Source organism: Athene noctua, chromosome 1 (genome assembly GCF_965140245.1).
Source record: "Athene noctua chromosome 1, bAthNoc1.hap1.1, whole genome shotgun sequence".
In the NCBI taxonomy this organism is placed as follows: Eukaryota; Metazoa; Chordata; class Aves; order Strigiformes; family Strigidae; genus Athene; species Athene noctua.
In genome coordinates this window covers 115,096,753-115,659,059 of record NC_134037.1, presented here as the reverse complement: position 1 = coordinate 115,659,059, position 562,307 = coordinate 115,096,753, and the positions used below count along the sequence as shown (strand labels likewise).

The following is a 562,307-nucleotide window of genomic DNA, read 5'->3' as shown; positions in this document are numbered from 1 at the left end:
TTATCTCTAAGATGGCATGAAACCATCAAACACCCGTTGGAAACTTCCTCTGGAGGCCTCTGCTGAGCTGGGACCCTGTTGCTGAGCCACTTCACTGCAGCCAAAATGATGCTGCCAGTCCCTCTGTACCCTCTCGGTGGCGGCTGCTTCTCTTCTTTGCCTCTGGTTCCTTTAGATGGCACCATCCTCCTGCGCTGGTGCTGTGCTGGAGCCCATCTCAATTAGTATTCACACTGCAAAAAGAGGAAAATTCCTTCATTATGGGGCAGCAGGTAGCACAGCGGTAATTGAGGTTGTGTCAGCAACTCCATTATAAACCCTGGTTTCCATCAGGGGGGAAGGTTTGTGCTTGCGATGATGAAATCCCAGAGCAGCCACCTTCCTCCTTTTTATAGGTATCACTGAGCAGGATGATGCTTCAGGTACAACCTTCCAATACAGCAGCCTGTGGGACCAGTCCTGGTTTTAGGAGATCGGTATGAGGTGTGAAAGCCGATGAGATTACACTGGCTACAGAGCTGGGCTTTCTGCTGGGAAGAACTGGGAATGGGCAGCAAAGGGCATCCTGGACCACAGGGCCCTATCCGGAGCCCACCAAGGTGGATGCCATGAGCTGGGCAGTGGGTGCCAGGGGCTTCTGTGAGATGTGCCCACCTGCAAGATGTTGAGCCAGGCAGGTTTTGCAGCGCTCATTGTCCCCAGCCCTCAGATTAGCAAGAGGCTGGACAAGTACCAAGAGGAAAAGAAGCAGGAAAGAAGGGGCTTTTTTGGGCAGCTGGTAAATGCATGCATCCCTCTGTGGAGGCTGGAAGACCACAATGACCTCAAGACTGCTCTAGAGTAGCCTTGGTGTCCTTCAGGGCAGTCCCAGGGGGTGAGGAACACCTGGTCCCATGCACACCATGTCCTGGGTGCTCTCCATGGAGCTGAGGTTTGGCTGGTCCTCCCTCTAGCCAGCTGCTTTGGAATCAGGCTTCGGGAAAGCCACCTGGGAGTGAAAGAATTAAAGTGGGAGATTTGGACTGTCATGGATGTGGTTGGTCTTATAGGGACCGTCTTTAATGGGCCTTTCTTCGTTAAGCATCCTCTTGATTCCTGCCTTGGATCTGAACATCAGTAAAGTCCAAAACCTCCTTTAGAAAATCCCATCTCTTGCTTTGCAATCCAGGAAACAGGCTCTCGCCTTTCTCGCTGGAAATAAGCTCGTCTCCGCAGAGCACCCTTAACATCACCATCTCCAGGGCCCAAGTGGCCAAGCCCTCACTCACACCTTGACAGATTAAATCTCAGAAAGAGCAGGTATGTCCTTTTGCAAAGAAGATAGAGCCATAGCAAGTTGCCTTTCTGAGCAAAGGGGTTAAAAAAGGAGGGGAAGGCAAACCCAAGAAAGTTTTGCCCATGTCACTCAAGATCAGAGAGAGCAACTGAGTGAGCATTTCGTCAAGGCAATTGTTCACCTGAGGAAATCCAGGAAAAGGCTGTGGGTGCTGGTACCTGCAATACTGCAACCCCAAAAAAGCACAGGACCAGCTGTGCCAAGGACCAGATGTCCCCTGGGTAGGGAAGAAGAGGAAAGCCACAGGCTTATTTATTTTAAAAACTTTTATCTCTCTTAAAAACAAAAAACCCCATATTTTTTAAAACATAGGAAAATAATCTCATTTGCGATTCAAAATTTAAGAAACGTGTCCAGCTCTGGAGCAGGGAATCCTGAGTCTTTCTCCCAGTAACTTTTTCCCTCTCCTGGGATTTTTTAAATTTAAATACAACACCAGAATAGACAACACATGAATCTTTCTACCCAGCAGAATATGATTTTCCCCAGCTAGGGAGGAAGCATCCCCTCCCTCCCCTGAAAGGCAATGTGCCCCCTTTTTGCTAATTCTTGGCTGCCCTGAAACAATGCAGCAGCCGGAATTCCTGGGGTCAACCCAAATCCCTTGTTCTCCCAGCCTGCTCCCGGCCCCCAGGAGCTGCAGCCTTGTTCAGGCTTTTAGAAGTGCAAATAATCTCTATAAATGGGGGGAACAGATCAAGCGATGGGGCAGGAGCTCTCCCCATGCAGCCTGGGAGAGCACGGGGCTGCCCTGGGGAAGAGCTGCCTCTCCCTGCTTTTTCATCTGCTTTGGTTTATTTTTCCTGCTTTTTTTTTTTTTTTTTTTTTTTTTTTGTGTTTTCTCTCAAGAGGTGAGGCTGGCAGCTCTGAAGCAAGAGGTGCACTGGGGCTGTAGCTCCATGCCATCAGGGGCCAAGCCCAGGCTGACGGGTATCAGGGGTCTGCCTCCACACCCGTCCCTGCTCTGTGGCTCCTGAAGGGGGACTGAAATTGTCCTCACATAGTATTGCAAGGCTTTTTGGATTTTTGAGGTTCCCACATTACACCGATGCTCAGGAGTCAAAAAAAACCCAAACCTAAATGTGCTTTGGTCCCAGGTAAACAGTAATTTCAAAACGTTACCGTGGCAGCTGTAGTTTGGGCTGTCGTTAAAGCATGAATGTCCTTAAAGCCAGATACGTGGCATGGATGCCAGTCTGGGGCAACTGGTGCATCGTCCAGACATGGTAAGTTTTACCCATGTTGATAGTGTCTGAGACCAAAGGGTCCACTTGTGGAGTAGCACCGACAGCAGAACAGTTCCTGCAATCCGGCCCCTGGACACACAGTTTCTAGGCAGTCAAAATAAGCATTAAAATGCAGATGTTTTTACTAATGAATAACGAAACTCCACTACCAACCCCATCCACAGCAAGACCAGCGACCCCGCACGAGTCGCCTTTATTTCCCTCCGCCTTTTGTTCCCCTCCAGTCTTTGTCTCTGCCGAGCCCAAGCTGCTCCCTGGGCCGGGGCTGCTGCCAGTGCCTGGGCTCTGCTGGGATCAGCTGCCGGCAGTGCTGCCGCCGGGGCCCCGAGGATGCTCTGCCCTTCCTGCCTTCCCCAAATCAGGGGTCCCGCCAGCCTGTACCTTACCTGTACCTTGCCCCAGGTGGGTATGGAGCCAAATCAACCCCGCTGCTCACCGTCTGCTCATTTCACTTCAGTCCTGTGCCTTGCAGGCAGCTCTGCGTTTCGGGGGAGAGCCCACAGCATCATTGCACTAGCCGATTGTTTAGTTACCTGGAAAAACAGATTGGGCTTCCTCTTGTTTCTGTGTGTCGGTTCCGATTACTTTCTTATTTATTTGTTCAGTCATTTTCACTCATCTCTCTGTTAAATACACAAAGTCATTCATTAAGCATCACGGTCCATGTTTTGAGCCTTTATTAGGCATCGCTTAGCTGACAGCGAGAGAAAATCTCTGTTCCTTTGTACATTTATTTTCCTTTTGGATGATTTGACAGAGCAGGGGGAAAAAATGCTCAGTGTAATTTAAATAGCCTGGAAGTATTGCAGTGGAAGAATCTCTATGAACCATTAAAGTTTCATATTTCTTCCCCATAACTACAAACCCCAAGGCAGCAGAAAAGAAATAAAGGGCTGTTGAATTGTGTGCAACCTGAAGTGCAGTTATTTGTAGGTGATGTTGAGTAAAGGATGACTGTAAACTTAAGGAAAGCGAAACAACCAAAAGGTTAAAAAAATTGCTGATAAAATCAAGATACCAAATGTAGATTTTAACATAATTTTGCCCAAATAAATTTGCCCTCCCCATATCGGTGTCCCCCGCCTGCTTCATCACAGAGTTTGCAACTCTGCAGATTTTCGCTTGAGCTTGCAGCTGGAAAAAGGCGCCGTGGTTTAGGGAACAGCCTCGGCAGGGGAAGCTTCTTCCCTTTCCCACCTGCTTGCCAGACAGAAAGCCATGGAGATTTTCATTTCTGAGTCGACCAGAACAATTTTGTCCTGGCGACCCCGCTGTCTAACCCTGTTTGCTGAGTTACGCTGGGTTTGCTGACAACTTCTACTTGAGTAAATTGTATTTAGACAACAATATATTTCATTCAGGTCTTTTGCAATGTCTGGACCAAGGTCAGTTTTATATTCTACTGAAATCATAAAGTGACACTTGAGATAAACAGAATGTTTACTCTCTCCATGTGAGCCGAAGCTGATATGTAAATTTATCCTTATTCTGTCATCAAATTTGCATTTACCCTCTTAGTCAAACACTACAGGGTTCCAAATCAAACAGCTTTAATGGTGGTCAACCCTTTATGACCGATTGCCATATCAGAGAGAAAGAAACGGCAATTTAGATTAAAATGAAAAGAGTAACACAACATAATGAGTGTCATCCGGTTTGCCATAATTGGATAAACTTTTCATACGAATGCCTGTGTTTGGATGCTTGGCTGACCAGAAAGCAATTGCCGTATTCTCCCGGTGTTATTCTAGTCCCTTTATCTGACCCACACAGATCGTACTCACCTGTCATTATTTTTTCCTTCTGATCAAACAAGCCAAGTGCCACTAAACAAATTCTGGCATGGGCTCTTTTCTTTCCCCCTTACATTTACATAAAAGAAGGGAACTTGATTCACTGCAACAAGCCATTGGGTTTCCTTCTATCTTTAAGGCTCAGGTTAGGATGGAATAAAACGGGCAAATAGGAAACCCGAAGGTGGGCTTTCAGTTTCAGTTGTTTTTTTAATGAAGGATTACATTATGCTGGTAGGCAGCTCGTTCCAAGAATTTCAGGCTATGTGGTGCCAATGCAGCCTGATGCCATGGGGATGGGCTGGGGGTAAGGGCCTTGGGCAAGAACTTCTGCAAAGTCTGACCATAAAATAACAGACAGAAAAACACAACCAAGGTGCAGGATGACGAAATCCTCCAGAAAATTAAAAAAAAAAAAAAAAAAAGAAAAGGAAGATATTCAGCACTTGAGCTAAATATGCAGATAAAAATTGGTTTTATGAAACAAGGGGGATGACTCCTGTGCCCTGAATGCCCCACAGTGCTAAGCTGAGACTCCACAACTCACTTCACACATGCCTTGGACCTGTGCCTTCAGAGGAGGAAGATCACTACTTTATTAAACTCATACCCAAAGGAAAAAGGGGGCTTTTTTGTCACAGCTAACATTCTGGGAGGTTCTCACATTTTGGCTGATCTGAGGAATGAAAGAGCAAAGGGATTTGAAGCCAAGGCCCGTGCAGTGGCAACCCAGACAACACTGCAGGAGTGCTGTCCCCAAAAAGGAGAACCTGGGATCTGCCTCCTGTGCCAGGCAGGAAGAGAAAGAAAGGAAGAAAATAAAATGAAGGCATGTTCGGTCTCAGCTTTCGCTAGGTAATGGCAGGTTTGGTGCTTGGAATGCCGGAGTCTCCAGTGCTGAACGGCTTCATCCAGCATTGTTGCCGCACCGGCGCGGACTTTGCCCAGCTACAGCTCTCCTCTCCCTCAAACAAAACCACCGCCAAAAAAACCCCCACAACTAAGGCAGAGAGAAGAGAAAGAAAAAGAGAAGGGCTAAAAAAAACCCCACAACAACAACAACAAAACAGGACTAAAAAAATTTAAAGAAAAAGAGCAGGAGGAGAAGGGGAAAAAAGAGAGAGAATTTTCCTTTTCATGCGGCTGTCAAATGGATATCTTATAGTGGGAGGGCTGGGAGGGAACAGATATCTGCCTCTCTCTGGAGCCTGCAAGTATTTCTGCCATTCATGAAGCCAAGGGATGCCACACACATTCTGTTTGTTCAACATAAGCAAACAGATTGTAAACTGGCTGATAATTTTTGTACTGACAATGTCATTTACAGCTGTCAGCCTTTTGTCTGTCATGTTTGCTTTATTCAAATATGAACCAAGTGGACCTCCCTTCCACCGCTTTCTTCTGCATTAAAATCACATCAATTCCGTTCCATTCTGTCTTATCTAAAATTCATTGGAGGCCAATCACTTGGATGAATGCTTTGGGGTTTCCATGGAGGCAAGAAGTCTAGTGTGGACTTCAGGGGATTAGGAAGTTTCAGATTTAAAGCCTTGAAGTGCACGTTTCTTTCAGTTCTTTCTTTTGATTGCAGAGGAAGGGGAAGGGGAAAGAAAAAAGAAAAAAATCAGGAAATTTCAATATAATTTCATTTTTCCAAAGCGCCCCAGCATGAAGCAATCCCCCCTCTTAGTGCATTTGCGTGCATGTCTGGACATGCTCAGCTGCTGAGCTTTTGCTTAAGCACAATTTATGGCAGTGATATTTCCAGCTGAGCTAAAAGGATGATACTGTACCGGCATCTATTCCTCCTCAGCATCCTCAACAGGATGCTTGCCACCGGCCGCTATAATAAATTCAGGCCCGTCTTCAATTAGATTGATTTGGATCCAGCTGCTTCCCATGGTGCTGCCCGCAGGTCTGGAAGCATCTCCCTTTGTTAATAGAGGTCATGGCATTTTGTGTTAAATAATTCACATCAGTCTGTCTGTCTGTCTGTCTGTCTGGGGGCAGCTGCAGATGTTGCCCATTTGTGTGGAGGCTGCGAACCCCACACTTGTCCATGCATGCACCTGTATAATAAATAGTTGGATGCTGAGGATATTTATTTCATATTTGTTGCTTAAGCACTGAGCTGATGTAAATCAGGAGAGAGAGAGTGCAAGCGGGATGAATTTATGTTGACTTGTCTCACTTTTATCTTAGAGCCTTCAGACATTATTTTTGGTTTACAGGTTTGATTTTTGGCGCTGGGCACCATTTTCGAGCCAGTTTTCCTGGGCTGTTGTGGAGCCAGACCTCTACTGCCAGTCTTGGGTCAAGACAGCCAGCAGTGGAAGTAGCCAAATCACAAACTGTGCATAAATATCTTGTTTTTACATATTGTGGCAGAGAGGGAAAGGAGCCTTTTGCCCAGGGACAGCCGAAGCTGGCTGTCCCACTGGGGAGAGGATGCAGGTGATGATTAAAGTAATTTTTTTCCCATCTGGCCTCATTTTCCTTTCCCTACGCCTAGTGTTTAAAAACCTTGAGTCAAACCTCAAAGAAAAAAATCTCCAGACTGGTTTGGTAAGTATGGAATCTTAAAAAAATGTGCCTTTTATTTACCTTCTGGGTCCTGAAACTTGATAAGTGCTCTTGAAGCACAGCTTGGAGCCCCCACTGTCGTGGCAGGGAGGCAGAGCCAAGCTTCCCAGCACAGCACTTATCCCCCAGCACGGAGGCGATGTGCCCGCCGAGCAGCCCCAGCTCTCCTGGCACTCCTATGGTCATGGTGATGATGACAGCAATGGCCATGGCGATGGTAATGGCAATGATGATGGTGATGGCAATGACAAGGATTGTCTCAGGCAGCCCCACAGCTGCTCCCAGCAGCAGAAGTTCTCCTATAAGCCCCTCAGCTGTGACCTTCCCCTTCTCCTCCCACCAGCCCATGGGATGAGACTTCTCAGGTCCATCTGGTGTTGGTTCCAGCCAGATTTTGGGGAAGGCTGAAGGGTTTCCCTCTTCTAGCCCTGCTCCTGTGCTTTCCTCGGAGCTCCACAAAGTACATCTCAGTCAAAACTAATATTGCAATGGCCCTCCTCGCTGATGCAGATTGAACAGAGAATGTAAATGCCATATCTATCAATCCAGCCAGCCTGCTTCTTCTCCTGGATGCCTCCCTATAACCCCACTTATGCGTTAACTTAGCGATCAGTCAATAAAGCCTACACACACCTACAAATACACAACACACATCAACAAACAAACAAGCCCAAGCAAACAGGCAAACAAAAACTAATCAAGACATTTCTCCCAGCATCCAGGAAGGAAAGGAAGGACTAGTGTTGCATTTATGATTTCTGCTTGCATGTACTGCCAAGCTGCTCACATACTAGGTAGTGGGATGTGCCCCAGCCAATACTAAAGGTCCTTTCTAGGATTTCTCATGGCCCTTGCCTTCAGCAGCTCTGTGCTTCACTGTGCAGCCCTGTGCAGAGGTGATGCTTTAGCTGGTGGTGGGATCAGATGCTCTTCCCCACCACATTTACAGTTTGCTCTTCAACATATTCAGGTAAGAGTTATGAAATGACCCAAGAGGGTGAGGTGGTGGGTGTCAAGCCCACCCACACATGCAAACACCTTTCCATGCTGAAATTTCCAGGCAGCAGCCGTGCTCAGAGGTGATGCACCACGTCAAGGATAGGTCATGCAAAACAGAACCGAAGATCTGGCAATCAGGGCTTGCTGCAAGAGGACCAGCCTGCAGCTGCAGAAGAAACTTTAGAAGAGGTTGGAATAAATCACCACTGCAAGGGGAGAGTTACTAAATATTTACAAACCACTTCTAGCTAGAGAGGTCCCTTCTGAAGGCTCAAGGAATATTCGAGAAGGGAATTTCATGTGCTGAGCCTCCTCTTACTGCTGTCCCTGGACCATCTGCCTCATGTTGTGTTGCAGGTGGGGCAGGGCAGGATGGACCTTCGGTGGGATGCTTGTTGCACCCACCAGGTTTCCCACTCCATGCTGCAGGGAAGAGAACTGGGGGGGGGGGGGCATTTTAGGTGCCTGAGTGATTTTGACGATTTTGATGATTTGGGGCTGTCGATAGGGAAAGCAGGAGTAGCGGTAGAGTCCTTGTAAAGCTCCCAGTAAATTCATGCCTGTCTCAGATTGGATCAAGGTTACTCAGTTTTCAGGCTCCATTCCAGGTCAAGACCATGATTAACTGGGCTGGGGGATGCATAGCCCCTGTGGTGAGCAGAACTCAGGATCAGTTCATCTCCAGGGGAGCGGCTTCAGAGACCAAGGCAGCACATGCCTTCCTCTGAATGAATTGTCTTAAAAATGAATCTGAAGTTTGAGTCTAAATTCACTGTTCACTTTTGATCCTTCATATTCAGAAATTGTCATTATTTTCCTCTTTTTTTCCCTTCACCTCTTTTCCTTTCTGCAGCTCCTCAAGCTCAGGGAAACTTTGGAAATGACAGAGATTGTTCCCTTGTAACCCTGGTGCATTTAAACATTTTAAAATCCCAGCAATGGAGTTGCTGATGGTTTTTGTTCCCTTGCTGCTCTGGCTCATCTTCCTTTCAAGTTGGGGGTCTTCTTTCAAAATTACAAAGGGAAAAAAAGAAAAGAAAAAAGTGGGAAGGAGCTTTTCCCCATCATTTGTCTTACTGCATATAATAGCGGAAAAGAATGGAGGGAGAGGAAAGGAAACTTTTCCTTTGTCTCAATAATGTCTCATTTCAATTTGAAACAAAACTCAATATGCATGTGTGCTGCCTTATAAACTCCAAACCCAAGAGAAAATAACAGAATGGAAATGTCACTCTCCATGGATGCTAGCTTGAGAAAAGGGTTTTAAACTGGTTCCACCTGAGTGTATGTTTTGAAGATGATGGCAGGTATTTCTCCAAGCATGGATTGCTCTGTTTTACCCCAGAATGGTGTCAGAAGCCCAGGAAATAATGAAATTCTGTTGCTTCGGTACAACTCACTGCTCAAATACTGTCTCTTTGGAAAATTGTATTTTGTACCAATTGTACCATTTTATCTGTAACCTTTGTTTCCAGGTATTGCCAAGCTGTTCAGATACTGTGTAATGGGGCAGAGCAACACTATGGATTCCTGTCTGTGCCTTCTGGGGCCTTCTCGTCTCCATCTTCTACTCCCCGCCTACCAGGATGCAGTTGCTCCTGAGTGTTGGATGGGGTGGCTGTGGTGGGAGCCACTCCATCTCTGCTCCACAGACACCAAGGCCAGAAACAGGCCATTAACATCAATGGGATTCGGGATGGCTGGGGGATACCATCTAGTCCAATATGCCCCAAAACCTGGCTCCAAAGGCTCTTGTAGCCAGCAGGACCCTGTGAGGTGCTCGGGAAGACCCTGCCCTGTCTTTGACAGGCTTTAGGTCAAGACTTCACTTTGATAATGCTCCTTCTCAACATCCTGCCTGCTCAGATTTAAAAGCCCATCCTCCAAGTCTTGAAAAGCCTTGGCTTCACCTTCTGCAGCAGTTCAGCCTTGGGCATGGGGAATAGATATCTCTGAGTCTTTAAGAAAACCACCGGTTGATTGACGGTTTTCAGCCGGCTGACTCCTTGATGGCCATGAGTGATCCCACAACTGCAGAGTCACAAAATCAACCAAAAATAATGTTTACTCTTTTTACATTTTTTTTCCCTTTCTTTCTTATTTCTTTCTTTTACAGACAAAACCACAGCAAACCCTGCTTGGCCACCGGGATGGGCTAAGGGCTCAGCCACATGCCGTACAATACCACCCGTACAATCCAGCCCCACAATTCCTGTCCACTCCTGGGATATTTACGACATATCCCACAGTTGTCATGTCAACACGACAAGCGAGGGCGGCCTTAAATCAAGCTGTCAAGGGGCCTGAACAGTACCGCTATGCAAAATAACACTGCTGACTGACACCAGGCATTGCATCTGTCATTTCAGGAGGTTTGCGGCTGCTCCCTTGCTACGTTTGGGTTGGCCCTTTAGAAGAGGAATAGGGCAGGGGAAGAATTTCAATGAGATGGAAAAGATGGCTTCTCTTTTTAAACAACAACAAAAAAAAAAAAAAAAAAAAAAGGAAGAAAAAAGAAAATTAGAGCTAGTTGGCATACCAGGTGATTATCTTCCTTCAGATTTTTTTATGTGTAAGCTATGTGCTGCATGCCTCCCAGGAATGGTGCAGCCACATCAATAGCTCTGCTATTGAGTCTGAAAGATATTTACCTACAGGTACCACAACTTCTTCACTCAATTTACTCTCCTCAGACAGCAGCAGTAGGACATCTTCATCCTCACCCTGCCCAAAGCAATCTTCCTCCTCTTCCTCTTCATCAGGTGCATGGGGCAGCAGTTATGAAAGAGCACATTTTTATTGTAGCCAGCTGGCTTCCCCAAGGAAATGGAGCAAATACGCTGATTTGCAGGGCATCTGCACATCAGTCTCTGTAATAACTCCGGAGGCAGTAGGGCTCTCACGTAGATCGCACTCCTTCAAGTTTTGTGCAAATACATTAGCCGGCTGGAGGAGGGGTTTGCTGGGGAGTGGTGGAGAAGCTGCACTGAGGAGAACATCCCCACCACGGGAGGAGCCAGGAGCTGGTTCCAGGGAGAAGACTAATTTTCTATACATTTGTACAATTTATTTTTAATTTTTTTATAAGAAGAAGAAATACCATCTGCATTTCAAGCCCCCTGCCCCAAAAGAAAATACTATTTGGGCAGAACATTTAATTAATGCTTCTGAAGCACAAAGATTAAGGAGGAGCTTGCAAGTTTGTTAGATACATCAGGACAAATAAAACCCTTCTGCATTCATGAGGAATTCATGGGAAGTGCTGTATTTTTCAATTCTGGAAATCTACATAGCCTTTAATCAAGTCAAGATTGAATGTTTGAAAATATATTTTCCAGTGCGTATATCATATGTATCATATATAAGTACCTGCATAGGTGATGTTTATATAAATTGTGACTGTATTTATTTTCATTCTCTTCCTTGAAATGTTTCACTCAGAGGATACTCATTCCCTTAAACACTTTATTGTACACTTGCTGTGAAGGACCCAGGAACCAGCCTCCATCTAAACCTCCGTTTTAGTATAAGACCAGAGTGACTGATTATCCCACGTCTGCCCATCGTATTTCCATATATTTCCATATATTTTGCTCCACAGCATCAGTAGGAAAGTGGATGGCAACCCAGGCTGGCAGGAGTTTTGCCTTCGCTGGTGCTGTGATCTCTTGCAAGTTTGTCACTGCTTTGCAGGCAATGTTAAGCCCCTTCCCCACAGCTTTGCATTCGCTTATTAAATCGTGGGTAAGGCGAGGAAATCAGCCTGGGCAGTAATTTGCACCATTAGCAGAGGTGATAAACTGAGCAGGGGGGCGAGGGGGGGACAGACGGAAAGGTGTAAAGCAATTAGCGATCTTGTCAGGAACCTTCTTCCTTATGTTTGTTCCCTGAAACCAGGGAAAGGCTTCTCCTGCTGCCACAGCCCTTTGCAGTCCCAAGAGCGAGCAAGGACAGAAGTTGATCCCCAGCACTTTGGTCAGTCTTCATGTTTTGGCTTTTGCTGCCATACCACCGATAAACAGATGGCTTCAAAGGCCATTACAGCTTTGGGTGACTATTTTGCAAGCATGCAAATGATATTGCTGTGTTGCATAGCGAGGTTATTTACTGCTAATTGCTAAGCTGTCGATCATTATTATATTCTGTGGTGACAGGGTTTGTATTTGCATAGTTTAAGCTATCTATCCTATCTAAAATTAGCATGTGGCTTAAAAAAAAAAAAAATTATCAGTGCTAGAAGAAACCATCGTGGAATTGACTGGGGTAAAATATCTCAGGGCTTTTTTGTATGCATACACCGACACTTATCTGCGAGGAGGATGAAAACCAGCACGATCTGACTGTGAAGTTTGCAAACAACGTCCCACCCCAGGGTCTGCATCACATTTCCCTTTGTGTCCTGGCTAAGGGCACGGAGAGGATCACAGACCCCATCCTCGCGCTGTTTACTTTGGGAACAATCAGTAATGTATGAATAATAATGCCACCCTCTGACCATGACTAATTGAATTGCAGCATGCTGCGGAGGCAGGCAGAAAGCTTTGCTCCCCGCTAGTCTATCAGCGTTGTTTTTCAAGTAGCAGCAGACAATGATTGATGCTGATGTGCTTTCAAACAAGTCGCCTTAAACACCTAATGCTAGCACGTATGGACCTGCAGCTTGAGCCCCTATTAAACGTGAGCCTGGATTTAGCCATTTATTCATTTATTCCGTTAAAGGTCCTTCTGGAGGCTGACTTTTCCCCTCAGACAAGGTCCCCTTTGCAGCAGCCTCCCAGTGAGGAGCAGCCCTGGAGCAGTTGGGGTTTACCCCAGCGATCCCTGCTTAGACAGTCCCATTAATGTAATGAAACCCAGGGAATCAGGCCTGGCTTTCTGCAGGGATGTGAGGAAAGCCGGGATGGCACAGCTGCCCCTTCCTGATGGAGAGCTGCCTGCACCTGTGGGCAGCAGTAGCTCAGCATGGCCATCCCGAGCAGGGGCAGGGAAAAAGGGAAGGGACATGAAATTTCCTTTATGCCTATCTGTGTATCTATCTGTCTATCTACCCAAGAGGCTGAGAAAACAGTTTGTTCAGAAATACAGAGGTAAAACCAGGACCAATGGAAAAAGCTAACCATAGCCATTACAGACACTTAGCACAAAGGGAGAATCCAGAACTCCTTTTGGCTCAGCACTGAGGGGATGCCGACAGCAATGCTGCCTGTGACCTCTCTGCTCTGGGAACCTGCAAAAAAACTGCTCGGGAGAGCACAGGAGAGGAGCTCTGTGCGTTTTCCCCCTCAGCTCCAAAAAATCCTCATTTCTCCATCCCAGCCTGGCTCCGTAACAATGTGCAAATAATGCCAATAGCAGCAAGGCAAGTGACAGAAAACCCCAGCACAGGTCCCAAAGCAGCATCAGCAGAGAACATAGGTGGGTCATGCATTGCAGCAGCAGTGTTCCCCAGCCTCTCAGTTTGGGCTCCTGCCACAGGCCCATGGGGGCTGAAAAATGAGGATTTGAGCCCCAGGTCGCTGGCCCGGGGTTTTATCTGGTTCCCCCCAGCACACACTCCAAGTTGGCTCCCTCACCGTGCTGGCGAGGAAAATGTCCAGGCTTGGCCCCGTGTGGGCAGGATATTTTATTTGATTTAAAGAAGGATGGGAAGTCCATTAAATCCTTTCTTTAGCAATACGATTAAGTGAAACGTTAGTGATTTATTTTCTTCTTCTGTATTTGGGTTTTCAGGGCCTGGGTGCCAGCCGCTGGGGTCGGCTCCAAATCTCGAGCACTGGCCTTGTTTAGGAGTCAACAAAAGCCATGTTTAGCAACTGAAAGCCAAACGGAAATCTGTACTTTGGACCAAGTCTAATGATTGCTTCTCGGGATAACAAGTCTTGTGTCAAAACCTTTTGCTAAGCTTCACCTTGAAGCTTTTTCCAACTTTTTTTTGGCCGTTGCCATGCAGAAAGCATTGCACAGCAGCCGGTGGCACGAGTGCAACCGATTGCCTCCAGCCCCACCATGGCATTACCACTCGGCACCCTGCCCCTTTGGCCTTACGCCTCAAGGCACCCCGCCAATGATGCAGCTCCATGCAGGCTCCTTCATGCACCCGGGGCAAAAAACTGGGAGAAGAGAGATTTGTTTCCCTCCTGAAGAAGGAGGAGACGGTAAAGTTGCTCTAATTGGGACATGGAAGATAAGTTCAGACTGTTGTGGAAGCGTACCAGTGCGGGAGTATCCCAGGGCCACGCCCCTGATGCCTCAGGGGAGCCGGGGATGCAGCAGAGCATCTCCATCCCGACTGGGCTCAGCCAAGATCTGCTGTTTGCTTTGGAATAATTCAGCTTTAACCCCACTTCCCGGGAAGGCGTCGTGTTTTGGGCTGTGGTGAGCGGCACCTGGGCAGGGGACCCGGTCCCTGAAGCAGCATCCCTGCCGGCACGGCCCTATGGAACTCGGCGCAGCGGGGCCCTCGCATCGCCCGCACTATATGTACACTTGGTCAGGCTGTGTAAACTTTGACATGTGGATGTCAATCTTTCTCATATTTGCAGATGGCTTTATCAGAGCGTGATTAGTTTCTAGAACAAATTTGAGCAAAAGAAAACATTACCTACAGTATGTAAGCCAACAGACCAGCTAGTTTTCAGATTTGTCTATTTACATGGGCACTGGGTGTTTTGCTAAGGCTCTCTAAAAGTGATGGTAATTGAACAGTGCCAGTGTGTTAGTAGAAGCTGATGAGTTGTAAAGGTTTTATAAACAACCACGGTGGATTTGGCTATAGCCTTTCGAGTAATGTTTGTTAATCTCGCTGAGCAAGTGTGCACCTAACACAATGTAAATACTCCCGAATTTGGAGGTGTCAATAGTGTAACTTTTACTGTTTGTAAAATCATTCTCTGATATCATCAGTAAGTTTACCAAACGTCCCATGGCCAAATATAATAAAAGCTTAAGTAAGCGCTTGCAGAAGAATAGGGGAAAAACATGTTTGCTGTTTTTATTTCCACTGCCTGTTTGTTAAAGGATTGCAAAGAAAATAGGACGCCGACGAATAAATACAGTCATTACCCCCATATCTCTGGAGGTATCCATGGGTCTTCCCAGACATTTCATGGAGAGGACAGCACGTTTGGATAGCTCAGGCTCTGGGGAGGGTGACATGCCAGACCTGCTCCAACTTTTCCAGGGGAATCTCTGGGCAAGGCAGACTCCCGATGAAGCCGTCTCTGCTGTTTTCTTTATACGCGCTTGCTCAGCAATCACATTATCCAAACACAGTCCCAGCTTTGCCAGGAGGAAGCCACAGCTGCTCACGCCGCCACGACTGCAGCACCAGGGATATGCCGAAATTTCATCCAAAAATGGCATTAACCACTAGAGGGCCCAAAAATTGTACAGAGCAACACGCCCACACCAGGGAGACGCACTTTCAGGAGGTATTTTCCCTCGGTGGGGAAGTAACTCTATTTTTCCTTTTTTGCTAATAAAACGGGGTCTGGAAAGGAGAAGTGCGGTACATGTGTGAGGAGCGGCCCCCGGCACCGGGGGTTAATAAACAGCCCCCGTGGCTGGAAGTATTGATGGCAGAGGGAGATGAAATGGCTGTGACATTTAAAGGAGGAATTTGTGAACCACAAATATGAGCATGACTGACACAGCATGGCAGCACATAAAATCAATACAAATAACCTAAACCTTAATACCTTGATCCTGGGGAAGAGCATTGCATTACCAGGGACTTGGAGGAGCGGCAGCAGCCCTGGATGTGCCTGCTGGGTGCTATTGACTGTCTCGCGTGGGGACAATGACAATTAGGATGCTCTTTAGGAGGGAGGCTTTCCTTTCACTTCCCCCCCACACTCCCACCCCTCCGATCTTTGGGGTGAAACATGGAATAGGAGACAGCAGCAGCAGAGCCCAAGGGCTCTTTGCTCTTCCTTTTCCCCAAGCGCAGGGCTCATTATTTAGTTCGATATTTAAGGGTAGGTTTTCAGAAGAGATCATCTCCCACTTCATTCCTTAAGCAGCAGGGCCTGGGAGAACATGACCGTTTCAGCTTCGGGAAGGAGAGCCTTGATCTCTCTCCACACATTAGAAACACGCAGCCCCAAGGACGACTGCAAAGCTATGGAAAATCAGACCTTGTCTCTGTTAGCAGCAACCGTGGCTTCTGCTGAAGCAGTGACACTGGATTCAGGCAGAGCCAGTGTCCATCTGCCTGCGGGTCTAGCCCTCCTATGTCACCACCAACATCTACCTGCAACCCACTCAGCTGCCCTGCACCCACAGGTGCAGCACAGGCCAGGGCAGCCTCTGCCCAGCCGCTGCTGTTCCTGCTCCTGCTCCTCACCGCAGAGCAAACCAGAGGAGCAGCAGCTGCAGCACCCAGCTGAGAGCAAGGTCCAAAACCTTTTGAGCAAACAGGGAAGGGACCCTGCACCCTTCCATGCTCCACCGTGGGGCTCTCACGAATGCTGCCAGCCCTGCAGCGAACTCTTCTCCACTTTTCTGGACCCAGAGGGACAAAACCTCAGAGGATGTGCTAAATCCAGGGCTGTGCTCCCCAGGGAGGCTCAACAGGTAGAGAAGAGGTGGCTGGATGGAAGAGAATGGGCAGCAAGAGCCCTCCGCAACGCAGCCTCCCCCATGCCGGGAGCCACCAATAACCGCCACAATGCCTGGGTAGAAGACAGAGGCAGTGAAAAGGTGAAAGCAGCCATCATCATCCGAGCTGTGTTTGTTAATGTGTGTACAGAGGAACTCTGTTTGTTTGTAGGCCCTTAGTAGAAGTGTGTCTAATGTTGACTTTTTGAGTCTAATATTGTTTGAATTTTCTATCATGAGCCTAAGCCACACTACCCAAGTGCTCTTTCCCTCCCGCGTTTTCACATTTGTTACCTTTTAAAAATGTCCTGGAGTAGCAAAGAGCCAAGGGGGTCTCCTGGCCACCCCCTCAGCATCAGTGGGCTCACACCCACCAGCACAGATTTGGCTTGTGTTAGCCACCACCGCTGCAGCCTTTGACATCCCACCCTGAAAGCGGGGCTCTTGCCAGGTTTAACCTGCACCCAGCTGCAGGCAGGGACCCTGACCGCACACTGCCAGCGCGGGACTCGTCCCCGCACTGGGTTCAGCCTGGGCCAGGGCCATGCTTGTTTTCGCAGTCAACAGAAAACATGCTGTTCTAGCCAATTCTTCTCTAATCTTAAAGTAAATACAAAGCTCAGGTACATCTCTTATCCATCCCCACAGCTCTTTTAAGGTAAAAGTTTACCATACTCCCCATATTGGTATCACTGGGAATATTCCAGCCCCCAAATCCAGCACAATGCAACCTCTTGGCTCTGCAGTATTTCTGCAAAGTTAGAAATCACAGACTCGTTCAGAGGCAAGACTGCTAATCACTGTGAAAAAGCTGTCAGGGAGCAGGGGGACCTTTCTGCTGGACACCCATCACGCCGTCCCACTCCCGAAAGTTGAATTTGCTTTAGAACTGCTTTGCTGCTAACAACCAGAATTCATAAAGGACTCCATGAAACTAATATCCAGTGACAGAATGACCTTTAAGAGGACATAATTAAAAAAATCCTGGATGGCTATAATTTTTACTACCCTCCTCAGTTTTGAGGCTGTAAAAAGAAAAAAAGGGAAGCTTTTTTTTTTTGGTGAATGTGAGAGGCTCTTTGCAGAATGACACAACTCTGGAAACTGGCATTTTAAAATCAGCAAAGTATGCAAAAAAAGTGAGAGCTGCCATAATTTTTGTAGTCATGGACACTCGTGCAATTCTTGCACTGTGCATCGATGAGCCGAACACCACAGGGGCCCAGAGAAAAACTGCTGCCAGATTTGGACCATCTTTCATTGCAGGGGAGAAAATATCTATTGCAAAAAAAAGGAGAGGGGGAGCGAGGAACCACCAGGGGAGGACACAGCAGGGTAAGGCGGCGATGGCAAACACGGTCACTGGCTGTACTATGGACTCACTGGTGCCAGAGCCCCCTCCACACCTCCCGGGCCAGCACCAGGTGCCTGGCCACTGGCCCTGGGGCCATAAACCTGCGTGGTGCAGGTGATGCTGCCGGCATCTCCACCCCCCCCCCCCCCCCCCTGCTGCCAGGGCCTGCGGATAAACATCTATAGGGGAAAAAACATAGGGACAGTACAGTTCCTAAATAAGCAACTATATGGTCTAAAAAGAAAACACAGGTTTTTGTATAAAAGCAGAAAATCGGCACTTTTTAGCTCAAAGCACTTAAAACTGTTTCCATCTCTCTACCTCACCACTGCCATCCCATATTTAGCCAGCCAAACAATGCCTAAGCAAGAATATTTCAAGCGGAGAGAGACCTGGTGTTCCAGGGTCTGTCCCTGCAAGCTTCTGCACCCCTCAAGACGCTGTCCCCAGCCCCACGCATTTCTTGGCTCCAAAAAACCTGGCTACCCAAAAAGCAAATACCAGCTGCTCTTGGGGAAGGGGTTGGGGCATTATTTTCATGCGTTCCTTTGCAGTCTGTGGTCCAGCATCAGGATGTAACAGCATTAATGTGTCTTACTGGGTCAGGGATGAAGCGCAGCCAATAATACATCCTGTGCAAGGAAACAGAAGGGAAAAAAAACCACAAGACAATAAGAATTATAGGGATATTTCATTTTTTTTGGTGCCATGTAACAAAAGTTGCTGCCTGTAAATTACTGTTGTGAATAAGAGCCTAAAGCAGGTGCTTAGAGAGCAGCTGTCACATGAAAGCCAATATTTAAAGCCATTATGTTTACATTACAATTATATTTACCTTTAATGTCATCTGGGCATTATTAATTTCCCCCATTATCACACGGTTTAACATTTTATTTTATATAACGAGGTTTTTACATCTCAATGGGGTCCCTAATTGCTCCCCACCGCCATCTCGTCAGGGAAGGTGTGGGAGCAAGCACCTGGGATTGGTGTTTTCCGGGCAGCTCCATCGCTCCTGGGGCAGCAGGATGCAGTGATGTTGGCATCGTAAAACCAGACAGCCCATGTGCATGGGTCACTGCAGTGAGAGAGCAAAGGGACTGCTGGCCACAGACAAGTTTTTGGCTAGAAACCCCTTCAAAACTGTCAGACACCAATGCTGAAGCTGACGGGAGCCCATTGGGTCTTGCCCCAGCTCCTGCACCTAATCCCATGCACCCATGGGCTGCCAGAGCCAAAACCTGCAGTTTTATGCAGTGGTTACAGAGCAGAAATAGATAAAAGCATCTGTGCACACACATGCACTAAAAAGAAAAAAAAAAAAAAAAAACAAAACAGGCTGAAATTTTTTTGGTCATTGAAGGCAAGTTTTACAAGGGAAAGACAACACTTTGTTAGTCCCTGCCTTTCCTATGCAGAAGGCTGTTTGGTTAGGTGCTACAGACACCTGTGGTAGAGCACACAGGGACTGAGGGAAGAGGGTTTTGTTAGGGGTTTTTTTTGTTTTCTTTAACTGTAGTCTTTCATCTTTCAAGCAGAGAATTTATTGGCTTGCTCGCCATCCCAGATTATTGAAAACCCCAACGTTTTTCTTTTTTTTTTCCATGGGAAGTACAATCTTCGGTGAAGGGGAAAGTATCTTAGGAACAAGGCAAGTGGGTAGTTTTGAAGGAAGGGAAAAAAAAAAAAACCTCTCCCAAGCTGATGCAAGTCAAAATTCAGGTCCCCCAGCCCAGCACAAAGCCACCGGCAGCCCCAGGAGCAGGACTTGGGGATGGCATTTTGCAGAGGGCCATTTTCGCTGTTCTTCCTGGGAGCACAGGGCCTTTGGGACTTCATCCAGCACCGCATTTACCCATGCACACACCACTTAGCCACTGGGTAATCCCATTAACCTCCTAAATAAGGAGGGGAGGTGACGAGTGTCTGTCTGTTTAGCGGTGGGGTGGAGGGGATGGAGCAGGACCAGGCTCTGCACGGATGCCTCCCCTCCACCAGGATGGGATGGGTGAGTGCTGGAAGTGCAAGAGAAGAGCGGGTTTATAACCCCCGACAGTTCCTACACGCCTGACCTCAGTCGCACCGAGGGGTCTGACGAGGGGACCCATCCCCTGGAAATAAGACAGCAATGCCTGGCTCCCCCACTTCACCACACTGCAGGTTATGATGGTGAAAATTAGCATCCCAATGCAAAAACATGCCCTAAAACCCTGTGCTCAGCAGTTCTGGCCAGAAACCCCACATGGGCATTAAACAGCCTCAAAGCACAAAAATCTGATGCTTTCTGATGGCAGGACAAGCCCACTGCAGCAGCTTCATGTGAAACTGTCTCGGCCAGGACCAGAGGCCCCACAGAACTATCCAGCTGCCTCTAAATGCACAGTGTAAGTACAGTATATCTCCGTTAAATTATGGGCACTCAGATTAGCATGTCCTTGTCCTTGCTCTGATAAAGGAGCCCAGGGGCTGGGTTAAATTATAGGAGCAAATCAAGCCTTCTTTTGATTCTGACCCTATAGACACAAGAGTCCCAGAGGGTCCCAGTTTTCTTCTGCCCACTTGCCTTTATTTATTGCTAATTTCCCCTACTACAATAAACACGTCCAGGGTCATCTGATCCCCATACTGTTGGCATTTTGTAGACAACATAAACCATGATCGGCCGGCGGCATTCCTGCTCCCTGGTTGCTGCGAACCAACAGAAAGTCCTTTATAAACTGGATGGGGAGACAGAGGGTGTCAGAAGGAGCAGGGGCTGCTGAATGGATGGCATTTCTTTCTCCCTTTTCAGAGGCCTCCCTGAATAGATTTGTGACGGGATGGGTTGGACTGGGAATGGGGCAGGACGGAGCCAGGAGTGGTATGGAAATACCCAGAAAGAGGCCAGCCAGCCTTATATGTCTGAAAAAAAACATGTGTGTTTGGAAATCAGGAGCTTCCAGGCAGCTGGTGTGGTTGTATTTAATTGGGTGGGAGAAAGTTCGCTGGGAAGGTTTTTTCTTGTGTCAGGTGGGGCAGTGTGGATGGGATACCTGTGAGCCAGGGCACACCAACCCTCAGCACACAAACCCTGCCACAGGGCACAGCAACGTGCTGCAAACCAGGGCAGCTGGCTTGGCACCAACCACCACCTTCAGTATGCTTCATACCCCACTGTCCCATTCATTTCAGAGCTGGATTGATTTCAGCTACAGAAGGAGAAATTATTAGTTGCATACTTTTTCCCTTTTAAAGGCTGGGAAGGCTAGAAAAGGATCATACAGGGCCACCTCTGAAACAGCCTTCTTGAGAAATAACCACCCAGTAACTCTTCCTCTCAAGACATTCTTCGAAACAACACTAAAATAGTTTTCCCTTCCCAGCAAGTAAATCAACTTTCAATCAAAAAAACTGAAAACCCCACAACCCAAACAAATGGAGCTCTACTTTGAGCTCCAGGCTGGTGTTTTCAGCTCACCTAAATGACTTAGGAACATAAGTCTTGGTGATTTTCGAGGCTCCTAGGGAACCAATTTTAAAAGATATTTACATGCCGAGATGGCCAGTATCCAGGGAGCATTTCCAGAATACCCTGGCACTGCTGCAGACCCCACTAAAGCTTCAGGCGTCCTTTAAATGTCTGGCCCCTCAGTCACTTTTTAGAATAAAACCTGGGTCCGATAAGAATCTGGGTATTTTTTTGACATTTTCTCCTGTGATAACTTAAGATGGAGTTTTATTCTTTGTTTGGGGGTTTGTTGGGGTTTTTTTTAAAGAAAAGGCCTGTCGGTTTAAGGAATAACATCTCCTGGCTGACACATGGGGAGGTCTGGAAAAAACAGGAGACTGGGAGGGAATTTAAAAAAGAATATATTAAAAAATAGTAGCTTGTTTCCATTGAAGGTGATTCAGTACAGCTTCATCGACTTGGTTCTGTTTTCCTTTTGCCTTTGAGACCGACAAACTCATTGCTAACACATTTCTGGCCCTTGCATGTGTATCTGCAAGCAATATTGGGGTCACTCCTTGCTCTCATTTCTGCAGCTCAGGCCCCACTGGGACACAATTGCCAAGCCTAGTTTGGAGCCCCAGCATCCCAGGCCACCTGGGAGGATGTCTGGGAGGATACTTAGGATCCAGGTGCTAGGGGTAGAGGCGCATTTATGCAACTACATCTCAGATTCACTCAAACATCACCCAGGAGGGTCAAAAGTTCATCCAACCAACACCAAAACCATCAAGTTTTGTTTCCTGCTCAGGAAAGAGGGTGAAGGAAGGAACTGAGGAGAAACAAGAAAGAAGAGAAATCCAATAAATGCAGCCGTGAGAAGGGAGAGGGGCAGGCGGTGAGAAAAGCAAACAAGGGCTGCAACAAAAGGAGGAGAAAGGGAACAAGAACCAAGGAAAGCAGGAGGACGACAGGTTAGGAGGAGCGGGAGGGGCAGGCAAGGGGCTGCTTACACAAGCATCTGAAAATCAGCAGCCCATATGGGGCAACAACGTCACGGTGTTTAAAAGTGTGTGCTGGCACTCTTGTCACCATGAGCCTGTTTTTAGTAGGTGTGACTGCACCACCATCATCTCTGCTGACCTCTGGGATGGCCGGCACAGACCAGTGTCTCCAGCCCCAGGATGCTCAGGACGGGGCCATTCACCTTCCTTAGGGCATTTTATTTTTTCCCTGCAGCAGCTCTTAGGGAACTCGATGTGCAAATGGAAAGGGGGTGATCTTTTGGGCACAATCTTATTACTTATTGCATGAAATACAACCTCATTGCTTCCTACCACCCACATCCTCCACATGACCAAGCTCCCTTCTCTTCCCACCCATGGCCACGCAGGCTGGACCTCTCCAAGGTGTGGGACATCTACCCCCTCCTCTCCATGGACAGGGAGACTTGGCAGCAGCACACCCTGTCTGCAGCATGGCTGGGGGAAGCTCCATGTTTCCTCCCTGGACCCCCGCCAGTAAGGTGTCCCTTTTTGGGCCTCCTCTTGGCACAGACGTCAGTTGCTTCTCAGGTTTGCAGGGGCAGGATAGTTCATCAGAAGAGGAGAGCATGCCCTAGCATGTGCGCCAGCTTTATCGAGGCACTCGTACATGGGCATGTGCACTTCAGAGGTGGAACAAAGGCTTTATGGCTCTCACATCACACACGGCAGAGCCCTGCCAGTGGCCTTCCTCGCACTCTCCGGCGACCTTGGATCTTTATTGTTTCTGAGAATGGACCCTTTATAGGCTCCAGATGGAAAGTGTAAAATTAATAACCCCTGGTTGGCAAACGCCCATATGTTTTCCACCTTCTCCCGAGATACAAGTTGTTTATAGTGACATTTATTTAATGCAAATTAACATATAAATGAAGATACATGACTCTTCCTAGAGACTTGCAGAAACTGCTTTGCACTGTGTTGTTAAAGCCCATCATGTATAATGATAAAACTGATGGGAAGGGACTATAAAATAAATCAAAATGTTTTGCTGGGCTGAGTCTCCATGCTCCAGCCCCCAAACCCTTCCTGCCACCCACCCTAGATCTGCCCAGGGCAGCAGCTGGCTGGGTGCACCAGGACCACACCATGGGGAATTAAATGAAATATGTGATTTTTTTGTTTTATAGCTTGTTACTAACTCTTCTTCCATTCTCAAGAGACCACAACAACCTGTTTACCAAAACCTAACTCGTGACATAAAGCTTCAAGAAAATATGGTTTTGTTGTCCGATTTTCATTTAAAAAACCAATATCTGCAAATCTGTAGAAGTTTCCTTTGAAACAACCTCAGCCTTTTTTTTTATTCTTCCCAGCCAGGAGGAATTTTGCCAGCCTTCTGCAAGGGCCCTTTTCTTTAACAATATATACCAAGCCAGCCTGGGAGGTGCTAATTGTTTTTTATCTAAATGGACTGTTTCTCCTCATGCCACCAATGCTTTTGGTGGTGGAAGGAATACAATACATTATCAGGGAGTGAGATACATGTGTACAAAGGGTATTTACTTGTAGGAGGTTAAAGATATGGCACAAAGAAAGCCAGCCTTGCAAGGGTACCCTGTTAACTAGTGATGGATAAACGACCAAAAGAAGAAAGGTCTGAAAGGGGTGAGCAGATAAGACCTTCCAGGCCTTATCTGAGCCCATGGGTACCTCCTGGAGCTGCAACCACCAGGACTTGCCCGTGGAGCAAGTTTCTGAGGACTCAGCCCAAAGCAGGTGGTTTGGTGCAATCAGTGATGACCACCTGGGAATGAGGTGGCATCAGGTCTGCCTGCACCTCTTGGGCTGCCTTGCAAACCAAAGTGCCTGGATGGGTTTGCAACCACTTTAGGGCAGTGATGAACATGGTCTCTGAAAGTCATTTGGGTGCCTTGGGACATTTTAGTCCTCTGCTGTCTGTCTGTGGTGATGTCTTCTTCTCAAACCAGGGACCAGCCTGTGTCATGGGAGCAGAGGGGCAGGGTGGGGTGAGCCTGGCACAGCAACTTCTTAATAAAAAACCCCCAACACAGTTACATCCCATTTGTCTTCCAATGACCTTAGTTAAACCAGTGCAAGTTTCTTAATTCAGAGCCAGCCTAAGCCTTTAAAAACTGTTGACTTTCCAGAAAAGCAGGAAGCAGGTAAACATGGCAATTGGCTGCTCTTTCTACTGCCCACATGTCACCATAAGGCAGGGGAAAAAATTCTATTAGGCTTTTATTTAACATGAATTTGAATGTATTCCAGGTCACTGATCACATAAGCAATCATGATATGGGTAATAAAGAAGTTCCTACCATACCTTTATTTGCTTTCTACCTGTAATAAATCTTTATCACACACCATGCTGATTGCAACAGTATCACTTCCTTTCCCCCCTATCCTTTTTTTATAGAGCAGTGAAAAAATAACTTGATACAGCTGCAAGCACACCCCAAACCCTCTACTGAATATCTGGGGCTGGGAGACTGTGCTCTGGGTCACAGTTATTTCCCAAAACACTGCTGATGAGGCTAGGGTGGGCGAGGATGTTGCAATATCCAGGGTGACTTTTCCTGAGTCCTTCATCCGGACGGTGACAACTGAGTGCATGTTGCAGAGCTCAGCATGCCTCTGCACAGCTTGTCTTGCAAGCTGTGCCCATTCCTGCCTGCCTCTGGACCTCCTCTCTGTTTTTTCCATGCCCCTCTGGCATAGATCCCAGGACAAGGCAGAACACCCCCATACCTCCCCTGCACCTTGGCGTCTCCCACTTCACCCTCCCAGGTCTCATCCTGCAAGAGTTACTGACACACACATTCTCCCCCAGCTCTGCCTGTACCCGAGATGAAGCACAGTTTTGCTGGAGGATGGTTTGCATTACCTCTCTGCATCCTCCCAAGGACTACCTTTGCAAAGAGTCATCCTTGTCCCAGATGAACCAGGTAGAGATGGGTTCAAATGAAGAAAACCCCCAGGAATCTCTCCATGGACTCCAGCTGGGGACAGGGACCAAGCCCCCTTAGTTCCTACAAGCATATCAACTATCACGGGACAAAGCCAGACAAATCCCGCTTGGAGGGTCTATAGTCACAGAGAACCCAAGAAGAAAGTGGTGATATTTGTAACTATATCAGCAATCATTCTACAAGCAGGAAAATCTGGAACTGCTTCATCTTTGCATGATGCTGGGAAATACTAATCTGCAAGCTTTCTTAGAAAGCAATCACTAAAATGGGTTTATAAAAGATCCAAGTGATGACCCTATGCTAGAGCAGCCCCAAACACCCCAGACCCAGGTTTTTCTCCACTAGAAGACTATTTTCTTCTTCTAAACCAAAAGCAGCAGGTCAAAGAGAAATGTAGTCATACTTTCAGAGTCTGATGAAGCAGAGGATTTACAGAGGGAAAAGAACCTGGCACCCAGCTCTGTCAAGTCATGATAGTGTTAGAATAGTCACATCACAGATTAGAAACTGCTTGGCAGAAAAATGAAGAAAGAAAATGACCACATTTCAGCATGCTGAAGGAGGAAAAGCATGTTGCTGATAAATTCAGTACCGGCAACATGCCTTGGTGGTGAGCTACGGCTCAGGCAATGGGACTATGAGGGCTGCAGCAAGCAGGCTTCTTGTGTTACACTGCACAAGGAAAGGTGGAGCATGTATTCAATGGGTAGTCATCAAACCCAGTTTAATTGCTGGTGGAATAAAGAGGAATAAAAATAGATAGGAAAAAATTCTTAACTAGAAAAAAAAAATAAATCAGAGACTGCAACTATTTAGCTTACCAAGGAGGCAAAGGAAGGGTTAAACAGTACCTGTGCATCTGTTACAGGTGGCAAACCAGAGATTTATCTTTGGCCTATCCAAACACAGAAATAAGGGGGCATTCACTGACACTGCATGGAAGTGGGTCTGTAGTGGATAAAAGGAAGTGTTTGGGGTGTTTTTTCCCTGCTGTGATACTACTTGTAAGATTCATTTCTATGAATTCTGTCATCAATCCAAAAACTCTGTGTAATTTATAAAAATATCAGACATTGTGTTCACTAAGAAAGTCTTGCTAGAAATGACAGTTTCCCAAATATTTAGTTTCAGGAATATTTAGCTCTTCAAAAACTATGCCAAGAACTCAAAAGCCAGAAGTTATGACAAACTACTCCTGTAGATTCTTTTAAAATTTTGCTGGAAAACACAAAGTTCCCACACCAACAGATTTGAGTTGAGAAGAGAATTGCTTTTAAGCTTCTGCTTCAGTGAGCCCTAGCTTGACTTCCAGGTTGGGAAGGCTTGTGGGTAAAGGTCTTGGCAGAAGACCTTGTCACAGATGGCACCAGGCTCTGGTCTCCCCAAAGTTTCCAATGTCCAGAGATGGGACGTGACCCTGGCAACCCTGGCTTTAATAGACCCTGAGATCTGGGGTGTCTCAAAGGGGCCATCACCTGTGCACAAAGGACAAAGTTTTCCCAGTCTCCATGCCCCCATTTTTAACTCCTTCAGCAAACACAACCTGAGCAGTTTCCCACTCTTCCCAGCATTGTGTTTTCCAGATCCCCTTTTCTCTTGGCCCCTGTTGCTTAATCTGTCTCATTTGGATAATTTTCATCCAGATCTCCACAATTTTGTCCTTTCGTTCTTGAGCACACGATGTTAGTTCCTGCTAATGCAAGGGCATCGTTCGCCTTCATCTTTTCCTATTTAATGATATTTATCCACCATCGCATGGGAGAGAAATTGGCGGCAGCTCAATTTGGCAAAATAAATTGGTACCAGTTCAAGCATAATCTCACTGAATACACAGATTTTAATTTCCCCCCTAAGTGAACTATGCTGCATCTGCAGTCATTGTCCTTGGTACAAAATCTGGACACTGGTTTCAAACTCCTGCATTTTTCACTGCTGGTAGAAGTCCAGTTTATGACTGAACTGCCTTCTTGCTTGGCCCTATCTGGCGTTTAACCTGCAACACCACTGCAAGGGCAGGTTTGCAGAAGCACGGTTGCTCAGAGCTTCCTGACAATGCCATCCAGTAGCTGAACCACAATAAATTTTTGCTTATACAACTTTAATCCACTTTGTGCTTAAGTCACTTGATCTGAGACAAGAGATGCTACCACCATCAAGTCACCCCACACTTGCCATGGGCTGTGACTGGTCTCACAGATGCAGCCCAGCACTTGGCTGGCATATGGGGCTTTGCCGGGCTCACTGAGCGTTTGCAGCAAAGACTCAACACAGCCCAAAGAAAACTCTCAGATATTACAGATTTTTTGCACAACCAGCCTTAGCATTGCATGGCCAACCCCTTATCATCCTATTGAATTTGGCAGTCCCCTAAAGCTGAAGTCCTCAGGGGTCTGTGGGAGCCTGGAACACCGTGAATTACTGCAGTCCCTCTCCTGTCATAGCTGGGAGAGTCAGGGGAGGCTGCAGTCTGGATTACCCAACCCCTGAAAGGCTGCAAATCCCTCCTTTGGAAAGGCAGGACGCTTTACTCCTCCTTCAAGGGCCTGAAGAGGCAGCAGCATTTCAATTCAATAGCACAGCTTGGGTACAATTTCACCCCTGTTGTTGTTAATTGCTTGAATATCAGGCAGGCTGATATAGTGATTATTTGTAGACATTTATACCATCCCAGGCCTTTTTTTTATAACTTTATTTCATTTTCTGCTGTTTACCCAAAGTACCTTTATCATCACACGCTGATAGTCTGTTCTTTATTGCCCCACTGTGATTGCAAGGAGTCTAAGCATAGTGCAATAACACACATATATAAATATTTGAACAGGAAAAGAAAGTCTGTCTGATTTGTGCTATGGAAGGAATAAATTAAAACAAATAATACCACTAGAGGGACCTTCACTCTGAACGACGGCACCAGGGAGGTCACACACATAGTCTGAGTTGTAAGTCCCAGCAAAGCTATGGCAAACCCCCCCCCAGCCACCACCATGCCCGGCAGCCGCCCAGTCCAGACCCCTTCCCTTCTTCCCCACCAGCAACACGCTGCTCTGGGCTTATTAGAAACTGCAATTGCAGCACCCTGCACATGTTTGCAGGACTTTGTGTTTGCTGAGGATCACTAAAATAATTCCACTTGAGCACAATAAACGCGTTTTGTTTTTGCAGTTAAAGACCTGAGTAGTTTTAATTAGTTTACTCGGGTCTTTTGCATTCGGTCCCCACGCAACGTTGTAGGTTCAAAGAAGAGCCTTTCTGTGTGTTTTCCCTTTTCTTCTCTTTTTCTTTTCTCTGTCTCTCTCTCTCTTTTAACTCTGCGTGTGAATAGTCGAAGACAGGAGCGAAAGACGCTGGACTTAGAAAGTAAAATCTCCAGGAAGGAAAAATGGAGGCAAACACAGGAGCTAATTTAGGCAGGCATAGCTGGTGTTGTTTGTGGTTGTCCCTGACAGCGCTGCTGACTCGAAAGCACCTGTGTTTGCTCACTAGCTTTCCCCAATCTGCTAGAAAATGGCCCAAGCATGTCACATGGCAGCGAGATAGTCCAAGCGCCATGGGAATAAAAAAGCCTGAGCTTTTAGCGGAGTTAATCATTAATGCGCCTTTTCTTTGTCCCATTCAGGAGTGCTGACAAGCGCTTTGATATTTCATATTTGCCATCAGGTCAGCGGCAGCCATACCCAGGTACTAATGAACAGCCTGGCTCACGCCTCCCTGTTTCATTGCCCGCCTGCCGTCTGCAGATTTCCTTTCACCTGCCCTCAGCTCCCTGGGCATATGCCTATCTGTGTGCATACACCCATGGACATATATATAACCCCTTTTCCACTGGGGTAGGACTCCCAGCAGGTCCAAGCTTATGCAGAAGAGCTCCTGTGATTTTACACCATCAAGCATGCAGCTTCCTCTGCTCCAACCTCAAACTCTTTCATACTTCCTCTGGGATAAAACATGGGGCTAGCACATTTGAGACATCAGCAGGCAGCCCATACACTCCATATTGGTCATCTGAATACAGCCCTTTGTATTTCTTAGCAGCTGTCAATTTGTGTGTGTGCGTGCGCTTTGGGCTTGAGCAAATAATCCCTTGCAAATAATGTATGGATGGGGAGGAATGCAGACTGCCTTGCTCCTCTCCTCCCCCCTGGTGTCACCAAGGGGCTTGAATATTTTCTGCATTGCCTTTCTTTTTCCAAATTGTTTGCTGAGGGCCTGATTCTTCCAGGTGTTGGGGATTTTAGGACCTCACCTCTTAAGGATGTGGTTTAAGAGGATAGTGAATGGTCCCCCTTCCTGGGCACACTGATAAATGCACCAGTGGCTGGTTCTGCTTTTTCTGACTTAGCAAATAAAATGCTTTTGTTTGTGCCAGTTTTGAACAGAAACCCCCATTCTGTAGCATAAAGGACAGGTATGTCCCCACACCCCCATAAAGCTGCTGAGAAAGGTGATTTGTGCCAGTTTAAGTGAGAATCACAGTCAAACTTCAAGGTGCTTGAACTTTTCCCTTGACCCTGTCAAACCCTGACAGCACATTTTGTTCCTCCGCCCCAAAAGCAGAGCCTACCAAAACCATGTGGTGATGGAGAGAGAACCATGCCAAGGGTCTTCTCAGTGCTTTGTCCCTCCATTTATCCCACCCAGACATGGAAATCCAGCAAACACCCCTGTGCTCCCAGTTGGAAAGCTTTCAGCCCCAATATTTTACTGATTCTGCAGGTGACAACCACACCAACATTAAAGAAACAAATTTAACTGCAGCTGCATGTAAGAGAGCCCTGATATTGCATTTTAACACAGGCAAGTAGAAAAAGCCCTTGCTTAGCCAGAGCACAGATGAGTGCCCCTTTTCACTCTGCAGTTATTTCCAAGTTCAGACACTCAAGTACCTTTAAGGACTTCATGAAAGTCAGGTTTTCCTCTAGCACCCCTGCAGATGGAAAGCATATCAAATACCAAATCTAATGAGCAATTAAATGACTCCTTAGCTTTTTGGTCCCCTGTTGCTGAAACATGCTACCTGCATCTCTCTTGGTCTCAGAGGGCTTTCTATGGAGGCTGGACGGAGCTCGCTGGGGAAATATGGTGGGCTCCTCTGTTTGCTCCGTGGATTTACATGCTGGTCACCCTGGGATGCCCATAGCTGAACAGTGGAAAAGGCAGCCTGGGCTTGCAGACCATCCTCCTGGCAAGAGGAGAAACAGGAGCTCCACTCACGAGATGCAAGGCAGCAGAGAAGTTTGTACTCAAGAGGTTTTTGGCCCAGGGAGTCCTACCACCAAGTTCCTCATGAACTTGGCACGCCCCAAAGCCACCAGAGGAATGTGGGGCCGGGCCACCAACTCCTTGTGCCAGTTTTTTTTCAGATCAAAGAGGCAACTCCCTTAAACAGATTTGTACAGGTCAGCTAATGGTGACTCACGGAGATAAGGTTCCCAAGGACATTGAAGGAGCCTGAAAGCTTCTTATGGGACTGAGCTGTGTCTGAAGAAGTTGCCAAGGTTACCAATATCCAGAGAGCATCCCACGACAGGCTTAGGTCTCTAGTGGCTCATGGGATGAAACATGTCATGTGATGAGACACTGCACCGTTAATTCTGCCAGTGGTGTAGATGTAGGATGTACCACTGGGCTCAGAGTGGGACTTGTAGGTGAAGGAAGAGCACATGCAAGAACATAAGCATTGCCCAGACTGGTCAGACCAAAGGAACAAATAGTCCATACCTGGCCTTTCAGTAGTAAATAATACGTATCTAAAGATAAGAAGGATAAGATACATGCAGTGATACTTTTCCTAAGTGCTCATCCTCACACCTAGAGACCCCAATGACTGAGAGGGGAGAGATTTTGTATGCAATAGTCCCTGTAAATATAACCAATCCCTTTCTAAACACATGTACTTATAGCAGCCTGCACATGTACTTCAAATCAAAGTATCCCTGGTGTGAGAGGCCACATACCATGGTTTGCAAACACATGGGAACACATCCCAAATTCAGAGCAAGTTCAGGGCAGCAGAATGCTCTGCAGCCACATTTCCTAAAAAAACAAGTGAACATTACAGCCCTAAGGCTTTGCCGAAAGCTTTGATCTCCACCTAGCCTTTTGAAACATCCAGGTAGGCACAGCTATCTGTAACAAGGGTCTAACAGAACAGCTATAACAAAGAACGCAACTTAAAATACTCCTGTGTAGCTAAGAGCTAGCTTCCACTCCTTGGAGGCAATAAAACCACCCGTGCACACACCCGTGAGGCCAGATCTCAGAGGGCTCTTCTGTCCTTGAGAAATGCCTGCACACTCACGTCACAGCAAAGGGCTTGTTGGCAACAACAATGAAATTTATCACACTCCGACACAATTCCTGCACCCCCATCTTGTGCTTAGAGCTAGGTCAGGATTTGTCCCTTTAGCCACTTGTGCTTACTCCTTTACTTATAGCTTTTTCAAAACAGTCACATAAACATGAGGGTTTTAAAAGTCAGGCCATGAGAAGCACCTGGGCTAGGATGAAGAGCCCTGCTACGGAGAAAGAAACCAGAACCTGGTGCTTGCTGCTACTCAGTCACCTCTCCCCACCCCAGAGCCATCACACAGCTACCTTCCCCTTCTGCATCCCAGGTGAGATGGGTCCCTGGACCCTCTTTGTAGGGTAGGGCTCCCCAGGATTGGCCAAGAGGACAGTGGGAAGGGCTGGACCAGAGTTTACACTCCCTTCTGCAAAATCCCACCCCTATGGAGGTGAGAAGGGGTCTCTGGACTTCTTCCTGTCTGGCCCATAGCTCCCCACATTCTCCTGCTCAAAGCTGGCAGTGGTGTTTGATTTGAAGTTCCTGCTTTGCTTGGTTATTGAGGTGCTGCAGCTTACTCTGCTCTGAGTTAAAGTTTTCAGAAAGCTAGAGGGATGATTTTCATGGTTTTCTGTAGGCTTTAGCTTGGAGTGGGCTATGTCTTCCAGCTGAGGATGCAGAGCTGGGCCCTGCTGCAGGGGTGAGCCAGGAGGCTAATGCAAGGCTGGACCAAGGAACCAATGTGCCATACAGGCAGGGACCGGGGCTTGACATCAGGCTGCTCAGGAACATTGAGAAATTAGTTGACTGTAGTATAGAAGCAGCTCCCCGGGCAGAAAATCCAGGGTGCTAAAAGGCTCCTTAATCTGGTGAGGTGAAGATAAATGGGAACTAGTCGGCAGGACCTGCTCCCAGGCATACCCACACTGGAAGCAGAGCACAGCTTTCTAGTAGCACAAGTGATTAATGAGCACAGCAGACTAATTATGGTCCTCTCTGGCCACAAAGCTCTAATCTAAGAGGCGTTCTTAATGAACTCCTGAGGCTGCGATTGGACTTCTAGGGTAAATCACTTACATTTTAACACAGACGTAGGAAACTGCTCTCCGAGTTAGCAACCAAAGCTCATTCATAATTGCTTGTTTAAATATTTTTCCTTCTTCATCGCTGCAGTCAATTTGCCACATGCATCCTACGCAGAGGTGAAGCCAGCCAAAAAGGAAGCTTTCCTGGAAAAATAACAAAGGTACTTTCAGCCACAGAAATCCCCATCTCAAATCCAAACAGGGAAGCCTCTGTCCCTTGCCAGTGTAGGCAGGGTTTCCGCCCGCCTGTTATTTGACATAGCAGAAGAGTTAGCTTAGGCAGGGGAAGGGGAAGGGGCCGCTTCTCCTGCTGTGGGGTGGAAATCCTTGTCTTTCTAGGTGCTCTTTCCAAGCTCGTCTCACACTCGGTGCTGACGGGCTATTTATTAGTCCCTGCATTTCCTTGTGAGGGTGGATAATAGCCGAAAGCAATGCAAACACCCGGGGAGCAGGCTGCCGGCAGCCGCTGCCTGGAGGTGGCGTGTTGCATGGAAAAGCCGTGTCACCCCTATTAGCTGCTTCATTTTAACTGGAGGAATGAAAAACCTGGCTTCTGAAGCTGGGGGCTTGGTTGCAATCATCCAGCTGTTTGCAATGAAGGCACGGTAATTTCATGTGAGTTTGGGGTGCAAAGGGAAGGTATGTGAGGATGTTCTGCTTGCCCCCCTGCTCTCCCATGCATGGTACACTGCACCCAACCTTCCAGAGCAAGCCAGGGGCACTCAAGGAAGAGGGAATGTCCTCCCTGGCTTGGGAAGGGATGTGGCCACAGCATCCTCAGGATCAGTCCCTCAGCACCAAAATGACGCCAAGCCAACGAATGAATCCAAACCCTTCCTAGCATTGTTAGTGACCTTCTCGGTGACCCAGAGCCATTTGGTTAACCTCTCATGATAATGAGATAATGAGAGCCTCCGATGGGTAAATATGCAATTACAGGGGCTGCTTCAAGAGGGCAGGGATGGCTGGGCAGCAGCCACTGCAGCCCATCACATGCATAGGTAGTCCCAGGCACCCTCCAGCTCAATTAATGGGGAAGAAAAGCATCTTTGCCCCCATGGCGAGGCAGGCCAGAAGGAGCCATGCACTCATCTGAGTGCCCAGCAGGTACATCTGAGCAGGTCAGTGGGCCAGGCATGTTTGCTTTCTTATCTTCTATTATTAATAAGGAGCTGGACATTTCCCACAGCGCTCATTACAGCCGAGAGAGGAGAGGGCAAGTGGCACAGACGTGCTGGAGGAATGCCCTGGTTTTGCTCAAATAAAGGTTTTACACTCCTTTCTGTACTGGGAGGGGATGTATCTGACATCGCTGAGATCAGGGGTCTTCAATAACAAGGGGAATCAAGCAGTCACAGCCACCCCCTCCGTCCTGTAGCACCCTGAGCTGATCCCCACCCACCTCCTGGGGCCTCCAGATCCTGTGTGTCCCCTTACCTTCACCCCACTGGGTCTGGGATGAAAGGGCTTGGCTCACTTTCAGGAACCCCAGGCAGGAATTAGCCATCTCTGTGTGTAGTACCAACATTTTCACAGCAGACCCCTTTCAGAGGAGATGATTCACAGGCTCAAAAGGATGTGGAGCTGGTGTGTGAATGCTGGGGTGTCTCTAGGTGATGCTTGTGGGCTGACACCCCTCTCTCATGAGAACTGAGCAGTGCAAAATAAAACAGGCAGGTACTGGGTTTGTGCTTGGTGCTTGGGTGGACCTCAGTGCCATCATGTATGTCTGTGATAAGAGATATGAATGACCGTCTGTATCACACGCAATGAGACGTCACGGAGAGCAGGTCCATCAAGGATGCTAAAACACCAGGATACACCTACCTCTTGTTAAAAAGCCTACAGCAGCACACCAAACAGCCTAGAGACACCCCTTGGCATGCAGGTCTGAATGAGACTGGAGCTGGGGGGCTCCTGCAGGTGCTGGCTGTCCTCCCCCTCTGTTGGGGCTGCTGGCTCCCCGCTGTGTAAACATGGCTGGGCGAGATAAGGCATGTGTGCACAGCACTCCACCAGGAATTTGGGCCCAGCCCCCCGCTGCTGCCTGCTTTCCAACAGCCTCCTTTGCCCAACTCACTCCCCATGCCCCCTCACTCTTCAGGTACCCATCGGGGATGCACAGAAATGCTCTACCCACAGCATCCCTGTCAAAAGCCATCGTGCTGGGGCAGTGCAGGAGATGACATGGGACACACAGCTTTTCCCCCCCAGAAAAGCCAATGAGAACATGAGCATCCATGGAGTGGGAGAGAGTTGGGATTTGCTGTCCCATGTTTGGTTTTTAGCATGGGTGCAGGTAACGGAGATGTAAACCTGGAGCCCAACTTCCCCTTCAGTGGCAGAAATGCCTCCTTGCCCTCCTGCAGCCCCAGTGGAGGACTCAGAATAATAAAGACTGTTTTTTAAATTAATATAGTGATACTTAGGAGATTAATCTTTCCGATAAGCAGACAGCAGCATGACTGAATAGGCCTGTGGTTCAAACAAAGACTTCTGTTGAGTAGGACCAGGTAAAAGACGGATGGTTTGTTAAACATTGCCAGCATACTTTGCTAGTGCCATTCCCCGGTCACAGCTAATGGCAGTCGGGGCATTGTGCGGCAGATGCAATTGCTAATTTCAGCCACCTTAAACACTATTTCTTATCTTTGTTGTTCTTGCTGAGATGAAGGTGGTTTCAGGATTTTGAATGCACTACACTCGTGCATGGAAAACATTCCTGACTGTCTCAAGATGTAAAAAAAACCCCACCCAGTGTGGCTGGCCAGAGAGGAGTGGAGTGGGGTCTGCTGGCCCAGGGCCCCTCAGCTTTCACAGCAGAAGCAATTTGGGGGTGGCGGAGCTGCCCTCTGCTTCACCTTCCCCCTTCCAAATGCATTAGGCAAGGTCCAAGGAGTGCCCAAAATGTGTTGAGCAATTTGGACTTTGCCCCAGCCTCTTGATAAGGGCTGTTCTTCCTCCCCATGTAGCTTCTGAGCCTTTTACCTGGGGGCCCATCCCATGGAAGCAATTCTCCCTAAGAGCTGGGAAAAAAATGTGGAACCAAAATTCTTTGCAAACAAAATCGCTGCGCAACCTCTTTCTTATTTCCCCAACGGTTCTGTAAGCAAAAGTATTTGCTGGCTCTACTCAGGGAAGCTTGGACAGCAAAATCCAGGCAGATTACATCAACTTCTCTGCTTCTTCCTTCCCCATGTTGCCCACCAGAGATTAAAACACTAAAGAATGGCATTTCAAGGCCACTCGGGTGCTCTTCAGCATCAATTATCATCACTCCAAAGGTCTCTGCAGCTCACACCTATGTAAGAGCTCCATCTATTTTGATTTCCACCCAGACGGGCTTTCTGGTGTCACCCTGTCTGTGTGTCCCTCCCCTCCTAACCCTTGAACTCCTTGGCTGGTTTCAATCAGATTTGTCAAGACAATAGCCGCCTGGAAGCTCATTAAGTCCTTAGGGTGGTTTGTGGACATAGCACAAGCTAGAGGCTGGGAGATGGCTGCGGGATAAAGTCCTCGCCCAGGACCCCTCTTCCTTCCCAGGAGAGCAGGAGCACATTGCCCTGTCACCTGAAACACTCCCCAGGTTTTTTCCCCTCACTTTTTGAGGGAGTTTTCCCCTCCTTTGAATCCTTCTTGGTGTTTTTCCCCAAAAATGGACATTAGCAATACCTCTTTTTTCTGTAGCAGGGCAGCTGGGATATCTAGGTGAGAGGATAATTAATGGCATTATAACACTTTTTTATTACTCTCTTAGGCATCTTAACAATGCTGAGTCACACCAGGGGATTAGGACAACTACAGGAATATGAAATTCTTTGCAGGGCCAGGCCAGCAGGCTCTGGCAGAGGCTGCAGGCAGGCAGGCAGGCAGATTTCTGGAGGCTGGGATGGGGCCAGGAGCTGGAGCTGTCTTGTGGGAGGCATCCCTGCCAGGCAGGACCTACCTGGAATAACATAAGTCCAATCACGGGTGATGAGGAGCTCTGACCTGGCTGAGCCATGGCACAGGCCACTTCCCTTTCTCAGCTATAGGCTTCAATTTATCGTAGGGAAGAGGAGAATGAAGCTCAGCTGAACTACATGCATGCGTATGGATACACATTAGACTGGATATTAGGCAGCATTTCTTTCCCAAAGGGGTTGTTAGGCGTTGGAATGGGCTGCCCAGGGAGGTGGTTGAGTCCCCATCCCTGGAGGTGTTTAAGAGTTGGGTTGACACAGCACTGAGGGATATGGTGGAGTTGAGAACTGTCAGAGTGAGGTTAATGGTTGGACTGGATGATCTTCAAAGTCTTTTCCAACCTAGATGATTCTGTGATTATGAGATTCTGTGATCACAGGCCAGCTCATCTCATGTAATTGCTGCATGAAGCATCTGTGGTTTGGTTAATACCAACACTTCTGAAAAAAAGAAGGAAAATATCTGACAGGGGTCTTTTCTCCCCTGTCTTCTCTTCTGTTCATCCCAGCCACTCTACTGTGCATCCCAGGGAAAAGGGGTGGAGGTGAAGCAGCACGTGCTTGTTCTTGCCCTGTCCCAGCACCACCTGCAACCAGGCTGCATGGGACGGCTTGATGTGAAGGACGGTTAATGCTATTTCAGCACAACCTCTCCATCACGGCTTGCTTCTCCCACTGGTTCCCCCTGCACCGCATTTGCAGGTGTTGCCCAGGCCCTGGGGAAAAGCCCTCCAGGAACAAAGCGACCCGAGGAAAGAAGCAGCGTGCCCCAGTGCAGCTCAGGCCGGCTCAGTGAAGCCTGTCCCCAGCCCTGGGCGAGGGATCTGAGGGGTTGGGGACTGGTCCCAGTAGTCAGCCAGGAAGTGGCCACCCTGGTTTGGAGGGTGAGCGAGCCCTGGCATCGCCCAGGAGGTGTCAGAGATGATGCCTTATGCCAAGGCACCTTATCTCATGGCAGAGAAACCTGCAGCAGAGCCATGCTGGCAGCATGTTCCTGCCAGAGGCATTATATTCGCTTTGAAGAAAAGACAGAAGAATTCAGTTGCCAAATATATTGTTCCGGTAACTGTAACAGAAATGACTCTGGGTCTTGCCAGGTTACAGAGCTCCTGTTAAGTAGTTCCTGCCGTGTTGCAGTTAATGGCTATTGTTTTGCGGAGCACCCATGCTCCTGTTCAGGATCACCCCGCTTTGAAGTAGGTGAAGCAGGCTCTGCTCTTTCCTTTTTTGCTTTGCTTTTTTAATTTCTTCTTCCCCCCCCCCCCCCCCCCCCCCCCCCCCGAGCCCCAGGTCTACAATTTAGGCTGGAAGCAGAGCCTTCAAAAGCAGCGGGGAAATTTGGCAGGTGTTGACAGAACTCCCCAGAATTTGTGCTGCACAAGCACGAGGTGAGAGAGAAGTAGTGTTGGCTCCAGTTAGAGAAGCTCTGAGGTTTGATTGTTAGGTTTATATCTTATTTTGGATGACTCAGACAGGGGTGAGGATTGCCTGTGCTATCATTATGTGTGACTGCAGTGGATGTAGGAGGGTCAGAGAGATGTCAATTTTCAGAGCAGGACTCTAGCCATGTCGGGAAGTTCCAAGGGGGCCATGGGGATGCTCCCCCCACCCCTCTCCAGGGGAGGAGGTGCCCTGAGCCAGGCACAGGGTTTCTAGTCACTACCCTGTGGTGGATCTCCCCTCCAATCAGTTGCATGACTGTCCCGTGAGCCCAAGTACCCCTCCTGCACACAGGGCATCCCTCCACAGCCAAACCTACAGACTTTCTTTCTGATGCTTCTTTTCCCAGCTTATGGATTTTATCCAATTTAAATGGCAAGGATTTAAAATGCCACCTGAGTTAAAAGGACCTGATTAAAACCATAGCCTCATCATATTTCTTAAACATGCAGTTGCATTGCTGTATTTACATTAGTGTCAACTTTAATTTAAATTCTGCATAACTATATTTGCTCCCCTAAATTCATTCGCCAGTAACACAGCACAAATTACTCTGCACTAACTGCGCTTTCTCTTTGTCTATGGCGGAGTGGTTTGGAAATTAGCACCATAAGTGAGTGGTGGGAAGTGTCATTCCACCTCTTTAATGTCTCATTAATTAACCCGTCTGGGCTGGGAGCAGATCAATGCCCCGAAGTGGGTGAGATGCTCGCCGGGGTCTGGTAGGGGCAGGGGTGCTGCCTGGGATTATTCTGCTTTGGCTGCTTGTAGGGCTGCTCCAGCTGAGCCTCTGGGCTTATTCCTCACCCTTTCAGGCTGGGCTTGGTTTGGGCTGATTTGTCTCATTTTAGAGGCTGCTCCATAGCTGTCATATATGAGGCTCAAGCTGTCAGTGAAACAACAGATCCTGGGCACCCTAAAATGAACACCAGCATCAGTTTTTCTTTAGCGCTGTGCCTTCAAAATGGAAATCATATTGGACCTAATGACTGTTATGGGTCCCTTCCAACTTGAGATATTCTACAAAATATGAAAACAATTAAATAAAATAGAGTGCCCCAACCATGAGGTGTGAGAAGATACTGCTTGGACACAAAAATACTGCCACTATGAAGTCATAAAAACTCTTCTTGAGGGATCGCATGACTGGACACCTCTGTACTGCTCGCATCTCCTTCCAATGGGTTTGTCCCATCAACGCAGGGCTAGTCAGGCCTCTGCATCATCCCCGGGTGTAGGGCACAGCCAGGTGCTCAGTGACTTCAGGGACACGTGGGGTCAGCTCTTAAGGCAGTGCAGAGACAATAGGAGCCCTCCTGCTTTTCAGTCTGTCCTGACCACCCACCAGGGAAGAAGGGGGAAAAAAAAAAAAAAAAAAAAAAAAAAAGCCCCATCGGTTTCTCAGATTTTGGTGACAGAAGCAGTGTTTAAACTCAGTGTTTCCTGCAGGTGTGCTCTGTGACTACAAACGCTGAATGTGAGCTCAGCCAGGCAGGCATTTTCTTTAGTCCTCAGCGGTTTGTCTTTTCACCTCGTAAAACCCTTTCAAGCTAAATAAACCTTATTACAACAGAACCGTGCGGTGCAGCCTGGCTCCCAAAACCAACAGCCTGGGGTAGGACAAAGAGTAAAAATAGCAAAGCATCCCCATCGGCACCAGCGTTTAACTCAGACGGTAAGACCAGCCTGCGCCTTATCGTCCGACCTTGCTATGTATTTATTTTTAATTACAGCATTTGCCTACCCGATCAGCAATGACATCGTTAAAGCAAAACAAGTGGTGGCCTGGGTGGATTAGAGGAGGGAGGGTGATCTTCAGGGACACTGGGCACAGGGAGGGAAGGGGAATGGAGGCAGCTGCCTGATGCAGCAGGACCTGCCCCTGCAAGCATATCGCCATCAACACTTGCCATCGCTTATATCCAGGTCACAGGAGACGGATCCCACCAGCGCACGGCAAGGACAACGCATGCTTATGCTAGTAAAACACTCGAGGCTGGTTGAGCCTTATAGAAATATGAAATACTGTTTTTTGCAGCTCTGCATATCCAGCCCCCGATGGCATTGATGTCCTTTCGCTTTTGGAGCGTGACACCTCTGCAGCTGCTCTGACTGAGGATGCAGTTGCATGTGTGTGAGGAGGACTGGACAGGAGCACACACGAAGGCTCATGTGCAAGGGTGCACTGCCAGTGCCTTGGTTTCTTTCTCAGCTGGGCAGACCAGGGCAACTCAGTGGGAGAAGGGAGACCTGAGCAGGGGACAAAGGGACATACTGGCAATGGTAGGTGCCCAAAAAGGCTTTCCTAGCCATCCCCAAAGAAGAAAAAGCAAGCTGCGGGAGGATGAATTGCCCTTGAGTGTTGGCAAGAAGCCCTGGGGGCAAATACAGCATCCAATACACCAGAGAGGATGTTTCGCAAGGGGAATACAGTAAAGGCGACACGAGATTTGGGTGGATAAGTAGAAGGCCTGACTTAGCCATGATGCCGCAGCTGTGCTCTTATCTGGCCGGAGGAAGAGGCTGAACAACAAAAGGGGCTAAGAAGCCGGGTTGATGCATGGGAAAGCCATTGGCCGAGCATTGTGGCTGCCCTTCTGCTGAGCAAATAGTTCAAACTGTTCATTCCCATCTCCTATTCTCTCCCTGGTACATTGTTTGTGTCCTTGCATTTCATTCTGCGAGGAAGATTGCTCTCTGGGCCTATAAGCAAACAGTCCAGAAAAGAGCCAACTATCCTCTCCTTTTCCCTGGAGAACTAGCATTTTTATTTCAGCTCCAAGCTGTCAAAGAGCTGGAGAGTTTATGTCAGTATCCTGAATTAATTGCTTTAAGCTGGAGCAGCCTATACCAGCCACCAAATGTCCAGAAGATGTTTATTAATAATGTTTCCTCTAGGTTTTCTGGTGGGTTTTTTTTTTTTTTGTTCCAAGCTGTGCTCTCACATACAGTGCCCTCTATTCACCGCTGAGGTGGTGCGCCTGACGCTGGGTGAGGGTGGCAAAATGAAAGCCGCTTATAAGGAATTAATAAAAGCTCCTGAGGTATTGTCAGCCCCGGTGCTCAACATGTCGATGTGGTGGGCACAGCCAGTGGCTCAGAAATCTCTTGTTAGGACTTTTTGGGTGATGGGAACGAGAGAAGGAAGATGAATTGCTGGAGGGATCGAGAAGAAGTGAGCCCTTGTTTAAACACAAATATCTTTGGTAATTAACAAAAGTGGCGAGGAAATTACTGATGGAAAAAAAAACACATGAAAGGTAAATGGTTTTGTGTTTAAACATGATATATTTTAAAGTGTTCCCCAGTGTGAAAGCCCCCGTTTAAGGGAATGAAGTAATAAACCAATTTATATACCAATAGAAAGTCGAGATCCTGAGTGCCTTTGTGTAAATTTTCCACTTGACTTTTCATTATCTACCTGAACAAAATCAATCTATATGTATGGGATCAACATGCAATATGAGAGATAAAAGACGAAATAAATGTGCTTTGCATATCCCGCAGATAAAAGCCACAGGGCTCCAGGCACTGCCTCCTTTCCAGGCGGACACATTTTAGAAAATAAATTATTTTGCAAAGGAAAAGAGAGCAAAGCAGAGTGGTGCTTCTTAAGTGTTTACTCCCTTGCTTGAAATATTGATCCTGTCAAATGAACAGTGGTTAATAAGTAACTCGGGAAAAATATGCCGGCTCTCTCTTTGCTCCCTGCTGTAGCACGGACCCATGTCTCGTCCCTCTCTGGCTCCTGGGCAGCAGAGCCCCGAAGCATCCTTTCTGTAGTCTGGACCTCTGGGCAGAGCCTGAACACGCTTGCAGGGCCCTTTGCAATGTGGACCAGATTAAGAGGAAGGCAACAGAGGCAGCAGAGTGGGGACAGTTTCCCCACACCCTGCAGGAAAGCCCTGAAACCTCTGGTCATTTCAGCATCTTGAGACCATCCACATCCCAAACGTTGTCACATCCCAAACTGCCGCATCCCAAACCCTGACACATCCCAAACCCTGCTGCACCCCAAACCCTGCCACAACCCAGTCCCCTTACTCATTCCTCATGGCTCTGCCTGCAAACAGAGCTAGGATCCCATCTCATAGGGCACTTGCACACTGAAATGTGCTTTGCCTCACCTCAGCAGGACCCATTCCTGACCCCAAATATCCCATTTCATCTGAGAGAAGAGTATTGCTGTTGGGTGAAGGATTTGCTCTACTAAATGGCATTAATGTGCAAACCAGAGTAACATTTCTGGGATGTGGGAGCAGACGACATAGTGCAGAACAAGGAAAATGCTCCCAATTTTTTAAAAATGTATCACTGAGTACAGATTTTGCTAAAGTAGCCTCCGCATCCCCAGAGAAACCAGCAGTTGCTGGTGTTACAACCCGGAGTCTTGAGATCCCAGAGCAGCTCAGGCTCAGTGACTGTCACTGCAGTTTGGGTGATTTCTTCCTCCACTACCACCTTCTTCTCCCATCTTCCAGGATTTGGCTGGTGCTTGGCTTTATCCTACATCTGGTTTCATAGATCTCAACATCTTGGAGAGCTGGGTAATAGCATCCTCTTTTTGGTTTTGTTTTTTTTGTTGTTTTTTTTTTTTTCTGGTCAGGTGAAGAGGCAGGAACTCCTCATGTATTTTTTTCTTCCCCTTTAGTAACAGGATATAGAAAAGGTTAAGAGGCACTTCAGTAGGTACAACCCCCTCCTGGGTACAGGGGGTCTTATTTCTGCGGAAACCCCAGCCTCATTTCTGCAGTGGCAGAGCCTGTCACCCTAATTGATGTATTCCTCCTCCTAGCATCCCCGTGCTGGGGGAAAGCAGACTCACTCCTGCTGACAGGCAGGGAAGCACCTGCCTCCCCCTGGTTTTATTTTTTTGAGGTTCCCTACATGTCTCCTGGCTCTGGCAGCCATGCTGCAGTGTTGGGCATGGGCATTTTTCCAGGTCAAGCATCAGATTTTTGCTTTTGCTTATTCAAAAGGCCTTTTCCAGTCTTTATTCTTCTTCTCCCCCTAAATAATCCAGATAGGAAGGAAGCAATAGGAGAGAAGGATGGGAAAGGAGATGAAACAAAGAGAAAAACAGTAGCAAGCTGATGGCTTTCCAAAGCAAAGAGTTTGTCAGGATGCTCCCGAGAAACACACTCTGCCATTGACTTAACATCTCCAGCTATTTTATTAGTTTGCTAATGATATCTCCGATTGGACCCAAGGGTGACAGAAAGTCCTGGCAACCCCTTTTCAAATGAGCCTCACCTTCTGCCCCCGCCCTCCGCCTCCCCTGCCAGGGCCATTGAGTTTGTCCCCCCCATCTTCGAGGCCACCCGCTCAGGAGCAATGAGCAGCCCCAGGCAAGGCACTAGGGCAGTGACACCGCTGAAAATGTGTCACAAAGAAAATGGGCTGATGCATTCACACATCTGTCCCTTCCTGTGGGACACCTGTTTTCTTGCCTCCAGGGACAGAAATATCTGTGACATGTACAGTGAGTTACATGGTGCAGAGGAAGGTGAGGGAACTCCAAGATGGGGCATGGTAAAAACATTCTGGTATAGGAAGGGGTCTAATCATCACTTTGGGGGTATTTTTGGCTGTCGGAGTTTGTTCTCCTCTTCAAAGCCCTTCCTGATCTTGCTCTTATCATAGCACCAACATGCATCCCTCAAAGATCTCCACAAATTAACTCACTCCTCTACTTTTTCAAGGTGCTGTTACGATTACTTTTTTTTCCCGCTTCGTTGAAACCTAAAAGGATCCATCCTGGCAAAGCAGCTTCTTAAGCTTCCTCCAGGCCACAGGATAATGCTTCTTCCCATTCCCGTCAGGAATTACTGAAGCATGACACAGGTATCACACACAAGTACAGACACAAAGAGACAATCGGAGATGGGAATCTGTGGCTTTAATAAGGGATGCCTACACAGCAGCAGCACACTCTCTGAAGCCCAGAAGTTTTCCCCAGCTACCCCTGACACTGATTTCTTGTGCCATTACTAAAATAAATAAAGGAGAGCAAAGGAAAGCGTAGGTACAGGCAGCCAGCAACACACTGTGTGGCCGCTCTGCTGCATGCCGAAGGCTGCCAGTGACAGGCAAAGCATTTCAAAGTCTCCAAAATCCTTCAATATCGATGACTTCAGTACCGGAGTGGGAAGTAAAATCACCACATTTACACTCTTCTGCGCTGTTGGCATTCGGGAGCTGCTTTCCAGCAGCAGAGGGATGAAGCTCATTTTTTTCACTGCTTGTGTGAGTCAAAAAACCTGTAGCAAGCCACTCCTTCTCCAGCCATGGGTGAGCACCTTGCTCTGGCCTGGCATGGGTGGTGCTGGCAGTGATGGACAGTTTGGACAGGTAGAGATGTCCCAGCAGAAAGGATCTGGCTGCAAAAATCCCTGCTGCCTGCAGGAAGTGATATGTCGAGGGCTTTTCTGCCCCTCCGGTTTGTAAAATAAAACAACTTCTGGCAGGTGGGGCGCAGCAGGAAGGATCCACCACCGTGGTCCTCATGTAGTGTCCATCCCACGGCAGTGAGGCTGCCCGTAGCCTCACTCAGCTGTGGGCTGCCTTTGCCCTGCCAGGGGAAACAGACCCTCTCCCCTGGAATGGGGAACTGGAGACGATGGAACGGGAGTGAGGTGGGCTGCGAGGAGAGGTGTGAGCTGTTGGCATCATGGGAAGGGAAAGGGAAAGAAAGAGAAAAAATGAAAGAAAGGGGGAAAAGTAAGAAAGGGAAAGAAACTTCATGAAAAGAGGGAAAGAATGGGGAAACATTCAAGAAAAGGGGAAAAGGGAAAGAAATGGAAAGAAACTGAAAAAAGGGAAAGAATGGGGGGGAAATGAAAGAAAATGAACAAAAACAAGGAAAGGGGGAAAAGGGGAAGAATGGGGAAAAAAGAAAGAAAGGGGGGAAGGGAAAGAAAGCAGGGGAAAGAAATTGAAAAAAAAAAGAATGATTTAAAAGGGAGCTAAAGGAAAAAAAAAAAAAAAAAAGGAAAGAAATGGAAAGAAAGGGGGGAAATTGAAATAAACTGGAAAGGGGGAAAGAAAGGAAAACTAAGGAAAAGAAATGGGGAAAAATGGGGAGGAAATAAAACAGAAAGAAAGTGAAAGAAAGGAAAAGAACGGGAAATAAATAGAAAAACCGGGGGGAAAAGATGAAAGAAAGGGGAAGAAGGAAAAGGGAAGGAAAGAAAGAGAAAAGGGGGAAAATACAATGAAAGAACGGAAAGAAAGGGAAGGAGAAGAGCCCGTGCGGCACGGCAGGCAGAAGGGCCGTCCCCTACCCGCGCTGCCTGCGCGCCGGCCCGCGGGCTGCGGCAGCCCCGCTGCGGGACGCGGCCCGGCACACACCAGCGCACACGCGTGTGCAAACGAAACCCCCGCTTCGGGTGGGGTGGGGGTGGGAGCAGCCGCCCTCTCCCGGGCCCCGCTCCAGCGGCTCCCTCGGAGGAGCCGTCTCCGAGTCATTTACGTTTTTTTAAAAACTTTTTTTTTCTTTCTTTTTTTTTTTTTTTTTACATGCAATTTCACGCCCGGCTGCACCTGCAAACATAACGGCCCGGCGGAGCCGCCGCCCCCCCCCGGCCCCCCCGCCGGCAGCCGAGCCCCGCGCCCTCCCGCCGGCTTCCCGGCCCGCTCGGGCCCCTTGTCGTTAGCCCTGCCCGGGCCGCTGCCCAGCTCGCCCGGGCCGCTGCCAGGCTCGCCCGCGCCTCCCCGGAGCCCGACGGCATGGGCGGGCCAGGCCCTGCGGGCAGCAGCGGCTGAACAAACCGCTGTCCGTCCTCCATTCCTCCATCCCTCGCTCCTTCCATCCCTTCCTGCATCCATCCATCCTTGCATCCCTCCGTCTCTGCATCCCTCCCTCCATCTTTCCATCCCTTCACCCGCCCAAAACAACGTCCCGGCCTCGATGCAGCTTTTCCCGTCCTCCCGGGCCCGATCCGCACCCCCCGGCTCTGCTCGGGCACCCCTCCCGGCCCTGCCATGCCCTTGGCTGCTCAAGTGCACGGCAGGATGGCGGGTCAACCGCCCCCGACCGGCAAAAAAACCCACCGCCCCGTTGTTTAGAGTCAAGCCCCGTGTTTATAGGGGCGCTCCGCAGACCCTGTGTCTCTGGGGACAACCCGACTCCCCGGGACACAAGCGCTCCTTAAAGAATAATTGAGAGGGGAAAAAAAAACCCTGACTGCGGTGCCCGGTCGGGGCTGCGAGCGGACTCGTGTGTTAGTTTGGGGTTTTTCCTTTTTTTTTTAAAAAAAAAAAAAAAAATTATTGTTCTCAATAAAAATAACTACCTACCAAATTCACACACCCCACCCCACCCCCTCCCGGCTCCGTCGGGAAAGAATAAATATTTCGCCCTCCACCGTGGGAGCCCGAGCCTGAAGAACGACCGCAGCGAGAGAGGGAAAAAATAAACCCAAACTCCTCTCCTCCTGAAACCCGCCGGCCCCAAAGCCCCGTTTTTAGCTACGCTGGCGACGAAGCTGTCCCGTAAATAAAAAGCCGGCAGACTCTGCATCATCCTTTAATATTTACTCTTTTGAAGGTTAGGCAGGGCAGAGGTAACAAACTTTGAACGATTTTTTTTTTTTCCTCCTCCCCGTTTCCATCCTCTTCCCTGCCTGGTTTTATGTGGTTTCTGGATTAATCTAGTGCGGGGCAGAAGCGGACTTTTCCCGGCCGAAATATAGGATTAGGACTATTTCTAGAAGAAAGAGGATAGTGTGAACTGCCTTTAGCCTGCAATAGTCTAAAGCAGAATTACAGCTTGTAAAATAGGTCTCCATCAGTTTCCCAGGAGACGAGTTAAGCCCTACTTGGGTGTTCCAGCTCTTTTTAGAACCAGCAATAATTAGACTCATCTCACCCCCGAGTTGTCCGGTGTTGGGGTTTTTTTGAGGGGGGGAGTGTTTTGGGTTTTGTTGGGTTTTTTTTTTAAGATCATCCATAAATGCACTTTTGCCGCCAATCCCGCCGGCGGGCGCGGGCAGGGCAGTCAGAGCCGGCAGCTGCCCGCACCGCCGTTACCGGGGGAGGAGGCAGGCTCCGGGGGCGTTTGGGCGAGGGCAGCGAGCTCTCCTTTGCCCGGCGTGGCTAGCGCGGAGCTTCCCCACCAAACCGCTGGCCGTGCCATCTTCTTTGTGCTTTGATGTCTTTTGAGCCATCACTGCATGTCATTAGGGGGCCCGAACAATTAAAAGAAGTGCCTTTTCCCCCCTCGCGGATGGAAAGTCAGAGTAAAAAAAAAAATATAAATAAGTGAGGGTAGGTGAGCCGCTCGCCCCCCTCGAAAAATAAAGCTGTATTTGGGGGGAAAATTAACGGTCGAAACGGGGTCTAGCGCTCTGCTCCGCTCTTGGCCGGGGAAACGGCTCAGTACCCCCCGGGGAGGGATGCTCGGGATGCCTCGGGGCCGGGGCTGGGCCCTTCCCACTCGCGTCTCCCTCCCTGCGCGGGCGACAGGCGCTTAATGAGAAGTAATTGGCGAGCACGTAGAGCTGTATTACGAGCGGGCCGGGCTGTTATGAATTATTGAGAATCCATTAGCGGCCGTGCGCCTTCCCCTCTTGCCGGAGAGATGTAACCTGTCACAGCAGAGGGGACACGCACCCACCCGCGCCCGCCCTCGCCTTCGCGGGCTCGGAGACCCTGCCACCGGAGCGAGGACCCGGCCCCGGGGCCACGTCCCCCACCCCGGGCCCTACAGCCCCCGCGAGAAGCATCCCTGCGGCCGCCACCCCGGTCTTTCGCGCCGTGGGCGACGCCACTCGTGTCCGTGTCCGGTGCGGGCGTGCAGAGCGGACGAGCCTCGGGAAGGGTCGCCGTCCCTGCCGAAATTCCCGTTTTCCCCTGTAACGAGGAAATACGGGCGGGGAGGATTTTTTTTTCCCCCTTTTTTTTTTTCCCCCCCTTATTTTTTTTTTTTTTTTTTGCCCACCGGGTGCAGGCAGCCGGGCCGGGTCCTGCCAACTGGCACCGGCAGCGGCACGGACAGCGGCGCTTTTCCGGTGTCACGGACACAGGACAAATGCCCCTCCGCGGAGTGGACACGCTGTGGTCTCTCCGAGCCCGGAACAAAAGAGTATCACGGAGCGGGGAAGCACAACGGGGGCGGGGGAAGAGGGGGAAATAAAAGGTAAAAAAAAAAAAAAAAAAAAAAAAAAAAAAGGTAAAAACCAAGTATCCGGCTCGGAGGAGCGAGAGAAGGGCAAGAGTCTGGCCCTGCACGTCCCCGTCCCTCTCCCACCCTCCTCCGTCCCAGCCACAACGACTCGCCCCCTCTGCGAGGGGTTTTGGGGCTGAAACGGGCAGGAACGGCGCTGCCAGCCGGTCCGGCCCCGGCCGCACCCCGCTCCCGCACGGGCTGCTCCCCCCGCACCCCCAAAGAACATCCCTTTTCTCCCCTCCCCTCCTCGCCGTCGCGTTTTTCCCTACTCAAACGGCTCCTCGGCTGAGAGAGGAGCGGCGGGGTCAGGACCCACCCAAAACTCGGGACCGAGGCGGTGGGGACCATCCATCCATCCATCCATCCGTCCGTCCGTCCGTCCGTCCATCCATCCCCCCCGGTCTCCCCGGCCGCTTCCCTCGCCCCACTCTTCTCCCCGCCGGTTCTAAGGCGAGCTGGGGAGGAGGAGGAGGGAGGAAGGGAAGCTGAAGGTGGGGATTAAAATAGAAGGAGAAGCAGGAGAAGGAGCGGCGGGTGTCACCTACCTGCGCCCCGGCCGCCGGCCCGGCTCTGCGGGAGCTGGAAGCATCCCGGCATTTATTGGAGCTGAAACTGTGCTACTGTTGACTTTAGCACAAAGCAAAGATTTCGCTGCCCGCTAGTTTAAAAATGAATATTTTACCAAGATATCGATCAGCTTTATAAAATTCAGTTAAGCACAATGGCTCAAAAGGAGAGCGGGGGGTGGGGGGGAAGGAAAGGGACGCAATATAATATCTGTGTAAATTTGCTGAAGTATGACGTGGTGTTGAAAGTTTACCCTCCTGGAATTTGGATCTAGATTTTCCCCCCTTTTTCTCCCCCCCCCTTTTTTTTTTTTTTTTTTTTTTTGTTTACTGACTTTGTTTATTCACAGATCACGGTTGCTTAAACCGGCAGGAGCAGAATGCACTTGCAGCAAGGCTGGGGGCGGGCGGGTTGTGTGGGGAGGGGGCGAGAGAAAAATGCCAGAAAAAGAAATAACGTCTAACTTGGGGATTTTTTTCCTTACCCCCCCTCCCTTAAGCCCCCATCCTTGCATTTCAGCGTGAAGCCGGCCATACGAAGGGGAAAATATTTAAAAAAAAAAAAAAAAAAAAAAAAAGGCGAGGTGGGGGGAAAGACCTGCTTCTGGAGCGGGATGCAAACGGCACCTTGCGGGGCCGGGGCTGCGGGGAGCAGCGGCCGGGGGGGGGGGGCGCGGCGGGAGGCGGGGGGCGACAGCGCCCGTCACCCTCTCCCCAAACCGGCGGCACCCCCACGCCCGTGCTCCTTCCCCGCGGGAGCCTTTTATGTGCTAATGAAACACATTGCATGCCTTGGTTCACAACGTGTGTGTCCTTGCTGTATAGAGACGGACAGATTTCTGGCTGGATCCCTGTTTTGTTTTTGGGACGGATTTTTTTTGTTGTTTCTTTTTTTTTTTTTTTTCTCCCTCTCCCCTCCCGTCTCTCCCCTTCTCCTCTTTTCTCTTCCCGCGGACAATGCGGAATTTTAAGAAGGATTTGTATGTTATTTCGGAAAGTAACATCTATGATTGCCATAAACGCGTGGGAAAAACAACAAGTGGTTGGGAAGACGGGCAGGGTATTTACGGTGGGGAACGGGGCGGGGGGGGGGAATAAATGAAAATAAACTCGGGAGTGTCTCTGGGGCGGCCGGAGGGCTCCGCTCCCGGTGCCGGGCCGTGAGGTGTTGAAAGACAAAATAAAAAACTTTCCGTTTTTTTCAACGCGGGTTTATCCCCTCGGCGGAGGTATCGGCGTGTCTCCCCGGCCCGCCCCGGGATGCGCTGCCTCTCCGACCCCCAGTCCAACCCCCCAATTAACGCTGCCCGGTAATTGCGAAGTGAGAACTCTCGCGGCGAGGCCGGCCGTGCCGTCCAGGGTCCCGTGCAGAGTGGTTTTGCTCTCCCCGCTGCCGACCCCCAAGTTTTGCAGGGGAACAGCGGCTCCCCGACCCCCAGGCCGCCCCTCTCCGCCCCCCCCCCCCACGTGTCGAGCCCCACCGTGTCGAGCCCCACCGAGGGAAACCGGCGGGGGGCTGCGGGCCGGCACCGCCGCGCCGTCGGGGCAGAACGGCCGGGGATAACGGGGGGGTTCGGCGGGCCGATGGAGGAGACGGGCGAGTCCCGATGGAACAGAGATGCAGGGGAAAAAAACCGCCAATAACACTTTAATAGAGTTCTGTGAAAATCTGGCTAGTCGCTACCAGAACACACATTTATAAGCCATAAATAAAGCATACAGAAACGATAAATTAATCAGATCCAAGTAGTTTACTCTCCCGGTAACATCAAGCGTTTGCTTCAATTACAACGATCTATCCTGCCTTTTTTTATTATTATTTTTTTTTTTGGTAGATTTTTTTACTCTTTTTTTCCCCCCCTCTTTTCCCCTTTGTACAACGTTACAAGACTTTTGGTCCTCGGATTCAAAACTAGCATGGATTTCACAATGAAGGAGGGTTTCGGTTTTGTTTGTAGTTTCCCCCCCCCCCCCCCCCCCCGTCACTTCCACACAAAAAAATAGATATATTTATACCTCCTTGCGACGACGACAACGAAAAAAAAAAGTCCAACAGAAACCCCCCCCTCTCCCCGTCCCCTCACCCCCAACCCGCCCCTCTCCACCAAAACAAACCACCCCACAAGGCAAACCAAGGGAATCGGCAGCCCCCCCCGGGCACAGGTGGCTTTGGTCTGGGGGAGGGGGGATGACCAACGTGCCTGCCCTTGGCGCGCGCTGAGATGCTTGCAAGACACACGGCTGCTGTTTCCGAAACGGATGCAAACATCTGGAGCCGACGGGAAAAAAAAATAATATATATATATATATATATGTATATGTACCGTGCTCTACAGCATTCATAGTCCATCTCTCTGCTGGGGGGCTGCGCGGGAGTACGGGGGGCTTTCCCCCCTCGCCAGGGGAAGTTTTTCCCTCGCCCCTTTTAGGAGGAGTTCATGATGGGCCGGGAATACACACCTTGGTAATAAGAAGTCTCTCCGGCTAAAGGGGAGGACTCTAAACCATTTTTGTTCGTTACGGGCCCCATGGCCAGGCTGCTGGGCATGGGCGAGGCGTAGCCCGAGTAGTGCATCACCTGCTCGTAGGCCTTCAGGTCCATTTTGTGGTGGTGGTGGTGGTGGTGGTGAGGGTGGTGGTGCTGCTGCTCGGAGGAGGACATCAGGTTGTTGATGGAGAAGGGGTGGTTGAAGGCGTAGTGGTGCTCGGGCTTGAGATGGGCGTCATGGGGCAGGCCAGCGTGCGGGGGGGCCAGGAGGTGCTGGGCTGGCGAGGCCGCTGGTTCCCCAGGGCTCAGCCCTGGTGTGCCCTTCAAGTCGGCCAGGGCACGCTTGTGGTCCTGGCACGGCGAGGCACTGGCCGGGGACTCAGCGCCAGCCGAGCCCTCGGACCCCCCCGAGGAGCTGCCTTCCCCAAGAGGCTGGCTGGGGGGCTGCCCGGGCCCCTTCTTGCCCCCACCACCCGCCCCGCCGCCTGCCCCGCCGCTGTCCTTGGCGGCCAGCTGCTTCTCACACTTGAAGCGCTTCTGGCGGCGCAGGTAGCAGCCGTTCTCAAACATGTTGCCTGAATCGGGGTGCAGGGTCCAGAAGGAGCCTTTGCCCGGCTTGTCCGGGGAGCGGGGCACCTTGAGGAAGCAGTCGTTGAAGGAGAGCGAGTGGCGGATGCTGTTCTGCCAGCGCTGCTGGTTCTGGCGGTAGAAGGGGAAGAGGTCCATGATCCACTGGTAGATCTCGCTCAGCGTCAGCATCTTGTTGGGTGACTGCTGGATGGCCATGGTGATGAGGGAGATATAGGAGTAGGGCGGCTTGGCATGTGTGTAGCTCCGCCGGTAGGTCTTGGGATCCCGCGAGCGGTTGAGGTTGGATTGACCGTAGATGGGGCTCATGGAGTTCATGTTAGTGTAGGGGGCCAGGGCATTCATGGACCCTGCTTGGCCTCCCATGGGGCTCATGCTGGGGCTCAGGTGGGTGCCCATACCCGCCACACCGGCCGAACCCATGCCAGGCATGGCCCCCGCACCCGGGGACATGCCGGTGAGCGAGGGGCTCATGCCCGTGTTGGCATAGGACATGTTCATGGAGGTGGCAGCCGTCATGTTGGCCGTGGTGCTCATGGCCGACATGGTCATATACGTGTTCATGCTGTTCATGCCCAGCCCCGTGTTCATGTTGCTCACCGAGGAATAGCTCTGCAGGGGCAAGCGAGAGAGAGGAGGGGAGATATTGGGGGGGGGGACGGGGGGGGGACGAGGGGGGGGACGGGGAGGAGGCAGGTGGGTAGCCCCGTCGGGGACGAGGGCAGCCCAGCATGCGGGGAGCGGTGCGGGGACATCCCCAGCCCAGCCCAGATCGCTGCCGGTGAGAGTCTCTGCAGCCCCGGGGCTCCGTGTCCCGCGGGGCAGGAAGGGTTAAATCCTGAAGCCGGGGTGGGGGGGTGGGGGGGGTGTTGTTTTTCTCGTTAATGAAAAACAAATATATATATATATATATAAAAATATATATATATAAAGAGACGGGATGGCAGCAGGATCGGCGGATCCGTCCTGGAAAGGGGAGTTGGATTAAGGGGAAGGGACACCCCTCCCCGGAGCGAGAAAAATACCTTTTTTTTTTTTTTTGGGGGGGGGGGGGAAGAAAAAAATAGCTAACTGCCGCCCGGCAGCACCCCACTGCCCCGCGCCCCCCCGGGTCCCCCACCCGCGCTGTCCCCGCGCCCCTGCCCGCAGTGGGCAGAGCCCGGGCTCAGCATTTGATGCCAAAGTTAATCTCCTCCCGGGGCTGGGACGGCGTGGGGGGGCCCCGGCCGGGAGCGGGGCAGGCCGGGCCGGCGGTGGGGGGGCGACGGAGCCCCGTCTCCCTTCCTTACCTCGGGCTCCCCGTAGTAGTTGCTCCAGTCCGTGTGCTCATGGCCTTCCATTTTCACCGCTCCCAGCATACTGGAAGTGGAGTGCATGGCAGTTTAAAATTTAACAGCCACAACAAACGACGACAGAGGCAACCCCCCCAGAAAAAAAAAAAAAAAAAAAAAAAGTCCCCAGCCCTCCCTCCCCTCCGTCGGAGCCTCTGGAGGAGGAGGAAGAGGAGGGAGGGAGGAAGGGCGGGGGGGATCGAGCGGTGCTGGGGCTGGGGTGGGTTTTTTTTTCGCTGCTGCTCCTTGGGTGGGTTTTCGCAGTGCTTCCCGGCGAAGAGTCGCCCGGAGGCGATGGAGGAGCCGGAGGAGGAGGAGGGAGGAGGGAGGAAGAAGAGGAGGAGGAGGAAGAGGAGGACAAGTGCTGCAGTGACGTGGGTGCCAGAGTGATATAGCACGGAGCGGCCGGGCGAGCCTCCAATCCCCAGGTCCTCGGCTGCCCATTTGAATAATCAGCTCACACCTAGGCGGGAGCGGCTCCTCCGCGGCCCCCCGCGCACCTATCCGCACCCCGCCGCCGAGCACGGGAGGCCCGGCAGCACCCCGGGGCGCCGGCACGACCCCCCCCGCACCCGGGCTTCCCCCGAGATTTGCAGGGGGATCCTGTGGGAGCCGATTTCCAGCACATCCCCCACCCTGGGCAGCCCCGATGGGAGCCGACCCCCCCCAACCAGCATCCCCGACGGGAGCTGCTTTCCAGCCCTCCCCCCGCCCCCGCGACGGGACGACGGGAGCTGTTTTCCACACACACCTCCCCCGAGCACCCCCGACAGGAGGCAGCTCCCAGTCCGGCCCCACGCACCTTTTCTCCCCGCGGCTGCTCGGCGGAGCCCCCGGTGCCGGGGCTCAGGCCACCGCCCGCCCGGCCGTGCCGCGGCTCTGCCCCATCGGCGGGCCAGCCAGCCGCCGCTCTGCCTCTTCCCCGGGCTCAGGTACCTACAACAAATTCGTAACTAAAACAAACAGGGAGGGCAGGGAAGGAGCAGGGAGGGGGGGGACGGGGGGACGCGGCGGGCGGCGCGGGAGAAGAGCCGTCGGGGGCCCGGGGGCTCCCCCGGCGCCGGGCTGGGCGGTGCGGGATCCCGGTGGGCGCCGTCGGGGGCAGCGCCGCCGCTCCCGCTGCCGAAACGCCCCCGGGGTGGGCGGGGGAGAGGAAAGAAGGAAGGACGGACAGACGGACGACAAAAATCACCCGGTTCCAAAACCCATCCGGCTCCGCCGCCCGCCCCATCGGCGCTGCGGGCACGGCGGCTCCCGGCGGGGTCCAGCCGGCGGAGAGGGACCGCGAACGGCTCCTTCCCGGGCAGAAGGGAGCGGGGGGCTTCCCTCCACCTCCCCCCCTCTCACCCCCCGAGCTGGGGCCATGCCTTCCCCGGCAGCATCCCTGCCAGCCCCCCCCGCCCCCGATGCCGCGGTACAACACACGGCCCCGGCCGCCTCTGCCGCGCTCCGGGGATTTGTTTTTGCCTGTTTCATAGATCCCCACCTATATCTACCCACCTTCAGGGAAAAAAAAACCAACAAAAAACAAAAAAACAAAAAACAAAACAAAACAAAAAACCAAACAAAACAAAACGAGAAACCGCTGGGTTTATTTATTGATATATTTTTATTATTTATTTATATATCGTTCCCGAGGGGGGGGGGGGGGGGAAGAAAAAAAAAAATCGATCTGCGAAGTCTGGCGATAGTTTTTAAATATTAACACAAAGACTTCAGCTCACCGCAGGGCTCCCGCTCTGGGAGGAAACCTAACCCCCCCCTCAGGACGCAGGACCCTCAGGAGTCATCGCCAAACGAAAACAGCCGCCCCCTCCTCCTCCAGGAGGGCACCCTCCTATCGCGATAGCCGCCGCGACAGTGGCAGCCCGCCTCCCTCCCACCCCAGCCCTTTTCTGCCCGTATTTGCGGATTGGTTGGGGTACGGCGACTGCCCCCGGCGGGAAAGGTGTGGGGGTACCCCCAAAAGCGAGGGGAGCGACGGTGTCCACCCCCCCGCCGGGAGGGGCCCGTCCCGCCTGCTAAAAGCGGTGGCAGGGCGCCCCCTGTCGCCTGCTGTAGGGCCGCAGGGCCAGAGGGGGTTTTGGGGGGACACTCCGGGGACCCCCCGGGTGCTGCATCCCTCTGAGCAGGGGTCTCACTCCAAATGGCTCAGCCCCCCTGTCTCCCCAAAAGGCTTTTCCCCGGGTGACGGAGGGAGCACGCTGTCCATACTGGGTGCTTTATATTCACCCCCACATCACCCACCCTGGGTGATGGCTGAAAGGGGCTCCTGGATTAGGTGCACCCCGAGTCGGATTTAGCACAGCCCGAGACCAGACTCTCCAACTGAATGCATTGCCACGCAGCTTTTTGATCCTTTGGAGCGCAGTCAAAAGGCTCAAGAAGGGAGAATACAGGGAGAATTCAGGAAGAATTCAGTAAAATTAGTGACGTGGCTGCTGGACGTGATGAAGATCATCAGTGCAGAGATCCTGTCCACTCAGCTCCCCACTGGCAGCTGACTTCAGCCGTTGAGGATAAGGTGTGGTTATAGCGTTAGCATGGTTTTTTCCCTTGGTGCATGAGGTGTGGGAGGTGAGCTTGTGTTTTCAGCAGGGCTGGATTTGGGACAGAAGTTCCTGGTGAGCTCCACAGGAGGAGGAGAGAGGCCATCATGAGAATTTCCCCATGCAATAAACTCACCCACCTCCAGGCATTCGTCCTGCAGCGGCACAGATGTTAGCATGCTCTGAACACATCTGGCACCTCAGCACGAGGATTGGCTGGAGGCTAACGCACGCCCAGAGCTCTGCGGGTCTCGGTCTCGCACCACTTCTCCTGAAATGTCATTTCCCCCTCAGATCAACAGGACTTTGAATTTTGTTGCCACCAAAGATGAGCTTTTTCTACCTCTCGTCACCCCCCTGCACATGGACTGGAAGCTGTGGAGCAACAAAGGAGAGTTGGTTTCATAAGAGTCCTGTTCACTTAGATTTTAAACCCAAAATGTTCACTTGAGGCCACTCCTCAGCTACAGAAGATGCTCCTACTCTTGTAGCTCCAGCCCCAACACTTCAATTCAGTTTTGCCTCCTTGGTCTTCTATCATAGCCTTCACTGCCTGTCCCATGATCCAAGCCTCTCTCTCTGCCCAGGACATGAAGGACCTTCCATACAGCGCGTGCTGGATGAGGAGAAGCTCTCCTCGTCCCAACACATCCCCTGCATCACGGGAACAGCGGTGTCCCTCCTGGTCTGCGTGCCCAGAGCATTGCCAGCGTGCCCATCTCAGGGGCATGGTGCCGAGGGCGAACGACAGCAGCCACGTCCCTCCTGCTCAGACAAAGGCTTTGTCTCTGTAACGCAAGGACACGCACTTTCTGAGCTATGAAAGCATTTGCATTCATAAACGGGGGCCTGCAAAGACAGCAGCTTGTCTGGAGGTGGCTGGATGTGGGACCAACCCAGCAGGCAGCAACAGGGATCTCTGCTCCTGTAAATAACGCGGGTCTTGCCGCTGCCTCCTCCTTCTCCATTCTTTCACAGGGGCAGCCTTCCATGCCTCTAGCGTGAGGAAACCTGCTAAAATTAATACCTCTTTACAAAGTAGAAAAAGAAGCAGTAAAATACATCTAAGAAACATTTTTTAAAATATCTAGGATCATAAAAATTGAAAATTTTCAGCAGTGTCTTATTTAAACATACCTGGTTGGGTTACTGAGAAATACACTGGCCATTTGAAAATTATTTCTTCACTTTAATATTTAACTAATCTTTATTTTAAATTTAATTTTTAAATTATGTTCTTATTTGCATTAGAAGCCATGACTGGAGGAGCTACCTCAGGCTTCCCAGGGGTACGAGGTCAGCGACTGACGTGAAGCTTTGCCAGGAGTTGGGGCGCTTTTCAGCTGCCTCCATCACTTGCAGCAACGCTGCTGGCAGCGAGCGCATCCTGCTCCCTCTTCTCGGTGCTCCCAGGGATGGACACTTGCCTATGCAGCTGCCTGGGTTGCGATGGCAATTTCATGTAAGGGTCAGGGCGATGCAGGGCATTGCTGGGAGGGGGAGGATGCTTCCAAGCTGAGACCCGCAGCCAGCCTTGGGTGACAAGCAAGTGAGAGAGCATGTAACTGCAGCTGGAGGCCAAGTGGTGATGAACAACATGCCCTAAGGTGGGAGAGGGTGAAGGCTCTCTTGTGCTCCCCACACAGCCAGGCTGGTCTGTGCAAAATAAAATAATAATTTAAAAAAAAAAAAAATCCCTTACCTTGTTCTCAACAACAAACAGGGTAATTATCTCCCTTCTACTGATAATTATCATAATTAATCCAATATAATGAACTCTCCCAATTGCACTGCTGTTTCAAAATAAATGCATTGGCTTTTTTTTTTTTCTTTAATTGAGGAAGGGGCTCTCCTGTGAGATAGAAGCAGTCATTGCCCTCGAGAAGAGAGGCATTTCAATAACAAGGAAAAGGAGTCCGTGCAGCTGCAGATCTTGTTAGAGACAAAAGGCAACCAGCCTGCCAGGAAGGAATACGGTCCGGCGTGCTTGTACAGTGCCACTGCAATTACCGTCAGGATTTATTGAGGCCTTCCCCTGATAAGACATGAAAATTATGGAGGAATCGATGCACGGAGGTACTTGAAGAAGAGGAGGGAGCAGTTGGGTGAGGGAAGGGTGAAGGTGGAGCTGGTGCAGGGGAGCTGCCATCGCCCCTGCACCACGTGCCACCTGCAGCACTCTGTCCTGATGGCTTTATTCTGTTTGTTCCTTGAGGATCCCTGGAAGTAGAAATTTGTAAGGTCAAGGGGCTCTGCTAGGCTAGGAGCAGAGCATCCTCACTCAAACAAGAACAGAAAACTGGATGATGGTATTGATGATGATGATTCATATTTCTGAACTGGGGAAATACACCTGAGAGAGGTTGAGCATCCTCACCAAAGCCCACTGGGCAGTCCCATGGCAGAGCTAGACAGAGCCCGGCTCTCCAGCATGGCCCGATCCCAAGGTCATGTTCAGTATTGGATCAATAAGGTGCACCAGGGTCCTGCTCCTGAGGATGCCCCTGGAATTCCTGTAATATCTGCAGGGCATGTCAGGAAACAATATCCTTTGCTCATTCAAGGATTCAGATGGGAACCATTGAAATAAGTGACATTCCATGGTGGGGAGAGTTTTCTCCCCATCTGTGGAGTTACTACGCGCTAAACCAGGCTGTCATCAGCTGCGGCACCACCAGGGAATTACCACAATTACACCGTATAATATTGACTTAACTATTTGAAGAACTCTACAGCCAAGTCTCTCCTAATTAGATTCAACATTTAATGGGGCTTCTTAATTCATGAAAATATTTTCCAAGGCTTTAACAAGTCTAACAAAGGAAGAGTCAGGAGTATGCAAAATTTTTGTAATTTTAATATCTGATCAAGAGCCCAAGGATACATATCTTTTGCATACTGGAATGATTTCCCCCAGTCTCAGTCAGGTTCTCCATCTCAGAAAAGCTCACCTCATCCACAAGCATACATGAGGATCCAGTCAGTCGGGACATGTCTGCCGTACCTATTTTTGGTGTATTCAGTCCTCCAGGTGCTATTTTAACGTTCCTCCCCACTCTGTAATTATTCAACATGCCAGTGAAGGTAACGAGATGCTGCAATCAGTGGTTGGCACCACAAGATAAAATAAAACCCTGGAAGTGCCTGAAGAATGTGATTGGGGGGGAAATAAGGTCCCATTATTGACCCCCTTGGGGATGGAGGAGGTCTCCCCAGCTCATGGCATCAGCAGGATGCTCGGTGAGTACCAACTGGGACAACAAGCTCCCAAGAGGCAACTGGGAAACCCGAGAGCATTTGCTAATGGCCCCTGGGTGCAAGGACAGTCCAAGGTAGGGACCTTGCTGGTCCACAGCACCCAGGATGCTGTGATGGGTGCCAGTGGGACTGTACCTGCTGCTGAGTCCTGTCCGGACTGCCAGCAGCAAGTATCTGCCATTGGGTAGGATGTGGGTATGGGTAAAAACCCCCTCTGAGGAGCCCACCAGAAGAATGGTGCCTTCTGGAAAGGCTCTGAAGCAAAATAAACAGAGTGCATCTGCTGGCTGTTTACCATGGCCCACGTGACACCCCGGCACTGGTTTTCTCCATGAGCACATTTTGCTGAGTAAACAAGATGCGCAGGCATCTGGAATGATGTCTGGGGGAGAAGGCTTGGGGTGAAAAACCTGGAGTTAACGGATTCACCCCAGTGCTTGGGGCATGTGGGGCTGCACCAGCTCCCCTACTTTCACACGGTGGAGGAAGAAGGTGGTGTGCAGGGAGATGCCCAGTGATGCTGGGTTTCCAGATTAAAAAACAAAAAAAAAAAAAAAAAAGGAAGAAAAGAAAGTCTTCCTCACCTCCCAGGAAAGTCCTGCCATGGACGTTTTTGTTAGCTCAGTCCCCAAAAGGCCCAGGCAAGCAGGGGAAGTTTTACCTGGCTGACCAAAGTATTCAGGTTTTGGTTTCATTCAGGGAAAATATTTTTTATGTTTAATCATCAGTTTCTGAAAACTGAAATGTCTTTGGTTTTACAATAAGAAAACAAACAGAAAAACTGAATATAGAGACTCCTCCCAAAACCCTCTGCTTTAAAAATTCCCTGTTATTTCCTAACAAAACCCCTTTCTGCTGGAAACTTTCCAGCCTGGTGTAGTCTGAAGGTGCTTCAGTTCCCACAGGGGCTGAGGGAGGAGGAACACCACCTTTCATTACTGAATGGGATAAAGCAACCCCACTGCAGCCCAAGGTGGTCTAGCACATCGCGCAAGGGCCAACACATCGTCCCCATCACCTTAAATGGGGACCCAGTTGCAAAAGATTTAACATATCCCATCAAACTGAAGAGATGTAACCAGCCAAACCAGTCACTGGGGCATCCCATCGAGCCCAAGCCCATCACAATTCTCGACCTGCAGCAGGGACGTGGCTGCACAGCCTCAGGCTGGAGGATGGAGACAGGGGGACCGCGGAGCCCATACCCATGCAGAGCTGGAGATAACTGTGGAGGAGCCGTGTCTATGAACCCCAAGGCTGTGCATGAAGGGAGTTTGAAGGGGTGCTGGTGGTGGGGCTGGTGTTGCAGCATGGGGACAGGAGTGTGCACAGGCTGCCTGGGCTTTCGCGTCGCAACGGGAGGCTGTTTGCCGAGGACATCAATCCCCGGCAGCTTCTCTGAGGACTGATGGACATTTATAGCCCTCTGAGTCATTACCGGCCTTGTTTAAACCAGTTATACCTGGCCAAGACCTTTAAAATAGCTTCATTTATACTCAAAGGCTCCTCTCGCGCGCGGCGGGTATAAATAGCAGGGCGAACCGCTCGTGGAGCGCGATGGCTCCTCCGAGCTCGGGAAGCGAGGCGGCACGCTTTGCTCAGAGCTCCTGTGTCTCCCCCTCTCTGTATGACCCCTCCTCCAGCTGCCAGAGGGGTGCAGGAGGCCAGGGGAGCCTGCTGTTCCCAAGGGACCCCGTCTCCCCGGGTGCCCCATCCGGAGCTGGCAGCTCGTGGGAACAAGGTGTCCCTGGCAGAGCCACCAGCAAAACAGCTGGAGCAGAGATTTCTGCTCCGAAAAAACACAGGAGCTTGCCTGGGACTCAAACCCTGCCTGTGAGTCTGCGGTTCCTTGACCACTAATAGCAGCCCAGGATCACCCCATAAATCTGCTTGGGGTCGGCTGCGGGCGCACAAGCCCATTTCTGTGCCATGAGCAGGACACAGAGCTTGGACCCAGGTGAGGGGTTGGTGCCATACCAGTGGGGACAGCCCAGGCCTGCCAGGACCTCCAAACCCCTGCCACCTCGGGCTCAGTCCAGCCAGATTACAGTGGTGTTTTCAGTCCAGGATGGGCACTCCATCCCAGGGCACCCGCCTCTGCCATGGGCCAGTGACACGTATCACTAGAGCTATGGGTTGCTGCCACCTGCGACAATATTTTAATTCCACCCCACTCATTTCTAGGCAAAAAATTTAATCTTGACCTGCTTTGTTAGGATCTGGGAAAGCTTTGACTACACAATTGGCTAAACTTTTGCTAAACAAATGTTCATCTGGCTCAGCAATCCTTTCCTTCTGCTCAAGAAAAACTCCTTCCAAAGAATAAAACCCACTTCAACTTGAGGACAAGCATTTGGCACTTGCTCTTGGCCCTGAAAACGGCTGCAACAAGGCTGGTGGGAAATGGGGTGTTTCAGGAAAAGGCAGCCTGAGAGCTGAGGCTGCCTGTCCCAGGGGGAACAGGCTGATGGAGCTGCAATGCCCACTGGAATGGCCCATCCCAGCCAGGCTTTGTGCCAGGGCCTGGCTCCTGCATGCTGCCGAGAGCCTTACCCCCCTAAAAGCCAGTGTTTCCCTCCCAGTAAAACTCACATTCCTGTGTCCTTGGGGTAAAAGCATGGAAGCAACAGAAGCATCCCCACCAAGGAGCAGCATCTTAGCCAAGTCTGCAGCAGACGATCTTGTTTTGCCCCCTGCGACAGCAGCACGTACAGGCAGTGGGCTGCTAAACAAAGTGCATTTAGGCTGCTAAATAAAGTGTATTTCCAAGGGAGAGCCATTCTGCAGTGGGGTTGGAAAAGCTCCGCTGAAGGTGGCGGCTCTGGCTCTCTCCAAACATTTCTCCCTCCTTGCTCTGATCTTTTTTTTTAAGAGGAAACATTGCCCAAATCAACACATGCCCAAGGAATGATTTTACATGGGTCGGACAGCACTTTCTGCTGGAAAAACTTCCAATCAGCTGCATTCACAAGCTGGGTTTATTTTTCACAGTTTTCTGAGTACGTTTTGTTTTGGTGCCAGAGTAAAGACCTGGAGGTACATATTTCAGCCCAACCTGTAACACCATCATCGTCACTGGATTTCAGTGAGGAGAGGGCTTTGACCTACATTCACAGCCCAGCCTGGAACGGAGCTGGGGCATCCCTTAACATCCCCGGATCTGCCATCCTTTGCGACGAGCGGGACCCTGCTTTTCCTCCCCTCCCCTGGGACCCAATATTGGGCAGGGGAGGTTGAGCATCTCAGGCAGACAGGAAATCATCTCCCCCCACCTCAAGCAGCCGCCGAGTGTTTTGCAGCCTCTAGAGCCCCACTCTAGTAAGGGACGGCCAGGGTGGAACAAACTTAACCAGAGCTTTTTAAAGCTCTCCCACCTTCGCCTCCTCTCTTCCTCCGGGTATGTGTCCCGGCGGCGGTAGAACAAGACGGCTACAGAGGGCTGCTGGAAGCCGTCAGCATGAAATACACTGGGAGGCCTTTTTTTTGCTTGGAAAATATTTCCTTGCCGCGGGCTGCGGTGACAGCAAACATTCCTGCCGGGGCTGGCGTGGGGAGGCATCACCCTGCGGTGCGGCTGGGGCGGCCGGGGCCAGCTCTGGGGCTGCCACCACCCGCCAGCCCTTTGCCAGGGCACAGCAGCACCCCTCGGCTAACCATCACTTGCTGCCTCTCTCAGGGGGGAGCAGGGATCACTGCAGACAAAGCCCTTTTATGCTCATAGGCTTTGGGTTTGTTCTTTTCAGAGGGGAGATGAGAACACCTCGCGTGTACCCCCAGCACGCATGGTGAACCCTCGCCTCCCATGCACCCTTGGTTTGAGGAGCTAATGGGTTACATACAAGGAAAATAAATAAATAAATAAATAAATAAATAAATAAAAGAGAGGCTTGTTTAAAAAAAAAAAAAAAAAAAAAAAGACCAAATCTGTAGCTGTCGGGGAGCAAAAACAGCCCATTAAATTCAGGGCTGTGGTTGTAAATCAACAGAACTGCTGCTATTTCCATCTGCCGCTAGCAGTGCCCATTTGGGAGAGGGGGAGAGGCAGCAGCCCCCCTTGCCCCAGGTGTGTGTCGGGGGGTTTTGGCAGCCGCAGGGCCAGCAGCACGTGGCACACACGTGGGCCAGTGAGCAGGCAGCTCCTCGCAGGGTCTGGTATCTTCTGTGAGCCTTTGCGGGCACTACCAGTCCTATGGAGGTGTAGCCATGGGTCAGGGGCTCAGGGCTGCTCCTAAAGGCACCTGAGCATCCACCAGGTTCTCCTTAATTTTTCTTTTTTTTAATGTATAACCAAATGATTAGAGCTTGGGAAAAAAAAAAAAAAGACATCTGAGTCATCTGTGGATATTTTTCTCCAAATCTTTGCAGATGCAAAGCTGCAGAAATGAGTGCAAACTGCCACATCACCTTGTCCATGTGGGAGAGCACCAGCCCCGTGAGCCATTCTGGTGATGGTCCGAGGGGCTTAGCTGACTTGCTCGCACACAGCAGTAGGGATGGAGCAGCGGGACTGCTGGTTCCCCTTCTCTTCCCAAGCTAGGGACACCAATTCCCTGGGGTCATACAGTGATCCAGTCCCACCCAGCCCTCATTCCCGCTGGGAAGCAAGGGCACTGCTTATCTCCAGCAGCAGCCTCCCAGTCTCCGTATCCTGGCCCTTTTCTGTGGCTGCAGCAGCCAGCCCCATTGCCTGGATAATTCAATCTCTGCGCAGGAGACAGAGCTCCCCAAGGCCTCCCGCGGTGAGTTAAATCCACTCTTGCAGGGACACAGGACCACTACACACCTCATCAGCTGCGGCTCCGTATGCAGACAGCAAGGCTTGCCCTTATCTCTGCAGGTACCCAGCTGTAGATGTGCTGCGTGCACATCCTTAGCCCAACAGCATTTACTAAATGAAGTACATGGATTACAGTTTATATCTCAAGCTCTATACTTTGGGTATGTTTTTATACACTAAAGCAGTAGGAATGGGTGTGGGGACATGTCACACGTTTATTTTAATACCAGAAGATTCACCAGAGAACATGTTTGTACTTTAATCAGAAACAAAGGTCAGTGTAGTGATGAGTGAGCATCAAATATACAAGAAAAGACCAGACCGCAAAAAGCTGAAAAAGATGAAAAGGAAAGGAAGAGGCATGATTTCTCCTTAGCTCTTGCACTTGAGATCTCTCGAATGCCTGCATGGGGAAGGGAAAGGAGAGGGTCCATGGACCCTCCCGGGCAAGACCTTTTTCCACCAGTACCCAGGACTGCTGAGGGCTGGTTGTGCTGGTCCCAGTGGGACCCTTGCAGGCGCCTGCACCCCCCAGTCCCTCTCTCCATCTAGCCTGCCCTCACTGACGGGCTCTGCACGCTGTATCGGAGGGGACCTGGCCTCGGGAGGCATCCCCTTCCCAAGCTCCGTGAGCAAAGCTCTGCCTACGTGTGCAGCAGCGGGGGTTTGCACCAACAGCGCTGCTGACAGCAGCCATATCGCTCTGCTTTGCTCTCCCAGGCCAAACGCGGCAGGGTTTGAGCCATGCCCCGTGCAGACAGCTGGCTAAAGCCGCTTGGCAGCTCCCACGCGAGCATCCCCTGCTTCGCAGAGTGGCTTTTGCCAGGCCACACCCTCCACGGCTCCAGCCATCTCCCTGCCCACGCTGCAGAAAGCAGTCGGGTACCCGAGCATCACACAACTTTCACCGCGACACACAACTTTCACTAACCCCACCCTTTGTCCCTCCACTTCCATCACAAAAGACCCACTTAGGGGACAACTTTGCCAGTCCACAGAGGCGATCCCTGCCCTCCCCAGGTGCAGACCCCCACCCTGCTCCCTGCCTTGCCCACGGCTCTTTAGGGTTTTCCCACTGCAAAATGAGGCTTCGTCCCTGCTGGCCGCTCCCCCAGTCCCAGCTGCACTCTCATGTGGGGTGTTTGCAATGGAGCCTCGGCGCTGCCTCCTGCGCCCCCCCAGCACTCCCCTCCCAGCCCCACCGGCGGTTCGTGGGCTGAAAAGCCGCCAGCAGTTCTCACATTAGCACCTCATCAGCTTCCCGGGGACCCCGCAAACACAACCCGCCCCGCCGAGGAAATACCCTGGGCCTTGTGATGCAGAGCCCCCGGGGGCAGGAGGAGGAGGAGGAGGAGGAGGATGCTTCCTGGCCCCGGGGGCACAGCTGCCTCCAGCCCCAGCATCTCGGGTGGGCAAACAGCACCTGGGAGGACAGGGATGCCAGGATGTGGATTCAGGACCCCGCTGCTCCCCGCATCCCCACACATACAGATGCTAATGGACTCCCCCATTATCCCTGTCCCCCAGCTGCAGAAGGGGACATGCTTTCCCTCCTTTTGCTGTGCCGCAGGATTAGGCCCAGCGCGGGGGGCTTCGCCGCTGGCACGCCCCCGACGGCCTTGGGAGGAAGGCTCCCCACTGCCGGTGAGAAGGGGACAGGATTTATTCTCCAGTGGCAGCTCACAGCCATGAACGACGCCATGAAAAACGGCAGCCGCTGGCACGTCCTTTGTTTGGGATGCTGCAAAAAAGCAGCCCCACGGTTGCGGAGGAGATAAAGCAGCATGTCAGTGCTACAGAGGTCAGGGCTGGAAATGTAGCATGCTGATACCTCCCCTGCCCGCTTTGCGGGGCCAGCAAAGGTAAACAGATGCTCTCAGAGAGAGCAGAAGAAGGTTCAGGAATTGCATGCTTTCTGCTCAGGCAGAAACATCAGCCAGGGCCTGGAGAAAAGAGAAAGGTGCCCACAGCCCTCCCTGCTGCTGCTTGTTCTGCTCCTTCAATCCCCGCATGGATTAAAGCCTTCTGGTCCTTTCAAACCCCTCTGACTTGCCTGCACATGGTCCCAAGCCATATGGAATCACTTTCAGACGCTCTGGAGGTTGTATGGGTGAATGACACAGTTTGCCTATGGAAAAGCCTTTCTCCCTTTCTCAGCTTTTGGTGACCCTGTGTGTGAAGAAAGGTGTCCACGGGCAGGGAGGCAGTGGTACGCCAACATGCTCACCCTGTACCTGCCATCCTCTGTGATAAAACTTCCCTGTGTGTTCCCTTGCTTCCAATAGTGGGGAGCTTGGTGTGCCGGTGCCTGTCCTGTTTGGGAAAGCAATCCTTTAGGTTGCCTTGCAAAGCAAACTGCAGGCCAGCTGGAGGGGCATGCTCGGGAAGCCCTCAGTACAGACAGGTCCCTACACAAAGCTCCTCGTTAGGGCAGACAGGAGCCGATGTTCATCCCCTCCCCAGAGATGCAATTATTATTACTGTTGCTCCCTTGTAAAGGTGAAAAGGAGTGCTTTCTTTACAAATAAATAGAGGCTGTCTCGCAATCTGAACTTATCAAGAAGGAGAGATGGTAGTCTCAGAAAGGGGAAAATAAACAAATTTGGAAACAAACTCACTGAGCAATCCTCCACTTATCTCTGAGTCACAAGTCCTGCTTTGCCAGGTGCCTGCCGATAACATCGCTAAAGCAATATAAGGCATACAGCTCTCCACAGCACTTTAGCTGAGTGATGCAATCAGAAACAATCCTGAACTCGACTCTTGGCAGATAAAACCTTTTCTTGTCCCTCAGACAGCTGAAATCAGCTCCTGCTGCTGCGTCTGCCCGATACTCTATGCTGGCATTTCGACAGAGCAGGGGGAGCTGTTTCCAAAGCTGGGTGCCTTGTGTTAAGAGCGGGCATCCCTTTGGAGAAGAGCTGATTTAGGGGGCTGACATGCCACAGTGAGAGTCTGTGGCCCGTGGGACGGCAGGGATGGGAGCCCCATAGGGACCAGTGCTTGCTCCAAGCTCACAGCCAGCCTTCGCTATCTTCTCCCTCCTCCAGGCAAATGTGTTGCTTAAATCAAGTCATTGACCTTGTCAGGGGCCCTCTACCCTGCCGGCTTGTGAGATCCAGGGCAAGGCATGCCCTAAGGACAAGCCTCCACCCCACGCAGACTGTGTCTGCAGGGCCCACGGGTGGCCAGTCCCATTGCTACTTCAGCTACCTGTTTCGTATCAGGGCGACGTGCCAGGCACAGCAGGTGTGCTCCCATCCGATGCCCTGCCACTTCTGGAGCACTTCCACTGTTGCAAGAGCTGCACCCTGCACTGCTTTGCCTGCAGGAGGGAGCCTCCAGGTTTGTAAAATACATGTTACATCCACAAAGTCCTTTTTGACTTCCAAGCTGATGAGCAGACCCCAAAAACCATCTCCAGTTGGGCACCCAGGACTACCAGCCACTTCAAAAAGCACATGGCAAAACATTTTCAAGAAGCTGTTCAGGTTTCAGCATGTCGCAGAAAACACCTGAAAATACACTACAGCTTGGGTGCAGCCACACTACCCGATGTTTCTGGGAACAGACTGCTGCTAAGCATTGCATTTTCCCCAAGCTGCAAGGGGAAGGCTAACAAGGCTGTGTCACATCCCTCACATAAATGTGGCCACGTATTCACCAGTCACACCTCTGTCCCCAACATCACCACCCAGGGATTTGCCCCAGAGAGACCCTGACCAACGTCACTATAGTCCTTAAACACAGCAGACACCTTACGTTGTATGACAGCATGTGGCTCCTGGCACAGACGCTCGCTGAGACACACAAGGTATCGGCGGGTGAGAGCTTCTTGCAGCCTTGTTTGACTGAAATAATTTTATTTGAATACAATATGCTATTTCAACAATTTTAAGTTGCATGGGGTTATTTAAGATGGATTCAGTTTTAATCAGTTTAATGGGATTTTCTGTTTTTAGATATAGCACCTCCAAATTGTCTGATTAACTTTTCAGAATCAATACGCTTAACAGCAAATGTTAAGCAATTAGACAGGCAAATGATCTCCTCCGTGGCTTCTGCATGAGCAATTGCCCAGCTTCAGCTTGGACCGTGGGGGTGCAGACCTGCCCCTGTCCCCACTACCCTGGCTCAGCGTGGCAGCTCGGCACCCCTCCCCAGCTCATGTTCCCCGAGGATGAGTGTCTCTGGGGCAGCATGGCCGGTGGGATGCTGGAGGAAGGCCACCGGCCAGTTGGTTTTGCTTTCACACACCATTTTTTAATTGCAATATTAAAGACCTAGAGAAGCTGGGCTGGGACTGCATCCACTGCAATGTCACCAGCAGACAGCCCCAGTTTGGCTGGCACTGGCACACAGGGATAGCCCCAAACCATTCCATCCCCTCACCTTGCCCCTTTATGTGTCCCTGTCCCCCCAGATTTGGATGCAGGAGCAGGCCCCATGCAGCCCAGCTTGCACCAGCATCACTCCCCACACGGAGCATGGGTCACGTATTGCCTCCAGCTCCCTATTTATTCCACCAGCCTCAAATATCCCCCTTGCTTTTGTCAAGTTGCATAATTTTTTTGAACTTACATACTTGAAAAATTCTTTTAGAAATGTCAAGGTGACTGGCGTATTAAAAATGAGCCAGAGCAAACAGGAATGACATTATTTTAATTCTTTCAGTGCCAGGTCATTTTCTCTGTAATAACATAGCTTAGATACCAGCCTCCTGCCCCTTGCATCATCCTTCCCATTACTTTCTTGGTTGTTTTTATTTGTTCATCTGCTAGATGAAAGTGAGGGGGGGGAAGAAAAGCCACTGCTGTTGTAGAAACCCCTTTCACCAGGATTTAAGAGATTTGTTTCCCAAATCCCACTGAAATTTCACAGGATTTGGGCAAATTCAAACTCCCTTGAAACCTCTGACCTAACACAGTAAAATCCCATGTTTTCTTTTAGTATCTGAGTGATTTTCTTTAGGGAAGCATTCCAAATTTACACACCAGACCACGCATTATTGTAATAATCTGTATTAGTAATATCTGGTGCATTCCCAGCCACAGCGTACAAGGCGCATTTTGTTGGTTTGAGGATGAATAAACCAAGGTCCAGAGAAGTCAGGTCCATTAGCAGAGCCAGGACAAGATGATGCTGCTTGAAATTCTGCCCTTTCCACTGGGCTATGCTGCTCCTGGAGGTAGTCAGCAAAAATACAGACCTGTATCACTCTAATTGTAGGTGGTGTCCTTCCCCTATAGGGGCTCTAACACCTTGCAATTTGCAGAATATTTACAATTAATGCACCACAGAGTGAAGGAAATCCTGTGATGGGTCAAGGCACAACAGCACTGTAATCCAGGTGAAGCCATTTGGTTAAAAGAAAAAAAGAAAAAGACATTTCTTTCTCCAAGCCCCGCAGCAGCTTGTAGCAGGGTATGAGGGGATGCTCCTGGCTCCACTTTCAGCTGCAAGGTTTTACTCCTCTCCTTGCACCACCTCTCCAACCACCAGCCCAGCTGCTCTAACTCACTAAACCAGCAGAAGATCCACCTTCTCCCAGCAGGATTTGTTTTCTTCTGGATCAATGAGTTGAACAGGCTCATGGAGGAGCAGCGGAATGGGAGCGGCAGTAGAAGCATGCCACAGGGACTGGAGGGGTACCTTCCTCGGCCAGAGCTGCATTACATGCTTCCGCCTTCTGCAACACAGGTGGCTGGGTCACTGGGCTCAGAAGGGCTTGTGGCTTGGAGGCCTGATGAGGTGAAAAAAGCAATTTTGAGAGTTGCCCACCCTCCCAATCCCCTGGCAGAGGATGTTCTACGGGGACAGCAGGAGGGCAGGCACCCCTGGACCACAGTATCCCCGCTGCAGAGAAGCTGAATGACATGTAAAATGCTGCATATCAAATGGGGAAGAGAGGGCAGCTTCCTCGCCTTCCTGTCCCGCACATGGATGCTGAGAAGCAACCCAGAGAGCTGGTAACATCCGACACTGCCACAGCTGTTTGCTTGAGCAAACAGCAGCCAAGCCTTAAGGCCTCTTTCTGCTCACCCAGCTGCCAGACCTTGCTCCGACTTCAGGCAGGAAAAAACATTTCCTCAGGTAGGGCATTAACTATGCAATTGAAATAGGGAGGGTTTTTTTTCTCCAGCTGTGCATACAGTAAGTAAAGCCTGTGAGTCAATGAGTGCTAAGCTCACACTTCAACACTAAGCCTGTGCCGTGGTGGATTTAAGCATGTTCCCAGGCTCTCCATGGAACATGCAACCAGACCGGACAGGGGCACTTGCACATACCCCAGCATCCCACCCCCACCGCTGGGAAAGCAAGGGGGATGCTGTCTCCAGCCCAGTTTGCATCATCTTAAACAATACGGACAGTTCTTCTCCAACCTGCTCTCCCCACCACTGCAGGTGGGTAAGAGGGAGAGCAGAACACAGAAAAGCCAGGTTTAAGGGCAGCATTTGCACTGCTTGGGGAAAATAGCTCGTGAAAACCTAATGAAACTGTGGCTGGCTTGAAAGCAATTAGAAACGGTGCTCAGCAGCACTCAGGGGGCTAAGCCTGGGCTCAAGCGCAGAGGGCAATAACACACTGCTTCAAGAAAAAAAAAAAAGATATATTTTTTCCAGTGTTTGTCTGAGCAAACAGAAGCTATTTGCAAATGGTTTTGAGGTGGTAGTGGCCTTCCTCTGTGAGTGCCAGAGACTCGAGAAAGCACAGGGGGTGTTTCCTTACCCAATGCAAACAGGGTGATGCACAGCCGGTCTGGGCACTCCCGCAGCCTCTCCTCCCCTCAGCAGGTGAGCTGGGCCATACCGTTTGTGGGGAAGGAGGAAAGAGGGGAGAGTCCTTCCCTCTGACCATGAAAAATAAAAAAAAAATTTAAAAACCCCAGCAGGGTGTGGGTGCACAGCCCTGCAGACACAGCTTTCCAGCTAAGGGCACATCTCCACAGCCAGGGACATTTCTGGGTGTCAGAGACCATCCCTGTGGCTGGTAGCCACCGTGCCCACAGAGCTGACCCGCCCCAATGGGGGGGACCATGGTCAGGGCGAGATGCTTTCCGGCTCTCCGGTTTCCTGCAGCCGGAGCGTGCCTGGGCAGGGTCGCTCTGCAAGGGAAGCTGCTCCAGGTTTTCTATTTATGGGCTCTATTCATCCCCAGCTGAGTTTCAGCGGTGCCCTGCCATAAAAGTTGCCTGCTTCTGAGTCTTGGCAGCCAGGAAACCTCAGCCGTCTTGAGAAGACCATAGGAAATGGCAAAGCCTCAGGCTCCAGCTCTCCAAAATAAGGTGCAGCTAAATTAATATGGTGTGAGCGACTGGCAAAGTGATGTCACGTCGACCTTACAGAGAGGGTGGGGGATAAATGCATCCCTCTGTCCCAGCTTCATCCCACTCTTTGCAGAAACTCCCTGACTGGGATGGAGGAAAGGCACCACAGAAAGCCATGGCCAGAGGTGGCGAACACACCCACCCAGGGAAAAATTGGTGAATATTAAGGGATTTAACACAAAGCCATCATTACCTTTCTTTCACAGCAAGAGGGGAAATCCTCTTCTTTCTTTTTTGTACTAACAAGGGAAACCCTCATAGTAGGACCAGGGGCTCCAGGAAACATTCCCATCATTTCCAATGAGGCACTTAAGAGAGTTAATTTTGAGATTTGATGACCACAAGCACCTTTTGAGTTCCACCTATTTTCAGCACTTTCCCCTTTCTATTGGTTTTGTCCATAGCTAAAGGGATAAACTACAAATATAACTTCCATCAAGAAGAAAAGCACCATAACCCTCGTACATCAGCATCTGGACCAGATACTGAAGGCACTGCAGCTTCTGAGCACTCATTTAGCCACTGTATTTCTGTATAGCACAGCTTGCTGCTATTTCCATTGGAAATTCAAGCTCATCCATTACCATGCCTGCATTTAATCTAGCAGGATTTAGACAAATTCCACCACGCTATTTAAATATTAATTAAGATTTCTCACCCAGCGCATCCTGCATATCCTTTCAAACAGCCTTCATTCCTCCAAATCTGTGAGGCATTTTTTGAGGAGGTTTATGGCAGGGGCTGGCAGGCACTGGGGGATGAATGGCAGCCTGGCCACCTTGCCATCTATCCCCCAGACCCCTTGAGAGCCAGGAGCCTGGCGAAGCCCTCACTGTGTGGACAGGACCAGAGTGGGGCAATTAGCTGTATTATTCCCCTCTCCATCCTCAGTTCTTTATGGTAAAAGGTTGGTGCAGTCCAGTTTTGGGTGACCTGTGATTAAGGGGTTGCTTCCTGTTGCTGGAGTGTAGATAAATCTATCTCTTTGCTTTTGCTGCTCTGCTGGCTTGTGTAGCCAAGCCCACATACCCACTTAGCACTCTGCTTGGGTTACTCATCTTGTTTTGAGTTTGTTAAATACACCTGTAGACATAAGCCCTGCAAATCCGCAGGGTTCAAGTGTCAGAGGGGTCCCCTCCCACTCAGTACCATGCCTCTGACCCTCCCCCACTTTGTCAGGACAGTTTTTCTGTAAGCTTTATTCAGCATCTACAGTTCATGGACCAACCCAAATATTTAAATCAATAGAGCCAAGGTTTGGGGACACAGAGGGAACTTGTGCATAAAATCCTGCAATTTGGTGCATGTAAACAAAAACCTATTAACAGGTAAGAGTGAGGGCTGAACGCAACAGCTCTGAGCAACCGGGGCTTGGGGATGGGAAGGAGGGGATGCAGACTGGGCATCCCTGCCCAGGCGGCGGCCGTGCTTCCCGCAGCCCATGCCACGTCTCCTGGCCCGCAGGGAAGACGTGAGAGGCATTTGGATGGAGCAGTCGCTGAGAAGCTGGGTCAGACAGGGCACAGTGAGCCGACCCTGGCCAGTGCTCACTCCAAGACGTGTCCTGTGTACCTTGGCCACAGCCCCAGCCCAAATCAGTGGGCAAACCCACACTGTGTTCCCCCTCCACAACAGCTTGCAAGGGGGGGTGTGGAGGGGTGGATGATCAAGGTCTGGGGACACCCCTGCAGCCTAGGATTGTCCCCCATTCCATGCACCCCATGACAGCAGCTCCCCCATCCACAGGCTGCTGTGGAGGTGTGAATATTTGGAGGAGCAGACACAGGGGCATTGAGCGGAGCTGTGAAACACAGCAGTGTCTGCCGTGCTCCCAGCCGGCACTGCTGAGCTGCCAGCATCCAGGAGGTGCCGGGACACCAGCCAGGGCAGGAATAAGGAACACCACTGTGGTTCCCCAGACCATGTAAATAAATACCTGCTCAGCCCAGCTCCCACCCCAGCTTTGCTGGCTGGCATCGGGGGGAATGCACAGAGTCTGAACCTCCATCCCTCCCCACAAAGGGAGATAATGCCACCTCCTCACCCACTGGGGAGGAGAAAGGTATTCAGCTCTTTGTATACAATCCAGGTATTCTGGGGATAAAACAGTGGCAAAACACTCCAGAAAGTGTTGGCAACCTGCCAGAGAGTGGGGCTGAGGAGCAGGCAGCTCCATCCATCCTGTGCATGGTCCAAGAAGGACCCACATCAGTGATACACCACACACTGACAGTGGGAGTGGGGGCCGTGGCCCACACACATGAACCAAAACACCACCAACCTTCCAAGCTTCATCTGGGCTTCCCCTCATTTTCTGAGATAGTCACTTTATAAATGCACAAACCCCAATAAAGGCCTTTCTCCCTTATCATCCATATGGGGAACCACACGCTAGGGACACTTCTCTGGTAGCAAGGTGGCTTTTAAACTACATGGAGTTTCTTTTTGTTAATGTCTTTATTCACCAAGACTAGCCATTTTTCTGAAAACTTTTTTCCCCCTATGAGGTAGCAGAAGCCCCAAAGTTAAGATGTGCATAAGTTTGAAGAGTTTAAAGAAAACCAAAAGGCAGCAGCTCTGCTGAAGATGTCTCCAGGGTACTGGCCAAAAGCCTCCAGCCAAATACATTTTGGCCAGAAAACTGTTCTTAATCAAAGGTGCAGTTTTACCACATCTCCCAATAACATAGTATTTTAGGAAGGGTAAAGAAGTTTTAAAATTAGCCAGTACCTGCTTGTTTGGTGTTTTGGAAGGCTCATATTCTGTTACTTCTTAAGTTTTCTTTACTGGAAATTACTTTTCTGCTTTGAGATTGCAAGTGTTGTTAAAAACCCCTAAAGCATAAAAATAAAGTAACTGGAAAGCACCAAATTCGGCGCGGCGGGGGAGGGGGCGGGCGGCTGGCTCCCAGGCAAAACTAACAGGAGAGGGCAGCAGATATTCACATTTCGGGCTCTCTGCAGGCAGTTGCCCGCGGCTGCAAAGCCAAGCAGGAGAGGATGGCAGGCAGGGAAATGGGAGCAGCTTCGCAAGATGCCAGAAGTGTGCGGATAAATGGGGCTCCATCATCCACAGCCGGGGCCCCCGTTTGCTCCGCAAGCGTAGGGACACGGACAGATGGACAGTTTTGCAGATCTGTCCTGGGGTGCAGACCCCAAGAGCCAGGTTGCACGGCAGGCCGCTGTCCCTCAAAACCAGGCACAGCTACCAAAGAGGGGCTTGAGGGCATGCACTGCCAGCCACTTAGTCACAGCGTGACCACAAAGCCTCCCCTGATTCACACTGTCCCCAGGAAAGTCCCCAACTGTCAAAAAGCCCCGCCTGAAGTGATCACAAGCACACAGCACAGAAGGCTTACGGGAAGAGGGAAGCAACACCATGTTCATTTTGCAAAGAGTTGGTATCAGCTAAAGTGTCACCTCCTCCAGCTGTTTGTCACCAGCCCTCGAGACCACACAAGTGGGCACCACAGGTCAGTCAGCTGCATTAGCAAAGCCTGCCGGCAGGATTTTGCCGCAGCAGTCCATGCACAGCAGGCAGAGGCAGCAGTTCCCCTGCCAGGGATTAAGTATGATAAGAAGCATGAGCAGCAGTTGCTCCATCTCTCCCCTCACTTCGTCAGCAATGTGGCTCCACTCAGCACCCTCTTCATTTGGCACAGTCACAGGAAAAGCAGCAGGTTTTAGAGAGAAAAAAAACCCCACAGAATCATAGCATGGCAGCTAACAAAAGCAGGCAGCAGCTGTCTGTGGGAGACCTGCATTTCCATACAGATCCCGAAAGCATTTTTCTCTTTTCTCTGCCCAGGAAATGCCATGTCAGCAGCAAAAGAAGTACCATGGTGAGGTGATGCCAGCCTTGCTTGTGACCTGTGCTCCACAGCCACCACAAAGGAAGGGAGGACACAGTCTGATCCTCAGCATTTATCAGGCAGAAGCTGGAAGAGCAGCTTTGTGAGACTCTCAGCTCTGCCAAGGACAAGCATGAAACAAAACCCAGAGCTGCAGCTAGCAGAAAGCAAAGGGACTTCATTGCAAAGCAAAGACCAAATCCTTCCTCCTGTTAGGAAATAAGTCCCCAGTCTGAAGGCAGAAAGAAGTCCACATAGGATTTCCCTGCAACAGATCATAGACTCCAGGGCCCAGGCCTGTGCTTCATAGCATAGGCAACACAGATCTCCAGAGCTCTTTATCAGAAACCACTAGTGCAACAAGCCCAGAACAAAGGAAGCCAGCACTGCAAAAACCGCAAGGAGCACCCAGCAGCTTTCCCCCACAGCATCATCCCTACACAGTCCCCCCTAGTCCCTGGTCTCCCAGAACTACTGAAATCAGCCTGAAATTCAAGCGAAGGAGTGATGCACTAACCCTTATCTGTTGGATCTGCTCCCTAGGTGCACTTCAAGTCCAGACAGCTAATATAACAACAAAAAAAGCACATCCAGCTCTCTACCCCCCTCAGCCCTAACAAGCCATCACACCCAAGGACCCACCAACTTCTCCTAAGATTACTCATCCAACAAGAAGATGCCCTTGGCATCCTTTAAATAGGAGTTCACCCTGATGAAAGCCACCTGAGGAGTCCTCACTTAGCCATTAATTAATCCACCAGCTGTGCTCTCTGCTATGCCCTCAGCATCCACAGGCTTGCCTGCACTTTTTCCAGATGGGGCTGACCTCTTTGCTGCAAATTTGGAGTCCAGCTGTTGTGGGGGAGCAGTCTGGGTCCGAAGGGATAAGGTGGCAAATGCAGGCTAAGGAGAACTAAATCAGCCATTTCCTAACACTGGGGCAGAGGGAAAACCATATGCCACCTAGAAACAGAACAATTTCCTTGTAATTTGTTGATTTAGAGGTGTCCTACAAACACTGGATGCTGTAGATCTTAAAACCCCAAAACTAGTGATCTCAAGGTCCATGGCTCACCTGGGACTTGCAGCACCCCTGTGCTCACAGGGATACATGCAGCCCTTGGGAGCAAATCCAGCTTTTCCCTTTGCACCGAAGCAGGCTCAGAGAGCTGTTCGGGGTGGTCTGTGTGCAGCAGGGCAGTTCCCCAAGTGTGGAGTTTTGAGGGAATTTAAAGATTAAGCTCAAGGATGTTTCTGTGAAGCAGGTAGGAAGCAGAAGTTTCCAGAGCACTGCAAAATGGGGACAGATTTTCTTCTCTCTGCCAAATCCTGATTCTAATAATATTATTGTTATGCTGCAATATCTCAAAAAAAACAACAACCCAACCCTTTATTCTTGTGAATTAGGAATAACTGAGGCAATTCCTCAGTGTTGCTAGAAGCAGCAGTACATTATAGGGGAAGACCCTACACAAGGTTATTCCCCTCACTGACAGGCAAGAAAAAATGAGTGGGGGTGGGGAGGGGCTGGGAAGGGTGTCGATGACAGGGAGCAGCCTTTGCAAGGGGCTCAGCATCCCTGTCCCATAGCAGTGTGTGCCCCAGAGGGGACAGAAAGGAGGAGGGGACGCAATGGAGGGGTCATGTCGCGGTCCCATGAACTGCTCTGGCAGCGGAGCCGATGGGACGTGTTTGCACCAGGATGTTTTACTTATGAGGCACATCTCGCTGACTGCCAGGAACTGTTCTGATTCAGCTGAATTTTTCAGGGTTTTTGATAACTCAAACTATTTAGGAGGGAGGGCTGCCCTGGGGCCTGTCCAGTTCTCCCCCCCCTCCCTCCAGCAAGAGGAAGGTACTTTGCCCTGTTTAGCAAATCAAGCAGTTTTTCAGTCATTGAACCCTGGGTTTGTTTTCTTTCCAGTTTGGCTGGGAAGGCGTAAATGCTGTCAGAAATCTGAAATACAAGCAGGGTGGGGTTTTTTTCCTTTTTTTTTTTTGACACAAAATAACTCATGCTGCTTTTCTGTTACCCTTAGGTTCACACCCTCCTCCCACAAACATGGCCATGGAGACGATCTGGGGTTTGTTCTGGGAAGGAGAAAATGGTTTGCAGCCCCCACAGAGTACCCCCAAGAGCCCCACATAGGGTTGCAGGCTAGGGGTTGGCTATGATCCCCCACCTGAAAGGGGGGATGTGATTTTCTGTGGTCCCTCCAGCTCTGATGGAGACAGATGGGCAGGGCAAAGACACGTTCACTTCATTCTTCCAAGCTGGAAGGGTGTTAAAATGAACTCAAACCATCTGTTGGAATTAGCGTTTCAGGATGAGGTCATACAAATCACTAAGGCTTATTTATTTCTTTGTAATTCTGAGCAAACTCAGCATGAAAAGAAAGAAATTGGATCTGCAGCTCAGGCAAATATGGGAAGGGTGAGGAAATGGGCACAGCAGGGACAGCTCTAGGAAATACTTTTCCAAACAGTTTATTCACTTAAAAATGTGTGTGTTGGCCAACAGTAAACAATTAGTGAAATTTGGATCCTGATTGTACTTAGGTGCCAAGTATGACCCGGGCTTTGAGGGTTTTAACAGGGCACACACACCATTAGCCTGGGCGCCGCCTGGTTTGGCAGATACTCCTTGGGTTTTCTTTGCAGCCACGAATGGAAGAGACTCACGTTTTATTACCATGCTCTTGCAGCAAAGCTGGGGTGCTGGCATGCGAGTGGAAGGAGAGGAGCAGCTCCTGGATCCTGTCCTCATTCACAAGTCCCATGCTGAGCAATGTTGCGGTAGGGAGGAACAAAGGCTGCCCAGGCTTGGGAACCTGCTGAAAGATGCCTGTAGCAGAGGCTGGTACCAAAGCAGTTATTCCAGAGTCATTTCCTTGGCTACTTATTTCAGGGAATTTTCCCAATGTTAGAAAACATGTTCATGGCTGCCCAAACTAATTCCCAACTGATTCAGGGAAAAGACAAATGCTCCCTCAGCTCTATCAGAAAATGATGAATTTACCTACAGCTCCAGTTGCCTGCAGGCAGCAGTGCTCCAGAAGGGGACGGAGGCCACGGCTCCAGCTGTGCTGTGTTCAATGCTCCAACACCATTTCACAGAAAAAAAAAAATCACAGTGAACATCATTCCTTCTTAACACACTACTCAGATGGAGAGCATCACTTTAAAGCAAACTTTCAAGGTGGTACCAAGATGCTCTGAGCCAGCCACTGCGTCTGACAGTGCTTGTGGGGAAGGTCAGACTCCGTTTAGGAGAGCAAGGGAAGCAGAGCTCAGCAGAGGAAATCCTCAACTCTCACAGCAAAAGCAGGTCGTTATCTTTGTTGGCTGCAGGATCAAGATGCAAGCAACCCAAAACCAGATCTTGTGTAAGGCACTACTACTCCCTACATCGCTGGTCCTGGACTGGTGGAGAAGATTCCGGAAAAGATAACAAAAAGAAATCCGGAGCTTGTAGAGAATAGTGAGGGCTTGTTCTAGCTCTGCACATCGCAGAAGGGTCCAAACCCATGATGTCATTGCTTGGGAGGAAGGTTCGTCCCTGGGCCAGGGTGAGACCTGGGAAGATGCTCTAGCACTGGAGCCATGCACCCTCACCTGCTAAGAGCTTGCCTGGCCCCGAGAAAGAGCAAAAGGAGGGATCCCACGGCCTATTTCTGACCTAAAACACCCCATTTTTGCTGTCAGCTGGATAAAATGATGTCTGCTGTAAGGCTGTGGGTGCTCAGGCTGCTATCGCAGTATTCTGGTGGTTCAGGTAAGAGCTGGGCCACACCAGGCAAAGGTGTGGGATTTGGCCAGCCATCCGCAGAGCACCTGGGCAGCAAATTGGACTGAGGCTCTTTAAAGATGAAAGATAAAAAATAATTCAATAATTTAAAAATATATTTATTTTTTCACATTTCTTACACTCATTTTTCCTACCAGAAAATCCTCACTGCTTCCTAAAGCACACTGCTTTTCAGAACAAAGCAGGGAATAAAGCAAGGAATAAAGCAGCTGCTGTTGGATGGACCCAGCGTCTATGGAGAACTAAGCAGCCGAAATCCCAGCACCCTCCCTGCACCCTCCATCTCACTGCCCTTTCCTTCATGCAGGAAGATGCCGGAGGGGAAGAAGGAAGCCAGCGAGCTAGGGTTTAGCTGGCTCCAGCACTCCACACAAATTAATAGCAGACCAACTGCAGGGAGGAACAATTTTGTAGTAATTTATTTTGTTTTAAGGGCCTAATAACTTCCAGCTGGTGATTTGTAAATGAACTGGCTCCTCACAAAAACCTGAAATGAAGCATTTGACACCAAACCCTGTTTTCCTAAGCTAGAAATTTAACACTCGTGTCGCAGCAGAGGGAAAGGAAACACAGCGGGGAGACCAGAGGAAGGGAGAAATGTCTTTCTAACACGTATTAACAAACCTATTAAGGATGGAGAGTAGTTGGGCATGCCTGCATACATCTCATGGACCTCAGCTCGGATTACCCCAATGTCATTAACAATTACACCCCAACGCATCATCCATGGCCCCCGCGATGGAGGAGACCTCTGCATACCAGCAGACACCTCCACAATGCTGAATTAACTGTGACTCCTGCAACCAGTGCACTCAAAGGCCCTGCAAAACACAGCAACCCCACTGTTTGTGCAGCAGGATGCCATTCACATGCTGCAAGAGAGAGGAGCCTTGGGATCCAACGGGAACTCCATCTTGCTCAGGTCACTCGGGCTCAGCACACTGCTGCTTTTCTCCAGTGATACCATCAGTTGTCTGGGCTGAAGCATCACTGAGCAAGCACAGCCCCATCCATAGGGATGCAGAGTATGGCCAATGCTAAGAGAGGGAAAAATTTTAAAATATATATATATATAATAAATCCATCTTTGTTATTTCAGGGAAGGAGCAGAGAGAAATAATAATTTTCCTCTAAAACTCACATCTCAGTCAAAAGTATAGTGATATGGATGTGCTCAGTTAACCCCCTGTTTTGCTGATTAAGGATACCGATTAAACTCAGACACCAGAGTGAAAAGAGTAGGTGTATTTTACTAGTGATAACCAAATAATGTAACAGAGTAAAACATGCAGTGAGAAAAAGCAGAATAAAGCAACAAATAGGAAAATACAGGGTAATACATCAAATTGTTACTACCTGAGAGAGACAAGAGTGATTAGGAAAGATCCATCACCACTTGCACACGTTACCACCATCCAGACCCGCAGATGCTGGGCAGCCCCGGTTACAGCGAGGGTTTGGAGAGCCCGTCCCGGCAAGGGGGAAATCCTATGCGGTGCATCCACCCGTAGCTGAGGCATCCAAAGTCGCTGTGAGCGGGTCCAGCCTTATACACCCCCAAATCAGAAAGCCAGAACAGCTGGCACCTTTGTTTTGAGCAGAAAATATCTGGTTTCATTCTCCTGTTGGATTCCACCCAAAGCCTGGCCAGGGCTCAGGGGTAGAGACCAAGGGGGTCCTAACAAGGCCAAATACGTGGGTTCTCAGCCTTAAACAAGGGAAGTTGGATACATTCTCTCAGTATTTCGTCCTCACTTCTCATTATAGTCTAAGCTGCATCTTTCACTAGCGAGTTTACATACTTTGTTAGTGATTACAGACTAAGTTAGCAGCTTCGGCTTGGGGCCTGTTGTTCAGTCTTCAGTATTTCAATGCTTTAGCACTTTTCACATCAGCATAAGTGGGTTGTTATAGCTTAGTACAATACCTGATAACTGTGGTTGATAACAATGGTTTTCAGTTATAAAACATACAGGATTCATCTATAGGTCAGCTCTGGCTTGGGCCTATTGTCCAAGCCTTAGCACTTCACCCCTACAGCAGAAACACTTGCAGTGAGGCTGAAATATTGGCTCCTCTGAAAAAAAACAGACTTCTCCTATGTGTGAAATGCCAGGGAACATTCCAATATGTCATACCTGCTCGGAATTTGGGTGTTTTTCTGAAAAAGCAAGTTTGCAGGAAGTTGCAAAACAAAAACCAAGTCCTGCATGCAGTGTGGGGTGTGGGCAGCAGGTGCAGGCAGCTCTGCTCTCACGCAGCCACCCCTTCTCTACCCGGGGTGGGGTGGGGGTCCTGGCAGAGGCCCTGCCTGTGTCTGAAATGGGGTGGTGGCCTGGGACCTGCCCTGGCTGCAGAGGACCACATCAACCTGGGGCAGCCTACCTTCACCCCCAGCCCCACTCATTGTTTCCCTGAAGGTTCCCAGTCCTGGAATTTCCTTTAGAGATGCAAAACAATATCAGGAAAATCAGTTTTTCTTTTTCTTTTCTTTTTCTGTTTGGTGTTTTTTTTTTTTCCTAAAAAGCTGATGAAGGCCTCCCTCCCCTACATGGAATAACATCCTCTGCAATCCAGTCTGCCTGTCCCTCTCTGCTCACCCCTGGCAGATTGCTCACAGTCAAGCTACACTGGTTTCCTCCCCTCTCCCCATGCCAAACTCACATCAATAGGCAAATGTACTTTAGGTGGCTTTTCTTTTCAGAGGTCCCACCTCATATGAAAGTGAAGGATTTTTCAGAGCAAAAGGCTCTTCCTTTTTTCAGAAAAAGGGACTTTTCCTCTACACTTTTGCTCTGAGTGTTTAACAGTTGTAATTAGAAAGTGCTGGATTTCCTTTTGTTATCTCACTTAAGCAGTTATTAAAATCAGAAGTGACAATGAAACAACACTTTGGGTTCCCCACCACCACAGCCCAACACGTGAGTAAGATAATATCTTGATGATGTTTTCAGCACAGTTGCTGGTGCAGGAAAGCTGGTACACACAGAACATGCTGCCCTCAGGCAGAGACCGACGCCCTGGCACCTGCCTCCCAGCCTAAGCTGCCCAAACGGACAAGGCAAAACCTCCCTGTCATGCCTGTGTGCTCAGATAAACTTCTGACATATGTCTCCGGCATGAGATATCTGAGATATCTATCTTTGAGATAACGCAGAGAAAAAAAATAAAGATCCTTTTCTTGCTGCAGAGGCCGGCTCTCCCAGGGCTGCTCCCAGACCATCACCCGCTCAGGTATCTGCCTGCTGCAAGGGAGGGAAAAGGCTGCAGGCATGAAGGCTGCCCTTGATGCTGCCCAAACTATTAGAGAGGGTCTGGGCTGGCTTTCCCAGCCCCCCTAAAAATGCATCCCCACTTCCTGATGGTGGTGGGACTCGAAGAGACACGCCGGAGCTCAGCATCGCTCCTGTGTCTCCTTCTCCTATCTTTCCTCTCTCAGTTATTCTGGCAGATGGCTTGGAGCCAGCCTGCTTTCTGGGAAGGCTGCAGACCCCTGGGCTAAGACCCAGCTCCATCCATAAAAGCCAAAGCCTTACTTAATATCCTAAGTTTTTCCCGTGGGACGCTGCGGCATGTCCAGGTGCTGGCAGGAGGAACATCCCATCTGGCAGCTCAGCCCAGAACCCAGGGGTGTCGGGGGGACATCCTCCCAGGAGGGGGACATCTGTAACTCACCTGCTGCAGATTTATTGGGCTTCTGTGAACAAACATGTTCAAAAAAAGTTATTGCAACACCCTCCTGGGGTCTGACCTTTCCCTCCTCCACAGACCCAAGTGCTGCAGGCATCTCGGGACATGATGCAAAGTGTGGCAGGGAAATCATCCCATCCCTGGGGGTATCAAAATGCAGTGTCAAGAATCAGTTTTATTTGCTGTGCCTGGGAACATAAGCAAGTTTTGGGGGACCCTAATAATGCTTCCTTTCCTGGTTTTGCATAAGACATGTTGCTACCCACAGCATCTTTTGGGGATCTTGGATCTGGCTTTCCAACTGAAGCGGCTCCCGCCTGGGGGCCCCAAGGCCAGAAAGAAAACTAGCAGAATATGTTCAGCAAATAACCCAGCGAGGATGGGGCTCCCCAAGGGCTGTTCCCAGTGCTGGCACAACTTGCTCAGCCCCCGCAAAGGTGTGGTGTCCCCACTGATGCCTGCTTTCCAGAACAAAGGGTATGTGTGCTCTGCCAGGAAATCCCAAGCCCTGCAGAAACTGACCGCATCTCCACGAACTCTGTTGTCATTTGTGTGAAAGGCACTTTTTTTTTTTTTTTTTTTTTAACAAAGACAATTTGTAGGAATGGCCATGTGCCGCAGGAGAGCAAAATATCCATAATACATTGTGTAACATCCTGTCCTCTGGCAATGGAGCTGGGCTGGATTTTTCAGCGAACATTTTTTAAGTGTGAGAAAGACAGTCGTAACAGCCTTCAGGGCAGAGCCTTGTGCAAATTCTTAATTTTTTTCATTGTTTTCATTTTGTTAGAGGAAAGCATCTGCAGAAAAATTCAAACACAGACAGCAGCTATGACGTTGCAAGATGATTTTATTCACCTGTTCCCATTAAATCCCTTACCACACAGGGATTTTTTGATGCTGGTCTTTGCCTTGGACTGCTGGTTCTGACAACACGGCTGCAAAGCATCTCATATCTTCTCTGTAAGAGCCACAGATTTTCAGGAGGAGCCTTGTGTTACTCTGTACCATTACACAGTCAGAAGCCCAGAACCTATATTTGAATTTCATTTGTTTCAACTCATTTTCTGCCAACTCTTTTTGAAAGTAGTAACTGAAGAAGACACACGTTTGCCCAGGGGAAGGGTGGGATAGGCAGTGTGATAGCTGCTCCTACACAAAACTGGAAGCAGCAAAACCCAATCACCCTGTAATACGATTTAACACATTTTAAAGATGTGCTTGACAATTACGCTCCAGTGTTAATGATATTACCTCACTCTGTGATTTTTTTTTAACTGAAATTGTGAAATCAATTGACATTTTTCTAATTGAAATTTCATTGAAATCCCTTAAACAGTAGGGCATTTAAAAAGTATTTTTCCTTCTGATCAGAAAGGTGCATGGACAAAAGTTAGACAACTGTGGCTTGCAAGCCTTGCTGGCAATCGCTGCCATCTCCCAGGATGAAGTTACTGGATTAGGGTGCACCAGGCCCTCAGAGGGCCACATGCTCAGAGGCAACCGCCACCCTTGATGATGATGTTGGCTCTTCTGCTGAGCAGTCCTCTTAGGAGATTGCTCTTATTTAATCAACTGATGCAACCACTAATTTCATAATGCTAAAACTGAAGTTGGACAAGAGGGGTCAGGCATTTGAGTCTGATTTCCTGCTCCTCATTCACAACTGCAGAATATTCCAGTGGAGATTTTGGCATGCAAAGGTTTTTGGCTTCTGCATAAATAAAACCAGAGGGGGGTGTATATAATAGCTGCAAAGTGAAGATGTTCGGGCTTTATACTCAATCTCAAAAGGCTAACAATTTTGGCAGTATCATTTTTATGTTAATTCAGCTCTTACTGCAGGGATTAGCCTATTTTTAGCTGAGAAGGCAGCTCGTGGATGCTGACAAAGTGGTTGCACTGTGTAATGGAGAGGCAACCCCCAGATCTCAAGTGCAGGCCTTCAGCCCTGGCAGTCCCCTGGGTCCAGCCCAGCAGTGAGGATCCTCCCGGGGCGGGTTTAGCCCTACAAAGCCCTCAGCATGTCTTTGCTTCTAATCAGATTAGAAAACAGATGTAAATTGGTAATAATGAGATAATCAGCCATGGGGACCGTTAACTGAAGGAAATTGTATGTTCCTCATCGTGAGGAGTGTATACATCAGCATGGAGGTATGGAAACAGGACTAATTCGATGAAGTCTCATTATTGACCGTATATATGTTCCAGCTGGGTACATCTATATGCAGTTCCTCCGGACCAGCATCCCTGGTTCAAGCTTTCCCAGCCATGCCATGGAGCCCAGCACGGGCTGGAAACCCCCTTTGCACTGTGGTGTAATACCTGAGTACCATTTTAAAGTATATTTTTCAGACATTTTCAAATCAGAATGTTTGACCTGTTTCATTTCAAAAGTACATTTCTTTTTTCAGGAAATTATTTTTTTTACAAAAACAGCCTAAAAGGAAAAAAAAGTCTGCTCTGCCCAGCACTATATTTCATTGATTTTGATCGGAGAAGAACAAGGCATTTTCATTGGCATCTTTAACTCTTTTGGCTGTATTTCAAGGTGAATTTTTTTTGTTGCAGCCAGAAGAAAAAAGCCAGCATGAACTGCCTTTTGCTGGAAGACCCAGCAGGGCAGGGTGAGGTTTCGGTTTACAGATATTGAGCTGCCAGCTATTGCAGGTCGGTGTTAGAAAGCTACCTGTGGGAGCACGTGCAGGCACGCAGCCCCTGTTACACACTGGTCACATCGGTCGGGCCTGGAAAAGGTCACTCTTTCATGCCCAGCTTTACATGGCTGTAAAGCAACAGGGTGCAGACTCAGGTGAGTGGACACTTGGCATCGAAAAAACATATCCCTGTGCCAGCTTGTCGTGTGCTTGCAATAAGCTGATAGGGGAAGGCTTTAGATTTCACTTGGCAAAGCCAATTTTTATTATTGCAGGCTGTGGGTGTTGAGGTAAGGGTATTTTCTAACCTATTTAAATACCACTCGATGTTATCTTGGGGAGGAGGGGGAACGACTTGTGCTTTAAAATTAACCATCTGGAGAGCTTCACTTGCGGGAAGTGAGGTTGATTTTGCTTCTTAGGCAACTCAATTAAAATAATTTGGTGAAGAATCTCTCATCTCAAATCTCTCAGCTCCATGAGGTTTGGAAGGAAGGATGGAGGGAGGGAGGGTACAGGCTGGTTAGCTTGGCACAGAGGGCAGCATGAGGAGAGGGGTTTAAAGCCATTACTGCTGATCATCCTTCCAGCCACGGGGAGCACTTTGGCTTAGAAAAACTCATCTTTTTACAAGCATTGGGGGCAGGATCCCCTAGGAAATCACCCCAAGCAAGAGAGCTGCTCCTAGGCTGCTGGAGAGGTACTTTCCAGGGCACTAACAAACTGCCCTGTGTCAGGGCACCCTCAGATGCCTACAAGGAGGGTCTCGTGGCACCAGCCACCACAAATTGTTCTCCTGCAGCCAAAGCAGTTGCTATTCATCCCTGGCTCTCCCCACCCAAAAGCTTTTCCATGGAAGGACTAGTACCAGCAGCACAATGTGGGCAAAAGTCCTGCTCACTGCGAAGGAGTTTCCTCCTTTACAGTAAAAGAGCATTTAAAAGTTTCCTGTTTCTCCTGGGAGGTAGAGGGGGTCGATGTAATCTGCAGGCAAATTCATTGTTTTATTACACATTTTCCGGTCGCCGGTTGCAACAGGAACCCCAGGAGCAAGACGCCCCTCCTGGGCCTCCGTGCCCAGCCCATCAGCCACTGATGCTGGGAACTTTTGTATCATCACAGGGGATCGGAGTGTCATTTTCCCCCCATTAAAACATCCTACAGAGATGGGGGCGGGAGGAGCAGTGTGCAGCAGAGATGAGGTGCTCTGCTCCTTGTGCCACGGACCCTACAGCTCGAGTACCAGCACTTTCTGCGCTTCTCCACATATGTGATATTTAAGCTGGGATGTCATAGCCAAAACATCTTTGCCAGCTGCACAATTAACTATGGTCATATATTTAAGCACCAAGAGAAAAAACGCACCTGCTTTCCCATGCATGGCAATGCTGTTCTCAGTAATAGAACCCATGTGTTTATCTATATTCCCATCTCTGTGGTCAGAACACCTTCCACACTAAAATGAGCTCAGACAGCCAGGTTGCTGTCCGCTCACAGCTCCATGACCCACGGGTGCTCACCCAACACTGTGACTTGGGAGCATAAGGTGTGGACAACTGAGAAAAAAGGTCCTTTGCTACATCACTTGATAGCCCAGACTGGGAGGGTGGGGTTAGGGCTGCACCATCAGAAAATCCCCAGTCCCACAGACAAGTGGTCCTCCCTGGCCCAGACATGGGCTGTCACTGAGCTGAGCTGCTGCTGGTGATTTCTTGGCACAAAGATGTCTTGATCCCTCTCACCACAACAAAAAAAAAAAAAAAAAAAAGCCAAACAAAAAACCCCCAAACCCTACAGTTGCTTAAAAAACAGAACAAAACAACAACAAAAAACACAGAAGATGCAATCTCTACCCATTTTTACACGTTGCACCATGAAATTCAGTGTGGATTTCAATTTGGGGTGGGATTTTCAGTGCATAACTGTTTTCAGGGCCAGGCTTGGGCTGGTCTTCACCCTGCCACCTCCAAGTCCCCAGGTCTTGGAGCCCCGGTGCTGCGACATGCTCCTCTCTTGCCAATGAAGGTGGAGGGGGCACCAGCCAGCCGAGGGTTCCCGCCTGCATCCTCCTGCTTTGCGGCGGCTTGGTGGGGAAGGGCTGGCCGGGAGAAACGCGGGGATGCGCGGAAGGGATGCGGGAGCGAGCGCAGGGAGGGGGGGCGGGCTGCCGGCAGTCGCCAGGGCAACCTGCCTCCATCTCCTGCCTTGCCCGGGCGGGGACACCCCGCCGGCCCCCCGAGGGACCCGCTGCTACAAGGGGGATGCGAAGGCGGGGTGCGCGGGGACGGGGGCCCCCGTCCCTCCCGGACTGCAGCATCCCGCCCGCCGCAGTGCTGCTGGCTGGGGCAGCAGGAGGGCTCGGCATCGGCACAGCCCCGGAGGACGGTGTGACCCCCGCCGAGGCCACAGCGAGCAGAATCCTGCACACCTAAGCGAGAAGCAGGAAGGGTACGTCTGCTGCTTTATTTTCATATCAGAGAGCATAAACCAGATACCTGCATTATTTTTATTTAACGGGAAAGATGATTTTCATAGCATGGGTGATGGTGGTGAGGGAGAACAGCCTGTATTCCTACATGGCAAGCGTGATCTGTGTTTCACTTTAAAGGGTCCAGATCCTTCTGGTCATCTGATTCAGGTCAAGAAGGACTTCGGATTGCCAGCAGCCTGCAGATCCCACTGGAGCAGCTCCCAGCACCTGCTGCTGCCCCCCGGGAGGGAGGTGGGATGCTCTTTCAATCCCTGGAAGACTGAGAGGTAAAAGATCCCCATCTCCGTTTCTCCTTCTCTCTGCTTTCCCCACAGGGGTTAATGAAAGCATTAAAATTTGTAGAGGTTCATTAGGGTGGATGGCGGCACCGGTTTTCAGGCCAAGCCATGAGTTTGACACTGTGCCGTCACGTGTGGTTGATGCACACCCCATACCCGCAGCCCCTAAGATTCCAAACATCTGAGCATGCTCTGGCCTGGAAAGCGATGCTGCTGTCCTGAGGAATGAATGACATGCAGGTGCCTGGGCAGGGAGGGGGATGGATGGAGGGAGGAAGGGGACCATAGCTGGAGCTCTTATCCCCTTCTCTCTCTGCCTGTGCCTTGCTGCAGGCTGGGCCCCATCCCTGGCAGTGTCCTGTCCATGAACCACCTCCCAGCATGAGTGCCGATGCCGAGCAGCTCCTGGCTGGGGCCCAGGTGGCCGGTGTGCCCCTCTGGACCGTATCCAGCTGGGCTGCCTCTGAGGTGCCCCCCAATACCAGCACGGCAGCTGGGGAGGCTGGCTGGCAGCAGGGGCAGGCGGAGTGGGGCGAGATCACAGGCATGGTGGTGATCCAGTGCATCTATGCCCTGGTGTGCCTGCTGGGGCTGCTGGGCAACTCCCTCGTGATCTTCGTCATCCTGCGCTACGCCAAGATGAAGACGGCCACCAACATCTACCTGCTCAACCTGGCCATTGCCGACGAACTCTTCATGCTCAGCATCCCCTTCGTGGCCACGTCAGCCGCCCTGCACCACTGGCCCTTTGGCCGGGCCCTGTGCCGCACCGTGCTGGGTGTTGATGGGCTCAACATGTTCACCAGCGTCTTCTGCTTGACCGTTCTCAGCCTGGACCGCTACATTGCTGTGGTGCACCCACTGAGGGCAGCCACCTACCGCCGTCCTCGGGTGGCCAAGATGGTCAATGGGGGCGTGTGGCTTCTCTCGTTGCTGGTGGCTTCGCCCATCCCCATCTTTGCTGGTACGGCAACCACCCACGATGGCCAAGCAGTGGCCTGCAACCTCCTGTGGCCAAGTCCGGCCTGGTCAGCCGCTTTTGTGGTCTACACCACCTTGCTGGGCTTCTTGCTGCCGGTGTTGGCCATGGGGCTGTGTTACCTGCTGATCGTGGGCAAGATGCGGGCAGTGGCACAGCGGGTGGGCTGGCAGCAGCGTCGGCGCTCTGAGGGCAAGCTGACACGCCTGGTGCTGATGGTGGTTGCCATGTTTGTGGTCTGCTGGATGCCCTTCTATGTGGTTCAGCTGGTCAACCTCCTGCTGCCTGGCCGCCTAGATGCCACCGTCAACAACGCCTCCCTCATCCTCAGCTACTCCAACAGCTGTGCCAACCCCATCCTCTATGGCTTCCTCTCTGAAAATTTCCGGCACTCCTTCCACGGCGTGCTGCGCCGCTGCCTCGACGCCAGCCTCTGCTGCTGCCACACCGAGGAGGGGACCACCGAGGAGGAGGACGAAGAGCCCCTCGACTACTGCGCCGCTCCCCGGGGGGATGACAAGGGCAAGGGCTGCATGTGCCCACCCCTGCCCTGCCAGCAGGAGCCCATTCACCCCCAGCCCTGCTGCAAGCCCGGACCCCTCCTCGCAAAGACCACCGCTTTCTAGGGTGCCACCACACCTTGCCAGCCCCCCAGATGTGTATCTCCACCAGGCATGGGCAAAGGGGACCCTGGCTGGAGAGGGGACAGACTGCTGTGCCCTGCACAGCTGGTCCTCATGTGTACTGTGCAGTTTTACAAAATAAAAAGCCATAAGACTGGCCTGTGATACAGTTAATAACATCGACTGAGTAATTATTGCCATTCCCTTCACAGCAAGCAGCCTCCGCTGGGATCAGGGACACTGAGAATTTCAAAATGTGGTAGCGAGGAGTGACCAGCTACGAGGCAGGTGCTCCTGCAGAATAATAAAATACAAACTTTCATGCTGCTTCCCCAGACATACTCTGAAAGGTGGAGAAAAGTCCCAAAGCCCATCAGCCCCTCTGCGTCTACAGCAGAGTGAAGGCGTAGGACCAGATCAGATTCTCCATCTACAGGGCATTGGGATCGATTTGACCCCTTTGGGTTCCCCTTATGTAAAAAAAAACCCAAAAAGGGCTTCTGAGTAACTGAGATCAGAGCTTGAGACTATGCAAACTGAGCCTTGGCAGGTGCCAGGGAGTCCCAAACCTCCCTTCAGCTAAAGGGGAAGAGAAAAACCTTAGGTCCTGCCAATAAACCTCACCTGCTCCCCCCCCCCCCAAATTCCCAGGCAAAGGGACTTTAGCACACACGGGTCCGAAATTGTATTTTCCACAAGAAAACTCGGGAGGACAGAATACAATGCTCTTTGCCACAGGTAAACATCAACTCCAGTGGTACTTAAAACACATACCCATGGAAACTTCATAGCCCTGGGGCCGTACCAGCTTGGCCACACTGAGGTGGTGTTAAATCGACATTTTCAGCTTCTTTGGTTTTAATTTTATTCTTTTTACGTTACTCTGGTTCTCCATTATTTATGGCTAATTCCTTCTATTTTAATCATGCTGGTGAAATAACCAGCAGGGCAGTGTTTTCAGCCTGATGCTCTGCTAAGAGACTGAAGCTCTTTTTTTTTTTTCTCCAGTGAGGTTTGTGACTTCTGGAACTGGCTGCAAGATGGGCCAGCGCTCAGTGAGGAGAGTCATTTTAGGGAAGGGGAGAAAGAATATATAATTAGCAGCTTTCTATAAACCAGACTGTAAAAGCTTTATTAGTCTACACACAAAATCACCATGTGATTGTGCACTGCATAGAGTATATTTCCAATAAATAAATAAGTATTTACAAATGTGCTGGGTATATAAAACAGTGGGTTGAACCATTTACATTAGGAAACCTATGGTTCATACAACACATATCTTTTTATTTGCCTTGCTGCAATGTAGCGCTATCATATCTGGAGGGGAAAATGCCACGTGATAGCAAGGGGGGGGATTCGGGGGGACACAACCCTCCAAGCTCTGCAACCTCTCTGCAGTATCCAGCCCTCCCAAGTTCTGACCCTAGGCTCACAAAACCTCCTGTGGGAAAGTCAAGCGCTGCTGCAGGCTGATATTTCTCGGGCATAGGGCTGTCAGTACCCACTCACCCTGTGCCTCCACCAGCCACTGGTTTCACCCCACTACGGCTGCTGGAGCAGGATGCCTGCAGCCCCACCAGCTTTGCCTGGCAGTGTGCTGGCTTTGCAGAACTGCCCTTCATCTCCTTGTCAAACGATGGAGCTGGAAAAAGGTATAAAATACTTTTCCAGATTTGCCCCCAATCCATGGCCAGGAAGTAAGCAGCGGGCCAGATCCTGACCCCTGGGAAAGTTTTGCCGTGAGCGGTGAGCATCAGCATGGATTAGACTCAGCCCTGACAAGCCTACAGGAAAACCAGGAAAAAAACATGTGGACAGGAGGGGTCACTTAAGTGGGTTTGTAAAAAAAAACCAACAAACCAAAACCTAAACTAAACATTTTAACCCAACAGTGGCAGAAAATCACAGAAAAAATTGCCTGGGAACATGAGGCTTGCCAGTGCTGCAAGTGACTTTTCCTACCATGGAAAAAATTACCCTGGCATTCTCATTATCCCCATTTAACCTCCATGCCCCCCCTCAAAAAGCTCTGAAATGGTAAGAGGGAAATAGGAATCAGGCATTTTTAGCCCTCACACAGTGACACTCAGCAGAGTCCCCACTGTTGCTAGTGCTCAGCTGCCAGAGGTGAGAGGCAAAAGATTGGGGGGGAAACAAAAACTGAGATTTCTGCTGATGAGGCAGAGCAGGGCAGAGCAGTGAGGCAAAATGCTGACTACAGGATCTTTGCTCCTTCTTCCATCACCCATCAGTTTAAAAAAAACCTAAACTGAACCCAGACCAAGGCAGGAGCATTCCAGTTCCTCACCACCCTGGGTCTCACCATCTCGAGCCCAGCGGCACGTTTCCCAGCTGAGGAGAGGGGGCTTTGGAGCCAGGCGACCTTCCATGGTCCACAACAACACAGCCAGCTGTGGCAGGGGTGCTCTCCTCCCATGGTTGCTACAGATTTAAACAGTCAGTACCAGACAGAGATGTCCCTCCTGTAACACATGCATGGTTTTTCCATGAAGATCCCCCAAACCACTGGCTCGGGGAAAGGAAAGCCCGTGAAGGGAGCAGAAACAGAGCAGCACTCCGTGACTTCCACCTTCCCTGCTCTCTGGTGCAAGTATTGCAAGAGCCAGCTGGAAAGGAGTGAGTATTTTTGGTAATGTGGGTGATCACAGCTTTTCCCAAATTATCATTAAAAAATTGCCAAGGCAGGGGGGGGGGGGGGGGGGCAGGGGGGCTGTTACCCGGTTTCATCCACCTCCCTCTCTCCATGTTGCCTGGTCTCCCTATAGTTTCTGGCCAGAGGCGGCACACCCTGAGGTGACCGGCTGAAGTCCCATCTCCTTTTCGTGGGGGCTGCTGCACTTGTAATCCATGGTAGTAGGGGGCCTGCAGGACTTCTTTGCCAGGTGGTAGCCCAGGGCCAGCAGAGCCAGGGCCACAGAGAGGACGCCCACAGCAATGCCCATCAGCACGCCAGGGTGGAGATGCACAGCCTTTGGTGGTGTCCGGCTGGGGATGGGTGTCTGGGGTTCAGGCCTTAAATCCCCCGAGAACGTTTCCTGCTCGTCCTCCTCCGAGATTTTGATGCAGTAATTCTCATCAAAGAGCTGGTAGCCAGCAAGGCAGTGGCACTCGTAACTACCGAAGTGGTTGGTGCAGTTGTGTTGGCAGAAGTTCATGTCACACTCATCAAAGTCCACACAGACCTTCTCACTGTTGTTTTTTTCATCCAGTATAAAGCCCTCGGGGCACTCACAGGACTCGTTGTGAGGGTCGCACTTGGCTGGGCACTGGCTACTGTTGCAGTGCAGCCTGCAGTGGGTGGGCATGTGCGGGTTCACGGCGTAGCCAGGGAAGCAGCCGCAGCGGTACCCGTCAGGCACGTCCTCGCATTGCTGCTCACAGGGTGCCTCGTAGCAGTGGGAGCTGAGCTGGCAGTGCCCATCCAGCATCTTGTAGCCAAGGCGGCAGTGGCACTCGAAGCCGCCCTCGGTGTTGACGCAGACTTGTTCGCACAGCTTTGGCACCATGGCGCAGTCATCCACATCCTCACAACTGCTGCCGTCGGCAGCCAGCTGGTAGCCTGAGTCACACATGCAGACGAAGGTGGTGCCAGTGACGATGCAGTGATGTTTGCAGGGCGCGTCAGCGCAGGGTGACTTGCAGTTGCGGCCGTCGGCTTCCAGCACCTTGCCATCGGGGCAGGAGCAGTGCGGCCTGCCGCCCTCCTCACGACACGTCCCCTCGCAGCCCCCATTGGCCAGGCGGCAGGGCCAAGCTCCCGGGGTGGCGCAGCCCCAGCACAGCCCCTCGCCTTCCTTCTCATCGCAGTGTAGCTTCAGCCCGATGGCCGGGATGAAGGCAGTGCTGTGTGGTGGCAAGGCCAGAAAGTCCCCGCCCTGGGCGCCGAAAGGAGTGGTGTAGGTGACAAACAGCCCCTCAGCGGGAGGCAGGCGAGGGCAGCTGCCGGCGTAGTTGTACTCGCAGAGGAAGCCGTCGGCTGGCTCCTTGCAACGCCGCTCTTCCCACCGCAGCTCCTGCGACACGGTCACGCAGCGCTCTCCGCACCGCCGCCCCAACGACGCCCAGTTGGAATAATCGGTGTGGTGATCGCCCGTCACCCACTGGAAACCGCGGAGGCGCTGGGCCGGTTCGGTACAAGGAGGAGACAGATGCAACCCAAGCCACAGATGCCCACTGCGGTTCTGCAGCAAGACGACGATAGCGTCCTCCGCCACGGTGGAGCGGACAGTCATCAGGTGCCCACCGCCCCGTTTGCAGGCCGCGCTGGCCTCCGCGAAGGGCCGCGTTGCCCAGAAGATGCTGAAGCAGTCGTGCTCCAGGCACTGCGTGCCTGAGGGGGCGACCAGCTCCGGGTCCCCCCCCAGCCCCAGCCCCAGCCCGGCCAGCAGCAGCAGCAGCGGCGGCGGCGGCGGGACATGGACCCGCCGCATGGCAGGCGGCGGAGGAGCCGGCCGGCGCGGCAAATCTCTGGCATGCCGCCGTCGTCTTCCCGATTTATAGGCGCTCCGGCCCTCCCCGCCGCAGGAAGGAAGCGCCTCTGGGGACGGGCCGCCGCCGCCGCCGCCGCTGCTGTGCGGAGGGATTGCGGCGGGGGCGGCCCCCCGGTAAATCCCGGCGGCGGGGCGGGGGCGGCCCGTCCAGCTGCTTCCCCCACTCTCCGCCTCTCCGCCGCCTCCTTCTGCCGGCTCCTCCCCGCCGAGCCGGGGTCGGGCTGGTCCCGCCCGGGCGGCGAGACGGGGACCGCCCGGGGCGGGGATGCTGCCCCCGCCGCTGCCGGGCTGGGAGGAGCGGGGCTGGAAAGCGGGGGGAGCTGAGAGGTGCCCCGCGTACCCCGCGGGATGCTCCGGGGACGGGCTGAGGTGCTGGGCACCTGCGGCAGCCGGGAAACGGGGTCTTTAGGGGCTGAGCCGAGTTGGGAAAAATATGTTTTCTCCTTGCGCAAAGGGGAAGCGAGCGCTAGAGGGACGGCGACTTGCTGAGGGGCAGCTCAGGAGGGCAGCCAGGCATCTGAACCCCGGCTGTAAGGCTTGGTACAGCCTCGGCTTTACTGCAGTCAGCACTATTCCGAAGCCCACCCAGCCCCCCAGGCTGACGTGAGACAGCGATGGCAGCAGCCCCGCAAGCCGTCCCCACTGGGGATGCCCCGTCCCTTCCCTACCTAAGCACCGCCACTCATCCCCTGCCTCACCAAGCTTCAGCATCTTGATTTCACACCAGCTCTTTTCCCAGGGAGGCTGCTGCTCAGCTGCGGCCCATGCAGGACCACAATATGACTTTATATCTTCAAGGCAGCGGGGATGAGGGGCTACAGGGCAAGTGACCATGCCTGCCTGTCCCTTGACCTCTTTCCATCGCTTGCTGCTCTCCAGGGGCTGGGCAGGGTCCCCAGGAGATGGTGGCACAGCGCAGGGTGATGTCTACCGCTGGCAGTAAGTGGCCTGTGGCTGGGAGGCTGCAGCAGGCACCCATGCTGCCGGGAAGAAGTGCCCATCGCTGCTCTGGACTGCAGACATGGAGTGATGGCAGGTCCCAGTGCTTACCTGGGTATTAAAGATGCTCTAGAGTGAAGGCAGGGGTCAGGCTGCCAGCCCTTCCAGGGCAAAGTCAGGCTTTAAAGAAAAAAATATGGGTTTTTCAAAGAGAAATGTCTTTTTTCTCAAAATTTTTCTCAGAATTTATCTCAAAAGAGAAATTTCTTAAAAGAGAAATTCTGAGGTGGCCCCAGGGATTTACTGATATTTACAATAGCAGTGAGGGACTTGGAGGAACCCTTCCCTGCGCTTTACGGATGCAGTGTTAACAGCAATGAATCGCTATCTCTGCATGTCTCACAATTTGCAGCCCAGCAAAGCAGTCCAGAGTATTAGAGGTAAGATGGGATGCCAGAAAAAAGTGTCATTTCCCCCAGGCTTTGCAAATCAGCCCCCAGTTATGTGTAGAAACAGGGCTGTTGTGGCCTCACTCTTGAAATTAGAGAAAATCAGGATGGAGAGGGGACAGCATCCCAGCTCCTACACTGCCGGAGAGCTGGGGCTGAGCCCCGGGAGAGGGGCCCCATCCCTGGTGCTCCTGCCTGGCCAGGGTTGCCAGCTCCCCTTCCTTGCGGGTGCCTCTGTTTCTGTTTTCTGAATAGCTGTACCCTTTCCATGGTTTTATCTTTGCAGGATCCACCTCTGCTGTCAGAACATAGCCCAGAGCAAAATAAAAATGAAAAGCAAACATCCAAAGCTTTACCGCTCAAATGAAAGGGTATTTGACCCTTTTTTTTTCAATTTTGAGAGCAGTGATTTTACCAGAAAATTCAGTCACTGCAATTAGACCTCAGCATCCCCCGCAGAGAAGCAAATCCATATTTCCTTGATTCACTCATTGCAAGGAGGTTACTTTATTAAACTCTTATGGTTTGTCTTGTCCTCTTCCAGCCCTGTATGGTTCATATAGCTCATGCAAGGCTGTGGGCTGTGGAGAAAAGGAAAGATCTGGTAAAGAGCAATAATAATCAGTAATAATAATAATAATAATAAACATCACCAAAGAAGATGTGGTGTTTGGTAGCTGCGAAGCTAGCCTGTTGGAAACGGGAGTGGAGGACTTCATGCTCTTTATCCAAAGCCTTTCCCCCTGCTTGTCTTCGCCCTTTGTTGTACTGTCATCCACCGCCTCTCTGGGAAGGGGATTATCAAGGAAATGCGGTTTTCTGCTCAGGCTGCAGGAGGAGCAATGGCCTAGAGAGCATTCAAATCTATCATTTCATGGAAATTTCAGCTCTATCACCTGCGCAGGAAATAAATGTCTGTGGGGTTTAATTTGATCAGCTTTACTCCAAGGAGAAAGGCAGGCAGGGAAACAGTGCAGGGCAGGTTTGTTTTCTCTGCTAATGAAGCCCAGGATTAAGGGCTGGGCTTAGGCCAGGGTTCCCTGATCTCAACCCAAAGCCATCATCCCCTCCTAGGGGACATATGTCCTGTAGGTCTGATCCACGGTTCCTCTGACCTCTGGAAAAGAGGGACAAATTCGTGTATATATGGATGAGCTTGCAATGGCCTTCTGGCCACAGCCAGTCACTGTCCAGATAAAATAATTCACCCAGTTGCTCTTCATCACCACAAAACATGTAAATAGGATCATTTCCAGAAGTTTCCTGGAGGGCTTGGTAATGCCACCCTTTCTTTGCTTTAGTAAAACCTGTTGCTTCCCCAGTTTCATTTCATTTTTTTTACTTCTGTTGGTCTTTTTTCCCTTTCTCTTTTTCGTTTTTTTCTTTTTCTGTTTTTCAGAAGCAAACAAACAAAATAAGGGGGGAAAGGTCAGGGCAAACAACAGGAAAAGACAGAAGACAATGTGATGGGTGGAAAGAAAAAAAACACAAATAGATTTCTGTTCTTTTTTTTAAAGTAATTATAAAAGCAGATAAAAAATTCCTTTTCAAGGCTGCATGATTAGAAATATTTCCAAAATTTCCAGGAAAAAATATAGTACTCGCAAAACAATGAGTCCCCATATTATCACACTGATGTCCTTGCCCCACCAACCGTTTGCAGGATTGATCTTGACAGTAGAAGGGAAAGACTATCAGGGTAGGAAAGACAAGATTAATCATGTTTTAATAACTCTTTTTTTATTCCGATGATCTTTTCCCTCTGTTGCCTCAAAGCATGACGGGCGTTGGCTGATGTGGCCCTGACGGGCTGACTCACAGATACAGAAATGCCCTTCCTGCTGACATACTGCTTTTCCGTTATAAAAGTTGATTAATCATGCTCCTCCGCAATGCAAAGTTTCTGCAAGACATTACCGGCTGCTTGCTGCCATAACGGGAGGGAGACCTTTCACTTTACTTGAGTCTGACTCATCTGAAATGTCACTGTCACCCTTCAGCCGGAAGAATGCTGATAGCGGGTATTTTGAATAGTCCTTTTGACCTGAGGTTATGGGGCTATGTGTCACGGATTTTCTTTGTTGGATTCTGGAAATGAGGTTCCTAATGTCAGAATGCTATCAATTACACACAGTGTGATATAATGTAATATAATATAACATAATGTAATGTAATATAATATGATATAATTAATAGAATAGAATAATATAATCTTAAATTGTTATGTCAAGATAAAAAAATAAATGAAAAGCAGACCATTAAATAGCATATACTTGCTTTCCTATCTATGCATGACCTGTGTGCAGTCCCACTTGAGATCCTTAAAACTGCACGGGGGTCCCTTCTCCTGGATTTGGGCGATCTGCTGGGGGTTTATGGCGTCCACCCCCTGCATACAAGCTGTGTTCCTTCAGGTCCAGGGCAGGAATCCCTTGCAGAAAAAGTTAATTTCCTTGCACTGGATCAGATGCAAAGAGAAAAATTTCTCAAGGCCAGGAAGCACCAGACCAATATATCCAAACATAAGATTTAATACCTGGTCAGGCACCCAGGCAAGGCAGGGACCTGCAAAGGGATGTTGCTGCACAACTGCACTGAGGATGCTTAATTGGCTGCATATTAATAAAGAGCCTTACTTAGGGCAGGTTTGCCTGGAGATAATTTTGTCTGCGATGGCTTTGGAGAAGGCAGGGCTGGCGAGGTCAGGCCAGGTGGTGGGTGAGTGAGTGAGTGAGTGAGTGAGTGAGTGAGTGAGTGAGTTAGTGAGTCTTCTTTATTGCTAAAACTGGGAAAATAAGTTTTCTTCACAGATGCCCTGGCATCTCCATAGTCTGTTGTAGTCACAGTTTTCAGTTTTAATGCAGAAAATACAATTTGAAGGTAGTGGTAGGGCTAAGATAGGTTCTGCAAGCATGCCTGGTACTTTTTCTTCCCTCTGACTCATAGTTCTATGTTAATTGTTGGACTACAACAAGGGAAAGCTGCTGGTGCCAGTTTCCCACAGGGATTAAAGCATCGAGGCTGGGTGTTTGTGATATCTGGCATGGCAAGCATGTGACTTCTCCTCCTACCATCACCTTCACCTGGCAACCTGCCTTTACCCTGTCCTACCCCTGTGCCCCTGCCCCAAGCCACTCTAGCTGAATTAATTGGTGTTTTCAGTAAGTGATGACTCACATGTAGCCCAATTTACAGGGGATGGGGATGCTAGACCAACCTTGTCAACACCCCAGCAAGGAAAATATTGGAAGTTTTGCTTATTTAGGTGCATTAGACTTTTATCCTTCTTCATGAGCTTTTTGTGTTGAGCCTTGCAACATCTCCAAGACATGCACTGGCCTAGCAGCCTGAGGCACCTGAGGCTGAGTTTTCCCTTAGGAAAGCCAAAGGATCACCCCTCTGCCCCAGGCTGGCTCTTTCCCTTCCTTACGTTGTCACTGTGCTGCTCAGATCTGCTTGGCATGACATGAACTGCACTTAGCAGCCTTGAAAGGGCTGGGGAGAGCCAAATGCCAAGAAATATTTAAAAGATAAAAATAATGAAAAGATGAAATGAGCAGACATTTAAAACATTTGGTTTTGCAGTGGCGGATTCTTTGTGGGATTTGAAGGAAGGAGCATGGTATTTTGTAGATTGTATTTTAACATTAGTCAGTACCTTTTCTCTAAATTCTTCTGGTGGAGGTCGTTTCCTTGCAGTACCTTTCCCAGAAATGGGGAAAAATTATATCCTGGGGGGTGGATGAATTACCTTCACTTTGGTTTATCTGGTTAGCTGTGAGGCTCTTGCAGGGGAAACTCCATCCAACATGCCCCAGCCTCAGCAGGACAACATAAATAGGATTAGAGGTCCCAGCAGTCTGGTAGTCTCTTGCCACTCTCTGGCTGGGAGCAACCTTCCTGCTAAAATACTCCTACCCTTGGCAGCTCCTTGTGTTTGGCAGGGACCACCCCCAGGGACAGACTCCGATGGCAAATTTTGCATGGCCAGTGCCTTATCCCTTTGGGTGCTTTCCAGGGCAGGCAGAACAACTCTGGGAATGCTCTTTGTAGTTTGATATCTGGAGGCACCAAACATCCATCATGGGATACAGTGACTTTTTTATTTTTGAGTTTTCTTGGTTTTAAACACTACTTAAGGCAAATGTCAATGGCTGATAAAACACCACATGAATGCCGTTGCAGACATGGTGATATGAGTGGGGGTTTTATGTTGTTGAGGTTTTTCCCCCATCTTTGTGACCTTCTCCCTTTTAAGGACGGGCTTGCTTTGGTGCTGCATGTCACGGAGGCAGCTCTAGCCACAGGCAACCTTGCAGTTTGAATTCAAATGACTTCTGTTCTTGACAGAGCTAGCAAAGCAGATCTCAGCTCTCATACAGAGCTATGCTGAAATCAGTGGGATTGCTTGTGGGCTTAGGATCTTGCCATAGACTTAGGATCCAATTGAGAGCATCCCAGTGCCCTCACCCCATGGTCCTGTGTCCTGGTAGACTTCATGAAGACATGAAGTGAATGACCCTCTCTCAGGACAGTGGTGCCTATGAAAGGCTGAGACCCCACTGACTTTGCTACATGCACGATGAGCACCGATAAGAGGGTTTGTTACCACTGTCCACCACTGTAGGAAATGCAAGGATTATGTGTACCAAATCAATAGGTTTTGATATCATATATGTTTATTAAAAAACACGAAGACACATTCTGTTTAGATTTTATTGGTGTTTCATCAGAAAAGCAACATACAATGCGTGGGATAACCTTATTCTGTCAGTCAAAGGCAACCGCAAAGCTGTGGTGCTGTACCATTGTTGTGTGGATGACAAAGTAAAACTTAGTCCTGACGTGCTACTTCCACAAAGGATGAGGCATGTCTTAATTCTGGACCATAAAAACATAACACCTCATTACAAACCACTTGATATATACAAAGCATTTCAGACATGACAGCTAGCCCATTCCACTGCGGTGGCAGCAGGACAGTTATAGGTCTTGTATTTAATGGCACCTCATTTATATGGAAGGAATGAGGAACAGAGACCACTGCGGTAAAAACCCCCTTGGGCTGGGATGAACACCCCATCTCCTCTGACTGTAAGATGCGGTGCCAAACTATCTGGTCCCGTTCCTATTTGCTTTAGCCCACAGGATTCACCAGGCCCTGGATAACTCCCAGATGAAGACACAGATCCAAATGTTCCTGCTGGGTTTGTGGCAGGAAGAAAGGGAGACATGAGATTATCCAGGTGTAATTGCACCAGGGTGAAGGATGCTACATCAGGAAATATTCCGCCAGAGAGAACCCAGACCAAACCTAGGCATGAATTAGTGTCTTCCCCAGCTGGACCCACTACCATACTCCACTGGTAATACAGTACACATACTGGAATACACAAAGGTCGTAACAGAAATCAGGATTATAGATTTTACTCAGAAATTTCTGGAATAAATAACATCTTTCAGATTTGTACCAGCTCTGAGCCCAAGCTTATGCTTTCTTTTCCCTTTTTCACAGTGGAATGAGTGTTACATACAACAATTGATACCTGAACTGAAAAATAAGGCAGAAACACTCCTGGGACTGTTAATGCCTGGAAAATGCCTCAGCTTTTGATAAAGTAAATGAAGTAGTCCTTGCAATGCAAGGCACATTGCTGTGACTTTTTCCCCATACAGACCCTAAGTCGGCATAGACTGCCAACACAGGCTTAATTTAATGTATGTAGGTTGTCTCGCTGATTTCGGTAGGATTATTCCTTTGCTTAATTTATTCATGTATTCTAAATGCTTTGCTGGCTTGTCATAACACAGACAGGGCATTAATTTTCTGCAGGATTTTCAAGAATGCTGCTGCTGCATTCACTGCTTGTCCCAGCCACTGTGTGGAGAAAAGGAAGCATGGACAGAACATGAAAAACATTACTATCAGCTACATTTTCCTGTGTTGTTTTGTCTTTTTTTTTTTTTTTTTTTAATTTTACAACAGAGAAATGAAGACCAAAAAAAAACAGCAGGAAAGGGTTTTCCTCCACACATGGAAGAACAGGATGCAGGTCGCTCCCTACAGCAAACTCCTTTGTGTATGGTTCTCATTTCTGTAGCAATTAAGCCTCAAGTCTACAATAAAACCAGCAGAAACTTCAGGAAACTTATGTACCCTTCAAATCACATGCCTGTTCCTTTCTTGCACCTTTTAGCCATATAGAGCATGGGGTACACAGTGAAGCTGGCAGTACTTGATGGGAAGCAGGAATGGCCCATGTGCCCCTCAGTCTTTTGGGGAGGATTCATGCCGAAACAGCTTGAAGAGGCTTCATTGTCAGGAATGGCTGAGTATAAACAGCTCTCTGAAGTTAGGTACCTGGGGAAGGACTGGGGAACAACTTCACCCTGAGAGAGCATTTGCTTTGAAGAGGATTTAAAAGTTTTATATATAATAATTAGCAAATATACAACATCCAGTGTGTTCTTTTATAGGGGGAGGAATGGAAAATGCACTCAGCCTGGACCCGAAGCAGTCAGGAATGAGTCCTACCCAAAAAGTATGGTCCCACAGGAAAAACCTGGTCTCTTATCCAGCTGCTTTTTGAGAACATTATTTTCTGTATTCTGCAAGTAGTTTTAAACTGAATACACTGGAAACGGGTAGGTAGTTCTCCTAAACATACTTTTTTCTACCTTTTTACCATATATTCTTTGCCTTGGCCCCTTGTCTACAAGGCTGAGTTGAAAAGCTTCCCCTGTGCATCTCCTGCACTTGGGGGATGGATTGATGTCTAGCCCTTACGGGGTGCAATGCCTTGGGGGAAGCATTACTGCCTCTCTGCCCCAAACCCCATGCTTGCCCAGGTTCATGCATGGAGCTGGAGGGATGATAGCTCCACTAACCATACGGTGTCTGCTTCACTGGAGAAGCTCTCTGCTGCTTGTAGTTTTAAAAAGGTTTATTACCTCTGTGACATCTTTTTATCTTTTAAAAAAACAAAACAAAACAAAACCCATTAAAAAAACCTCTGCTTGTGGCTGCAGAGACCAGTTCTTACCCTGTTGAAACACGTAAGAGTTTCAAACCATTTCAATGAGAACCAGGCAAAACCAAGGGTTGAATGCAGGCTGTCAGCTGCCCGGCAGGCTATGAGGGGACCAGCATTGCTTTTGGGGTGGCAAAGGATGGGGAGGCTGTAGGGACAGGGCAGGGAAGCTGCTGCTTTTGCATGTCAGCATTTCAAATATGGGTAGAAGAGACCAAATGAAAAATGAAATTAAGTGTTTTCCTTTAGGAAGACAAATCAATACTTAAAATTTGCTATTTTAAAGCATGATGAGGTTCTGCGGAGTTGAGGAGCAGCCCTGGCAGGCAAATTCAACCCCACTCCCTCTCCATCTTGTAGTACTGTCCCTGTTAACCCTTCCTGTTTTTTTCCCGACCTTGTTTATAAACCACAGGACTGATTTGGGCTGCCTTCCCACCCAGTGCTAACACCTGATTTTTGGGGGAGATCAGCTCCCGCTTCGCAAGGAACCCCAGGACATGCAAAATCATGTTGAACAGACAGCATCACACCCCCCACCCCCCCCTTTTGTTTTCCTTCTTGATTTCCAGAAACACTCTCTGCCACTCACGGCTCTGCCTCCCCCCTTGCTGCCCCGGGTGCTGTTACCTGTGCTCGCTGCCCGCCCGGTGGCTCTCCGGCTGCTCAGGCACCCAGCAGTAGTTGTCCGCGGCACTTTTGGCTGGCCGCTTCTCCTGCTTGGCTGCCCTCTTCCTGCAGGCCAGAAGGACCAGGGCAAAGGCCAGCAGCAGCAGGATGGCTACCAGGCTGCCCAGGATGTAGTAGAGGAGCAGCCTGGGGCCATCGGTGGTGTGCTCGGGGCCAGGTGCTGCCCCTACTGCTGTGGGGGCTGTTGGCATCATCCCGACGGGGATGCCCAGGGTCTGAGGGATGCCCATGGTCCGTGGGGCACCTGTGGTCTGGAGGATGCCTGTGGTCTGTGGGATGCCCGTGGTCCATGGGGTGCTGTTGGGGGCCCCTGTGGGCTCCTCTCCAGCAGTGGGTGAGGCATGGCAGCCATGTCCATCCTCCTCTGGGGGGAAGCCGGAGGGGCAGAGGCACTGGAAGCCACCAGGCAGGTTGCGGCAGGGCCCGGGACAGGGGTCCCGCAGGCACTCGTCCACATCCAGACAGGCATCGCCGCCATCGGGCTGGCGCTGGTAGCCGGGTCGGCAGGCGCAGTGGAAGGAGCCGGGGACGTTGAGGCAGAGCTGGGGGCAAACGCCAGGCTGGGCACACTCATCCTCATCGTGGCAGTGATGGCCACCCGGCTCCGTTGGCCGGTAGCCAGGCCAGCAGAGGCAGATGAAGCTGCCAGCCATGTTGTGGCACTCGTGCTGGCAGGGCTCGGCCAGGCACTCATCCACGTCCAGGCAGTGGAGGCCATCGGGTGCCAGGGTGTAGCCGGCCTCACAGGTGCACTCGAAGCCGCCGGGCCGGGTCTGGCAGGTCCCCTGGCAGGGGTTGGGGTGGCAGGCATCCTCAGGCAGGCAGGAGGCCATGTCAGGGGCCAGGACGTAGCCGGGATGGCAGGTGCAGCGCGGGGGCTCCCCTGGCCCCTCCAGGCAGCGGTGCTGGCAGCCCCCGTTGTGGTGGGCACAGGCGACGGGGCAGAGGGGCCCGGGGGGGTGCCAGGCAAATCCTCCCCCCTCCAGCGGCCCCTTGCAGAGGGTAAAGGCCGGACCCTTACTCCCCTCGCAGTAGGCCTCCGCCAGCGTGCCGAAGGGGGCCGCCGCCAGCCGGGGGCTGTGCACCCCGAAAGGGGTGGTGTAGCTGACCCGGCCAGGCCCGGCCAGCGGCAGGGGCCCACACATCCCCCGGAAGCTGAACTTGCAGAGGAAGGCAGGCAGCGCGGACCGGCACGGGCGGTCGGCCCAGCCGATGGTGCCGGCGGGCCCGGCCAGCCGCAGGCTGACGCAGCGGGAACTGAGGCAGGTGATGGCGGGCTCGGAAAGCCAGGCCGAGTAGTTACCGGGCTCCCCGCCGACCGCCCAGGCAAAGCCCCGCAGTGGCTCCTGTGGCTGGGTGCACTGGCCCCTCGACAGCGACAGCCCAATCCAGGCTGGGCCCAGCCAGCTGGCCGCCACCAGCAGCTCCCGCAGCCGCTCAGCCTCCCCGGGGCCGCGGACCGGAGCCAGGTTGCCACCATTGTGCCGGCAGCGTTCCTGGGCGCCGTTCCAGCCCAGCTCGGCCCGGTGCAGGGTGTAGCAGGCGGTACCGGCGCAGACCACCTCGGCGTCCTCCCCGCCAGACCCCCACACCGGCAACAACAGCAGCAGCAGCCCAGCGATGGCCATCCCGCCGGCTGGATGGACGAACAGACAGAGGGACTCGCCAGCTGCCGGCTCACATCCCCTCGTCCCGTCGAGCTCACCCTACGTGCATCCTGTGCTCCCGGGTCTCCTATTTATCACCGGAGGCTACGGTTTCCTGTAGCGTGGTAAGGCTCGCTGCTTGTTGGTGGTGGCCCAAGCAGTCGCCTCGCTGTCTTCCCCTTCTCCCTGGCACAGCAGGCTCCTTGCTCCCATCTTAAAGCTGTGGCTGTGAAGGGGCTCACTGTACTTTGGCTGGCAACGCTTTTCTGCTGGAGAAACTAGCCGGGTTCCTGGGTTTTTTTTGTTTTCGAGGGCTTGATCTACTCACTCACCCAGCAGATGATTTTTCTAATCCCTAATAGGGCCTGTATCATTTTCAAGCATGTATTGCTAAAAGGGGAAAAAAAAACACAAAATAAAAAGCCCTGAGATCCCTTGCTATCAGCTGCTAAAAGAAACCGAATATTTGGCGTGGTGTCTCATGCACACGCTACATTTCCAGTGCATTTTTCCCCTTCTTCGTGCGCTTTAAATAGATGGACAAGCCCTGAAATAGGAGCTAGGTCGTGGGAAGGTCCAGGCTGCCAGGATGGAGCCAAGCTCAGCCGGTCCCCGGTGCTGTCTGGATCAAACCCTTCACGCTGAGGGAAGCACTGGCTAGACACAGCCCCAGCATGCGGGTGAGGGTTGATGCTGCGATGCTCCACGTTAATAACTCACTAATCACTTGACCCCAAACCGGTGTAGTGCAGAGAATTGGGTGGGCTTGGCAGACATCAGTGGCTCTGCAGAAGGCCATTCGAGAAAGGGCAAAGGCATTAATACAGCACACTGTAATGTTTAAACAAACATTAACATTGCAAGAGCCCCTAAAAGGCCTTGAAGCAGTTTCTCTGCAACAGTGTTTTAGGATCCAAAGCACTTTAGCGGGATGATTGAAATTTAAATATTTTTAAACATTTAAATATTTACTGGTGCAGAATTTGCTGCTGTTATCCTTTTTCAGACCAGGAAGTTCCAAGCAATGCAATGACTTCTGCCCCTGTGCTGCAGTGGGTGTGCTCACCGATGGGTGCCACAGCCATGCAGGTAACCTGGCTGTGGATGTATGCAAACCAGTATTTTGCACATCTGAGCACCCGCAGGCATGTCCTGGTTTGGACCCATCATTTGTTATTTTACTTAAAGCTGTCCTTTTCAAGCAAATTGTTGCCTGCAGAGCAGTGTCTGCAGAGAGGTCAGGATGGTGACAGTGTTGCAGAGGGTGATGATTAATGGACAGCCCTGAAGAAAGGACGACTACAGGATGGTGTCTCCAGACATGGTCCTCCCTATGCTCCCTGCTGTTTGGAGACCCATGGATGAAGACAAGCAGGTAGAGTGGTTTGGCGACACATTTTACACGTGTCTGGTAACGTGGGGCAGTTTATTTGTGCAGTCATCAGAATATGTGGTAGTGCGAGGAGGGGACAGCAAATGAGCAAAAAGCTAATCGGTTTAAAAAAAGCTAATCCTGGCTCCTTCACTGATGGTCTGCCTGCCCTTCTTATCCCAGAATCTTCTCATGGATCTTCCCTCTCACAACAAAAGCTAACTCAGACTTTAATCCCTTGACCTGTGAGTCTGTCTTACCTTTTCCTGCTTAGCAGGCATCCATCATAACCATGAATTCAATGTTCATTCCAGTAATCTTCCTAATTGTTGATTTTTCTGGGTTTTGTGTGCTGAGTTAGCTCAGTAACATAGTAGTGAGCAACAGCAATCCAGTTGAGGAACCGAAACAAGAAACCCCCTTGTTTGCTTTCTTCCTTTATACCCTAAACAGAAAAGTTTCCAAAAAATTCCAGTACTGAAGACTACAGATTTCTACTGTTCCTCCCCAAAGCTGTTTATGTACAGTTTGCCGGAAGAGCCCTGGGATGTCCTCTGGCCAGCAGCAGGGACAGGGGCTGGGGTTTGAGTCTTGCACATCTGAAACGTTGCAAAGACCTTTGATGCAAATGAGGGGGCAGGAGCTGGAGTCCTTTCACCAAACTCTCCTGCATCCTACAGTCTGGCAAGCTACTGGGTAGCACTGGCTTCACTAAAAAAAATGGAGAGAAGCACCATTTGGGTGATGTGGATGTGTCACTCCTATCTGAGCTGAGAATAAGATGTAGGGATCCACAGCTAATGCTCCAAAACTGCAGCATTTTGGGTCAGCGGACACACTGAAAAACTGTTGGGAGTCAAAAAATATTCTGATGCCATCTCAAGTTGGTCTTACTCAGAATTTCCTACTGGAAGAGATGGGGGGAATGTTCATTTGACCTGTACAAAATAAGAGAGCTCAACACAAAAGCATTTCCTTCCTGCTAAACCAGTACATTTCTTTGCTTTTATAAAAACACAGCTAGTGTTTTCTCTTTGGTCAGACAAGCTGAGTGCTCAACTGACATTTCATTTCAGCAACCCAAACAAGTATTTTTTGTCCAACCAAGTTCCACAGACAAAAAATGGCCATTTCTAACTATAGCTCCTCGGGACATTTCCAAGCTGTCATTACGGACAAAACCTTAAAAATAATTTATAGGTGAATATATAAGAGGTCATTCCAGCAGAGTAATTAATGAATTGCTGATGATATTCATTAGTGTGTGTATGAGGTCTAATCAGAAGTCAGGGCTACTTTTCCAGGGAAGAGAACTTTTTCAAGACCATGGTGTCAGATCCTTTCCTTTGATTTGCAAGAATATAGCTAATAACTTTTTCTGGTGGCTTTATTTTTTCTTTTCCCCAACAAATGTTTGAATGTTTCTGCTAGAGCTGTTTATGGGCTGGTTACAGTTTCATGGACAGGAAATGTGTGTCGCCCCACACACACACACTTTTTAGTGAGATCTTCATCTGCAAAATTTATGCCAGTATTTTTACCCACAGTTTTGGCAAAATAATTTTTTTGTAACTTAAAAACACATCGTGTTTCTATTGGTTTTTATTAAACACACCATGTTTTTTAAATCTGCTTCTCAGTTGGGTTGATGTTCCTATTTGAAAATCAATCGAAGTGCTGGTTCCCAAGTTAAAAGGGGGTTTGTTTCTCAACCCCCATGGCTGAACACGTCTATAAACCCCTGTTTCAGATAATAATGAAACAAACTATCTTCTGGAGACCAAAAATCCTGCCGAATGGCATACAGCACTTTAAAAAAAAAAAAAAAAAAAAAAAAATTTAAAAATCAGCTTGCTGAAGGAACTGGTTAAAAAAAATGTTTCTCCAAGGCCAATGAAGGAAACGTGCCATCTGCTTGACATCAGCAGCGGCTGTTTGTGCAAAACCCCAAGGCTGGGACAAGGGACAATGGGGCCAGGGGTGGGGGGACATGACACCTGTGCCAGCAGCAGCTGGAGAAGAATAGGAGGAACTGGGCTTCCTCTGGGGATGTCTCAAGGCCATAGCGTCAAGTCAGTGGTGTGCAGTAAACTGCCCGCTCCCCCAGGCAAGGAGTGGGGCCTGGCAGCCCCAGCGCAGTGGGAAGGCTCTTGGGATGGGGGTAACATTTTTTTGCATGTGAAATTTTTGGGAATTTGTGTAATGTGGAACTGAGCTGATTCCTGCTAATGCCAAACGCAGGCACTTGGAGAGGCTGCTGCATGCCCGCATGAGTGCACTCTAGTTTTGATGATTTACAGCAACAGCTTATTGGGTGTTAAGATTTTTATCATCTGCTTTTAAAGCAAGAAAATCTTAATTCTATCAGAGCTGATTGGAACATTTGCCAGCTAAATATTTTTGAAGGATGATGCTTAGTGGCTGGTGTTGGAGTCCCTCGCTAAGAAGCAGGAATTAGCAGGGCTGTAACAGAAACAAAACCCAAAGTAACAGTAACAGGATGTTGCTCTATGTAGTTTCTAGCTATTATTGTTATTATAATTATGGCAACAGTAGGTGCATTTGCTTGCATGCCTTGAAGTCAGGTAAAGAAGAATACTGATTTTTTTTAAGGGTCTCATAATTATGAAGCCATAGCATGTCATTAGCTTGTTCATCCAGCAACTCAAAGCTACTGTTTCTATAACATACTTTCCAGATGCAGAGGGGTATGGGGAGGTGTTTCTCCTTCTCTGCTTCCCCTCCCGGCAGGGTCAGCAGGGCCCCGCGTGCTGTCTGAGACAAGCACCAGGAGTTCCAAAGCCGGCTGCTTAATGTTTTAGTCAAGCTGCTGGAGACCCTGGAAGTTATTTAAAAATGCCTAGAAGTAAGTAGAAAAGAAAACAACGTTGGATACAAGGCCCAGGGGGGGGTGAAGGGGGGGTGGGGTGAGAAAACCACTTTCAAAACCAGGAGCATAACGGGATGGATCGAGAAAGGCTTTGCAAACAGCCACGAGTGCTGAAGCCAGCTACTAGGAAACATCTCTGTGACTGGGAGGGGAGCAAGTGGGATCTCAACCTCAGAGAGGATCCGTTCGCACCAGGTTGTTGTCTCATCCTCGTATACTTCTTAAACTGTGGACAAAGTTATGAACCTGGTTCACTGTGTCACCCAGACATTGGTTGAGTCCACATTTCAAAGGAACGCAGAACAGTCAAAATGGGACTTGGTGCCACTGTTTATTTGTTAATACAATACTTGTCTTTGCGGGAAATATATGCCCTCTTCAGTTTGGTTTTTTTTTTAATATATATATATATATTACACAAACATCTATGCATACTTCATCTACAGATGTAAGAACTATATTATACATATTTGTATCAACAGGTATACTAGAATTCCCTTTGGGCTACAGTAGTTTCTCCTAGGTCCCACTGAGGAACATCATGCTCCGCAAATCCTCTCAGGATTTTTGCAGGAGCCTGTACATGGAGAAAGAAAAATACTCCCTGTGAATAAATGCAACAAAGTCAACTTTCTAAGAAAAGCAAATGAAAATATTTCACATTCTTTAGTGGTAATTGCTTGGAATTATTTTTGCAAGGTCTTCTTTTAGTGCTGTTAGTTTTTCTAAGTGTCTGTAGCAAAGCAAGGGCCTCAGCATGGAGGAGAAGGATGTGTTCCCACCTTGCTTTCAGTGGTTTAAACAGCTGGGAAGGCTCGTGAAGCACTAACGCAGCGTATGTTCCCCATTGAGATAGCAGAGGTGCTGCAAAAAGCTGCTGCCGAGGGCAGAAGAGGAGGCTGAGCAGCCAGCTGGGACCAGGTGAGGGATGGGACCATCGCCAGTGTTACTCAGGTTTATTCTGGAGCAGACGGCCCGCAGAGCCCCGGAGATGCAGTTATCCCCAGTGCTGAAGAGCATCAGCTTCAGACATCAGGTCCACAAAGCCATTTCTGCATCAGACCTCGCAAATCCCACAGTCACCAGGATCTGGATGCTTTTGAACAGCAAGGGTTTTTTAAAATAAGATGTTATCAGTAGCCCACATGAAAGGCAGCCCCATGAAGAGAGCACTTCCATCTCCTGCGAGTCTCACCCTGCCTGGCAGAGAAGAAACGGTGCCTTTTATCCCCAAAAGTTGGGGCCAGGCATCGTGCTGTGTGCCTCTGCTTATTTGTCTTGCCTTTCCCTCTGTGCTGCGGATGATACTGCCCCTTTGAGGTGCAATGCTAGAACGGGGGGTCTGGATAAAAGCAGGGTGCTGGGGTGGGGATGCTCGAATACTAAACAGGCATTTCAGCAGGAAAGCAGTTTGGCAGGGTCTCAGTGAATGAGGACGTGGGGCTGGATCCCATGTCCTACAAAGCTGGTGATTTTTTTTACAGGCTCTGCTAGTTTGGGAGTGGAGCCCTTTGTCAGCAAACACAGGTGATAACTGTAGAGTTGGGAAGGGTTATTTGATGGTCATGGGCCAGTGGCTGTGGCTGGGGAAAATGCAGCTCATGTGCCAGCATCTGCCACTCTTGGGAAAAACTGTTTCCCTGGAATTTTTTTTCACCTTCAGAAACACCCTTTCCCCCTCCTCCTGAGGAAGGGATTACCGAGGGCCAGAAGCAGTCTGCTCTGGTTTTCATCCCCTTCTTCCAAGATCCCTGCAGGAAGTGGCCACCTTTTCAAGAGCAAAGGGACTCCTGTTTAAAATGACATTTACTTTGAAAGGTTACTGTAATTTGGCAAGCTGGCCCTATTTCATGATAATGAAGGTAATTATTTGTTTATGTGTATGAAGGTGGCAACAGGGAGCCCTTTTCATGGCTGAGCATTGCCATGCAGACACAAGAGAGGAAGGCACGCCCCACTGCACAACACCTAGGTCTCCATCCTCACATTGTCATGTGTCCTGCCTTCTGGAAAACTGCACAGAAACATCAATCCCATGCCCAGATAACACTTGGACCACCTGTGACTACTAAATAGTCTTATTTTATTGAGCTGTGGTCCTCACAAACCTTTGGAGGTTCAGTCAAAAAAACCCAACCAACCGAACACCAAAGGTATTATTGATTTATTAAGAAAAGAGAGTGTTTGAGTCCCAGCTTGGAGTGTGCTAGTGGGCTGGGTGGAGGACACCAAGACATTACTTCTCCCCTGCTGTAACACAGTTGTCTGGGTGCCGCTGTGTGTTTCTCCATGGTTTTCCTGTCCCTGGGCTCCCCTGTTTTTTAGTAGAAATATAATGATTGATTGCTCAGGCAAGGCATGCACTGAGCCAGCTACAGCTAAAGGAACTCATTTTTTCCTTGCCAAAGTGATGGGTTTTGTGGGTTTTCCCTTTGAAACTAATTCTTAGCTTATTTCATACAGGTGATACCTATTATACAAAGAGTGGCTGGGTCCTTCAGCACCAGCCCTAGCCTGGATAGCATGTCTGCCCAGGACAAGGACTACAGCAGGGCCCTCCAGATTGCAGATGGGAGGGCAGAGGAATTGCCCCGGGGACAGGACTGAAGCTAAAGCAGGGTTAAATTGAATATATTTGTCCTTCTCCTGCTGTTGGCATTTTTAGTGAGGAAAGCATCATGTTTTGTCTCCCTGGGAAGAGGAGTACAGTAAGGATGGGAGTGGGAGGAAAATTAAAACACACGTGGCAAGAACAAGACGGGAAGAAGAGGCAGCACGCATCCAAACTCATAAACTGTCCCCTTTTCATTCATTTTTATTGCCTTCATTTATTTCCCTGGGTATGAGTTTCCCATGTAAATTGTGTATCCGTCTTTACTGGTGACTAGGGAATGGCTCTGAAATGTTATTTTTATGAAGTTTGTTACCCAATTAAATGGGTAGTTTAAAGGACAGATGGTTACCAGTGCTGGGTTTCTCATTGCTCTGTCTTCTCTCCTGCAATCCCTGTGGTTGTGGTAGATCTATACATTTTTTTCTGGGGAGATGCTTCTTGAAATTATCAAGTCTGGGATCTGTACTTGCTTATCCACTTATGAAAGGTTTTACTGCTGTTATTTACATGTAGCGTGGCCAAACCAAGGGGTCCTGAGCTGGACTTGGGCTCTTCTGTGGCTGCTTGTGTATGTTCCCAGAGCAATGAAAAATTCCCTTGCTTGGAAATATTTGTAATCTACACAAATTCTATCTGAACAGAAGCGTTAGATCCAGTGGAAGGGTTTCCATTTGCAGTCAGGGGATGAAGCAACATGAGGTGAAGATCCTTGCCCCTGTGCCACTGGAACAGCCCTCCTCTGCTCTTGTGCCCTCCTTCAGCTCTGTTACTGTCAGAATAAAAATGTATCATATATATATATACATATATCAGCTAGAAAGATGCTGTTCCTACAACGGCACCTTCTCCATCGCTTTCTCACTGCAGGTGCTGTAAGGATGTTATTCCTACATCAGGGTGGAAAGTCAAACTCTGGGACATCAGCCTGCACCCACCACCCAGAGCCACCCATGTATGCACATGCACAGGGGATCAGCATGGCAGGTTTTGGAAAGCACAGCCTGTAAGTCCAGCCTGCCTAAGCCACACTGCAGGGCTTGCTTTTCTGCAGCAAGTCTCTCCCCGTGGTCCCCATCCTGCTTTCAACTGCACTCATGCTTCCCTGGAAGGGTGGAAATTTGCTCTCTCTGACTTAAATAGCAGCAAGGGAGATTTAAGTTAAATATTTGGAGAATTTTTAAAGTAAAAATCCCTGGCTGGGAGGCAGATGAGGTGCCTTGCTGGGGCCCTCCTTGGGCACCCTTTCTACGTTCACTTCTGTGCACCTGCTGCACTGGGACCTGCGCTGTGTGCAAAGATAAACCCCATGTCTGAGCATCTGCAGGACCAGAACCTGGATGCATGCTTCTAACAGACTCAGTGACAGCCTCAGCTGCAGCAGCTCAGCCTGCTCACAGCTGGCAGGCAGAGGGGAAGGGGTGTTCCCAACGCCCAGCTCAAAGTCATGGCCACAAAGCAGTGTCTTTTAAAAGGGAGCAAAAAGGTGCTTTCGGATGTAAAATGTCTTCTGGGGGCTGTTCTGAAAGTCTTTTCAAAAATAACATTTTCTGCATTCCGGCAGCTCTGATGTAGCTCCCCAGGAGCCTGGTAAAAAAGATGAAAAATTTTATAGTTTGATTGACAAATGCTGGAGAAAATCCAACAAGGCCAGGTCCAAAAGCGTTATTGATCTGACCTGACACTGAACCGCAGCACCGAAATTAGAAGATTCGCAGTGTCGAGTTATTTTTCCTGTGTGTACACTATTGATTTTGAGATCTTGCTGTACTCTGTTACCTGCCAGGATTTCTATAACTGCATATGTGTTCCTATGTCATGCATACCATAAGTAATAATTTACAATAAAATTGCATACTTTTCCATTTTTATTGTAAAGGATTTTCTACCTTGCCTTTGCAGCCTCACAGGCTGTTGTTTCTCTTCTGGGGGACTCCCTGAGCATTAGCTGAAGGGCTTTTTACTCAATATTTAAAGAAAGAATCGAAATGTCAGCGATATGGCTACAGTCACACCTTCAGCCACCCGTGAAACCTGGGGCTGTATCACCCACTGGAAGGAGTGGACATCATTAGGGCAGATCAATGTAAGTAATCTCTGGGCAGACATCCTCTGCTTCTGATTCTCCTTCTAAAGGCTCCTGCTTGTTTATTTTTCAATTAAATTTAGCAGGAAGGGGACAATTAAAAGAAAGGCATGGAAGCCCGGCTGCTCAGTAGGTATCACATGCTGCAGTGCAATGGAGCTGCGTTATCTCCATCTCCCCAGGCTCTGTGCTCAACAGATAAAGATTTTCTTTTACTTCCCATTTAGTAAACAGAACTACCACAGCCCACAATCTCCAACTCTCCCTTCACCTCGTCCCAACATATCACTGTTTGTTTTCTCCTGCATAACTCTCCCAGTGGACCAGGAACAATTGATGTTATTGAGCATTGTCCTCCACCTCCTCTCACCCGCAGCACCTTCCCCCACGTCATTAGCATCTGGGATGGCCCCTGCTTTAATGAGCCAGGAGAAATGGGGATGCAGAGCGCATGGGATGGGGGCCAGCAGGCAGAGCACAGCAGCACCAGCACAAACACAGTACTTCAAACCCTATGCTATACAGAGAGGTATTGGGGGGTTGCTACTTGCCTTTCGTCATGCCTGTAACCATTAAATGAGGCTTATTTTGCTGCTCGCCTGCTGCACTCTACACCTTTGGGTGAATCACTGCCTTCATCCCAAATGAGCATGTCTTCTACCTGGCGTGGCTGGGTGACACCTAGCTGCATCTGTTTGCAAGGATAAAATAATAATGTATCCTGGGATAAACTCTGCAGGGCTTGCAGGGTTCAACAGAGGAGCCAACCCAACTACTCCCCATTTACTAATGGCTAAAACTGTCTTCCCCCCACCACCTGCACAGGCCATATTTGCAGGGAACCCTTTGCTGGTAGCATCTCTGAGCCAGGCTCAGAGGAGAGCACCACCAGAGAAGTCTTTAAGCCACCCTTTTTGGGCAGAGCTCACTACAAACGCCGAGAAAACATGGGGCAATTGTGTGCTGTCCAAACCATCCACTGCACTGCCATCCATAACAGAGGCACAAGAGGCAGCACCTCCCTGGGTTTTCTTGAGTTGCTGCGCCTGGGTGGAGTCCCCTTCTCCAGATGATGGGCATCAGGCAGCCCTGGGGCTGTGTTCCTTAGGGCTTGATGGGCATCAGGCTTGTCTGCTACAGCTATTTCACCTGGCTGCTCCACCAGCACCTTTCTTCAGAGAGCTTGGGCTGTGAGGATATTCTTTGTACTGTGTATCAAATACTCCTCCAAATTCACTATACATTGGTCCTCCAGATGAGCATCTGCAGACTTTGCTACAGCAAGTAGGGAATGAAATAGCTGTCTTGTACATTGTTAAATGATCTGGTGAAACTTCTTAGAGGTGTTTTGTCTTGGTGGCACTGTAGCTGCTGGTTGGTCATTCCTAAGAAGCTGTTTTGGTGGAGGTTGCTGCAGGACTGAGCTATGGTATATCCTGGACTGCTGTGCCCAGGCCACTGCTGTGGCTTTGGAGTTGTTGAGCTCTCAGGCTCTTCATCTTGGTTATGAGACTAATTGCTGCCTTAAGGCAACAGGTGAGTCTTAGGTTGGTGTGTGGTGACCTACTGAGGGCTGCAGTAGGTTTGTCTTGGGAGAGCCCAAACCCAGAGCCACCCTCTCCAGCTAATGGCACCAGCCTCCTCCAAGGAGAAGGGAGCCAAAGTGATCTGGCTGTTTACCTTTAGTAATGGTGATGGGTAATGTTGTTTCTTTTTGGGGGGCTACAAGCTGCATGTAGCTGTTTAAATGCTTGCTTGTTGGTCTTTTGGGTTGTTCTCTTGGAGAATGTGCTGTCTGGGGAAAGTGCAGGGGAAACAGGGCCTCAACCACGTATTTCTGTGGGCTTCTAGCTGTCCAGTAAAACAATGTCATGTTTGCATCATGATTCAGAGTATTTATGCAACATGTTGGTGAAATGCAGGTCAAAATGGTCATGCAATGTTTGACTCTTATTTAACTGAAAAAAGATGTGATCATTCCTTCTCAGAAACAGCATTAATGGTCACCAGAAATGACAGCATGATGAATAAAAGCATGGGACCTTGATGGTGGTTCCTGACTGTATAATTTGATTTCTGAATAGCACAAGGAACTTGCAGGGTTTTCTACTGCAGCAAATAACAAAGTCATCTTGCTAAAGGATAAAAAATAATAATAAAAAATAATATTGGAACATATCTCTAACAAAACACGTAGCAGAAGTTAGCTGGGCAAAACTGGAGCAAACTGGCAGGATTCACATGCAATACAAAGGTTTCTAGTATCTAGGTGGTAATGTGGTGCTTAACTTACATGTTGGGTTTTTTTTTCCTCAATATGCTTTCTGTTTAATTGTGGTGGAACAAGCACAGATGTGAACTCCCCAGTCCAAGCACCCCAAGCTTGTTGTGTCCTTTAATGGTCTGAAAACCTTGTTGTTAAAGTACAACTGGCCCAACAGACGCTGTGTGATTAGTAAGTGGAAGGACTGTTATTTGGTAACCTGAAACATGGAGGAGAGGGTCTCCTGGAGCTGGCCTGTCTCCGTTTAGTGCATGTTTTGCTCCCCACTTGCTACACTGTTTAAAAACAACTCCTACAGAGAGGCTTATCCTTTGGCCCTTTTACCCTGTGTTAGGAAAATCCTTGTTATTTTCCAGCAGAGGTGACTTTTTTTTTTTTGAGTGAGCCTGCCTGGATGGAAGGAAACAGTGAACAAGGAAAGGAAGGAGCAGTTCCCACCCAAATATCCCGTCCCTTCTGAGCATTAGCACAATGTGAATCTCTCTTCATTCCTTTCTTTTTACAGGAGGAGGGAAGATCTGCTGTTTGCATGGCAGTGCAGATTTAAGGGCTGGTGTTTTCAATCCTGGCAGTGTGCAGTTTAAGGACCCTACCTCTAGCTTTATCAGCTTTTTACAGTTTCTTGCTGTTGTCAGTGTTTCTCCAACACTGAAGCAACTTCCTGGGTAAATCTGGGGGTGGGATTTGGGTGGATTTTTAACCTTCCTGACAGCAGATGCAATCAGGACACTGAGCTCGAGGTCCTGCCCGCAGGCTGCGCCCACTCAGGGGATTATTCCCCACATGATGCTCTCCCTGGCTGGCTGTGTGGTTTTCAGCTCTCCTGGGGTCAGGGGAGGCGATCAACGTAGGCTCCCACCTGGGTGGGCTTTAAATGCCTCCTGTTTTTCAGCATCAATGGCCAAAATCAGATTTTCCACCTATTTCTGAGCAGTTTCTAGTAGATCTGCTCAGCTGCACAGATACTCAATGTTCAAAACACCCTTATCAAATCAAGCAGTTTCATATCTCTTCAGTGAAAACCCAAGCTACTCTTGCCCATATCTTGTACATGGATCTTTGCTCGTTTGGGCAGTGTGGGTGGGTGTTCCTCCTGGCTGTACCCTGATCTTGCTCCTCTGCACCCAAAATCCTTGGGGGGGGGAAGGGTGCCAGGATTGGTGGGAGTACAAGGTGCTAAGCTAGTAGAGTGCAAGGGGAAGACCAGGACACGGTGGCAGGTAAAAGGGTCTGCAGGACATCTCCAGGCAAAACAGCAACAGCCATTGGAGCCGAGATGGCAGCTCCATGCTGTGTGTTCCTGGTGGCCTTGGCTGAGGCTCTTTCTTGTCTGTATACTTCTCTGGTGGGATCCCTGTGTCTTGGCTGTCCTTCCCTGTGCTGGCTTGCTTGGGTGAGACATTTGCAGGTGCTATGTGGGGGTGTCTGCCAGGTGGGAGGGAGCTGATGTAGTATGTTATTAGCAGCTCTAATGATAATGGATAGCATATGCTGCTGGAGGTTAAATAGGGCAAATGTTTGGTCTGAAAACCTGCCCAGCTAGTGTGCTCAGGGGCAGGATACACCCCACAGAGGAAAGCTGAGCCATGGTACTGGTGCTGGGCTCCTTGCACATGCTGTGCCTTCACAGGGGCTGTCTAACCCTGCACGCGGGGATGTGCTTTGCAAAAAGCATCTGTTCACATGCTGATGTATGTTCATCTGCCTTGCCCAACTTCTCCCACAGGACAGCTCCAGCTCATGGTGGTCCTACATCAGCCTCAGTTTTGTTCCCCCTATGCTTTCTCCATCTGCAGTGGTCAGACCCCAGCAGAATCAGCCCGCTTGGACACCGTGCATTTACACCCAAATATTTCAAATGTCATCTCTTTTTTTTCTTCCTCCCTATTCTAATACGGGCACCGACTGTCTCTGGCTGACTAATAAATCATGTCATGCAACAACGATAACAATAGCTTAAAAAAAGGTAACGTTAAGAGTTCCCAGTCTCCAAAAGCAACTTGTGCTGCAAACTCAGGAAGGAGCTGAGTAAACAGAGGGCTCTGGCTGCCGTCCCTGAGGGGCTGCAGTAACTGGGGAAGCTGGTGGCATACCTCAGAGCAGGCTGAGCCCTGGGGTGGGTAGTGGGGCCGCACACAGGGCTGCTGGAGCTCGGGGCCACAGCTCTGCTCTCTGCAAGGCTTTGGCCATGTCTGTCCATCTGTGGGAGTTGTTCAAGGGCTGCTGGCCGAGCATCCAGAGAGGGAAAATCATGCTGAATACTGTACTAGAGATAAATTCTAAGTGTGCAGGTGGTTTAAATTGTTTCAGGTTATATATGGGGCACTTCTCCCAAGCTGTTTTTTTTCTGAAGTGGAAGGACTGGACCATAGCTGGAATATTAGGCTCTCATAGAAATGATCTGATAGCAGCAGCAAGGGTCACTGCAAAAACTAGACAGCTATTACTCTGAAAGCCATAATAAAGCTGCCCAAACTGGCAGAGCTCCTTATTGGCACAGATTTGTTTACATACTAGTCTGCCCAAAAGAAAAGGCGCTCCAGATGCTTGGGAGAACAGGACATGAGTGGGCATTCCTCCTGGAAGCTTTCAGCTCTGGGAGCTGGGGACTCGCCGCCTGGGAGCCCCAGGCTCCTTGCAAGGAAATAATCACACTAAGGCATGTTTTGCCTCTTAACTTGTTGCTGTAACTTGTGTTAGAATGCTTTTTAAATTATTATTTTATTTTTCCTCATGTCAGAAAGCTTGGTACGATGCCTTGCAAGTGCTGAAGCTGCTGACTCGTTTATGGGTGGTCTGGGGTGATGTATCGATGGGGTGTATGAAGTGTAGTGTCATAATAACCTCTCACCACGTCTTTCTTGCAGATGGAGTGTGTTTAAGAAAACAGAATTAAATTAGATGCTATCCCTTAGTGCTTGCATGTGGAGGGATCTCTCACTGTGCTGGTAGGGCGAGCAATATTATACAACAAATACTTCTGGGGGAGTTATGCTGTAGTAGGGGGGAAGGTGAAGAAGAGGACAGATTTAAAAAAAAAAAGAAAAAAAAAAGACCAACACCCAAACAGCAATCCCTCCTTTTAATTTCAGAGGGAGATTTAGGGATATTAATGTTGGAATCCCACCATGACACCTGGCTAGTACACACACACCCTCTGGCTGCAAAAATAAACCAAGGGACTCCTACAGATCCAACCCATCCTGTTCAGTTCGGTCTGGGATTTTGAGCTCAGGGGAGTCAGAGCAAGTGGTAATTTGCTTGCTGATGACCTGCAATCTGAAGCATTTCTTGTGGCAACGACAGAGTTAGAGCATGCACAAGGGTGCTGCTGCTGCAAAAAATGCTTCAGCTGTGCTGAACACCCTGTTACTCCTGAATCTCATAATATATCCTGGTCATCTGCTTCGCTGGGTGAGCCATTAGATAATTCAGCAATGTGGGGAGGGTTGTGCTCCTCTACCTCCTCAAAGCTGCTTCCGAAGCAGTGGCTGGAGCAATGTGGCTGATGGAATTGCAGATACGCCTTCCCAATCATGGTAAAGGAAAATTGGGTCATTTCATCTGCTCCTGCAATTACTGGCCCTAAAATACAAACTGGTGAGACATAACTGCTAATTGCAAAAGCATGGGGAAGTTTTGCCTATGTTTTTTTCCCAAAGTTTGTGTGTCTGTTCTTTGTGAGACACTGGCTGCAAGGGCAAAACATGGTAAAAAAACATTTTTAGCATACTCTAATGCCTTTTTTTGGCATAGCCTGGGATTCTCCCCTGTCAATAGTAAATGCTGGAAGGGATTTCCATTTTAGCTCATTCTGTTTGGTGACTCTTTTTTTTTTTTTTTCCCCATTGAAAATGCTTAAATGTTGTTAAATACTCATAGCAGAGACTGTGAAGTACTGATATGGAAATTCAGACCTGTCTGCTCTTCAGAGCCTGCAGTAGCCCTTGCGTAACACTGGGCCCGATACTTAAAAAGAAAAAAAGTAAAAATTAAAAAAAAAAAAAATCAACCAAAAAAACCCAAAACACTAAACCCATGAAGCACCCTAACCAGAAGTGAGATAAGTGTGCCCACACGAGTTCCTGGCTAATGAAGAATCCAAGGGCAGGACCATGGACTGAGCATCCCTGCTTCCTCCCCAGCGGTGCCTTTGCTAGCACTAATTTTGTCCAAGGTTTTCCCCTCTCTGCAGCTTTTTTACCTTGTCCAGCTCCTCATGCATGAAGTGAACAACCATAACCCCTCTGCTTTTGCTCCCCGTAACATGCAGTTGTTGGTAGCAATGATGCTTCAACAGCTTTGTGTTACACTTCAAAACAAGAGGCAAAGCATTGTTTTTCTTAGAAAACATTGCAGGCTCCCACGTTTGCTTTGGTTTCCAAGTGTCTCAGAGCCAGGTGAGGGGAGAAATGGTTTCACTAATGTTTTTTTTTTCCCTGAAGTTTGATTCTTCCCCCCCCATTTGAAATTGTAAAACTTCATCAGAACTTAAGACTGCAGGCTTGGAGTTTGAGGTTTTCCTCAGTAAACAGGTATTACTTTCAAGGCCCTTATTCTCCAGTATATTGCATAAGTATGGGAGAAGAGAAAAGCAGGGATGTACCCAAGCTGCAAACTGTACTGAGGTCTCATAAGGAGCTTACTGTGCACCCACAGCTTCTCTGCACCTCCTGTTCCTGCCTGCAAATGCAGCACAGATGCTTTAATTCATTGCAGCCTCAGAAGTGCTATAAAGATGAATAGTAGTTTAGCAGGAGCTACAGCAGTGATGCTGGCTGTGTCCCCACAGAGAGTGTGGTATATTGACCTGGGGCAGCATTTTCTTCAATAACCCTTCCTAAAACCCAGGTGGATCAAACACTATCCTAATCAGCTCTCATTATTCCTGGACTATAATGACATATTTCACTGCAAATGGCTTTTTCCAGTGCAGGTTTGATGCCTCTCCTGTGTTGGTGAATATCCAGCACTGATCATCCAGACCTGGGCTTGTTGATGGTCATAGGGAGCCCTCAGAGACCAGACGAGCAGGAGGGTGGATGTGGGCAGGTGAGAAAATCACTGCCTGTCTAAATAGTGAATTAACATGGAAAGAAAGTATTGTACCATTTGTCTCTCAGGTGATATGTGAGGACTTGTTTTCCTCCATAGTTTGTAAGGTTTCTTTCCCACGGGAAAAAGGTTGTCCTTATTGTGTGGGAATGTCAAGATGTGGAAAACATCTTTGACCTGGAGCTGAACTCGGATGGCAGGTGATGCTGAGGAGTTGTGAAGATGCCTTTAGCTTCAGCTTTTGGTTTTGCTTTTGGACTAGGAAGGGAAATGAATTGGTCTCTGTTAGGGCTGAAAACAAGACTTAAGGTGAACCAAGTGGAGAGTGTTGCAGGGCTGGCTGTCCTTGCCCTCCCACGGACATGCGGAGCCACGGCTGAGCAAGGATGGACTCTTTTTCCATTTAAAACTGGGAGCAGGGGAGTTTGAGGTGGTTGCCCATATTCTGTGTCCTCCCCATTTGGTGCTGGAGAAGAAATCCCAAAGGAAGCACCATCATCCCTGGCACTTGCAGATCTGGCTCCCACCATATGTGGTCCCACTAGTGGGGATGATCAGGTTCAGAAAGGGCAGTGAGGTCCAGGGTAGAGGCTTTGAGGGCTCTCATTGACGTTTAGGACAGTCATGCACATGCATAAATAAAGATGTCTCCAAACATCTGTGGCTTCCTTTCTGGAGCAGAGACATGGGAGTGGTGGGCTTTCTTTATCAAATATTAATTTCCTCCCTTTAGACACTTCTTACTCGTAATGCACAATTTTCTGCCCGATTTCCCTCATCCTCCTGTTAGACTTTCTGCATTTGTAGCTTTTCCCTCACATTTCCTGGCTGAGGTTTGCTGCCTGGCAGCCCCAAGTGTGAAGCATGTGGATGGGAAAGAATTCAGGTGGCACAAACTGGTTTAAACGGGGTATTGGCTTGCTCTGGCTTTGCAGCCTAAACAGCAGCTTCTTGCTGCTTACCTAAGCGTGATTTACTTGTAATTCCCACACCCTGTGGGCCTGGGAGGGATGGGTGTGACTCAGTGGGGTGAGTGCCAGTGGCACTGCCCCTCTGCCTCCATCTCCAACACATCCTAATTTTTTTCTGCTGTCCCAGCCCAGCTGCATTGAATTGCTATTCCTCTCCTCATTACCTCCTGCTGATGCACTTGCTTATGTGAAGGAGATGGGTTTGGAGGCAGCCAAAACCTGCCTAAGGTAAATCTGAAGGAAAAGGCAGGGTTGTAAACAGGTGGGGGGGTGTGACTTAGGAAGGAGTGGGTATTGCCCTGCCTGGGGGGCAATAGCTGGAGGTGATGAGGAGTTCCCCAGGACCCTTTCTGTCTCGCAGGAGCATCAGTTGGGGCTCAGTCAGGTGGCATGGGATGTGTTTCCTTCTTCCTCCCTCCTCCACTGCCTGGTGAGTGGCTTAAAAAATGAATATAGGCCAACTGATCAAGGGAAGTGGTGTTACAAGGCCATGAAATTCAACCTGCAGTAGTAGAAGGATAATTAATTCCTTGCTTTCAGAAGTTATCATTCTCCTAATACTTCCACAAGCAAATCAGTCTTCTGTGCCTCACATATCCCCAGAAAAATAACATTTGTAAGATGTGGACTCGATGTGCTGCCCCTTTGGGGACTCTTGGGGGTCACTGGGGGAGGGGGGGTGTTTACAAAATGTTGTCATTAACTGAGGAGTACGGAGCTGCTGATTGCTACCAGTAGTGCAAGGAGGCTGACAGCCCCCTGCTATGGGATGCAGTTGCCCCAGCCCCTGTCCCCATCCACTGCCAGGAAGAGTCCCGGTGTGCATTAATAGGGAAGATGAGCCTAAAGTTCAAACTTTTTTTTTTTTGAGAAGTTTGGCAGAAAAGTATATCATAGCACATGAAAACATTGAGGTCATTCCCCCAGGGACCCTGAGGAGAAGGAGCTGATCTGAGCAATGTGTGGGCTGCTCTTGCCAAGAGCTTCACAGTTCATGCCTTCTAGAACTATGCTCTTTTTCAAGGTTATTTCTTTAGTTATACCCAGCAAATCTTTGTCTTCAGAAGAGGAGGAAAATGGACAGACCGCCTGGAAGGGGCAGGTGCCTTTAGTTTGCCCTCAGAGTGAGGGTGCAGCAGTGCTTGCCATTCCAGTGATATGAAAGTAACACCAAGAAAAATCTGTTTTCCTTTCTGCTAATGAAGTTTGTCACTCAGAGGTGAGAAAAATTGGATATTTATAGCTAATGTGCAGCATGAGGTGTTGAAAGACAGATTAGCCCAACTTGTTTTCTGCTTCCCTGCTGCAAGCATGGATGCTGACTCTGGGCATCTCTTCCATGGTACCTCTAACTGGGGATAGTGTGGGCTTTTTATTCCTATTTCTTTTTTCATATTTTCTTTTTTAATTTCTTTGCAAATTCAGAATTAGATTCTGGAAAGAGCATCACTTTTGGGAGCTCTAGCCCATACCTTTCTGGGGCTGTGCACTTTCACACAGCATGCCCCCAGGTTTCAGTTGAGCTTCACATGTGTCTATCTCTTTGCAAGAAACTGTTCCAGCTTTTTGCAGGGAGCTCAGCAGAAGTTATGGATGTGTCAGGATCCAGCTGGTAAGCATTGCTGGAGCTTTATTTCTAGTGTCATCAAAGCTGGCTGAATCCAGTATAAACAAGTGAGTTATCTTTAGTTAACATTATTCAATATAAGCCTCATAATATAACCATATATAAACAGAAAGTCAAGGAGTATTCAATATAAGCCTCATAATATAACCATATATAAACAGAAAGTCAAAGGGAAGCCAAAGATAAGCCCTGTGTGAGCTGGTCCCTGTTTTTTGATGGTTTTGTTTTCTAAGGGACAAGGTTCAGCTGAAAGTCATGCTTAAGGTAGCCAGAAGTGGCATTCCCGAAAGCCTGGATGCTGGGAGGGCTCTGGATTTAAACTCCAAAGGTTTGGATCCCAAGTTCAGCAAATGCACTGGAATAACCATTCCCTTTGTTCCTCCCCATTTCTAGTTCACATCCCCTGGGATTTAGGCCTTGGAGGCTGTGAAAGCTGCTGCCAGGTCTATTTTCTCACCCGGAATGTGTGATGCTGTAGCTCCCAGTATGAGGTCATTCCCTGCCCTGTGGTATGCAGAGCCAAGTCCTGCTCTGACCCACTTCTCAAATACACAGAAATGCCTAAACTAGTCATTTACTTGCTCATTGCATTTGTTCACAGGGGAAGTATTGCACTTAACCATGAGCAAGAAACAAACTGAAGAGATATTTGCAAAGTGGGGAATAAATATCTGTTCCCACCCAGGCCAAAAAAAGTAAATAAATGTGTAAATATCTCCTTCATATCTCAGTCCCTGGAATTGCATGATGCTTCTTCAGCTTTCATTTAAAAAAACCCAAAGTTTCTAGCCCCTTTGGTCATGGAGAAATGCTTAGAAACAAACCCCATCCTTGCACTTAAAACCCTAAAAGCAAATAAAATGGAGCTAAAAAAACCCCAAACCTAAAAAAAGATTACCAAATGCTATCAGCATGATCCTAAGTCATAGTTTTGAGCAGAAGCTGGGCTGTGACTCACATGGCTCCTGAACAAGTGGGTGGTGCTAACCCTGCCTTCCCTGGGCAGGGGCTGGCCCCTTTCCTTTCAGACCTAGGGGGAGAATCTCCCCAAACTGCCGCCTCTTTATGAATAATAGCCAGGCTGGAAACTTTTCACTTTAGTGGTTTTAACTGAAATCTTCGTGTGGCTGGACCCCGACCCCTTCTGAGGTGTGGCCATAAATCTGGAGCACGTTGGGATGTCTGTTCCGCAGCCGAGGCAGATGTGCCCTCTTCTGGCTGAGCTTCACAGAGGCCATCGAAGCTTGTTAAACCTGGGATCGCTAACGAGAGAGGGGCTGCAGGGATTGTGTGGTCCCTTTTGCAGGATCAGAGCATTAAGTGGGCATCTTGCATCATTGAGAGCTGGTGTCTTTGCAGAAGTCATGGAGAGCTTTCATTCTGGGGAAGCAAGCTTTGCCTTTCACCCACAGTGGTGCGTGTTTTTAAAGCCAGTGCGATGACCATGTGCAGGCTCTCCTCAAGCTCCTGGGAGTTATGTTTTGACAGCGGTTTTCATAGCTTGGGGTAGAGCAGATGGATTAAAAAAACCCCAACCACTACATGTAAAAGGGGAGGGAAGCAAAAGCCATGTGCTGTTACAAGCTGTTGTTTACCTTAGCAAAGATGACATGGTTTGGGACAGGAAATAAAAAAATAAAAACAAAAAAAACTTTTAACATGGAAAACGAATGCTTCAAGTCATACTCCTGAGTACAGTTTAGGAGAGCTGCTGCAATCTGGTGGAATATATAGGACTAATTCCACCATGGTTTTCATTTTCCATGTACTCAACCTAGTCCAAGGTTTTTTTTCCTTTTTTTTTTTTCATTTAACTCTTCTATCACTTACATCTCATATTTACCCACGGAAACAGGGCTGCTCAGCATTTCAATGGCAGGAAGGCAGGAGCTGCTGAGTCCCGTGTGGCATCACTGTCTGCCGAAAGGTCAGACCTCCGCATCCGTCTTATTATTGTGCCGCTCGCAATGCTGGCGGTGGGATCCTGAGGTGCTTCCTTACATTTAAATAGAATGGAGGAGTAATCACTTCTGAGCTGGGCTGCGTCCCCCATCACCACCACCACCCTCAGCTGCAAAACTGATGTAGGGCTCAGAAAAAGGGGCATCCCTAGAGCTGGAGCACCTGTGCCAAGCTTCTGCTCTAGGGCAAACTGACAGCTAAAGAATATGTTTTGGGGAGTAGGAAAAAAAAAAAAAAATCTAAAATCACCAGGAAAAGGTCAAGCAAGGTTTTATTTTCTTGCTTTGACTCCAAGCAGAAGCAAATCCCACCCCATGTGAAGCGCTGCTGGGATCTCAGGTCTTTCCTGGGTGGATGCTGGTACAAGATGCCTTTTGCTCAGTGTGGGTGTTAATTTGTGTGTGCATAAAGCCCAGGTCCTGACCCCAGGGTGCTTCAAGCTACTGAAACAGTCTGGGCTGGCACTAAATGGAGAGCTAGAAAGTGGGTGTGCTTAAATCTCCTCCAACCAGTCTTGCTGGTGATCTGACTCAGAAGGACAGCATTGTGGCTCTGGCAGGAGGAAGATCTCCAGATGTAGGAGGTGGCACACAAAAATGTCAATAAATCTTCCTGTAATAGTTGGCGAAACAGAATGGATCCCATCCAGAGGTCACCACCACTGGGGCAGAAGCTTCTGCTCTCTTTGGATTAGGTCCATAATTAACTTGCTCTACAACTGTATTTCCATATGAGACTAATAACCAGTGACCTGTGGCACAGGGAGCCTCTTCCCTCTCCCCAGCTCCTCACCCTGCAGGAGGTGACGAGAGGTGAGATGTGCAGTGGGATGTATCAGTGCAAGGGCAGCTGTCTCCATCCAACAGCAGCTTGCAGGTGGGTAATGACCCCATCTGCAGTATTAGTTATTCTGGCAAGGCAATTAGTAATTAGCTGTGGTCCCGGCTGTTGTAGTGCATGAGAGTTAAATGAGTTAAAGGGCATTGCTTGCAGCAACACATGGGTAAATGAATAAAAAGCCTGAGTGCTCCATATTGAGGCACAGGTTGACAGCATTTGGGGATCAGGTCCCTGGCCTTAAACCTAACTTAATTTACTGAATCTGCCAAGCTCTGCTTTAAACCACCTCTGAAGGTTTCCTCAGTAGTGCTGCTTTGGAAGATATGGGTCACTCTGCCTTATTTCCCCCCCCCCATATGGACAAGGTGAAATCTTTTTCCTCTGGCTGGGTGCTGGTGGTGTGGTGTCATTGGTGGAGGGCAGAGGGGGCAGGCTGGTCCACCGCTGGGATTTTGCAGGAAAACAAGGCACTCTGCAGTACAATGCATTATTTCCTGCAGGGTGGGACCCTGCAATACAGGAAAACATCAGCAGTTTTCTGCAGTCATCACTCGGGAGCTGGCTGGCCTTCCTGCCTCCCTGGTCACTGCATACGCCCAGCACATGGCCAGGACCCCAGGGCTGCACCCCACGGGCACCACTGGGGCACGGAGGAAGGGTGCTACAAGTTTTTTGCTATTGCTGTAACAATGCATATTGCAACTACATTTTTTTTATTATTATTATTAAGCAAGACTAGATTATATTTTTTTTTGCTTGAATAGAGATGCTGTTCATACTTGTAGCACAACATCTTACATCCCTGCTGAGCTCAGATGTGGCTGCACCTTATGTGAGAGTGCAGGTATCTAGTGTATCCAAGGCCAGCCTCGCCGTAGGTGGATACTGGAGGCAACCTTGTTTATAATTATTAACCTCCAGGATAAAGAGCTTCATAAATAAAAGATGTGGTGATTGTTCATAATGCGGGCTATAAAGATAAGAGCTGGAAATGTTGCGCAAAGTCCTCCTGGACAGTTCTATGACCGGAGGACATGTACCCTTCATCCAGTGTCTGTATTCCTTCTTATCTCTGCACAACAGGAGCTGGGCACTGGTGCCAGGGGATGTGCTGGCTGCCCAGGTTTAGGTGCCTGAGCTGAAACGTGACCACTTTAGCAAAAAAAAAAAAAAAAAATGAATAGCCTCTTGTCTTGCTGCTCTGCACTGGAGAGGGAGAAGTGCTGGGTTCTAAGGGAGCATCTCAGCCATAGGAAAACCTCCCCTTGACTCTGGAGCCAGCTCCAGTTATTTTTTTTCTTCACCCCCTGTATTGAACTGCCAAAAGCAGTGAAGAAAATGCTTACTCGAGGGTTTAAAACAAAGGCACTTTATCTCTTTTACTGCAGTATTTGTGTCCCCATAGGCAGACTCCTCCCCTCCACTATGATAAACATGTGTCTTATAGGCATCCGCTGCTTGATTCACTTACCACAGGGAAGGCTCATTAACAGGGTCGGAGGCTGAGGTCACTGGTATTTTGGGGCTTTGATGCAGCTATATCCTGAGACTGCTGGCACCAGGTGAAAGATGTAAACAGAGACAAGTAAGATGTATTCGGCTCCAGTCTCCATCTCCAGAGACACCTGATGCCCTTATTGTTTCCAAATCGCCTCTTCTCGGGAGAACTTTAATATTCACAGGACAGAGATGTCCCATCTTGGCTTTGGGAAGGGGAAACCCACTGGCAACTGCTAGAGTTGCTGCAGAGATTGGGGCCACAACCAGATCTTCTTGGAGGCCGCATCCTGCTGAGAGCACCACGTGGAGGCAGCTGGTCCTGCGGCGTGGGGGCAGGATGCTCCCCTTTTCCGAATGTTTTCCCATATTTTGGGGATTTATCAGCAGGTCAAAGCTGCATGTATGCACACCTTTCCATAGCTGCAGCTGGTAAGAAATTTCATTTCCATCTGGTTAAATAATGGCAAACTTCACCTAATTCCCATATTTATAATTTAGTTGAGGTGAATAAGAAAATTTTAGATGTCTTGGGCATTCCCTTTCCTGCAGTATTTCACAGACTTTTTATCTTTCCCAAAAGCTGGGCTATCTGTGGATGCTTTCTGAGCATCCACGTGGATTTTGGTGAAGGACGGCATAGCTTGGGGAGAGGCGAGTATCCCAGTGGAAGGGCAGGGTGCCGGTGGGAAGAGCCCTGCAGATAAGCATCTGGATCCTGCAATTGTTATCCAAAAAGGATCAGCGAGATCAGAAAGCTGGGGAGGAACAAGGGATGGTTCCCTGTCGGGGAGGGGGGGGTGGGGAGCAGTGGCCAGATAAGGCCCAAGAGCAGGCTCACAGAGGGATAGGACTGCTGCGGGAGTGTTTGCAAACCACTGTGAGCCCTCAGGTGTGCAAAAGCAAAAATTCTAGCCATGATGTGGTGCCTCGTACCTCCGGGACACCTGCACACCCTGGCCTGACTGAAACCCAGCTGGAGGCAACTGCAGCCTTTCCACTGCCCTCACTGGGGAAATATTCCCTCCCCCTGCTATTTTTGCAGAAAGGAGAGAACTGGGAAATGACTGGATATGCATAAGGATATAAGGAAAAACGCATGCCCTTGGCTGCGGCAAAACATGATGAACCTGTACCTAAAAGCTTAGCCCATCCCCAAAGTTCTCTTGGGATTTCCCGATGAGCCAGCATCCCTTTTTCTCACTGATGAGACCTTAGGAGGGCTCCAGCCGAGATTAGGGCTGTCTCCAAACTGGTCACCTGCTAACAGGAGGTCTGGGGGTCAGCCCCCCACCCCCAAAGTAAAAGCTTCAAATTGTCTTATTCTCCCTAAGGCTGCCCTTTGGGACCAAGGGAAAGTGCTGTGCTGAGGCTGGGCTTCCCGTTACCCCTCCTGACAAAGCTGATTCAGTTCTCATTCTGGGTGGTTTGACGTGGTTTTCAGAAAATTATCATGAAATGCTGGAAAAGCCTCATCAGGGAGCTCTGCCTATCAGAGGCAGCACACCAATAGGACAATGGAGCTGTGGGTTCATTACAGCAGGCAGAAATAGTAACACCAAGATTATTCTTAGGGAGATGCGCTTGCACTGGTGGGGGAGTAGGTTGCGTTGTATGTTAGGCAATCTGAAAAATAGAGACAATGATTCCCATCTTTCAAAGAAACAGAGGGAAAAGTTACTTTCCCAAATAGATGCAATCAGAGTTTTATTGGCACCATTACTTCAGCACTCAGGCTTGGGTGCGAGTTGGTGCTTTCCTTGCAGACCCTGGCACCCATTATGGATCTGGGGCAGCTTGCCCTCACTGAACCGCTGTGGCTATAGTGGGTGGGTGAGTTGCTATCAGCTATGCAAGACTTTTCCTTTAATTGCATTTTAGTGTTGGCAGAATTTAAACTAGACAATGTCTCCTTGACTCTTTAAAGAGCAGGGGTAGAAACAGCATCCCATGGTTCAGCTTGTGGTTGCAGGAATGTGCAGTGCTGGCGCCATCCTCCTCCTCTTCCCTTGGAGCTCGTCCCTGCCTCATTTCTCAAGCTTTCTTTATTTATCATTTTTACTATGAATGGATGGCACCAAGAAGAACAAAGCCATGGGGTGACAGTGTAATGCTTCCATGGTGACAACCCACTTTACCAGAGTAGTGAAGTTTGTAAGAAAGTCTCATCCAAACCACAAATTCCCTTCTAGGCAATGATAAATTTTGTCTGCTGAAATTATAACCCCTTTATGATACAAACTGCATGTCTTCTGAGAAAGAGGCTTTTAATGTAAGACAGTACTCCTTTATTTATCCTCGACAAATTCCCATCTTGGCTCATCAGAGCGGATTTCTGCAGCCCCCCCGCTCCCCCCCCCCCCCCCCCCCATTTGCGTATAAAAGCCATAAATCACTGGATGCATCGTAATGCTGCAAACAATCTCAGATATGATCTTGCTCATACGTGTGTCTCAAAGTTCATAGTGTTTAGGACTGAACTCCTGTGTAACTTGGGCTATGAATTTCACCCAGCAGTTTTGGAGCTGAGCAAGAATAATGAGTGTTTGAACTGTCACGTAGCTTTAAAAAGGCATTTGGCCTTGATTAAAATACTGTTAAGGTGGAGAATCCACTACATCCCTGGACGCTCTGTCTCAAGGTGAAACAGGCCGTGGCTCCAGTAAGGGAGAGAAGAGGAAGGAGTGTTTTATTTATGTGTGATCAGTTTGTGCACATCAGCCCCAGCATCTGTCTCCAGGTGTTCCAGCTGCAGCTGTTTCTGGAAACACCAGCACATATATTTGGGGACAGACAGCAGCAGCCTGAATCCTGCCTAAGCGTTTTGTTGCTGACATGACGCAAACTCCTATTTTGCTGACAGGGCACACAGCTTCTTTCTTTGTGTAAATCATCCCGTACGTTTATTACGGCCACAAACTTGGAAGGAAGGAACACAGAAGCTTTGTTTCCAAATTTAAGTCACCGATGTTCATGGTGACCTTGTGCGCATGGTGTGCATGGCTTTGGTTGTGTGGCCAGCCTGAAACCTTAGGGTTTCAGAGAGCAGAAAGTCTCTGCTGCTGCCGTGCCATCCCTACACCATTGCTTCTCCATCCTCCTATCCCACATGCTTCATCCCACTGCAGGATCCAGACACAGTGAGCATTTTCTGTGGAAACTAGGTGGAAAGCATCCCTGAAAGGTGTTTTCTTTCCTCTGTTTGTGCACCTGCACTGGGTTGAGTTATCCCTCCCTTCCTTGCAGGATGGCTGGGATATTCTTCACTTATCCAGGACTCTTAGGGCCTGTGCAACACTGTTCATGCCTCATGGCTGCACATCAAGCACTCAAGCAACCTCCATGGCTCTTGGTGCCAAAGGGGAGAGAGCAAACCCCTGCAGCCCCATGAGAACAGGCTCTCGGGTATGAATCAAGAGCTGCTGAGATCATGACGGAAAAATACATGTTGTAGTCCTCGCTCAGTTGCCATGGAAATGAGCCCATGGCTTACATCAGCAGAGTCAGATGGGGTCATCTGGGGCTTGCCTGCCCAGGTTGCTCCCATCTTCTTCAGCCCCAAACCCAACCAGTGCAGAAGGCAAATTGCAGATCTGCTTTGGTTAATGAGATGGCAAATAGAGCTGCACTGCCTAAGGTTTTTGTGATAAAAACTGGTCTGCACGAAGGAGCTCAGAGACAAAGGCAGGCGGGGGCCTGAATTACATGCTGAAAGGAAGAGACACCCTGTCTGGGCTGTCCCAGGGGGATCCCCTTCATCCAGGTGGGAAACCCATCAGGATGAGTCAATGGGAGTGGCTCTGTGTGCACCTCTGGGACCAAGGGGTCAGGGACAAGCATTCGTGAGACTTGTTATATGTTTAAAGTGTGCAGGGTGTGCATTGCACTGGGAATCTGCAGAGACCCTTGCAACGTGCTTGAGGCAAACACATCTCTTCCTGATGCACACTCTTGCCTTCAGAGGAGAAAAAAAATCCCCCAAAAGTGTGCTCAGGATATTATACGTGGGGAACTGAGAGCATCTTGGCATCTACTAGTAAGATCTTTTCTGAAAAAGCCAACTGCATTATTTCTCCTCGTTGTTTATCCTTGTTAGCCCTAATCTAAGCAAAAAATGGATTATACTGCCTAGAGCAGCCCCCCAGAAACATTGGGAGTGGCAAGCAATGGGAGGCACCTGCTCCATTTTGGGCTGCTCTCACGGGCTCTTGCTATCCCTTTTGCCAACACAAGATCCCAAGATCGTGCTAGATAAACAAAGTTATTTTTGGATATCTGGAAAAACAGCTTTACACTGGCAAAGGGGACAGAAAAACTGCAAAACGAGGATGTGTTCCAGTTTTTCTTCAAGTACCCCAATCATCTCAGGGAGAAATGTCAGAGGAGCTGCACCAGCCTCTGCTGCCAGATGCACAGGGGTAGGATCTGTCAGTCACTTCCTTTCTGCCAGATGGGTTTGCAGAGGCACCACAATGGCAGGGCAGGCTTGGAGCAGCCGGTGCTGCTTTTTAGGAAAGGCTTTTTCCATCTTCAGGCAGCATGGAATAGATTAGAGGGAGCAGCCTCTTTCCTTTAGGGAAATGGCATGAACATACAAACTCCAACTCTTGCAAACATTTCAAATTCGGGACAGCTTGAAAGGATTACAGAAAATCAGTGAACATGGGTCCCCCATGAGGGCATTCGAGGAGGCGTGATTGCCTTGCTGTGTCACAGCTTGCGTGCTGCCTTCGTCATCCCAGCCTGGCTGACTTTCAGCTTACTAATGGGTTAAGCATGGCATTTGTGGTGCGTAAGTGCATGCGTGTCGTGGGTGGGAACCCCCTGAGACGGTATCTCGACTGGTGGTGCTGCTCTGGTAGGAGGGAGGGAGGGAGGGAGGGAGAGTGGGTGTCTCAGCCCAGTCAAACATAATGGCTATTTCCAAGCACAAAGCCCAAGACCATTCAGCTGAGATGATCTTTCCATATTTTCACAAAACGTAGATAAGCAGAACTGTTGTGCATAGCTGTTTGGCTCTGGGTGGGCAGCCTGTTTGGAAGGACAGCAGTTATCATGCCCATGTCACATTAGACCCCAGGCACTTATTTTCACACCTCGGCTGCATTTTTGGGGAAGGCAGTGTGCTTCCCCTAAAAACGCAACCCCAGAAGCACCTGGGGACATGATGTGGTTGCAGCAAGGGACCAACTGCTTTACCAGTGGTTCAGAGATGGAAATTCCACCCCAGCCAGTGCAGCATGGCCAAAATAAACAGGTGGGCTGCGTGCTGCTGCTCCAAGGCACTGAAGAAAAGGAAATTCCCAGGCTCGTCTTTCAAAGCAGCGTTTGTGCTGCTGTTTGAAGGAACAAGGGTCTTCTAGGAGGTGGTCCCCACTTGCAGGTCTCTCCCCAAGCTGCTGTGGCTGAAACAGCAGCCCTTGCTGAGCATGATGCTTTGGGTGGGAGGCACCAGCTGAGGAAAGTGCAACCCCAGTGTACACCAGCAGTGTTTCAGGGGCGAGCAGTCACTTGGCTGTTTCCAAGGGTGCTGCAGGTGCGAGGCCATAGGGGAGGCTTGCAGCAAGGCATGGAGACCTTCTAGCCTCTCGGTTTTATCTTTCCAGTTTGCATTTCCCAACCTAAGTGACTTTTTCATCCCCATTTAGAAAGTTCAGAGGAGGGGAGTGGAGCGTGCCAAGCCATCTTCCTCTGCTCCATCCCTGCCAAAGACTTAGACACCCAGCTGCTCAACATCGTGGTGCAGGTGCTACACCCTGTCCTTTAAATAAAAGGATAAGGTTGCTGCTTTGTTCTGTCCAGAAGCAAAGATGAGATGTTCCTTCCCATGCATAAACATTTTCCAGAGGAACAAAATTCCCACCCTGATCCTTACGGATCAACCTGCAGTGATGGGTATGGTGTGAGTTCATGCCTCTTGTCCTGTTGCCAGTGGGTCTCTTACAGGCTGGTTAGCACCGGAAAAAGGCAGGAAACATTAGCACAGCCCAACAGTTGGCATTTACTGACGTGAGAATTCTGGGCTTATAAATGGCTGTTTGCTCATATCTCAGTTCTAGGTGTGTATCTTGAACTCCCAACCTCTTGCTCTGGAGAGGAAAGTGCTATTTGCAGAGCCACACTCACAAGGATCTGCTCATAAACTTTTCCATAACCTCTGCTGGAGAGCATGCGGTTCCCTTGGGAATTTTTAAATGTCATGTTGTGCATCCGCCATGTCTCCTGGCAGCACGGGGTGAGGAAAGGTCTGCTGTGTTCAGAGCTGTCCAGTCTGCTCCTTGGGCCCAGAGCCATGGAGTCCATCCAGGCGAGAGGGACTTAAAAATGAAAGGCTGCTGTCGAGAGAGCTTTAAGTGATTTGCCTGAGACCATAAAGTCTTTAATGCCAATTGATAATTGCTGGCAGTAAACAGTTAAAACCTAGAGATGGTCAACCCTCCAGGGCTGTGAACAAATGCAGAAAGAATCCAGGGGGAAGCAGTAATTTCTGATGGTTTTCCATGGCCTCTGATTTTCCTCCACTTTACTGTGCCACCAGCACGTGCTGAGGAGGAACTCTGCTTCTCAGTCTTCTAACGTGCTGTGGCAAGCTGTACCCTCAGGGGTCTCTGGCTGAGCTGCAATAATAACTCATGAGATTAGCTTGAAAAGTAGTCTTGGATCTTTTTGACTTCCTTTTGGCTTCTGAGCCTTGCTAAGGAATTTAGGTCTCTGACATTTTAAGGATACAGCCTGTTTTCTTTGTTTTTTAAAAGGATGGGTTTTTCACATCTTCATGTGTCTGGGAGTCAGGGCTTAAAAATACAGACTCAGCGTATTTTGGGCTGTTCTGCAGCCAACCACAGCGAGCCTGGGCTTGACTCAGGTGCACCCCTGAGCAGCCGCACCTCTGGTCACACAGCTTGGTAGCACTCTGACTGTGGCCAGGCCGGCACCGTCCTTGTTCTTACAAACACTGCCCAGGGACCATGGAGCTGTGGCAGCAGAGATTTTGGCTAACTGTGTGTGCCGAGGAGACACATTTATTTACCCACCAACATGATGGGAAAAGCAGGGAGCGGGGTCAGTGCAGCAAGCTGTGCTTTTCTTGCAGTCCAAGCCTGAGGTGGGGAGCAGGTTGCATACGTCTCCTGAGGAGAGAGAGGAAACACGGGATGTTCAGGACAGTCTTTGATGAGGAAAGCAACGTGCGTGGGAGCAGGGACACAGCCAGACCTGCCTGGGGTGGTGCAGGAAGGCTGCAGCACGGCTGGCATGCACAGCCAGCACACCCTGCCCTTCCTCCCAACCCGTCTGTCTTGCACAACAGTCATCCTGCTGCCGCCTCCTCACCAGGGTCCCCTGAAATGGGGGACACAACCCACATCTTCTCCTGGGAAGCCCACAGCAGCCTGGTGATACCATGCAATGGCATCCAGCCAAGTTGCTCCCCTTCATCAGAGCTGAAAAGTGCCCCATAGCAACAGCAATAGCGAGGTTGGAAACCTTGTGCTCATTGTTTTATCTTCAACAAGTGAAAAGTCTCTGGGGTCACCAGCATTAGTCAGTGTGGGGTGGGTGGAGAGAAGACAGCCTAGCAACTGAGCAGCACACCAGCGGGACGCCTGTCACTTCCCTTGTCTTTCAGTAGCATTCGAGTCATCCGGGATCTGTCTTTGAAAAGCTACAAGTCTGTGTAATGTGTTACTTCGAGTGGCGACAGCCTGTAATTGCTTCAGAGGCATGGAAAGCCCTTGCCATGCTGCAGCACTTTTGCAGCTCAGCTGTTGGTGGGGGAAGATGACTAAGTTTCATCTCCTTCATTGCCTGTTGTGGTTTTGAAAGTCTCATCCCCCTCAGCTGTGCGGTGATGGTAAGCAACTGGCTCAGGATGGGATGGGATGGGATGGAATTGCTCACCAGGGCTTGGGTGCTGTGCACGCCTGGGAGCAGCTCTCCTTGCAAAATGTCCACAGACTAAAAAGAGTGATTTTGGGATGCTCTGCTGGCATAAACTGTGCTCCGTAAATCTGTTGTCAGGCCCTGCGCTTAAGTGTAGTTGGGATGCTCTGGCACATTCATAATAAATATAATTACACTAGCAGTAGGCACCTGGTGCTGATGAGTGCTTTGCAACTACAACGTAATTAATCTTCATTATATTTCAGTGTGATAGGTGAAAATTTTTCTTCCTCTGCATAAAAACATGCCACTTAACACGCTTGGAGAGCCTCCTGGAATAAGAGCCACACAGCTCCAGGAGAGGTTAATCATTTGTGGATGTCTGGCTCATCTCTGTTCCCATCATGACCTGCTACCAAGATTGCACGCACACAGGGCCATCTCTCCAGCCACTGGAAATCCTCATGACCCCATGTGTTCTTCTGAAGTTGAAGGCTCCGACAATTTCTGAGCTGTGAAAATAGATGCACAAAGTGTTACACACCTCTTTTGTCACCTTTCGGACACTGGTGGGGACCCAGTATCTCTGCCAGTGTTTTTTCTTTAAAAAAAAAATAAATAAATAAAAATTGATGTCCTTTGTCAGGCCAGCATTGTACTGCAAGCCAGTATAAAACATGTTTTTCCCTTCCAGTGGTTTCATTATGTTGTTCGGCTTCTATAGGAACTGGTAATTCAAGCTGATTTATACAGATTCTTAACATAATTTTTACAGCTTTCAAAGCATGACATGATTGCACCCTCCAGGACCATGTGGCAATTAAAAATACATTTTTATAAAGTGATATGCTGCTTGCAGAGCCTAACATTAATGTCAGAACACTTTATCGCTGACAAGGCTTGAGCATGAAGATGGTGAGGAGCATTAGAAAAATGACACATGCTTAGTTGTTTTTAACCAAAAGCCCCTGTATTTGCCCCAGTTCTGAGGCCACTTGGAAATAAATCAAGCCAAACCAAACTGAGGTTTTTGCCTGCACTGGGGGGGGACTCATTTGGGTGGCATGGCATGGGGTGGCTGCAGCTCATTATAATACTTGAGCATGTTGGTTTGCTGTGTGAGTATATGTAAATAGTGTGTTAGCTGAGCTGGGCAGGAGGTGACCAAAGGAGGGAGCTGGCATCAGCCTGGCTCAGGATGATGAATGCGAGCACTGGCCTTTGGTTTATTTCTGAGCCTCTGGTAGGGAGTTTTATTTTGATTATTTTGAGAGCAGTAACCGAGAAATGAAGCAAACCACAGCTCCGAGGTGCAATGCACGTTCTCAAAATAAAACCAAAGAAAATCCTCAGCCCAATATAAGACAGTATTGCTCCATCTAGCCTCACCACTGCTGTCATTTATCTGTGTTGGGTTTGAGGTTTTTTTTTTCAACTCCTAAAAAAGGCAGAAGTTCCCAAGCTGTGACTGCAGGAGGGTGTGTGTGTGTGTGTGCTTAAGCAAGTGTAGTGACTTGGCAGTATTGCTGTTTAGCACAGCTGTGTGGTTTTGGTGCAATGTGGATTCTCCTCCCTGCAGGTGGGAGGTGGAGGGAGCAGTAATAACAATACCCCAGACCAGCTGCACAGGGTGTAATGGTTCATTTTCCACTTAAGCAGAGCAGATTAATAAATTAACAGATGTTAGGTACAGGATAGGGAGCTGCCTGGTCGTGGTCATGCTATATGTAATTGTCCAGCAGTTCTTCCTTCCGCCTACTGCTCAGCTCCTCTTCTCTCGGGTTTTCCTTCCAAATTACATCTGCAGCATCCAACTGACCATACCTAAAGGTCCTTGTCATGGAAGAATTCGAGGAAAGCTGGTTATGTGTATGCATTTCAACCTTTTCCCTGCAAAACTCTGTGCCTGCAGTGCCCTATCGGGTGCATAGCAGCATCACTTTCACCCTTGTCTGCCATTGTCTTCCTTCAGTTTGTTTACAGTCTCCAGCCAGCGCAATCTAGGAACTGATTGAATTTACATCTTTTTATATTGATATGTGGGATTAAGAAAGCAAACCACGTTGACAGTGTTGTTGCCAGTTGCTCAGCAAGTCTGTGCACACAAAACAGGGTTGCATTGCTTATATTCATGCTCAGAGAAATTGCTTTTTCCCCTAAGAGTGCATTTTATCTGGGGTGAGGGAGAAGGAAGGATGGTGCTTAGTGTAGGAAGAGTCAGATCCGTACCTGGAGGCACTAGGGTTCATTTTGCCTGTGCCTATCCCGAAAACTCAGCCTCGGTCGGAGCCTCCTCCAGTCCTGTGCCTGGCTGCCTGGGGTGGTCTGCATCCCTGCTGTTAGGCTCTCTCCTTGCAAAGCTCAGCATATGCACTCTACCTTAAGTTCCTCTTCAATTTAAGGCCTTCCTAAAGCTTCTGTGAATATTTGAGTGCTGCCTTGTTTAGGTGGCTGCTTCAACAAGGAGCATCTTTGAACAAATCCTGACCTTGGACAGACAAACTCAGCACCACTTGCAAGTGGGGGAAGCTGAGCTGTGCCACGTATACACAGCACAATTCCTCCTTCAGGTACAGAAGGTTTAGGCTTGCATTGAAGTTCCTGCAAGAGCATCTATGCAACAGCATTGTTTTCTTATTTCTCTGCGATACTAGATTATAATCATATAAAAAGTAATGAAATAAGAATGCAAAAGCCCATCGGTGCATGATGTTCTGGGATTTTAATGAAGGTGAAGTAAAACTCTGTAAAATCAAACTCTGCCCAAAGGAATATTTTTAGTTTCTCTACTCTGGCATTTCTACAGCTCTTGAATTTGTGCATTTCTGGCACTTTACAATCATTAAATATCCTTGAGTAAAAGCAGGTGCTTTTAACAAAGAGCTCATGCCCTGAACAAAAGTCACCACTGCTATACCAAAGGGTGTATGGCCTCTTCCTAGCCTTATCACTATTTAGGAATATTAATATTTTTAAATAGTAGCTGGGGAAACATGCTTTAAAAAAATATCAGTTGTTTGTCTGGAAACATTTCCGTATATTTATTTAGTATATTTGAAGAGCAAGACGGCCATTGCTCTGCAGTGGAGAGCAGCAAGCCTCTGCTGAGTTTACACTTGGCCCTACTTCCAGCAATGAAAACCATCCCTGAGATTTAGTACTATGTAATTATTTGAAATAAGCACAAAGTTAGTGAATTATTGTGACCTTGGTGAAAAACTCTGGGACCCTTCTCCTCCTCCTTCAGCTGAAGCGAATAAAGCCCCTCGCCTTAGATGTGGATTAATTTTGACTTTAATGATTTACAAAGCAAGCCATATCTTGACAAAAACAGATGTAAAAACCAGTCTTCAGTTCAAGCTGTTGTTCCGCCTGTTCAGTCCATTAACTCCTGCACAGACCACACTGCGCTTCACTGACCCATTGTTAATCTCCTTAGACAGATCAATGCTCCTTTTTATTAATTATTCATATGCTCAGGCAGTGCGACCCCATGGAGGGATGGCAAGCAGGGGTAACACAGGGCAAGCACTGTTTGCTGACCTGGAAGATAAGCAGTTCTATAGCCAAGATATGAGCTGTAAAAACAAAACGGGAAAAGAGGTAAAATGAAAGCAGAGCTTGGCAAGCCAAACAGCCAGAGGTCCCCTCCCCAACTCGCTCTTTTAACCCTGAGGCTGGTGGAAATGCCCATTCCTCTCAGAGCCCTAAGACTCTGTGGCTGTACTAAGCAATTTAAATTCTGCTCAAGACCTGGGAGCAAGCATGCATCCATGGCACCAAGATATCCATCTCCCACACATGGTGGGCCTTTTGGCATGTCCACATCTCATTGCCCAGTTATTTGGTTTCTAAACTTTTCTTGCAATTCAGAAAAGATGGTAATCTCTGACTGCTTTAGTTTTTATCATAATTAATATCTCCAAGAGTGACAGTCCCATCTACACTGAGAGCTCCTGCAGAAGTGGGACGTCCTGGCAGCTCCTGGAGCAAAGGACCAGGTCTGCCCATTCCTGCCCTCCCAGGAGAGCCAGTCCCACCTCCTCATCAAGCAGAACAACGTTCTTCTTTATTTCCTTTACTCCTCTTTGCTGTTATTCTACGAGTGACATAATGAATTATTTCCCATCCAAACATGAGGCCTTGGGGACTGGAGGGGGCAAGGAGGGCTTAGGGGAAAAGCAAAACTCTCTGGGAGGAGTCCAGAAATAACTAATTTGTTAACTTCCAGCACAAAACTTCCCTCCTCCTTTTCTGTGTTTAATGACTGTGCTGGGAACAAATATTGATGGTTAAAAGGGGATTAGCTGTGTTTTTAATGAGCTTGAACATTCCACTTGCACAGAAAGTGAAGCTCATTGCAGACTGTGTCAAGATCACAATGTTCCATTGGCATGTTCTGTCAGTGGTGACAAGGACAGATCTCGGCATGGCCCTTCTCCAGGCAGGACAGCTGAAAGGAGCAGGAATAAAAGATGAAGGCAGATGAGAAAACTGCATTAGGCTGATTCTGCATCCAGGAAACCTGAGTCAGGTTTTCACACTAGTGAAGTACTGCAGGTAGACTAAATGCGACATACGCTTCCATTTATGCTAGTCTGTTATCTAATTACCCCTGCAGGAAACATAAAGGCAATATTATTTTAGTAGTCCAAAGAAATTTTTATGTCTCTCTTCTGTTTGATATCTGGTAGATAATTATGCCCAGTGCTGCAGTGAGAGCTCTTGGTACTATCAGAGGAGATACTGCAAATTACAAAACCTCTGGAGTTAGGCTCAACAGATAATTTGATAAATTGTCAAAAACAAAACGGAGGCTAGAAAGGTACTGCTGGTTTGGCAACTAGGTGAATCACGTGTCTAAAAGGCAGGCTTCATTCCCAATCCGGTGCTGGTAAACATGACGTGCTTCATGAGCAGCCGCTGCATGAAACAGCAATTTGTTGCCAAGAGTTCCCATTACCTTCTTTGTAGTGCTGCTGCAATTTGCCACAAAATTGTCTCTCTGAAGTGAAAAGCAACGTGAGAACACATTTATCTGCAGGTTTATGAGCAGGAAGAGCATTCTTTGAGTCTGCAGCAAATGCTTCTGATCTCCAGTTGCAACTGTGAGATGACAGGTCTATCCAATTCAAAAATAACTCATGTCAATAAAAATTAGGGCTTTCAGGCTGCATCTTACTGGCATGTGGCTGAATGAAGCCCACCAGCCTCACCTGGTGCAGTTTTCCTGAGGGAGCAAATGCTGAGGTGATACTGGTACATAAATACAGAGTTTATCCCCTGAATCAACTCCAACCTCTGCTCAAGCAGGGTCACCCAGAGCTGGCTTTGAGGACCATGTCTGGATGGCTTTTGAATATCTCAAAAGGCGGTAGGCTGCACAGTAAAGGAGAAAGAAAAAAAGACAGGAGAAAGTAAAAGGAGGTTTTTCTCAGACCACCTCCAGGACAAAGTGTCTGGAGCTCAGTGGCCAGCAGCAGGGGCTCCTGGAGCCAGAGAAAGATGTGGATCACAACTGAAGGTTTTAACAGGGCAGTTTTCCTTCCAGTGTACCTTCTCTGCTGTAGCATCTCCTTATCCTGATGTGTCTCCTCTGTGTTACTCTTCTTTCCCCATCTGTAGAGTTCTTGCTTGTTTATTTGTATTTCAAAATATACATATCAGGTTTCTTGGATGAAATCCCAGAGCTCCACATCTGGCTACTTGTGCTGACCTCAACCCAGATTTCTAGCCAAAGAAAGAACGTAGCATTGCAGGATGTGGTAGTTCTGACCAGGGATTGCCCACTCCCATAGTAATGACTGCTTCCCACCCAGTATTTTGGACACCTACCACAGAAGGGTTGCCACCTGCTTTGGAGTGAGCTGCTTGAAACCCAGAGCAACCCTCAGATGACATTTCAGATGCCTTTGTAGTTAAAGTTCACACCTGCTGTGCCTTAGTAAATCTGTGAGCACATGCTTTGTTTTCAGACTGCAGATGTACTTGCATATTTTCAGGTTGCTGTAAATTTGAGTCCATCCTCACCTCCTCGCAGGGGTTCAACAGCTGGGCAATTTAAATGCATGTAAATTCATGCAAATGTGCTTTGACCAACAGTGTCAGTCTGTCAGCTCTAACCAAGACACCTTGGTGGTCTGGTTATTTTTTTTCCCCAAAGCTCCTACCAACAAATGTAGGAAAGGGACATCTTTAAACCAGCATCCATGCTGGAAAACCAAGGCTATGTTAATGTATAAAACCTGTTGACTACAGATGCAGCCTCGCATTCTGCTCCCCCCCCACAGCTGGGGACCGACCTTTGCAAACACACAGACAATGACTAATCATGAAATTTCCAAAAATATTTTGCCAGGTGTTTATTTCTTGAGGCAGCTGCCTTTTGCATGTTTACTCATCGCAGGCAAAAACTCCACACCCGATCTGCTGATAAAAAGGGCATTTTCTCATCGCAGGCAGGGAACAAGCAATAGCAGTTGGAGGTATGAATATGCCCAAAGCAAAAAGTTCAGAGCCAGATCATAGCTCTCTGAAGACACTCAGTCCAGGACTTCAGTTCCACCCCTCCAGAGAGAGCGACCAGATGCAAACCTAAATTCTCATCTTTTTCCAAATAATTTGGATTTTCAGATCATGATGAGGGCCCATCACTAAAGAAAATAATCACTGTGGGGAAAAAAACATTGCTGTGAAGACAAGAGATGTGTACATGGTAAAAAAAAAAAAAAAAGTATAGGCTAATTCAGGTGTCTGAAAGTCAAGACTCTAAGATGGTAGGGCAGTGAGTCTGTTCTTTTGGACATGTTCCCATCTGCCATATGTGAAGCACTGTGGGCTGACTCACAGCAAGGCTGAGGTGGCTATAGGAATAAGAATCAAGTCCTTTACAAAATTAATAGCCATATTATCATTATAATACTGAATTATGGTCAGAGGAAAGAAAAGAGGCACAATTGTCTTTTTTTTCTTACGGTAGAAAAAGCTTGATTGAGTAGGAGATGTAGGAAGGTGTCCAGGTCTTGGCTTGCCCCACCACTGCCTGGTCCCAAGCAATAGCCCAGCTTCTAGAGATCCATGTTGGAGCACAGCAGGGTTTTTGATGCCAGAAGTAGCCTGCAGGCACCAGGGGTGCCTTGCAGCTTGCCTGGGATTCACAGGAGGGTTTTTGCACTGATTTCAGTGAGTTTGGGGTCTTGCAAGGCAGTACTGCTTTCAGGGGATCAAGGGAAAACACAGGTAGTCATTGCAAAAGAGCTCCAGTCCAATGTATTTGGGCTTACTTCTTTTCTTTAAAATTCTCATCAGTCGACAGCTGGGATCAGATGGAGTTTGTTTGGCATCACCTTCATCAAATCAGCAGCTATTTTAATAGAAGTTTTGGTCAAAATAAAGGATGATAGCATTAGCAAAGGCTGGGACTGTAAATTTGGCAAGAAAATGCTATTTTCTTGCCATTAAGAGTAACTTTGGGTTTTTTGCTTTATTTCTTTTGGCTGGGAGAAAGGTGTTAATATTCTATGCGATCCTCTGCAATTCATTTGGCATTATGGAGGAGGGGGAAAAAAAATGCTTTCCCTTCTGCTGACTGCATATTTTTTTAAGCACCTGTAACTAAACAGGAGTCAGTTTGTCTCCAACAGGAGAAAGCACTAGCATCCTCCAGATATCTGCAGTGTCTGTCAGACAGAGACTAAACAGCATCAACCTGCTTTCTAGATTCTTGACAGAGAAACACCATTTTTATAATCTTTCACAAACCCCCCAGACTCAGCAAACTATTTGAATGTGGGCTTGACTGGAGATGTGAAAAGTTATGGAGTTAAAAAAAGGTTTGCATCCAAAGGGAAAGCTTGCCTGAGCTCTCCAGAGCTGCATCAGACCTTCAGTATTTCCTGAAACATGCTGGAAAATAATACCCTTCCAAAGGCAATTGCTGGTTTTGATGCCTGTAGTTTAGCATGGGTTAAAATATTTTGCTTCTCTGTAAGGTACACGGAGAAACATAAGTTCACAATGTGCCAACAGTTTAAATATGTGTAATAAACAGGGGCATAGAACAAATGAGTTGTGCGGGGGATTTATTTGGTAACAGGGAAACTATCCGCTGATACACCTCTTACATTTGGGTTTCCATCGACCTAACAGGCCACTTGTCAAGAGCATAGTGTCAGGATTGTAGTGAATTAACTCAAACGCAGTCGTCCCCCCTGAAGCTGTGGGAATATATCCTATCACAAATCCCTAAATGCAGGAATGAGCTACAAATTAGATGGGAAAAGCGCTGCTCTGCATCAGCAATTCACGGGTGAGAGCCAAAATTGCAGGCGTCCTAATGCCAATCACACGATGCTGACCTGGCTCGAAGTTCATTTCTGAGAGATCAGCTCAAATAAGGGTCTTGCCCAGAGCCCTTGACCTCAGTGGGAGACCTTCCAGTGACTTTTACAGGCTTTGGATGTGTCCCCACATCATTAACATGAAGTTAATATCAAAACTGTTGGCTTAGTAACACAAGGGAACAAGAAGTGGTGAAAAGAGCTTTTCCCAGCACACCAGACCTCTCTTCACAACCCCTGAACAAAAATAGGGATCGTTTAGCAGGCTTTTTTCCTTCCTATGCAGCAGCACCCAAAATTGTTTACTGTGTTGTTTAAAGTAAGCCCCATAGCAGGAACATGCACTGAAGTCCCTGTTAGTCCAATATGAGAGAGGTGACAAACACTGATTATGTTTTCCAAGTGACAACTTAGCAAATGATTATTTGTCATCTTGGTACCAGACGAAGGCAGATGTTAAGGTCATCAGCTCTGTAAAGCCCCAAGTTCTCACAGCGGAGCCAAGCCTCAGGTAGGAAGGGATATTTTTAACTGCACAGTTGAACCGACTCCTCTAACATTGGCTTGGCGAACATCACAGATTTTACACAATCTACGTAATTTATACATTCATAGTTTTTTTAAGTGAGGAGGGGCTGTTAGTCCATATAGTCTGATTTCATTTCTCACCAACCATACAATGTTATCCAGTTACTGAGTGCAGTTGTGGATATCTAAAGCTTTCCCTCTGGAAAGGCATTTCAAATCACCTGAAGATGAAGAAGCCACTATTTCCTTTTGGTTTGCTCCAGTGAAACAACCTGTACCTTGCTGAGAACTAAATTTTGCTTCTCTTTAGTATTGTAATATCTCATTTTTAAGACAAAAATGCGTAAGAAGTTCTATCAATTCATATGTTTTTCAAGCAACACCAAGATTTTGGAATTTTTTGCCAAAATATGTGTAACTCCTACTTCTTGAGCCTTAGCATATAAGTAGCATAAGGGGGAGTATATATGGTATGTTTGATCTGTAGCAAAATCGTCTGCCAAAATGTATTATGCAGAATAGCATTAGAGGCTAACCAGTATGCACCACTGCTGTATAGATGAAGAGCCTGCTGTTTGTTTTTCATTAGGATTTTGTCTGGAATTCGCATTTTTAGACTATGCTGAAAGCTCTGTCTCTGTTTGGGGGACAACACTAAGGTTTGCTGAGTGGTGGCTTGGCTGCTATTCAGGAGAGCTTCAGTTTCATCAGCTCCAAACTTGGGAAAAATGCATTTTGAAGCCCTCTCCTCCTCAAAGGCTCTGCAGACACGTGGTCAGATTCCTCTCAATGTAACAGTCAGTTGAACAGCATGGGAGATGAATTTGTCCACCAAGGGAAACTATTCAAATCAGCCTTTTTTTATCCTTCCCAGAATATCTGCAGCGACCGGCTGTGTATTTCTGGATCCTGGAAAGGATACGCAGGGCTGCAGCCCAGGCTGAACTTTCCAAAGTCTGCAGCATCCTCTGCCGGAGCCACAAGGAAAGGATGGCCGTCCAGGGGAGAGGCACAATGAGGTTTTGACTTGTGCTGCCAGGGAAGGGTTTGGGGCCTCTAAAAATGTACCCCAGCTTTGCTCATCTGCAACGTCACCGGGAAGAGCCAAAATCTCAAACACTGTAATGCCAACCAGGTGATGTTGTGTATGGGGAGCTACCCCCTGTGCTCCAGAGAGGAAAAGGCAGCCCAGTAATCAGCCTGGAATTTCAGAACTGCCTTTCCATTCCTTGCTTTGCTGCAGATGTCCTGGCTGCCCCTGGGCAACTGTCTGCAAATTTCTCACACTGCAGTGCCGTAGGAGCAGAACCTGTATCTGGAGTGAAGTAACAGGGCTGGCATAACTGCTTCCCAACTTCTCCCCTTTTCCTGGGGTTAGTCACCACAATCAAAGCCTGAGGCGTTCGTTCCTTCACTCCCAGCCAAAGGAAGTACTTAGATAAAATCTGTGTTCCCAGGCTGTGATGCTTTCCTGGGCTTTGCTGTGTTTTGGCTTCAAGGGCAAAATGGGTTGTTGCGTCCTGTTTTATTACAACAGCCCTGCATCTGGAGCGCTTGCCCCATGCATGAAGCACCCAGGTTCAGCATCTTCCTCAGCCCAAGGGGATTCAGACACTTCTCCGCTGCCTCCCAACTGTTTCATCCCTCCTGTTGAAACTGTGCAGCAAAGAATTAATGATTCAGAGAGAGTGAATAAAACACCCTTCCTTCCCTCTCCCCACCCAGCAACTGGGATGCTTCTCATGGATGAGGGGGAGATGGGGCTTAGTCTTCTGCTCTAGGAAGTCACGGGGTAATATTCACCCCTGAAGTACATCTGAGCACCCAGGACATTGGGAGAATCAAGATCATCTCCTCCAGCTTGAGAAATCAGATGCGTGGCAGAGGGTAGTGTGAAATCCAGCCTGGACTCACACAGCTGCTGGCACACTGAAGGAGCATTGGGAGAATCCCTCTTGGGCAGCTCGACAAAGATTGACACACCAATACAACCCAGCGCAACAGCGCTGCCAACTTCTGCAGCAATTCACTCAATCCTTATGAAAGCAAGACTAAATTGGACAGGAGCCTGCACTTCATCTTCTCTCCCAACTCCTCTGGGTGAGAACTGTAGAGCAGACCAGGTTTCCGATAAAGTAAAAGCAAACACCATTCCCTTGTGCTAAGATACAGGAATATTATGCTGACATTTTAGCATGGATCACTCATATTGCTGCTCGTTCTCTCCACTCCTAGAGCTGTGTCTTGACAATAGAAACATTCCCCGAATACAAACAAAATAATCAGGGTTGAAAACCAAATTCATGGTGGAAGCATGCACTCCTTGGTGGGAGCTGTCAGGCTAGATTTGTCTCTTGGCCTGTATGAGTCTAAGCAAGTTGAGTTTGCACTAGTTATTTTTATGCTAAGTATTTTTATTCTGGTTTTGCTACAGTACTCTTATATTCACATAAATGTGTAAATATTTTCTAATATCTGGCCAGCAGCCTGATAATTGTAGGATTCGGGTTCACATTTGTGTGATAGAAAAAGGTAAATAGCATAATAACATTCAGTGATGCCTGCCTCTTCATCTTTTTTTTTTTCAATTGAGGAATTTATTTTACATTACCTTGAGGAATTACAATCATCATCCAACATTTTTACAAGCTGTTAAAATGTGAAGATTAAAACCTGCATTTAAGTAAAAAATGCTTCCAAGACGGAATTTATCTGTGATTTGTCTTGGAAACAAGATTTGTGTGTTTAAGTACTTGGCAGTCCACAGAGTGACTTGTCCCATCCATCAGCTGTTTAAAATTATTTCATGTAATGAATGACAGTGATATGGGGTCACTGGCGAGAAACAGCAGCTTGTCTTGCAGAAACAGTGGTTCTGGGAGATGTGAGACCCTGTCTGTGCTTCTCCTAAGCCAAAATTTACCCCACCAAAATTCAGACCCTTAAGCTAGTTCCTATAAACCCCTCTCCTAACACTGGCAATTATCTGTTAGTATCTATACTGGGAGATGGTGAGGAACTATATCTAGCTGGTAAAGCAAACTGGGCTGTAAGACATTTAATGCACCTGAGGAACAAACTCACAGTAGACAGCCATTGGTAACTGGAGCAATTTAACCTGATTAAACACTGAAACAAATGTGAAAACAAACTGGTTTGACTTATTGGAATTCTTGTCAGTTTTCTAGAAACAGGTAAACACAAGGTACGAAAGTTCATACATTTCTTTCAATCATCTCTTTCTAATGAAGATGTGGATGAATCACTGGAAAAATGAAGGTCCTGACAAAATTGTTAAATTTACTGTAGTCCAGCCTGGAAACGTAGAGAGATGGTACTGTACCACACCTGAGTGAACTGAACTGGGGCAGCCTTCTTGAATTGGTTTTCAGGTCTGAGGCCCTAAAACCTGATCTGCTGTGAGACCAGGTCAAAGCTGGCTCACCTTCTCACCAGAACAAAAAAACCCCAACCCAAACCAAAGCAAAAACCACTTGCCCAGAGATCTGAGATTTTCTTCTGCCTGGGGTGGGTACCGTCCCCAAAATAAAACTATGGGCTGGTCTATGTGTATAGGCAACAGGAAAGCCTTGTACCCTACGGTATTACTGACCAATGGGGGAGTTGCTGCAGTTTCTTGAGAGAATATCATAAACAGCGTAGCGGGAGGAACTCCAAAGTAAAACCTGACCCCTGCCTGGCATTTTGAGGGCTTCCTCGAGATCGTGCCCGGCAGCTCCTCTCCTCATGGAAGGCAGGGGGTCTCCTGCCCGCGGCCAAGATGTCTCCCTGCCCCTGGCCCGCTGCCTCCCTCACTCAAGATGGCTACAAAAGACAGGCGGCCACTGTGGCGAGGCTGGGACGGCCATGTTGCTTTCGGGCAGCGGGGCCCTGCCAGGCGGGCCTTCCCTGCGCCATACCATTCCGCTGAGGAGGGGAGTCGGGTCGGGGGTGGGAGGGAAGCTGTGGTTGCGTCCGGGCGGGAGGAGCACGGCTGAGGCGGGAGTGGGGCAGGGTAAGGCCGGGCGGCTGCCCTGAGGGGCGGCGGGGCCGCATCCCTGGGGGGGGCGCTGGGAGGGTGGGGAGGGGGCCCGGCTGCCGCTGCTACAGCCGCCCTGCCCGGCGGGAGGGTGCCCGGCGGCCTTGGGGCGCGGGCTGGGCATCGATGCATGAGCAGCAGGCGTGGCGGCGGCGAGGCCTCACCCGGGAGCGGAGCGGAGCGGGGCGGGGGGCGTTGCGGTGTCTTTGGGGGCGACCTGTCCTCTGCGCGGGTGGTGGGTGACAGCCGCGCTGTCTCACGTGTCCATGCCGGTGTTGCTCAGAGCTCTGGCCTCCTACCACACCGTGAGGAGACTCACACTGTTGTCAAGCTCAGGGAAAAATGTCTTTGGTTTCTGATTTCCTTGCAGGGCTCGGGGCACCTGTTCGCGCTGCAGGTCATTACGTGCGTAGAAATCGGTTGACTGCACAAAATAAATTATAAAAACCAGAAGACGATTGCAACTGCATTTTGTCAGCGGCGTAAGGAGTAACACGGTGGGGTGTCTTTGAGATAGGATTGTGTGCGTTAGCACTGTGCCACCTGGAAAGTGTAGTCAGCTGTGATTTTTCTCATGTGAGGAACTTTTCCGATTGTGTCTCAAAGGTAACGTACTTGATTTTTTTAGCATAGCAGAAATCAAAGTTCAGAACGTTTAAAAAAAAAAAAAAAAAAAGACCCAAACAGCTTTAAAGGACTTTTGGAGGAATTTGTCCAGCAGTGTGCTGGTGGATAAATTGGGATGCTCTGGATGGCAATTCTTCATCCAGCCACAAACAGGCGAGAAACTGGCAGGAGAGGTGTGGTGGTTGTTACTATTCTCTCAGTGTCCTGAGTATCTGTCTCGTGGGAATTTATGTGAATAAGCTTAGTTTTCCAGATGATTAATGCACTTGAGTAACTCCAACTGTTACATATGTCTTCGTAATACTGTTTTTCACCTATGTTAGCTTATGGTCTCACTGGTATGAATGTACATTTATCATCACAATCCATCTTTAAGACAGGCAAACATTACCTGATTTTTACAGGAAAAAACAAAGCAGAAGTCAGAAAAAATATCACAAGTATGGGTTGTTTGAGGACTGAAGCTAGGTCTTATGCATCTGTGGCAATGAGTCTTACTGCCCGTTGCTTAGGGCGGTTTGCGTGCTCTGAAATATTCTGCCTGTTGTACTGCAGTTTTGGTTGGCTCACCTCTTGAGCAGTTCATTTTATCAATCAAGATCTGGGGTGTTCCACTGCTGTTATGATGTTGGGCTTATTTTGCCAAGTGGTAGCTCAGGTATCAAGAGGAGCAATTACATGCTCTTATGCCATACTAGCACTTCAAAGAGATATTTTGCCAGTTTCTGCAGAGGGTAAAGATGATCAAGTAAGAGCATACTAGAATTTTTATTTTTTTTTTACCTAACACTATCAAAATTTCAAGGGTTCTCATTTCAGTCACAGTCAGGGCCCTTTGTTCATGTGCATACAGCTATTGAGAGTTTGAAGGAACCCTCCCTGGGAAAAGAAGGAAGAATTTCCTCCTAGCTTCTCTGAAGTGAAACTTAAGATCTAATTGAAAAGGCTCGGGGAAAATTAAGTAACCAAAGATTATCTATACTTTGCAAAAAGCAAGGCATATTTCTGTGAAATAACAGATTTTCTTGAGAAGTACGCAATTCAATTTCTTTGACCTATTGGGTTTTTCTCCACAGATACTTGGGTGTATAAATCAGTATACCTTCACTGCCTTCATTTCAAAAGGGCTATACCATATCACACTAGTTACAGCTCAGGCCTATAGAAATTGCAAAGTAGATGTGAACAGCAAAAATCCAAGAAACGACGTTTTAGAAATATTTGCTATTCTTCCTGCAGATGTCTTTAAAGTATTTATTCTTTTATTACCAGGTAAAAAGCTGAAAGAAGTTACAAACGAACCCATAAAATGCAACCTGTGGAAAAAAATGTTGGTTTCATTTGAATCTTCCTACTGAAGTCAGCATCTCAGAGACTAGCAACTCGCTTCTTTCAGAAGTAGCTTCTGGGTACAGCAGAATATTTATTAGGGCTGTTGTTAACCTCTAACCAGCTCCCTTTTGCTTGCTGGTTTCATATGTGGTAACTGGTTCATGACAACTCACAGTGATCAGTGGCACTTTCCTTCCCATGGGCTGTGAACCCTGCCACCTCCCCGGAGCAGCTCCAAGAGTTTCTGAGGGCATGAGAAAAAACAGAGGAGCTGTGGGGCAGCTGAGCGTGCTCCTCCTGCTGCATTGTGCTTTTTCCGCCTTCATGACCATCCTGCGGTGCCACTCGGCATCTTGTTCTGCCGGGTTAGGGCAGTGTGTTTGCACTAGGGCAGGAGAGGGAAGTGCCAATGCTTTTGAGATGTGGGCTGGCAGGATCACTGGAAAGCAAAAGAGATGGGGTTGCAGCCCTGGGAATGCTTGGTTTATGAATGTAGTTGGAGGTGAAAGTTAAGATAATGAAGACCACTTACATTCATAAATGGAGGGATAGAATTAGACCTATTAATGATGTTACTATTATTTTTCCTATTCGATTACTGGTGGTTGTTTCAAGCCAATGTTAACCTGCAATTAGAACAAAATACCTCCTTCTCTGTTTCAGTAACTGTACAATTTACTGCAATATTTATCATCCTCATTTCCATTGCTGTGCATGAGAATTCCTCAAGAATCTTCTCTCATCATTAAGTGTTAATGAACTGTAACGAGCAAGGCAAAACCAGCTTTTTTAATCCACTGGGGATAAGAAGCTGCTTCTTTACCCTCTAAGTGAAAGCAAAACACGTAGAAATCTTCTATTAACTGAACTTTTTTTTGGGGAAAAAAGATAATCTTACATACAATCTTACATATAAAAGCAAACTATATTCAACACCACTTCAGAAAACTAAAGATCAATCTCCTCTCCAAATGGTAACAAAAAGTACAGTCTCATTTTTTCTGAAGAAAAAAATATGGTGAAAATTGATTCATTTGTGGCATTTTTCATTGGAAAGGCATTTCAGTAAACGATTTCTGGGCTGATTTAATCTTGAACCAGCTGAACTAAAGAGATGATGTTGGAACATACCTCTCCATTTGGCTTAGTATCAGATATTTGTGTTAGTAGAGCTCACATGGGAGTGCGTATCAAGAATTTATCACAGATAGGGATCTTAAAAAGGAAATCAGCACATGCTCTGCTCATTGATTTTTTTTTTTTTTTTTTTTTTTTTTAAGCACTACTGATCAGTGAGCTTCGCAATGCTGGGGTCAGTTCTGCACAGAAATGAAGAAGCATATCTTGATGGAAAACATTAAGGAGGGCAAGCCAGGGGACAGATTAACTGGAAGCTTTTGTGAATTTGTGGACTGAATTTGGTATTAACTTCTGAATCAGTACTTTTTCCTGCAGCCTGCAAGTGTGCTGTAGGAGCTGATAGGATTATGTCTCCCCATAGCTGGTGATAGTTGGTAGGGAGTAGTTGGCAGATGTGGAGTTGGGATTGTTTTAAAGATGCCTGCTGGTCAGAATTCATAAGGCAAAGACTGATAATTATTGAACGCTTGTAGGAGTCTGAATGTGAGCAGTCCTTTTCTGATAGATTTTAGACAATGCTATTTTGCACATCCCCCTCCTCAGTTTCTAGCTTCTATGGGATATTTCAACACCTTCTTTGTTTCTTTCTTCTGGTTACTTTTTCTAAGTATTTTTCCTTTAGTAATATTTTTGTTTTATTTTCTCTGAGTAAACATCTTTGAACTTGCTAGCGGGAAGGAGTGTGGGAGCGAGGAGGTTCTGCACCAGCTGGGTGAGAAGGCTGGGATCCCAAGCAGTCCCATTGATTGGGGTGGAACTTCTCACAGGAGCTCATTGAGTACTCAGGATCAACACCACCCCCCCACCCCCCCCACCCCCCATTTAAGTACAAATGTTTGAGGTTCCACATAACTCAAATTTACAGACATTTTATATCTAGTAGAAATCTTGTCCACTTCCTACAAACATAGTAGTACACATTCCAGTGGCACTTAATGGGGTCATTAGAAAATTAGTTTAAAACTTTAAAGGCTGTTTTAAAAACATTATTTAGGCTGTCACAAGCACTGAGTGACTTGTGCCTTACAGATTAGAAGATGATTATCCTCTGTGGTGCTTGCTGTGGTAGCTTGTAATAGGAAGAGTATTCTCAAAGCTCTCTCTTAAGCTTGCTATTCAAACCTCTTCAGTCTAAGCTATGTATTGTATTCAACTTCCTGGTACTTTATGTTGAAGACACATTTGTCTTCTTAATCACATAGTTTATATCTGCCAGAAATGTATTTAATATAATGTCAAACATAATTCAGATGAGAAGTGAAAGTACAGTTTTGTGTCATTTTCTGCCAACCATTATTACTGTGAGAAGGAAGCACAGCAAGCCAAGCTTAAACGGAGCCTTTAAGCAATAACAATCTGATTCGTCTGTTTATTTTGGCCTCACATTCTTCCTTTGGTTACAAAGCTGTTGTAAGCATGTGCTAAATAACAGGCATTTAAAAACTATGCTAGATCAGGAATATCAGCTTAAAGGATCAGAGCAGAGCATCTAAAGGCCTCCATAAGGTTGACAGCATTGTTACTGTGCTTTACGGGCAAGGGTAAATGAGACTTCTTCCAACAGTATAGGTGTCACATGCAGGTTGAGACAGGAAAGCCACAGAGTTCTTGGGGATCAGATTTACTGTAATAATAGCTAGTGTCTGTCTCTAGAGCTGGTGGGAAATGCAAATTGTTCTTTGTGAAAATGTCAAAAAACTTATGACCCCTCTATTTGTTGATTGAGAAGTAACAGTTTTGAAATATTTTTCAAATAAAACACTATTATAATACCTCCTCGGAAAATGTATAGGTATTTCCAGATATGTACTTTGTCCCTGTATATTGTTTAAGTGGCCAAATACAATAGAAGCTTACTATCATTATTAACCCCTAGGTCTGATTGGTTACATGGGGAAAAATACAGAAACAAAATTGAACAAGATCCAAAGATTTATCACTCCGCTTGTGTCAAAAGGGTGATGCCTGGCACAATGAGTGGAGCGTGGTGCAACTGTGAAAACGCAGGCTCTGTTTCAACATGAGCCTGGAAACAATCGGAAGTGACTTGTTATGCTTCAGTTCTCCCTTTGTACAAGAGTGGGGAAAGATGCTTGTTTCCAATGTAAATTGTTGTGACCTTTACTGTTAAAAAAGTGCTTGTATGAAGAATGTTTTATTATTAAGCTAGGCCAATTGTGTTACTCATATTTCATTACTGTTACCATCTGTGCTACAGAGTATTCACTCTGAAGGGTTATCCTAGAGTATAAATCTAAATCTGTGGCTAATAAACCAAGAGTGTTTGCTGATGGTAGTTTAATTGATAGAAGTAACCTTGAGGTCTTTGTCATGTCTTGTAAATTAGGAATTAGGACATGGATCTCTACTGAGCTTTTTCTTAAGTGATTGGTATGAATTAAAAGGTAGCTCATGGAAAAGGGAAGACCAAGCATTCAAACATTTGTCTGGTTTTTTTGGCAGGATGGAGAAAAAGAAAATTCTAATGAAATCCAAGGTTGCTGCTCCGAACCTCTTGAGGGCACTGCATTCTCTGTACCAGTTCGGTCACCTCTGTGACGTGACGGTTCATACACAACATCTTGGAATTCAGGAGGAGTTTCTGGTTCACAAAGCTGTCTTGGCAGCTTCCAGCAATTATTTCAGAGGACTTTTCCTGCATGATGAAATGCTGGATACCAAGAATTGCACAGTGACTCTGCAAGACATTTACACAGAAGAGTTCACCTCGTTCCTGAAGTTTGTTTACACTGCAGAAGTGGAGATTGAAGCAGAAAAACTGCAACGGATGAAAGAAATAGCCAAAAGACTTGAATGCAAGGATTTGCTTGACATTTGTGAAGAAGTGAAAGCAGAGGGCAGGAAGGGCTTAGATTTGAGCCTCCATCTGAAAGGTCAGCTCTGTGAAAATGGTGGGCCACAGTGGACTCACATCCAGCAAGAGGAGGACCGCAAACTCAGTAACTCTTCCCAAGTTGTGGGAATACCCATGCAGAGGAAACTTTGGGATAGGCAAAAACATAAGAAGTGGCTGTCTGGCTATGAACTCATTGAAGGACAACCGGCAAGCCTGGAGCAAGAGGACACTGCTTTTCCAGCACCAAAATCCAGGACAGCAAAGCTACCAAAATGTAACAAAACAGATATCAGCAGCAGACTCAGCATGGATATTATTAGTCTGGATAATGAAAGTAGTGATTCTCTCCTAAGTCAGGCTGAGTCAAAGGAAGCCTGCGTAGTGATTAAGAACGCTCTGCCTGAGCAGTGGAAAGATGAAAACAGTTTAATTTCCAAATTTGCCAGTAAAACAGAACGTAGGAAATCACCGCGGCACGTGGCAAAAGTCTTGCCGCAGATCGCGTGTGAGAAGTGCAATGAATCATTTCGTGTTATTAAGCAGTACCAGTCACACTTGGAGCACAAGCATGATGTTAATCTGGCTGTCAAGTACGGCTGTAACACATGTGAGCAGCTCTTCTCCACTCACCAGAACCTCCGGCAGCACTGCCTCGCTGTCCATAGTGATGAGTGGGGCTTCTCCTGCGTGTTTTGTGACAAGAGGTTTAAGCGCCAGAAGGACATAAACGACCATATCCGCAGGGTGCACGAGAGGAAGCAGGATCCTCAGTCCTGCCCATACTGCGACAAGGTCATCAGTTCCAAATGCGGCCTGACAGTCCATATACGAACGCATACAGGGGAGAAACCTTATAAATGTGAACGCTGCCCCGCCAGCTTTGCTCAGAGGTCTGCTTACAATACTCACGTAAGGTACAGCATTCTCTGTGTGTGTGTCCACCCGTGCGCCTGCAGGGAAATGTGTTTTCTCTCTGGGCACCAGGATAAAAGTGTTCCTGAAGTCCTCACTGCTTTAGTTCCAGAATTCCTTGGATCTGATCAGAAGCATGTTGAAATAGGCAGAGTTTTACCGCTGACCTCGTCAAGCGCTCAGTCCAGAATACTGGATTGAGGTCTCCCAAACTGGGAATTTAGGCAAATGTTTCCCATTGAATCAAAGGAGGCTTAACGCGACTGGATCTCTTAGGTGATTTTGGAAGCCTCAAATCTGGGTTTTTAAATAGGAGCCCGAGAAGAATTGGCATCTGTTTAAAATGCACAAGAAAACGCCCATTTCATAAGCATCAGGGCACTGTGTGCTTTTTATTATGGTTTCCATGGGCCAGATATCCTGTGTGCTGTTTTATTGGGTAGCGTGAGATTCCAGATAGGCTTATTAAGTGCTGCCTGACTGAAAACAAGATGTTGAAATTGCACAGTAGTTTCCAGAACTGCAAAAGCCACTTTACATGTCAAACTTCTCTGTACCCTGGCTGTGTGGTACAGAAGATAGGTGGTTTTCTACTCAGCTTCCCTTTTAAAAAATGTTAAAATTGATTTGCAGCTCAGTCCAGTAGCAGAAAAAAAAAACATTCCAGATGTGTCGCAAGTATAATGACATTACTTATTCCACACACAGAGGAGTGACAAGTAAACCTCTTCAATTGATGGTTTACAAGGGGGTCTATTTTGTTTCTCCATATAGGCATTTAATCTATATTTCCCTTGGTTTAAGTCTGTAATTTCTTACCCCATCCACCATGGCCTTGGAGGAACATTTGCAGTCCATCCTATGTTACTAGTCATATAGTCACTAGAATATGTATACTTGAGAGGCACCATCCTTGATAAACTGAGACATTTAAAAGTTCTTTGATTATCTGGTCCAACTCCACAAAATTTCCCTGTTGTTCAGCTCTCCAAACATGCTGTTAATTTCTTAAATGGTGCGAAGAGCAATTAGAAGGAAATGACTCTTCCTCTAAGGCAAACATGTCTGAGATGAAACAATTAAATTTATTGGAGTTGTGCTCTGTTGTTTGTTTGTTTTAACAGAAAAATCCATAAGTCTGGGCAAGAGAGGAAACTTATGCCTGTCTATTGGATGGTAGTTCCGCCTGTGCATAGACCGAATGCAACAAGCTGTGACAAAGATCCCAACAGAGAGACATGGGATGGGACATTGGAGGCTGAGCAACAAAAGTGTGCAAGGCATGAAGAGCCCACCGGTCATGAGGAAGAACCCAGGGGTTCATCTGTTACCAAAGCAGACTGTAGCAATGACCAAGAACAGAAGCAGAAATATAAGGCAGCTGAAGCAAGAAGTGAAAAAATGAGTGAAGAGGGGAATGAAGATGAAGGTGAAATGAGCGTGAAGGGCGAGGAGGAGGTAGATTACGGAGTGGGGTATTCAGAAGTTGAAGATAGTAGAGATAACGAGGAGGTCTGTACTGAGGATGAGGATGATGAATACACTAATGAGAAGGATGGTAAAGAACATGAATCAGATGAAGAGTTTAAAATAAAGAAGGTAAATAAAAGTGGGGTGAATAAGAAATCTGCTTATGTAATAAGATGTGATAAGTGTAATGAGCAGTTTGTTTCCTGGAAAAAGTATGTGGATCACTGCAGAGATGTCCATCAGTGCTTGCCTGGTAAAGTCTATCAGTGTGACATCTGCAGCAAGTCGTTTGCTAGTTACAACAGCTGGAAGGAGCACCGAGCATGTGTCCACACTGAAGAAAGGCAGTTTGCTTGCACCCTTTGCAATGCTACTTTTAAAAGAAAGAGAGATGTGAGGACACATTATATGCGGAAGCATGAAGGCAGAGTCAAACGCCCTCTCTGCTCTGTCTGTGGGAAGATCCTCAGCTCCCGAACAGCACTAGTGTTTCATATGCGGACGCATACAGGAGAAAAACCTTACGAATGTGGCATTTGTCATTCAAAATTTGCTCAGCCATCACAACTTAAGATCCATACAAGGTCAGCCTACAGTACTGCTTCTCCCATTACCACTCCCTGCATGCCTGGTGTACTTCAGCGCTTCTTTTTCCTCTTCTGATTTCCCTGTCCTGAGTCATTCTCCTTGCATGTCCTTATGACAGGAACACTGGGATATAATTTCTTCTGTATTATCTGTGATTAATTCTTTTGCGTAAAGGCTTTGCCTGCAGCTGGTCATTGCATCAGTTTTGGTAGGGATTTTGAAACAGATGCTTTATCCGAACTTGTAAGCAAAAGCCAGTCATTTGAGACAGTCTTCAAAATAAGATGATGTCCTTTACTGATAAAAAGTAGCATAGGCTGAAGTCAGGGACCTCAGGGACCCAGATGCTGATCCCTGTCACTCTTTGTCACTCTGAGCAAGTCATTTAGTGTGGAATTTCACTTCTTGTATGCAATTCAAAAGCTGGACTTCTCATCTGGACTCCCTCTGTAGTCATTGGCGCTAGACAGGATGAGTTGTTAACTGGTGGCGTCTGTATTAAATGTGTTCTCCCAGGAGAGGGTGAATCATCCTATGGAATTTCCCATCTTTCTCCAAACACGGTGCACAACAGATAGGTTATAAGAGGAAGTTAACTGCTGGAGGGGGAAACAAGGTGAGAGAATCTGTTTCTGGAGACTGGACTCATACAATGGGGACAGTAGCTTTCTTCTGTCTCCTAAGCATTCTTACAGCAATTTAAAAAATTGTGAGGTATACCGATTCAGGACCAGCAAAACATCTTTTTGGATGTCAAGATAATCTGTCAGCTGAAACGCAGCAGATCTGCGCTGCGTGTGAGGTGCAGTATGACTGCAACAAACCAGTGACTCATGGGGTTTGTGTTTGGTAACTGGCTGTATCATATTTGCAGCATTTTGCCTAACAACTCAAAATTATCCATGCTTTTGCACATCATACTGTTTGGGTTGGAATAAGGGAGAGGACGGTTTTCAGACCAAACATGAGGCTCAGACTTTCTCTGATTTGAGGTAGTTTAAAATCAGATGTCTAGTATGCATTCAGAAATACTGCTTGCCTGCCTTTTGTCTTAAAAATGGGAATATCCTGCCAGTTAAAGTTTGCAGGCCAGAGGACATGAGGCTGAGATTACGGAAGCCAAGAATGTGGCCCACAGTGTCCCAAGAGATCTGCTGCTGGCATTGTGCTGGGGACAATCTGGATGCACTTTCAGCCTCTAGCACAGCAGCAGCCTGTCATCTTTCCTGCTTTCTCCCTTCCAATGCTGATACTGTGAGCTATAACTTGGGGGGAAAAAAGGTGGATTTTTTTAGGGCCTGAGAGTGAGGAAAAGGTAAACCTTAAATGGGAATTTTAGTGCTTAGGTGTAGCACCCATACTTGTAAACACTCTATTTCATGACTGAGCAGAACGTACTTTTTTCCGCTTCATTTAAAACATGAAGTATACTGCCTGTAGTGTGTAGAACATCTCATTGCAGATACATTATTTTAAGAATGCACAAGAGCTAATTTATTAATACTCATTTATGTTTCACTTCATTTAGGTCCCATACTGGGGAAAAGCCATATATTTGTGAGGACTGCGGGGCTTGCTTTGCTGATAAAGGCAAACTAACTGGCCACAAACGGACCCACACAGGTAGGTGTTAAATACTTCTATTCCTTCCATCTGTTTTTTCCCATCATCTCCCTTTATACCATAGAAATTTCTAGCTGGGATTTGAAGAAGATGCACGCACACTTTTTGTTTTGTGACTCACAGAAGAGACTTCAAGTACCTGAAAGGAAACTACTAAGGATAGAAAGACATTTTAAAACCGCCTTTGAAGTACAAAATTCTGCTGAAAGAATTCAAAATATCTTTCTCTCTTTACTCAGGAGAGCGTCTTTTTAAATGTGATGTGTGTGGAAAACATTTTGCCACCAACGAATACTTAAAATGCCATAAACGATGCCACATGGGTGCTAAGCCCTACAAGTGTGAGGTTTGTGGGAAGACGTTTGGACTGAGAGCCTCGCTAGCCCAGCACAGTAATGTCCATGCAGGTAACAAAACAAACTATTCAGGGCTGGAAAAATAAATGGCACTGCAAGGTTGGGTCTGAATCACTTTCCAGTTTGGATGGTGACATTTTATTGCAAAATCACTTTTATAAGCTCCCTGAATTAGGTGATGAAGAGAAGCAGGGCTTCTCTTGTTAAACAGGGCACAATAGTGTCTCGTATCGGATGATGCTTGCCCAGAAGACTGAGGCCTGTTTGGTGCTGTTGAAGGATGTCAGAGCAGAAGGAGCAGAGAGTGTAGTTACTGTTATTCCCCTTGCAAGATCAGGGAGCTGTTCTCGGGCTTTCCTTTGCAGTCAAGAAACATTTATCACATAACTTCAAAAACCAGGACCCCAAGTATGTATCTCCTATGTACTCCACTTTATCAATATCAATCTTTTCAGTGAAAAACCTTTAGGATTTTTGTTTTCTGAAATCGGGGCCAAAAGAACCTGCTTCTTGGGTTTTGTTGTTTTTAGAGACCCGTCCATATTTCTGCGAGCAGTGTGGGAAAACATTCACCCAACAGGGCGCTCTCCGCCGCCATCAACGCATTCACACCGGGGAGAAGCCGTACAAGTGCAGAGCTTGCGAGAGAACCTTCACGGACATGTCCACCTTGCGCAGACACGTGTCGGTACGCTGCCTCTCGTGTGTCTGTGTGGCAGGCAGACTGCTTCGGTGACATTTAACTACTGAGAAAAGTTTCTTGCCTTAATGAGGGTTCATGTTGGTGAGGAGTATTAGGGTTGGGGGATTGATCTACCATCTACACACAGCTTTTAAAAATTTATTTCTGAAGTGTGCAGAATTTTCCTTCAGCAGCACAGCAGCTCCCACTGCTGGCTGTCAAAGCATTCATCTCCCAAGTACTTGTATTGTCTTCAAATGGAAAATCTAGTCCTGTGAAAACATATGAGGAAGGACTAGCTATTTAAAATGCTTGTTACTGATTGCATCCTTTTCTTAAAAACAGAATGGTACCATGTTTTGTGATACTAGTCTTGCAGTCTTAAGTCTTTTACACAGAGGCCACAACATGATGGTTTATAAGGTCTTTGTGTTGCAGGTGAACATGATTTTGCCTGTTTTCAGCATTGTGGTATGCTGAAAAATGGATTGCTGAGTTTAGCTGTTTTCAGAGACCTTCAGGGCCTTGAAGTGACTGCTAAGACAGAGCATAAGAGTTTTTTCCAATTACAAGTTTTTAAGTTAATGTTTGGAGCACAGTATCACAGAGTTAACCCTGATACTATTTGATTGTGCACTGGATTAAATCTTCAGTTATTAAAGTTTTCATTAGGAAAAAATCAGATACAATTGTTTTTCCTTTTTTTTTTTTTTTTAATAGATTCATGACCGGAATGCTCACTGGAGAAGTTTCTTAATAGATCTTACAACCAAAAAAGACCATAATTGGTCCAAAATAGAAACATTCTCAGAAGCCTGTATAGGTGAAGACTCTGCACCGGAAATTTGGTCAGTTGACCAAGGTAAACTTTATAAACCAGAAAGCATTGTTCTTAAAAAAGTAGAACATGTGCCATCTAGCGTTAGTAACGCAGAAGACACCGATCGCTCCCTTTTATACTTGTAAAGTTATCCCCAGAAAACTGCGGTCTCTCCGGGTCGTAATAGGCCAGATTATCTCAGACGTCAAGTTCTGCAACGTCTTCATGCAGATGAGCAGGAGTTACAGGCACTACGGTCCCAGGAGGGAGTCGTAACTGTTCTTAAAAGTATTTATGCAGGTTAGATTTGAGGTCTGTATAGAGTTTTGTTTTTTACAACCCCTGGGTACATCCCAGGGTATCTCTTTGTGAAAGCGTACACGGGTGCGGTGCTGTAGCTGGAAATTACCGCTTTGGTTTGCAATAAAGATGCGCTCATAACGTCAGTGGCCACCCCTCCCGAACTGATTTATTTGTATGGATTTGCCCGCAGAAAACTTGTTAATTGGGTAAGGAACAACGCGGGGCAGAGTGTCTCGGAGGGGTGGCCGCGTTGCCTAGCGACGTGCGTCGCGCCCCCTGACGCCACTTCCTGCGCGCCGTGGCCGCGCGTGCGCCGTGGCCGGCTCCGCGGCCGTTGTCAGGGCGGGGAGGGGGCGGGGCTGTCGCGCGGCAGCGATTCCGGCCGCCGCCCGCAGGCTGCGCGGTGAGGAGCGGCCCGGCCCGGTCGCGGGGCTGCCCGGTGAGTGCGGCGGCAGGCGGGGAGCGGCGGTGGGTCTGGCCCCGGCCCCCCGCCCCGCCGCGGCCTTGCTGTCTCGCTGCCTCCCTCAGCCGCTGTCCCTTACCCTTCCCCTTACAGCCGGGCGGCCGCGGCGGCCCTTGCGCCGGGCGCTGCTCTCCGCTGCTCTCCGCTCTGCCCCCGCCGTGAGGAGGTAGCGGGACGCTACCCGTCATCCGCGGACCTTTCTGAAGGGGAGAGGAAGTAGAGGGCGGGGGGCGGGACACCTCCCTCAGCAGCGGGTCTGCAGCCTCATCGCCTGTCCCAGGTGCGGGCTACCAGCTGGGCATCCTCTCCCTGTCACCCGTCGGGGGCTCCTGCCTGCTCTTCCGGCCGGGGACAGATGTGCCAGTGTGCTGGCAGCCCATCTTCGGGCCGCTGTGGCAAGCAGGGGAGGCCGAGAAAGGCTGCTGAGGAGGAGGAGGAGGGCGACTGGCCTTGTCACATGAGCTGTGGGCAAGCATGTGGCCATGCCCCATCCTCCTTCCATGCAGGAGTCTCCTGGTCTAGTCTGGGGTCAGTGCACGTCTCTGAGTAGCTCTGCACTCTCATGAGGCCTGTCGGGTCTTTGTGGGATGCTCTGGCCTGTCGTCTAAAAACTTGGGCTGGGTGTGCTGTCCTTCGCTTTGCAGGTTTAACTTCTGTTTCAGCAAGTTTAACTTCTGCTTCAGCACTGCAGATCATGCGTGTTGTGGTGCCATGATTGTAGTTTCAATAGTTGAAGCAATCCTAAATGAGGCAAGTTGGTGCTTAGCAGTAATATCTCTTAATAGACTGCATGGAATTGGTGGTGCAGAAGAACAGACAAGCTTGTGGGTCCACAAGCACTTCTGTTACATCTAGCTGTGGCTCTTTTTGTCTATTTTCAGCTAGTATTGCATCTGGAACTGACCCATTCATGGTGTGTCATGAGTGGCCTTATGCAAGAGTTGCTTTCATTTATCTCAGTTCCACAGGTTAGTCCTAGTGAGCAGGCTGTTTGCAGATTTTCAGGCCTTGTCTTTTTTAAGATTAATGTAACGTACTTCTGTTGAAGATGTCCTGCTAGGGCCGTGCTCAGCAGCTCAGTATACCAAGCAAGGCAATGAAAAGCCTTCACAGCACACCATATCTTACTGTATGTGTTGGATTACTGCTCCTGCGAACAAATTCCAAACCAGCGGAAGGTTAGCGATGCGAGTGATCTGTTTTCACCGTGGCTTTTGATTCTGCAAATACTTTTCTGGGAAGAACAGGATGTTTCTGCTTTGCAGCCTTAAGAAAAATGGAATTGGCACAGCGTGTCTGTTAACACATGTCTGTGGTCAGCTCCTGAAACGAAGAGCTCGTTCACCCCAGTGGGAGAAATCTGTGGTTTGGGTTCTTGTTTCCTGTTGGGGATCACCGTTTTCTGCATGTGACCACAGCTTTCACTGTGTGTTCAAAGGGAAAATAGATGGGTAGTTGTGAAATAACATGATAAGTAGTTCAAAAATAATTGCATTGAGGGGAAAAAAGTTACATTTTTTTATCCCTGATTATTTCAGATACAGCATTCAGCGCATCTTTCCTTAATTCATCCTCAAATACTTGGAACGCCAGTGTGTCATAACTGGGAGGAAAAAAATTGCAGAGTGGCTGTAGAAAGGGAAGCAAAGTTTGAACATCATCTTTTATGATTATTTATAAGAGTCAGCCTTTCAGTCAGGAGTCAAATCATGTCATTCTCATTCATACAGAATTTCTATCAAAACTGGAGCATGGCATTAGGGTTTGCATATAAAAGTGGACAGTGTTTTGAGGATGCTTGGTGAGCTCTGAGCTGGCACAGGTGATTCTTTGTTCTCTTCCTCAGTGTTTTGTTTTAGTTGTAGTAACTCAGTGTTGGTTAGAATAACATTATCAAAACTATTTAAATCTTAACAGTAAGCTTACTGAGCTGAAGATTTAAAGTCTAGGAAACAGGAAGAGTTTGGTTCTGAGCGTAATCTTTTCCTGTAGAATCTAAGGTCAGGGTTTGGGTGCCCATGATGGATTGTGTTCCCTGTTCTCCAACTTGCTTGTTGCATGAGGTTGGGGAAACGATTCTACTTCCCTCAGGTCTTGTCTGCCCTATTTATAAACTCCTTAGGGCAGGAGCTCCCTGTGTCTTTTTACCTTGTGTAGTATCAAGTCTGTGAAGCTTTCATTTTACATGGCTACTGATAATCTTGCTGAATCTGTGTGTTTTGTAGCTCTCCATTTTTACAGTTTCTTGAAAATATTTTATCAAAACTGTTTTAACAGAAAATTGAATTGGGACATAAGTCTTAACTTTTGGTTTGTTGAAATGAGTATTGACTAAAATTGGAGTTTATATCTCTATGGGAGGAGAAAGAGTATCTCAGATGCTATGAATGTTATTCTCATGTGTATTTTTCATACTTAATATGGCTTCCCTACAAATAGAAGAAAATTCATATTAATGTAAAAGTACATTTTTTTTTGATCTTTCTGAACAAGATTTCTAGTGTCCCATGTATAAAAGGCTGCAAGTCTACAGTACGTACAGAGAGAAGAAAACTTAGGTAACTTTTAGGAAGTGGAAAGAAATTCTTCAGATTCAAAATGCAGGCATACGTAGTTGTTAGGAACGCAGTGAAACTCAATAGATTGCAGGGGAGGGTATTGCCCAGAGCATTTTCAGAGTTCACAGAAATATTGTTTGTTCTGGGACAAAACATTAAAAAATCAGTTGAGAACTTCGGAGCAACTTAAAACGTTACTTGGAAATGCAACGTAACCTAAATCTTATTGGAAGTGGCAAAGCCCTCTTGTAAGGCTACAAATGGCTATGCAAAATTTAGAGGCTGTACATCCATTTTGAGTGATGAATTTTTTAAAAAAGAAAACTTTGAGGGTGTCATGATTTCTTAGGTTTACAGTTTGGGAATATGGGTATGCAGTCTCCTATGCTTTGGTTGGTTAAGCATTTGGAATTTTATCCAAGTCTTGTTTAAAAGTCTTATCTCAAAAGCCTGTTTAAGAAAGTGTTTATTTAGGATTGCAGTTAACTTTTACTTCATCCTACCTTTCTCTTATTGCCTAATTAGGAGGGAGAATAATTTCTTAATTCCACATGCCTTAATGAGAACATTTCTTCTGATCTTCCTCTGTTTGCTTTCTCCCTATTACAGGTTCTAATAGTCTCTGGTGTTTCGGGTAAAATTATGACTGAGATTTAAACTCAAATTAACTTCAGAGAAATCTCTGTGTATGACTGGCAGCATGGTTAGGGATATATGGCATATGACTGCTTAGGGTGACACTTTTTGAAATCTGTGCTTCTAGCTAGACTTTTCACAATGCTTTTTTGAAAGTCTGGACACGACTTTTGGCTGCTGAAATATTTTGAGTTTTGTTAGCTTCCGTGCAAATAGCTAACGTGCAGTGTTATTAACAGCTTTTTGCAGAGAGAAGAAAGATGGAAAGTAATGCAGTTTTACTGGAATCCAAATCCTCTCCTATCAACCTGCTGAATGAAATGCATCAGCTGCGTCTCCTGGGCCACCTCTGCGACGTGACTGTCAGCGTGGAGTATCAAGGTGTCAGGGCAGAGTTTGTTGCTCACAAGGCTGTACTGGCAGCAACAAGCAAATTTTTCAAGGAGGTGTTCCTTAATGAGAAGGGCATGGATGGCCCAAGGACCAACGTGTTCTTGAATGAGGTCCAGGTTGCTGATTTTGCTTCATTTCTTGAGTTTGTTTACACCGCTAAGGTAGAAGTAGAAGAAGACAGAGTGCAGCGTATGCTAGAAATAGCCGAAAAGCTGAAGTGCTTGGACCTCTCGGAAACCTGCTTTCAATTAAAGAAACAGATGCTTGAATCAGTGCTGTTGGAGTTGCAAAACTTCTCTGAATCACAGAACTCTGAGGAGGAGAGCGCTACCCAGCCAAGCATTTTGCTCGAGTCCAAAGCAGCTACTGTGGCAGAAGCTGACCAAGCGGACTGTCTACTGGATCCTCCAGATTCCCCAGCAGACAGTCCCAGCAATGGAATGTCTCCTGAGATGCCAGCTGCCAAATCAAAAGAGAAAATGGACAAAAAGAAGGAAATGATGAAGCCTCCTTATGCCAAAATCAGAAGGGCAAGTGGGAGACTGGCCGGGAGGAAAGTGTTTGTAGAAATCCCAAAGAAGAAATACACAAGGCGGCTGAGGGAGCAGCAGAAGAATGCAGAGGTTGCTGTTGAAGAAAACAAATATCCTCAAAATCAGGATGTGTGTGATATGGAGAGGGAGGAGGAGCAAGCAGAGAATAACATCAAACCTGAAAGCGAAGAATGTGATGGCAACTTTGAATCGGAGGAAAACCTGAAAAAATCCAAAGAGGATAAAAAGAAACGAGGCAGTAACTTCAAGTGCAGCACATGCGAGAAGGAATTCCTGTATGAGAAAAGTTTTCTCAAACACATAAAGCACAGCCACGGTATTGCAGCCGAAATCATTTATCGGTGTGAAACCTGCAGTCAGACCTTTGCCAACCGGTGCAACCTAAAAAGCCATCAGCGCCACGTCCACAGCAGTGAGCGCCACTTCCCTTGTGAGCTCTGCGGTAAGAAGTTCAAGAGGAAGAAGGACGTCAAGAGGCACATTCTCCAGGTTCATGAGGGTGGTGGGGAGCGTCATCAGTGCCAACAGTGTGGAAAGGGGTTGAGCTCCAAAACTGCCTTGAGGCTCCATGAAAGGACGCATACAGGCGACAAGCCTTATGGGTGCACAGAGTGTGAGGCTAAATTTTCTCAGCCTTCTGCACTTAAAACACACATGAGGTATGAACAGACTTAACTGGCCTTGTTAGATTCTGGGGGGAGAAGCAGAATCCCCTGGAACACACCTTGAGCCTTCAAGTGAAGTGGGGATGTAAAACATGACTGACTGGAAAGTGTCCCTATTTCCTTTTTTCATAGCTATTTTTTTTTATTATTCTTCCCTGCTTTTCAGGTTAAGTGAATTGCTGAAACTTTCTTTAAGCCAAAGCAGAGGTGCATGGGCAACGCTTGCTGCTGCTGGAGCACATGGTTAACTTTTCTCATGGGAGTAGATCTATTAAGAATCAATGGGATGTTTCATGTGAGAAAGCAACCCCCATGACAAATTATTTGTAGGATTAGGGCTATAATGATTTCAGCTTATTTTATGTCTCTTTATATTCAATAGAATAATTAAATAGAATATTACGCAATAAGTGTGAAAATATTCTAAAAAGATTTGGCCGTGTATTAAATTGAAGAACACCAGATTTGGGTGCTAAGCATAGAAAGCGACTGATATATGACAAGAAACAGGCTGACATGTCACCGTCTGGAGGTGAGTGAAGCGCTGAAGATACCCACACAGAGCTGATGAAATCAGTTGTAGTGCTTCTGTTGCACTGAGTCCCGAAGGTGGAGGTGCAAACGCATGGGCTTGAAAGTTCATGGGAGAGACATTTTTATCAAGGCAAAAATTGTAGCTATTAAGGGCTTTAGCCTTCTTTTATCAGTCTACCAAAGTGGTCATCTGCAACCAAAGTTGAGATTATAGTCAGGGAGGAAGCATGGAGAGGGAGGTATAGAAGAAATACCCCAAAGTACTATACTACTCAGACCCGAAGGAGAGTGCAGTGGTGTTCCTAGGTGGCATTCCCTGCAAGGCAGAGGGGGCCATTAACCACTGCTTTGTTTCTCTGCCCCGTTTGAAGTCAGTGGGTTTACTGCTGGCAGTAGAAAGCACATCCAGAAGCAAACTTCTGCTAGAGTGCTCCTATGATGTTCTTGCTGATGCAATTGTCTCTTCCATCATGTCCTTTCCTAACTGCAAGTAACTGCTTTGTGCTGCTTAAAAAAATTTATTTTTTGTCATAAGTGGAGTTTCTCCTCCAGTCGAATGCTGGAAACTCAGTGCTGCCCTAATTATTTTATCATGACAGTCTGTGGTCTGTGTATTGTTAAATCTGTGCTCTTCCTGTTGATGTATATTGCCATGCCATGAAAACTGGCCTCTGTTGGCTGTGTTCCTGCAGCACTGATCAAGAGTCCTGAAGCATGCGTGGGCTCAAAAATTGAAGTTAGGGTAAACTGGCAGAAACAGCAATTCTGTAAACTGCCCTTCCTGTACCCACAGACTTCCTCAGGAGATGATACCACAAGCTTGGGCTGACAGAAAACTGATTGTGTAAAAGTAGCATCTCTTTATTCCACTCCTTGGGTGCTGCTTGCTCCAGAGTAGCCAGTGACACTGTACTTGATGGCCCTGCAAGAGCAGCGTGCCAGGGAACACATCACTTATATTCTGTGTATTTTATTGATACTGTCAGCGACATAAAGATACCTACTTTACTTAAGATCCCAAGAGGTGGTTACATTTTTCTTTTAGTCTGTATACCTGGATACAAGTTTTCTAAGCTTTACTCAATTTTTACCTTTAAAAATTTGTTTTTACCCTAAATAAATTTCTGGATCTGGACCTTGATCATACAGCACATACATGATTAAGTAATAAAAGCAGCACTACAGAAACCACAATGCAGAATTTGGCCCAGCTGAAGGTATTTTTAAAAGACACTAAAACTTGTACAGGCATACAGTCACTCAGAAGAGAGCATCTACAAAGTGAAGATGACTTGTGTTTTTCTGCAAAGGAAAGAGAAATACCGTGGTGGTTTAATGTTGCTTTCTCATTTCAGAATCCATACTGGTGAAAAACCTTTTGCCTGTGATGAATGTGGTGCCAGGTTCACTCAGAATCACATGCTTATATATCACAAACGATGTCACACAGGTAAGGCTTGCTTTTGCAATGTGCTACATGTAGGAGGAGGCATGCTGTGAAACCAGGAGATCTTATTCTTGTTCAGAAAACACCCTGTTGTTGTTTTTTTATATAAAATCAGATATTCTTGTGCCTAGACACGGTTTTACTGAGAAGGTTTTCAGTAGGTGGATGGACAGACAGTGAAGAGGGTAAAAGGAGCAGATTAAAGAGGAAAAGAGTTCCCATCTGGCTGGGATCCAACGTAAGAAGTGTGGGCTGAGGCTGGACAGTCTTCAGTATCCAAAGATCTGTCAGCAGTAGAAGGTCTAGTTGAATTCTTAAGGGAAAAATGATGTCTCTGTAAGTCTGGAACGGTTTGCCCAAGGAGTATAAAACAGCTGTCTTGGCTTATTCTTATCTTTTTAAAAGCATGTGTCCTTTTTATGGCTATCCTTCGTGGCGTAAATTTGTGTTTTGAATTGACCCTTTGTACCACCCTTGAGTTGTGCGTGGTGCTTTTGAATCTCTTAGTTGACCTGTCTTCTGTCTGCCTTCTTCAGTAATGTGTAACTTAATGTGGATGGCAGAAAACATTAAATTACAATGAAATATAATTCCAAGAATGCTTTCTGAGACGCATATAACTGCAATTGGCTGCTTACAGGTGGAGGCCTTTCGTCAGAGGCATGCAGCATTTTGTTCATGATGAGAGTAAGCCAGAATACTCCAGTGATGGTGAGAAGACTGCTAGTTGCACATCTCCCTGGGCTTTTATTACACCGTGCAGAGCTGTTAGTATGCTGTTGGATAGGTGCAGTTGCCCTTGCACTTAGTGGGTTTTGTGCACATTTCTCACAGGAAAGCTCTGTGCCTTACGCAGAGATCCCTGCTGTCACCATGGCCTGTTCAGATCCTTCTGCGAGGCTGGCGTCTGGTTTGTTTGTATCCAGTAGCCTTCAGTTGTTGCCGTGTGATGGTTAATTCTCCTCTTTGCCCTTGCTGTAGGAGAACGGCCTTTTATGTGTGAAACATGCGGGAAGAGCTTTGCCTCTAAGGAGTACTTGAAACACCATAACAGAATCCATACTGGATCCAAACCGTTCAAATGTGAAGTTTGCTTCAGAACGTTTGCACAGAGAAATTCGCTTTACCAGCATATAAAAGTTCACACAGGTAGGAGGGTCTCTTTTTTTTTTTTGTTTGAAACAAACCATCACAATTTAAAGATGTAGACCTCACAGTTGCTCAGTTCAGACAAGGGATTTCTCAGCTAGTGTTTCCCATTACTCTAATTCCTACCCTGCATGCACATTTTGATTCTTGATATAGAGTGTTCCTTCATCCACTTCCCTTCTCCTAGTACTCCCTGTGCTTTGCACTGAGTTACAGCAATTCTCTGAACTGCTTCCAAAAGCTGTGCAGATATTGTTAAGAATGCTGCCAGGATTATTAGTGACCAAAGAACTCTGTCTGTTTTAGCTCTGAGCAGGGTACTGCAGAGAGCTGATCTCATTCCTGTCCACTTGCCCACCTTTCACGTTTGTATTCTCTCCTGCTTGGATTTTCACTTTGGTGTCTGTTTTATTCCCACCTGCTCCTTTTTTCTTGAGTAGAAAGCATTGTCCATAGGTACAGCCACACTGATTTTCAGGTGGTGCTGTCAGTGTCATATGGGCTTTGTGTCAGTGTGGAAGGACAAGCGGACAGTCACTTTCACCCTTGGCAACCTTAGCATTTCTTTCCATTTTATGTTCTCTCTTACCCTGCCTCTTCAGAGGGACAGCATTCCCGGTGCTAGCTTGAAATTTCATCCCTCCCATAGAATCTTAGACATGCTTTCTCTCTGAAGTTTTTGGCTTGCTTTCTCCAAGTCCACATTATTCAGCGATACAGAAGGTTGCAAACAATCATGTGTAATAAATACCACACTTTCTTATCCAGTGCCACCCTGTAGGGAGCATCCTTGCCAACATTCTCTGTTAACAACATTCTTGTGTGGCTGCCATGCCTTGCTGTTTACTTCCTGCATCTGTGTGTTTAGTGTGATGTTGGTATAGGGGAAGCAGGGGACATCGGTGTGGCAGTGCTGATGGGAACCATTTTTCCCTGTTCTGGAATGTCATCTCTTTTTCTGTGACACCACTTGGCAGCTGTAAGGAAGTTTTTTGTCATCTCTTTTTCTGCCTTAGCCAAGGAAGAAGTAAACATGCGGTTGTTTCAACAAGTGCTTAATAAAGTGACTGCAGCAAGCCAGTTTGTGATGTATTTGGAGGTAACCTGGAGGTTCATGCTCACAGAATGTACCTTGTAAATAGGAAAACTTGTATTCTGGGACAGAACTTTAGTTTCTAATGGGAAATATGTGTGAAAAATGTGGAGGCTTCAGTGGTTGCACAGATTTATGCAGACTATAAGTCTAGCTCTTAAAGAGTGTTTGCTTACTTTAGATGTGTCAAAATTTACCCAACTGTGAGAATTCTGAAAACATCTTGCCTTTTTTTTTTTTAAAGATGTTTGTATGTGCCTTATTGTTTCATGAAGTACAGGAGTTACTTGAGGTTCCCCAGGGAGCAGCACTCGTAATCCCCTGGCACCACTGCTTTAACGCTGTGCTCTGCTCTTAGGTGAACGACCCTACTGCTGTGACCAGTGTGGGAAGCAGTTCACGCAGCTGAACGCGCTGCAGCGGCACCACCGAATACACACGGGGGAGAAGCCCTTCATGTGCAATGCCTGCGGGCGAACTTTCACTGACAAGTCCACCCTCCGACGGCACACTTCGGTAAGAACCCATCATTCCACTACCTTGTAGCCCCTGCACCTTCCTCTGTCAACTTTGTCAGGCCCAGAGGGGACTTCTGTCCTGTTTTTGTTGGGTTTAGCACATCATCCTCTCTCTGACATGGCATTACAGTACTCAGTTTGTGTTCAGTCCCAAGTCTGCAGTGAAACTGTTCTCAGTCCTTTGTAGCATACCCACGCAGGTCATGCCTGAGGGCTCTCGAGTCACAGATTTGCTCTGAGTGTCTTGACAACAAGGAGAATTCGCGTGGCAAGCGACAGAATTCACTGCCTGGGCCAGGCTCTCTGCTGGACTGGTTAGATGCTTTAGGAGAACTGGAAGCTCCCCAGGGACACAGATTGGTGCGTGGATGTATACTTGGGATAGTAGCGTGCGATGAAGAGAGAGATCTTTTCTACCAGCATCAAGGATGGGCCAGATCCAAGCTTTTGCCTCCTGGACAGTCATTGTGTGTTCAACCTTCTGGTTTTTTGGTTATCTTTTTTTCAGATACACGATAAAAACACACCCTGGAAGTCCTTCCTTGTAGTTGTTGAAGGTGCATCTAAGAACAACGAAAGTCACAAAACAGAGCTTCCCGACGAAGAATATGAGGTGTCACCTAAACTACCAGAGAAGCTGCTGTCTTTCTCTGAAAACAGCCACTATCAACACTTGACTGCTGTCCCGGGGAGCGTGACTGCGCTGCATGACAGTGGTTCTGCCACGGGACCAGACTGTAAGTCAGATGGGACTCCGGGAGCCCAGGAAGCCCTCATAGCTACCACTCTGAGCGAGCTGACAGTGCTGCATACACAGACAGACTCTCTGCAGCCACAGCTTCATGCTCTGGTGAATATGGAATAATTTGGTATTTACAACTCCACTTTAAGCTGCGCCCTTTGTATAATCCTTTGACTTTGCCAATAACCCACTGAGGGAACTAGAAGCCGAACAAGGGGGCTAGACATGAAAGACATGTGCTGTGTTTTCCAGAATTCCCTCCAAAAAGTCATTACCACCCCCAGTGTATTGCTTCATCTCCTGAAGGCAGGGCAGAGTAGCACCACAGCAGAGGGGTGGTGGCAGAGGAGGCAGAAGTCTGGGGAAGTTCATTCCCTACAAATAAAAGGGTGTAGTTCCACTTGTTTGCTCTCGCTGGCCTGCAGTGGAAGGAAGTATCTACATCCAGAGAGGCTGTAAAGAAGGTGCCAGTTTGATTTGCAGTTGATGACACATGTACAATCAAGAGAAATGACAATGTGTTTCTCAGCCTAGTAGCTAAGTTAAATTAATTGTTTTCCCTAGTGGGAATTCATACACAAAATAACTTTTACTGAATCGCTTTTCAGGAAGTGTCGGTTTATCTCTGCTGTTGCCAAAGATCCAAGCAGTGAGCCAGCTCACTCCTTGGGAATATGAGTGGAAGCAAGCTTTGGAAAGATCTGGGGTTTCATTCCAGGAGTTCTGATTCTCTAGTAGCAAAATGGGCAAGTGGGAGCCAAGTGCTGCGTCCGTACAGGTGCTGGGATTATTTTTACATTATGGTGCACTTTGACACTTGGGTTCAGTCAGGCACTCTTCATCTCCTAACTGCTCCAGATTACGTACAACTTGGCAATTTGGAGAGAAAAACATCTCTTGTAGAAATGTCTATGAAAAGTAAGTGTAGAAAGACAGCTATTGGCCATTTTCTGTGAATTTGTATCATTTGAGCTGTTTTCTGGTGGCTCAGAGAGATCAGCAATGCTCTTTTCGCCACCATCACTTAAACAGAGCTGCAGACCTCTTTTTATACTCCATTGGGAGCAGTTAACTACTGTTCTGCTGTTGAGTTGCTACAGCCAATTCCACCAGTGCAAGAGTCTCCAGAGGTAAATTCCGTTCCAAACAGGAGGCAGTCAGGGTTCATATGACTAGCGGCATAAAGAGACTCAAGTAAGTGAAAAACGTACTGGACTATTCAAGGGATTTAGACCTTTCCACCCCAGCTTGTGAGTACTTTGTAAGCCTACCTCGGAGTCTCAACAGCGGTTTCAGGCTTGTGTCTGTTTAACTGGCCCCAGCGAGCTACTTGGAGGCAGGCCTTAAGAGCACAAGTGATGAATAAACTTATAGTGCAAAGGCGTTAATGTATTAGCATCTGCTGCTAATTTTTAGTAGAAAAACCCTGGAAATGCACTTTTGTTTGTTTTACATAAGGAAATGTGACAAAATGCTCACAGGGACTGAAGGTACCAAGCGTGACTTCTGTTCAGCCCACACTCCAATGCTGCCACTCCACCAGCCAGCCCCAGCACCTGCTGGCTTTGGCATCCCCTGAGAATCACACCTCTGTTCTGGCACTGGGTACCCAGACAGACAGATCTTTCTTCCTATCTCCTCCCCTTCCTTGGGGTGTGTATCCCCTTGTTCTCCCCAGTTATTGCCTGTAGCTGAAAAAGCTGCAGTACAGAAAACCAGAGAGTTTGTGTCCAGGGTAAGTGTTTTTTCTATTTCCTTTGCTCACACTGAAGCTGGGCTGGAATAAGGTTACTTTAGTTGACCTCACTTGGGAGGATTTGGAGCATTTTCCTTGTGCAAGGAAGGAAGCTTTGAAAGAGCTGGCACTGACAAAGAAACATCTGACTGAGATGACTCTTGGTTTTGGGAGCAGCTGTGAATCAACAGCAACTTGCTGGTACAATTAACATGTCAAACTCAGGACCACATTCCCAGTGCCACTATGTGAAAATCTGGAGCTTTTCTACTTCATTTTTCTGTTTTGCTTTTGTCTTTATTTTACTATTACTGTAGTATTTCCACAGAAACTTTCTTAGCTGAAGTTGCAAGAAAAACTCTGAGAGATTGCGTTAGTGTAAAGGTAAGCACAATCAAGCCTTGCTAGGGCCCGTTCTGAGGCTTAAGGGTTGGCAAAGCAATAACGATACCCAAACTGTGGCACAGAGCTATTTTTGAACCTTAAAGGGATCTTTGTGTTACTGTGGAATCATAATTTAATCTAGAGAAAGGGAATTTTTTTAAAAGAGCACACTTCCAAGAGGTTATATTTGAAATATTTATTCAAGCACGCTGTTCCTGTTGAAGCTCAGTATTCCCTGTGACCCATGTAAAGAGGTTGTAGATATATTTAAAGTCTGAGCGTTAGCACTTGTAGCCAGGGAACCTTTTGTACTCCATGAATGTATGGAAGTGAGTTACTCGTATGAACTGTTCTTATTAAAATATTGAAATCTTGAGACTGACCCTTCCAGTGACTTGATCAAACATTTCTACACCCTCTGTGTAATGCATGGACGCCTGTCACTATGACTGCGCTAGGACTAGGCTAAGTTCTGACCCGGCTCAGTTGCAGGCCTGAAGCTGTGGGGTGCCACCTCCTCCTCAGGCCTGTCACCCTGCCAGAGTACCAGCACACAGCCTGACTCGTCTGTGAGTTGAGCTGGCTTTCTAGGTGCTCACCTTCCACTAGATGTGAAAAAACATGCCTGAAAAAACAGGAAATGGAACACTTTGGGACACTACCCTTTCCTACAGCTGACAGGTTGTACAACAGGCAATTAAGTGGCATGACAGCCACTGTAAAGTCATCAGCCAGGGCTTCCTACACAAGTATTCACCCTTAACACAGGCCTTAACGGGTCACTAAAGTAATGGAAAGGCAGCACTCTGCCTGCTGGCTTTTATCATCACACCCTATGGCTTTACACCAGGCTCCAGCCTGAGCCTGCCTTTTGCATTTTCCAGGAAAGAACATTTATCACTACTTACTTTCATGATTTTCACTTTATTAATGTACAGATTCACACAAAACATTATATTCTTGCTAAGGCTTTTCATTAGTAAGTTTTCATAGTACAGAGTGGTGTACTAGGGGGAAAATACAGCAGAGTGGCAGATCGTCACTTTAGAACTGTCACAATTTACCACTGATACACTGGAGGACATGCTGTAGCCTACTTACACAGAACTAACAGTTGTATTTTAATGATATTACTCCAGAGCACAGTAACAGACCACACAACCCCATGGGTACGGGCTTCTGCTCCACCAGCTCCCTCTGCACCTTGTCACAACTGTGCATAATACTGACAATGGTAAAAGGGAACACCAAAAAAAAAAAAAAAAAGGCATAAAATCTTCACCTCGGTTCTGTGTAATGCTAAGAAAAGTAAACCTCAGTGCCTGTGCATCCCCTTGCTGGGGCTCCAGAGGTGCTAGACACAAGTCCAGGTAAACCTGGAAACAAACAAAACTGGTTCCAACCCCATCCTTTTACCACAGTTCAGTGAGGAGATCAGAGCTGTAGCTCACGCAGTTTAGCTCTAAGAACCCCTACTTACCAGGCTGGCTGCAGCCTAAACTCTGCCTTTTTTCTGCCCAGTGGAGGTGGCACAAGCATGTGAAGGACACCGGTAGAGGAACAGGAGGCCCTCAGAAAAACGGCAGCAGGTCTCTGCTTCTGCCGAGCCAAGGTGTGGACATAGATGAGGACCATGCATTAAATTGAATTTAAAGGACTTCTTTGCCAAGTTTGTGGGAAGGACCGACGTGACACATAGCGGTCTAAGCTAAAGTAATGGTTTTGAGGTTTAGCATGAGCTGTAGCCTTAAAAGCTCATCTGAGAAGTTAAGAAACTGAAGCTGCTTGGAAGAACTTTTACAGTGCACCCACCTTGCCAGGTCTGCACAGCTCACGGGCCTTCTCTATCAAGTTAGGATGCACAGCATAATGTCTGGAAAATAAGTGACCAGTGTGAGATCAATCAGGAAAACACAAAAATAATTTGGCATGTACCAGGAGCATTTTTTGGTCATCTTTTTCATAAGCCAGCGGCAAAGTACCACTTTAACAGAACTAAACCCTTTAGACTCATAAGCCAAACTGTGGTCAACTACAATATCTGTATTAGAAACCAACAGATGAGAAGTACAAAAGCTGGCATTTTGGTTGCCAGAGACTATCACTTCAAGAGAAACAACAGGCAGTTCCCACCAAAGCTGCCTGCTGGGAGGTACCATAATGTTCCTGCTCTCGCCACGGAAGAGGACCCACTTAAAGCAGGTAGTTAATTACTTTTTCATTCTTTGCAGAGAAATACTAAGTGACAACTCCTGCTGACAAACTGCAGAGGCTCCCAAGTCCTTCTCAATATATAGAGATGAAGTAACAAGTAGCTCAATCCTTTAGTTAAACAAAGCACTGCATGGAAGAGCCCTGGTTGCAGACATTTAAAACCACATTTCTAAAATTACTGCAGGAATTTTTAAGTGTCTCTACACCTTTTCAAAGCAAGCTTGATTCAAGTGTCACCCAGACAACTGAAACAAGGTTTCTGTATAACATCAAGTCTCAGTCAGTGCTTTTGCACATCCCAGGAATGAGGTGACTTCGCCAAGAGGTTGGAAATTTAACGGGTACTGCCCGGAGCACACAGAAGATCTGTACTAGAGACAGCAGCGGGAATTCATGTAAATGAAGAGTTAGAAAAATATATTATTACTCAGGTCAAGTCATCTTGGGGTAGGAGGGATGGGATGCACCACAAAATAAAGTGGAAAAATAGATCCAAGAAAATAGAGGAGAACCTTACGTTTTATATTTAGATCTGAAATACAAAATAGACCATTAACTAGGTCTACTCACAACAACTGTCACCAACCTAAGCAGTCCTGTCCCCTAGCATGTAACGCCTTCAGTGCGCGGTCCTTAGGTACGCTGTATTTATATGTGCACACATGTATCTGTATAGGGTGTATACACACACATGCACACGGTATATACAAGTCACAAAGCCTTTCACTAGCACCATTAGAAAAGCTCAATCATTTAAAAAAACAAGATCCAAGTGTCTCTGACAGTGGTCCATTTAGGAACAGAAAATGGTAACAATACAGCAACAGAGCAGAAGCAATTATTTGTACCTTACTGGCACTGACAAAATATTTACATGCTGGAATCAATGGTACTGAGCCTTAAGACAGAACAGTGGGAAAAAACAGCAGTTCCAAGTGCAGACTTTGGATTCATCAGCTAACAAAACCAATAAGGAATTTCTGCCCTCAGAAAGATCTGCCAGTGACACCCAGAGCATCGCTTCTCATCTACCCATGTTGTCACAACAAAGAGCAGGGTACTAAAGAAACACACAAGTCATTGGATCTGTAAGCAACAAAATAAAGCTAGAGATTTTTTATCCGGTATCCTGTAATGGTCCTTGGCTGTAACACAAGAACAGATTACTTAGGCTGCATGCCACAAATACCACACACGATTCACTTCAGATCCCCATCCCCTTCTCCTTGGATTGACTTTTTGATGCGAAGCAACATGGTTGTAAGCCACTGATCCAACCGCGATATTGAATCAAATTCCTTAACCTATTAGGAAAAAAAAAAAAAAAAAAAAAAGACAATTTAAATGGAGACATTAGAAAGCAAACAAGACTGCTGCAAAAGAAGCATTCTGCAGCTCTTAAGTACAGTCTTTTCAAACTTCTACTCTTCCCAGAAAAAAAATAAAATAATCTCTCCTGGGGGTTGTTTTGGGGCAGGATGGTGAAGCAGCAAAACACCCAGTGTTTTGCTCCGCTGGACTCAATCACAGCACTCTTTAACAGCACACACGCACCAAAGATTAAAAAACAAACAAACAAAAAAAAGAACAACCCACCATCCATGAGCACACTTTAGCAAGTTTATGACTACTTACTGCCTCGGTGTATGCCTCACAGTTCTGCTCCTCATGGGCTTCCAGCAGTTTCTAGGAGAACACCATCAAAAATTAGAAAATACTCCGTTACAGCGTGTTCCCACAGAGCCAGCGTGTGGGCACCTCGTACCCAGGAGAGAAGGGACCGGGGCACCCATGTGTCCAGCAGCAGCACCTCCACAACCTATTCAAACCACCCACCGTGAACACAGAAACAGTTTGGGGTTTTTTTAGTCAGCTACAATCGTCATCTTTCTGCTGCAGCCACTTCCACATGCCTGGTACAATGCAAAACAAGTCTGATGTCCTCTAAAACATTCAAATAAATGACCAAACCTATGGCAAGGTGAAAAAGCACAAAGTAAAGCGCCATACGCATTGTCAAGTGTGACTATTATTTTAATACTGGCTTTACTCACTTTCAATAGCTTGCACTCCCGTGAATCTGTGAATGCTGGGAACATTTCTTCGTATTTCTCAAGCGCAAGCTGAAAGACAGCAGACAACCCTTACGCTCGTTTCGCACAAAACTATTTGCTTTTTATTTCAGCTTTTGCCTTCCAGTCCTAAAACCACACCGAGAGCTTGGGAAAGTATTCACAGCAACTCCGATATGATACAGCACTTCAAGCTCCAGTTCATGCAACAGCCACACAAATCCCCAGGCACCCAAGAACGTGTCTCAGCCGGCAAAGGCTGATAAAGAAGGATGCAGAAAGTTTGGGATAACCACTGACCTTTGCGTTCAGCTCATCCACAATGAAGTGGCACAGAGCGGCTTTGAAGAAATACTCTTTCGCACTATACTTCAGTAAAGGATTATCCATTGTGTTTGTTCCAACCTAGGCACAAAATTATTAGTTGGGAAAGAAAACTGCATCATTAAGAACTGAATTAAAAACAGGACAGCTGATTAAAATTACATGCAGCACCACATGGCTGGCTGCAAATGAAGACTGGGATTAAAAAAAAAAGTAAAAAATGTCAGCATCCATACAAAAAGCTCTTGGGAAGCCAGATGGATTTTTAACTCCTCCCAAGGGAAGTCAGAGACCTGCAGGCAGCTGCAAAAGTGCACCCACGCAGCCCGTCCCAGCTGCACCAGTTCAGGGGTGCCACACTGGTACCTCAGTATGTCCTGTCCAATACGGGAGGGGGAAAGCAAGTCGACTTGATGAAAACCTGCTACAGTATTAACCCTCCAGAAGCACAAAAGCAGCACTGGAAGTATTCCCAGGTAAATAACTGTCACAAAGGCAAAGCAATCAAGTTTACAAATTTTGGGGGGAATTTTCTGCCAAACGTATTTGTAAACACCATCAAAAGCGCAATTATACATTTCCTTCTCACTGCTTCGCCCAGCCTTTCTCTAGAAACAATAGAATCTGGGGGAAAAAAATGCCTTTGGTAAGTTAAAGCAGCTTATAAAAGCAAAGAAACAAACCATATCTTGTAAAGGCATAATCGGCCCTGAAGTAAGTAAGATTCTAGGCTGCGGGAATTTTGTGAGACCAACACACTGACCTGCTTTTCGTTTTCAAGAAATGTCTGCCCCATCGGACAAAGCACACACCCTCACCTGCTCATAGATCTCTATCGCCTTCTGGTACTGCTCCAGCTGCGCGGCGTAGGCAGCCACCTTCAGCAGACACTTGTTGGCTGAGCTAAAATCAATAGTGTTCAAGTAAGCAATTGTGTCCTGGGTAAAAACAAATCCAAGCACTGCCTGTACTACTCAGTGTACATAAGAGCGGGATCCAAAAGCTGCAAATCAGGGAAATTTTTTTTTTAAGACCCAGAATTCAAACACACAGAAAGGCATGAAGACCTTTCGCTCAGCACGGACCTGGTGTCAAACACCCTTCAATCCCTCCGTGCTTTCTCCGCACCCAAAACAGGCGCCCCAAACCAGACAAGCCTGCGTGCAGCAGGAGAACCTTAAACAGAAATCCGAGGAGGACTTGAGCATCCCACCACGGGACATTTTAGAAGAGGCTGGCATGCAAGCACATGGGCCAACTAAGACAAATCCCTGTCTCCAGCCCTTGTTGTAACCCTCTTGCAAAGACCACTTGCCTGTTAGACTCCTCTCCTTTGTAATAGTCTGCAGCCTGCTCGTAGTGTGCAATTGCCTGGGGACAGAAACACCATGCTTCAATGCCACTTCAGAAGTACAATTTTTGGTCAGACAGGCGTACAGCAACCACGTTCATAAAAGCTTTCCCATTCTGTGCACAAAGGGAGGCAGCTTCTGCTGAAGCGAGGTGCTGCCACGCATTCTCCACACATTCAAAACAAGAGGCTGCCCTTGGGAATCTGACTGTGACCATGTTAAGTGTCCCAAACTCCAATGCAAGTTTAATTACTCTTGAGGTAATGGCTAGAAACAATTATAATCACAGTATGACAAGGTTTCTGCTGGATTTGCCACAATAGAATAAACTGCAACAGCCCTGACATAGCAGGGCTTGATTTAAGTGGGGCTACACAACACTGAAGTCACTAACAGAGACAGATGGGAGCCAACAAAGTGGAGCTGAGGAAGCAAATGATTGTCTAGAAAATAGTATCTAGCAACCATTACATTTGTGTTCTGCAGACTTCAAGCAGAAGCTTTGCAGCCAGCTGATCTGATGCAGGATTCTGCTCAGGGCCCTCAGTTTATGGGAACAAGAGAGGGTCAGCGCTGAACCGCGAACTAAAAATAGCAGCTGCCTCCTTTGGGTGCATCAGGAAAGAGCCGCAGAATTGCCCCACAACTTTCCCAAAGTGCTTTTCAGACGTGAAGCACCACTTCAGTCAGGGTTTCTCACCTGGGCATTTCTGCCAGCCCTGTCATGCTGCCGCTCAGCAGAGGGGCACACAGAAGAGTGTGCAAGACTGCCCAGCAAGAGCCACGCTGGGAAAAATCATCGGTCACCCCATTAACGCTAACTTCAAGTTAAGGCGACGTGCACTGACATAAAGCAGTCCGGTGCTGGATGGGAAGTGGGTTTTATCGGCCGCGATGAGCTCAGCGCTGCTCTGGCTGGGGAAGGAAATGCAGCCACCGCCGCAGTAGCACCTACAGCACAGCACCAGCAGTGCCTGGCATCTTTACCTTTTCGATATCTACCAGCTCAGCCTCGTAGATCTCCGCAATGGTGATGTGGTGCTTGGCAGCAATAGTGAATCGCCCCTAGAGAAGGCAGAGGTTGCACGTGAGATGGGGGCTCCCCCTCCGCCCAGCACATGCAGCATTTACCAAGCTGCAGCTCTTAACAAGCACACTGGCTTGCAAGCTGCCCGTGCAGCTTCTTACCATGTCAGTGTAGATATCAATAGCTGCATTTAAGCAGTTGATGGCCTCTGCAGCATGAGTGTTCAGGAAAAACAACAGTCAGCCAGCGTGTCAGATTTCCCAGCCCAAGACCTCCCCCCTCCAAAAAATCAGAACTCAGGAACATTACTCTTCATCAGAGCGCACACCAGCTTCTCAAATAACAATCTACTCACACAGTTATGTATAGCTGGAACAACAGACATAACATTTTCAACCCCTAAGACCTACGGATGTAATGTCCCCAGTATTTTTGCACCTGCAGATGAATCCAGATTCACCCAGTCCAAACACCCCATCCCACCAACAACCCGCTGCTTCGCCTGGGAAAAAACTCCAATGATGAAACGTAACAGTCAAAAATTAGGAGGGCCAAACAACTCAAACACTGGGTTTGTCAGGCTGTGTCCTCAAACAGAGCAAAATTCCAATGTTATGAACATGCAAGGTCTGCCATTTTCTAGGAAATTTGGGTGGTTTACAATTATAAAACAGTATTATCTCTGAGTTAAGTTTCTTCACTCCCCTGGACAAGAAAGCATGGGTAATACTGATGGGTTGGCTAGTGTGTTTCCAAACAGCCAGGGTATGGGGAATCAAAGGTCTTCCAGAAAACCACAACCATGCTCTTTACAACCAGATTTAAAGAATCTAGATCCTTTATCCTCATTCCATCAAAGGCCAGTCCATTTTCCCCCCACCTCACCTCTACCCCAGGGAAACCCCTGGGAATGGACTAGAGCTAAGGGCAGGGGTCCCCACTGTGATCCAAACCCAAGATCTGCCTTAAGCATTCCTTACAAAGTACTTCTGCAAAGCCAAGCTAAACCAGGAAGGACACTACTGAGAGAAAGTGCTTCAAAGCCAACACATTGCATGTGAGCCAAAGTGCCAGGGATCACCTAGAGATGACCCCCCTACACGTGTCGATTCACACCAAGACAACACAGACTAGCTCACATCATCCAAAAGGCTATTCTGGAGAAGCAGACAAGCCAGCGTTATTATGGCTTTTAAGTAGCCTGCACTGAGGATCCACAGCCCTGAGGAGCCAGTGACTACTGAAAGCCTCAGCATGCCACCTCCTCTGCCACTTTGCAAGACACAGTCCCAGATTTTGCTCCCCTTACCTTGTGGGTCTGCTTTTTTGTAGGCGTTCCCGGCATCCACGAAGCTGGTGGCTGAGTCGTGTTTGCTCTGCAGCTGCATGTGCAGCTTGGCCGCCTGACAAAACGCGTTTCCTGCGGCTGGGAGAGAAGCGCACACCGACCCCATGTACCCCTCCAACCCAGCAACGAGCAGGGTCCCCACAAAGTGGCAAAGTACGCATCGCTTCCCAGGCCCCACAGAGGTCAAGAGATGCAAACCCCCTAAACTGTCTGTGTCCAGGTGCTGCTCGTTTGCCGGGGGTCGAGCCTGGTCCCACAGGGAGCAGCAGGGACATCCCACACACGCTCACTCTTGGCCATGCGGGTTCATCCTCGCTGCTGGCTGCGCCCCGCAGCTACCGCATCAGCAAGGGGGATCCCTTGGACCTCAAAATCCACTGAATTTGACACCCCACCCCAAAGGTATTTCCTTGCTGAAGAGCAAACCCAGAGCAGTGCTCCTTCAGCAGGCTCCTCCACAGAATTACAAGCTTTCAGTCTAAAATGGTAAACGGCACCCCAGCTCATTTAGCACCAGGAACATTCAGGTCACCCCCCTTTTCCCACCCTCTCAATATTGAAAACATCGCAGGGCCGGGCAAAGCAGAGAAAACTGCATCGCCATAGGGACCATCCCCATGGAAACAGCCTGGGATGTAAAACTCCACTGCAATAATTTGCAGGAAGATGCTCGGGTACCCGTGGGTCACATCAGCAACCCTCTACGCAGCCCCCCGCTCCCCAACTGGGGCCTGTACTCACCGCTCCAGTTTTTGGCGATCTTGAACATGTTGGCAGCCCTGGTGTACATTTCGCAGGCTTCCTCCACCCTGGTGTTGCCCCTGAAATGCAGCGAGAGAGCCCCTGATGTGACACTGGAACGAATCGGGGGCTGAGAGCTGAAATAAGGCTTGGGGTGTTGTAATCCCATGTGCTCAGGCAACGTGGTCCCTCCGGGCTTGATGAGGCTGATATCTCTAATTTTGAAACATGGGGTGAGAATCATGCTGCTCACAGAGGGGAAAGCTGGATTTGGGGGACTGGCAGCCCCACACAGTGAAGGTGGGGAGAAATTCAGTTAGTGCCTCACAGAATCCCCTAAGTCCTGCTGTGAACAGGGAGCTGGCAGGCACCCAGTAAGCAATCCCTTGCTAGAAGGGGGAGGCAGAGTTTTTCACTGCATAAGGCAGGGACAAGAAAGCAGACAAAACCCACTCCTGAAATGGCAGCTCAGAGTTTTTGCACCTTCCTTAAGAGTCTGGAGCAAGCCCCCACCTGCTCCTTGACTTCAGTCCCTCCTTTCTGGGCAGGAGCAGCTGGGCTTGTAAGAGTCTCACAAGACACTCAGCAAAAACACCTGCAAAAAGCAAACTCTAGGACATGACAAACTACTGTATAATTTAGAAAACATAAAGCAAATCAAAAATTAAGAGATGCTAGACAACTCAACGCAAGCCTAACTGATGAGGTTTAGGTAGCATAACTGGGGTCCCTGTACCAGATGATTAATTTATCTTAAATATTTTTGTTCATGAAATGCAGATTTCTTCATGGATTTACTCCCACAAGCTCCGTACTGCCCTCTGCAGCACACGGTTGTGTTGACCCCGGAAAGGGCTGCAGCGCAGGAGGTGACAACATTTATTACTGCCATTTTTTTTTCCCTTCCTTCTTCTGGCAGACAAGCACGTTCCATTTCTAAGCACAGGTGCGTTTTTTTGACCACTCCTTACCCTTGAAAGCCACCTTTTGCACGCACTAAAGCCAAAGGAGGTGGAGCAAGGTAATGCTATACCCTGCAAGGCATCCAAACCCAAGTGGTTTTCATCTTTTTAGTCTCAAAAAAATAAAAAAGAAAAGCACTTGTGCGAGCAAATGGAGCTCTTCAGGAAAAAGCCCAGCTGTCGATAATACTTTTGGCCAGGCACTCAGCGGCCTGGGCACACTGTTTCACCAGGGGGATGCCAAGAGCAAAGTCACTCACCACCTTTTCTTCCATTTTAAAAGTGATTTTTTTTTTGCATCTATTTTTAGCCCAAGAAAATGAGAAATTTGCTTCTCAAAATCCCTGCCGGTTTACTCAAAGGATTTTTGGCAATTTGCTGACCAGATTATGCCCCTGGAGCACACCCTGTCCGATTAATCTGCTGGAGGCCAGGGAGGAATTTATTTTTAAAACTTCTGCTTTTAGGGCTGCAGGTGCTAGATTTTTCCAGGCTATTTAGAATGCTCTATGGGAGCATCACACTGTAAATGCTCTTTTCCTAAAATAATTTTTTTTTAAAAAAAGCCAAGATTGAGCCAAACCAGCCAGTTTTTCAAAACGCTTCCAGCCACAGATCTTGCACCCCCAGGACTATCTACTTTTGAACAAAAAGACCCAGTGAAAAGGAAGCTCTTAACATTTTCCGGGGGTATCGCTCCCCCCTAGCAACCCCATCCCTCCAGAGAATCTGTGCCCCACGACAAGGGCTCAGTGCTGCGGCTCCCTTGGCCAGAAAATCATCCGTAAAACCCCCGAGGCTGGTCCAAACGCTTCCCCAGAGCTGCAAAAAGCCTCAAGAAGGCTTTAAGCCTCACCCTGACACTGTTCGCAGCAGCCCCGAGCAGAGTCCTTGGGTGCTGCTGCTGCCCAGCAGGGTGAGGATGCTCCCCGGGATAAGGGGAGAGGCCTGGGTGAACCCCGACAACGCCACGGCTGCAAGAGGATTATCAGCGGTGAGTCCCCACCGGGTTAAAGCTGGGATGAGCGCAGCCGCCGTGGAGCCAGACCTGGGGACACCCCCCTCACGGCGGGTTGACCGGGGGGGGGGGGGGGGAGGAGGGCAACGCCATACCCAGGCTGTCGCTCGGAGCTGCAAAGGCCGAGCGGGCTGTCACACCGCTGTGCCCATGGTCAGCTGCGGGAGAGGCAGCGCGGGGGGGGCACGGTGCGGGAAAGGGGGCTGCTGGAGCACTGCCAGCCGGGATCGTCCCTGCCATGCTGGGGGGCGGGGGGGGGGGGGGGGGGCTGTGTCCTCTCTCCCCCACACCATCTCCTCATACACCCCCCCACGCTGCAGATGCTAGGGGAGACCCTCACCCAAACTAGAGGGGCGGCACAGCACCCAGGCGGAGCGGCGAGAGCAGGGGCTGCCTCCCTGCAGGCACCCACACACAGGGCCCCGCTCCTCCCAAACACACGCACCCCCCCTTTTTGCAACCCCTCCCTTCGCACACCTTGCACGTCCCCCATTTGGCACGCCGCCCACCCCCCCTCTGCACGCTCCGCTTGCACACACACAGCCGGCACCCCCCCTCTATAATCCGGGCACCCCCCTTTGCAGCTCGGTCACACACCCCCGCCGCTCACCCGAAGAGCCCCCGCAGGAAGGAGTGGGAGCCCTTCACTCGCTTCTCGGCCTCCGCCATCAGCTGTACGGCCTCCCGCTCCTTGCCCGTGCTGTCCATCGCGGCGGGCCTCCTTCGGCCTCCTCCTCCTCTTCCTCCGCCGGCGCTGCACCGGCGGGTGCGCGCACGGGGAGGGCGGGGACGGGGCGGGCGCGTCCCGCCGGCTGTGTCACGCTGCACAGAGTCACAGCGTCAGAATCACAGAATCATCAAGGTTGGAAAAGCCCTTGAAGATCATCCAGTCCAACCATTAACCTCACACTGGCCGTTCCCAACTCCACCATATCCCTCAGCCCTGAGTCAACCCGACTCCTAAACCCCTCCAGGGATGGGGACTCCACCACCTCCCTGGGCAGCCCATTCCAACGCCCAACAGCCCCTTCTGGACAGAAATACTTCCTAATATCTGGTCTAAGATTTGTGCTGCACGACGGTGCACGTCACACCCCCCAGCTTCCCCCCACAGGGGAGGAAAGCGAGCACCCCTGGGCAGGGTTTTCCCCTCCAGTGTTTTGGAAGCAGCAGCATCAACCTGCAGATCCATGTTTTGCGCCCTGGAGCAAGGCGGTGTGAAGGCCTATAAACTCTCAGGGCTCTTCCGCAGCTTCTTTCCAAGAGATCACCCCCTCAGCTGCGCATACAGCTGCAGTCAGCATCTGTGCCTTCACAACAAGGGGGGCTGTGCAAGAGGGTGAAACTTGTGCAGCTGTGCCACCCCAGAAGCATCTGTAACTCCCAGAATTACAAAAGTAATTTCTAAAGGTAGTCATTCACAACCTTCCTAAAAATAGTGTCCCTGTTAGGACATCAGCCAGCACTGGGATGGGAGCACTTAAAACAGGAGGAAATCTGAGCATGATCCAGCTCCGACATTTTATTAGACAGACATCCAGGAGCAGCATGCATTGCTAATGCTCGGATCTTTGTCAGGATCAATCCTTATCACTCCACAGCAAAAGCACTCCCCCACTTCCATGTTACCTGCACATGCGGAGCATGCCAGAAAGAAGAAAAAGTTAATTTATCCCAACCTGAAGGTTCAGGGGTTTATTTTAGCTCTGATTCTGCTTTTATTTACATTACCCTCTGAACTTCCACAGAGTTACTTCAACTTTAACACAGGAGGCAGAGCTGAAACAAAGAAATTCACTCCACAGTAAAGTTTTTTTACTGTTAGGCAGGTATTCTTTATCAGCAGCGCTGGGATCACCCTGGGGAGTCTCCACCATAAGGGCTCCCAAGAACTAGTAAGGGACATCAGTTTACATATTCATTAGATTTCCTTGAAAGGGGTGTCTTATGATAATGAGTTCCCAGGATTCATTTACACAGTCCGAGCATGGGTAGTGAAAATAGGGTGAGGGTCTTCAGTGGTCAGTGGAAGAAGCACGTAGTCGTCTTCACTGTGTTCGCTGGCTGACCTTCTTTCCAGAGCATGCGCTGTGAAGTAAAGTCCAGATGCCTCCTTCCTAAATCAGCAGAATCATCCTCCCTATAATAGGGCCTCTGTGTCTCTTTGTTTGAGCACCCCCTTATCTTAGTTTTCCCATCCTAGGAGTTGCCCAAGTGTCCACTGAAGGCCTTGAGACTGCTGTCAGTGATTTACATAAGGAGCCTAACAAGCGTTTTAATCTTACCTAAACAAAGAGACCTAAGGAAACAGTTGAGGAGTCAGGAGTCCTTGAGAAACAAATGAAGCAAAGCACAAGCAAAGCTTTCGTACATCACATGACAGTTTAGTCTTAATAATTGTCAGATATTCATTTGTTTGAGCCATTTCATTTCTGTCCTTTCAGAACAGAAGTTTATGCTCCTGGGAGAAGGTTGCCATTTCCGGTGTCTATTCTGTATTAAGTGAAAGTATACAGTAAAAGTCAGAACAAGCAGAAAACATGACTGTTTTCTATCTCATTTGCATTTGTGTCCTGCCCCCCCAGTTATCTGAGCACACTGATAAGCTCCGCCCCCTTATTTGGCAAAGCAGTTCAGCACAGGATTTACCAAACTCACAGGAGAAAAGGAGAAGCTAGAAATCACTCCTTTTTTACCCTCTAAAGCTGCACCAACCTCACTTCTTAACTAAAGGTGAAATGGCCGAGGCCCTGCAAGGGATGCGTGTTAGCCAAGGCCAAAGCAGAAGCCTGGGTCTCAGGCAGGCCTGGCGTGAGGACACCTCTAGGTGCCTTCTCTACTCGCACCGCCACTTTCTCCCCACATTTTCCAGGCAACAGCGGTGTGCCCCCCCAGTCCCCTCAGCCCCACGAAGGCAGGCGGGCAGCAGGGAGCACATCCCTGGCACAGCGCGAGGATTAAGGGGCAGGAAGGGCCAGGACTAAACTGTGCAGACAGATGGGCCCCTGGATTAGGCAGATTAGCGGGCAGATTAGCGCCGGGGCCTTCAAACACGAGAGCGGCCTGCAGGGCCCGAGCGGCCCGCGCCCAACGGCGGCCTACAGCTCCCGGCGTGCACCGCGGCCCGGCGCCCCGCCGTGCCGTTCCCGTCCGGCCTCCACCGTCTCCACGGCGACACTGGCGCATCCCGGCAAGGGGTGGCGCATCCCGGCAAGGGGGGGACCCCCCCGTGGCCTCCCACACAGACACCGCCGCGTCCAGGGCCCTCAAGCGCCCTGCGGACCTCCAGAAATCCCGGGGGGGAAGAGGCATCCCCAGGCCCAAGGCAGCCCCCAGCCCCCCTGGAAATGTCCTTGGCCTCGAAAGAGCAGGGGAGAGGCCCACGGGGGTGCCAGCCGTCAGCCCCTACACACACCCTGCCCCACACAGTCTGCCAGCAGGCGCTTGCCTTCCACCCCGTCCACAACAGGAACCTAGATATTGTAACCAAGGTGTAATTAATACCCTCCCCGCCACCCGCTGTGGGTTCATATCCCTGCCCAGGAGCTGTTTGCATGTGCGCAGTCCTGTGGTGGCATGGGCACCCCCACGTCCCCCTGCTGACAGGAGGTAACATCACTGTCACCATCGCCACGCCAGGAACAGCCCAGGACCCCAACCCCAGGACTGTCTGTGCCCGGGTAAGGAAACACCGGCTCTGCTGTCGCTGGGCTTAGATAACAATGGGATCTGTGTAGATGTAAACTCAGGAGCAGCGGATGGACATCCTGGAGACACGGCTGTGCCTTGAAGCTGAGAAAAGCCAGAGGATGCTTTGCGTGCAGGACTACAGGGCCGGGAGTCCACACACAGCAGGAAAGCTGGGGGAAATGCAGGTTGCTGACCTCGTTGCAGAGAAACTAAACCCTTGTTGGGAGAAACTAAACCCTGTAGCATTTCCAAGCTCCTTGTGGGATTTACAGCCAGAAGCTGCCATGCAAATCCAAGGTCACTGGTAAAACTGGTTACGGTTCCAAGGATCCCAAATAATCTCAGGGTTTTTTTCCCTTTTCCAGACAGGACACAATGGAGCCTTTTTATCTCTATGACCTTGGGTTCCTAACAGAAAACAAAGCTATTAGAAGGATCCTCTGCCCGATGGCTGCGCAGCTCTGCCATCTAATCCTCGCCCTGGAATGGGAAGATGGGATTTGTCAGACCTTTCCCAATTTAGGGGAGAATGCAGAAAAATTAGCCAAAGCCACTGAAGAACTTGCTTCTGTTGCAAGAAGGTAAGTTTGCCAGGTGTATCCCAGGCAGATTTGAGGGCTGGGAAGGAGGAAGAGGGGATGGCAAACAAACTGACGGGGAGCCTACCTCTCCTGCCTGCTGCTCCCTGTCTGCACCCCACTGCAGAGGTGGGAAAAGGAGGAGGACGGGATGAGGAACAGGATTAGGAAGGGAAAAGGAGAGATGGGACAAAGTAGGGATATGCGCTTGGAAGGGACATGGCTACGTGAGCAAAACCTCAACAAGCAATGTTTAAGCTTAACACATCTTAAAGTAACAATCAGACAACTGACCGAATGCTTCAGTGAATTTACTAAATGCTTCGGTAAAACTGGAGCCCAAATCCACAGATTAGGTGCTGGCCACAGGGCCAGCTGTTACAGCTAGGACCTGGTAGATTGTAGACACCCTGTCTTAAAGTGTATTGCAGCCACTGCAAATGGTTCTGAAAGAATTTGCAAATACAGCTAAAAATCAATTCAAGACCAGTTAAGGTGGCTAATTGTGATAAAGCCTGAGACCAGTGCAGCATCCTTGCTGCTACCTGCTGAGGCTGGTATTCACGGGATGGCAAAGAGCTGAGCCCCGTGGCTTCTGTTCCAGGTTGGCTGAGGAATCCAGCGATGAGGAGTTCAAGGAGGAGATGCATCCTGCGGCCGAGTCCCTTGTGCTGGCAGGGAGGTGCGTGCTGCTGGCAGCCTGCAAACTCCAGGTACAGCCGGAGAACCCTGGCTGCAGGGAAGAGCTGGCTGCATCAGCAAAGAGGGTCTTAACAGACACAGTGAAGGTAACAGCAGAGGGGGACAGTGCTGGAGCGAGCAGGGAGGGCAAGGCAGAGGTGGGTAAGGGTGCAGCTGTAGGAGGGACAAGAGCTGCCCTCCACCAGCACAGGGGCTGGGGCTTGGGGGAGGCTCCAACTAGAAAAATGGTTGTTTCTTCACCACGTGCTCACTAGGGCAGGTCTGCTGAGCAAAACACACCTTTTCCCTGCAAGGGCTGTGGTGTCATCCTGGCTGCACAAGGGATGAAATAGTGAACAAGGACTCTTGAGCCTTAGCCACTCTGACCACTTTTTCTGCCCTTTTTTTCTGGTTAGATCCTTCAGATCGAAGATACTGCTGGGGTGAGGAGGATCATTCAGGCTGCCAGCTGGCTTTTGGACTGCCTGAGCGTGCTGCGGGATGCAGGGGACATGCCAGGACTGCTGGCTGCTTTCCGGGCCTTTTCCAAGGCCTTGCTTCTGCTGAGCAATCTGACAGCAAAGCGCCTCGAGGAACTTGGAGACTGTCCTCGACAGAAGAGCTTGGCCCAAACTTTGCAGCTCCTTCAGAAGTGCATTCCTTCGCTCCATGCAGCCAAGCACAGCAATCTTAAACACTCCAGGGATAAGCAATACAACCTCTCCAAAGACTGTGCTTTCCAGCTGACGGAGAGGACGATCAAAGAGCTCATTTCCCTGCTCATTAACAATACGGGCAGCAAGGAGCCATGGGAGAGAAGCGGGACCTTCTCCCAGCACATGAGCAGGCTGCTGGCTCTCCTCTCCTGCCCAGACCCAGTACACCTCTCCAAGAGTGAGTTCAGTGCTCACGTGGAAGCGGTCATTTTTTACTGCATGCTTCTAGCAGACTCGTCTAGGCCAGATCTGAAGCTGGACCTGGTAAAACATTGCTGGGTTTTGCTACGGCTGAGGAAGAGCATCTGCAGCCACTTAAGCCAGGAGGAGGGATGGCCAGGGCAAAGCTGGGGAGAAGGCGGCCTGGAGGAGGAGTGTCACCGCATGAGAAAGGAGGTGGAGACTCTTGACCAAGCAGTGCTCACAGCTACTCTGTGCCAAATCCTTGACACCTTCTTTGAGGGCAAGGAGCCCCTGAGGAAGTTAGTTGAAGATGCCCTTAGCCTTGCTGGTACAGGGTGTTTTCCAGCAGGACAAGGAGTATTTTTAAAGAAGCTTCAGCCCCTCACTGCCAACTTCTTCACACACACCCAGCAGATGCTCAGAGCAACAGACTTTGTTCTGGCCAGGTGCACCAAAACCCAAACCACTAGAGAAATGAGAGAGCGGGTGGAGTATTTGAAGAGACTCCTTGCCAGTCTCCCGCCACTGCTCACAGAAATGAGTGGAAATACAGCTCAGATGAGCGCTGCTGAGAAGCTGCAGTCCTTGTACCATGCATGGGCTGGGACAACAGAAAGCCTCTTGTGGTGTTTTGAGAAGACGGTCAGCATGTGTGATTTCCTTAAGGTGTCCATCCAGGAGATGGCCAAGCACAAGGAATGGTGTGAAAAGGCCCTGGAAAGTCAGGACCCTGGGAAGTTCTCTTGGCACGCAGTTCACCTCACCAGTTGGGCTCAGTGGGTTGTTGAAGCTACCACCAGGTATGTGGACAGAGCCACAGACCCCATTTTCAGGAACGGCTTGCTGGTTTGGGTTGAGCAACTGGCCAACTCTATCCCTGAGTTGAAAGCAGTCACAGCCCTTTGCCCAGAGAGACTCTCCTGCCTCCAAACTAGGGACGTCTTTTCAAAGACAGTGAGCTGCCTGATAAATATTGCTCAGCATGTCCAAAACGGGCTGGATGGGTCCAACCACCCAGATATCCTCAGCCCGCTGCGGGAACAAGTGCGAAGCACTGCTGGTGCAAAGTGGCTTGAACTCAGACCATCACATGCTGGGCTAAAAACCCTTACAGAGGAGGCTGCGTCACAAGAAGACATCTTAAGTTGTCCAACTCCACGAGCAGGTAACTCTCACCCAGATGTTGTTCCAAGGAAAGGAGATACACACCCTGTCATTACAGCTCTCCTAGCAGCAACAAGAGCTTACGATATGGACGCTGTCAACACTGCTTGCTCTGCCTTGCTTGAACTCTCCAATGGCTGTATCGACGCTGCAAAGGAAGCACTGCCCATCGCTGAGTCTCCCCAGAAGGAGACACTGGGGCAGTACCAGAGGATTGTATTACTGACATCATGTGTTATTAGCCTGGCCAGGGAAACAGCCCCAAGGCAGCTTTGTTGTCCAAGCAGACTTCTCCAAATGGCATTCACACTCTCAGAAAGGATCTGTGAGACCAAAGACTGCCTGGCAGCCGTGGCAGGCTCTTGGTATAGTCTCTCTCAGCAAGTATTTGGCTTTATCTTGTCGGCTGACTTTCTGAGAGGCAAACAGGCTTTGGATGAGACCATGATGAGTTTAGCAGGAGCAGTTCAGTTAGCAGGAGACATTGCAAGCATCGCCTGTAGTGAGGGAAATCCCATTTCCCTCGATATCTGGGAGAGCTTTCTACAGGTCCAAGCCAAGTTTTCACATGCTCAGATGAACACCAAAGTGTTACTTGAGAAAGCAGTGTCCTTCAAGGGCTCCTGCAGGGTGGGAAAGGCCAGCCTGGAGCTGCAATGTGTCCAGTGGGCCATCAGCATGCACGTCCTGCTGGGCGCTGTGGATCAGTTCATAGGCAGGGACGTCCTCTTCCTGAGGGAGCTGAGGAGTGCTGTGAAGAACAAGCTTTGCTCACAGAGCCTCTTGACTGCTGTGTCTGAGAACTCTCTGAGGCTGCAGGAAGCTGCCTGGCTCTCTTACCTGTCCTGCCCTGAAGACTGTGGTCGCAGTGAAATCCTAGCGCTCAGGGAGGAGATAAAGGTGCTAATGGAAGCGCTGCTGGATGCCTCCAATACCCTCTCAGTGTCTCCACTGCCTACTGACAGCTTGTACATTCGCTTTGAGCTCCTGCAGAGAGACTTGGCCCTCAGAGCCAAGGCATTATTGCTCCACCTGGAGAAGGTCAATACTGAACACCTGCAGGTCATCCGAGATGTCACTGGACCAGCCCTGTCCCCCTTCTCTCAAGAGGACAGGGAGAGGAGCAAACAGGCCTTTGAAGAGAAGGCAAGTCAGCTAATGGCTAACGTTCAGTGGGTCAAAACCACCCTCCAAGACATGCTGGAGGCCAGCACTCAACTGCAATCGCAGGCAAACCTGCTCTCTGTTGCAGAGCACCTCCTGGTCCTCACGTCTGACGCAGTGGGCAGCGCCAGCCAGCTCTTCGAGAGCCGTGGGGACAAAGGGCTTCTGCACCTAGACAGCATTGTCTGGTGCTGGTCAGCAATGGCACACTACCTCGTCACACAGCTTCGGGCTGCCCCGGGAGTCAGCGGGCATGTTCTGCAGCTCATCACACAACGCTTGCGGAATGCAGGGGACCAGCACTTGCCCAGCACAGCCAAGCTCTTCACAGCCCCAGAGCTTGATGCTCTGAGCCACAGCAAGTCAACAGAAACTTGCCCGAGCAGGAGCAGACGAGGTTGTGGAGCTGCCAGGGAGGCACGTGAAATGGTACAGTAGCTTTTTCCCCCCATCAACACTTACTGCAGGGCGATGGTCAGGGCTGTCAGTCAGTCCTATTACTCACACCATGGAGCATTAAGATACGTGATGTTGGCAGGGACCTCTGGAGGTCAGTAGTCCAACCCCATGGCCACCTTCAAAGTTAGATCAGGTTGCTGCCTGCCCTGTGCAGCTGAGTTCTGGATATCTGATCTGACAGGTACTCTTGCATAAATAAACCCATCTCCAAAATGCTGTTTCTGAGGAGCAGGGAACTGTACTGCTCTCCTTCCCCTGAAAGACTACCTGTCTCTGTTGAGCTCCTCACCTCCCCACAAGTACCATTGGGGTGTATCAGCAACTCCACTCCCAGAACAACTGCAGTTGGTTGTCAGGAGCTGGCAAAGGCTGCAGCAACACAATCCAGATTGCTCAGCAGAGTCAGCTCACATAACAGCTACCACCCATTTAGAGATAGCTCTAGGAGATGATGGCATTTGCATTTGGATTTGATAGTCCCACTGTGGGGGAAGGCAGGGGAGTGAAGGGATGGTTGGGAAGGCAGAGCTGAGCCAGCAAGGTGGTGGGCAGCTCACCCGTCTCTTTTACTCGCTAAAAACTGCTCCAGAGACACACAGGCAGAGACTTCTCAGCATCAGTGCACCTGCATGCTCCAGACTTCCCGTCTGTTCAGTTCTTGTCTCAACAGCACCAGAACAGTCCTCCCAGCATCTCCCTTACCAGCGGCCCTGCAATGCATGAGAGACAAGACAGTGACACATGGCAGGGTGGCCCCAGCAAGATGTCTCAGGTCACCAAGGACATGGCAACGATGATGCTTCACATGACCCAGTTCCTGAGGAAGAAGGGCCCCATCATGGTATGGAGTGTTTCACCCCCTCCACCCCAGCTCATCTTTTCCTCCAGAGCGCAGTCAAAGCCAGTGACAGGGCTGCCCAGTGCCTGCTGAAACCCCGGCATTACCCTCCTCTTGTAAGGGTGGCACCAGCTATATTTATGCAAAGCACTAGAAATTTCTTCCTCCTGATTAGATGCAAACTTGGCATCCAGCCCTTTCCTTGTTTCAGAACATATCTGAGCTTCCTGGACACTCCTCTGTCTTGCAGGGAAAGTGGGTTTTTTTGTCTCTTTTTGCCCAAACACATTAATTTCTATTTTGTTTTAGAGCAAGGACCAGCTTGTCACCTGTGCAAGGCAAATTGCTTCTGATGGGCAGGTGTTTGTTAAATTTGGCCACATCATTGCAAAGCACTGCCTTGACAAGAGATGCTCTGCAGAGCTGCTGTGTGCCGCAGAGCAGACCCGCACCATCAGCAGCCAGCTCAGCATCATCACCAGGTGAGTTGCCAGGGTCAAGGAGGCTACTGGCCCCCTTCTCAGAGACGTGCATGGTGGTCTCCAGAGGTCCTTGCTGGATCTGGGCATAGCCCTTAAGAGTTCAGTTACAGTTCAGTGGGCTTCCTCTCCTCTTCTTGTTGCTGTTTCCTCCCCTGTTTTGCCTGCCTCTATGGAAACCTGCTCTGGTAACAATCTTCTGGTTTTGGAGTAACTGACAGAGTTCTAGCCCCACAGGGGAGGCACACTGTCTGGTGATCTTCCAGTAAAATCCTTTAAAATGTCTTCTAAGGGTAAAAGCAGTCACTGCAGAGAGCAAGTCCTCTTCTGAGCTGCTCGTGAGCAACATACAGAACCTAATTCAAGCAGTTTTGCATGTTCTGAAGGCAGCCGAAGCAGCGTGTATCAAAGTAAGTTAATGCTGATGGCATCAGGTTTTGCAAGGTGAGTCCACGCTGTGGGGAGCTCCTACAGCCCAGCCGAGTTATGGGAGGTGGGAGCTGGCTGCCATGGGACCTCTGTTGACGCCAGCTGGGGGTAAACATTCTTACTGTGATGTTTTTATTTTATGCCTTTCTGTCTTGTTTCCAAAGCCCACTCCACATCTTTCCAGGCACTGAATCTGCTCTGTCACTGCTACCAACTCTGATGACATCTTTAGCTGGCCCATTTCCCATTTCATTTCTGGATAGACGAGCAGCAGCATCTTGTTGGAGTATTTATTTGGCAATAGTCTGTGTCAGTCCTAGCCTTTCTGTTGTCTCAAAATGAGCTTTGATCAAAACTCCCAAGAGCTTCCCCTGCAGCTGCCAATGATGGCTGACTGATCCAACTGTAAATAGTTTGAGAGCAGGCTTTATCTGAAAGCACCCAGAAAACAAGTGCAAATACAACCAGACTCTCCACTGATGTGGTTTTTCATTGTGTGCCCTAGCGTTCTATGTAGCCCCACAACTTTTGCTAAGCTTCAGCATGTCTTTTGAGAGAGACACAGTTTTTACTAGAATCCTATTGGATGAACTATCAGCCACAAGGGTGAAAAAGTTCCTCCTGTGGTTACTTGCCCATACTGTTAAAAACATACTATGTATGTCCGTTTTTTACTTTGCCAATGTCAGCCTGAAGTAACTAGCCATTCTTTTATCTTGATAGTCTAGACTACGAAGTCTTTTATGACCTGGCTTCTTCCCTTTGGAAACTTCCCTGCTTATCAATAAACTAACTATACTGCATTCCTCTTATCTCTCTGTAAGCAGTTTTTTTAAGCACTTTTAAGCATCTTAACCATTTTTAAAGCATTAACTGGTAGAGATGTCACACTGCTCACACACACGTTCAGACTTTCGTATCATTTAAACATATTTTAAACAAGTTCGTGTACAATATGTTAACAATATGTTAAAGTATGCAAACATTTTGTCTGATAGGGTTTGCAACAGCCCCCGCCTGACTCAGAAGAAGAAGAAGTAGCTGCCTTCTGCATGCAGTGGAGAAAAAACCTGTTGTGGCATAGAGCCAAGGCATCTTTAAACTCAGACAGGGATGAATTAGGGCTTCGCAAGACTCAGACAAGGGCTGAACCCACCCTGATAGCTACTGTGCAGGAACAATCACCTCAGACCAGGAATTACCCCCAAGCATCCAAAACCTATTAAAGGACATACAATTATGGACAGTGACCTGTAAAAATAGGAAAGGACTTCTGCTGGAAGAGAATCGCATTGCTAACTGGCCTCACCAGAAAAAGTATGGCCTGTGCTGCACTCCTCCCGGCTCACATCTCTTCTCCTAGAGCTGCTCTTGCAGAAGGACTGAGAGTGCAAGGCCTGAAAAGGCTTTTGTTCGCTGGCCGCTCCTGCTGTGGCAAATTCTACCCTGCAGAGACACTCCTTTCTATTCTTCTTTTTTCAGTTGGCAAAAAAGTGATGCCACAAGCTAGTGTATTTCTTAAGAGGCCTCTCTTCCGGGTGGTGTTTGAAGTCGAGTATGAAGATGTGACACCAAGTCACAGACGACATAGGAGTTGGAGAAGAGCTTTAAGATCCCGTGAAAGGGAAAACAGAAGGTGTCCTGTTCAGTAAAATATCATTCACTGATCTTTGTTACCTGGCACATGAGTCATTCTGAAGCCATTGCTCTTGAATCAGAGGCCACCAAGTGGAGCTGCAATTCTTTATATTCACATACTGCATGCCCTTGTCCAGCTGTGAGCCAGCTCTGGTTCTTAGGTGGTCAGTCAGGCTTTTTTTTCTCTGGCAAACATTGATATAGGGAAGACACAATGTGATGAGGTACCTTCATTACATAACTTTCACTAACTGCCTGTTCTTCTGTGTTCTTCAGCACCTCAGATGTGAACAGGAGGATGTAGGGAAGAATTTGTAGCAGCACCAGCAAATCTGGCTGGAGGGAAGGAGCAGGGGGTCCTGTAAGTGACTGATTTGCTCTTCTGCACAGAAAAGCCTCAGAGCTGGTTGGCCTTTCTCAGGCCCTGATCTTTAGCGCACTATCAAACTTTTTAGCAACCATCACCTTTTATTCTAGAGGTACATTCCTAAACGCTGCACAGGGAGGGCAGCCAGATACATAATCCTGCAGAAGAGCCAGTGCACAAGGCGGAGCTCATATGCAAAATACCAATTCAGAGGGCAACATGAAAAAGGCTCTATAAAAGCTGGAGGAAAGAACTGAAGGAGAAGGAAGACTGACTTATGAAATACAAAACAGGAGTGTAATTAAGTATTCTCTACTTTGCAATAATAAATTTATTTTGCAATATTCATGCAAAGATTCATGTTAGAGTCTTTTTATCATGGTAGAAAACTATTAAAACAGGCTACCCAGGGAGGCTAGAAATCTCCCTTTTTATCACAGGGCAGCAAACACCAGGTGGTGATCTAGCAATGCTCAGTCCTTCTGAAGCACAGAGACCAGACAAGATCAGACATGAACATTTTACTCTTGAACATCTCCAGGGCTAGCAGGAGTGGGAAGCATTTTCTCACCTGCTGCCCTGACTCAGCAGATCCTGCAAAGCAATGAGACTTTTCTCCCAAAATCCCTCTCAGCCCCAGGACTCTTTTACCCAGAGTAGAACACTCAATGCTGATGATCAACCATCTCATAGCTTGAGGCTTCCAGAGTATCCAAGACCAATGCCACTGGCTGCCTCTGTTACTGCTCTCCACACCCCTGCTTCGCAGGCTCAGGGGCAGGAGCTGCAAGTGTCCAAGGGAAGTCCTGCTCCATGGCACCATGCTGCACTTGCAGAAGAGTTGGGAACGAGCCTTCCCTGCAAAAGACAATCAATCCACACAGCAGATCAGACTTGACTTGCTTGGTAGCTGCAACCCATTCCAGCCCACCTCGGTGTGGTAGGACTGTCTCCACCTTCCCTTCCTCAGATCAGGTAGTTTAGTACTTGCACCACAGCAATAAATCTCCATGTGTCGAGAGAGAGCAGCAGCAGCGGGCACACCAGAAACTCCAGGGAGAAATCTGCAACAAATAAACCAGCGAGCACAGGCAGACAGAGAAGCTGAGCGGCAGCTGGCAGATATCTTGTGCCGTTGCTGGGGTGGCCCACAGGGATCTGCCAGCTGGGGACGGCTGGATCTGGGAAGGAGAAAGGAGGCCATTACACATGGAGACAACAGGCTGCAAGGACTAGCTGTCCCCTTTCAAATTACATATCCTTACTCTTTCTTTTCCAAAATCAACATCTGTGTTGTATTAAAGATACTGAGATGGCAGTGGATCTCCAAAGCTAGAAGCCAGCACACCACGCCCCTCCACCAAAACACACCCTGCAACTCCACAATGGGTCCACAACTGGACTGATGGCAAACCACTTGGGATCCTTCAGTTATCTCAACTGTAAGGCACATCATTTTGATCTTGGTATCAAAGCTTTTCCTTTGACTCTTTTTTTTCCCGTACTTTCAAAAAACCCACAGAATCCAAATCAGTAATGACACCATCATGACCCTACAAGTTGTAACTTCAGATTAGAACTGCACATCCTGTAAGTACTTTCCATATCTAAATGTGAAACCATGAATTTGGCTTCAATGCTGTCACTTTTTCCTCTTTGTTCCTCTACCAATCCATGTGCTATTTCCAAATTATTTCTATTTTACCCTGCTGTCCAATTCTGCTGGCTTGTTTTTTTGATGAAATTCTTGAACATCCAAACTTGTCACTGCATGAAGTAACAAGAAGTAATTAGGTAGGACTAACAGATTACTCCAAAATAACAACCAAGTTTCATGTCTGTTATCTAGTTTTCAATTAATTTGAGAGTGATTCAAAACATAACATTAATACAGTTTATGGTCTGGGAAATTAGGAAGGCAAATTGAAACTATTATTGCCTTCCGCGATGTTTCCTCTGACATGTTTTGCACATGTAGAAATCAGCAGCTTCCCTCTGTTCGTCTAAGCTTTGCGCATCAGTGCAAGACACTTGTATTCTTGCCTGTTTGCCTCACCAGCACAAGAAACCAAAACCTCAAAAGTTGTAATTAACACTATACTGTCCCAGTTGCACTCATCGCTTGGGCCAACAAACAGAAACAAAGAGGAGAAGGTCCACCAAGGAAGAGGCTTAATGCAAAGAAACATTCCAAGTGGGCGGGACCAGATGGCAATTGAGCAGACGGCAAATTTTTATTGTAAATGCAGCTAGCTAGATATGACTACATTTCCTCTATATAAAAGGCAACCCAAAAGGCAAAACGAGAGGCTTTGAGGACAGTTGTGCTCTTGGCATGCAACATCAGAAATTAATGAACATGCATGACATTTCTTATAGCGATGCTGATCATCGTAGTAAGAGAACAATGATGACTTTCTCCAAATCATGTCTGACCTTGGAACCACGCAGCAAGCTAACTCCATTTGGATTCTGTACGAGGTGGGAAAAAAACCACTACCAACCGACTACACTAAAACCAGTTTTAGTCACCTTTATCCTTCACACACAGCCCTTGCTCTTTCCCCAACACTGAACTAGCTGCCAACATGTCAACATCACAGTCATTACCAGACTTTAACTGTACCCTTTTTAATTTTTTTGTTAAAAATGTCATAAAGACACCATGAATACAAGTACTGCAGTTACATCAATACAAAAAAAGCAAATACAAATTAAGCAGCTGAATACAAAAATACATTGAAATACATGAACACCACAATGTAACTTATAGCACTAATCAGAATTGTGTATACGTGAAAAAATTAAATAAAAATCTTTTTGTATTGGACAACTTAGGTATTCTCCACTTTTAACAGTAACTTTCTTCTAGTTATGTACTTCACAATTTCTTCTATATACAGCATAGAATAAAATACTTTTAAAAGATATGACATTTTAAATCCTCAATATGTGATATAGGTCTCTTTTACACTAAGAATATTGACTGCATGAATAAAAACTGTCAATGTCTTACAACAACTGTTCTGAAAAGGAGGATCAACATTTTCCTTTTAAATCGTTTTACGTAGGTCTTAAATCAGTTAGTAGGTTTGGCTTGATGCGTCAGACAATCCTTGTCAAACAGTGTCTCTCACAGTAATGTACATCATATTGCTTGTATCTATACAATCATACAAATGTGGCAATCATATCTAAATGTTGTTTATGAAAGAGACAGCTCACACATATACAGGTCTTCGGACTTTCTTAATGACTTATTTACAATGAAAGTGCTTTTATCAGCTCTAACACAATACATGGGGGGGTTTCTACATGTCAATTATTAGTCTCCCTGAAATTGGAAAAGTATTATATAGAAAATACCACAGCTTTGCAAACACTATAGCATACTGTATAACTGCATGTGGTTCTGAGATTAGCAGCTGAAAAGTGTTGATAATTATAATTTAAAAATAAATAAAGCAAAGAGGTAAACCAGTTACAAAACAGCAGAAAACTGCAATATTCACAACAGTAAAAAGACTTAAAATCAATTGCTAACAAAATGGTGAAGCAGTTGGATCGAAAGTCTTGAAAACATCCTTTAATGACTTGTCATCTGATTCCCCATTTGGATCACTATCCTGTGTCTGAGTTACCTGTCCAGGCTGTCTAACCTGCCTTGGGTCGCTGTACTGCGGTCTGATTAATCCCGACAAAGCTTGGATAGGAAGATTATGCACCGCAGGTGCAGCGCTGGAGTGTTTAGCCTGAGATTTACTGGTGCTATTTGCTTTATCTGAAGTGGCTTCTGCTGATCCTTCTGTATTTTTTTCCACATTCGAGGCAACCTTCTGCAGTGATGTATCTTCTGAGAGACTGGGTTCATTTTTACCAGAATTTTTCAAAATACTTTTTTTCTGGTTCTCTCCGTTCTCTCCTGAACTAGCTGGAGCGGTGTCCAATGATGAGCTGTGATCTCTCGGATCGTACAAACTAATACCGCTCAGTATCGAGCCTGGAGTTCCCAGCCTCACACCGCTCGATGATAACTTGGGCGCGTACGGAGGCAGAGCATCTGGGTCATGTTTAGCAGTCGTAGCTTCCGAGGGCTGCGATGAGCCAGCAGCAGATCTGGCGAGGCGGGGGTCAAACTTCAGAGGGTGTGAATCCTTCACGACTCCATGATGCGTATCTGCACTTGACAGTCTGTGGAGTCTGGGATCGACGTTTTTTTGTAAGCGAGGATCTCCTAATTTGCTTGAGCTACTGGCATGTGAATCTGCAGATGGATCCAAATAGCCACTCCTGCCCGTTAAGTTGTTTTTTGCCTTTGCAGCTAGTCGTGGGTCAGCTGGCATTGCATTCGGATGGGGATCGTTTTTCAAATTCCGCAGTTTATTAAGTCTCTGGTCAGCAATGAGTGGCGGAAGAGGTAAGTTGATTGAAGAGACGGGGTCAGGCTTAGGCAAAGGTATTGGCAGCAAGTCTTCAGGTGCCCATACAATATGCTTAGCAAAGTTTGGTTTCATCAGGGTAACATCCATTTTAATGTGGCTGAACTGCCTAAGCTGAGATCGGGGATCCCTTAACGTTACACCAGGCAAAGGTTCCAACGGTATCAGAAAAGCTCGTTCTCTCAGTTCTCTTTCTGAGTCCTCTTCATCGTCATCCATCCCTTTCTGCTTGACTTTAACCCCAGTGTGCACATGGTGTAAATCTAGCTTTGCTCCCCCGAGGGACGAGCTGGCATGTCCACCCTCACTGACCTTGTGCATCCGGGGATCTCGTGCAAGCCGTGGGTCCAAGGACGTGGATTCTGAAGGCTTTCTGGGGTTGGACCTCTGAGAAGCCCGCAGCCTCGGGTCAGCAGCTTGGGGCCCTGCACCTTTTTCTTTTGCCAGCCTCGGATCAGTAGGAATACCAAGCATGTGCTGCTCTGTGGAATGTTGTTGCCGATTCCTAAAATTTTCGCTTTGTTTCTTTAAGGTTTTTAGTATTGATTTAACACTGCTCCCCTCTTCCTCTTCACTACTGGAATACCAGTTGACATTGTCATCTAAAAAAAAAAAAAAAAAAAAAAAAATATTATTCAAGCAAGTGATCACCAGGGAATAAAACACATTTACTCACAGAAAGGGTAACTTCTCAGTAAAATCAAGATGAAAAGACCTGGTATTAAATAATCTACCTGTATTATACAATTATATACATATAATACACTGCCTGTATTATAACAACCGTAATCTAAAATGACAAAAATCAATTTCAAAGACAAACTGATAACAAAAAAACTGTGGCTAGTTGACATACTCCCAAGCTTTGCTGCATTCTCTCTACATGTATTGCTGTCAACATTAATCTGGGAAAATAGTCTGCTTTCAAACACTTATTTCTACTAGTGCTAGTAAAAAACACATTTCAAATCTGTATCTCGATGAAAATTACCTTCATTGAGGGATGGTAGAACAGAAAATAAAATGCCACCTTCAGCAGTCTTAAAAACAAATAAATTACAAATGTGGAATGTGTGGAATCCAAATCACAAGGTTTTGGGGAGAGGTCAAGATTCAGGAAGGGAAGAAATAAGAATATTTCATTTTAAAGGATATATTCTCAACTATCGTATGCAATTTACTGGAAAGCCTTATCAACACAGCTGTGCACACATGTCTGCATTCTAAACTTTCCTCCTCAATGAAGGAGACTAGTTGTCATGGCTCAGTAAAACAAGAAACAAAGACGAAGCCCACCACCATCCTCACTATCTAATGCACAGTAACACGTTTCCTCAATGCTAGTTGTACCACACAGGGAGTGACATGCTGTCAGAGGCAGCTAACAGGAGCATTTTTCCCACTATACAGCTTTCCAAACACGCTCTGGACAGGATGACCAGTCACTCTAAAGCACTGGTGAGAAATCTTCAGAGTAGCTTACTCTAGGTCACTCTGGTTTTGTATGTAGCCTGAAGGGCTGCATCTCCAGATCTCCCTCATCATTTCATCAGAATTATATTGGCAAGATCCTCAAAATCATTTGATACAATAACAGCCTTTTGGTCAGACAGAAGATGCATTTCTGGTCCCATAACCTAGCTGCCTCAGAAAAAAGAGCAGCAGGGAGCAGGCCAAAGGACAAGCGTACTCTGTGTGGCTCAATCTGATCAGCAGGCTTACTGCTCTCCATTGTCCAGGTTACAGAAGAGATGCACAGATTGAACACTGTAAATTTCAGGTATCACAGAAGAAAAAATACTCCTCTAGAGAAATGGAATACGCAGAAAAGGTTGAGAGGCACAACTGAATAAATAAAATCTAAGATGCACTTGCAGTACTAGCAGTTAGAAATAATAACCTTTCTGTTTCAATAAGGGATTTTAAGAAGTAAATGAGTTGTCAACAACATTCTAAAAGTGCAAACTATATCCAAAAATTATCCACAGATCTTTCTACTTGGAACTGGAATGCAGCAACTAATTGTATACTAAAACACTGGAACAAACTGGGAAGAAAAGCAAGTACATTCAGCTGAAAGTATTATTTGAGTCGGTACTTGCACATTCACAATAACTGTGAATGGTAATGTGATGAAAATCTAAGTCAACAGATTTGTTCCAGGCTAATACATGGTCAGTAAGTATGTTTGGAACTCTAACAAAATTATCTTTACCTTCGTCTTTGCTCATTGCCCTCTGACCCTGGCTGCTGACAGAGTCTCCATCTCTTTGATGCTTTTGACTAAGTCTCACATAAAGGGCTTTCTGCATTGCTGGAAGAAAATCCGGTACATTAATGGCTGATTTATGGCCCATATGGCTTCCCATACAGTCTGACTCACTTCCACTTTGATGGGACTCTTGAGCCATGAGGTGAGCCTGGTGATCTGTAAATTCTCCATGCCATGTTCCATCTGCAGTACAAAAAAACCCAGTTAGCAGCTATCTTATACAAGCTTTTACAGCAGAGGAGATAAAAAAACAATCAGGCAAAACTAATGCGACTTATATTACATGACTGGAAAGCATCAGCTGAAAAAGCCTATACACTGAAGACATTCTAGGAGGTTTGGTTTTCTATTCCAAATTCTTTCAGCTGCTCAGCTTTGGAGCCATGATATACCTCACAGCTGCAAAGCACCCTGTCAAGGAACAACAATTTTTAAATGTCCTTACCACCAGAGTTATTAGCTGGCTGGAAGTTATGTACTGCTTGATGAGAATAGTAATTGTCATAGAAATCAGCTGGATTCTGAATAGGCTCGTAATTCATACTGGGCTGCCGTTCACCAGGAATCTGCTGGTACTGTGGCCCTGGAGAACAGTGATTCTCTCTTGGCATATTCACCATATGTCCTTGAACTCCTGGAGCATTGTAAGATCCACTGAGACCTGGGGGTGTGAGAGGTGGACCACCTTGCTGTCCTTGCATAGGCATACCAGTCTGGTTCTGTGGTCCAAGAAAGCCTGGTGGAACACCCTGCATAGGAGGACTCTGTGGCATTCCTGGGCCTTGAGGCCCTGCACATGGATGATGTCCTGGAGAACCTGGGTGCATTGGTGGCCCATTATGTCCTTGTGACATGCCTGGTCCTGGCCCTGGACTTGAACCTGGATTATACATATGCTGAGAATGAGGGTCATTTCCCTGAAATGGTGGTCTTGGTGGTGATGCACTGTTATAGAAGGTTGGTGGCCTGTAGGCAAAAGAAAATTAGCAAATCAAACTTTGCACCTACAAAGATCAACAGCCTATTAGCTATCTCCTCCCCCTCCTCACTCTTATCTGATCTCAAGTTGGATAAAAACCTGAAAGAAGCAAAATTACTTTCAGAGAATAACTATAGATATTCATAACACATGACAGAGCTTATCTGAAAGCAGAATGTTTTTCCAATATTAGCACATGCAGAACCGGATGTTTGCTACAACTAATAGTTTTAAACATCCCAAGGCCAACAGTCTTCACTAGGTGTGTCATTGGCTTCAGTCAAGAAAAAGCTAACTAAAGACCTTAGAAGAGAATAAACTTTGCTCATTGTGCAAATGGAGACAGGCAAGGCAGGCACAGAGTCAAAACAGGAGCCAGTGAAACGACTTTCGGGAAGATCAAGGCTCAGTTAGTTCTCTTCTATGGAAAGCATTAAATAAGTAAATAATTATAATAGTAAATATCTGACAGATCATTAACTCAGCAATACACTCAGAAGTATATACTTCTAACAGAAACAAAGAGAATTGTTTAACTATTCATGCAGACATGTTTTAAGGAGAGTTCTACACAAAATCCCGAAACCTACTTTTTTCCAATTTTGTGTGCTAAATCCACAGTAGGCTTCACAACTATTTCAAAAAGAGATGGAATTTTCTTATAATCTCCTGAAGGATCCTGATAATTTTCTATGTCAGACTCAGAAAATGGATATTGCTCTGGTGGGGTAGGCAGAAGTCCAACACCTGGTGGTGGCTTAGGAAGAGGAACTATGCCACGCTTTCTGAGTTCCTCCAGTTCTTTCTCATCTTCATTTTGTGGTTCCTCCTCAGTATTCAAAACCTAAACCAAAGCAGTGTAACAAACATTCCGTAAATCCTGCAGTATATGCAATTCACTTATTCTTGCACTTTTCATTTAAATATAGTTACCTGCTACAAAACTACTATATATTGACATCAAACTGGGACGAATTATAAATATATTATTACTTGGTTTGCAGGATACCAATTCACAGCCAGGAAGAAAACTATTTCTGTAGTCAGGAAGGGATAATTTCACACAGGTCCATTTCCTTTAAACAGTAATTTTAAGTGACAGAAGTTGAAGGACTTAGTCGGAGATTCATAATGAGATTCTAGCATTAAATTCAGGTCACTTTTCTGTTAAGGCCTGTTGTATAGTAACTGCAGAGACACACAAATATCCTACTTAAAACAAAGCCCAGAATTTTGTGAATCATTCAGAGGAAGCATATTTACTCCTTTCTCCACCCTGAGCGCAGAAGTAATTCAGATTATATCTAACTCCTAGGCAGCTAAATTTAGACAACATAAAAGCCACACTTCTTGTTACAGAGTACATGAAGATTTCCACAGAATGGGATGCAAATGAAAGTTCCTGGGCAGAAACATGAATTGCGAAAATGAGTGAGTCTGATATAACTAAAAATAACTGCATAATTGATGACAAGGTGAATTCCTGGTATTTAACCTGGTCACAGACTTACTGTGCTAAAGAGCAACAGGAAAGTTTAACATCATTCATGTTTAGCATCACACTCCCTGAGAATCTCACAGCAATTTCCAGCAATGCCCCCAACTTGTTTTAGCCACAAACTTTATGTTGACAGTCTACGACTTACCTTATCCAACAGCTCTTTTGTTTCTGCAGTCAAGGGAGCATGAGAAAATTTGCACTTATCTCCTTGATAGCATTTTGCTCCTGTATGGTAGAACTTGCAAGGGAATTCATGTAAGCAATGTATTAAGGATTCCTAACAAAGGCTGATTTCTAGTTTGCACCGTTTGACAAGTTTATGAAATTCAGCTGTCAACTATCCTTCAATTCTTTCCCAGTACTTAATCTTTTCAAAGCAGTATCTTAAGAATTTTTAAAGCTAACAACCAACTTACCTCCTAGTTCCATTTAACATTCTACTAATAATTACATTACTGTGGCCTTAACATTATATTTGATTGTAAAATTGAGATTTAAAAAATTAAGGTCTCAAAACACAAGTCCTTTACAACAAACAAGAACAGATCAGGGTTTTAAAAGTATGCGGAAAAAATCATCTAACTTCAGAGGATTTTATCTTTTAAACCATTAAAAATTGTTAAAACCAAAACCATACCAGTAATTTAATACATATTTTCTCCTCTTAACTATTTGAGCAGAAAAATAATCTTCTTGTAGTATATCTACACAGACTTTGGTGTAGTCTCTTAAGAAATAGCTACCCTTAAAAATCACATCAATTAAGAGCAAATTTAAACTTTCAATTTAATTCAAGTGGGGGTTTTTTAAAGGATATTGTGCAAATAAATGCAATTCTCTCCTTTGGTGCAGTAACCCTGTATGTAAAACTTGCAGATTTCTTTCTTCTTTTCAATCTCTGCATCATGATCAAATTTACACTGCTCTCCCTATAAAAAGAAAACAAGAAAAAATATTATCAATCTGAAATGCTGAGTAATTCCGTATCATATTTAAAGAAATACATCCTCCTCAGCTGAACTTAAACTTTTTTATCTTCACTAACACATAACTGCGTTATAAACACATCCCTAAAAAATTGTGCATGGGGGCCTGGACATAGAGAATTTCTTAATTCCTAAATCAGGATACAAAGAATATATGCAGTGGTCACAGAAAACAAGCTGGTCTTACTGTACCAGTTCTCTGTGTCCACCTAGCAATTAGCATTAAAAAGGCATTTAAACAAATAATTTACTGAAATTATTGTCCAATTAAGCAATTACGCACTTGATCAGAAAACCCAATTCTGTTTTAAGGGTGAGTGGGAGAACTTAAAAAAGTCCAACAAGCAAGGTATAAGATTCTCCCATGTGGGAAAAACAGAGTCCAAATAATATCAAATTCATATCAATCATATCATGGTATATGTTAGGATTACTTTGTTGGAGAGGGGTTTTTTCCATATTGTTTGTATTTATTTTCATGAAAAATATAAGAAGTGCTCTTTCAGCCACTTGTTTTAAAACTGAAGGTGGCAGCAAATACTCATCTTACTGAGCACAGGATAATATATAAAGGCAACACAAAGTTATTGTTTTCAATTCCTACACCCCCACCCCACTCCCCCCGCTGTTTTGAGAAAAAGACATACTAATTTGCACCCTTACTTTGACCATTTGAAAAAGAAGTAGAAAACATTCTATCTCTAAATACAGAGAAACTAAATATAAGAACTCACTTGCATGCAGTTTTTTTCTTAAGTATGTTTTATAACTGACTGAACTAGTCTAACATCAGAGGATTCAACTCCACAGCAGCATAAGCTTCAAAATGAAGCAATAGCAATTTTTTTTATGTAATAAGAGACTGTCTTGCTAGGCCTTTTGCTTGACAGCTGACTGCTCTGAATAGTATTCTCTTCTTTCTGCTGCCTTCCACTTGCTGGCTGAAGGAAGATGACACTTTGGTAGGGCAACTATTACTACAACCCCACTTTTTACTTTAGAAATAATTTCACATAATTAAGCAATTCCTTCAATGTTTCAAAATTAGCAATAGCACATAAAGGAGAAATAATCTAATAAATTTAGAAATCATTGCCTATTTACAGATTTTATACTTGTAAAGTTTGATGTATGATACATATGATACATTGTCACTGTAAGTTTATGACACTATCACAGATATTTTTACTGTATATACTAATAAGCAAACACAGGAATTTTTAACAGAATTTGTTATAATTCAAAATGTGTAACAGAAGGGGATATTTTTCCACAAGTACTTCTGCTAGCATTTATCTATAAATACTCAAAACATTAGTAATCAAAACACTGAGTTCTAACATACAAGTTTTCTTTGCATCAGCTGAAGTAAAAAAGAACAGAGCATCTTCTCCCCTTCCTGACACCAAAGAAGCAGACTGACAGACACAGTACATAATTACCTTAATACACCTCCCTTCAAGGAAGTATTTACAAATTTGTTTGCCTTTGTGTTCCACTGTATGCTGATTTATGAACTCCTGACTCATATTAACCCATTTCTTCACTGGTTTGCCATCCTGTAAGAAAAATGAACATCCTACTGATGCTTACTTATTAAGCGCAGTTGCAAAAATATTAGTGCATACTTGGTGCACTAGTTACCCCAAAATAGGATTAACTACACCATGATTTATGTTCTTAACATTATTATGCCACAGCTCAAAGTAAAGGTAAATACAAATTATTTTTCTTAGCTGCTTTAATACAGAATCTTTTCTATAAACACAACCAAACCAGAAACTTCTCACAACAGACACAAATAATTTCACTGAATGGTCAAAGTATCTCACATTTCATTTGACAATGCTGGAAAGCCGGGCTGACTCCTGGCACCCACCAAGCCAGTGCCAACTGCCCTCAGATTAAGAGCACCTCTGCAGACAGCTAGAAGTTGAGTAATCAGCCAGGATTCTGGACCACCATCTTAGCCACAAGGCTATACTTTGCCAATCCTTCCCCTCTACGTTCTTCTCATGTGATTGTTATCTATGGATTACCTACCTTCTTTTTTCTCCCTTTTAATAACCTGTTTGCTTATACCATGAGACAAAGCAGAGAGGAAGCACAATTCAATCATGACCTAACACGTCAGATTATGTACCTGGTGAGGCAAGTAATTGTTCCCTCTTATGATTCAGTTGCCATGTGGCATCTGCACTTGAGAAACTAAAGAAACCGCAGTAAACTCCTCTAACTAGAGAGTCTGCGACAGGTGTTGAGGGGCCTGGTAGAGCTAGCAAAATCATCAGGTAGATGGCCTTTAGTGAACCGCTGTCTGTGACACTGCAACAGAAGGTAGCAGAAAATGTCCTCTTCACACTGCTAAGTGGTTGCCTACTGATCTGATGAGAGAGGGAAAAAGGCTTTTCCCATTTCCCTTTTTCATAAAAATGAGCAGGTATCTCACTGCTGCGTAGGAAACTTCTGAAACAGAATGGATGTGGTTCTCCAGAGTCATCACACTGCATCAAGAGCACACACAACCAACAGCACACCAAGTGTCTGGTCTCATTTGGCTTGGCAGATTAAGCAATGTCACAAAACATTAGCACTAAGGATGATTTCCAGATTTTGTTGACACTGAGAAGTAGAAATCTTTGAGCTAGAAATGCTACTCCTGGATCCATCAAGATCCATTTTCTACTCCGAACACATTAAATCCAGAGAAATCTCAGGTGCTTCAGACAAAGCAGCTTTAAATCTAATAACTGATCCTCTTCAAGATTAACACACATATCACATAAACACAAGGGTCCAAGTCTCTCTGGGAGCACTGCAAATCGGATCACTGCAAATCAACGACTGTCCCACACCACAAAGCACTTGAAACAACGGTCTGAGGAAGGTTGAAATGCTCCAACCATGTCCCAGAGAATCCCAGGGATGTCGTTATGCAGCTCAGGACTCTTGGCGGTTACCCCTCCACACCACACAGCTCAGTGTCTGCATCACAGAATTCATTATTTCACTGTAGCCATGAGCCCAGCATTTTGTTTTCAGCCTGCTGGGACCTGCCTGCAGCTGCCTCCTCACCTCCATCATTCCCTGCGGCTTGGGAGATGGGGCTGGAGGACAGGGCATGCTCTACAGCAGCAGGAAGGAGTCCTATAAAGGAGGCATCATCCTAACAGATCAAATGGCTGCTCTATTCCCTACCACACACAGGGCAGGGAAAGGAAAATCTGATCAGGACCACCCAGGAGCCCCAGAGGTAGGTGAGATGGAGGACAGGAGGAAAAATTAACATGGTTGAATCACACATCACCACACTAGCAAGAAGCCAGCCGTGTGCATTCTTGAGTGCAAGAGGGAGGAGAACCACAGACATTTTAGTTGCAGTATACAGACTTAAATATGATTTGGCTTAAATGCTTTTCAGCCATAGACAGATTTGATCCATTAATATCAATTTTGTATTGTTTTTCATTTAAATGAAGACCGGAGTGAGAAATTTACAAATACTGTGGCAATACTGAACACTATGTTTTCTTGAATTCCTATGCAAAAAAGTACTAAATGAACACCAAGGTCACGTGTATACTAATTTCCACAGTCACAGCTATGGAAAGAGAAGGAGAATTCTTCACGATTCAGATGGAAACTGGAAAAAGCTGTCTATTTGCTTTGCCAAAAAAATCTGAGATGAACTGGTAGTAGCAAAACATCTTATTTCAGATACAGTTAACACTGAAGTTCATGCACCATTCAAAACCAAAGCTCATAAACCACTTTCTGCTAGTTTCTCATATTTCCAAGAAAAACAAGAAAATTATGTATTAGCTTATCAGGTATACTATATACATCAAATGTTGGAAAATTCTAGTCTTTTTCTAATTAAAAAAGTTTAAAAATACATATTTCTAAATTCTATTCCGTTAAAGCAAAGCATCCAGTCATTTGTAACAACTACATTTGGAATTCAACTTTAATCCCACATACCTCATGAAAGCCATCAGATCCTTTATTGCCCCCTCTTCCCCGTCCACGATCTTTGCGCTTCAATTTCTTTTGCATTCCACGCCCTCGACCAACATTGTAATTATTACCTCTTTGAGAAATACCTGAAAAACAGCAATGACCTCTTTAAATGATCTCAGAAAATAAAGAAAAATAATTATCTAATGACACTGAATAAAGACAACTCTAATAAACTAAACAGCTACCGTTTTGCAGTCTGAATTCCTAAATACTATCTTGAATCACGAGTTGGTAAGTACAGCTACACCAGCCAACTGTAATTCTGTCCAACTGCCTGCTCTTTGAAAAGCTCTTCAAATAAACAGCAGACTGAAAAACTGAATATAAGATTAATCTTGTTCAAAGCAGCATCTTGCAATTAGAAGTGTAGATTTCTAACCAGCCCAAATACTTAAAATATTTTGTGTCATTTGGTCACTTTCTGAACACAGAACTAACCAGTACAACTGACACCCAGGTGTGTGTGCATTTTTCATTGTCACAACATGCAAGAAACCTGAGATCATAACCTGAGAAATATAACAAAACAGCTTTGAATATAAAAATATTTAATGGTAACTGCTTGGAAGACTCAAGATAGTAGTTGTCTAGCCAGCAGCATGCCAGAGAAGCCATGGTCTCAACTGAAACCACTGAGACAAAATATCTGCTTTCTCATCAATTTAAAACAAACAAACAAAAAAATCAATTAGAAAGTTCTGTGGACATCACAGCCACTTCAGGTGGCAGCCACCCCATGACAGCAAGGCTGATTCCAGTGAAAACACCTTGACTTCATCACAGATGACTTGCAGACAGAGATTTTGAAGCACTATTACCAAGCAGCACATGAAAAAGCCATTCTTGTCTCAGCTATAAAGATTCTGCCAACATTCTGCCAGTTTGTTTTTATTGTGAACCAAACTAGAATACAGTAATTCTTCACTGTAGTAAATGAAAGACGCCTTACTACCTTTGTATAACACACAGTATCTTCACAAGAACTACTAAGGTATTCATACTGTCATAGAAAACCCTACTCAGATTTTGCCTGGGAAACAAACCTTTAGCCATGATTAAAGGGAGAAAATGATGCAAACTCAACTGACAGTTTCTGAAATAAGAACTTGATCTCATAGAAAAAGGGCTGAGAACAAGTTAAGCATTTCTATATGGTGGATCAGGATATCTGTGTCAATGGTAAACACTGCCTAACCTTCCACACCCCATGGCAATATGCAGTAATAAAAGACAACCAGAGTGTCAGAAGTCCCTTCATAATATGGAGGTGTAAGCTGGCTCAATGAATTGCACTACAACAGTAAGGAAATGATCAGACACCAAATGAAAGGTGCAAACAAGAATGCTTGCATAACCCGGCTTATATAAGTAAAGCATGAAATAAGGGCAGCAGGACTCTTTCAGGAATATGTTGCTCAAGAACATTTTTTCACCAGCATTTGTATCAGTCCAGCTTTGAATGCAAGTTGTGAAAAGAAAAATAAAAGTATACTAGCATACTTGTGGGGTGTACTGGTAGAACTAGTCAGGCACCTATCAAAATTTCTAGGTATTTAATATTTAACCTGAATTAGGTTTTGGAATTCACATATTTACATTCCACCAACCCCACCCCCCCTCACCAAATCAAGTTCTATTTCAGACTTTCAGAAACTACACCAGAAAGTAATTTTAAGAGCCCTACGATTTCTTACTCAAGCAGTTACACAACAAAGATCTTGGCTCTTTAATAGGGTTTTATTTGTTTATTTACTACATACATATTACCCAATGCTTGATCTTTTTCTTCAACATATGCATCAGTGCAACCATATGATATTATTCCTTCCCAGTGAGCAGCATTATCACTCACCGACAGGTGACTGCAAGCCCATCGGAAAGCCACCACTGGCAGCTTGCTTCATTCAGCTCTCAAGACAAACATCCCGAAATGATGCATGATACAACTGCTGCTACCATCCAGTACTACAGTGAACGATTCAAATTATCTTACCTTTCTGGATCCCTTTCATCCCCTGTTTTTTCACTGGTTCTTTCGGGAATGGAGGTCCTAAATCAGTACTGGAAGTCTCTTTAGCTTGCCTGTATTGTTTAAGCTGATCAGCAAAATCTTCATCCTTTTCTTCCTCATTATAATTACCAAAGTTTTCATCACTGTAATGACTATAGTCGTCATACTCCTTACTTTTTACATTTTTTTTATGTTGCATTTTCTGTGAACTCATGTAATTTCCTGATACGTGGCCATGCTGTATGAAAGGGATTGCATTGTTTAGAAGCAACTCAGTATTTCGGAAAACACCCCTCCAAATGCTCTACAAAACCAGTTGGTTTTATACTGGTTTATTGCCATGCTGTCTACCAGATCTGCACAAACAAGCATCAATAATACAGAGTGAAAAATCAGTACTACTTTTGATTCTGAATGCATCAAAATTGGAAGAAAGATAAAAAAGATCAGCTTCAGCATCTATACTCCAGAAAACTTCTCAGTGAGACTGACAAAGCATTTTATAACATACGCAGTTCTAAGTGTTCTAAGTGCTACTTAGATGAACTGTGATTAAAATAAATTTTTTCCATTCATGATCTCCATATCCTGACAATGTTGGACACAGATGATGCAACCTGTCATGCCTCTCTGCCAGTCAGGATGAAATACTGCTTATCACCACTCCTAATCCAGCACCATCCCTTCTCCCATTTCTTCAGTTTTTTAATAAATCAGGCTGGCTCAGAGGTTTCTGGAATAGTTTCAGGCTAAAAGGAAAAGTCTCCTCTCCTCTGAAGTACCAGAATTTCATCACACTAGCTGTGGAGAATGGCATTCTATCTCACCCAGTGGTCTCAGGAGGGCTATCGAGCTGCACAGACTGAGAAAAGCCAGGACAAATTGAACGATAAGAAAACAGAACTAACTCTAGATACTTAAAGGTGACTTTTCAAGAGTTGTCTCCTCTTGGTATGGTCTAAATCCAATACAGGTAATAATAAAGATATCTTAGTTGTTGCCTGATGGAGGGAAAAATAGTATCAGGCTTGTTTACACCACCTACGTTCATGCCACAGATAATGCTTTACATTTGGAAATCTACCCAAGGAGATAGGAACTAGATGTGCTTCCTGAAATCTTTGACAATGGGCACTGTGGCCAAGTCAGCCTTCAAGAACTGCACCATTTACATTTGCATTTTTAAAATTACACCTAAATAAAGATATGAGAAGTCAGTTTCAAAAAATACTACCTGACTGAATGAAGAATCATAATCTCTGTATGAAGAGCTGCTACTCTTTTTATGTGGTCTTTCTGTACGCTCAATATCAGAGTCATGGCTGTAGTCTGAACTGTCATCACTGGAAGGAGAGTTATGCTGAAAAAAAGAAGAAAATGGCTCTCAAACATTGTTATATTTAGAATTCTTTGTCTAACTGGTCTGCTGTATATGAACTTAAAGGAAGCATTAGCCTAATAAATGAAAATATTTTTTTAACTCTCAAATATCTCTGCTTCTGGGGGAAGCTGAAGACAAGTACACCCCTTGATGACCCACTCTTTTTATCAGAGAAAGAGACCTGATCTGATGAGGCTTCTGAATGTAAACATTGAGGGCTATATGGTTTCTCTGGGTTAGGGTTATATCAGCTTCCTACCGGTCTCTCTGAGTCCTGCTTATTTGTGACATAGCAGGGATGCTGCTGGAAGGCTAACAAATCTGGGAGATGGCTAGAAACATGCGTATGACCATAGAAACCATTAGCATCCAATCACTAGCTGGGAGAAAACTCAGTGTTCCTGCATTACAAGTGTTTTATTTAGATGTATTGTTTCACAGAAAGTTTAGAGGGGAAACCATACTGTATTTCTATGATTTTTAGAGAATTACTATCAGGTTTAATTTTCTAGGTTAAAATTTTGTGAATGTCTTGAAGTTACTTAAGTTGATTAAAATATGTATTAGAAACATTATCTTAATGAACTTTACTAAAGATTCACTTAACTAGCCTGAAATACTCTCCCTCCATAAACATGATAATTAGCACAGAGTGAAACTGTCAATTTACATTTTGCCTTGTAGCCTAAAAAACTCTTACTCCCTATGGTTCAGCTATCATTACTGTTGTCAGTGGCCACTGCTTAACTTACCCCGTTGACTTAAAATTTAAACAATTTGAGAAATGGTTTAATACTTTGGCCTTTAGTGTCAGAACTATGGCAATCATTGACAACAGCAAAGAGTAAAATGCTCATAAATGTCAGTATTTTGTAAACTGCTATTAGAAAAAATATTGAAATAAATAAGCACCCAATAAAGATGTATATCACAAACAACAGTTACACCCACAGTCTAATTTGTTATTTCTTTTAAATATAAACAGATGAAAATCAAGTTTATGAAAATGCATTTAGGCAAAACTAACAAGTAACTTTCCAAATTATCATTTGAAATGTGCTATGGCTGGATTATTTAAAGATTTATTGTCTCTTACCCCACATAAACTGTCACTGAAATGTGTGAATATGCACTTTCATGTGTCAAAAGTCTATTTTTTTTTTTCTTTAATATTGAAATGCATTGGTAAGATAGGAATCTCAAAAATTGCACTCAAGAGTCTGAACAGCTGCCTAAACAGCAGTCAAACCATTTTAGATTTCTTCTCTAATTCCCTGAATCCTTGTCTAAACCTGGAAACCTGGTATTAAAATAAACACCTCCAATATTTTAGTTTGCATTTCCTAACCTTATGCTTATCCCGTCTTCTCCTTTTTGATTTTTTCTTTTCTTTTTCTTTTTTGCGTTTCTTCCGTGATTTTCTATGTCCTTTTTCATTTTTCTGTTTATCATCACCTTTTGTACCATGTTCTTTCACATCTTCATATGCTGCATCATCTATTTCACCATCTTCTAGCTCTCCATCTTCTCTGTAGGAGGAAAAATATCAATACAATAAAATTACATATTATCCATCTCATCTGTCCAACAGTGCAGTAAAAACAAACACAGTATTTATTCCCACCAGTTACATTTTGATACATGTGCATACACATTTTAATACATGTAACATCCCAAGAACTACTAGGATATTAGACTGTCTGTCAGAGTTACAGAAAAATGGAATGCAAGACCATATGGCTTTGAATTGTACTGCAAAATTTAGAAGTTTTAAAACTATGCGGGTTTTTTACTTCTGAGAACAAAGGTCCTCTTACATAGTTTTCTCCAACCTATATAAAAAAAACCTGCTTCAATATAAAGCACACTGTTGCCCTTAAACGGATTTCAAACTGAAGAGGTAGTTTAACCATCTCTAGAAATACTTCTACTACAATTAAATGTATTTGCAGAACAGATGCCGTCAAAATTAAAGGCCATTAAAACTCTCTGAAAACCACATAGTTAAAAGAGTAGCAATAATGAAAACAAGCAGTTGGGCACTGCAGGAAAAACTGCATAGTAACACAAATACATTTCCTTCAACACATCAACTCCTGGAACTAAAGATGGGTATGTAGTATCTAGGGTGTAATGGCCAAAGTCATGAGCAATTTGTAGAAGGAGAATTAATTCACCCATTAGGTGGATTTTTCAGCAGAAACTGGTAGTAATAGCTGACAAGAAAGAAGTAGTTAACATTTGGATGTCATTTGCTGGAACCTAAAAACTGACAGAAACCAGACATTTGATGATGTTATTTTTCTAAGCTACCCAGGGGAGATTTTTCTTTTTAAAATCTGTAACTGACATTTGTAAGGGTTTGTTTTATACATCAATGAATACTGTAAATGGAACAATATGCATGTGAATATAACTTCTGCATATGAATGTGTCTGTCTCAAAAATCTTCAAACTGGAGTAACATCAAAGGATGATTAAAAAAACCAAAAACCAAACTAACACAAAATGAAAAACTTTTAAGTGCTTATAGACTGAATAACAGAAAGGATTGTGCTTATCTCCATCAGTAGGGAAAAAAAGTTTCTATGATTACATAAGACTTTAAATAAAGTTTTGTCCACTGACTCAGACAATAACAACCCCGAATATATCTTGCCATGAAAGAAACATTTTGACAAAACACCAGCTACCTGTTTCTCATTCCTGTTTCAGACAGAACTGCTGAAGCAATCTCAACTCCCCTTCTACTATTTGGTATTTGCTGGGTTTTGGTCATGGAAGAATTTACTGCTTTTAAAGGTTTATAATTGGCTTTATATAACTATTTCTACATTAACACTACTTCAGGAATTCAGCCTTTGCAGGCATCATGGAATCTTATAGAAACTCAGTCCTGAATTTTGACATGGAGATTGCTTGAAAACGCCATCAGATGTATGGTGTCCTAAACCCTCACTCCTTGAACATACCAGATTCAGCAAATGGTGGTGGCAGCAAGGGGAGGAGCCTGTAGATAGTAGGACACTATATATATTAAGGAAATAAATTAAAACAAGACCAAACTAGTGCTGGGGGCAGTAGAAGGTTTTAGGACAGAAGTAGTGATTAGGCTATTAAATTGCCTTACAATTTTTCCCCTTCAGTCTGGTATCCACAACATATTAGCTAACCTGATGATCAATCCTGTCTACTTCAAGGAGCTGCAAATACTAGGAAGGGGGAAGGACTCACCAGGAAGTGCAAGACCTAAGTCTCCAAAGTAAAAAAAACAGTGGTTAAGAAGTTAGAAGCAACCCAAAGTCCTGACTTTTTGTAAGAGGAATAAATGGATATGCCAGGGAGAACAAAAGGGAACAAAACATGACTGCTGTATTGTCACCTTGGATGTTCTGCAACTTATTAGAATTAAATGCTCTTAGCAACCAAAATGCAAAAAAAGAAAACAAAAACAAAACCAAAGCAAAGCAAATAAAAAACCACCACCAAGATATGATTATAGATCATTAGTCAGCCAAAAAATGGAAGACACCCCCCCCCATTCAGATTATTGGCTCACATAAAGGCTCTGAAGAAAAACTAAGGAAATCCATCCATTTCGAAGTACCACCTCTTCACTTTTAATTCTCAACTACTGGTGGGATCCTACAGCATATCTACGGCAACTGCAACACTTTCCCATCATCTCATGGCAGTCCACTGCAACCACATAAAAACGAGTTATATACATCCGACCCTCATGAAGATGCTTCGCTGTATTACATGATCGAGAAGGGAACTCTAGGAACAATTTTAAGCAACACACAAGGATAGCTGGCCTATCTAGCAATTGCAAAAAAAGGTACTTGAATATGGGAGAAAATAATCTAGACAAGTATTGAAGACAGTTTTGTTTTGCAAAACAGCATGAAGTAACAGGTCTGGAAAGAAGGAACGTTTGTAAGAAGCTGTCAAATGTCAAAATATTAAAAAGTGGGCATATGAAGATTTAATCTGAAAAAAAGATTCTACTATGAAAGGTGTTATTTAAAGACCATCACTCACACTGACAGGCAGTAAAAGTTCTCAGCAAGCAGTGAGTGAAGTTTGAGGACTTACTGCCACAGGCAGTTGTTGAAGCAGACAGCAGCAGCCACAGAAAGAGACAAATTCACAGAAAACAAGCCCGTTAAAGGCATGGCTCTTCCCTCCAACACATTGAATACAACTGCGGGTGCTAAGAAAACAAAAGAGAACTTAGAAGGTAAAGAAAACTGCTTAATTGCTATGCTTTAAGCGTAGCTACACTGCAAATGCAGTCCTGGTTTTGCTTATGGCCTTAAACATTTAGGTGGTCACATTTTGAAAAGGACATTATTTTTTAGTGCAAATATAAACCAGTAAGAAGCTATGAAGCCAAAGTGAGCTTTTGAACAAGAAATTAATAATAAAGCTATGCCCACTACCAAGTGGGCACCAAACGTGAAGTACTGTGGTAGCTTCGGAACCCATTTTTATGTGATTTTTACAAGGTATTCACACAAAATCCTTACAGAGCCTCATGAAGGGGAACATAACACAGAGCTATTCTATTCCCACACTTAAAAAGAGATAAAGGATCTTCAGAATATGTATCCCAAACATAAAATAAATCCTGTCTTCAAACTCCATGGTGTCTGTTATCTCCAGTATTCCCTGACAAATTCTGAAGTACATCATAAAATATCCCAGGAAAGCATTTGTCACATTATTCCAGGAGATACTTGATTAATAAAGTGTGCCTAATGAAAGTGGAACACAAATATTTATGAAACACCTGCAGCTATTAGAAAAAACAACCTTTCATATTTTGACATGAGCTAAACTTACTCTCTCAAGGATGTCTACTCAATTAAAATATCCTCTTAATTAAAATGCCTACTGAAAACGCTCTTTGGGAAATAAGGTATTTACCAGTTACCAGTTCCTTTGGGAACTGCCATCATATATTTACACTTCTGGGATGCATCCAGGACTTGAATAACTTTCTAGACAAAACAATCGTGCAGAATCTCAGTAATACTATCCTTTGGACTGCACTTCAAAGGTAAGATTACAAAAGCCCTCTAATCCCCAAATGCTTAAATTCTTTCCACAACATCCTAGAATTTACCAAGCATTGAGCTTCAAGAATGTTAAGGGAAAAAAAAAAAAAAAAAGACTGGATAACTATGATTTGAAAAGATAATGGTAAAAAAATTTATCATTTCTTGGAAATAATTATTCTTCAAAGAAAGTTTACAGTAAGTGATAGGGCAGAATTACCTTGCAGTTTATAAATTTTTCCCCCTCATTTAAAATCTAAACTGGAACTTTATGTGAGAACGTGAGTATAGAGCCTACCCCTTTGAGAAGTTCACTTCCTAAATATATTCTACAGGCTTGGCCATAGCAAGCAGCTTTGGGAAGAGATTTCAAGTGATGCGAACCAAGACTGCCTCCTTTTCCACTATGAGCAATAAAAGTCAACAAACAGATGTGGTCTGGAAAAAACACAGCTAGCAGATTATTTTCTAGGAAATGGGTCCGAGTCTTAGGTTACCCTTGGCAGGTATCTACAGGAAACAAACCACAACACTGATCTAACAAGAAGCAACGTGAACTTCTGTTTTGCAAAGTACAGCTTCTTGCCTACAGAATACCTTAGTATGCTTCAATTATTGCTGGAAATGCCTGACACACAAAACCCAGAATTTTCTTAATCTACAAAAGCAAGAAAGTATAATTTTGTTGTCTTTTTCAAGATTCACTTCTCTTTCAACTACCTTACCCTACAAAGCAATACACCACAAAACCTTCACTGAAATAATGCCAACAAGCTGTGGGGGGAGTAGTTTACAATGCCTACACAAGGCATACCTCAGAATTCAAAAAGCTGCTGCACTGAAGGAACAAACACTGGCAATTTTTAACTTCTGCCAGGCGTTATTTTCTTGGGATTCTATACTTTTATTTGCAAAGGCTGAACTAAATCTGATGCACCTTCAGATTAACAGAAATTAATTCCTGATCTACTACAGTGCAAGCCTGCAGTATGAAATTCTGGCACAGAAAATAGCAGAAGAGGTTAACTCACCTCTAATCAGAGATCTCAGCTAGCATTACCAAGCCTTTCCCATCCTAGTGCATTTTAAGTCCTTTTGGAAGAGAAACAAAAGCATCTTAATTAAATACCCAGTTTAAGTTGCTTAGAGGTGTTTATCTACCAGTGCCTGACCTACTGGAACTCCTTTGTAAAGAGCCCTGGGACTCAAATGATTAAAACAACTGGCCATATGGTACCACTATTTCCTCATTAACCCATCGGACAGCAAATGCAGTCTTGCAATCCAGAACACAGGAGATGCAAAATTAAGTAACGTCACCTAGACTCCATGAGCTAAACAAATCCTGACTAAACAAAAGGCAGCATACTGGCTATGATTATTCTTATCAATCCCTGTACAAGGACTAGGTACACACATAAAAAATCTGGTTCATCTCCAAATGTAAGAGAAAGAACTAAAATTGTTGATGGATCATTCCCTCTTCCGCAATCTCCAGATACTCAGAACTTGATGGATGTGTGAAAACAAAACCAGAACGAATTTCTACTGTCCCAAGTGTATTTCTAAAGCACCTCCAAAATGGATTAGAAAGGCACATAAGTCAAATTATCTTTCAGGGGGAATCAGTCTGGTGAAATCACTGAAAGAGCAGTTATGCAAATATTTGGTTAGGGAAAACAAATCCACACATAATTCAACATTATTCTAGTGTTTGCAGTTTAATTTCTAACATTCAGGCTTGGCTTTAACTTACTTTTCTTGCCCTTAGTCCAAGTAATTTTTAAAAATAGCATTCTTTATGTTCAAAGAAGATTTACAACTCAACTTCCCTAAGTCCAAGATACAAAATTGAGATGTATTTTCTGAGTACACTGATGATTGTAGCTCTATTTTAAGAAAACTAAAGGATTTTTTCCCTGTGGGACTGTTCTTCCAATCTTCCTAACTTAGCATACCTGCAGGTACAGCAGGTGCTACGTTAAGAATCACACTTCTGTATGTTTTAAGAACTTACATGAAAAATGTGAATCTCTTATCATCAAACATTATTTTCTGTTAAATCCATTTTTGGTAGGTTTGATTCACAACTGAGGAAAGGTCTCCTTTAAAAATAATGACATTTTGTTTTAAAACATAATGTTTTTTACTTTATTTACAAGCCTTAGAGAGAATATTAATAGTCAAGACTTTCTGAAAGCATTACCAAGACTAGAAAAAGTATACAGCAGATAAAAATTAAAGGCTGCAAACACCTCCCTTTTGTACACATAAAGGACACAGTAGCAAGAATGAAAACTTTATGCATGAGCAGATCTCTAACACATTAAGCAGTAATTTTTGTTTTAAGCAGCTACTAATTTCTGGTGATAACTGAATATTACTATTCAAAAAGAAAATAAAATCTATTTCTTCCTAAAGTGAGTGCATTGTTAAACCTCAACCTCTTATTACTGCAATTAGTTCTAAAAGAGACAGGTTATCAGAAAACATCAAGGATGTCTAAAAACTCATCTTCTCGTACAGAAACAGTACGTTAACAGCCTTTAATTTACAGGGGCTGATAACAGCATCATATACTTGTTCTGCTAGCCTCTGTGATAGGGACATACAATCCAGTAGAGAGAGTTTAAACTGATGTGAAACCAGAGTGGTTTTGACACTGGTCAAGACTTAGTGAAAAAGCCTTACACATCCCTCCCAGATTTTTTCCTACTTAGCTTCCTTTGAGTATGTTTTTCTTAGGACTCCAAACTAGATTTCTCCCTCCAACCCTATTCTAGCTCCTCATATACTCCTGCTGCTTCATATAATCCTCCTGCAAATATTTTCCACGCTCTATGCATCTAGAAAAACATGGTGCTATGCAGCACTCGTGACTGCACAGACATCCATGGCTATCACTTCTCATCATTACATGCTCACTGTCTGTCCTGTTCACTAACAGTGATGAACCCACAATACTCTCACAGGTAAAATTTTGGTTTAATAAAATTATGGAGAGCACAATAACTCAGATTCAAATGACATGAAAATTACACATCTAAAATAAGATCTTAAGAGGGCTAAAAGTCAGAAATGAATCTGTCCTAGCACACTATGAATTAATAAGGAAAATAACTACAAAGCTAGAAGGTGTTGTTGCAGTTAACACAACAAGCCAGTGTCCACTGAGAATCGGCGCTGGGTTCTTTGACAATGTTATGCAGGTCACAGCACTTTTCAACTGACCATTAGTTGTGACCACTCTGCAAATGTGAAGTTGTTTTAATCTACAGCCAGGCAGTGAAATTGCATCATGAAAAATTACAGGCCAGATTGCCTGGGGTTTTTAACCTCTGTTTTGCTTTCATCCCCAGGGCTAGCTGTAACAGATACTATGTTCCCATAAAACGGGAGAAGGAAGTAAGGAAGACAGCAGTGAGGCATGCCAAATAGCTTCCTGTGGGGGTACTGCAGGCCAAGGAAAAACTTTTGGACAATGCACCTTCTCACCCTGCTGCCTAACCATCTCCAGTCTCTGGGGTTTATTACCATAGAAGAAATTACAGAAATTCACACGGGCCACCTCCTCCTCAGAGTAACAGCTATGTCAGCCATCTGCATTTCCGCCACTCCTGCCATGTTTGCTGGATGGCAAGCAAGCCTTGTTTGCCCACGGGGCATATTTGGGAGTGATTATCTCTTTACTTCGTAGTTTCCTAATATCAAAGCAAGTTTTGAAATCATGCTCAAAACCAGTAAATCACTACAAGGCTGCATTCACTGATGACAAACAACTTCAATTTAACATGAACACATTCTTTGGTGATTAACTATTACTGAGAAAATAAAATCTCTAACAACAGCTATAAGTAAACATTTTCAAACCAAACTGCAGATGTGGACAGGGGGCATGAAAGCACTGGATAGAATGAGAGATGCATTTAAGTCATCAAGTTTAACTAAAGATGGATGGAAGCCTTGTGGCAAGGAAGACTGGGAGAGCAGTCAGGCTGGACAAGAGCAGCTAGGATGAGAGGAGATCTTTAGCTCTTCTGCTCCACAAATGCTTCCCTGGTTTGTAACACTACGATGTTTCACAGAGCTGAGGAGCACACAGATCAAGACAAGCCACAGGCAAAGCCGCTTGCAATATAATGTTGACTAAGCAGTTCCGGAAAAAAAGTACAACTAAGGTATATAGTACAGATTTCAATTTGCTGTTACTAATCTTGGTTACAACCCACCACTTGCATTTTTCCCTTTACTTGCCACTGGCTGTAATTTAACAGAGCAGGTCTCCATTACAGTGAACCAGACCAACCTGTTAGAGCAGGAAAGTGTAAATCATGCTTGCCAAGGACAGGAGCGCAAAACTGGTACATGGAAAGGGAGCAGCTGGAAGAGGAAACTGAGAAAATAAAAGTAAAAACAAAGGGGTAGCTGGGGAGAGTCTCTATTCACCTGCCTCATCTGGATGTACACCAGGCACACACAGCTGGCAAAGGAGAGGCTTTGGAAGAGCAGCACAACAGCTAAAAGCAGGCAGACTCACATCATCAAACACTTCAGCTATCCTTCATAAAACTCAAATCAGTTTATCCTGAATAAGAAAGTGACTATGCAAACTCCATTTTTAAATGTAAAAATTATACCAAATACATAATGAAAAAGTGTACAATGAGAATTAGCATGGTTCTTGGGAAAAGGAATCTGAAATGCAACAGAGAAGCCCAGCTTTGAAGGGGATTTTCTAAACACCCTCTGCAAAAATCAGAACAATTTTCTAAAGAAAGTTCACAGGCCACTCAGGTGTCTGTTGCAGAGCTGTCTCTAATGTGGAATTACCATTATTGAACATTGAGCAAGCAGAAAGGGGCCTGATACTTACACTTGCAATGCAACTCATAGGACCATGCTGGCTATAGAAGCATTGTTTGCACGCCTGTGATCTGTGAGTTATCATCTAAATGTTCAGACCTATCCTGAAGTCACTGCTATTTTTACAGCAGAAAGTGGTATAAAAAAATCTCCAAGTCTGGAGATTAAATGACAGTAAAGCAGAGATAGCCAACAGAAAGTATCAGTACCAACCTAACGTTTTAGATTTCAAAATAAATGAACTCTTAAGTTATTTTCTAAAGTTCCTGGCAATTGCAAAGCTGGCACCGATTTCAAATGCTGAACCAACCGTAGCAAACAAGTCCTTCTCTCGCCTCTAACTGCTCACTATTAGTCAGAAAATCAAAATCTACAGAAGTCTGCATGAGGACTGAATTCTTTTATATTTGTGACAAGCATTTAGTTCTTCTCTTAGGCATGTACATTCATCTACAACATGATGTATAGGTAGGACAATGACTACAAAATAGAGTTTAAGAGAAACATGAAGCGCCCAGACCTGCAGACAGTGGTAACAGCAACCACAAACTATCACAAGTAATCTGACCTCGATGACCTCTGGAAGACAGCGATAATTTGCACATTTACATACATTTGTGTATTTATTTGCTGTAACTGAGTCTGCCTGCACCCTGCCTCTGACTTCTTTCTTACCCTATCAAAGATTACCTATGTAACAAGCAACCCTTAATAAAACCTAACTTCACAGGAAAAGCTTTAAAAAACCACCTATTATCCCTGTGTATATAGTTTCAAATACTTCATCAGAGACAATGTCTCCACAATGAGTTAATTAAAAATTTTAAAGAATGAAAAATCTTCCTCACTTAATCAGGTGCCCCATCTATAAACCAAGAAAACAGACTTTAGATTAACAGTCTTCCAGTTTATAATATTCAAGGTGTGGACAGACAAGGGTTTTTTACTATTTTCTACTGCTCAGAAACACTAACCAGCTTCTTTATAATTCTACATATCAGCTCAAAATCAAACTAACTAAATGTTAACAGAAAAGCTATTAATTTATGCGGCATAGACTGATCTGTTAAATGATTTCAGCAGCTTCCTGTTATGGACTGTACCTACAGTAAATTAGTCCTACGGAACTACCAATGCAGTAAAAAACTGATTGCAAGACAAAACATATTGAAACTAGACGTGTTAATTTTAAAATACCAAGCTAGTATTACAGTGAGACCCCAACATAAGGCAACTCAGAATGCAAGTGTATCAGGTACTTGCATCTCTCCCATAGACCTTACAACTGGCTTTTCAACTGACTACAACGGAGACTGGACAAAACCAATTCAGTACTAAAAAATGTTCACCATTAAAGCTGTGCTGCCCCTCCCCTCGGTGAGTCAACTGTGTTTTCTGTGGAGGGAAAGACCCCGTTTCTCTTTAGGCCTTCCCAGTCATTAACTGGTAGCAAAATCTTCATATGCTTCAGAAATCTTAAATACTACATTTTGATGGGATTACATATGCACACCTAATATAATACAAATATTAATATTTTGGGCTAGTTTTTATAACAACACTCTAGGTGTATTACGAATACACTTTACCCATCTCGGATCAGAGGGGAACAGAAGTTTTACGAAAGTCTTGTTTACAAAAAGTATTATTTAACAGGTAAATGTATTTATTGTTAGTCTTCTACTCTTCTGAAATTAAAACATTATGAAGTGATGTTTACAAATTAACCTGTATTAAAAGTACATTAGACTACTAGGTAGTACTTATTTATTCTATTTCGTAATTTACCAGTGTAACAACAGGCATACCGGTGAGAACAACTGGTTAGAGGAACTCTATTTGTCAACATCACGTGAGTAACTCCAAGTTAGAAAAAATACGCTTCCAGCAGAACAGTGGGTAACTTGGCCTTGTCCTCAAGGACTTTAAAACACAAAGTATTTTCAATCCCTGAAACAGTAAAAAGTCACAGACTTCCTAACTCCAGGAACTCTGAAACACTTTGCCTGCTGCTGCTGGAGAGTTTTAATATGTAGTTATGCCCTATCTTCAGTAATCCCAGCGGATTACTAGTTTGTTTTTTACACAGCACTCTTTCTGGAACATACACCGACACGATTTACAGTTTCACAATTAAAAGCAGGAAGAATCAGCAAGAATCAGCAGCTCTGGGGTCTGCCCTGAACCTGTCACTCAATCACAGTATGATTTTTGGATCAGTCAGTCAGCTTGTGCGTCTTCCCAATTTGTAACACAGAATTAGTGACTCCTTCTCCAGTGAGGGAACAGTTACGTCCGCTCACAAGCCTTTTTTTTTTTTTTCTTCTGTTTTTCAGTCCTCTGAAGCAAGTACCAAGCACAGTTGTGGAGCTGTGTGGGGAGGACAGACTGAAGCCCAGCTGTCAAAACCCAGCATTTTTAACTCCTGCAGTTGTGTCACGAATGCTCTGAGTAGATGTAGACTGAAGGACTGGTTGCTGTCACCATGGCATAGTATTTTTGGATCTAGTTAGGAAGGCCAGGGCTGCCTGGAGAAAGGATTTGAATTTCCAGCAGCTGCAGGAGAGAAAGGGGGGGAGGAACAGAGGTCCTTTCACCAGGAACAGGACTCTGGTTTTCTGCGCATGGGGATTGAGAGGTGGCAAAGATAACGTCAGTCAGACCTTAATCTGCATAAAAAAAGATCCAGTTAAATGTGTACGGTGTAATCTGGCAAGAAAATGACATTAAATATGGATCTAGTGAGAGATTCTTGTATGAACAAAAACAATAGGAAAAAAAAAAAAAAACAAAAAACAACCCACAACTCAAAGCACCCTTTCCTACCTGACTCTAGCAGCACCAGGGCAAGGGAGAAAAAGAACAATGGTGACATTCAACAGACACCCGCTGGAAAGTGCAATTTATGGAAAGAAATGGAAAACAGTCCCCCTTCCCAGCCAGAGTAAATAAATGAAGATGTAATACGCATGCATTCCAAAAAATAAAACCCTACTAATAATGCACTTCTAATTCAGTGACACCCCCCCTCCCCTCCCTGCATTCCCCACCACCACCACCACCACCACCCCCCCAGTCCTCACCCCGGTCTTCCAGCCTGAAGGTGACCTGCCCCCACAAAAACATCGTTAACCCCCTAGGCACATTAACAGACAGCATCATCATCATTATCAGCATCACCATCACCCCACTAGTATCACCATTATGAGAAGCGGAGAGAAGAATGTTACTCGACCTTTCGTCCCCTGCATGTTGCCTGTCAGAGTCGGGCATGTTTGGGTCAAGAACTGGGTTTGGGGGTTTGGAGAACAGGCTTTCAAAGGCCATTGTGCTGGCTGTGGTGTGGTGAGGAGGAGGAGGGAGGTGGAGGAAGGCAGGACACTGCCGCTGCCCGTGGTGCGGAGGGAGGAGGAGGAGGTGGCGGCGGCGGCGGCGCGCACAGCCGCTCTGGGGGCGGCTCGGTGAGGAGGAGGGTCGGGTCCCTCAGTGAGGAGAGATGATGAAGGTTTCACTCACGGTTACTTAGTGAGACACTAACGGGCACTCAGTGCAGGGCGAGGCTGCACAGGCTGAGCCCGGCCGCCCCGCGCGGGCAGGAGGAGGAAGAGGCAGCAGCGGCGGCGGCTCGGAGGAGCAGGCCCGGGGCACAGGAGAACGAGAGGACACACACACGGGGGAAGGGAGGTGCTGGTGGCCGGAGATGGCTGCCCTAATTCTTCCTTACAAACATGGCGCCCGCTCGAGGCACTCTCACAAAATGGCGGCGGCGGCGGCGGCAGCAGCAGCGGCGGCGGCGGAGAACGGCGGCGGCGGCGGCGGCAGCGACCCCCGGCGCTTGCCCCCCAGCTCGCTCAGCGGCCGCGGCCCGCACGCGCCGCCGCCACCACCACCACTACTGCGTCTTCCGCGCCCGTCGGGGCCGCGATGGCGTCGCCTCGCGCTGGCCGCCGCCGCCGCCGCCCGCGATCACGCTCCTCCTCCGACAGCCGCCGCCGCCCCGCCCCCCGAGAGCCGCTGTTGGCTGGCGGCGACCGGCGTCACCGGCCCGGCCGAGCCACCCATTGGCAGCGGCGCGCCGCCCGTCACGCCGCCGTGACGTCGCGCGAGCGCGGCGAGCCCCACCCTCTCCCGCCGCCCCGCGCAGAGCGAGGGGTGCGCGCGCTTGCGCGCGCCCCAGAGGGGGTCGGGGCCCCGCCCCGCCTCGCCTCGCCGTGTGCGGGCTGGCGTCACGTGCGCGCGCCGCCGGCCGTGATGGCGGACGTTGTCCGTTATGGAGCTTCCGGGACATCCCCCCCCCGCCCCGCGGCGGCTTCCGCCCCGCGCCGCCTCGCGAGAGCCCAGAGCGGAACCCGCCCGCCCGCCGCTCCTTTCACGGTGCTGCTGCGGAGGGAGCCCGCGGCCTGCTGCCCCCCGCCCACCCCCGCCGCTGGGCCAGGCCTCCTGCTGCCCTCGGCAGCGCTGGGCGCTTCGTTCCTTCCGAGAGTGACTTTTCTCATTAAAACAAGTGTTTCCCAGCCCAGGGTGGTTGTCAGACGTGTGGTCCTTCCCAGGTAAAGGCCATCACCCTGTGCTTCCTCAGGCTGGGGAGCATTTAAAATGAGGGGCCTAGGGTTGACTGCACGTTAGCCAGGACAGGTAATAAAACTGTGTACTTGGAGAAGGGGCTGTTGGCCGGGGTGTGAGAAAACTCGGTATTAAAGCCGTTAAGATATATAGGTTAAGGGAGGATAGACTTGTTGGCATCGCTCCGTAATGACTATTCTTTTAATACAAGGGAGGAAACTCAAAACTCATTAAGAAAGCATTAATAGAGCTATGGAACAAAATGCTAAAGAGCCTTAGTGAAGCCAACAGTGATAAAACCAACCTTGCAATGTTCATGTAGATGATTGTATCGTGGGAAATTTAACTTTGTGCTGTAACTGGGGCAGGCGTGCCCTGTGCCTTCAGCAGCTGTTGCTGGATCGCAGCCCTTCGCAGACTGACGTTCCCCCATCTTCTCACTGCTCTGGTAACACAGGCAGCAGCTTTCAGCCTCCCTTTCTGTGGGCATCATTTTGCCTTTTCAGTGAATTTCATTCTCTGCTGCAATACTGCGTCTCCAAGTTCAGTACCTTCACCTCAGGACAGCCTCATCCAATTCAAATAAACAGCATCAGCTGTAGATGTCACTTCATTGCTCATCATTTCCTCCATAAACTTTATGTGTCTGTTTACAACAACACTGGCACCAAGATGGAGATATCCCACCTGCTGGACCTCCTCATGCTGAGAGCTGGCCTTTTATTCCTGCCGTGCTTCTGCTGACTTTCAGCAGTTCATAGTCCCCAGGAGAAGCTTGTTTGTTCTCTAACCATTTTAATGATTTTTATTTTCACATTTTCTTTTGAGGGACTCTGTTAGAACTTTCTGGAAAAATCCCAAGTAAGTTACATCAACTTATTTTCCCTTACAGGCTAGTCTCCCTGGCTTGCAGGACATATGACTCTCTTTTTCCAGTGCCAGCAATCCTAAGAAAATATAAAATTAAAAAAAAAAAAAAGAACACCCACATCGGTTCCCATTTGGGAGGGATGTTTTTTCCCTTACAGAGAGGCAAAGTGTGGCGGCCCCACATCCATGAAGAAAGAACCATCTCTCCATGGTCTTACGCATCAGTCTGGTACCTGATCAAGATGAGTAGGACAAGAGATCATGGCCAAGGGTTCAGATCATCACCTAAGTCTACAGTCAAGCCAGGAAACCAGCTCTCCTGCAGCTCAGGTACTGAAATAGGGCTTCAGGGAGCATAGGAGGGGTGCAGGTGGTGTCCTCAGGTGGGGCTGGTGAGGGCCATTAGGGCTAATTAGGCCAATTAGCACCATTGCAAGGTAAGCATCTCCGTGTGGTGTGCAGCCCAGGAGATAATGCTCACAGGGCTGAGTACCACTTTGTCAGGCAACGGGCAAAAAGGGATTTGAAATTCAGAATAAAAGACTGGCTTCTCCTTTTTGTGTCACAGGCACAAAAATCCATTTTAAACGAAAATGTGTGCAGCTGCTTGTTTAAATATCCCTACATGTGTTTATGTTGTCAGGGAAAAAGGTATGCTTCTGAGAAGCTCCTGAATGGCTTTTTTTTTTTTTTCGGAGTATAACTAAATTTGGCAATAGCAGCTAAACAAATTCCCTAGTATGCACTCTCGGAATCACAAATATACTGGGATCTGGGGTATGGTGTGGAGAGCGTAGCAACATACCTAGCAACCGTAACAAATAAAAATGTCGTGGTTCAGCTCCTCATTAAAGCCTGTAATGGGATTAATAAGTGTTTTGGCGTGTGTGCTTGTGCTTTTGCTTCAGCAAGTATTCGAACTGTGATACGAATCTGTGGGGTGGGAGGAGACATGGCAGCGCTGAAGGACGTGCTGTGCACTAGGGGCAGACTTCTCGGGATGCTAGTAATAAAATTCAGGTTTTAACCTGCAGTTGAAAATAACCTGATGTTCCTGTGTGTGTCAGAGAGACGTCATTCTTTTGTTTGCAGGGATGTATCTCATTAGACTGAAGGCGCAGAGGAGCGCAGGGATGCCCAGGACTTTGGATGCTCAGCAGGGAAAGGGCCATCAGGAATGTATTTTGGAAGGAGGATGATGAGTAGGAGGAGAAAATGGGACATGAAGCTGTGGTAGCCTCCTCCTCTCGCCCCTGCCCTGAGGTTGGGGCTTGTCTCCCCTCCAGGAGTGAAGAGGAGAGGGAGCACTTTCCCACGCAGACTTCAGAAATTCAAAGGCATGTATTTCTCTCCTGGTACTTTGGCAGGCGCTGTGCAGCAGCCCTCCAAGGCCACCTCCATGCGAGGTCTTCAGCCTTTGCATCCTCACGTCCAGCCTTTTGGGGTGAGACACCGCAGCTTTGAGGCTCGGGTAGGGCACCAACTCTTCCTAGGGCACAGGGAGCGCATCTGGAGTCAGCTGCGCCAGGGACTGCCTGCCTCCAGCCCATGAAAGGGGAGCAGAGGCAAACCAGCTATTTTTTGAGCTCCTAAATATTATTGTCCCAAAGAGTTGTATTTTACCAGGGCCAGAAGAGCCTCTCTCTGCGCATTCCAGGGTCAAGAAGTCTGCAAGATGCTGGAGCGGCTGCTCTGGGAGGGGAAAAAAAAATCTCCTTTAGTCAGCTCAAATGCTGGCCAGAGGTTTGCAGCCCAGTCCAGACACTGGAGAGCCGACCTTAAACGTTTCTGGCCTGAAAGGGAGATCTGTAGCCAGCTAATGCTGGAGAGATGGCTGAGCTTCCCAGCTCTGGTCCTGGCCCTTGAGGCGGGCGAGAAGCAGCTGGGAAGACGGGCACAGCTTTGCAAGCGCCGGCAGCGTGCCAGCCCATCCTGGAGAGGGGAAACCAGTTCACCCTGGCCTTAGGAATTAGGAAAATGTTGTCAGTTTGGGGCTGTGTTGCAAGGAAAAGCCTCCAGTGCAAAGGTCCAAGCGCCCGTCTCCAGCCTCATTAGCCGGTTAAAGCATCAGATGGAAACTATTCTGCCCCGTCAAGAACTTATCCTCTTACAGACTCCTGGTGTCGGCTGGCAAGGCAGGGAGGAGGAAAAGTGCCGTCAGTGCAAGGATGATGAAATGCATGGTTTGAGCCATCAGAAGTATCGCACTAAGGACAGGCGATGAAGAAGGCAGAGGTAAGGCACCAGGAGCTGCTCCTGGCACATCCCCAGCCTCCTCTGTTGCATTTCATAGAGGACCACGTCCCCAAGTGCAGGGATCTCCTCATCCTTAAAACACGGTAATGACCCAGAGGCACATCTAACCAGGCTGGGCAACTGCAGCCGGGTGGACCCTGCTCTGGCAAACCACAGGTTCTGACTGCCTGCTCTGTAGCCTTTCTCCTAACTTTGTTTTCTTTCCCAAAGGTGTCTGTCCCTCTTCAGCTTTCCCTAAAAAATAAAATAAAATAAAATATTCCTTCTCATTTCAGCTCAGATCCTTTCCTGTTATGACTTCTGCCTCCCAGCAGTGATTTTTGGTGGCGTATGAGGACGCAGCCAGCCGCCTCCGCAGCGCTGCTCTCTTATCTAAGGCGCTAATTTAAAACACACACTGAGCTGGGTTCACGGGGATAACTGCTTCCTTTCCTGGACAAAACGCGACTTGGCCAGGGTCCAGATAGCTCCGAGGAAAACCTCGTCGCATCCTGGGATGCAGGCGCATGGTGGAGCAGTCCAGTGGCGTGTCCTGCTCATTCCCTGTCCCTCCTCTGACGATGCCTGGCATTGTCCCCGGCATAGCCCTGGCTGCGCGCTGAGCTGGCACCTGCAGGATTTCACCCCCAACATGCCGATGGGGGAAGGGAAGGGTGCGTTTCCCTAGGCCTACCCCCACGGACCAAATTTTATCCACGTGTTTTTCTTCTCCCCACATCCTGAGGACCCTTTGGGCTGCCTTTGGCAGAGTCCTCTTTGTCTGCGGGTGCGCCTCCACCTCTGCTCTTATGCCACTGGGCTTTAAAGGGCATTTCTCCCTGGCAGGCTTTCTCTGTCCCTGTGCATGCTGAGGAAATAAAACCAGGCATGTCCTGATATTGCAACCCAGTTTCTCTTGCAGCACAACCTTCTGTGGGGCCTCCACGAGCCAGGTCTGAAAAGCCTTTTCCTTCGCCATGCTGAGGCCAGCTGTGTGGTGACACCCCCCAGGGTTAACGGGGTGTCCTCAGCAGGACAGGTTGGTCCTCCTGCCTTGGGAGAGGATGTCTCTGAGGGAGGCAGCACTGAGCCGCCCCACCAGCCGCTACTTTCTCCTCTCCTGATGGTCCTCCTGGGATTTGTCCTGCAGCTGGGGGTCTTGCCCTGTGGATCTCCACCACCCACATCTAAAGCCAGGCCACCCCTCTCCACCACACCAGGCTGCAGAAAGCTGCACTTTCAGAAAAGCTTTTTAGCTTTTTTCAAGACTGTTGGGTTTTCATTTCCCTCCCCCAGCGCAACCCTGAGATGCATTTCCCTGCCCAGCTCCATCATCCAGCCAGAGCTCCCGCCAACCCAAACATCCTCCATCTACCATGCCTGGGCTCCGGCAGCCTCACACCGGCAGTGGCGAGGAGCAGGCACTGAATGTCTCCTTGTTCTGCGGGGAGAGATCCTGCCCCCCTCCAGAGCTTCCATGGAAAAGCCTAAAAAAAAAATCCAGGAGCTCGATTCCCTTCCAAGTAACATAGGGCAGAAAAATAAAAATAAAGGAGGCAGGTTCTTGCCCCAGGGAACCTGACCACCCCCCCACCCCGCCCCCGATGGCTTTGGGTGAGCATAGCCCCCAGGTCGCATGTGCATCGGATACTCTATTCTGCTCTGCCCCTGCTCAGAGGCTATATCATCATTTAATTGTACTAAAACCAGCATAATGGAGAAACATGCATAACATTGGGGTTTTGTGGTTAACATGCACAAGCGCTGTATCAGGGAACAGGTACCGAGGGGGAAGGGTGTAAGATGGGGGAGGTGGGTGTGGGTGTGTCCCCCTGGCACATGTTACAGCCAACCCCAGCTATTCCTGGAGCTGCTTACACACAGCGAGGTACAGGCTTCAGCTGACTGAAAAATGAAATATTCACACCTCAAGCTCCCGCCAAGAGCAGCCAGATCCCTCCCTGAGGTCATGGCGTTGGGGGGTGGATGCACACGCACACAACCCAGTTCAAGGAGGTTGAAGGAGCTGCTGCTCATGGGCTGAAGCATGGGACAGCCCTGGCCCATTGCCCGCACTCGTCTGCAGGGCACTGGGACCCCTCCTTTACCCAGCAAGCAACGTCCTGCTTGCCCAGGAGGGCACTGAGAGCCAGCTGGGTCTTGTGGGGATGGATGTTCATGGGTTTTCCAAGTCCCAGCCAATCCCAGGGGTTTTCTCAGCTACCAAAAGGGAGCAGAGGCTGTTTTTACAGGTCTGGGGTCAATGCAAGCAAGCCCAGGCCAGTGGGGAAGAGGGTGGTAGCCACTATAAGCCTCCCTCCTCCTGCATGCACCAGTTTAACTTACTTCCTAAAGAAAAAAAGGAATTAAAAGGGAAATAAGGGCTGTGGTTTCTATCCACTGTTTTCTGTAGGCACCAAGGCTGCGGGACACCATCCTTCTGGAGCCTCGGGCAAGGACAATGCTCTGCTCCTGTGCCCCAGCAAGCGGGTAACCCCTGCACCTGATTTCTTTGAACCTCATTTGCTTTTTTTTTTCCCCCACATATGTGGGTGTAAAAGCCGCCTGGGCAGAATAAACAACGCAGAGGGGAGGATGGTTGGCTGCAGAGAGGCTTCAACGTGGGATGTCACCTGGAGCTCCCACTACACGCCTGCCTCCAGGGCTAGTGCTTTCGGGTGGAGGATGCTGAGCAGGGACCATCGCCATCAGGGAAGCCGCCCTGGCTGCTGCCTTAAAACTCATAGGCGGAGACAAAGACAGTGATTTTGGACACGTGCTTGGCTTGGAAGACCCGATCCAGGTACTCAGACATGTCCACGTCCACCTGGATGGTCTGGGGACCCTTGAGGCTCTGCACCAGGATGAGCTCCCCGGTCTGCCGGTCCGAGCGCTGCATCACAAAGTGGCCGCGGTTGTTGCCCCCCACGATGCCGAAGCGCAGGCTGTCGGGCCCTGGCCGGCCGGGCGCTGCTGCCGTGGCCATGCGGAAGAGCGGGGTGGGCGTCAGGAGGTTGGATGGCAGGGGAAGGTAGTGGAATGAGATGGTTTTGGGTGCTTGGTGGCACGACCGGCTCTCCATGGGGCAGGGGTTGCGCTCGCACTGGCTGCAAAAGGCAAAAGTGGGGGGAGGTTTTCAGGGAGTCCCAGGGATGCGGGGTCCATGCCCCCCACCATCCATAGCACCCATATGGATGCTATGCATGTGGCTTTGGGACCCAGCACCCCCCAAAAAAACCAAAGCGGGGTTTGCACCCTGCCACACTTACAAGGGTGATGTTTTGACGTAGGTGATGTTGCCAGTGGGCTGGGGGCACTGGGGGTTGACACACTGGAAGCCCCCCCCCGTGTTAATGCAGGTGGTCCCCCTCGTGCAGTTATCCTGGGACAGGGCACACTCGTTGATGTCTGCAAAACAGGGGTGGGCAGTGGGTCAAGCTTACCAGGAGACCTCAAACCCACCTCACTGAAGGGTTCCTTTTGGTGGAAAATAGGCAGAAGCACCTTAAAATGGGTCAAACATGAACAAAAAAAGTAAGAGAGTATGGTTGAAACCACCTAAATCACCTGAAATCCTGTTCTGCACCTGCTCTCCTCTCCCCAAACTCTGCCCTGGGCCAGCAAGGGCAGCACTCTCACAGCAGGAGGGCAACTTATTTTCCTAACTTTCTGCTAAGTTGTTTGAAAACGTAGTATCTTTATTTATTAAACACCTGTGTAACCGCTAAGATACCTGGCAATAAAATCAGGAGCTTTGAATCCAGATATTTGCTGGGAGCATTAGCAAGATGCTATGAAAACACGCAGAAATTAGGGAGAAAAGGAGAAAGCATGAGTTTTCTCACCATGAACTGCAAAAAGCAACACTTTATAGCACAAAAGAAATCCCTGTTTTCAGGAGGAGACTTTCATACAAGCAGTTCTGGCCATCCCTACCTGGTGCTGCTTTGCTTTGCTCTCAACCGGCACCCCAACTCCCCTGTTTTAGGAGGAGAAGCTGCTGGCCTCTGAGCTGACCCCTTGCCATGTAATTATTGGTTTTTAATGCTATTTGTGTTTCTTCTCAGGGATGCCACATTCGTGGAGACAGCTCCACCACTGCAGCAGGGCTTCCATTCTTTTTTTTGGCAAGATGCAGCAAGCATTTGCTAGCACTTGAACCTCCATCATTTTCCTCCCCTCTGCACTCAGCCTGGGAACCACCTCTTTACACGAACCCACCCGGATTTTTATGTGCAGGAACACTTGCAAATAAAGAAAAAAAAGGAGAAAAAAATTTTAAAAGCAACTGTGTAAGTAGGGAAAAAGTGGTAAATCCATGGGTTTCCAGCCGCCCCCCTCACCTTCACAGCTCTTGCTGTCGCCCAGGAGGATGTACCCACTGGGGCAGGTGCAGCGGTAGGAGCCGGGGAGGTTGACGCAGGTGTGGGCACAGAGCCGGGGACCCTGTTCCCGCTTGTACACCTCGCACTCGTTGAGGTCTGTGGAGAGATGAGGGGAGCGGGTGCACAGCCGAGACCCTGCAGCTCACCCCACTGCCGCTGCTGCCGTCCCCCCCAGCACAGCTCACCCTGGCAGAGGCCGTTGGCGGCCGTGCCGCTCATGTGGAAGCCAGGCTCGCAGCTACAGTGCTGGGTCCGGTCAATCTGGGCACAGCGGGGCTGTCGGCTGAACGCTGGGTCATCCGTCACGCTCCAGGAGGGGGGAGCTGGGGGAGACACCGCAGGATGGGGTTTGGAATGAGGTAGAGTACCGAAATATGCCTGGAGGGTGGTAGGGCATCCACACTGGCGGAGGGATCACCCACCCGTCTGTGCCTGGTACTGGCAGGTGGCTCCAGTCCACTGCTGGGGGCAGAGGCACTTGTACTGGTTCAGCCCTTCCAGGCACGTCCCACCGTTCTGGCAGGGGCTGCTCGAGCACTCGCTGATCTCTGCAAAATAGCCATATTTTAAAATTTAATCTTATTTTATTTTATTTGGGAAGCAAGCCACAGGAAGGCCGTATGCACCAGGCCACTTTGGTACCCCACAGCACATTATAACCATTTATTTTGACAAACTCAGACACTGGCTGTTTCCGATCCTGTGGCACTGCCCCAGTACAAAAGTTTGCTACGACGCAGGGAGCCATCACAGCACTGATGCCTTTTCCCCTCATCTCTGTTGCTGAGCTGCAGACGAGGCTCCAGCAGTAATTTCCAGTTTTCCTTGAGGATGAGAAACCCCAAATCACGGTCCGCAGTAGCCGCAGCATCCCTGGGATGTTGGCTAGCTGGGACCCAAAGAGAGCTGCAATACTTCCCGGTTTGGTGAACCCCAATAATCCCCCATGTTTAAATAAACGCAAATTGCATCCCACTCTTGCAAATGACAGCTGCAGGTGCAAAGCAGCCCTACAGGCATGGCTGCCTGCCCAGCAGCCCTGCCATAGGCAGCCCAGAGCAGTACCTGCACAGCGGGGCTCCTGCCCAGTCCAGCTGCCGTTGGCCTGGCACGTCCGCGTGCTGGAGCCCAGGAGCTGGAAACCGGGGTTGCAGGTGAAATGAACCTCGTGCTCCACCAAATATTTGGTGCCAAACTTCCTCCCATCCGCAGGGGCTTGCAGGGCAGGGCAGGAGGCTGCAACAGCACCGTGGGGAGGGGGGGGTCAGTATTCAGATGGGTGCTTTGGCGGAGCACTGCCTTATCTTTCCTCCCCCCAACTCTACCTGAGCCACTGTTCACCCAGCTGCTCTGAGACCCCCTCTTTACTGTTATTTTTCGCAGATATTGGCCTGCTGAGGTTAATCAGCAACATCCAGTCCACAGGGAAAGCCCAGCAGGGATGCTGAGACTGAGCATCACTGGCAAGGGTTTGGTGGCATTTTTGCTAGCCTTCTCAAGCTCCCTGCACAGGACTGTGGCTCTTTTGCTGGAGACATGGTTTTCCAGCCCACTTGCCTCCAGTGCTTTGCCAGGAGCTCTCTGCTTTGCAGCTAAGGGCTTTTGAACCTCACCACAACTTACCAGGCTGGAGAAGTGCTCGAATTCACAAGCACAAATTGCCAGCATGAATACAGGTATCTCCATCCATGGAGATGCCTAAACCTCCACCCATCACAGCCCTGAGCACCCCAACCTGCCCACCTCAGTGTCCTCCAAGGCCATAAAAGCAACTGGTAGGACCCGGGGAGGACTCACTGGCTGGCGGCTTGGGGGTGGCTTTGGCCAGGGAGGCGTGCAGGGTGCTCAGACGGCTCTTCATCAGGCGGAGACCCTCGGCGAAGCGCGTCTCCTGCCCCTTCAGCAGCTGCTGCATCTGTCGGATGGCGGCAAGGAGCTGCTGCCTGCTGAGGCAGCTCTGTGGGGACAGGGTGGCAGCTCAGCAGGGGGGGACATCACTCTGACCCCCCTCCTGCCATGTCACCCAGGACCCAACCTGCTGCACGCAGTCTGCCCCGGCTGCAGGATGATGCTCATGCAGGAGCTCTGCAGCATCAAAGGTCCCCTGAAATAGCTGATTTTATATTTTTTCCTCCACTTACCCAGATGCAGAAGGTTTTTTAGCCTCTGCAAGACATCCTCAGCTCAGGCATGGTCTCCTGCATCTAAATGGGTAACACAGCGCTACAAGCAGAGCTGTAATCACTTTGTTAGCCCTGGGAGAGATGCCATAACTCATGTTTCATCCTGCTGGAGCTAGAGCCATGTCCCACTTCCACATTACAAAATAAGAGGAAAACAGCTGTCTTGTGAGTTCTGCTGGGGCCAGGAACACTGGTGGGACTCCTGCCTGCAAACCGATTGCTACCACGGGGCTGACTCATGCAGGAGACGGGCATCATTATTATAGGTTTCCTGCAGAATTGGCTTAAAACCGAAGAAAAAGAGCAAGGGCTGAGCAAAGTCAAGCCAGTTTTAGAGCTCAGAGCTTCACAGAGGTTATGGGGATAAGAGCACACAGGTCTGGTCTAGGTGGCACAAGGCTGGAGGCAAATGAGCTCTGGGGAAAGCAAGCCAAGCTGCCGGGCACCGGTCCACCTGGCCCAAGGGATGTCTTTCCCCCCTGAGCTACACCATGCAGGGGTGAAGTTATTCTTGTTTCCAAATAGCTACCGAAGGTTTACAAAGAAGAAAAAAAAGCCAGCCCCAAGCAGCATGCTGTGCTCTGCTTCCCTTGGTGCGGTTTGGGGGGTCACGGGCTGCTGGTGGGGATGAGCCAGTCTGTGCCTGGAGCTCTGGGGTGCCCCGCGCCGAGGGGGAGGGAGGCAAGAGCAGAGATGCCTGGCATGTAGCTCGCTTTAATAAACAGCTCTTTGTTAGGGCTGGTTTTAACTTCAAGAGCCAGCAGCCTGAACTCCCCACGGGATGCTGAACCGTCGCAAAACCCCGCTCTCCCATAAAACCGGGAGGATCTTTGCTCCCGCTGTGCTCGATGGTGACTTCAGGTTTGGGCTAAGAAGGAAAAAAGAGCCCAAAAGAAACCGGGCCCGGTTTAAGCCCTGTTTAAGCTTCCCCCTCGGCTTTGCCCACCTGTTTGCTGGGGCCAGGGCAGGAGCGCGGTCTGCACAGGACGGGCAAACACAGCGCGCTGGCACTGGGGGCCGGGCTGAAGAGGAGAGGGGACCCTCCCCCACCCCAAAAACTCTTTCCGAGGGGGGTCCCCCCCCGGCTCCCCGCTCACCTGGGGCGCCGGCGCCGCCGGGAGCAGCAGCAGCAGCAGCAGCAGCGGCGGCAGCAGCAGCAGCAGCAGCGGCGGCAGCGGGAGGCGGCACCGCGCCCCCGGCATGGTCCGGCGGCCGGCGCGGCTCTGGTCCGCCGAGGAAGGGCTCTCTCGGGCGCCGGCAGCCGCCTCTCCCCGCCCCGGCCCGGCCCGGCCCGGCAGCGAGCTCTCCCGCCCGCGCCGCCCCCGCCCCACGCGCGGCCACGCTCCCCTGTGGAGAGGGACGCGGCGCTTCCACGCCCCGGAGAGACGGGTCCCCACGCCCCGGCACTGGCCTTTTTCCAGGGGGGATGCTGCTCCCCCCTCCGCAGCCCCTAAACCCCCTTCCCCAGCTCGGCACCCCCTGTCCAGCCCCTGCACCCCATCCTCAGCCCGGCACCCCTTCCTTCAGCCCCTACACCTCATCCTCTGCCCCTGCACCTCTTCCTTCAGTCCCTGCACCCCCTCTCCAGCCCCTGCACCCCTTCCTTCAGCCCCTACACCCCATCCTCTGCTCCTGCACCCCTTCCTTCAGCCCCTGCACCACCTCCCCAGGCCCTGCATCCCTTCCTTCAGCCCCTGCATCCCCTCCACAGGCCGGCACCCCTTCTCCAGCCCTGGCACCCTCTCCCCAGCCCTACACGCCCCCCTCCTTCAGCCCCTGCACTTCCCAACCCCTGCACACCCCCCCCAGCCCCTGCATCCCCTCCTCAGCCCCTGCACCTCTTCCTTCAGCCCCTGCACCCCATCCTCAGCCCCTGCACCCCTTCCTTCAGCCCCTACACCCCATCCTCTGCCCCTGCACCTCTTCCTTCAGCCACTGCACCCCCCTCCCCAGCCCTGCACCCCTGCAGGAGAGGCAGGAGTCAGCCGGGCAGTGCGCGGGGTCCCGGCTCCATCTGCTGGGCTATGGCCGGGTGGCTGGTCGCTGTACAGCAGCGCTGGCCATGGAAAGATGAGAAATCACCCCAGACTGAGGAAGGGAAACTGGGAAGGGCCAGGCCATCGCAGGGCGGGCGGCTCCATCCCTCCCCAGACCCCACTTACAGACTCCTCTGTTTCCTTGCTGTTGCAAGATGAGCGACGGTTTTCTTGGCACACAGCTGGGACAGAGGGAATCCTGCTGTCTGAGAGAAAGGGATTTCGAGGCGCCCACTGTTCCTGTTGGGGCTCTGCCTGGTGATTTTCGATGGGGATGTCTCACAGGGTAAAACCCTACCAGTGGGCTGCATAGCAGGAACCCAGACCATGCACAGGGTCACCCGTCACAAAAGCCACAACAAATATTGACAAAGAGAAAAAAAAAAAACAGGCCACGCAAGGCCAGTCGCACCCTTGCCGTTTGCTGCCAGCACAGCCTGGATGGCAGGAAGCCAGCCCCACATGGGGGGACATGGGGGAGCTTGCTGTGTGTCCCCACACCTTGGCACCACCACCCCCGGCTGTGCTCTGTTACCCCCGGGGAGGTTAGGGGCTGCCCCTCTGCCTGTGAGCTGCGAGGAGCTCAAATACCAAAAGCATCCTAATACAGAAAAAATAATTACAGTGTTTTGTGCAAACCAACCCACATGACTTCAGCCCAGGAAAAAGATCCTGGGAAGGGCCAGACTCCACCACGAAAATAATGCAGGAAGAAATAAAACAGATGACTTTATTTAAAAATATACCCTTTCTGTCCTTTTCTGGGAGCCCATTTATACCCCACTCTGTGCTGGCTCCCCCTTTCACAGCAGCACTTCCGAGTCCTCCACACAGCCATTGGTGGGCAGCAGCCCTGGCGTGAGTGAGCCACCGATGGGCAGGGTGCTGGCCTGGGTCCACGCCGAGCCCTTGCTGGCCACCCGCTCGGGCAGCAGCGGGACGTAGGCCTCCTCGGCAGGGCTGCCGAGCTGCTCCTCCACGACGTACCTCGTCTCCCATCGTTCATTGTCATGGACATCCACGGCCACCAGTGCCACCTCCGCTCGGGGGGAGCAGGGCTCGGCAACGTCCCCGGGGTCCAAATCAGAGTCCGCTTGGGGGAAGCCTGAATCCTGGGTGGAGTCTGGGCTCTCCTCGGGCAGGCTAGTATTGATGTAGATGACGTCACCAGATTCCCTGATGGTGGGCAGGTTTTCCAGCAGCTTCTCCAGATGGACCTTCAGCTGTGAGAATGTTGGGCGGGTGGCGGGGTCAGCTCTCCAGCACATAGACATGATTTCGTACCTGGAAACAGGGGGAGGAGGGTGGTTACTGGGCAGGATGTTGCCAGGCTCTGGTAGGGGATGTACAGGGGCTTCTTTCCAAACTGGGCAAGCCCTGAGCTGCTTTGCATTAAACCAACACACAATCAGCTCCCCCGCTTAGGCTGTTTGCCCCACGGCAGGGGCTGATCAGCCCAAGCTGCTGTTAGAAGTCTCTTCCAGTGCCTGGACCTCACTGAGGGTCGGGGCAGAGACAGCCAGCTGCAGTGCTGGGATCTGCACCCCAGGCACACCCTGATCCTGCTCCTGGGACGCTAAGTCCTTCTCGTCCTTCCTGCAGGTGCCTGTGCCCAGGCTGGATGTCAGGGCACACTGGAAAGTCCCAGCACCTCCCTGAAAGTCGCTGCTGGCACCAGCAGGCTGGAGCCCATAAAAGGTTTCTTTGCTGCCTCCTTCAGGGACGTGCTTTGGAGAGGGACCTTGTAGGAACCGCTGTGTGACTCTGAGCAGCTATGGTAGTTTAACTGATTTTGTATTTCAAGCTTTTAGCCATGGGGAGTTTAAACATTTTCAGCTGTAATGGCACCGGAGAAAAACTCAGAAAGAAAACTCGGGAGAAAAAACCTTGCTGAGCTGTTCAGAAACGCAAAGTTTTGAGGCTTCCCCATTTTCCCTTTCCAGATTTATAGATTTTAGGCACTGAAGAGCCCTGAGTTTTGTGGGGCAGAGAAGAGCACCACCAGCCAAGACCTTCCAGCCAAAACTATCTTAAAAAAAACAAACACCCCCCCCCCCCTAAAAAGTCTGATCCCTTCACCACAAACTGCAGAGGGCACTGCTCCTGTCCCCACAGGACCAGCGAGGTGACACTGCCGGCTGCTGACAGCCCAGCTCCTCTGCCCTCTGTGCCAGCCCTGCAAACAGACTGATTTCTCCAAGGATATTTTTTGGGATTTCTGTGCGCCCGTTTGCCTGGACTTATGCTTTTTCCTCCCTGGGTGATATGCTGCTCTGGTCTGGGATCCGGCTTTTATTAGGCACGTTAAAATTCAGGAGATTATAAAGATATTAAGGATTTTTAAGTTTTTGTTTCTGTGATACTTTCATTTAAAATTTGACCCACGCCATTCTGGCCAGCCTTCCTCCTGAGAGCTAACCTACATGTGTGTTCTTGTAAGCTCCCTGCCTGTTAAGCCCACAAGGAAGAAAAGGTTAAATCCTTGACATTTTTTTAAAAATCCAGTCTTTAATAACTGTTGTTTCTGGGAACTGTGGGAGAAATGGAGAGGGTGAGGTGGATGGTAACTCCCTCTCCAGTACAGACCCATCTTACTCTGCTTGGAGAGGAGGTTTGCAGCAGGGGGGAGCACGGGTGTGCCAGAACGGTCCTTAATTGTGCTGTGATGCATGGCTTTGCAGGCTTTTGGCCACATTCAGTGCTAAGCCACAAATCCACAGCACAAGCAGTTGTCCTTAAAGAAAGGATAACAGCAAGTGAGAGCTGCAAAGCACAAAGAGTAGCACCCCACAGAAACCACCTCAGCTAAGGGCAAGTGATGCACAGGCTGTCTGCAGGCAGACAGAGCAAACCGGTTGCGCTACGGCCCAGAAACAGCGTTACAATACTCACAGCTCATCCGAGCAGTCCTCCGGCTTTTTCAGGCGCTGCCCGTGGAAGAGGTACTCGTAGATCTCATGGTTCTGCACTCCTGGGTAGGGCGTCATCCCTCGGGTTGCTATCTCCCACATGGTAACGCCAAATGCCCACTGCAAGGACAAAGGGAAAGGACACTGAAAAGACATTTCCAGGAGGAATGAATGAAGCTTTTCATGAGGAAAGGTCACTGCTCAGCATCCACTGGGCCCCTGCACAATGCTAAGAGTTGTCGCTTCAGTCCTGCCCTCTCCAAAATTGGAAATAACAAGCAATGCCACAGAAGAGGCGCACGGCCCACTCAATAAACCTATTCCAGGAGGTTAGACAGGCAGCAAAAGGTCAGCACGTCCTGTTACCAACAGCCTGCTGCTCCTCTGGCTTTGCACTTCCAGGGTACAAGAACAACTGTAACGAAGTGTGGCAAGGGTGGACGACTCAACCCAGGGGATTGGTCCCCAGCTTTTGCCTCCTGCCACCTGGCAGCCCAGCCACATGGACCTACCACATCACTCTTAGTGGTGTAGACACGGTCAGCCAGGGACTCAATGGCAATCCACTTCACCGGCATTTTTGCTATTCGGCCCTGACGGTAGTAATCACCACTGTAAATCTTCTTTGACAAACCAAAGTCTGCCACGCACACTGTCTTGTCGTCCCGTAACCTGTCAGGCAGAAACAGGGATGACAAGATAAAAAAGTTCGATGTGCCAAATTGTGAAGCAGAAACCTGAGGCTGAGCTCTTTTCCCATGTCTCTCAGGACTGAGGGAGGTTTTACTAAAGGAAGCCAAGTTGTGCTGTAAAACCACAGGGCTTCCACTGGTGTTCATCTACCCAGGATGAAACAGAGGAAAACAAACTCACATGCAGTTTCGAGCTGCCAAATCCCTGTGGAGAAAGTTCTGACTGCTCAGATACTCCATCCCCAGGGCGATATCAACCATGAACTGCACCAGTGTCTGCAGGGGCACAAACTGGAAAGGAAAGGTGAGGGTTAGACAGTACAAGCCCTTTGGGAAGCACATCTGGTTTGATCCAAAAGGCCTCCCTGTCCAGGGCTGCTGGCTAACATGCTAGTGGTCTCACTGGCCTTGGGAAGCACCAGGGGTCCACAGCACCAGCCACTGTGGCCTCTCTCATCCCCGCTGGACTAACGCCCTCAGACTGCAAGATGTATTGAATCACAAGCCTGCAGGAGCTGCAGATGTGGGGAAAGTTGTTTTAGCAATAACCACAAGCACTGTCTGCCCAGCTGTGCCACTGGCTGGAAGAGCCCAGCCTGGCAAACCACATTGCACTGTGGTTTGCTGTAGCAGTGGATACCTTTCCCACCCCCGCCTCCTCCTTCCATGTCTCTGGACTGCAACTGCGACTAGACATTACTTCCTTCTTGCTTTTCCCACTGGCTGCCTTCCGACCATTTATTTTTGGCTAGAAAACAGCGCTGCAGAAAAGGACTCTGGTGTAGAGCAAGCTGACCATGGTTCAGCAGTGCGCCTTTGTGCCAATGAAGGCCAACCATGTAGCAGGCTGCATGAGCAAGAGCGAAGCCAGCAGGTCAAGGGATACTATTCTTCCCCCAAAATTTGGCACTGGTGAGGCCACACCTAGAGGCTGTGTCCTATTGGAGACTCCTCAGCAGGAGAAAGACATGTTGGAGCAAGCCCACAGAAGCCCACTAAGACAAGGCTGAAGGAGATGGTGTACAAGAGGCAGCTGTGATAGTTGGGCTCATTCAGCCTGGAGAAGGGAAGGTGAGAATCTCACAGGCTTTTGTGGAGCTGGATCCCAACGCTGACACCTGACAAAGGCAGGAAGCAGCACTACAACCAAGTCCTGTTTTATTCTCAAAAAACAAAGGCAGGTTTCTCCTCAAAAGAAGCACGGTCCCACCTTGCTCCTCACAGACACAGGGCCCTCTGCTCCTTGCGCTCCTTACCTGGGGGGCCATCTCCAGCCGTGAGCGAAGCAGAAAGCTGTGCAGGTCACCGTATTTCATGAACGGGAGAATCACCATGGGCTTGGGGACCTGCTGGGAGCTCAGCTCGATGCACACGCCTGGAAAACACAGACAGGTTGCACAGCCCTGTGGGCAAGGGGACCACACTCCCCCTGCAGACATCTGTGTGGGACCTGAGCACACCCTGGGCCGGCTCCCCAGCCCAAATCCCAGCTGGAGGGTGAGGAATGACAGCCCATACCTAGGAGCTTGATGACATTGGGATGGTCAAAGTCCTTCATGCATGCTGCTTCACTGAGGAACTCTTCTATCTCCCTTTGGGAAAAGTTATCCACTGGGAAGTACAGAAAAAGGAGGAGGTTTAAAACCCCAAGAACTTTAGCACCCCAAATCACTGCTGTCATCTCCCTTCACATCACAGTTCCTGCATGGGTCAGAGGGAAGGGATCATCGGCATGTCTCTGCCATCCTTGGCTGTCTGATATGAGTGCACCTTCCTGATGGGCACAAGGAGCTGTGCAGAGAGGCCACAGAATGGTGCCAGGATACAGAGAGAGCATCTGAGATGGGTAGCAGGAATGCCGGCACCCACTGGGACAAACAACATCAAGTTCTATGAGGTTAGGTTATGACTTACACTTCATGGTCTTCACAGCCACCTTCTGTGGAGTGCCTTCAGGCTGGCTAAGATGCCCCTCCATCACCGACCCAAACTCCCCTGCATCATGGGAAAGAAGCAAGCACTTTAACCACAACCTAAAGCACCACCTTTCGGGACACCATCATGTCCTTGAAGATCTGCAATGCTCTAAGACAGAGAACTCATCCCCAAAAGTCTGTGGGAGAGGCTTTGTCTCATCAGTGGCAAGACATAAACCCAGGGATCCTGGCACTCAGTCATCTTGACCCACCATCTCCTCACATCCCTTGGGTCTGGAGCTGGGGTATGACGTAGGTAACAGTGACAGCCCCTGCCCCATATGTCCATCTCCCCAGCTCTCCATTCCCAGCACTCACCCTCTCCCAGGACCTTCCCTAAGCTGAGAGCATTTCTGTCCACAACAACGTCCTGCAGCTTCTGCTGGAGCTCACTGCTGATGCCCAGGCTGCCCACTGCAAGAGAGGGACACAGGAGCTCAGGTCACCTCCAACCTGCAGACATATCGCTGCTGTGATATTCCTGTCAACCTCCTTGCAGCGGGATAAAAAATATACTTACAAGTAAGTTCAATGGCTCTCCGGCAGTAGGACTTCTTGGCCGTGTAGTTCACTGCCAGCTCCGAGTTGTTCCTGCTGAAAGCATTCCTAGTGGGACAGAAACAAACCCTGCTGGGCCATGTGTGGCTGCTTCTCCTCTGAGGAGGGAACTGCTGATGCAGGGACAGGCAGCCACAGCACAACCAGGGCTATTGGTAGTAAAGGAGAAAATGCACATCCGCCCTAATCTTTTTCATTTCCCTCTTACTGGATCACTGCCATTGCTTACAGCGTCTGAGCAAAACAGCTACTTGATAAACAACGCTGATCTGTCAAGGAGTGAGTCACAGAGGTTTTTTCGGGAGGAAATGGGATACTCATTTCCTACTCAGAAAGCAGTCTGTACTGGTAGGAACATGGTGCCCAGATCTACCATCTCCAAAAGCTCTCTCTTCTTCTGCCTGGGGCACAAGTCCAGCCTGTCAACACTCTCCATTAGCATGTACAACTCCCACCTGTTAGCCTAAAAGAATCTAAAGGGAGCTTCACACTGTGGCCCCAAAACTGTGGTGATGGGCAATCTGCTGGGAGATGCTGTGCAACCCCTCCAGCACGGGGCAGTGCAGAGGTCCAGCTCCCGGAAACAAAAGCACAGCAGGTTCTCCAGAGCTCCCAGGGAGCTAGCATCGCATGGGAAGAGCAACAATGCTACACTAGTTAGGAAAGGGATCCTTACACACTACCAGTTTCCAAAATGGGATGGGGTGATGCCATGGGAGATCAGAGTAGGTGGGATTCCTTCACCAGCTCAATAAACTCCCTTACTGAAACGATGCTCTTCCAAAGGAGTTAATTATATCACATTTCCAGTTTGACAGCAGACACCCAAGTGATAGCACTTATAAGAAAAGCTGCTAGCACCACAATTGTTTAACAAAACCAGTAGTACAGGGCAGTTAAATGCCACTTAGAAAGTCACATGGGTGCATGAGTAGCATTGGCTTACTGTAGCAGAAAACTGCCGTTTGTCCATATTATTAAAACACCACTCTGGCAGTCCAGTGGCGGTCTCTCTACTCAGCAGGGCTGGTGCCACACTTGCCCATCAGAGCAAGACAGATCTGGTGTGTGACAAGGCAGGAGGGGTTTCTCTAGGACACAGGATATTATACATCTCTGCTCTCTCATCGCTGTGTCAAAATGTCAAAGCCACCCTCCCATACCAAGTTGCACAAGTTTACTTCCCTTTATAAATAAATAGGAATAGTGAGTGGAAGGTGAACTGCTGGACTGAGGAAGGGAGGGGAAGTACCATTGCTGCAGTAAAAATACACTTAGTCCCTCACGACAGACATAAAAAATTCCATTTGTGGCAACAACATCAGTACTGGAGACAGAAACTTAGAAACCTTGTCCCCTTGTCCATCATGGGCTGCTGGCCACCAGCCCTGCCTGCCCGTGTTCCACATGCCTGCAACTTGCCCAGCTTGGAGCACCTCTGTAATCTGTTTTCCCTTCAGCTTACCCGTATTTTGTCTCCACACATCTTTTCTGGATGACCACGGACAAGCAGAGGATGAGCCCGACGGCAATTGTCCCACAGATAAAGCCCAGGGCTATGATAAAGGAGTCCGTGTTCCCAGAGGCTGGAGTCGAAGAGGGGGCTGAAGTTTTTAATCCTAAGAAAATATCCCATTAATGGAGCTGATGAAAGAGTCAGCCTGCAGCACCCAGGGATGGGGGGAGGATTTCCCAGGGGCTGAAACCAAACACAGTAAAGCCTACAGGGTTACACGGGAGAACAGGGCGTGAGGACCAAGGCTGCACATGAAGAGCAAGTGTCCTGGCAACCAAAGCACCCTGAAGGTTCCCGATTCTTGGCCTGGCTGACGGGGAAAGTTTCTGAAGGGGGCTGGAGGGATCCTCCCCTGCATCCATGCTGCACGGGCAGGGACGGGCATCTCCTTACCTCTGCTAGGGATGAAGACCTCCACCGGGCTGCTGAAAGGTCCCACACCCCCTTTGGTGATGGCAGCCACGCGGATGGAGCAGGTGGCATTGGTGGCTGCCACGGGCAGGATGGCCACGCTGGCGTTCTGCCAGGCTTCAGCAGAGACATTCTGCTGGAGAGAAGAAGGGAAGAAAAGCCTGGGCTGGGGGAGACAGTGGCTTGTCCCTACAGCAGGAGGGAAACCCAGAGATTTATTGAGACTTGTCCTCTTGTCAAACTTCTGCATTGCTTTGCTTTCACAAGCCCAGAGGAAATGCAGCACCAAACTATTTACGGAGAATAATAGCTCTGCCTGCAAGAGCTGTATGGGATCTAGAAAGGGGCTGAGCAGAATTTCCCATTCAAACCTCATGCTGCTGTTGCTCTTTGCTTGGACCACCAGCCTGAGCCAGAAGAGTCAGGAAAGCAGCCATGCAAAGAAGGGGGAAAGGTATCTCATGCATTGGAGGTAACATGGATTTTGACTCCCAGCCTTCTTTGCAGTCAACTTGGCCAGCAGAGGCTCACACCCCTCTTCACTGCTGGCCAGAGATGCCCACAGCTTGTGTCACTCCGCACCCAAAGAGCCTCAGCACCTGCCACCACAGGTCCTCTGCAGAGCATCTCCGACTGCTTTCAGCCTCAGCGCTCCTGGTTTGATCGTTCAAGTGCCCTGCCACAGAAAGTAGATCTTAGGGCAGATATTTTCTGACTGTGGTTTCTGTGTCGAGCTAATAGTATTTCCAGTTCTAAGGGTGTGTTTCCTTGCCTGGTAACATGACAGGAGGCAGCATGCTCCATGACAAGACTTTTTTCCTCAGTAAAAACACAAGTGAGTCTTTCCCTGCAAATTCCCTGTTGTTTCCTGGACAAATTTAGCTGAGAAAGGGCCTGCTGCTGCTCCCTGTCGACCTCCAGCTGCAAAACAGCTGCCCAGTGGCGTCCAAAACATCTTGCGGCCTGCTGCAGCTGGCAGAGCCCAGCTCCTTACCCTGGCTGAATGTCACATGGCTGAGCAAAAGCAGCAGCCAAGGGGGATTGGTGGGCAAGGAGGAAGAAATCAGAGCTGCTCAGTGGGAACTGGTTTTTGTTCACAGTCATAAAAAAGCCACAGAAATGGATGTGAATCATGCCCCAGCTCCAGAAGCGTGTCTGCGCTGTGGGGCAGTGGCATGAGCTGATACCATGGCTGCCTCTTTCCTCCTGCTTTCCTCCCGCTTCACATTCACGGCATCTTTTGGCAGAAATGCATACAAGATCCTTTCCCTACTGCCAGCCCAAAAAATGCACCGGGATCCTTTCATATAGCAGACAGCTCTGCTGTGTCATCTGAGGACAGAGCCCAGCTGATATCAAACAGACCATGGAGAGCATGAGCACACTGGCAAAGCAGACAGCCACTCTGGCAGGACAGAACTGCCGAAGTTAATGGTTTTTTATGAGTCTTGTGGTAGTTGAGGAATTTCTTCACGTCCCAGCTCCAGCAGCCTTGGCTCAAACAAGAACTGCTGGTTTAAGAATAAAATAAAGCAACCTTTTTGAAGCTTTTAAAATAGTTTTTAATCTGGTTATGAAGAAGAGGCCTGAAGGTGGCCCTGCTTACACAGAAATACAGGACCCCCCTGCCTTTATCGTGCTCGGGTTGTTAAACTGATGGTTATTTTGGGGTATTTCATATTTAGCCAAAACTCAGAGACTTTATTTTTGAGAATTCAGAGCTCCACTTGACAGCAAGCATATTGCTCTTGTGCTTCAGACTGTTTATCCATTGGCTCAGGAGACCCTTGGGGGTTCATGGGAGAACTGGGCACACACCAGCCCATGGTACTCTGCAGAAAGGTTATTACGGCCCAGGCTCAAGCTGTTCCCATGACTCTTAATTCTGCGACAGCCCTTATAAAAAAAGTGCTGGCCCCTGCCCTCGACTAGTGCTGTCACGTGGTTTTGCATTCCATAAAACCTGGAGGTTGCTGAAACAGATTAGCAACAAACACAACTGTTTCATTGGGTCTGCCAAGAGCCAAGGTCCCTTGCACAGCCACCTCCCACCTGAAGTCACTCCCTGCTAGAGAGGTTTTTTGAGTCTCCTGAAAGCCAGAGTTAATAAGAACAATTATTGACCAGGCACCCAAGCAGAAATTTCATCCCCTAAGCATTTGACTGGGGAAATTTATAAAAAACAACAACAACAAAAGACAATCTCCCAGGGCTTAAAGGGCAAGTCCTCTTTTTTGCTTTCTTCTTGAGACGCGACAAATATGTCAGCAATTTTTTTTCCGTGCTAGTCACAAGACCATAATATTGTTTCCCTGACTTCATTTGGTCTGGATCTATACATGCCCTTTTTCAGAGGCACAAAAGGAGAACAGAAAATGCAGCATCCTACAAAAAATAGGGTGTGAGTCACTTTTTCCACACTGGGTTCAGGCCATCAGTGCCTCTCTGTGCTTTCAGCCTGAGACAGAAGAAGATCAAACCACAGTGCAGAAGCAACAGCTGGATACATCTGTGCAATTATCCAGAGGCTCCCCGACCGCTGGCAGAACCTGGACAGGATGATCTTTTGCCCAGTAGCTGAGATGAGCCAGGACTGCCCAAGAGGTCAGGCCAACCTCAGTCTAGCAAATTCCTGAGGGCTACTTCCCAAATCTGGTTATGCCAGATGACTTCATATGCTCATGGACAGGCCCCCAGCCTCAAAACGTTCCTTGAGCTATGAAACTCTGTGCCATGGGTTTTCAGGTGAGTTACTGGGTGGAATAAATCCCATCTGAGTAAGGAACGACTCAAAGCCCAGGGAACAAATTCTCCCAAACACCTTACAATTGACTCCATTGCTGAAAGTGCCAAGAGATGCTGACAAACCTTGACTGCCACTCCAAGGGCCATACCAAAGATTGTCAACATTGGGAAGAGCATCTCACTTCTATTTTAGAGAACAGGAGCCGTGGTAGCAAACCTCTTGACTTCTTCATTCAGAACTGCATCTTTCCAGTATGAATGACTTAGGACATTACCATGAGTTAAATAAACACGAGAGAGACACAGACCACTTGTGTTTAAAAAGCCCAGATGAAAGCACAAGACAGCAGACAAATAAGCCTAGAAAGAATATATGGAAGCGCCAAGACCAAACTGGACATCCCTGCTTGATGCTGCTGTGATTTTTTCTAGGCCTCAGCCATTCTTCCCCATTCCCAGGTGACTTACCAACCCCTTGGAGTTCTGCCACCTGTACCAGATGTGATAGCCCTGCAGTTCCCCGTGGATCCTCTGCAGGGGTGGCTTCACCCATCGGATCTCTAGGGAGGAGCTGGATTCATTGAATGATACTGTGACATTCAGTGGCGGTGTTGTTGGAGCTGCCGGAATCAAAGAGAAAGAAAGTGAGGGGAGCCAGGTGGATAGGTACAGGGACGTGGTAGGCTGATGGAAGATGAGCTGTAGCTCAAACAAAAAGCACACAGTATTTCCTACAGCCTTTAATATTTTCAGCAGATGATCCCCCATGAGTAAATTTCCTTTCCCCAATCAACAGAGTCGAGATGTCCCACCACGTAAGCAACCATGACTCTGGACCAGCATCTCATCCTGAGAGTCCTGTACAAAGCACAGCTACACAACTGAGGCAGGAAAACCCTTAGCAGTCTTCACTACTTATTTCCTACCTCCCTCAGTGGTGCTGGTGGTTATCCAGGGGCTAAATGCCGACCAGCCGACTTCATTCCTGCAGGAAACATGGATGTTATAGTCCGCCATGGGCTCCAGCTGCTGGATGTGATACATGTGGGGAGGCACCAAGGTGTCGAACAGCAGAAGTGAGACGTTGCTTTGTGGAACAACTTCCTTGACCTTAATTGAAAAATCAGTCCACAAACAAGGATTAGTCAGCAGCAACCTGCAGGGTGAGACGCATGGCAGGAATTTTACATCTGTAAACAGGATCCAGAGCCCTGCCTCTCTCCCTGCCTCCCATTCAAACACTAGCAGGGCCTTGTTCCTGCACGCTGGCTTGCCTCTGCTGAGCAGAAAGCTGACGGCAGCCCCTTTGCAGGGCCCAGGGTGAGGGCTCCAGTGCACGCGGAGAATGAGTTGCAGTGGGGACACGGAAAAGATGTGTGAAATCACCATCACTGTGGAAAGGAGGAGTGAGGGATGATTTGCTCTTTCTTGTGGCAGGGAGCAAAAGGAGCACCCAATAACATTACCAGGCAGTGAGTCCCAAACAGACACAGAAAAGTCCTTTGTCATGCAACAGATCATTAGATCATTATTGCCATCAGATGTTGCAGGACTGATCACAGAGCTCATTAGACTCTACATTTAGCAGCATGGATGAATTCAACGTACTAAAAACAAATCACAAAGAGAAACTGCTCTCTCCCCAAAGGGCTGGCTGTTGAGCACCCATGTAGCTACTCACACAGCCCTTGCATTCTCTGGAAAGTGTCTCATTTTGTGGGATGCATCACAAGAGTGGCCTGGGCTGGGACAGTGGGAGCAAAGAAGGAAGAACAAGAACGAGGGACGTCAGAGCAAGTGAGACAGTTAACTTGAAAGACAACTCACAGGATGTATTTCAGTGTGAACCATCAGCAGAAAGTCATACAGTCCTCTCCATGCATGGTTTTGGGGTGGCAGAAGACCTGCCCTTCTGCTTAAGGAACAAGAGTCCCCCCCGGGTACCCCCCGGGTAGCCCAGGATGCTCAGGATGGTCTCAGCATTAACACTAGTATTTTCCAGCCAAAATGAAAGAGAATAGCCTTCAGCCTCATAAAGCTGAGCAGGTGATCACATGAATGTGCAAGCCACATCTGAAAGCACTGCTGGGACTGGCTGTTCTGAGCATCAAGCCCAGCTCAGCTATCTCAATCCTCAACTTGTCTTCTGTAGAGAGTCCATCAAATGAATATATTTTTTTTTTAAATCAGGCTTTTTGCAAGCTTAAACAGTTTGAACTTGGCAGGTGTGACAGCAATAGCTTCTCCTTTTAAGCATTGGCATGCTCAGAAATGAGTCATTTAGTCAGTGGACCTCACTACCCAAGCAAGGGGATTATCAAAGTGGACAGGAGCAAAAAGGCTTAGTCACAGCTGTGTTTTTGCCAGAAATCATGTCTTGTTTTCCAATTCAAAAGGCTATTTCCTACTGACAGACTGTGAACGTTAAGTCATAGGAAATTCCTTGGCTCTCCACCCCACTTCCCGAGCTCCAGCTGGAAGGCAGCAGTGGACACAGCACTAATATTAGCTCTGGTACCTTTCCTCCCTGTAACTCCTTTCACTTTTATCTGGCTTCAGACATTGCCTCTCTCCACACGTTACCTCAGCCAGAGTACAGATTAGCCAGTATAAAAAATATCCACAAGAGAGTAAGCAATGGGCTTGAACTGTGAAACCCAGCAACGTCAGACAGAACAGGTGGAAACTACTTGCAGGGCTGTAGCCACGGACATGGCATTCCCTGACTTGTCTGGGAGACAGGCAATCCCTCAGCTCCTTCCCAGTACTTCCCAGGAGTGTTGAGCTGAGAAATCTCCACCTCCAAACACCAGCAGGAAGGCTGCTTGGTTGGGAAGTGCTTGACCAGGAGGTAAAAGTAGGGACAAGCATGTGCCTGCAGCAAGTCACGGCTTGCAAAGTCTCTCAGAGAGCTACCTGGAGCAGTTCGTGGCATCTCTCCATGAAGAGTCATGACAACCTGACGGGACAGATTCTTGTGGCTCGCTCCCACACGCTTCACAGGCAGAAGCCCACATGGTCTCTTCGAGGCAGGTGGCTTGACTGTTCCCATCGGCCCTCATTTCTGCCTCCACTCACAGGACAAAAGCCCGCTTCACACTCCCTGCATCAGCTTCTCCGAGGGCCTCCTTCCACCGACTATGCCCCCTCACAACAGGCAGAGCAAAGCTGCTCCTTCTGAACAGACACCACCAAGCTGGTCTCTGGCAGCTCCTTCCAAGCCCGCCTGCCTGTCCACCTCAGTGGTGCTCCAGCTGCTCCAGGTCCCAGCATCTGGGGACTGCTTGCTGCTCACCATGTCACCACTAATTCCCCAGTCACCCGGACCACAGGGTGCAGGTGGGACAGCATGCCAGCTTCCCCTTTCAAAGTCACTGGGAAAGTCTAACTCTATTTGTCCAAACCAACAGCCTGGTCAAATCCACATGGTTCATGCCAAGCAACAGTGATTTCCACCTGCTTCAGAGCATTCGTGTGAGGGGAGGTTGCAGGGGCAAGGAGGGTTATGGATGCTTACCTGAACACTGCAGCTGTTCAAGGCAGAGAATGCATCAAAGCCTGGCACCCAGGATATCACGATACTGTGGGCTGTTCGGTTGAGGACATGGACGCTGGTGGGTGCAGATGGTATTCCTGCAGGGAAAAGCCAAGGGCAGTCAGCTGGAGACCTAAGCACAAATGTGGCACATCTGGCTTCCTTCTGACAGCCCTCAGCGCTCAGACTGACTGTGCGTGAACACCAAGCACTGCCCTGGCTACAGCTGCAACGGTGTCCTCTATCGGTGTACCGCAGGTGTTTCAGATCACTGCACAGGGAAGCAGAAAAAACTCATTTGCAGGACTATTTTGACCATGTTCTACACTTGTGAACTGAAACAGCACTCGGGGTTGCTTAAAGGCAACAATATGCTTTGGGGAACACCTTTCTCGCATTGCCAGATTGGCTCCTGTCAGGAATGTCGGGAATTTCCATCGTTTCCTACGGAAAACTGTGTGCACCGCCCTGGTTGTGAAGGAAGGAAAAGAGTAATACAGCCCTTCTGAAATATGCTCGGGGGCTGACAGTTCTGCTTTCAAATGTGCTTTTTTGGTCCTTCCTCCCGCAGCAGTGATATTGGGATGACAGAACCACACTGGGTGACCATGATACTATATGCATCCCTTTTGATTTTAAATACAGGTTTAAAATGAGGAAAAATAAGTATGGGAGTCCTAAAAATATCTCCTTCAGCTTGTGTAGAATGAATGCTTGCAAGAGTGGAGACCAGGACAGCTCCTGCTTGGATACATGTAGTCAATGGGTAAAGTGAGCATCACGTTGCCACTTACCTTTCACGTTGACCTGTCCCGGGTTGGATGCGGTCAGCCCTTTACTATTGTGAGCCTCGCAGCTGAACACTGCTGTTTCATTGAGACCTGCAGAGGGAAAATCACAAAACACCCAAATCACACTAATTCTTCACCCGCTGCTCACAGAAAACCCTTGCAGCTTCCTTTCTTGCACTGTTGCTTTATTTTTTCCAGCAACACAAAAGACCTTTTATTCTGCACTCATCGCTTCCCTTCAAGGCATTTCTGCACTGACTGCCCGGCAGTGACCCCTGCGACCCAGCTCACCCACCTTCCATGCCGTGAGCACGAGTGTGCCATCAGCGTGAAATATGGTACAGTGGGCTGGACTGTATGTTTCTACGGTGCTGTTGCACAACCTCCTGAGTAAGCACTTGTTTTGTGTTCAGAAAGGGAAAGGCAGAAAGCAGAAGAGACCACCACCACAGCTTGAATCAGATGACTTATTGCTTTTCGAAGATTGCTCAAATCTTCCAGCTGATAATGGAGAACGACTGTTTCTGAGGGCCACTGGAAATACCCAAGTGTGAACAGCTGCTCATTTCCCCTGGGATGTTGGCATGGCCTGTGTGAGATGACCCCGGGTAGGAACAGTGCTCAGGATTTTCATCTCGTGCAAAGGACTTTCCTGGAGGTGCAGGCCTGTTTCTCCTGGGCACAGTGCTTGCTGCTGCTGCAAGGTGAAGGGCTTGCCACGGCATGCTGGACATGCCAAGTGTTTGCTTGCACCATCAGCAGTGCTGCTTGGTGTGATGGGGCTCCTGGGCCAGGTCAGAGACTGTTCAAATGACCTGACCTAGTGTGTGCCAGTCGGATGCAAGAACATCCAAGAGGAATGAGTCACCTCCTCCGGCTTTCACTGCCTTTTAAAGCCTGCCTTTGGATGCCGAGACAAGTCAGGTATAGTCTGGCTGCTAATTAGCTAGTGGCCTTCTCCTCATGAGCAAATGAAGAAATCCCTCCTCTCTTTTGCCGCTGAAACAAAACCATGATGGGTTTCATGATACAAGAAGTACTTTTCTTCCTGTGCTCCACCAGGCTGGCATGGAGACACACTGCAGGGGCCAACCCAAGGTCTTCCAGAGACATTCAAGAGGGGACAACCAGTAAAGCAGCCCATAAGAGCCGCAGTGTACTTGTTCGCATGGCCACAGGCTAGGAGAAAAATCTGCTTCTTGCTTAGGAAAGAGTGTTTTGAGTGTCCTGCCTCTTCTGAGGAAGAAATTTTTGGCAGCAGACAGAAGGGGGTCAGATGGGGTTGCTGCCCCCAGATCACCCCTGGTAGAGTGGTCCCCAGGGTTGCCAAACATGCAGCACCTCCCAGCACTGAGGACAGAGCAGTAACAGGCTGGGATTCATTTTTGCAAACTGGTACCTCTGTGGTACTTCCTTTGCAAACCTGGACCCCTGTGTCCCACTGCATACAATTTGATGGCTGCATTTTATGCTAAACCTCCTGGGAAATTTATCTGTGCTGAGCTTTCCAGCCAAGCATCATCAATGCACAGTGCCACACAAAAACAAAGCAGGCTTCAATGGACTTGTGACAGCACATGGGAGCACACCCCCTGCCTAACAGGATGTGCGAGGCCAAGGGGACAGGCTGTGAGATGGCACAAGACACCTTCTCACCCTGGCCTTCCCGGTAGGCACACAGAGGTGAGGTGTCCCAGCTGGCTGTGGCAAGAACACTGCATGGCTCACCTGGCACGGTCAGGACTGACGGGGAGATGTGGGGCTTCTCATTGACTCGGACATTGTTGCGAAACCAGTAGATCTCCACAGGCTCTGGCGGGCCCACAGCTTGGCACGTAAGGTTGAAGGGACTGTTCTTGGTGACATTCAGCTTCTCAGGCTGACGAATGAAGTGCGGGAGCCCTGCACAGACACAAGCAGAGAAGGAAAAGATTCAGCGAGCTTGGAAACACAGCCCTATCAGCAACTCCAAACTGCCCTGCTCAGGGCTGTGCCCAGCTCCAGCAACAAGCCCATTCCCAACAAGACTCCCTGTTTCTGAAGGACAGTTCACAGGTCCCAGATCACAGTCCCGGGGCCTGTCGCTCAGCCAGGGCACAACGCACCTCCAGCACTTCTGCCCTAGCCCTCCTCCAGCTCACCTTCCAGCTGCACCAAGATCGTATCTGACACCACCTCTGTGCCAGAGATGTTGAGTTTGCAGACATACGAGCCATTATCTGAGCGCTGGACGTCAAGGATGCTGCCAGAAAGAACATAGACCATGTCAAAGCTTTGGCAGGGAGTCACACAGCTCCTGCAGAAGGACACAGCAACACTGCCAGCCTGGGGTTGGGTTTCAGTCAGTACCAGTCACCCCACAGCACACACCAAGCAGAAGCTGGGCTTCCAAAGCCAGACTTTGGGGATTAGAGAGTGCCTACACATCCTAGTCCTGGTCTCAAGCCCCTGCAAGCTGCCCAGCCTCCCGTCTCTCCCCAGGAACCAACACATAGGGCACCCCTCCAGGAAGGGCTGTACGGGTTACCTGAAGGTAGAGGTCATTGCCACCTCCTCCTTGTCGGAGATCTCGAAGTGGCTGGTGGCGATACGGTCCAGCACATGCAGCTCCTTCCCATCCTTCCACAAGGAAATGCCTGGGGTGTCTGGCCTGAGCAGCAGCTGAGGTACTTTAATGGAGCAATTAAACGTGACATCCTTGTGTTCGTTAATGATGATGTGTCGTATTGTGGGGTTAAACTTAATCTGTCCTAGAGAGCTGGCTGAGGGCTCCTCCCAGGGCTGCTCTGTGCTCTGGTAAGGCCAGTGACCAGTGGTGACCACGTTTCGCTCGGCACGGTGAGACTCTGCTGACAGGTATGGCCTTAGACCTCTGTTTTGGGCAGCATCATCTGAAAGAGACAACCTCCGTTTTGTTATCACCAGCCAGCAAGTGGCCCCTCCAAAGCCCTGCAAAGGCCCACTGCTTCCATTAATAATTAGATGCTCCAAAACTTCAAAATCTCTGAGACCTCTTGTAAGAGCCCTGAGGAGGAAACATGGAGCTGGGGGCTGTCCTGAGACTGACAATGTGCAAGCAGCACCTCCAAAGAAAACTTTTTTGAAACAAACAGGAACAGCCCAGGCTAAAGAAAATGCTCGGCCACTTCTCTTTTGGCAGGGGAGAGGCAGGAGCTATTTCTGCTGCACTGCACCCCCCAGGACTGGAATATAAACGGATCCCTGGGCAGGAGGAATTTGGGACTTTACTCCAGTAAATCCCTTTCAGGGCCTCATCTCAAGCATTTTCAGCTGGGTCAGAGAAAGAGCTCCCAGCGGGGATTTCCCCGGTTTTAGGCTCTTTGCTGGTGACACTGCTCCCTTCCCAGGACAGAGTGAGCAGGTCTGAAAGACAGAGATGCTCTCTGAGTCAACCACAAACACTTTTGCGAAGCTAAATGCCTCCACCGAGCTGCTTTTCTCAGGAAAACAGCTGCAGATGGATGAAGAAATGCCTTTAGACAGTGTATAGGAGCTGGCTGCTGTTTACTGTTGTTCTCCCAGGGTCTTTTCCCAGATATTTTTCCCAAGGGAAGGCTATTTGCCAGCTCCTTCTGAGGGCTTCTTGCCCCCACCTACAAATCACCTAACATACCCAGTCCCGTAACAGTGTTTTCCCCCTCCTTCCCAGCACTTCCCATCCCAGCCATGAACAAGATGAAGAGCAGCTCCATATAGAGCAATTCCCCCCAACAAAACTGTATATTTTTGAAGATATAAGATCTAGAGAATATACCGCAAGTAGATGCTTTTATTAGACCATTTCTGAGCTTCCTGAGGCTTTCACAGGCATACCGAAATCCCGAGTGGAGTAGTAAATCTTCCTTGCTGCCTTCAGCAAGCAAAGGCATTGTGCCAGACAGGAATTGCAACTAAATTAATCTGCCTCTTCCGAAAAAAACCTATTCACAATTTAGAAGATAATACCGCAGGTAGAAAGCACCACCTTTTTATTTAACAGTTCAGCTGAGTTTGTTTTGAGGCAGGTCTTAGTCCTCAAACATCAAACAACAAGTTTTTAAAGCTATGTCATTACTATTGTGAGTAATGGGGCATGAGCCTAGTGTGCTTTCCCGGGAGCCAAGAAACACAACCTAATTTTGAGGCTGGATATACTCCTTTGCTAAATTGCTCGCTATTTTTAACCCTCAAGAAATTCTACTTCTAGACAGAAATTTGAGAAGGGATTTTAAATTCTGCTCAGCCTGGTGGTACAGAGGAAAGTGCAAGACTCTCCCTGGCTCTCACACAAAACAATGGGTTTCCCTTTCAGAAAAAAAAAAAAAAAAAAAAAAAAAGACCCTAAGCTTTTCCAACCTGCTTCCTAAGCTTTACCATCCCAACACAAACAAATGCCATGTGACTGCTGCAAAATGCAGCCGACTGCCATTTACTTGCAGGCCGGGTCACCAGCTCTCAAAAAGCCAGGCAGCTCCAAAAAGATGTGCCAAATGCAAACAAACGAGCAACCCCAAATCTCCTCCCCTCCCCTACACTTCCTGGAGGTTACCCAGCCTGAAGCCACTCACTGCCTGGCACAATCCAACCTCAAACAGCTGTTTTCATGCTCCATTTTGAAGCTTTCTAGCTCTGGCTGGAGCAGCTCCCCCCCGGCGAGGACCCCTGGCCTGGGAGGATACAGATGTGTGCTGGTGGTCTCTGCCTGCTCTGGGATGATTTCTGCTCCCCCAGGCTGCTTCAAGTTTAAAGGCAAAGAGCAAAGTGGATCTTAGCTTAATTTTCTATACTCATTAAGTGGAAAGAAGTGATTGCTGCCCCAGGAATGAAATACTTTCCTCTCTGACTCATGTGACAACAGGAATCTCTCATATCTTGCACTGCCTTTGGGTACCCCTTCCATCCTCAGCTGTTTGGTGGTTCATGGTGTCTTCAACAGAATTTGCCCTGTGTGGCAGGACACCCCTTCTTTGTGTCCAGAACAATTTGCTTAGGCTGGTTCTAAAAGCCCACGCTAGAGCCAAGGAGCTGAAAGCCTGTGTGCCTGCGTGGGTGCCTGCCACACTGGAGTGGCTCCCCTAGTTTACCACAGCTTGGCCTGAGGGAAAAGCTGGCATGGAAGTAAATCTACTTGCAAGTACAGTGCTGCTGTCTTGAAACACCTGGGATCACAGCAAAACTGAAGTGCTAGCAAAGACAGATCTTTCTCTGCAGCCTGGCAGGTCCCGTGTGCCTTTTTCTGTTACTCCTCTGGAGAACTGAGTTTTAACAAGAAAATCTGTCTGCTATTAGAGGCAAGATTCTTTATTACGGATGAAAGACAAAAAGCAGGGAGCTGCACACCCCACAACTGAAACAGCAAGTCATTCTGCTGCAGTCCCAGCAAGGATGGTATTAGAAATCGCCAGGTCTGCCAAAAAGCTCCCTACATCCCTAGCCTGGATTTCCCATTACTGGAAATAATTCACCTGCTGACACCAGCTTTCTGCTCAGGCACTTGTTGAGTGTGTCTTCACACCCAGACAGGACAGAAGGAATGAAGAGCCCCTTCAGTGCGGGGTTTCCTATCTCCCATCCCCGGGAGTTGTCAGAAGTGAAATTCCCCTGGGGCTGCACCTGCCTTCCAAAGAGACTGTCGGGGTTCAAACACCTTTTGTATAAACCAGTCCAGGATTCCTAGTTAAATCTGCACACCGACTCGGAGACACCCTGGCACCCCTGAGCATGGGCTACAAAGCCCAGCCATTGCACAGCCTGAGACCAAACATCGGGCAGCCCTGATGACAGCACACTTTAAGTCCAAAAACTAAGTTTGTCTCTTCTCATTTCTTTTTGAGGGTAACTAAGCACATGGAGCTGAAAAGCCAGCAGACTGACAGCACCGCAAAGCATGTCCCTGTGCCACAAACCACAGCGTTTCCTGGTGATTTCTCCCAGCACCAGTACGCAGCTGGCTCACAGGTAACGGAATAAATCCCAGACCTGCTGATCTGTTGCTGCTTTTAGTCCCTGCCTGTCGCAGTGTCCCCAGTAAGCAGAGGCACATCGCATCAACAAAATGCTGGGAGACTACCAGGCTGCAGAGGCAGAGCTGTGTCCCGGGAAGGCAAAACCCGCTCCCTCTGGGGCCGCCAGACACTCGCAGCAAAATCACTGCTGAGCTCCCCCCCAAGATTTAAACTTCGCTTCAGTCTGCAGGCCCGGTGAGCAGGAGAGGGGTGCGGGGGGCACTGCGGTCACCCCGGCCGCTGGCAGGGTGAAACGAAGCAGCCTCTGGAGGTAAAACGCTCCCCCTGCCCCCAGCAAACACCCCTCGCCGGACGCCCGCCGCCCCCACCGGCACCCGAGCAGCCCGCCCATCCCAGGGCCGTCCTGGGCGCCCCCAGCCCGGGACCCCCCTCACCGCCCCAGGCTCCCCGCGGACTCACCGGCCGCTCCGCGGGGCGGGCGCAGGGCCGCCAGCAGCGCCCAGAGCAGCGCCCACCGCCCGCCGCCCATCGCCCGCCACCGACAGCGGCAGCGGCAGCGCTCCGCTCCGCTCCGCCAGCGCTGCCGCCCCGCCCCGGCCCGGCCCCAGGCCCGGCCCCGGCCCCGCCCCGCCTCCCGCCCGCCGGGCCTCGGCCTGGGGCGGGGACGGGGCAGCACCGGGGAGCACCGAGTCCACCGCACCCCAAGCCCCAAGGCAGGGCGCAAAGGTGCCCGGGCTCGGCCCCGGCGAGATGCTGGGTGCGATCAGTGCTGCTCGGGAGAGGAGCTGGCCGGCCACTTGGCCACGGGTGGACAACTCCGCGCAGAGGGTTTGTCTCCAGGAAGGTGTCTGGGGCAGTGCTTGCCTGGGATTTGGGGAACCCGTACCCGGACTTTATGTCACTCAGTGTATTTCACTGCCGCAACGTCTCTGCTCCCTGCACATAAAAGTCTTTGCAACTATGATACAAGTGTAACCATTATTTTTTTTTTCCCCCCAGCAGCCTGCTGTAGTCTTCCCAAAGCCTTGAAGTTAGGAAAAGAGATGTAAATTTCATTCGATTATTACTAGGTAAGCGTCAGCACACCGTGGAAACAGATGTGGCCAGAACAGCTCTGCTGAAGTTGCTCATTTCTGGGTGTAATTTATAACGAGAACTGGGAAGGGCAGTGTGCTTCTCTGGCTGTTAGAAAGCAAAGAATCATACAAAATCCAGGCTGAAATCTTTTCCAGTTGGGAAGAAAAAAGTCTTAAGTTCATCGAAAAAAGAACAAATCACTCCCAGACTTCTTTGACTTGCAAAGCTGCTTATTCACTTAATATTCTTAGACCTTGGTGACAGAGATTGAATTTCCCCCCTCGCTGCCTCTTTCGCTCCAGACCAGCTTCTTACATCTTGAAGTGATCAGCAGCTAAGGAAGGCCATGTGTTGCTAGAGGCCCAGATTAAAGGGGAGAATAAAAAGACCGAGCATCTTCAGTGGTGCCCAAGAGCCAGCACCTTCCACGCAGCTCCAGCAGTGTCACTTTTTCTCCAGATTTTGAGTGCATTCCCCATGCATCCAGTGTCACTCAGGGAGTAGGAGAAGACCACGGGACAGGCATTTGTCCCTCTGTCTTTACAGGCTGGCTGTTGATACGAGCCTGTCATTTGTGGTCAGCCTTTGCCGCACGGGTGCACTTTCATCTGACTGTGTTCCCTGTTGCTGCTGGCTTTGCAATTTTGGGGAACAAAGCAATGGAAAGGCCTTTGGACTTTGTGGGCTGCAGAGTGGAAACAGCCCCTCACACTGGGATAATGTCACCGACACAGGGTGAGGAAGCGGGAGCAATTTCTGAGAAAGAGGAGGAAAACAAAATAAACAATGGGAACACGTGGGCATATAAAGAGCATTTAAGCACCTCTTGAAAATCCTCTAATTTGGGTCATTTCTTTACAGTAAATTGATTTCCACTCAGTGCTGGTGTAAACTAGTCTCCAGCCTGTTGCGGTTCATTTGGGCACAGTTTGATGTGAGGAAGATGCTGACGCACGGCAAGGGAGGAAGAATGGTGAGGAAGAAACAGGGAGAGGGGAAACCAGAGGAGACACTCTCAGGGAGGTTCATGGTAGAAGGGGTCTGGAAGCAGCTGTCAGGAGACAGTCTGACCACGCTGGATGCTCTTGGGTTGGTGATGTGCAGCTTCCACCTTGCTCAGCATACCACCATCCTTGGTCTCCTCCCAACAGCATATGGAATATAGGCTCAGGAGCAGCCTCAGTGACCTTTCTCCAACTCGTTTCCATACTCCAGAGCCCAAACTCAACAGTTGCTGGGGTCTGCAAACAAACAGCTTGTGTTTTTTGGTCCCAAAGTACGTGTGTGGCCAGACTCACAAGATCTCCCCAAACAGCATCCCCTGTTTTCACTGCCTGGGGCTGGGCATCAGCCAGAATTTGGCTCTAGAAATACCTCACAACCCTCCCAGGGCAGTGGGAGACGAAAAAAGGCAACTGATGTCAAAGGAATGAGGACCAAAACAAAGGGAGAACCTTTAATGGGAAACAAAGGCTGACTGTCTCCTCTGTCTGTGTGCCAGGATCCAACCCTGAACCAGCTAAACCAGTCGTGCTCGAAGCTCTTCAGGTGCTGTAGTGCAGCCCAGACCACACTGGAGGGAGCACCCACATCTCCCAGTCTGAAGGAGGAGGGCTGAGCAGAATTCAGGTAACTGCATGGCCATCGGCCATCTCTGAGCCACATTTTCAGCCCGTGGCTCTCCAGCACAAATGTTATCACATCCATCGCCCAGACCATCCCTCTGTGGAGGGGCCACTGCCCTTTGAGTCCTGCTGTGCTGGTATACATATGCACGTGGAGTCCTGCTTGTGAGTACAAGATGCCTATCTTTATCATCACAGGCTTCTTGTGCCTGGATGAGAAGTTATATTCCCCTTCCGATAACATCAGCAGCTCCGCAGAGCTTGTCAGCTTTCTCTGAGCAGGATCCCAGTGAGCGTGGTAGGTGCTCTCAGAGGCACCCTGGAGCATTGCCATGCCAGAGTAGTTTGCAGTTTCACTTCAGAGCATCGACACCGTTTCTACACAAGACTACTCGGAGACTTTAGAGGCAACCTAATGCTTGTGAAATGGGACCATTTAGCAGAAATGGCACTTGGCAATCAGGCTTTGGGCTATTAGCTGCTGATTTTTTTTCCCCCTGTGCTATTTCTGTATTTTTATTTTCATTTTGTTAAATCTATTATTTCCTTTATTTCTGCTTCCTCTTTGTGTCTATTTTTATTTCTATTTGCAGGGGCTCCTGTTCTTTTAAATACAAAACTCTTTTGGCAACATGTTTTTAGCTCAAGGCAGATGTCCCGTTTGTGTTAAATGTTACACCCTGGTCACAGGATGCAGCTTGCAAACAATTTGCAGAGATAATTGAACATTTTGTGGTGCTACTAAAATGCCTTTTTTCTTGTGCTGCTTTCTTTGGGCACAGAGTACATGCTACGTCTCTTACCAGGCACATTCTGTCCCTCAGCTCAGCTGTTTCTTCCTAGGACAGTTTCTCCTGGTCTGCAAATTATCTCTGAAGGTTGGATGCTGTCTTGAACTTTCCTGTTTTGAGCCCTAGGCATTCTTACCTGCCCACAAAATTGCTGTTTGTATTTCACAGTCTTACTTGTGTAAATAGCCCCATTTGTCTCCATATGGAAATTTGCTCCCTTGTTGGATCAATAGATCCAGGCTACCATTTCTTCTGGTTGCCTTCCTGCCAGAAGCTGCAATATGATTTGAAAGCACTCTGCAGCTCAGTGAATTCTTGCTTCTCCTAACCCTGGCTTTCCCCAACAAACTGCTTCTCATTTCTGAGAAAATGATAGTGCTTATTGTCATGACTTGAACCACGGATTGCCCAAACCACATGCTGGAACCACGGTTTCAAATTTGTTTTCTATTCTTCAACAACTTCTCTCTCTTCCTTTGATTTTTCATGTGAAACTAATACCTTAAAAAAAAAATTATCCTCATCAGAATGCACTACCCTTACAGTTGCCGTCAGGGTACTTCATACAGGTTTTGTTCTGTTATTATTGACTGTCAGACAAACACAGGCTCCTTTTGTGCTTCATACCACATGAGCTAATTAAAAAAAAAAAAAAAAAAAAAAAGGCATTTTGGATACAAATGGAGAAAGTAGCTGTTGGAGGAGTGGTGCTATGCTGAGAGGTAGTTACTGGCTGTGATCGGTAGCGAGCAACACCCTCTTGTTTAGGTGAGCAATTATAAAGATGAGAGGTAAAGAAAAGAGCTCATTTTGCAATGCATGAATGATTGAAAAGACCACAGCACAAGCTTGCTTTCTGTGGACAAGATGCTTGTGTGTGCTGCAGTGCCTGCAAAATGGACAGATTAACACCATGGCATTGATCTCATCAGTGAAACTCATTCTTCTGATTGTCCTACCAGGTTTTGGCAGCTGAGTACACCCCAGAGCACTATTTCTGCACGTTTTGCTGTGAGACCACAGCCAAAGCAGAACAGCAGATGCTGGAACCCAAATGGCCCTGATTACACACAGGTGACATTTGATGATACAGAAAAGCACATAATTGCATCATTCCTTCAGCAAATTCTGGTCGTTCTCATCAGAAGAGCCAGGCTAACTGCCTGATACCTAGTGCTGGTAGCCAGAGATGTAGCTGTGAAGGTTTTGGCACCCTCAGGCTTAGCCTTTACAAGTGTGGCAGGCTGCCCCTGCACCATTCAGGGGTGAAGGAGGATGATACACCTCAAGACAGCACAGCAACCTCAGGTTCTGACCACTGGTGTGTCAGGAGCTGGGTTTTTAGCTGGTCTAAGTCACTGTAATCCAGACTTTAGAGTTAAGCTAATCCATATCACATGAACATGTGAAGTTTTGTGGAGAGTTGTATAACACACACCTGTTGACAACTGCAGAGTGACAGGCATCCACAGGGCCCTGCCAGTCCTATGAAATGGTCTAACATATATTGTTTTCTAAGCACCGTGCCTGCCTTTAGAAAGTAACTGCTCATACATACTGCTCCAACTGTACAGGTAAATGAGTTCCATGCTGTGTAAACTTTTACGCCTTAAAGCAAAAAGATGCTGTGAATGTTACAATATTTTAACTGTAGAAATACAGGTCTGGCTGTAAAGGGGGATTTTGTTGCAGGGCTCGGATTTGGAGGACAGTCCTTTGGCTGTTTCTGAGCCACACTGAGAGGAGAAGACACAGAATTACATACAATTCGGTTCACGAGAGGTGAGGTAAGTCCGAGTTCATGAGGAAAGCTGCCATGGCAGGTGGGGATGGACGGCCATGCAGAGGGCTGGAGTGCCAGCAGTACGTAAGTACTCTGCTGAGGGTCATGGAGCTGCCGAGGGCCTGGTCCCCAGGCCAGACATTCCGCTTTAAATAGCGCACTGATCGCTGAAGAGTCGGTTTTGAGCAGAACTCCCCACCGCCGCCCTCCGCCGGGGCTCCCGCCGCGCCGCGGCCCCGCACCACCCCCCCTTCCCGCCGTCCCCCGCGCGACGCCGCGGTGCAGGGCGGGAGCGACAAGATGGCCGCGCCCGTGTGAGCAGCCGTCGCCGGCGTCCGCGCTTGCTTCAGCCGCGCTGCCGCTTGCCGCGTGGCCCCCGGGCGGCGCGGGAGCCGGAGCCCGGTCGCGGCGGGCGTGCGTCCGTCCGTCCCAGAAATAATGAGGATATCGGGCCCCCATGTCGGACCACTCTGACGAGAGGGCGACGATGATTGCGGCCGGCGACCTGCAGGAGTTCGCCCCCCGGGGCCGCGAGCACTGCCGGCGCCACCCCAGCGCCCTCAGCCTCCAGCTGCGGCGGCTGCAGCCCGCCTCCGAGCTTTGCTCCTCCGACGGGGCGGCCGGGCTGGTGGGGTCCCTCCGCGAGGTGACGATCCACGAGCGGCAGCGGGTACGAGGCAGCGAGGGCGCTGGGGGGGCTCTGGCCTGGCTTTCTGGTTTCCGAAATAAATGGGCCAAACCGTGACCGCTGAGCGATGACTAGCTGTTGTGATTGCACCGGCAGATCTTGCAACTTTTCCTTAAAAATTGTTGGTTTTTAGGAAAGTTGGCAGTTGAGGAAAGGCATCAGTGATGTTGGGGAAGAGGTGGACTACGATGAAGAGCTGTATGTGGCCAGCAATATGGTGATCTGGAGCAAAGGAAGTAAAAACCAAGCGTCTACCATTTATAAGGCTTTCACTGTCGACAGCCCTGTTCTGCAGGTATGGAAGTGTGGAAAGGTGCTGACTGAACGAATTCACGTTAGCTAAAAACTACTCACTGAGTGTTTTCAGATGTTGCTCTGAGGTGGGGTTATTTTGGGAAATATGGAAAGATAAGATTGTGTAGTAGCATCAGGTCGTTCTTCAGAAGTAATTGTGTTGTATCTGGTTTTAGGCTTTATGGTGTGACTTCATGTTACCCCAGGAAAAATCTGAAAAAGCTGGTGGTAAGTTTCCTGCTGACTGTAATGCCAAACAAATTACTTGAGTTCAGCTCTCTTGGCAAGCCTCTCAAGACTTGCTATGTTAAGACAGCCATCCTCCCTCAAGTTTACCTTTTGTGCATAGAGGATGTTTAAGGAAAGAGAGAAACTTCACTGTGTATTTTTTTGCTTTTTTTCCCCCCTGGTTTCAGGCAGTGATGAAATAGTAGAGAAGTGTATCTGCATATTGCAGAATTCCTGTATAAATGTGCATAGCATAGAGGGAAAGGATTACATTGCTGCTTTACCTTTTCAGGTAAGTGCTGTCCTTCTTCTATCCACAGATGGAGTTGTTTCTTGTTTGCATGCTGTGTTGAGGTGGGGAGGTGTGTGTAAAGCACTACTGGTGGTGGATGCCTGAGTTCTTTGCTCTGGGGGTGAAAGGGACAAAGCCAATGACAGTGCAGATGTGTGATCAGGGCACCAAATACTTCTGGAAGCAGTGGCAGCCACTTGTCTGATGTGTGCAAGTACGGGTATGTCTGCTGCTCAGTCTGAGAACCTGCTCTGATTTCTCTCAAGAAAAGGCCCAAACATTTTATTTTGCTGTAACAAGATACTCAAATGTGAAACATAATTAATATAGTAAGTACTTGATATATTTAATTTTTTGGTCATAAATCTATTTGTAATTTTTCTATAGGTAGCAAATGTCTGGCCAACAAAATATGGTTTGTTATTTGAGCGCAGCAATTCTTCACATGAAGTACCTCCAAGTCCACCTAGGTATGTAATGAATGGCTTTGACTGTTTCATTATAGACTGTTTGCTCATCTAATACAAGAGTGCAAGAGTTGAAGAGCAGTAATGAAAGGATCTGTGTGTTTGTGGCAGGGACAGGTGAAACATCAGGAAATAGCAGGAAGGGGCTGAATCTGACAATTTGTGATATTCCTCTGATATTGTCTTAAGAACTAATTGGGTGCAGTGATCCTGGGAATAGGGTATGGGAGGCACGATAATGGTGTTACTGGCCTGATTTCATTGAGGTTTGTCCTGGGGATTGGTTCTAGGCTGTGATAGTAGAGATTCACTGAAGGATTGTCATTGAGGCACTTTCTCTCAGCTGCAGGATGCTTTAAATCTATGGCGCATCCTGTTACGTATTTGGTGAGGATTGTAGACCCTGTGCTCTGTGGCTGGGCATATAGCTGAGAAGCAGAGCAAGGAGTTGGATGGTGTCTTGAGGATCAGCTTTAATACAGCCACTTGCTTTCTCTTGAGCTCTAGGTGTCCATTCCAGGCACTCGTGATTCTCTAGTCCTCAGAAGAGCTGGGATTAGAAATAGAGGTCATAAAAATGTTCAAGAGGGTACATTGCAAAATTCATCATCGACCCTACTCAGGGTGGCATTTTGTGAAAATTCTTCCTTTTGCTACTGCCACCACAGATGGATGGCTTGATTGCTGCTCTGTGATGGATACCAGTGACCTGACAGCTGCCTGCTTGTCTGAGACCTGGGAGCTGTGGAACCTAAACTCTTAAACTGAGTCTGGGTTAAGGGTCCCTTTCTACTCCTCCAAACTCGGCTGGTGTCGGCTCTGTTCGCGTGAGCCAGCCAAAGTCTGTCATCTGGCCACCAGGTGGGGTCATTCTCAAGTGCTCTGAGATGTAGAACAAGACCTTGTATCCTGTTTGATACACCAGCCTTTGTCTGACTACTCAGTTAATTTAACAAGCTTCTGTGAAAGGAATATGTGTCTCTACTGTTAGTTTTCAGGCTCTGATTTGTTAAGGTCTGAGGAGCTGTTTAAAGATTGCAGCACACGTACTAGCTGTGAGAAGAGAACAATTATGCTTGTTAGCATTTGATTTTTGAATGTGCTTTGTTTGGTTTCTTTCTAGAGAACCTTTGCCTACTATGTTCAGTATGCTACACCCATTAGATGAGATAACACCTCTTGTCTGTAAGTCTGGAGGTAAGTTTACATCTTTAGATGTATCACTTGGAGTCCATCAGTATGACATTGAACACTTAATATGTTACTTGGGCGTTTTCTGCATTAAAAAATGTGCAAATAATCACTCTTTCAAGAATTTGGAAGTGGGGTGTTTTAGCTGCTTAGTGAACAGGGAAACTGTTCAGGAAAGAAACCCAGATTGTGGAAGAAAGAGGGTATGAAAAATGCTAACGCTGTAACTGATAACACTGCTGTAGAAATTATCCTTTTGCCTTAACCAGAGTTAACTGCTTATTTAGCAGGCATGTTTGGCTCTGCTAGAGTGCAGTATGTTGCTGATTACACCATGAGGATCGTGTTTCTCAATGCTGAACCTTCCATTGTGATGACCTATGATACTGTGCAGAGTTTACATACTGTTTGGGCTCTTCGGAGAGTAAAGCCAGAGGTACAAATTTATTGTTGACTAAATATAATTCTAAAAAAACCTTAGTGCGTGTTAATGTGCCCTTATGGATGTGTGTGTTAGATGCCTGGTATTTATGATTTTTTTATTTATAAGAGAGTAAGATAGGTTGGGGTTTTTTTTAAATAGTTTCCTTCATGTATTTGCCTGTACCACAGTCAGGGAGATTACATGATGGCGATGGTCATGAAGTGTACTGTGCTTATTATGGTATTCCTTGCATTGTACCAGAAGGTTTGGACTCTGCTTTGAACTGTTGTCTTCTGTAAGAAGTGGCAAACAACTTACTGCCCCAAAAAACATAGGAGTAGTTTCTGTGACTGGGAGTGAGAGAACATGGTTGGTAGGAATAACTTCTTAGGCTGAGCACCTACCTAGCTCACACCTAACTGATGAAAGCCTCTTCCTGGCTGTTATTGCCAGTGTGCTGTTTGTGCGTAGACAGATCTGTTTTCTCTCTCAGGAGCAGAACACGGTGCTGAAGTTCTCAGAGCAAATGGGCACACCACAGCATGTGGCCACTAGCAGCTCTTTGACCGCTCATCTCAGAAGCCTCTCAAAAGGAGACTCACCTGTGGGTTCCCCTTTCCAGAACTACTCATCTATCCACAGCCAGAGCAGATCAGTGTCATCTCCCAGCATGCAGTCCCGCTCACCGTCTATCTCCAATATGGCTGCTTTGAGGTGAATGCTGAATGTGATGCCTGGACAGACAATACCAAAGAATACAAGCTATAGAATAAGATGAATATCTGGAAATGCTGTCTGTCTGTAATGTTATGAAGCTGTCCGTGTAAAGTGCAGGTGCCTCTTCTGTTACAGCATCTGAAGTGACATTTGGTGTGCTAATATCCCTGTGCAGGATGATAACTGGTGTGTGAGAGCCAAAGAAGTTGTTCTGCCAGTCTGTAGTGGAGTTGGGGACTGTCTGCAGGTCTTTTGAGTCCCATGAGTGTTTTCAGTTAGCTTTTCTAAAGAAAGCCATGTTTAGAGGGAATGGCTTGGAAGACGCTTTTGATGGAATGGACCATGCAACAAAATTTTGGGTTTTTTACTTTTGAAATGTCACCTATTGGATTCTGACAGAGAAGACTTTTCTCTAAGAAATTAGAATTGTTTTCCTGTTCTGGGGTGTATTACTAAAGGAAACTAATACTGAACTAGCTACTGGTTTAGGGTGGTTTTGGTTTGTTTTTAAAGTCTCTACCAGTGTAAGAGTAACCTGGGATTCTGTACCTGATTTTGAAAATCCACTTTTAAGTAGTGTCTTATATCTTTGCTTGTAGCCGCTCTCATTCTCCTGCCCTGGGAGTGCATTCTTTCTCAGGAGTGCAGAGGTTCAACTTTTCCAGTAATACTCAGTCACCAAAGAGGCAAAGTATTACCCATTCACCAAACAGCACTTCCAGTGATTCCTTCCTCATGCCAGAAACTGAACCAATTGTTCCGGAGCTGTGCATAGATCATCTGTGGACAGAAACAGTCACAAACATGAGGTTAGATGCTTGTTAGATGCTTGGGATGTGAGAAGTTCTGAATTTCCATTGGGGGTGGGGGAAAATAAAATGACAGCTTATTTTAGTGTGTGCTTTCTGTAAATGGTGCTGCCTTAAAATAGATGTGTGGACCTGCGCTTACTAATTTTTTTGAAAAATGATGCTCACCAAGTGTGCAGTTCTCTTTAAAAGGAAGTTGGTCACTTGGAGCAGTTTTACCCACTGTGTTATCTATAGCCTTCTGAGCTGGGGAAGGGTTTAATGAGATCTGTAAAGCAAAGTAGGTTCTAATCTGATCATTGCTTTGGGGTTTTTTTGATCTTTTAGGGGGAGTATCTTTCTGTGTTACCATCAAAAGGGCAAAAAGCAGCATAAAACCCAAGATTGAACAAGAGAAAAAAGCCAAATAGCATTTGCTCTGCATGCGGAAAAGTGGGGAATGTGGAGATTGGAGTGCTAGAAAATCAATTTCAAGAGTAGTGACTGAAACTGAGACTGGTGCATTCTGGCAACTTGGTGCACTGCTAATGTGACCCTACAGTGTGTAGATACTGTGTTTTTCCTTCATTAAAATTTTTATAGTAGACCAAACAGTGTGCTGATCATTGTGTCTCTTTTACAGAGAGAAGAATTCCCAAGCATCAAAAGTGTTTATTACCACTGACCTTTGTGAGCAGAAGTTCTTGTGCTTTTTAGTGGAATCCCAGCTTCAGCTGCGGTGAGCATACCTGTCTTGTACAGGGGAATAAAGAGGAGTACTCCAGAAATTACCAGCTACATACTGGTTTTAACATATTCCTCCAGCTAGTGAAATGTTATGACAACATGTGCTGCATCACTGGCTCTCATATGACATGTTTTAACTGTGATGGCATAGATGGTTTGGGCTATTTAAATAAAACTGAAGTTGTGAGAGAACATTCACTGTAATTTGAATGGTATTCTTATCCTCATCTTTACCCTTTAGAAGTTTATTGGGGGTTTTAATTAGACTAGCAGAGTAAAAATAAGTTGACTAGCAGGGCAAAACAAGCAAAGGAAGGAACCAGGTATACCACAACAAAAGCAACTGCACCATGCCACATGGTTTTATCTTCTTTCTGTAACAACAGATAGGACAGTCCTTTTATGTTTCCTGTTGTTTCTCAAATCTCTAGGTGTGTAAAATTTCAAGAGAGCAATGATAAGTCACAGCTGATCTTTGGTGCTGTTACGAATATTCAAGCAAAGGACGCAGCTCCAGTGGAGGTACGTACCTCCATTTGTATGGATTGTTAATTGTGGAGTATCCTGCTTTGTCACTTGTGTTGTGCAACTGTTGTCTCTTTACTTAAATATAAGAAGCTGAATATTCTGCTTGATTCTTGCAGGGCATTGATACACTGCTGGTTCTGGAAGGCAGTGGAAATCTAGTGCTTTACTCTGGAGTGGTTCGGGTAAGTAACAGTTTTCCTATCTCAAATGTCTGAATCTTTGTTTACAAGCTGGGCTGTACAGAGGGAACCTGTGTGCATCATACCTTACAAGGTATCATTTTAAGCTACTGTAGACTGCTGCTTGCTTGGAACTTGCTTGAGAAGGTTGCTGTGCTCACACACCAAGTGTAGATTGTGTGCGGTGCTGGAAAGGTTGTTCTGAAGAATCAGTGGCACCTTGTGGTACAACTAAATAATCTCTCGAGTTTATGTTCAGTGATAGTAAAATACTAAAGTACTAAAACATTTTAAAGGAAAGAAAACTTCAAGAATATGGAAAATAAGAATTGTTCCTGAACAAAAACCTTGCAAACTTCTCTGTAGCCTGCCAGATAATTTTAGATGTCAAATTATTTTGCTTTACAAAAGGCTGTTATTAGGATGGACATGATTCATCCAAAATAATTAAAACTTTTTCTTAAATTCTGTAGAGGTGTACTGTGCAGTCTCTCTCTCTCTGTATGGAGAAATGTTGGACACTGCAATTTGTATGTGTCTCTGTGTGTACACTGGTTTGTGGGCGTGGGTGCATATATATACACACACGTATGTATGTATATGAAAAAAGTACACTCTGCAAGTAGAGCTTTCTCAGTTGAATCCCTGCTAGAACTTTTAGTGGGAATGGGCTTGTAGCAATAAGGTACAATACTGACCATATATGGTAGTTTTTTCAGTGTGTTATCTGAAGAAAATAATTACATGAAGTAATCTTTAATCTTCAGAGACTTTAGTTTAAGTACTTACCCACTTTTCTTAAAACTTTTTAAGATGTTAAAATTTGATAATGTCTGTGTATGTAAGCAAGCACGTGGAAGCACAGGCATGAAAACCAACTGTTTGTTTTCTTATATATTGTTCACAAAAAGGTGGGGAAGGTTTTCATTCCTGGGCTGCCTGCTCCATCCCTGACAATGTCCAACCAAATGCCTCGGCCAAGCACTCCCTTGGATAGTGTCAGCACTCCATCCAAGCCTTTGAATAAGCATCTGGGGCCCCTAGAAGAGGTAAGAAGAAAGGTAGTCCTGCCTACGAAAGCGTTTAGTTGTAACAGCTTCAAATGACTGGTTGAGTTTTCTAACTTTCAAGACATCTTTTGGGGCTAAATCTTTTATTTTTCTTCTGTAAATCCCCTGAATAAACCATGCTTAAAGAAGACCTATATAGTGTTGCCCTCTTTATTTATGATTTCTGTAAAACTTCTGAGGCAGAGACTGGAAATTTCTAGTAGTTTTCAAAATACTTATTGATACATTAAAAATAGCAGTTTTAGCTGTCCTTTGCTCAGATCCTCTCATTTCAACAATTCTAAGCAATCATTTCTACCACTCTTCAGGGTGTGCTTTTGTCACCAGTTCCTGAGCTAAGAGATTCTGCCAAACTTCATGACTCAACTTATGTTGAAGACTGTACTTTTCAGCAGCTTGGGACTTTCATACATGCTCTGAGGGATCCTGTCCACAACAGAATAACTTTGGTAGGTATTATCCTGTAATTTGAGTCAACACTGTTAGCAAAGCAAAGTGAGGGTAACATTTCAGTCTACTGCGTAGTGAGACATTGCTAGCAGCTCCTGATCAACAGCAAAATATCACACCTGCATTGGTGGCTCCACATTTTTCTCTCTGTAGAATACTCTAGGAGTCACAGAATTGAATTCCCTCAAGTGATTCCACTCAAGATCTATTTGAAGTGTTTCATGGAGGTAGCATCTGAGGTTGCAGATATTTAGTGTAGCAAATAGCCAGGAATTAGGAGTGTCCTTAATACATAGATGAGTTCTGAATTGATAGAAAAGGATCCTGGTTTTACTTTATGCGTTTCATAATTTGACTCGCCTTTTTTATTTTTTCAGGAACTCAGCAATAATACAATGGTTCGGGTTGCTATTCCCGAAATTGCCACTTCGGAACTAGGTACAATTCAGAATCCATCATGTGAAATGTATTTCATAATTTTTGAGGGTTCATTTTTGAAGTAGTTTATGTGTAGCTTAGGCTGTAATATGTACCATGTATTTCAAGCTTTGTGAACTTACCTTCTAGAGCTGCTACCATTTATTTAGATGTGCTCTGTTGCTTTCACACTTTCATCTGTTGCACTCTTAAAACTTTCTTTGTTCTTTAGGTTGCTTTGCTCTCTACTGTTGTGTATATTATTGTTTGAGGAATGGCTGAGATGCCAGTTCAGACAAAATTTGGTTTCGGTAATGAGCAAAAAGGAACTTTTTTTTTTCCTTTTTGTGTGGTGAATTAAAGGGGCTGTGCTCAACCTAAACTGAAGGAACAGCTGTTGGAGGTTGTGTGGTGTAGCTTTTATTGAAAGAGTTTGTGGAGAGTTAAAAAGAGGTCCAATAAGAGAACCTGGAGAGATCTATAGCACTGATTGGAAGAAGTACCAGGAGGTAAAGTATAAGACACCTGATTTAAAATTTTTTTTTTCTTTCCTGACAGTGAAAAGATGTCTTCAAGGGGTCAAAGCTATCCTGCCGAAGGAGATAGCTGTACAGATGCTTGTCAAGTGGTACAATGCTTATAATGCTCCAGGAGGACCAAGCTATCACTCAGAATGGAATTTATTTGTGACATGTCTCATGAATATGATGGGTTACAACACAGAGAGACTGTCCTGGACACGTAACGTAAGCAAGCTCATGTTTGTTTTCCTAGCTTATGTTAATGCTACTGATAATTTTCAAGATTCCAAATGGTTAGAGACACATCGAATTTTGTCAGAAATGGATTGTGTTTTGTCTTAAATTACAAGATGCCATTGAATCAATTCAGTATTGCTAAATTTTGGGCCTACGTCTTAGTCTGTGTTTATCGTGAAATATATTCTTAAGGTACTTACCACAACTGTATTGGTCAAATGAAATAAAATCTTCATAATTTATTTTTATTTCATGACTAACACTGGTGCATTAAAGATTTGAATCACCTAATCCATATTAAGCCTATTTTTGCTAGAAACAAATCACAACTCAGAATTTTCTTTCCTAAAGAGGATTTTCAGTGTAGTTTTTTAATTACAATGTTTAAAGTTTTATTTCAGCTGTTTTACTGAATGTATTTGGATTTTTCTGAAAGTGAGTTTCCTGTTAGCAAATATGCTTGCAGTACTCTTGGGGGGCGGGGGAGTGGAGAAAGGATATGTGTACAACTGAAGTGAAAGGAATTACAGTATATCTACATTACTACCATTAGCTCAGCCACAGTATTTCCTCTGTCCTTGTAAATACCAGATGTTAGGCAGTCAAACTGAAATTCATACACCATGAATTTCATGCTAGTCATGTATTGCATTACCTAGCTGTGTATAGAAGAAAATGGAATTGCAGTATATGTTTTATATGAAAGCAAAGTATATAGAAGTACCCAAAGCAATGTCATGTAAAGTTTAGTTTTAATTAAGATGTTGTTATAGGTGTTGATTCACTTGTGCAACCTTTAAAATTTCAATAGTGATCTTTTGATTTGATTTTTTTTTTTCTTTTCAGCTTGATTTGGAAGGATCACTTTCACCAGTTATTGCTCCAAAGAAGGCTAGACCATCAGAAACAGGGTCAGATGAAGTAAGAAATCGTTCTCTTTTACAAATAAGAGCCTTTGGAGAGGTTGGCTGGTTAATTTGGTTTTTTTAAAGGCAAACCACAGGAAATACCCTTAGAGTATGGCATTTCATCTGAACTCATCTGAGATTACAAGCCTTTGGGCAAAGAAAAGTTATTTTGTTCTGTGCAGTGGCTGCATCATGTGACCTTATTTGTCAGGGTTCTCACTTCCAGAGAAGTAGGTTGGACGGAATTAAATATGGATCACAAAGCAGTCCCGGATAGACTCCTGACAATGTGAAGTCTCTCCTACATGCTTCACCCCTTTAAAATGAAGTTGTCTTACTCCCATGGCTACTCAGCACCTTTAGCAAGTTAGGAACATCAAATTATATACTTCAGTGAATGCACTGATATTCACAAGATTTAGTGGAGTGTTTAAGATTGATTCATTGGGGTTTGTCTAGGCAGGAATAGGAAGCTTTCATATGGTCAAACAGTAAAGTGGATGAGGCTTACTGTCATCTTGCCATAGGAGGCTTACAAGATGAGGTGGTCCAGTTGTGCTATTAGCTTTTTGTGGGTTGACGGCTCACGGGGTTATGGACTACAGTCTACGTGGAACAGAAGTCAGGATCTAATGCCTGATGTGCTGTGATAGGGGAGGTACAAAGAAGACTGGGAGCACTAGGTGAATTGCATAAATACTCAGTGAGGTCTCATGCACAGAACGTTGATACAAGGAAGGTACTCTCAGCTTTCTTTTGTCTTGTTCTTTTAAATATAAGGCTTTGATTCTTTTATGCACACTGGGGGGTGAGGGGAAAGAAACTTAACAGTTGAATCTCTCTGGCTTGCAGCATTTGTGCAGCACGTTTACCATACAACAATCACATTTGTATTGGTTTATAAGGAAAGAACCTCTTCTGGAACAGTGCTTTGGAGTTATCTTGCTGGAAGATGATGTTCATTGTGGAACCTCAGTCTCTCTGTCCTGTTTTTTTGGTCTAGGACTGGGAGTATCTCTTGAACTCTGATTACCATAAGAATTTTGAGTCTCATCCTGTTGCCAAAGCTTTGCGACTGGACCCTCTGGAAGTTTTGGCTCCAAAGGATGACTTTTCACAGAGCCTTAGTTTGGATTCCTCAACCCTCCTTTTCCCCCATATTCCTGCTATTTTCTTTGTTCTTCATCTCATCTATGAGGAGCTCAAATTGAACAGTCTAATGGGAGAGGGAATTCGTTCACTTGTTGTTCTTCTGGTTCAGCTGGCCAGGTATGCCCAACTGACAAATTGCAGATATATATCGTGCAGTGTCTCTTGATGATGGGTGTGTATTTTTATAGGGAATTTGTGGATTTCCAAGAGTGGAGCAGACTTTTCCTGTATTTGAAGAAAATGAAGGAATGTTTAAAACCTTATTGTGCTTAAAAATCTTTGCTGTAGCACATTTCTTATATGGTTCTGGCCACTCCTCAACATTGGTGTGATTAACAAATTTTTAGATGCCACAGCTCGGATTTTTTCTACTGTATTGTCACAGCTCAGCTCATGAGATCTGTCATAGGTTCTTTTTTGTGTGGCATCTTCACTGCAGCTAGTGACTGCACCTTCATGTCTTCCACAACCACCTTCAAGTGCATTGCATGCATACAGATAGATAGATACAGGCATGTGTTTAAGTAAAAGGCCCAGTAACATTTCCCTGAGCTTTATTTGCCATTTCAACCAATTTTTTTCTATGGCTATAGATTCTTCCCCAGTAGCACCTACTATAGCTGGCTGGCTAAAGGGTTCCCAGAAGTGGCATCCAGTCCCTAGTGCTGAAAAGGTTGACCTGTCCTCTATTCTGTCCTGCCAATGAGAAGCAAGTCTTTTATTTCAAGACTGTGTGTCTTTTGAGGCAGGCAGCTGTTAAATGCATTCATGTCTTGCAGGTATCCAGCAGTTTCTCTGGCTTTAACAGTTGGAATTTGGAGTAAACTGTAGTGACAGTAGTCACACCTTAGGTGGTGGTGGAGATGTGGGACAAAACAGAATGACAGTTGAAGAGAAATCACTGAGGGAAATTTTAAACATACAGATTCACTGCCTAAGGAATGGGCAGTTGCACATGAGCAGTCTTAGTTATGGGAGTCAGAACTTCCCTCCTTATATCTAGTGCATACACAAACATTAACAAATCTCAACAGAAAATGTCATAGAAATGCAGGAAGGTAGAGTGGATTTTTTTTCCCTCTAATGTGATTAACCTCTCTCTCATTCTAGGGACTTAAAACTTGAAGCTTACATAGATTATTACTACAGAGACTATCCAGCTCTTGTAAAAACCTCCAGACAGACTTGCATCATTGACCAAGGTGAGTTTAAGGCTTTACAAAGCAGGATATTCGGTGATAATGATGTGCAAATTATCTCTAATACTAAGCACCTTGGTAACTGCTCCCTTTAAAGCTGGTCAGGACAAATTGCAAAACTGCTCCTAGTGCTGAGGCTGCCTTGTTCCTTTGTTTTCAATAGCCTTCCTAAGAAGGCTGGAGTGAAATTAGCATAGTATAGTCAGTTGGTGCCTATAGTCTAGTGCCTCATGGGACACTCCACAGAACAAGGATTTGGGAGGGAATGATGGCTTCATGTTGGCAAACTCCCAGCTCAGGCTGGCTGAGAAATCTTAGCAGACAACTGTGGAAAAGCCTGGCAGTGAGATGTGCCTCTCTTGTGGAAAGTATTGCTAGGCTGGCAGGCGCTCAGTTTATAGGTCATAAAAACTAAATCAGAGCTAAAACCACAAAACTTGAAGTTAAAATAAGATCCTATATTGTCTGTACGCTTATTTAGTGTCCTATGAGCTGAAATTTACTAGTCATGTAAGAAAACTCTTGTTTCCCCTGACCAAAAAAAAATCTCATAGCATTGCTCAAGCTTTGCTACTCGTATTTGTGGACAGGGAAGGCAAAGAGCTTATAGTTAGCTTGTCCTCTCACTTATGCAATTTAATGTTGTTGAATTACAAGACTTACTGAATTACAGTGGGGTTTTTGAGAATTACTCTCTATTTATTTGTTTTCACTGTGGGCTGAGATAACTTTTGTTCTTGAAAGACAGGTGTCTCAAGTTTTCGTTACTGTCTAACTATAAACTTCCATCTAACAGGAGGGAGATGTGATCTGTAATGTTTTGGGGAAATACTATATTTTTGTTGCTAAAAGAAGTACTGTAGGGCTTGCTTTGGGATTCGTGGAGAATTATTGTGCATTTGCCATGAACTCAGTGTCATTGTTGTTAATGTGATTAAGTCCAAACAGGTTTCATGCACCATCCCACATTTTTTTCTGCTGAGCCTCCAAGTATCTTCCAGTGGCTGAGTTCCTGTCTGAAGGGAGAAGCAGTGCAGCCTTATCCTTACTTATCAAGAATCTGTGAAAGGAGCAAACTGGTAGTACTGGTATGTACTTTGGTACAAAAGATATGCTTTATTGTGTCAGCATAGCAGCACTGTGGCCAGGATTTGCCCCAGCTGCTTAATTTCCTGCAAGTGAAGTGTCCCCAGTGGGAAGTCAAATAACAGAGGGTTTAGTCATACTGTGTGGAGCAGTGGGGCCATACTGTAGGGGTATTGAGCCTGTGATAAATAACTGCTGTAGCTGTACTGTTTGGAGACAAGCACCTGCAGGTGTTGCTGCTCCATACTAAGTAGACATTATCTGTCTGCATGAAATTTTCATGAGTATCCCTGTGCAGTGTCAGCCTCTCCACAGGAAGAATAATATGTATCTAGCAGAGAGAAATCCCTGTAAGTCCTCTCTTCTTTTCTACTGTTTCAATATTACTGAAGGGTGTGGATGGGTTTTAGCAGGTGGGAGGAGGTATTTGAGGTTGGAAGGAGAGCTAGTGAGTGCAGAGTGAGTAGCCTATGCTTCACTGCGTATGGGGTTTTTTGTGGTTTGCAGTAGTGGCATGTGCAAAGTAATAACGTAACTCGAAGTTAACTGTATTTTGTGAGTGAGAATTTCCTGGCTTTCTTCTTGGGCATGTATCAGCATAAATATTTAGTCACGTGAGTAGTTATAAGTGCTGATGTTATCTTCTGGTCAGCCTTGCTCACCTATTCACAAAGCATTCATGGAGAAAACCTGCCAATACAGGATTCAAGGCAGAGGTGTTGAGCTTGAGGTGGTTGAAGAGCAAACCAGAGAGGAGAGACTCTGATCTGATCCAAGTGTCCAAGATAAGTTGCAGAGTCTCTGATAGGAGCTGCTAGGAGTCAGCCTGTTCTCTGCTTCAGTGTGGAAGGTTGAAGCAGCAGCACTGACACTGTTTGAAGTGCTGATGCTTTCACTTAAAATTTGCCTCTGCATTCAAACTCTGAAGAACTGTAGCCTTTCCCTTGGATGATCACGCGTGTCTATCCATCCAACTCTGTCTGTGTGACTTGCCTATGCAGAGGTCAAAACTGACATGTCAGCAGTGTATCTTATTGGAAGATCTTGATGAAAACCACAAAAGATTTCTACCTGTGACTTTTGCTTTGGGCATGCCATCTTCTCTGGCAGTATCCAAAAGTAAATAGCCTGACAGAACGCTGACTTTTGCTGGCTGAGAGTGGACCATGCTTTGAATTAAGAACAGCTCTTCAGTCAGAGTCTTCACAAAGTAGCCAATAATCAAGATGTGGAGGAAACTGAGTGAAAAATTATGTCTGTAGATGATGTGTGTGTTTTGCAAGAGAAAATAAATGAAATGAGAGAAACGTGGGAAGTATGACTAGGAACGTGTTTTCCTGTTTAGATCTCTTTACCTTTGAAACAGTTATTAGGGCAAATTCAGTTAATTGCTTCAGGATGTATTTTTTCCAAACTCCAAGATAGAAATCTAAAGCATAAGAGTTTGTTACTTGCTTTAGTTGTTTCAGTTTCCTTTTACTAACATGGTTTTCACAATAAACCTGTCCCACTGTTTTAAGTGATTAAAGTTAGCTTCTGCCAGTTGGACTAGGCAGATTAGCAATAGCTGCTCGCTAGATGACTTTGTGCTATGGTGTCTTTTTTCCTATCCAGAGTGTGGCTCTGTACATACTTGGTGATGAGAATGCTGTATCTAATGAAGCCTCCCATTATTTGTACAAGATTACATCAGGTAATGATGCTTTGATGCCATCATAGTATGTCCTAGTGTCTAGTTCTGTCTTTTTGTTTGGAGAATGTGGAAGTAATGTGACCTTGTCTTTCCTAGGACAACAAAAACCGCAAATAGAACAGGATGACAATCGGTATGGTAGTTTTTTATTATTTTAAACTTTTGAGTGTTTGAATTTTTGCTGACTCTTGGACTAGCTTTTATTGGCTTCTCCTTTATTCCCCTTTATTTTACAGATGCAGTTTCAGACACAGCACATCTGTTTCCAGCCTGGCTGAAAAGTTAGTTATTTGGATGACTAACGTTGGTAAGAGCAGCTTTTATCATTGTGCATTTTATGCACTTTTATGCAACAGTCATAAGTAATAGTCTTGTGCTTGCATAAGATGAGATATATAGTTTGATAAATCAGTTTATTTTTTTTCTCATTAATTTTAAGGTTTCACTTTAAGAGATCTGGAGTCTCTCCCGTTTGGTGTGGCTCTCCCTATCAGAGATGCAATATATTACTGTCGAGAGCAGCCTGCCTCAGACTGGCCAGAAGCAGTTTGTCTCTTGATTGGGCGTCAGGATCTGTCCAAACAGGCGTGTGAAGGGAACCTGCAAAAGGGTAAATCTGTGAGTATGTGCATAAATGGATTTTACAGTACTGGGTATTGGGCAGAGCACTCTGTTCAGAAACTTCCCCACCATCTGCTGATGCTCGGGGCATCAGAAGGTGCAGAATTCAAGACTGAGGGCAACACAGGGCTTTACGTGCATATGAGGGTTTCAGTATAAAACCCAGCATCCGGCACAGGAAGAGTAGGCATGCGTAGCTGTGGAAACTGTCAGTGTAAAACAGATTTTAAACTTAGGCATGCTGCTTAGAAGTTTTGCCTGCAGAGCTATTTTATTGCCTCTGTAAGTCGTCCTCCTCTCCAAAATAGGTGCACCTTTGACAGGTGTTGGAGAGGCTTTGGGACTGTCCAGAAACTCTGAAATCAAAACAGCAATGGCACAGGGAGAAAGAAGTGGATATTTGTCAGTCTGGTTCTTTCTTGGGTTGGTATGTCTGGCATCTCCGTCTTCTCTGGAAGAACTGGATTGCTTTCTGAAATACACTTTTCATATTTCTTTTTTTTTTTTTTTTTTTCCTCAAAAAGGGTTTAGTTATTTGTATCCTGAAGTAAACTGCAAAAAAGCATGTGGTATTTTTCTCTCAAATGTTTTCTTCTAATGGTGGGAATCACTAGCATCTCATATAGTTTCTAGCTCACTTATGTGTCTTGCTGAGGACACTCTGGAAGTCAAAATTCTTGAAAGCTGGCTAGTGGGATGCATAAAAATATTTAATAGTAGCAGATTGTCTGCAGCCTTTTCAGAAATCAGGAATAGGTCTTAGTCAAGATTCTTTTTGCTATCTTAGCTTTGGAAGTGATATTAAAATTATTCATATTTTTTATTATAACAGTATCTTCATGAATAACCCCATATCAAAAAATTCATTTAGCAGAAAAATAAATGAGCTACGTGTTGAAATCACATGTCCCACCGCTCATTAAAAATCCACTTTATTTTTGCCCAACTGTAACAGTACTGAATCTTAAAATTATGATAAATTTGATTTTTATCGCTTACTTTATAATAAAGCCTCGAATACATGTTACCTTAAAAGGATAAATGATCTTCAAACACCAAATTGTTTGTCATTTCTCAGGAGGGCAGGGTGGAGTTTCCTGTTTCAAAACGGACGCTGGCTATATGGGTGGTGCAGTTATGTATTGAGATTTAGTACGTATTTATCAGAAGAAATTGGTTTTCATTCATCAGCTGCTAATTTACTTGCACTCTTGGTGTCATATGTTACCAGTGAGCCTTAGGAAGACCCTGTGTTTGATCTAGTGTGTGTGATTCTGTATCTTTCAGCTGTTGAAATTCTGAGGTATAGAACAGGAAAAATGACCAGTTTAGAGAGAGGTGTGGGGTGTTTTGTTCCTAAGTTTATCATATCAGTATTTCTCATCATCAGTGCCTTGTTGTTTTTTTAAAATAAATCTCATCTGTGAAAGATGGAAAAGAAAGAGGAATATATGGGCCTACCTTAGGGTCAGTGTCCAGATGATTTTGTCAGACCATAAGGAAGCAGTATATTCTGCAGAAAAGCCTATTTCCGCAGAACTCATGAAAAAAAAAAAATAAACCGTGCCTCACATAGAGCGACAGCGTTGTTGGAAGCAAGCGTAAGGCAAGCAGATTGTGGGCATACTCTGTTGCATCCTGGCTTATGCTATCCTTGCTGTTCTTGTCAGTGGTCTTGTGTGTCACTTGTGTGATGTGAATAAACAGAGGGACACAGTCTTAAAGGAGGATTTCATAATCTTGCATAGAAAGAGGGGCTTTTCCTCAGTGCTTCTAAGCAATGAAATGCTTCAGTTTTTCTGGTCACGTAGCTCTGATGAGCAAGTGCAAAAAATGTTCTGATACTGTGGTGAAACCCAGGTTGGCTGGCAGTGACAGACGTTTGGAATTTATTGTTATGCAGGTGGACTTTTATTTTAATAGGTAGCTTGGTTTTTCCAAGGCTTTTTTTTTTTTTGGTAGGGAGGGATCTAAATAAAGCCCTAGTTAATGAAAACATCAATCACTAGAACAATAAAACAGGTTCTTGAACAGAATATTCAGAACAGCAGCTCTGGTTGGGTTGAGGGTCAGTAGGTACTGACACTTCTAAAAGCAGGTTGTCACCAGAGGACTGTGGCTGTCCCTTCTGGAGTTTAACCTCTGCTTTAATATACGTTGAAATGCTCATCTGCATTTCTGTCTTTCACTGCTGAACTTGAAGAAAGAAAACACGTGTCTTCACAGTCGTCATAGATAATTGTGTAGGCAAGGAGGGGAAAGCCCTTGCCTACTAGTGGTCTGAAACAAGAAATAGTTTTGAAAGAAAGATAAATATTTCATATGTCACCTCTTCAAGCTCCCGCTTGTCAGTCCTTGCTCAGAAGCCTTTGATACATCTTTGATGTATTTGAGGTGTTACCTCCTCCTCTCTTGATAGTTATTTATCCCATTTAGGTGTGCAAAAATAGTTGATTACAATGTTCAGAAATCCTTGTGGTCTTCTAAATGAATGTAAGGAGTGTGTGAACAGTGTCATTCATGACTGGATGAATCTCAGTCCATTCTATTTACAGACCAGTGCAGATAATTGTGCTGAGTGCATCCAGGTTGTGGTGGTGGTATTTGCTGGCTTTCTGATAGTTACCAATATCTATATGCACTACTGGAAATTACTTCTTTCCCTTGCAGTCTGTGGGCCCAGTGCTGTCCTCAGATATTCCCTCTGGAACCGAATCAGAAGAGGATGAGGATGGCATGAATGACATGAACGAGGAAGTGATGTCGCTAATATGGAGCGAGGATTTGAGAGTGCAGGAAGTACGCAGACTCCTTCAGAGCGCCCGTCCTGTACGTGTGAATGTAGTGCAGATGCCAGAAGCTAGTGACCATGAATACATAGAAGAGAAAGAAAATCGGTAAAAACTGTCTCTGTTTCTAGCAGTATTTTGTTAGCATTTCACTCAGGTGAAAAATTATTTGAATCTTTTCAGTGACTTAAATATGTCTAACCAAACAGTGCAATATATTTTAGTCTGAACTGAACATTAAAGTAGGCAGGCCTGAGTGAAGGACACGTAGAAGAGGGTTGGATTTCATAATCCAAGTCTTTGAAGCTCAGTGTACATCAGAATTGTGCTGTATTTGATTTGGAGGTCTCTCTGGATTGGAGCAGCATATGGGAAAGATTGTTAGTTTGAACCCCAAACAGCATGTTGAGATTAGTTAGGGTTTGAAAGCAATTTGTAGTATTTTTTTTTTTCCCCCACCTAAAAAGTATGATATACAAGCAGGACTTACTGTGTAGAGAAAAAATTTTCTGTAGAGATTAAAGCAATGTATGTCCTGCCTAAAACTGGAGAGACCTTTGTTCAGGGCTGATCTTAGGTCTAAGCAAGGATCAGGGGACCTAATTAATTCTATGGAAACCAAATTCTCTGCCCCATCCCTCTGTCTTTTGAAACCTTCTATTGGAGCCATTATACACTTAGTGACGTCACAATCGTCCGTGTCTTGCTTCTTTGTTCCATTATTTTGGAGGTGTTAAAAGTATCTTCTTTAGGGAAAAAAAAACACAAAACCAACAACAAACCCACAAAAGAAAAAAGCAAACTTCAGAACATTGTTAACATGCAAAACTTTCTACAGAAGTAGGAAGCTAAAAGAATGCATTAAATTGTCTGACCTAACAAGCTGAGTAATCTAACAAGTCTAGAAAGTGTTTCCAGAGTAAATTGTAGAGAATTGTGGTCAGCATTCTTGGAAGCACATTATTAATTCTGTACGCAGGTTATTACTAGATGTGATCACTAGTCATAGCAAGATCCCATACGACAATCAGCTTTCTTTTGCTTTCTCCTTTCACGTTGGTTCCGATATGGCTGTTAAATTGTGTGTAGCACAGATTTATTTAACTAGCACCTATCTTTAAGGGAAGAATAGTGGTAAGTTTCAACATGATGTCAGCTAAAGTATATATTTGAGACTAATCTTGTAAGGACCAAAGATTTGGTTCAGAAGTTTGGCCTACTAAAAAAGGAAAGACAACATGCTATCTCACAGTTGGGGAAAAATATGGTATGTCCAGTGCCTGTTGTCTGTAAGTTCACTTTATATCATGTATTTGGGAAAATTTTCAATATTGAACAACTAGCTTGGTTTTTCTGTCACCTCACCAACAGGCTGTTACAGCTGTGCCAGCGAACCATGGCATTACCTGTTGGAAGAGGAATGTTCACTTTGTTCTCATATCATCCTGTTCCAACGGAGCAACTGCCCATCCCTAAGTTGAATCTAACTGGTACGTTGGTCGGAGTTTCTTTTGGTTGTTACCCCATTTCTTTCTGAACCTCTTGTAATTTTTATAGCATCTTTTGTGTCTCTCTGCAAAGAGTTCCATAGCTTAAGTGTGCTTTTTGTGAAGTAGTAGCTCTTTTTGTCTTGAATTTGTCACTTACTAGCTTCTTGTTGTTAGGCCGATGTTATTATTATCTAACACTGACACCTTATATCAGGTACATTCTGAGAAGCAGAGAGAAGTGAAATAAATTGCCTAAGGGCACGCCGCTTATCAATATTGGGGTCATACAGGACTGCAAAGTCCACATTGCTGGTTTATCTACTGTGCTTTGCTTCTGTCTTCTGACACCGAGGGTGTCTTGGATTAGAAGTGTTACTTAGCCATGCTGCCAGTGTTTATTCACTTGGCACCCTACTGAAGTTGAGAGCTGTTTCCAAAGTGGTTTGGATTCACCTAATCGCTTTTAATTATTTTGTCATGGGCAGGCCGTGCTCCTCCTAGGAACACTACTGTTGATCTGAACAGTGGGAACATCGATGTGCCTCCTAACATGGCTTGCTGGGCCAGCTTTCACAACGGTGTAGCTGCTGGCCTGAAGATAGCTCCTGCTTCACAGATAGACTCTGCTTGGATTGTCTATAACAAGCCCAAAATTGCTGAACTAGCAAATGAATACGCAGGCTTCCTCATGGCTCTGGGTCTCAACGGGCACCTCACAAAACTTGCCACGCTCAATATACATGACTACTTAACAAAGGTGAGGCCTTCTTTCATTGACAACAGAGAAAAATATCTGTAGGTCTTGAATTCTTTAAACAAGAAAGAAAAGCCAACAGATTTCTTCGAAACTCTGAATTGGAAGTTTTCTGGTGTGGGAGAATATCAGAGTTGCTTCATTAACGTTAGTAGTGCAGGACTTTATTTCTATTTAAAAGAATTTAAGCAGTTTTATCACTAAATCTTTTCATATTGTGCACAGCTCATTGGGACAGGCGAATGGAACACTGAGACAAGCGTTTCTCCTTAACATGTTGTTTTCTTTGATCGTTGTTTGTTTCCTTTCTCAGGGCCATGAGATGACAAGTATTGGACTGTTGCTTGGTGTTTCTGCTGCCAAGCTGGGCACAATGGATATGGCCATTACGCGCCTCTTGAGCATCCACATACCTGCCCTCCTGCCACCAACTTCAACAGAGCTGGATGTCCCCCACAATGTGCAGGTGGCTGCTGTGATAGGAATAGGCCTTGTCTATCAGGGCACTGCTCACAGGCACACAGCTGAGGTTCTGCTGGCTGAAATAGGTAGGTGAAAAAAACGGGATGTGGACTGGGAGAGTCAAGATGTGTGAATGATTTGCACCAATGCATCAGGGAGCTGCGAATTTTAACTGTACGTCTCCCACCACAATATTCACCTCTCATTTTCCAAAGTTCATCTTCTGTTTACAGAGGCACAGAAGTTACTGTGAACTGTGTGTATAGCACAGAGTCATTGAATTTAGTAGAAGAAATATAGCAGTAACATTGCTAGACCTAGATACTTTTTCCATCTGGAAATTTTGTCTGGTGAGAGGTGGTTTTGGGGTTTCTGGGGTTGTCAGCTACTTGGTAAAAGGACTGCTGCAACTACCTGTTCCTCCTGACCTAGATGCCATATCTGCAGAGGTGCTGACCCTCTACAGCATTTGAACAGATCTGTTGCACACTGTGTACCCAAACACATCTGATGCTTCTCAGACACTTGTTGTTTCTTATGTCTGTCCATGAGAGAGCTGCCATCAGAGAAACCAGAGATGGAGTCACTGAGTGGGGAAAAAATTATTTCCTCTTGGAAGGGTGGTCTTTTTGGCTCAGTAGCTTGGCAGAAGTACAGCCATTATGTCCTGAATTCCTCTGTTCTGAATTTTGCTTAACGCTTTAGTCTTCAAGAGCTGATTTTGAACAGCAAATTTCTGATCTGAATTATATCCTCATTCTGTGCATAGTTCTGACTTTTATTTGTAACAGTTAAGTTCTTATTAATGTTTATGTGTAACTTTAGTTAAATGAGACTGTATGGCTTATTAGAGAATGGGATACATTTTAAGGGTGAAATTGTATCTGTTAGGTTTCTGGTAATTTGATATGTGCAATCTTTGCTAGCAACAGCTTTTGAACTCTGCTGACAGTGTTTGGATAGGTTCAGAATCTTAAAGCATAGGCAATTGTAACATGACGTTCTCAGTGCGTCTCTGAACTCCAACTGTATCATATATGCTGCTTCTGGAGGGGTTTGCTATTCGATGACGGATGAGTTAAGTGACAATTACTTGTAATTCCACTGTGAACTTTCCTGACTTGATCTTGAGAAGGGACAGATTATTTTCTTCGTGTCATTAGGAATGTAGTGCTTAATTAAGCAGTGTTTACTTAGCTGGAATTTTAAAAGATGAATTTCACCGTTCTGTTTTCTCTAGGACGTCCCCCTGGACCAGAAATGGAGTACTGCACAGACAGAGAGTCCTATTCACTTGCATCTGGGCTAGCCTTAGGCATGGTTTGCCTAGGGGTAAGTGTCTCTCTTCATCTCAACTACAATTAGTAAAAGAATTGTTATATATCGAGGTGGGGTAACAAGAGCTGTTTCATCCTTGCCTCCCAACTGCCTTTGGCTGAAAGCATTTTTTTTTTCTCATATAGGAAGGCACTTTCATATTATTTCTTCTCTTCTTCATTCCTTAGCACGGCAGTAATTTGATAGGCATGTCAGACCTCAATGTTCCTGAGCAGCTTTACCAGTACATGGTTGGGGGTCACAGGAGATTCCAAGCAGGAATGCACAGAGAGAAGCACAAGTCTCCCAGTTATCAAATCAAGGTACATGTTGATGACTTTTGCTCGTTTAAGCTGAAAATAGCAATAGTTAGAAGTCAGAGAGGTGCGTGTCTCGATGCACCAAGTGACTGTGTATGTGCATCACTACAGGATGTTGCCTTCCTAGTCAACTGATCTGAAAGTATGCGTTGTGTTTTCACAGGAGGGAGACACCATAAATGTGGATGTTACCTGTCCAGGTGCCACACTTGCACTTGCTATGATCTACCTAAAGACTAATAACAGGTATTACCTTGGAATTGCTCAGATGTTTTGCAGTAACTTGTGATAGCAGATTAAACTGTTGTAATGTTGGTTCTGCTTTGTGTGGCTTTGTCAGTTTGGTGCATTGTTGAAATATGATGTATTATAGATACATAGATATGATGTATTATATGTATATAGAAACCCTGTTTCTTTACTGTGCTCTGCAGATCCATTGCTGACTGGCTTCAAGCACCAGATACCATGTATTTGCTGGACTTTGTAAAACCAGAGTTTCTTTTATTGAGGGTAAGATTTTCTTTTATATCATTTGTACATCTATTTAATGATACTAAAAAAGCATGTTCTTTTTTGTTTTTAATCCAGCCCACATGCCTGTCATGCAGAATCCTTTAGATAGCTGGTAACCTTGTTGCTTGCTAGCCATATTCATACCTTCAAACGATTTCTGCTTGAAGTAAGGCAGCTTGCATGTCATGCAGCACTAGAGGCAGAATTTATTGAGAAATATTTGAATGATACATTTTAATTAGAATGTTAAATTAAATGTTTGGGTAAATTTTAATAGCTTATCCTAAACTAATTTCACAGATAAAAAACGTTAGGCCTCAGCATCCGTTACAAGTACATAGTGAATTTTCATCTCAGCTTACCATCAAAACACACAGACCTTGCAAGGGTTTATTCTGTGGTTCTTTTTTCTGCAAACAAAATTTGCATCTCTTCATATCAGAAATGACAAAATAGATTTTAAGGCTGAGAAACGGTGAAGAAGCTAATGTGTAGCTGGATTGTCTATGTTTCTGGATGCAGTTAGTACATTAAAAAATACTACTGAAATATGTATAGATTGTTTTATTTTTCTTCCTTATATTTTTGCTTTCTCACTTATTTAGACCTTGGCTCGATGCCTGATTTTGTGGGATGACATCTTGCCCAATTCCAAGTGGGTTAATAGCAACGTGCCTCAAGTAGGTATTTACATTTAATGTGTTTTGCTTCCCAGTTTTAAATCTCACTGGACTGTTCTGCATGTGAACGTTTCCATAGTCATATGAGCTGCACAAGAAAATGTATGTTAATAGTGTTCACATGACAGGGATGACTTGTACATTGGATTCCTGGACTGTTGTGGGAGCGCTGGGGGCTCCCATCCCATAATGTTAGGAAGGAGAGAGTTGAGGAGGAATGCAACTATTGAAGACAAAGTGGTGCCAGAGAGAGAAAGGGACTGAACTTTTCTCCACATTGACCAAGCCATGTGCAAAATTACTGCAAGGAGGTTTTGGCTGAGCATTAAGAGTACCTTTTCAACAGTGAGATCAGTGATATTCTAAGATGTGTGGAATATTTAAGACCAAATTAGATAAATATCTATCAGAAATACACGATGCTGATGGTCTGTATGGCCTCTTGAGATCTCATCCTGTTCTGCTTTCTCTCATATTTGAGTACATAACAGTAACATTGTGCTTCTGACACAGTCTTGCCATCATTTTAGAAATCTTTAAGGAACCAGATCCAGGAGCATTAAAAGGTGTCCCTTCTGGATCAGGAGTACAATGGAGCAATAGCACATGTAAAAAAAGCCAGCTTTTATATGCCTGTTTATATCACTTACGAGCCCTCAATGCCCAAAGTTTCAGTAAATGAATAATTTTCCCCGGGATTAACTTGTCTATCTTTTATGCTTTTTGTAGATCATAAGAGAGAACAGTATATCTCTTCATGCAACAGAGCTGCCTTCATCTGAAGACTTGAGTTTAGAAACACTGGCGTAAGTAACATGAAAAATTATTCTGAAAAATGTAACTGAACTCTTTATAGAGATATAAGTATGCAAAAAAAAAAATCTCTCCCTTGATATTTAGGGAATTTTATTCTCCATTTTCTGTAAGGATAAGTCTTTTCATTCTTCCTTTTTTTAATTATAAATGAGTTTGCGTATGTAGATGAGGAGAAGAGAAACATTTAGTCATTTCCTGTTTATGTTACTTCTTAGGCAAGCTCATGTCTACATCATTGCTGGAGCATGTTTGTCACTGGGATTTCGATTTGCTGGTTCAGAAAATCTGGCAGCATTTAAGTGCTTGGTAAGAGGAGAGGGTTTTTTCCCCTTCAATTTCCATAGAGCTTTAACTTATCTATATTTAGTATGCATTTCTTTCCTTTCCAGTACAAATACGCAACAGATTTCCTGAAGTGTTTGTCAGCACCGACGGCTTCAATAGTAAGTTCTTTCTAGTTTTTTGTCAATGAAAAAGTGTAATGCACTTTGATTACTCTTACCAAAACCTTAATGGAAACAAACCCATCCCTTTTACTTTTCTATATTACAGACTATTTATAGAATGTGGCAGGCCTGTGAATCATTTTTGTTAAGGATTTTGCTGATTCTCCACTTTCCCTCTTTCTGTGGAATGTGGTTTTCGAACTCGGGTAGAAAGCAGCATATTAGACCAACTAGAAGCATGCATTTGACCACAGAAGTGTAATAATGCCTTCCCTATTCTACTTGAAGACAGGTCACTATAATCTTGAAACATGCTTGAGCGTCTTGCTGCTGTCTCTCGCGATGGTGATGGCTGGCTCTGGAAACCTGAAAGTCCTTCAGCTTTGCCGTTTCATGCACAAGAAGACGGGCGGAGAGATGAACTATGGGTTCCACCTGGCTCACCACATGGCCCTGGGGCTCCTTTTTCTGGGAGGTGGAAGGTAACTCACCATTTCCAAAGACAAGTTTTCCTTCTTTCACCTCTCCTGTAAAAGCAGTGTGCAGTTTACTTGAATTTCTTTTCTTTTTTTTTTTTTTTTATAACATGGATGCATAAAGATGTTTTCTGTTGCAAATGGAAGTCCTGTTGTCTTCTAGATACTGCATTACTTGAATGCCACAGGAATGTTTCTGGCTTGTGTTTATTTCCTACCACTACATGTTCATTTTGACTGCTGTAGGAACACATTTGTAAATTCCTTGCCTGTATGTACTTTGCTACTGTGCTTCCCTTCCCTGGGACACCAAAATAGTTTGAATACCTGTGCTAGTGGCCAGTGTTTGTAAGCAGGGAAACTAATAGACAATGTTTTTCTACAGATATTCACTGAGCACTTCAAATTCTTCAATTGCTGCTCTCCTTTGTGCTCTGTACCCTCACTTCCCTGTTCACAGCACGGACAATCGGTAAGGGTTTGCTAGGGTTTGTATTTCCTTGAGCTAAATCATCTTCTTACAAAAGAGGCAAATGATCTAGGTTTTTTACCTAGGTGCTCTGTAAATAAATTTTTGGAGGTTTTCCAGAAATAAGTGAAGATATGACTGTAGTGATCTTTGATCAGCAAGGCAATGCAAGCAGGTTTCCTGAGGCTCTACGCTGTGTTCCTGTGACTTGACTGTTCCAGTTTGCTCAGCTGAAAAGATTTTCATGCAAGATCTGTTTGTTTATGACTCTTAATCAGCTTTAGTTATGATTCATTAAGTCCTGTTCTGTTAGCTATCCCATACATGTTAAAAGGAAAAAAAAAAAAAGAAAAAACCACATAAAACCTACTACATTACTACAGATTTCTCTTTAGTTTAATCAACAGTTGTATTTGGCTGTTGATCTGTGTGTAGTTTGGTGTCTGGGGATTATTCCCTGCCTGTACTGCACAGTGCTGAATTCCTTCTTACCACACACAGGTACCACCTCCAGGCTTTGCGTCACTTGTACGTGCTGGCGGCAGAACCAAGGCTCTTAACACCCGTTGATGTGGATTCAAACACTCCTTGTTATGCGCTGATAGAGGTTACGTACAAGGTAATATGTCTGGGAGACAATATGGAGCAAAGGCCTGTGAGAAGGTGTGGGAGTCAACTGAAAACTCTGATAGACCAAAGGCATGCTATTTTCATTGTTGTGGCCAGCAGCCTTGGGTTTGTTTTCAAGTTGTGGTGGAGATGAGCCAAATTCTGAACTAATAATTGAAGGGTTTTGCTCAGCCCACTCACACCTTACATGTGCTTTGATGTCACCTCGAGAGCAGAATACAGGACAAGTAAAAGGCACCACAAAATCTTCAGTCAAATGTGTAATGACTGACCCAGGGTCATAGTTCTCTTTCTAAAGAGAAGGGACTTTCAAAGGCACAGAGGTGGTTGGAACCATCTGTGGCTTTAAAAGCCTTCTCCTAATTTTGCTGAAATGAGCAACTTAAGCATTTCTCTTTGCTTGCATTAAATGTCTCTTGGGGAAGAGTCCTTTCTGTGGGGTTTATTTTGTACAGGCAGATGATGCTCATGAAAGGACTAAAGGAAGGGTTCTTGGAATTTCAGAGGAGAAGAGATGCAGCATGGATCCCTTGTGGTTCTGGCAAAGAATTCTGCATGTTCATAATATAGTTTACTTCTCAAACCTTCAGGTTTCAGTTGAAGCATGCCTGACTTGCACAGTGTTATGTGTTGATCCATCCATGGGAAACATACCTTTAATTTAGGCTTATGTTTCCTGACATTAAAGGCAATGCTAAGTCATGTATTTACTCAGAACTCAGAAAGTGACTGAATTCTGCCAATGGGGTTGTTATAGGCGAGATGCACATCTTCTTTCTTGTCACATGAAAATGAGCTTTACTAATATGTGAATGCTGGTGGCATTTTAAAGGGCACACAGTGGTATGCAGAAGCCACGGAGGAACTGATGGCACCCACGCTTCTTCCAGAGCTCCACTTACTGAAGCAGGTAAAGGAAGTTTCCATTTTAATGAGGAATTTAATTAGCCGTTTTTTGTCATAAATAGCGCAAGAACAGAAACTTAGTGACTTTTTTTTGATTCCCTGTCCACCCTTAGCCAGACTCTGGACAACACTGTCCCATAGTAATAACTACAAAGTCAATTCTGTCACTGTGGAGCACATGTTAAATTATGCCACACATGTCTCTTCTGTCTTGATCATAACACTTTCAAGGTGTGATGTAGCAGGGTGTTCTCTGTGCCAGAAAGCTCCACTGTGGAAGAGACAAAGCTAGGTGCTCTTCCTAAGTTTTCAGGGTGGGTAACACTATGAAAAGGCATATGCTCTTGTAATGGCCCAGAAAGAACTGTAGGCTTATGTAGGTAACTTCGTTTTATTATTCTGGTTATATCTAGTAATAAAAATGCTTACATTGACAGATCCGAGTGAAGGGACCACGGTACTGGGAATTATTAATAGATTTAAGCAAGGGAACGAATCATCTAAAGTAAGTATTCTTTATGATGCTTAACTGAATAATGACCTTGTAATAATACTTTTAATTTTTTTTTTTTTAAACCTCCTGTACTTGTAATACCTACTGTTTTGAAAGAAGTCTGGTTTTGATCGGTTTGCTGTTGTGCATTTGACAGCACTTTAGGGTGAAGAAAGAAACTGTGTAGTTGGTTTCACATATTGATGTGAATAATTCATGCAAAAACAGGACAGGGGAAAACCTGGTAGTAAAAACCGCAGATATTGGCAGCAGGATTGAGCAGTACCAGAAACTGTCTTAAACTCATGGTTTTAGTTTAGTTTTGAGTTGATATGATGTCATGTTTCCCAGACTGTTGATATGGTAGTTAGCTGTTACTGCTTTGTGAAATACTGTTTTTCTCATATTACGTGAAGTATACAAAGCACTGGATTTTAACTCCGTTGGGCAACTGTGAAAAACAGAAATCTTACCGGAATACAGTATCTGTGGGTAAAATCAATTCTCATCTTTGCGCTTAACAGCCTACAGCATAACTTGTCACTGTGAGTAGTATAGAAGACACCAGCTGCATCTTTCATCGGTAACATGTTTTTTCTAGTTAATTTAAATGCCAATATTGAGGTTAAATTAGGCACTATAATGCAGCATCTATTGGTCCATGCTTTTAAAGATAACAAATGGGTCAGAGGCGGAGTGCAGATTCCTCCAGATGAGGAGGCACATACTGATCTGTGTGCCGTGCCAGTGCTGACAGAGCTTTGTTCTCCTGGGTTGAGCCTTTACCACATTGAGCGCTTGTTTGTCCAAGAGCCTTCCTGTGCTGCCACAGCAGAAACCAGTGTGGGTGACCAATGACCTTACCGCCCTTGGGACTTATCTGTTCTCTGGGTCTCCATATGCTTTGAATCTGTCATCTCATGTCACAACATCTTGTCCTCAACCCTTTAAAACAGTAGGGACCTGGCTGGCATGGTTTTGGAGAGAAATGCACGTGTGAGAAATAATTTTCCCTGTGTGAATTGCTGCTGTATTGTTATGCTAAGCAGTTAGTTTCAATACAGATAATTCAGTTATTTTAAGGATGCCCAGTGCCTACAGTTAATGACGCAACTGATACTCTGAATCAGGTAATCATGCAGCTGTTTTGCAGTAGCATAACTCTGAACTGCTGCACACTTCTGTTTGTAGGCTTGGTCAGGAATAAGGGCGTTTTGTTGGTTTTCTGTGTTTGTGTTTTTTGGTTGGGGGGGGGGGGGGGGGGGAGTGTATGTGGTTTTTTTACATGGAGGAAGGACTATCACAGCACGCCTTTAAAGCTGTGAATACCCCCTTGCATGGTTTCCCTTGGTGCTGGGAGCTCATTCTAGAAGAGTCTAACAAGGACCTACAATGGCTTCAGGAAGTTATATTTCTTATACCAGTAGGGCTCATCCCTTTTTCTGTCACCATTGCCTGCCATCACATCACTGTTTGATAGCAGCCTGCCCTGAAGATACCAAGATTTTTATGTACGTGCAAGTGAGACAGGGATATATCATCAGGACAAAGCCTAAATGGGTATATTACTGTATATGAGCTGTTGGAGCTCACGTTTCCTTTACAGGTCTGCCTTCTTGTGTATATATATCAAGTTAAAGTAAGCACCACTGTTGTGATTTCAGATCAATTCTTTCGAAGGGTGGTGTTTTGTATGTGAAGCTGAGAGCTGGGCAGCTCTCCTACAAGGAGGATCCAATGGGCTGGCGCAGTCTCTTAGCACAGACTGTTACTCACCGAAACTCTGAAGCTCGGGCATTCAAGGTATGGCTCCCAAACTGGCTTCCAGTAATGCTGCCTCTAGAAAGGCTGAGGGAAGCACAGCAGGTTGTGCTGTGTTGTTCATTTCCAGCACCTAGCTCTGCCACATGGTTATGAGTACTGAAGTTACTTGCTTGGCTTGAGGGAAAGGAAGTCTGGTGGCTTTCACAGGGCATGTGATGAGTTTAAGCTAAGAGCAGCTATGTGAATGTACATTTGTCGTGGGCAGACAGAAGCGTTGGATGTGTTTTGCCCATTAAGTGTTCTATGTAGGTAACAGTCTTCTCACTTGTGTGCTGAGGAAGGAAGGGTTGGGTATAAATTGCTATTACATCTGTGCAGTAAAACTAAAAATTTCATTTTAAGAGTGTGTTTTAATCTGTTTTCTAGCCAGAAGCAATTTCAGCTTTCACTTCTGATCCTGCTCTGTTTTCATTCGCTGATTATTTCTGCAAACCGACAGTAAACATGGGTCAGGTATGATGCCTAGATGTGGGCTAGGATGGGTTCTTGCTTGCGTGAATAAAAGGTCAGAAAAGCTTATGTTAAAGTGAGGAATAGAATTCAGCCCATCAAGCGGTGAGAACAGGGAGTATTCTAAGGAATGTTTTGTAATACAAAGGTATAAAACAGTGTTGAGACTATCGTTTTTATTTGGTTTGGGGTTTTTTCCTATTGGTTACATTACAGTTGCTGCTAGTTGTATACGCTAGTTGTATACACCAGTTGTATTCATTGCAGAATGTGTTTAACAAATACCATGAGCCCTGTTCAGTGTCCTGAAGCATTTAGGTGAAGTCACTGCAGAAGGGTTAGGGTGTTTTGCACTGTATTTCTCTGCACAAAATGACTTAAGGGAGAGAGCAAAATACAGCTGCATTATGCCTAGTTTTAATAAGTCCAAGAATAAAAGCAAGCTGTGTAGAATTGCTAGCTATCATTAATTTATGTAATGTCAGTGCATGGATTAGCTTTAATAGAAGGAAATGTGAACAATGCAAGAACCTGAAATAAATTTTATCTAGCATGTGTGCTTTGTTAAACATGTGTTTTTTATCAGAAACAGGAAATCCTGGATCTTTTCTCCTCAATTCTTTACGAGTGTGTTACCCAAGAAAATCCAGAGATGCTGCCCACATACATAGCAATAGATCAGGTGGAGTAAACACTTTTTTCTTTTTTAAAGCTATGCTTTGGCATAAGAGTATTGTTCGTTGCATGTGATTTCTGTAGAAGACAGACAGAAAGAAAGAAGGGGAGACATACTAGTGAGCTTATAGGGAGATAGCAGAGATTTTAAAAGCAAATTGGAAAATAGTCTAAGGTAATGAAAACTGAAATTGTACCAGAAACATTAGCTGACAGTTTTTCTCAGTAGGTGCTCAGAAGGACAGCCCTTGGCAAGGTGGGGTTTGAGGATTCATTTACTTCATGCTTATGACAGCAATGTTTCTTTCCTTCTCCAGTTCACATTCTCACAGTCACTTTGTATTTCCCCTCTGCTAGGCTGTGAGGAGATTAGAAAGAAGAGAAATGTCTGAGACATTTGAGCTGTGGCAGATAAAGCTGGTGCTAGAATTTTTCAGTTCCAGAAGTCACCAGGAGAGGATGACCAGGAATCCAAACCGAGGACTCTTCATGAACTCTGAATTTCTGCCTGTGATGAAGTGCACTATTGATAACACTTTGGATCAGTGGCTTCAAGGTATAGAGAAGATAACTCTAATCCTACAGCCATGATCACAATTTAGCATTCTTGTCTTCTTGCTGACCCAGATTGACTTTTGCTTCAAAAGTACTGAAAAATGATAACTGAAGGGAAGGCACTTGCATGTTAGCATAAACCAACTTGCTTTCAGTTTGGTGTGAACGTTCACTGAAAACTTGTTTGACTGTATTGTTGGGGAGTTTTGTTAATGTGGAAGGTTAAGTTTCCCAGGTGAAATGCTTTCCTAATATTGTTCTGGGAGAATTTTCTAGTGGCAGAAGGGAGGGGTGACCACAGCAGAAAACAGGCTATAGAGGGGCCATGGCAGGAAGAAGGTTTGCTAACAAACCCCTAGCCCACCTTCTTTGGGGAGATGGAGACTTTTCAGCAGGCTTTTTCTGGGGAAATACTGTTGTCTTGCCTTTCTGTTTCCTCCCACAAATGCTCCATAAATTTCATCAGAGTGTCTTGTACATCACAGCTGGAGGCGATGTCTGTCTGCATTCCTACCTGAGTGGGCAGCCCACAGAAGAATCCCAACTGAGCATGCTGGCTTGCTTCCTCATCTACCACTCTGTCCTGACGCCAGGTCAGCTGGCAGCTGGAGGCTTGGAAGGTAAGACTGGAGTGCAGGACAGCACTCTGGACTTGCGTGGATACATGCTTCTAGGTTTGGCCTTGTGTACTAAAAGGAGTATATCCTGGAAGTTAGGTGACAGCATGTGTCTCCTCTGAAAGCAGTTCCATTAATTTTTATTCTTTCTTGATTGTTTCGAGTCTGGGCAGAAAAGGTAGAAACTTTATGCAGGGCTAAAGAAGCTAGAATTAGCCTATATAAAACAGTCTTTGCTTTTTCCTGACCTGCAGGTAATGATGTTCTTGCAGGTAGCAGGACCAGGTAAGACGAGCTGTGACAGGGGAAAGCATTCTTTTAGTTGGGCTAGCCATATCCCCAGTGTCCTTAAATCTCTCCTATAAACACCTAGTCAGAGCATTCACCTGCTCTTTTAGGTTTCCAGTGGTAAACTGATTTAGGATGCAGGGCAATTCAGGACTCTTTCCCTGGGCAGCTCTTCTTTTGCCCTACATCAGCCCAACCTGGGGATATCCCAGTCCTCCTCTGTTTGCCTAAGGAAAAACAAAGTCACAACCTGTTTGCTCGGGTTGCAAAAGAAATGCAGCTGGACTTTGATTTGGGGAGCTCTGTGGCTTGCTTAGGGTTGTGACATGAATGTGACTGCCTCAGTGGTGAGAGGAGTCTGTTGCTGAAGGCTTCCCAGAGGCCACAGCCCCCAGCCCACGAGTCCTGTGCAGGCCATGGCACCCTGAGCTTGCAGGCCAATGTGTCCTGTCTCGGATGTTTTTTTCAGTCAGGTGCCTGAGTATCTGTTCCGGTCAAAAGGCCTTTGTGGAAATCCTGGGTTTCTGTGTATTTTCTACCTGTTACACGCCTCTATTCTGGGAGTTCCTGCCACATTAATAAAATATGGGATTTCTTAAAATTTGAATACAAACTTCACTTTTAACCAGTGTTGTAACAAAATGAATAGCAGTTAGCATGTGTCCAGAGATACACCCTGAATGCTAGCTGCCTCTCCTTCTATTGACAGTTCTTTCATTGGGCAAGCGTTGCAGCAGTATGTGCTCATTTTCTTTCTTTCTTTTAATCTCTTTAGGAAGCACAAACTTCTCTGAGCTGCTTTTGAAGTTCAAGCAGTTGAATATGCCAGTTCGCGCGTTGCTAAGGCTTGCTCCTCTGTTGCTTAGAAATCCACAGTCCATGGTGCTGTAGGTCGGTGGCATTCGTTCTGTGTGCTGTTACTGAACAACAGAGCCAGCTCTATGTTGCTCCATGCTTTTCAAAACCGTACAGGTAAAATGTACTTGATTTTGTAACTTCTCAAACAACATGAACTTCAAATGTGTCCCCAGATGTAGTGACTATGACCAGGAGTTATTTATAAATTGTTACAATGAATTAAAAAAAATTGTAAAAGTGAACTAATAATAAATTTACTTTTGTAACTAAGGTTTGTTTACAAATATGTCTTCTTGTGGTGAATTCTGAGAACACCTTGGCTGGGAACTGAACAATTTCCTTGTTTTTATAACTTCTTTGCTCATGATGTATTGTAATCTGCTACTGTAGATTGTAGGAGATAGGCAGCCTGGAAGAGGCCAAACTTTCTTCTCCTCTTGGGTCTCAGGCTGGAAGGAAAAGCAGGCCACCTGGCATGCCCCTCACATCTTGCCAAGTGTGCTTTTCAAGAACTGGCATGATCTTTCGGTCTTATTTGTGGGATTATTTTTTTTTTTTGTCTCATAAAGGCTACTGTGTATCTCCTCCATAAACATACCTACTCTGTAAGTATCAATTGCTCTGCTCCAACTCATCTGTGACATACTCACTACTGCACTGTTTACATCTTTTTCTTTTCTTTTCTAATCTTTGTTCTGCAATTAGTCAGTGGCTGCTGAGAAAACACCTGCCTCCACTATGTTACGTTATGTCTGGGCAAGAACTGAAACTACTTACAGACTATTTAAATAATTGGGCATTCGTTTGTGTTTCCTTCATCTCTGCTATGCTGCCTGTGTATTTCCCCAGAGCACTGAACTTGGAACATGGCTGGTTCCATATTTGTTCTGGGAAGGCCAGGCACTTAATTTTTCATAAAACAGGTGGAATTACTCCAATAAAAGCAGCCAGAGGTTGAATGATTACTATGAGGAAAGCAGCCAGAGCCAAGCTCTTGGACTCTGCTTAGTCTGAAGTCTCAAATCTGATCTTATTCTGTGGGACTTGTGCTGATTTTGGTCCCCTTTTACTTCCAAACCCTCAAGCAGGGGAGCCAAAGGATTTTAGGAAGGGGACAAATGGACAGAGTGATTATGAAGAAAGCACAAGTAGAAAAATTTTACTAACCTTCTAAATGTTATTAAAAAGAACGTTTGACGTGTATTAACCAAGGTTTTCAGTGGCTTAAGATAACCCGAGAGACATCCTGGTGAGAACTCCATGTAGTGACCTGGGGGTGTCTTTCACATCCTGCTGCTGGCTCTGGGTCAGGACATGGGTTGCAAAAAAAGGATGAGCGTGACACACGGCTTGCTCATGGGTGGACAGCAAGGGCAAGAGGAAATCAGATGTGTCCTGAGGGCAGTTCCTGTGCAGTGTGTGGGAGATGCCTCGGTCCCAGGGGCAAGGATTTGCATTTGAGATTTTGAAAAGGAGAAGGGAGCACCTTGCAGTGCCTCTCTTGACAGCTGGAGCCCAGAGACGTTGGAGTTCAGTTTTTCTTTTAAAACAAAACAAACACTACCTTCTTTGTTACATGAATTAAATAAAGCCATTACTAAGTATGGTGAACCCCCCTTCTGCCCCTGGGAGCCTGAGGTCTCTCTGTGCAGTCCCGGCCCTTCCTTCCTCTGGGACCATGGTTTGGGCTGGGGGGTGTGCGAACCTCCTCCCTTGGTGCAGCCTGGGGAAGCTTTCTTCCTTCTGAATTGGGGAAATGTGAAGCTTTAAACACTTCCCAAAGCAAATGAAACTGCTTTACCTAGTTCTCCACCCCTGATTCTTCTGAGGACAAATGTTGTTTTAGCCTCCTAAAACCCCCAGCACAAGCACAGAATGAATTGCATGGGTTTAGCTCTGTTACTTTTATTACCCTGTGCATGCTGCAGGAGGAAGAGCAGAAAATGCAAATGTTGGATTTTGAGTGAAAAGCTGAGAGACCTGGACTGCCTCTTGCTCTCCTGCTGGGTCATGGGTTTTGTCCCCTGTTCAGAGGAGTTTGGGACAGCTGTCCACCGGCTGGGCTCTATGCTCCTGCTGCCTGGTGACTCAGCAACCTGGAAGATGAAGATGTATTTGACCATAACACGAAAACACAAAGCAGGCTTTAAGCAGGGCCCTGCAAGGAGGTGCTTTCAGGGGGTGCAAAGTGCAGCTTCCCTGGGGATGAAGGAAGCATCTAGGATCCAGCTTGATGCCAGGAGCCCAGGGCACGGCTCTACCTCCTTGACAGCACCCTGCCTGCCACTGCTTCAGCCTCGGGGGTAGGAAGGAGAGCATGTGGGTGTGTTCGAGCCTCTCAAGCTGCATGAAGTCAAGAGCAGAGAGGCTTCCTGTTTCCTTTTTAAGGTTTAACAGAATTTGAAAGCAGCCGCCGCCGCAACCTGGACCAATGATTTGGGCAGAGCAGCGGGGGAGTTTTGGCTCGGGGTGCCTGGCGCCCGTTACCAATGGCAGCTTTGCTCTCCCGGCCTCACGTGGAGCCCCTGCACTCCTCCGGCCCTGGGGGGGGCTGCCCCGGCCTGCCAGGGTAAGGTGCTATTTACTGCTGCCAGCAAGGCTTTGCAAGCAGTTTAAAATGCTGGTTACATTAGCTGCTGGACATGAATTGCAAAAAATACATACATGCGATAGATTTGGCAATGCTTTATGCTCCTCCCGCTGTGGTGTTGCTTGGGCCAGGCTCTCACAGGCTGAGTATTTTCAGTTTTGCATGTTTAAACTGCGTGTACTGGCTTTGCCTTGTTCTGCTGTGGGTCCCTGAGCACTCACGGAGCGTGTGTTGCCCCCAGGCTCTGCTAGGGGAGCCCTGGCTTTGGTGGGGTGGTGGGAGGACTTTGGGCAGGTGCCCTGGATGGTGCAAGGTCTCCCTGCAGCATTCCCCCCCCCCCCACCTCTCCTGGCACCATGCCCCATGCTCATCAGCCTTCTCAGAATCAACCCCACCTCCTTTGCAGGTTCTTGCTTGTCCTGACCACAGGTGGGTTGAGTACCCCACTGGCAAGGGACCCATCTACCCTGGCAAGCTCCAGGTTGAGGGGGGTCTGTGGGGCAGCCCCTGGGTCCAGTCTCTGCCTGGGGGCAGTTGGAGGTGGGAGCCGTCCTGCTCGGACCCTTGAGGGGCTTTGCAGAGGGCGGCAGCAGGGCACAGAGATGGGGGGAGATGGGACACAGGGGCACTCTGCCACCCATCAACAGCCCCCCTGGGGCTCTCCCTCCCACACCGGGATCCCGTGCCCAGATAACTGCAGGCGGTGGTTCCCAGGGGGAGCCTGGCACAGCTGGGGACAGAGGCTGGGCTCCTCTGTCGTCATGCCTCGGTACCCAGAGTGCTTAGTCACCTTTCTGGGTTTTTTTTTTTATGCTGCTCTCTCAAGCTGTTTGCATGCTCTCCCTTGGGCTTTGGGTGAAGAGAGGCAGCAGTGAGGTGTCCTCCTGCCCCTCCCAGGGTCCTGCCACTCAGGACCTGCCATTTTTTGCCATGGGAAGCAAATACATCCAGCCAGCGCATCCCAAACCATGCTTGCTTGGGGTCTGCTCATGTTTCCCTATGGCTTTCCTGGTACCGAGTGGTTCTGTGAGGGGTTCAGCAGCCTGAGGAATGCCTGGGGTCCTCCCTTTTGCCCCTTTCCTTGCTCAACTTTTGGCCTCGGGACATCCCGTGGCAGCACATTCCCCCTCCAGCCCCACGCAGCCAGTCTTTCCTTTCCTCGTTGTTATTTTTTTGCATTTAATCTCAGTTGATTGGTGCCCTGGGAAGTCCCTCCTGTGGCTGTGTGGGAGAGCATAGCTTTTCCAGCCTGTCCCACGGACCACAATGCTGGCTCAGCTGCCCCATGCATCGCCCTAAGGCTTTGCCACCAGCATTGGGGATGGAGGTCTCTGGTGCAGTAGCCTTGTGGCTGCTGGAGCACAGCACCTGTTTAAAACTGGGCCTGCCCCATGGCAGAGTTCCCTTTTTTGGCTGGGGTGTGCAGTTTTTCGTCAGCAGTGACCTCTGTCGGCACCACTGCTGATGGGTCCCGTTGCCACCGCCTTGGCGCCTGCCATCACTCACCCGCATCCTGCGCATCCATCACCCTCCCGGTGCCTGCTGCCTCTCTCCATCTTCTCATCTTCAGCACAAACGGGGAAATTACTTGCTCAGCAGGGAGAAATCCTGCCTGCCAAGCATCGCCTCTAGCCCCGGCTGCTGCATAATCGCACAGTAAAGCCCTTGCAGCTACTGCCAGTGTTTCGGTAAACAGGCGTGCTGGGAGGCAGCTGCCAGCTCTGCTCAGAACTGGGGAAAAGTTACCGAAAGGTCTCCTGAGGACAGCCCAAAAACTGAAAACCTGGTGGGGATTTAATTTAAGAGCAGTGTGGCCAACCTCCATGACTCATGTAAATAGAGATGTTACAACCTGTGACTAATACCAGTAGCACTTTCTGTGAATGTTTCATCTCCATTCACGTTTCAAATTAGTATTTTTTCACAATTTAGAATAATAATAATAAAAAATACGGGCGATTTTACAGGAAAGAGGGGAAGGAAGTGTTTTAGCTGTGAAGCAGTGCCGGTGAGCGGGGGCTGCTGGGTTGGTTTAGTCTCAGTGGAGGATGCTGAGCTGGTGTGACCAGTCACCACTGCTCTGCATTCTGTTCCTTCATCTATGAGATGGTGATCGCTCAGGTGGAGGGGCTTTGCCTCCTGGCAGATGCTGCCAGCACCTGTATAGCAGCCTGATGTGTGCCATGCTGTGCCGTGCCAGTGGGCCAAGCACGGCTCAGCAGTTTGGGGCTGGCTGCAGGTGACGGCGAGTTTTGGAGGGCTGTGGGGCCGTGGCGGCGGCCAGGGGAGTGACTCAGAGGCGCTTTGGGGCTCTGTGGTTTTGCTTTCATGGTTTTGCTGTGACTTAGTGACTTGTTTTTTTGCTCTGCGGGAAGGCAGGTGCCAGCATGCCCAACAAATCTGTCGTCCCACAAGATCCCAGCCATCCTGCTGGATGCCGGCCAGCTGCTGAGACATTTTGGGGTCGTTGCTTTTGCCTGTACTGATTTCTGCAGCTGAACCCCACAGGCAGTGCAGGCGGTGGCATCTCACAGCACGTGGTCCCTTGGGACCCACATGTCCCCAGGGTGCAGCTGCAGCAGGGACTGACCATCACCCTGGACATGGCCAGGTGCTCGGTCCCACTGGGAAAATCTGACTCCAAAGGATTTATCTTCAGGGCTTTGTGTTCCAAAAATACACACCACCAGCACCCAAAATAAAAGATAAACCTATTGCTGCTGCTTCCTCAAAGGCACCTTTGCCCCATGCTCCCCCTGGCATCTTGCTCCCTGTCAGTGGGCTTTGGCAGAAAAATGAAGGCAAGGCAGCATTTCCAGGTTTTTTGTTTTTTTGTTTTTTTTTTTCCCCTGCAAATTTTCTTCCCTAGCTATTCTTTTTTCCACCTCAAACCATAGTGCTTCAAGGGTAGAAGCTCTGTGAATCCAGGGTTTTCCCTGAGCAGCTGGTACAGGCTGATGCTATCTACCGCCCTGCACTGCCCTGGGACCAGCTGGAATGGCTTCCACCCCTTTGGGGCTTCTAATTTTCTTTTTAGAAGGAAAATTGGATTTTTGACAATGACAAAAAATTATCAGAAAGAATCCATAACCCCCTTTCTGCAGAAAAGTCTGGCTTTCCATAAAGCTTGCAACCACACACTGGAGAAGTCCAGGGGTTTCTGGTGAACAGGATTGTGAAGCTGGGCCAGCAAACTGGCTTTTTCCAGGGAGATGGTAATAACTGCCAGCACATTTTCCATTTCTGTTGCAATATTGGGGGGGAAGGCAGTAGGAGGGGAGCAGGACGAGTGTTTTCCAACCACATGTGCATGTGCCAGCCCTTCTCCTCCTCCTCCTGCCCATGGGGTAATTTCTTCCACCATCCCTCCAGGTAGGATATTTCCCACCAGCAAGCCCCAGGGATGTTCCTGGGGAGTGCTGGATAAATAGGACCACCCATTCCCTTACTTTTTGGGGTGATATCCAGACATCAGGGGCCATGGTGCAGTGAGCAGCTGACACTGCTCTCAGGTAGTCAGTGTCAGGCTCTGATGCCTCCAGACCTCCACAGCTCCTGAGTTCATTTAGGGGCTTTTGATCCCTCGAGTCCCAGCCAAGCTGGACACGAAACAACACGCCGCTTCCAGCGTCAGCCACATGCTGAAATAATTAGAGAGGAGGGATTGTGTGCTGGTGCCTTGCCTTGCTTGCCTCTCTGCTTTGGGGCAGGGGAAAGCCAAAAGTTCCTGGTGAGAGCAGGAGCTGGCAGCGTTGGTGCTTCAGTGTGGGTAAATTCACCTATAAACAGCACAAGGCTTTGTGATGGGATGTGAAACAGCCCAAGTGGTCTGCAAGGACGAAGCAGTTCAGACCAGCACAGGACAATGCATAGAAATACATGATTAACTCTCAGGTTCCTCTACATATTACAGTAAGCATCATCACTTCAGCCAGCCTCATTTACGGGCTGTCGCTGCAAGGGAGCAGCTGCCGACATCTCAGTGAGGGTGACTTTTGCTTCTCATATGAGAAATCGGTGAAAGCCACAGATGAGAACACAAAGGGGCTGGTGTTTTAGTGTTTTTTTCCTGGGCCGTGGGTGCTTGAACTCATCAGATAAGCCAGAGCGTCAGCCATCGGCCATCCCTGCGGTGGCTCCCTCGGGCATGGCTGGTGGTGAACGAGCAACAGGTTCACCCCAGTTCTGCGACTGCACGAGTTGCCACCAAAGCAACTACGGTGAACCTGAAGTTAGGATCTGGCGGTGATGGCGCTGGAAGGGTTAAAGGTACCACCAAGGCATGGGGATGCACTGGCTGGAAGTGTGGTGGATGTTCCCTGAGCAGGGAGGCACAGCCATGGGGCACTTGATGTTGTCAAAACCCCGCTGCAGCCACTCTGGGGTCGTAAACCCATTTTTTAAATAGCGTGAATTTGCGAAAGGCTGATTAAAACAACCTCTGCATCACCCCCTCCTGGGGCTCTTCACCACTGCCTGACTCATCTCTGAACTCCAGCTGAATCAGGGAGCAAAAACCTGCTGGTAAGCCATTTTTAGGTCAGTTCATTTTCTTGAAACTCTTAAGAACCGTACTCCTGGCCGCACCGAAATCATGTTAAACAGAAATTGAGCGTGAAAAACTGAGGGGTGAGACACAAGCAGGATGACAGCCACTGCCCTGCAGCAGGAGAGATGGAAAGGGTCCCTTAGCTGGGGAAGGAAAGGTCTTGGAGCGTGTGAGGATGTTAGATGGGTGCTTGCCAGAGCTGTTTCCTGGGGAACAAGGTCGGTTTCCATCACCCATGTGGCAGACAGCAGTGTTTCCCACGAGGTTTGCAGGGACTTCGCAGCTTTTTTTTAGCCCATCCGATGGGGATGGGGGGAAAAAACAGAGTGCTTCCCGGCAGACAGGCTGGAAAGAGCATCCAGGTGCCTGAAAGCTTAGGGAAACACCAGTGGGTTGGAGACACTCAGCAGAGCCTCCCACCACCCTCCGGGACAGTAGATTTCGGTGCCTGCATCTCATCCCCTCCTCAGCCCCTGCTGCCATCGTAGTCCCCATGGGTTTGGCTGCAAGCCCTGGGAAACAAGACCTTTCCCAGCAAAGGCTCTTTCTGATGGGAAAAAATTCTGAGCTTTTCCCAATGGGTGTAGCCAGTCGCTTCAGGGGAAGCAGGAGTGCCCATCGGCCGTGGGAAAATATCCTTTCCCCACATCTCAGCAGGGGGTGACAGGGCCATATAAGCCCGCTGCACATTCTGGGCTGGGAGCTGTGGCGAGGATAGGCCAGGTAGAATGTCAGATGGATTTGTTCTGGTCAGAGAGGTGCAGGGGATTGGTGCGTGACTTTGGCTGCTGGCATCGTAAAAGGGTGTGCATGGGGTTTGGTACGGGAGGATATGCCTGTGTCTGGGAAGCTGGGGGCTCTGCACCAAGAGGGGATGCTGGTAGTCCAGCTGGCAAGGTAAAGTGGAGACTCTGTGCTTGAAGGGACTACAATTTGCCCTGGCTGATGGACTTTTTTATCCACCCTAAGGACACATGCGGTCCTTTACATGGTGTGGACTGCTTTCACAGCCCAGGGAAGGATGCTAAAGCCTAGCTTTCCTCTGTTTTCCTGCCATTCCCCCCATTATTTCCATTAATGTCATTCAAGCTGAAACTGTGCTGCTTTGGGCTGTATGCTTTCCCCAGAGAAGTTGATCTTAAACCCTTATCATTAAATATCCATAAAAGGGGAAGTGCAGGGATGAATCCCTGGGACAAAGACCCCGTGGCTGAGCATCCTGCCCTAGGCACATGCTGCCGACATCCAAGGTGGCACAAAGCCCCAGCCGATTTCCACCCTGTAGCACAAAACCACACTGGCGTAAACCTGGAGGCAATGGGATGAAACATCCACACACGGGACCGTGCTTTGGTCCTGTATCCAGCATTCCCGTTATTGCTAACGGAGATCTCATTCCCCACATGTGATTCCCTGGCCCTTAACTGAAATGCAAGAAGCAGAAGAGGTTTTTCAAGCAGCATAATGGAAAAAAGCCAATTTTTCCCCAGGGCTGTGGACTCTGCCGGGCTGGCCAGTGGCACTGGAGGAAGAAGGCAGCAGCGGGTGAGTCAGCAGGAGCACGACTGTCCCTCTGGGAGAAGTGACTAAGGGGGGGTGGGGGGGTGGGTTCTTTTTTCCCTCCTAATTATTTTGGTCATCACTTAATGGTGGGAAATAAGTGACATTTGTGCCTCTGCAGCCAGAACTTTTGGTTATTTTCTAACCCGTTCCCATGAAAACATACCCAGCTGTGATGTTTTCTCTCCCCATCGCAGGCGCTGGTTCCAGAGGATGCAGGGAAGGAGCTGCGGTTCGGGTGAGTGTCTTCGTGGGATGGCACGGCTTTGGGATGGGCGGTTTGGAGTGCCCAGTGCACCCCGCAAGGCACTGAGCTGGAGGGGGCTGCTTCAACAGGGAACCTCCCCCACGCAGCAGCTCCTCACCTTCAAAGCCCTGGGTGCCTTGTCCGAGCCCCAGGGCTGGGGAGGGGGCTGTGGGTGCTGCCGGGACCCCGGGGCCCTCTGAGAGAATCAGCAGCTCAGTTCGTCTGCTGGAAACTTGTGTTTTTTCAAGGCTGTGATGTTCCAGTAAATGAAAGCGGGGCTGCCGTACCACGGGCCACGTGATAAGGGTTTTTGGTAACTTGGCGCCTGTTTGATGAAGAAGAAAGGAAAAACCCCCACGGAGTGGCAGGAGGTGCTGAGCCTCGCGTGGGCTTGCTGGCCAAAAATGAGTCAGCAGCAAGCATGGCTGCTGCAGGAGAGGGGAGAGCAGTGCCCTGGGATGCTCTTCCCCTTCTGCTGCCATCCCTCCTCCTCCTTCTGGTGCTGCTGCTCGTGTTGCTATGCAGGGATGCAAGCGGGGTGCCCGTCTCCATGACCTTTGGGTAGCCCCAGTTTTCTCTCACTGGGAAGTGTCCGGGTGTCCCCACACCTCTGTGGCAGTGGAAGAAAAATGATTTTTGAACCAAGGCGCGTGTTAATCACGGCATCCTTAAACCAACCACAAAACCCACTTTTAAGCCTGAGCGTGCAGTTGCATTGTGCTGAGAAAAGGGGTTAATGGTGTCTGCGGGAGAAAAGCAACACCAGACAGCTTTTAGCTTCCGCATCCCTTGGCTCCGGGGTGGCAGGGGATGGCAGTGGGGGTATGGCTCTGGCCGGGGTCTCCATCATCCAAGTCACACTGCAGCCCTGGGGCTGGGCATGGGTTGGTGATGCCAGGTTTCCAAACCCAATATTTCCTGGGAATTTCAGCTCATAGGGAATTAAAAAAAAAATAAAATTAAAAAATGCTCTGCATTAAAGCAAAGCTGGGTATTTTTTTAAACCCCTGAGTTTCTGTGGGGCTGTAACGGAGGCACCCGTGGGGAGCTGCAGGGATGAGGGCTGTGCCTGAGCCTGGGCAGAAAAAAGCGTGGTCATGGCTGAGACGGAGAAACAGGAACTGCTCCTTCGTGAGAACTTACAGGGAAATTGATTTAAAGAACTGAGATGAAGCAGCCGATTAACCCTTCTGTCCGGGGCCTGGCGCCGTCCCTCTCCCCGGCCACACTGCAGCACGGTGCCGGAGGAAAGAGCTCGTTTGTCGCGCCTCAAAACTGAAACTAATGCTCGCCGTAGGTGGGGGTTTCTCTCTGAGCGTCAAAGCAGTGCTCCAGTCTAGCCCCCGCCAACGCGCTGCCTGCACCCCTGCCTGCAAGCTGCCAGCAGGCAGGAGGCAGCCGGCTGGGAAGACGGGTGGCTGCACCCCGTCACCCACCCAGCCGCTCTCCCCCTCCAGGTGCCCCAGCCGGGAAGGGCTGTGGTGTGTGGCTTTCCAGAAGTTTGGGGCCTTCCAGATTTTAGGGATTTTTTTTTTTTTTTTTTTTAATATTTGTCACTTGGGACCAAATCCCGGGACTCGCTGGGCTCTTCCACCACACTCACAGCATTAAAATAAATCAGATCTGTTGTCTGACTGTCGCACTGCTTTGAGCAATCGGTAATTTTTTTTTTTTTCTACAAATGTAGAAAATTTTCTATATTTTCATGTTGTTATTTCATGTCATATTTTCAAAGTTCACATTTATCAACCATGTATGCGGCAGATTTGATGGTCTGGTATCTAGGAACATCAAGAATTTAATTCCTGCTCAGAGTGTTTGTTTTTAAATATAGTAAAATTCACATTTGTAGGACTGACAGTCACTGCACCCAGCGGCGGGCAGCTGCTGTCTCCTCTTGCGTGCGTCAAAAATTTGGTCACTGGAAAAACCAGGACATCCGAGTCGCACCGGCTTGTTTGAAAAAACTAAACTACTTTTTAAGGATGTTTTGTCTTCAGCGATGGGAGTCTGCGAGTAGGGTTGGGGATTTTCGGAGATTCCTGGTAAAGAAAGCAAAGTGCAAAAATACACTGGTATTTTTTTTGCGCCGGGTGCTGCTCGCAGGTTTAAGCAGGGGGAGAAGGATGCTTGCCCACGCTGTGCTGCGCTGTGCTGCTCCCCCTTTGCTCAACCCACGTGGAAAGGAATCCTCAAAACATCCCAAAAAGTCATTCCCAAAGCCACAAGCCAGCGGCAAAGCTTTGCAAAACCCTCAAAGCCCTTTATTTTCTTACTTTCAGTACTGTAAAATAAAATCAGGCACACGATGCCCGTGGTTCAGCAAAGCCTGTCCAGCTCCGGCTCCTCATCCTCCTGCCAGCCCAGGATGGGTCCTGTGCCATCTGTGCTCGGTAATCCCAAAACGGGGAAAGTTGGAGGGACTCGGAGCATCAAATCTGGCTTTTACTGCAGCAGAGCTGTGGCTCTTTTATGAATTGACACGGGCTGGGAAACCTGTTTGAAATGGTGCATGGTGCTGGGTTATTCCCTTCATTTAATGATTGATATCTAAATTATTCCCTTAATTTTCTGATCGATATCTGAATTATTCCCTTCATTTTCTGATACAAATACATTCATTTTTTTCTGATAGAAGTATTTTCTGATGCACATATTTTTCTGACATGCGTATTTTTAAATGGTGGAGGAATGCAGTGACTCTTCTTTGGGTGCATTTTTCCTGGTTCACCTCATTTGTTCCAGACTGTCAGATTTTAATTTCCTTTTTTTTTTTCCTCCATTAGTTTCAATTACACACAGCTACTCTATTATATTCTCCTGATGCAAACCTTGAAATAAGGGGCTTTGGGCAGCATGTTGGTGTTCTCAGGAAAACATGGGCAGCAGCAGCTTAGACCTGAGACAGTTTCAGTTATTCCTGTTTAAAGTTGTGCTCCATTAGTCCTGGTTTATGTTGCAACCTCTGCTCCAAATATTGTCATTAATTAAAACAATTAGGCATTTTTCATGTGCAAAGGTAGCATATGGACTTATAAATTAAACCAGTTAGCGTTTTAATTAAAAAAAAAAAAAAAAAAAGGATTATTTTGACATCGGGGGGGGAAAAAAAAAAAAAAAAGAGAGAGAAAAAGCCGCTTTGGGTTTAGTTGGTGGGGTTTCGGGGCTGCTTTTTGAAAAACTCCGTTTTCCAGCACTTTCTGCGCGGGGCAGTTCCCGCTGAGGGCTGCAGGGGGGGTTGGTAATAAGGAAATGACCCGGCCCGCAGCCGCGCCGGGGAGATCCGATCCGCTCCGCGCCGCGGAGATCCGCGCTGCGCCGCGCCAAAAGCGCGGGGACCCCCCGGGCGCCGCTCCTTGGCCAGCAGCTGAGCCGCACACCAATATCCAGCCGCCGCAACAACTTAAATATAATTTTCACCGTTTTCATAAATTGAAAATATTTTAAAATGTTTTTAATATTGTCAATATTTTCAACGTTTCATTATTTTCAACATTTTCATAATTTCAAATATTTAAATTAATTTAAAGTATTTTCAACCTTTAAAAGATTTCCAGTATTTCCAACATTTTAAAGTGGGTTTTTTTTTAATATTTTCAATATTTTCAGCATTTTAGGTATTTTTAATATTTTCAGTATTTTCAACACTTTCATCATTTTCACCATTTTAAAGGTTTTCCTAATGTTTTCAATATTTTCAACATTTTCCACATTTTCATCATATCTTTACTACTCTTGGCATTTTTCCCATTTTTCCTCTTTTCCACATTCTCACTACTTTTGGCATTTTACCCCATTTTCCCTCTTTTCCACATTCCCCTGTAGTGGCTGTGGGAAGGGGCCCCCTGCTCCCCACCGCAGTGCAGCTGCGTCCCTGGCCGGGCTTGAAGTGCAGAGCCCACCCCCAAACCTCACCTGGGTCTGGCCCCCCACGCCAGCTCGCACCCAGCTCTGTTGACCCCTGTCTTCAGCACCGGGGCTGTTAAAAAAGGAGTAAAAGTGAGAACTGGGTGGCCAGGCGTGCCTGGGTGCGCACACACGTCCTGTCCGCCCCAATGTGGGCCCGTTTTGCGCCTGCCAACGGAGCGCTCTGCCTGGTAGGAGACTTTCTCTGATTTCCCTTACTCATGAGCAGTGACACTGTGCACCCGTGGTGCCAGGGCTGTGGCATCACCATTTTTTCAGGGCTGGGTGGTTGCTGGGCACAGGCAGAGACACAGGGTTTGTTTTTTTTCTAGTTCTGATATTTCTCAAGCCCTGGCGCCCTGTCAAAGCCCTGTGAGAGAGGGAGGGGGACAGGGTGTCGCCAGCTCCCTTGGCACCCTGGTGAGACGAAGCGGGTGCTTTCAAGGTAGTTGTCATCCATCCACTTTATTGCATGTAAATATTTTCTACAGCTGCACTGCCGTCGTGCTCGCGTGCTGAAGTGATGCTCCACTGGGAAAGGCAGTGGCAGCAGGAGACCGGAGACTCGGCTCCTGCTCCGAGCAGAGGGTTTGGGTGGTTTGCTACAGATGCTTGATGCCAGCAGTGACGTTATCCTGCAATAATAGCAGGAACCAGGCCAGTGAGCCCCGTTCCCCAGCTGGCAGAAGTGATTTGTAGCTTCCAGCAGCTACTCTGATGCAGCAGAAGTGTGGAGCAAGTGCTTTTTCATGGGAGAGCTGAAGCAAGAGAGGGCTCCAGAGCAGCGCTGGTACTGGGGGCTTTAGAGAGGGCAACCTTTCCAGGACCCCCACCTCCCCTTTTGGCTGTGAGACAGGGAAGGCACTGGGGTTTGGGGAGTGGGGCCCAGCGTGGCGCTTACCACGCAGCAACACTCTATAACGGGCTGTGGTTTGACCCCGAGTGGGAGGGCTTATCCTGATACACTATTTATTTGCGTAGCCTTGTCTGAAATGAGTGTTTCAGACCAGTTTTCCCGGGCATGGCATCCCAAATGCCCACCAGCACCCAGTCACTGTTGGAGTGGTTCAGCCAGAGCAGCGTGGAGGCAGCTGCCTGCACCCAGGCAGGAGTGTTGGAGGGGCTGGCAGCACCAAGGTCCCCCACCCCCTGCCTCAAAATTTCCCCAAGGGCCCAGTCTCAGGGGTTCCTGGGAGCGTTGTTACCTGCTTCCCGAAAGCGGGCCTGTGCTGGGATGAGGCATGGGAGGGATGCCGGAGCTGTGGGAGGGATGCCGGGAGTGTAGAAGAGACGCCAGAGGTGCAGGAGGGATGCCGGAGGTGCAGGAGGGACACTGGGGATGCTGACGGTGCAGGAGGGACGGCGGGAGAGCAGGAGGGACACTGGGGGTGTGGGAGGGATGCTGAGGGTACGGAAGGGATGCTGCTGAGCACAAAACTGCGGCCACACGTCTCGAGGATTTTGGCACTTCAAGACCTTGGAGGTGCCACTTGATGGGAGGGTTTAAAAGATGATTTTGCATTTCCTTGAGCTCAGTCCTGTTCGTAAGGGCTCACTGGCGGTGCCACTGTACAGCAGACGTTTGCTAGGACACAGGGAAAACCGAGCATTGGCTTGGCGGGGAGCCTGTGCAGGCAGACAGCAAAGCGTGCCCAGTGCGTGCCGCTACACCGACTGACTGCCGATTTGTGCTCGAAAAGCACATTTTCACTGTCTGTGTTCTAGAGATGTTGAGCGATCTCAGAATGAGTCAGAAAAGAGGGAAAAGGCTTGCTGAAAGAAACCACCGGGCTGTATAGCCAGGTCAGGGTGCTCACCAGCAACACGCCACAATTTGAGGCCCGGCCAGCATCAGGCATGGCACGGCCAGCAACCCTGGCTGGGAACGGGCAATGCCTTCTCATTGGTTTTTTTTTGGAAAGCAAATAATCTGCTGCTTACAAAAAAATACACATTGCTAATAAATACAATATTGTCAACAAAGGCAAGTCTTGCAAACAAATGCATGCATTGCAAATAAATATGAGCATTGCAATCAAAGGCAAGGATTGGGAATAAATACAAGTATGCTTGTATTTGACATGTACCATCATGGTGCCAAGTGAATGAGCAAAGTGCGGTCCATGGCTGGCAGCAGGGAAGCAGCCAAAAGCCCAGCTTGGGGCTGTTTTTTCGGGGTTGTTTGGTTCTTTTTTTTAAAGCTCTGCCTGCCTTTTGGTCTGGAATGTATGGAAATGGATGTGGCTCCTTATCTTATGCATGCCTAGGAGTTAACTCCTTGCTCCTCCTGATGGCCCCTATTTGTCCTGTCTCTCAAGGGATGTGATGCGATGGGGAGATAAATAGTAAAAAACCTTTCTAAATTTAAGCCGGGCCTGAGGAGGAGCTTTGGTGGCAGCTCCCATGTGGGGCTCAGCGTGGGTAACACGTGAGGTTGCCATGCTCGACGAGCCACACTTAAATGTCAGGGACCTCACAAACACTGTGAGTGCCTTCTCTCACCATCCCCAAAGGTTTTTTAAAATATATATTTTTATGTAAATACATTCTTGTCAAACCACAAGCTATTTCTCAGTTTTGTTTTCAGCGAGCTTTGATGAAAAGATTGGCATCTCCTGGCTGAGGCGGCAGCGAGAGGCTGAGCTGGGCGATGTGCCGGGGATGCCAGGAGCACCCAGGCAGGATGCAGCCCAGAAGGGGATCAGTGTTCCCACTATCCTGCTGGAGAAGGGATGGGATTTCCTGTGGGAGCTCTCCTTGCTGGGGGCCAGGGCACAAAAAACTTCCATTTTCTGCTCTCCAGGCTTAGGTTTCACCCAGCACATGACAATGACCAGCCCCCAAAATTCCTCCTGGGCCTCATTTATTAATATTTTTTTTTCAGATTAATTCTCAGAGAGGCAAATTGCCAAATCCACCTGAAAATCCCTGTATGATTTTCCAGGTGGGCTTTATTTTCAAGCCAGTTGTTACCGTTTTATCAGCTTTGCGTAAAACTCATCTCTGGCCAACGTAAAAGATGATCCCCCCTTGAACAGACAAAGCATCATTTGAAAAATTGCGATGAAGCAAAATCAGATCAACCACAAATTCATTTTTTCCCCCATCTTCTTTTATCCGGCTGCCCAGCGATGCTCAAATGGCAGCAAAACTGTGTGTGTTTTCAGAGGGGGACCCTGCAGACAATGGCTGCCTAGAAATGCTGTTAAATTAGTGGCTGAAATTGTCCAGTATTATGGTTTCTTCACGTGTGGTAAATGGTGTAGTAAAAGCCTGGTGCGCAGCCCAATTTCAGGGCACTCTCTGTGTTTCACTCTTTCCACATGAGTCAAACTAAAATGATTTTTTCTCAGTCTTACAAGTGGAGTTGATGCTCCCCTTTGCCAAGCGGCAAATATTACTGTGACCGATGGGGTGTTTAATCATGACACAGAGAAATGGATGAGTCAAAATGTGAATTTATCGAACCCTACCTATTTTAGCTGCTTTTTGACTCTGTTTTTAAAATGGTGACGTGGAGGGGGAGAGCGTTTGACTTGAACAACAGTGGGACGAAAATAGCGAAATGGAAATTCACCTTCAGCTTGACATCCAGCCCTCCGCAGGCGAGATTTTAAATTAAATATTTTGATAAGTGATTCTTTGTGTGGCTGCTGCTGTTTCAGCTCGGCAGCCCGGCTCCATCCTCTGCACAGGGGGTGAAGGCATGGAAAGGGGTCAGCGGTCGCAGGGGATGACAGGGGTGCAGCGTGGGGTTTTTGAGGTGCTTTTGGTCATTATTTCTTGGTGCTAAATAGAGGAAGAGTAAGTTTCAAACGAAGCGTGTTTTGTTTTGTCACAGGAAGTGGAGAGAGCATTGGGAGAGCCCTGAGAGATTGATTTTAAAATATGTATATATATATTCTGGACAAAAAATTACAATGTATTTGTGTCTGGTGTAAATAAGGGGTAAATTTGGATTTGGGGGGGGGGGGGGGCGCAGGGTGGCAGGACCCCCCTCTCTAAGCATCCCAGGAGGCAGAGGCTCAGGGCTGTGGGGGTCTGGTGGAGGAAGGCAGCCCTTCCCGGGGGGGGTAGCCAGTAGTGGTACCCCGTGCCAGGGAGGCCGAAATTGTGGCCAGCTTCTGGCAAGGGGCGAGTGCTCCTTTGGTGCCTCTGCTTTGGGAAACCGTTTGAGCTTTTTTTCGGGCAGGGCTTGGGCTCCGGCGCTGACGGCAGCGGCAGCCTCAGGAAAAGGAGCTGGGTTTCACAATGTCTCATTCCTCCCCCAGCCGGGCAGCCCCGCCGGGTGTGCTAATTCTTTGAAAAACCCCAAAATTGGTTAATTCAAAGCCGGGGGTTCGCTGGGGATGCGGTACATCACTTCCCTCTCTGGCAGCCCAGGAGAGCATTGTGCTGCCCTGGCCATAAACCCTGTCAAGCCGACGTGGGGGATTGCTGCAAGCCTTTCCTTTCAGTTTAAGCACCCCCAAAAAATGCCAAATTTAAGTCCCTCTTGTCCACGAGGGCTGGCAGTGGCCAAAATCAGCTCCCGCTGTCAGGCTTTGCTCTCTGGCACTTGGATGTCTTTTATTATATTTTTTTTAAAAATGCCTTCATCCTGCGGTATTAATTTGCTTTTTTGGTTTCGCTATTAATATCGAATAGGTGCTAGGTTGGCGGCATTTGTTTTCGGTGGTAAATAACAGCTTAACTGATTTAATCCACGCCGCGCTTAGAAAAGAAGGACACAGCCAGGATGTCTGGGATGGCTTCGTGCTGATGGCTGGGAAAATACAGTGGAAAACATTGTTTGGGATCGGGGAAAATCCAGTGGGTTATATTGGGATGGGTTTGGGATCTCCTGGGATGGGGAAACGCAAATAATTCAAATTAAAGTGAAGATGCTTGGGAAGGGCAGGGAGGTGGGCTGGGGCTGGCTCGGCACTGCCCATCACTGCCTTGGGGTTCATCCCTGCCTTTGGGACAAAAATTTGACTGAATGATCATTTTGGGGTTAAATCTGCCCTTTTTCTCGTTGTGCTGTGTCTTTTCTCTGCCTGTATTCGAGGCTGTACCTTTGCTGAAAGGTTGCAAACAGTTTTGGGAACAAGATGTCTGCCTAAAGCATGACAGAATTGGCCACAAATTGCAGATGAGACTGATAACAAAAGCCAACAACATAAAATATGTAGAAAAACAACACGTTAAAGTCTACAAGACCACTGAAGGGCTTTTTTTTGTGTGTTTTTTTAACCAGTTCTCTTGTGATGGAAGTGAAAACACATGAAAAGAGAAATGCCTTTTTTTTTTTTCTTCTCTTAAATCAGATGTTCCCTCACCAAACCATGGCTGAACTCAGTGGCCGGGCTGCTGCTGGGCAGGGCAGAGCTGCCAGCATCTCCCAGTGCAGGCAGCCCCTGCCTGCGTATGCCTGGTGCGGCTGCACCATACTCCCCCAGCCTGGTGACTTTTAAATCTTCATTTTTGCAGTCAACGAGGGCAGTTGAATGGTTTGGGTTGGGTTTTTTTTTAACCTTAAATATATTTCACATGAAGCACGCTGGTAACTCATGGTTTTTTTCTCTAAGCAAGGGGAAAACAGCCTGCAGCTACCTGCTTGGGGGGGGGGGGGGGGGGGGGGAAATTCTTTGTTTGAAATTAGGATGAGGTTTTTGTTTTTGTTCTACTTATTTAATCTTTGTTTTTATAAATAAATACAAATAAGTCAAACTGAAACTCGATGGCTTTGGTGATAATAAAAGAGCAGCCCTGGGGAAATTTTCTTCATTAACATGTTCTTTCACAGCCCACACTCAGGGTTTCGGTAGGAAAACTGCTTAACCTTTTCAGCAGCAGAAACAAACGCTTTTTGAAGTCCAAGCATGCTAAAACACAGAGTTCACTGTCACGAAGTTGGTTGCGCATCGCTAGGCTTTGCCTTTATTTTAGTCAAATAGAGTAGAGAAGAAATTATCTCATTCCCCAGCAGCACAGGGTCTCCCTGCCCTTTCTCCCCTCAGTTGTCCCCCCTTCCCCATGCCAGGAGGGAAAACATAGAAAACCCCAGAAAATATAAAAAAAAAAAAAAAAGAAGACTGCCCCTCTTTTTTTGGTTGGTTTTTTTTTTTGGTTTTGCGGGGCAGCTCTGTGTTCTACCAGCTCTCTTACAACATACTAGTTTTTAGTATTTGAAGCTCACTTCCTGTGTGAGGTTAGTTTGTTTATCATAAAAAAACTATTTTTAAACCCATTTCTGCCAATAAGTAATTTGAATGTTAATGCCAGGCGCTCATGGCTGTCCCCCTGTGGTCCCTGGCTGATGGGATGACTGCTGCTGCTGCTGGCCCTGGGAGGGATTGGTGCTGGGATGCTGTGCCACCAGCACACGGTGAGCTCTGGGGGCCCCAGCACCCCCATGTCTCCTCCTCTGATGCTCAGGGGGTTTATTTGTGCATTTCATTAAAAAGAAAAAAAGGATTTTGGAAAAATCTTGTGTTGTTTGAACATGGGGCCATACACTGCCATTCTGTGGTGTGAGGACGTGCTGGGATGCGGTGAGGCAGAAATGCGGCTCTTGTTGCCCTTTCCGTTTGCTCTTGCTCCTATGCTCTTCACATCCTTCCTTGCATGCCACCCTCCAGCCTGTGCCTTTACAGAGATGCCAACTAGAGCCAATTAGCGCCGGAGCCGCATGCCGGCGCAGGTAGCGGAGGGGGTGCTTGAGGAAGCTGTGGTTTGCTGCCGTGTGCATTCCCCCACTTAGGGAATGTCTATCATGTCATCTTCCAATTTTATTTCCCCTAATTAATATCCAAGATAATTATGTCTTTGTAAAAAAATTTTTCGCTCAGCACATAACATCCATAATCGCACCAAGATGAAGTATGTTTTAATTAACACTCATGAGGCTGGGAAGCAAAGGCTCTCTGCATCCCCTCCTGGGAAAATTAATGTACGAGCCTGTCAGAAGGCTGGCAAGGAGAAATTCATCAAATTGGGGAAGAAAAGGCCCTATATCCCCATGAGGGTAACTGCCCTCACCCTGTCCTGACCCCAGTGAGCCACACAGCACTGAGCAAGCTCTTGCTGCAATATCCAAGGTCTTCTTGGCTCCAGAGGACTAGCTTTTGTAGGTACAGTGGTGTCACCGACAGGAATTACCCCACAGTCTCATTTTTATAGGGTAGCTTAAACATTGCAGGTCTTCATTTTTAAAACTCTCCAGAAAAGACAGAGAATCAGTTTGGGATGCTTGGGAAGGGCAGCAAGAGAGTAGGCAGGGGCTTACAGGCACCTTGAAGAGCCCTTGCTGGTGGGCAGTGGGAAGGTCCCCTTGGCCCTTAATATATGCCCAGCCCTGTTATAGCATCTATAATGCCCCCTTATTGCTTCTAGGGACCTCCCTGGGCCTGTGTCGAGGCAGCCTGAGCAATCCTGCCTGCAGTCAGCCATTTCTAATCCCCATCTATGCTGGGCTTGACCAGAGGAGAGGTAGACCATCCTGGAACCTGCCAGAAACACAAGAAAACCTGCTGGAAACAGTGAGCTTTGTTGCAATATGAAAATCAAATGCAAAGCTCGGTGGGTATTTTTAGCTGTTTAAGGCTGAACAGGTGTTTGAAAGGTCAGAAGCGAGTCATTGGAAAAAAGAAAAAAAAAAGTATCTATTGAGAGCCTAGCACATGGCGCTGTCACTCCCATGGCACTGGATGGCCACAGCATGGCTCTGTCAAAGTCACGATGGTCAGCCCACATCTGATGGGTGCTTTGGCTTGTGTGCCCCTCCCACCCCCAGCAAGTGCAACCCACGACGTTAGCACCCAACTGGGCATCTCATTGTTGGCTTTGGTTGCTCATCATTCCCAAGGCAGATGGTTTAAGGGATGTGGGAAGGTCCTGGTTTGGTTTGGAGCAGGGATGGGCTGAGGTCTTGTGTGTCCTCAACAGTGTGTGCACAAGGTAGTCATGAGTGTTTGGGGAGGGGGCGAGTGTAGAAAGGCTTCTCTCCTATGGACATGGGGCTCTGTGGCAGTGAGGCTTTCAGATGGCTTTTTCCATGAGAAAATATTTTTTTTTTCCCTTTTCAAGGAATAAAGGAAGTTTGACATCCTTAAAACAAAATTGTGTGTGGTTTTAATTAGTTACTAAAGCAAAAATTTAAGACCAAAGAAAAAAAAAGGGCCTGTCTTTTGGGGAGGATCCAGATGATGCATCTTTGGTGGACCTGGGCCATGACCACCTTGGATTTGGCCACAGTCAACCTGGACCATGGCCAACCTAGGCCCTGACCACCCTTGATCTTGGCCATGGCTGCCAAACTGGGGCATGACTATCTGTGATCTTGGCCACGGACAACCTGGGCCATGACCACCTGTGATCTTGGCCATGGCCAACTGGTGATGGCCAAGGGTTTGCTCGGAGGTGAGATCCCGTTGGTGCTCTGCACTGGTGCATGTTGCCGGTGGGGCAGCGTTTGCCTTCCCTGTTGTCTTGCCAAGGTCACCGGGTTTCGGCAGGCAATGAGCTCCTTCCAGCATGAGTCATGGCAAAGATAAATGGAGAGCGCGAGGTGTGACAACTTGCCTGCATAGGCTGGTGGGCTCCAAAATGCCAACGGAACCAAAGAGCCAGGGGAAGAGCAGGGCCAGCAGCTGCCAAAACCTTGGCTGGGCAATAAAGCCTTTTTTTTTTTGAGTTAAAGAAGCCCCCAAAATAGCACCTGAAACCAATAAACTTCCCTTTCAGGAACTTCTGTAATTTGAAACACACAAGAACAACAACAACAAAAAAATCCAGAATTTTTTAAAAGTTGTTTTTGTTTGACAAGCAGGACTTTTGGGTTTGTTTTTAAACACATTTCAGTTGGTGGGTGCTGGGGTGTGGGAGCGCTCAGCACAACAGCACTGCGGCTTCCCCAGGACTTCTCCATCTGCTTTTCCCCCAGTTTCTTCCTGCCTTTCAGCCCTTCCAGCTGACGCACAGTCCCACCGTGTTGCGTCATGCAACCCAAACCCCAGCCACCCAGCTGATATATCAGAAGAAAGCGGCTAAAAATATCCACCCCCCCTGCACTCAGCATGGGTCAGCAGATTGTTGCCTTTGAGAACAAGCAAAAAATTGAACTCTAAGCCCTCAACCACGCTTAACGACTTGGTTTGTGCCAGTGGCATCACCACAGACCTTCAAAATGGGAATTAAATGGTATGCCAGGCAAGAAGGGGGAAAAGCAGCATCAGCCCAGGGATGCAGGCGCTCAAGTGCAGTCATGTCATAAAATATAGGCTGTTTCTGCAGGTCCCACCTTCCCCTTGCTGCCCCATTTTTGGTGTGCAATGCTCTCCCTTCGTGACCATATCGATACTCTTATTTTAATTATTAGCCTTTAAAACAATTTATTGGGGTCTTCCAAAAGAAATATACACTCTGGTCCAAAGGGAGCAACCCAAGCCATCCCTGTGTTGCCCGTCTGTCCCATCCCCATCCCATACTTGTTCCTGCCATCCCCTCCCCTTAATTTAGGGACCTCTGCCATCATCTCTTATCAGCTCCTTTTATGCTAAAAGCCATATTGGAGTGATCTCACCAGAATAAAATTTCAAACCATGGCTGATGCTATCAGTTCTCTGCCATCTATTGTCTGCAGTGAAGTAAAAGCAAGATAAGTGGAGGGCTAGAAGCAATCCCTTCCTCCTCCCCAGGGCACCTGCCCAGCAGACAGGGTGCAGAAATGGGATAGAGGTCCAAGGCAGTGGACAGTGGGGCAGTAATTTTTCTGGGCAGATTTTGATTAAATATTAATAAAATAATAAAATGAAAAATATCAATATAATAAAGTAAAAATAACAAAAATAATAAAGTATAAAGTAATACAAGAATACACAACTAATAAACTTGCCCCTGTACTTGGCGCTGGTGAGGCCACACCTTCATGACTGTGTTCAGTTTTGGGCCCCTCACTACAAAAAGGACATAGAGTTACTCGAACATGTCCAGAGAAGGGCTACAAAGCTGGTGCAGGGTCTGGAACACACGTCCTATGAGGAGCAGCTGAGGGAACTGGGGGTGTTTAGTCTGGAGAAGAGGAGGCTGAGGGGAGACCTTATCACCCTCTACAACCACCTGAAAGGAAGCTGCAGAGAGCTGGGGATGAGCCTCTTTAGCCTAGCAGAAAGTGACAGAACAAGAGGGAATGGCCTCAAGTTGCACCAGGGAAGGTTTAGACTAGATGTCAGGAAGTATTTCTTTCCAGAAGGGGTTGTTGGGCGTTGGAATGGGCTGCCCAGGGAGGTGGTGGAGTCCCCATCCCTGGAGGTGTTCAAGAGTAGGGTCGATTTGGAGCTTAAGGATATGCTGTAGGTGGGAACTGTGCTAGGTGAACAGTTGGACTAGATGATCTCCAGGGTCCTTTCCAACCTAGATGATTCTGTGATTCTGTAAAATAAACCCCCATGCTTCCCCAAACTTCTTCAATATCTGTGAAGACTGACTGGGGACAGGGAGTGCCCAGAGGGTATGGGAAGGTGCCCAGCAGTTTGAGCCCATTGATGCAGCCCATGTCTGCAGAGCCCCATAAATGTGAGGAAAAAAAAGAAAAAAACCCCAAACCCCAACCAATCAAACCCCAAAGCACTCCCGGCTGGGGCAGCAGAGGTGCTGCTTTTGGGGTTGGAGACACTGAAGGCAACATCTTACAAACCAGATTAATTTAACAGATGCATTTTAGTGTCACAGCAACTTTGGAGCAGAGGTAAAACACTGGGTATGCACCTGCATCCTAGATCTGGGGGAGAACAGGTGACAAACAAGAAGAGGGAAAAAGCAGCAAATATCCCTGCCCCAGCCCTTCCTCGAGGTGCCCCTCAGGCCCCCAAAGAAAACATCACTCATGACAAATAGTTGAAAGTTTTTATTCATATAAAACTCATATTAAGAACATAAAAGATTGCATCTTAAAAAAAAAAAAAAAAGATCTGCAATTATTTACAGCAGTATTGCACAAGTAAAGTAGCAATTACCCTGTCCAAAATTCATCAGTGCAAAACACAAGCCAGGGAAATTGCAGTAAAAATGCTACATATGCTGGGTCCTGTGAAATGAGTTAGTGATTCATCAGCACATCTGTGTGAGCTGGAGTGGTACCTGATGTTACAGCTGGTCCAGGGAAAGTGGCTGAGATGAAGTGTGGCATTAAGAGAAGGGTGGCAAAAATCACAGAGATGTAGAAGCCAAATTCCCACTGAATTTCAATCATGCTTAAGTCTTTGACGTGCCTAAATCACTACTGGGAATTAGGACTTAGGCACTTTGAGACAAAAATAATAATAAATCTCATTATCCAAACCATGTTGGCTACACTGCCAGGAGAACACAGTGCTTTGGAAGGTGATCCATCACTTATTGCAGGGGCAGGGAGGAGAGAAGGGGGAAACAAAATCTTTACAGGAACTTAAATAAGCAGAAAATAAATATACATTTCTACAAGTTACAGCATTATGGAACAGTAGAGTGCATTAATTACATGGGGTGAAAAAAAAGAATCTACAGTATTTACCAAGTTAAACTCTAAAAAAGTTTAGAAAAAAGTTGGGTTTTTTTTTTACTTATAAGCTGTACAAAACTTACATGACAGAAAGGAAATACATTGCACACAGATATTTGGCTCAGATGATGAAAATAATATGGTGCACTACCCTAATAAATATTCAGGTATTTACAGTCATGGAAAAGAGGAAAAGCGTTAACACATTATGTGAGATCGCCCAGGAATAAATCTGGTTTCCCTGCAACCAAGGAAAACTCTTCATTGCATCCTTTTGGCAGAACAGAGACCACAGGTTACACTTAAAATGACCCAGAGCAGTCAGCCAACACAGCTAAAATGAGCATAATCACTACTTAAAAACATCATTCTTCAGTTTAGAGACTTCTGGGGTTTTTTTTCCCCCTAAACCTCACAACTCTATGGGGGTGAAATCTGTTTTTTTGGGGGCTAGTTTTCCTATGACTACCTTTTGGCCAGAAACACCTCCTGTGGAGAAGTCCTGGGCAGACAGTGCCACTACCTTGATTTTTTTCCCTTGAAATTAGTATAATTTTTGTCTCCATCATTGTCTGGGGCAGCCCGGCAGGGAGGATGGGGTAAAGTGCTTGGCGTTTCTTTGGTGTACTCCAAGGGACACATTCTGGGCGGTGTGGTGCCGGGATGCTGTAAGGCTGTGAGATATGAAAGTACCATTTTATCCACCGATGACGGATGAAACTCAGTTGGGGAAAAAAAAGCTCATTTGGCTTCCCCCTCTGCTGCCAAATTTTATATATTTTCGTTTCTAATTTACCAACAGCCATGCAATTCCATGTAGATTCTCATGGGAAATCTGCAGCATCAGCCTCCCTGCTGGGTTTTCTGTATAAACCTTACAGAAAAAAGTGATGGCTCAAGCATGGCTGGGGCAGCACAGCTACTGTGAGCTGAAATCAAGGGGACAAGAGCAGGAACCTGTCCTGGCCAAGCTCATCAGGTATTTTAACTGCTCAATTTCTACCAGTGCAAAGGTTCCCCCCATACTCTCTCCAAAATACTCTTTCTAAAACATCCCTGGTTCCTGCAGCTGAGGCCAACTCCTGCAACCCATGCTCATCTTGCAGGTCCAAAGACAGATTAAAAAAAAATTATAATAAAAATTTTAAATTGCTCTGTAATCCTCCAGAGGAGTGCAACTGGAGGCATGCAGCACCACACCACCACCACAGCTCTCTGCCTACCTGACAAGCACAGGCAGCCAGTGCATAGAGGTCAGATTGTACAGTTTGTCCATCATTAAAAACACTAATAATCATACATGGCACTCAACAGCTTCCCCCTGCATGCATATTGCAGGAAAAACCGCTATTGTGGGCTTGGTTTTTGTTTTGGGTTTGTTTTTTTTTTTTTTTCCTCCCTATGGTGCTGGTGAAACCAGAAATAAAACCGTGGCGTTTGGAAGTGGGTTTGAGGACTACCTGCACCAGCCAGAGAAAAGGTGCAGTTCCAGAGGCAGAAAGGGGTACGTTTGTGCATAGATACAGAGGTGGCCAGAGGAGCCACCCCTCCTCCCCTCCCCAAAGCAAACGGGAGACAACAGAGGGCCCCGAGGAAACAGACCTGCTTCTTCCAACAAGCCCTCGGGGCTCCTCCAGCAAGGCTGCAGGGTCTCCAGATGGAAGGGGAGATGCCCTGGGACGGCATAGAGCACCCGGTTGGGTCTTCCTGGGGGCAGGAGGGCAGTTTGGGAGGAGATGTGGCAGCTGATAGGGAGCAGACCCCACATGGCAAGTCCCCAGGTGGATCTGTACCAAGTCAGCATCCTTCAGCGCTTCTTCCAGCTGTATCCCTCTGCACCATCATCTGGGGTCTTCATGCCGCTGGTTCTGTCCCACTCGTCCCCCTGCTCCAGGCTGTCCTGTCCCAAGACAGTGAAGATCCCAGGAGGAAAAAAAAAAAAAAAAAAAAATCCAGCGCCTTAAAAAAACCCTCCTGGGTTCAACAGCAAGGTACAAGCGATGACTTAAAACAGTTCCTGAAGTTATGCAGCAGGAGCTGTCACCTCCAGGTGGAAAGCTGCAGTGTGCTGGGAACTGTTTCTGCCACCAAGAACATTTTATTGCTGAATTATTCAGTCATCGACATTATATTATATTATACAATACATAAGCGTTTTCACACATTTTATAGAAAGAATTTCTAAAAAAAGGCAACCTGGTGGATTGATTTTTTGTTTGGTTGGTTGATTGTGATATCTTGGACCCTGGGAGTCTTGACAGCTAAGTCTTGAAATTCAGAGTGTTAAAAAAAAACCATAAAAGTAAAAAAAAAAAAAAATAAAAAATCAGTCAGCAGGAAATAGGCTATTTGCATTATGCAAATGAAGGTGGATTTGGGGTAGCGTTAGGTATTTACAGGTAAAAGAAGTGCTGATTTAAATCCCTCTACCCTTCTTCCATCATCACCATCCTTTACGGGCGGGCAACTGCCCAGGATGCAAAGGGACAGGGGAGGGCTCTGCGAGTCTCTGTGAGAAAGTCTGCAAGGCAAACTAAGGCGGCTCTGCCCATCAGCTGGCTCAGCTTTCCTTTTCCCCGCTGCAGAGCTTATCCCAGATGAGCTGACAGGTTTCCAGAAACGATGACAAAAAAACCCAATTACTCCATTGCCGTTTGAATATATTCTCTGAGACTCTTTCAGAAAAATAAAAAAAAATAGTAAAAAATAGAGTTGAGAGAAACACAGTAAACACCACTCTCGGACGAAATCCTGCATTGGAGAGTCCCAGTAGGTCAGCGTGGAATGTCCACCCTCACCTGACGGCCCCCGCTGCGCATCCTGGGGGAGAGGCAGGGTAGGAGCCGGGTGGTGCAGGGAGCCCCACATCCATCCCTCTGTCTGTCCTCCCTGGGCTTTCCCAACGAGTAAACAAGTCTCAGTGCCTCAGGATGTGCCCAGCACTCACTGCATCCTCCAGATGAGGCGGATGATGTAACGCAGGAGGCGCAGAATGATGACCTGGGGGTTTCCCGCCTGGTTATCCAAGAAACCCTAAAACAAAAGAGGAGAAAAAAAAACAAATACAAACAAGACGGTGACTTGAACTTCCAGCGCAAAGCCCCTGTGCTACAAACATCTTGTGCGGTGTGCCACACAGATTTCAGAGGTGTGAAATCAAGCATTTTACAAAGAATGAAAATAAACCCCACAACCTTCCATGTTTTCCTTCAATAAAAAGCTTTATAATACTCAAAAGGGTTGAAGCCACCCCCTCCCAGCCACATCTGCCTTGCAGGCGGCTGCCACAGCACCCACCGCTCAACAGGGATGTTACCTGCAAGTCCCTGCATGTGGGCACATGACGTGCGTGATGCTGCCGGGGGGGTTTGAAATGTGGCAAAGGAGCAGCCCAAGGGGGCTTAAAAAACGGTGTGGAAAGGCTGAGAGGAAAAAAATACAAAATAAAAATCCCTCAGTGGGGAGAGCAGCCTGGGTCTCTGCAGAGGCAGGTCCCTGCCTGCGGTGCATGGATTTTTGTTCAGACTGCCCCAGGCATAACCATCACCTCATTCACAAAACATGGCAAGCCGGACACACACGGCAGCAACACACTCCTCCCTGGAGCAAGGGATCACAACAGCATACAACGAAAAGAAAAACGAACAAAAGGAGAATTTATTTTTCTACAGTGAAAGAGCAGCCCAGAGGTTCCCCCTCTCCCTCTCTATACAGTCCCAAAGCAATCCGATTCGGGCTATATTTAGTGCAGCAAGATCATGCCTGTGCATGCCCCAGAAAGAGAAATTACGCTGTTTACACCGATATGCAAACTGCCTTCCCCACTACAGGGGCATAATGCAGGCAGTCCTGCAGCGGGCAGCTGTCGTCATGGAGAGACAATGCTCCTCCAGTCGGGTACCTGGGCCAAGCACATCTCCCATCCCTGCACCCCGGGCCACCATGTCCCTGCATCAGCGGGATTTACCCACTTGGGAGCTGCCCACCACCCGCACGATGCTAAGCCCACTGCACTGCCTGACCTCCAACATGGCAGAGAGCAAGGAGAAAGAAAACCAAACAAAACACCACCAGCAGGCTTAGTGAAGGATATAAGAGAAACGGTAAAATTAAGTTTTCTTTAATAAAGAGGTATATAAAAAAAAATTATGGAGCTGAAAAAAGACATTTTCCACCTCTGCAGGCAGCTCGGGTGTGGGCAGCCAAGCTTGGGGCACACGACAGCAGCCAAGCAATTCACACTCTGCTGGCAAAAGCCTCAGTGTGGAGCTGGCCTCTGTGGCCACCTCCATAAACTTTGTCAGGGCAAAGAGGGGCTGGCTAGTGAGTTGGCAGATTACCAGTTGTCTTGCCCAAGAGATGGTCCCTGAGGGGTGGGGGGGCGGGGGCGTGACGTGTAGGGCGTGCTGATGGGGAACATGATAGGGAACTGGTGGCCCTGACCCGTCTGACAGCTCCGACCTGCCCAGCAAGTGCCATTTTGGCAGGGCTCTTAGTTCCCCATTTCTAACCTCAGGCTTAAAGGGCAAACCTCAGCAAGCGGCACAGCCAGACGTGCTGGGAAGGCATCCTACCTACCCCTCCAGCTGAAGGGCTCCAGCTCAGCAGAGACCACTCAGAGAAGCCAGACTGCTTCCAGAAGGGACACCTTTCCACAAAGCAACAACCAAACACATCAGGCACAATAACTCTACAGCAATTGCTTAAATGCTCTGAAGCCTCCTCCTTTCTGGGCACAACAAGTGAGAATTCGTCAGATGCTAATTAAGCCAGGTACAAAGTGTTTTTAGGGTCACGCATGACAGCCTCTGCTTGTGTCATCTAGCAAGCAGGACATGGTCCTCTGCGTTTTGGTTCTCTCCCCAGGGCAAGAGGTTGGAAGCTCAGCTGCAGTGCTGGGAACTGCCTCATACAAACCTGTGTGATGCTCTGTGACAGGGCACCTGTGACCCATCCTGCTGCTGGCTTCACACCTCCCACCTTGGACCTACACAAACCCCTTCCCATCCCTCCTCAGCCCCCCTGTTAAATTTACATCCTCTTACACACCACAGTTTTGTACTGGGTGTTGCAACGTGCCCAGCGCACATTCCCAGCGTGCAAGGTTCCATGCAGGGCAGCACTGAGGGAGCAGGTCCTTGGGAGATAAGGCAGGGAGGACAGCCCTTCTTGTCACAAACCTCTTCCCAGAAGGCGCTCAAAGGCCCTGCCTGCACTCCAAATTTAAGGAAGTGTTCCAGGACCCAGTGAGGAGAAGGGATGGCATGGCACTCCGCATTTCTGCCAGCCCCTTTGGATCAGCTCACCATTACTAGGCACCTTCTGCTTTCTGAATGCCAGTGGGACCTTTCATTGAAAAGGTGTCCTTTATACAAAAAAGCGTGGGTTATTTCACATCACGAGGCATCAGCCTGGATAGGGAAGGCCGGAAGATGCGTGTTCCAGATTCGGGATAAAACACTGCTTATCTCCAGTTTGTTGCATGTCGGGAAAGCCAGAGCATTTGGGAAGAAAATGGAGTCAAAGGAGAAGTCTCCAGGAAGGTGATGCAGAGAGGCCGTGTGGAAGGAGCCAGACCACGGCAGCCTGGTAACTGTGTTGGGGGTGAGCCCCTGCCTACAGGCATCCACCATACAGACCCTGGGAGCGGCAACAAAGAACGCTGCAGGAGTGACTCATGAGCTGGGGAGGACGGATAAAGATCCGGGCAGTCAGCATTTCATCACCAACGCCGCTACCTAACGTGCTTCTGAGTCTTCTTCCCACAGACGAACACAAGGGCGAGTTGAGGGATCAGAAACCGCATGCACAAACATGCAGCTGTCAATAACGTTAGTCAGGCAAGTTACTGGCTAATGACGCTCTTCTGAAAACTACTGTTACTTCATCTCTCTGGGTTGGTTTGCTCTGGTGTTGTTTTAGGGTTTGGGGTTTTTTTTGTTTGCATTAGTGCCACCTATTTGTGTTGCAACACTCGAAGGTGAGAGAGTTTACAGTCTTACACATGTTTCAAAACAGCTCTGGTAGATTCTTTGTAAGAAAAATAAAATTATCAGACGAAGTCCATCCCTGTTTCTTACTTGCAGCTACGCTTCCATGCACGCGATCCTTGGCAGCAGGGACTTGGGAGCCAGGCCCAGAAACCAGCTACATTCGGTCCTTACCCGTTTCAGCGCTGGTGCTGGCACTCAACCGCTGCCAGATACTACTTCAAGAGCACCTCTTCCCAATGCCACCCCAAAAATACTCCACAACACCCAAAAGTTCCCTGCCTCTTCTAGAGGTTTCTTCCTCATTATTTCCAGGTCTAGGCCCCCATCCAGCAATACACTTCACTGGCCCTGAGTGTCATGGACGATGCTACGAACTTCATTCCCGAAAGCTTCAAGCACCAATTTAAAGGCTATTTTTAATTGATTTAATGACGCTGCAGCGGCAGGTGACTCGCTGGCACAGGCAGCAGGCCCCTGCGTCCAGGCAAACACAGCCACCCGCGCATCCTTTTCTATATTTGAGTGAATGAAACATTCACCGCAGAACTAGTTTCCAGAGATGATTAAGCTTTTCCCTTTTAGAAGCCATATGTAAAGAAATGGAAAGTAAAAAGATGAAAGTTACCCTTCTTGGACAATAGGAGGCATTGAACTCGTCTCCGATGCGCCGCAGCTCCTGTGCAATCCAGATTTCGGGCTGTACATCTTCTGCTAGCGAGTGAGACTGCCACCGGGAAGCTGCACGGAACAAAACCAGACCAGTTGAAAAAACAACAAAAAAATAAATACCCTATTAAACTTGGCAAGAGTCAATGGACTGCTACTAGTTTTTTAATTACTATTTTTACATTTTTAAAAATACAGTTCCTAAGAGTTGTACAGGTGCCAGCCAGGCTGCTAGGGCCTGCACATGGTATGCAGCACATATGGGACTCGTGTAAGACGTGCATGGCAGGACAGGTTTTTCTTCTTTGTTATTATAGACTTCCCTTCTCTAGCATATCCAAGCTTTGGTCCCCTCTTAAGTAGTGAGGAAAGCCAAGATGCCACTCTCCAATTTCTTCCCCTAGCAAAACATACTTCTCCTCCTCTTTCTAAATAATCTTTTCTTGGAGGCACAGCCACAACTCCTTCTCTAACCTCAAAAAACCTCTGTCTGGATAGTTTAATCAAATTCTCACATTTCTTCCTCAAACAGTTCTAAAGTGCCCAACGAGAAAAGAAAAACGATTGGTTTTGTCATACTAAGAAGAAAGCCACAACTGGATTTGTACGCCAACAAACCACGCTTCAGCAAACCGAAGGACTTTCCGTCCACAGGAGAGAACTGGGATGCTCGCATCTCAAACACCATCTTCCTGCACTTTAACAGAAATTAAACCCGACGCAAACCAGTGCTGGCCTGTAAGAGGAAAAAGAGAGCTAATGCATCAGTTATATTGTACTATACATAGCTATTTCAGTCTCCATTTTAAGAAGTTATTAGACACGTGATAAAGCCACTGTGCAATCCCCCAAATAACCAGGGGAGAAAGGAGCAGCCTGTGACCCAGGCAGGACTCCATATGGTACCTGCACCAGCTCTTCCCCCTCCTGCAAACCCAAGTGCAGGATCCAAGCAAGAATCACAGCCTTAAGGAAAAAATAAAACCCACACAAAACAACAAAAAAACAACAAACAAACAAAAAAACCCCACCACACACAACCCAAAAAAGCCCACTGCACAAAACAAAACAGAGTGTTTTGGCACGACAGCTTAGAAGAAATCACAAGGGAATAGAAATAGCTTCCAATCTCAAAATATTCAAAGGATTAGTGGGACAGTAAAAAAAAAATTAAAAAAATTTAAATAAAAGCCTGGCTCCAACCTGACTGGAAAATGTATTTCCAAGCCAAACTAGCACTCCTTGGCTCAGGGATCTGTTTTGTTTTCACACTGTAGTAGCGCAGGAGTAGTACTCGCCGCCTGCCCGGGGATGGCCCTGGCATATTTATTTTCCTCACTGGTGAATGAAACACGGTACAGCCCTTGCGATACTCCACCCCAGCAACACAAACAGGATTTCGGCCAGAACAGGGCAACAGTCTGAAATCCCACCACTGTCACCAGAGCCAACCCCAAGCTGCCTTTCCTGGCAAGAGCTAAGCTAGGAAAAAAAACCAAAGAGACATGGGACAAAAAGATGCAAGGAGAACTGGAGATGCAGGGAAAATTGCATGGGGGAGAGGAATTGCTCTCTCTCCATCCCTTCCCCCTTCTTCATCCTTTCCCCCTTCCCCAGCATTGCACCCAAGAGCTCATCTGCTTGAGAGATAAGGGCTGGGGTTGGTGGCTGAGAGTGAAATCGGGCTGAGGTTTTCAGAAAGGACTTTCTGTGGTGCTGTCAAATAGCAGCATCAAAAGGGTCCAGTCATAACTGGTCCCAAAACCTGTCAGAGGTGCTTTTGGGGGGCCCCCAGTCATACAGTGAGCCAGTGCCCTCCACTGATGATGAGACGGCTGCTGTGGGGACAGGGACAAACCAAGAGGCCACCAGCACCCCTGGGACATCTGCATCTCACTCTAGCCATGGGATGCTCCAGCCAGGGTCTGGAACAGCACTGCTGCAGTCTCTGCCCAGAAGAAAAAACAAAACCACGACCCCAAACTGCACCTCCACCTCCTGGGTTTGGTCATCCAAACTCCCCTGGAGAAAACTCCTTAGAAAGTGGCTTCAGACGAATGGCACACAAAGCTCAGGGAGAACACAGCTGCAGCTCCAGAACAAGAGCAACAGAAACGCTGCCAGCTTCTTGGCTCAAGGTTTCCCCCTTAAATTCACCTATTACACCTAGAAGATCTCCTTTGCAGGCAAGGAGAGGTTCACGCTGCTTCTCTCCCCTCTTCTGCAGCACAGGAAAACACAGTGGCATCGAAACAGCACAGGGAAAACCCATTTACAGAACGCTTGCATGTGCCTGATCCAAATATATCCCAAAACCCCACGTGCAAACCCCGCACTCCTGTGCTTTTAGACAGAGCTGCTCTTTGAACAAAAAGCTCAATGAAATCATCAGCTCCGGCTAAGAGCTCAAGACCTGAAACATCAGTATAAGATTCACAGAACCTTACCAAAGGGTGAGTGTCTTATCTTAGGTGACTTTATGGTGAACATGCCTGACATGGCCACTATCACCTCTTCTGCAAAAAGTAGGGTCATCTTTTTTCCTCTGCTTCTTCCCTAGCACAGCCCAATAAACTCATCCCTGCTCCTTTCCTACTCAGCCCCCAAAAGCATCTCGTGGATATGCCAAGCCAGCTCTGCAACCCTTCCCACCTCCCATCCAAGAACATCTCTTTGCTGCTTTCATCTCATTTCCCCAAAAAATGGCTTTGGAGGCGGCCGGCTGTACCCCCTTGCACTGTCAGAGAAGCAAGACAGCCCAAAACATCACTGTCCACCACCTCCCATGCCAGGAACAACTCTTCCTCCAGTGCTTGCTCACACACCCGCACGCAACCGAAGGCATCCTGTATTCCCCACGGCTGCCTCCACCTTTTTTGTCCGGCAGGGGCACTTCAGCACTTAATTATTATCTGGCCATCATCACTGAAAATTTCGGGGAAGGTTTTATGAGATTTAGAAGAGGCAGCTTCAGGGCAGAGCATGAGCTTCCTTTGCTCCACCAGCCTTGGAAACAGTCCACTGCTGCCCACGGGAGAGACTGAGAGCACCTATCACACACAAACTGCTCTTGCTTACAGGAAACGCCTGTTTATTATTATTATTATTATTAAAGGCGACTTGGAGGGCTTCTCCAGGAAATGTAAGCATCTCTCAGCCCACAGCCAGTGCCTTACAGCAGATAAAAATCAGTGCATAAAAGCACAATAAAAAAATCATACCCTTTGCTTCCTTGCAGAGGGATTGACCTGTTTCCATGTGGAAAACTTAAAGGCATGCATCTGTCAGGACACTGCCAAGGCAGGGAGACCAAGGGAAAGGTGCACAGGGAAAACCCACAGCCCTTTCTCAATGCGAGCTGTGCAGTAAGTCACAGCTCGAGAGCTGGAGTCCCTGACTGGGGATAAAACAGATCCACGGCTCCACATTCCCAGCTTAGTCGTGTTTGAGAGTAGGCAAGGGTCCCATTTAAATAGCTCAAGTATTTTCCATTTGCTTATAGTTGTTTAGGATGATGCCCCTAGCAACAATAACAGAACAAAGGCTCCCGTAAAACCAGCATTTCAACAGCTTTCCTATGGCAATAAAAAAGCAGGAGCACAGAAAAAAAATATCAGGGAAAAGGTGGTTTTTTTTTTTGGTGCTCCAGGAAGAAATTCAGAAGTCACTCACTGCTAAAACATTGGCTGAGGCTCTCCCTGCTGAGGAACTCCAGCATCCTTGCCTGGCTATGCCACGTGTGTTCACGCTACGCAAGGTTGTGAAACTTGCATTAAACTGTAATTACTGCAATAATGTCAGAAAATCTTTCCTAAGGGCATATTACAGTAAGCCCTCTGCAGCTGTAACCACAGCCATTAACCAGGGAGAGGAAAAAAAAAAAAAAAAAAAAAGATGTTTTGATCATGTAAAGCTTGGAGTTGGTGTTTGTTATCCCCCGAGGAGTGCTACTGACACGGTACTTGCCTCACTCCCACCTTCCCCCTGGCAGAAGTTAAAAGGTTTCCTCCAATTAAGAGGAATTAATCGCGACAGGGGAAAAGTGAGCAGCTCCAGCAGGCATGTTCTCCCCACCGCTAGAGGCTTCAACCAGCTTTACCTGGTAAGCCACATGTAAACACATGCCCGCCCGCTACCATGCTGCTTTCAAGCACCAATTCTGGGTTTCGCCAAAACAAGCGAAGGGAGTTGTATGACCCTAGCACCTATGACACCATGTGGCTCACTGAGAAAGAAACAGGAGTAAAAACCGAGCGAGAAGTCACTCACCTCGCAGCAGCACGTAAAACCGGCGAAAAGCAGTACATAAAGCCTTGTGAGAAGCGAGCCCCGACTAGGAAGCGGGACTAAACAACTTTGTCCCCTCCTTCCTAGGCAGGGACTGAGGGACTGACCCATCCCGGAAAAGAATCAAAATAATGATTAAAAAAAAAAGCGCTGGATGAGTGGGTGTTCCCCTGCAGCACGTTTGCTTGGCGGGCCCATCCAGCTTGCAAAAATCCCACACCCTTGGCTGTCCGGGCGAGCGTCCAGCTCCGAACTGGCCGGGTTGCCTGCCGCTAGCCCCCCAGCTTGCCCTGGCAGGGGCTCAAGGGCCCCGGGGGGGCCTTTTCTAACTGTCCCGCAGGTACGGCAGGGGCTCGGGGGCAGGGGAGGGTGCAGCTGGGTGCCGCTCCAGCACAGCAACAGGGTGCTCAAGCACAGCCAGTATCCCGAATAAACAAGCCAGTGGGATGCAGGAGGTGTTGCGGGCGCGCAGCGGCACGCCGCATCGCTGCGAAAAGCCACGGTCTGCAGCTTTTAAGGGGAAAAAACCAAGGGCGGTGAGGAGTGGAAGGTGCTGCTGCCAGGCGGGGGGGCATTACGAGGGGAACCCGGCGGGCTAGTTTTGTGCGCTGCGCCGGGCACAGCCCCCCCGTCCCTCGTGTCCCCCCCGCCCCGAACACCTTACCCATGGCGCTGAGGCAGTGGCTGAGGGCCTGGCAGGGCGGGCTGGGGGTCTGCGTGGCCTTGTCGCAGCTGAGGGGCGCGGGGCTGCGCTCGGCGTCGAAGGAGAAATACCCGCTGGAGGAGCGCGACAGCAGCGGCGACCGCCGCACGAAGATGAAGAGGGGCGAGCGGGTGGCGAAAGGGCCGGGGCTGGCGGGCGGGCCCCGCGGCGGAGGCCCCGCCGTGGCGGCGGCGGTGGCGGAGCCGGGCAGGGCAGCGGGAGCGCCGGGGCGCAGCTGCGCGGCCGGGCCCGGCCCCTCCGCCGCCGGCAGCCGCCCGCCCTCGCCGCCGCGTTGCGCCTTCACCTCCGGGGGTTGCTTGGCCATCGGGGCTGCCTGCGGGCGGAGCGGAACGCCGTGAGACCAGGAGCGGCGGGAGGCGACGGGGAGCAGAGCGGCCGCCGCCGCCAGCCCCGGCCCGGCCCGGCCCCTCCCGCCCCCCCGCCCGGCCCCATTGTTCTGCCGAAAGTGCTGAGGCGGCAGCTCCGCTCCGCGCCGCGCCACACCGCCCCCCGACACCGCCGTCCCGCCGCCGCCGCCGCCCGCCCACCCCCCTCCCCACCGCACCCCTCCCTCCCTCCCTCTCTCTCCTCTCCCCCCCCGCCTCTCCCCCGGCCCCGCTCACGGTGCTCCCCGCCAGCTGCGGCGGAGCGGGGCTGCCCGGCCGCGGGCTGGCGGCGCTGTGCGCGGCGGCCCCGGCGCTAGGCCCCGCCCCCCGCCCCGTGTTTACAGCGCCGCCGCGCCCCGCCCCGCACCCCGCGGCGCCCCGCCCCGGCCCGGGCACACGCACCGCGAGTTGCCCCCCGCACCCCGCGCTCGCACCCTCACACCCCCCTTGTGCCCCGCGCTCACACCCTTACATACCCCTTGTACCCTGCGCTCACACCCCTACACCCCCCTTGCACGGCACACTCGCACCCTTACACCCCCCTTGCACAGTGCACTCACACCCTTACACGCCCCTTGTACCCTGCACTCACACCCTTACACCTCCCTTGCACCCTGTGCTCACACCCTTACACCCCCTTTGTACCCCACACTCACACACTTACACACCACCCTTGTACCCCATGCTCACACACGTACACCCCCCTTGCACACAGCATTCGCACCCTTACACCCCCCTTGCACCCCGTGCTCACACCCTTACACCCCCTTTGCACCCCGTGCTCACACACTTACACACCACCCTTGTACCCCATGCTCACACACGTACACCCCCCTTGCACGGTGCACTCACACCCTTACAAACCCCTTGCAGCCTGCACTCACACCGTTACACTCCCCTTGCACCCTGTGCTCACACCCTCACACTCCCTTTGCACCCCGTGCTCACACACTTACACACCTCCCTTGTACCACTTGCTCACACACGTACACCCCCCTTGCACCCAGCACTCACACCCTTACACACCCCTTGCACAGTGCACTCACACCCTTACAGCCCCCTTGTACCCTGCACTCACACCCTTACACACCCCTTGCACCCTGTGCTCACACCCTTACACTCCCCTTGCACGGTGCACTCGTGCCCTTACACCTCCCTTGTACCCTGCGCTCACACCCTTACATACCCTTTGCACCCTGTGCTCACACCCCTACACCCCCCTTGCACAGCACACTTGCACCCTTACACCCCCCTTGCATGGTGCACTCACACCCTTACACTCCCCTTGCACGGTGCACTCGCACACTTACACCCCCCTTGTATCCCACGCTCACACACTTACACCCCCCTTTTACCCCATGCTTGCACCCTTACACCCCCCTTGCACGGTGCACTCACACCCTTACACCTGCCTTGTACCCTGCACTCACACCCTTACACACCACTTGCACCCCGCGCTCGCACACTTACAGACCACCCTTGCACCCTGTGCTCACACACGTACACCCCCCTTGTTCCCTGCACTCACACCCTTACACAACCTCACACCCTGTGCTCGCACCCTTACACTCCCCTTGCACCCTGCGCTCACACCTTTACACCCCCCTTGCATGGTGCACTCACACCCTTACACCCCCTTGCACCCTGCGCTCACACACTTACTCCCCTGACCCTGTGCACTCACACTTTTCATACCCCCCTTGCACTCTACACTCACTCCCTTACATCACACATGCACACCCCTACATACACACCCTGTGTACACACACACCTTACACATCCCTATCCACATCCTGTTGCACACTCGCCACACTACTTGCACACACCTTACGCACACCGTGCGCTGTGCGCACACCCCTTACATCCCCGTACTTCCCCTGCACGCACACACATTACCCACGCCCGTACACCGCCCCTTGCACACGCACCACCCTGTGCATACCCCTTCCCGCGCCTTTTACAGAGCACCCTCCTTGCACCACCCTGCACACCCCGCTCCCTGCACCCCCAGTACACACCCCTGCACTGCACACCCCCCCCCGCTGCACACCCCTTGCTCCCCACCTCGGTGCGAGGCTGTGGGTTCCTGGCGGCCACCCCGGCTCCCACGTGGTGCTGGCGTCCTGCGACAGGAGTGAGGCCGGCAGCCCTGGCAATCACTGTCACCCAGCAGCACCCAATTTTACCATGGAAGAAAAAAAAAAAAGAAATTGAAAAAAAAAAAAAACCCAAACCACCCGGACCCAGCAGCCTCATTTACGATATGTTTTGCATGAACAATCACAATATTATTTTGTGGTGACTAACTCAAACCCGCGCCCTGGCAGCCGGGAGCTGCCAACCACAGCTTCCTCTGGCCCCATCGCCCGTGCCGGGGAGCGCTGCCGGGCGTCCCGCCGGGGACACCCACCACACCCCGTGCCAGCCCTGGGGTGCAGCCTCCCGCCCCCAACCCAAGAGCCGTGGTGGGGAAGCCTGGGCGAAGCTGGGAGCTGCTTGTGCCTCTGCAGCCGAAGCGTAGAGGACACAGCCGGGGCTGGTTTTCTGGCCAGGTCAGCGCAGGGAGGTGACCGGGGCCATGCGGTGCCATTATTTTCCTCTTCTCCAGCACGCTGCCACAGGTCGGGGAATGAGGCTCCAGGTAAAGTTGCAGAACAGGATGGTGTGGGGGGAGCACCACGGGGCACCCCAGCATGGCATGGGGACAGGAGCTGGTGCATCCTTTGAGCAGCAGCAGCATCACCAGCGGGAGGATAAACATGAGGAAGGACGTGGCACAGTCACCCCTGGGGCTGAGAGTGGCTGATGCAGCAGATGCAGGGGTGGCACACGGACCCCCCCCGGCCCACCCAGCATCCCCCCACCCCAGCTGCAGGCAGCCCCGTGAGCAGGCAGTGGTGCCCAGTGCTTCCCCAGCCCAAAACTGGGGGGATTCTTCTCTCTGGCCAACACCTCACCTTTCAACACCTCGCCCCCAGCTACTGTGCAAGTGTTGACTTGTGCACAGAGCCTGAGGACAGTGCTGGCGTCTGCTCCGACATCCAGCCCTTGTGTGAGTCAGTAAGCACCCTTATAAAAACACAAATGTCCGACACTTTTGCTAACTCTGAGGGTGGCTGGTGCCATTCGCTTTCCTCCACTGCAAGGGAGGGAATTTTATCAGGGAAATTAAAACAAGCCTTGGTGAAACCCCGAGGAGCCCCAGCAAAGCAGCCCAGCTTTCAGCAGGCGAGGTGTGATGGCCCAAGATCTCGTCGAGCAGCCTGTGGCGCCTGGGGACATCTTGTCCCCCAGCTGCCACCATGAGGGTGTGCCTTTATCAGCCAAGTCTGGGGCTCCCCTGCCCTGCTGCTGCCACTAAGGCCACTGGTGCCGAGTCGGGCTGCAAGGGATGGCCTCGCTGCAAACCTCCGGGGAACCGGCTCTACTCCTGCCGGACGTGGCAGGACTCGAATGCCTCTTCCTTGCCATCCAAGCACCGAGACAATAAATGTGCTCCCAGCTTTTGGGGTGACCTTGCCTTCCGTGACAAGTGCCACTCTGTCTGCTGGTGCTGGCACCTCTCTGCCGCCAGTGAGAGCTAGGGAGAGCACTAATTTTTCTCAGTTCTCCAGGTGGCCCTGGCTCCCACAGGTTTGCACTGGGGCTGTAAACCATCCATTGCAGGAGGTCACAGGGATGAAATTCCCTTGTCCAGCCCCAGAACAGCCTGCTGTGCAAGGGCCTGGGATGCTCCAACATGTGGATCTTGCCTGCTGCCGGAGCATCCCTGGGCACCCTCCTGGCAGCTACCCCAGCTCTGGCGGCTCTCTTCCCATCCCCTTCATGTTGCTCCAATAGCACAGGAAGGAAAAATGCCTGTGAGTGTTCGCACAGAAAAAAATAATTTGAGAAATTCATTAGGAAAACTCATTAGTGAAAAATCTGAAGGCAGGGACCAGCAGCAGAAGGGAAAAACTTGAGAGTCCTTCCTGCTGGGTTGGCAGCACCATCACCTTGCCACACTGGGGTCCTGCCTGTGAGGCAGAAGCAGGGCTGAAAACTAGGTTTGTGCCTCCTTCCCTGGACCTCTGGCAGCGGCACCCATGGCCCAGAGCCATGGTGGCTCTGCAGGGGATCCCGAGCGCTTCCCCTGGGATTCAGGAGCCATCTGAGGCTTTGCCCCTCTGCTTGGGACCACAGCACACCCCGGGGGGCCCATGGCGCTGTGCAGAGCGAGAGGGGGTCGCTTGCAGAGGCATGAGGGCTGCTGGGGGGCACAGGGCCGGCAGGCAGATGCTGCATCTATTTTCTCCTCCTTGCTCATTTTGGTTTCTGTGTGGGTGGCTCATGTGAACACAAAGGTGATGGGGAAAGCATTGTGCAAGAACAGCCCGTCCTTTCAAACACCTAAATTTAAGCCGGTGATTTTGGTGCGCTTTCAGGGCTCGTGTGTGCCCACAATTTTTTGGAGAGCTGGGACAGCTGCTGGCTTCACCCCCTCTTTCTCCAAGAGCCCTTTCGCCCCATGAATCATGGCACCAAGCCTCCTGGAACAAATCTGTTTCGACTTTGTCCTCATTCCTATTGTTGTGAACCATCTAAGAGGTATTTGCACTGAAGCCACATCCCTAAAGGTCATCTAATTTTTGTCAGTCCGGTGCAGTACTCATCAGCGGACGTGGATGGAGAGAGGTGGTTTGCAAACCCTCCTCTCACCACTGCTTCGGTCCCTGCAGCTTCCATCCTCCAGTCCCTCACGGATGCGGGGTCAGGGATGCCACATCTCAGCCCTCCTCCTGCAGCACTCGTGTGCGTTAATGGCCAATTAGCAAAGCTCCCCTCGGACCCATGGGCATCCGCATCGCAGAGATGCCACCAGCCATAGGGCACCTTCTTGTCTCCCAGATGGAAATTAGAAGGGAGGAATTGGAGGTGAGATGGAGAGGGATGAATAATGAGGATGGTGGGGATCGTGTGCTGCTGCAGCATCTCAATCCCCCAGCAATGGCCAGTACTGGCTGGCTGCACCTCACGCCCAGCCCTCCCTCTGTGCTATCCCAGCAGACTGTCACAGCCACCAGGAAGTGTGTGGGGCGGAGTTATGGAGGAAAGGAGACGGTGTCTGGCTGGGGAGGAAGGACCCCGTAAGATGCACAGCCCCAGCAAGCTGAAAAACCCCCAGTAGTGCAAAGAAAAACACCCAAAACACCCCCACGCCCCAAGCAGCTGCTCACCAAAACCATTTTTAAGTACAACACACCAACAGAAAAAAATAACTTCTTCTCCAACCCATTGTGATAAATGTTATTTTACTCAGCACTGGCAGATAAAATCAAGTTTAAGCCACATGCCTTAAATACCGAGGCTTTATCTGAGCCGGGTTTGGAGCCTGACCTTTACCGCGGTGCTCTGCTCTGCTGAGTGCCACCAGCTTTCAGCCCTGGGAGTGCGGGAGCAGGGAGAGCACCCGAGGTGCCTCCGAGGTGGCATGAGGGCTGGGGAAGAAGAGAGAGGAGGGAGAGGAGGAGATTTTCCTGGCCAGGGCTTGGAGGGAGAGCTGGAGGGGCTCGGGGATGCCCGTTCAAGGTGGGGCGAGTGGGTGGCACATGTGGGTAACAGCAGCCTGTGCCGGGGCAGGCAGCTGGGCACAGATGTGGTGAGAGCAGCTGTGGGATGTGCACCGAGCTGCCACCGGGCTCAGGCACCTGCAGGTGACGTCATTAGAGCTGAAAAGCCCCAAATTCTGCCCACCTCGACCCCTCTCCCACCCGAAGGGTGACTCTGTTAGAGTGACGAGGCATCATTTCGCCGTGCCTTGGGTCCACATCCCCTGGGCTGGGCAGGGAACAAACCTGGGTCTTCTACCTCCCAGGTGAGCACTGAGACAGTAAATTTAAAAAACCAAAGCAAAATAGAGCCGGTATTCCTCCATCAGCTTGCTCTGTGTCTCTAGTGGCTACTATGAACCTGCAAAGGTTATATGTATATATACATATGTCAATAAGGTTTTTAAAAAAATATATGTATATTTGTTAAAGACACATCTAAACCCTCTCTGTGCGGAATGTCGCTATATTCTTCACCCATCCACAGTGGTGATGGTGACATGGTGATGGACCAAGGGACAGTCCCATGGCATCAGCCACCTCTTCTGGAGTTCATTGTGACCCAAGAGGTCCCTGGGCCAGGGCAGAACCCAGGGCGGGGGAGGCACGTGGCTTTGATTTACTGCTGGCCTGAGGTAATTTGTTACCTGGTTTAATGGGTATTTCGAGCTGGGTGAAGTTAGTTGTTGTCCATAATGGGCATGAGTGACAGTGCCTTGGGTGACATTAATGCCTCACCTGTACTGGTGCTTTGTTACCATACATCTAATTAGTGAGGTGTCTGCAACTTTTAACAACCCCAAATTATCTTTTTTTAATGCCTTAAAAGTTGCGGTTAAGAAATTTGGCCTCTGTCGAGCGATGGTAGGGAAACATTGCCAGCGGCAAGGGCTCAGCCAGGGGTACATGGTGATGGGTTGCACCAGCAAGCAATGGAGGACCTGAGAGAGGAGAAGCCCCAGACCCTGGCTGGGGGCCCTGGCTCGTCACCAAGGCACAGCACGATGGCAAAGGGTGAAAAGCGAGTAAACTTGGGTTTTCTGCAGAAGAAAAAGCGAGCCACCCACACGCCAGGAAATCTCTCCTCTCCGTGTGGGTGGTGGAGGCCCCAAGATGAGTTATCTCTAAAGGGCGACTCTGGGGATACCTAGAGATCTTCATCAGTGTGGATTCGGTGCACACCGAGGAGGAAATATCAGTGTTGCCAGCTGGGGCTTTGGGTTTGTGTGGTGGTGTGTTTTTCAAAGATCTTTTTAGCAGCTCAGTTTAAAATCAGTTAGAAAATAGGAGCCTTCACCCCACCTCAGGCCATCTCTCCATAGACCTGTCCCACGGCCATCATCCCACCTGGGACAGTTTTGCCCTTTATCCCTCTGCATCCCTGTGGGATGCTCATGTGAGGCGATGGCAGGAGCAGGTGCCTGGCCCAAGGGCTTCTCTTTAAGGCTATTTAACGGGAAATAACAGGGCAGGGACAGCCTGAACCTGATACCTTACCAGCAGGGTAGGCAGCATCCCTTTAGCCATCCCCACCAGCTACCCCATCTCAGACTTTCGCTTCTCAGTGGGGCTCAGCTACAACACATAGGAAAACATGGTAAAATCAAGGCAATTACAAGCAAAAATCCCACTCAGTGCATTCCATGACTGGCATTCTCTGGGATTCTGTTAGGGTTGGAGCAGGATCAGGGCTTGCAGGCAGATAGGATGCTTGCCAAGTGAGGAGGGATGCATGGTGAGTTACAGCTAACACCTATCTACATATATAACAATGTGAAACTCCTACACCCACGTAAGCTCCTTCTCCACTTGCGGGGGGCTGACATTTAAACTGTAGAAGCTCACACCCAGCTGATGGCACAGCTGGTAGGGACACACCTGTACCACAGCCACTGCTGAAAAAAAAGAATCACTACCCCAAAGTGAGGTAGGCAGAAATTAGCATTAATTAGGGGCAAACACACAGGTAAAAACTTCATTGTGCTCGTAACACAGGGTTATATGCCACTCTGAAAAGTGCTCTCCATGTTAGGAGGAACTAAATATATATATATATTTACTATATATAAAAACTTGAACCTGGCAGAGATTTTTGCCTAGACAGAGAACAGCTGGCTCCATCTTAGCTCATAAGAAAATTAAGGAGGAAGGGGAAAAAAGCAGCAACCCCAACACTGAATGTTTATATTTCCACCAGCTACAAGGAGGTTTCTCCAGCTGATCTGCCTCATGGTGCAACTTGCTACAGCTTACTTGTTAGCCAGCTGCTTCATATCAAACCCAAAGGCTTTTCCATATGTCACAGAAAGCCTAACAAGAGGCTAAGCAGGCTGCATTAAAGGGTAATTGGAGAGTTATTTGCCATAAAGGCAGGCAGAGGAGCCCCAGCTGCAGGAAGGAAACATCCCATGTTGCTGCAACATGGAAAAGGTTTTCCCAAAGCAAGGAAGGAGCAGTGCTGCTGGGTCTCATGAAACTGCAGGCAAGTAGACAGGCAGCTGTAGAGCCTAGGCATGCAGTACTGCATTGGATGGGAAGGCATCGATGGTCTGGGGCAGGTTTGCTGCCAGCACAGGGATTAGAGTAAGAGCCTGATGCGAGACTCAGGAGGAGCAAATAAACAAACGGTGTAATAGTGAATCACCCAAAGTGACACAGGTGCTGGGGTCACCACCCCTGCTGCCTTCACAGGCTTTCCTACTGTGTGGTTGGACTTATGAAAACAACCAAACAAGTGTTTCCAGTATCTCTGCACACAGAACAGCCTGTGAGTCCTCTCTGTGGCCCCTGGGCCAGAACAGCAAAACCTGTGAAAACCAACCCATCTGTCCCTGCTTGTGGTGAGACAGCATCCCTTGCCCTTCCTCAACATCCCAGACCTAGCCCCACCTACCCGACTGCTGGTCCTTTTTCAAGCTGAACAATCTAGGCAGAGGAAAAGCACCCCTGAAATACAGTGAGGGAGGGGGATCTATGAAAGTCTGTTGTTTGTCTCCCTCCTGTGGATAGATGCACAAATAAAATTAATGCCCTCATCTCCCCCCGGGCGTCTGGTGATGAAACATCCTTTTTGCTATCTCTTTCAGAGGATTATAAAGCAGGGCACTACCTGAACGCAGCTGTGAGCAGCATCAGGGTAACTGCATCCCACCAGCTGCAAGCTCCCCTAGAGCCCCTCTGAAGCGTGCTGCCACACCAGCACTCTCCAGCTCCTCTGGAGATTAAGTCCACATGTTACTCATACGCAGTTAGAGTGAGGAGTTGCTGGCAGCAAAGCCAAGCTGACAAAATCTAAATGCCCTATTTTTGCGTGCCAGACACGTTGAACACTGGTTTCCCTGTGCAGCGTTGCTAGTTCTCCTCTCCCTCGTACATTTCTTCACAAATCACCCCAGGTCCATAACTCCTGGTTACAGCTCACCATTTCACCCACGGATGGGAAGGTCCTCAGTGAGGGAAGCATCTCAGTGCTGGGACTGTGTCGGCGATCCTGGCTCCTCAGCAGCGTGCCGTGTCGCCAGCCATCCGTTATTCACTGTTTGTAAGGCACCAATGCAGAGCACCACTTTGGCTCCCAAGCCAAGGAAGACAGCCCAGCACGGATGCCGCCACAGAACTGGTGTGTTCAAGGCACCTGCTAGATTTTGGAGTTTGTAATTCGTGTAATTGGAGTTATTCTGATGTTTAACATTTGACAAAATAGCTATAATGTCAAGCCAACCTCATGCAAACTTAAGTGAGCTACTTGCACAGGCAGCAACGATTCAGCGTGTTGGTGTATGGCCTCTGTAATTAAGAAAAGTTAACACAGATAAAAAGGAATAGGGGGCAATTTTAAAGGAACACTTTCCTGGCATTTGCCCACAGTATTTTCACAATATTTTGCTGCAGTAAGGGAAAACAAAACCCCATAACAAGCAAAAGGCAACTGGTTCAATTCCAGTCAGGAGATATTTGTCTCGTGCTTCTCCCCTCGTCTCCAATAATTGTGTTGTGGATGGTCATAAGTGAATGTAACACAAGTGGCAAGTGTGACTTTAGTCCTATCTAATCTAAATCTAATCTGAAAACCTCAGTTTCTTTCCGCCTACAAGCTCCTGAGAGAAAGAGGTGAGCAGGAGGGCTGTGAATGTAGGAGCCCCAGACCTCAAAGAACTGCAATAGCAGCACTCTGAGAGCTGTTGCTCATCCGCACATTGATCTCATCACTGTCTCAGAGCAGCGTTTCCTTCCATTCTTTATCTGCAGTGGCTTTTTTGGGAAAGGCCTACAGAAAACCTGTCCTCCTTACACCTACTGACCATGGGTTTTCCTACAATCAGGTGTAGAAAGATACACGAGTTCACACTCTCGTAGCCCACGTGACACATGTACTATTCACTTCCAAGCATTTCTTCACTTCTCTTCAAGAGATGCGGGAGTCTTCCACAACGTCAGGGTTCTCAGCTTGGAATTACATTCCCGCTTCCAACACTTCGCTCCTCCCCAAAGGCTCTGTTCACCATTTTTCACGTTGGGAAAATGAATCCTCAACACCTCAGATACATGAAGGTCCCTTTAACATGAATCATTCTTTTTCAAAAATCCCAGGGGAGGTTGAAAGGAATGACTTTGTACACTACTTTCTAACAGTTTTTTTTCTCCTTAGAAATACACAACATTATAACAACTGTCTACAGTCTCCAGCATGCCCATGCCTCCCAAACTGGACAAGCTAAATTAACAAGTAATTTTACTGTCATCTTTTCACAAAAGCATAGAAAGATGCAATTTATCATTCTTGAAGTTAAACCCAAGAATATTTATTTTTAAAAGAAATTATTAAAAAAAGATTTCACATTAATAAATGCCAGCCTCAGTAACTGCACAAACAAAATGCTTATTTTCGTGACCGTTTATGTTCTATGAGCAGAACAACAAGTCTGTTCCGAAGGAACTTTATTTCCTTTGCATATGACTTGCAAAATAAGTCCTTCAGCCTTTTGCGCAGACCTCCTAGAGAAGGCAGGCTGTGGCAGTTTGGGATGTTCAGCATGCTCTCAAAGAACTCTTTCCACAGGTCAGCATTGGCAAGCCTGCAAAGGAACAAAAATGCCTCAGAAGAAATTGTAAATTCAAGCTGATAAAATACTGTTTCCCACGTTTAACTCCCTCCCTCCCAAGTTAGTGGCTGGAGCAACTTCAGATAACACAACACAGATTCCGTTGGGGCATGCTGCTTAGCGAACCAGTGGGATTTTTCCTCATTAGTTGTTTCCTCCTTCCAGGCAGCAAGTAGCTGAGGATGCCAAGCAATTTGCTACATGCACTGCTGAAACGCTTCGTGGGCTTAAGTTGGCGAGTTCTACAAAGCAGTTCCCATGCACTGAACTCAGTTTCCAGGGCATCAAGAAGTACATACACAATACTGAAGGCTGTACAGAAACTAACTTCAAACAAACCTGGTACTAATGATGCATCTTTCTAGACAAGGGAAGGTTTTGAAAAGATTTTTGACACCAACCTTCTGAAGGCTCCTTCTGGCTTCCAGATACCGTTATCATTCTTCACTTGCATGTAGGTACCAAAAAGCATGCAGTATACTGTTGCTGCAATGCCAAAGTAGTCTGTCTAAACAAAGTATAAACAAGTTTCATATTAAAAATGTATTGAGACCACTAAAAATTAGCTGAAAAATACTCTGCGGAGCCAACAGGGCAAGCTCTGTAAGAAGAGGGTTCAGGACTGCGTTTTTAAAGCAACAAGCTGAAGCTACAACTCTAGTGCCAAAGTCTAATATTTCACTGCTCCATTTATTTACATCAGATGCATGCAGCAAGCTCCAAACATTCAGGTCTCTATGCAATCTTGTACCTGGTAGTTCCATGGTTTCTGTGTCAGCATTTCAATACACTGAAATCCAGATGTTTCACACTTTGCAGTAAATGCTGTTCCTTCAGGGAAGAGTTTCATGTCTATACTCTGGCCCAAGTCAATGAGCGTCAAGCCATGAGAGAGACTGTCTATGTCACATGTATCATTGTCCAGAAACCTTCAACCGTGACAACAAGAAGTGGTCATGTAAGTATCAAGGCTATGATATCATGACATGCTGGCATCTCAAGTAGCAAAGGGAAAGACTTGCCTTTCTCCAAGTATGAAATTGTCAGGTTTAATGTCACCATGAATGATTTTGCAGCTGTGGAGCTCTTCCACCATATAAAGAATTTTTACAGCAAAGTAGATTGCAAGTGCCTGCGGCATCACTTTTTCAGGAAGTTTTTTATAAATATTGATGGCATTCTGTAAACAAAAAGATAGCAAAGAACCATCATCTACACAGAAGCAACTTGATAGGGATTACAGGTCCATATTGATAAACACAGAACATGTTCACAATGAACATAAAGTCCATAAAGTTGAGAGTAGAGGAGACATCTGAATATTGTGATGTAATAGCACTCCAAAAAGAGTACAGTTGTTCCAGAGCACAAGCTGATCACACTTACCAGCAATGTTCCATAGTTGTACAGCTCACCAACCAAAATGCTTCCATTTTGAAAGAAATGAGCAGAATAAAAGTGGATATAGAGATGGTGTATACTTGGATTGAGCCTTTCTACCAGTTGTGTTGCTATGTAGAACTCCCAAGCATTGGCAGGCTTCTGGACCTGTAACCAAAAAGTTGAAAATCTATTAGCATTAAAAGCAGAAATTGTTCTCATGTTGGGTTTTTTTGTTGTTTTTTTAATGGCAGACTAGGCATTTTTCCTTCTGATCAAAATACTTATATCTACAGTAATTAACCTCAGGTCGATACACTCAATGATTAATCCTCTTGAATCAAGACTTCAATTACACACCACAATTCCTTACTGGCTTATGCATTCCTTTGTGTTATTTCAAATGTCAGTCTTTCTGCAACATTGATGTTTCTGCTGGCAACAGACATTTTGTGTAAGAGAGAAGGCTTTTGAAGTCAAAACAGGAAAACACTTCCAACTCCTTCCCTTAATATTTCCCCTGCTATGTTGAACACCTGATGCTTTAAAGTTTTTCAAACTTAAGTCACCTTTACATACTAGAAAGCACTTAGTTAATATGTTACGCTAAAAAGATTTTTGCTGAAAGCTTACATGTTGTAGAGGAGATGTGCAAAAAGATTACAAAGGTAGATCTGATGTGGAGTGGCTAAAGGGGGGGGGTGTGTGTGTCAACATAACCACATAACCACGTTTCTGCCAGACTGTAGTAACTGTCCCCGTGCCCTCTCCGCCAGCAGCAGATGCAGGGGTGCACGACTTCATACAACCCTCTTGGGCTGAGCTGACCTTGCAGTTGCACAGACCTTCCTTTTAGCAGAAGGTCTGATGTAAACACGTTATCATCCGTTGCTCATTCCTGCACTGAAGCAGCTTGGAAGAGAGGGCAGAGCAGAGAGGGAGCTGCTCAGTCTACAATCGCCGTCAAGACACGCGCGTTTATTAATAAAACTGCTCCAAAGAGGTACCGCCCAGAAAAGTCTACGTAATAGCCAGCTGTCACCAAACAGGCTGGCTGCACAAAGTGCAAAAGTGCTTGTGGAAAGCTAGTGGGCATGTATCAGGAACAAAGAGTGGCTCTGATTTTATTATCGATCCACACATGTTTTCATTTGTTGTGGACTAAGAGCACTTGCACAAGTAGCTGCCTTTGTTCAGCCAAGGCAGGCAGCCTGGCTGTAATTCTTACTCTTTAGGATACTTGTGACTGCTTTATAAAAGAAAAGATGAAGAGACAAGTCAAGAGGATAAATAACTTCCTATGTAGAATCAATCAGACGTCACAAAACTAAATCTGACTAAGGCATAAGGATAGACCAATATGCTTCACTTCATATTTATAAATAAGAAAACTCAGCAGAATCCACCCAGGGTAGGTGACTTTACTACAAGACTCCAGAATTTTCCAGCAGAGCTATTCTGAATCAACGCTACTTACCTTGAATGTTACTTTCTGATTGTTTCTAGGGTTACTTGCATCCAGAACAGAAGCTTGATAGACTTGGGCAAAAGCTCCCTCTCCAACCAAGCAGTCCACGTGGAATGAACTGGAACCTTTTAAGAGATTAACATTAAGTTCTGCTTGCAAACTTCACAGAAGAGACATCGCTACTCAGAGAAAAAAAAAACCACACACAAAGCACAAGACCACAATCCTATATAAGTTATTGCTTTAACCCTTGTGCTAGTCTTTCTCTACAATGTCTTCTTGCTAGCCAGCCTTTCCATGGAAGAGAGCCTGTACTCACTCTTGAGAACAAGAGTGCTGTGAAGTGCCACATACTAAAAATCAGTGTTTCTATTATAGTCTGACTCTCTGGAAGTAATCAAATTCTAAAGTGCATTCCTTAAAAAGTAAACATTAATGTTTAAGTCATACAAGTATGTTGCAATTACTGTTGTGCAGATTTTGTTGACACAGGACTGCTGCTGTTCTATAAAAAGTTGTCAGTTGTGTCACAGATTATGAGCAAAGGAAAACTAGGAAAATTCCCTACTCAAAAAGCCTAATCAAAAATGCTTATGCTACAAAAGACAAACAAAAAACCCCAGGTCTAATTTCACATCTGAGGTTTAGATAATCTGGAAGCTCTCTGGATATACACTCAAATAAACCGAACTAGAAAAATAGTTCAGGGGTTCCCAGAAAAACTTCAAGATATGCTTTAACATGAAATGTTTGAAGTAGCTCTTACCAAGTGAGAGTTCAGCCTTCAGTTTGATGAACGGAAGAGCAGATTTCCATTCAAAGTAGTTGGCATAGGTGTGGAGTGGTTTAGGAAGCTCTGATAAGAATTTGCAAATCAATTCCTTATTCCAAGGGTTCTCAACAAGGACTTCATGGAAAGAAGAAAAATACTTAAGCTGTAAGAAAAGTGTCATTTCAAAGAGGTAACACAAGCTTACACTTGAATGAGTATCACTGATTTACCAAAAAACCTCACAAAAATCGAAGAGGGATAAGTATTGCTCTATTTTGACAATCCAGCTTTTATACCTAAGTCTTTCCTGCCAAAGCCACCCAGAAAGACAGAGGTTTCTGAAGTATTTGAGCCTCAAAACTAGCAAAGAACCCTTAGGCAATCCCAAGTACTCCTGTATTTCAGAATATCTTTGGCATCACATAATACAAGTAACTACCCCCACACTTGTCCTTCCTTATTTCACTCGTACATATGCAGTGACCTTGCAAGGAGCTGTGGGACAGTTTGCTCACTGCAGTGACCACCTTCACGTTGGAACAAAGCACTGCTGCAAGAACATGACACTTCTTCGGTCTCAGACTTGATGGAATAAAACTGTAGGCAATGCTCTGTACCTGCAGCTCTAACGCTCTGGGCTGTCCTGTCCTGCCCAGCTCCAGACAGCTTTTTGTGGGAAATTTTGTCCGCCCCAACAGACAAGGAATATTCAGTTTTGCTCACGGCAGTCTGCTCATGTAATCTTTGAGAAGCAGCTGTAGCAATTCCTTGAATTCCATTTCCTTGTAGTTCTCCTTCTTTTGCAATGTGTTCAGAAGCAGGGCTATGTATTTAAAGCAAAATATTATAGACAGTACTGCCATAGTATTTTTGCATCTTCAGCAAGCAAAAATATGTCAAATGTCCATGCTTGTGACCTTGGTCATAGCCAACATTAAGATGAATAAGATGGACATTTCTTAAGAAAATAAGATTTAGTCATATCAGGCTACCCATTGTCTAATAACTTTCAAGTTCATTGGCCAACAAGTTCAGCCAATATTGAAAAGAAAGCAGTAGTTCTCCACACACAGCCATTACAATTTTTTTGTCAGTTAACTCTTAATTTAAATGTGTCAGAAAAGTCACAGGAGCACTTTTAGAAGCATTGCCATCACACCCAGGTTCATGTAACTCTACAAAGCAGTCAGACACAAATCCATATTACTTGGAAAACTTGAGTCAAGAGCAGCATAGCAGACCTGCCAAGCCTTAAGAATCTCAGCAAGTCATGACATACCTTAGCTTCTTAGTTTGTGTCGGCTTGTGCAGTTCTTCAGAAAAATCCAAATCCATTTGTGGCAAGTCATCCCCACAGGCTGAACAAAGGGAGTAGCAACAATAGCAAATGTTAATTTTCCCCAAAGGCAAGCACATTTAGAGTACTCTTCTATTTCCTGGAAGCGTTCAAGGCCAGGCTGGATGAGGCTTTGAGCAATGTGATCTAGTGAAAGGTGTCCCTGGCCCATGGCAGGGTGGTTGGAACTCTATAATTTTTAATGTCCCTTCCAACCCAAACCAGTCTATGATTCTTACCCAGGCAAGGTTAAGACACACTGCAGCTGTGAAAGCTGATAAGGTATCACAAAAGCTAGAACTGAATAAGCCTATTTTAAAATATATGAATAAAGATAATAGCTCAATTTCTTTAGGGACTCTATTGCAAGACTAAACAGGGGCAGACAAGCATAAAAGGTGCCCCCAGAAGAAGAAAGTCCTGGGATTCAGTCAATTTTTTTACTATTTACAGCCCCTTGGAACAGTTCAGAACAGCAGTTCAACAGCACAGTCAAAGCCTCTCTTGTTCCTTGCTACCTTCTCTTATTCCTCCAAGTAAAAACTCTTGGAAAGCTTCTGTGCTGGGCCAGCCCACGCTCCCAGCTGCTGATCTGCAAGGAACGTGTCCTCAGAAGTAGCAGCAGTGGGAGCCATACCTATGTGGTATTTGGCAAGGTCTGCAAGGTAACCAGGGCACAGAAATGGAGTTATGCAGTACTAGATTAGATGCTCTCAACCTGAAGTAGTTATTTTACCTTTGTCCTCCAAAGCTTGTCGCAAATGTGCCGACAGGTAGTTAAATGGTGTTGATACAAGCTGGGCAGCTCGTGCAAAGTCTCTTGTGTTGTTTGGACTAGGAGCTAACGTTTTACTACTGCTGGGTACATTCCACACTGTATAATCATCCCTCAAGAACTCCAGTGTCCCTGTTTCTTCCTAGACAGAAAAAAACCCATAAAGATTTAAAAGTAAGCTATCAAAACTATCCTACCAGAGCTGCAGTGTAACCTACCAGCAGCCTCTGCAGTCAGTTTCAATTGAGTGTGCATGTATCAACTTACAGTATTAGAAAAAGAAAGGAATGGCGATATAACCTAAATAACAGGTTTACATAGTTTTGTATCAGACCTGAATGCTGGCAATAAACAGTATCACAGCAAAATTCTAGACAGCAGAAGTCTGAAAAAGCTCATCTCAGTACTTAGTGATCACTTATATCTAAGCAGCCTGAAGATTTATGCATCTCCTTGGCTATGAAAACTGTTAGGCAGTTATTGGAACATGAAGTGTTGCTTGCTGCCTGTGCTTCCTCCCTCAAACAGATGCCAAATCCATCCATAAACTTCAGCCAGATTTGTTCTAGAAGTCTCCACTATCAAGCTCCTAGAAGTTCTGTGAAAACTAACAGCTGAAAAAGTTCATCCCATTGTCAGGAAATGGGAAAAGGTATCTAGACTTCAGCTAGGTATCATTCATAAAAATATTGAAGGACTGGGATAGAATAAAGGTAAATACAACTACCTCCAATATCCCCTATAAAGATTTAACCTATTTTCAAGGCTGATTCATGCAATGAGATCAAACACTCACTTCTGTGCCTGCTGTACAGTCAGCCAAGGGACGTTCTCCAATAGGTCTGGGCTCTTCTGGCTTGTTTTTACGCTGTGGGATCCTGACAAAACAGATAGCTTAGAATAGCTTTTCCCCAAGAACTTTCCCAGGCAGACTGATCTTAACAAAGACGACTTGGTTTGAATTTTTATTTAAAAAATTTGTTTAAAGAATTCTATTTGCAGATACTTAGAGAAGTTGCAGTAACTCAAAGAGTTAGCTATCCACACTTATCCAGAAAATTAAGCATCTCAAGCACACTGTCCAAACAGGAAAGTTGCGCAACTCCACAGAGAAGCAACTACAGCTTTCTCATGCCACTTCCACACAGCTGCTGGTGATTGTATTCAAGCCAATCCTGATACTGCAAATAAAGTCACAGCAAAATTCCATGGAATAGAATCAATCCTATATTTAATTCTTAACAAAATGAACTCAGCTGTTACTTTTTTCCTCCTTACCTGCTGTTCTCTTTTTCATTCTCATCTTCAAAGATAGAAAATGCAGGCATGACAGGAGCAAGAACATTAGTTTTCAGACTTCCATCAGGCTCTTAAAAAGAAAAGATAACCAATATCATCTTCACTCAATGAAGATTATAAAATTTTCACACCTAACCAAAAATGATGTTCATGGCTGCATCCAGCTAGACCAGGAGCATTCTCAGAACTGCCACTCAAATCACCTTTCCTGTAAGCTCTGGGAAATGGAGAAGATTTTTCCATCTCAAAACTGGCCAGGAATACAGAAGCCTTATTGGTTGCCTCTGTCCAGTTGTGAAAAATCCCTGTGCTTGCTGTTGTAAGCCACTGCTACTGCCTGGTTTTCAGACAATTTTAACTTGCAATAAGCTGGCAGTTCAGATACTCACACCCAGCCTGCAAAATGTTTTAGAAAAAAAGCTTTGCTCATATGATGTACCAGCAGTGCCCTTTTCAAAGTCAGGGTTTAAATACCAAAGAAGTCTCTACAGAGAAGCAACATATTTAACACGGACATTAATAAGCCTGCTAACAGTGAAGTGCTTCTGCTGTTCTCAAATGTGCATCAAAAGACTGTCAGTAAATTAAATTAATTATCAGGAAAGAAGTGGCTTCTTCACACCTAATCAAACAACTACTTATCTCAACATTATGAGCACTGGTGGAAGGGGTAAACAGGAAATAAAGGATTGAAATATCATGGACTGAAAAATTAGTACTTACCACTTTTTCTGCAAAAGACTTCAAATTGCTCCTCGCTTTCCTCAAGAGTAGATGGCTCAGGCAAGATGGGCGTTTGAAACATATCCATGAGAAATCCTAAAAAAAGAAATTAAAACCACAAGAATATCATCCACAGTAAAAGAAACGTTATTTCATTGTGTATCAAATTAAATTTTCATTTATCAAATACCAATAACCAATTACTCCTTCACATTGCATTTGAACACTCCAGACAACTGAACAAACACTGGGAGATCTGACTTGGCCAACACATACTTGTTGGCAGCATGGCCTTTTAATTTTTTTTCATCTTCGAGATGAGATTTCAAGTTCTCCTAAAGGAGCAAATTCTCCTTTAACTTCTGAGATATTTGGAAAACTAATGAATATCACAAGCTTTTCTTTTTCTTTTCTTTTTATAGGTATATATTCAGCTGCAGCAGTTTGCTACACGTTAGTGGTTAATGGCCTTACTATGAAAAACAGAAGAACATGGCAGAAGAGTAAAAGAGTAATATAGCATCAGGATGTTACTACTCCACATCTGACATCAGAAATACAATTACAATTTCCCTTTTAGGATTTTGAAAAAGCAATGTTTAGAATTGACAATGTCTGTTAAATAACCAAAGCCTTTTGCATAAGTCCGCCTTGTCTCAGCTTTGGGGGAAGCTCAGCATCAGTTGATTTATTAGCTTCCTAACAGTCATCCACATTCATCTGTCGTAGGTCTTCATCTCAGAAACAGGAGTCTCTGACAGTACTGGCAAGAGCGGCTCTGAGAACATGCTGCCCAACGATGCCTGGCAGGCAGTTATCACCAGTGACTAACAGTTTACAGGATGTAGCTGCTGGGATGTTATTAAAACACCTATTTCTGGTCAAAAGCTTTGGGTCATCCAGACAATTGCGAAAGAAAAGTACCAATTGATTTTCCTCTTTGATTGAATGGTGCATGTGCCCATCACTAGATAGCCTCCTTGTATATTCAGCTCCACTAAAATTACCGGGCGAGATCACATTGACTCCAGTGGAACCAGCATGCTATTCCAGATGCATACCCAATGCTTCCTTCGTATGAACTGTAGGTGAAGGTTGCACTTTGAGTGGTGTTGCCTGTGTTGCTCCTCCCAGTGATGTGTTTGGGGTAGCTTGAGAAGCATTTCCAGAAGCAAAGGAAGGATTTCCAACTCTAGATGCTAGAAAAGAGAACAGCAAGATAATTTCTGAAGTAGCCTGGGATTGTTTATTAACATTTCAGTAGCTAGCAAAATGTTAGTAAGAGGAGTAAACAAGGTGAGTAGCAGAATAAGAGCCCAGAATTTTTGGGAGATATTCTGGCCTGTTCAGAGATCTGCTTGGCAGATTCCCGAGGGAGACTGCCCTGAAATGCAAGAGGGACCTTGAACAGCTGGGTGGCCTCTGAGGACTCCATCTTCAATTCCCAGGAATGATCCGTTCTGACAAAAAGTCAAGCAGACAGGAAGCCAGCAAGGACAGACTGCAAATTTCTGACCGAGCTCAAACAAAAATGAATTGCACTGAAGGTGGAAACAGGGACTGGCTCCATGGAAGGGAATATACAGACAGTGACCAAGCATGCAGGGATGGAGCTAAAGTCAAAAAGCTTAGATAGGGTTTGAATTAGTAGCCACATCCTATTGATACCCAGCAGTAACAGTCATACCAGTCTCTATCAAAACTGGGCTCATTACCTTCTTTCACGTCCACAGAAGTAGTTAGTCTAGTGGATCTCTTGTTAGGGTGCCTTCAAAGGAAAGATTAAGAAGTTAGCTTGAAGTAAAAGCTGTTATTTAAATTCCAGCTTCAGTTCAGGACTTAGCAGTACTGCACTCTAAGCAGTAAGGAGGCCTTTCCCAGTCTAGAACAAAGGAAATATCCCAGACAGACAGCAACTATGGAGCATATTTTTTTTTTCCCTCATGAACGACTCCTTTTAGTCACACAAAGGAAGCAAGTGAGAGATCCTTTAGAATATTATTACAGACTGCTCCCCAGGAAGTTTCTCATACAGTTGCCAATAGGTATAAAACCAAAAGGCAGCAGACTTGTTTAAAAAGGTTAAAATGCAGGCATGAAATACAGCATTGGATACAGCTTGCCTCCAAGTAACTCCATGAGTGAATGACAACTGGTCCCATCTCCTCTTGTTGGCCAAGCTTAGCCATGCTTGCTTTGCTGACCTAGGTTTCTCCCTCTGACCCCCAATTTTGTTTTCTGTATTAGCTAAGTTACACAAGCAAGAGGGAGAAGATAAATACAAGCACTTTTTTCCTTCTCTGGAGACCTTTTTGGCCAAGATGTAACATATGGGATCTGCGTGGACTAAGCATATCCTGTTGTTTATTTCAGGCATGCCAGGGACAGCAAAGCTGAATTACTTGAGTTACACACTGAATTTCCTCTTAGTTATTACAACTAAAAGACAGGGTTAAAGGCATTAAAAACTGAAATAAGGACTGTAAGTTTGATCTATGTTTAAATATTGGTTTCCACTGGCTACTTCAGATTACTTTTTCTTTCATAAGAGGAAGAGCCTTTTTTTAAAGTTAATTCTCAGCAGAAGTGACGACTGCACAATTTGCAGAGCAAGAATTAGCCTGTTTATACATACTGTTCTCCGGCACTCCAGTTAAGAGCTGAGTCAGGATGTGGCTGTTCCTGAGCTGAAACATTATTGAATGGAGGGTGTAACAAACTGCTCTGGAGTTCTCCAAGCTCTAGCTGAGTTTTGACCACATCCTTCTTATAAGGTGCTTCCCAAAGGGAGGTTGATATCTTCTGGCAGCCAGGGGGTTTCATTGACTGCAGTGTAAGAGCAGCAGATGATAAGGTACTTGACTGAGGCTGGTCTGGCACCAGACTTTGGGTGTTTTGCAGATCTGAGTTTCGACAAGATGCCATCCGGTTCTGCTGTAGAGCTGCACTGGGTGCCACGTGTGGATGCACCTTTAGAGATGAGAAATGCTCTTTTACACTCAAACACCCCCCCACAAGTACAGCCATTGCCATTTTCCCTTTTATTTCTGCATAACTAGAACAGTTTTTCATGCATAAGAGAACTTTCATATGCAACTACACCTAAACTGCAGAGAAGCAAAAATGAACTTTAGGATTTAACAATTAAAATATATGTCATCAAGTACTTAAAGTTATGCCAGGTGCCTATACTAGTCAGGTATTGCAGCCTGAACTTCAAGATTTGGTTAGCGACCTACTCTGGTTACTGTTTAAAGCATGGTTAAATTTTCTAAGTTCATGAAGACTGCTCCTGTTGATCACAGTACATAACATACCACTGTCTTATTTGGTTCAGCTGATGTTGTAGATGCTGGTTCCAGCCTAGTTTCCTCCAGGCTTTTGGTGAGCTGGGTGAGCTGTTCCAGCTTCTGCTGTAAGGCTTGCAGTTCAAGGACAGCTGACTCTTTTTTCCTTATGGAATCTCTCTCTTCTTCTTCTAAGGATTAAACAATGATATTGAGACAGTTAATCAGAATCCAAATGAGTTTCTCAACACAGACATTACAAGCTGCTTGAATTTAAAATGTTAGTCTGTGCAACTGCAGGACAACACTCAGATCTAGAGATGTAAGTTTGGGAGAGGTAGATACTTCCCACATGACCCACTGTGCCTAACCTCTCAGTCCTCACCCCTCAGGGGAGGGCTACACACACTATCTCAGTGCTGGCCTAGCAACCAGCAGCAGCTCTAAGGCTTTTAGAAGTTATTTCATGGGCTAGCCTACCTCTCATCTGCTGTGACCGTGGTGCCAGGCTCAACCACTTGTTTTAAAAATGTATTAGCATCTCCCCTCCTACCGAATCTCTCTTTTTTCCCCTGACTACAATTTATCCATTTCTTCCTTTACCAAATGAGATAATTAGTTCTTTTGTCCAGCAACATTCCCCAGCAACTTTTCTTCTCCCTTCCTATAAACGGTCAGATACACAACTAACTCACTTCTGAGCACCTGCTCTATTTGCACTCAGTGGTTTTGCTTCTCCAAGACTTGTCTATTTGAAAGACCACCTACTTTTTCTCCAAAATGTCATCAATTCAGCAAATAAAGGTATTACCTCGAATTACAAACTTTGTCTTTTCTATGCCTTGAGACCATCCCAGCTACAAGCACACCGTCACTGACTAATACAAGGGGCATCCCACATCTACATTGGCCAAAGAAGGCCAAGTGAAGAGAGTGTCAACTCTTCACTGCAGGATGCTTTTGACTGACTTGCGTCAAGGACAAAGTGTGGCATCATACATAACCATACAACAGCTTAAAGCATGCTCTGCGCTCTCTGATTATAGCCTACTGATAGGACCCCAGGATACTCTCAAACTTGAATTACAGGTGGCAGAGCGTCGCAGCTAGAGCTCACATCAGAGTAACTAGTACTGTCAAGAGCTGCTCACACTTTCCTTATGTTTCCTCAGAAGAAACACCACTGTCTATAAAAATCTAGGTTTGAAAGGACAAACCCAAGGGATGAGCTTAAACAGTAAATATTGATGTCAGTTGTTTGGCATGTTACCCAATGTTTCCAAGCTCACCCCACCCCGTTTCTGTACAGGGATGCTAACTTGGACTTTGAGAAAGTTTTCATGCTTCAGTAGAGAGGTTAAAACAAAAAAATGAACGCAGCCAAGTACTAGTTTTTCAAGAATATGAGAATGTTTCTGAAATAGCTAGAGGGAAAGAGAAGAATACCCCATTCTTGCTGCCTTCTGAGGCGCTCATATTTCTTGAAGTATCTCTTGGCTCTGAGCTCCTCAAATGAAAGTTCAGAGTCTTCACATACAAGCAGATTTTTATCGTACATTGCAATCTGCTCACATTCAACAACAGTAGATGACAACTTAGGATGAACTTCAGATTTGGAAATGTATGTAACATACTTTCTGTGAGGAAAAACAAGAGAAAGCTCTATTCAAGTTTATTTGACTTATTCTGGGATTATATTAATTCTCCCACAGTGTGACTTTAAAAAAACCCAGACACTTACACTTCTTCTCTTCTACCAGAAGAGCAGGATTGAATACCAGCAGAATCAGGATCCTAAAGCACAGCAGAAGAAATAAAAAAATTCCAATATTATAGTTAACCACTCATTTTGACAAGACCAGCAACTGGGAATCCCCTAATATTTAATTTTGATTGAAGAGATGACATTTCAGACCACGAGAATGGAAAGAGAGCTCTACAAGTCATCAGAGCCTGAAGAAGTTCATCCCAAAGAATCATCCTGTTTGCTGTAATCTCTGAGCACTTTTGGAAGATGAGAGAGATCCCAGAGAACTGAGACAGATGTAGTTCTGGAAATTGCAGTCCAGAAGGACAATAGAACTAGTCAACCAGATAGTTTCTATTCTAAAAAACAGGAATGTTAAGTTATAGATCACTTGGGTTTGTTAAGACTAGATTGGGTGGCCACATTCAGTTTCTTTCTTTGACAAGCTATCCAACCTCAGTGCTACGGAACAGGCAGCAGATATAGTCAGTTTTAAGCTCTGTTCCATCATCCAAGAAATCTTTCCATATCTGCCAGTTTGGTATTGCCTGAATAGCCATGAGCACTTCAGAAAACAGGACCAAGTTGAGAAAGGTTACATCAGTTTCCCACTTGCAGTCTTTCAGTCTTTAACGTCACCCTCCGTTCACCTTTTATCTGACTGGGCCAGACTGTGATGAATTGTTACTAGCTTTGTCAAACCTCAAAAGACTGAGAGTGCTGCATTCTGGTACTTAGCTGCATTACAAGAAGTATGGTTTCTTTTTTTGGTTGTTTTATTGTGGGGAAGGAGGTGAAGGAAGATAATTACAGGGTGATGGGATTTGGACTGTGAAGTTAACTTAAGATCTCCATGAAGTATGAGAAGAACCTCAGCTGGGACTTGCTAAAGACTGACCTGGCAACCTACAGGGGGGCTAATGAACTGTGACAGTCATCTAGTTATTGCCCATTTCAACAGAGTGACTTCTGTAAAAAGCCACCATCCCACTGAGGGCCAGCCTGGAAATTTTTCTTCTGCCTCTGGCATTATCTTCTATATATTCTTAAAGAGGGTATTTAACAAGTAACTTGAATTTCATCAAAATGCAGTGTAGGCAATTTCTAAAAAGCATGAGTGGCACAGAATCTATTGATCTTCTTATTCCTCCAAAGAATGCTAACCAGGTGGATGGATCACACTCTCTCTGTGATTCTGGAAATGTGTTGAGTGACTAAAAACTGGGTCCCGATGCTTCCTAATTGAGATATTTCTATGAAGATGTTACTGATGTTTTTATATTGTAAGCATCACATTTTTGATATACACCAGATACACAGAATATTTTATCTTTCTTACTCAGTCAAGCTCATCAATCTAAACTTTATGTGAGGGCTCCACATTTTTCCCACAATGTCTAAATTGCTTATTAATAATCATTTACCTGAATTTTGCAAGCGTACACTGGGTCATTAAGATTTGAAACACCTTTTCGAGGAGCCATTTGATTTGCAGCATGCGAAGTTTGAAGCGGTTTTAGAACAGCAGCACCTGGGACAGATAACATAGGTTTGCATTAATGAACAGAAATTATTTTCTCAGGTATTAATTTCTATTAACTTTAAGCATTGGAAAACTAATAGCTCATTTTGAATATACTCCCCTTAAGAATTTTAAATATGGCCACGAAAACAGAAAAAAAACCCAGTTTCTACAGGAAACATTTTCTTCAGCGACAAAAATCACTGATCAAAGTACAAGATGCATCTAATTGAGCTTTGGCTCACAGGCAGATGTCTTTAGCCTCACCTTGCAAAGGAGGGTTCCGAGGATCATAATTCTGCAGCCAGCTAAATTGCAAGAAACGTCAGTTATTATCATTAAGTGATCCATCCCTCATTTCTCCCCACCCCCCCCAGGAACCTTTGATTTGCTTGTATGATCATCATACTATGAAACATAACACTAAAAAACGTTAATTACAGGACACTTATTACTGTATATGGACATATCCTGTTAGCATCATTATTTGCAAAAATAAAACAGCCTACAATAGGCAGCAGTATATGGAAACTGGGCTCTTGAGTTTTATCATCACCAGAGGGAACACATATCATCATGGCAGGCTATATGTATTATTGTCAACATATACCCAAGGTGGACTAAAAAAAAAAAAAAAATCCAGCTTGGATCAGGAAAGTGATGTCTGATTTTACTACAGTTCCAGCTACGGCCACAAACCAAAATCAAAGAGGATCCAAGTCAATCTGCAGCTGAAGTATGCATTCAGCTGGAAGTGTCAACAGAAATACAGGCAGTTCCAAGTTGAGCTACAACCAAGTAGCACACTCTGGAAAGCATACAGATGTCCCTGACTTGAAAAGCCAGGTGTCATTAGCACGGCCAACTTGCTCGAGCTTCCAAATAATGAAGCTCATACATAGCATTTCCAAAGCAGGCTGCCTGAAGCAGGCCAGGCTACACATCTTTACAGTTTGGATGTACTTAACATACACTAGACAGGAAATTAATTGATTAAGGGATTTTCTTTTTGGGTCCTACTTCACTGAAGACACACTGGTACAGTTTTTCTCAATACACCCTCTAAAACATCCAATAAATACTGAACATTAAAGTATTAGGCTTATACCTACCCTTAACAAAAATAATCATTGGTCCACCTCTGCTATAACACAAGGCATAGGCACACAAGAAAAAAAAAAAATTAACTGTATGCTATCTGAATAACTCAACAAGTAAAAGATGTGTCAGAATTACCAATACAGCTGTTGCAAGCTCTCTTGTGGCTGTGCCTGGTTATGAAGTCCTTTTTGAAGGACAGCTCCTGCACACTGTACATTGTCTTCATGTACAAGCTGTTGAGCCCAAGCAACATAAAAGCTGGACATCTTTGCACCAATTCCCCGTCCATACAGGTAGTCAAAATACTGGCAAGGAGAAGTGATCAACTCTGCCTGCATAAGAGAAAGATGCATAAGTACTTTCAAAAATATCCAAGGGAGCTGCAGGCAAAAAAAACAGTAACAGCTTCTTGGGTATCATCATAGGAAAGCATTATTTTCTAAAGATAAAACCAGGTAGTAGATAAGATATCCCTCACAAGCTAAACATCTTAATAACACAGCTTTAAAAAAATATGCTGTCATTCAGCAAGACTGAAGACCTCTCAGAGCTCTTAGAGAGTGCAATATATCTGAATTCCATGCCCCACCCCTGAGGGCTCCTTTTCCTCCGACAACTCTTTTAAGTCACAGAACTGCAGAACAGTGGGACAACTTTATTTTTTTAGAATATCTTAATTCCCCCTAAAGCATGCACCTACCAGCTTAATGCAGTAGTTAACAAATCTTGAATCTTGGTGGTACCTCTTGTCACTTAAGAACGTCTTCACAAGCTGCTCCAGGAGACTGGGCAAGCGGTTTTGTTTTTCTTGAAGGGGAAGACATCCTTCTACCCACCGCACATACCTGGAACACACTCAAGCAAGTTATAACCCTGCCGAGCGTCAGAAGCGACGCCAAAAGCCGAGCCACGGGCGCGCTGACCTGTCCCATGGCTCTAGGGGGTCCGTCCCTTGGTAGTTCCGTATCTGAGCCTCGTAGCTCCTGTAAGGCGAAGGGCAGATCAGGCTAGGCCAAAGAGGAAACACCCGGCGAGGAGCCAACCGCTCCCCTGCCACCGCCCGCCCGCCCTCCCCCCGAGGCGCTAACACCCCACAGCTCCGGCGGGCCGGCCGCGCCGGGGAAAAGGCTAAGGCCTGCGCCCCTGCCGCATCCTGCGCGCCCCGGCTCCCCTACAGCACCTGCCCCCTGCCCTAAGGCGGCGCCCAGAGCCGGCCCGGGTGTCCGCGGCGCCCTGCCCGCACAGAGGGGCCCGGGGGGTCCCCGCTCACCTCACGGCCGCCTCCATGGCCCCGCCGCCCCAACGGCCACCGCGGATTCAAACCCGCCGCGCAGGCGCGCCGCCTTCCCATTGGCTGCGCCTCTCCACCAATCCCGCCCGCGGGCCGCGCCTGCTCTCGCTCCATTGGGCGGGCGAGGCCCCGCCCCCTGCCCGGGCCGTGCCGGGAGGGCGGTGCGGGAAAGAATCGGTCTATGAAATAACACGTTGAGATTTGCAGAGGACGGCTCCTGACAGCACAGTTCACTGCACCTCGGTCCTGCTGAGCAAAACTTGTCCTCGGCTCCGCTCAGGTTGCTGCCTCCGCATGTAAAAATAAACAGGGGAGTGGCGAGGAGCCCACGGCCCTCTCCCTGTCTTCATTTCCCCAGGTTCACAGGGCTTTGTGCCCGTTAGCAGCCCACAACGTGGAGGATATGATGCGACACACCCCACACGCCCTCCCATCATTAACTCTGGGACAACGGGTCATTTTTTTGACTGCTGAATTTAATGTACTTAGGAGCCGTTTAATTCAGCTTACATTGGTCCATATATGCATATAAAAGTGCTGTAATACAATATTCCAGTTACAAGAAGTAGGTATTTCATAACATACTGACTATGGCACCATTACTCAACAGGCACAGTCTGCTACACCAACTCTCCCTCTGCTTTCCTGTGAGAGTATTTCCAGTTTTGATGTTTATACAAGACTTTAAGTGACGAAGCTGTTTCCGACATCAGCTGCCCCTTCCACTGTGTAATCTGGCCCCAGGGGCATAAGTGCAGTGGCTGAAGGTGGCCAGCCAGGGAAAATGCTCCAGACCCAGGCACCTCAGAGTTTGCTCCTCATCGTCGACTCTGGCAGATCGCTCCTGTTATGCGGCACTCTCAGAAGTCACATTACTGCGTACAGCAGCAGTAGAGGACATGTTTAAGAACTCTTCAAATGAAGGGCCTTCATCCTCAAGGTGTATCTCTGCCTCAAACATACGCTGGAGCAGAGAGTCAACTGTCCTGTACCCTGTAGGTGGCAAAAAGAACAAACACAAAAAAAACAAACACAAACCAAACAACCCCAAACAATCACTGTAAGCATCCATTCTACCCTTCAACAGAAATTACGTAGTGGCTACCTTAAGGCAACCCTTACTCAAAGGCTGCTCCTCATGTTTTACACTAAACAGGCAAGAAAACAAATGCCGCAAGTGATGTTCCCTAGTATTTTACCCCATATACTTTTAAGCACTGTGAGTGCTTGTAAAGGGTAAGAGCATTATCTTAATATTTTAAGCACTTCCATTCCCAGATTTATGATCCCAATCAGTTGCCATGCCAAGAAGCATGAGCTTGGTAAATAGTTAAGGAACAGCAAGAAAGCCAGCAGGAGAAAAAAAAGTTATCAAGCTAGAGGAAAGGAGCATATAGTCACCCTGTGATCCAAGCCAGGAGGAACATGCAGTGTGTATAGGCAGGAGAAAAGATGACAGACTTCTTGGCAACAGCAGGACCTCAGCCACCAAGGCAACATCTTCACAGACTGGCTACTGAAGACAAGCATGCACAGAAGATGAGATAAAAGACAGGAAAAGAAGCTGCCACAGAAGTGAAAAGAAACAGCAAACATTACTGTGCCCAGTTTTCTCAAAACCTGCAGGTGGGTTTATGGCCCAAAGGAAGCAGAAGTGGTGAGAAGCTTCCCCAAGGAGGCCATGATCAGGGACGGTTCAGAGCCATGGCCTCTTCAACAAAAGACTGGGCACACTGTAGGGCTGCACTTACGTTTGGAGGCAATTTTAAACACCAGCCCTTTAGACTGTGGCTTTGTTCCACCTTCCCCCTCGAGGTCATGCTCAGCACTCTCCATGTTATCAAGGAGATGTTCATCTTGGAGCTCATCCCTACACAAAAAGGACTAGAAGTTACCCTGGAGAGAACTCATAGAATCATAGAATTATTCAGATTGGAAAAGACCCTTGGGATCATCGAGTCCAACCATCAGCCCTACTCCACAAAGTTCCCCCCTACACCATATCCCCCAACATCTCATCCAAACAACCCTTAAACACATCCAGGAATGGTGACTCCATCACCTCCCTGGGCAGCCTATTCCACTGTCTAACCACTCCTGTGAAATTTTTTTTCCCCCGAACGTGTTATATATCAGGACTGAATTCAGGTAGCTCTTGACTATAGCAAGTAACAGGATCTTGAACAGAGAGGAGGTTTCCACGGGGAAATGAAGGAAAGAGCATTTGTACCTCAGCCATTATACATTCTGTTCAAATTCATACTCATCCTACCCCGGGGCCCACAGGTACCCAGCAGGATTTTCCTGGGCAGGGCAAGCACCAGTCATGTTAAGTCTCCAGCATCAATCCTGTCCTCTGGGCAACAGCCTGGGGCTGGAAGAGTTCAGCAAGGCAGCCGCAAGGCCTACATGAGTAGCCTTCTGCTAACATCCAGACCAAGCCTATATGGTCACAACAGATTAGCAAGAACTTTGTGACAAGGAAGAGGAGTCTCAGCTCACACCTCAGGACAGAGGGTGGCTTTTTCCTCCAGTCCCACAGCCCTCCTCAAGTGTTCCAAGCCAGCCACATCCAGCACTACGCTTTTGGGGGCTTACTCTTGAACTCCCATTCCCAGCTCCTGGATTTTCCGTTCAATGGCTGTTTCTACTTCACTCTTCTCAAGGGAATACTCCACAAAGAAAGCTTCCAAAATGAACGACACAAAGATACTGAAAGAAATGATGAGCAGAATTACATAACAGCATTTCCTTACTGGCATCCCCCCCGGCTTTTGGGCATCAGCTACTCTCTCAGTATTCCCAGGCTCATTCCCCAGCACACCAAACCCTCCTGTACTGGAGGTGGGGATCTGTAAGTCAGAGCAGCACTCAGTGGAGGTAAGAATAGATGCAGCAGATTCCTCTATGACATGTCCTGGCTGTAAGAGTCATACCATGTGAGACCCCAGGACCACCAGCAGAGTCGTGGCTGGAGGGAAGAGGGAGCTCTGCTCCCTAAGTGAAAGCCAAAACTTACTTGACAATAATTATCACCATCACAATGTGGAAGGCAATGAAATACAGCTTCGCAGGCTGAACCGTCACATTGGCAAATCCATTGGCAAAAAATACAGCAGGAGTTAAGGATAAGAGCGCTAAAGGAGAGCAACATCTCACTGTAGAGTGGTGCTAGGGGAGGAACCAGATAATACTCCCCAGCAATGACCGTCTGAACAAAGCCCCCTGCAAGGACCATTTCTCTGTTGTCTGGCACTACACACATGGGTGCATACAATACAAGGGGAAGAGCAGAGTCTGGGAAGAACATGGATCACCAAGCTCTAGTTTGGACCTTCCACCACAAAGGATATCATGCCACTGATTGACTACAGTGAGCTCCATCAGGACAATGAAGGAAGAGGCAAAGTTGTTGAAGTTGTTCTTGCAGTATTTGGCACGGGCAAACAGAGAATCCTTGAGAGCTGTGTTTCCGCATTCCAGGGAATGAGGAGCGTTTGAGTTTGCAGGGAAGAACTGGATTTTCCCATGGAATAACTCCATGCCAATAATAGCAAATACACAGTACACAACCTGGGAAGAGAAACCCCGTCACCTGCTTCTCCAGTGAGCAGCAAACTCCATGGAAAGTTCAAAGTTCCAACAAGTTTTCCAGCTTCTACAGACATGGCAAGCTGCTGAGGAGCAGCATAGAATCCAAGAGACCCAAGCCACTCAAGAGCAGGAATAATAAGCCAAGAACTCCAGCCCAAATACATGAAGTCTTCTCAAATCATAATAAAAGCTATTTCTAAGTTGTTATTTGAGAAACAGGTGTCTCATTCAGCTTCTTGCCCAAACCATAGTTTGATTCCTTACAGTGTGAAGCCCAGATGGCACAGACCATCCTCACTGCCCCGTGGAGCAAAAAACTGATGTCTTGACCCAGCAACTAGCAGGAACCCAACCCTCTGCACACATTTACAAGTGCAATGACCAAGAATCAAGTGGACACTTACAGTTTCAAAGGCCCGCCCTCTGAAGATTTGCATTTATCCTTTTGGAAACAGCATGAGTGCAAGACTTAAGACACATTCCAGTAAAACTGAAGTGCTTTAAGCTAAGATACAAGGATTTCTTACCAGAGTCAGCCCACCAAATGTCAACATTGTTGGTACGATGTTTATCAGTGTGTTCATGATGACCCGGAACCTACAGCAAATGATTTGTGACAACACCTGCTGTGGGGAGGCTCTTTTAAAGCCCATGCTTGCTTATCATCACATTCCACCCAGCATGTGTTCCCCACATATCCTTATTTATTATATTAGTAAGTCTCCAGAGAGGCTGCAGCAACTGGCCTCATCCCAAGCAGACTGAGACAAGGCTTTGGGATGCTTTGTTGAGTGACTATGGTCAGTCTAAAGCAGCCATGCAGAGCAGCTCAAGGCACTGACTCGGCTAGCCTCTGACACAGCCTGCTCCCCACCCCCAAAACCACACAACCCTATCCCATTCTCCTCATTACCTTTGAATGCTGTCAACAATCCTTATTAGCCTGAGGACCCTTAAGATAAAGACAATGTCCAGGATCTGTTGGCTGTTGTACTTCGTGGCTGAGGAGGGAAAAAATATATTTTTTTATTTGTTATGAAAAATAAGCATAGACGCAAAGCACGTTCCTACATTTGTTATGATTATGTCCTTGGTAAACACTATGTACAACAGGTAGCTATAAAAAAAAGAAAGAGATTGGGTTAGTTCTTAGAAACCCTATAGAAAATTCACTGTCTTGTCAAAAAGCCTCCCAAGCCCAAGGTGACAGCAAAAGACAATTCAAGACCACCAAGTTTCCCAGATGCATGCAGACTGCTTAAGCTGCACTTACTCGATCTCAGGGTGGTATTGAGTATCGTTGCAGTCAAGGCAGCAAAGATGATGAGAGTATCAAACCTAGCACAAGGAAAGGCAGTGCTGTTAGATTTGCAGCGACAGAGAATGAGCACTTAAGCTGCCACACAACATAAAAGCAGTGACCCCCTCTTCCTTACATCTGTGCAAGACAGTCCTGCATCATCTCAAACTATTTGCAGGGTGGGAAGATGGGAAAGCTTTGTTCAGCAAAACACTTTCCCCTGCCCAGCCACTATCTTCACATGCTGCAGAGGCACTTTTGACTGAGATAGAGGGGGGCAGAAAACAGTAGTCTCTGTCAGAACCAGGTTAGGCCAGCACATTGTCCTCTGATGCATACAATCAGTTTAACTCATGTGTCAGGATGTAATTAAGTGGCCCATCTCTACAAAAGACCTTCAGTTCTTGAGGAGCAAAACACAAAGATCTTGCCACACTTCACACCACCCTTAAACATTTATCCCACTCACCAGTTCCAGAACTGATTTTTGCCAAAGAACGCCCTTGGTTCGTAAGTGTACACTTTCAGGAGTATCTCAATTATATACAAAGCAAGGAAGACCCACTCTGCATAAGAAATATAAGGGGTTTCCTCATCCAGAGCAATGAAGATGGCATTTATTAGAATGATCACATCATAAGTCCAAACAAATCCCCTGCAGGAAGAAAGAGAAAAATCAGTTTGCCAATCCCAAGGTGGTAAAAGTTATTTCAGGAGTTCTTTGCTTCCTGTCAAACTCTGCTATTTAGGGAATTACCTTTACCCATCAGTTGTCCCCAAACCTGAGAGTTTAGAAAAGTTACTGCAGAGTTTAGCTTTGCTCTTTAAGTCCAACAAAAAGTAGAGCACAAGCCTTCAAGGAACACTGGGAGCATTGGCAATGGTGTAAAGAGACTGACTGCAACTAAGTTTTCAACAAGACAAGCAGCATTTCTCAAGCAGAAAGACTGGATGAGTAAAACAGAAGACTATACAGAATTGGGAGGGGTGACCGGTACACCAGATGGGTGTCCTGGAGCCAAGAGGGAGCTGGACAAGCTGGAAAGTGGGCAGAGAGGAACCCCACCATGTTCAAAGGGAAATGCAAAGTCCTGTTCCTAGGGAGGAATAACCTCAGGCACCAGCACAGGATGGGGGTGAACCGCAGAGGGTCGGGAGTGGGGTGGGGGGGTCTTGGTTGACAAGCTGAACGTGAGCCAGCAATGCACCCTGGTGGCAAAGGAGGCCAACAGCATCCTGGCCCATGCTAGGAAGTGTGACAGCTCCATGGAAGAGATTTTCCCCCATCTACTAGTAAGGTCACATTTAGAGTACTGTGTCCACAACTGGACTCACCAGTATAAGAGACACGAACATACCGGAGCGACTGCAGCGAAGGGTCACAAAACTGATTAAAGGATAGTCTAACACATTACATGTGGAGAGCACTGGGATTGTTCAGCCTGAGAGGGAAGAGGGTCAGGGGACTCTCAATATGTATAAATACCTCATGGAAAGGTGTAGAGAAGACAGAGCCAGACTCTTCTCAGTGGCATCCAGTGGAAGCACAAGAGGCAAGGGGCACAAGTTGAAATACAAGATTTTCCATTTAAACAAAAACGCTTGCTTTTTTTAACCCAATGGTTAAAAACCCACTGGAGCAGACTGTAGAAAGGTTATGGAGTCTCCATCCTTGGAAATACTCAAAACCCAACTGGACACAGCCCCAAGTAGCCTACTCCAGTTCACCCTGCTTTGAGTGAGGGTGTTACAATAGACCATCTCTAGAAGTTTCTTCCAATTTCAGTAATTTTGCGATTCTGGGAAGACTCAAGTGTCAAACAGAGCACTAGCTGCTCATAGTACCAACTTGTTAAGACCCAGTGAAGCAGCACAATGCAGCTTTGCAGCAAAGTCTGCTGAGATGAGATCATCTTTAAGTGAAGCACTTAGTCTAGTCCTTCAAGGCAGGCCATAAAGCACTTCTTGCTTTTAGTAGAATCTATTTACACTGAGCACCTATAGAAGGTCTGAACAAGTGGGACTGAAAGAGGTATGGAGCTGACAATAGCCAAGTCCAGTTTCTCCACACCACTGAAAGTAGGTCAAGAGCACAGCTAGTCCACAGACCATTTTTTAAAAACCGAAGACCCAATATTTGCTTAGACGCAGTTTGTGCTTTCCAGCATGACACCCAGGTGAGCATTTGCTTGCAACACCACTGCTCTGCAGCCCTTTGAACATTAAGAGCTGCTTGCTCCAGCAGCAGAGGCTTACCTGTGCCTAACCATGCTGCGCAGGAACCGACTCAGGGCTGACTTGTATACACCAGGCATCCATTGCCCCAGTGGATGGCTGCGTATTTTCAGGGTAATCACTTGGATGTTGAGGAGATCTGCCAGCTGTACAAAGGACTTCTTGTCTACAGTAGGGGAGAGCATTACACAGTCTGCTGTTATTAAAAAGAAGACAGTGTCCAGCAAACACAAACCTATATGCACGCTAGCTGCAGCAGTGTGGACTCAATATCTGTTTGCTGCAGCAGGCAAAGCACATGCCCAGAGCGGTATCCACCACAAAACAGGCTGATCTCACTCCTCAAGCAGCTCCTCTTGCTCCATTCCTGGGACACTGGCTCAAGCTATAGGCCAACAACCAGCACAAACCTTTAATGATCAGGATGGGCATGATCTAGCATGAGGAGACTGACCCATCTCTCTGGATATCCTGTTTCCAGCAGAAGCAGGGTGAAAGGCTCCAGAGGACTCTGTGGGAAGCCACATTGCTTGGAGGAATCTGGTAACAAGGGAGGCTTTCCTTGTCCTGTGCTGGGAACAGGAAGTCCCATTCTCCACAGTGAGCTTGGCCTGATGTCAAATGGCCATGAAGAGCTGCCCACAGCATACATGACACAGGCTACAGCACAGGCAGAAAGAACCACCTTTCAGGACTCAAGCAATCTGAAGGAAGCAGAAAGAGTGGCCTGGAGTCCCTCTGGGTCCATTACAGACCACAAGTCCCAGTGCCAAAACCCCTGAAGGATCAGGCTCATGACCTCAGGGTCCTCTCCAATCCCCTGAGCATAGCAGTGCCCCACTACTCACCTATGAAACCCTTCTGCTCGTCATCCGAGATGCGTAGCAGTAGCTCTCGGTGGGAGTTGCTGATATCAGGAGCCACCAGCTTGACAAGCTGCTTCCACTGGGCCTCTCTAACCACAAACTGTGCTCCCTCCTCTTCCTTCAGGATGTTGAAGGCCTCTATCATCTTGCAGTGCTTCATGTAAGCAAGCTTACGGATCTCATTCTAGAGAGAGTATTGTGATTCAGGCAGCTTCAGTCACCCTTCCTCTTTTTTTTTTTAAAAGAAAATCTTATTTCATGGCACAGAGATGCAAGACTCAGAGGAACACACTTGGAGTATATTAGACAAAAGTACAGCACAGTCAGTGGGGGTGAGGAGTAGTGCTATTTAACAGGCAAATGTGGACTGTCTGCACAGCACTCTGGAAGCATCAATGGATTTCTTGCTGCTGGGAGATGCATTGAAAAACCGGAAGAAGAGACAAAGGATAGTGTCTAACAGGAAGGAGACAACAAAGATCACAGGATCTGCATGTCCACAGGTCACAGAAGCAAAGAGGATGCGTCCACACATGCTTCCCATGCGTAAGTGAGTACTGCTGAGATCAGGGGTGGAGATCCTACTCTGCACACAATTATGAGCAGGCTACAGAATCTTATACCCTTCCTTGGGAGACCAGCCTCTGGGAAGACCTAGCAACCTGCTTACTGAGAAAATGTCAGTCCCCTCATGGAAGCACCCAGAATTTCCAGCTCTCACCCTTTGATCACAAGTACTAAACTGCACCTACTCAGTTTGGGTAGGAGCAGCAAGAGTTCTGATTCACGTACACCTCCACTTACATTTCCTTTGCTTTAAGAGCATATGCAGTGCAGATAAAGTGTGCTGTGTGCTTATAGCCAACTCAAATCAGTCTCCTGCATAGAGCCAGCATTTCTGAGGTAGGACTAAGGCTCTAACAGCAATAACACAGAGACACCTGTGTTGCAACTTCTTGGGCCCACAGCACTACAGAATGTTTCATTGTTAAATGCTAAAAACAGAACTTGCAACAATCCTCGTGATATGAAAGGTGGACCTGTGCTTGTTATTTGCAGTGCAACAAAGGCAAGAAGCTGAACCCCTTCTCCAGAGGCAGATGCTTTCCAAGGGAAAGCCAAATATTTCATTACAAGGTTATATCGAACAGCAGGCAGTCACCAATCACTATTTGCTCCTCCAAACATTACCTTCAGGTGTTTTTTGTAGTTGTTGTACACAACAGCCAGGAAGAGAGACATGAAGATATAAGTGTTGACGATGACAAAGGCAATGAAAAACAGGGCATACCATGAGCTGAAGTCAAATGCCGGCATCCTAGAGAAGGGGAGAGAGGTTGCTACTTGCTAGGCAAACAAAGAAAAGAAGCCACAAGAAAACAGTCCTCCAGATGGATATCTAAGTACTGTTTTGGATAGCTAGATAAAGGTTGCCAGATAACACCCAAGCTAAAACCCATGCATTAGTTCAGTTAGAGAACAGTTGTCTTCCACTAGGTTTTCATTCTAGTTTATCAGGCTCTGACTGAAGGGATGCAGAGGAGAAAGCACAGAGATTGAGCTTCTGTCAGCATGGCTAAATTTAAGTGCAGAGTCTTGAGGTGGTATCTCAGTCATAAGCTGGTTATTGCCTTCACAGACCCTGACTGCACACAGACCTCCTCTTCTACTTACTCTAGGAGGACTAGCAGCATTTTTCTGTCTAAATGCCCAGGGTCCCTGTAACATCCCAGTTCTGTTCAGTACATCTCCAGTATGCAAATGAGTGTGCCATTCCTCCCTGTCCCCCATCTTTGATGGCACCTTCACAGTACAAATGGAAATGGGAATCCAGTTAGAAGAAATGAAGATGGAAAGCCCAACCCTCACATAAGTTTAACACAGATGTACAAATTAAAATGAGTCTGCACAGAAAGACTTGCAAATATTACAAGAGAAAAGACACCTGATCACCGCAGCACATTCATCCTTTTCACAAAAGGGTTTTTAATCAAAGACTATGTTTGTCCCTCCAGCTTAAGCCTTCATCAGCTACTGGGTCGTTTGGAAAGCAGTATTTTTATTGCTTCTTTTCTAAAAGCCTTCCTAACCTCAGACTGTGGTTCAGAGCCATTTATAAAACAGATGGCTGAGAATTCATGAAGCCCCTGAAGGCTGGAAAAGTAAAAACCCTGTTGCTGCTCTGAAATACCTTCTTGTGCAAATCACAGTATTGTTCTAACCAGAGATTTGGCCACTAGGAGCAGGACACCAGCATTCACAACAAAAAGACTGCAAGCTCAGCATACATACATAACATCCGGGCTGTTTGCTGTCGTCACCAGCACATAGAGGTCAAAGACAATTTCTAAGTAGTTTCTGAAATATGGCAAGCCTTCTGCTGTCTGAAGATTCCTAAGAGGAAAAGGACAATCTGAAGTTAAGCATAGAGATCACATGTCCCACCACAGAAGCTGCACATATCAGCAGTGCTTGTATTCACTAGTAATTGTTTGGAGTTGCCAGATTCCCTCCTGCCTGAAAGTATCACGTACATTCTTCCCACCCAGCTCTGAGCAAAGGAAGTATTCACACCTCTCACCGAACAGCTTCAAGGCCATGAGGGAGAACATGAGAAGGCTAAACATGAAGAGCAAGAAGACATAGGTGATCTCTGGCAGTGTGTTGCGGATGCTGCGGAAGGCTCTTCGAATCTGCTAGGGAGAAGGAAAGTGTTTAGAGGCAAGATTGTACCCATTCTTCCCCTCACCATCTTATCTGGATCAAACACGTACACATGGTCACACAAGCAAAGTGGGACATTCTTCTGTCACCTGGCAGGAGAGATTCTGACCCAGATGTGCCAGCTACTCTGCTAAAACCCATGCAAGAGTACCAGGCCATTCCTCCTCATTCCCCAGAGGCGATGCTAGAAGGACAAACCCTATTTACATGCCATCATGAACTCAGCTAGCCAAGAGACAGAGGGCCTTGTGGCACTGCTGAGATGCTCTTGCTGCAGGGGACTCATCATGGACAGAAGCTTCAGGCCACAAAACACATGCTCTGAGTTCAACTGCTCCCTCCTCCAGGCCTCCACACCAGTCATTTATTCATTTGTAAGTTGGGACCAAAATGATCTTAAGCAGCAGGGCAAAGATCTCCCCGTGACAAGAGGCATCAGAGTCCAAATCACCCATCTAGACTCTAAGTCCAGTTTCTGAGAACAGCATGACACTTGTGCTTGTTTGCCTAGGAGACTTCCAGAAATAAGTAACCTGGGCCCTGACCCAGGGAGAAACAGTTTTCTCATCTGCAGTGCTGCTCACATTCACATCTCCTGAGGACAGCATCTGACTGATTGCAAACAGAGATTGCTCCTCCACACAGGCTGGACTGAGCACAGCCCACAGGTTGACCTTACAAGAAACGTTCTTACTTCTCCATGCAGTCTTAGACTTTGTTAAGTACCATCTTCCCTAAAACCATCACAGCACTGTGTTTGCTGAGTTCTAGTTCCAGCCCCAAGCACGCTTAGGGCTCTGGACAGCGGTAACCCAGCCCATCAGTACAGGGAGAAGCCTTTCAGTACTTGGAACACAGCCCAGGCAGCACCAGTGCAAACACACTTTTCTCCATCTCCAGTTCTTGTTTTAGGCTACTTCTGAGAGAAGCCTTCATTCACAGGAGCCTAAATGATGCCATTTCTGCACAAAAATCCCCTGCTTCTCAAAAAGCAGCAGGCTGTCCAAAACCAGACCCTGCACCAGGGATACATCCCACCAGACCTCTTCCCTACCTGGCGACTCTCTGCAAAGTTGATCAGAAAGATGGGCCTCACAATTCTTGACCATCGAATGCTCCTCACATCATACATCCTGAGGACCCCATATATGGCCAAGTCTGTTAGGGATAACTGTAGAAGAAAGAAGGAAAATTTCCATAAGCAATGTTGGAAATGGGTCTAGATGGCGATGACAATAGGGTGACAAGACAGATGCCCACACAACAGGTTTGTGAGGACAGGCCCAATTGTTGGTTGATCTGGCCATGGCTCTTGTAGAGCCCTTGAAAATCAGGCCTGTGTTATCAGGAAAGCAATAGGAGGAAAAAGGCCACCTCCACACTGTCCACTTCAACTCTGGGTGCTTCCCTAGGCCTAACTCACCAGGATTGCAACCATGATGCAGATATTCTTGGTATCCTTCCAGAACATGTTGCGAAGGGTGACTTTTGCAAAATGTGTCAGTCGGCCAAAGAACACCACAAGACACAACACTTCAACCACAGAGGTGACCTGCAGAGAGAGAAGGGGCCCAAGTCAGGACAACCAAGAGCAGCACTAGCCTTTTTCACACTGATGAGTACATTCAGGTTGGGGTACAGCCAAAAGAAAACCAGAGGCAGCATAAAAGTTTTTCCAGTGGGTTTTTGTTGTCAGCTGTTTTACAGGCTCACATAGCCAGTGCTAAGCAATAGTTCCAGGCTGCCTTTTGTGATATTCCCTGCCACAGGCAGGTCAAAGCCAGTAAATTTGTATTTGCTTAGGATTCAAGGAGCACATTTCTCAAACACACTAGTGCAGGACAAATAAAGACTACAGAAAAATCAGTCCTAAGGGCAACTCTCTGCTTCTGCTTTCAGGCATGAAGACTGAACTTGGGTCACATAGAAGGGTAGAATTTTTCTCCAAGATGCAGAAAAGCGATGTGTCTTTGTCCACAGTCACATCAGCCACTGCTGACAGCCATGACGGCTCTCATGTCTAGCTCCTATACCGCTTTTTTGTTCCCACTTCATGAGATCAAAGATATCAACAGAAATATTAGCATCAAGCAATAAACCCTTGCTTGCTCTACCAAGCAACACAATGATACTTGCATTGCTGCTTCTATATTGAAAACTTACCAGGAAGGGGAGCGGATACACAGCAGGTTCTTCAAACACCGCAAGGGACAGGTTGAGAAAGATGAAGAAGTAGGTGGCTGTTCGCATAATCCAGTGGTTATAGAGATAATAAAGCCTGTAGAAAGAGGGCAGTGGCACCATAAGTGAAAGCTTCAGTACACATACCCATGTGTTCACCAAATGCATCTTGAAAGAACAGCACATGCTGTCCCAAACAGCCATGGAAGAAGGGCAAGAGCAGCACAATTCTGGCTAGCCAGGGATTTGGCAATTTGTTTCCTGGTCCTTTCTTATAGTCTCATAGCTGATGGATGCTACACTCCCTTTCCAGAAGCAAAAAGCCCAGGAAGGTGGAACACAGGCATTCTTCAGGTCAGTTTAAGACTGCAACATACAGATTTGGTAACGCCGTTTCCTTTTCTGTCATTACCTTGCTCCTTAATTTGAGTGCAAACTTCTGCTAAGATCAGGTATCCACATGACACACAAACTAAATCTGATTAGTTATCTAACACCCTTTCTTTGCAGGTTAAAAGGCAAAGAGATAAGAAAAGCCACCAGAGAACAGTATGGAGTTTCACAGTAAGCTTTTTTTTTAACATATACAGAGCTTAAGCAGTATTCTGTCCCTATAGGCAGCAAAACCTCTGGTGAATGCTAGCAATAACCATGAACACATCCAGCTCCAAGACTCCCACAGGAGGTTTCACACAGTGGCATGCAACAGTGGCTCCTCTGGGGAGATGCAGAACAGATCTGTGGAGCATATGGTTTCTCTGCCAATAAAAAAAGCTGCCAACATTGCCAAACAGTCATTTCATCTGCCCAATAACCACCTGCATAAAGGCTACAGGGCAGGTGACATGATATTATACCCTTAATAACACCATCAAAGACACAGCCACTTAAAACCTGCTCATTTCTACTATTTATACTGAGCATGCTTGGGCAGTACAAGATTACATGCACACAGTCTGTTTTTCCAAAGCAGACAGGCATTACAGCTACACAACACAACAGCATACATCTGCTCAAATCCTCTGTAACAAACATACCTAGCCACAATTGTGTCTCCAAGGTACCCCAAAAACATTATCAGCTAAGACATGAGAACTAAGTATAAAGGGAGGGGTTTTGTGGGGAGGGCTACAGGAGCCATTAATGCTCACACACTGCTTTGTGGGCAGCCCTGTATCGCGGTTCCCTTCTATACTAGCCACCTTCTCTTAAATTTTACAGAAAGAAACAGTTTGCCTAAAGCAATCCCAGTTGGAGGGAAACATCACCTCTCTGAAGCTGCTTGGCCTCTTAACCATCAGCTAAAAGTGAAGAGAGTCACTGCAGCAGGCAAAACAGTCTTAAGAGAAATTCCCCGTCACCGCCAATTAGCTTTTAATTACTCCCCTAGCAGCTACCACCCATTCTGAAGTACACCTGAGCAAACTCACCATCTGCTCTATCAATTCGCTGAAGTTCTGGTGGGCAGCGGCTTGGCGTCACCCACTGCCACACTAGCTGGCAACACGGGTGTCCACCTAGCACAGGGCTGTTCTCCCACCCAGGCCAACCACGCAGCCCCCCGCTACCCAAACCCTGCCACTTACACCCAGCACAGCCACACTCCAGCATCCCCCTCCACACAGGTGAGGGCTGACCAAGCTCTCCAAACTCCTCATTCCCACAGAGTGCTGCAGCTTCAGTCTTGAAAAATTTGAATTTTTTTTTGCCTCTAGGAAAAAGCAAGCTTTTGTCTCCTTTCCCAGATGCACTAAGCCCCGTTCAACATCCACGTTTCAGCTTAAATCCGGTTCTGTGCATCCCACCCCTCCAACCTCCCCAGCACACAGCCCGTGAACCCGAGGCCCCCAGACTTTTTTAGCTGTCGCTCTTTGGACACAGTTGCGGTCGGTTCTTCGCATCCCACCTCGACTGCCCCGCACACTGCCTTCGAAACCAGCACGGAGCCCTGCTCCGGCGGGACGGCAGGGGTGCTTGTGGGGACACGGTCCCCCTTACCTGACTGCCTCCGGGGAGGTCTTAAAAGGAATGTTTCTGTTGTACTGCGCATCGGAGACAAACGCCGCTGCCAGCAGCAGATCCTGCGGAAAGGGGAAAAGCACAGACAGTAGGTGATGGAGCCTGAAACAAAACTTAAGGCAAACGTTCAAAGGAGACCCCTTTCCCCCCAGGGCGCGGTACAGCGGCGAGGAGCGGCACAAGGCATAGGGCAGCCTCCCGCGCCCCCCTGCTGCTCACGGGGACCCACCAGCCCGCTCCGCTACCTGCGAAGCCGCCTCCGCCATGGCGCGGGCAGACGCGGCGCCTCTCCCGCCCCACCGCCTTTAACGGGGCCCGGCCCGGCCCCGCCGGAAGCGGGGGGGGACGGGGGCGGTGCCGAGCCGGAGCGGAGCGGGGATGGGGCTGGAGGCGCTGCGGCCGCGGGTCGTTCGCTGGGCGCTGCTGGGCGCTTTCGCGGCCGGGGTGCTGGTGGGCTGGCAGGCCGCCCGTGCCCGCCGCCGCTTCCTCCGCTGGCGCCAGCGCCGCCTCCAGCGCCGCCTCGCCGCCGCCCAGGAGCAGCTAGAGGCGGCGTGAAGCCCGGGAGAGGGAGGCCTCGGTGCGTCCCTCGCGGCCGGCCTCCCCTCCCTACCCTCGCGTCGGCTTCGGGAAGGGCGACGCGAGCCTCCGGTTGTCTCCTCCTGCAGCTTCGCCTCGGCGTGAGCAGAAGCGGATTCGCCCCGCGCTGCTGTCAGAGCTGGTGGAAATGGCGTTGAAGCACCGCTGGAAAAGGACGGCATCCGTGGAATACCGGCGGCTCTCTTTTGTTCCTTGGACGACAAGATCCTAGGCTGCAATCAGACTAACCTCACAAAATCCTGAGGGTACAGGAACAACGACACCAAATGTATTTCCCTATTTCAAAGGGTTGTCTGTATTTGTCTCGCTCTAAGTCTACATATGCTCCTCTGTCCTTGCCAGGAAGTGCTACCAATACATTAAACTATCAGAAATCATGACACGATGTTCCTAGATGTGTTTATTTCTTGGATAAGTGAAAACATACCTTTCAGGCGCTTGTAACAAGTGACAAATCTCTTTATGAAAGTACACGTGAAAAAAATCAGTGGGGACAATTAAGTGGTGAAATAGCTGCACGCTTCGGCAGGGTGAATGAGCAAATTAGATTGAGGAGGCTTGTGCTTTGGACTCTGAATTTCTTCTTGCACTTTGGGCAAGGGACTGTGGAGATAGCTGTAGCACATTCTGTCTTCCCCTCCCATCACTGGCAAATTCCAGAAGAGTATTCTTTGAGTCTGATAAAGGGGGGTGCTCCTGTTTTCTGCTGGAGGATTTACTGCACACTGTGCAGCCTGCTGGTTTTCAACTATATTACAGAGCTGTCAAAGTTTTAAAATTTCTCGGGAAAAAGCCCCAAATTGTCCAGCACCCCTTAAGATCACAAAATGCTGATCTGATAGTCCTGGGGCTTTTTAGCAGCAACAAGGTTTCAAACCTGTGGAAGTTCCTCCAGTGCAAACACTGGGCTGTGCAGTATTGAGCGCTCATGTTCAGCAGAGCAGCAGTTCACTGGAGCGCATCATTCAAACTCATCTCAGGCTGAGTTGCACTTACATTCCCAGCAAAGCATTGACACCTTTTCACAGTGTGCTTTTTGATGGTTTTTAACCTGGAGACCGGCAGGCTGTTAGAAGCAGGGGTTTCAGTACGGCTGCCAATGCCATGCTGTGGCCTTGCCTGCGTACAGGAGACATTCTGTCGGGGCGGGGGCAGCGGTTACCAATAAGTGTGAAGGGTGTGCTCATGCATTTTCCAGCGAAAGTGAGAAGCCTCAGGGGTTGCCCTGGGGAGGGCAGGGGCAGGATTACCTGCGGGGTGGCCACGGGCTAGCTGTCTGCCAGTGCCCACACTGTCACTGAAAACCGGGATAAAAATAACTTACCGACACCAATTTGATGCAGGTAAGCAGACACTTCTTTATTGACGGCCGGACGTGTAGGGGAGTGTTCTCACCACCAACACGTACCAGGCACCAGAATCATACACCTTATATAGAATTTACTCATACATATGCATTATGTATTCATAAACATACAATTTCTAAGAAATCATTAACATATTCTCCTCCTATTTCCGATTCTGCGCAGTAAAGGTTAGAAATGTTTAGAAATGGGTCTGAGGTGTAATGTGAGTAGGTGGTCCATGAGTTGGTGGTCACGATCTCCCCCTGCCAGAATTACCTTCTGCTTAAGGACACAGTTTTCTTGGCAGGTACTCGCAAGCTGTTATGGTCACTTCCCTCAGTTCCCATTAATCCTGGACCTTGACAACTACTTGCATTCTTCTAGTCCTATGTATGTATTATAAATCCGTTTACAAACCATCTTGTGTTTTGTTACCTAGGTTCTAACCGTTCCTACTAAACAATTATGACCAATCCCTTCGGCTTTGGTACGGGACTGTACAGGGGATTTTAGAGTAGCAGTCGGTTGCTGGATTCAAAATACAATAAATGTAAAATGATTTTTACTAAAATATCTCTTAATTCTATACTTGATCTATACTAAATCAAACACAATTTAATTTCAGTTGATGATAAAATCAGTAACAACACCGGGCCCTGCCTGGCCAGCAGCGACTCCCTGGCTGGGGGTGGGGGCGGCCCTTCTGACTTCGACCTGCAGCCCCAAGCGGGGTGCGGCAGGGTAGCCCCCGCAGTGGATGCCGCGCAGCCCCTGCCATTTCCCGCCTCACGCTCCCGGCGTGCCGCACGCCCCGGAAGTGACGGCATCTGGCCGCGCCGCCGCGCCCGTCGCGTAGCAACCATGTCGGTGCGGCGGGCTCGGGGCCCGCTCCAGCGAGTGCAGCGGAGCAGCCGGGAGCTGCAGGCGCAGGTACCGGTGCGGTGCGGCTCGGCTCGGCTCGGCTCGGCTCGGCCCGGCCCGGCCCTGCCCTGCCCTGCCCTGCCCTACCGGCGGCTGACGGCGCTTGTCTTATGTTGCAGGTGGAGGCGCTGCGGGCGGAGAGCGCGGCCCCGGCCCCCGGGCAGCGGAAGGCCCTGTCGCAGAGGTGAGGCAGAACCCCGAGGGTCCCCGTCCGCTGGGGCTGTGTGGGAGCCGGCCTCGGTCCCCCCGCCCGGCCCCTACCCCCAGCCTTCCCTCCTGCCCTTTACTTTAGTAGCGTTCCGTGGCCCAGAGTTGCACAGTTTACCTCTGTTGTGGGGGGAACCATCTCATGGAATCACAGGATGGTTTGGGTTGGAAGGGACCTTAAAAATCATCCAGTCCCAACCCCCTTGCCATGGTCAGGGACACCTTCCACTAGACCAGGTTGCTCAAAGCCCCGTCCAACCCGGCCTTGAACACTGTCAGGGAGGGGGCAGCCACAGCTTCTCTGGGCAACCAGTGCCAGGGCCTCACCACCCTCACAGGAAAGTAATTCTTTGTTACATCTAATCTAAATCTACCGTCTTTCAGTTTAAAACTGTTGCTCTTCATCCTATCCCTACCCTCCCTGATCAAGAGTCCCCATTTTTCCTGTAGCCCCCTTTAAGTACTAGAAGGCTTATATAACGTCTACCTGGAGCCTTCTCCAGGTTGGACAACCCCAGCTCCCTCAGCCCGTCTTCAGAAGGGAGGTGCTTCAGCCCCTTGATGATCTTTGTTGTCTCCTCTGGACCCACTCGAGCAGGTCCATGTCCTTCTTATCCTGGGGGCCCCAGAGCTGGATGCAGCACTGCAGGTGGGGTCTTACGAGAGCAGAGTAGAGGGGGACAGTCACCTCCCTCAACCTGCTGGTCACATTTCTCTTGATGCAGCCCAAGGTACGGTTGGCTTTCTGGGCTGTGAGTGCACATTGCTGGCTCACAGTCAGTTTTCCATTTGAGTCCTTCCCCACAGGGCTGCTCTCAATTCACATATCGCTCAACCTGTGTTTGTGTAGGGCATTGTCTTGACCCATGTGCAGGACCTTGAACTTCATGAGGTTTGCATGGGCCCACCACTCAAGCCTGTCCAGGTCCCTCTGGATGAATCCCTTCCCTCCAGTGTGTCGACCACACCACACAGCTTGGTGTTGTTGGGGATCTTATTGAGTGTGCACTCAATCCTACTGTCCATGTTGCCAGCAAAGATCTCCTGGTTACTCTGAGCAAAGTCCCTGGAAGATTCACTCTGTTCCCCATCGCCTTTGCCTCAGAAGAACGAGCAGGCAGTTCCCTGTATACCTTTCCATTTTTCTTCTATTTGTACTGATCTCTTCCCTGACCCTTCTCACTTGTCTCTTTTCCGGGTGGAAGCAACAGGCAAGCTGCTTCCCAGTCCTCAAGGGCTGAGGTAGTTTTAAGTGGGAACTTGCACATCATGGGTAATAATCATAGAAGCTGCTGTTTGGGCTTGTATTGGTGTTTGTCAAGCTGCACGCACACAGAGCTGAGTGAAGGTCTGAGTATTGACACATTTCAATAAGCAGGCATGATTTGGGTCACCCGTCTATCTGTCTTGCTTTCAATGCAGATGTATACAGCTGAAGAAATTGGTGGATGAGAATACAGATGCTCTTCACAATTTGAAAAAAGTAAGTATGAAGACAAATTTGTTAATAGTTTTCTTTAAAATACATCACAGAGAGTGTTTAGAGAACACCAGCTTCCTTTGATTTTAGATGGCTTGGGACAAGAGCAATGCCTAGCAGGGCAAAGTCCCTGATTGGGATCTCTGAGATCCATTTCTGTTATTTAAAATCACATTTTTAGTGCTTTGTTGTGTATGAGTTCTGGGCTTAAAATCTTTATCAACTCAATACATTATAAAATATTTATCAACCCAGTGCATGTGTTGGAAGCGGAGAGTGCAGATTTGAAATTTATTACAAAATTTCATCTTGGCAGAGTAAAAGGGCAAGAAAGATGTCACTAATCATGGAGTGACAGCAGCCCAGGAAGGTGAAAGCTCGTAAGATGTGTGGAAAATTAAAATTAACTTTATAAGGGAACTTCAACTTTGATTCTTTGAGCAATTTGTTGTGTTCTTCTCAGGCTGATGAGCCTGCACCTGTGGGAAATTATAATCGGAGGAAAGAAGAAGAAGAAAAGCTTTTGCTAAAACTCTCTCAGCAGCTGCAAAAACTTGTTCTTGTCTTGGATCAGGATGATGTGACTACAAATTATGCAGTGTAAGTAGATTAAACAAATACAATCTGCACTTTTATAGAATTGTACATGTATAGTTGGAAAGGACCCTGAAAAATGGTTAGCTCATCCCCTTTATTATCTTAACACACGATTAAAAAAGAAGTGCTGACGAGCCAACTCTTACTGTGCTTGTTTTCTTGATGCAGTCAAGAAGGACTCACTGGAATTTTCTGAGGGTGTTGGTTAATGGCTGAAACATAAAGTGATTGTTGAGAGGAGAGGATGCAGTATGGTCTCTACACTTAGGGTGGAAACACCATTAGGATTTTGGAGTTTTTTCAGATCAGGACAGAGAGTAAAACACAGGAATAATTCTGTATCTGGAGAACGACCTTTGCAGAGAATGCCATACTGCAAGGCTTTGCAGCAACTTCCAGAAGTTTTGTTAAAGTAATAATTTAAAAAGTTTGATTTATTTTGCGTAGGGATGAGGAACATCAGAAAGATCCTCAAACAGAAGATGAAAATGAAGAAGAGGATGAGAGTGAAGATGAAGAAAGTAGTGAGGAGGAAGACAGTGAAGAAGCAGATGATGATGATAAATTGTTGGATGATCCAAATGTTAAAGAATGTATTGCAGTTGGAAACTTTAGTGCACAGCAGGAAGAGGATCTCACATTTACAGTAAATATGTCTCTAAACTTTTTTTGACTTCAGATCATTCTGTATTAACCAATAACTATAATTAGATCTGCTTCTGGGATTCAGCTCGTTCCTTGTGGGATTCAGGGAGAAATGGCTTTTCCTGGTGTATGTTTGGCTTGGTGGAGTCCAGTGTCCTTTTGCCACCTTCTGTAGTGGCAGGGTCTGCCATGGTAGTCTGGGATCTCTCTTGGGGGAGAAACAAAGTTTTTGTGTTTTTTTTTTTTTTTTTTTTTTCTCAGTTGTGCCTGGAGTAATTTTGAAATATTTGGTTCTCTTTTATCTCTGTCTCTCCTAATGGCAAAGAAAGGTGAAGTCCTACTTATACATGACAAGAAGGTGGATGGCTGGTGGGTAGCAGAAAACTCAAAAGGGGAGAGAGGCCTTGTTCCTAGAACCTATCTTGCGGTTAGTGTTCTGCAACCTTCTTTGGTCCTAGTCTCACCTCTGTTATTTTATATATATTAATAATAGTATAGCTGCTTAAACTGGTCATAATACTTACATGGGAGCATGCAGCGGTGTTTTGCCAGTTATTTGGAAATAAGACCGTGTTTGTATGTGTGTGTATGGAGATATTTAGCAAAAGCAGTGTTTTTGTGCCTGACGTAGTTGTGACATACAAGTGCAGAGAAGTTTCTTAAATACGAAAATCATAATCTTTGTCACTAAAGGTCAGCTCTGAAGATTTCAAGCTGCTATGGACTAATTCATGCTTTTCATAATTTATATGATATGTGAGTCCATGTAAATGTTGGAGTATTTTGTAATTTAACATGGAAGAACCTTTTCAAAAATGGATTTCCAAGATTTTTAACTTTTTTTTTTTTCGCTTTAGAGTCACTTACACATGTTAGTTTATATACTTAAGCACATATATTTCCGTCTATAATTGTGGTGAACATTTAAATGCTGGTACACAGTTTGGATTGAGTGGCAGATGGAACAGAGCTTTTTACAATGTAACTAAAGAGCATGTTAAGTAGCTAGCTTTTTACTTCATGATGCTGATGTATTTCTCTTTTTAAAGAATCCGCTTTGCAAATGCCTTCTCTTGCTTACTTGTAGGAATACTCCAATCTCTTGCTGTAACTGCAGAACGAAGGGCAGTGTTCTGCAGTTACAGTGCTATGGAGTGATAGGTCATTACAGACAGAAAATCTTCTCTTCTAAACTATTAACATGTGCTGTGGTTGGAGAAAACATTTTTAAGAACAGATCTTTGAAGAAATCATGCACTTTCCCTTTTGGAATCTGAATTCAGGTCCATTATGAAGATGCTGACAGCCAAGAGCAAAGTGAAGAACACATAGAAGTGGTGGATGAAACAGCAGATGGAACTGAAATTAAAAAAAGGTAAATGGAGCGATGTGAAAGCAAATAAGTATAAAATTATTCTTCCTTCTCCTCAAATCTGGCAGTATGTTGCTTACAGTGAGAATACCTCATAAGGGTATTTGGTTCTTTGCATTTTTCTTTTCAGAGTAGCTGTCACTTGGTTTTTTTTCAGTTTGCAGAGACACTTTTACTTGAGTGGGTTTGTTGGGGAGTTTTGCTTTGGTTTGCCTCCCCCCCCCCAAAATCAAGAGAATGACTGGGCCATGTATCAAGTTATGTTCCAACTCATGAGACAGTCTAGCAATTAGTCTTAGTGGCTGGAAATATGTCATTATTAGTATCAGATAGATATGGTTATTAAGCTGCTTCTATTTGAAAACAAACCAATATGTAGTGTTTCAATTTTTGTCCACCTTAAGATGATATGAAAAGTACTTTTTTTTTTTTTTTTTCAGAACAGATTCTCACTGGAGTGCTGTAAGAAGAGCTATCACAGAAGTAGGTGTATTTCTTACACAGCAACTTCATCTACTGTAATGTTAATTATTTTGTAGACAAGGTTTGCCTTTTATCAAACACTGTTTCTCATATTACGGACCACTGTTTTTTATTAACATCTCTGTTTTTTTGTTTTTTTTTTTTTGTAGCAAGAAATGCTACAGAAATGTTCTCAGCCACTTTAGAAATAGGCTGCAGCCCAGCAGTGTCTTTATGTGTCAGAATGAAGATGCAAATAAGGTGTCTTTTGCTGTTTTGCCACAGTAGTACTATACCATTTCTTTTTCAAGGGTGTGATTTTGTTCTGTGACTGGCTGCTCTGCTGCTGCTTTGAAATGGGAGGGGGACTTAACAAAATGGGTGTCTGGCTGGGTTCATACATGAAACAGTAAAAAATCCTGAGGATGGGCCAGACGAGCTTCAGATGAGAAGAGGTGGCTGATGCCCCAGGTCTCTGGTTATGTGAGAGTTCTACATTAGGATACAATTAGCTGTTAAATAGCAGGAATACTGATATTTCTTTATATTCGTTTTCTTTTTTTTTTTCTTTTTTTTTGGCAATAGAATGACACAGTAGAAGTGCTGACAACCATAGGAGCAGTTCCTGCAGGATTCCGCCAGTCCACACTTTTCCAGCTTTTAGAGGAAGGTAAGGTTTTCTCATAGTAATGGCACTGCAGGATTCTCAAGTGTCTGTGGTGAGTTTCTTATCCTCTATCCAATGCTTATGACTGGACTAAAATCAGTATTGCTTAATTATAATTGGGTAATCTGTACAGGCTATATTTGACCCATCAAATAATGTATAAAAGGCTTTTTTTTCTTCTTCAGTTAAGTTTTAATTGATCTGTGTAAAGTCCTGGCCACACAGAGGTAATGACAAATTTCCTAATGATTTCAAAGGTTTTCCTCTTTGGAAGATACTTCCTGTTGACATTGCAGAAAATGATTTTTTTTTTTAAATCTTTTTCTCTGAGATCTTTTGGAGTCTCTTCACCAAATCGCTCATGTTTTTTTAGTCTTTTTGTTTAAAATGGTTTCAAATCAATAGCTCTTTTTGTTAATTAAATTACTGTGCTCTGGAATGAAATACTGCAGAACACTTACAAATAGTAAAAGTAGTAGAACATACCTCCGTAGTATTGTTTGGGCCAGTCAAATATTCAAAGGGACTTTAGCCACATCTGAATTTTGAGTGTTGTTCACTTTGTGACAATAAAGATCATAAAAAATGTTAAGTATTTTAAAAATTGCTGTTGTTATAGGCAATCAGTTTCGATCAAGTCACTTTTTGCAGCCTGAACTTACTCCATCACAACTGGCTTTCAAAGACTTGGTGTGGAACTCTGAAAAAAATACTGTGAGTACTACTGGTAAGAAATCTGTGATGCTTTTGGTTTGAGAGAAATGACAGGATCTCTAGACCTGAATTGCTAGCAGTATTTCATATCGGTGGGTGAATACTGCTGTGAAACAGGTGATGGATTTCGATGTCAATCCAGACTGCTTAGGCAGTAGATGTTAACACATTCTACTCTCTGTAGGCAAAAAATCAGTACAAATTGTCATGCTGGGTATCTTTTAAGAGTCATGTTTCATCTTAAGTTTGTGAGTTCCTTCCCTGTCTGGGAAGCAGATCTGCACAGGTGACTAGTCTGAATTTTTAAACCATGGACTTTTACTAGGCACTGTGAAGCCACAAATTTAACTTGTCTTCTTTCATTTTGGCTAATGATTATGTCTTCACTTGCACCATTTGTAGAATATTTTTTCCATCTAAAATTTTGATAGGACCTTTTATCTGTCACAGTAAAATATTTGCACTGATTTCTTGAGAGCTAAAGGCTTATGAAGAAATTTTGCTAATACTACACAAGCTTTGTGCCTAGTGAACGCTTCACTTGATCATCTCAGTAAATAAACACAAACTGGTACCACGTGCAGGAGGAGCCTGTAGACATAATCTTTCTTCTGTTGTCTGTATTTCAGATCTATCCTAGACCAACTCGAATATCCCTGATTGTGACTTTATGTAGCTGTAAAATGATTCCTCTCCCAGGAGTTAGTATACAGGTTCTCAGTAGACATGTTCGACTCTGTCTGTTCGATGGCAATCAGGTAAGTTTGGCTCTCAAAAAAACTCTTGATGGGGTGTGGATCATTTAGAAACTTTTGTGCTCTGGTTCCTCTGGTAGCCAGCTCCTCCACTTCTCTTAGAGAGAGCGAGCCACACACACACACACACAACCTGCCTCTCAAGCTGCTTAATTTACTCTCCGATTAGTCTGGCTTGATACTGGCCTGTGATCACACACTGACGTATGTACCCTTGCTCTCTCACTTGCAGTCACTGCAGACATGTAGGTCCCCAGTGACCTGTGGTTTGGCTAGTTGCTGGCACCTAGATATACACACACACACACACACACACGTGTGCATTCAGAATAGAGCCCATTCACCCAGAAAAATAGTTATAAATGGAGCTTAATGAGAAAACAGGACAGACTGCATTGATCAGGCCTCAGGCATGTCCAGATATGAGTAGTTATCCCTTTGTTTTTTCACCTGTGCTACTCCACAAAGCACCTTGTTCCCTCCCTTTTTCTGCCTTTGGTTTCTCCCCTGAACATCCTGCAGTAAGTCACAAAATGCCCTTCCCCAGCATGGCAGTGTCTCATACCACTAAGCTGTAACCCCCTTCAGTCTGGAAGGTGATGCAGCAAGAGCCGCTCCTGTTGACTCATGGTGATGGGAGTCACGCCTGGCCTGTGGGACTGATGGCTGTCCTGGGCAGCCCTGGGAGGGGCTGGGGCAGGAGCTCCATTCCTCTGAGTCCATAATTTCAGTTCTCTCCCCTGCCATGGTGCCTCTTTGATCCTTTATGCCTGTGGAGATGAGCCTTTTCTGGGCTGATCTCTCCTGTGATGTGCCTGGGAATAGCTGGGTCAGAGTCATATTCAGATTCCCCCACCTGCTGGTGATCCTCTCTGTTCTATTGTGCACGTATGTAGAGCAGCTTTTTATAACAGAATCTAACACTGATAATCTGGCAGTTTTCTTTCAGCTGCACTGAACGCTTTTGGGGACAAAGGACTGTTACTGGTGTATATGAAGCAAGAATGGTTGGAAGTGTTCTGTAGCTTAAGAAAACTTCCTCTGTAGTCCTTTAAACTGAAACCATCTGATACAGTTGAAGAGAAAGTGTAATTTTATCTTTGTTGTGTGCAGTGTTAGATTGATCTGGGATAATACTGCGCTTTCTTAAAGCTGCACAGCTTTCTAGAAAATCTTGTCTTAGCTTTTTTCACCACTATTACGCCTTAGGTGCTGAGTAACATTCACACAGTGAGAGCTACGTGGCAACCTAAAAATCCTCAAATGTGGACCTTTTCTCCAAGGGTAGGTGTCTCGCTCTGGGACTGACACAGACAGTAACTCTTTACAGCTTCTTATTTAGTGATGTCTATTATGTCTGGTATTTGTGTTGAAAGAAGACATAGTGCAACCAAAATGAACATGCAGAAGAGAAAAGACTTGCTGAAGTGCATGAATTCAAACTTAACAAAGCGTTCTGGGAAATCCACTTTGGAGAAAATTGCTGGGGGGAAAGGAAAAGTAGCAGGAAGGACTGGTGATCTAGCCAGCAGCACTGGTTAACTTTGAATCAGTATCAGGCGCACGCTACGTGGTGTTCATGGAGAAGGGAAGAGACTAGCCACTTTGCACGTCAGCTTCTGGTTTGATTTCAGTAAAAAAAGAGCATGTGCTTTGTTCCACGTTTCAGGTGCCATACAGGGCCATGCTCACAGTAGTAGTGTTGTCATGTTTTACCCTAATTGTTGCTGTGTTCTTGGAGGGAATTAGGTGCTTTTTGACATCTAAAGTTCTTTAATAGCTTGTTATCACACACACAAAAAGTACCTTGGTAGCACAGCTGCGTTTCATGGCAAGATAAAGAATAGGAGAGCAAAGTTTCAACTAATATTGCTTCTCTACTCATTTTCTTGTATATACAATGGGATTGAGTCTGAGATCTTATGTGAATGACTGATGTGTTCAATGGCTTCTAAAAGTCAGGCTTTTTTTTAATAGGTACATTCACTTTTCTCTTCCCACCCCCTTTTCTCTGTATTAGGTAACAGGCATTTTACCCAGCTTGCTTGATGGTGACTGTTTTGTCAGGTCCAACTCTCTGTCTTCAGACGTTGGGATATTATTTGAACTTGGCATCACTTATATTCGCAATGTAAGTGTGTAAAGTTGCAGTATAAATTGTTCCAAGTGCTGGTTTATTAAGTGAACCAGCTGTCCCATATTTGATGTTAAGCTGCAGTATCCCAGCAGTGAACTGCGAGATCCAAATGGAAATTTACCTGAACTTTTCCTAGCTTACTATAAGATTGTCTTCTTTTTGGCTTCTGGGGGGGAGGAGAAAGATGCTGGGGTTTGGAACTTTTATTTCTAGTCAATATTTAGAGAATAAAAAATTTTCTGACGAGTGGACGTGAATATGCCTTTACTTACACTGAAATAAATTCTGTTACTCTGCAAATGATCTCATGTAATGTGGTCACAAAGGACCAATTCTGTCTTCACTCCTGCATTGTTTTTTCTATCTTTGTGATTTGTTTCAGACTACTGTGCTATATAGTTTGGAAACTGAGATTGTAACTGTTTAAATAGTATGAACGCTAGCTGCGATTGATACAGATATATCCTATCCATCTAGGATATGCTTCTGAAAAGTACAACAGGTAGTAAACAATAGATGGTAAGGCTCATAAAAACTACTGTAATGGAAGGCAGGTGCATGCAGGAGCATAAGACACACTAATATTTGGAGGATACAGTGGCTTTTTGGAACAGCTCACTGTTCTGAAAGTTCTCAGCCATTTTGTTAACAAGACTGACTCAGGTCTTGCTGCCTCTTTCTGAACACTTAGATTTTCATTGTGGTCACAGACCTCCTCAGGTGAATTTTGGCAGTCAAGAAAATAATGAGTGAAAGACGAAAAGTGGGGTAACCACAGTGGTTAGCAGGTAGGGTATTAAATGGTGGGCAACAGAATTCAGAAAAGATGGATAGAGAAGTCGCAGAGGGGACTACTGCTGTATTTTCTCATTCGCTAACACCTGTATGAACTTAGGGTGCAAGAGAGCAGTGCCTGTGGAGATGTGGAGGACAGACAGGCTGACAGCATGGTGGGGATGCAGAACTGTTGTGCGGGGAAATAAATAAGAGTGTACATCTGTAGGTAACTGGAGTAAGTCCTGGTGTTGAACAGCATGTTGGTAAGTGATGGTTCAGAGAGACCTAATGGGGCACAGTGACCCTCCTTGTGCTAGCTGGAGTAGTCAAGATTATGTGAAGTTGTCTGCTTCTGTTTAGGGAGGAAGTTTAAAAGAAAGCTGAAGTGTTTACAAGTTCCTACCTGTTATTAGTGTTTTGGGGGTCTGGAAATAGATGGGCTGGCCCGGAGGATCAGCTCTCTTTCCCAGGCATTGTCTACTGTGGCTAAAGCTTTCCGATGCACGGGGTCACTAGCTTAGAAACTCTCGACTCTGGAATCAGATGGGTAAATCCTCTGGGTAAATTTTTTCCCTCCTTCTTTCTGTCCTGTATTCTTTAGAGCATCAGTGCAGGTTTGGGGGTTCTTACTTTTGTCTCTGTGCATTTCTTCTTTTTCAGGAGCTTGATATACTTATGTTTCCCTTAAATGTGTATTTCTTGGCTTTATAAATCCTTGTCTGTTAAATATGTTCATGGACCATTAACTTCAGCATAACTGTGTGTGCTGTTTGGTGAACATCTTCAAACACCTGTGAATGTGACACAGTCAATGTTTGTTTACTAGAAATCTGGGGCTTTTACCATTTTTATGTGATTAAATAAGTGTTTGTGGTTCAGTTACTCATTCTGGTTTGTTCTGGCTCAAATTACTTATGCTTCTCTTTTTTCCTAGGCAACAGGTGAAAGAGGAGAACTAAGCTGTGGCTGGGCATTTCTGAAGCTTTTTACTTCTAATGGAATGCCTGTTCCTTCCAAGTAAGTGTATTATGTTTTCCTTCTCTCTCTCGCTCTCTGTGTTTATGTATGTTTGTATATACAAGTATTTTAGGCTAGGAGTAAAGTTCCTGTTTCATGCTTACGCACGATAAGGGCAGGTGTAATCCAGTCTAATGTGCAGGATGTACCAGGTCTTGCAGTGAGAATGCTGGTCCTGCTTCCACCAGTGTATGTTCTGCTAAGTCTGTGTGGGAAAAGTGCTCCCTGGAGCCAACATTCAGGTTTGAAATGTTGCAAGTTAGTATGTGTGGAATTTTAAAACTATGGAAATGTCTGAGTCAACAGGGAGTTATTTAGAGTTTTGTTTATATAAGTAGAGTCATTACTTACATTGAAGGTGATGACGTCCTTTTTAATTCTGGCCTCTTCTTTATGTGCATTTTGCTGTATAACCCTTTCCCATTTCAAAATTAGAAGATTGGTTTCTAAGACTTGGAAGCAGGTAAGAGTTGTTGTGAATGAATCTGTTACTGTTCACTTGGAGAACGTGAATAAGCTTATATTTTGCAGCTGATTTATGATTAGTTCATGGGTCCAACAATCTTAAAGAATAATACATATTTCTACTTTATTAAATGTAGGAAAGCTTTCAGTTAATTTACAGAAATGATTCATTGTAGATCAGACTTGCAATACTTGTTTTTTACCAAGTATATAGAGATATAGATGTGTATTCTGAATATATTTTGATTACAGGGGGAAAAAAATACCCATGGGAGACCTCTACTGTTCTATAAGTCTCTAAATCTCTTCTAAATCTGCTCTCTAACATTGTTTTTCTATTCCATTAAGTTAAAGATGTTATCTAGAGAGTGAAATTGCATGCTTGCTTCAACAGTGACTTACTCTTGACAGAACTGGGATTACATTAGTCCTCAACGCTTTAAATCTTCCATATCTAAAATTTGCTACATAAGCCATGACTCCTCAAAAACATTTTAGCGGAACAATTGCTAAATTTCATATAAGAAAAATAGTGGAGTCTTGTGGAAAAGAATCAATGTTGCTAATTTATTTAAAAATAATTAACTAGTTTCCCAATATAATCCAAGTTTCAAATTTATCATTTGAGGTTTGGTTACTTAGTAAATACGTATAGTAATTTCATATAAAATACTAGTCATAACCTCAAGCACCGTTTTTGTTTGAGGTAACAGGTTTCTTTCTTTCTCAGAGACTGATTGTGAGAACACATACCCTTACATCTTTTTATTCTAACAATGTTGCTTCTCTTTCACAGGATGTATGAGCTGCTGTTAAATGGTGGCACTCCCTATGAGAGAGGCGTTGAGGTTGACCCATCAATATCAAGACGAGGTGTGGTTTCTTCTAAACATTACAAAATGAAATGATAACACGAATGCTATACCCACTTTACAACATGCAGTGCTCAGCCAAGGAACTATCTGCCACTGCGAATGTTTCTGTAATTTCCAGCTTCTGCAGTTGTAGGGTTAGTTCTCAGAAACAAATTATTTCTTTAACTGCACTTCACAGTTCTTGGCTATGGGGTGATGGATGGTACAAGGCTCAAGAGTTACACTGGTCTAGAGTTCCCAAGCCAGGCTGTTCAAGTCCCATATCATCAATCCCATATCACTTACACACAAGTTCCATGTGTGCATAAATATGCTACAGAACAACTGTACTGGTTCTTCCTGGTGGGGCTGTATAAGGCTTCCCTAACAGTCAGGTCAGACGACAGACCACTTGTGTTTTAAATAAGGGCGGTCATAGCTTTCCTCTGGAAACTGTAATAATACCCATTTGCTCATGACACATGCTGCAAGCTACAGAAGGCCTTTACCTTTTGGCTTTGGACACTTACCTCCACATTACTCCATGTGTATTATGACTCCATCACCCCAGAGAGAGGTAATAGCTTATGTTAGACCAAATGTTGATATAGCTGATATGTTGATATAGTTCCAGATGTTCAATTCCTCCTGGTTTTGAGACCATACTTAAACCATTGCAGTTTTAGCAAAACATCTCTTGTCAAATTTAAATGCCCGTTCTTGTAATACAATTCTTAATGTTCTTTCAAAATGACAGATCTCATATCGGGTATTTCTTAAGCAGGCAGCAGTGTTTTTCATCAGTTTATAACACTCAAGAAACAGCCTGTGCTTGTAGTGAAACTGCGGTCATTAAGTGCACAGTCAAAAGACATCCTGAAGTAAGTATGCATGTGTGTGTGCCACCATGAAATGGAAAAGTATTTCGGATAGCCTAGAATGGTTCCAGAGATCTAAAGTGTTCCCCTTCCCTGGAACACTGGCTATGGAAAAATCTGAGGGTTGTGTCACCTGCATATTGTACTTGATCTCTGTTTGACACTTAAAGCTGTTTTGTTGAAAACAACTAAAAAGTCTTTAAGTTTAGATAATAGTGAAAACTGTTTTCAACAGCAGGAGTCTGGCTGTTGGAGCTTTATCAGTGTACACCTTCAAAAGTTGTGATAGATTCATGGAGGTGCCAATATGAGTTAATAATCATCTCCATGAAGCTGTCATTACCCTCAAGTTTTGCTGAACAGTGCTTAAGAGTTTTAGGAGCAGTTTTCAATAAAAATCTCAACTGCGTGTTCTTTATTTTCTCAATAGTTTGCTACCAGAAACGTTAATTGGCAGTATGTGCTACATCCATATCTTGATATTTTATCGACAAATACTTGGTGATGCGCTCCTGAAAGACAGCATAAGCATGCAAAGTGCAGGTAAGAATTGCAGTTGTGGAAAAGAACTCAGTACTGGTGAGTCTGTTGGAGAAGCAGCAGGTTCCTAAAGGGAAACACTCTCTCCCGAGTCTCCCTTTTGTAAGAAAAATCTGGGGTCTGCAGGAACAACTCTCACTGATACAGGTGACTCGTAGGATTTTGTTCCCTGTTAGCCCTGGCACTGACCAACCATCTCACAAGGTTAGGAAGTCACACTCCCTGGGTAGAGAATTTCAGCGCTTTAACTTTTGGTCTGTAACGTGTTGTGGGGACAAAGAGAAAGCTGTTTTTCTGTTGATAAAAGAGAACAGCCTCTCACTGTGAATACTGCCACTCAGTGTGTCTGCATTTCAAACTAGTAATATTTCAACACACATCTAATGTGTTGCCCTGTTTGACATCAGTTCACATTGCAAGATGCAAAACAGTAGCTTTGTTTGACATGAAGTATGAATGAAGTGCTTTCAGTGAAATTCTCGTTTAAAAAACTGCCCTTGTGGATAGGTAAAGGGTTATTTCTAATTAAAAAAAAAAAAAAAAAGGCAAATAAAAGTAAAGGATTATTTGGAAGAGAAATGTTTCCTTTTCACCACTAATGCAGTGAGAGATTAGACATGCAGATGGGTTTACTCATTCATTTCTAGCATATGTGTGTTCTCTGAGTTACAGAAGAGGTTATGCAGATGTTTTGGTGTCATTGAGGCTAAGTCATCCTCTTTACCTTCTAAAAATTATTATTTACTTATTGGTTAATGCAGCCGGGAAAGGGAAGTGGAAGAGTTTTTGCTCTGATTTTGCAGCTCTCTTATTCCTTCCATGTCTTCCCTTCAACAGAGCTGTAATAGTTTATGGTCTCCTCCATTTTAAAATCAATTCGAAATATGGAAAAATTACATTTCTTAACTGTACTACAGGTGAATATATATTGGTAATGCAAAGTGATTTTCTTCTATTTTCTCCCATCTCTTCTCCAGATTGAATTATGTATCATCTGCTCCTATGGCAAATAAATTTGCCTTTGCACTTACTAATATTTTTAACTTAAAATCTTCGGCCACACTTAGGTGCCTGAATTACAGGTTCATCTTTTGAAGGTGCTCAGAACTTAACTCCCTTCCTGATTTTCTGAACTTTAGTATACATTCCGTGTATACTGATTTCAGTATCTGAAAGTCAGACCGTTTCATAAACTAATGCTTTGTTTAAGAAACTTATCACAGAGAAACTAAAATGCTTAGTTTTTAAAGGCCAATAGGATAATAGATCAGGCTGATGACCTCTCCTGGAGTTAAATTACAGCCATTTGGATTCAGACTTCATTTGAGATTATTTAAAGGCTTTACCCCAGAATTTCAGAAGTTGTTCTGGTAGCCATTTTCTACTTTTTTCCTGGTGTAACAAAGGAAGATTGCTCATATTTAAAAATCAATTATCAGTTTAGAAATAGATAACTTAAAACATCTGTTATATTTCACAAAAGTAATCAGTTCTCACTTGCCTCCATAAAATGTTTTGTTACTAGTAAATGGTCATCGTTTATTAACTTTCTGTCAGCTTCAACATGAAGAAACAGCATACATTAAATACTTAAAATCACAAGAGAAAGAAAACACTTCAACCAAAATTCCTCTGTATGTCGCTTGTAGCACTTCTATAATCTTATCATCAGTCTCATTAACTAAACAGAACCCCTGTGCCATGGGGTCTCAAGATTTGCTGTGTTTCATAACAGAGTGCTTTGATTCCTGCCAGTCATGGGGAGGCAGCTCTGCCCTGCCTGATTTTGATACAGCTGTCCTGTTCAGCTCAAGCAGGAGACCCAGCTATTACCTGGTAGCTCACCAGGAAGGCAGGCAGGAGACTGATCCAGTTTGATGATATGCCCCATTTGGTACCTTTACTGTGCCACTTGTTACCTGTGTACCTTAACATCACCCACAACACAAGCCAGATTGAGGCATAATGGAAGTGTGTTTATTCATAACATCCAAATCAAGCAGCACAATTTCAGATGTTTATAAAAAAAGACAGGTGCAGAAATGAGAAAAAAACCCTCACTCTAACCTTAGGTTAAATCAGTAAGGTCTCTTGCTTGCTGGCTTCTCTAATAAACCAGCAATCAGTTTTTGCGTGTTTCTTCTCGCTCAGGTTAACCATCTCTCAGCGACTGAGAGTTTGCTACAGTCAGAGAACACAGTTAGAGAGCTTTTCTACTTTCCCTGCTGCTCTGGAGTACTAGTACAGATAATTTTCCCTTTGAAATAATCAGAGGGGAGGGGATGTACTGAATACCTTGATGTGTTGATACCTCAAGAACCATCCTGTTTAATTCTTAGCCTTGAATATGTTTGTTTTCTGTTTCAGATTTAATCTTTAATCCTATTTTAGCAACTTTCCCTCAACTCATGGATGAACCAGACCTGATGGATGCACTTCGGGTATGTTATCTACGTGGTGTTCAGTTACATCTGATGTGTCAGGATTTCCAGATTGTTTGCAAAATTTGAGCATTTTTTGTCCAGTAAAAAGATAAATGCAAAAGCCCAACAGCAGGAAGGTATGTGCAGATCTCTACAGGAGAGTGCTTGAGTATGTACAGAAGGGATGCAAAGACATGAATTAGCTAGTCTGAGCACTGCTAGCCACGTAGCCACAGCAAGAGCATGCTCAGGCGGATGAGCTGTCTGAATGTTTGTCTGGCTTCTGCGACAGTGCTGCTTTCATGACAGGGAGGAGCTGACATAGCTTCTGCCTGGCAGGACAGCGCTCACTGTATTTACATGGCAGTCCCTGGCAGGTGTCTTAGTACCAGGCAACAACAGCTGAGCTATTTCTGCCCAAAGGACACTACCTTTAGAAGCTGTCAGCCTTTGGGGTTAGGCTGCGTTTTGTCGTTCTTGTAGGGTGGGAAAAAAAGTGAACCTCAGTTGTGACTGATTTTTCTTAAAAGTAGCTCTCCTAGATTTCATTTTTATGGCTCTGATAGTTTCAGATCTCCAAATCCTTGCACCTGTAAAATTAGGTGAAATTAAACTGGTACAAGGGAGGAATGGGGAGTATGAGGAAAGTGGGGATTTTTGCAGCTAAAAACAGAATTGCTTTAGATTGTGGAGCGATCTCAATCTGATTTTACATTTCATTTCATTTTAGAGCGCTTGGGCAGATAAAGAAAGAACGTTGAAGAGATCTGAGAAGGTAATAAATTACAGGTTTTTCTTTGACATATATTCAATCTATTTTGAACTAGAAGCTTTCTGTCAGTGTTATTGCTAGTTAACTTTTCCTCTCACAGTACACTTATTTAGAAAATGTTGATACACTAAATGTGGTTAACATTTACCCGTAACAGTAAACTAGGAGAAGAAGGAATATGAAATTAACTTGTAACTTTTTGTATATGGTTGTTAGCGGGGAAGTTATTACCGGTTCTCATACCCAAAGTGTGGCTCCTTTTTGTGATGCACTTCCAATACCAGACTGGTAAAAGCTTTCCACTGGTACAGAAGAGGCTGTGTATGTCCACAAAATAATCTTCCCTGCTCCAACCTCTGAGCTCCAGTCCTCCCACAGTCTGCCTGGAAAAAGGCCCCCAAATTCTGCATATCTCCTTATGTTAGACAGTTGTAATCTCCCATTTTGGCTTGTAGACAGCTGGAGAACCGAACTGGCCGTGTCACCAGGCTTACCTGTACCTTGTCCTACCTCCTGTCCTCTGGACAAAGAGAAGCTGTAGGTAACTGAAGGAGGAAGGCACTAGCTTTTGATCCAAGGCACTTAACTTCTTGGGAGCAGCAGCAGGATATTTCATTCATTGCACGTGCTACTGGAGAGATACACAAGAGATCTCCCCAGTTACGCAAACAAAACAAAATGCTGTTGAGTCAGAGTCACTTTTTCAAAGCCATTCATGCAAAATGAAAGCTCATCTGCTCAAAGAATTAGTAACTCCTCGGTATCCCAGAACCATCCAGTTTTACCTGATTTGCCATGTGCCACTCCCACGGTAGGATTGCTGCCTGGTGAATTCTTACTCCTTGCATGGTTGTATGAGGCTTAGCTGCTAAATCTCCTTCTGAGATGGGAACTGTTCAATGTCAGTCATAGCACTTACGTTTCTGGTACATTTCTGGAAGAGTCTCAGTGGTCAGTGGGTTTTCCAGGAGACAGCGCTCTGTGTGTGTCCTCCATACATGAAGGGGTTTTTCTAGGGCGCGTGAGGAAAATGAGGCACATGAATCTCGTCTAGTTAAAGCAGTTGTGATCTTTCGGTGTTTGAGAATTCAGTGTTTGAGGCTGACTCTGAGTCTCTGGGTTTTGCAAGCTGTCTTTACAGAGGAGGGCATAATTCTTGCCGCACACAGAACGTCCTGTCAAAGTGTGAAATAACAGTACTTACAGTGTGGCCTTACCTCCTGTTAAGAGCCACGTGCTGCGAGGAGCCTGGGATTGTTGCTCTGCCTAGGCCAGTAGAGAAACCAGTGGAGTCTGGGCTTCCAAGGTGGAGAGGATATGGCACTTTCCCAGTGGCCACAGCAAACAGTCTCGGTCTGTACTGTAAAGGCTGGTGTTTTTAGGAAGAAATATAAATACCCTGTGAGCTCCCAGTGACTGTCGTACACGTTGCCATTGCGTGGTAACACTGGCAGGGTTTGGCTGCATATCACTGCTCTCTGTTGTTTGGAGAAGGAGGCGGGTTGGAGAGCAGAGTTGTTGATCTATAGTTTATATAGAGTAGTTCTTGATGGCGAGTTTGAGGCTCATCCGAGCTAGCTGATGTGTTTAGGAAGGTCAAGTCTCTACCTGTTGTTCTCCTGGGAACCAGGTGTTAGTTGAATATTTTCATGTTTTTTTTCTTCCCTGTGTTTGACACTTCTGGAGAAGTGCTTGGCAACACTGTGTGTCTGTACTGAGGTATTTTCAAATACTCTTCTCTACAGAGAGATCAAGAATTTCTGAAGTCTGTGTTTGTCCTGGTGTACCACGACTCTGTTTTCCCTCTGCTCCACTCCACTTTCCTCCCTGACTACAAGTGGGCTGAGGAAGAGTCTGAAGCATCTCGCTGGAAGGCGATTGCTGACTTCTTGAAAAAGAGCCGAGAGAATGACGGTGCCCTTCAGTATCTGCTCTCATCAGAAAATACTCATAAAGCCTTTGATATCTCAGAGCTGACTTATGATTTCTTAGGAGAAGTGAGAAAAAACAGTGCTGGAGTATGAATGGATTACGGAAGAACAATACAGGCTACGTAAGAATGGGTTAACAATATAAATAAATTCTTACAAAAAAAGAAACTGTGTACTATCTGACTTGTAATGACTTTTAACATATTTAACATTTTGAGAGACTAATATAATTTTATCAGTTATAATGAATTATATTTTAAATTTTCCCCTTTGCAATGTTAGACAAGGCAATGGATGTTTGTTGCTACATGTACCTGTTGTAGCCACATCAAGTGTCGTATTTTGCCTAAGCTGAGCAAATGCCAAGGCAGCACTTTTCTCCTCTCATGCAGCTTACAATTAATTTCCAGTTTTGTTTTAATCAAGGTGAACAAAAGACTTTATCCTGGTACCCCAGTGGACTGGTAACAGGCAAGGAAAATAGCAATGATCTTTAAGAATGCTGCTGAGCAAGGTCAGCCAGGTTAGAGGAAAAAAATCATCTTCTGTCCAATCAGTGGACAGCAGGTTGCTCTGTATTTAGACTGTTTTACTGGTTTTCTTTCCCCACTCAGAAGAAGGTTTGGTTCTTCATAGGAATGTGCTTGACCCACCTAATACAAATAAAAGCTGGTGAGAATTGGGGGCATGCTGCCTTCCCCCGGTGCGTGGCCATGCCATAGGGTAGCTCCCTCCATGCTGACTTTCTAGGGCAGGCTAATGAGCTGCGGGGTGTTCCTCAGGTGGAGTGGGATGGTAAAGGCTTTTTTGTGGGTACAAACTTCTGAGCACAGACTGTACGTGCTGCCCTCTCACAGTGGGAAGTTACTCATCTGACGTCTTTTGGGCTGGAGCATGGGGATGTTTTCTGCATGGTGATGGATACGCTGTCACCGTGTCCAACAAGGTTGGAGGGCAATGAGTCACATACAGATTTAAGTCCAAGGCAGGCACAAGTTTTTTCTGGTGCGAAATGTTTTAAAACAAGATCTTTCAAAGACCACAGAACACTGCATGGAGCCTGATGCCAGCTCCCACTGACAGCATTTGTAAACTGGAGCCTCCAGAAATAACGCAAAACACTTCCTGCTGGCCTAGGAAGGGCTCCGACGATAAGAATTGATCTTTGCTCTGTATTGCGCATGTGCAAGAGCTTGGCACAGAAGCCACATTCCTAGGGCATCACTTGGCTCTTCTAACAGAGAGACATGGTATCTTACCAAGGACATCATCCTCCTCCTGCTACAGAGTATTGCCTGAGTTAGTGAGGACAAAATGACTTTGTTAGGCCATGAGGCAGAGCTGTCACCTGCAGCCTTTCATCCCACCACTTATCGGTGAGTTACAGCATGAAGCAGAGTCGTCTGGAAAAAACAAGAGTGTGCTTGTCAAATCCAGAGCCAATCTGCCAAGAAGTAAAGATCAAAGCTGTCCCAGTAGCTGTCCTTCAGACCCTTCTTAGGAGCACATGGGCAAACTCACCCATCTTCTACCAGTGTGTTCAGTTGTCTGCAAAAAATGTTTGGCTGTAAGCTTTCAAAGACTGGACATGCCCGGTGGGAAGCCTGACATGAATACGGAGCAGAAACCTCAACAGAAAGGAGAGGAGGCAACAACAGTGGAAGCAAAAATATTTCAGGCTTGTAAGTGTGCCAAAGACAAAAACTGATTGCAGGAAATGTTTCTGCCCTGGCATCGTGTACGATTTTTTTTTTTTCCTTTCCCTCTCATTTAAGACTTTGAATTGACCATGTGCCAGTGGCAGGGCTGGGGTCCCTTTGGTCCCCCCATCCCGGCGCAGGCGGCCAGGCATGTGCAGCCAGCTGCAATAACCAGAGAGCCGCTGAGGGCTCCTTCAGCCGGAGGAAGTGGCGCGGTGCCAGCCTGGGCTGGTTTCTGTGATTACGTCCCTGCGGGTGTGTCAGTTAAAACCCCGCACGGGAGCGGCACGGTGCAGGCAAATGCAAGCGGAGCCGACACGGAACGGTGGCAGTGTCAGCGGAGAAGAGATGGCCTCGGTGTGTCCCCCTGCGGCCTCCACGCAGCCCGCCTTGCCCTCCGGACCCGCCGTCTTCAAAACCGTCCCCTACGCGTTCATGCTACCGGAGATAGTGAGTATGCTGAGCTTTGCTGTGTTGCAGCACCCCGCTAATGGCTCTAGCAAATCTAAAAATCAGGGAACAGCCCCTAGAACGATCCTGAAGACAACATTAATGGGAAATAACGTCTCTTCTTTTAGCTTATACTGAATGGACAAAAGTGATCTTCGTGATGTGTTTTTTTAGAACTGTGAGGACAAGATACACTCCAATTCCATCCCAGTGCCTGTGCGAGGGTCGCTGGCTGCTGTGGGGCTGGGAGAGGTTGAAGAACTGCCGGTGCTTCTGGGCAGAAGCAGCTCTAGTTATCACACAGAAATTGCTTGAAAATCAAGGGAATTTCATTCTCGGACTTAAGTATTTCCAAGGGCTTGAAGGCAATTGGGTGTCTTGTAATGTGTGACATTCCATGAATCTTTCAATTGCTTCTGGGTCCAGAGGGCATCCAATCGGACTGAGATAACCACTGGTGTACTTTGACACATGACACAGTGCTGGCAACCCACACCACCCGTGCTCCACGGCTGCAATTGCCGTGGCTGGGCTTTGTCACAAGCTGCCACCTGGTGCCAGGGGGCACAGCTCCCCACTGCAAATCTGAGCAAGTTTCATCCACTGGAGTTGGAATGGCACAGGGCAGTGTGAGCTTATCCAGATAACCCCAGTGTGCTATTTGTGCACAGTAAATATTTTAGGTGGATCCAGAGTGAGCGACTCACTCCGGGCTGGTGTGTGGAATCAGGAGGAGACTTCCTTGTGCCGTGATTTCAAGCCTAGGAGATTAACAAGTGGGCAGGGCCTGGCTGATGCGGCCCTTCACCTTTCCCAGATAAAAACACATTTTCTGGCTTCTCCTCCAAAGCCCTTGGGGTGAGATGTTTCCTTGCATTGAACACGGCAGCAAACCTTTCCCTTCTGTAAGAAACGTTTTGAAGTATTTCCCAAGAGCATTCAGGGAAACTCGTGCCAGCTTGCAGTGCTGCTGTCGTGCCAGGATGGATGGAAGGCAGGTCCATACTGCCCGAAGACACAGGGCTTCCAATGGCTGCTGGGGCCAGCCTGGGAGGGAGGTGAGGAGGGACTGAGGGAGGAGGTGGTGTTTTCCCCATCCCGTGCTCATCAGAGGCGCCTGTGTTTGTCCCTGGCAGCTCTGCGGGACCTGGGTGTGGATTCTCGTCGCTGCTACCTCTGTCTCCTTCCCGCTGCTGCAGGGATGGGTGATGTACGTGTCCCTCAGCTCCTGCCTCGTCTCCCTGCTGCTCCTCTTATGCTACCTCTTCGGCTTTCACAAAAACAGCGAGAACTGGAAAGTGTTGGTAAGGAGGGGCTGGGACACTGGCAGATGTTGGCAGCAGCAGTGTGGGTGCAAGACCACTGTGGCTGGTGATGGGTTAGCCAGCCAGCTGCCAGCCCTTTTTCCTCCTTTGGCCTTGACTGGAAATGCTGAGGGAAGCTGTGCTATGTCGTGGGTGCTGCATGGGCACAGGGAAGGGTTCAGCATGGCGGGAGGGTTTGGTCCCAGCCCTGTCTGGGCACATGTGTCCCATTCAAGCACTTGCACGTGCAGAGGATGGACCTTGTCCTCGGGGTGAATCAGAGAAGGATGGTCCCGGGCATGCTTTGATCCTTGCTGCTCCCTTGTTTTGCAGGACAGTTTGTACCATGGCAGCACAGCCATTCTGTACATGAGCGCTGCTGTCTTGCAAGCCAATGCGACCATCCGCTCTGAGTTTGGCCCCAACTCACCACTCTACTACCAGCTCAACTGTGCCGCATCGGTGAGTCAGTCCAGAAAACCTCTGGCAGGCCAGAGCACCCACAATTCCCCTCAGGGAGATGAAGGAGTAAATATTAAAGCCACAGTAAAGCCATCCCAAGCTCAGCAGTGTCACACTGGTCAGGGCTTCAGCTCCTTGTCTCTTTTGTGCAGCCCGTGTGGACTTCCTGGGGTCCAGCAGCTCAGAGCCTTGTGTGGCTGCCTCCTGGGAAATGGTGGGGCTTTGCTGATTCTTTGAGGCTGGAGAGAGCTTTAGGCTGGGAGGTTTCCTCAGGTTGAGAGCACAGACTGGAGATGGGGTTAGACTCTCCCAGCTGACCTCAGCTCCTGCTCTTCTTCCTCTCATGCAGTTCTTCGCCTTCATCACAACCTTCCTGTACATCCTCCACGCCTTCAGCATCTACTACCAGTGAGCCCAGCAACGCTGGCTTCGCTTCTGCAAGACGAGGGCTTTCCCAGAACAAGGGATGCAGCTGCTGGGGATGGCGGTTGCTTTTTAACTTCACTGAAGGAGGGATTTTTATATGGCAGCATTGTGTCGGTGTTTGTGGGGACATTTCGTGCCTTGCCCATGGGCTACACAAGGGGAGGAACTGGGTGCAGGCTCTGAGCCAGCCTCCAACTCTGATGTTCTGCCAAATATAGATCACCAAGGAAAGGAAAAAAAAAAAAAAAGAAAAATCACTGTTCCTTCAGCAAACAGTTTCCTCTCTCATATTATTTTCCTATCTCTGGTTCAGCTAGATCACTCCCCAACACAAATTCATAACAATAATACAATATTGTCTTCCTTGACTTTAAGATCATTTCATTTGGTATATGCAGTACTTAAAATAAAGCATCTACTAACAGTGTCTGACCAAACAGATTTCGACTGCTATATAAACTGTGTTCATTGAACAGCTAATTTTACTCCGTAAGAGTTAAAGATTTCCTTTCAAAAGCCAGAAAATGTTCACAGACTTAGAAAGCTACAACAGACTTTTTAAACAAGTAGATCATGAACTTCTAACAAACTTCCAGATGTAGTATAAAATTACAGCATGGAAAGACTTATTACTACAGTTAGTTACGGTAGTTCTTCTCCGGTGTCTGCCAATTGCCATTACAAAATCTGCAGCTGCAGAGTTCAGTCACTGGCAGTGCCATCACCTAGTGTTACAGGCACTCCTTCCTCTCTGCATCTTCAGTGCTGGAGTGACTGGTAGAGGGAGCTCCCTCCTCTCTCTGCCCCAGATAACCCTCCACTTCTGGGATAGCACTGGCTCGCAGTACATCTAAGTAGAGAAGGTAGTCCTGGAGACAAGTTGGCAATGGCAATTTGCGGATAAACCGGTCCGATCGCAGGCGTTCACTTGTTAAAATGGACCGGATCTCAAGGCGACAGAGATGAGACAGGCAAGGAATGAGGGCTGAAAAATTAAAAGAACAAGTCAAACACTTAACAGGACACCGTGGGATTACATTGCTTGCCTACGGTTACCTGGTTTGGCTGGATCCCATCCGAACCCCCCAGCCCCTGGCAGATAATGAGGCATAGTTCTTGATAGGGAAGGGCTGTCGCCTGCTAGAATCGGTGTTTTAGGCATTTCCCTATAAGAGCTAGAAAAGTTACCTTAAACCTCTAGAAACAAAGTATCAAAGAATCACTTTATCCTTAATCAGAGAGTTTCATCTAGCCAGTCTAGAACAGCTACCTGCTTGGGGAGAGAGGGGCCCGTATCACCCTACAAGAAATGAAAAATTAAGTCTAGAAGTAAATCAAGCAACAATGAAATAACACAAGGGAAAGCACTTGTAGGATAAGTACCAAATGACAGCATGACTCATCATATAATCCCAAATGTTCTAACATGTTGCTAAATAGCTTGATTTACGACAAGCATTGTGGTGGAAGATACACAAACACATCTGTAAATGTGCATTCACTCAAACTTTCCTATCAGCTTATCCTGATACAAAACTCTAGTGCCTCCAAACTATCCTAGAGTGGCTGCTTCATTTATTTATTCACAAGCAATCCGTAACATTAACTGCAATAACTTCTGAATTTCAGTACAGAAGGGTAAGTATGGCATTTTGCAAGCCCTCAGCTGGAGGTGCAGACACCTGTTCCTGAAATTTTCCACAGAAACCCTTCATTTTTATTTTCCTGTGCTCACTCACATGACCAGCTTATGGTTCGAGAGCTTGGTGTTTCTCAAGAGGGGAAGGCTGCCTCTCAGCACAGCAGCTGGCCTGCTTGCCTGACTCCTCTTGCCTTCAAGAATGAAAAAGTGAAAACGTTCAAACTTCCTTCCTCTACTTTTTACTCTCCACTTTCTCTCTTCAGCTTTAGTACTGGATGATATTACAACACAAATATATTTACTAATAGCAAAGGAAACAAAGAAAGGACTTCACCTAAATTTCCCCAAATAAATTGTTTTTCCCCTCCAAAAAGTTATCCTAATTAGTTTCAAATATTCCAAAGTAGTATTTAATAATATTACCACTTAGACATTTTAAAAGTTATTACAGATCCTTTCAAAGAACAATTTGCTGTGAAATGGGTCACTAACAAAGACATCCGAGTGCAATTTTTCAGTAACATAATGCACAGGTCACAGAACATGACCTGTATGTTAAAGCTGCTTTTCTGAAGGGTGAATACAGTCAGCACTAGTGTTTTCCTGGACAATCAGTTACTGAATCTTTTTTGGACTGACCACATTCTGATTACAGGAGTGACAATGAACAGCTAGATCTGCAGGTATTAATATGATGATTTATATGGTTTGTATTTTAATTACTGTCAAATGTTTACAGAACAGCATAGACTTCACTGGAAATACAAATCTGAAAAAAAAAAATAAATCAGTGGGATATTGTCTAGAAAACGTAACCAAGTAATATTGATCATCTTCCCTTAGATCTTCCAAGAGGCACAGTACTAATTTACAGTCACTACCCATATTTTATAGCACACGCATTAATTTGAAGTGGTCAAGATAGCCCAAACTAAGAATACCTACTTGGAACATGCTAAGTCTGAATTGAACAATGTAATGAGTAAAGTTAATTCAAATATGTTTTGCTTGCTTGCTTGTTTAGGGTAACTGCTATTCCTGCTCCCCAGTTTCTGGATGAGCAATGTCTATTGACTATTGAACCTTCTTTGCCATCGTGCATGAGCACACAGGGCTGTTTCCCACTTACGGCCTGGAAGCTGGCATACATGGACACTTTCTTCCCCTAACCTTATTGCTTACCAAAATGGCTCTTGGGAGTCCCATTGAACTTCTCTTTGTAGTCAGAAAGGTCTTGCTCTACAGCTGGAGGAAGTCTCTTCCAGTTTGTGAACTCCAGGGTGAAATTAAGGGCATTCTCGCTCACAGAGAAAATCCTGCATAACAAAAACTCACATAAAATATCATTTTACATAACAGCATAAATAATGAAAACAACGCCTAGAAAGCTTTACTATTTTCTGACAAATCTTGAACAACCTACATCCTAAACCCATAAACAGAAAACCATTCAAGAGGAGTCCACCAAATTTTGACAGCATGAGCCTTTACTGATGTATTTTATATTACTCCATTTCTTTTTAAAAGTAAGTTAGACTGTAAGAGAAAAATATCTGCTCTTAAATTTAAATGCCTCAGTAATAGGCAGCATTCTTCTCTGCACTAATTTCTTACTCCATTTCCACCTAAATTTTATTAAGGGGTCAAGACATCAGAGCATTATAAGCATTACCATCATTTTTGGGAAAAAAATGCACGTATTTTCTGCTACTTATTTATTAAAACAAAACCCCTCAAAATTGGCAAGTGTTTCAAACTCTCCTACTAGAGACTGCATTTATATGTATTCAGAATGTTCTACATTTCAAATCTTTAGCATGTGTGAGGAACTTTTAACAATAGCTTAATAGAATAAAGTGTTAAAGGAGGTTTAAGTAACAGCAAGTAAACCAACTGTGAGTATTGCACGTGCTGAAGAGCTGTGCAGTTTCGCAGAACAGCTTCTCGGCTAGATGTATACAATCCTGAATTTCCACCTGAGTAGAAATCTAAATGCTTTACATATACAAAAATACCAGACTAAAATTTTAATATACTTGCTTTTTACAAAAGATGAATGTAAACATTATTTTATGTCCTTCCTAGGTTTTATGATTTCATTTTTCATATTTGACTGAACTTTCATAGATTCACCAGAAACCATTCAGGAGACAGATGTGATTGCCTCACTTTCTTTAAGAGAACGGTGATTTTACTTTTCCCACTGCAAATTAAAATTGTAGGTGCTCTAGACTGACGAGTTGGTGATTGATTATACAGTTGTTTTGCACAAGGAGCCAGAGACTGTTAATGAACCATATGCATAAATGCCATTTGCTGTCTACTATCCTCCTGTCATCTTCCAGGACAGAATAGTTAACATTAAACTTACAAAACCATTAGTTTTGTAGATTATGATGTCTAAGTGTTATTTTAAAAAGTGGATATTTAAACAAAGGAAGTAATTGATACAGAAGTATTTGTGGATTATGTAACAAAAAGCATTATATATGATATACATGGACAGTGAGATTTGTTCAGTCACTGAATTGCAATCTTGTAGTGTTTACTTTTGCAGTAACTTAGTCTTCTTTGAATAAATACGACCTACAGAAGCACACATATACCATGCTTTATATATTACTGTTCAGAAAGCAAGGAATGCTAATGATTAGCAGAATCTTACTGTCATAAATGAATACAGTTAAAACTACCAGTGATCTCTTAACCATGATATCTCAACAGTATCTAAAAGATAAATCAATATTTAAGTAAACCTGAACTGTATGAAAGAAGCAGGATTTTAAGTAATGAATGTAATGAGTTTATAGATCTCACATTTATGTTGTTAACAGCTGAGACATGGTAATAAAGTCTTAAGTGTCATCTTCATGGACAAGCAGAAAACAGAAGAAAATAAAAATACTTCAGATTTTTACTTGTGTATGCCTAATTAAATAGAAATCATCACCAAGTACTTATTAGTACGTGGAAGAATTTGAAAAAAAAAAAATCAGACTGGCATTTGCGCCACATTAGTTTAACACAATCTCTAACTGCATCTGTTTCCTCCCCTCCTAGCCTTGGCCCAACTTCACTTTACATTTGTTTTCCATCCCTCCTGACCTTTTTCTCAGTATTTGAAATTCTTCTTACCATTACCGTATTATACATACACAAGCAATTTGCAACTAAATCTGGGGGCTAATAAGAGATACTCAATATAAAAATTGCAAAATGATGCCTTTCTCCAGAATAGTGATAAAGCAATCTCTATTCTGGCTTTCTTCCTAAAAGAAACTGGCTTTACTGAATCCAGCCATTAGCTGTGAATGATTTATTTCAGACTTTCCCTAAGCCTCACCATTCCTTATCATGGCAGCTGATTATCAAGTACTATCCTCTGAAAGCACATGTTAAATAACATTGGCAACAGCTTTACAGATTAGCATACAATATTTAAGTAAACAAGATAATATTATCTGCTTACCAGAATCTGTGCATTAAATTCACTGGATTAAAACCAGCCAAGAGCAGATAAGGCAGCCATTTCTTGTACTCCTTATGCACTTTTAGTGTGTAACTTATGAACTCCAGCAACTGGTCCCCAGAAGGCAGTGAACAGCCCAGCTTCAAAAAGCGTTGAAACAAAGTAAACTTTTCATGGATCAGGCAATATCCCAAATTAATCCCAAGTAAGGTGATCCCGTATTTCAGGAGAATATCAATGAAATAAAAAAACCTATGAACAGCACACAAGGAACAGGACATCCTGTTAGTTTTTCCCCAGAAATCATCTACCATTTCATATCTCTGAGAAAGCAAATTTCTTCTACCAAAAATTCCCCCAAATCAAAGAAAAATCCAGCATGCCATTCTGACTACAGTTCTTTCTGAAACGCATCAGTTTAAAAAGTAGAACTAGTTCAGAAGACTCCAGTCCCTACACATAACTCATTTGCTCTTTTTGTCCTGAAGAACCTATGGTTTCAACTAGCTTCCTGCCCTTCAAAGCAAGATCACAGACAGAAACTGCCCAGAGTCATCAGTCAAATCTGTAACCCCGAGGTATCACCACACTGCTGATCCACTATAAGCTGCTGATCTGCTATACGCAGAATTTGCACTTGGGCCACAACAACCCCCAGCAGCGCCACAGGCTTGGGGAGGAGTGGCTGGAGAGCTGCCAGTCAGAGAGGGACCTGGGGGTGTTGATTGACAGCCGGCTGAACAGGAGCCAGCAGTGTGCCCAGGTGGCCAAGAAGGCCAATGGCATCCTGGCTTGTGTCAGCAATAGCGTGGCCAGCAGGGACAGGGAAGGGATCTGACCCCTGTACTCGGCACTGGTGAGGCCGCACCTCGATTCCTGTGTTCAGTTTTGGGCCCCTCACTACAAAAAGGACACTGAGTGACTCGAGCGTGTCCAGAGAAGGGCAACGGAGCTGGTGCAGGGTCTGGAGCACAGGTCGTACGGGGAGCGGCTGAGGGAACTGGGGGTGTTTAGTCTGGAGAAGAGGAGGCTGAGGGGAGACCTCATCGCCCTCTACAGCTCCCTGAAAGGAGGTTGCAGAGAGCTGGGGATGAGTCTCTTTAACCAAGTAATAAGCAACAGGACAAGAGGGAATGGCCTCAAGTTGTGCCAGGGAAGGTTTAGACTAGATGTCAGGAAGCATTTCTTTCCAGAAGGGGTTGTTAGGCGTTGGAATGGGCTGCCCAGGGAGGTGGTGGAGTCCCCATCCCTGGAGGGGTTTAAGAGTCGGGTCAACATAGTGCTGAGGGATATGGTGGAGTTGGGAACTGTCAGTGCTAGGTTAACGGTTGGACTAGATGAACTTCAAGGTCCTTTCCATCCTAGTTGATTCTGTGAGAAATCACCATGCCCACTTGATTAGGTTTCACCTTAAAAATACGCCAAATACAATAGATGGGCAGTATGTGAAAGTATCAAATCACTGCAATCCAGAACTCTGGGACCAGCCCAATGTTCAAACTTGTTTAAGATTTAATTCATTTGAGGAAGCTCTTCAACCCACTGAACTGTTGTAAACATTTAAAAATGTTTTTACTAAAATAATGTTCTCATTAGCAATTATAATATAGTAATATGAGAATGAATGGTATTATGACTGATAATTAGTATGTTGCTTTTTAGTTAGTAATTAGATTGCACTTCACAGAAGTGATTCTGAAGTGGTGATATATGTTACCTGCCTACAGCACATTTTAGTGGTTACCTGGTTTGCATACTTTCCTAAATTATTTATTATATACCAAGACTAGGACAGAAGGCAAAAAAAATGATGTCCAAGGATTTTTAAAGACAATTTCTAGGAGTCTGCCATAAAAATTGGTAATAACAAACCCTATGCACTGCTTCACTGCACACCTTATCTGTCATGTATGGAGATACGGAAAAACACATTTTGCCTTGTATCCTGATGTGTGATTTCACATGTGCCATTTTGGATCTGGATGAGTTCCCGCCTCAAGCAATTCAAAATCACCTGCAGGCTGACCAGAGACACAAGAGGCTATAACAGGCACAGTCACTGGGATGTACTTTCACTATTTAAAAAAAATAATTCTGTGCTTGATTTCTCTCCTTGAAATAAGCCCTTTTAGTTCAAGTAGGAGAAACTCAGTCAGAATATTACTGTAGTATTTTAACTTCAGGAACATTATGAATGACTGGCAAGTTATTTATTACAATTATGGCACTGTAGATTGATGGCCTATATTTGGTAAAGTTTTAAAAAATTTTCCTGAATCAACTGTAAGAATGGGCGATCCTTTTAATTAATAGCATGCAACTAGTACACACTTCACATATATTCAAACGTATCCAGCAAAGAATATCCCAAAGTTAATTCTTCCAAACAGCTTTATTCAGGGGGGAAAAAAAGTACATAACCTGAAGACCACTATTTTTAATTATAACAAAAATTGTTTCTCAAATAGCCTCTACACATCTGTGTCCAAGCCTCAATTGTTTATAGGATTCAGGGCACCAAGGCACATCCTTCTAAATGTTAGTAATTTGGCCACAAATGTTTGCAGCTGACAAACTTCTGGAATCTAAGAACTGTTAAAATATTGCATATTTTTATTTTCTTCCTTAAATAAATCCAGATCCCATGTGGAAGACAAGAGGCAAGAATGAGAATCTGAATTCATGATTCCCAAATATAAGCCATCCCCAAGAGCTATGATTTTGCCTCTGCTGGATAAACTGCTTTTTAACAGGGTGAACTAAATTCACTACTAGCAAAACCTCATTAATTTAAATGGCAGTAAATAAGCAATAAATTTTAATCCATGTTCATGAAGCATTCTGTTAGAATCTGAGTTTTAAGATTTAAAAGCCTTCATTGAAGATACTTTCCTTAAAGCAGCACATTAGCCACATAACGTTACTTCACATTAATATTCTTGAGGAGTGTCTACAAAGGGTGAACTAACCAGAGTTCTGCCAAAATATCACTGAATGGACAGCAATCATCTGAAGAAAAAAAAAGTTTTCAAATGTATTCTCTACCACATGAAATTCCTCTGTGGTTTCTAAAGCATAAAGCGGTATCAGGTAACTGCTCTCAAGCCTCAGTTAACAATGTAAAACACAATGACATTACACCTCTATACAAAGCTCAGAACTGTCAAGAGGTGACTGAGATTTGATTCTCTGTCTTGATTCGAGTTGTGTCAGTATTCAATTCTTTGACTGTTTTTTTATATATTGAATCAGTTTGGAAGGAGCAGAAGGTGAGCTTGGGGACAGCGACATCTAGATCTTTTACAGTAATAGTCCACTTCTCCATGAATTGACTTCCCACAGAAAAAGGAGTAAGAAAACACGGGAAAAAAAAAGAAATCAACAATAAGGATGTGAAGAGCACCACATTTGACATATGATATATGTGTATACACATGTATCATCTATCTGTGCACACTTAGGAGTAAGACTTTTATACCTTATTATTTTTCCTCCAAAATTATAGCCTTTGCATTATGAAGTAAGCATCGGTTTACTTCTCATTGAATACCAGGGGTGTGCATCGGGCAGCAGGTGTAAAAAGAAATGGGTCATGATCTGAAAGAATGTATCATTCAGTTTCCCAGTCTTCCTTACAGCTACAGAGTTGAGCTGATTAATTCTGCTTGTCTTATGCACGAGACTGGCATACAGAAAAGGAAAACACTATTTTCCAATAACTAATCCTTACTGAAAAGAATCTGGCTACTTAAGAGTCCTTTTGCTCCAGTTACAGCATCGAATTGCATTCCCAGAAGACAGAGATGTGTTGATAAGGCCTTCTGAAAGCACAAAAACTGCAATTATGTTCTACAAGACTCTTCTTCAAATAACTGAGCTTCCCCTCAGAGATTTCAGTGAGGTTCTTCAGCTCGTGCCTGCAATCCAAAGTCCACACACCATTCTGATACTTACAGTTTAACTCTGTCGGCTCAAGGTTGGAGAAGGAGGGCAGGAGAACAGCACATTTTAAAAAAGTTAAAGACCAACATGAGTAGTTTCAAAATATAAGAGGTATACTTACTCTTTTTGGAAGGCCATACACATGGGAGATCTGCAGTTGAAGTTAAGGCACTCTTGAGCATCTGGACTGTAGCCTTCTTTAAGTAACATTTCCAAACATTCTTTGTTACCACCATATACTGCTGAATACACAGGGCTCACTTTGCCTTTGCCTCTGTCACAAATTCGATCAGTAATTGGTATTAGCAACTCTAATATCCTGCAAATATTTAAAAACGCTGTTTATTTTGTGATCTTATACAATAATTAATTTTAAATGTATGGTCATTTTTCATATGGTCATTACAACTCAAGAAGAAAATACTACCTGTTTTTTCACTACTGAGTTTGCACAGAAGAACAACGTTTTACCATATCGTACATAGACCTGTAACAAACATTGTGCTTTGCCATGGATTTAGGCTGGCAATAAATTTAATTCGAACCAGGGACAGGTACTTCCTATTACCTAATCATCCTTTTTACAGCAATAGAGCACCACTACACATTAAATCCAGATTTCATAGAAGTCTGGAAGCAAACTGAAAATGTAAGTTGCAAATAAAATTAATATTTACTTCTGTTCAACAACACTGAGATACTGAAACAGAAAAATCATTCTGCTTCATAGCTTGCACCTCCAGTTCACATCCCTTCCAGCTAGCAAGGATTAGTGACAACACCGATTCCTTTGCTACTGGAATTTAACAGCACTGCTCAGAGGTTGCCAGTTACATACTCTTGCAAAAGCTACAAAGGGCAGCATTTGATTTAAAGACATCTCTAGTACTGAAACTTTGCTGACCCATCATCCATTTCTGAGAAAATGAACAAAAATCAGCTTCCTCAGTATTTACTTACAGTCTGCCCTCCTCATCAGTTTGAGGAGAGGCATCAATTTGATGCAGAAACTTCAATGACCACTCAGCTGATTACCTGCTTTTGCTAGGGGTAAAGATCAAGCATCTACTAATAATTTCGCAGTTAGTATCATCATTAATATATTTAAGGGTTGTCACACATGTGCAAATCATGGGGTTCCTGAGACATGCTTCTCCGCAATGGCCTCCTACTCTAAGAACTCCCACTCTTGGTTTTCTGCTGTGAAAGCAACTTAGATCATTGAGATTGGGGAAAGCTACGAATGCATTTCTAGAAAGATTAAAAGAACTGTTTCGTGGCTTTGACTTTCAGGCTGGTTCAGCGAATTCATTATTTGCATATGATTACTTCTGCTACTTAATAGTCATTAATTTTAATTAAGAGCTGTTCAAGTCATGTATAAAGTGTATGCTATTGTTATATTTTGAAATGTAAAAGTAATATGGCCATTGAGTGAACTGGTATATTCAGCACTGTGGAAAACCCTTTGAACTCATTAGGATATGGATCAGACCCAGGTTAGATGCTGAATTCAAAATGGTTGTTTACTTTACTGGGACTACTATCAGACGTTTAAAATATGGAAAGAATTAGAAATTCTAAACTACAAATCAGCTCAAAAACTTATTTTTCTTCCTTACAGAGCTGAACTTCCACTTTGGCGATTAGGTTTTTTTTACCAGAATCTTGTGTCTGAATGCCTTTTTAATCACCTACTTTTTATGGCCCATTTCAGCCGCGGCATGAATAGGTAACTGCCAGTTATCCTGGTTGCAGTAGAGATTTGCATCTGCCCCTTTTGATAGCAGGAGTTCCACGCATTCGGTGTGGCCCTCCTGTGCAGCAATCAGCAGGGGAGTGGCTCTGTCCTTGGCTTGACAGTTTATGTCTGCACCTGACAAAAAAGAAAGCCAATACTTTACATCACCACTACAGGACACAAAATAAGCAACAAATTCATATTAATCAGTAACTTGTTTTCACAGGGTGACTTCACAACACAAGAGGTTTTCCACAGTAAGGAAACATTAACTAGCTTGTTGCTAACTTTTTAAGCAGTCAGTGCTTTAACATTAACTCTGTCAAAGATCAGCGCAAGCAGAGATAAACATGCTAGAGGAAAGGCAATGGGCCAGGCAATCTTTTAATTGCAATTATTTTTGTAAGATTCTCCCCCTGTCTAGTAGATCAGTTAGTACGATTTCTCTGGTCAGGTCATGGCACCATCAGGTTTAATAGTTCTGGCAATTAATTTTGGTTGTAAGGACATATGCACTTAGACATAAAATATTAATTATGTGAATGAAACTGTTGCTGTCACTTTATGACCAGAAAGAGATACCTTCACTTTGCCTGAACAATATCCTGTTACAAGAGCAAATGTCATGAAAATCAGACCACTAATACAGTGCTACTGAGGGCGTCTAGAAGACCATGATGAACCTTAATCTTTTAATATTTTTGATTTATTATTTCCTATCATCACTTGCTCAAAATGATATAAAATTACGGTAACAAGATTTAAGCAATTAAGATAGTTTTGCATACCCATTTGCAACTAAAATTACATTAAACCCACTAAAATTTGAAGTGATGAAATGCAAAAGTAAACTAAAATTGTATCTGGAAACAGGCTGATACAAGTTTAAAAACAATGAAGCTCAATGAATGATCACTATTACCATGGGATACAAGCAGTCTTAAACTCTCCAGCTTTCCATACTGAGCAGCAACAAACAAAGGTGTAATTCCAAAGTCATCCTTACATTCCTTGCTTGCTCCTTTCTCCAGGAGTATTTTCATTATCTCGGGGCATCCCTGAAAGAAATATTTTTTTTGTTAACCAACAAAACAGTGGGGAATTAACATAAATCTATTTTCCCCATACATTTCAAACAGAAATAATAAAACCCCAATATATTCAATACTCTAAAGATGTACAGAAAAATTAATGACAGAAAAAAAATCAGACAAGTTTAATTTAATTTTTCACATTTGCTCATTTACATGATACATACAAATGGAAATTAAATTAGTTTATTAGAACCATTAAGCTAACGTATTTCTAGTCTGGAAACAGGTCATACATCTCACTAAGCAGAACTCTTTCTCAAAAAATCTTTCAGGAGATTCACTTCCCAAATACCCATGTGAGCTTACGAATACATGCAACACTTATAATACTTTAATAATTATTTCTTCCCAGCATCAATATCTCATATAACTTCAGATATGTTCTTCAGTGCATTGCAAGCCCTTCAGCATTTGGACAGCCTTATGACTGCTAGGGTAGGTTAGGAAAAATTACCTGTTAAAAAGGCCAAGGAACAGATAAATTATCACTCAGAATACACTAGTTACACGGAAGTTATGAGATACACTTACAGGTTACCTGAAAAGAAGCTAGGTGCAAAGAATTCCATCCAGACCAAGAATGAGATCCTTGAACATTTGCTCCATGTTGGAGCAGAAACTTCACAATGTCTGCATGTCCATTTTCAACAGCTTCGAACAGAACAGTGAAAGAAGAAAAAAACCACCTTATTAAATGGATTTAAAGACGCAATTTAAAAACTCAGATGGTCTCACCACTAACTTCCTGACACAATAATCATAATCCCTTTCAACTTACCTTATATATGCTTACTTGCCTTTTATGCTTATCCCCCAAAACAGTATTGGAGAATGGAAATTTATCCACAAAGTTTTTAGTTAGACTTGTCAAAATTCTACCGACATTGTGCTAACACAGATAACAAAATCAGGTTTCTCTCCTCCCTCTTTCCCATAGAGCACTGAGACAATTCTGTAGCAGCCACCTACCTGCATGACAGCTGCATGTATTGCATTGCCCTCCAAACTTGTGAAGCCCAGTGGCTATTTTACAATAAATTCCCCCAAACTTAAACTTTTAAAAAAGTTTAAAACTACTTTAAACACTTATATAAAATTAATGTATAATGTGTACATATAATGTAATTTATGTTTCATTAACAAAGTGTCCTTTAGCATCCTGATCCATCCTCGAATTTTGCCATGGCACATTTTTTCCAAGTTTTTTTCCAAGGCACATTGCCTATGTAACTGTAAAAGCTTGGTATGGAGAGAAATGTCCTGTGAATAGTTGCTACTGACTGAATAATTTTTAGAGTATCAGTGCACAGAGCTTGCCAAAGGAGTGCCTCTGGCTTGTAGTACTCTATGTCCAACACAGAGCTGTGCCATCACTCCATTATATTGTCTGGACTAACCTGACCATAAACTTTTTCCTTTTTTAAAGATCTCTTGGATACACAACCCCAGGACCCTTTCTTGGCCCTGTCTAATCTATGTAAGCATTTAGACATAGTGTTAATTATCATTATCCAGTGTGCTTTTAATGATGATCTCCCCACAACTGCTACCTGTTACCAATTGTTTTAAACAAATAAACTATTTAGTTGCTTAAAAATAAAATGTGAATAGACGTAAACAAAGGTAACGTAGCAGCCATGATGTTTGCCTGGGTACAGAGGTGAGTAAAACAATAAGCGTATTTAATCAGATGATTTAGACTCAGGATTCACTACAGCAGAAGTTTTAAACATTTAATTATGTCAAACATAAATCATAGAAAAAATACTAAAATACTGGACCTTAATTGCTAAACTAGGAATTGCAAAAAGAGTAAGAGGTCTTTTTATATAAGAAACAGAGAGGAATTAAAAAAGAAATAAAATACTTGAAGCACCCTCATACAGCTGTAAACTTATACCTCCTAGATATTTTCTGTGCTAGAAAGAAAGATAATGCAGGAAACCAATTTGGTTTTACAACTTGGTTTTAAAACACAATCTGAAGCAGATTTACTCATGAAAAAAAAGGTAATTTCTAGACCCAGCCCATCTCCAGGTCTAACGCCTAGTATTTAGGCTACAAAAATAGGAAACAGAGTAGGCAGTGAATTAACTCAGGTGAGTTTCAACTCAGTGAGTAAGCTTTTCCCCACTCATTGATTGTTCTGAGATTTCAAGAAAGCTTGTGTCACCTAGGAACAGTGGGGTGGTTGCTTCGGTGGTAACTCCATTGGGGTCAGCCCCAGCTTCCAGAAGAATACGAACACATTCCAAAGACCCATGGCGTGCCGAAAGGTGCAGCGCACACAACCCTTCAAATGTCTTTGAGTTTATGTAGCCATCAGATGGAGCTACAAATGAGAACAATGGAGAAAAAAAAAAAAAGTGTATTTAGCAATGAATTACAAAATAGTGTTATTTTCTTAAAATAACTGAGTTACTTTATGTGTGGCCTACATTGTATCCATGAAGGTGAGGTTCTATCAACTCTTTTGAACAGCAGTGTCAGTTTTTGCTGGCTCTATGCAGATACCAGCCTTGGATAGAGAAGGTAAAATAAAATCAAATGCCATTCATAGACATGCCTGTTTCTCTTTACCATCGCTAGTCAGTAACTATGAAACCATATAGAAATTCACAAAAAAAGTAAGAATACAGTAAGAAAAAGCTATTTAATTTATATTTTATACGACAGGGTTTCGCAGAAAACATTTTAAATTTAGCAGAAAAACCACACTATTTCGCATCAAATTTTCCTTACCTGCACGAACCAGCAGCCTCAGACATTCACTCGAATTGTGAGCTGCTGCTTCGTGGATTGGCACCCACCCCCTGTTATCTGGAACATCAATGCTGTATCCCTGCTTAAGTAGTTTCCTCAGCATTTTAACATTTCCTTCTCTGGCTGCAAGCCCCACAGCAGAACACCGGTCGGAGTAGGCTTCCGTGAAATCCATCCCTGTGGACGGCAAACCCTGCAGGAGGAAGGGGAAGGAGGAAGGGAAGGATAGGAGATGCCCGTTAGTACAAAATATATGTATCGTGGGCTTTTTTGTTTTGTTTCGCAGAGGTTTTGGGTTGGTTGGTGGGTTTGGGGGGGAGTGCGCGTGTGTGTTTGTGGGGTGCGTGTCACAGCTCCCTTGCCTCCACCCAGCGGCTCCCCGGGCCAGGGGATATAATTCCTAGGCCAACTGACCCAGCCACCTAAAGGCAGACCTCCGTGCACAGGACGGGCTCACGCTGCCACCCGGCAGAACCAGGGTCCCGCCGCCGCGGCTCCGGCAGGAGCAGCCCCCGCCGTCCCGCTGCGGGAAGGCCCGAGGCCGGTGGCCCCTCAGGGGCAGGGCCCGCTGCCCCCCGCGCCGGCTGCCGAGGGGGAAGCCGCTTCTCCCGCCCGCCGGCAGTGCGCAGGCCCGCCCGGCAGTCGGGCAGCCATGTGGGTGTTCGGCTACGGCTCCCTCATCTGGAAGGTGGATTTCCCTTACGAGGAGAAGATGGTGGGGCGCATCCTGGGCTACAGCCGCCGCTTCTGGCAGGGCAGCACCGACCACCGCGGCGTGCCGGGCAAGGTGAGGAGGGGGCGGCCGCCGGCCTGGCGGAGCCGCCGCGCGGGCCCGGCGGCGCGGCCCCTCACCGCGGCGGCGGGGCGGGCGGGCGGGCCTCGGCCTCCCCGGCGCGGCGGCCTCGATCCCCGCTGCCCGGACGGCTCGGCGGCCCCGTGGCCGCAGCGAGCCGGCCTGCCTCTGGACTCCGCTTCCCCGTGCGGGGTCTCCGCGGAGGATATCGGTGGGGGCCCTGCCCGCACGCTGCGCGGTGGCTCGCAGCCGGCCACACCGGCGGCTGTCCTCCGGCCGGCAGCACCGGCGGCTGTTCCCCGGCTGTCCCCCGGCCGGCAGCACCGACGGCTGTCCCCCGGCCGGCAGCACCGACGGCTGTCCCCCGGCCGGCAGCACCGACGGCTGTCCCCCGGCCGGCAGCACCCGGCACTGTCACCCCGGCGGCTGGGGACCCCGGCCGCGCTCCAGCAGCCCCCGCGATTGGTGCTTCTGGGCTTATTTTCAACTTGCATTTTAAAAGCAGCTGATGCGTTCTGATGCCGTTTACACCAGTCTTTTGCACAGTGAAATACTTTGGTTAAGTATTTCTACTTTGACTGACAATTTATTTCATTATGGCAAGAAGTGTTGCCTGAAGTCCAATTTCTTCTGTACTATCAAAAACTCCAACATAATGGACTTCAAAGTATAAAAGAATCGTAACAAAAATAACCAACAGTCCCTTTTGACAGCTCAAAAATAACCGAGTTAGTTATTATAGACATTAATCTAAATAACTAAGGGAAAATACCTCAGCGTATCAGACTTTGAAGAGAAAGGCTAGTTAGTAAGGCCAGAAGTGTTGATCTGCCTAACTAACGACCTCACTGTCTTCCAGTGTTTTTACTTTTCAAATGGAAACTCATGAAGGAGAAAACAGTTACTGTTTGAAAAAGAAGAAAAAAAAACCCCAACAAACCACTAGGAAAATGAAACCGAAATTCCGGAAGCGAGCATTCCCAATTTCATGCGAACATATGTATTTTTAAGCCACAGGAGTGACAATAATAGAGTCTTACTCTGCTTTGAAAGCTGGTATCACCCTTGCCACAGAAGCGCTATCACCCTTATATAATTCTAAATAGCTCAACAAACGTTAAAGAAACAATAGGTTACAGAAGCACCCAGCAGGTTAGATGAATGGCAGGACTGTTATTTACAGCTGCAGATGCTGTTCATGATTTAGTCATCAGAAATGCAAACTGATCATAAATGTATAGAAACTGATACTTGCACAGTGCTGTAACAATTTACCCACTTTGAACGCTGGTTTTGTATCATGAAAGTATGATTTGCTGATGCTCCCTAAAGCAGTCTAACCTGCACCCTGGTAACTCTGCTCTAAATCTGGAATATGGCTTTAAAAGAGCTCCTCCAGAAAAGGCATAAGGATTGTTTTTTAAAATAAAAGCACACTACATGTGGAAATTTTCATCTAGCTCTAAATAGCACTAGCTAGAACTTCAGACACTGTGAAATAACTTGCATAGTACTTGAAGATAATACAACCCCCCCTTGCATTTACTTTTCTGCAAGGCTTCAGGTACCATCATGAGTTGGGCATCTAGTATTTAAAAATGTTTACTGCAAAGAAACAATGTACAAGTGGACTTGGGCTCGGCAGGCATGTTTTTCAGTTGGAGCAGTGCTGTGCACATGCAGCTGTCCCAGTTCTGAACTTAAGCCCCAAAACGCTTTCTCATGTAGCTTTTCAGATCGAGGCGAAAGCCTTGCTTTGTCACCCAGCTTACACACTGTCACACACACAATTGCTGTCTCCAAACCTGCCTTGTGCTCAGCTGACGCCTCACCTGGCTGGAGAGATGCATCGTGCCCTGCAGCTGGCTAGGTGAGGTCCGCTGACTGGACAGCTATCATTTGCTTTCTCAGTGGGAACACTGATTTCTCATCTGCCAGTCATCCCTTTTCAAAGATTATGTTTGTATAAGTGTTGGGAAATTGCTATTCTTCTCTTCAATTCGGGTGAATTGAAAAGCACGTGCAAAAATTGTGAGGGTGGGACATAAAAGAATATGATCCCATCAGCCTCCCCTACTTAGGAAACCAGGCTTCAAAAAAATAAATTAAACCTTATCAGTCAACAAAGAAAGTTTGACTCCGGGGGCTTCAGAAAGGAATAAAACCCACACAGGCCAGGGTATCCTCGGTGACTTCATTGCATTATCTCCTGCTGGGCTGGCTGAAATTCAGGGGAATGCTCAGATTGACTGTCTTTGTGCAGATATTGGAAACCTTTCAAAATGGTCACACCAGGTTACTACCCACTAGGGCATACCTGGTTCCAAGAAGCTTAGACATTTGTATTTCTGCCGCAGTCAAGCTCACGCCCAGACCATCATCTGCACATCTGCAGACATACAGTCTTAAAACAATATTCCGCCCCGCCCCCCCCCCAGCCCATGTCTTGTTTTATTTCTATTTAGATCCTTGTTTGGACAGACTGAGGGCACAGCTCATTAGTTATGTAAACCAGTTAATGCATTTTATATTATGTTTTATATACAACACTTAGCATTAACAAAATACAGTTTTTCTCAGCATCAACAAGCTAATGCTTTTTGTATTCCTGCAGTCCATGAGTTGCTACTCCTGCTTGCAAGGCAAAGACTCCCTCAGCATATGCTGAGAAAGCACACAGCTGGAACCTCCCATTTCTCCAGGCCAAACTCTCTCTGCTGTAACACTTTCACAATCCTTGACATCAGAGATGAATTACAACTCTTGTGCATGAGCTACAAGTGAAACTGGTCCTTCAGTACTAACACATTTGAAAGAACAGCAATAAAATAGTAGCCAACAAGTCAAAAAAAACCCCTCTCCTGAAAACACTCGTTGCTCCAACATTCCATGGTCAGCGCAACAAAAACATAGAGAGCACTTTTACGTACAATGGCTGCAAGCTTTTAGTACAAAACTCGGTTGACCTTGTAATCGTACTTTGAACTGCTCAACTCATACTGTAATAAGATGGTTAACTAGCTATAAAGTGATGTTTAGCCATAGGGCCATATTTGATAGTTTACAGGGTGTTCAAATGAAAAAAAAGTTTTGTTAGAACTGATTAAGAATTAAAAAGAAAAGGAATAAACATTTCTTGAAAAATACATGTCAACTTATATATTAGCTGTATTTAAAAGTAAGATTTTTCAGAGGATTATTCTGAATAGTACATTGGAGCAGCTTGAACTTTACGAGGCAATAAGAGTGTTCTCTGAAAAAAAAAAAAAAAAAAAAGGCATCAGAAATGTAACCCTGCATGATTCGCATATACCTTCTCACACATTAAAGTCTTGGGGTTTGGTTTTGCACAGAATGGCACAGAAGCGTAAGTGCATTCAAGGGTTGAAGCCATTATCATCACAGTATGGTTTGAACCAAACTAATAGCTTGCTGCTGCCGAAACACTGAAGTTTGGCTTCCTCCCCTTACAATCCTCCTCCCTCCCAGCTTTGGACTGCTTGCTTTAGCAGCTCTCCTCAATCTGGTGCTGGCACTCACTTGACTGCACAAACAGGTCTGACATTTGGGAAATCTCAGTTCGGTCCCTGCTAGAGACTGTCTTCACTCCTACCCCTTCAACGTGCTTAGAAAAAAACCCAGGGAGGCTTGTTGACATGATTAATTTAGTTCTAGCTGCCGGCTGCCACTGTCCAAACAGTGTCCAAGCAGAAGACTCAATTTCTATGTGCATAGAATTACTGGGTCAGCTTAAGGTTAAATGATTTTAAGATAATGAAGAGCTTTTAGTTCGATAAAAGTGAAATGGAGAAAAAAAGGAGGTTGGACCAGAGGATCTCCAGAGGTGCCTTCCCACCTCAGCAATTCCCTGATTGACCCTGGCCGGTTCTTCCCATTGAATGGCTGCCAGCAAGGGGGCTATAGGGGAGAGGATGGATAGATAGGCTCCTGTTACGCCAAAATGAGCCACAGGAAAAGGAAGTAGAAGAGGCTATGCTTTGAATTTTATAGGGTTTCCTTAAAAGCTCAAGTTTATGTAAACATAGTTATTAGCAAACTTACACCTCCCTTTCTGAAAAAATTGAAGAAGTAATCAAGCTAAAATAATTTCTAAGGTCGTATTTCCTTTTATTCCATCTTACTTTCATATCCAGATGCAAAAATTTATTTCTCTATCAATAAATACTTAGTAATTTCAGCATCTGAGCAGTTTATAGTACCACTGAAAACAATCGAACAGTGGAAGATGTTATTTCAGTTTACCCCACTATTTCATAGCACACATCAGCTAGACCTCAGGACTGTCCTGAGGAACTTCATCTCCACACAGACAAAGCCCCCATCCCAGAAAAGTATCACAGACTCTAGTGCAGACTCTGCACCATGCTAACACTATTTTCCTCTTTTACTGAACCCAGGATGGCAAAACCTAGAAGAAACTCAAATCACGTGCACTCTTAAGACCAGAGTATGTTTGGGACCTCAAGTGTACAGTAGAGGGCTTGAAGTGAAATACAGTGCTAAGAGCTGAAGCAACACGTATTTAATTTTTTGCAGTGGTTTCCCATCTGATTCAGAGGGGCAATGGCCCTTAGCACCACAGATGCCTGAGAAAATTCCTTCATGGCTGCAGACCACGCTGCTGCTCTGGCACAATCCGATGCAAGGCTGCCTTTGTCAGCCTTCTTGGCAGTAGGCTGCACAGAACCAACATAGATCCCTCAAAGACATCTGATTTAGCAGACCATTTAAATTTGCCTTTGCCAATACTCCCTGGGCAGGACAAAAATGGTTTTGGTTTATATTACGTAGCCAGAAATTTACAGATGTGTTATTTTCTTTACTGAGCTAGCAGAGGTAATAATACCCATGGTTCCTTAACAGTGTTTGCTGTAGGTGGTTCCATGCAAGGCAAGGACTCTGCAGACCAATACAATAAATATCCTGCCCTTCCCTAGACAAACAGATTGTTCTTTCATCACACAACCACTCTGAAGATTCAGTACTCTACTTTCATTTAGCTTCAGATACAGGCATTGCTGGTAATGAAGAGAAAGTTGTTTCCACCACAGAATGTCTCTTTAATCTATAATTTACAAAATCTTAGTGACCAGTATTGAATACACAAGTCAGGAAAGTGTTAATGGCAATGGAAAAAACTGATAGCCATATGGAAGACTAAGCCCTGTATATATGTATACACATATTTACGTATACATATCAATACACACTTTCATAATACATTTAAAGAAAAATGGTAGAGCCATTCCAGTCTCACATTAATATATGTGTAAGTATCACTGCTGGCCTAACTACATGGCTGTCATGTTAGAGGGGCAGAACAATAAAAGACAAGATTTACTGTTCATGACATTGTGTGAGTAACCATTAGTATGTGCAGCAACAAAAGGTTCCGTATTACCTGCCATACTTTAGAGTCTAATCTAGTGTCATGGATAGTTTTATGAGAAAAGCTGTCTTTAGAAGAATAAAAATAGTAAGTTGAGTGGTTAGGAAATGACTAATTGGTTGGGGAGGTGACTAGCACATGAGCCGATACTGTGACTATTTTGTGGAATACCAGATGCTCCATCTCACAATGATTATGCAGAGCTGGACCATGGAAATACAAAGTGTCTGGAGAGTGGTGGTCATCCTGATCAGAGAGAGGTGTGTAATTGCTTCTGTATAAAGAGAAAGAAACTAGAAATACTAAAAGTTATCAGAAAATAAGGCTCAAAAAACCCACCAGAACAAACAATAATAATTAATGATGTATTGAAATTCTGAACTCCCTGCAATGAGATTTGGCAGTGAGTTGCTACATAAAAAGACTAAAACTATCTGGACAGATCGGTAGAAAAGGGATGTATTGGTAACTCAGACAGAAAGACCCAAGCATAGGTTTTAATGCTCTGTCAGAGGTAAGAAAATATATAATGTAATGGAGCATTCCTGTTTGTGTGTATACCCACCACCCACACATGTATACATGCCAAGAGCTTCTTATACTGGTGCCTTTAAGTGCATGTTTCTTTTAATAGTACCAGATGCTCAGGAAGAGTTTTAAAAAAGACGGCATGCTTAACTGATCAAGCAGTAGTCTTTATCTTAGCACGGCAGTTTTGACAGTTTGTATTCCCAGTTTGTTAAACCTAAAATATTAAGGAAAACCTTTGATCATCAGAAGTTCCCCCTCTATTAAAGGAGAGAAAACCCTGCCTGAGTTCACTATTATTGTCCAGAATAGAAACAGTCTGCAGATAAACAGTCAAAAATAGATTTAGCCTAACTCAAGGTGAACCCTTCAGTACTATTACTAGCAGAGTATGTTGACTAACTGTCTTTGAGATTATAAACTGAATGGCAACAAAACAGCCCCTGTTAATTCACTGATTGTTGAGACTGGGTTTAAGAAGACTAGATGAACATATGTGGGTTTTATATCATCTTTTCCCAAAAGGAACACCTAAGTTACTGTGATTAATCATGGCAACAGACCTGTTTATTCTAAGGACTCACATTAGCATTTGTTTAGTTTTGTTGTCTTATTTTATCAATCAGATCAGGAATAGATGGCTGATACTGGGAGAGAACTGGCATAAAAATGAAAAAACACAGTAGATCAGAACTTATGAATAATCAGCCTTTAAGATTATAAAAAAATCTGACACTGAATAAATAATATCTATACTTGATGGTATCTATGAAGTGCTCTGTAAAAACTAGATTTCCTATTTGGCTTGTTACCAGTGTGTGGTTAGCCAATGACTCGTGTAGGAGAAAACCCCACACTGTTACTGTGTGAAAGAGACTAGCACAAGTACAGACTTAAACACAAAAGCACCGACATGCCAATGAATCTATTACTGATGAGTCATAAAAAGACTGAAATGTAGTAGCCCAGGACTGAAAGTGAGCTAAGTCTAAATGAAAGGCATGCATCCAAGTACATCACGTTCAGATTATCTTTGCAACTCCTAAGAGAATTAATTTCTACCCCACACTAGAATTGAACGAATGTTAGTACCTCTGCTTTCCCTCATCTCTAAACGAAGACACTTGTACAGTAATTTGATGCCAAAATTAGCACTTTTAAACTACAGATGCAATTCTCCATAGGGTTTTATGTTTTAAATTTTATTCTCCAGATTATACAACAAATTTCAACAATTTTATTTTCAGTATTTACAAACTGGTTTCTTATTCTTCCTGCAAGAAGTAACTCAATGGAAAAATCAGCCGTTACCAAGGTATCCCCCCTCTGCCCAGTAAGGGAGGACGAGCTGGGAGGGAGAAAAGAAAGGGAAAATAGTATTTTGCATAATAAACATATTTTTTAAACTTTGAATAGCATGTTGCTAACATGGTGCTTACTAAATTATTTGTTCAAAACCATCTAATTAGCTAGGAGCTTTTAAACCTAGGAGTTGCTATGTGTAATTTAACATTTTCCAAAATCCAGTTAGTGCAAACCAAGCCAGAAGTGGTAATATCTTGCTTAGTGCTATGCAAGCTAGATTTCTGTGTTACATTATTTTCCATGCCTGTGTATAAACCTTTTGAATGCAAGTGAGAAGGGTCACCTCATTGTCAGTCCAGAGATAAAAAAATTGCCTAGTACAGTGGAGAAGCAACATGGCTGAGGAAGGTGCACTGAGGATAGTTTTACATTAACGAATTACTGTCACCATTTTAAAGAGGAATAAAATTGAGTCTGAACAGCACATACAAAGCAAGGACATTCAAAACCTCCCCATTTATGACTGCCCTTAATTTAACTTCTATGTTGCAGACACCTTTCACTCAGAATTTAACATTTTCTTTATCACTGTTTATCTAATACAGATCAAAAAGCTATTCTCAGAAAATATTTATACTGGATCTCAAAGAAACAGACCTTACTGAGATTGGCCTGGATTAGTTCTCTGACCCTTGCATTACTTCTCACTGTTTTTTGGGGGGTTTGGGTTTGGTTTTTGTTGTTGTTTTGGCTTGGTTTTGCTCATGATTTAGGGTAGAAGCCTCTAACTGAACTTTTTTTTTTTTTTTAATTTTAGCCTGGAAGAGTTGTGACTTTAGTTGAAGATCCTGAGGTATAGTACTCCTGTTCTGTCTCTGTAGTGTACAGAATGTCCTGTTGCATTCCCAGCCTGTGTAGTAAGTCCTTATTAATTTTCTGCTTGTCTCCAAGCAGAGTTATCTTTAGTGCAATGAAAAGTTCTCTCAGAATTTCTTGGAGTTACCCCAATGACTACTGATTGTTTCAAATAAATCAATCAATCTAAACTAAGAAACTGGAAGTAGTTTGAGTCTGTTATTACCAAAGGTGTATTTTAAAGTATTTTCTGGAATAGTCACTTCAGCTATCCAGTTATAAGATGCAGAGTTTACTCTCAGTATATGTATAGTGTTGACAATACACTGATAGACCCCAGATGCTGTGTCAGAACTGTAATCTTGCCCTCCCAAAATAAAAACTGAAACAAATCAAGATTATATTGCAGTGATAATAAAAGAAGATACCCTTGCTTTATTTTTTGCTAGACAGATAAAATGCTTAAGGAATTAAATGCCACAACTATGCTTTTGGTTTCTATGTAATACTGTGAAATCTGCTCCTGTTTAGAGAGAACGGTCATTGGCCCATCTGCCATTCTTGCTTATCTTTTGACTTTTTCCCTAAGTCTCACTTAGTGCAAGGGAAGTGTTTGCAAGGAGAGTGCCTGGGCTGGGGAGGGAGGGAAAATGAAACAAGACCTAGGTTTACAGTCATGTAAGCTGCAGGTAAATCAAGACTTTTCTGCTTACAAAAGTACTTAAGAGTTACTTTTAACCCATTTTTAATTCTGTTCAATTAGTAAAGAAGCTATCTTACAACTACCCACAATTTTTTCTAGAGATCTTACCCACTAGAGAGCTTTTGGTTGGACTGCTCCCCAGCTAGGACAAAAGCACTGAGCTAGGCTGGGGGAGCCCAGGGGTAGCTGTTGCAGGGTCCACCCAGGGTGGGATTGCTTTCCCACTCCCTGCTGATCCCCTGGACCCCCAACATCCAGCAGCACAGTCTGCTCTGGGGAGGGCTTCGATGGTCATGTCCATGCAGCTTCACCCTGCTCCAGGGGAGGGAATCCCTGCAGGTACTAGTGCCTCCAGAGGCGGGAGGTAAAGAAGGATGGCAGGGAGGCAGAGGAGAGCAAGGCCACCCAACAACAGGCCGTAAGACACAGGGGACGGGTATTTTGGTAGTAGTTAGTTTTTATTTACAGTTGCTTATCTATATAAGTACAATTGCTGTCTTACCGATCTATTTCCCTGAAATAGCAGCCACAGAGAGGTAAGTTTAGCAGTAATCGAAAACTTCAACTGTTTTTTGCAGTTAGCAAAACCAGCAAAACGCAATGCACTGTCTCTCATTGTGATTTTCTGTACCTTTCTAGTAAGGGGTTTTTTTCACATTACTGTACTGCTGTGTACCATTATGTTACACAGATGCCTATATAGACAAAGAATGGTTATGTTTGTTGCCACTCAGTTTGTATTGTTAAGCAAACTTACTTGTTACCATAGAAACTTTTTTCCCCTTAGCAAACCAGTTTTGGTTGGTTGGGTTTTTCTCCCTTTTCTCCAGAATCTGGTGTGGCCAGATAATCACCCTTTACACTTAAACATGAAATGACACAACAAGTCATTTGCTTTTAGTTACTCATTCTGCAGTTTAAAAAAGGTAACCTTGTTTTGAAGGTATCTTAACAGACTACAGCAATTATTGCCCTGCACACTCACATGAAATACAGGGGTGACAACAGCAGTGGTACTTTTACTGGCAATGCCAGCTTTCGCTCTGTGCTAGCCTGTGCATCCTTTTTCAGTAGCGACAGACATAGCGCAGCTTGGAAACATCTAGTTTAGAGAGTTATTGTTACTTGCTCCATCTGAATTTCTTTTCCAGTTAAGAGGAGTCCACACACACAACACTCCTTGTCAGATTTCTGGATTATAAATTTCCATCATCTGAAATAGAAATTCCCTGCACTGAAAACTAAATGAAAGAACTATCAGTGCTTGTCTGCTTTAGATCCCTATCTCCACCACACCCACGTATGTTTTCCTATCAACACCAAAGTAGTTCTGAAGGGCAGATTTAACTCGAGAATAACATGCACAGAAGAGGCTGTTTTAAAAACTAACACATTTCCTGCAGGCAGCTGGAGTGAACTTGCATTCTGGATGGCTGAGGGAAAGCAAGGAACCCATTTTTGTACTCATTAGTGCTCTTCCTGGCCACAGCACATCAAACACTGTAACCATCTACAAAGGATGCAACAGAAGATGACTCCTGATTTTTTAAAATAAAATGCCTTTGACTAGTATATGGTCTGACTGCAAAATTCAAAGCTTATGACTAACACCGCCACCATCTGATATCATGACTAAATACGAAGATACAGTTTTAGGGGGAAAAAAAAACAACAAAACCCAAACCCCTTAATTGCTTTGTCATTATTACTGGAGCACTGATAAATACACCAATTTAACTGCAGGAAGAATCCACATTTGATGCTGCCAGTATACAAAATTGACTACTATTTATTTTAAAACAGCACTTGTAAGGAACACTATGTAGCCTTTAGTGGATAACAGACAGTCATATTTTTTCTATGCTACTTCAAAACAACCCATGCAAATCTATCCCTACACAGATCACACTGAATTGTTTATATAAAACAGTTAGGAGAGTATAACTGATTCACACGACAGTTAAGTACTTTCTCAGAAATGTTATCTGTGAAGTGGATGAAGAAATGCTCAGATTCTCAAAGATGGTAATGAAATTTATCTTAAGTGTTTGCTGAGGTGCTGGATACAGCCCATTTGTTTGTGCAAAACAAAGGTTCATCTCTCAGCTTTTTCTTCTCTGATTCAGTTTCAGTGAGGTAACGTTACTATGCTCATCCCTCCAAGTAAATAACAGATGTGACACCCAGGTCCTTCGAAATGAAACTGCAACTAAACAGAGGAAGGACCTGATCAAAATTACTTTGGATTTGGCACTGTTTCAGATTTGAATTTTCAGATACAAGTTTTGTGAGGTCAGGCAGATACTTTGTATCCTTTGTGACAGTTCCTTAGTAGCCCATGCCAAGGTTATTTACTACTTCTAGTTTAACTGTAGCAAGAAATTGTTTTGCAAGAAAGGCCTCAGCATTAGCAAAAAAGTGGATGATCAGTCCAAATAGGTACCATTTGGACTGAAGATTTCCTAAATAAAAACACCCTTTTAATTTGGGACTCCTTCTACAAACAGCACGAGAAGTAGCTATAAAAAGACTGAAAACTGAAGAATTTTTTTTTTAAAGAGAGTTTTGCCTAAATACAAGAAAAACACATTAATTTGTAAGTATCCTTATGAACACTGCCCAGATTTTCTTTTATATCCTTCAACAGGGGTGTGTCTGGGGTGTTGCTTACAGATTGCCAGCGGGACAAGAATGTGAAGTAAAGGCGTATCTGGACTTCAGAGAGAAAGGAGGCTACAGGACTCAAACTGTCAGTTTCTATCCAAAAGACTCCTCAGTAAAACCGTTTGATGTATTGTTATACATTGGAACTTGTGACAACCCTAACTACCTGGGTCCAGCACCTCTAGAAGAAATTGCTGAACAGATTTTTAATGCAGTTGGTCCAAGCGGAAGAAACACAGAATACCTGTTTGAACTTGCTAATTCTATCAGAAATCTTGTACCAGAAGATGCAGATGAGCATCTCTTCTCCTTAGAGAAACTAGTAAAGGAACTCTTGGAAAAGCATCAGAACCTAAATTGTCTATAAAAATAACGTATTTCTTTTAATGATCTTGCTTCATCTTCAGAGGAATGGTTTCATTGCACAATTGGTATATGACTTGGAGGCATGTTTCTCTGTACTACATGATCTTATTTATTTTAATATTGCAATCAAAATAATAGTTGGTCATTAAAAGATATAATTACAAAAATAATTCTTTCAGCAGTCTAAAGAAAGGGGAGCAAGGGAAGTGTTTTAGGTTTGAATTTGGTATACTGGGTCTTTATCCAAAGACTACTTTAAGAAAATCTCATGAGAACCACTTAAGCTTCTCTTTGTTTGAACATTTATCCTTTACATATTAAGTTTGTCCTTAAACACAGGGAGAAACCACTTCATTGTCAAGGAAAGAACTCTTTCCCTTGGCTCATTATGTCGAGCCCCTGGAAACCAAAGCATAGGATACTTTTGACACAAACAAGCCATAATGTATCAGTGCCTCATTTTATTTTTAAGATTAATATAAAGAATAAAGCCAAAATATTAACATTGACTGAGATATGACTTGAAGTCACAATGCAGCAAGAATGTTCAGAAACTCATCTTTGTTACTTGCCTTTAGATGTTGTTGTAACCCCATCTCTTAAAAAATTCACCCATCTCTGAGGATAGGTTTTAAGCCAGTAATTTTCAACCACTGTTTCAGGGATTCACAAGCAAGAGGTAATTAAGAAAGAAACCCTCTTACCAGTAACCTTACATGCATTGTATGGACATCCAAAGAGGGTTGGAAAGCCACCAGTTTAGGCTAGCAGGCTTACTTTATGCAAAACTTAAGCAAATGGAGTTTCCGTCCCAACAAGGACTTGTCTTGCTTCTCAAAAATTTAAGTTATTTTTGTTAACTTTTAACAAAGTTTATTTTTGTATGTTAATCTAGGAAAGGTCCTATTTCAAACAATATGTAACGTCACATTTTCTCATGCAGAGAATGTGTAAGTGTTTAGTAGTAGCTTGGAAGCCTATATTTTGAGTAATTCAAAACACGTATGTTTCTACTGTAGAGGTTGCCCCTTTCTTTTCTTTACATTTTCCTGTTTTATATTTGTAATGACTTGAAAATATCAAGTTTATCAAAACAACAAGCTGCTATTACTTTACTTGGCCATGTACAAAAGCTAACAAGAACATACATGGATGTTAATAAGAAACATTTGAGAAAGGCATCTAGATGAGTAGAAAATAGGATATTAAAATTTAAACCTAAATTTGAGATAATTAGGTCACTTACAATACTTAACCAAGAACACTGTATTTTTTACATACCAGATTATAATTTCAGTGTGCCTCTGCCATTTCTCAAGCATTGATTCACTGAGGGAAAGAAAAAGTGTATTATGGTTTTCAGAAGCTACTGTTTACTATTAATAGTCGAATGTCACTATTTTAAGAGTAGATGATGGGGTATCACTTGATGGACTAAACTGCAGAAGCAAATCCTCTGATCATATTATTAGCAAAATAATCATATGCATTGAAGCCTCATTTTCCATTAGTAGACATGAGTTACTTGCAAATGATGGAATATCTTTCAAAGGTCTCAATCCTCCACTGCACTGCGCTGGATTTAAGACAGACACAACTGAGCAGAAAAGCAACCCCAACTAATTCAGGTGTACAGCAGCAGAGGACTATGATCAGAACTGTACATGAGTCATTAAGATGCCCAAAGCTGGAGCTGAGTGACTTCACACACCAAAGATGGACAGTTATAACCATCACCCAAATCAACATTAATGAACGTGCTCCATTACACATGCATTTATTCACCTTGACTTAAAGAATAATTCTTAAGTATTACTGGATAATTAACTGCTACATAAAAATGTTATGTAGCATTTACCAACCCAACCAACAACAGCACTTTCTTTCTTGTGCTGCCTTCAGATTTAAGCAAGCTGTAGTAAACTTAAAACTTGTACAATGGCATGTACACTCTACGCATTTGTAAAAATTAGTTTCTCAAAGACCTTTGTTCCTTAAAACAGGGCAGAGGATGCTTACACTCACTAATGATCCTGAAACATCAGTGACGATTCTGTCTTTCAAACTAATTATTTAAGCACTGTGTTAGGGCATTGTGATTATGTATGGTTATACACTTTGTATCTTTAACTATATTCAGGACATTGTTGGTTCATTTATTTTCCAGATTCATGAAAGTTGCAATAATATCTGTAACGATACATTCCAATTTGTGCATACAACTTCAGTACAATAAAAATGCATCATATTTACTAATTGTGTTGGAGTAAGAAACTTCCAGAAATGTTATGTATATTTAAAGTGTATCCATATTCGGATGGACAATGTGCATCTTAATTGTATCTTGTTATAAACTGCTGTTAGATCTAATGATGAAAAACAATATACAAGAGCTAGCTACTATTCTGCAGTCTTAAATTGTGTCGACATTAGGAATTAAAGCACTGGAAATATACATTTATTCTTGCTGTATGGGATTTGAGCCAGGACTCTTCCTACAGCTTCAATCACCAACAAAAGCCTAGAATGCTTTCAGATCTGTTACACAAAAAAACCCAACCACTTTTTATATGCCATATATGCCTAATATTTTCTACCCCTACTGGTTAGAACTAAATCCAAATTTGTGACAAATTAGGAGATTTTAGATATGGTTTCATTATACAATCACAAACACATGAAGCTACCTCAACTTGTTTCCAAACAGTGTTTGAGGAAACAATAGTCACATCCATGTTGTCAGATTTTACTCCCTGGGATCCACAGACATAACTCACTGAGCAGTCAGCATGGACCTCTGTCCTTCTGTGCATAAAGCAGCAGAATGCAGTAGTATGCAGCGATGGTCTTCCCTGGGGTAACCACACTAAAATTTCTCAGGCCACTGTTATTTTGGAATCTCCCAAATAAAATTCCTATATTAATTTAAGTTCTGGGAAAAAAAAAAAAATGCAAGGTTTGTATGAAGACTGCAGCAAGACAGTTTAATTTGATGGTGCTATAATGTGAACTAAAATAAAAAAGATACTAAAAAGCAGCTTATGCAATATCTGATATTCCTCAGTACAATCAATTTGACAGCAAGTCATTAAATATGCAATCATCTGTGAATATGACTAACCTAAATATGCAACATTTTACTTATTTTTTTGTCTAGCTTTTGATTATAAGCACAGCTCATACCCATTTTGACTGCCACTGACAAAACTAATGTGTCATCTGACTTAAATCATAAAACTTCTGTAAACAGATTTGCATTTCTTAATGCAAGAAAAACTTACAAATCAAAAGATTCTGTAATTACCAGAGTCTTTGTAGCATCCCCAGTAATGACTTCTGTCTTTCCTTCATCAACCATTTATCTGCTCTGTATTTTCCATAGATGAGCAAACAACAAATATCAGATGGGACTGGCCTGACCTGTTCTAATTTGGAAACTGTGCTGGACCATTCAGGTGTATATGTACATATCTCTATATATAGATTTGCAGCAGAACCCTTAAGAGTTCTTATTTTATACACATAAATCTCAGTTTGCCTTTATCCAATGGTTATGTTTAACAGGTTTGTGCATAAGCTAATTACCAAAGTTTGGAGAGTCACAGACCTTTTCAAAAGAAAACGAAGCTAACTGCCATGCCCTCACTACACAAAGAGAGAAGCTGTTAATGATCTCTTTACTTTTGTATCTGTACATCTTTATCCCCACTTTCATGCTCTCAATTTTCTTTTTCACAAGAAAGACCAGACTCTTTCTAAACTAGGCTTCTTTTTAGAAACTAAGATTTGATGAAAATCCTTCACAAAGATAATTAAAGTACTGTTTAGCCATGCAGAAAAAAGCAATGTTTGATAATTCTTAAAATCACTTTAACACATTCAGTAAAACAATTTACACCACAAATGCAGGAATAACATCATGTCATACTGCAGTTCATTAACAACTGACAAAAAAAGGAAAACAGTCTTAACAGAAGCTCTACAAGTGTGAACATTTCAGGCAATCTTGCAAAGCAGCATAATAAAAAACCCCATACTTGTTTGCTCAAAATATCATGGATAACTCACACCTTTACAAGTAGAAAAAACCCTCCACATTTTGAACACCCCTTACCCTTCAAAGCTAAAGCAACACAGTTACAAAATTGACTGCAGAGCATCCCCCATCAGTATTGTATCACTATTTTATATCATTATTTCCTGAAGTTTGCCATGTCACCAATTTAATGCTGATTTGTATCCCTTCCCATCCCTTCTTTCTGGTATATGTCTGGACACAGGCTTTACGCAAACTAAGGAGCAAAGGATGTTGAAAAAAATCAGAATACTACAGCTCCCCCATCCGATCTATTTACGTATGACTGGTCTGTGTAACAAAACAAGTTCTTAAGAGCTGATTTTCCACTGTTCAGCCAAACTGTTGACCACAGGAGAGATGCAAACAGGCGTCAGGATAGCAAGCCCCCAGCAGAGCCCTGTTTCTTGACTTTCCACTGTGCAAGTATGTAATTGTCACAGGATTTTAGAAAGAGACTGGTTTTTAAGTAATTAAGCTTCTTGAACAGTCTTCTGCAAAAGCAAGGTGTTGACTATACACTCACTTTGATTACCAACTACAGCACAGCCCTGATTATATTTCAGCTTCACACTCCCTCAGTATTCTTACATTAATTTCCTTTCCTCCAGCTTTTTATTCAAGTAGCTTCCCTTTAATTGTTGCCCTTCTTTGCCTCAAACCAACATCTTGCCTGCATTGTTCTGGCCTTTTACAACTTCACTCTCTTCTCTGCAGGTATTCTGGCACTTTCCTCTCATTGTGCACATGCCTGAACTCAAAGAAGAGTCATTCTCCCAGTACAGCTACCTCTATTTGGGCACCAGTTTAACAGGGAAAAAAAACCCAAAAAAACCCACAACCCAAACAAAAAAAACCCACCACACCAACCAAAAAACAACACCCAAGAAAATTATGCCAGCAAAGCTCAGAAGTATTGACTAGACGTGATGCAACTATTTAGTAAAGTTTTAAGCTATCTCACTTATGTTATCCCCACCTGCAGATCATTCTTCTGATCAGGGCAAAAGTCAGCCAAGGGATTACAAACCAAATCATTTACTTAAACAGTTCAGTCCCAGCCAGCTTTGCCCAGTGTAGGTGTGAAAGCATGCACACACATCACTCTGCTGGCAAAGCAGTGATGAAGAATGGCCTGAACCAAAACATCTTAAACCAAACCACCTGAATTCACAATGCAACATCCACAGTTATCTTTCTCCACCACCAATGGGATTTTTTCCTGGTATCATCTGCTTCCTTTGCCCTCAGATACTTCTCTTACTAAACATTTCAGAGCCCACTCTGCTCATAAGGGTTTATTAAGAATCACCACACGCTGCCAAAACATTATTCTCGTACATCACCCCATCACTAATTGCAATGCAGAGAGTAAACCGCCCCACTTTTCTCCTTCCTCCACCTCATTCCAGCCATGCCTCAACTTATAGTTCCATCTTAATAGGAGATAAAAGCGCTACATTATATTTACTGCAGTATTAACTGGTGTTCTTTACTTTTTTGCATCCTCCAGACTTTTCCATGCCATGGAAGTCTTGCTGGCACTAATCTAGCAACAAAAACTTACGGAGAAAAGGCAAACACAACAACACAAGCTAGCCACGGCGGTACACCAGCACTGCCTACTGCGTTGACGCCAAACCCACACGGTGGCCACTCGCCACGCCGGTGCGGCGGACGGGACGGGGTGCTGAGCTCTCCCGCCCGATGCTGCAGCACTCGGAGCAGCGGCAGCCCGCAGAGCCTCGCTGCAACAACGCGCCAGGGCAGGGCCTCTTTTTTGGGCTGAATCCCACGGGCCGGAGGAGCCGCGGCAGGAGCGGGTACCCGAACAGAGGAAGCTCAGAAAAGAGAGACTACGGCGGGGGAGGCTGGAAGCTTCTAAGGCAGGAGCAGTGCGGCTACCGCCGTTACCCACGAGGGGCTTCTCCCCCTCAGCCAGCGGCGCGGGTCCCTTAAAACGCTCCCCGCCTCCCCCTCGGCCGTCAAGAAGCCCGCCGCCGCGACACAGCCCACCGCGGCGGCTTTCCCACAGAAACAGCGGCTTCTCGCATCGCCCCTCTCTCGCCGCTCGCTCGCTCCCTCACTCACCGGCCGCCTTCCGCCCGCCGCCCGCCCGCCGCGGCTGCCCCGGATGTTGATGCGCGGCGGCCCGGCCCAGCCCGGCCCGCCCCGCCGGAAGCAGACGTGGCGGCGGCGGCACGGCCCGCCCTGCCCGTGTCCCCCGCGCCGCTGGCCGGCCGGCATGAGGGGCTGCCGGCACCGGGCGCCCAGCCCGGCCGCGCCGCGGGCGCTGCTCTGCGCTCTCCTGGCAGCGGCGGCAGTGGCGGAGAGCGGCCGCGCGCTCCCTCAGCTCAGCGACGACATCCCCTTCAGGGTGAACTGGCCCGGCACCGAATTCAGCCTGGTCGGTACCGCGGCGGCGGGGGTGCGAGGGGTCTCTCACTCCTACTTAGCAGCCTCCCTGCCTCGAGGAGCTGGGCGGCTCGAACTGCTAACGGCGCCCCCGGGCGGCAGGAGTTGGGGGCAACGGCCGGAGCCCCCTCACGCCCGGCTTTGCCTTTAAAGCCCCCGTGCCACAGAAAGGGGGTTTAGGGTGTCGTCAGCATTGCCTTGCTGGGGCGTGCCTTAAGCATCACCCCGGGGGCGGGCAGGGGTCACAAGCAGTAAGTGCCTCCGCGTGCGCCGGGCCGGAGGGTGAGCCTTAGGCCCGGGCCGAGCAGCTGGGGAATCCCAGGGAAATCTACCCCGAAAGCCAGCGTGGGAATGGGTGGTTGCCAGGCGTCACCGTTATGGTGGTATGGCTTTCGTAAAGGTCCTCCAGAAAGAACGAGAAACAACGTAAGCGGGAGCAAGCTGAGCGTGGAAGAGAGTGGGGATGTGGAAGAGAGTGGGGATGTGGCTGGAGGCGGAAGGATTGAAGTAAAGGAGAAGGCTAATGCGTACTAGCAAGGTTAGAGGCCAAAGCCCAGTCTTGTGCTGATTATAATTAAGACCCAGGAAATGCTCTGGACCGCCTGTCCTATGAATTAACTGTAACACTTACAAATTCAGGAATATTTCTAACAAGTGGCATTAAAAAAACTCACCTGACTAATCCTTAGGTTGGCTGTTCTTTTTAGCCTACAACTGGTGTCCTGTACAAAGAGGATAACTATATTATAATGACCACTGTGGATAAAGAAAAATATAAATGTATACTTCCGCTGATAGCAAGTGGCAATGAGGTAAGTTCAGTCAAGTCTTTATTGTAGTCGTAAACTGTAGACAAGTCTTAACAGTATCTTTTCAGTTACTTTTCCAAAATAAAGACTTTTTTTCTTGTAAAAGGAAAATCACCTGTAGAATGCTTCACACTTTCACAGTTCATAGTAGATGCCTTCACTTTGTACTACTTACTGGCTCTATACTAAATGGGGACAGTCTGAGCAGTCTTGTAGTCCTTGTTTGGCAACAAACGATTGATACATGTTCTGTTTATTGTTAGGTCTATCACTTATTGGGAAATTCTCATCTTTTAAACAACTTTATCAAACTCTAGGCCAGTAAACAACTACAAAGGTTGTTGACACTGCTATCATGATCGCTGTATCTGAAAATACTAACACAGTAGGACAGCTATCACAAGTAGTTTTTGTTCTCCGTCATCACTTCCTCATTTGGAAATCTGAATGCATAATTTGGGGCTTAAAAAAAAAAGCATATAAATACACGTTTGTACAAGAGAATGTGGACTGAGGAGGCCTTTGGTGAGGTTTATCATTGGTTCATTTTTTCATACTGTGAGAGCTGACACAGACGAGCTGTACTGCTGTGGTGGGCACCTCCATGCTGACGTAGCCTTCATCATTTATGTGACTGATAGCCCCGAGTGCTTCAGTCTAGGTCAGAAATCTCTAGTACTGAAGAACTTTGTATGGAAATCTCTTCAATAGAGTACACACTCACAGAGCAAAAATTATGCAGAAATAAACTTCCACAGTATTACTTATGCTTTTTTTGATCCATTTAAAAAAATTATGTCAAAGCTGTGTGATGTTCCAGTTATGTGCATCCGTACAGCATCAGCATCAACTAACAAATGACAAGACTGTTCATGTTGTGTTCCTAGTCACACCCCAAGCTGTCACTCTGGACATGACCAAGTTGAGAGCTCTTACTCTTGCCACGTGTGTATTTTATAAACCACAAAACTTTTCTGACTATTTCTAACTTTTCTTTTCCCCTTCTTACTAAATTATCTTTTATGTTTTCTAATCACCACACAGCTCCTTCAGGGCAGGAATTAATGAGGTTTTGTACCTTTTCATTTTGCAACTTTTGTTTTGTTTTTTACTATTGCAAGTGAATATCAACCAAGAAAACTATTGCTAATTTTAATGTAAGAAATATCCTTCTGTTCTAGGAAGAAGAAAAGGACTATAAAGGTCCTACTCCAGGAGAGTTGCTGGAACCACTTTTTAAGCAAAGTAGCTGTTCATATAGAGTATGTTACTTCTGTGTGGATAATTTAAATGCTAATTAAAAGTTTACAACCCAGTCCATTTCAAGGGTTAGTGTAGTGGTAGTGTTTAGTGTAGATCTCAGGATTCAAGTAAATTGGCTTGCTATAGTAGCAACTTAAAAATGTGGTTTTAAAATGCTTACTTCCAGAAGTCAATCCATAACATCTGACAGTCTAATGGAAAGCATTTCTCAGAAGGTGTTAGAAGACCAAAACAAACATGCTTCTACAGATTCTGAAAGCTTTCCTGGTTTTCATCAGCTGTCATCCCAATTCAGAGACTCACCTCTTGCATTACAAGAGCAAGCCTAATACCAAACAAGCTGGTACTGAGAACCAGACACAGCGAAAGTGGCCAAATTTTTTACCTACACAACATCCCACGCAAGTCCTTGAGGAAGGAGTGGGTCAAGCACAGTCAGTAAGCAACCTGTATCTACAACAGTTGCCAAAACCAGTCTGTGCTAAGTCACTGCAGTTTAGCCCAAGGGGTTTGGGGGCAAGTTTAGTCTTTACATCTTATTTAATGTTTTTCTTTTATCTGTGTGAAAGTTAAGGAAACTTTGCCTGGTGTTTTTATCTGGAACATCATCAGAATGCTTGGGGAACACAGACTGTTCACTGTGCTATTGGTTTTGAGGCTGGCCAAGCCCACCTGCTTGAGCTGCATTTCATTGCTGCAAAAGCCAGATTTTTTTTTTTTTTTAAGGGAGGAGGGTGTGTGTAATGTATCTAAACAGATTTTTTTTAAAAAAGATTTTTTTTTTTAAGATTGAATCTTACTGGACTTATGAGGTCTGCCACGGAAAACACATCCGTCAATATCACGAGGAGAAGGAAACGGGACAGGTAGGCTTCTTATAATTTAAGAGTCTCAACCTCCTTTTCCACGGGCATGTTCATGCTTAACTCCTCTAGAAGACTTGAATTCCTGTACACTTGAAAAAGTATGGAAAAAGGTAACTGAAATTTGTTTTAACTTCTTTTAATTGTAGAAAATAAACATCCAAGAATACTATCTGGGGAATATGATGATAAAGAACCCATTATCAGAACCAGGTTTGTCTTAGATTAATTTATTTTGCCGATGCTAATTTAATTCTTTGAGTTTTTATTATTACTCTCTGAAATGTGCTGTAGAAGACTGATTCCCAGTGCGATAGAATTGTGTAGATTACTTTTTTTTTTAACAAGATGTATTGCTTTCAGTTAATTCCTTTTTAGCAGCTTACATTGCATTCATCCTGTCAATTTTGCTGTGCTGTCTAATTGATTAGAGTAACTAATCTGCAATAATTAGTGTTAGGGAAAGAACTTATGTAGTATAAGAAATAGAACCGACATATGCCAGATCAGACTTTGATAATGTAGCCTGTTGCCACACTCTAGGTGGGAAGAAGTGTCTTTCAAACTGTGAGCAGAGGGCAGAGCATGTAGCACATCCTAGTCTCTGCTGTTCTGTAATAAAACCTAAACTGCAGATCCCTTACAGCCTTTTCATGTAGATTTTGATCCTTGGAACTGTCTGAGATCCTTTTTCAGGGGTCCTGGTGGAGATCTTCATATACTGAAGTGTCTAAAGTGGGACTTTGGTGGAAGTTAGGTAGCTAAGCCCCAAACTCAAACTGCAATTTAGAATAACTAATTTTCTGAGCACTTGAAATTTTTTTGCCCATAAATTATTGTAGATGCTGGAAATTCTGTGGTTGTACCTGCCAAAATCTACTTCCCTGGATGAGCACTTTGGCAGTATATAGTCCAAAGAACTGCAAAAATCCACAGACTTAAGTGTTCATTCATCAGAATTGACAGAAACAACAGAAAACACATAACTAGTAGTTTGTGTTTTTTTTTTTTTTAATTCTAGGCTAGTATAGAAAAGGTGGGCACCACCATTTTTCTCTTCCTAAAAGTGATTAACTTGAACACCTAAGTCTTGGGGGGATTTAGCACTATTAATCCCATTCCTTTGAATCTCCCACCTTCAGCCTTAAGTTAGATATCTTAGTCCTGAAAAGAAACACGGCTTCAGAAAATGCATTGTTTGGCATTTCTTTATTAGTGAATTACAGTGCTTGTTTGTGCTGTCATTAATCCTGTGCAGAAATGCCTAATTCTCCCTAGATGCTGCTGTACGGAAAACAAGATTTTTGATTTGTTTTACAGATTCTTTTGTGGGACTAGATGCTGCAGTTACATGTGATGATACTTCAAGTCATCATATCTGAGTCTTTCAGGATGTTGACCCTCTGTCCTTTCCACTTAGGCAGCAGGCTGTATTTTTTCTATGCTTCCTATACAGCAGATCACGCTAGTTCTCTTAAAAAATAACATAGATGGTTTCTCAAAAACCAGTGTGAGCTGAATCCACAAGTGTGATACAGTGAACGTGGAGCAGATGCATGGGTGACAGCAAAGCAGAGTGGCCTTTTGCTCACCTAATTCTGAATGGAGTCCAGATGGTCTCCTGAAGCATTTGGGAAGGCTGAGGAGAGCTCTCACCTGTGACAGCTTGGAGTCCCTGCCCCATAATGATGTTTACTCTCATTAATCATTACTAGGGCATGCAGGCTGGCCTCACTTCTTCCTATGAGTGTACCCCTGGGGGCTGGCTAGTGGGTGGGCTGAAGTACTTGCCTCTTTGCTGTCCCAGCCTGTCATTCACTCACTTAGAAAGCGGTAGTCGGCTACCCCTCGCAGAACAGCAGTAGTAACATGTTCTTTTGGCCTTCCTGTGGTGCTAGGGCTGGATTTGGCCTGTCCTACAAACTCAAAATTGCTTTAAGACAATGCTAACTGATATTTTGTTCTGTTTGCTCTAGACCCCAGGTTGCTGTTTATTTCCTTTCTTTCCTCTTTTTCACCTGCAAGTTCAGGAAGTTGACTTTTGGCAGTGTATACACAAAGTACTAGCAAATACACAAAACATGCAAACTTCTCTGTATAAAATTTAATTTTATTTCAAGTTCACAGACTTTGTGCTTACCTCATTCTTAATTATTCCCTAGATCAAGAAGAGAAGGAAAATCCAAAAGAGAGTGCAAAAGAGGCAAGTGAAATACATCTATTTTAACTTTTGCATCAGTACTGGAGGCAATTTATATATGATGAGGTTATGTAATTAGTTCCCTACCAAAATGAACATCAAAAAATCTAACTCTGCTCCTGAGTTGCACTCTTCCTCACTTCCGATTATCAGTACCAGCTCAGAAAGTTTATTTAGTCTAGCTAGTCAAATTTCTTGCCTTTCTACTTATTTACATTAAAGTTACACTAATCTTAAATGAGATTAATTATATGCTCTTCTATGAAGACAATACACATAACTACAAAGTCATTATGGTCTCGTGACAGTTATTTTTTCCAGCTACATCAGAGATCCCAGTTCCTTTAATGACACTTCTGTGCGTTTTGGGTAGGGAGGAATGCTTAACAGAATCCTGCAGCGCAAAATCCCTAAAAGATTTCTTGACTTGATGACTCATCCCATAAAACTTGTGTGCTTCCATTTTCCATTAGAGAACTTTTCCATTTGTTTAGGCCCCAAAACTCAGTTCTGAGTCGCTAACTTTATGGCAAAACAATGGAAGTACCTGAAGCATGTTGGAGTTTGGAGTTAGCAATAGCAGATTTGACCTGTGGACAGACACTTGCCTACCTTAATTCCCATTATCCTTCTATTTAATTCTGAAATTAAGTTTTTGTCTACATGCTCTTTGTAATGCTGATTTACATAGCACAGAGTTCTGCAGTGGGTCTCAGAAAATACACATGCCTGGTAAGCATTTTGGGGGAGCAGACCCAAGTCGGGACATGGTCCATTCTGATGTCAGTGGCAGTTACGCCTTTTTGAATTAAAGAAAACTAGGTTCTTTATAGTGTAACTTTTTTTTTTTTTTAAATTTCAGAGGGAGTTAAGTCTTTGATGTACATATGCTGTCTTGGTTTCAGTCTGTAAAGAATTTATACTTGCAATTTGCATGGAATATCTAGTCATGAAAAGGAAAGAATGCACAACACAGCTAGGTGGTGCTTAAATTAACCAAAACCTGCTGCGACTAGAGATTTACTTTTAAGTCCTGCTGGGGTGCCTTTCAGTTGTGTGCAAACAACAGCTATCTCCATTTAGATTTATTGAATAGTTACCTTCAATGAAATGCGTAGGCATAATTTTTCAGTTTTTAAGGAAAAATCGGTTGTTTTGTTCAGAAAGATAGAAAGTGAAAGCACTGGTATTCTTTTTGTCAGCTCTTTTGTACACAATCAGAATATCTCTTCATTTCCCACCTTTGAATATTGAGGTATAGAGTGGGTAAGTGAGTGGAAGCCAAGGAGTGTCCTCACGATTATGCTGCTGGTATGTTCATTCTTTAACCTCAGGAATATCTCATCACTCCATTTGTGGTGGAACAATTTTCAGGAGGAGAGAATCAGTGGCCTGTGACAGGGTATCATGGTTTGAAAACCAAAGTAAGTGAGATACGGAAAGGTCCCAGGTCCCTGGCTTAATGTCCTGACCACAGAAGGCACCACTGCTTTTTAACACAGAGCCTGATTTGTTGTGCATTGAAAACCTTTACTAGCTCAAGCAACACAGGCATAAAAAGGTCTAGTTTGTGGGTTCCAGCATGGTTTTTGCACAAATGGAACTTTTGGTACACCAGGAGCATTAGCTGCTTCCAAGATGGGAGTCAGGAGAGGGACTTTTACCAGTTTGGGGAATTAATTTCTTAAAGTGGAAACTGATGAAACATATGAAGGACCAAGTCTGAAGAGAGCTTACTTAAAGCGTATACAAAAGTAGATTTACTTTGTATGCATCATTCATTAGCCACAATAACTGGTGGTGTGGGATGCTCTAGGTAAGGAGCAACCCGGCCTGGCTCTGCCGAGACGTGTAGCACAGGGATCAGGATGACTTTGTGGCGGCGTTTTTAGATTCCTCCTGGTGAAGGTAACGAGCCTGGCCAGACCTGGGCTGAGTCTGGCATTGCTACTCGCATCTCCCCATCTCCTAGACTACAGGGTGACCACAGCTGGCTTGGTGCTCTTCCAAAATAGTGCACCCAGCTGGCAAGCTCTCTTGGAACTGAAATGTCAGGCAGCCCCTGCAGAGGAACCAGCTGCTTTTGAAGTCAGAGCTTGTGTGGCTTGGCGTTTTTGTGCAGTGCTGGGCTGGAGGTGATAAACCAGAACATGTCTGGATGTTGCAGAAACACCAAGTAACTACACAGCGGTTGGGTGGGTTGTTTTTTTTTTTGTTTGTTTCAGAAGAGTTGAAGGAGCTCTGCTGTGATTCTTAACTTGTACTTTCTTTCACCTAGATACCTACAAAAAATATAGAAGGGCAGATGACCCCATACTATCCTGTAGAGATGGGAAATGGCACACCCTGCAGCTTGAGACAAAACCTGCCCAGATCAAGTACGGTGATGTACATCTGTCATCCAGAAGCTAAACATGAGATTCTTTCAGTAGCAGAAGTTACAACCTGTGAATATGAAGTGGTTATATTGACACCTCTGTTATGCAGCCATCCTAAATATAGGTATGGTACTCCCAATCTTGCTTAACGTTATCACTTCAGATTTTCATCAGTTTTCATGCATGTATGCGTTTGTATAAGTTTTATATCCAGCTGTGGTTTCTGGTGCAGAGCTGTGATGTGTAGGTACTTACTTTGGCAAGTGCAGTTTTGCCAAGACCTAAGTTTTCATGTTAAGTTGCACAGCGTTTGCATTTTCTAAGTCTCTAGTGACTGATCCAATATGAGAAGCAGAGAGGAGGTATAATTATTTTCAACAGGTAAGTTTCTAGCCCTGTCATTCTGGAGAAACACAGAATAGGGCATTAAGGCTGCAGGCAGATTGAGAACACCCTGTCTCCTCTTAGTTTATAATTTCAATGTCTTGGAGAATCATCTTCATGGTATTCAAAAATGGCAGATTGCATGTGTGTATTATATGTGTGCACAGACTCTTAACTTCTCCAATTTCAGAAAAAAAAAAGTATGGCGTGACCTTAACATTTATTTTAGCAGTACTCCCAATTTAAGGAGCTCCCCATCTGTCTGAATAGGACAGATTTTTTTACCTTTCAAGGGGTATAACTAGAATTGCAAAGTGACTATGATATACAAATGAAGGGAGTAATGGACAGGAGTTCTGAATTGCCTCTGTACACAGACGTCAGAACAAGTGAGTATTTAATCACTGTTCTGAGGCAACAAAGTCTAAAGGACAGAATCATCAACTGGGCATTTCATAAACACTTGCCAGTTGAAGTAAATAAGTTGTGCTATTGTTTAAATATTTAGTATCTATTATAAATTTTCTCATGTAGATGGGTTTGGTAGTACTATGTTATCTGTTGCACTTATCTATGACACTATTACCTGTTTACTATGTGAATCTTTTAAGTCTTAATCTTAAGGAAAAATAGGAAGTGCACAGGCAAATTGTTCTATCGTTTGGTAAAAATAAAATCTTGAGCTTTTACCTCCTTCCAAAGGGAAGGCATGGAACGCTTCCTGGCCACCATCAGGAAATACTTAAACTAAACATACAGGATCTTTATTTTCCCACTTACATCATCTGAGTAAAGATAGGTGGAGATAGCAGGCTGGAAACACTGCTCAGTGTCAGCAGAGGTAACAAAAAAACAAACCTCATTTTCATTTAAGTGCACTTTTCCTGTTGTGTTCCTGAAACAGCATTGTGCAGTACTTGAACCACCAGCACTTTCCCTCTACACCCATTATCGTACCCAATAATGTACTTCCCTCAACATAGCAAAAGTACATCATTTAGTTCTAGTTGTTGTTCTGATTTGGCTATAATTTGACTTTTTTTTTTTTTTTTTTTAATTGGTGGGAACTGGGGACAGGGAGGAAGGCAGTGAAAAGTAATATTTGTTTACTGTAACTATTAACCTTAATGTTATTTAAATAAAATTCAGATAAAACTAGGCTTCTTTGGCACAGGGCTCATGTAATCTGGAGTGCAGTTACTATTTAGGAAATGTTTTCAGATGCTTTTAACTACAATGGTGATGACTATGTGGGTACTGCTGTGTATTACAGACTCTCCCTAGGAAGACATCACAAAGAGCCACCTTCCTTTGAAGCAGTATCTGCATACTTGTTTTGTAAATAAGTGTTCTCTAAAGAGGACCTTTTCAATGAGATGAGTAACGAAAACTGAACAAATGCTTCATTTGTCAGTATGATTTTCAATTTGGTGTTCACTTTCCTTTACTATTTTCTGTTAAAGCTTACTTGGTGTTTTAATGAGGCCTTCATTTGTGTAAAGTAAGGAGAAAGCTGTTAACTCTGCTTCATATTTTTGCTTTTTCTTTCTGGAAATAAGATGCTTTTTGCAGACATGACTCATGTAGCGAGTGATAAAGGAATAATGGGTATATATGCAGCATGAAAAGACATACATGTCAGATAATATAAGAATGTATTATTTTATATAGGAACTGCATCTATCAAGTTTAACCTTTCCTAGCTTCTGAGAGTGCTTTGGGGAGCCTTGACACTACATCAGTGGTACACGTACAGTGCAGTTTGCCTTTTAATACACAGCTTTTTCCTCTTGATGAAGATAGGTTGGATTGCATGGCTAGTTGTCTGGCAGTGTTAGGAGTGAGACTATGCTGGGCAAGAAGTGTTTTTATGTCAGTCGTAAGAACAGTGTAGCTTTGGATGAGATGGTGCAAGTACAAGAGAAAAAAATCCACACCTTAGCCCAGCTCAGTCAGAAACTTACAGCAATAAAAAAGTATGTGTTGTCTTTAAGGCATAACTAGTGATGTATTCCTAACTTGTTTGGACAGGTTCAGGGCTTCCCCTGTGAATGACATCTTTTGCCAGTCACTGCCAGGATCCCCACTTAAACCCCATAATCTGGAACAGCTGGAGAAACAACAAGAAATGATGAAGATGCCTTTTAGAAGGGTTAAGGAGGTAGGATTTGTTTAATTTTAAATAAAAAAAAAAATTATTTTCTGTGTTGTAACACATACGACTTTTAGTTCAAAATGGATTAAGTTCTCTTACCCAACTTTGTAAGACCATGTCAGTCTTTCAGCTGGTCTTTAAGCTTTTTGAAATCGTCTGTAGCTTATATTTGGAAGGAAAACAAAGCAAGTAAGTTTGGGCTTCTAATTTTTGAGCTTCACTTTTGTAGCCTTCATAGCCTACAGTTTACAAATGTGTTAAGTTTTTGACTTTCAATCTTTTTTTTCACCTATGCTGAAGACAGTGAGAACACTGACAAGATGGTTTCATATTTCTTCCCACAGCCCACTTCACTTAAGTAACTTCCTATAACTTACAAGGCTTTGCAAAGGACATATGGAATCTAAATGGGTGTATTTGTGTATACTGTAATTTCAGGAAGAAATGCATTCAACAAAGGAAGAGAAATTTTCTTCCATTCATAAGCCTGTTGCTGTTGGGGGCCATCAACTCTTAACTGTGGGAACAACCCACATCTCCAAACTGACCGATGACCAACTTATAAAGGAATTTCTTAGTGGTTCCTACTGCTTCCATGGGGTGAGAAATAAAGCTATGCATAATAAAAGAGCTGCTCCTTAATTGCACATATTGCTTTATGTCTTTGTTTTGTTTTTCTATGAACTCTAATAGTTGCATTCTTATGCATTCTTATACACATAGTAATTGCCTTTCCCTGCATTGATGTAGGGCAGGCTTATATACCAAACTCAGTGCTAGAAATGTCTCTCTGACCTTTCTGTTGAAGCTCAGTTTATTTGAGCAGACAGTGAAATGAAAGTAGATCATGGAAATTGTTCAGTGCTGATTTTGTTAATGAGAAGAAAAAAAAAAGAAAGATAAAACTTATTGAGAGAACAGCCAGCAGAGAAAAGGTATCTGAAGTTTTTGAGGAAAATATTTATTTAAAAGATGAATAGGGGGTATACAAATAGTTTAAGGAATTTAGTCCTATGTGGCTTTTCCAAAAGCCTTTCCTTAAATGCATTTATTCCATCCCTTGCCTATGTTAATTAGTCTTATAAGAGATTCCCTCTCAGTGCAAACCTCGAATCATCTGATTAATAGCTATGGAGTTTTGACAGCTGAAATAGCCAGTGGTTTAGGGTCTGGAGGGAAGTGGATGTTGCAGTTCTGGGGTGCTTTGTTTGATTCGGGTGTTTGTTTTTGTTTTAACATTGAGATTATACCTCTCCCTAGGGTGTTGGTTGGTGGAAGTACGAATTCTGCTATGGCAAATACGTTCATCAGTATCATGAGGTATGTTTAAATAATTTGATGTCCTGCCACCAGATGGCTGTGGGGGGAAAAAAGGCGTTAGAGAATCTGCCTACAATGTGAAAAAAGCAGCATCCTTTTCTTGGCTGATCAGCATCTTGGATTGAAGAAGTTGGATTTCAGAAAAGAAACTCCATGTGCTCCCTAAGTTTATGCAGGGGTATGTAGGTACTGTGTCAGGTAGAGCACAGGGATAATCAAAGCTGAAAAAACGTGGGGTTTCCATGGGAATACTCCTCTGGTCATTGAAACACTTCTGTCAGCAAACACAGCCTGGGTGGCTGTTCTGAAGAGACCAGCTACTTGAGTCTTGACCCTAACACAAGGTCAGACATAGTTTGTTCCAAATGCAAGAACCTGTTATGCTGACAGCAACAGACTTGCTCTAGAAATTACATTCTACACGTCATTAAAATATCCTCACTGATAGTTGTATAATACAAGGTATAATTATCAGCTTTTCCTTATTTAGGATAAGGAAAGTGGCAAGACTTCTGTGGTTGTGGGCACCTGGAGCAAGGAGGAACACATTGAATGGTCCAGGAAGAATGCTGCTAGAACCTACTACCTTCGAGAAGATGGCACACAGAGTGTGAGGTACGGTTATGGCCACCATGATTACTGCTCGGGCTGACTGCTCCTGAATTGGTCTCACACTTGCACTAGGGAAGGATAAATGCCAGGGCCCACACCTGCAGTGTGTGAATATTCCATTTATGAATAGGTACCATAAACTGTCAAGAGAGGTGTTGTATAGATTTTTCTGCACACCCCCCCCCCCCCCCTATTCATTGTGCAATATCAGAAAAGGTAATTCAACACTTTAGATATGATGCAGAATAAAAATCTTCCAACAATGAACAACTGTTTGCTTCTGCAGTAACTGAAATACAACACATTACTTCCTTGCCTTGTGTATTAGTTACATATTTGATGAAGTATGAGCTATTGTATCATGTAAGTTAGCTGCATGCTTAAGAATTGTGTTTAATATTTCCAAACTTTTTCATTCCAATCTTTTGTGGCAGGATGGTGTCTCATTTCTATGGAAATGGAGATGTGTGCGACTTAACAGACAAGCCAAGGCAGGTGACTGTGAAATTGAAGTAAGTTGACTTTTTCAGTAAATTGATGTTTTGTGTCTCTGCGGCCCATGTCAGAGGGAAAAGCCTCTGTTGTCCTCATAAAGCCCAGAAAGCTTAGCAAAACCGCTCTAGATACTAGGGTAGTACATGGTTTAATCTGTGCTTATTCCATGCTAAACACTACAAAATTTCTATTCTTTTTTCAGATGTAAAGAATCGGATTCTCCTCATGCTGTGACCATATACATGTTAGAGCCTCATTCTTGCCAGTACATCCTTGGGGTAGGCAAAGACATACTTGAATTCCCTAAGACCAGGTGCCACCTAGCAGAGGATGTCTCCAGGTGCACATTGAAAACTGCCCCCTCTTTTCAGTGACTCTTCACACAACCTTCCTGTAGCATACTTTAGCCCCTAGACGCAGCTGCTGAACAAATAACTGCTTTTTGTGCAGTTGTGTTTGCTCAGAGGAAGGAGGGTCGTTATTAATTACAGTAGTTACACGGTTGATATGCTATAGAGGCCATACCCAAAAGGGAAAAGCACTAAATTTTACAAAGTGCTGCTTGAGTACCGTGCCTCTTGCAATCTGTTGTCATTAATCTCATGATCTCTGTTGCAATCTCTTGTAAAAGTTTTATCAACCATTTCATAGTCTTTAATGTTTTGACCTCTCATGTTCAAGGTGGAGTCTCCAGTCATCTGTAAAATTTTGGACACAGCCGATGAATATGGGCTCCTTTCAGTGCCCAGCTAAAGCCCCCGCGGGCAGCCCCAGGAACATCCCGTCTGCGCGATGGCGATGGCTTTCCACCAGCCAGCCTCACCAGCAGCATCCTCTCAGCTGAGGGACTCGTGAACCACTTTGTGTATAACTATGTGTATATAAGAGGTTATCGATAAACTTTTAAGGATTAAAATCTTGTCTTGCACTTCCTGTTTGACTTGTGTATGACACATTCGACAGTCATCATTGTCATCATTAAGGTATAATTACCAACTTTAAAAAGGCAAAATAAACAAGGTCCAGCTTCGAATAAGGAGTTCAGCTGCTAGCAGAATGAACAAGTGAACCAACACTTCATGCTGAGGAGCCTTCACCAGCCACCACAACACTGAATCGTTCTGCTGCCATAACCTACTTTGTCCAAACATAAAAATTCCCTCAGCTATTAATGCAGTTAATATCACAGTCATTCCTTCTCTTACTTCGCCTTACCTCTTCCCCAATCTTGGGCTGCGTTTCAGGACTTTCTTTTTTTTTTAACACTGTAGAGTTCATGTTATGTATTTATTTTGCTGCATGTTCTTACTGACCTCAGTCAGATTTACTGTTTTGCTTCTAGTGATCTAGAATCAGCATTTTCTGTGGCAGAGTTGTCATATTAGTGGGACCTCTGACCTTCCATATGTCTGTACTCACCCTGGCTGTTGTCTGCATGTCTGAGTGGTTTCCTTTGCAGTGCCAGAGACTTGGAACACCCACCAGCCTTGCACTGGACAATATGGGGATGGAGGTCCCTTTTCTGGGAGCACGTCTACCTAGCAAATAAAATTTTTGGGGCAGGCAAAGGAAGTTTTAGTCTGCTGGTAATATACATTCCTAGAAGTTAATCGAAATACTACTTAATAGCAGATTTTCATTATACTTCAAAATAGTTTTAAAATTTGTCAGAAAAAGTTTGCAAATTACGGGTTTGTAGGCAGCAACGCCCGTAGCTTCAAGGATTTCTTTCCTATGGTAGAGCTTGGAGCAGAAAAATGAGGCTTTGGACCTGAAAAAGGGGGATTTGGACCCAAAACTAGGGTGTGTACTGTGAAACGGAGTGTATGGGCCCTAAAAATGAGGGCTTGGAGCAGGAAAAAGAGCCCTTGAACCCTAGAATCAAACCTTTGAATTCTAAAACTCAAGCCTTGAAGGATAAACATGGCTTTGGACCCTAAAAAAGAGGGCTTGGAGCATAAAAATGAGGGTATGTATAGTAAAAAGGAGGTTTTGTGCCCTAAAATTGAGGGTTTGGAGCAGCCAAATGAGGCTTTGCAACCTAAAAAGGTGCGTTTGGACTCAGAAATAGGGTTTGTACTGTAAAAATGAGGGATTTGACCCTAAAATGATGGCTTGGAGCATGAAAAGGAAGCTTTGAATCCTAGAATCAAGCCTTTGGACCCTAACAATTAAGCTCTGAGACCTAAAGTGAATGTTTGAGACCTACAAGTGAGGGTTTGTATATTAAAAAGGAATGTTTGGAGCATAAAAATGTGGCTTAGAGTTAAAAAAGACGGCTTGTATAGTAAAGGAGGGTTTGTCCCTTAAAGTTGAGGGCTTGGAGCAGAAAAATAAGGGTTTGCACGCGAAAAGGTGTGTTTGGACCCAGAAATAGGGTTTGTATCATAAAAGGAGATTTAGAGCAGTCATGGTTTGAACTCAGTGTGGCCAGTTGTTTACTTCCCCCCCTCCCCAGTGAAATAGGGGAGGGACCAAAAAAATATAAAAAAATCGTAGGTTGAATAGAAAAGAGAATTTAGTAACAAAACAACAGTAACAATAGTAAGTCCAAACTCTATCCTGACCGAAACCAGGACAGTCTTCACCCCTTACTTCCTACTAGTTACATTATGGCCAGGTTCCAAATGCATTCTAAGAAATCACCACCCCTTTTCCTGGGTCTCACAAATACCATTCTCTTAGTCTATGGGACATCCTTCCAAAATGTCTGAGTTCATTTAATCTATAGCTTTGGGTTCCATCTGTCATGAGAGGCTTTAAGACTGGAGGAATGAGGTGTAGTTGACTCAGTTGGTGGAGCAGGAGGTATTGGATGTGGCAGGTGGATGTTGTGGGGCACCAATTGCAATAATAGGGTTGTTTGATAGTTCAATTCATTGACTATTTTCACCTAATACCAAATATCCTTGAGTCACACATCAGACTTCATCCTTCTGCATTATCCACCAAGTGTACCCACATCCCTGGGCAAAAGTAATCCCATGCATGGGTTTACCTTTACCCAATGCAGGAATAACCCAGACTGTCTTCCCCAGCATATTTTTAATGCACATTACAGGGGCATTATCCCCATTCACAGTATGCATGGGGTTTGACTGAGAAGGGTCAGCTTGCTTGGCAGATCCTCCCGTATTGACCAACCAGGTGGCTTTTGCTAAATGCACGTCCCAGTGTTTTAAATTTCCACCGCCCATTGCTTTCAGTGTGGTTTTCAGCAATCCATTGTATCAATTTTCCCAGAGGCTGGTGCATGGTAGGGAATGTGATATATCGACTCAATGCCATGTTCTTTGTCCCAGGCATCTATGTCCCATTATCTGACTCGATCCTTTCTGGCGTGCCATGCCGCCATAGGACTTTCTCCTCAAGGCATAAAATGGTGTTCTCGGCAGTGGCATGGCACACGGCATAAGTTTCCAATCCACCAGTGGCTGCTTCCACCATTGTAAGCACAAAGTGTTTGCTATGCTGAGTTTGTGGGAGCATGATATCATCTGTCAAGCCTCCTCATACCAAATGATGGTATGGTTGTCCTCCATACCAAATGGGCTTTAACTCTTTGGCTTGATTGTAGCATGTCTCACATTCATGGATTACCTGTGCAATAACATCCATGGTTAAATCCACCCCTTGGTCACAAGCCCATCTGTATGTTGCATCTCTTCCCTGATGGCCTGAGGAGTCACAGGCCCAGCAAGCCAGAAATTATTCACCCTTATGTTGCCAGTCCAGATCTACTTGAGACACCTTGATCTTGGCAGCCTGATCCGCCTGTTGGTTGTTGTGATGTTCTTCAGCGGTCTGGCGCTTGGGTACATGAGCGTCTGCATGGCATACTTTCACAAGCAGATTCTCTACCCAAGCAGCAATATCTTGCCATAATTCAGCAGCCCAGACGGGTTTGCCTCTATGCTGCCAGTTGCTCCGTTTCCACTGCTGTACCCACCCCCACAGCGCATTTGCCACCATCCATGAGTCAGTACAGAGGTGGAGCACCGGCCACTTTACTCGCTCAGCGATATCCAAGGCCAGCTGGACGGCTTTCACCTCTGCAAGCTGACTCCATTCACCTTCTCCTTCAGCAGCTTCCGTGACCCATCGTGTGGGGCTCCACGCAGCTGCCTTCCACCTTTGATGGTTTCCCACAATGCGACAGGACCTGTCAGTAAACACGCCATAACGCTTCTTGTTATCCAGTAGTTTATTGGATGGTGGGGCCTCTTCCACACGTGCTACCTTTTCCTCTGGTGCCATCCCAACATCTTTGCCTTCTGGCCAATTTGTGACCACTTCCAGTATTCCTGGGTGGCTGGGGCTCCTTATTTGAGCCTCTTGTGTGGTTAATGTGACCCATTTCCTCCACGTGGCATCAGTTGCATGGTGTGTAGAGGGGACACTCCCTTTGAACATCCAGCCCAGCAGTGGCAGTCGGGGAGCCAGGAGGAGCTGTGCTTCAGTCCCCATCACCTCTGAAGCATCTCGGACCCCCTCATAAGCTGCCAGTATCTCCTTTTCAGTTGGAGTATAGTGGGCCTCAGATCCACTGTATCCCTGACTCCAAGACCCCAGGGGTCAACCCTGAGTCTCCCCTGGTGCTCTCTGCCAGAGACTCCAGGTAGGGCCATTCTTCCAGGCTGCAGTGTAGAGCACATTTTAAATATCTTGACCAGTCCGAACTGGCCCAAGGGCTACTGCACCTGTTTAATTTGTTCAAAAGCTTGTCATTGCTCTGAGCCCCATATAAAATCATTCTTTTTCTGAGTCACTTGATGGAGAGGGCTGACTGTAATTTGGAATGTGCAGTCTTCAGAAAGCCACAACACCTAAGGAAGCTTGTGTGTCCTTTCTGTTAGTTGTTGGGGACATAGCTGTTATTTTATTAATCATTTCGATTGGAATCTGACAATGTCCATCTTGCCATTTTACTCCTAAAAACTGTCTCCTGTGCAGGTCTCTTGACTTTATGGCAAAACCGGCTCTCAGGAGGATTTGGATTATTTTCTCCCCTTTCTCAAAAACTTCTTCTGCTGTATTACCGCAAATAATGATGTCATCTATGTACTGTAAGTGCTCTGGTGCTCTGGGGCTTCACCCTGTTCCAGTGCAGTCTGGTCAGTCCATGGCAAATGGTGGGGCTGTGTTTCCACCTCTGGGGCAGCCGATTCCAGGTGTCTTGGACACTCCTCCAGGTAAAAGCAAACTGGCCTGCACTCTGCTGCCAGAGGGATGGAGAAAAATGTGTTAGCAATATCAATCGTGGCATACCACTAGGCTGCCTTCAAGTCTAGTTCATATTGCAGTTCCAACATATCTGGCACGGCAGCACTCAGCAGTGGTGTGACTTCATTCAGGCTACAATAGTCCACTGTCAATCTCCGCTCTCCATCGCTTTTGCACGGGCCATATGGGGCTGTTAAAAGGGGAGCATGTCTTGCTGATGACTCCTTGGCTCTCTAGCTGACAAATCAGTTTATGGATAGGGATTACAGCCTCTCGGTTGGTGCAGTATTGCCGTTGGTGCAAGGTTGTAGTGGCAGTTGGCACCTGTTGTTCTTCAACCCCCAACAATCCCACAACAGAAGGATCCTCTGATAGATCAGGTAACACAGACAGCTGTTTAATTCCTTCTGTTTTCAAGGCAGCTATACCAAAAGCCCACCAATACCCTTCTGGGTCCAAAAATGCCCTCTTCTGAGATTATCTATGCCAAGAATACATGGAGCTTCTGGCCCAGTCACAATTAGGTGTTTTTCCCACTCTTTTGAACTTAGGCCCACCTTGGCCTCCAATAGTCAACTGTTGAGACCCCCCTGTCACTCCACAAATGGGTTCCTCCCCTTTAAAATTTGATGGCATTAGGGTGCATTGAGCACCAGTGTCCACTAGAGCCTTATACTGCTGCGGGTCAGATGTGCCAGGCCATCAAAGCCACACGGGCCAATAAACTCGGTTGCTTCTGTCCTCCACCTGGCTGGAGACAGGGCCCCTCTAATGTTGGTCATAATACCTGCTGTCAGCAAATGGGTTGGTGTGGTGTGCAAGTGTTTCAGCCTGATCTTGGTCACTCACTTCTTGGGAATACAAATCAGAAGTTCTTCTCATAGGATTGTGAGTAAAGTCAACCTTTCTGCTCTGTTTGTGCACTTGATTACTGGAAACTGGAGCAGCATTTCTCCTAGAAGAACCACATTTTGTACTTGTTCTTCCTTCCAACTCATCTACCTGCTCTTCTAAGAGGTAGGTAGGTTTTCTATCCCTTTTCTTCATGTCTTCTCCATAGTTATGCAGGCAATGCCACAGCTTCCCCTGTGGTGTGTACCGGTTCTCTTGAATAGAGAAACGACTGCTCCAAATAGCTGAGATTCTGGTCTGTGCAGGTGAGGAGTAGGACATGTCCTCTTTAAATTGTTGGAATTCTTGAGATAATTTCTCCAGAGCCATGACAAGGGAGGAAGAGAGACTTTCTTCATATTGTTGTAGTTGGCGAGCCAATTCATCAACTGTTGGTCCCTCTTTGTCTCTCCAGTCCATTACTGCCAACGCATTGGCATATGATGATGGTGTGCTCCGTACAAACTTCTGCCACATGGGCCGGGTGCACTGAACTTCATCTGGATCTGTGGGTAGCTGTGTGTTAACTGGGTCATAGTAAACTGTCTCCCACATGGCTAGCTCCCTCAAGTATTGAATACCTGTCTCCATAGTGGTCCACTTACTTGGATGACATAGAAAATCTTCCTTAAAGGGATACCTCTCCCTCACACTTGACAGAAATCAGCTCCAGAAGCTGAGATTTTGTATCTTCTTTTCCAGTGGTTTTGTAAATGCTCCCTTCCCTAGACAGGGATCCCAGCTGCCTCACCTCCCTACCCTCTAATTCCACGCTACTGCTTCCTCTATCCCAGCATGTGAGCCACCTGTAGAGCCCAACAGCACCTATGGGGCTCTGTGCTTTCTTTGACTTGGAACAAGCAGTCTTCCCAGACGCAGCGACACCATCCAATGAAACCACCTGTCCAGCCACACAGAAGGTTCTATCAGGGAATTATCTCCCTGGCTTTCCTGAGTGCTCTTCAGCTTGTCCAGCGTAGCAGCAAATCTGGGGCTCTGTGCATGCTTTGGTGCTGAACAAGCTGACTTGACAGACCTAGACATACCATCCAAACACACTATCTTCTAAGCCGCACAGGAGGTACTTGCACCTAAAATCCTTATGCTAAGTGTAACCTTAAACCCAAGTCTAATGCATGAACCCTATCCAGAACGCTAACCAGCAGGAAACTTAACCCTAACACCTAACACTAAACCTAAGCATTAATTCCTAAACTCAACCTAATCATAAACCTAAATTTAGCCCTGAGATAAATCTAACTCTAAGCTAAGATTTAATGCTAACATCTAACACTATAATTAATGTAAAAGTACCGCATAAGCCTTATGCTAATGCCAACCCTAATACGCAAATCTTACCCTATGACTAATTCTAACACTAGCCCTAAAATTAAATCTACCCCTAAACACCATAAACTGAACCATAAACCTAACCTTTTACCTGTTAACCCTAAACCAAAACCCAATCATAACGCTAGCACTAACCCTAACCCAAAATATAATCTCCTTAATGCCAACCCTCACTCTAGACCTAAATCTAACCATCTTTAACACTAATGTAACCCTAGCACAAACCCCTAGACTCAACCCTAACCCATGCCCCTAATCCTAAACTTAATGACGCTATCCCTAAACCTACTGACCCAACCCCTGACCCTAAAGTTAATCCCAAACCCCAAACCCTAGTTGTAATGGCCCTAACCCTGACACTAAGGCCCCAAGACCCTAAAACTTGTCCTAAGACCCTAAAACTTACCCTAAGCCTAACTCTAAGGCCTAACACTACACTTAACACTTACCTTAACCCTTAGCCTAATGCACTAACCCTAATTCTAAACCTAAAACCGTGATCATAACCCTACACCTGATCATAAACTTAAAGCCCTTACCCTAATCCTATCCATGCTGCAACCATAACCTTAAGGTCTTAATGCTAAGCCTAAGCCTAGCACTTAATCCTAAATCACTATAACATCGATCCAAAGGCTGCAAACCTAAACTACCCTGACCATAGCCACTAACCCTAAACCTAAAACTTGCCCAAACCCTAACACTAAGGTTGCAACACTAACCCTGAACAATGTTAAACATAACCCTAAAACAAACCCTAACCCTAAAAATTAAACCAAAGCGTTAATTCTTAAACTAAACCTAACCCTAAATATAAACCTAGCCCTAAACTTAAAAATAACTCTAAGCTAACAAATAACTCTAAGATAACTAAAATGCTAACATCTAACATCTATACTTAATTTAAACATAACCCCTAAGCCTTACCCTTAATGCCAAGCATACCACCTGGATCTAACCCTGTCCCACATTCTAACGCTAACCCTAAACTTAAACCTATCCCTAAAAATAACAATAAACTGAAACATAAACCTCACCCTAAGCCTAAGCCTATCCCTAACTATTAACCCTAAACCTGACCCCATCAGTAACCCAAATGGTATCGCTAACCCTAACCCTTAAACCAAATTATAACCCCAAACCTAACCCTAACCTAACTCTAAACCTAACACTAACCATAACCCATTAACACTAAAATAACACTTGCCCCAACCTCAACCCACCAATCCTAACTCTAAACCCTAATCCTAAAGTCCCTAATCTCAACCCTAACCCTCACGCACGCCCTAACCCTAACCCAAATGACTAAACCTAACGCCCTAACCCTAAACTGCCACTTGTTATTTTAAATGTGTAACCCTAATGTTTAAATTGCAATTGCCACCCTAACCCATAACCATAAGTAGTAACTCTAAGCTGTAAGTGTGATGATAAGCCATACCTGTAAGTTATAAGCATAAGTTGTAAGCATAAGTGCAACCTGGAAGCAGAAGCAGAACTTGTGTTACCCACAATAAGAACTGGAAAAAATTAAACATTAACATATCTGTAACCAACAACCATAAACTAAAAGTAGAATTTGTAACTGTGAGTCTAGTGTGGAGCAGTAAAGCATAAGCAGAAGTTGTAACGGTAAACATAAGACACAGCTATAAGATGTACCTGTAATCATAACCCATAACCATAAGGCAGAAGTACAACCTGTAACTGTAAAGCAGGTTAAGATTACTCAACAGTAATCTTAAACTGTAACTGTAGCTGTGACCAATGACCAGAAGGCATAACTGTAGCCCACAATGACAGTCTGTAAACATCAGGTGTAACTGTTATAACAAACTGTACTGATTACCTGTGGATTAGGGTTAGGGTAGTTGGGGTTAGGGTCTTTAGGGTTAGGGCCATTAAGGTTAGGGCAATTAGGGTTAGGGACTTTGGAGTTAGCGATAGGGCCATTAGGGTTAGGGAAGTTAAGGCCATTAGGGACTGGAGCCATTTGGGGTTTGGGTTAGAGTCGGGGTGGCGTTAGGGTTACTGATGCCTTCAGGGTTAGGGTAAGTAGGACTAGTTTTCAGGTTAGGATCATATAGGGTTTGGGTTAGAGTCGTTTGGGCTGTTAGGGTAGGGTCATTAGGGTTAGGGTTAGTGATTAGTGTTAGGGCCATTGGTGTTTAGTGTTAGGGCCATTAAGGTTAGGGTAATTAGGGGTAGAGTTAGGGGTGGGATTATTAGCATTAGGGTTATGGCCATTAAGGTTATGTTTAGGATCATTAAGGTTGGGGTTAGGGTTAGGTCCGTTAGGCTTAGGGATGTTAGGGTTAGGTACAGGGGTTAGGGTTAGTGTCTTAGACACTAAGTATTAGGGTCTAATACTTAGGCTTAGGGCCATTCTGTTTATGATCATTAGGGTTATGATCATTAGAGTTAGCACTGGAGTCAGGATGAGGGTTAGGGTCATTACGGCTAGAGCGAGGGTTAGAGTCAGGGCTAGGATCATTAGGGATAGGATTAGGGTTTGGGTTACAGCAGGGTTGGGGTTAGGGAAAGAGAAGCCTGTAGTGTTAGGATAGGGGTATTTAGGTTTAGGGTTAGTAGTCAGGGTTAGGGCCATCAGGGTTAGGCTTAGGGGCATTAGTGTTAGGGTCTTTATGTTTAAGGTTGGTAGTTACGGTTAGGGTTTTTAGGGCTGGGGTTAGGTCCACCATCCACAATCCACCATCCCACAATCCACCTTCCCATCATCCACCATCAGCCATCCACTATCCCACAACACACCCTCCACCATCCCCCAATCCACCACCCACAATCCACCATCCCACAATCCAACATCTACCACCCACCATCCTCCTTCCAACCATTCACCATCCACCCTCCACCCTCCACCCTCCCCCAATCCACCATCCACCATCAACCATCCCACAATCCATCATCCACCATCCGCCATCCCACAAGCCACCGTCCACCACCACACCACCCACCATCCATAATGCACCATCCATCTTCCCTCTTCCCACCATCTACTGTTTACCATCACCCAATCCACCATCTACCATCCACCTGCCACGATCCACCACCCACTTTCCCAACATCCACAAACACACAATCCACAATGCACCATCCACCATTACAGAGAGCTTACATTTTGTCAGCGATAAATTAAAACCCGGTTTGAACTGCGTTACTGCTTGCCTGCTGTTTAAAAGCACTGTGAAAGGCAGATGCTTTTTCTATAAAGATCATCCTTTTGTTTTGTTTGTAGGTAACAGTTATTGTCTTTGGAAACAAAACTGACCTTCTCAAACAAAGGCAAGTAGAAACAGAAGCAGCACAGCAATGGGCAAGGGCTGAGAAAGTGAGACACTGACAGATTGGAAAATACTGCTTGAGCCCTTCAGCTTCTTAGCCAGCAACCTCTCCCAGTGCCGGAACAAATCAACATTTCCCTTGCCTGGAAGGAAGAGCAAAGGGAATAACTGATAACTAAACTACCTTAGCATTGTCTGCTGCTACCAGGTCACAGCCTAAGTCCTTTCTGTGCCATTTGCTTCTCACGGTTTCACTTAAACCAAGAATCTCATCCAACAATAAAACCAGCAAGTTTATGACTAAGAGGCATCCTCCCTTCTCACAGACTTAGCTTGAAAGTCACTGGTGGGAAAAGCCTTAAAAAGCACTTATGAGAGGTGTTGTCTTGGAACAAGGGTTACAGAGGAGAGAGAGACAGGAGGATGCCTCTCGAGCAGGGGCTTTGATTCTGCCTGGATACAGCCATGTTGAGGGACAAATCAACAAGCCTGTCATTAAGCAACCCCCCCGCAGATCTATCGCCTAATCTATAGCCACAAATAGTTCTAGCTGCAGTAAAAACATTCAATTTGGAGAGAGGGTATGTTTGAAATAGCAACAGTTCTTTTACCTGGACCTTAAACCATGACACAGGACATTTTGATGCTGCAGGAGCCGGAGGTCGGTGTGCTGCAGGAGAAGGGTTTGGGGCAGGAGGAACAAGTACCAGCAGATTTAGTGCTGAACTTCTGCTAGCATCTCAAAGGAAAAAAAAAACCCAGCAAAACCCCCAAACAATCTTGTGGGAGATCCTAGAACAGACCTATCCCAGCAAGAAACGTTGGCAAGGTCTGGAAGGCAGTGCTTTCCACTCGGGAACTTATTGGTACAAAACAGAAAAGCTCTCAGAGCAATCATTTGGCTCTTTTAGTCTCCAGCAAGAAAGATGGTGGGCCCGCGTTTTGCTGATTAGGGATACCAATTAAACTCAGACACCAGAGTGAAGAGAGCAGGCGTATTTTACTGGAAATAACAATGTAACAGAATAATACAGAAAACATGCACAGTAAGAAAAGGCAGAATCGTGCACTTAAACGAATAGGAAAATACGGGGTAATGCCTCAAATCATTGCTGCCTGAGAGAGACAAGAGTGATTAGGAAAGATCCATCACCACTTGCACACGTTACCACCATCCAGACCCGCAGATGCTGGGCAGCCCCGGTTACAGCGAGGGTTTGGAGAGCCCGTCCCGGCAAGGGGGAAATCCGATGCGGTGCGTCCACCCGTAGCTGAGGCGTCCAAAGTCGCTGTGAGCGGGTCCAGCCTTATACACCCCCAAATCAGCAAGCCAGAACAGCTGGCACCTTTGTTTTGGGCGGGAATATCGGGAATAATCACTCTCACATTAGATTCCCCCAGAGCCTGGCCAGGGCTCAAGGGAGAAGCTAAGGGAGTTGCCCTGCTTATCTAATTTATTTATTTATTTATGTCCTCTTTGGAACAAGGCCACCCGTCAGGTCCCAAGGCCGGACAGCCGGCTTCATGGCCTTCTTCCCTTGCCTCTACGCGAAGAAGAAGAAGAAAGATACATCCAGGATAGACACAGACATGTTTTCACTACATTCGTCATCAGTAACGAGTCTATGATATCTAAGCTACATCTGTCATTCCTGAGCATACACTATTTCATTAATGACTACATACTAAGTTAGCAGCTTGGGCTCGGGGCCTGTTGTTCAGGCTTCAGTACCTGAACACTTTAGCACTTTTTACATCACTAGAGGTGGTTTGTTACAGCCTAGTACAATACCTACCAGCACAATGGTTATCAGTTACAAAACATACGGGATTCATCTCTAGGTCAAGTCGGGCTTGTGCCTATTGTCCAAGCCTTAGCACTTCTGCCCGGTGCTTAACGCTTCAAGGGAAGTTCAGCACGCTGGGAAAAGGGATATAAGACCACTCTGCTGGACACTGTCTGCACTGGGCTAGGCTGGGGTTGGAGAGCCTGGGAGGGTCTGTGGGGCCCCAGCTTTCCCGCGGAGCTGGCTGCGGTGGCTGCTGCCGGTTCTTTCCCGCAATGCTGACCGCACCCACCTGGTGGGGCTGTCCTCGGGAAGGGCACCAGAGCTGGAAAAGCCCCTGGAAGAGGGGCTCTGGAGAAGCTCTTCTCCAGAGGCTTGCCAGAAAGTCTCCAGAGCATCCCTTTTCCAGCCCATGAGATGCTCTGTGTGGCAAGGGAAGGTGCCCATTAGTCCACAGTCCTGGGCAACCTGGTCCAGGTGACCCTGCCTGAGCAGGCAGGTTGGACCAGAGGACCTCCACAGGCCCCTCCCAGCCTCAGCTCTTCTATGGGATTCTGTGCTTTGGTTTGGTTTTTTCTATGGGATTCTGTGCTTTGGTTTGACTCCCCAAGCAAACCGAACCCAGCCCCGATGCCTGCTGGAAAGGATTCTGGGACAAGGGATGATCTCAACTCCTCCGCAAGGATGCGTCACAAAACAACTTCTGCCTCGTCCAGAATATCGTATGGCACACACAGAGAGAAGAGGGAAAATGTCCTTTTATTGTGGACAGCAGGAGCCCAGGAGTCACAGGGCTTCAGGCGGCAACGGGAAATCAGCACCTACGACGACAGAGCCAGAAAGCACTGGTAAAGCCACAAAGGCAGGAAGAGGCATGGCTTGGTTCCCCTTTCTTTGGGAAAGGGCAATTGTTGGTATCCCAGAAGAGAGCTACTGCTGGCGTTGGCTCTGGGGTGGCTCTGGCCCCTTATCCCCATGGGTAATGCCCTTAGAGACCCGTGCATGTGCAGAGGTGCTCAGTGCCCCTGTGCCACACAGCAGGGCTCCCCTGGGGAGCTGCCACGGGGTTATTTCCAAACCCTGCAGAGCACCATCCCCTCGCCGTCCCTTGCCAGTGACTTGGACTGACTTAGAGCAGTGTGGAGAGTTGGCAAAGATGGGCAGCAGAGCCAGGTACACAGCTGGGGCTTCCTGATCTTTCGCACCTCCCTGCTTTTTTTGCGGTCCCCATCTTCTCCTCTCTTCTCTTCTTTGGCTGGCGGCATTCCGTCTCTTCTGCCCAGGCCTCTTCTCTCTTTCTTTTCCTTCGGCTGGCGTTCTCCTGGGGGGAGCCTGCAAACCTTTGCATCCCACAGCATGATTAGATAGGTAAAGCCAGGATCGATTGGAATCGGTTCTTGATTTAACCAAAGCTGTCTCATTTTACCTTCTTTGCTCCGAGAGGCTCTTTGCTTCCCCTGCGCATGCCGGGGACTCTACCGTGACCTCGGGGGTGGTTGGAGACAAAGCAACGGGTGCCTAAACCAGATACGTTCGTCATTAGCAGGCGGCAAGGGATGCCCTGAAGTAGTAAGCAACTGCTTGGCACGCTGCTGCCTTAGCTCTACAGAGGAGATCCCTCTGGCTGGCTTGCATCAGCCCTTTCTTCCAAGGGTCTCCCTCTGGAGCACGATGTTCACGCGGGGCTGTGACAGTTCTTTTGCGGGGGCCATTCAGCAGGGAGCCTGCGATCCCCTGCCTGGCAAGAGAAGGCTTGCCTGCTTCCTTCTGCCAGGATTTCTTCTGCCCTCCCAAGACAGAGCTCTGTGGATGCCCATTCGGTGCATTACAGCCTTCTGCGGTGGGAGGCTTTGCTTTTGAAATCTATCTTTCTGGGGTATTTGGTAGGTATTTCCTTTGATTAAGCACATGCCTAAGGCATTGGAGAAAAGACCTTGCCAGTTTTACTTACAGTGTATCATTCCATGAGGGGAAAAAGAAAATGCAAAGCCACAAGAGACTGAACGCCGGGAAGAGGCACAGCAGCTGCTTGGAGTCAACAGGGACTGCCCTGCTCCTACCTAAGACACACTGTTGCAGCGCTGGGGGAGCTGCCATACCTCCGCCTTTTCTGCTCCCACGGCCGCGTCTCCCCCTGCTGCTCTCCGGGGGACGAGCAGAGAGGCTGGTGCATCCAGGAGGGCTTTTGCCTGGTGCTCCGCGTCTGCTCCGCCTGCAGGGCCGCGCTCCTTTTCCAAAGGCAGGTCTGGAAAGCAAAAGCGTGTGCAGCAAAGTGACTTGTTGGAAGTGGACAACAGCTAAAGCAAAACCCACAGGAAGCCCTCCCCCTGCTGTCTGCTCAGGCTGTGACAGCCCTCAGTCCCTCCTCACACCTGTGGATCTGTCCACGGGCTCTGGTGACGTGCGGCCAGCCATCTCCTCCCCAAAGATGTCGCTGCCGTTCTCAATGAGAAATTCCACCAGCAGCTTCACCTGCGCACATCAAAGCCTTGGTTTCAGCGCAGGTGTCTGAAAACGTGTCAAGCAGCCTTTCCCGCCGCTGACCCTTGCTTCTGCGCAGAGGGCTGAGGGGCTGCTCTTCCAGGCAGCCACCCCACCGGCATTTGCTCAAGAGAGGAGCAAGCTCTGACGGCCCAGGCGGGCTGCAGCCAGCCGGTCAATAGAGCGTACCTTCTCGGTCACCTCCAGCATGGCCTCGAGCGGGAGCAGGGCCTCGTCGGGTGGGCCCAGCAGGTTTGGCCCCAGGCAGATGGCCAGGTTGGCGGAGGTCATTCTGCTGGTGGACACCTGGTGGCCAATGCTCTGCAGGAGCGAGAGCAGCCGCTGGAGGAGGAGGAGGTGGGCTGCAGGCAACTTCTCGGCCACCCTGAGGGAGCAGGAACGCAACGTTAAGGAAGCAGATGCTGCCCACAGCTGTCCCTGAGGCTTGCGCAAGGCAGGTGGGAGCCAGTGTCTGTGTTGAGCCACTTTCCAGGTGCTCTCAGGCAGCCATCAGGGCTCCTGTGTTTCAGGAAGAAAACACACTGTTGCTTCCCAGCTCCTGGTTTCACCCAAGCCCACGCAAGGGAAGGCTCCCTGCCCACGCCCTTTCCCCCAAAATGCAACGGCAGCCCAGCAGATGCGAGCTGCCAGAAAAGGCAAGCTTCTAGGGAGCCCGTCCCTTTGCAGGCAAGTCCCAGGACTCAAGAGGCAGGCTGCTGGCCACACTTACACTTTCAGTGCTTCCACCTTGGCCTCCTTGCTTGGCCTCTCCATGGCTCCCATCCAGTCCTGGTAGAGGCCGACGACCAGGAGCTTGCCGGGGATGCTGCGCAGAAAGTCCTGCAAGGCCAAGGGCTTCAGGTGAGCCTCTGAAGATTCCAGGCCAGCCAGGAGCTCTTCCAGCTGCAGGGCGGAAGCGCTCACCTTCAGGACGGCAGCCAGCAGGATCTCAGGCTCTCTTGCCAGGTCCACATCTGCGCCGCGGTCCAGGGTCTCCTTGAGGTTGCGAAGCTCTGTCGCGCCGGCAGCTCTGCGGAAGATCCCCTCCGTCGCCGGTCCTTGCCGGTGCAGGATGTCCAGGAGCTCCTGCGGGAGACGCAGCAGGACAGCTGCTTGGCTGAAGCAACAAGTGAGGGCAGAGGCCAGAGCTCTGGCCCAGGCTGGGCTCCCTCCCCCCGCAAAGGGCCTGGGACCAGCAGCGTGAGGCGTGGGTGAAGAGCCCAGTCCCCCAGCCAGCCCCGGAGCCGCTGGGGACGCTGCCTCTGGAGCAGCCGGGGGGAGGGCTGGGGCCCCCCTGTGCAGGCTGGCCTACCTGGATGGGCCGGGGCAGCGTGCCGGCCTCCCCGCAGAGGGCTGCCAGGGGCTGCCCAAAGAGCGCCCTGCTGCAGCCGGAGCCCGCCTGCCCTGGCGCCGGGGCAGCGGCCGGGCTCCGCCGCAGAGCAAAGGGCCAGGGCAGCCCCCTCCTCCTCCTGCTGCTGGTGCTGCTGCTGCCGCCGCCGCTCCCCCCCGCTGCAAAGGAAAAGAGAGCAAGAGCCCGTCAGTGGGAACCGCCAGGCCAGCGCTCCCGGAGCCTGCCCTGCCCTGCCCTGCCCTGCCTGCAGCGCGGTGCTGAGCGCTGCGGCGGGACGGCACGGGCAGGGAGCCGGCAGCTGGAACCAGGGCTCTGGCTCGGCGGCTCCGGCTCGCAGCCTCCTGAGAGCCGGCGGGACAGCGGGACAGCCCGGCCCAGCCCTCGCCCTGCCCTCCTCCAGGCTGCCAGCAGCAGCAGAGGGAGGCTCCCTGTCCCGCAGAATCACGTCCGGCGGCCGCTGCCCAGCGGGTGGGTGTCCTCGCCCGTCCAGGTGACGTCCGTCCTCCCTTGGGGTGCCCAACCTGCAGGGTGACACTCAGGGAACAAGGGAGCACGGCTCCTCCCGGCTCTGGCCGAGGAGCAGGGACCCCTCTGCCCGGCTCTGGGGGCAGAGCTCAGGCAGGCAGCACCTCGAGTGCTCAGCACTGTCGAAGGCTCCCGAGCGCTCCGCTCTCTCCTGCTGCAGCGTGATGGGCACCGGTTTCCTCTGGGCAAAGGGCAGCAGCAACAGCATCCTCACTTGCGCAGACGTGCCGGTCCTGGAGAAAAGGCGGCCCTCCCTGCCCTTCGTCCCCAAACTCACCTGGTGAGCGGCAGAGTCGCCCTCCATTGGTAGATGGGGCTCTTGGAGGCCCTTGCTTGGGATCAGCCTGCAAGAACCAGGCTGCGCTTAGAGAGCAGCCCCGCAGCAGAAAGGGCCACCGGCCAGCGGCCACCCGGCACCAGCAGCCTGAGGGCGGCAGAGCGGAGACCCTCTGCCCTCCCGGGCTCTCTGCCTCACGCGCCAGGTTTCCTCCCAGCACCACCGGCGAGGACATGCGGCGTTCCTGGTGGCTCCCCAACCCTCTTTGCTCCTGGGGTGGCACCTCAGGACCCTCCCTCCCTCCTGCACAGGCTCACCCCACTCGCCGCACATCCTTGGCACCCCGGCACAGCCAGAGGCAGGTGAAAGGCAGCCATTCTCACCTCTGCCTGGCCCTCCACCAGCCTCTCCAGGCTCCTGGCGCTGAGTGTCCTCCACTGGGCAGGAGAGAGAGAGTGCAAGGAGGTGAGCAGCGATGCCTCTGCTGCTCGGCTGGAGGGCCAGTGCTCGGGGACAGCGGCCACACTAGAGAGACACTCACGGCGTGGCGTCGGCTCAGCTCCTTCTGCAGGAGTTTGATCGACGGGACGTCGGTCACTCGTGCTCCCTGGGCTCCTTCGGGTGTCCTGTGCACCGGGAAGGGAGCGGGAGAGAGCTGGCTGAGCCCCAAGCCACCTCTTCTCCCTTGTCAGGCGGCTCCGCCTGAGAGCTGCCCGCAGCCGTGGCGGCGGCTCCCCCCATCTGGGGAGCTGTGTTCCCCCATCCGGCTGCGCCTGGAGCCCCCCCCCTAGCTTACCCCAGCAGCTTGCCCACCCACAGCTGCTTCAGTTCCCGGGAGCTGCAGAAAGAAAGGAGAACCAGCGTCAGGCCCCGCTGCCCCTCAGCCCCTGGGCCCCTGCAGAGCCTTGCCCCTTGGCAAGGGCAGAGGGGCAGCACGAGGCCCCGTGGGGCAGGACAGGGCTGCTGCCCAAGCCCTGGCTCCCTCTGTCCTGCCAGAGCCGCTGCTCCTGCCCTTGCCTTGTGGGGACCAAAAGGTGACCGGGGGATGCAGGGTGTGGAAACGCACCCCCATCCCTCCCTGCCGGCGTGCTGCCCGCTCCCTGCCCAGGCTCTGCCCGGGGGGCAGAGGCCATTCACAGGGTGGCGTGGGCACGGTTGGGAACCTCTCCTGCCCGGCCGTGGGACGTGGCCCCACCACTCACCCGAAAGTGGCAACGCAGGTGCCGCTGGGCCAGACGAGGAGGATGGAGGTCCTGTCCTCCTCGCTGCCTTCCTCCTGCTCCTCTCTGACGTCCCCCGCTGCCTCCTTCCCGCTGCTCAGCACCCACAGCTGGTCCAGGGCCAGGCGGAGCTGTGGGCGCAGGGTGGTGCCGCGTCTGCCGAGAAGAGAGACGGGCAGTGAGCTGGAGGTGGCCGCCTTGGGGTGCCCCCGGGCAGAGCCCGGCCCCCACCTGCCCTTGGGACGGACGTTGGTGCATCCGGCACCAAGGCCCCGGGGCCCGGGCCTGGTGCCAGTGTGGCCCTGACCTGGTGCCAGGACCAGGGATGGGGGAAAGGCAGCTGGGCTCCGAGGGTCTTACTGCAACTTGGCGACGACCAGTTCGTCTTGGAGGAGGAGAAGACGCCTCTCGCTCCTCTTGCGGCCCCGGGTCAGCCGCACGTCCGTGCTCAGCACCGCCTCGGCCTCGGTGAGAGCCTCCCTGCGGAGCAGAGAGCGGCGGGCATGAGAAAGGCCGTGGCTGCGGGGCCCGGCCGTGCCCGCCCGTCCCCGATCCGCGGGGGGAGCTCACCTGGAGCGCCAGCAGCAGTTGGCCTGGCCCATCCTGCCCGGGACAGGAGGACCCTCGCTCTGCACCGCTCTGGATGCGGCCCAGCCGGCGACAGCGAGGACGGGAAGCGGGGTGCCGGTGCCGGGGAGCGCCGCTCGGCCTGGCCCTGCCTCCTCCCGGCGCCGCTCCGTGCCAGCACAGCCCCGTGCTGCCGGCTCTGGCGGCTGTTGGCTCCAACGGACCAACGCTGGGCCCAACGGAAAGTGGGCGGGGCCTCGGGCTGGGGGTTCCATCCAGCATGGCCCTGGCTGCCTTGCCCTGGGGAGCCCAGAGCAGGACAGAGCAGAGGGGAAGGACCCCCCCTCCACCTGCTGCAGGGGTTTGCCTGCTGCAGCCCAGGAGGCACTTAGCCGCCACTGCCCCAGGGGTACTCTGCTGGCTCCAAGCTGGTCAGCCTCGGGTCCACCGTGACCCCAGGGCTCTGCACAGCTGCCTTCCAGCGGGCTCTCCCCCAGCACATACGGCTCCAAAGGCTTCTTCCTCCCCGGGTCCAGGGCTTTGCTCTTCCCTCCTCCCCTTCTTCGACGACAGCAGGTTTCTGGCAGCCCCTTTCTCCAGCCGGCCAAGGGCCCTCCGGTTGGCAACACAGCTCTGGGCTGCAGGAGCCTCTCCTCCCGGTTGGGTGCCCTCTGCAAGCTGCCTGAGGGTGTGCTCTGCCCCACCATCCCATCCGGATCCCTGAATGCCAAGAGGACGCGCATCGTGCGGCGCACGGCTTTCGCGGAGGATGATTGGCAATCGAGGGGGAAAATCCACTTGTGTGTGTGTGTGTGTGCGATCGCGCGCGTCTTAGATAGGCGGGGCTTCTCCTTGTCATCCCTTCCAGCCATTAAAAGGTGTACAGGCTCCCTCGTTTTCCATTTGAATGTCACACCTCTTGGCAGTACTGACCTTACCTGTAACGTTGCATCAGGCCGTACTCTGGCACAGACTGTTAGATAGCAGGCAGCCTAGATCAGGAGAGAGCAGATTAGCTGCATTGATGGTGCTAACCCCAGTGACAGGAGGCTGCAGCTAGCTGTTGAGCCAAAGGCTAAAACTCAGAGGTGTCTGTTGAACTCCGTGGGCTATTGATTGAATTCACCACGTTCCAGAAAGAACAGGTACAGGAGAAAGGCATATTCTATCTTGACTGCTCCAACGCGTGTTGGAGGAGGTGTGAAGGGAAACCCTCCATGCCCCTCCGCCCACTCCCTTCCAAGAGAAAGGACTAGAGAAAAAAGATGCAACTTCTAGAGCAATGGGGCTTTTAATAGCCATGTAAATTTCCCTGCAGCGTGCCCATTCAATGAGCTACTTTGTCTGACACTCTGCCTTACACGGTACCAGCATAAGACTCTTCCCGGAAATATTAAACCAACAAAAATATGCTGTACAGCAGCCGGTTGCCTGTGTTACGCTATGGATGATGTAGAACAAAGGCAAGTAGAAACAGAAGCAGCACAGCAATGGGCAAGGGCTGAGAAAGTGAGACACTGACAGATTGGAAAATACTGCTTGAGCCCTTCAGCTTCTTAGCCAGCAACCTCTCCCAGTGCCGGAACAAATCAACATTTCCCTTGCCTGGAAGGAAGAGCAAAGGGAATAACTGATAACTAAACTACCTTAGCATTGTCTGCTGCTACCAGGTCACAGCCTAAGTCCTTTCTGTGCCATTTGCTTCTCACGGTTTCACTTAAACCAAGAATCTCATCCAACAATAAAACCAGCAAGTTTATGACTAAGAGGCATCCTCCCTTCTCACAGACTTAGCTTGAAAGTCACTGGTGGGAAAAGCCTTAAAAAGCACTTATGAGAGGTGTTGTCTTGGAACAAGGGTTACAGAGGAGAGAGAGACAGGAGGATGCCTCTCGAGCAGGGGCTTTGATTCTGCCTGGATACAGCCATGTTGAGGGACAAATCAACAAGCCTGTCATTAAGCAACCCCCCCGCAGATCTATCGCCTAATCTATAGCCACAAATAGTTCTAGCTGCAGTAAAAACATTCAATTTGGAGAGAGGGTATGTTTGAAATAGCAACAGTTCTTTTACCTGGACCTTAAACCATGACACAGGACATTTTGATGCTGCAGGAGCCGGAGGTCGGTGTGCTGCAGGAGAAGGGTTTGGGGCAGGAGGAACAAGTACCAGCAGATTTAGTGCTGAACTTCTGCTAGCATCTCAAAGGAAAAAAAAAACCCAGCAAAACCCCCAAACAATCTTGTGGGAGATCCTAGAACAGACCTATCCCAGCAAGAAACGTTGGCAAGGTCTGGAAGGCAGTGCTTTCCACTCGGGAACTTATTGGTACAAAACAGAAAAGCTCTCAGAGCAATCATTTGGCTCTTTTAGTCTCCAGCAAGAAAGATGGTGGGCCCGCGTTTTGCTGATTAGGGATACCAATTAAACTCAGACACCAGAGTGAAGAGAGCAGGCGTATTTTACTGGAAATAACAATGTAACAGAATAATACAGAAAACATGCACAGTAAGAAAAGGCAGAATCGTGCACTTAAACGAATAGGAAAATACGGGGTAATGCCTCAAATCATTGCTGCCTGAGAGAGACAAGAGTGATTAGGAAAGATCCATCACCACTTGCACACGTTACCACCATCCAGACCCGCAGATGCTGGGCAGCCCCGGTTACAGCGAGGGTTTGGAGAGCCCGTCCCGGCAAGGGGGAAATCCGATGCGGTGCGTCCACCCGTAGCTGAGGCGTCCAAAGTCGCTGTGAGCGGGTCCAGCCTTATACACCCCCAAATCAGCAAGCCAGAACAGCTGGCACCTTTGTTTTGGGCGGGAATATCGGGAATAATCACTCTCACATTAGATTCCCCCAGAGCCTGGCCAGGGCTCAAGGGAGAAGCTAAGGGAGTTGCCCTGCTTATCTAATTTATTTATTTATTTATGTCCTCTTTGGAACAAGGCCACCCGTCAGGTCCCAAGGCCGGACAGCCGGCTTCATGGCCTTCTTCCCTTGCCTCTACGCGAAGAAGAAGAAGAAAGATACATCCAGGATAGACACAGACATGTTTTCACTACATTCGTCATCAGTAACGAGTCTATGATATCTAAGCTACATCTGTCATTCCTGAGCATACACTATTTCATTAATGACTACATACTAAGTTAGCAGCTTGGGCTCGGGGCCTGTTGTTCAGGCTTCAGTACCTGAACACTTTAGCACTTTTTACATCACTAGAGGTGGTTTGTTACAGCCTAGTACAATACCTACCAGCACAATGGTTATCAGTTACAAAACATACGGGATTCATCTCTAGGTCAAGTCGGGCTTGTGCCTATTGTCCAAGCCTTAGCACTTCTGCCCGGTGCTTAACGCTTCAAGGGAAGTTCAGCACGCTGGGAAAAGGGATATAAGTCCACTCTGCTGGACACTGTCTGCACTGGGCTAGGCTGGGGTTGGAGAGCCTGGGAGGGTCTGTGGGGCCCCAGCTTTCCCGCGGAGCTGGCTGCGGTGGCTGCTGCCGGTTCTTTCCCGCAATGCTGACCGCACCCACCTGGTGGGGCTGTCCTCGGGAAGGGCACCAGAGCTGGAAAAGCCCCTGGAAGAGGGGCTCTGGAGAAGCTCTTCTCCAGAGGCTTGCCAGAAAGTCTCCAGAGCATCCCTTTTCCAGCCCATGAGATGCTCTGTGTGGCAAGGGAAGGTGCCCATTAGTCCACAGTCCTGGGCAACCTGGTCCAGGTGACCCTGCCTGAGCAGGCAGGTTGGACCAGAGGACCTCCACAGGCCCCTCCCAGCCTCAGCTCTTCTATGGGATTCTGTGCTTTGGTTTGGTTTTTTCTATGGGATTCTGTGCTTTGGTTTGACTCCCCAAGCAAACCGAACCCAGCCCCGATGCCTGCTGGAAAGGATTCTGGGACAAGGGATGATCTCAACTCCTCCGCAAGGATGCGTCACAAAACAACTTCTGCCTCGTCCAGAATATCGTATGGCACACACAGAGAGAAGAGGGAAAATGTCCTTTTATTGTGGACAGCAGGAGCCCAGGAGTCACAGGGCTTCAGGCGGCAACGGGAAATCAGCACCTACGACGACAGAGCCAGAAAGCACTGGTAAAGCCACAAAGGCAGGAAGAGGCATGGCTTGGTTCCCCTTTCTTTGGGAAAGGGCAATTGTTGGTATCCCAGAAGAGAGCTACTGCTGGCGTTGGCTCTGGGGTGGCTCTGGCCCCTTATCCCCATGGGTAATGCCCTTAGAGACCCGTGCATGTGCAGAGGTGCTCAGTGCCCCTGTGCCACACAGCAGGGCTCCCCTGGGGAGCTGCCACGGGGTTATTTCCAAACCCTGCAGAGCACCATCCCCTCGCCGTCCCTTGCCAGTGACTTGGACTGACTTAGAGCAGTGTGGAGAGTTGGCAAAGATGGGCAGCAGAGCCAGGTACACAGCTGGGGCTTCCTGATCTTTCGCACCTCCCTGCTTTTTTTGCGGTCCCCATCTTCTCCTCTCTTCTCTTCTTTGGCTGGCGGCATTCCGTCTCTTCTGCCCAGGCCTCTTCTCTCTTTCTTTTCCTTCGGCTGGCGTTCTCCTGGGGGGAGCCTGCAAACCTTTGCATCCCACAGCATGATTAGATAGGTAAAGCCAGGATCGATTGGAATCGGTTCTTGATTTAACCAAAGCTGTCTCATTTTACCTTCTTTGCTCCGAGAGGCTCTTTGCTTCCCCTGCGCATGCCGGGGACTCTACCGTGACCTCGGGGGTGGTTGGAGACAAAGCAACGGGTGCCTAAACCAGATACGTTCGTCATTAGCAGGCGGCAAGGGATGCCCTGAAGTAGTAAGCAACTGCTTGGCACGCTGCTGCCTTAGCTCTACAGAGGAGATCCCTCTGGCTGGCTTGCATCAGCCCTTTCTTCCAAGGGTCTCCCTCTGGAGCACGATGTTCACGCGGGGCTGTGACAGTTCTTTTGCGGGGGCCATTCAGCAGGGAGCCTGCGATCCCCTGCCTGGCAAGAGAAGGCTTGCCTGCTTCCTTCTGCCAGGATTTCTTCTGCCCTCCCAAGACAGAGCTCTGTGGATGCCCATTCGGTGCATTACAGCCTTCTGCGGTGGGAGGCTTTGCTTTTGAAATCTATCTTTCTGGGGTATTTGGTAGGTATTTCCTTTGATTAAGCACATGCCTAAGGCATTGGAGAAAAGACCTTGCCAGTTTTACTTACAGTGTATCATTCCATGAGGGGAAAAAGAAAATGCAAAGCCACACGAGACTGAACGCCGGGAAGAGGCACAGCAGCTGCTTGGAGTCAACAGGGACTGCCCTGCTCCTACCTAAGACACACTGTTGCAGCGCTGGGGGAGCTGCCATACCTCCGCCTTTTCTGCTCCCACGGCCGCGTCTCCCCCTGCTGCTCTCCGGGGGACGAGCAGAGAGGCTGGTGCATCCAGGAGGGCTTTTGCCTGGTGCTCCGCGTCTGCTCCGCCTGCAGGGCCGCGCTCCTTTTCCAAAGGCAGGTCTGGAAAGCAAAAGCGTGTGCAGCAAAGTGACTTGTTGGAAGTGGACAACAGCTAAAGCAAAACCCACAGGAAGCCCTCCCCCTGCTGTCTGCTCAGGCTGTGACAGCCCTCAGTCCCTCCTCACACCTGTGGATCTGTCCACGGGCTCTGGTGACGTGCGGCCAGCCATCTCCTCCCCAAAGATGTCGCTGCCGTTCTCAATGAGAAATTCCACCAGCAGCTTCACCTGCGCACATCAAAGCCTTGGTTTCAGCGCAGGTGTCTGAAAACGTGTCAAGCAGCCTTTCCCGCCGCTGACCCTTGCTTCTGCGCAGAGGGCTGAGGGGCTGCTCTTCCAGGCAGCCACCCCACCGGCATTTGCTCAAGAGAGGAGCAAGCTCTGACGGCCCAGGCGGGCTGCAGCCAGCCGGTCAATAGAGCGTACCTTCTCGGTCACCTCCAGCATGGCCTCGAGCGGGAGCAGGGCCTCGTCGGGTGGGCCCAGCAGGTTTGGCCCCAGGCAGATGGCCAGGTTGGCGGAGGTCATTCTGCTGGTGGACACCTGGTGGCCAATGCTCTGCAGGAGCGAGAGCAGCCGCTGGAGGAGGAGGAGGTGGGCTGCAGGCAACTTCTCGGCCACCCTGAGGGAGCAGGAACGCAACGTTAAGGAAGCAGATGCTGCCCACAGCTGTCCCTGAGGCTTGCGCAAGGCAGGTGGGAGCCAGTGTCTGTGTTGAGCCACTTTCCAGGTGCTCTCAGGCAGCCATCAGGGCTCCTGTGTTTCAGGAAGAAAACACACTGTTGCTTCCCAGCTCCTGGTTTCACCCAAGCCCACGCAAGGGAAGGCTCCCTGCCCACGCCCTTTCCCCCAAAATGCAACGGCAGCCCAGCAGATGCGAGCTGCCAGAAAAGGCAAGCTTCTAGGGAGCCCGTCCCTTTGCAGGCAAGTCCCAGGACTCAAGAGGCAGGCTGCTGGCCACACTTACACTTTCAGTGCTTCCACCTTGGCCTCCTTGCTTGGCCTCTCCATGGCTCCCATCCAGTCCTGGTAGAGGCCGACGACCAGGAGCTTGCCGGGGATGCTGCGCAGAAAGTCCTGCAAGGCCAAGGGCTTCAGGTGAGCCTCTGAAGATTCCAGGCCAGCCAGGAGCTCTTCCAGCTGCAGGGCGGAAGCGCTCACCTTCAGGACGGCAGCCAGCAGGATCTCAGGCTCTCTTGCCAGGTCCACATCTGCGCCGCGGTCCAGGGTCTCCTTGAGGTTGCGAAGCTCTGTCGCGCCGGCAGCTCTGCGGAAGATCCCCTCCGTCGACGGTCCTCGCCGGTGCAGGATGTCCAGGAGCTCCTGCGGGAGACGCAGCAGGACAGCTGCTTGGCTGAAGCAACAAGTGAGGGCAGAGGCCAGAGCTCTGGCCCAGGCTGGGCTCCCTCCCCCCGCAAAGGGCCTGGGACCAGCAGCGTGAGGCGTGGGTGAAGAGCCCAGTCCCCCAGCCAGCCCCGGAGCCGCTGGGGACGCTGCCTCTGGAGCAGCCGGGGGGAGGGCTGGGGCCCCCCTGTGCAGGCTGGCCTACCTGGATGGGCCGGGGCAGCGTGCCGGCCTCCCCGCAGAGGGCTGCCAGGGGCTGCCCAAAGAGCGCCCTGCTGCAGCCGGAGCCCGCCTGCCCTGGCGCCGGGGCAGCGGCCGGGCTCCGCCGCAGAGCAAAGGGCCAGGGCAGCCCCCTCCTCCTCCTGCTGCTGGTGCTGCTGCTGCCGCCGCCGCTCCCCCCCGCTGCAAAGGAAAAGAGAGCAAGAGCCCGTCAGTGGGAACCGCCAGGCCAGCGCTCCCGGAGCCTGCCCTGCCCTGCCCTGCCCTGCCTGCAGCGCGGTGCTGAGCGCTGCGGCGGGACGGCACGGGCAGGGAGCCGGCAGCTGGAACCAGGGCTCTGGCTCGGCGGCTCCGGCTCGCAGCCTCCTGAGAGCCGGCGGGACAGCGGGACAGCCCGGCCCAGCCCTCGCCCTGCCCTCCTCCAGGCTGCCAGCAGCAGCAGAGGGAGGCTCCCTGTCCCGCAGAATCACGTCCGGCGGCCGCTGCCCAGCGGGTGGGTGTCCTCGCCCGTCCAGGTGACGTCCGTCCTCCCTTGGGGTGCCCAACCTGCAGGGTGACACTCAGGGAACAAGGGAGCACGGCTCCTCCCGGCTCTGGCCGAGGAGCAGGGACCCCTCTGCCCGGCTCTGGGGGCAGAGCTCAGGCAGGCAGCACCTCGAGTGCTCAGCACTGTCGAAGGCTCCCGAGCGCTCCGCTCTCTCCTGCTGCAGCGTGATGGGCACCGGTTTCCTCTGGGCAAAGGGCAGCAGCAACAGCATCCTCACTTGCGCAGACGTGCCGGTCCTGGAGAAAAGGCGGCCCTCCCTGCCCTTCGTCCCCAAACTCACCTGGTGAGCGGCAGAGTCGCCCTCCATTGGTAGATGGGGCTCTTGGAGGCCCTTGCTTGGGATCAGCCTGCAAGAACCAGGCTGCGCTTAGAGAGCAGCCCCGCAGCAGAAAGGGCCACCGGCCAGCGGCCACCCGGCACCAGCAGCCTGAGGGCGGCAGAGCGGAGACCCTCTGCCCTCCCGGGCTCTCTGCCTCACGCGCCAGGTTTCCTCCCAGCACCACCGGCGAGGACATGCGGCGTTCCTGGTGGCTCCCCAACCCTCTTTGCTCCTGGGGTGGCACCTCAGGACCCTCCCTCCCTCCTGCACAGGCTCACCCCACTCGCCGCACATCCTTGGCACCCCGGCACAGCCAGAGGCAGGTGAAAGGCAGCCATTCTCACCTCTGCCTGGCCCTCCACCAGCCTCTCCAGGCTCCTGGCGCTGAGTGTCCTCCACTGGGCAGGAGAGAGAGAGTGCAAGGAGGTGAGCAGCGATGCCTCTGCTGCTCGGCTGGAGGGCCAGTGCTCGGGGACAGCGGCCACACTAGAGAGACACTCACGGCGTGGCGTCGGCTCAGCTCCTTCTGCAGGAGTTTGATCGACGGGACGTCGGTCACTCGTGCTCCCTGGGCTCCTTCGGGTGTCCTGTGCACCGGGAAGGGAGCGGGAGAGAGCTGGCTGAGCCCCAAGCCACCTCTTCTCCCTTGTCAGGCGGCTCCGCCTGAGAGCTGCCCGCAGCCGTGGCGGCGGCTCCCCCCATCTGGGGAGCTGTGTTCCCCCATCCGGCTGCGCCTGGAGCCCCCCCCCTAGCTTACCCCAGCAGCTTGCCCACCCACAGCTGCTTCAGTTCCCGGGAGCTGCAGAAAGAAAGGAGAACCAGCGTCAGGCCCCGCTGCCCCTCAGCCCCTGGGCCCCTGCAGAGCCTTGCCCCTTGGCAAGGGCAGAGGGGCAGCACGAGGCCCCGTGGGGCAGGACAGGGCTGCTGCCCAAGCCCTGGCTCCCTCTGTCCTGCCAGAGCCGCTGCTCCTGCCCTTGCCTTGTGGGGACCAAAAGGTGACCGGGGGATGCAGGGTGTGGAAACGCACCCCCATCCCTCCCTGCCGGCGTGCTGCCCGCTCCCTGCCCAGGCTCTGCCCGGGGGGCAGAGGCCATTCACAGGGTGGCGTGGGCACGGTTGGGAACCTCTCCTGCCCGGCCGTGGGACGTGGCCCCACCACTCACCCGAAAGTGGCAACGCAGGTGCCGCTGGGCCAGACGAGGAGGATGGAGGTCCTGTCCTCCTCGCTGCCTTCCTCCTGCTCCTCTCTGACGTCCCCCGCTGCCTCCTTCCCGCTGCTCAGCACCCACAGCTGGTCCAGGGCCAGGCGGAGCTGTGGGCGCAGGGTGGTGCCGCGTCTGCCGAGAAGAGAGACGGGCAGTGAGCTGGAGGTGGCCGCCTTGGGGTGCCCCCGGGCAGAGCCCGGCCCCCACCTGCCCTTGGGACGGACGTTGGTGCATCCGGCACCAAGGCCCCGGGGCCCGGGCCTGGTGCCAGTGTGGCCCTGACCTGGTGCCAGGACCAGGGATGGGGGAAAGGCAGCTGGGCTCCGAGGGTCTTACTGCAACTTGGCGACGACCAGTTCGTCTTGGAGGAGGAGAAGACGCCTCTCGCTCCTCTTGCGGCCCCGGGTCAGCCGCACGTCCGTGCTCAGCACCGCCTCGGCCTCGGTGAGAGCCTCCCTGCGGAGCAGAGAGCGGCGGACATGAGAAAGGCCGTGGCTGCGGGGCCCGGCCGTGCCCGCCCGTCCCCGATCCGCGGGGGGAACTCACCTGGAGCGCCAGCAGCAGTTGGCCTGGCCCATCCTGCCCGGGACAGGAGGACCCTCGCTCTGCACCGCTCTGGATGCGGCCCAGCCGGCGACAGCGAGGACGGGAAGCGGGGTGCCGGTGCCGGGGAGCGCCGCTCGGCCTGGCCCTGCCTCCTCCCGGCGCCGCTCCGTGCCAGCACAGCCCCGTGCTGCCGGCTCTGGCGGCTGTTGGCTCCAACGGACCAACGCTGGGCCCAACGGAAAGTGGGCGGGGCCTCGGGCTGGGGGTTCCATCCAGCATGGCCCTGGCTGCCTTGCCCTGGGGAGCCCAGAGCAGGACAGAGCAGAGGGGAAGGACCCCCCCTCCACCTGCTGCAGGGGTTTGCCTGCTGCAGCCCAGGAGGCACTTAGCCGCCACTGCCCCAGGGGTACTCTGCTGGCTCCAAGCTGGTCAGCCTCGGGTCCACCGTGACCCCAGGGCTCTGCACAGCTGCCTTCCAGCGGGCTCTCCCCCAGCACATACGGCTCCAAAGGCTTCTTCCTCCCCGGGTCCAGGGCTTTGCTCTTCCCTCCTCCCCTTCTTCGACGACAGCAGGTTTCTGGCAGCCCCTTTCTCCAGCCGGCCAAGGGCCCTCCGGTTGGCAACACAGCTCTGGGCTGCAGGAGCCTCTCCTCCCGGTTGGGTGCCCTCTGCAAGCTGCCTGAGGGTGTGCTCTGCCCCACCATCCCATCCGGATCCCTGAATGCCAAGAGGACGCGCATCGTGCGGCGCACGGCTTTCGCGGAGGATGATTGGCAATCGAGGGGGAAAATCCACTTGTGTGTGTGTGTGTGTGCGATCGCGCGCGTCTTAGATAGGCGGGGCTTCTCCTTGTCATCCCTTCCAGCCATTAAAAGGTGTACAGGCTCCCTCGTTTTCCATTTGAATGTCACACCTCTTGGCACTACTGACCTTACCTGTAACGTTGCATCAGGCCGTACTCTGGCACAGACTGTTAGATAGCAGGCAGCCTAGATCAGGAGAGAGCAGATTAGCTGCATTGATGGTGCTAACCCCAGTGACAGGAGGCTGCAGCTAGCTGTTGAGCCAAAGGCTAAAACTCAGAGGTGTCTGTTGAACTCCGTGGGCTATTGATTGAATTCACCACGTTCCAGAAAGAACAGGTACAGGAGAAAGGCATATTCTATCTTGACTGCTCCAACGCGTGTTGGAGGAGGTGTGAAGGGAAACCCTCCATGCCCCTCCGCCCACTCCCTTCCAAGAGAAAGGACTAGAGAAAAAAGATGCAACTTCTAGAGCAATGGGGCTTTTAATAGCCATGTAAATTTCCCTGCAGCGTGCCCATTCAATGAGCTACTTTGTCTGACACTCTGCCTTACACGGTACCAGCATAAGACTCTTCCCGGAAATATTAAACCAACAAAAATATGCTGTACAGCAGCCGGTTGCCTGTGTTACGCTATGGATGATGTAGAACAAAGGCAAGTAGAAACAGAAGCAGCACAGCAATGGGCAAGGGCTGAGAAAGTGAGACACTGACAGATTGGAAAATACTGCTTGAGCCCTTCAGCTTCTTAGCCAGCAACCTCTCCCAGTGCCGGAACAAATCAACATTTCCCTTGCCTGGAAGGAAGAGCAAAGGGAATAACTGATAACTAAACTACCTTAGCATTGTCTGCTGCTACCAGGTCACAGCCTAAGTCCTTTCTGTGCCATTTGCTTCTCACGGTTTCACTTAAACCAAGAATCTCATCCAACAATAAAACCAGCAAGTTTATGACTAAGAGGCATCCTCCCTTCTCACAGACTTAGCTTGAAAGTCACTGGTGGGAAAAGCCTTAAAAAGCACTTATGAGAGGTGTTGTCTTGGAACAAGGGTTACAGAGGAGAGAGAGACAGGAGGATGCCTCTCGAGCAGGGGCTTTGATTCTGCCTGGATACAGCCATGTTGAGGGACAAATCAACAAGCCTGTCATTAAGCAACCCCCCCGCAGATCTATCGCCTAATCTATAGCCACAAATAGTTCTAGCTGCAGTAAAAACATTCAATTTGGAGAGAGGGTATGTTTGAAATAGCAACAGTTCTTTTACCTGGACCTTAAACCATGACACAGGACATTTTGATGCTGCAGGAGCCGGAGGTCGGTGTGCTGCAGGAGAAGGGTTTGGGGCAGGAGGAACAAGTACCAGCAGATTTAGTGCTGAACTTCTGCTAGCATCTCAAAGGAAAAAAAAAACCCAGCAAAACCCCCAAACAATCTTGTGGGAGATCCTAGAACAGACCTATCCCAGCAAGAAACGTTGGCAAGGTCTGGAAGGCAGTGCTTTCCACTCGGGAACTTATTGGTACAAAACAGAAAAGCTCTCAGAGCAATCATTTGGCTCTTTTAGTCTCCAGCAAGAAAGATGGTGGGCCCGCGTTTTGCTGATTAGGGATACCAATTAAACTCAGACACCAGAGTGAAGAGAGCAGGCGTATTTTACTGGAAATAACAATGTAACAGAATAATACAGAAAACATGCACAGTAAGAAAAGGCAGAATCGTGCACTTAAACGAATAGGAAAATACGGGGTAATGCCTCAAATCATTGCTGCCTGAGAGAGACAAGAGTGATTAGGAAAGATCCATCACCACTTGCACACGTTACCACCATCCAGACCCGCAGATGCTGGGCAGCCCCGGTTACAGCGAGGGTTTGGAGAGCCCGTCCCGGCAAGGGGGAAATCCGATGCGGTGCGTCCACCCGTAGCTGAGGCGTCCAAAGTCGCTGTGAGCGGGTCCAGCCTTATACACCCCCAAATCAGCAAGCCAGAACAGCTGGCACCTTTGTTTTGGGCGGGAATATCGGGAATAATCACTCTCACATTAGATTCCCCCAGAGCCTGGCCAGGGCTCAAGGGAGAAGCTAAGGGAGTTGCCCTGCTTATCTAATTTATTTATTTATTTATGTCCTCTTTGGAACAAGGCCACCCGTCAGGTCCCAAGGCCGGACAGCCGGCTTCATGGCCTTCTTCCCTTGCCTCTACGCGAAGAAGAAGAAGAAAGATACATCCAGGATAGACACAGACATGTTTTCACTACATTCGTCATCAGTAACGAGTCTATGATATCTAAGCTACATCTGTCATTCCTGAGCATACACTATTTCATTAATGACTACATACTAAGTTAGCAGCTTGGGCTCGGGGCCTGTTGTTCAGGCTTCAGTACCTGAACACTTTAGCACTTTTTACATCACTAGAGGTGGTTTGTTACAGCCTAGTACAATACCTACCAGCACAATGGTTATCAGTTACAAAACATACGGGATTCATCTCTAGGTCAAGTCGGGCTTGTGCCTATTGTCCAAGCCTTAGCACTTCTGCCCGGTGCTTAACGCTTCAAGGGAAGTTCAGCACGCTGGGAAAAGGGATATAAGACCACTCTGCTGGACACTGTCTGCACTGGGCTAGGCTGGGGTTGGAGAGCCTGGGAGGGTCTGTGGGGCCCCAGCTTTCCCGCGGAGCTGGCTGCGGTGGCTGCTGCCGGTTCTTTCCCGCAATGCTGACCGCACCCACCTGGTGGGGCTGTCCTCGGGAAGGGCACCAGAGCTGGAAAAGCCCCTGGAAGAGGGGCTCTGGAGAAGCTCTTCTCCAGAGGCTTGCCAGAAAGTCTCCAGAGCATCCCTTTTCCAGCCCATGAGATGCTCTGTGTGGCAAGGGAAGGTGCCCATTAGTCCACAGTCCTGGGCAACCTGGTCCAGGTGACCCTGCCTGAGCAGGCAGGTTGGACCAGAGGACCTCCACAGGCCCCTCCCAGCCTCAGCTCTTCTATGGGATTCTGTGCTTTGGTTTGGTTTTTTCTATGGGATTCTGTGCTTTGGTTTGACTCCCCAAGCAAACCGAACCCAGCCCCGATGCCTGCTGGAAAGGATTCTGGGACAAGGGATGATCTCAACTCCTCCGCAAGGATGCGTCACAAAACAACTTCTGCCTCGTCCAGAATATCGTATGGCACACACAGAGAGAAGAGGGAAAATGTCCTTTTATTGTGGACAGCAGGAGCCCAGGAGTCACAGGGCTTCAGGCGGCAACGGGAAATCAGCACCTACGACGACAGAGCCAGAAAGCACTGGTAAAGCCACAAAGGCAGGAAGAGGCATGGCTTGGTTCCCCTTTCTTTGGGAAAGGGCAATTGTTGGTATCCCAGAAGAGAGCTACTGCTGGCGTTGGCTCTGGGGTGGCTCTGGCCCCTTATCCCCATGGGTAATGCCCTTAGAGACCCGTGCATGTGCAGAGGTGCTCAGTGCCCCTGTGCCACACAGCAGGGCTCCCCTGGGGAGCTGCCACGGGGTTATTTCCAAACCCTGCAGAGCACCATCCCCTCGCCGTCCCTTGCCAGTGACTTGGACTGACTTAGAGCAGTGTGGAGAGTTGGCAAAGATGGGCAGCAGAGCCAGGTACACAGCTGGGGCTTCCTGATCTTTCGCACCTCCCTGCTTTTTTTGCGGTCCCCATCTTCTCCTCTCTTCTCTTCTTTGGCTGGCGGCATTCCGTCTCTTCTGCCCAGGCCTCTTCTCTCTTTCTTTTCCTTCGGCTGGCGTTCTCCTGGGGGGAGCCTGCAAACCTTTGCATCCCACAGCATGATTAGATAGGTAAAGCCAGGATCGATTGGAATCGGTTCTTGATTTAACCAAAGCTGTCTCATTTTACCTTCTTTGCTCCGAGAGGCTCTTTGCTTCCCCTGCGCATGCCGGGGACTCTACCGTGACCTCGGGGGTGGTTGGAGACAAAGCAACGGGTGCCTAAACCAGATACGTTCGTCATTAGCAGGCGGCAAGGGATGCCCTGAAGTAGTAAGCAACTGCTTGGCACGCTGCTGCCTTAGCTCTACAGAGGAGATCCCTCTGGCTGGCTTGCATCAGCCCTTTCTTCCAAGGGTCTCCCTCTGGAGCACGATGTTCACGCGGGGCTGTGACAGTTCTTTTGCGGGGGCCATTCAGCAGGGAGCCTGCGATCCCCTGCCTGGCAAGAGAAGGCTTGCCTGCTTCCTTCTGCCAGGATTTCTTCTGCCCTCCCAAGACAGAGCTCTGTGGATGCCCATTCGGTGCATTACAGCCTTCTGCGGTGGGAGGCTTTGCTTTTGAAATCTATCTTTCTGGGGTATTTGGTAGGTATTTCCTTTGATTAAGCACATGCCTAAGGCATTGGAGAAAAGACCTTGCCAGTTTTACTTACAGTGTATCATTCCATGAGGGGAAAAAGAAAATGCAAAGCCACAAGAGACTGAACGCCGGGAAGAGGCACAGCAGCTGCTTGGAGTCAACAGGGACTGCCCTGCTCCTACCTAAGACACACTGTTGCAGCGCTGGGGGAGCTGCCATACCTCCGCCTTTTCTGCTCCCACGGCCGCGTCTCCCCCTGCTGCTCTCCGGGGGACGAGCAGAGAGGCTGGTGCATCCAGGAGGGCTTTTGCCTGGTGCTCCGCGTCTGCTCCGCCTGCAGGGCCGCGCTCCTTTTCCAAAGGCAGGTCTGGAAAGCAAAAGCGTGTGCAGCAAAGTGACTTGTTGGAAGTGGACAACAGCTAAAGCAAAACCCACAGGAAGCCCTCCCCCTGCTGTCTGCTCAGGCTGTGACAGCCCTCAGTCCCTCCTCACACCTGTGGATCTGTCCACGGGCTCTGGTGACGTGCGGCCAGCCATCTCCTCCCCAAAGATGTCGCTGCCGTTCTCAATGAGAAATTCCACCAGCAGCTTCACCTGCGCACATCAAAGCCTTGGTTTCAGCGCAGGTGTCTGAAAACGTGTCAAGCAGCCTTTCCCGCCGCTGACCCTTGCTTCTGCGCAGAGGGCTGAGGGGCTGCTCTTCCAGGCAGCCACCCCACCGGCATTTGCTCAAGAGAGGAGCAAGCTCTGACGGCCCAGGCGGGCTGCAGCCAGCCGGTCAATAGAGCGTACCTTCTCGGTCACCTCCAGCATGGCCTCGAGCGGGAGCAGGGCCTCGTCGGGTGGGCCCAGCAGGTTTGGCCCCAGGCAGATGGCCAGGTTGGCGGAGGTCATTCTGCTGGTGGACACCTGGTGGCCAATGCTCTGCAGGAGCGAGAGCAGCCGCTGGAGGAGGAGGAGGTGGGCTGCAGGCAACTTCTCGGCCACCCTGAGGGAGCAGGAACGCAACGTTAAGGAAGCAGATGCTGCCCACAGCTGTCCCTGAGGCTTGCGCAAGGCAGGTGGGAGCCAGTGTCTGTGTTGAGCCACTTTCCAGGTGCTCTCAGGCAGCCATCAGGGCTCCTGTGTTTCAGGAAGAAAACACACTGTTGCTTCCCAGCTCCTGGTTTCACCCAAGCCCACGCAAGGGAAGGCTCCCTGCCCACGCCCTTTCCCCCAAAATGCAACGGCAGCCCAGCAGATGCGAGCTGCCAGAAAAGGCAAGCTTCTAGGGAGCCCGTCCCTTTGCAGGCAAGTCCCAGGACTCAAGAGGCAGGCTGCTGGCCACACTTACACTTTCAGTGCTTCCACCTTGGCCTCCTTGCTTGGCCTCTCCATGGCTCCCATCCAGTCCTGGTAGAGGCCGACGACCAGGAGCTTGCCGGGGATGCTGCGCAGAAAGTCCTGCAAGGCCAAGGGCTTCAGGTGAGCCTCTGAAGATTCCAGGCCAGCCAGGAGCTCTTCCAGCTGCAGGGCGGAAGCGCTCACCTTCAGGACGGCAGCCAGCAGGATCTCAGGCTCTCTTGCCAGGTCCACATCTGCGCCGCGGTCCAGGGTCTCCTTGAGGTTGCGAAGCTCTGTCGCGCCGGCAGCTCTGCGGAAGATCCCCTCCGTCGCCGGTCCTTGCCGGTGCAGGATGTCCAGGAGCTCCTGCGGGAGACGCAGCAGGACAGCTGCTTGGCTGAAGCAACAAGTGAGGGCAGAGGCCAGAGCTCTGGCCCAGGCTGGGCTCCCTCCCCCCGCAAAGGGCCTGGGACCAGCAGCGTGAGGCGTGGGTGAAGAGCCCAGTCCCCCAGCCAGCCCCGGAGCCGCTGGGGACGCTGCCTCTGGAGCAGCCGGGGGGAGGGCTGGGGCCCCCCTGTGCAGGCTGGCCTACCTGGATGGGCCGGGGCAGCGTGCCGGCCTCCCCGCAGAGGGCTGCCAGGGGCTGCCCAAAGAGCGCCCTGCTGCAGCCGGAGCCCGCCTGCCCTGGCGCCGGGGCAGCGGCCGGGCTCCGCCGCAGAGCAAAGGGCCAGGGCAGCCCCCTCCTCCTCCTGCTGCTGGTGCTGCTGCTGCCGCCGCCGCTCCCCCCCGCTGCAAAGGAAAAGAGAGCAAGAGCCCGTCAGTGGGAACCGCCAGGCCAGCGCTCCCGGAGCCTGCCCTGCCCTGCCCTGCCCTGCCTGCAGCGCGGTGCTGAGCGCTGCGGCGGGACGGCACGGGCAGGGAGCCGGCAGCTGGAACCAGGGCTCTGGCTCGGCGGCTCCGGCTCGCAGCCTCCTGAGAGCCGGCGGGACAGCGGGACAGCCCGGCCCAGCCCTCGCCCTGCCCTCCTCCAGGCTGCCAGCAGCAGCAGAGGGAGGCTCCCTGTCCCGCAGAATCACGTCCGGCGGCCGCTGCCCAGCGGGTGGGTGTCCTCGCCCGTCCAGGTGACGTCCGTCCTCCCTTGGGGTGCCCAACCTGCAGGGTGACACTCAGGGAACAAGGGAGCACGGCTCCTCCCGGCTCTGGCCGAGGAGCAGGGACCCCTCTGCCCGGCTCTGGGGGCAGAGCTCAGGCAGGCAGCACCTCGAGTGCTCAGCACTGTCGAAGGCTCCCGAGCGCTCCGCTCTCTCCTGCTGCAGCGTGATGGGCACCGGTTTCCTCTGGGCAAAGGGCAGCAGCAACAGCATCCTCACTTGCGCAGACGTGCCGGTCCTGGAGAAAAGGCGGCCCTCCCTGCCCTTCGTCCCCAAACTCACCTGGTGAGCGGCAGAGTCGCCCTCCATTGGTAGATGGGGCTCTTGGAGGCCCTTGCTTGGGATCAGCCTGCAAGAACCAGGCTGCGCTTAGAGAGCAGCCCCGCAGCAGAAAGGGCCACCGGCCAGCGGCCACCCGGCACCAGCAGCCTGAGGGCGGCAGAGCGGAGACCCTCTGCCCTCCCGGGCTCTCTGCCTCACGCGCCAGGTTTCCTCCCAGCACCACCGGCGAGGACATGCGGCGTTCCTGGTGGCTCCCCAACCCTCTTTGCTCCTGGGGTGGCACCTCAGGACCCTCCCTCCCTCCTGCACAGGCTCACCCCACTCGCCGCACATCCTTGGCACCCCGGCACAGCCAGAGGCAGGTGAAAGGCAGCCATTCTCACCTCTGCCTGGCCCTCCACCAGCCTCTCCAGGCTCCTGGCGCTGAGTGTCCTCCACTGGGCAGGAGAGAGAGAGTGCAAGGAGGTGAGCAGCGATGCCTCTGCTGCTCGGCTGGAGGGCCAGTGCTCGGGGACAGCGGCCACACTAGAGAGACACTCACGGCGTGGCGTCGGCTCAGCTCCTTCTGCAGGAGTTTGATCGACGGGACGTCGGTCACTCGTGCTCCCTGGGCTCCTTCGGGTGTCCTGTGCACCGGGAAGGGAGCGGGAGAGAGCTGGCTGAGCCCCAAGCCACCTCTTCTCCCTTGTCAGGCGGCTCCGCCTGAGAGCTGCCCGCAGCCGTGGCGGCGGCTCCCCCCATCTGGGGAGCTGTGTTCCCCCATCCGGCTGCGCCTGGAGCCCCCCCCCTAGCTTACCCCAGCAGCTTGCCCACCCACAGCTGCTTCAGTTCCCGGGAGCTGCAGAAAGAAAGGAGAACCAGCGTCAGGCCCCGCTGCCCCTCAGCCCCTGGGCCCCTGCAGAGCCTTGCCCCTTGGCAAGGGCAGAGGGGCAGCACGAGGCCCCGTGGGGCAGGACAGGGCTGCTGCCCAAGCCCTGGCTCCCTCTGTCCTGCCAGAGCCGCTGCTCCTGCCCTTGCCTTGTGGGGACCAAAAGGTGACCGGGGGATGCAGGGTGTGGAAACGCACCCCCATCCCTCCCTGCCGGCGTGCTGCCCGCTCCCTGCCCAGGCTCTGCCCGGGGGGCAGAGGCCATTCACAGGGTGGCGTGGGCACGGTTGGGAACCTCTCCTGCCCGGCCGTGGGACGTGGCCCCACCACTCACCCGAAAGTGGCAACGCAGGTGCCGCTGGGCCAGACGAGGAGGATGGAGGTCCTGTCCTCCTCGCTGCCTTCCTCCTGCTCCTCTCTGACGTCCCCCGCTGCCTCCTTCCCGCTGCTCAGCACCCACAGCTGGTCCAGGGCCAGGCGGAGCTGTGGGCGCAGGGTGGTGCCGCGTCTGCCGAGAAGAGAGACGGGCAGTGAGCTGGAGGTGGCCGCCTTGGGGTGCCCCCGGGCAGAGCCCGGCCCCCACCTGCCCTTGGGACGGACGTTGGTGCATCCGGCACCAAGGCCCCGGGGCCCGGGCCTGGTGCCAGTGTGGCCCTGACCTGGTGCCAGGACCAGGGATGGGGGAAAGGCAGCTGGGCTCCGAGGGTCTTACTGCAACTTGGCGACGACCAGTTCGTCTTGGAGGAGGAGAAGACGCCTCTCGCTCCTCTTGCGGCCCCGGGTCAGCCGCACGTCCGTGCTCAGCACCGCCTCGGCCTCGGTGAGAGCCTCCCTGCGGAGCAGAGAGCGGCGGGCATGAGAAAGGCCGTGGCTGCGGGGCCCGGCCGTGCCCGCCCGTCCCCGATCCGCGGGGGGAGCTCACCTGGAGCGCCAGCAGCAGTTGGCCTGGCCCATCCTGCCCGGGACAGGAGGACCCTCGCTCTGCACCGCTCTGGATGCGGCCCAGCCGGCGACAGCGAGGACGGGAAGCGGGGTGCCGGTGCCGGGGAGCGCCGCTCGGCCTGGCCCTGCCTCCTCCCGGTGCCGCTCCGTGCCAGCACAGCCCCGTGCTGCCGGCTCTGGCGGCTGTTGGCTCCAACGGACCAACGCTGGGCCCAACGGAAAGTGGGCGGGGCCTCGGGCTGGGGGTTCCATCCAGCATGGCCCTGGCTGCCTTGCCCTGGGGAGCCCAGAGCAGGACAGAGCAGAGGGGAAGGACCCCCCCTCCACCTGCTGCAGGGGTTTGCCTGCTGCAGCCCAGGAGGCACTTAGCCGCCACTGCCCCAGGGGTACTCTGCTGGCTCCAAGCTGGTCAGCCTCGGGTCCACCGTGACCCCAGGGCTCTGCACAGCTGCCTTCCAGCGGGCTCTCCCCCAGCACATACGGCTCCAAAGGCTTCTTCCTCCCCGGGTCCAGGGCTTTGCTCTTCCCTCCTCCCCTTCTTCGACGACAGCAGGTTTCTGGCAGCCCCTTTCTCCAGCCGGCCAAGGGCCCTCCGGTTGGCAACACAGCTCTGGGCTGCAGGAGCCTCTCCTCCCGGTTGGGTGCCCTCTGCAAGCTGCCTGAGGGTGTGCTCTGCCCCACCATCCCATCCGGATCCCTGAATGCCAAGAGGACGCGCATCGTGCGGCGCACGGCTTTCGCGGAGGATGATTGGCAATCGAGGGGGAAAATCCACTTGTGTGTGTGTGTGTGTGCGATCGCGCGCGTCTTAGATAGGCGGGGCTTCTCCTTGTCATCCCTTCCAGCCATTAAAAGGTGTACAGGCTCCCTCGTTTTCCATTTGAATGTCACACCTCTTGGCACTACTGACCTTACCTGTAACGTTGCATCAGGCCGTACTCTGGCACAGACTGTTAGATAGCAGGCAGCCTAGATCAGGAGAGAGCAGATTAGCTGCATTGATGGTGCTAACCCCAGTGACAGGAGGCTGCAGCTAGCTGTTGAGCCAAAGGCTAAAACTCAGAGGTGTCTGTTGAACTCCGTGGGCTATTGATTGAATTCACCACGTTCCAGAAAGAACAGGTACAGGAGAAAGGCATATTCTATCTTGACTGCTACAACGCGTGTTGGAGGAGGTGTGAAGGGAAACCCTCCATGCCCCTCCGCCCACTCCCTTCCAAGAGAAAGGACTAGAGAAAAAAGATGCAACTTCTAGAGCAATGGGGCTTTTAATAGCCATGTAAATTTCCCTGCAGCGTGCCCATTCAATGAGCTACTTTGTCTGACACTCTGCCTTACACGGTACCAGCATAAGACTCTTCCCGGAAATATTAAACCAACAAAAATATGCTGTACAGCAGCCGGTTGCCTGTGTTACGCTATGGATGATGTAGAACAAAGGCAAGTAGAAACAGAAGCAGCACAGCAATGGGCAAGGGCTGAGAAAGTGAGACACTGACAGATTGGAAAATACTGCTTGAGCCCTTCAGCTTCTTAGCCAGCAACCTCTCCCAGTGCCGGAACAAATCAACATTTCCCTTGCCTGGAAGGAAGAGCAAAGGGAATAACTGATAACTAAACTACCTTAGCATTGTCTGCTGCTACCAGGTCACAGCCTAAGTCCTTTCTGTGCCATTTGCTTCTCACGGTTTCACTTAAACCAAGAATCTCATCCAACAATAAAACCAGCAAGTTTATGACTAAGAGGCATCCTCCCTTCTCACAGACTTAGCTTGAAAGTCACTGGTGGGAAAAGCCTTAAAAAGCACTTATGAGAGGTGTTGTCTTGGAACAAGGGTTACAGAGGAGAGAGAGACAGGAGGATGCCTCTCGAGCAGGGGCTTTGATTCTGCCTGGATACAGCCATGTTGAGGGACAAATCAACAAGCCTGTCATTAAGCAACCCCCCCGCAGATCTATCGCCTAATCTATAGCCACAAATAGTTCTAGCTGCAGTAAAAACATTCAATTTGGAGAGAGGGTATGTTTGAAATAGCAACAGTTCTTTTACCTGGACCTTAAACCATGACACAGGACATTTTGATGCTGCAGGAGCCGGAGGTCGGTGTGCTGCAGGAGAAGGGTTTGGGGCAGGAGGAACAAGTACCAGCAGATTTAGTGCTGAACTTCTGCTAGCATCTCAAAGGAAAAAAAAAACCCAGCAAAACCCCCAAACAATCTTGTGGGAGATCCTAGAACAGACCTATCCCAGCAAGAAACGTTGGCAAGGTCTGGAAGGCAGTGCTTTCCACTCGGGAACTTATTGGTACAAAACAGAAAAGCTCTCAGAGCAATCATTTGGCTCTTTTAGTCTCCAGCAAGAAAGATGGTGGGCCCGCGTTTTGCTGATTAGGGATACCAATTAAACTCAGACACCAGAGTGAAGAGAGCAGGCGTATTTTACTGGAAATAACAATGTAACAGAATAATACAGAAAACATGCACAGTAAGAAAAGGCAGAATCGTGCACTTAAACGAATAGGAAAATACGGGGTAATGCCTCAAATCATTGCTGCCTGAGAGAGACAAGAGTGATTAGGAAAGATCCATCACCACTTGCACACGTTACCACCATCCAGACCCGCAGATGCTGGGCAGCCCCGGTTACAGCGAGGGTTTGGAGAGCCCGTCCCGGCAAGGGGGAAATCCGATGCGGTGCGTCCACCCGTAGCTGAGGCGTCCAAAGTCACTGTGAGCGGGTCCAGCCTTATACACCCCCAAATCAGCAAGCCAGAACAGCTGGCACCTTTGTTTTGGGCGGGAATATCGGGAATAATCACTCTCACATTAGATTCCCCCAGAGCCTGGCCAGGGCTCAAGGGAGAAGCTAAGGGAGTTGCCCTGCTTATCTAATTTATTTATTTATTTATGTCCTCTTTGGAACAAGGCCACCCGTCAGGTCCCAAGGCCGGACAGCCGGCTTCATGGCCTTCTTCCCTTGCCTCTACGCGAAGAAGAAGAAGAAAGATACATCCAGGATAGACACAGACATGTTTTCACTACATTCGTCATCAGTAACGAGTCTATGATATCTAAGCTACATCTGTCATTCCTGAGCATACACTATTTCATTAATGACTACATACTAAGTTAGCAGCTTGGGCTCGGGGCCTGTTGTTCAGGCTTCAGTACCTGAACACTTTAGCACTTTTTACATCACTAGAGGTGGTTTGTTACAGCCTAGTACAATACCTACCAGCACAATGGTTATCAGTTACAAAACATACGGGATTCATCTCTAGGTCAAGTCGGGCTTGTGCCTATTGTCCAAGCCTTAGCACTTCTGCCCGGTGCTTAACGCTTCAAGGGAAGTTCAGCACGCTGGGAAAAGGGATATAAGACCACTCTGCTGGACACTGTCTGCACTGGGCTAGGCTGGGGTTGGAGAGCCTGGGAGGGTCTGTGGGGCCCCAGCTTTCCCGCGGAGCTGGCTGCGGTGGCTGCTGCCGGTTCTTTCCCGCAATGCTGACCGCACCCACCTGGTGGGGCTGTCCTCGGGAAGGGCACCAGAGCTGGAAAAGCCCCTGGAAGAGGGGCTCTGGAGAAGCTCTTCTCCAGAGGCTTGCCAGAAAGTCTCCAGAGCATCCCTTTTCCAGCCCATGAGATGCTCTGTGTGGCAAGGGAAGGTGCCCATTAGTCCACAGTCCTGGGCAACCTGGTCCAGGTGACCCTGCCTGAGCAGGCAGGTTGGACCAGAGGACCTCCACAGGCCCCTCCCAGCCTCAGCTCTTCTATGGGATTCTGTGCTTTGGTTTGGTTTTTTCTATGGGATTCTGTGCTTTGGTTTGACTCCCCAAGCAAACCGAACCCAGCCCCGATGCCTGCTGGAAAGGATTCTGGGACAAGGGATGATCTCAACTCCTCCGCAAGGATGCGTCACAAAACAACTTCTGCCTCGTCCAGAATATCGTATGGCACACACAGAGAGAAGAGGGAAAATGTCCTTTTATTGTGGACAGCAGGAGCCCAGGAGTCACAGGGCTTCAGGCGGCAACGGGAAATCAGCACCTACGACGACAGAGCCAGAAAGCACTGGTAAAGCCACAAAGGCAGGAAGAGGCATGGCTTGGTTCCCCTTTCTTTGGGAAAGGGCAATTGTTGGTATCCCAGAAGAGAGCTACTGCTGGCGTTGGCTCTGGGGTGGCTCTGGCCCCTTATCCCCATGGGTAATGCCCTTAGAGACCCGTGCATGTGCAGAGGTGCTCAGTGCCCCTGTGCCACACAGCAGGGCTCCCCTGGGGAGCTGCCACGGGGTTATTTCCAAACCCTGCAGAGCACCATCCCCTCGCCGTCCCTTGCCAGTGACTTGGACTGACTTAGAGCAGTGTGGAGAGTTGGCAAAGATGGGCAGCAGAGCCAGGTACACAGCTGGGGCTTCCTGATCTTTCGCACCTCCCTGCTTTTTTTGCGGTCCCCATCTTCTCCTCTCTTCTCTTCTTTGGCTGGCGGCATTCCGTCTCTTCTGCCCAGGCCTCTTCTCTCTTTCTTTTCCTTCGGCTGGCGTTCTCCTGGGGGGAGCCTGCAAACCTTTGCATCCCACAGCATGATTAGATAGGTAAAGCCAGGATCGATTGGAATCGGTTCTTGATTTAACCAAAGCTGTCTCATTTTACCTTCTTTGCTCCGAGAGGCTCTTTGCTTCCCCTGCGCATGCCGGGGACTCTACCGTGACCTCGGGGGTGGTTGGAGACAAAGCAACGGGTGCCTAAACCAGATACGTTCGTCATTAGCAGGCGGCAAGGGATGCCCTGAAGTAGTAAGCAACTGCTTGGCACGCTGCTGCCTTAGCTCTACAGAGGAGATCCCTCTGGCTGGCTTGCATCAGCCCTTTCTTCCAAGGGTCTCCCTCTGGAGCACGATGTTCACGCGGGGCTGTGACAGTTCTTTTGCGGGGGCCATTCAGCAGGGAGCCTGCGATCCCCTGCCTGGCAAGAGAAGGCTTGCCTGCTTCCTTCTGCCAGGATTTCTTCTGCCCTCCCAAGACAGAGCTCTGTGGATGCCCATTCGGTGCATTACAGCCTTCTGCGGTGAGAGGCTTTGCTTTTGAAATCTATCTTTCTGGGGTATTTGGTAGGTATTTCCTTTGATTAAGCACATGCCTAAGGCATTGGAGAAAAGACCTTGCCAGTTTTACTTACAGTGTATCATTCCATGAGGGGAAAAAGAAAATGCAAAGCCACAAGAGACTGAACGCCGGGAAGAGGCACAGCAGCTGCTTGGAGTCAACAGGGACTGCCCTGCTCCTACCTAAGACACACTGTTGCAGCGCTGGGGGAGCTGCCATACCTCCGCCTTTTCTGCTCCCACGGCCGCGTCTCCCCCTGCTGCTCTCCGGGGGACGAGCAGAGAGGCTGGTGCATCCAGGAGGGCTTTTGCCTGGTGCTCCGCGTCTGCTCCGCCTGCAGGGCCGCGCTCCTTTTCCAAAGGCAGGTCTGGAAAGCAAAAGCGTGTGCAGCAAAGTGACTTGTTGGAAGTGGACAACAGCTAAAGCAAAACCCACAGGAAGCCCTCCCCCTGCTGTCTGCTCAGGCTGTGACAGCCCTCAGTCCCTCCTCACACCTGTGGATCTGTCCACGGGCTCTGGTGACGTGCGGCCAGCCATCTCCTCCCCAAAGATGTCGCTGCCGTTCTCAATGAGAAATTCCACCAGCAGCTTCACCTGCGCACATCAAAGCCTTGGTTTCAGCGCAGGTGTCTGAAAACGTGTCAAGCAGCCTTTCCCGCCGCTGACCCTTGCTTCTGCGCAGAGGGCTGAGGGGCTGCTCTTCCAGGCAGCCACCCCACCGGCATTTGCTCAAGAGAGGAGCAAGCTCTGACGGCCCAGGCGGGCTGCAGCCAGCCGGTCAATAGAGCGTACCTTCTCGGTCACCTCCAGCATGGCCTCGAGCGGGAGCAGGGCCTCGTCGGGTGGGCCCAGCAGGTTTGGCCCCAGGCAGATGGCCAGGTTGGCGGAGGTCATTCTGCTGGTGGACACCTGGTGGCCAATGCTCTGCAGGAGCGAGAGCAGCCGCTGGAGGAGGAGGAGGTGGGCTGCAGGCAACTTCTCGGCCACCCTGAGGGAGCAGGAACGCAACGTTAAGGAAGCAGATGCTGCCCACAGCTGTCCCTGAGGCTTGCGCAAGGCAGGTGGGAGCCAGTGTCTGTGTTGAGCCACTTTCCAGGTGCTCTCAGGCAGCCATCAGGGCTCCTGTGTTTCAGGAAGAAAACACACTGTTGCTTCCCAGCTCCTGGTTTCACCCAAGCCCACGCAAGGGAAGGCTCCCTGCCCACGCCCTTTCCCCCAAAATGCAACGGCAGCCCAGCAGATGCGAGCTGCCAGAAAAGGCAAGCTTCTAGGGAGCCCGTCCCTTTGCAGGCAAGTCCCAGGACTCAAGAGGCAGGCTGCTGGCCACACTTACACTTTCAGTGCTTCCACCTTGGCCTCCTTGCTTGGCCTCTCCATGGCTCCCATCCAGTCCTGGTAGAGGCCGACGACCAGGAGCTTGCCGGGGATGCTGCGCAGAAAGTCCTGCAAGGCCAAGGGCTTCAGGTGAGCCTCTGAAGATTCCAGGCCAGCCAGGAGCTCTTCCAGCTGCAGGGCGGAAGCGCTCACCTTCAGGACGGCAGCCAGCAGGATCTCAGGCTCTCTTGCCAGGTCCACATCTGCGCCGCGGTCCAGGGTCTCCTTGAGGTTGCGAAGCTCTGTCGCGCCGGCAGCTCTGCGGAAGATCCCCTCCGTCGACGGTCCTCGCCGGTGCAGGATGTCCAGGAGCTCCTGCGGGAGACGCAGCAGGACAGCTGCTTGGCTGAAGCAACAAGTGAGGGCAGAGGCCAGAGCTCTGGCCCAGGCTGGGCTCCCTCCCCCCGCAAAGGGCCTGGGACCAGCAGCGTGAGGCGTGGGTGAAGAGCCCAGTCCCCCAGCCAGCCCCGGAGCCGCTGGGGACGCTGCCTCTGGAGCAGCCGGGGGGAGGGCTGGGGCCCCCCTGTGCAGGCTGGCCTACCTGGATGGGCCGGGGCAGCGTGCCGGCCTCCCCGCAGAGGGCTGCCAGGGGCTGCCCAAAGAGCGCCCTGCTGCAGCCGGAGCCCGCCTGCCCTGGCGCCGGGGCAGCGGCCGGGCTCCGCCGCAGAGCAAAGGGCCAGGGCAGCCCCCTCCTCCTCCTGCTGCTGGTGCTGCTGCTGCCGCCGCCGCTCCCCCCCGCTGCAAAGGAAAAGAGAGCAAGAGCCCGTCAGTGGGAACCGCCAGGCCAGCGCTCCCGGAGCCTGCCCTGCCCTGCCCTGCCCTGCCTGCAGCGCGGTGCTGAGCGCTGCGGCGGGACGGCACGGGCAGGGAGCCGGCAGCTGGAACCAGGGCTCTGGCTCGGCGGCTCCGGCTCGCAGCCTCCTGAGAGCCGGCGGGACAGCGGGACAGCCCGGCCCAGCCCTCGCCCTGCCCTCCTCCAGGCTGCCAGCAGCAGCAGAGGGAGGCTCCCTGTCCCGCAGAATCACGTCCGGCGGCCGCTGCCCAGCGGGTGGGTGTCCTCGCCCGTCCAGGTGACGTCCGTCCTCCCTTGGGGTGCCCAACCTGCAGGGTGACACTCAGGGAACAAGGGAGCACGGCTCCTCCCGGCTCTGGCCGAGGAGCAGGGACCCCTCTGCCCGGCTCTGGGGGCAGAGCTCAGGCAGGCAGCACCTCGAGTGCTCAGCACTGTCGAAGGCTCCCGAGCGCTCCGCTCTCTCCTGCTGCAGCGTGATGGGCACCGGTTTCCTCTGGGCAAAGGGCAGCAGCAACAGCATCCTCACTTGCGCAGACGTGCCGGTCCTGGAGAAAAGGCGGCCCTCCCTGCCCTTCGTCCCCAAACTCACCTGGTGAGCGGCAGAGTCGCCCTCCATTGGTAGATGGGGCTCTTGGAGGCCCTTGCTTGGGATCAGCCTGCAAGAACCAGGCTGCGCTTAGAGAGCAGCCCCGCAGCAGAAAGGGCCACCGGCCAGCGGCCACCCGGCACCAGCAGCCTGAGGGCGGCAGAGCGGAGACCCTCTGCCCTCCCGGGCTCTCTGCCTCACGCGCCAGGTTTCCTCCCAGCACCACCGGCGAGGACATGCGGCGTTCCTGGTGGCTCCCCAACCCTCTTTGCTCCTGGGGTGGCACCTCAGGACCCTCCCTCCCTCCTGCACAGGCTCACCCCACTCGCCGCACATCCTTGGCACCCCGGCACAGCCAGAGGCAGGTGAAAGGCAGCCATTCTCACCTCTGCCTGGCCCTCCACCAGCCTCTCCAGGCTCCTGGCGCTGAGTGTCCTCCACTGGGCAGGAGAGAGAGAGTGCAAGGAGGTGAGCAGCGATGCCTCTGCTGCTCGGCTGGAGGGCCAGTGCTCGGGGACAGCGGCCACACTAGAGAGACACTCACGGCGTGGCGTCGGCTCAGCTCCTTCTGCAGGAGTTTGATCGACGGGACGTCGGTCACTCGTGCTCCCTGGGCTCCTTCGGGTGTCCTGTGCACCGGGAAGGGAGCGGGAGAGAGCTGGCTGAGCCCCAAGCCACCTCTTCTCCCTTGTCAGGCGGCTCCGCCTGAGAGCTGCCCGCAGCCGTGGCGGCGGCTCCCCCCATCTGGGGAGCTGTGTTCCCCCATCCGGCTGCGCCTGGAGCCCCCCCCCTAGCTTACCCCAGCAGCTTGCCCACCCACAGCTGCTTCAGTTCCCGGGAGCTGCAGAAAGAAAGGAGAACCAGCGTCAGGCCCCGCTGCCCCTCAGCCCCTGGGCCCCTGCAGAGCCTTGCCCCTTGGCAAGGGCAGAGGGGCAGCACGAGGCCCCGTGGGGCAGGACAGGGCTGCTGCCCAAGCCCTGGCTCCCTCTGTCCTGCCAGAGCCGCTGCTCCTGCCCTTGCCTTGTGGGGACCAAAAGGTGACCGGGGGATGCAGGGTGTGGAAACGCACCCCCATCCCTCCCTGCCGGCGTGCTGCCCGCTCCCTGCCCAGGCTCTGCCCGGGGGGCAGAGGCCATTCACAGGGTGGCGTGGGCACGGTTGGGAACCTCTCCTGCCCGGCCGTGGGACGTGGCCCCACCACTCACCCGAAAGTGGCAACGCAGGTGCCGCTGGGCCAGACGAGGAGGATGGAGGTCCTGTCCTCCTCGCTGCCTTCCTCCTGCTCCTCTCTGACGTCCCCCGCTGCCTCCTTCCCGCTGCTCAGCACCCACAGCTGGTCCAGGGCCAGGCGGAGCTGTGGGCGCAGGGTGGTGCCGCGTCTGCCGAGAAGAGAGACGGGCAGTGAGCTGGAGGTGGCCGCCTTGGGGTGCCCCCGGGCAGAGCCCGGCCCCCACCTGCCCTTGGGACGGACGTTGGTGCATCCGGCACCAAGGCCCCGGGGCCCGGGCCTGGTGCCAGTGTGGCCCTGACCTGGTGCCAGGACCAGGGATGGGGGAAAGGCAGCTGGGCTCCGAGGGTCTTACTGCAACTTGGCGACGACCAGTTCGTCTTGGAGGAGGAGAAGACGCCTCTCGCTCCTCTTGCGGCCCCGGGTCAGCCGCACGTCCGTGCTCAGCACCGCCTCGGCCTCGGTGAGAGCCTCCCTGCGGAGCAGAGAGCGGCGGGCATGAGAAAGGCCGTGGCTGCGGGGCCCGGCCGTGCCCGCCCGTCCCCGATCCGCGGGGGGAACTCACCTGGAGCGCCAGCAGCAGTTGGCCTGGCCCATCCTGCCCGGGACAGGAGGACCCTCGCTCTGCACCGCTCTGGATGCGGCCCAGCCGGCGACAGCGAGGACGGGAAGCGGGGTGCCGGTGCCGGGGAGCGCCGCTCGGCCTGGCCCTGCCTCCTCCCGGCGCCGCTCCGTGCCAGCACAGCCCCGTGCTGCCGGCTCTGGCGGCTGTTGGCTCCAACGGACCAACGCTGGGCCCAACGGAAAGTGGGCGGGGCCTCGGGCTGGGGGTTCCATCCAGCATGGCCCTGGCTGCCTTGCCCTGGGGAGCCCAGAGCAGGACAGAGCAGAGGGGAAGGACCCCCCCTCCACCTGCTGCAGGGGTTTGCCTGCTGCAGCCCAGGAGGCACTTAGCCGCCACTGCCCCAGGGGTACTCTGCTGGCTCCAAGCTGGTCAGCCTCGGGTCCACCGTGACCCCAGGGCTCTGCACAGCTGCCTTCCAGCGGGCTCTCCCCCAGCACATACGGCTCCAAAGGCTTCTTCCTCCCCGGGTCCAGGGCTTTGCTCTTCCCTCCTCCCCTTCTTCGACGACAGCAGGTTTCTGGCAGCCCCTTTCTCCAGCCGGCCAAGGGCCCTCCGGTTGGCAACACAGCTCTGGGCTGCAGGAGCCTCTCCTCCCGGTTGGGTGCCCTCTGCAAGCTGCCTGAGGGTGTGCTCTGCCCCACCATCCCATCCGGATCCCTGAATGCCAAGAGGACGCGCATCGTGCGGCGCACGGCTTTCGCGGAGGATGATTGGCAATCGAGGGGGAAAATCCACTTGTGTGTGTGTGTGTGTGCGATCGCGCGCGTCTTAGATAGGCGGGGCTTCTCCTTGTCATCCCTTCCAGCCATTAAAAGGTGTACAGGCTCCCTCGTTTTCCATTTGAATGTCACACCTCTTGGCACTACTGACCTTACCTGTAACGTTGCATCAGGCCGTACTCTGGCACAGACTGTTAGATAGCAGGCAGCCTAGATCAGGAGAGAGCAGATTAGCTGCATTGATGGTGCTAACCCCAGTGACAGGAGGCTGCAGCTAGCTGTTGAGCCAAAGGCTAAAACTCAGAGGTGTCTGTTGAACTCCGTGGGCTATTGATTGAATTCACCACGTTCCAGAAAGAACAGGTACAGGAGAAAGGCATATTCTATCTTGACTGCTACAACGCGTGTTGGAGGAGGTGTGAAGGGAAACCCTCCATGCCCCTCCGCCCACTCCCTTCCAAGAGAAAGGACTAGAGAAAAAAGATGCAACTTCTAGAGCAATGGGGCTTTTAATAGCCATGTAAATTTCCCTGCAGCGTGCCCATTCAATGAGCTACTTTGTCTGACACTCTGCCTTACACGGTACCAGCATAAGACTCTTCCCGGAAATATTAAACCAACAAAAATATGCTGTACAGCAGCCGGTTGCCTGTGTTACGCTATGGATGATGTAGAACAAAGGCAAGTAGAAACAGAAGCAGCACAGCAATGGGCAAGGGCTGAGAAAGTGAGACACTGACAGATTGGAAAATACTGCTTGAGCCCTTCAGCTTCTTAGCCAGCAACCTCTCCCAGTGCCGGAACAAATCAACATTTCCCTTGCCTGGAAGGAAGAGCAAAGGGAATAACTGATAACTAAACTACCTTAGCATTGTCTGCTGCTACCAGGTCACAGCCTAAGTCCTTTCTGTGCCATTTGCTTCTCACGGTTTCACTTAAACCAAGAATCTCATCCAACAATAAAACCAGCAAGTTTATGACTAAGAGGCATCCTCCCTTCTCACAGACTTAGCTTGAAAGTCACTGGTGGGAAAAGCCTTAAAAAGCACTTATGAGAGGTGTTGTCTTGGAACAAGGGTTACAGAGGAGAGAGAGACAGGAGGATGCCTCTCGAGCAGGGGCTTTGATTCTGCCTGGATACAGCCATGTTGAGGGACAAATCAACAAGCCTGTCATTAAGCAACCCCCCCGCAGATCTATCGCCTAATCTATAGCCACAAATAGTTCTAGCTGCAGTAAAAACATTCAATTTGGAGAGAGGGTATGTTTGAAATAGCAACAGTTCTTTTACCTGGACCTTAAACCATGACACAGGACATTTTGATGCTGCAGGAGCCGGAGGTCGGTGTGCTGCAGGAGAAGGGTTTGGGGCAGGAGGAACAAGTACCAGCAGATTTAGTGCTGAACTTCTGCTAGCATCTCAAAGGAAAAAAAAAACCCAGCAAAACCCCCAAACAATCTTGTGGGAGATCCTAGAACAGACCTATCCCAGCAAGAAACGTTGGCAAGGTCTGGAAGGCAGTGCTTTCCACTCGGGAACTTATTGGTACAAAACAGAAAAGCTCTCAGAGCAATCATTTGGCTCTTTTAGTCTCCAGCAAGAAAGATGGTGGGCCCGCGTTTTGCTGATTAGGGATACCAATTAAACTCAGACACCAGAGTGAAGAGAGCAGGCGTATTTTACTGGAAATAACAATGTAACAGAATAATACAGAAAACATGCACAGTAAGAAAAGGCAGAATCGTGCACTTAAACGAATAGGAAAATACGGGGTAATGCCTCAAATCATTGCTGCCTGAGAGAGACAAGAGTGATTAGGAAAGATCCATCACCACTTGCACACGTTACCACCATCCAGACCCGCAGATGCTGGGCAGCCCCGGTTACAGCGAGGGTTTGGAGAGCCCGTCCCGGCAAGGGGGAAATCCGATGCGGTGCGTCCACCCGTAGCTGAGGCGTCCAAAGTCACTGTGAGCGGGTCCAGCCTTATACACCCCCAAATCAGCAAGCCAGAACAGCTGGCACCTTTGTTTTGGGCGGGAATATCGGGAATAATCACTCTCACATTAGATTCCCCCAGAGCCTGGCCAGGGCTCAAGGGAGAAGCTAAGGGAGTTGCCCTGCTTATCTAATTTATTTATTTATTTATGTCCTCTTTGGAACAAGGCCACCCGTCAGGTCCCAAGGCCGGACAGCCGGCTTCATGGCCTTCTTCCCTTGCCTCTACGCGAAGAAGAAGAAGAAAGATACATCCAGGATAGACACAGACATGTTTTCACTACATTCGTCATCAGTAACGAGTCTATGATATCTAAGCTACATCTGTCATTCCTGAGCATACACTATTTCATTAATGACTACATACTAAGTTAGCGGCTTGGGCTCGGGGCCTGTTGTTCAGGCTTCAGTACCTGAACACTTTAGCACTTTTTACATCACTAGAGGTGGTTTGTTACAGCCTAGTACAATACCTACCAGCACAATGGTTATCAGTTACAAAACATACAGGATTCATCTCTAGGTCAAGTCGGGCTTGTGCCTATTGTCCAAGCCTTAGCACTTCTGCCCGGTGCTTAACTCTTCAAGGGAAGTTCAGCACGCTGGGAAAAGGGATATAAGACCACTCTGCTGGACACTGTCTGCACTGGGCTAGGCTGGGGTTGGAGAGCCTGGGAGGGTCTGTGGGGCCCCAGCTTTCCCGCGGAGCTGGCTGCGGTGGCTGCTGCCGGTTCTTTCCCGCAATGCTGACCGCACCCACCTGGTGGGGCTGTCCTCGGGAAGGGCACCAGAGCTGGAAAAGCCCCTGGAAGAGGGGCTCTGGAGAAGCTCTTCTCCAGAGGCTTGCCAGAAAGTCTCCAGAGCATCCCTTTTCCAGCCCATGAGATGCTCTGTGTGGCAAGGGAAGGTGCCCATTAGTCCACAGTCCTGGGCAACCTGGTCCAGGTGACCCTGCCTGAGCAGGCAGGTTGGACCAGAGGACCTCCACAGGCCCCTCCCAGCCTCAGCTCTTCTATGGGATTCTGTGCTTTGGTTTGGTTTTTTCTATGGGATTCTGTGCTTTGGTTTGACTCCCCAAGCAAACCGAACCCAGCCCCGATGCCTGCTGGAAAGGATTCTGGGACAAGGGATGATCTCAACTCCTCCGCAAGGATGCGTCACAAAACAACTTCTGCCTCGTCCAGAATATCGTATGGCACACACAGAGAGAAGAGGGAAAATGTCCTTTTATTGTGGACAGCAGGAGCCCAGGAGTCACAGGGCTTCAGGCGGCAACGGGAAATCAGCACCTACGACGACAGAGCCAGAAAGCACTGGTAAAGCCACAAAGGCAGGAAGAGGCATGGCTTGGTTCCCCTTTCTTTGGGAAAGGGCAATTGTTGGTATCCCAGAAGAGAGCTACTGCTGGCGTTGGCTCTGGGGTGGCTCTGGCCCCTTATCCCCATGGGTAATGCCCTTAGAGACCCGTGCATGTGCAGAGGTGCTCAGTGCCCCTGTGCCACACAGCAGGGCTCCCCTGGGGAGCTGCCACGGGGTTATTTCCAAACCCTGCAGAGCACCATCCCCTCGCCGTCCCTTGCCAGTGACTTGGACTGACTTAGAGCAGTGTGGAGAGTTGGCAAAGATGGGCAGCAGAGCCAGGTACACAGCTGGGGCTTCCTGATCTTTCGCACCTCCCTGCTTTTTTTGCGGTCCCCATCTTCTCCTCTCTTCTCTTCTTTGGCTGGCGGCATTCCGTCTCTTCTGCCCAGGCCTCTTCTCTCTTTCTTTTCCTTCGGCTGGCGTTCTCCTGGGGGGAGCCTGCAAACCTTTGCATCCCACAGCATGATTAGATAGGTAAAGCCAGGATCGATTGGAATCGGTTCTTGATTTAACCAAAGCTGTCTCATTTTACCTTCTTTGCTCCGAGAGGCTCTTTGCTTCCCCTGCGCATGCCGGGGACTCTACCGTGACCTCGGGGGTGGTTGGAGACAAAGCAACGGGTGCCTAAACCAGATACGTTCGTCATTAGCAGGCGGCAAGGGATGCCCTGAAGTAGTAAGCAACTGCTTGGCACGCTGCTGCCTTAGCTCTACAGAGGAGATCCCTCTGGCTGGCTTGCATCAGCCCTTTCTTCCAAGGGTCTCCCTCTGGAGCACGATGTTCACGCGGGGCTGTGACAGTTCTTTTGCGGGGGCCATTCAGCAGGGAGCCTGCGATCCCCTGCCTGGCAAGAGAAGGCTTGCCTGCTTCCTTCTGCCAGGATTTCTTCTGCCCTCCCAAGACAGAGCTCTGTGGATGCCCATTCGGTGCATTACAGCCTTCTGCGGTGAGAGGCTTTGCTTTTGAAATCTATCTTTCTGGGGTATTTGGTAGGTATTTCCTTTGATTAAGCACATGCCTAAGGCATTGGAGAAAAGACCTTGCCAGTTTTACTTACAGTGTATCATTCCATGAGGGGAAAAAGAAAATGCAAAGCCACAAGAGACTGAACGCCGGGAAGAGGCACAGCAGCTGCTTGGAGTCAACAGGGACTGCCCTGCTCCTACCTAAGACACACTGTTGCAGCGCTGGGGGAGCTGCCATACCTCCGCCTTTTCTGCTCCCACGGCCGCGTCTCCCCCTGCTGCTCTCCGGGGGACGAGCAGAGAGGCTGGTGCATCCAGGAGGGCTTTTGCCTGGTGCTCCGCGTCTGCTCCGCCTGCAGGGCCGCGCTCCTTTTCCAAAGGCAGGTCTGGAAAGCAAAAGCGTGTGCAGCAAAGTGACTTGTTGGAAGTGGACAACAGCTAAAGCAAAACCCACAGGAAGCCCTCCCCCTGCTGTCTGCTCAGGCTGTGACAGCCCTCAGTCCCTCCTCACACCTGTGGATCTGTCCACGGGCTCTGGTGACGTGCGGCCAGCCATCTCCTCCCCAAAGATGTCGCTGCCGTTCTCAATGAGAAATTCCACCAGCAGCTTCACCTGCGCACATCAAAGCCTTGGTTTCAGCGCAGGTGTCTGAAAACGTGTCAAGCAGCCTTTCCCGCCGCTGACCCTTGCTTCTGCGCAGAGGGCTGAGGGGCTGCTCTTCCAGGCAGCCACCCCACCGGCATTTGCTCAAGAGAGGAGCAAGCTCTGACGGCCCAGGCGGGCTGCAGCCAGCCGGTCAATAGAGCGTACCTTCTCGGTCACCTCCAGCATGGCCTCGAGCGGGAGCAGGGCCTCGTCGGGTGGGCCCAGCAGGTTTGGCCCCAGGCAGATGGCCAGGTTGGCGGAGGTCATTCTGCTGGTGGACACCTGGTGGCCAATGCTCTGCAGGAGCGAGAGCAGCCGCTGGAGGAGGAGGAGGTGGGCTGCAGGCAACTTCTCGGCCACCCTGAGGGAGCAGGAACGCAACGTTAAGGAAGCAGATGCTGCCCACAGCTGTCCCTGAGGCTTGCGCAAGGCAGGTGGGAGCCAGTGTCTGTGTTGAGCCACTTTCCAGGTGCTCTCAGGCAGCCATCAGGGCTCCTGTGTTTCAGGAAGAAAACACACTGTTGCTTCCCAGCTCCTGGTTTCACCCAAGCCCACGCAAGGGAAGGCTCCCTGCCCACGCCCTTTCCCCCAAAATGCAACGGCAGCCCAGCAGATGCGAGCTGCCAGAAAAGGCAAGCTTCTAGGGAGCCCGTCCCTTTGCAGGCAAGTCCCAGGACTCAAGAGGCAGGCTGCTGGCCACACTTACACTTTCAGTGCTTCCACCTTGGCCTCCTTGCTTGGCCTCTCCATGGCTCCCATCCAGTCCTGGTAGAGGCCGACGACCAGGAGCTTGCCGGGGATGCTGCGCAGAAAGTCCTGCAAGGCCAAGGGCTTCAGGTGAGCCTCTGAAGATTCCAGGCCAGCCAGGAGCTCTTCCAGCTGCAGGGCGGAAGCGCTCACCTTCAGGACGGCAGCCAGCAGGATCTCAGGCTCTCTTGCCAGGTCCACATCTGCGCCGCGGTCCAGGGTCTCCTTGAGGTTGCGAAGCTCTGTCGCGCCGGCAGCTCTGCGGAAGATCCCCTCCGTCGCCGGTCCTCGCCGGTGCAGGATGTCCAGGAGCTCCTGCGGGAGACGCAGCAGGACAGCTGCTTGGCTGAAGCAACAAGTGAGGGCAGAGGCCAGAGCTCTGCCCCAGGCTGGGCTCCCTCCCCCCGCAAAGGGCCTGGGACCAGCAGCGTGAGGCGTGGGTGAAGAGCCCAGTCCCCCAGCCAGCCCCGGAGCCGCTGGGGACGCTGCCTCTGGAGCAGCCGGGGGGAGGGCTGGGGCCCCCCTGTGCAGGCTGGCCTACCTGGATGGGCCGGGGCAGCGTGCCGGCCTCCCCGCAGAGGGCTGCCAGGGGCTGCCCAAAGAGCGCCCTGCTGCAGCCGGAGCCCGCCTGCCCTGGCGCCGGGGCAGCGGCCGGGCTCCGCCGCAGAGCAAAGGGCCAGGGCAGCCCCCTCCTCCTCCTGCTGCTGGTGCTGCTGCTGCCGCCGCCGCTCCCCCCCGCTGCAAAGGAAAAGAGAGCAAGAGCCCGTCAGTGGGAACCGCCAGGCCAGCGCTCCCGGAGCCTGCCCTGCCCTGCCCTGCCCTGCCTGCAGCGCGGTGCTGAGCGCTGCGGCGGGACGGCACGGGCAGGGAGCCGGCAGCTGGAACCAGGGCTCTGGCTCGGCGGCTCCGGCTCGCAGCCTCCTGAGAGCCGGCGGGACAGCGGGACAGCCCGGCCCAGCCCTCGCCCTGCCCTCCTCCAGGCTGCCAGCAGCAGCAGAGGGAGGCTCCCTGTCCCGCAGAATCACGTCCGGCGGCCGCTGCCCAGCGGGTGGGTGTCCTCGCCCGTCCAGGTGACGTCCGTCCTCCCTTGGGGTGCCCAACCTGCAGGGTGACACTCAGGGAACAAGGGAGCACGGCTCCTCCCGGCTCTGGCCGAGGAGCAGGGACCCCTCTGCCCGGCTCTGGGGGCAGAGCTCAGGCAGGCAGCACCTCGAGTGCTCAGCACTGTCGAAGGCTCCCGAGCGCTCCGCTCTCTCCTGCTGCAGCGTGATGGGCACCGGTTTCCTCTGGGCAAAGGGCAGCAGCAACAGCATCCTCACTTGCGCAGACGTGCCGGTCCTGGAGAAAAGGCGGCCCTCCCTGCCCTTCGTCCCCAAACTCACCTGGTGAGCGGCAGAGTCGCCCTCCATTGGTAGATGGGGCTCTTGGAGGCCCTTGCTTGGGATCAGCCTGCAAGAACCAGGCTGCGCTTAGAGAGCAGCCCCGCAGCAGAAAGGGCCACCGGCCAGCGGCCACCCGGCACCAGCAGCCTGAGGGCGGCAGAGCGGAGACCCTCTGCCCTCCCGGGCTCTCTGCCTCACGCGCCAGGTTTCCTCCCAGCACCACCGGCGAGGACATGCGGCGTTCCTGGTGGCTCCCCAACCCTCTTTGCTCCTGGGGTGGCACCTCAGGACCCTCCCTCCCTCCTGCACAGGCTCACCCCACTCGCCGCACATCCTTGGCACCCCGGCACAGCCAGAGGCAGGTGAAAGGCAGCCATTCTCACCTCTGCCTGGCCCTCCACCAGCCTCTCCAGGCTCCTGGCGCTGAGTGTCCTCCACTGGGCAGGAGAGAGAGAGTGCAAGGAGGTGAGCAGCGATGCCTCTGCTGCTCGGCTGGAGGGCCAGTGCTCGGGGACAGCGGCCACACTAGAGAGACACTCACGGCGTGGCGTCGGCTCAGCTCCTTCTGCAGGAGTTTGATCGACGGGACGTCGGTCACTCGTGCTCCCTGGGCTCCTTCGGGTGTCCTGTGCACCGGGAAGGGAGCGGGAGAGAGCTGGCTGAGCCCCAAGCCACCTCTTCTCCCTTGTCAGGCGGCTCCGCCTGAGAGCTGCCCGCAGCCGTGGCGGCGGCTCCCCCCATCTGGGGAGCTGTGTTCCCCCATCCGGCTGCGCCTGGAGCCCCCCCCCTAGCTTACCCCAGCAGCTTGCCCACCCACAGCTGCTTCAGTTCCCGGGAGCTGCAGAAAGAAAGGAGAACCAGCGTCAGGCCCCGCTGCCCCTCAGCCCCTGGGCCCCTGCAGAGCCTTGCCCCTTGGCAAGGGCAGAGGGGCAGCACGAGGCCCCGTGGGGCAGGACAGGGCTGCTGCCCAAGCCCTGGCTCCCTCTGTCCTGCCAGAGCCGCTGCTCCTGCCCTTGCCTTGTGGGGACCAAAAGGTGACCGGGGGATGCAGGGTGTGGAAACGCACCCCCATCCCTCCCTGCCGGCGTGCTGCCCGCTCCCTGCCCAGGCTCTGCCCGGGGGGCAGAGGCCATTCACAGGGTGGCGTGGGCACGGTTGGGAACCTCTCCTGCCCGGCCGTGGGACGTGGCCCCACCACTCACCCGAAAGTGGCAACGCAGGTGCCGCTGGGCCAGACGAGGAGGATGGAGGTCCTGTCCTCCTCGCTGCCTTCCTCCTGCTCCTCTCTGACGTCCCCCGCTGCCTCCTTCCCGCTGCTCAGCACCCACAGCTGGTCCAGGGCCAGGCGGAGCTGTGGGCGCAGGGTGGTGCCGCGTCTGCCGAGAAGAGAGACGGGCAGTGAGCTGGAGGTGGCCGCCTTGGGGTGCCCCCGGGCAGAGCCCGGCCCCCACCTGCCCTTGGGACGGACGTTGGTGCATCCGGCACCAAGGCCCCGGGGCCCGGGCCTGGTGCCAGTGTGGCCCTGACCTGGTGCCAGGACCAGGGATGGGGGAAAGGCAGCTGGGCTCCGAGGGTCTTACTGCAACTTGGCGACGACCAGTTCGTCTTGGAGGAGGAGAAGACGCCTCTTGCTCCTCTTGCGGCCCCGGGTCAGCCGCACGTCCGTGCTCAGCACCGCCTCGGCCTCGGTGAGAGCCTCCCTGCGGAGCAGAGAGCGGCGGGCATGAGAAAGGCCGTGGCTGCGGGGCCCGGCCGTGCCCGCCCGTCCCCGATCCGCGGGGGGAGCTCACCTGGAGCGCCAGCAGCAGTTGGCCTGGCCCATCCTGCCCGGGACAGGAGGACCCTCGCTCTGCACCGCTCTGGATGCGGCCCAGCCGGCGACAGCGAGGACGGGAAGCGGGGTGCCGGTGCCGGGGAGCGCCGCTCGGCCTGGCCCTGCCTCCTCCCGGCGCCGCTCCGTGCCAGCACAGCCCCGTGCTGCCGGCTCTGGCGGCTGTTGGCTCCAACGGACCAACGCTGGGCCCAACGGAAAGTGGGCGGGGCCTCGGGCTGGGGGTTCCATCCAGCATGGCCCTGGCTGCCTTGCCCTGGGGAGCCCAGAGCAGGACAGAGCAGAGGGGAAGGACCCCCCCTCCACCTGCTGCAGGGGTTTGCCTGCTGCAGCCCAGGAGGCACTTAGCCGCCACTGCCCCAGGGGTACTCTGCTGGCTCCAAGCTGGTCAGCCTCGGGTCCACCGTGACCCCAGGGCTCTGCACAGCTGCCTTCCAGCGGGCTCTCCCCCAGCACATACGGCTCCAAAGGCTTCTTCCTCCCCGGGTCCAGGGCTTTGCTCTTCCCTCCTCCCCTTCTTCGACGACAGCAGGTTTCTGGCAGCCCCTTTCTCCAGCCGGCCAAGGGCCCTCCGGTTGGCAACACAGCTCTGGGCTGCAGGAGCCTCTCCTCCCGGTTGGGTGCCCTCTGCAAGCTGCCTGAGGGTGTGCTCTGCCCCACCATCCCATCCGGATCCCTGAATGCCAAGAGGACGCGCATCGTGCGGCGCACGGCTTTCGCGGAGGATGATCGGCAATCGAGGGGGAAAATCCACTTGTGTGTGTGTGTGTGTGCGATCGCGCGCGTCTTAGATAGGCGGGGCTTCTCCTTGTCATCCCTTCCAGCCATTAAAAGGTGTACAGGCTCCCTCGTTTTCCATTTGAATGTCACACCTCTTGGCACTACTGACCTTACCTGTAACGTTGCATCAGGCCGTACTCTGGCACAGACTGTTAGATAGCAGGCAGCCTAGATCAGGAGAGAGCAGATTAGCTGCATTGATGGTGCTAACCCCAGTGACAGGAGGCTGCAGCTAGCTGTTGAGCCAAAGGCTAAAACTCAGAGGTGTCTGTTGAACTCCGTGGGCTATTGATTGAATTCACCACGTTCCAGAAAGAACAGGTACAGGAGAAAGGCATATTCTATCTTGACTGCTCCAACGCGTGTTGGAGGAGGTGTGAAGGGAAACCCTCCATGCCCCTCCGCCCACTCCCTTCCAAGAGAAAGGACTAGAGAAAAAAGATGCAACTTCTAGAGCAATGGGGCTTTTAATAGCCATGTAAATTTCCCTGCAGCGTGCCCATTCAATGAGCTACTTTGTCTGACACTCTGCCTTACACGGTACCAGCATAAGACTCTTCCCGGAAATATTAAACCAACAAAAATATGCTGTACAGCAGCCGGTTGCCTGTGTTACGCTATGGATGATGTAGAACAAAGGCAAGTAGAAACAGAAGCAGCACAGCAATGGGCAAGGGCTGAGAAAGTGAGACACTGACAGATTGGAAAATACTGCTTGAGCCCTTCAGCTTCTTAGCCAGCAACCTCTCCCAGTGCCGGAACAAATCAACATTTCCCTTGCCTGGAAGGAAGAGCAAAGGGAATAACTGATAACTAAACTACCTTAGCATTGTCTGCTGCTACCAGGTCACAGCCTAAGTCCTTTCTGTGCCATTTGCTTCTCACGGTTTCACTTAAACCAAGAATCTCATCCAACAATAAAACCAGCAAGTTTATGACTAAGAGGCATCCTCCCTTCTCACAGACTTAGCTTGAAAGTCACTGGTGGGAAAAGCCTTAAAAAGCACTTATGAGAGGTGTTGTCTTGGAACAAGGGTTACAGAGGAGAGAGAGACAGGAGGATGCCTCTCGAGCAGGGGCTTTGATTCTGCCTGGATACAGCCATGTTGAGGGACAAATCAACAAGCCTGTCATTAAGCAACCCCCCCGCAGATCTATCGCCTAATCTATAGCCACAAATAGTTCTAGCTGCAGTAAAAACATTCAATTTGGAGAGAGGGTATGTTTGAAATAGCAACAGTTCTTTTACCTGGACCTTAAACCATGACACAGGACATTTTGATGCTGCAGGAGCCGGAGGTCGGTGTGCTGCAGGAGAAGGGTTTGGGGCAGGAGGAACAAGTACCAGCAGATTTAGTGCTGAACTTCTGCTAGCATCTCAAAGGAAAAAAAAAACCCAGCAAAACCCCCAAACAATCTTGTGGGAGATCCTAGAACAGACCTATCCCAGCAAGAAACGTTGGCAAGGTCTGGAAGGCAGTGCTTTCCACTCGGGAACTTATTGGTACAAAACAGAAAAGCTCTCAGAGCAATCATTTGGCTCTTTTAGTCTCCAGCAAGAAAGATGGTGGGCCCGCGTTTTGCTGATTAGGGATACCAATTAAACTCAGACACCAGAGTGAAGAGAGCAGGCGTATTTTACTGGAAATAACAATGTAACAGAATAATACAGAAAACATGCACAGTAAGAAAAGGCAGAATCGTGCACTTAAACGAATAGGAAAATACGGGGTAATGCCTCAAATCATTGCTGCCTGAGAGAGACAAGAGTGATTAGGAAAGATCCATCACCACTTGCACACGTTACCACCATCCAGACCCGCAGATGCTGGGCAGCCCCGGTTACAGCGAGGGTTTGGAGAGCCCGTCCCGGCAAGGGGGAAATCCGATGCGGTGCGTCCACCCGTAGCTGAGGCGTCCAAAGTCGCTGTGAGCGGGTCCAGCCTTATACACCCCCAAATCAGCAAGCCAGAACAGCTGGCACCTTTGTTTTGGGCGGGAATATCGGGAATAATCACTCTCACATTAGATTCCCCCAGAGCCTGGCCAGGGCTCAAGGGAGAAGCTAAGGGAGTTGCCCTGCTTATCTAATTTATTTATTTATTTATGTCCTCTTTGGAACAAGGCCACCCGTCAGGTCCCAAGGCCGGACAGCCGGCTTCATGGCCTTCTTCCCTTGCCTCTACGCGAAGAAGAAGAAGAAAGATACATCCAGGATAGACACAGACATGTTTTCACTACATTCGTCATCAGTAACGAGTCTATGATATCTAAGCTACATCTGTCATTCCTGAGCATACACTATTTCATTAATGACTACATACTAAGTTAGCGGCTTGGGCTCGGGGCCTGTTGTTCAGGCTTCAGTACCTGAACACTTTAGCACTTTTTACATCACTAGAGGTGGTTTGTTACAGCCTAGTACAATACCTACCAGCACAATGGTTATCAGTTACAAAACATACGGGATTCATCTCTAGGTCAAGTCGGGCTTGTGCCTATTGTCCAAGCCTTAGCACTTCTGCCCGGTGCTTAACGCTTCAAGGGAAGTTCAGCACGCTGGGAAAAGGGATATAAGACCACTCTGCTGGACACTGTCTGCACTGGGCTAGGCTGGGGTTGGAGAGCCTGGGAGGGTCTGTGGGGCCCCAGCTTTCCCGCGGAGCTGGCTGCGGTGGCTGCTGCCGGTTCTTTCCCGCAATGCTGACCGCACCCACCTGGTGGGGCTGTCCTCGGGAAGGGCACCAGAGCTGGAAAAGCCCCTGGAAGAGGGGCTCTGGAGAAGCTCTTCTCCAGAGGCTTGCCAGAAAGTCTCCAGAGCATCCCTTTTCCAGCCCATGAGATGCTCTGTGTGGCAAGGGAAGGTGCCCATTAGTCCACAGTCCTGGGCAACCTGGTCCAGGTGACCCTGCCTGAGCAGGCAGGTTGGACCAGAGGACCTCCACAGGCCCCTCCCAGCCTCAGCTCTTCTATGGGATTCTGTGCTTTGGTTTGGTTTTTTCTATGGGATTCTGTGCTTTGGTTTGACTCCCCAAGCAAACCGAACTCAGCCCCGATGCCTGCTGGAAAGGATTCTGGGACAAGGGATGATCTCAACTCCTCCGCAAGGATGCGTCACAAAACAACTTCTGCCTCGTCCAGAATATCGTATGGCACACACAGAGAGAAGAGGGAAAATGTCCTTTTATTGTGGACAGCAGGAGCCCAGGAGTCACAGGGCTTCAGGCGGCAACGGGAAATCAGCACCTACGACGACAGAGCCAGAAAGCACTGGTAAAGCCACAAAGGCAGGAAGAGGCATGGCTTGGTTCCCCTTTCTTTGGGAAAGGGCAATTGTTGGTATCCCAGAAGAGAGCTACTGCTGGCGTTGGCTCTGGGGTGGCTCTGGCCCCTTATCCCCATGGGTAATGCCCTTAGAGACCCGTGCATGTGCAGAGGTGCTCAGTGCCCCTGTGCCACACAGCAGGGCTCCCCTGGGGAGCTGCCACGGGGTTATTTCCAAACCCTGCAGAGCACCATCCCCTCGCCGTCCCTTGCCAGTGACTTGGACTGACTTAGAGCAGTGTGGAGAGTTGGCAAAGATGGGCAGCAGAGCCAGGTACACAGCTGGGGCTTCCTGATCTTTCGCACCTCCCTGCTTTTTTTGCGGTCCCCATCTTCTCCTCTCTTCTCTTCTTTGGCTGGCGGCATTCCGTCTCTTCTGCCCAGGCCTCTTCTCTCTTTCTTTTCCTTCGGCTGGCGTTCTCCTGGGGGGAGCCTGCAAACCTTTGCATCCCACAGCATGATTAGATAGGTAAAGCCAGGATCGATTGGAATCGGTTCTTGATTTAACCAAAGCTGTCTCATTTTACCTTCTTTGCTCCGAGAGGCTCTTTGCTTCCCCTGCGCATGCCGGGGACTCTACCGTGACCTCGGGGGTGGTTGGAGACAAAGCAACGGGTGCCTAAACCAGATACGTTCGTCATTAGCAGGCGGCAAGGGATGCCCTGAAGTAGTAAGCAACTGCTTGGCACGCTGCTGCCTTAGCTCTACAGAGGAGATCCCTCTGGCTGGCTTGCATCAGCCCTTTCTTCCAAGGGTCTCCCTCTGGAGCACGATGTTCACGCGGGGCTGTGACAGTTCTTTTGCGGGGGCCATTCAGCAGGGAGCCTGCGATCCCCTGCCTGGCAAGAGAAGGCTTGCCTGCTTCCTTCTGCCAGGATTTCTTCTGCCCTCCCAAGACAGAGCTCTGTGGATGCCCATTCGGTGCATTACAGCCTTCTGCGGTGGGAGGCTTTGCTTTTGAAATCTATCTTTCTGGGGTATTTGGTAGGTATTTCCTTTGATTAAGCACATGCCTAAGGCATTGGAGAAAAGACCTTGCCAGTTTTACTTACAGTGTATCATTCCATGAGGGGAAAAAGAAAATGCAAAGCCACAAGAGACTGAACGCCGGGAAGAGGCACAGCAGCTGCTTGGAGTCAACAGGGACTGCCCTGCTCCTACCTAAGACACACTGTTGCAGCGCTGGGGGAGCTGCCATACCTCCGCCTTTTCTGCTCCCACGGCCGCGTCTCCCCCTGCTGCTCTCCGGGGGACGAGCAGAGAGGCTGGTGCATCCAGGAGGGCTTTTGCCTGGTGCTCCGCGTCTGCTCCGCCTGCAGGGCCGCGCTCCTTTTCCAAAGGCAGGTCTGGAAAGCAAAAGCGTGTGCAGCAAAGTGACTTGTTGGAAGTGGACAACAGCTAAAGCAAAACCCACAGGAAGCCCTCCCCCTGCTGTCTGCTCAGGCTGTGACAGCCCTCAGTCCCTCCTCACACCTGTGGATCTGTCCACGGGCTCTGGTGACGTGCGGCCAGCCATCTCCTCCCCAAAGATGTCGCTGCCGTTCTCAATGAGAAATTCCACCAGCAGCTTCACCTGCGCACATCAAAGCCTTGGTTTCAGCGCAGGTGTCTGAAAACGTGTCAAGCAGCCTTTCCCGCCGCTGACCCTTGCTTCTGCGCAGAGGGCTGAGGGGCTGCTCTTCCAGGCAGCCACCCCACCGGCATTTGCTCAAGAGAGGAGCAAGCTCTGACGGCCCAGGCGGGCTGCAGCCAGCCGGTCAATAGAGCGTACCTTCTCGGTCACCTCCAGCATGGCCTCGAGCGGGAGCAGGGCCTCGTCGGGTGGGCCCAGCAGGTTTGGCCCCAGGCAGATGGCCAGGTTGGCGGAGGTCATTCTGCTGGTGGACACCTGGTGGCCAATGCTCTGCAGGAGCGAGAGCAGCCGCTGGAGGAGGAGGAGGTGGGCTGCAGGCAACTTCTCGGCCACCCTGAGGGAGCAGGAACGCAACGTTAAGGAAGCAGATGCTGCCCACAGCTGTCCCTGAGGCTTGCGCAAGGCAGGTGGGAGCCAGTGTCTGTGTTGAGCCACTTTCCAGGTGCTCTCAGGCAGCCATCAGAGCTCCTGTGTTTCAGGAAGAAAACACACTGTTGCTTCCCAGCTCCTGGTTTCACCCAAGCCCACGCAAGGGAAGGCTCCCTGCCCACGCCCTTTCCCCCAAAATGCAACGGCAGCCCAGCAGATGCGAGCTGCCAGAAAAGGCAAGCTTCTAGGGAGCCCGTCCCTTTGCAGGCAAGTCCCAGGACTCAAGAGGCAGGCTGCTGGCCACACTTACACTTTCAGTGCTTCCACCTTGGCCTCCTTGCTTGGCCTCTCCATGGCTCCCATCCAGTCCTGGTAGAGGCCGACGACCAGGAGCTTGCCGGGGATGCTGCGCAGAAAGTCCTGCAAGGCCAAGGGCTTCAGGTGAGCCTCTGAAGATTCCAGGCCAGCCAGGAGCTCTTCCAGCTGCAGGGCGGAAGCGCTCACCTTCAGGACGGCAGCCAGCAGGATCTCAGGCTCTCTTGCCAGGTCCACATCTGCGCCGCGGTCCAGGGTCTCCTTGAGGTTGCGAAGCTCTGTCGCGCCGGCAGCTCTGCGGAAGATCCCCTCCGTCGCCGGTCCTCGCCGGTGCAGGATGTCCAGGAGCTCCTGCGGGAGACGCAGCAGGACAGCTGCTTGGCTGAAGCAACAAGTGAGGGCAGAGGCCAGAGCTCTGGCCCAGGCTGGGCTCCCTCCCCCCGCAAAGGGCCTGGGACCAGCAGCGTGAGGCGTGGGTGAAGAGCCCAGTCCCCCAGCCAGCCCCGGAGCCGCTGGGGACGCTGCCTCTGGAGCAGCCGGGGGGAGGGCTGGGGCCCCCCTGTGCAGGCTGGCCTACCTGGATGGGCCGGGGCAGCGTGCCGGCCTCCCCGCAGAGGGCTGCCAGGGGCTGCCCAAAGAGCGCCCTGCTGCAGCCGGAGCCCGCCTGCCCTGGCGCCGGGGCAGCGGCCGGGCTCCGCCGCAGAGCAAAGGGCCAGGGCAGCCCCCTCCTCCTCCTGCTGCTGGTGCTGCTGCTGCCGCCGCCGCTCCCCCCCGCTGCAAAGGAAAAGAGAGCAAGAGCCCGTCAGTGGGAACCGCCAGGCCAGCGCTCCCGGAGCCTGCCCTGCCCTGCCCTGCCCTGCCTGCAGCGCGGTGCTGAGCGCTGCGGCGGGACGGCACGGGCAGGGAGCCGGCAGCTGGAACCAGGGCTCTGGCTCGGCGGCTCCGGCTCGCAGCCTCCTGAGAGCCGGCGGGACAGCGGGACAGCCCGGCCCAGCCCTCGCCCTGCCCTCCTCCAGGCTGCCAGCAGCAGCAGAGGGAGGCTCCCTGTCCCGCAGAATCACGTCCGGCGGCCGCTGCCCAGCGGGTGGGTGTCCTCGCCCGTCCAGGTGACGTCCGTCCTCCCTTGGGGTGCCCAACCTGCAGGGTGACACTCAGGGAACAAGGGAGCACGGCTCCTCCCGGCTCTGGCCGAGGAGCAGGGACCCCTCTGCCCGGCTCTGGGGGCAGAGCTCAGGCAGGCAGCACCTCGAGTGCTCAGCACTGTCGAAGGCTCCCGAGCGCTCCGCTCTCTCCTGCTGCAGCGTGATGGGCACCGGTTTCCTCTGGGCAAAGGGCAGCAGCAACAGCATCCTCACTTGCGCAGACGTGCCGGTCCTGGAGAAAAGGCGGCCCTCCCTGCCCTTCGTCCCCAAACTCACCTGGTGAGCGGCAGAGTCGCCCTCCATTGGTAGATGGGGCTCTTGGAGGCCCTTGCTTGGGATCAGCCTGCAAGAACCAGGCTGCGCTTAGAGAGCAGCCCCGCAGCAGAAAGGGCCACCGGCCAGCGGCCACCCGGCACCAGCAGCCTGAGGGCGGCAGAGCGGAGACCCTCTGCCCTCCCGGGCTCTCTGCCTCACGCGCCAGGTTTCCTCCCAGCACCACCGGCGAGGACATGCGGCGTTCCTGGTGGCTCCCCAACCCTCTTTGCTCCTGGGGTGGCACCTCAGGACCCTCCCTCCCTCCTGCACAGGCTCACCCCACTCGCCGCACATCCTTGGCACCCCGGCACAGCCAGAGGCAGGTGAAAGGCAGCCATTCTCACCTCTGCCTGGCCCTCCACCAGCCTCTCCAGGCTCCTGGCGCTGAGTGTCCTCCACTGGGCAGGAGAGAGAGAGTGCAAGGAGGTGAGCAGCGATGCCTCTGCTGCTCGGCTGGAGGGCCAGTGCTCGGGGACAGCGGCCACACTAGAGAGACACTCACGGCGTGGCGTCGGCTCAGCTCCTTCTGCAGGAGTTTGATCGACGGGACGTCGGTCACTCGTGCTCCCTGGGCTCCTTCGGGTGTCCTGTGCACCGGGAAGGGAGCGGGAGAGAGCTGGCTGAGCCCCAAGCCACCTCTTCTCCCTTGTCAGGCGGCTCCGCCTGAGAGCTGCCCGCAGCCGTGGCGGCGGCTCCCCCCATCTGGGGATCTGTGTTCCCCCATCCGGCTGCGCCTGGAGCCCCCCCCCTAGCTTACCCCAGCAGCTTGCCCACCCACAGCTGCTTCAGTTCCCGGGAGCTGCAGAAAGAAAGGAGAACCAGCGTCAGGCCCCGCTGCCCCTCAGCCCCTGGGCCCCTGCAGAGCCTTGCCCCTTGGCAAGGGCAGAGGGGCAGCACGAGGCCCCGTGGGGCAGGACAGGGCTGCTGCCCAAGCCCTGGCTCCCTCTGTCCTGCCAGAGCCGCTGCTCCTGCCCTTGCCTTGTGGGGACCAAAAGGTGACCGGGGGATGCAGGGTGTGGAAACGCACCCCCATCCCTCCCTGCCGGCGTGCTGCCCGCTCCCTGCCCAGGCTCTGCCCGGGGGGCAGAGGCCATTCACAGGGTGGCGTGGGCACGGTTGGGAACCTCTCCTGCCCGGCCGTGGGACGTGGCCCCACCACTCACCCGAAAGTGGCAACGCAGGTGCCGCTGGGCCAGACGAGGAGGATGGAGGTCCTGTCCTCCTCGCTGCCTTCCTCCTGCTCCTCTCTGACGTCCCCCGCTGCCTCCTTCCCGCTGCTCAGCACCCACAGCTGGTCCAGGGCCAGGCGGAGCTGTGGGCGCAGGGTGGTGCCGCGTCTGCCGAGAAGAGAGACGGGCAGTGAGCTGGAGGTGGCCGCCTTGGGGTGCCCCCGGGCAGAGCCCGGCCCCCACCTGCCCTTGGGACGGACGTTGGTGCATCCGGCACCAAGGCCCCGGGGCCCGGGCCTGGTGCCAGTGTGGCCCTGACCTGGTGCCAGGACCAGGGATGGGGGAAAGGCAGCTGGGCTCCGAGGGTCTTACTGCAACTTGGCGACGACCAGTTCGTCTTGGAGGAGGAGAAGACGCCTCTCGCTCCTCTTGCGGCCCCGGGTCAGCCGCACGTCCGTGCTCAGCACCGCCTCGGCCTCGGTGAGAGCCTCCCTGCGGAGCAGAGAGCGGCGGGCATGAGAAAGGCCGTGGCTGCGGGGCCCGGCCGTGCCCGCCCGTCCCCGATCCGCGGGGGGAGCTCACCTGGAGCGCCAGCAGCAGTTGGCCTGGCCCATCCTGCCCGGGACAGGAGGACCCTCGCTCTGCACCGCTCTGGATGCGGCCCAGCCGGCGACAGCGAGGACGGGAAGCGGGGTGCCGGTGCCGGGGAGCGCCGCTCGGCCTGGCCCTGCCTCCTCCCGGCGCCGCTCCGTGCCAGCACAGCCCCGTGCTGCCGGCTCTGGCGGCTGTTGGCTCCAACGGACCAACGCTGGGCCCAACGGAAAGTGGGCGGGGCCTCGGGCTGGGGGTTCCATCCAGCATGGCCCTGGCTGCCTTGCCCTGGGGAGCCCAGAGCAGGACAGAGCAGAGGGGAAGGACCCCCCCTCCACCTGCTGCAGGGGTTTGCCTGCTGCAGCCCAGGAGGCACTTAGCCGCCACTGCCCCAGGGGTACTCTGCTGGCTCCAAGCTGGTCAGCCTCGGGTCCACCGTGACCCCAGGGCTCTGCACAGCTGCCTTCCAGCGGGCTCTCCCCCAGCACATACGGCTCCAAAGGCTTCTTCCTCCCCGGGTCCAGGGCTTTGCTCTTCCCTCCTCCCCTTCTTCGACGACAGCAGGTTTCTGGCAGCCCCTTTCTCCAGCCGGCCAAGGGCCCTCCGGTTGGCAACACAGCTCTGGGCTGCAGGAGCCTCTCCTCCCGGTTGGGTGCCCTCTGCAAGCTGCCTGAGGGTGTGCTCTGCCCCACCATCCCATCCGGATCCCTGAATGCCAAGAGGACGCGCATCGTGCGGCGCACGGCTTTCGCGGAGGATGATCGGCAATCGAGGGGGAAAATCCACTTGTGTGTGTGTGTGTGTGCGATCGCGCGCGTCTTAGATAGGCGGGGCTTCTCCTTGTCATCCCTTCCAGCCATTAAAAGGTGTACAGGCTCCCTCGTTTTCCATTTGAATGTCACACCTCTTGGCACTACTGACCTTACCTGTAACGTTGCATCAGGCCGTACTCTGGCACAGACTGTTAGATAGCAGGCAGCCTAGATCAGGAGAGAGCAGATTAGCTGCATTGATGGTGCTAACCCCAGTGACAGGAGGCTGCAGCTAGCTGTTGAGCCAAAGGCTAAAACTCAGAGGTGTCTGTTGAACTCCGTGGGCTATTGATTGAATTCACCACGTTCCAGAAAGAACAGGTACAGGAGAAAGGCATATTCTATCTTGACTGCTCCAACGCGTGTTGGAGGAGGTGTGAAGGGAAACCCTCCATGCCCCTCCGCCCACTCCCTTCCAAGAGAAAGGACTAGAGAAAAAAGATGCAACTTCTAGAGCAATGGGGCTTTTAATAGCCATGTAAATTTCCCTGCAGCGTGCCCATTCAATGAGCTACTGTGTCTGACACTCTGCCTTACACGGTACCAGCATAAGACTCTTCCCGGAAATATTAAACCAACAAAAATATGCTGTACAGCAGCCGGTTGCCTGTGTTACGCTATGGATGATGTAGAACAAAGGCAAGTAGAAACAGAAGCAGCACAGCAATGGGCAAGGGCTGAGAAAGTGAGACACTGACAGATTGGAAAATACTGCTTGAGCCCTTCAGCTTCTTAGCCAGCAACCTCTCCCAGTGCCGGAACAAATCAACATTTCCCTTGCCTGGAAGGAAGAGCAAAGGGAATAACTGATAACTAAACTACCTTAGCATTGTCTGCTGCTACCAGGTCACAGCCTAAGTCCTTTCTGTGCCATTTGCTTCTCACGGTTTCACTTAAACCAAGAATCTCATCCAACAATAAAACCAGCAAGTTTATGACTAAGAGGCATCCTCCCTTCTCACAGACTTAGCTTGAAAGTCACTGGTGGGAAAAGCCTTAAAAAGCACTTATGAGAGGTGTTGTCTTGGAACAAGGGTTACAGAGGAGAGAGAGACAGGAGGATGCCTCTCGAGCAGGGGCTTTGATTCTGCCTGGATACAGCCATGTTGAGGGACAAATCAACAAGCCTGTCATTAAGCAACCCCCCCGCAGATCTATCGCCTAATCTATAGCCACAAATAGTTCTAGCTGCAGTAAAAACATTCAATTTGGAGAGAGGGTATGTTTGAAATAGCAACAGTTCTTTTACCTGGACCTTAAACCATGACACAGGACATTTTGATGCTGCAGGAGCCGGAGGTCGGTGTGCTGCAGGAGAAGGGTTTGGGGCAGGAGGAACAAGTACCAGCAGATTTAGTGCTGAACTTCTGCTAGCATCTCAAAGGAAAAAAAAAACCCAGCAAAACCCCCAAACAATCTTGTGGGAGATCCTAGAACAGACCTATCCCAGCAAGAAACGTTGGCAAGGTCTGGAAGGCAGTGCTTTCCACTCGGGAACTTATTGGTACAAAACAGAAAAGCTCTCAGAGCAATCATTTGGCTCTTTTAGTCTCCAGCAAGAAAGATGGTGGGCCCGCGTTTTGCTGATTAGGGATACCAATTAAACTCAGACACCAGAGTGAAGAGAGCAGGCGTATTTTACTGGAAATAACAATGTAACAGAATAATACAGAAAACATGCACAGTAAGAAAAGGCAGAATCGTGCACTTAAACGAATAGGAAAATACGGGGTAATGCCTCAAATCATTGCTGCCTGAGAGAGACAAGAGTGATTAGGAAAGATCCATCACCACTTGCACACGTTACCACCATCCAGACCCGCAGATGCTGGGCAGCCCCGGTTACAGCGAGGGTTTGGAGAGCCCGTCCCGGCAAGGGGGAAATCCGATGCGGTGCGTCCACCCGTAGCTGAGGCGTCCAAAGTCGCTGTGAGCGGGTCCAGCCTTATACACCCCCAAATCAGCAAGCCAGAACAGCTGGCACCTTTGTTTTGGGCGGGAATATCGGGAATAATCACTCTCACATTAGATTCCCCCAGAGCCTGGCCAGGGCTCAAGGGAGAAGCTAAGGGAGTTGCCCTGCTTATCTAATTTATTTATTTATTTATGTCCTCTTTGGAACAAGGCCACCCGTCAGGTCCCAAGGCCGGACAGCCGGCTTCATGGCCTTCTTCCCTTGCCTCTACGCGAAGAAGAAGAAGAAAGATACATCCAGGATAGACACAGACATGTTTTCACTACATTCGTCATCAGTAACGAGTCTATGATATCTAAGCTACATCTGTCATTCCTGAGCATACACTATTTCATTAATGACTACATACTAAGTTAGCAGCTTGGGCTCGGGGCCTGTTGTTCAGGCTTCAGTACCTGAACACTTTAGCACTTTTTACATCACTAGAGGTGGTTTGTTACAGCCTAGTACAATACCTACCAGCACAATGGTTATCAGTTACAAAACATACGGGATTCATCTCTAGGTCAAGTCGGGCTTGTGCCTATTGTCCAAGCCTTAGCACTTCTGCCCGGTGCTTAACGCTTCAAGGGAAGTTCAGCACGCTGGGAAAAGGGATATAAGACCACTCTGCTGGACACTGTCTGCACTGGGCTAGGCTGGGGTTGGAGAGCCTGGGAGGGTCTGTGGGGCCCCAGCTTTCCCGCGGAGCTGGCTGCGGTGGCTGCTGCCGGTTCTTTCCCGCAATGCTGACCGCACCCACCTGGTGGGGCTGTCCTCGGGAAGGGCACCAGAGCTGGAAAAGCCCCTGGAAGAGGGGCTCTGGAGAAGCTCTTCTCCAGAGGCTTGCCAGAAAGTCTCCAGAGCATCCCTTTTCCAGCCCATGAGATGCTCTGTGTGGCAAGGGAAGGTGCCCATTAGTCCACAGTCCTGGGCAACCTGGTCCAGGTGACCCTGCCTGAGCAGGCAGGTTGGACCAGAGGACCTCCACAGGCCCCTCCCAGCCTCAGCTCTTCTATGGGATTCTGTGCTTTGGTTTGGTTTTTTCTATGGGATTCTGTGCTTTGGTTTGACTCCCCAAGCAAACCGAACCCAGCCCCGATGCCTGCTGGAAAGGATTCTGGGACAAGGGATGATCTCAACTCCTCCGCAAGGATGCGTCACAAAACAACTTCTGCCTCGTCCAGAATATCGTATGGCACACACAGAGAGAAGAGGGAAAATGTCCTTTTATTGTGGACAGCAGGAGCCCAGGAGTCACAGGGCTTCAGGCGGCAACGGGAAATCAGCACCTACGACGACAGAGCCAGAAAGCACTGGTAAAGCCACAAAGGCAGGAAGAGGCATGGCTTGGTTCCCCTTTCTTTGGGAAAGGGCAATTGTTGGTATCCCAGAAGAGAGCTACTGCTGGCGTTGGCTCTGGGGTGGCTCTGGCCCCTTATCCCCATGGGTAATGCCCTTAGAGACCCGTGCATGTGCAGAGGTGCTCAGTGCCCCTGTGCCACACAGCAGGGCTCCCCTGGGGAGCTGCCACGGGGTTATTTCCAAACCCTGCAGAGCACCATCCCCTCGCCGTCCCTTGCCAGTGACTTGGACTGACTTAGAGCAGTGTGGAGAGTTGGCAAAGATGGGCAGCAGAGCCAGGTACACAGCTGGGGCTTCCTGATCTTTCGCACCTCCCTGCTTTTTTTGCGGTCCCCATCTTCTCCTCTCTTCTCTTCTTTGGCTGGCGGCATTCCGTCTCTTCTGCCCAGGCCTCTTCTCTCTTTCTTTTCCTTCGGCTGGCGTTCTCCTGGGGGGAGCCTGCAAACCTTTGCATCCCACAGCATGATTAGATAGGTAAAGCCAGGATCGATTGGAATCGGTTCTTGATTTAACCAAAGCTGTCTCATTTTACCTTCTTTGCTCCGAGAGGCTCTTTGCTTCCCCTGCGCATGCCGGGGACTCTACCGTGACCTCGGGGGTGGTTGGAGACAAAGCAACGGGTGCCTAAACCAGATACGTTCGTCATTAGCAGGCGGCAAGGGATGCCCTGAAGTAGTAAGCAACTGCTTGGCACGCTGCTGCCTTAGCTCTACAGAGGAGATCCCTCTGGCTGGCTTGCATCAGCCCTTTCTTCCAAGGGTCTCCCTCTGGAGCACGATGTTCACGCGGGGCTGTGACAGTTCTTTTGCGGGGGCCATTCAGCAGGGAGCCTGCGATCCCCTGCCTGGCAAGAGAAGGCTTGCCTGCTTCCTTCTGCCAGGATTTCTTCTGCCCTCCCAAGACAGAGCTCTGTGGATGCCCATTCGGTGCATTACAGCCTTCTGCGGTGGGAGGCTTTGCTTTTGAAATCTATCTTTCTGGGGTATTTGGTAGGTATTTCCTTTGATTAAGCACATGCCTAAGGCATTGGAGAAAAGACCTTGCCAGTTTTACTTACAGTGTATCATTCCATGAGGGGAAAAAGAAAATGCAAAGCCACAAGAGACTGAACGCCGGGAAGAGGCACAGCAGCTGCTTGGAGTCAACAGGGACTGCCCTGCTCCTACCTAAGACACACTGTTGCAGCGCTGGGGGAGCTGCCATACCTCCGCCTTTTCTGCTCCCACGGCCGCGTCTCCCCCTGCTGCTCTCCGGGGGACGAGCAGAGAGGCTGGTGCATCCAGGAGGGCTTTTGCCTGGTGCTCCGCGTCTGCTCCGCCTGCAGGGCCGCGCTCCTTTTCCAAAGGCAGGTCTGGAAAGCAAAAGCGTGTGCAGCAAAGTGACTTGTTGGAAGTGGACAACAGCTAAAGCAAAACCCACAGGAAGCCCTCCCCCTGCTGTCTGCTCAGGCTGTGACAGCCCTCAGTCCCTCCTCACACCTGTGGATCTGTCCACGGGCTCTGGTGACGTGCGGCCAGCCATCTCCTCCCCAAAGATGTCGCTGCCGTTCTCAATGAGAAATTCCACCAGCAGCTTCACCTGCGCACATCAAAGCCTTGGTTTCAGCGCAGGTGTCTGAAAACGTGTCAAGCAGCCTTTCCCGCCGCTGACCCTTGCTTCTGCGCAGAGGGCTGAGGGGCTGCTCTTCCAGGCAGCCACCCCACCGGCATTTGCTCAAGAGAGGAGCAAGCTCTGACGGCCCAGGCGGGCTGCAGCCAGCCGGTCAATAGAGCGTACCTTCTCGGTCACCTCCAGCATGGCCTCGAGCGGGAGCAGGGCCTCGTCGGGTGGGCCCAGCAGGTTTGGCCCCAGGCAGATGGCCAGGTTGGCGGAGGTCATTCTGCTGGTGGACACCTGGTGGCCAATGCTCTGCAGGAGCGAGAGCAGCCGCTGGAGGAGGAGGAGGTGGGCTGCAGGCAACTTCTCGGCCACCCTGAGGGAGCAGGAACGCAACGTTAAGGAAGCAGATGCTGCCCACAGCTGTCCCTGAGGCTTGCGCAAGGCAGGTGGGAGCCAGTGTCTGTGTTGAGCCACTTTCCAGGTGCTCTCAGGCAGCCATCAGGGCTCCTGTGTTTCAGGAAGAAAACACACTGTTGCTTCCCAGCTCCTGGTTTCACCCAAGCCCACGCAAGGGAAGGCTCCCTGCCCACGCCCTTTCCCCCAAAATGCAACGGCAGCCCAGCAGATGCGAGCTGCCAGAAAAGGCAAGCTTCTAGGGAGCCCGTCCCTTTGCAGGCAAGTCCCAGGACTCAAGAGGCAGGCTGCTGGCCACACTTACACTTTCAGTGCTTCCACCTTGGCCTCCTTGCTTGGCCTCTCCATGGCTCCCATCCAGTCCTGGTAGAGGCCGACGACCAGGAGCTTGCCGGGGATGCTGCGCAGAAAGTCCTGCAAGGCCAAGGGCTTCAGGTGAGCCTCTGAAGATTCCAGGCCAGCCAGGAGCTCTTCCAGCTGCAGGGCGGAAGCGCTCACCTTCAGGACGGCAGCCAGCAGGATCTCAGGCTCTCTTGCCAGGTCCACATCTGCGCCGCGGTCCAGGGTCTCCTTGAGGTTGCGAAGCTCTGTCGCGCCGGCAGCTCTGCGGAAGATCCCCTCCGTCGACGGTCCTCGCCGGTGCAGGATGTCCAGGAGCTCCTGCGGGAGACGCAGCAGGACAGCTGCTTGGCTGAAGCAACAAGTGAGGGCAGAGGCCAGAGCTCTGGCCCAGGCTGGGCTCCCTCCCCCCGCAAAGGGCCTGGGACCAGCAGCGTGAGGCGTGGGTGAAGAGCCCAGTCCCCCAGCCAGCCCCGGAGCCGCTGGGGACGCTGCCTCTGGAGCAGCCGGGGGGAGGGCTGGGGCCCCCCTGTGCAGGCTGGCCTACCTGGATGGGCCGGGGCAGCGTGCCGGCCTCCCCGCAGAGGGCTGCCAGGGGCTGCCCAAAGAGCGCCCTGCTGCAGCCGGAGCCCGCCTGCCCTGGCGCCGGGGCAGCGGCCGGGCTCCGCCGCAGAGCAAAGGGCCAGGGCAGCCCCCTCCTCCTCCTGCTGCTGGTGCTGCTGCTGCCGCCGCCGCTCCCCCCCGCTGCAAAGGAAAAGAGAGCAAGAGCCCGTCAGTGGGAACCGCCAGGCCAGCGCTCCCGGAGCCTGCCCTGCCCTGCCCTGCCCTGCCTGCAGCGCGGTGCTGAGCGCTGCGGCGGGACGGCACGGGCAGGGAGCCGGCAGCTGGAACCAGGGCTCTGGCTCGGCGGCTCCGGCTCGCAGCCTCCTGAGAGCCGGCGGGACAGCGGGACAGCCCGGCCCAGCCCTCGCCCTGCCCTCCTCCAGGCTGCCAGCAGCAGCAGAGGGAGGCTCCCTGTCCCGCAGAATCACGTCCGGCGGCCGCTGCCCAGCGGGTGGGTGTCCTCGCCCGTCCAGGTGACGTCCGTCCTCCCTTGGGGTGCCCAACCTGCAGGGTGACACTCAGGGAACAAGGGAGCACGGCTCCTCCCGGCTCTGGCCGAGGAGCAGGGACCCCTCTGCCCGGCTCTGGGGGCAGAGCTCAGGCAGGCAGCACCTCGAGTGCTCAGCACTGTCGAAGGCTCCCGAGCGCTCCGCTCTCTCCTGCTGCAGCGTGATGGGCACCGGTTTCCTCTGGGCAAAGGGCAGCAGCAACAGCATCCTCACTTGCGCAGACGTGCCGGTCCTGGAGAAAAGGCGGCCCTCCCTGCCCTTCGTCCCCAAACTCACCTGGTGAGCGGCAGAGTCGCCCTCCATTGGTAGATGGGGCTCTTGGAGGCCCTTGCTTGGGATCAGCCTGCAAGAACCAGGCTGCGCTTAGAGAGCAGCCCCGCAGCAGAAAGGGCCACCGGCCAGCGGCCACCCGGCACCAGCAGCCTGAGGGCGGCAGAGCGGAGACCCTCTGCCCTCCCGGGCTCTCTGCCTCACGCGCCAGGTTTCCTCCCAGCACCACCGGCGAGGACATGCGGCGTTCCTGGTGGCTCCCCAACCCTCTTTGCTCCTGGGGTGGCACCTCAGGACCCTCCCTCCCTCCTGCACAGGCTCACCCCACTCGCCGCACATCCTTGGCACCCCGGCACAGCCAGAGGCAGGTGAAAGGCAGCCATTCTCACCTCTGCCTGGCCCTCCACCAGCCTCTCCAGGCTCCTGGCGCTGAGTGTCCTCCACTGGGCAGGAGAGAGAGAGTGCAAGGAGGTGAGCAGCGATGCCTCTGCTGCTCGGCTGGAGGGCCAGTGCTCGGGGACAGCGGCCACACTAGAGAGACACTCACGGCGTGGCGTCGGCTCAGCTCCTTCTGCAGGAGTTTGATCGACGGGACGTCGGTCACTCGTGCTCCCTGGGCTCCTTCGGGTGTCCTGTGCACCGGGAAGGGAGCGGGAGAGAGCTGGCTGAGCCCCAAGCCACCTCTTCTCCCTTGTCAGGCGGCTCCGCCTGAGAGCTGCCCGCAGCCGTGGCGGCGGCTCCCCCCATCTGGGGAGCTGTGTTCCCCCATCCGGCTGCGCCTGGAGCCCCCCCCCTAGCTTACCCCAGCAGCTTGCCCACCCACAGCTGCTTCAGTTCCCGGGAGCTGCAGAAAGAAAGGAGAACCAGCGTCAGGCCCCGCTGCCCCTCAGCCCCTGGGCCCCTGCAGAGCCTTGCCCCTTGGCAAGGGCAGAGGGGCAGCACGAGGCCCCGTGGGGCAGGACAGGGCTGCTGCCCAAGCCCTGGCTCCCTCTGTCCTGCCAGAGCCGCTGCTCCTGCCCTTGCCTTGTGGGGACCAAAAGGTGACCGGGGGATGCAGGGTGTGGAAACGCACCCCCATCCCTCCCTGCCGGCGTGCTGCCCGCTCCCTGCCCAGGCTCTGCCCGGGGGGCAGAGGCCATTCACAGGGTGGCGTGGGCACGGTTGGGAACCTCTCCTGCCCGGCCGTGGGACGTGGCCCCACCACTCACCCGAAAGTGGCAACGCAGGTGCCGCTGGGCCAGACGAGGAGGATGGAGGTCCTGTCCTCCTCGCTGCCTTCCTCCTGCTCCTCTCTGACGTCCCCCGCTGCCTCCTTCCCGCTGCTCAGCACCCACAGCTGGTCCAGGGCCAGGCGGAGCTGTGGGCGCAGGGTGGTGCCGCGTCTGCCGAGAAGAGAGACGGGCAGTGAGCTGGAGGTGGCCGCCTTGGGGTGCCCCCGGGCAGAGCCCGGCCCCCACCTGCCCTTGGGACGGACGTTGGTGCATCCGGCACCAAGGCCCCGGGGCCCGGGCCTGGTGCCAGTGTGGCCCTGACCTGGTGCCAGGACCAGGGATGGGGGAAAGGCAGCTGGGCTCCGAGGGTCTTACTGCAACTTGGCGACGACCAGTTCGTCTTGGAGGAGGAGAAGACGCCTCTCGCTCCTCTTGCGGCCCCGGGTCAGCCGCACGTCCGTGCTCAGCACCGCCTCGGCCTCGGTGAGAGCCTCCCTGCGGAGCAGAGAGCGGCGGGCATGAGAAAGGCCGTGGCTGCGGGGCCCGGCCGTGCCCGCCCGTCCCCGATCCGCGGGGGGAGCTCACCTGGAGCGCCAGCAGCAGTTGGCCTGGCCCATCCTGCCCGGGACAGGAGGACCCTCGCTCTGCACCGCTCTGGATGCGGCCCAGCCGGCGACAGCGAGGACGGGAAGCGGGGTGCCGGTGCCGGGGAGCGCCGCTCGGCCTGGCCCTGCCTCCTCCCGGCGCCGCTCCGTGCCAGCACAGCCCCGTGCTGCCGGCTCTGGCGGCTGTTGGCTCCAACGGACCAACGCTGGGCCCAACGGAAAGTGGGCGGGGCCTCGGGCTGGGGGTTCCATCCAGCATGGCCCTGGCTGCCTTGCCCTGGGGAGCCCAGAGCAGGACAGAGCAGAGGGGAAGGACCCCCCCTCCACCTGCTGCAGGGGTTTGCCTGCTGCAGCCCAGGAGGCACTTAGCCGCCACTGCCCCAGGGGTACTCTGCTGGCTCCAAGCTGGTCAGCCTCGGGTCCACCGTGACCCCAGGGCTCTGCACAGCTGCCTTCCAGCGGGCTCTCCCCCAGCACATACGGCTCCAAAGGCTTCTTCCTCCCCGGGTCCAGGGCTTTGCTCTTCCCTCCTCCCCTTCTTCGACGACAGCAGGTTTCTGGCAGCCCCTTTCTCCAGCCGGCCAAGGGCCCTCCGGTTGGCAACACAGCTCTGGGCTGCAGGAGCCTCTCCTCCCGGTTGGGTGCCCTCTGCAAGCTGCCTGAGGGTGTGCTCTGCCCCACCATCCCATCCGGATCCCTGAATGCCAAGAGGACGCGCATCGTGCGGCGCACGGCTTTCGCGGAGGATGATCGGCAATCGAGGGGGAAAATCCACTTGTGTGTGTGTGTGTGTGCGATCGCGCGCGTCTTAGATAGGCGGGGCTTCTCCTTGTCATCCCTTCCAGCCATTAAAAGGTGTACAGGCTCCCTCGTTTTCCATTTGAATGTCACACCTCTTGGCACTACTGACCTTACCTGTAACGTTGCATCAGGCCGTACTCTGGCACAGACTGTTAGATAGCAGGCAGCCTAGATCAGGAGAGAGCAGATTAGCTGCATTGATGGTGCTAACCCCAGTGACAGGAGGCTGCAGCTAGCTGTTGAGCCAAAGGCTAAAACTCAGAGGTGTCTGTTGAACTCCGTGGGCTATTGATTGAATTCACCACGTTCCAGAAAGAACAGGTACAGGAGAAAGGCATATTCTATCTTGACTGCTCCAACGCGTGTTGGAGGAGGTGTGAAGGGAAACCCTCCATGCCCCTCCGCCCACTCCCTTCCAAGAGAAAGGACTAGAGAAAAAAGATGCAACTTCTAGAGCAATGGGGCTTTTAATAGCCATGTAAATTTCCCTGCAGCGTGCCCATTCAATGAGCTACTTTGTCTGACACTCTGCCTTACACGGTACCAGCATAAGACTCTTCCCGGAAATATTAAACCAACAAAAATATGCTGTACAGCAGCCGGTTGCCTGTGTTACGCTATGGATGATGTAGAACAAAGGCAAGTAGAAACAGAAGCAGCACAGCAATGGGCAAGGGCTGAGAAAGTGAGACACTGACAGATTGGAAAATACTGCTTGAGCCCTTCAGCTTCTTAGCCAGCAACCTCTCCCAGTGCCGGAACAAATCAACATTTCCCTTGCCTGGAAGGAAGAGCAAAGGGAATAACTGATAACTAAACTACCTTAGCATTGTCTGCTGCTACCAGGTCACAGCCTAAGTCCTTTCTGTGCCATTTGCTTCTCACGGTTTCACTTAAACCAAGAATCTCATCCAACAATAAAACCAGCAAGTTTATGACTAAGAGGCATCCTCCCTTCTCACAGACTTAGCTTGAAAGTCACTGGTGGGAAAAGCCTTAAAAAGCACTTATGAGAGGTGTTGTCTTGGAACAAGGGTTACAGAGGAGAGAGAGACAGGAGGATGCCTCTCGAGCAGGGGCTTTGATTCTGCCTGGATACAGCCATGTTGAGGGACAAATCAACAAGCCTGTCATTAAGCAACCCCCCCGCAGATCTATCGCCTAATCTATAGCCACAAATAGTTCTAGCTGCAGTAAAAACATTCAATTTGGAGAGAGGGTATGTTTGAAATAGCAACAGTTCTTTTACCTGGACCTTAAACCATGACACAGGACATTTTGATGCTGCAGGAGCCGGAGGTCGGTGTGCTGCAGGAGAAGGGTTTGGGGCAGGAGGAACAAGTACCAGCAGATTTAGTGCTGAACTTCTGCTAGCATCTCAAAGGAAAAAAAAAACCCAGCAAAACCCCCAAACAATCTTGTGGGAGATCCTAGAACAGACCTATCCCAGCAAGAAACGTTGGCAAGGTCTGGAAGGCAGTGCTTTCCACTCGGGAACTTATTGGTACAAAACAGAAAAGCTCTCAGAGCAATCATTTGGCTCTTTTAGTCTCCAGCAAGAAAGATGGTGGGCCCGCGTTTTGCTGATTAGGGATACCAATTAAACTCAGACACCAGAGTGAAGAGAGCAGGCGTATTTTACTGGAAATAACAATGTAACAGAATAATACAGAAAACATGCACAGTAAGAAAAGGCAGAATCGTGCACTTAAACGAATAGGAAAATACGGGGTAATGCCTCAAATCATTGCTGCCTGAGAGAGACAAGAGTGATTAGGAAAGATCCATCACCACTTGCACACGTTACCACCATCCAGACCCGCAGATGCTGGGCAGCCCCGGTTACAGCGAGGGTTTGGAGAGCCCGTCCCGGCAAGGGGGAAATCCGATGCGGTGCGTCCACCCGTAGCTGAGGCGTCCAAAGTCGCTGTGAGCGGGTCCAGCCTTATACACCCCCAAATCAGCAAGCCAGAACAGCTGGCACCTTTGTTTTGGGCGGGAATATCGGGAATAATCACTCTCACATTAGATTCCCCCAGAGCCTGGCCAGGGCTCAAGGGAGAAGCTAAGGGAGTTGCCCTGCTTATCTAATTTATTTATTTATTTATGTCCTCTTTGGAACAAGGCCACCCGTCAGGTCCCAAGGCCGGACAGCCGGCTTCATGGCCTTCTTCCCTTGCCTCTACGCGAAGAAGAAGAAGAAAGATACATCCAGGATAGACACAGACATGTTTTCACTACATTCGTCATCAGTAACGAGTCTATGATATCTAAGCTACATCTGTCATTCCTGAGCATACACTATTTCATTAATGACTACATACTAAGTTAGCAGCTTGGGCTCGGGGCCTGTTGTTCAGGCTTCAGTACCTGAACACTTTAGCACTTTTTACATCACTAGAGGTGGTTTGTTACAGCCTAGTACAATACCTACCAGCACAATGGTTATCAGTTACAAAACATACGGGATTCATCTCTAGGTCAAGTCGGGCTTGTGCCTATTGTCCAAGCCTTAGCACTTCTGCCCGGTGCTTAACGCTTCAAGGGAAGTTCAGCACGCTGGGAAAAGGGATATAAGACCACTCTGCTGGACACTGTCTGCACTGGGCTAGGCTGGGGTTGGAGAGCCTGGGAGGGTCTGTGGGGCCCCAGCTTTCCCGCGGAGCTGGCTGCGGTGGCTGCTGCCGGTTCTTTCCCGCAATGCTGACCGCACCCACCTGGTGGGGCTGTCCTCGGGAAGGGCACCAGAGCTGGAAAAGCCCCTGGAAGAGGGGCTCTGGAGAAGCTCTTCTCCAGAGGCTTGCCAGAAAGTCTCCAGAGCATCCCTTTTCCAGCCCATGAGATGCTCTGTGTGGCAAGGGAAGGTGCCCATTAGTCCACAGTCCTGGGCAACCTGGTCCAGGTGACCCTGCCTGAGCAGGCAGGTTGGACCAGAGGACCTCCACAGGCCCCTCCCAGCCTCAGCTCTTCTATGGGATTCTGTGCTTTGGTTTGGTTTTTTCTATGGGATTCTGTGCTTTGGTTTGACTCCCCAAGCAAACCGAACCCAGCCCCGATGCCTGCTGGAAAGGATTCTGGGACAAGGGATGATCTCAACTCCTCCGCAAGGATGCGTCACAAAACAACTTCTGCCTCGTCCAGAATATCGTATGGCACACACAGAGAGAAGAGGGAAAATGTCCTTTTATTGTGGACAGCAGGAGCCCAGGAGTCACAGGGCTTCAGGCGGCAACGGGAAATCAGCACCTACGACGACAGAGCCAGAAAGCACTGGTAAAGCCACAAAGGCAGGAAGAGGCATGGCTTGGTTCCCCTTTCTTTGGGAAAGGGCAATTGTTGGTATCCCAGAAGAGAGCTACTGCTGGCGTTGGCTCTGGGGTGGCTCTGGCCCCTTATCCCCATGGGTAATGCCCTTAGAGACCCGTGCATGTGCAGAGGTGCTCAGTGCCCCTGTGCCACACAGCAGGGCTCCCCTGGGGAGCTGCCACGGGGTTATTTCCAAACCCTGCAGAGCACCATCCCCTCGCCGTCCCTTGCCAGTGACTTGGACTGACTTAGAGCAGTGTGGAGAGTTGGCAAAGATGGGCAGCAGAGCCAGGTACACAGCTGGGGCTTCCTGATCTTTCGCACCTCCCTGCTTTTTTTGCGGTCCCCATCTTCTCCTCTCTTCTCTTCTTTGGCTGGCGGCATTCCGTCTCTTCTGCCCAGGCCTCTTCTCTCTTTCTTTTCCTTCGGCTGGCGTTCTCCTGGGGGGAGCCTGCAAACCTTTGCATCCCACAGCATGATTAGATAGGTAAAGCCAGGATCGATTGGAATCGGTTCTTGATTTAACCAAAGCTGTCTCATTTTACCTTCTTTGCTCCGAGAGGCTCTTTGCTTCCCCTGCGCATGCCGGGGACTCTACCGTGACCTCGGGGGTGGTTGGAGACAAAGCAACGGGTGCCTAAACCAGATACGTTCGTCATTAGCAGGCGGCAAGGGATGCCCTGAAGTAGTAAGCAACTGCTTGGCACGCTGCTGCCTTAGCTCTACAGAGGAGATCCCTCTGGCTGGCTTGCATCAGCCCTTTCTTCCAAGGGTCTCCCTCTGGAGCACGATGTTCACGCGGGGCTGTGACAGTTCTTTTGCGGGGGCCATTCAGCAGGGAGCCTGCGATCCCCTGCCTGGCAAGAGAAGGCTTGCCTGCTTCCTTCTGCCAGGATTTCTTCTGCCCTCCCAAGACAGAGCTCTGTGGATGCCCATTCGGTGCATTACAGCCTTCTGCGGTGGGAGGCTTTGCTTTTGAAATCTATCTTTCTGGGGTATTTGGTAGGTATTTCCTTTGATTAAGCACATGCCTAAGGCATTGGAGAAAAGACCTTGCCAGTTTTACTTACAGTGTATCATTCCATGAGGGGAAAAAGAAAATGCAAAGCCACAAGAGACTGAACGCCGGGAAGAGGCACAGCAGCTGCTTGGAGTCAACAGGGACTGCCCTGCTCCTACCTAAGACACACTGTTGCAGCGCTGGGGGAGCTGCCATACCTCCGCCTTTTCTGCTCCCACGGCCGCGTCTCCCCCTGCTGCTCTCCGGGGGACGAGCAGAGAGGCTGGTGCATCCAGGAGGGCTTTTGCCTGGTGCTCCGCGTCTGCTCCGCCTGCAGGGCCGCGCTCCTTTTCCAAAGGCAGGTCTGGAAAGCAAAAGCGTGTGCAGCAAAGTGACTTGTTGGAAGTGGACAACAGCTAAAGCAAAACCCACAGGAAGCCCTCCCCCTGCTGTCTGCTCAGGCTGTGACAGCCCTCAGTCCCTCCTCACACCTGTGGATCTGTCCACGGGCTCTGGTGACGTGCGGCCAGCCATCTCCTCCCCAAAGATGTCGCTGCCGTTCTCAATGAGAAATTCCACCAGCAGCTTCACCTGCGCACATCAAAGCCTTGGTTTCAGCGCAGGTGTCTGAAAACGTGTCAAGCAGCCTTTCCCGCCGCTGACCCTTGCTTCTGCGCAGAGGGCTGAGGGGCTGCTCTTCCAGGCAGCCACCCCACCGGCATTTGCTCAAGAGAGGAGCAAGCTCTGACGGCCCAGGCGGGCTGCAGCCAGCCGGTCAATAGAGCGTACCTTCTCGGTCACCTCCAGCATGGCCTCGAGCGGGAGCAGGGCCTCGTCGGGTGGGCCCAGCAGGTTTGGCCCCAGGCAGATGGCCAGGTTGGCGGAGGTCATTCTGCTGGTGGACACCTGGTGGCCAATGCTCTGCAGGAGCGAGAGCAGCCGCTGGAGGAGGAGGAGGTGGGCTGCAGGCAACTTCTCGGCCACCCTGAGGGAGCAGGAACGCAACGTTAAGGAAGCAGATGCTGCCCACAGCTGTCCCTGAGGCTTGCGCAAGGCAGGTGGGAGCCAGTGTCTGTGTTGAGCCACTTTCCAGGTGCTCTCAGGCAGCCATCAGGGCTCCTGTGCTTCAGGAAGAAAACACACTGTTGCTTCCCAGCTCCTGGTTTCACCCAAGCCCACGCAAGGGAAGGCTCCCTGCCCACGCCCTTTCCCCCAAAATGCAACGGCAGCCCAGCAGATGCGAGCTGCCAGAAAAGGCAAGCTTCTAGGGAGCCCGTCCCTTTGCAGGCAAGTCCCAGGACTCAAGAGGCAGGCTGCTGGCCACACTTACACTTTCAGTGCTTCCACCTTGGCCTCCTTGCTTGGCCTCTCCATGGCTCCCATCCAGTCCTGGTAGAGGCCGACGACCAGGAGCTTGCCGGGGATGCTGCGCAGAAAGTCCTGCAAGGCCAAGGGCTTCAGGTGAGCCTCTGAAGATTCCAGGCCAGCCAGGAGCTCTTCCAGCTGCAGGGCGGAAGCGCTCACCTTCAGGACGGCAGCCAGCAGGATCTCAGGCTCTCTTGCCAGGTCCACATCTGCGCCGCGGTCCAGGGTCTCCTTGAGGTTGCGAAGCTCTGTCGCGCCGGCAGCTCTGCGGAAGATCCCCTCCGTCGCCGGTCCTCGCCGGTGCAGGATGTCCAGGAGCTCCTGCGGGAGACGCAGCAGGACAGCTGCTTGGCTGAAGCAACAAGTGAGGGCAGAGGCCAGAGCTCTGGCCCAGGCTGGGCTCCCTCCCCCCGCAAAGGGCCTGGGACCAGCAGCATGAGGCGTGGGTGAAGAGCCCAGTCCCCCAGCCAGCCCCGGAGCCGCTGGGGACGCTGCCTCTGGAGCAGCCGGGGGGAGGGCTGGGGCCCCCCTGTGCAGGCTGGCCTACCTGGATGGGCCGGGGCAGCGTGCCGGCCTCCCCGCAGAGGGCTGCCAGGGGCTGCCCAAAGAGCGCCCTGCTGCAGCCGGAGCCCGCCTGCCCTGGCGCCGGGGCAGCGGCCGGGCTCCGCCGCAGAGCAAAGGGCCAGGGCAGCCCCCTCCTCCTCCTGCTGCTGGTGCTGCTGCTGCCGCCGCCGCTCCCCCCCGCTGCAAAGGAAAAGAGAGCAAGAGCCCGTCAGTGGGAACCGCCAGGCCAGCGCTCCCGGAGCCTGCCCTGCCCTGCCCTGCCCTGCCTGCAGCGCGGTGCTGAGCGCTGCGGCGGGACGGCACGGGCAGGGAGCCGGCAGCTGGAACCAGGGCTCTGGCTCGGCGGCTCCGGCTCGCAGCCTCCTGAGAGCCGGCGGGACAGCGGGACAGCCCGGCCCAGCCCTCGCCCTGCCCTCCTCCAGGCTGCCAGCAGCAGCAGAGGGAGGCTCCCTGTCCCGCAGAATCACGTCCGGCGGCCGCTGCCCAGCGGGTGGGTGTCCTCGCCCGTCCAGGTGACGTCCGTCCTCCCTTGGGGTGCCCAACCTGCAGGGTGACACTCAGGGAACAAGGGAGCACGGCTCCTCCCGGCTCTGGCCGAGGAGCAGGGACCCCTCTGCCCGGCTCTGGGGGCAGAGCTCAGGCAGGCAGCACCTCGAGTGCTCAGCACTGTCGAAGGCTCCCGAGCGCTCCGCTCTCTCCTGCTGCAGCGTGATGGGCACCGGTTTCCTCTGGGCAAAGGGCAGCAGCAACAGCATCCTCACTTGCGCAGACGTGCCGGTCCTGGAGAAAAGGCGGCCCTCCCTGCCCTTCGTCCCCAAACTCACCTGGTGAGCGGCAGAGTCGCCCTCCATTGGTAGATGGGGCTCTTGGAGGCCCTTGCTTGGGATCAGCCTGCAAGAACCAGGCTGCGCTTAGAGAGCAGCCCCGCAGCAGAAAGGGCCACCGGCCAGCGGCCACCCGGCACCAGCAGCCTGAGGGCGGCAGAGCGGAGACCCTCTGCCCTCCCGGGCTCTCTGCCTCACGTGCCAGGTTTCCTCCCAGCACCACCGGCGAGGACATGCGGCGTTCCTGGTGGCTCCCCAACCCTCTTTGCTCCTGGGGTGGCACCTCAGGACCCTCCCTCCCTCCTGCACAGGCTCACCCCACTCGCCGCACATCCTTGGCACCCCGGCACAGCCAGAGGCAGGTGAAAGGCAGCCATTCTCACCTCTGCCTGGCCCTCCACCAGCCTCTCCAGGCTCCTGGCGCTGAGTGTCCTCCACTGGGCAGGAGAGAGAGAGTGCAAGGAGGTGAGCAGCGATGCCTCTGCTGCTCGGCTGGAGGGCCAGTGCTCGGGGACAGCGGCCACACTAGAGAGACACTCACGGCGTGGCGTCGGCTCAGCTCCTTCTGCAGGAGTTTGATCGACGGGACGTCGGTCACTCGTGCTCCCTGGGCTCCTTCGGGTGTCCTGTGCACCGGGAAGGGAGCGGGAGAGAGCTGGCTGAGCCCCAAGCCACCTCTTCTCCCTTGTCAGGCGGCTCCGCCTGAGAGCTGCCCGCAGCCGTGGCGGCGGCTCCCCCCATCTGGGGATCTGTGTTCCCCCATCCGGCTGCGCCTGGAGCCCCCCCCCTAGCTTACCCCAGCAGCTTGCCCACCCACAGCTGCTTCAGTTCCCGGGAGCTGCAGAAAGAAAGGAGAACCAGCGTCAGGCCCCGCTGCCCCTCAGCCCCTGGGCCCCTGCAGAGCCTTGCCCCTTGGCAAGGGCAGAGGGGCAGCACGAGGCCCCGTGGGGCAGGACAGGGCTGCTGCCCAAGCCCTGGCTCCCTCTGTCCTGCCAGAGCCGCTGCTCCTGCCCTTGCCTTGTGGGGACCAAAAGGTGACCGGGGGATGCAGGGTGTGGAAACGCACCCCCATCCCTCCCTGCCGGCGTGCTGCCCGCTCCCTGCCCAGGCTCTGCCCGGGGGGCAGAGGCCATTCACAGGGTGGCGTGGGCACGGTTGGGAACCTCTCCTGCCCGGCCGTGGGACGTGGCCCCACCACTCACCCGAAAGTGGCAACGCAGGTGCCGCTGGGCCAGACGAGGAGGATGGAGGTCCTGTCCTCCTCGCTGCCTTCCTCCTGCTCCTCTCTGACGTCCCCCGCTGCCTCCTTCCCGCTGCTCAGCACCCACAGCTGGTCCAGGGCCAGGCGGAGCTGTGGGCGCAGGGTGGTGCCGCGTCTGCCGAGAAGAGAGACGGGCAGTGAGCTGGAGGTGGCCGCCTTGGGGTGCCCCCGGGCAGAGCCCGGCCCCCACCTGCCCTTGGGACGGACGTTGGTGCATCCGGCACCAAGGCCCCGGGGCCCGGGCCTGGTGCCAGTGTGGCCCTGACCTGGTGCCAGGACCAGGGATGGGGGAAAGGCAGCTGGGCTCCGAGGGTCTTACTGCAACTTGGCGACGACCAGTTCGTCTTGGAGGAGGAGAAGACGCCTCTCGCTCCTCTTGCGGCCCCGGGTCAGCCGCACGTCCGTGCTCAGCACCGCCTCGGCCTCGGTGAGAGCCTCCCTGCGGAGCAGAGAGCGGCGGGCATGAGAAAGGCCGTGGCTGCGGGGCCCGGCCGTGCCCGCCCGTCCCCGATCCGCGGGGGGAGCTCACCTGGAGCGCCAGCAGCAGTTGGCCTGGCCCATCCTGCCCGGGACAGGAGGACCCTCGCTCTGCACCGCTCTGGATGCGGCCCAGCCGGCGACAGCGAGGACGGGAAGCGGGGTGCCGGTGCCGGGGAGCGCCGCTCGGCCTGGCCCTGCCTCCTCCCGGCGCCGCTCCGTGCCAGCACAGCCCCGTGCTGCCGGCTCTGGCGGCTGTTGGCTCCAACGGACCAACGCTGGGCCCAACGGAAAGTGGGCGGGGCCTCGGGCTGGGGGTTCCATCCAGCATGGCCCTGGCTGCCTTGCCCTGGGGAGCCCAGAGCAGGACAGAGCAGAGGGGAAGGACCCCCCCTCCACCTGCTGCAGGGGTTTGCCTGCTGCAGCCCAGGAGGCACTTAGCCGCCACTGCCCCAGGGGTACTCTGCTGGCTCCAAGCTGGTCAGCCTCGGGTCCACCGTGACCCCAGGGCTCTGCACAGCTGCCTTCCAGCGGGCTCTCCCCCAGCACATACGGCTCCAAAGGCTTCTTCCTCCCCGGGTCCAGGGCTTTGCTCTTCCCTCCTCCCCTTCTTCGACGACAGCAGGTTTCTGGCAGCCCCTTTCTCCAGCCGGCCAAGGGCCCTCCGGTTGGCAACACAGCTCTGGGCTGCAGGAGCCTCTCCTCCCGGTTGGGTGCCCTCTGCAAGCTGCCTGAGGGTGTGCTCTGCCCCACCATCCCATCCGGATCCCTGAATGCCAAGAGGACGCGCATCGTGCGGCGCACGGCTTTCGCGGAGGATGATTGGCAATCGAGGGGGAAAATCCACTTGTGTGTGTGTGTGTGTGCGATCGCGCGCGTCTTAGATAGGCGGGGCTTCTCCTTGTCATCCCTTCCAGCCATTAAAAGGTGTACAGGCTCCCTCGTTTTCCATTTGAATGTCACACCTCTTGGCACTACTGACCTTACCTGTAACGTTGCATCAGGCCGTACTCTGGCACAGACTGTTAGATAGCAGGCAGCCTAGATCAGGAGAGAGCAGATTAGCTGCATTGATGGTGCTAACCCCAGTGACAGGAGGCTGCAGCTAGCTGTTGAGCCAAAGGCTAAAACTCAGAGGTGTCTGTTGAACTCCGTGGGCTATTGATTGAATTCACCACGTTCCAGAAAGAACAGGTACAGGAGAAAGGCATATTCTATCTTGACTGCTCCAACGCGTGTTGGAGGAGGTGTGAAGGGAAACCCTCCATGCCCCTCCGCCCACTCCCTTCCAAGAGAAAGGACTAGAGAAAAAAGATGCAACTTCTAGAGCAATGGGGCTTTTAATAGCCATGTAAATTTCCCTGCAGCGTGCCCATTCAATGAGCTACTTTGTCTGACACTCTGCCTTACACGGTACCAGCATAAGACTCTTCCCGGAAATATTAAACCAACAAAAATATGCTGTACAGCAGCCGGTTGCCTGTGTTACGCTATGGATGATGTAGAACAAAGGCAAGTAGAAACAGAAGCAGCACAGCAATGGGCAAGGGCTGAGAAAGTGAGACACTGACAGATTGGAAAATACTGCTTGAGCCCTTCAGCTTCTTAGCCAGCAACCTCTCCCAGTGCCGGAACAAATCAACATTTCCCTTGCCTGGAAGGAAGAGCAAAGGGAATAACTGATAACTAAACTACCTTAGCATTGTCTGCTGCTACCAGGTCACAGCCTAAGTCCTTTCTGTGCCATTTGCTTCTCACGGTTTCACTTAAACCAAGAATCTCATCCAACAATAAAACCAGCAAGTTTATGACTAAGAGGCATCCTCCCTTCTCACAGACTTAGCTTGAAAGTCACTGGTGGGAAAAGCCTTAAAAAGCACTTATGAGAGGTGTTGTCTTGGAACAAGGGTTACAGAGGAGAGAGAGACAGGAGGATGCCTCTCGAGCAGGGGCTTTGATTCTGCCTGGATACAGCCATGTTGAGGGACAAATCAACAAGCCTGTCATTAAGCAACCCCCCCGCAGATCTATCGCCTAATCTATAGCCACAAATAGTTCTAGCTGCAGTAAAAACATTCAATTTGGAGAGAGGGTATGTTTGAAATAGCAACAGTTCTTTTACCTGGACCTTAAACCATGACACAGGACATTTTGATGCTGCAGGAGCCGGAGGTCGGTGTGCTGCAGGAGAAGGGTTTGGGGCAGGAGGAACAAGTACCAGCAGATTTAGTGCTGAACTTCTGCTAGCATCTCAAAGGAAAAAAAAAACCCAGCAAAACCCCCAAACAATCTTGTGGGAGATCCTAGAACAGACCTATCCCAGCAAGAAACGTTGGCAAGGTCTGGAAGGCAGTGCTTTCCACTCGGGAACTTATTGGTACAAAACAGAAAAGCTCTCAGAGCAATCATTTGGCTCTTTTAGTCTCCAGCAAGAAAGATGGTGGGCCCGCGTTTTGCTGATTAGGGATACCAATTAAACTCAGACACCAGAGTGAAGAGAGCAGGCGTATTTTACTGGAAATAACAATGTAACAGAATAATACAGAAAACATGCACAGTAAGAAAAGGCAGAATCGTGCACTTAAACGAATAGGAAAATACGGGGTAATGCCTCAAATCATTGCTGCCTGAGAGAGACAAGAGTGATTAGGAAAGATCCATCACCACTTGCACACGTTACCACCATCCAGACCCGCAGATGCTGGGCAGCCCCGGTTACAGCGAGGGTTTGGAGAGCCCGTCCCGGCAAGGGGGAAATCCGATGCGGTGCGTCCACCCGTAGCTGAGGCGTCCAAAGTCGCTGTGAGCGGGTCCAGCCTTATACACCCCCAAATCAGCAAGCCAGAACAGCTGGCACCTTTGTTTTGGGCGGGAATATCGGGAATAATCACTCTCACATTAGATTCCCCCAGAGCCTGGCCAGGGCTCAAGGGAGAAGCTAAGGGAGTTGCCCTGCTTATCTAATTTATTTATTTATTTATGTCCTCTTTGGAACAAGGCCACCCGTCAGGTCCCAAGGCCGGACAGCCGGCTTCATGGCCTTCTTCCCTTGCCTCTACGCGAAGAAGAAGAAGAAAGATACATCCAGGATAGACACAGACATGTTTTCACTACATTCGTCATCAGTAACGAGTCTATGATATCTAAGCTACATCTGTCATTCCTGAGCATACACTATTTCATTAATGACTACATACTAAGTTAGCAGCTTGGGCTCGGGGCCTGTTGTTCAGGCTTCAGTACCTGAACACTTTAGCACTTTTTACATCACTAGAGGTGGTTTGTTACAGCCTAGTACAATACCTACCAGCACAATGGTTATCAGTTACAAAACATACGGGATTCATCTCTAGGTCAAGTCGGGCTTGTGCCTATTGTCCAAGCCTTAGCACTTCTGCCCGGTGCTTAACGCTTCAAGGGAAGTTCAGCACGCTGGGAAAAGGGATATAAGACCACTCTGCTGGACACTGTCTGCACTGGGCTAGGCTGGGGTTGGAGAGCCTGGGAGGGTCTGTGGGGCCCCAGCTTTCCCGCGGAGCTGGCTGCGGTGGCTGCTGCCGGTTCTTTCCTGCAATGCTGACCGCACCCACCTGGTGGGGCTGTCCTCGGGAAGGGCACCAGAGCTGGAAAAGCCCCTGGAAGAGGGGCTCTGGAGAAGCTCTTCTCCAGAGGCTTGCCAGAAAGTCTCCAGAGCATCCCTTTTCCAGCCCATGAGATGCTCTGTGTGGCAAGGGAAGGTGCCCATTAGTCCACAGTCCTGGGCAACCTGGTCCAGGTGACCCTGCCTGAGCAGGCAGGTTGGACCAGAGGACCTCCACAGGCCCCTCCCAGCCTCAGCTCTTCTATGGGATTCTGTGCTTTGGTTTGGTTTTTTCTATGGGATTCTGTGCTTTGGTTTGACTCCCCAAGCAAACCGAACCCAGCCCCGATGCCTGCTGGAAAGGATTCTGGGACAAGGGATGATCTCAACTCCTCCGCAAGGATGCGTCACAAAACAACTTCTGCCTCGTCCAGAATATCGTATGGCACACACAGAGAGAAGAGGGAAAATGTCCTTTTATTGTGGACAGCAGGAGCCCAGGAGTCACAGGGCTTCAGGCGGCAACGGGAAATCAGCAACGACGACAGAGCCAGAAAGCACTGGTAAAGCCACAAAGGCAGGAAGAGGCATGGCTTGGTTCCCCTTTCTTTGGGAAAGGGCAATTGTTGGTATCCCAGAAGAGAGCTACTGCTGGCGTTGGCTCTGGGGTGGCTCTGGCCCCTTATCCCCATGGGTAATGCCCTTAGAGACCCGTGCATGTGCAGAGGTGCTCAGTGCCCCTGTGCCACACAGCAGGGCTCCCCTGGGGAGCTGCCACGGGGTTATTTCCAAACCCTGCAGAGCACCATCCCCTCGCCGTCCCTTGCCAGTGACTTGGACTGACTTAGAGCAGTGTGGAGAGTTGGCAAAGATGGGCAGCAGAGCCAGGTGCACAGCTGGGGCTTCCTGATCTTTCGCACCTCCCTGCTTTTTTTGCGGTCCCCATCTTCTCCTCTCTTCTCTTCTTTGGCTGGCGGCATTCCGTCTCTTCTGCCCAGGCCTCTTCTCTCTTTCTTTTCCTTCGGCTGGCGTTCTCCTGGGGGGAGCCTGCAAACCTTTGCATCCCACAGCATGATTAGATAGGTAAAGCCAGGATCGATTGGAATCGGTTCTTGATTTAACCAAAGCTGTCTCATTTTACCTTCTTTGCTCCGAGAGGCTCTTTGCTTCCCCTGCGCATGCCGGGGACTCTACCGTGACCTCGGGGGTGGTTGGAGACAAAGCAACGGGTGCCTAAACCAGATACGTTCGTCATTAGCAGGCGGCAAGGGATGCCCTGAAGTAGTAAGCAACTGCTTGGCACGCTGCTGCCTTAGCTCTACAGAGGAGATCCCTCTGGCTGGCTTGCATCAGCCCTTTCTTCCAAGGGTCTCCCTCTGGAGCACGATGTTCACGCGGGGCTGTGACAGTTCTTTTGCGGGGGCCATTCAGCAGGGAGCCTGCGATCCCCTGCCTGGCAAGAGAAGGCTTGCCTGCTTCCTTCTGCCAGGATTTCTTCTGCCCTCCCAAGACAGAGCTCTGTGGATGCCCATTCGGTGCATTACAGCCTTCTGCGGTGGGAGGCTTTGCTTTTGAAATCTATCTTTCTGGGGTATTTGGTAGGTATTTCCTTTGATTAAGCACATGCCTAAGGCATTGGAGAAAAGACCTTGCCAGTTTTACTTACAGTGTATCATTCCATGAGGGGAAAAAGAAAATGCAAAGCCACACGAGACTGAACGCCGGGAAGAGGCACAGCAGCTGCTTGGAGTCAACAGGGACTGCCCTGCTCCTACCTAAGACACACTGTTGCAGCGCTGGGGGAGCTGCCATACCTCCGCCTTTTCTGCTCCCACGGCCGCGTCTCCCCCTGCTGCTCTCCGGGGGACGAGCAGAGAGGCTGGTGCATCCAGGAGGGCTTTTGCCTGGTGCTCCGCGTCTGCTCCGCCTGCAGGGCCGCGCTCCTTTTCCAAAGGCAGGTCTGGAAAGCAAAAGCGTGTGCAGCAAAGTGACTTGTTGGAAGTGGACAACAGCTAAAGCAAAACCCACAGGAAGCCCTCCCCCTGCTGTCTGCTCAGGCTGTGACAGCCCTCAGTCCCTCCTCACACCTGTGGATCTGTCCACGGGCTCTGGTGACGTGCGGCCAGCCATCTCCTCCCCAAAGATGTCGCTGCCGTTCTCAATGAGAAATTCCACCAGCAGCTTCACCTGCGCACATCAAAGCCTTGGTTTCAGCGCAGGTGTCTGAAAACGTGTCAAGCAGCCTTTCCCGCCGCTGACCCTTGCTTCTGCGCAGAGGGCTGAGGGGCTGCTCTTCCAGGCAGCCACCCCACCGGCATTTGCTCAAGAGAGGAGCAAGCTCTGACGGCCCAGGCGGGCTGCAGCCAGCCGGTCAATAGAGCGTACCTTCTCGGTCACCTCCAGCATGGCCTCGAGCGGGAGCAGGGCCTCGTCGGGTGGGCCCAGCAGGTTTGGCCCCAGGCAGATGGCCAGGTTGGCGGAGGTCATTCTGCTGGTGGACACCTGGTGGCCAATGCTCTGCAGGAGCGAGAGCAGCCGCTGGAGGAGGAGGAGGTGGGCTGCAGGCAACTTCTCGGCCACCCTGAGGGAGCAGGAACGCAACGTTAAGGAAGCAGATGCTGCCCACAGCTGTCCCTGAGGCTTGCGCAAGGCAGGTGGGAGCCAGTGTCTGTGTTGAGCCACTTTCCAGGTGCTCTCAGGCAGCCATCAGGGCTCCTGTGTTTCAGGAAGAAAACACACTGTTGCTTCCCAGCTCCTGGTTTCACCCAAGCCCACGCAAGGGAAGGCTCCCTGCCCACGCCCTTTCCCCCAAAATGCAACCGCAGCCCAGCAGATGCGAGCTGCCAGAAAAGGCAAGCTTCTAGGGAGCCCGTCCCTTTGCAGGCAAGTCCCAGGACTCAAGAGGCAGGCTGCTGGCCACACTTACACTTTCAGTGCTTCCACCTTGGCCTCCTTGCTTGGCCTCTCCATGGCTCCCATCCAGTCCTGGTAGAGGCCGACGACCAGGAGCTTGCCGGGGATGCTGCGCAGAAAGTCCTGCAAGGCCAAGGGCTTCAGGTGAGCCTCTGAAGATTCCAGGCCAGCCAGGAGCTCTTCCAGCTGCAGGGCGGAAGCGCTCACCTTCAGGACGGCAGCCAGCAGGATCTCAGGCTCTCTTGCCAGGTCCACATCTGCGCCGCGGTCCAGGGTCTCCTTGAGGTTGCGAAGCTCTGTCGCGCCGGCAGCTCTGCGGAAGATCCCCTCCGTCGACGGTCCTTGCCGGTGCAGGATGTCCAGGAGCTCCTGCGGGAGACGCAGCAGGACAGCTGCTTGGCTGAAGCAACAAGTGAGGGCAGAGGCCAGAGCTCTGGCCCAGGCTGGGCTCCCTCCCCCCGCAAAGGGCCTGGGACCAGCAGCGTGAGGCGTGGGTGAAGAGCCCAGTCCCCCAGCCAGCCCCGGAGCCGCTGGGGACGCTGCCTCTGGAGCAGCCGGGGGGAGGGCTGGGGCCCCCCTGTGCAGGCTGGCCTACCTGGATGGGCCGGGGCAGCGTGCCGGCCTCCCCGCAGAGGGCTGCCAGGGGCTGCCCAAAGAGCGCCCTGCTGCAGCCGGAGCCCGCCTGCCCTGGCGCCGGGGCAGCGGCCGGGCTCCGCCGCAGAGCAAAGGGCCAGGGCAGCCCCCTCCTCCTCCTGCTGCTGCTGCTGCTGCTGCCGCCGCCGCTCCCCCCCGCTGCAAAGGAAAAGAGAGCAAGAGCCCGTCAGTGGGAACCGCCAGGCCAGCGCTCCCGGAGCCTGCCCTGCCCTGCCCTGCCCTGCCTGCAGCGCGGTGCTGAGCGCTGCGGCGGGACGGCACGGGCAGGGAGCCGGCAGCTGGAACCAGGGCTCTGGCTCGGCGGCTCCGGCTCGCAGCCTCCTGAGAGCCGGCGGGACAGCGGGACAGCCCGGCCCAGCCCTCGCCCTGCCCTCCTCCAGGCTGCCAGCAGCAGCAGAGGGAGGCTCCCTGTCCCGCAGAATCACGTCCGGCGGCCGCTGCCCAGCGGGTGGGTGTCCTCGCCCGTCCAGGTGACGTCCGTCCTCCCTTGGGGTGCCCAACCTGCAGGGTGACACTCAGGGAACAAGGGAGCACGGCTCCTCCCGGCTCTGGCCGAGGAGCAGGGACCCCTCTGCCCGGCTCTGGGGGCAGAGCTCAGGCAGGCAGCACCTCGAGTGCTCAGCACTGTCGAAGGCTCCCGAGCGCTCCGCTCTCTCCTGCTGCAGCATGATGGGCACCGGTTTCCTCTGGGCAAAGGGCAGCAGCAACAGCATCCTCACTTGCGCAGACGTGCCGGTCCTGGAGAAAAGGCGGCCCTCCCTGCCCTTCGTCCCCAAACTCACCTGGTGAGCGGCAGAGTCGCCCTCCATTGGTAGATGGGGCTCTTGGAGGCCCTTGCTTGGGATCAGCCTGCAAGAACCAGGCTGCGCTTAGAGAGCAGCCCCGCAGCAGAAAGGGCCACCGGCCAGCGGCCACCCGGCACCAGCAGCCTGAGGGCGGCAGAGCGGAGACCCTCTGCCCTCCCGGGCTCTCTGCCTCACGCGCCAGGTTTCCTCCCAGCACCACCGGCGAGGACAGGCGGCGTTCCTGGTGGCTCCCCAACCCTCTTTGCTCCTGGGGTGGCACCTCAGGACCCTCCCTCCCTCCTGCACAGGCTCACCCCACTCGCCGCACATCCTTGGCACCCCGGCACAGCCAGAGGCAGGTGAAAGGCAGCCATTCTCACCTCTGCCTGGCCCTCCACCAGCCTCTCCAGGCTCCTGGCGCTGAGTGTCCTCCACTGGGCAGGAGAGAGAGAGTGCAAGGAGGTGAGCAGCGATGCCTCTGCTGCTCGGCTGGAGGGCCGGTGCTCGGGGACAGCGGCCACACTAGAGAGACACTCACGGCGTGGCGTCGGCTCAGCTCCTTCTGCAGGAGTTTGATCGACGGGACGTCGGTCACTCGTGCTCCCTGGGCTCCTTCGGGTGTCCTGTGCACCGGGAAGGGAGCGGGAGAGAGCTGGCTGAGCCCCAAGCCACCTCTTCTCCCTTGTCAGGCGGCTCCGCCTGAGAGCTGCCCGCAGCCGTGGCGGCGGCTCCCCCCATCTGGGGATCTGTGTTCCCCCATCCGGCTGCGCCTGGAGCCCCCCCCCTAGCTTACCCCAGCAGCTTGCCCACCCACAGCTGCTTCAGTTCCCGGGAGCTGCAGAAAGAAAGGAGAACCAGCGTCAGGCCCCGCTGCCCCTCAGCCCCTGGGCCCCTGCAGAGCCTTGCCCCTTGGCAAGGGCAGAGGGGCAGCACGAGGCCCCGTGGGGCAGGACAGGGCTGCTGCCCAAGCCCTGGCTCCCTCTGTCCTGCCAGAGCCGCTGCTCCTGCCCTTGCCTTGTGGGGACCAAAAGGTGACCGGGGGATGCAGGGTGTGGAAACGCACCCCCATCCCTCCCTGCCGGCGTGCTGCCCGCTCCCTGCCCAGGCTCTGCCCGGGGGGCAGAGGCCATTCACAGGGTGGCGTGGGCACGGTTGGGAACCTCTCCTGCCCGGCCGTGGGACGTGGCCCCACCACTCACCCGAAAGTGGCAACGCAGGTGCCGCTGGGCCAGACGAGGAGGATGGAGGTCCTGTCCTCCTCGCTGCCTTCCTCCTGCTCCTCTCTGACGTCCCCCGCTGCCTCCTTCCCGCTGCTCAGCACCCACAGCTGGTCCAGGGCCAGGCGGAGCTGTGGGCGCAGGGTGGTGCCGCGTCTGCCGAGAAGAGAGACGGGCAGTGAGCTGGAGGTGGCCGCCTTGGGGTGCCCCCGGGCAGAGCCCGGCCCCCACCTGCCCTTGGGACGGACGTTGGTGCATCCGGCACCAAGGCCCCGGGGCCCGGGCCTGGTGCCAGTGTGGCCCTGACCTGGTGCCAGGACCAGGGATGGGGGAAAGGCAGCTGGGCTCCGAGGGTCTTACTGCAACTTGGCGACGACCAGTTCGTCTTGGAGGAGGAGAAGACGCCTCTCGCTCCTCTTGCGGCCCCGGGTCAGCCGCACGTCCGTGCTCAGCACCGCCTCGGCCTCGGTGAGAGCCTCCCTGCGGAGCAGAGAGCGGCGGGCATGAGAAAGGCCGTGGCTGCGGGGCCCGGCCGTGCCCGCCCGTCCCCGATCCGCGGGGGGAGCTCACCTGGAGCGCCAGCAGCAGTTGGCCTGGCCCATCCTGCCCGGGACAGGAGGACCCTCGCTCTGCACCGCTCTGGATGCGGCCCAGCCGGCGACAGCGAGGACGGGAAGCGGGGTGCCGGTGCCGGGGAGCGCCGCTCGGCCTGGCCCTGCCTCCTCCCGGCGCCGCTCCGTGCCAGCACAGCCCCGTGCTGCCGGCTCTGGCGGCTGTTGGCTCCAACGGACCAACGCTGGGCCCAACGGAAAGTGGGCGGGGCCTCGGGCTGGGGGTTCCATCCAGCATGGCCCTGGCTGCCTTGCCCTGGGGAGCCCAGAGCAGGACAGAGCAGAGGGGAAGGACCCCCCCTCCACCTGCTGCAGGGGTTTGCCTGCTGCAGCCCAGGAGGCACTTAGCCGCCACTGCCCCAGGGGTACTCTGCTGGCTCCAAGCTGGTCAGCCTCGGGTCCACCGTGACCCCAGGGCTCTGCACAGCTGCCTTCCAGCGGGCTCTCCCCCAGCACATACGGCTCCAAAGGCTTCTTCCTCCCCAGGTCCAGGGCTTTGCTCTTCCCTCCTCCCCTTCTTCGACGACAGCAGGTTTCTGGCAGCCCCTTTCTCCAGCCGGCCAAGGGCCCTCCGGTTGGCAACACAGCTCTGGGCTGCAGGAGCCTCTCCTCCCGGTTGGGTGCCCTCTGCAAGCTGCCTGAGGGTGTGCTCTGCCCCACCATCCCATCCGGATCCCTGAATGCCAAGAGGACGCGCATCGTGTGGCGCACGGCTTTCGCGGAGGATGATCGGCAATCGAGGGGGAAAATCCACTTGTGTGTGTGTGTGTGTGCGATCGCGCGCGTCTTAGATAGGCGGGGCTTCTCCTTGTCATCCCTTCCAGCCATTAAAAGGTGTACAGGCTCCCTCGTTTTCCATTTGAATGTCACACCTCTTGGCACTACTGACCTTACCTGTAACGTTGCATCAGGCCGTACTCTGGCACAGACTGTTAGATAGCAGGCAGCCTAGATCAGGAGAGAGCAGATTAGCTGCATTGATGGTGCTAACCCCAGTGACAGGAGGCTGCAGCTAGCTGTTGAGCCAAAGGCTAAAACTCAGAGGTGTCTGTTGAACTCCGTGGGCTATTGATTGAATTCACCACGTTCCAGAAAGAACAGGTACAGGAGAAAGGCATATTCTATCTTGACTGCTCCAACGCGTGTTGGAGGAGGTGTGAAGGGAAACCCTCCATGCCCCTCCGCCCACTCCCTTCCAAGAGAAAGGACTAGAGAAAAAAGATGCAACTTCTAGAGCAATGGGGCTTTTAATAGCCATGTAAATTTCCCTGCAGCGTGCCCATTCAATGAGCTACTTTGTCTGACACTCTGCCTTACACGGTACCAGCATAAGACTCTTCCCGGAAATATTAAACCAACAAAAATATGCTGTACAGCAGCCGGTTGCCTGTGTTACGCTATGGATGATGTAGAACAAAGGCAAGTAGAAACAGAAGCAGCACAGCAATGGGCAAGGGCTGAGAAAGTGAGACACTGACAGATTGGAAAATACTGCTTGAGCCCTTCAGCTTCTTAGCCAGCAACCTCTCCCAGTGCCGGAACAAATCAACATTTCCCTTGCCTGGAAGGAAGAGCAAAGGGAATAACTGATAACTAAACTACCTTAGCATTGTCTGCTGCTACCAGGTCACAGCCTAAGTCCTTTCTGTGCCATTTGCTTCTCACGGTTTCACTTAAACCAAGAATCTCATCCAACAATAAAACCAGCAAGTTTATGACTAAGAGGCATCCTCCCTTCTCACAGACTTAGCTTGAAAGTCACTGGTGGGAAAAGCCTTAAAAAGCACTTATGAGAGGTGTTGTCTTGGAACAAGGGTTACAGAGGAGAGAGAGACAGGAGGATGCCTCTCGAGCAGGGGCTTTGATTCTGCCTGGATACAGCCATGTTGAGGGACAAATCAACAAGCCTGTCATTAAGCAACCCCCCCGCAGATCTATCGCCTAATCTATAGCCACAAATAGTTCTAGCTGCAGTAAAAACATTCAATTTGGAGAGAGGGTATGTTTGAAATAGCAACAGTTCTTTTACCTGGACCTTAAACCATGACACAGGACATTTTGATGCTGCAGGAGCCGGAGGTCGGTGTGCTGCAGGAGAAGGGTTTGGGGCAGGAGGAACAAGTACCAGCAGATTTAGTGCTGAACTTCTGCTAGCATCTCAAAGGAAAAAAAAAACCCAGCAAAACCCCCAAACAATCTTGTGGGAGATCCTAGAACAGACCTATCCCAGCAAGAAACGTTGGCAAGGTCTGGAAGGCAGTGCTTTCCACTCGGGAACTTATTGGTACAAAACAGAAAAGCTCTCAGAGCAATCATTTGGCTCTTTTAGTCTCCAGCAAGAAAGATGGTGGGCCCGCGTTTTGCTGATTAGGGATACCAATTAAACTCAGACACCAGAGTGAAGAGAGCAGGCGTATTTTACTGGAAATAACAATGTAACAGAATAATACAGAAAACATGCACAGTAAGAAAAGGCAGAATCGTGCACTTAAACGAATAGGAAAATACAGGGTAATGCCTCAAATCATTGCTGCCTGAGAGAGACAAGAGTGATTAGGAAAGATCCATCACCACTTGCACACGTTACCACCATCCAGACCCGCAGATGCTGGGCAGCCCCGGTTACAGCGAGGGTTTGGAGAGCCCGTCCCGGCAAGGGGGAAATCCTACGCGGTGCGTCCACCCGTAGCTGAGGCGTCCAAAGTCGCTGTGAGCGGGTCCAGCCTTATACACCCCCAAATCAGCAAGCCAGAACAGCTGGCACCTTTGTTTTGGGCGGGAATATCGGGAATAATCACTCTCACATTAGATTCCCCCAGAGCCTGGCCAGGGCTCAAGGGAGAAGCTAAGGGAGTTGCCCTGCTTATCTAATTTATTTATTTATTTATTTATGTCCTCTTTGGAACAAGGCCACCCGTCAGGTCCCAAGGCCGGACAGCCGGCTTCATGGCCTTCTTCCCTTGCCTCTACGCGAAGAAGAAGAAAGATACATCCAGGATAGACACAGACATGTTTTCACTACATTCGTCATCAGTAACGAGTCTATGATATCTAAGCTACATCTGTCATTCCTGAGCATACACTATTTCATTAATGACTACATACTAAGTTAGCAGCTTGGGCTCGGGGCCTGTTGTTCAGGCTTCAGTACCTGAACACTTTAGCACTTTTTACATCACTAGAGGTGGTTTGTTACAGCCTAGTACAATACCTACCAGCACAATGGTTATCAGTTACAAAACATACGGGATTCATCTCTAGGTCAAGTCGGGCTTGTGCCTATTGTCCAAGCCTTAGCACTTCTGCCCGGTGCTTAACGCTTCAAGGGAAGTTCAGCACGCTGGGAAAAGGGATATAAGACCACTCTGCTGGACACTGTCTGCACTGGGCTAGGTTGGGGTTGGAGAGCCTGGGAGGGTCTGTGGGGCCCCAGCTTTCCCGCGGAGCTGGCTGCGGTGGCTGCTGCCGGTTCTTTCCTGCAATGCTGACCGCACCCACCTGGTGGGGCTGTCCTCGGGAAGGGCACCAGAGCTGGAAAAGCCCCTGGAAGAGGGGCTCTGGAGAAGCTCTTCTCCAGAGGCTTGCCAGAAAGTCTCCAGAGCATCCCTTTTCCAGCCCATGAGGTGCTCTGTGTGGCAAGGGAAGGTGCCCATTAGTCCACAGTCCTGGGCAACCTGGTCCAGGTGACCCTGCCTGAGCAGGCAGGTTGGACCAGAGGACCTCCACAGGCCCCTCCCAGCCTCAGCTCTTCTATGGGATTCTGTGCTTTGGTTTGTTTTTTTCTATGGGATTCTGTGCTTTGGTTTGACTCCCCAAGCAAAACGAACCCAGCCCCGATGCCTGCTGGAAAGGATTCTGGGACAAGGGATGATCTCAACTCCTCCGCAAGGATGCGTCACAAAACAACTTCTGCCTCGTCCAGAATATCGTATGGCACACACAGAGAGAAGAGGGAAAATGTCCTTTTATTGTGGACAGCAGGAGCCCAGGAGTCACAGGGCTTCAGGCGGCAACGGGAAATCAGCACCTACGACGACAGAGCCAGAAAGCACTGGTAAAGCCACAAAGGCAGGAAGAGGCATGGCTTGGTTCCCCTTTCTTTGGGAAAGGGCAATTGTTGGTATCCCAGAAGAGAGCTACTGCTGGCGTTGGCTCTGGGGTGGCTCTGGCCCCTTATCCCCATGGGTAATGCCCTTAGAGACCCGTGCATGTGCAGAGGTGCTCAGTGCCCCTGTGCCACACAGCAGGGCTCCCCTGGGGAGCTGCCACGGGGTTATTTCCAAACCCTGCAGAGCACCATCCCCTCGCCGTCCCTTGCCAGTGACTTGGACTGACTTAGAGCAGTGTGGAGAGTTGGCAAAGATGGGCAGCAGAGCCAGGTACACAGCTGGGGCTTCCTGATCTTTCGCACCTCCCTGCTTTTTTTGCGGTCCCCATCTTCTCCTCTCTTCTCTTCTTTGGCTGGCGGCATTCCGTCTCTTCTGCCCAGGCCTCTTCTCTCTTTCTTTTCCTTCGGCTGGCGTTCTCCTGGGGGGAGCCTGCAAACCTTTGCATCCCACAGCATGATTAGATAGGTAAAGCCAGGATCGATTGGAATCGGTTCTTGATTTAACCAAAGCTGTCTCATTTTACCTTCTTTGCTCCGAGAGGCTCTTTGCTTCCCCTGTGCATGCTGGGTGTGGAAAACTTAGGCATGATTCGTGTCAAAATAGAATCCGGCGTAATAAGTGTAATTGTTGTACCCTGTTTGGATCCTAGGTGAGTTGTAATCACTATGCCATGTATAGTAACTTAGTGTATGCTGTAATCGAATTAAGAATGAGGAAGAATACAAATCGTACCTTTACCTAGAAACACTTAAAACGCCTCCTTTTAGCAACACTCCTTAAACCCCACCCCCCTACTCCACCTGCTTAAATCTTGCAACATCTGTTTAGAGAAAGCCCGCCCTGAGACTTTTAAAGGACCAATGAGAGGAAAGCGCGCCAAGAGATGGAAACCACAAGATTTTCAAAAGATCCAATGGGAGGAGGATGCGACTCCAACTATTTAAATGAACCAATGAAAGAGGAGGACGACTATCTGGTGGAAAATGATTGGTTGAGATGCTTATAAAAGAATATTAAAGATGCTGATTTTAAAACTTGTGTGTTCATATGTTAGAGTTTCGGCTCTCTGCACACCCAGCGCTGCTTTGCCTATTGCTTCCCACCCTAAATCAACTGAACTCAAATAAATTTTTTTTTTTTTTTTTTGAATTGGCTTAGTTTGATCATAACACTGGGGACTCTACCGTGACCTCGGGGGTGGTTGGAGACAAAGCAACGGGTGCCTAAACCAGATACGTTCGTCATTAGCAGGTGGCAAGGGATGCCCTGAAGTAGTAAGCAACTGTTTGGCACGCTGCTGCCTTAGCTCTACAGAGGAGATCCCTTTGGCTGGCTTGCATCAACCCTTTCTTCCAAGGGTCTCCCTCTGGAGCACGATGTTCACGCGGGGCTGTGACAGTTCGTTTGTGGGGGCCATTCAGCAGGGAGCCTGCGATCCCCTGCCTGGCAAGGAAAGGCTTGCCGCTTTCCTTCTGCCAGGATTTCTTCTGCCCTCCCAAGACAGAGCTCTGTGGATGCCCATTCGGTGCATTACAGCCTTCTGTGGTGGGAGGCTTTGCTTTTGAAATCTATCTTTCTGGGGTATTTGGTAGGTATTTCCTCTGATTAAGCACATGCCTAAGGCATTGGAGAAAAGACCTTGCCAGTTTTACTTACAGTGTATCATTCCATGAGGGGAAAAAGAAAATGCAAAGCCACAAGAGACTGAACGCCAGGAAGAGGCACAGCAGCTGCTTGGAGTCAACAGGGACTGCCCTGCTCCTACCTAAGACACACTGTTGCAGCGCTGGGGGAGCTGCCGTACCTCCGCCTTTTCTGCTCCCACGGCCGCGTCTCCCCCTGCTGCTCTCCGGGGGACGAGCAGAGAGGCTGGTGCATCCAGGAGGGCTTTTGCCTGGTGCTCCGCGTCTGCTCCGCCTGCAGGGCCGCGCTCCTTTTCCAAAAGCAGGTCTGGAAAGCAAAAGCGTGTGCAGCAAAGTGACTTGTTGGAAGTGGACAACAGCTAAAGCAAAACCCACAGGAAGCCCTCCCCCTGCTGTCTGCTCAGGCTGTGACAGCCCTCAGTCCCTCCTCACACCTGTGGATCTGTCCACGGGCTCTGGTGACGTGCGGCCAGCCATCTCCTCCCCAAAGATGTCGCTGCCGTTCTCAATGAGAAATTCCACCAGCAGCTTCACCTGTGCACATCAAAGCCTTTAGCTGGATCTTCATTGACATAAGTATTTGTTAGTCTTTTCCTCAGAGGGAGGTGATCTGTTTGCTTCCTCTGTTTTGATCGAGACCTGAAACTTCTGTGCAATTTTTTTCAGCTCTGCTTGGCTCTGCAATTTAGAGTAAAACCTGAAGCATGTGGGTGGTAGCTTGTGACGCACCAAGTTCTAGGAGAAAGACAGTATGCTTGACGCATTGTGGTGAGAGAGGTATCTGGCCCAATACTGCCAATGCCTCCATGGCCACTGACATTGAAAGGAGACCAATTAGTTTCATGATAGCTCTATCATTGGTGGGCAGCCATGGTGGAACTGCAGTAGCAGGTATATGTGTCACTGTGCAGTTTAAGGATCTTATGATATGCATCTGAATGCAGTGTCTGTGTACTGCCCATTCAAGGAGACTCACAGTCAGCAGAGGCTGAAAGGTCTGCCTTTCCTGGTGCTTTGCTGGATCCTGATAGTCCATCAAGTCTCCTTATTTAGTGTGCAGAAGTTGGGTGGCCTGTAGAATCCAGATGAAACAGGTTGACTTGACACATAGCTCTTTCATTACTCAGCATAAGGAGAGGTTAAGAGCAGTATTTTCATAAAATCTCAGGTCCTTTTAACGCATGACAGTTATTAATATGCAGTACTCCCAGAGTAATGCAGCAGCATTAAAATGCATGTGGAACAAACAAACTGGCACTAAACCCCTCTTGGTGGTCCTGTGAAGACTGCTTTTACGGTCTCATTCCACAGAAGCATGAGCCAATGGCGTGTTACAGTTTCTGATGGATGGTGAAACATCCACCGGATAAATGGGGAAACTGGAATAAGTCAGGCTTGGAAAAACACAGCTATGTCTATCTTGATGGTATCAGTGCAGGAACATGACACCTTTGCAGCTCTGAGGCCGGCTCTTCTCTACTGAAAGTAGTAGGAGCATTCACAGCAGATCCATGATCTTGTCAGGGCAAGACTGGTTTTTTGGTGATAGGACAAAGGGGCTGTGGTTCCCTTAAGAAGGGAGGAAACCCTTTCTGCACAACTCCCAGAGGAGCCTGAGGGTGCTTCCTGTGTCTTACCCAAGATTCTTTTGGGACAGCCTATGGCATGTAGGAGAACAGTGCCCTGTCTCCTGAAGGGCTTGGGAAAATTTGTCTTTAGCATAAAGCCCTGCAGTAAAACACCCTAAGGAAAAGGAACTGAGCTGGAATACACCACAGCTGTGCATCTTAAAGATATATTTTGTTTTGCCTTGTTGGTGGAACAGATGTTTCTGCAGGGCACGAGCATCAAGAAGATTTTGCTGAAGCTATTTACAATGCTTTTCCACAGTGAACAGCCATGTCCCTTTTCTGGAACAAGCTTCTTCTATAGTCAAGCTGCGGGAAGGTAACTCATGTATGCCCCTGACACTTTCATGCAAAGGTTGGTATCTCATTGTAAACAGCTAATGAAAGTGATTGCAAAGCCTTGGAATAAATCCTTTAAATCTGTGTCTGTGGCATTAACTGTTGCAAATGAGATAATGACCTCCTAAGCTTCTGGGTCTGTATGCTCTGTGATCACAATGCAGCTCTGATGATGCTGACACTTGGACCTTCTCATCTAGCTTGCTTAGAAAACAGTGCTATAAAAGAAAAAGCACATGGGACAGCTCATTTTTGCTGCCTTGTTTGAGGTAGGGACTGAAAAATTTATCAATAAGTGACTGTAGTTAGCTATATACAAGTGTTTTTTCTCCTAGCCAGCAGAAGTCATGTCTCCTTATCTAGCTGCTGCCAGTTAAACTTTGTCTTGGTTCTGTGCAGTTGCATGCATGACTGCTCCAGCTGTCAGTGGGTTCTGGAAGTCAGTCAGGTTGTAGAATTGGTACAACTGGTATAGAAAGGCCTTCCAGGTCCTTAATGTGGAGCTGCTGATGTGAAGTGAAGAACATGCAAAGTAGAAAGTCTGTCAGTCAGCAATGCTTTATGTTTTGGTGGCAGGCAGTTTGTTTCCTATGCAATTTAAAAAGTGGGAGTGTGAAAGGAAATATTTGCATAGCAAAGCTTTTGAGCAAATGCAGATCTCTATCTGAGGATCTCTGGATACTGTGAAGCTCTGGTGAAACTCAGGCTAGCTTGGTTTGAGTCGCACTGTGTGTGTGAAGGTCTCAGTGTGCAGCCAGTCCCTCCCTGTGGCAGGCTGTTAGGGAACTGTTAGGCAGACTGTTCAGATGAGGCTAAGTATCCTTATAAGCAGATGAGCCAGGAAAGTATGTCATGCATGAGGCCCAGTGCTTCCAGCATACTGGAGAGAGAGCTCTGAAGCTGAAGGAAGCCACTCCTTCAACTTGTTTGTACCACTTCTGCATGAACCCATGCCTCTGAAGCACCAGCTATGGCTGTCCCAGGAGCAATTAATGTCACTGCTGGGATTGTTCCTTTTTCTTCTGCATCTGGGGCTGGTAGGAATATCTTTCCCTTCCCTCCTTATGCCCTAAATCTGTACTAGAAATTATTTTTATTTAATTGCCTTTGTAGCCTGGAATAGCACTTAGGGGTACGGTGTAGTTGAGAATGGTCAGTGTTAGGTTAAAGCTTGGACTAAGTGATCTTCAAGGTCTTTCCCAACCTAGATGATTTTGAATCTGATTCTGAATATCTGTTAGAGCCTCAGCAAGCTCTACAAGGGTGTGAAATCCCTGGAATGAATTGGTGAACAATTAACCTTGTTGTAAATTCTAGCAAAGATCCATTCGCTTTTGACTGCTGCATGTCATTGTGATTAAAATGGTACTTAGTTCTTTAGGTCAGTGCTAGCAGTGTCCTCCTAATGCAAGACACTTTAATTGCCCAAACATTTCCTGAGCAAAGTGTTCTGAAGTGGTAGAAAGAGCCCAGTTGTCTTTAGCTCTGCTCCCTTCTTTGGTGCTGTTATCTACCTGGGAGGATGATGGGTGCTGTTATTCCAGTGTGCTTTTCTTATTGTAATGTTACAGTAAACACTTTGAAGCTGTAAACATAAGGCTAATCTGTCTTTCTCAGAAGGTGCTTGTCCCCTTTCCCACTGTGTTGGTTGCAGTGAGCAAATCTGTGTTGCAGTAAATGCTGGCCATAGTTTTATGTAAAACATGCTGCAAACAAGCCTGTTTGGATAGAGAGGTCTGAACGATCTTGCTGCATTTTCCTTGAGAGAGCAGCAAGAGCATGTTGGGTTTGTCAGCTTGCGTGATGCCAGGTTCACATGGCTTTAACTATATTTCTTTGACAAATGGGAATTGGCTTGGTGAGGAGGCTGAGATGAAGCCCTTTATGCCAGGGGCTTGAGGAGTCACACATGAGAGACTGTTCTGTGGTGTGATCCCTGCCTGCATGAATTTCTGCACAGACCTAAGCTGATTGTGTGCTGACTTCTCACCCCCACTGTGGCATGTGGAAAGTCTGGTGACATCCGTTACTGAGCACCAGGCTGTCCCGCTAGCTGAAGAGACAAACGTAGATCTGTCTGGCCTGTTCTGGGCCCAGGCTGTCTGGAGCTGACAGCCTGGTTGGAAGCCCTTGGCACTGTGTGAAGCACCCAGCTGAGGGATGGAGACCATTGCTAACCCCTTTGAGATCAGGAGATCAGCTCCTCCTGGCTGCTCTTGCTCTCTTACAGATTTAGCTGAGGTGTGGCTTTCCTGCTTTGTGGACAACTTGACCCACCATAGCTGGCTTTCTTTTTCCTTGTCTTTGGCTTCACACTGTCAGTGGTGGCTTGTGTGATGGATGAATGTAATACCGCACTGCATATACCCATGACCCCTCTGGAGTTTTCTTTCGAGCACTTCTTTTTTTCCAGCTAAGACAAGACTGCTGTCCCTAAAGACAGCACAGCTGTCTCTCCAGCACTGGATGCTGCATTTGACCTACTGCTGGGCCACCTACTCATCACAAGAGATGTTTCTGAAGCAGAACTTGAGACTTGCCCAGCTTGCAAAGGTTTGCTTTGGAATTACTTAGAGCAGAGACCTCAGCTATGCTGTTAATAGATCCATCGGTCTTAAGAACCCTGGACTTTGATCTGGAGCCCTTCACTGGCCTTTCTTGACTGAATGGTTGTTATAAAGGCTGAAAGTTGGGGGTGTCACTGCTAATAGGAGTTGCGACTTTGCTGCAGAAAGGCAACAACTATCAGAAGAAAAGGGGTGTTTGAGTAAAGAAAGTGTTCTTCAGAGCTTAGGTCGGGGCCCTATCCATTTATAAGTGCTGGTCTATGTATGACTGAATACGTTCCCAGACTTGATTGCTGTTTTAAGGAAGCAGTTACCCAAATCATTCCAAATAAGAGCTTTAGTCCAGTGTAAGCAGTAATCTGCCCATACATGAACAGCAAAAGCTGAAGCAATGGTAGATGCCTACCTAGAGAAGACCATCATTCTACTAAACTGGAATATAAACTGTGGTCAGCCAGATATTGAATGTTTTATATTAACTTGAATGAAACTACATTGTTTAACCTCAGAAAAAATATGCTTTGGGAATATGTTTGTGTTTATTTGTCTTGGCATTTGCAATGATGGCCTTTCATAGTAAATTAAGATTAAAGTAGAAGCACTAGTTAGGCTGTAATTTCTGGACTGTGGGTGTGTTTCAAAACAGCGTTATCCACACTCTTGAAGAAAGAACAACTCTACCTCACACATTCCTGACAGATATGTCTAACCTTTTCTCTAGCACTGGAGACTCTTAAGACTTTTTGTGTGTGTGTGTGCATGTATCCACAGGCAAACTATCTCACTGTTGCAAAGCTTTCCTCAATGTTGTAGTCACATGTGCTGTGGTTTAGACTTGTTTACATCATAGCTGTGTGAAGATTCATCACAGAATAAAACAAGTCCAACAGAGCTTCCTGGGTGTGTTCACACTGCTTCGAAATTCAGCCAGAGTGTGGATGGCTCAGTACTGAATGAATGACAACATGCTCTCATCTGTAGTTTAGTTTTGGAAAAATAGATACACAACTGGATAGCAACACATTCAGTCAAGGCAGGTCTCATCTTTGTAACTTTTGAGCATCTTTCTCAGAGAGGAAAACAGTCATGTGCTTTGAGAGAAGAGCGCTGTGGTGATTCTGTCCAGCCGTTGCCCACTTCAGTTTTGGCTTCAACGGTCCAGGCAAGGAAAAACTCATGGTGGTAGATGGTGGAAGGTCAGGCTCTCACCGGCAAAGACAAGTCAGTGACAGAGAGCAACAGGGACATACGCTTTATGTAGCCAAGGTGTTATCCAGACCTCAAAATAGCATCTCAGCATCTGCAAATAAAAGGGAAACTGGTGATGAAGTTCAGGTGGCCACTGGTTGGTCTCAGCATACTGGGCCATGATGGAGCAGGAGGGAACACCAACTTTTTGTCTGCCCCCTTTATCCTAGGAAAAGTACTGTTTGCTAAGTAATCGTATCTTAGGGGAAAGCCCAAGTAAGGATTCCCCCCACCCAGGAAATCTCTCTGTTAAGCACCTACTCTATTTCTGCACACTCTCACTCAGTCACCTAGGAACATGAGCTAGACGGCTGTGTCTGATTCAACTCCCTGCAGACAGGAGCTGGCCCTGGATGCGTGAGAGATACAATGCAGCTTATACTGGTAACACTGGCTCACTCCGGCTGGCTCTGCACAGAGGAGGCTTGTACATCTATGGGGACATGGCAGAGCTGGTCTGAAGGTGACTGCACAGCTAGAGATGGCCAAGAATCACCTGCTGTTACTGGGTACTCTAAAAGAATTGGACACATACCTGTTGTAGGCTTTTTTTCTTCTGAAAGTGACAGTTATCCAGGCTGGAGTGCTCCCTCTTCTCACACATGGTGCGTCCAATTTCCACATGGAGCATGTATTTCAGCCCTCTGACAATCTAGAGAAAGTAGTTTCCTCCTTTAAAGTAAGGGCAGGGGAAAGGGATGCTAAAATTTTGGCTAGGAATCAAGTGCTACATCTGTGAATTGTGTATGGTGTTACAGATTGAAGTGTTTAGTGTTGACTTTATGCGGGAGGTGGGCAGAGCCCTCCTGTGGAGCAGTTGAATGGGATAGAGGGACATGCACTGTTTATCTTTAGGCATGCATAGCAGTTGTGAGGAGGATCAGGACTCCTGTGTCTTGGGTGCTCTGTAGGAGGGTCAACTGGTAAATGTTTTGGAGGACCACCAGAAGTCTGGGCTCTTCTTACCTGTACCATGGCTTTGTTTATTTGTGATTCCTTAAACAGAAAGAGGTCATTGGAGCTGTTGTTGTATCTGTAAACCCCAAAGCGAGCTGCCTTGCGAACACCAGGGTTGTCAGTGTTCATTGGGACAGGGGAGCCAGGTTTCATGGTTGAATGAGGTGGTGATACATACGTAGCTGAAACAACACAAAACATGAGTGCAAAACACATCAGGTGCTTGAAACCGTGGGAGCTTCAGTCCTCTGAACTAATGCTAAACCTTCTTACTTGTCCAATGCACTTGTGCTTCAGAAGGACTCTGCATGCATTACAAAGTAATTTTCCTTTGCATGTTTGAAAGGGTGAAACAGTCCTGTGGAATGAAGTGACATAAAAAGATGCTACTAGAAGGGGTAGCACAGCTCAGACTGACTTAAGGGAAACCAGGCTATCATGAATATTACTTAGAACATCTCTGGTATGACTCCTAGCTCACAGAAGGCTCAACTTTGAATCTAGTTATAAAGATAGATCATGTTGCTCAGAGTACAGTGTAATTTTGATAACATATCAAAGACTGGCTGGCAGAGTCCTGCTGCTCTTAGTTGGCATGACAAGTTTAACTTGCAGACATAAGTCTTTCCCACTCCCCCACTTAATCCTTGGGTATCTTGAGGTTTTTATTTCAGGAAGATTTAGGTCATGATAAAGGTGCACAAAAGATACCCTCCTACATGCTGACAAAAAGAGGGTGTCCCTGTTCTCCAGCTGGGTGGGGAAGGGCCTGGGGCAGAACTTGGACTAGCTCCCCACTGGCCTGCAGAACAGGTGCTTTGGGTGCTGAAGTGATGTTGCCCTGACCCAAATGCCAAGGACCATCTTATCACAGCCATGAAGTGGAGGAGCAAGGTGTGTAGG

At 48.5% G+C, this 562,307-nt stretch overlaps 21 protein-coding genes across 38 annotated transcripts in view; 9 read left to right on the top strand and 12 right to left on the bottom strand.

Annotated features, from left to right (window-relative positions):
* Positions 1-51,242: 51,242 nt before the first annotated feature.
* On the bottom strand, positions 51,243-53,269 carry FOXA2 (forkhead box A2). Its single transcript, XM_074926725.1, has 2 exons — positions 53,183-53,269; positions 51,243-52,505 (listed from the first exon to the last, which is right to left on the bottom strand). Exons 1-2 carry the CDS (start codon positions 53,267-53,269, stop codon positions 51,243-51,245), a joined length of 1,350 nt encoding a protein of 449 aa, XP_074782826.1.
* Positions 53,270-87,365: 34,096 nt separating this feature from the next.
* On the top strand, positions 87,366-90,576 carry SSTR4 (somatostatin receptor 4). Its single transcript, XM_074929245.1, has 3 exons — positions 87,366-87,588; positions 87,749-87,897; positions 88,243-90,576. The coding sequence occupies exon 3, from the start codon at positions 88,291-88,293 to the stop codon at positions 89,512-89,514; it is 1,224 nt and encodes a 407-aa protein (XP_074785346.1). The 5' UTR covers positions 87,366-87,588; positions 87,749-87,897; positions 88,243-88,290; the 3' UTR covers positions 89,515-90,576.
* A 97-nt stretch (positions 90,577-90,673) lies between these two features.
* THBD (thrombomodulin) lies at positions 90,674-94,181 on the bottom strand. The gene has a single exon (XM_074928018.1). The coding sequence runs from the start codon at positions 93,963-93,965 to the stop codon at positions 92,295-92,297; it is 1,671 nt and encodes a 556-aa protein (XP_074784119.1). The 5' UTR covers positions 93,966-94,181; the 3' UTR covers positions 90,674-92,294.
* A 5,944-nt stretch (positions 94,182-100,125) lies between these two features.
* Positions 100,126-105,084, bottom strand: CD93 (CD93 molecule). Its single transcript, XM_074926796.1, has 2 exons — positions 103,075-105,084; positions 100,126-101,291 (listed from the first exon to the last, which is right to left on the bottom strand). The coding sequence occupies exons 1-2, from the start codon at positions 104,760-104,762 to the stop codon at positions 101,273-101,275; spliced, it is 1,707 nt and encodes a 568-aa protein (XP_074782897.1). The 5' UTR covers positions 104,763-105,084; the 3' UTR covers positions 100,126-101,272.
* Positions 105,085-148,704: 43,620 nt separating this feature from the next.
* Positions 148,705-161,595, top strand: LOC141968964 (uncharacterized). 2 transcript variants are annotated; one of them, XM_074924688.1, is made up of 8 exons: positions 148,705-148,738; positions 149,133-149,368; positions 154,325-155,632; positions 156,755-157,684; positions 159,217-159,311; positions 159,551-159,718; positions 160,198-160,355; positions 161,070-161,595. In XM_074924688.1, the coding sequence occupies exons 3-8, from the start codon at positions 154,326-154,328 to the stop codon at positions 161,313-161,315; spliced, it is 2,904 nt and encodes a 967-aa protein (XP_074780789.1). In that variant the 5' UTR covers positions 148,705-148,738; positions 149,133-149,368; position 154,325; the 3' UTR covers positions 161,316-161,595. The 2 variants fall into 2 exon arrangements, with proteins under 2 accessions (XP_074780789.1, XP_074781648.1); XM_074925547.1 differs by lacking the exon at positions 148,705-148,738 and having other exon boundaries at positions 149,007-149,159.
* Positions 161,596-161,839: 244 nt separating this feature from the next.
* GZF1 (GDNF inducible zinc finger protein 1) lies at positions 161,840-175,090 on the top strand. Its single transcript, XM_074921302.1, has 6 exons — positions 161,840-161,911; positions 165,369-166,735; positions 168,631-168,725; positions 169,704-169,871; positions 171,323-171,480; positions 171,991-175,090. Exons 2-6 carry the CDS (start codon positions 165,390-165,392, stop codon positions 172,345-172,347), a joined length of 2,124 nt encoding a protein of 707 aa, XP_074777403.1. The 5' UTR covers positions 161,840-161,911; positions 165,369-165,389; the 3' UTR covers positions 172,348-175,090.
* Positions 175,091-175,266: 176 nt separating this feature from the next.
* On the bottom strand, positions 175,267-186,172 carry NAPB (NSF attachment protein beta). Of its 2 annotated transcripts, XM_074923400.1 has the most exons (11): positions 186,012-186,172; positions 183,422-183,501; positions 182,642-182,758; positions 181,494-181,540; positions 181,293-181,370; positions 180,269-180,324; positions 179,772-179,856; positions 178,930-179,034; positions 178,612-178,680; positions 178,193-178,243; positions 175,597-177,861 (listed from the first exon to the last, which is right to left on the bottom strand). In XM_074923400.1, exons 1-11 carry the CDS (start codon positions 186,107-186,109, stop codon positions 177,757-177,759), a joined length of 891 nt encoding a protein of 296 aa, XP_074779501.1. In that variant the 5' UTR covers positions 186,110-186,172; the 3' UTR covers positions 175,597-177,756. The 2 variants fall into 2 exon arrangements, with proteins under 2 accessions (XP_074778652.1, XP_074779501.1); XM_074922551.1 differs by lacking the exon at positions 182,642-182,758 and having other exon boundaries at positions 175,267-177,861; positions 186,012-186,156.
* Positions 186,173-200,402: 14,230 nt separating this feature from the next.
* ZC3H6 (zinc finger CCCH-type containing 6) lies at positions 200,403-229,278 on the bottom strand. The gene is made up of 12 exons (XM_074920013.1): positions 228,538-229,278; positions 216,725-216,905; positions 215,230-215,355; positions 213,978-214,233; positions 211,946-212,067; positions 209,407-209,523; positions 207,796-207,907; positions 207,124-207,233; positions 206,068-206,321; positions 204,944-205,464; positions 204,442-204,681; positions 200,403-202,828 (listed from the first exon to the last, which is right to left on the bottom strand). The coding sequence occupies exons 1-12, from the start codon at positions 228,627-228,629 to the stop codon at positions 201,327-201,329; spliced, it is 3,633 nt and encodes a 1,210-aa protein (XP_074776114.1). The 5' UTR covers positions 228,630-229,278; the 3' UTR covers positions 200,403-201,326.
* A 5,364-nt stretch (positions 229,279-234,642) lies between these two features.
* On the bottom strand, positions 234,643-240,790 carry FBLN7 (fibulin 7). The gene is made up of 8 exons (XM_074926713.1): positions 240,636-240,790; positions 239,153-239,312; positions 238,421-238,591; positions 237,778-237,903; positions 237,541-237,678; positions 237,314-237,451; positions 236,240-236,378; positions 234,643-236,077 (listed from the first exon to the last, which is right to left on the bottom strand). The coding sequence occupies exons 1-8, from the start codon at positions 240,738-240,740 to the stop codon at positions 235,705-235,707; spliced, it is 1,350 nt and encodes a 449-aa protein (XP_074782814.1). The 5' UTR covers positions 240,741-240,790; the 3' UTR covers positions 234,643-235,704.
* Positions 240,791-242,285: 1,495 nt separating this feature from the next.
* MERTK (MER proto-oncogene, tyrosine kinase) lies at positions 242,286-263,253 on the bottom strand. 3 transcript variants are annotated; one of them, XM_074918691.1, is made up of 20 exons: positions 263,133-263,253; positions 259,531-259,598; positions 259,235-259,500; positions 258,849-258,949; positions 258,436-258,609; positions 256,711-256,797; positions 255,899-256,014; positions 253,308-253,491; positions 252,850-253,001; positions 249,619-249,772; positions 249,175-249,328; positions 247,672-247,757; positions 247,470-247,565; positions 247,090-247,170; positions 246,694-246,786; positions 246,432-246,550; positions 245,357-245,466; positions 244,996-245,155; positions 244,467-244,603; positions 242,286-242,858 (listed from the first exon to the last, which is right to left on the bottom strand). In XM_074918691.1, the coding sequence occupies exons 1-20, from the start codon at positions 263,200-263,202 to the stop codon at positions 242,378-242,380; spliced, it is 2,889 nt and encodes a 962-aa protein (XP_074774792.1). In that variant the 5' UTR covers positions 263,203-263,253; the 3' UTR covers positions 242,286-242,377. The 3 variants fall into 3 exon arrangements, with proteins under 3 accessions (XP_074774792.1, XP_074773069.1, XP_074773936.1); XM_074916968.1 differs by having other exon boundaries at positions 259,235-259,598; XM_074917835.1 differs by having other exon boundaries at positions 249,619-249,769; positions 259,235-259,598.
* A 4,995-nt stretch (positions 263,254-268,248) lies between these two features.
* On the top strand, positions 268,249-301,954 carry ANAPC1 (anaphase promoting complex subunit 1). 4 transcript variants are annotated; one of them, XM_074914782.1, is made up of 47 exons: positions 268,249-268,619; positions 268,771-268,932; positions 269,108-269,156; positions 269,348-269,451; positions 269,839-269,921; positions 271,042-271,115; positions 271,400-271,545; positions 272,027-272,247; positions 272,850-273,059; positions 273,682-273,777; positions 274,217-274,307; positions 274,430-274,495; positions 275,404-275,541; positions 275,871-276,011; positions 276,390-276,450; positions 276,988-277,175; positions 278,034-278,108; positions 279,099-279,364; positions 280,358-280,449; positions 281,386-281,534; positions 283,147-283,225; positions 283,322-283,358; positions 283,462-283,532; positions 283,665-283,847; positions 286,530-286,743; positions 288,007-288,125; positions 288,611-288,882; positions 289,193-289,427; positions 290,582-290,673; positions 290,847-290,981; positions 291,142-291,224; positions 291,413-291,491; positions 292,100-292,174; positions 292,904-292,980; positions 293,206-293,296; positions 293,380-293,433; positions 293,725-293,918; positions 294,298-294,384; positions 294,883-295,000; positions 295,844-295,921; positions 296,355-296,422; positions 298,075-298,213; positions 298,601-298,687; positions 299,271-299,366; positions 299,717-299,915; positions 300,400-300,534; positions 301,595-301,954. In XM_074914782.1, the coding sequence occupies exons 1-47, from the start codon at positions 268,407-268,409 to the stop codon at positions 301,708-301,710; spliced, it is 5,838 nt and encodes a 1,945-aa protein (XP_074770883.1). In that variant the 5' UTR covers positions 268,249-268,406; the 3' UTR covers positions 301,711-301,954. The 4 variants fall into 4 exon arrangements, with proteins under 4 accessions (XP_074770883.1, XP_074770012.1, XP_074769178.1 ...); XM_074913911.1 differs by having other exon boundaries at positions 269,108-269,159; positions 271,397-271,545; positions 283,665-283,843; positions 286,517-286,743; positions 299,277-299,366; XM_074913077.1 differs by having other exon boundaries at positions 269,108-269,159; positions 271,397-271,545; positions 283,665-283,843; positions 286,517-286,743.
* A 22,522-nt stretch (positions 301,955-324,476) lies between these two features.
* On the bottom strand, positions 324,477-338,390 carry BCL2L11 (BCL2 like 11). The gene is made up of 4 exons (XM_074908350.1): positions 338,323-338,390; positions 337,661-338,033; positions 332,669-332,781; positions 324,477-329,083 (listed from the first exon to the last, which is right to left on the bottom strand). Exons 2-4 carry the CDS (start codon positions 338,022-338,024, stop codon positions 328,994-328,996), a joined length of 567 nt encoding a protein of 188 aa, XP_074764451.1. The 5' UTR covers positions 338,025-338,033; positions 338,323-338,390; the 3' UTR covers positions 324,477-328,993.
* A 10,162-nt stretch (positions 338,391-348,552) lies between these two features.
* Positions 348,553-365,472, bottom strand: BUB1 (BUB1 mitotic checkpoint serine/threonine kinase). The gene is made up of 25 exons (XM_074899970.1): positions 365,456-365,472; positions 365,109-365,168; positions 364,886-365,030; positions 364,321-364,517; positions 363,352-363,392; positions 362,987-363,093; positions 361,557-361,609; positions 361,262-361,452; positions 359,846-360,006; positions 359,164-359,498; positions 358,244-358,296; positions 357,590-357,727; positions 356,529-356,624; positions 355,785-355,875; positions 355,303-355,384; positions 354,468-354,648; positions 353,675-353,753; positions 353,013-353,218; positions 352,390-352,530; positions 351,633-351,748; positions 350,162-350,323; positions 349,798-349,955; positions 349,527-349,704; positions 349,177-349,283; positions 348,553-348,748 (listed from the first exon to the last, which is right to left on the bottom strand). The coding sequence occupies exons 1-25, from the start codon at positions 365,470-365,472 to the stop codon at positions 348,553-348,555; spliced, it is 3,291 nt and encodes a 1,096-aa protein (XP_074756071.1).
* Positions 365,473-365,966: 494 nt separating this feature from the next.
* Positions 365,967-380,733, bottom strand: LOC141959428 (two pore channel protein 2-like). Of its 5 annotated transcripts, XR_012633608.1 has the most exons (20): positions 380,641-380,733; positions 380,375-380,457; positions 378,359-378,473; positions 377,619-377,747; positions 377,250-377,366; positions 376,046-376,164; positions 375,764-375,865; positions 374,663-374,789; positions 373,454-373,655; positions 372,627-372,771; positions 370,840-371,025; positions 370,344-370,408; positions 369,984-370,071; positions 369,598-369,667; positions 368,830-369,049; positions 368,496-368,586; positions 368,075-368,188; positions 367,228-367,346; positions 366,878-367,040; positions 366,366-366,469 (listed from the first exon to the last, which is right to left on the bottom strand). XR_012633608.1 is itself a non-coding variant. In XM_074903890.1 (19 exons), the coding sequence occupies exons 1-19, from the start codon at positions 380,659-380,661 to the stop codon at positions 366,324-366,326; spliced, it is 2,259 nt and encodes a 752-aa protein (XP_074759991.1). In that variant the 5' UTR covers positions 380,662-380,733; the 3' UTR covers positions 365,967-366,323. The 5 variants fall into 5 exon arrangements, 4 of the variants coding, with proteins under 4 accessions (XP_074759991.1, XP_074760850.1, XP_074762221.1 ...); XM_074903890.1 differs by lacking the exon at positions 366,878-367,040 and having other exon boundaries at positions 365,967-366,469; XM_074904749.1 differs by having other exon boundaries at positions 366,356-367,040.
* MTLN (mitoregulin) lies at positions 380,670-381,372 on the top strand. The gene is made up of 2 exons (XM_074911813.1): positions 380,670-380,972; positions 381,061-381,372. Exon 1 carries the CDS (start codon positions 380,774-380,776, stop codon positions 380,948-380,950), a length of 177 nt encoding a protein of 58 aa, XP_074767914.1. The 5' UTR covers positions 380,670-380,773; the 3' UTR covers positions 380,951-380,972; positions 381,061-381,372.
* A 1,806-nt stretch (positions 381,373-383,178) lies between these two features.
* NPHP1 (nephrocystin 1) lies at positions 383,179-402,045 on the top strand. 2 transcript variants are annotated; one of them, XM_074895723.1, is made up of 20 exons: positions 383,179-383,268; positions 383,379-383,443; positions 384,889-384,949; positions 385,410-385,546; positions 385,991-386,189; positions 386,514-386,615; positions 387,472-387,563; positions 388,001-388,043; positions 388,608-388,692; positions 389,309-389,403; positions 390,033-390,161; positions 391,368-391,442; positions 392,179-392,289; positions 394,007-394,089; positions 395,351-395,427; positions 396,190-396,289; positions 396,717-396,829; positions 399,194-399,267; positions 399,980-400,024; positions 401,767-402,045. In XM_074895723.1, exons 1-20 carry the CDS (start codon positions 383,200-383,202, stop codon positions 402,043-402,045), a joined length of 2,034 nt encoding a protein of 677 aa, XP_074751824.1. In that variant the 5' UTR covers positions 383,179-383,199. The 2 variants fall into 2 exon arrangements, with proteins under 2 accessions (XP_074751824.1, XP_074752751.1); XM_074896650.1 differs by lacking the exons at positions 399,980-400,024; positions 401,767-402,045 and having other exon boundaries at positions 396,193-396,289; positions 399,194-399,963.
* On the top strand, positions 401,967-406,334 carry MALL (mal, T cell differentiation protein like). Of its 4 annotated transcripts, XM_074901671.1 has the most exons (4): positions 403,953-404,102; positions 405,239-405,406; positions 405,740-405,868; positions 406,218-406,334. In XM_074901671.1, exons 1-4 carry the CDS (start codon positions 403,953-403,955, stop codon positions 406,278-406,280), a joined length of 510 nt encoding a protein of 169 aa, XP_074757772.1. In that variant the 3' UTR covers positions 406,281-406,334. The 4 variants fall into 4 exon arrangements, with proteins under 4 accessions (XP_074757062.1, XP_074757772.1, XP_074758659.1 ...); XM_074900961.1 differs by lacking the exons at positions 403,953-404,102; positions 406,218-406,334 and adding an exon at positions 401,967-402,074 and having other exon boundaries at positions 405,740-406,105; XM_074902558.1 differs by lacking the exon at positions 405,740-405,868 and having other exon boundaries at positions 406,218-406,291.
* A 672-nt stretch (positions 406,335-407,006) lies between these two features.
* Positions 407,007-439,754, bottom strand: ASB3 (ankyrin repeat and SOCS box containing 3). Of its 2 annotated transcripts, none has more exons than XM_074897849.1 (10): positions 439,736-439,754; positions 420,925-421,138; positions 420,356-420,514; positions 418,721-418,833; positions 418,011-418,146; positions 417,046-417,223; positions 415,469-415,666; positions 411,406-411,657; positions 409,119-409,252; positions 407,007-407,279 (listed from the first exon to the last, which is right to left on the bottom strand). In XM_074897849.1, exons 2-10 carry the CDS (start codon positions 421,118-421,120, stop codon positions 407,026-407,028), a joined length of 1,620 nt encoding a protein of 539 aa, XP_074753950.1. In that variant the 5' UTR covers positions 421,121-421,138; positions 439,736-439,754; the 3' UTR covers positions 407,007-407,025. The 2 variants fall into 2 exon arrangements, with proteins under 2 accessions (XP_074753950.1, XP_074754817.1); XM_074898716.1 differs by having other exon boundaries at positions 415,469-415,621.
* Positions 421,442-435,846, top strand: CHAC2 (ChaC glutathione specific gamma-glutamylcyclotransferase 2). Its single transcript, XM_074926702.1, has 3 exons — positions 421,442-421,732; positions 429,799-429,834; positions 433,187-435,846. The coding sequence occupies exons 1-3, from the start codon at positions 421,598-421,600 to the stop codon at positions 433,568-433,570; spliced, it is 555 nt and encodes a 184-aa protein (XP_074782803.1). The 5' UTR covers positions 421,442-421,597; the 3' UTR covers positions 433,571-435,846.
* A 73-nt stretch (positions 439,755-439,827) lies between the features above and the next one.
* Positions 439,828-453,466, top strand: ERLEC1 (endoplasmic reticulum lectin 1). 2 transcript variants are annotated; one of them, XM_074926689.1, is made up of 14 exons: positions 439,828-440,051; positions 440,767-440,871; positions 442,050-442,130; positions 442,920-442,997; positions 443,144-443,207; positions 445,157-445,197; positions 447,473-447,696; positions 449,988-450,117; positions 450,550-450,711; positions 451,372-451,431; positions 451,922-452,046; positions 452,478-452,555; positions 452,741-452,816; positions 453,220-453,466. In XM_074926689.1, exons 1-14 carry the CDS (start codon positions 439,890-439,892, stop codon positions 453,289-453,291), a joined length of 1,458 nt encoding a protein of 485 aa, XP_074782790.1. In that variant the 5' UTR covers positions 439,828-439,889; the 3' UTR covers positions 453,292-453,466. The 2 variants fall into 2 exon arrangements, with proteins under 2 accessions (XP_074782790.1, XP_074782782.1); XM_074926681.1 differs by having other exon boundaries at positions 452,741-452,878.
* A 106,955-nt stretch (positions 453,467-560,421) lies between these two features.
* Positions 560,422-562,307, bottom strand: part of CST7 (cystatin F) — a 5,493-nt gene continuing 3,607 nt past the window's right edge. Inside the window, exons 2-4 of the mRNA XM_074926670.1 lie at positions 561,414-561,586; positions 560,983-561,099; positions 560,422-560,499 (exon numbers count right to left, since the gene is read on the bottom strand). Of these exons, the coding sequence (XP_074782771.1) occupies positions 560,422-560,499; positions 560,983-561,099; positions 561,414-561,586 (368 nt within the window). The remainder of the gene's footprint in view (positions 560,500-560,982; positions 561,100-561,413; positions 561,587-562,307) is intronic.

What these genes read in the sequence shown, in the direction of transcription:
- CD93 (XM_074926796.1), bottom strand. Translation starts at nt 104,762, where the DNA reads ATGGCCATCGCTGGGCTGCTGCTGCTGTTGTTGCCGGTGTGGGGGTCT.
- GZF1 (XM_074921302.1), top strand. Translation starts at nt 165,390, where the DNA reads ATGGAAAGTAATGCAGTTTTACTGGAATCCAAATCCTCTCCTATCAAC. An exon ending in TCACAAACGATGTCACACAG is followed by an intron (nt 168,726 to 169,703) that starts GTAAGGCTTGCT and finishes CCCTTGCTGTAG; the next exon opens with GAGAACGGCCTTTTATGTGT. An exon ending in CCCTCCGACGGCACACTTCG is followed by an intron (nt 171,481 to 171,990) that starts GTAAGAACCCAT and finishes TCTTTTTTTCAG; the next exon opens with ATACACGATAAAAACACACC.
- FOXA2 (XM_074926725.1), bottom strand. Translation starts at nt 53,269, where the DNA reads ATGCACTCCACTTCCAGTATGCTGGGAGCGGTGAAAATGGAAGGCCAT. An exon ending in ACTACTACGGGGAGCCCGAG is followed by an intron (nt 52,506 to 53,182) that starts GTAAGGAAGGGA and finishes TTGCCCCTGCAG; the next exon opens with AGCTATTCCTCGGTGAGCAA.
- ASB3 (XM_074897849.1), bottom strand. Translation starts at nt 421,120, where the DNA reads ATGGATTTCACGGAAGCCTACTCCGACCGGTGTTCTGCTGTGGGGCTT. An exon ending in GAGGCTGCTGGTTCGTGCAG is followed by an intron (nt 420,515 to 420,924) that starts GTAAGGAAAATT and finishes TCTCATTTGTAG; the next exon opens with CTCCATCTGATGGCTACATA. An exon ending in TGCACCTAGCTTCTTTTCAG is followed by an intron (nt 418,147 to 418,720) that starts GTAACCTGTAAG and finishes TATTTCTTTCAG; the next exon opens with GGATGCCCCGAGATAATGAA.
- ZC3H6 (XM_074920013.1), bottom strand. Translation starts at nt 228,629, where the DNA reads ATGGCCTTTGAAAGCCTGTTCTCCAAACCCCCAAACCCAGTTCTTGAC. An exon ending in ATGATTCTTCATTCAGTCAG is followed by an intron (nt 214,234 to 215,229) that starts GTAGTATTTTTT and finishes CCTTTCATACAG; the next exon opens with CATGGCCACGTATCAGGAAA. An exon ending in GGCAATGAGCAAAGACGAAG is followed by an intron (nt 202,829 to 204,441) that starts GTAAAGATAATT and finishes TTTTTTTTTTAG; the next exon opens with ATGACAATGTCAACTGGTAT.
- ANAPC1 (XM_074913077.1), top strand. Translation starts at nt 268,407, where the DNA reads ATGTCGGACCACTCTGACGAGAGGGCGACGATGATTGCGGCCGGCGAC. An exon ending in TTCGGAGAGTAAAGCCAGAG is followed by an intron (nt 271,546 to 272,026) that starts GTACAAATTTAT and finishes TTTCTCTCTCAG; the next exon opens with GAGCAGAACACGGTGCTGAA. An exon ending in CTGAAGCTCGGGCATTCAAG is followed by an intron (nt 298,214 to 298,600) that starts GTATGGCTCCCA and finishes TCTGTTTTCTAG; the next exon opens with CCAGAAGCAATTTCAGCTTT.
- MTLN (XM_074911813.1), top strand. Translation starts at nt 380,774, where the DNA reads ATGGGGCTGGAGGCGCTGCGGCCGCGGGTCGTTCGCTGGGCGCTGCTG.
- CHAC2 (XM_074926702.1), top strand. Translation starts at nt 421,598, where the DNA reads ATGTGGGTGTTCGGCTACGGCTCCCTCATCTGGAAGGTGGATTTCCCT. An exon ending in ACCGCGGCGTGCCGGGCAAG is followed by an intron (nt 421,733 to 429,798) that starts GTGAGGAGGGGG and finishes TTTTAATTTTAG; the next exon opens with CCTGGAAGAGTTGTGACTTT. An exon ending in CTTTAGTTGAAGATCCTGAG is followed by an intron (nt 429,835 to 433,186) that starts GTATAGTACTCC and finishes ATCCTTCAACAG; the next exon opens with GGGTGTGTCTGGGGTGTTGC.
- BUB1 (XM_074899970.1), bottom strand. An exon ending in CCAGAGCGTTAGAGCTGCAG is followed by an intron (nt 352,531 to 353,012) that starts GTACAGAGCATT and finishes CTTTCCATGAAG; the next exon opens with TCCTTGTTGAGAACCCTTGG. An exon ending in AATTTCATACTTGGAGAAAG is followed by an intron (nt 349,705 to 349,797) that starts GCAAGTCTTTCC and finishes TCACGGTTGAAG; the next exon opens with GTTTCTGGACAATGATACAT.
- ERLEC1 (XM_074926681.1), top strand. Translation starts at nt 439,890, where the DNA reads ATGAGGGGCTGCCGGCACCGGGCGCCCAGCCCGGCCGCGCCGCGGGCG. An exon ending in ACGTTCATCAGTATCATGAG is followed by an intron (nt 451,432 to 451,921) that starts GTATGTTTAAAT and finishes TTCCTTATTTAG; the next exon opens with GATAAGGAAAGTGGCAAGAC. An exon ending in CTAGCAGAGGATGTCTCCAG is followed by an intron (nt 452,879 to 453,219) that starts GTGCACATTGAA and finishes CTCATGTTCAAG; the next exon opens with GTGGAGTCTCCAGTCATCTG.
- NAPB (XM_074923400.1), bottom strand. Translation starts at nt 186,109, where the DNA reads ATGGACAGCACGGGCAAGGAGCGGGAGGCCGTACAGCTGATGGCGGAG. An exon ending in TGGATGAGCTGAACGCAAAG is followed by an intron (nt 178,681 to 178,929) that starts GTCAGTGGTTAT and finishes GCTGTCTTTCAG; the next exon opens with CTTGCGCTTGAGAAATACGA. An exon ending in GGGAGTGCAAGCTATTGAAA is followed by an intron (nt 178,244 to 178,611) that starts GTGAGTAAAGCC and finishes GTGTTCTCCTAG; the next exon opens with AAACTGCTGGAAGCCCATGA.
- MERTK (XM_074916968.1), bottom strand. Translation starts at nt 263,202, where the DNA reads ATGGGCGGCGGGCGGTGGGCGCTGCTCTGGGCGCTGCTGGCGGCCCTG. An exon ending in GGCAGAACTCCAAGGGGTTG is followed by an intron (nt 249,773 to 252,849) that starts GTAAGTCACCTG and finishes TCTTCTCTCCAG; the next exon opens with CAGAATGTCTCTGCTGAAGC. An exon ending in GGTCTTCATCCCTAGCAGAG is followed by an intron (nt 249,329 to 249,618) that starts GTAAGGAGATGC and finishes ATATTTTCTTAG; the next exon opens with GATTAAAAACTTCAGCCCCC.
- NPHP1 (XM_074895723.1), top strand. Translation starts at nt 383,200, where the DNA reads ATGTCGGTGCGGCGGGCTCGGGGCCCGCTCCAGCGAGTGCAGCGGAGC. An exon ending in TAAGAAGAGCTATCACAGAA is followed by an intron (nt 388,044 to 388,607) that starts GTAGGTGTATTT and finishes TTTTGGCAATAG; the next exon opens with AATGACACAGTAGAAGTGCT. An exon ending in GCATCACTTATATTCGCAAT is followed by an intron (nt 392,290 to 394,006) that starts GTAAGTGTGTAA and finishes CTTTTTTCCTAG; the next exon opens with GCAACAGGTGAAAGAGGAGA.
- SSTR4 (XM_074929245.1), top strand. Translation starts at nt 88,291, where the DNA reads ATGAGTGCCGATGCCGAGCAGCTCCTGGCTGGGGCCCAGGTGGCCGGT.
- THBD (XM_074928018.1), bottom strand. Translation starts at nt 93,965, where the DNA reads ATGCGGCGGGTCCATGTCCCGCCGCCGCCGCCGCTGCTGCTGCTGCTG.
- MALL (XM_074900054.1), top strand. Translation starts at nt 403,953, where the DNA reads ATGCAAGCGGAGCCGACACGGAACGGTGGCAGTGTCAGCGGAGAAGAG. An exon ending in CGTTCATGCTACCGGAGATA is followed by an intron (nt 404,103 to 405,238) that starts GTGAGTATGCTG and finishes TGTCCCTGGCAG; the next exon opens with CTCTGCGGGACCTGGGTGTG. An exon ending in GCGAGAACTGGAAAGTGTTG is followed by an intron (nt 405,407 to 405,739) that starts GTAAGGAGGGGC and finishes CTTGTTTTGCAG; the next exon opens with GACAGTTTGTACCATGGCAG.
- LOC141959428 (XM_074903890.1), bottom strand. Translation starts at nt 380,661, where the DNA reads ATGGCGGAGGCGGCTTCGCAG. An exon ending in ACTACAAAAAACACCTGAAG is followed by an intron (nt 373,656 to 374,662) that starts GTAATGTTTGGA and finishes TACTCTCTCTAG; the next exon opens with AATGAGATCCGTAAGCTTGC. An exon ending in ATTGTTGACAGCATTCAAAG is followed by an intron (nt 369,668 to 369,983) that starts GTAATGAGGAGA and finishes CATTTGCTGTAG; the next exon opens with GTTCCGGGTCATCATGAACA.
- LOC141968964 (XM_074924688.1), top strand. Translation starts at nt 154,326, where the DNA reads ATGGAGAAAAAGAAAATTCTAATGAAATCCAAGGTTGCTGCTCCGAAC. An exon ending in CAACTTAAGATCCATACAAG is followed by an intron (nt 157,685 to 159,216) that starts GTCAGCCTACAG and finishes CACTTCATTTAG; the next exon opens with GTCCCATACTGGGGAAAAGC. An exon ending in CCACAAACGGACCCACACAG is followed by an intron (nt 159,312 to 159,550) that starts GTAGGTGTTAAA and finishes CTCTTTACTCAG; the next exon opens with GAGAGCGTCTTTTTAAATGT.
- FBLN7 (XM_074926713.1), bottom strand. Translation starts at nt 240,740, where the DNA reads ATGCCGGGGGCGCGGTGCCGCCTCCCGCTGCCGCCGCTGCTGCTGCTG. An exon ending in GCAGGAGCCCCGCTGTGCAG is followed by an intron (nt 237,904 to 238,420) that starts GTACTGCTCTGG and finishes GCTATTTTGCAG; the next exon opens with AGATCAGCGAGTGCTCGAGC. An exon ending in CCAGTACCAGGCACAGACGG is followed by an intron (nt 237,679 to 237,777) that starts GTGGGTGATCCC and finishes TGTCTCCCCCAG; the next exon opens with CTCCCCCCTCCTGGAGCGTG.
- BCL2L11 (XM_074908350.1), bottom strand. Translation starts at nt 338,024, where the DNA reads ATGGCCAAGCAACCCCCGGAGGTGAAGGCGCAACGCGGCGGCGAGGGC. An exon ending in CCACTGCCTCAGCGCCATGG is followed by an intron (nt 332,782 to 337,660) that starts GTAAGGTGTTCG and finishes TGTTCCGTGCAG; the next exon opens with CTTCCCGGTGGCAGTCTCAC. An exon ending in CCTCCTATTGTCCAAGAAGG is followed by an intron (nt 329,084 to 332,668) that starts GTAACTTTCATC and finishes CTTTTGTTTTAG; the next exon opens with GGTTTCTTGGATAACCAGGC.